We start from the raw sequence: 576716 nt of genomic DNA, 5'->3' as shown, positions 1-576716 counted from the left end.
GGCTTTTCTTTGTTGGGAAACTTTTTATTACTGATTCAGTCTCATTATTTTTTATTGGTGTTAGGAACCAAATGATGATATCGCCTGGGTCCATGATTTCAGTGAGGTTGCAAACTGATTCCTTCTGAGTTTACTAGCTGCCATTCCTCCAAGAAGAACGTACCCTCACCTACTGTAGAGGGTTAAATGGTGGCCACCCCAAAAGACATGTCCACCTGTGAATGTGACCTTATTTGAAAACAAGGTCTTTGCAGATGTCATTAAGGATTTTGAGATGATATTGTCCAGAATTATCCAGGTGGGTTCTAAATCCAATGACAAGTGTCCTTATAAGAGAGAGGCAGGGGGACACAGAGACAGAGGAGAGGAGAAGCCATGTGAAGATGGAAGCAGAGTTTGGAGTGATGCAGCCACAAGCCGAGGAACGCCTAGACCCACTAGAAACTGGAAGAGCAAGAAAAATCTTCCCCTAGTGCCTCTAGGGGGAGCTTTGCCCTGCCAACACCCTGATTTCAGATATCTGATATCCGTAACTGTGAGAAAATAAATTTCTGTTCTTTTAAGCCATGCAGTTTCTGGTCATTTGTTACAACAGCCACGAATACAACCAACTACGAGGTTACTCTGAAATACAGTGTGGCCAGGAAAGGTAGGACAAATACTGGGTTCTTTTTCTCTATTTGCCAATTTACAGACTAATAAATGGTTTCCCTAGCAACCTTCAAAGTTGGCCAATGAGTTTTCTTTCATTTTTTTAGAACCTTTATGAGCTCGTATATTTCTATATATTTGTGTTTCAATCCATTGAAGTTCTTCTTATACTGTCCTTTTGGATCTTAAGTTGTCCCAGAAACCCCTTGAAGATAGCTTCAATGTCTTTTTGACATGGCTCTAGTCATATCACATAGATTTCTTGTTTTCTGGCCTAAGAAGATATCCCAGACTCATATTATAAATTCTTGCCCCACGTCTGGAATCAACCATTTCTCCAAGGAGTCCTGGTTTCCCGTAGTGGGAGATGGTATTTAGAGACCACTGTCTGGTTACAAGGGTGTTCATTGCTGCTAGGTTATTGCTTCTAGGACTTTCCAGTGGGCAGAGCTAGGAAATACATGCTTTTTAGAAAAAGTATTTATAAACTCATATTTCCAATTTTATATCTATTACAGGGTTTTTACTTAGCTTCTTTAATTTTTTATTTGGCTCTCTGTTTTCTTATGCTGAAACTCTTGTTATCTTCTTAATAGGACATTAACATATTTATGCATATGCATATATATAGTAATTGCACACATACACACCCAATTTTGGAATAACAATGCCAATATTGTTACTAACAATATTCCTGAGTACTGTTTAAGATTTCTTGGTAACTCTTCTTGTCCTTAGGATATACCTCACTAGGTATGTATAGTAAAAATACTGTGTTGTAAAAAAAATAAATAAATAAAAGTAAAAATACTGGGTTTTAAATAACATGGAAAAATCCTTCTCCATGTGTTTATGCCACCAGCTCAATATACAGTTGTTCAAAAATTATGCTATATTTTTACATTTCAAGTCAATTTGAGTTTTAACTTTTAGGGAATTTTTTTTCTTTTTATCTAGTTTTGTTTTTAATTATGTAAAACCCAAGTTTCCAAAATCGAGGTCATCCAGAAAAGTCCATCTTCCAACCCCACCTTCCCTACCTCGTCACCTGCCGCTCCCTTTTAGGTAACCATTTTAATCAATCATTGGTTCCTTTTCCCCTTGTTTGTACTTGAAAACATAAGCAAATATAAACATAAGCATAAATATATTCACATTTAAAATTTTTATGCCATCTGTAAAAAAAGTATGCATACATATACACTGTTCTTTACTTGCTTTTTTCTCTTAAAAATATAGCCTAGAGATTATTCTTTATGCATTCTCCATTGTGTGATTGCCCTGGTTTAGTCAACCAATCCCCAGCTGATGGACATTTGCATTGTTTCCAGTATTTTGCTGCAAATAGGGCTACCGTGAGTGGCTTTTTTGCATCCCTTGTTGAGATAGAGTTTCAGGGGTGGAAGGGCTAGGTTCCAGGATGTAGGCGAATGTAATGCTGTGTGTTTACATGTTCATTTACTTGTTTCTATTATCTCTCTCCTCACAGGAATGTAAGTGAGCTCCTCAGCTATAGTGTCCACTGTTGATTTCCAATTCATAATAGATGCTCATTTCTGGTTGAAAGAATGAATCTTACCATGTCATTCCCCTGCTAAAAACCCTGCAATAGCTGCCCATCACTCACAGACTAAAATCCAAAACCTTTAGTGGCACAGAAGGTTCTAGTGGTGGCTTGATGTCCCCTTGGTTATGCCCACTTCTTTGCCCATATATTAGTCTGTTTTTGTGCTACTATAACATAAATACTGAGAACTGGGTAATTTGCAAGAAAATGAAATGTATTGCTTATAGTTTCGGAGGCTGGGAAGTCCCAAGTCCAGGGAACACAGCTGGTGAGGGCCTTGTCCTGGTGGTGACTACAGAGACTCAGGGTATCACATGGCAAATATGGCAGAGCAGAGAGAGGGGGGAGGTGCCAGGGTCCTTTAAACAACCAGCTCTCATGGGAACTAATAGAGCAAGAGCTCACTCACTATCCCCACCCCAGGGAGGGTATTAATCTATTCATGAAGGATCCACCCCCTTGACCCAAACAGCTCCCAACACTGCCACGTTGAGGATCAAATTTCGACACGAGCCTTGGGGAGACAATATATCCAAACCATCAGCCTGCCAGAATCCTTGAACCAGGTCTTCTGACTACACCAGACTACTTTTACTTCCCTGTGTGTTTTTCCATCAGCACATGCTGTTCTCTTGCCCTACAATAACCACTGCCCTTTTGCCATTTGGTTCAGCTGGTGTGCTCCTTCTCAGACCTCAAAACCCAGGCCAAGCACCAGCCGTTCCGTGGAGGTTTTAAGCATAGGCGTTCTCCCCTCACAGGGAGATGGGTTATTTAAGTGTCTGTTCTGTTCACTGGACTTGAGCTCCATGAGCATAGGAACCATTCCTCACCCATCTCTGCACCCCCAGAAGTCAGCCCCATGTCTGGCACATAGCAGGTGCTCAAAAAAGCTTGATAAACAAGCAAAAAGGAAGATTTCTGTCATTAAAAGAATTTAGATACAAAAGACATGGGTTCAGATCTTGGCTTTTCACCTTCTACTTGGGAGATCTTGGCCAAGTCAGAATGTCGGTTTCTTTTTCTGTAACCTGGCGTAAAGCTACCAGAGAACTGTAGGGCTAGGCATTTCATAACTAAAGCCAAAACGTTTCATGATTTTAGTTATACTAAGTTTCCATTTGTATGGTCAGGGCTAGGGCTCAGATCCTTCAAACCTGTTGTACAGACTGGGTCACCAGTCCCCTCACACGCAGGTCCACGCTAGGTAATTGGGAAAGATCCCAGGAGCCATTGGCAGATGATACGAGCTCAGTCCTCAGCAAGAGCAGCGGAGCAGCAGGAGCAGTGGCCTCCTGGAGGGCCCTGGTGGCACTGGCAGCAATAGCCTCCAGCAGCAGTAGCGGCCTCCCCGTGGCCCCTACCAGGGGCATTCTGGGGGCCAGGTGTGCCGTGGATCAGAGCCATTCATCCTTTATACTGAAGTCCATAACCCAGGACAGCTGGGTGCACATGCGCAATTACATTAGACAATGGCCAAGGAACACCTGGGCGCACATGCATATTTACATCAAATGCTCAGCAAGATTCTGGACATCTGAGGGGCCCTGACCATTTTCCTGCACTTTCCCTACACCTGGGGATAATGCAATGTCATGAAGACATGCCTTCAAGGCTAAACGTAGTCATGAGTGGAAGTGCTTTGGATATGATGAGTAACAACATGCAAGGAGGAAGGTGGTCATAAGAGCGTACGAAGGAATTCTGGAGGACGAGGGCCGGCGCATTTGGGGACAAGGGGGAAGTTACAGCGTGGGTGAGGAAGGGGCAGTGAGAAAGGGGACACATAAATGACCAGGAAAAACAATGGCCACTCTGCTGGGTACTTCGCAGCATTATCTTATTTAATCAAACCACACCCCTAGAAAGCAGGTTCTTTTGTTATCCCACCTGACCAATAAGTGGTAGAGCTTGCACTGGAACCCAGGTCTTGTGCCAGCAGGCCCCGGGCACCACTCACCTAACGAGGCGGAGGCCTGCGGCGAGGGCCTCGCTCCACCTCTCCCAGGAGGCTGCTTTCCTTCCCGTCTCCTTTCTTGGACCCACAAGGCATGACCAATGCTCCAAACCTTTCCGTGACAAATTCTCAATGTAAGAATCTCTTTCCTTCTTAATCTTAGTCCTGCAAATCCCTCTCACTTGATCTCTGTCCCTCTCACCTGTGTCCCTCGGATTAGGGCAAAGAAGGGATATTTGAAGTGGTACAAAGGAATAAAAAAGAGAAATTTTAAAATAACAAATTTCCAGATTTCATTATATGTAAATGCTAAAGGGAAATTTGAGCTGGTGTCACTGAACCGAGAGAGGTCCGTCATCCGCTGCCCAAATATGTAAGAAATCTCTTGTGCCAACGTTTGCAGTGTTAAAGATTAGCATTTATTAAAATGTCATTCAGAGGAACCCAGGGTAACCAAGGGAGGTTTTAAGACACTAGACTCCTCGACAGCTTAGAATCGCAAGCATTTATAGAGCAAAATCATGGTGGGGGTCCGGGGGTCGTGTGTGAATGTGATTGGTCAGGGTGAGGTCTGGCATCTTGACTGATACTTTCCACGGCACCTTAGTGTCCAGACTGTGTGCACTTTGAAAATTTATCTACAAAGATTGGCATTACAGATGTTATCCTAAGACAAAAGGCTTCCGCTGTGTTAATCAGAAAGTCAACTAGGGCCTCGGGGACAGTGACGCAATCCAGGTACACAGGGGTTCTTAGGGGGAACAGGGTGTGGCCGCAGAGCGAAGCACCCTCTTCCTGTACGAGGTCGTGCTTCGAGTCGGTTAACACTGGCTTTTTCTCCTCGCTTTCTTCTGTTCGATAAATTTTCTCACATACTCGATGTTCTTGCTGATCTTGCTCAGGTAAGACTGGAACTCAGAGCCTAGAGCGTAATCTGTGACAAGAAGAGTTAGTCGGAAAAACTCAAAAGTTTGAAGGTCTTTATGAAAACAGAGAGAGGGGCAGCCAGACACCATTGCCCACGTGTGAATTTATGGGAAGCACTTTTGATTCCTTGGAATGGCCTCCACGTTCCCATTCCCCTGGCTTCAGGCATCTTCGCTGTGTCTGAACCTGAGCTTATAAGCAGCCGGGTTCGCCTCCTAGATCTGATTTCTCAGATTATGCTTAGTGGCCCTTACCTTAGGGTATGTAAGTGATTTATAACAAATAAATTGCAAATGGTCTGTATTTGGCCATTGTCTTGTTTCTGTAACTGACCTTGGTTTCTGTGGCCTTCCTTATTAATGGGTTAATCATATTAAGTCAGCTGGGGTGGAATTCTACAGAGATATGGGATACTGGGTTGACTGGAGCCAATCACTGCTACATAGAAATCTGGGTCTGAGGGAAAGCAGAACAACATGATTCCCAGTCCTCTGTTCTAGTATCAACAAGGAAGACCGTGATTTAGATGCCTAGGTAGGGGGTGGGGAAGAAGCCCTCTTACTATCTACAGGGAGCTGAAGTAATAACCCTAAACAGCCGAGCTCCCTCATGTGCACTGGAGTGACCCCTAGCGCAAAGAGCATTTAAGATGTGGCGTGTGAGAAAGGATACAGTCTGTTGGTGTCTGTTGCAAAAAACAGTGTAAGATTTTATTAGGGAAAGCAGGAGTATATGGCAAAATTTAGAACAAGGAGACATATCAATGGGTCTAAGCTTCCTTTGGTTAGCCTGATAGCAATTGGACCTGTTTAAGAGGACATCACCCTTTTTGAAAAATAAATTATTGCTGTTAATACTGTATATAATAAGGAGAAATTAAAATTATAGCTGGTGTTTTTGTTTTTGTTTTTCCCTCTGTTAGAATTATATTGGAGGAGCAAACTGATACAAGAGAAAATAAATGATCCAGGAAGGAAAGATGTAGAGAAAATCACAAATGGGTCTTTACTAGGGGGAGAGGGTAGAAATTGAAAAGTTCTGAAAGACACATGTAAAGGTGGGGTCATATGGAGTGGGCAATACTGATTGGAGATCGATGCTATTGTTTTAGAGGATATAAAAGTATCAGGAATGGTTAGTAGAAATAGATCTGTACAGACAACGAATTAGGAGAATGTGTACAATTTACCACAACCTTGCAGAGAAGCAGACAAAATAAAGACGGGAAGCTTGCAGAATATGTATATTCTTGCAGCTAGAGATGAAGTGAGCCAAGAACACAGCTGGACCTGAACCATTGGACAGAGGGTCAGTGGAGGCTTGACTGCCACTCCCTGGTGGCTGGGGCTTGATCCCCAAGCAGGTGTAGAGACAATAGGTGGCCTAGTTACCCCCACCTTGAGAGAACATACAAGAGGAGTTGGGAATAAGTTTGTAATACAGACCAAGATAATTTGAGTTGGGTTTAATGGGGATGACTTGAACCTGCCTTCTTACGAGACCCTCTGGAGGGTGTTGTCACCTTGTCTCTCCTACTGTCCCTCGCTAAGACTGGGTAGGTAACAAATCATGTGGTTGTCTGTCCTTATTGTCCCCTCTGTCCTCCTCACCAATATCACTGTCTGGACTGGGAAAGTGAGTCATCGCCCTCTGCCCGAGCCCCATGCAGGGTGACCCATTCTAGAGCCTCCTGCTACTTAGATAATCATCCTTCCCTCACCGGTGCCAGAAGACATGGGTCCACCCAGAGAAGGGAAGAAAACAGGAGTCAACAAAATGGAAAAAGAAAGTAAGCAGGAGTTGATGTCACTCACGCTGATTCGGGAAGTACATGAAATTGGCTTCCACTACTCTGTGGTTCAGGGGCTGGGTCTTGCGGTAATCGTTTTGGATGGTCTTGTTCTTGTGATCCAATAAGGAATTTTCTAGCTTCAAAATCTGAGGGAAACATGAAGCGAATTGAGGAGGGAAAGAGGCAATGAGTAATTTAAAAGAATTTAGTTAGCAATTGGACGAGAGTTTGGATTTCTATAACCCTGATAAGGTAGTCATGGATCTCAAGACCAGAGGAGGTTCTGGGTGCTGTGTGGCGGGCATTATGCCAGAACTCATCCATGCATGCATCTCTTTTCACCCTTTTCTATTTGGTGAATAGTAGAAAGGAGAGAAAGAAGTAAATGGAAATATATCAGGTGGCAGGCTCGATTTTCATGTTTCTGAAAATGCCTGCATTTTGTCTATATCCTTGAAAGGCATTTTTGCTGCACGCGTGATTCTAGGTTGGCTATTTATTTCCCTCCACACTTTGAAAATAGTCCTCCACGGCCTCTGACTTCCCCTGCTGCTGTGTTGGATGGACCGTCACTCCACCAGCACTCTTCTCATGATAGTGTCCTCTCTCTCTGGTTGATTTTTAAATCTTCTCTTTGTCTTTTATGTTTTATCATTTTACTGTGATGTGTTTAGTGCAGGGTTCTCTGGTTTTTTTAAAAAAACATTGACTGATGGGGATTCTTGAGTATATGACTTGGTGTCTTTCCACTCTTCTAGAAAATTGTTGGTCAATATTTCCTCATATTGTGCCTCTTGCCTTTTCCGCCTCTCTTATCCTTCTAGAATTTCAGTTTGACATTTGTTAGACCTTCCCACTATACCAGTTTCTTTACTTCTTTTTTATATTTCTATCGGTTTTTCTCTTTATGCTGCATTCTAGGAAATTTTCTAGAAATTCTATTTGGGTTTTTTTTTCAAGTGAGGTTAGTCATTTTTACATATTTTGGTTCTTTCCTCATGTTTAAACCTCTTATTTCTTTATACATATTAAACCTTCTTATGTTATATTAATTACCTGGTAACTCCGTGATCTGAAATCTTTGCAGGTCAGATTCCACTGGCTCTTTCTCTCATAGTGTTTCTTTCCTCATCTGTTTTGTGATTTTTTTTTTCTAATTGAGCTAATTTCAGGTAACTTTATTGGTGGAAATTCTTCTGCATCTGGAGTTAAGGTGCATTTTTTTCCAGAGATAGCTTATATTTGCTTTTTCTGGTATCTGGGGCATTTCCAGCCTGGTTAGCAACACTTTTGTGTGTGTGGGTTTCCTTGAGTAGGGTTCTTTTTAAGTTTTCCTGGAGTTAGGGAATAAAAAGCTTAATAAAAAGAAATATTTGTTTCTGTGGAAGAATATCACTCAGAAGAAAATCTCAGCTTTGCCTTACAGCCTCAGTAACATTTGTTCGATGCAACAAACATTTATTGGGCATCCTCAAAGGGCTCCAGGCATTTTAATATGACAAAGAGTTAACTGTGAAGCTATCCTTCTTGCATAAAGCCATTTAAAAGGTTAAAATGTAAGCTGAGGACAGGGATTTAGTACATCAAGAACCTAGAACAGTGCCTGGCAAGAATGGCACTCAACAACATTTGCCTTTGCCGTGCAACTCTTCTCCTATGACTTGGATCAGGCTCCAGTCCTTTTGCTGCATCAACTGTAAGTTTCTTGGACTCTCTGATACCTGTTTGTCCATCTCTGCCACAGCACTAATGAAATCACCCACGGAAATACGGGTGAGGCACAGTAGCCCTGTACATGGCAAGTGTTGTAAGAGTCTGAGGTGAGACCTTAGGTGAGATTCTGGGGAACACTCATTAACCAAGCAGTCGAAAGGGAGACTTGGGCAAAGCAATGGCATGCTTTACCTGCGACTTGGAGAGCTTGACGGAATCTGCCAGCACAAACCACCGGACGTTCTCGGTACAGGGAGGAGTGGTGAGTGAACCCTGGTAGCTGTAGTAGTGGTGGAGGTCCTCAGGCAGCATGTCCTGAATGTCAAGGTCAATCAGATCTGTGCTTTGTCCTAACCGACAAAACAGGAGATAAAGAAATGTCAGAGACCGCCACTGCCGAGGCTCAGATGTCACCACCTTCAAATCACCTTATCATTGGGAATAATTTCCCCAGTTTACTGCTTCCTGGAAAGGGTTAAGAGCAGAGACTTTGGGGACAGACACATTCAGATACCTCCTCTGGCTGAGTGGCCTCAACCGAGTCTCACTCTAAGGCTGTTTCCTCATCTGTAACAAGGGGACACTCCATAGGATTGCTGTGAGGTTAAAGGGAATAATGTTTATAAAGTGGCTGGCATTGAACCCGCATGTAGGGAAATACTTCTAATTACAACTGCCATCATCATCGTCGTCGTCACTGTTAGGCAGAAGGTACATTTTATAATCAATGAAAGAAAAGACTTACGACCTCTGGAAGCTTCTTGGTAAGTGCCCTCAAAGAAAAAACAAAATCCCTTGGTTTGGGCTTATTTAGAAGTGGGTGGATAGAGCAGAATCAGAACAAAGCTGGGATGCACGTGTCAGCACGTGGTCCCGAGCTCTTCCTGCCACTCCCCGAGGGAACCAAACCCAACCACAGACGGGGTACAGGGAGAGAGCGCACGCAGGGTGTCTGACGCTCCCACAGCAGCCGCACCCCTGCTAGGGAGCCACTTGCTCTGTTCACGTCAGAGCTCAGCACGAGACTAAAGCAACGTGGAACTGAGTTCTGTGGATTTTGCTTCCCTGAGCACTTTTGTACTTTTTAAAAGCAACAAGAATACACTTTTGAAATCTATATAAACAGGCTTGTTCAGCCAAGGCCACGAAGTCTAGCAGTGCATAATCCCATGAGCAGGCAAAAGATTTTCCAACTTTTATTATTATTGGAGGATTTCAAGATAGAACCTCCCAAGCAGCTCTATAGTGTAGATTTATTTTTATAACTCTATTTCAGTGAAGGTCCAGAATTCCAGAATCATAGTATAGCCACTATAAAAAATAGTATGGTGGTTCCTCAAAAAATGAAACATAGATTACCATATGATCCAGCAATTCCACTTCTGGGTATATGCCCAAAAGGACTGAAAAGCAGGGGCTGGCTGGTTAGCTAACCGGTTAGAGTGTTGAGCTGATAACACCAAGGTCAAGGGTTCCGACCCCCGTTCCGGCCAGCCACAAAGATAAATAAGTGAATAAATAGGACGGGAATGAGACACTTGAGGAAAAAACCTGTATGCAGAATTACAGATTATTTGTTTTGTTTTTTGAGATTTTACTTATTTTTTTATTGTACATGTTTATGGGGTAGAGTTTGTTGTTACAGTACATGCATAGATTGTATAATGATCCAATCAGAATATTAGCATATCTTTCACCTAAACAGTTAACATTTCTTTGTGGTCATAACATTCAAGATCCTCTTTTCTGGCTATCTTCAAATATACAATATAATATTATTAGCTATAGTCACCCTAGAGCACCAGAATTTATTCTTCCTAACTAGCTGGAATTGTAACTGACCTGGTCTACCAACATTTTTCTGCTCCTCTCCTCCCATTTCCCTGCCTCTGGTAGCCACTATTCTATTCTCTATTTCTCTCTTTTTTCCTCTCTCTCTCTTTGTTTTTCTTAATTGACCCATGATAACTGTATAATTTTACCACAATTTTTAAAAAAGAACTTTTGAACCCTCTGTAAGTTTAGATAATTGGAGATCTCCTAGTGCCGAACATACCTAAGGCTGGCAAATCCAAATTTAGGAAGAGGTCATTCATAATTAAAGAACTTTTGGGTTGCTAAAGGTATCTTGTGGGTGTTCCGCTGACATAGACTAGCTCCTATCGTGTATTTGACACATGGTTCATGCCAGCCATGTGCCAGGAATGTTACTAATGCTGGGAACACGACAATTAACAAGGCAGAGTCCTCGCCGCCCACTTGTGTCCTAGTAATGGGAGACATGTAATAAACTGGTAAGTAAATAAAATGTGGACAGTGATAAGTACTGAGCAGAAAATCAACGTAAGGCGATGTGTAATGTTTTGGAGTTAAAAACAACAGGACACGTGGATGGTTTGGACATTTGAGGGGGGCAGTGATGGAAAGAGAAAAATTGAGGATGATTCCACAATGTTTGTCTTAAACAATGGGATGTATGAGATTCTTTGCTGAGATGTGAAATAAGCAGAGTCAGCATAGGGAATGCCCAGAAGGCAGTGCAAGTATAGTCATGCTTTGGCGAGCTTACCTTTTAGATCCATAGGGCAGTAAGAAGTAAACAGTTGAGTAAAGGAATCTGGAGTTCAGAGAGAGGCTAGTGTCGTGGGCAGTACTGATCAGAAGCAGAATTTATTGACTTGAAGGAGGAAACGTACTGGGTCAGTTTGTAGAAATAGAATATCTGAGGTGAGTTCAAGGAACCTCCAGTGTTTGCATGATTGAAACTTCTGGATGGCTGGAGTTCTGCTAACTAGGGATAGCCTTACTTGAGTGACTTTCACCTCTGGCCCCAGCAGGCAGTGACAGCTGGTCCGTGGTTTCTCCTGCTGGCTTTGTTTCTGGTCAGTAAATTAGCCAGATGGTTCTTGGGTCCACGGTGCCTCACCTGTCCTGCCTGCTGCCGTCACTGCACGGAGGGTGAGATAAAGATTTTTGGAGCCCACAGCCTAGAGATAACAATTCAGGCCATTCACTGCATGAGGTCACTGAGGAAAGAATCGTGGAGCCCTTCGACATTCTGAGCAGGAGTCAAGCAAGAGGGCACAGCTGGAGAGGCGGGTGGGGGTGCCGCTGGGATGCCTGCTGGGGTGGAATGGAGCAACCAAGACAAGAGAAGTGGCCAGTAGATGTGACAACAGGGATGACCTTGACTGGCTTGGTGGAGTAGCGGGGCCAGCTTAGGGTTAGGTGGGTGAGAAAGGAGAACAGGACTATTAGACCACTCTTTCCAGGGGAACCGAAAAATGGGGTGGATGCTGGGGGAACGGTGAGGTCAAGAGATACTTCTGTTTGTCATCAGAGGTGAGCGCTAGTCGGGCACAGATCTGTGTGCCCAGCTGAGTGACCCGATGAAGAGTAAGAGGTTAGTGAGGCAGGAGAGAGGGGAGGGGATAGCACGAGAGAGGCTGGGGTCGGGCTCACGTGGAAGGGGTGGCCTGTGACAAGACCAGGGACTTTTTCATCCATTGTAACAGAAGAGGGGACACGGAGTCTGGTCCAGATGCAGGTGGCTTAGGAAGAAGAGCGAGTTTCTGACCGATCCCTTCCACCTTCTCCATGGAGTGGGGAGTGAAGGTGGGAGGAGCTGGAGCCGGGGTACGGGGGGCTTCAGAGGGAGGGGAAGTGCGGAGAGGGATCATTTGGAGATGGAGAAAGAAAATGCCCAGAGTAGTATTTGAGGATTTCTGGGCAGTGTTAGTGCCTATTTATATTTGCAGTTATGAACAAATATGATACCAGTTAGATGTCTGCGGGCTTCTATCCACCCTCATTCAGCTATCTGGCTACAGACTCAGTAGGTGAGAGCTGGTCTGGGACTGTGCCAGGTGAGTTTGTGGAGATGCGCAGGGCAGGACGTTGAAGGTGTGAGCCTGGGACGGCCCGTGGTATCTAAGCTAAGTAAAGAGAGATGAAAGGACACGAGGCGTGACCAGCAGTGAGACTGTGGAGGCCCGTGGGTTGGAGGACTCCGTCAGATGAATTGCTGGAGAGGGTGAGTGCTGAAGTCAGGGAGCTGGGAGGCTGGCGGGTGTGCCCGGAGTGGGATATACAAAATCGAGCCTTCAGAGCTGATGCAGTCACAGCTCAAGGTCAAGGGCTGACCATGGGAGTGGGCGATTGCTCTGACAAGAACTCTGCCTTCTGAAGGCAAAGGGGATGAAAAACCAGCCCCGAGTGTCCGTATGTCCAGGCGGGATGATGAGGGCTTCACTCTGGACGTTCATCGCAGCTTGGAGCCAGGGTGAACACCTCTCTCTAGTGACGACGATTGTCACTGCCCACTGGGGCCAGAGGTGAAAGTCACTAAGTGAGGATATCCCTGGATAGGAACTCCAGCCATCCTGAAGTTCCAATCACGGGAAATGACCAGCAGAGTCTATAAACAGGTTTCTCAGAGGTGACCTGAGAAGCAAGTGACCTCGTGCAGGGAGGGGTGGGCTACCCTCCCTGCCAGTGTCACTCTTCCCCCGCCTCCTGTCCCCACCTCAACTCCCGCCCATTCCTCTTCCCTCCTGCACCTGCCATTGCTTCCCTCACCTGCATACTTGATGTTGGCCAAATGAGAAAGGAAGTTGCTGTAATAAGTGTTTTCACCATAATTCTTGGTCTGTAGGAGAAACACAAAGCAGTCAGTGTGAGTGAAGAAGAGGCCTCGGCACCGTCTCTCCTACCCAGCTGTTGGGTGTTTCAGCCGACTGGGCGCAGCCTGGAGAGCAAGGACGGGGCAGCCTGTCCCCTGGTTGTGCTGGGGGGACCAGGGAGGGACAATCTGTCTCTTCTTTGCTACCAACTCCTTGGGCTCATCAGTCTCTTCAAGGAAGACACTATCTGAAACATTTTGGCAGATTGTGTGAAAGAAGCTTCTCAGTGACTGGTGATACCCTGAGAGATGGCCAAAAGTCACTACTAAAAAATTCCCCATGCACCTGTTTTGGGTAGTGTCAACTACAGTCAGGTCCTTTGTGATGATGGGGGCTTGATCTCATGAGCTCCCTTCCTTATCCTCAGGACTTTTGACAGAGTCAGATGCCCAAGACAAAGCTGCCCCAATTCCCCCACTGCCAGGTCCCTCTTTTTGTATGAGTGTTGACTTTTAAAAGTCAGAAAAGCTGCTTTTGGTGACAAAGGCCTATTTTCAATGGATCTTTTCAGACGGTGGCGTTGACCCAATTCTTCTCCCACGTCAGGCATAAATTCAGGCTTTCTTGGATTTATGACTGCCCCTCTCTGTTTGTTTTCTAAGTATCTTTTGTTTGTTTGTTTGTTTGTTTCTCTGTCTCATCTTTACTGCCTTTTTTTGTGTTAAACCAATACTTTTAGTGTACATTTAACCATTTTTAGTAGTTGCTCTAGTGATTACAATAGACAAGTTAATCACAATCTGTGTCAGGTTAATACTAACTTAATTACAGTAAAATATAGCAATTTTGCTCGAATATAGCTCTATTTCTTCTATTTTTTGTCATGTATATTACATCTACATTTATTATGAGCACTACAGTACAGTGGTGTAATTATTGCTTTAAACAATCTTATGTGTTTTTTAAAAAGAAATTTTAAAAAGAAAAAAATATATATGTAGTCTTTTCTTTTGTATTTAGCCAGATATTTACCATTTCTAGCACTCTTTATTTCTTTCTGTGGATTTGAGTTACTGTCTGGTGTTATTTCCTTTCAGCCAGAGGACTACCTTTAATATTTCTTATAAGACAGATCTGCTAGCAATTATCTCGGTTCTTGTTTATCCGGGAATATCTTTATTCCACCTTCATTTTTTAAGGGTGGTTTAGTTGGATATTAAATTCTTGGTTGAAAATTATTCTGCTCCCTTCTGATGACTTGGGAAGTCAGCTATTAATTGTATTGTCATCTCCCTACAGATAGATCCTCTTTTTTTCTCTCGTTGCTTTTAGCAGTTGGAGTTTGATGTGTCTACATGTTTATAAGACTTGGGGTTTGTTGAGTTTCTCGGATTAGTAAATTAGTGATTTTCATCAAATTTGAGAAATTTTTGATGATTGTTTCTTCAGACATTTTTTCTGCCACTTTCTCTCTCACTCCTTCTGGGACTCCCATTACATATTTGTTGGTATGCTGAATTTTGTTCCCCTGAGTCTGTAAGGCTCTGTTCACTTTTCTTCAATATTTTCTCTGTTCTTCATATGGGATCATGTATTTGCTCTTTCTTCACATTCACTGATTCTTTCTTCTCCTGCCTTGAATCTGCTTTGGACCCATCTAGTGATTTTTAAAATCTTGTTTATTGTATTTTTCCACTCTAGACTTTCCATTTGGTGCATTTTTATAGTTTCTATTTCCCTACTGAGATTCCCTTTTTCAGTCATTGTGATCATATTTTCCTTTACTTCTTTGAATATAGTTTCCTTTAATTCTTCAAACATATTATAAGAGTTGTTTAAAGTCCTGTTTGCCTAATCATTCTGGGTCCACTCAGATTGGTTTCTACTGATTGTTTTTTCTCTCCTAAATATGGATCATATTTTCCTATTTCTTTGCATGCCCAAATTTTTTGTTGAAGACTGACATGATGGGTAATATATGGCAGCAAATTTGGCTGCTGACTGTCTTGAGGGTTTTTTCATGTATGTGTTTGTGTAGTAACATGTCTGGACTTGATAGACAGAATATGTCTCTCCCACAAGATGCAGCAGCTGATGTCTCTGCTCAGTTTTCAAATCTTATTTTTATTTTTTAGCCTGAATTCTAGGAGCCATATAGGGCCAGCATAGCTTTGTGGTCAATGATTTGGGCAGAGGTTGTGCTAAAATCCTTGAGCCCCTAAGACCTGTACCTTCTGCTGTGTGTGTTGAGAAGCACATTCAAAGTTCAGTCAGTTCTCATCCCAGCTTCAGCTTTTACTTTCTATCAAGCCCTCTAGAGGAGCTTATGTAGTCCTTCTGTGTCTCATTTCCAGGATCTCCCCCATTAAATGTATGTTTGGTCTGCCACTCACCACTCAGTCTAACTGGGACTACAACCTCAGACTATCAGAGCTGCAAGATTTCTCTGTTTGTTTTCTGTCTTTTCTGCCAAGTTTGCTCCTTTTACTGATAATGTTTCTGGGCATGGGTTATCAACTTTCACCCCAAATCAACTCAAGTCAGCCCCTCTGCCCAGGAAGTAAAGCTGCTGGTTTTGCTGACCAGCTCAGCTCTGATAAAACTACTTTCCTGATCAAGCTACAGGGTGGGGATGGGAACAGCCCCAGGCTAGAAGTCCACAGACACTCATTGTTCTTATTTGAAATTCTAGCCATTTTTCATGAATAATTTTTTCAATTTGTTGTTTGACTTTGGCACTGAAATGGTTGTTTTTTATCTAATTTAATACTTGTTTTGGGGTAGAGGGGTGGATTGGATTCCAGACTACTTCTAGCCACCTAGTCCTACATCCCACCCTCTTGACTTTCTTAGAAAGAGGTGTTGCCTTTGTCTGGTCAGGTCACAGTCTTCCCTTTGCCCTTCCAACCACTTTGTGTACAAGCCACCCTTTCTGGGATTCCAGCTCTGTTAAGTCAGCTTGTCCAAGTTACCCAGGGTCCCTGAGGTTGATAACACAGGAGCACAGTGACTTTGAGCAGGGGCTGGAAGAAGGGTTGGTCTTCCATTGAATCAGCACTACCAAGTATTGTGAGTCTGGGGAAGGATGAAGAGGGACAGTAAGAGAGACCTTTCATCTAGACTTCACACCTTTTTTGGACATCAGGCTATAACTTCAAATGCAGGCACATTATGTAGTTTCTTGTCCACCTACCTCAATGAAGGCTGCCAGTACAGCCAAACCATCTGGTTCGTCTTGGGCTATATCGTAGCTCTCATATTTAGAATTGTAGTGAACAACGTGAATCTGTGGGAGCAAGACAGTGAAGTCAAGGGCAGTTCATACAGACTTCAAATGCTTAAGGTTTTCAGGGTAGGAATAAAAGAAAGAAAGATGGTCCATCTGAGGCCTCAGACCATCCCATGCAAACAACTCTGACCTCTGTCTCCCTTCACCTAGGCTACGAGTCTCATCTATCAAGACCAGGAATATCCCCAAGAATGGAAACAGCATGAGTGGGATTCTGGGAACATGGCAGTTTGAGGCCTTTTCCCTGATCCCACCTCCTTTTAGGCAGACAAGCTGGTAGGGTCTGGAGGGATGATGTGAGGATTCTGGGTTCTCTGAGGTCTCTGGGTATTTGGTGGGAGAGTGAGCGTAAGCTCCCTTCCCCCAGAAAGCCACTGAAAACCTGCAGTCATCCTAAGCACAGATGCAGGCAAAAGAGGGAACCTAGAAAATCTGACACGTAGAAATCCAGCTGGAACAAAGGGGGGCTTGCCACACTCTGTGGGCTGTAAACTCCTGCCATGCTGTGAGTTCTGAGGGCAGGGACCCTGCCTGTACTCCCAGCACAAAGCTGTGATCAGTCGTTGTCCAATGAGTAAAAAATAAACTCAACCTGAGGGTGACTTAACTGGCCCCATTGCATAAAGTATTTCTGGCTGTTTTAATGAGAAAAGTAACTAGGGGGGTCCTCACATACCTCAACTGCTTGTCTGATCCCGTCCATGGTGTGCTCAGAGCCACTGATCTCTGAGGACGCACCACCCCAGTGAAAGTGCATCTGCTGGGCTATGTACACAGTGCCGTCGGAGGCCGTCATGTGCATGGTGGAGGGCAGGCTGATCTGCACTGGAAGAGACAATGTGGAGCAGGGAGCAGTCAGGTGGGCGTGGATGGGTCAGGCCTAAGGTTAGGTAGCTTCCCTGGTCACTTGGGGAAGCTGCTCACACCCAGGACAAGCCAGTACTAAAGACTGGCTTAGCATGCCATGAGCAGGGTCACCAAAGGAGAGGAGGCACTGGCACACAGGGCACAGGGTGAGGTCAAGATGGGGCCTGGTACTGAGTGGGCCGGGTTGGGCAGGCGCCTCTCCCAGGCACACACCTTCCTGCCTAGAGCCAGCAGGTCCAGCTTGTTGGTCCTAGGGAAGGGGGTGGCCCTGAAGAAATATCGCCAATGGGTGCAAACCAGAATTCTACTCTCCACCTGCAGCCAATTTTGGAATTCACCTAAGGTGTAGAAATAGGAAGTGGGGCCTCTTGGGACGATTTTGATTAATTTTACTACCCAGAGTTAGTACTATTTGTAATGCTGAGTTGAGCATGATTTTCTTCTGCATGATGTGGTTGAAATCCTCCATTCCACGTAGCCTTCTAGAACCCAACTAGTTGCCAGCTCTACTTGGATGTAAGGGAACATCCCTGCTGGATGATATTTCTATTTTATTTTTTTTCTTTCTTCTATTTTATGGACAAGCAAGCTGACCCAGGGTGGTGGAAGATTTGCTGAAAGTCACACAGTTCATCAGTCAGGAGCAGAGCTGGATCAAGAACCAAGAGTCTAGCATTTCATTTCAGACCGGATGTCACCAGGACATAGCTCAACTTGCCTTCAGATGACAAGAGACTGAATTCCACAAGTTAGGAACATGCAAATTCTTGGCGTGGGATTTAATTTGACTGTGGTTATCAATGAATGCATTAAAATGTTAGGGTCTTGCCGATGGAAACACGAATCATGCTTCCAGTGTCCTCCTGCCCCTCGCCTTACAGACTTTGTACAGGGAAGTCTCTCCGGTCAGACCCCTGCAGTTGTTCATTTCTCTGGCTCAGGCTTTAGGGAAACCTCTGTCTTCTGGAAAGATGTAAGCTAAAAGGAAATATGGAGTGTGAGCCCGGAGAGTGACTAAGAAAAATATCTATGAAGATATAATTTGGGGCCTGGAAGGGGACAGGCAGCATCTGTCCTGTCAGCAAGGTCTTCCTATTTGAAGTCATTGAAGATGGCTGTAAACGAGCAATTTTTTTAAAGAGCAAATATTAGGTATTCAATGCCCATCAGTTGCCCCTTCTTCCTTTCCATATTATCTAAAGGAGCAGGGAGCTATGATTAAATTCATAACGTGGTGTGCTGCGATGCAGAAATCCAGCCTCAAAGATTTTAACAGGCCCTTTGGTGGAACTGGTGCATTGTGTTTGGAGCTTGAAATGTGGCCAGTCTCAAAATCCATGCTCACAAGGAAAGAACATAAGAGCCTTTGAGAGGAGGTGTGCAGACAGCTGTGCTGAGAACTGACGGGAGCCCAGGCGCTGAGGATCAGGCCAGAGCCTCCGGAAAGCAGAGTGAGTACCACGTGAGCAACAAGAGAGATCCTGACAATTATCTTCTCCCAAAACACAGTTCCCAGGAGATGGAATGTCTCAGTTCTGAAGTCACACCGATGGGCCTACAGGGCCACACTGGAAAAGAGCAGCAATTGGGAGCTGTTGCTGTGCTTTTGAAAACGTGAGGCCAAAATATCTGTTCCCCAAAATCAATTTTCTGAACCTCCCCAATTCTGAAAATGGATTCAACTTCCAGAAGAGCTTAATCCCCTTCACGTTAAACCATTTAACCAATTACTCTTCAGATAAGAAAAACCACATAATCCAAGCATTTACTGTGCTCAAGAAACAATCGGCAAAGCGTCAAGGTCGTAAAAGACTGAGCAACTGAGCTAGACTGGAGGAGACTGAAGAGACGTGATGGCTAAACACAGTGTGGAATTCCCATTAGATGCTGGACCAGAAAAAAGACAGGAGTGGGAAAGTGCCGTAATTTGAATGAGGAACTGTAGTTAATTGAGGTGTATTAATGTTAATTTTCTGGTTTGATAATAATCGTACTATGGTTATAAGATGTTAGTACTAGGGCAAGAGGGAGAAAGACATATGGGCACTCTCTGTACAACTTTTGTAACTTTTCTAGTTGGAAACTAATTCAAAATTAAAATTAAAAAAAAAAAAATCATCACAACCAGCGCCGGCCTCTCCCCTGCAACCTTCAAAGATGAAAACATGCTCAGAATCCTGCACCACTAGTGGGTGAGTATTTGGGGATTTATCCTTTTACATATAAATCTTTTCTGTTCAAATGCACCATTCAGTGGGCGTTTTTAAATCTGCTCTATGTCAGGCTCCGTGGCAGGTACTGTGATAGATGAATAAGTGATTGTCACTGTTTTCAAGGAACTAATTAAATGGAACAGCTGGTAGTATGTATTAAGAAAACAGTGTTGTTTTTCCCACTGAACACTGCAGGCCCAGTGCCTCAGGATTTTAAGCTTTCCCGGAGCCTATGAAAATGCATTTTGGCAAGCTGAAAATATATATTAATTGATCAGTATTGGTCCACCAACTACTACTAGTCTACAACAAAATAGAGAAATTGAGAGTAAATTTCAGAAACTTTTGTAGCAATTTGACTTTGTCTCAACATCCAAGTGTGTTTCCAATTTCAATTTCTTTTAATTGAATTTTATGTCTATAATTGAATCTAATTAAAAAATGGGGGAGTTTATTTTATATATATGTATATAAATGGAATTTGAAACTAAAAACAATGCCATTTACATGAGCACTCAAAAAAACGAAGTACTTAGGTATAAAATATGGGCAAGATCTATATGAAGAAAACTACAAAACTCTAATGAAAGAACTCAGAGAAGAACTAAATAAATGAAAGGATATTTCACGTTTATGGATAGGAAGACTCAATATTATCATGATGTCAGTTTTTCCCAACTTGATCTATAGATTCAATGCAATCTCAATGAAAATCCCAGCAAGTTATTTTGTGGATATCAATGAACTGATTCTAAAGTTTATGTGAAGAGGCAAAAGGTCCAGGATAGTCAACACAATTTTAAAGGAGAGGAATAAAGTTGGAGGAATGATCTTGTCCAACTTTAAGCTTTAGTGTAAAGCCATGGTAATCAAGACAGAGTGCTGCTGGGGAAGAATAGACAAACAGATCAATGGAAGAGAAGAGACAGCCCAGAAACAGAGTCACGTAAATACAGGGTACTTCAAAAAGCTCATGGAAAGATGTGTATTTTCTTTCAATTCTATTTTTCCACAAACTTTTCAAAGTACTCTCATATAGTCAACTGATCTTTGACAAAAAAGCAAAGGCAGTACAATGGAGCAAAGATAGTCTTTTCAACAAGTGGTGCTGTAACAACTGGACATCCACATGCAAAAAATTAATCTAGACACAGACCTCACCCCTATCACAAAAATCAACTCAAAATGGTTCTAAATGTAAAATGCAAAACTGTAAAACTCCTAGGAGAAAAATCAAGATGACCTTGTGTATTGCAATGACATTTTAAGTATATCACCAGAAGCAATTATCTATGAAAGAAATTATTGATGAGCTGGACTTCATTAAAATTTAAAACTTCCGCTCTGCAAAAGACACTGTCAGGAGAATGAAAAGACAATCCAGAGACTGGTGGAAGATATTTGCAAACAACATATCTGATAAAGGACTGTTATACAAAATATATAGAGAACTCTTAAAACTCGATAATAAGAAAATGAACAACCTGATTATAAGATAAAAGACCTGAACAGACACCTCAAAGAAGATACACAAAAGGAAAATAAGCATATGGAAAGATGCTCAACATCATATATCGTTAGGGAATTACAAGTTAAAACAATAATGAGACGCCACTACACACTTATAAGAAGGCCAAAATCCAAAACACTCACAATACCGAATGTAGGCAAGGATGTGAAGAAACAGGAACTCTCACCCATTTCTGATGGGAATGAAAAATGATACAGCCATTTCGGAAGACAGCTTGGCATTTTCCAACAGAACTAAATATACTTTTACCAGACAATCCAGCAGTCATGCTCCTTGATATTTACCCACGAGTTGAAAATTTATGTCCACGCAGAAACCTGCACACAGATTTTAGAGCAGCTTTGTTCATAATTGCCAAAACTTGGAAGCAATCACGATGTCCTCCAATAGGTGAATGGATCAATAAACTGTGGTACATCCAGACAATGAACTATTATTCAGCACCAAAAAGAAATGAGCTATTAAGCCATGAAAAGACATGGAGGAGACATAAATGCATATTACTAAGTGAATTAAATGCATATTACTAAGTGAAAGAAGCCAGTCTGAAAAGGCTACCTTCTTTACGATTCCAATTACATAACATTCTGGAAAAGACCAAACTATGGAGACAGTAAAAAGATCAGTGGTTGCCGTGGATTAGGGAAGATGAAGGGAGCACAGAGGATTTTTTAGGGCATTAAATCTGTTGGTGGATATATGTCATTATAAATCTGGCAAAACCCATAGAATGTACAACACCAAGAGTGAACCCTAATACAAGCTGTGGACTTTGGGAGATAATGATGTGTCAGCGTGGATTCATTGATCGTAACGAATGTACCACTCTGGCGCAGGATGATGATAATGGGGGATACTGGGGGGCAGGGGGCACCCACAGGAAAAGGGGAACTCCCTGTATTTTCTGCTTTCTGTGCTTTCTGCTCAATTCTAAAAAGTACAGTCTATTAGAAATATATGATAATATATAACAATTCTATATATATGTTCCAAGATAGAAAAAGAACCCTGCAAAATCAAAATGAACAAATGTTTCATTACATCATGTCAACTTTATTGTTAAGCTTAAGATTCATCCAAATGTTATTGGATTTGAAATTTGCAGATTAGGTTTTTTTCCTTCAGTAAAATTCGTGAGTGTGCTTGGAGCTTGCTGAAAAATTGTAGCCAATTGTAATAAGTATAGCCAAATATTTTCAGAAGCTAAATTATAAAAATCTTTCAAAGTAGTTGACATAAAAAAATATAATGAATGTGAACAGTGGGTGCATTCTGATACGTTTGACATTTTGTAGTGTGAGGCGGAAACCCCGAAGGAACGGGCTTCCGGGCCACAGAGATCCAAGCCAGCCCTAAAGGAGGGGAGCTCAGGATCCTCTGCAGATTGAGGGGAAGCCACTGCAAGCTCCCTTCAACTTCCCTCCTCTGGGCCCTCAGCACCCAGCGGGCAGAGGCAGCCATGCCACAGGCGTGCGGCAGGTGTGGCCGTCCCTCCTGGTGGGGTTGACGAAGCTCCTGGCCTGCTGTTAGCCACCGCCCCTGGCCTTTTGTCCACGTCTCCTCTCCACCAAGGGCAAGGAAGGGAGCAAGAGCTCTGACCTGCCAACCTGCTGGAAGCTTCAGAAAGTAACTTTGGAAACAGAAGCTCAGCATTAATGATAAAAATGAGGTTTTCACTAATTATTTGTGGATTTCAGTGATCCTAGCTATATAAACCTGAGGACTTCTACAAATATGACTTTATTCTCCCATTTGCTACTTTCATCAGCCCCACGAAGAGCCATTGGTTTTATTTTCTCGATTGTGTAAATAGAGAAACAGTCTGGTGACCTCCAACCTCCTGCACAGCAGGCAGTAAACTGGCCCAACATGGGCGGGAGTGAAAGAGCAATGTATCCAGGAAGGACTTGGCCGGGGAATCAGACACCTGGGGGTCGGGGCCAGCTCAGCCATTAGAGACTGTGTGACCTTGAGTGAGTCCCCCCTCTGCTTCTGGTTTCCTGCCTGGGATTGTCATGAAACTCAGAGGAGACAGCCCACTTGGGAAATCAGGAAATATTCTGCAAAAGTAAAGCATAGATTTGAAACTTGTCCAGAACAGACTCCTGAAGTGGGGGTCCCCAAGACTCAGCTTTTCCTGTCTGACCCCCTTCCTAGTAGGGAACAGAAAACAAGAGCTTTCTTTTCAAACCTCTGAGAAATACTGGGCCTATTTGTCAGGTGCTTTGAGCTGATCAGACTTAATACAGAAAATATGGAAAACCAGACCAGGGCACAGAAAACACAGGTGGGAAGCATGACTTCAGCAACACTGCCCATCCTGCCTTTTGGCTGAATTTCCTGCCGGTCAGGTCAGATTGAGCTCAGGTGAGAGGACAATGTGGAATGATGGACCCAGCAGGGAACTGAGTCTAAAGACAGACGCACCTGATTTTGGAGAAGCCACCAGGTTTCTGGGCCTCAGTGCCTATCAGGCCTCATGTCCAAGGCCTCCAGCTCCAAGGTTGCACTCTGGGTCTTTAGGTCTCTGGGTACCACTCTTGGCAGGTGTGTGTGTCACCTGCCTTCCCCCGGACTACAAAGACCACCCGTGGACTGAACCTGTCGCCCATCCTTACCTGTGTGGCCGTTGTTGATCATGGTGAACTTGCCATCCTGGACCTCGTAGCCCGTCAGGTTCAGCGCCTTCAGGGAGGGGTTGTACTGCACCTTCCTCCTCTGCAGGTTGATGGGCGACTGTCTCTGCCCCCCACAGGCGGGGTAGGACTGCGGCCAGTGCGCTTCATCCAGCGCCCCCTCTGAGACAGAAGAGAGCGGGTCCAGTTCAAGGGGCTGCCAAGCTGAGACCCCTCTGCAGAAAGCAGGCCAGGGCCAGGGCCTGCTGAGCAGGAGGCCCCCAGGGGCTGCCTCCAGAAAGCAGAAGCAGGCAAAGGGGCATCTCAATCAACTCCAGGGACCCCGGTGCTTGGAGCGCTTCAGTGCCAACTTCTAACTTTCTTGTTGCAACCACTGGCCCTGGGAACATGACTTAGTATTTTAAAAGAGCTGGAGCTCGGACAGTGATACCCCAAAGTGAAGACCTCTGAAGCAGCCCCAAAGGCAAAGTTTTCCTCCGACCTTCCCCTGCCCTCCTGTCTCTCAGCCTCATTCTAGCTTGAGGCAAGCTATGGAAACTAGAATCCCTCTTCCCCAAGACAGGTCATAGAAACCAGAACTCCTTTCCCCAAAGCCAAACATAAAGACTAAAATTACACTCTAATCTCCCCGTAACTTTCTGTCTTGGAGCTGGTCATAGAGAAAGTCTGACCTACTATATCTGATGGTCATAGGACCCCCCATTCCAGAAAGGATCCTGCTCCATACGCTGGAGGAAGGAACCCTGCACAGAGAGGCCGAGAAGAGTCTGAACACACAGGCCTTGCTGGGTGTCCCCGCTCAGTGCATTAGCGTTAGATCACACCTTTCTTGTCCAGTCACGTTTCTACATGGCTGCCCCTGCTCCATAGAACCTCAGCATGAAATGGACAGTTTTCTCTGTATCTTTGGGTCTTCATTCTGGAGGCTCCTGGGTCATATAAAACTATAATGAAACAAAATTGCTGTGCCTTTTTTCCCTATTCATCTGCGTTTATCAGTTGACTTTTCAGAGAACCTTCAGGGGGGTGGAGGGGAAGACTTTCCTTGGTCCTTACAAAAGCAGTGAAAGTCTTTCATATGAGTATTGCCCTTTTTTTCTCCTTGAATTATTTGCAGCTGATAAATGCACCAGCGGGCCCTCAGCTTGGTGATACTGTCCTGTTTTCAGGGGGCTTTTCCTGCTTTCTTCTGAACGGCCCTTTTCCTTTCAAGACCCCAGCAGGAGCACAGTTCTTTCCTCCCCAGCGTTTCTTGCTCCAGCCCCTTTTATGGGCTCCCAGGATAGGAACGACCACCTGGCTGTCTACATCTATGGATTTAGGGCAACTGAAGAAGCATCAGGTTCAAAGAGAACCTAGAACGATGAGTTTTTAAAAAATCAGAGGAGAGAAGTTTATCTTTTCAGAGATGGTGAATAGTCATAGGGGACAGAGTGATGCAATGAGCCGTTACATGGGTGTCCTGGCCCCCGTGATACCAGCCGTGGGTCTTGCTTGGTGTAGGGAAAGTGAAGGTAAATGGTCAGGGTCCCTCAGATGTTCAGAATCTTGCGGAGCACTTGATGTAAATAACTGTACACGTGCACCCAGGTGTTCCTCGGCTATTGTCTGATGTAGATGCGCGTGGGCACCCCGGGGTCCCTGGGTTATTGGACTTGAGTATAAAGGATGAATGGCTCTGATCCAGTGTGGCCTCCCACTCCCAGGATACTCTGGGGAGCCACGGTGGGGGACCCACTACTGCTGCTGCTGGATCTGCTGAAGACTGCTGTAAGTTGCTGCTGAGGAAGTCGAGGACTGAGCTCCTGTCATTTGCCAATGGCTCCTGGGTATTTTTCCCAATTGCCTAGGTCGTGACCTGCACGTGAGGGGTCTGGTGACCCAGTCTGTACAACGGGTTTGAAGGGTCTCTGAACTTGTAGCCCTAGCTTTAGCCCTGACCCGAGAGAGGCACAAAAGCTTCACCGTTTGAGTTCTGCCTCTTCCTTAACTCTGACCCACCATGGTAGTGAGGGGTCAGGTGGAGCAGAAAGCCCGGGGCCCTCCAGGCACTAGAGGGTACATGGAATCCCTCTGCTCGAGAGGTTGATCAGAGTTGGCCCTCTGAAGCCAAACTTTCTGGGCCTCCCCAGAACATTCCTAATTCTGTTGCCCTTAACTTAGGACACACCACCCACCCTGAATGTGTGCTTCCCCGTGTGTCTGAGGGGGCACAGGCCGTGCAGAGAGCAGGCTCAATACCGCGTGCAGTTCTGCCTCCCCCATCAGCCGGTGGCCACAAGTCTCCTCTTGAGTCGCCTTCCATGGGTCAGTATGGAAGAGAGGGGGACACAGGCAGCAGTTCTCACTGCCACAGGAAAGGGGTGTTTAGTGTCCACGAGCCCCACAGACACAAGCCCTTCCTGTCTTTGGCTCACATGTGGACCAGAACTCCTGCTAATTGTTCAAATTTCACATTTAAAAGTCTGATTTGGGCAGCCTGGAGGTTAGCTAAAGGGAACCGGTTCTTAAGTCACGCTGTTCTGGGTAAATGGCATATCGTGACATTTCCACGCAGGAAGCGCTCGCCGACCCCGTGACACCTCTGGGAGGCTACAGGGCGTCCTTCCTAAGAACTGTATTTTCCACTTACACCCGTAAAGCAAATGGTTTTACAATCAGACGCAGCGAGCGTGCTCTCGAACCAGCCAACACCGTAGATGGAAAAAAGCAAAAAGCCTGCGAGTGAATTGGGGGTTTATGAAGGGGGGTGTTATTTCTTCTTTTCCTTAATTGAAGTTTAACTTCTGTTTGTTCTTCACATGTCCTGAAATGTTGAAAAGGTGGCATCTGAACCCACAAAGAGCAGACCCCAGCAGAGGAACCACGCACAATCGTGCACGGGCTTTCTGGCCACCCTGTGCAATGCCAGCTCTCGCTGGTCCTTGCTGTAAGGGTAACTGGGGAAGTGTGCGGGGGCTGGGCTTACCTGAGTAGGTCCACTCGGACCCATGCTGGGCATGGGCACCCAGGAGGAACAGGGACAGCAGAGTCACCAGGGTCCTCATGGTGCCGCAGGTCTGGAATCAGGACCGATTCTGGGGAAGCTCTTCTTTTAAAACCTCAGACACTGTAGAGAACATTTAGCAAGTCCAGCTGGCTGGCCCACCCCTGCTGCACCCACTGAAACAATAACGCCCTCCCCACAAAGGCCCTTCTGACTTGGTTGCTTGGGCCAAGTGGCCTGGGCACCTGCCCTGTCTCCTCCCGAGCCATTACCATATCCAGTTAGTCCTTGGGTTTGGTTGTTCAATGTCTTAACTTGGGAAAACTCACGTGAAGGGCCACACAGTGCAGCCATTGTGGATGTGACTCCAGGAGGAGAAAAAGGCCTGAGGCAGGGAGAGGCAGGTGAGGAGCTGCCCAAACAATGGCGCTCTCTGTGCCCTTTCTCTGGGTGACGCTCTGGGAACTGCTGAAGAGAATCACCGGTGCTGAAACCCTGCCAGATTCCGCTTGGTATTTCCTGCCTGTCTCAGTAATGGACACAAGCCATCACTGCAGACTTGTGGCTCCCGCAGCCAGGCATCTGGGGCAATGGCCTGGCCCCCACGTTCAGGCCTGAAAAGGAGGACCCTAACTAAAGGCACTGATGGGCTTATCCTCTCCTTGAATCAGTGATTGACCCTGGAGCCCCAGCTCATGAGCCACCTCCCACCGTGTGCCCAGAGCTAACATGGGCATCTGCGCTTCTCCGTGGACTTGTCCTGACAGCTGCAATGCACTTGGAGACACCCAAGACAACCCACAGAAGCAGATCAATGTATTGCCTAATCCTGTACAGTCATTTCGCTAAACAGTCCTTGAAATTAGCTGAAGGAGAAACTTCCGAGCTTACACCTGCTGACAGGCCAGCCTTTCCCATGCCCTTCAGCAGGGACAAGGCAGAGGGCCAGCAGAGTTCCTGCAGGGCACCTACCCTGCTGCCACATACAAAGACCCCTCCCTGGCTTCCTGTATCTCCTGGCCCACTTGTGCCTGGAGTCTAGGGATGCTGGAATGGCAAAATGGCAGCATGCCCTCACAATAAGGTTATCAGAGGTGAATGTAGGATCTCCCAAACATTGGAAAGGGCTCCTGCTGTCGTTTAATTAGGGAACATCGGTTGCTACGAAGATCCCACTGAAAACTCAGATCCGTGAAGCTCAAGAGCAGAAAGAATCTCTAAGGAAGCAAGGCATGGTTAAGAGCAAGGATTCCGAAGGCACGCTGACAGGGTTTGGGTTCCAGCTCTGCCACTTGCTGTGTGACCTTGGGCAAGTTACTCAACTGCTCTCTGCCTCAGTTTCCCCATCTCTAAGAGGAGCTAACAAATCCCTCATAGGGATTCAACAATAAATTTGTTTGTAGTGGTCGGAGTAGTGCCTAGTGTGTAGCAAATCACATTATTATCCATTTGGACCCCTCATTTTATGGAGAAAGCAAGTGACTTACCATTGTCACCCTGCTAGTTAGTGAGGGAGAAATGACTTGATCTCCAGCTCGTGGAACTCTTTTCTTCTCTTTTTTTTTTTAATTTTTATTGAATCAAAATTGATTATACATATTTTGGGGGTTCAATGTTGAGATATGTTGGTCAATTCAATATTACTAGCATATATGTTGTTACAGATCGTAATTTTCTTTATGCCCCTTGTCCAATCCCACCCCATCCCCCTCTCCCTCCCCCTCCCCCCCCAATTGCCCTAGATTTCTTCTCTCCTTCTGAAAGAATAATGGTTACTCTGTTCATTTGTTGCCTAGATGATCTGTCCAATGCTGAGAGGTGTGATCAGGTCCCCCGATACTATCATAGAGCAGGTGCTTCTTCTATCACTCTGGAATGGGCTTTGTGGAGAGAAACATCCTCTTCTTTTTTTTATCTCTGCTGGTGACCCTCCTTGTGCTGATGCATTCCAGTGGCTGGTGGACCATCTGCATGGTGGTTGTGGCATCTAGCCGCTTTCGTGGCAGCTGTGGTTATTGTGGTGGCTGTGGTGGGCCACCCACATGGAGGTGATGTTTTTGGCATGCTCCTTGGTGCTGGTGGTGTACCTGGTTGTGGGGAGTGTCTGGTCACAGGCTCCATGCCTCAGGTCCCCGGGTGGGCCCTGAGGCACTGGCGTGGTGTGCCTGGTTGTGGGGGGGGTGTCTGGTTCCCTTCTCCATGCCTTGGGTCCCAGGGCAAGCCCCAAGGTGCTGGTGCAGTGCTCATGGAACTCTTTTCCATGTTTGCAGAAATTAGAAACCCAGTCTCCAGTCTTTGCTAAGTCAGACACACCCTGCCGGCTGAGCCCCCCACCACCCTGTGGATCATATGAGACCTCACCTCCCCTGCTGCCAAGGAGAGAGGACGGCATCGACCCTCAGACAAGCTGGGGACCCTTGACATCAAACTGGCAGGAAAACACAAACTGCGCCATCTGAGTTTTTTCTTGGGAATCTGAACTGGGAAACACAGGAAGAGTCAGGGAGCTGCAGGTGGATCGATGCTGAAAGGTCGTGATGAGATGAAAGCCAGGGAGGCTGGTGCGGGAAGGAGCTGGGAGCAAGCCTGCGTTGGGGAGGGGAAGGCTGCACAGACAAGGAAGGATGGGACCCTGGGAAGTTAGAGGACAGTGTCGCTGGGTTCCACTGACTTGCCCTTTGCATTTTTGGGATTCCCAGGAGAACCCTGAGCTTTTATTGCCCCCACACTTGCACTCAGCGCATGGTTATGTTTGTGAGTCTATAATGTTTGCAGCCCCACAGAGCCCTCTGCAGCATATTTACCCATCAGATCTGGGCTTTGCCCTGGTTTCTCCGTATCTTTGGCTCAGGCAAGAGCGTGGGCTGGTCAGTAATTTGTGCAGCTGGGTAATGTTGAGAATCAGTGGTTAAGGTGAGTAACTGAGTTAATAAAGGGATCAAATCAGACAGGCTCTTGGAGGATAAGAGCCACCTGCTAAGGAGGCTTGTTACTTCAGGGGTCCCCTCCCTCTTCTGTGGCGCATACTCCCAATGAGTCATCAACAAAGAATCAGTAAGGTCAATTTTGCTGACTAATTTCTGACTCATTGTCTTCTTGGACCCTAAAATTTTCCATCAACTTTGACCGTGAGTTTTTACCTTCTTGCATTTGTGAGGAACGTGGTTTGGTTTGGTTTTATTCCTTTTTTTCAGTGTGTCACTTTATACTCTGAACTTCCTCCTGCCTTTATCCAACCACATCCCCAGTTCGTCAAGGCTGTTTTTAATTCTAAACTCCTATTTTTCTAGGGCCTATGGTTTGAGTGACTATTTTAGGTGAGTTGACCAGTATAGCATTTTCTTTTTCTTTTTTTTATTTTTGGCAGCTGGCAGCTATAGGACTCAAACCCTGGACCTTGGTGATATCAGTACCATGCTCTAACCAACTGAGCTAACATTTCATCACAACATAAGATCAAAAGGGAGAAAGGAGCTTTCATTCTTCCGTGGTTCCACCACTCTTCCAAGGCAAAGCCTGCTAAGGCATGGCCAGCCCAGGTGAGCAAGAAGGGGTGATGAACCCAGCTGAGTAGGGGGTTGATTGCTGTGGTTTGAATGTCCCCCGAGCTCATGTTGGAACTTAACCCCCAATATGGTGGTGGAAAGTGGGGCCTTAAAGAGGTAATTGGATCACAAGGACTGTGCCCTCGTGAATGAATGGATCCATTCGTGGAGTAATCGGTTGATGGTTTAATGAGTGGTCATGAGAGTCGTTTGATGGCTTCATAAGGACAGCAAATGAGAAGGCTTGCTCTCTCTTGCTTGGGACATCCTCACCGAGTGATACCTGGGACCCTTTAGAGAGTTCCCACCCAGAAGGTGGCCCTCACCAGATGTGCTCCATGGACCATGGACTTCCCAGCATCCAAAACTGTAAGAAATAAATACTGTTTCTTTATCAATTACCCAATTTCAGGTATTCTGTTATAAGCAACAGAAAATAGACTAATGCAATGATGAACCAAGGTGAGTAGGGAGGCACTGTCAGGCCAGGTGACCCAGTGCTTAGATTTGCACAAGACTGCCATAGAAGAAAGAAGCCAGCTACACAAGAGTAGGCGTATTTAGGCTGAAAGTAACACAGACCATCATTCCGTTGCATGCAGGAGAGCCAGCTCTATGGAATGCTAAAGAATCAGTCTTTCTGGACAAGCAATTATTCTAGATGGTTGAAGGCTCAATCCTCTAGAAGCACTAAGACGTTTAATCCATTTTGGATTAAAACCTCTAAAATGTATCACTTACCTATTTTCTTTTTTTTTTATCACCTCTCAAATAATTGCCTACTTTCTTAAATAGATTAGGCTAAATGTTATTAAATTTTTCTTCATGACTGAGGCCTGCTAATATGAATATCAATGATATCCTGAATAATAATATATTGATGTCCACTGGGCCTATAACTGTATAACATAGTTCTCCCTACACGAAATGACCCCTAACTGTGAAGCTTTGGGATTTCTTATATCAGATACTGATGGAGAAAAAGTTAGCTAGCTTACTCAATTATTGCTGATAACACCAAGGTCATTCAGATCCCTGTACCAGCCAGCCACCCAAAAAGGAATAAAAAAAAAAGTAATGGATATCTATGTTTATGGGGTGATATTCAGATTATTAACATCCGTAAGGTCAGGGCATGACCAATCAGAACAGGAGCCAGACGTGGTGCTGTAGCAGGGTCTGAAAGCCTCTGCTCTGCCAGGAGTTAACCCTGTCGTTGGTGGATTAAAGGGAGATTGGGAGGTCCCCAGGAAGGGCTGGGCGGCAGGGTCTTCTGGAGGTACCATCATGTGTATATTGATTTTTTATATCACCAGCGTTTCTAACAGAGGCTGCCAGCTGTTACCTGCTGGGGTTGTCAGTTTCCCCACCTTCATCTACTGCCTCCGTCTTTGCTGTTTCGGATCTGTTTAGCTGGAAATCAGATAACTACACATCTTAGAATTACATGTACCAGAAGAACAGATAGAGCTGACCTGAGAGCCCAGAGACTCTCCTATAACTAAAGCACACAAACCCTGAAACACTTTTTTTGATTACTCAAAAAACTTTTCATTTCCTTTCTGTCTTTCAGCTTTGTCCATATCAATGAAGCAGTAACATAACTAAATTATCATGTGAAATAACCTACTTGCAGAATATCCAGCCAAATCCAGCCCCAATTCCATGGGGACTCCTGTGCTTTCTCTCATCGGCCTCTCTGTTGATGAATTCTCCAGTCTTAGAGCAGATCTCTAGTCTCACGCATCCTTCCAGAATTCAGCACTTGTCACCTCGGGGTGTCTACTAGCAGGCAGTTTCCTCCATCAAATCTACACTTTCTCCTTACCAGGTACAGAAACTCACATCAAAAAACACCCAGCCCAAAGCCCTGGTGGAAATCCTCTTTTCTATTAATAATTTAGGCAAAAGCAAAATAGGACCAAATATCTATAAATATTTACAGCCAGGCCCGCCATCAACATTCTGTGCCCCTTCTCCATGCATACTCACCCTAGGTCCTGCAGTTGGGGTTGGGTGATTTATTTGCTTCTCCTGCTGCCTGGGCCTTCCACTTGTCAGAGTGAGCCAGAGTCTTGCTGTTATATCCCTTTCGTGTACTCCACTCCCTGTTTACTTCTGTAGAGCAGGTATGTGTGTCTTTCAGCTCCACCCTTCACTAGTCAATAAGCAATTCCAAATCTATATTGAGCCTTAACCCTTCCCTTAAGACTAAGGGACTGGTTCTGCAAGTAGAAGACTGTATCTGTTTTCTGTCACCACTTCAACAAATTGCCACAAACTCAGTGCTTAAAAACAACACAAATTCATTCTCTTACAGATCTGGAGATCAGAAATCTGAAATCAGTTTCAATGGGCTAAAGTTGAGATGTCAGCGGGTCTAGTTCCTCCTAGGGGATCTGAGGGGACAATCTGTTCCCTTGCGTTTTTCAGCTTCTAATGGCCACCTGCGTTTCTTTGTTCATGACCTTGTCCTCAGATTGCTCCAATCTCTTGCTTCCATCATCCCACCTCCTGCTGCCTCCTTTGGTCTTCTCTCCCTCTCAAGAGGATCCCTGTGATTACATGTAGGGTCTGCCCGGAAAACTCAGGATAATTTCCCCATCTCCAGATCCTTCACTTAATCACACCTGCAAGTCTTCTCCGTCCTACGAGGTAACGTTCACAGGTTCCAGGGGATTAGGACGTGGACATTTAAGGGGGGCCACTATTCAGCCTACCACAGGAATGTAGGAAACCATCAGGCTCAATGAAACCACAAGTTGCTGAAAATTGGGTTTAGACTTCAGAAAATAGGGAGATAACTCAGCAATGTCAGGAAACACACTGGATTGGAGGGACCATGGAGGAACAAAATAAGCCACGGCTAACCTGGCAGAAGGCACAGTGACCAGGCTCCCTGCTGAGCTCTTAATGGCCACCGTGGTAAGGCCAGTGTTGACTGATAAGACTGGAACAGCCTGGTAACCTGATAAAGGGTCCCTGCTGAGTAGGAAAAACAAACTGTTTTTGCTCTGTTCTTCCTCATCAGCAGTCAACTCAGATCAACCCGGAAGACTTCCATGGCCAAACATGTGGGCGGTTTTCCCCACGCACCAAGCAGTCCTGCAGTGGACACCAGCTGGGTGTCCTCCAATTCCATTTAGATACTGTCAGCCTGGAGAGAGCGTCAGATCCCACAGGTTGAGGGCTTAGTCCCCAAGACTGTCCCCCTTTCAGGTGCCAATTGCAAGCCCCAGGTTGTGCCTGTGCTTCTGACCGAAAGGCTTAAAATCAGGGTTCCCACAACCTCCTCCTTGGGTTTGATTAATCTGCTAGAGCAGCTCACAGAACTCAGGGAAACACTTACTCATGTTTACCGGTTTATTACAAAGGATATGACAAAGGATATGGATGAAAAGAGGCACAGGGCGAGGTGTGGGGGAAGGGCGGGGAGCTTCCATGCCCTCCCCGGGCATGCCAGCCCCCAGGAACCTGCACGTGTTCAGCTGTCTGGAAACTCTCCAAACCCCATGCTCTTGGGTTCTTATTAAGGCTTCATTATGCAGGCATGATCGAGGCATGGACAACTGCATGGAAATGCAACTGGACGAAAAGGCCATGATCTAACACCGAAAGACTGACGGGGGAGACCCAGCAAGTCCCTTCTGTTCAGATTCTTCTCGGCCTCTCTGTGTAGCATTCATTCCTCCTGGGTATGGGGCAGGACCCCTCCTGAAACAGGGATCTCATGAACTACAATCAGGTAAGGTAGGTCAGAGGATTTCCTATGGGCAGCTCCAAGACAGAAGGGCAGGGAGGATCAGAGTCCTGCCTTAGGGGGCCAGGAATCGTGAACCAAAGCATACGATACCCTAATGTCACAGCAGCACTGCGGAGAGGGGGTCAAAGGCCCCGTGTGATCAACCTTCCAGGAACGAGCAGGACCAACAGTCCCTGACCGTGGGCTTCCTCACCCACGGCCGAAGGGCTGATTTTGGGCTGAGTCGTGGTCTGGCATTTAGGGGGAGCCTCTGTATCAGAAAAATAGGGTCCTTTACTTTGTGCCCACACAAACCTCTGTCATGTGATCTAAAAATGAAAAGGAAGACCTAACAGATACTCCAAATTTTAGAATCCTTAAGATTATCCACTTCTGCTATGGCAGTTTGGCTTATTTTAAGCCAACCCTTCCACTGAGAAAACGAGAAATGCTAGATTAAAAAAAAGTTTTTTTGTAATTTCTTTGAATGCATCTGAGATCGCTGAGGCAGGGATATATAAAAAAAGATGATATATCACCAGAGGTTGGGTTTGTCTCAGGAATGTAAGGTTGGTTTAACACTTGAAAATCAATGTCACAAAAATAAAGGAGAAATAGATATTCATGTCATTTTAACATATATAGAAAAATCAAGTGATAAAACTCACCATCTAAAAGAGAAAATTAAAATCCACTTATGATTAAAAAACAAAAACTCTTAAGAAACTAAGAGACAAGGGGGAATTTTCTCAATCTGATAAAGAATATCTACCACAAAAAATGTATAGCAAACACCATACTTAATGGTGAAATATTAAACGTTTTCCCTAGATTGGGAAACTAAGATGCTTGCTACCACGATGTATATTAAAATTTTCCTGGAGATGCAGGCTAGTGCAATAAAAGTGGACGAGATAAAACTGTTTTATTCACAGATGACATAATTGGGTACACAGAAAATCCAAAAAGAACAACAGATAAATTATTACAATTAATAAGTGAGTACACAAAAGAAAAAGAAAAACATAAGTGGTTCTCATAGAAGTAGAGAGTAGAATAATAGTTATCAGAGGCCAGGAGCGGAGGGACGGTGGGGTCCCAGGAGAAGAGGTGGACTCACGGGCACAAAACCAAAGCCGTCTGTCCCAACTGAATCCTTGTGCAGTACACGCACGTATTGAAACAACACATTGTGGCCCACAAATATGTACAAATAAATGTTAAAATTTAAAAAATTTTAAAGTGAGTCTACAAAGTCGATGTATACAAAGTCAATATAGAAAATGCAATTTTATTTCTATATAATAGCAGCTGATGCAGTGCCAGCAACTGCCTCCGGATGTCTTGTTTCCAAGGAAAGTAACCCCTCTTTTACTGAGTCACTGGTAGTTGGGTGTCCTGTTACTTGCATCCAAAAACCTTCCAAAGTGACACATTTGCAGGTACGCAATGTTTCAGGCTCTGTTCAGCTATGCTTTCACAGAGCTTATATTCTGGTTGAAGGAAACAAATATTAAAAATAAACAAGATGACTTCAGATAGTGATAAATATATTAAGAAAGTAAAGCAGGGTAATGGGATAGAGGGGAATGTGGGAGGAGGCCGTCAGAGAGGGTGTTCAGGGAAGGCCTCTCTGGGGTGACATTTGAGCTAAGGCCTGACTGGGAAGAAGGGGCGGGCAGAGATCTGAGGGGAAGAGCGTTCCTGACAGGGCGATCAGCAGAAACCCAAAGGCGGGAGGAAACACATGAGTACGAGGGCCACCCCATGCCCAGTCCCTTAACCAACCCTGTCAGGTCTACCTTCAAAATGTTTCCAACCACCTTTTTTCCTTCCACCTGCCCCAGCCTGATTTAAGCCCCCAGCTCTCTTGCTTGGACGCCTGTGTGGCTTCCACCTGGCCCCCTGCTACTCTGGCCTCTATAGTCTGTTCTCCAGGTGGCCAGAGGGATCCTCCTAAAACATGAGCAGCTCAAGACACTCCCTGCTCAAGGCCATCCAGTGGCTCCATTCCCACTCAGGGTAACCTTGAGTCCTCATCCTGGCTTCAAAGCCTTCACCATCTGCCTCTCTCTCTGCAACACCATCTCCTACCCCTGGGACCTGGTGGTGCCAACCTCCTGCTGCTCTTTAAACCTACCACATGCTCCCACCACAGGACCTTTGCACCTGCTATTCCCCTGCCTTGAATGCTCTTCCACCACATGTCCACATGGCTCCACCCACATCCCATTCAGGTCACATCTTTTGAGAGAAGCTTTCTTGGACCACCCATCTAAAACACCCACCCGTCACTCCCAGTCCTTCCTTCCAATTTCTTCCTGGGCTGTAGTTCTGAAGAATAGTCCAATCTTATTGCTTAAGTTCTGAGTCTCTGATCTTTTTCTACACTAGAAGTCAGCATCCAGGATGGGGAGGATTTGGGTGCATTCTCAGAGTTACGTGTATTCCCTCTTCACCTGCGGGTTTGCTCAGATGCTGGACTGCTGTTGAATCCCTCATAGACATAAAAAAAATATTTTTAAAGGTCTTATTTAAATTTATGGATATTTTCCTCTTTTTCCAGTCCCCTGCCTTCAATTTCTCCAAGCCCAGATTTCAATACTTTCACCTACACGAACGTGAATAGGCTTTTAAGAACCATCGAAATGTTTATAACTTATAGACAGACTCACCCATGGGTGTAAATGACCCTGGTGTTCCTCAGAAGTGTTAGTTAAATTTAACTTATCAAGAGCCCCAATTTACTTCCTACTTAATTTGTTGACCTTCCTTCCTAATTAAAAAAAAATGTTAATGATGTTATTATCATGGACAATTTCCCACAGCCAAGAAGAATAATTAAAGGTGCTGGTTTGCACATTTGGGCCCCTAAATGACCCCAGCTTAGAGAGGGAGCCAAAAGTCCTGTTATCAACAAGGTAGGACTGATGCCAAAACTTGGTATAGCGCAAAATTCACAATCACACGATTCTGAAATGGGATCAGCTCTATTGAGGACAATTTGCAAGGAAGTTGCTCTCTAGTAAAATTAAACGACCAGTCATTGGGAAATAAGTTAGTGATCATGAGTATCTACTCGACTTTAATTTGCCGGGTGAGCACAGCCCTGTATTGTCTGAGACCAAAGGGTGCCAGGTCACTCACCTTTGTTGGTCAGGATTCTTGAAAAGTGCCCCCAAGAACACCATATTTTAGATTTTTTTTTCCCTCCCATAACAGCTGCTTCATTGAAATACTCTGGAAAACACTAAGAAGCCAGTGCTGTATTTCCGCTTATCTTCAGTTGTCTGCATTTTGTTTGCTTCTCAATGTCATGCCTGCAGAAACAAAGCCACTTTTGAACAGCTCATTACTTGCTCTGTGCCCTGCAGTCACGAGGAGTCGTCGCTGTAGCGATGGAAGCCACTGTCCTCGGATCGTGCACTTTTCCTAGCTGAAGCATACATTGCGCACTCCTGACATCCAGTGGTCAGAAAAAAATACCTTGCATGGGGTGTGTGTGTGTGTGTGTGTGTGTGTGTGTGTGTGTGTGTGTGTGTGTGTGTGTGTGTGTGTTTTAGTTTCATACAAGATCCAGAGTGTGATTGCAAACAGCTGGTCTGTGGAGGCTTGAGGAACGGAAAGACAAGGGAGCCACAGGAAAGAGGAATGACCTTGGTTCTCCCTGCTGCAATGCTGGGGAAACCCATTTGATGGATAGGAAGACACCAGAAAAGGTTGTTTGGATATTCGGGAAATCCCATTTCCCGGACCATCAAATATTTGTTTATAATGAAAGCAATGTTTAAAGCTTTTTTATTAGGGGCCGGCCCCTGGCTCACTTGGGAGAGTGTGGTGCTGACAACACCAAGGCCACGGGTTCGGACCCCTATATAGGGATGGCCGGTTAGCTCACTTGGGAGAGCGTGGTGCTGACAACACCAAGTCAAGGGTTAAGACCCCCTTACCGGTCATCTTTAAATTTAAAAAAAAAAAAAAGCTTTTTTATTGAGGTCCAATTAGCATAACATTACCTTTCTAAAGAGGATAATTCAATGGCACCTAGTATATTCGTAAATGGTGTATACCACCCTACCCATTTAGTTCCCAAACATTTTCAACATCACCCCCAGAAAACCCCACACCCATTAGCAATCATTTCTTATTCTCCCTTCCTCCAGCTCCTGGCAACCACTAATCTGCTTTCTTTCTGTCTATATGGATTTGCCTATTCTGGATATTTCATATAAATGGAATCATACAATATGTGGCCTTTATGTCTGGCTTCTTTCACTCAGCATAATGTTTTTTGTTTGCTTGGTTTTTTGATTTGAATATAGCTGATTGTACGTATCTGTGGGGTACAGCGCTGAGTATCAATACCAGTGCGCAGTATGGGATGTTTGAATCAGGATAATTAGTATAATCAACATTATAAAATGTAATCAATTTTTGTGGCCCTATACCAATGTCTCCCTTACCTGCCCCCCTTCCCCACCTCTGATAACCTCAGTTCTATTCTCTTCTTTTGAAAGTTCAACGTATTATTGTGATTGTTGTAGCTTTCTTTATTTATTTCTGTGTTTGTATATTTTTAGCTTCCACTAGTAAGGACATATGGTATTTCTCTTTCTGTGCCTGGCCAGTTTCACTTAACATAACTTTCTCTAAGTTCACCATGTTGCTGCAAATGGCAGTATTTCATTATTTTTTATTGCAGAGTAGTATTCCGTTGTATAAATATACCACATTTTCCTTATCCAGTCACCCATCAGTGGACACTTAGGTTGGTTCCAACCTTGGCTATTATAAATAGAGCTGAAATAAACATGGGAGTGCAGGTATCCTTAAGACATGATGATTTCCATTCCTTTGGGTACGTACCCAGCTGTGCGAGTGCTGGATCTTATGGCACTTCTATCTGTAGTTGTTTGAGGAACCTCCATACCATTTTCCATAATGGCTGCACCAATTTACAGCCCCCCCCCCAACAGTGTAGGAGGGTTCCCCTTTCTCTGCATCCTCACCAGCATTTGTTATTCTGTGTTTCTGATCCTGGCCAGTCTAACTGGGGTGAAATGATATCTCAGAGTGGTTTTGATTTGCATTTCCCTGATGCTGAGTGATATTGAATATTTTTTTCATGTGTCTGTTGGCCATTTGTAAATATTCCTTTGAGAAATGCCTATTCAGCTCCTTTGTCCATTTTTTAATCAAGTTACTTGTTTTTTTATTGTTAAGTTATTTGAGCTCCTTGTATATTCTGGATATTAATCCTTTGTCAGATGCATAGTTTGCAGATATTTTCTTCCATTCTGTAGGTTGTCTTTTTGCGGTTAATTGTTTCTTTCACTGTGCAAAGCTTTTTAGTATGATATAATCCCATTTGTTTATTTTTCTTTTGTTGCCTGTGCTTTTAGGGTCTTATTCATAAAGTCTTTGCCCGGTCCTACTTCCTGAAGTGTTTCCCCTATGTTTTCTTTTAGTAGTTTTATAGTTTGGGGTCTTATATATAAGTCTTTAATTAGTTTTGAGTTGATGTTTTTGAGGTTCATCCGAGTTGTATCATATCAGCAATTAATTCGTTTTTATAGCTGGGTAATATTCTGTTGTATGTATATACCATATTTTGTTTATCCATTCATCTGTTGATGAACAGTTGGGTAATTTCCACTTTTGGGCTATTGAGAATAGTGCTGCTATGAACAATCATGTGAAGCGTTTGTTTGTGCATCTGATTTCAATTCTTTGGGTACGTACCTAGGTGTGGAATTGCTGGGTCATAAGGTAATTCTATGCTTAACTTTTTGAAGAACTGGTAATAGATTTTTAGACTCATTGAAATTGATAAATCATTTTATTTAGACCAGGACCACATCTTCCCAAATGAACAGTTTTTTTTTTTTTTTTTTGAACAGTCTCCTTTATTCATGTGTATCTGACTTGTTGGCCCAGACTGAAAGTACCCATGGGAATGAATGCAGATGGACCAGATAAAAGAACCCATTCAGGGGAAAGTTAATTTGCTTAAGGATTCCCTATTGACATTTGTTTAGCTTGAGCGACAGCTCAGCAAACAGAAATCCTTGCCCCAAATTTTTGGTATGATCTCTGTCATAACATTTTGTTTGAAAATCGCCTCCAGGCCTGAGATGAACTTGTACAGCCATGTGAACTAATTAAGCTGAAAAGAACTCTCAAAACAATGATTTAAAACTTCCAGGTCACTAATTTATCGAGTTTTCTTTAAAAGGAGAAAATAATGGGGAGGAGAGGATGTAAATTTGGAGCCCTCTACAGTAAAATATTCTTGATTTGACATCAATGGAGAAGAGGCTGATTGACATAAAAGAATGTTCTAGAAAACTTGCACTGACCCCCATTAAGCCCCCATTATAAATGGGAGGGTACTTCAAAAAGTTTGTGGAAAAATTGAGTTAGAAGATACTATGAGTCCTTCCATGAACTTTTTAAAGACCCCCTTGCATGTTAACCATTTTGGACTAAGAACTTTCTAAAACTGAGCACTCAGTTTCCTGCCTCCTTAGAAGATGCTGGATGTGATTATGAATATCATTTGTCGGACCAAGTTTGAGCTACTGCACAGTGGTCTTCTCAAGAGCTAAGAGCTTGGGAAGAGAGTTACAGTGCCTGTAATGTACTTTCAAATCCTTCAGTCCAGTCTATACTCCTGACTTAGTTTCAGTCCACTTCCTAGGGGCAATCAACTCTGCTAAATTGGGAATGCAAAACCCTGGAAGTGATGAGAACTTACATTTGAAAGACTCAGCAGAAGTCCACTTTGGCTCTCTTTACCTCCAGTCAACACCAGATGGTTTCTTAATTAGCATAATGAGAGCTAAAAAGAATTTTGTTTTGATGTCGTGTTCAAGACTGATGGGCCAGCAGGGAATATTGGCTAGAGCCTGGATTCCAGACACGCCTGCCTTGGTATGAGCAGGAGGTACCAATGTAGTGAGTTTGTATGTAATTTTAATTTACAAGTAGCCACGTTTTTCAAAAAAGTAAAGAGAAACAGGTGAAACGAATTTGAATAATAAATTTATTTAACCCATCTATCCAAAATATTTCTTCAATACGTAATTGACATTAAAAATATTAATGAGATATTTCACATTCTTTTTCTTGTACTGTCTCTGAAATCCGGTATGTATTTTAAATATTACTGGCACTAAGCTAGGGGTTTTAAATGCATTTGCTATTTCTAATCCTCAAAACAACCCCGAAAGGCAGGGTGTTTTTGGACCCATTTTACAGATGAACATACTGAGGCTGAGAGGTCTTAAGTAACTTTCTGAAGATAACACGGAAGGAGCAGTGGCAGAGCCAGGGGTAGTGAATAAGGTATTCACACCCAGAGTCCCCTGTTCACAGCAGGTGACCATCCTTCACCTGCCGGCTGCTCACAGCTGTGTTTCTCACTGAGCACTGCCTGGTCCAAGGTTAGGATCCCTCCCAGGGGCAGCCCCAGCCAATGATAGACTGAGGAAGGGATGTAAAGGCCCAGGCCTCGTCTCAATTTGGGACCAGAGCTTCCCTGTGGGATCGGCCTCAATTGTGGCCACATTGGGGTCAGCTACTCCCTCTGCCAAGTCCTGCCCTCGGGTCTCTCCCAAGAGCCTTTCCTCTTCCCCCGCAGCCTCTGCAGTTTGCTTCAAGGGGACCCAGGACACCAGGCCTCACTCAGCCTCCAAAGCCTTGCTTTAGAGCTACTCTGTGTTTGGCAGGGCAGCCTCTGCAGCCCGCAGCACCAGCTCCCCGCCAGCCAGGACACGCAGGAGAGGAGCACTCTCCTGCCGAGACCAGTCTCGCCCCAGCTGCTGGCCCAAGTCCGGATGGTGTTCTGCATTTCTGCCCCTTTGGTCTTCAGAAGCTGGACAACATGAGCTCACTAAGAAAACAAACTCGGGAGTAAGTTATCTGCATTTTTAGGAAACATACTGTAAAGCTACATGACTATGCCAGTTGTCAGGCTGAGGCAATAGCTACGCTAAAGCCAAAATGTTTCATTATTTTAGTTTTACTAAGTTTCCATTTGTATTGTCCAGGCTAGGGATTAGGGCCCACAGACCCTTCAAACCTATTGTACAGAGTGGGTCACAAACCCCTCACATGTCAGGCTGGGTCACCAGACCCCTCACATCCAGGTCCACGCTAGGTAATTGGGAAAGATCCTGGGAGCCATTGGCAGATGACATGAGCTCAGTCCTTAGCAGTAGCAGCAGAGGCAGTGGTGGCCTCTCAGGGGTCCCCAGGGGGCCCTAGTAGCAACAGCTTGCAGCAACAGCCTCCAGCAGCAGTAGCAGCCTCCCCAAGGCCCTCCCGGGGACAGCGTGGGGGCAGGGGGCCCCGTGGATCAGAGCCACTTGTCCTTTATACTTAAGTCCATAACCCAGGACACCTGGGTGCACATGTGCCATTACATTAAACAATAACCAAGGAACACCTGGGTGCATATGCCTGTTTACACCAAATGCTCGGCAAGATTCTGAACATCTGAGGGGCCCTGACCATTTTCCTTCGCTTTCCCTGCACATACACACACACATACACAAAGCAATCAATAGGAATAACACTGGGACGATTTCTGAGGATTTCCCCAAGTAATAAAATATTTTTTTTAAGTACCTATTGAGAATGACAAGAAGAGACCTTAGTCACCCAGGGTTCTTGGACCACTTTCAGTCAGTCCAATCTCAGAGATTGCGACAGCAAAGTTCTCAAGTTGGCCAGACAGTGGGCCAGGGTCCCCTGGGAGTCACCCCGATCCAGTGCCCTCCGGCCCCCTGGGTTGGCACTGCCAGCCTCCCAGAGCGTGGACTCACCCAAGGCACCTAGAGTGCACGTGGAAGCTAACCTGAGGGGGGTGTCCTCCAGGACCTGCAAAGACACTAGAGACCCCTCACTGGGAGACGAGGCTGGTAATTAATCAAAACAACCCTATTCACTAAATTTGTACTTTCTGTTCAGCACAGCCTGTGGCCACTGTGCAGGTCATTCCCGGGGTCTCTCCAGTTGAATTATGTAAGGCTTTTTCTAAATAGTTGAAGAAACTTTTGGAAACGTGTCCTGGCCAGTCTTAACACCTTACTGGGGAAGACAAAGCAAGAGACTGATGAAAGTGGGCCACATTTACTTACCTCTGGAGCCTGGGGCAACTCTGCATAGCAAGATGACTAATAATAAAACACGCCCATCCCCACAAAAGAGGAAATGACCAGAGTGGACCTTCCCAGCCCCTCCCTCAGGGGGTCCACCTAGATCTGGCTCATAACCCAGCAGGGGGGCGAGAAAGTCAAGAGGAAATGCCAGCTGGGTCTCAGCACCGGTTGCTTCACCCCACCTTCCTGCTCCCCACCTTTGCCTCCCTCTCCCCACCCCTCCCCTTCTCGAATCTGCCCCAGAGCACACAGGATGTCACCCCCTCTCACCCCCCACCCTTTATTGTGCCTGATCTGAGTCCCAGCCACAGGCAAACGTGTGTGGGCTCCAGAAATTGTACACTACAAACAAAATGAAATAAATTAAATAAAAGAAAAATATCCAAGCAGCACGTAGTGGAACAAAAACACATCCCTCCATTTCCCATCCTCCCCTCAGTCCTCTCCCCAGAGGGAGCCACCACTAGTCACATAGTTGTGTCCTTCCAGATGTTCTCTAGATGCCCGCACACGCACACACGCACAGGCCGTTGGGTTCGTGTTACACATATGGCTCAGAGGTTGGACTTTTTTTTCACTTACTATATTGTGGACACTTTTATATGTCGTACATGCCCTATAGCTCTACCTCGTCACTGCAACTGTTGACATACAGGAGATTTTATGCACATATCATAACAGAGTTCCTTCCCTGCACCTCTGCTCTCAACACTGACACATTTTCTCATCAGTCTCAGCCAGCTCTGCTGCTTTGCATATCACCTCTCAGATTCCGTGTCCAGCCTGACCTCTCCTCCCAGCTCCAAGACTTGCAATCCTGATGCCTTCCCAACGTCTGTACCTGATGCCTGAGAGGCACCTCCATGCAGCCACCTTCCCCATTCTCCCATCTCCTTCCCCTCTGAGCCTTCCCCTCTCAGTAAATGCCACCACTGTCCTCCAGCAGCGCACAGCAGTCACCCAGGCTATCAGCAAGTCTTGTTGGCTTTCCCTCCAAAAACGCGCCCTGAATCCAACAACCATCGCTCACCACTTTTATTGACGCAGTCCTAGTCCAAGCAGGGTCTTTCTCCTGAACAATCACAGCCAGATTCCTTGTCTCTCCTCCTCTCCCCTACAGTCCAGGGACATCATTCTGAAGGTGAATCCCATTGCCTTTCTCTCTTTAAAACCATGCAATGGTTTCCCGTTAGAACCGGAATAGAATTCAAACTCCTTACCGTGGTCCATGAGGCCCTATATGACCTGGTCCCTGCCTGCCTCCCCTCTTCAGATGGATGAGTCAGCTGGATCCTCTAGGAGGTGACACTGAAGTGGAGTTAGGAGGGTGAGAGATGCGTATTGGGGGTAGTGGCTGTGAAAGGCGAAGGGGGATGAGGCAGGACTTGGCAGGGAGAGCCTCAGGTAACGATGCAGAACAGCCTTGGCTAACCCCCTGGGGAGCTCAGTAGCAAATGCAGCCCCACTGGGCAGAAGCGGCCAGGCCTGGTGTCCCAGCCTGGTGCCCCGGCATGCACAGTGCATGGCCTCAGCTCAGCAGCTGGAGTCCATCAGCCAACTGCACCCCACGGCTGAACGGCCACCTCTTTCTTGGAGGAAGATCCAAGAGCTGCACCTGTGTCTCTCCCTTACCTTGTCCCTCTCTCCACCTCGCTTGCTTTGCTCCAGCCACACTGGCCTTCCTTCTGTCCCTTGAATATGTCAAAATTAGAGAAGAAGGGAAGAATGCAGGAAATTAGCTAAGAGGGAACTGGCGGTGCAGATGCTGTTGGGACTTGGAGACCATAGCAGGACACTTGGATTTTCTCTGAGTGATTCCAGAGCCATTGTCAGATTGGGAGCCAGGAAGACTGTGATCTGATGATTCAAAGGCCCTGAGCCCTCCGCGCTGAGAACAGGCTGTGGGGAGGGGAGGGCAGAAGCAGGTGGCAGTTAGCAAGCGACTGTGACACAGGCAAGAGGTAAAAGAGGCCCAGCCTACATGGGTGGCAGTAGAAACGGTGAGGAGTATTTGGAGAGATGTCTGAAGCCTCCAGATGTTTTGAAGGTTGAGCCAAGAGCAATTACTCTTGATGAATTGGATGTGAGGTGCTAGAGAAAAAGTCAAATAGACCTCAAAGTTTTTGACCTGAGCAACTGGAAATTTGGAGCTGCTATTTACTGAGATGGGAGAAACTGTGGAGAACAGATTTGGGACATGATAGATGTCTTAGTGTAGATCCCCTGAAGGCAAAACTGCCACAAGAACTTAGGGTGAAGAGCTGGCTGGCTTAGTACAGTTGGTTAGAGCGCAGCCTTATAACCCCAAGGTCATGGGTTCGGAACCCTGTACTGTCCAGCCCCCCCCCACCAAAAAAAAAAAAACCTAGGGAATAGCGGTTTAGTTGATCCCAAGTAAGCAGAAAGGAGCAGGGAGAGTGAGACACATTAGAAACCGTAGTTCTATGACAATGCACTGCTTCTCCTTGAATATATAAATAAGCAAACACACGTATGCACGTTTCCCTTTTTCGCTTAAAAGGTAGCATATTATAAAACCTGTTCTGCTCTTAGCTGTGTTCACTTTACTTAGCATGTGGACATGCTAAGCTTGCATGTTAATGCTAATGCCTATTCAACCCCCAAGGGAGGGGTGATTTACTGTAATTTAAGATATACTTTGGATTACAAAGACAGCCCAAGGGGAAAAAAAATGAAAATATCTCAGTAATTTTTTATATCAATTTCCTGTTGAAATGATATTTTGGATCTACCAGGTTAAATAAAATACACTATTAAAATTAGAGCTGGCCAGTTAGCTCACGTGGTTAGAGTGTGGTGCTGATAACATCAAAGTCGATGGCTCAGATCTCCTTAGCGGCCAGCTGCCAAAAAAAAAAAAATTATTCTACTGTTTGTTTTTAATTTGTTTAATGTGGCTGCTAGCATTTTAAAAATTACATATGAGGCTCACGTTGTATTTCTTTTGAACAGTGTGGGTACAAGCAGTCATGCCATCTGCAAATGACGACACTTTTTCTAATTCTTCTGCCTTTATTTTTGTCTCATTGCTTTAGCTAAGATCTCATTTAATATTTGATAAAATCTGTAATGGTGAGGATCTTTGTTATTTTCCCAACTTAAAGTGATGGTTTCTCAGATTAAGGAATTTTCCTTCTATTCCTAGCTTATGTTATGGACTAAATTATGTCTCCTCCCCCCGATTTATATGTTGAAGTCCTAATTTCCAGTACTTCAGAATGTGAGCATATTCAGAGACAGGGTCTTTACAGAGATAACTAAATTAAAATGAGGTCATTACAGTGGACTGTAATCCAATATGCCTGGGTGTGAGGTTCTAAATAGCAAGCGGACAAAGTCCTTGCTATTCTAGGGAAGCCAGCAAGGCTGGCATCCCTTTTGCCTACTTCCCCCTTCTCCCTCCCCTTGAGGTCTGACCTTTGATTGAACCCAGGACCCTGGAAGCTTTGTAAATGAGAAACTTATGTTCTTATTTTGTTAATAAGTAGTTAGCTATGAACCTTCAAGTGCCGTGGCAGCTGAAAATGTTCTATAAATAGCTTGGTACCAGACATAACTGATTTAATCAGTATGATTTGTTATTTTCACTGGCTTATAAAAAGGAACCTAAAATGAACTAGGATGCCTTACAGGTCAGCATCCTGTAAGGTGCTCCTGACCCCATAAAGTGTGTCTCTTCATTTCCCACTGTCTCCCCTCAGGGTATTGGTCAACAACATCTGGGTCCTTATAAGAAGAGAAAATTTGGACCCAGACACACGTAGAGAGAACATGGTAAGAAGGAACATAGAAAGAAGTCAGCCATCAAGAAGCCAAGGAGAGAGGTCTGGGACAGATCTCCCACACAGCCTGCAGAAGGAACCAGCCCTGCCAACATGTTGGTCTTGGGCTTCTGGCCTCCAGAACTGTGAGACAATACATTTCTGTTCTGTAAGCCACCCAGACTGTGGTAATTTGTTATGGCAGCCTAAGCAAACAATTACGCTCAGATTAAGGAATTTCCTTAGCTCAGTTGGTTACAGCACAGTATTATAACACCAAGGTCAAGGGTTGGATCCCTATACTGACAAAGAAGTTTGAGGAATTTTCCTTTTATTCCTAGCTTGTTGAGCGTTCTTACCATAAATGATTGTTGACTTTTCTCAAATGCTTTTTCCATGTCTGTTGAGATGGTTGTGTGGATTTTCCCCTTTAATCTACATATCTTCTGGATTATTCTCAACCAATATCTTTTCAACTATTGCCTCTCCGCATGTTCTCTGTCTTCTTGCTTTGGGACTCTAATTAAACCTATGTTAGACCTTGTCACGCAATCCTCTGTGTTTCTTAGCCTCCCATAGTTTTTCTCTTTGTCTCTCTGAGCTGCTTTCTGGCTAACTTTCCACACAGTCTTCTTTGTAACCAATTCTGTCTTTAATCACATCGAATAATCTGCTTTTTAACCCATTAATTTTCAGTTCTAGAAGTTCTCTCTGGCTCTTTTTAAAATCTACATGGTCACTTTTGGAAGTCTCATCTTTTTTACTCTTTTTAAAAATACATATATTTCATATACAGTTATTTAATTATCTGTATCTGATCACTACAAAAGCCTTTGGTGGCCTAAGTCTGTCATTCATAGTTTCTGCTGATTCTCACTCTTGATGGCTTGTTTCCTTATGTGTTTGGAAATGGTGCATCATGAGCTTGTACTTAGTTAACTTAATATGTGTCCTCTAGGGCTAAGTTGAGGACGTCTCCCTTCCAGAGAGGAGTCACTTGTGACCCAGTCAGCTACAAGATGGAAAAGTAGGATATGAAATATAATAAAATGCTGAGTGGTCTGCCACCATGGAGCCAATAAGTGGGGCAAGAGATGACAGCAGAGATGAGATCTGACATGGATATTAAAGGTAATGAAAGATATGTGATAACTTTATGTGATAAAGTTATGTCCTTTTTCTTTAGGAAAAAATTATTCTCACAGCCACATTGTCATAGGATTGTTACCAAGTACAATCACTTTGGAATCTCTGCCAACTTGTCTGGACAAAATGAGGCAGGAAGAAGAACTTTGATGTAGAAGACACAAACACAAGGGGAGCAGTCGCTCCGGAATCTCTGTACAGGAGGAGCTCGGAGGGGCGACTAGATTGGAGGAGACACCTAGAAGACTTGCCTTAAAACTGCAGTTGTGCTTTATTCTTACCTAGCTTACATTTCAGGAGATGTCTTTGAGGAGATGCTGATGGAGATCACAAGAGCTGATGACCCTCTGTTGATGTCGCCATTGAAGGTATGTCTATTAGCTGCAGAGAAATCAACACTTCTCTCCTCCCCATTGGACTTGTCATCCACAGGTGCTTGCTCAGAGGAATACCTGTGAAAGTGTGAATCTCCAGAGAAGATATCCAGGCTGTCCACATCCCTTACCTTTGTTCACTTCAAAACAAGTCAAGGAGAAACAAAGCATCGAAGTTGAGGTTCTTACAGCTTTCTCCACCTGCTCTCTCTGACATGCTACTTAGAGCAAGAATGCTTTGTAAGTCGCTGATCAAAGGAGAAAAACATTATCCAAACAGCGAACCAGTGCCAGAACTTACATATCACGGATGCCTGGCTAATGCTGCCTTGGGCAGCTTGCTGAGTTTCTTAACTAGATTTATTCCATTGGCCCAGGAAGCTGGGGAGAGATGAGGCTGGCCCAGTGATCCTCGTAGCTCAGAGAGATCCTGCTCGAGCTACAGAAAGATGCAGGTGTCTTCTGTGATCCCTACAGCCAGGCCCCATGGGGCAGGGGGATTTGGATACCTGTGATGTCTGGGTTCATTTCTCCTTCAGAATCTCATGGGTGCAGGTGGATTTCTGAAGATCATCACCAAATCTCTGCATTGACAGATAAGAACAATAAGAGGAGTGTGAGATTCAGAAGGAGGATTTGGGGGAGCCGGAAAATGAAACCCAACGTCCCCTATGGAAAAGCACTTTATCTATCCAACAAAACTGTGTTGCACACCTGCTTTGGACTAGGCATGTGAATACAGAGTGAAATGAGGGGTCCCAGCATGGGCTTACCAGTCTGATGGGGGAGACGGCCCAGTGAGCAGGCAGTTATGGGGTGTGGTACGTACATGGTGTAGGAGCCCAGAGCAGGGAGCACTTGGTCCACAGTCCGGGGGTCGGTAGCAGTGTAGAGGCTGGAATGAGGAGGAAGAGGTAGTTGGTTTCTGTTTCTTCCATATGGGCACTATACAATGTCAGAAATAAGGGACTTTGTTTTGATCAGCTAGTCAGAGAGGAAGAGGGTCTGTATCCCAGGTGGAAGGAACCCCACAAACAGAAACACGGATTATGGTAGCCCCCTGCCTCCTGACCCTAATGAACAACAGGAGAGGTGACAGAGGAGTAGGGGACTGGGAACAACGTGCCTCTGTATCCTTCACTCTCAGCCTCCCTGGCCCAGCACTGGGATGCCACATCTCCAGGTACCATATTTCTGGGTTATAGCAAAACTAACGGCATCTCATTCCATACCAGGCTGTCAATCTTGCCATTAAGTTAGAGACATATTTATTAATATTATTCATTCCTTGCCTTTGTACAGAGCTTTATACTTTCCAGCCCTGCTTTGGTTTTGAGAACTGAAACTTTCTATGCCTGCACTCAGCCCAGAACTGCACCCAACTGTCTCCATTAAGGTCACTTTGCTCTTCTGTCTTCCTTTCCCTGACTTTGTGCTTACCAGACTCCCCTGCTGGGCAAATGGCTTGATTATTCATCATTTAAGAATTTCCTGAAAGACCCATCACCTCTTCTGTGGAAAGCACCAGAGACAGTTTGCTCCTTAAGAGTCTTCAAATCCCTTGTTTCAAAATCCTTGCCTTACCATTTCCACCAATCCTGGATGGTTGAATTGTGATTCTTATTCAGTCCTAATCAAGTCTCCCCATGGAAAGACCTGCCTTAAACCAAATTTCCAATTCTCAGTAAATTCCGACCACATTTTCCCGCTTCTGAAGCCCTATTGAAACTTTGCAGATTTTGTTCTCCTTCCTGTGGTAAGCAATTGCAGGGGAGGAAAAAAATACTTTTCTCTTCACCCTCCTAAATTCTCGGTGGGGTCTTGTCAATTAGACTGACAAAAGACAGGTATTAATAACAGAAAAACAAACAGAAGCTTATTAACAAGTGCATGTCACATACACATGGGAGCACTCAGACATGAGTAGCTCAAAGGGTGGTTGACCCTGGGTTTAAACAGCATTTTAACAAAAGAACCATAATTTTAAGAGAAGTGATCAGGGCCGAGCCCGTGGCGCACTCGGGAGAATGCTGTGCTGGGAGTGCAGCGACGCTCCCGCCGCGGGTTCGGATCCTATATAGGAATGGCCGGTGCACTCACTGGCTGAGTGCCGGTCACGAAAAAGACAAAAAAAAAAAAAAAAAGAGAGAAGTGATCAGACAAAGGAAAAGGACTTTCAGTTTCAGGGCAGCAAATTGTGGGAAGGCAAATGTATGAGGAAACGAATGATAGTTAAGGACCAGTTAGTAAGGTTTGTTCTGTAGATTCCTGTGGTGCCATCTCAGGGCTAATAAAGATCCAGAACTGTCTCTGGGGATTAACGCCTGTCCTTCCTGGTAGAGTAGAGAAGAGGGACACATTTACAAACGTATGTCCTGCTTTTCGGCAAACGCAGGGTGGGGCAGGGAGGCAGAGAGCTTTCCTTGTATCCGCTTCTTCTCAATTGCCTTTAGCTCAAAATAATCCTTGTGCCAAAGTGGCATATTTTGGGGTGGTCTACTCTGCTGCCCCCACAATAAATTCAGCTCTGTCTTACCAACAGATAGTGTTGGTGATATTTGGGGAGCCAGCTTTGGACAGTTTCTTGCTTTCTTTTTCTTTGAATAGGACTTAAACTTATTTGTCTCATTTAAAGGAAATCCAGAAGGAGGCAGTCTGAGTGTGTATGGCAGCTCCACGAACTCTTCAGGCACCCGAGCTTCTTCCAGAAACCAGAGGTACTGCTGCCCCAGTCATGACATTGTGGAGGAAGAAAAACTGTTTTTCCTCCACCCAATTAGGTTCAGTACCGAAGGAATGTGAATTAAACCAACGAAAGACAGCTTAGCAGGAGAAGGACAGATTTTTATTCGTGTAGGTACAGGAGTTCCCAGAAAAATGTCACTCAAGGAGGCCATCAGAATTTGGGCCTTATATACAAACTTAATAGAGGAAGGGGAGGAAAAGAGGGGCACTTATGGGAAAGCGAATAACTTCTAGGAAAGACATATGGGTCATTAGGAGAACAGATGGGAGATATGATAGTTTTGTGACAATGTCTGTTCAGGTATCAGCCAGTCTTCCCTGGCTGCTCCCAAGGAGGGGATTTACGAGTTCTTTTGGGAAGCTCTGCTTTTAGCCAGGTAAGGGAATTTGAGGGAGAGGTAGTTATTCTCAAATACCTTCAGCTTAAAATAATTCTTATGTGACAGTGGCATAGTCGGGACCCCTTCAATACTTAATTTTACATCACAGTTGTATATGCTCCTGCTCGCTCAACCAGCCCAAGTGTCTTGAAGGCAGGGACTATGTCTGACTTGTGTTGGAATCCCCCACACTGAGCTGGTGGGTGGAAAGCATTTAATAAATGTTGCTGCATGAGGAGCTTTTCTGCATAGCTCATAGGTAAAGCAAACGAGAAGGGAGTGCTCTCTCCCCTACCTTTATGTATAAACTGTCCCAAAACTCTATGTGAATCTACACACCAGTATACTTCTTAGGGTGGGATGCGGGAGAATCTCAAACTCAAAACAGGTATGTAATTCTCAACAAAGACTCTCCTTTGACCAAATTAATTCAGGCTCCTCTGAGTCATCTCTCTGACTAGCCCTGAACTTAGCTCTTTCCTTGGTCAAGTGGATCTGGCCACTTCATCAGTTTTAGCAAGAATCCTGCCAAGTCAGTTTAGCAGAAATCTCCCACCCTTGGTATCTGATCACCTTTGATATCACCTTTGATATCTGATCAAATTCCTCATTCCCCACCTTCAATATCTGATCACTCCACCCTGCTTTCAACTAGAATCCCATTGAATCGGTTTAACCAGAATTCCCCTAGCTCCGATATTTCCTCTTGGTAATGTTTCATCCACTGACTCCCACCCTATTCCTTGGCTATAAATGTCCACTTGTCCTTGTTGTATTCGGAGTTAAGTCTGATCGCTCTTCCCTACTACAAAGCCCCGTTGTAGTAGCTCCCCTTGAATAGCCTCCCTCACCATTTTCTGAGTGTCATGAGTCATTTTCCCTTAACACTCTCTCCAAAAGGTAAAACTACCGATAAGACTAATAGAAATTGATGCCTTCTTCCCTTTTCTGATTATCCTCTCCTGGCATATTTATCACAGATTCTAGTCCAAGGCATTGCTCCAAATACATTGGTAATGCTTCCTGCTAAAGTGGGGGACCCCTTCCCTGCCCTCCTCCAAAAGAAGCTGAGCTAGGCTCCTGACTTTTATTTTTCTGGGGAGTAAAATGCCAGAATCAAAGAGGCGTCTGGTGAAGAAGAGGGCCTTGTTCCTTTGGCTTTGGCATACTCTTTCCCCTAAACACGCCCTGTGGTCTCCTATCGTACCCTCGTGCCCTGGATGTGCCCTATGCCCAAACAAATGCAAGCAAGCCCTTGTCTGGCACTGCCTGGGAAAGATCTTCACAAGAAAGGATGACCCATGTGAGAGAGCCCCTTACTTCCCGTTTCTGGGACATCTCCGAAAAGCTGGAAAAAGGGGAGAAATCAATGGGTTCCTTCTGCGAGTGCTAAGAGCCTTGCAGTTCATGTTAGAGTTCCTGAGCTTAAAGCAGACAGACAGCTATGACGATCTTAGGTCAGAAAATACAGAGACACTTTATAGAATTTATAGAATAATTTCACTTCCTGCAGTGACACAGACAAGCAGAGACATAATTATGCAGGGCGCCCTCGGGAGCAATGGTCCTTAATCTTTCTGGGCCACAGACCCCGTCAGGAATGTCAGGTAGAGGCCCTCACCGCAGGAAACAGGCACAGACACACCACGTTGGCATGCACTCCAGACATTCCTTGGACCTCTAAAAGCTTGTCCATGCGGCTCCTGCCCAGATTAAGAAGCTGTGCTTTGCAGTAAATGGGACATAATATATCGGTTCTTCTGACGAATGAGAATAAATTAAACTCATAGTGTAAGAAGCACTGCCAAGAGGTAAGCTCCTGCCTAAGGAGTAAGAGCTTCTGTCTACAGTGAGCCCCAGAACACCATTAGGATGGGACTGAGAGAGGAATGTTGGCACAGGGCCGGGTGGCCACTCCCTTGCCAGGAGTCTGGGCATAATCACTGCATCAGCGAGGCCTGGGACTGTGTCCAAACGGGGCAGACTTTAATTGGAAGGTAACAGAAGCATCTTTGTCTTTGCTGAACTCCTGGATCCAACATTCTGTTTGTGATGAATAGAATACGAGCCAGGAGCCTGGGATGTTGACTTTCAGCCTCGATTTTCGTTGTTGTTACTTTTTCCTTTTAATCCTGAGGTTTTACAAATGATCTTAAAGATATTCTAAAAATCTCAAAAGAATTAAAAGTAAGTTTATTTTAATTTGCCTTAAATATAGACATATATACTGCAGAGCCCTCAGGGAACAGCTGCAGCCTTCAGATGCCAGAATTCCCCGGAACCTCCGAGAAGGAGCCCCCGTCTCTCCCTGCACAGCTCCCAACAGCGGGATCAGCGTGTCATTTTGGAAACGGCCTGTTCTGTTTTTCTGTTAAACGGAGCTGCTTTTGGACTTCCTGGGACCTCTTCTCTGCAGTCGTCCTCATCTCCGGAATCACAAAGACTAGGTCTATTCCCTTTGCCCCATAATAAGCCTTCAGTAACTTGAGTTCAGCTCTTGAGCTGTGGTCCTTTGTCCCCAACAGCCTGCATGCCATGGCGGGGTCCTATGTGGGGTTGTTCCTCACAGCTGAGGACGCTTCCCCAGAGCAGCACCCTCATGCTTGACGTGATTCTTTTATTAATGCCAAAGTATTAGTTGTCATATCACCCTGGGCTGGCCGGGATTAGGGTCAGGCAAGTGAGGCAAGGAAACTCCAAAAACCTCGGTAACTGAGAGAAATCACATTTGAACACGATATTTTAAGACATCAAAATTTATACCCCACAAAAAAAAAATCAACATTTTAAGTAAGAGGCTCATAATATTAGAGCCCAATGCAAGAGGAAAAAAGGTGTGCACTCAAATACATATTTTTATCAATTTTTTTAATATTCATTTTTTTCCAGAACACTAAAATGATTGAAAAAATATTTAAAAATTGAGAAATAAGTGTATTAAAACTCACAACATTATTTTAAGTTTAAATACTTTTATTGATACAAAAAACTAATATTGTATTATAATTTTACTTTCCTGGCTTTCACGAAAGCAAAATCATCAATAACATTTTCCAAATCTACTGTAATATACTCAGTATCACGCTGGCCGTTCACACCCCCAGCGCTGCCGTACACGTGCTCAGAGTATGCACCACCCGAGGAGGCTGGCTCTGAAGGAGCTCCATTCTCATCATGGACACTTTCATTATTTTGAAATTTTTGTATTTTTATTATAATTATTTTGACTCCTAAGATGGAGGCAAAATGTCTTGAGGAACAGGAGCTTTTTTTCTAATCCCCACGCAGGTGCCCTCTGGGCCAAGGGCAGCCCTGCTCCCACGTTTCTCTCCCGACCTGTGCCTGCTTGCCCCTTTCCCTGTATCACTTGGTGCTTATCTTCCTATTCCTGATTTAATACATATTGATTTTACTGCATACAACCTTCTGCAAGGAACTTCAGAGTCTTTTTGGCAGTAGATGGGGTATAAATAAACAATTGTGTGCTTTGCCCGCATCCAGTCTATGTAAAAACCATCAGCTTTGTCTGCAAACATGTCTAGAATCCAATCACTTCTCACACGTCCACTGCTACCACCCCTGGACCAATGTAGCCACCATGGTCTCGCCCATGGACAAGAAAGGGGTGTCCCCACTGGGCCTCCCTGTTTCAGGCCCTCGCCCCTATGGTAGACTCTTTCTTCGGGGGCCCGGATGATCCAGGCCTTCTCCTATCCATGCTCTTGGGTAGCCCCTCCCACACTGACTCTGGGCTTGACCTTATGACCTGCTTTGGCCAATGGGACATCAGCAAGCAGAGTCTCCATCAACACCTGCTCACTGGGCTTGTTCTCTTTCTTGGGCCACAGCTGCCATGTGAGCAGCTGGGATAGACAGACCACAAGTGAGCAAACTTTCTCTGTAAAGGGTTAGGTGGTAAATATTTTAGCTTTGTGGGTCTTACAGTCCCTGTTGCAACTACTGAACTTTGCCATTGTAGCTTGAAAGCACCCACAGACAAGATGTAGGTAAATGGGTGTGGCTGTGTTCCAATAAAGCTTTATTTATAAAAACAGATTTGACCATGGGCCACAGTTTGTGAACCGCTGGCCTAGGCTACTGAATAATGAGAAGCTTTGTGGAGAGACCCTGCAGGGTGGGAGGCTATACTGGGTTGAACACTGTCCCCCCCAAAACCTCATATCTACCCAGAATCCATGAATGTGACTGTCTTAGTCCATTCAGGCTGCTATAACAAAAAAACCTTAGACTGGGTAATTTATAAATAATGAAAATTTATTTCTCACAGTTCTGGATGCTGGGAAGCCCAAGATTAAGATGCCTGTAGATTCAGTGTCTATCAAGGGCTCTCTCTGCACCATAGATGGAACCTTGTCGCTGCGTCCTCACATGGCAGAAGGGCAAGGCAGCTCCCTCCAACCTTGTATAAGTGCACTAATCCCAATCATGAGGCTGCAACTTGATCACCTCCTAAAGACCTCACCTCTTAATACTATCACACTGGCTATTAAGGTTCAACATATAAATTGGTGGGGGGTGGGGAGGGGAGGAACACATTCAGACCACAGCAGTGTCTTTATTTGGAAACTGGGTCTTTGCAGATATAATCAAATTAAGATGAAGTCATATTGGATTAGGGTGTGGTTTAAATACAATACGACTGGTATCCTCCTAAGAAGAGGAAAATTTAGACACAGAGCCACAGAGACACACTGGAAGAAGACCAAGTGACGACAGAGTCTGACTGGAGTGATGCAGCTGCAAGTCAAAGAGCGCCAGGACTGCTGGCCACCACCAGAAGCTAGGACACAGGCACAGAACAGATCCCCCTCAGAGCCTCCAGAAGGCACCACCCTGCCAACACCTTGAATTTAGACTTCTAACTTCCAGAACTGTGAGAGAATACATTTCTGTAGTTTCAGGCCACCCAATTGTGTGGTCATTTGTTACAGCAGCCCTAGGAAACTAATGCAGAGACTATCTTGGATGTGCCAGCCTTCACCAGGCTGCCCTCTGAAAGTGCCATGGGGGAGGCTCCAGGTGAGACCACAGAACAGCCGGCTGAGCTCCAGCCAACCCTCAGGACCAGCAGCCATGCAAATGGCTATTTTAAGCCACTAAGTTTGGGGGTGGCCTGTCACCAGCCTAGATAACTGAGCATGCCCTCTAGTCTTTCCTCAGCAGCAGCACTGGTCCCTTTCAATTCCTCAGACACATCAGGTTCTCTCCGACTGGAACACTCCTCCCCTAGGACTCGCTTCCTCAGGTCTCTGCCCAAATGTCACCTCTGATACAGGCCACGAGTATACAGTCATCCAGGTTCCAGGGCCACCTGCAGATAACAAAATCCACGGATGCTCAAGTCCCAATATAAAATGGCATTATTTGCGTATAACCTATGTACATCCTCCTGTACACCTTAAATCATCTCTAGATTACTTATAATACCTAATACAATGTAAATACTATGTAAATAGTTGTAATGCTGTATTGTTTTTATTTTATTATTTTTATGGGTTTTTTTTCCCCCAAATATTTTCGATCAGTGATTGACTGAATCCGTGAATTGAACACATGGATATGGAGAGTCACCTGTACGAGGGGTCTTCAAAAAGCTCACAGAAAGATTTGCATTATCTTTTAATTCCATTTCTCACAAACTTTTTGAAGTATTCTTGTATACGTATACATATTTCACAAACTCGTCTCCCTCCCTCCTCCCACCCCATTACAATGCATATTCCTTGAGGGGTCAGGCTTTGTTTTGTTTTCTCTTCGGTATATCCCCAATGCCTGGCACATAGCAGGGGCTCAATAAACAGTTATTGCATGACAAATTTAAATCGCTTTTTTTTCCTATTGTGGACTTTGTCTCTCTCTTCTCAATCTCACCGAGTTCGATTTGGGCCTTCACTCCAATGGGTCAAAATGAGATTGTCGGGCTCTTTCAGACTGCAAAGCTCACGACCCACACGGGTTCTCTGACTACAGGGCCTTCCCGGAGGGGTCACAGGAAAGTAGGGAGGCCAGGAATCAGACCACCTGGACATCCAGAACTCCTGCGAACTAAAATGTCGCCACAGCGCTGGATATGGCAGCTCGGTCTCCAACAGCAGCTCTGCTGAGACATCACCTGCCTCCTCCTCCACCAACCAACGAACCGATGCTTGGCTTCCTCTCGCGACCTCACGGCGTCGGCTTTGTCACGGATCTTCCAGCCTCGTGGCTTCTGCTTACAGCCTGCTCTATGTCTTCCCACATCTGCATTCGTCTACTATCAGATCATTCTCTTGGCAGATCTTGAATCCAAACTTCCCAAAGGAGAGGATCCAATTGCTTGGCCAGCACCATAGGCCTCTGTGACGTGCTCCTGCTGGGCGGAGCTCTCAGGCCAGACCTATTCTGGGCCACCTTTGGTGCTCATCCTTGGTCTAATCAGCTGCGTTCAGGTCAAAGTCTGACAGTGTGAGAAATCCTTATAAAGTGGCTGTGGGCAAGGCAGGCACTCAAAAGCGCCTCGGAAGGGGGCACCTTGCTTGGCTGATCCAGTGCAAATTCAGAGTCAGCCATTCCCTGGTGGAGCTGTCCTGCCTAGCTTTGATGATGTGATGAATTTTTAGCAGCATGTCCTAACTACTTTTATCTAGGATAGAATATGCTTTTGAATTTGAAATTAGCCCCTTAGGAGACAAATTCAGCCAGTTATAAATCAACCCAATTGCTCTTCCATTCAATCTGCATTTCTCTTCCCGCCACAATAATATCCTGAAAGGTTCTGACAAATGCTGTGCAGAAATCCATTCTCTCCTCAGCATTTTCCTGACTATCAGGAAACAAAAACCCCAAGATTAGTCAAGAAATGCTAATGCACGAGGGGTTTGTGGAAAACCAGGGAGTTTCTGTCCCTTTGCTTCAGCAATGCCAGAAAATGCCATCACAAGTGTAGGATTGGGGACATTTTGTAATTGGAACTAGAATCACGATACAATGTAACTGGCCTCTAACTTTGCAAGCTGCTTTCTCTTTCCAGCTACAAATTTGTCCTAGAGAGTATCTAGCAGACACGAAAGCTTCATGAGTCATGTTTCTCAAATCCTGAAGTGCTACAGTTAATTTCCACTTAGGGTGATAGTCATGGTATAGATATGTAAGTTAAGAGAAGCCTCCTTGAACTAATTCTAGTGTTAGTGCCATTTTATCCAAAACCAAGCACTTAGTGAGTTGCATCTTTGAAAAGGATACTGAGTAGTTGGGGCCAGGGCTGGGGAGCCAGGCTGCCTGGGTTGGTCCCCCAGCACCTCCGCTCACTAGCTGCCACCTCTCTGTGCCTTGACAAGTGGAGATATTCATATGGGACCCATTCATGGATTTGTGGACAGGATTAGATGAGCTACCTATGCATGTAAGCAGTGTGGTGCCTGGCAAGTAATTAGGTCTCAGCAACGTTATCAATCCATAATAGGCGGAGGGAGAATTTTCTCATTATCTTGCAGTCCCCTTGAAGCCTTGGTGGAAACCCTACTCTGAAAAACGTGGCTTCTGATTTTCTATCTGGAACTCACACAAGCATTATCCGACCTTTCTTCCTCTCATGGTGACTGTCATTTTGAAGCAGGCCTGCACTCCTGCCCCTAGTAACGCTGCTGGCCTGGTTGACAGACAGGAGCACTCTGACCGCCACATAGTTGGGCTGTCTTGGCCCCAGAGCTGCAGCTGCTCTCAAGTGACAACCTTAAGAACTCTGAGGAAAAGAGGGTGAGAACAGACAGAGATGAAAAGAAAACTGGCTGATAAGCTGCTATTTAAAGAGGTCAGTGCCTGCCAGGCGCCCATTCTAGCTTTAAGCAATGATTCCCAGACTGATAGTAAGCTACAGCTCAGGCCCTCCTCCTGAGGTTGGTATTATCCACTCATTTCAAAGACAAAGGTGCTGAGGGCCTGAGAGAAGGCCAGCAGAGCTCTTTGGAGCAAGACGGAGACACTTTCCTCTGAGCCCTGTTGAGACACTTTCCGGACGGTAACGTCCTGCCTGTCCAGAGCACCACTCAGTCCCCACTTGGTTCCCCCTTCCTTAACTCCACCCATGGGAACGCTGCTCCTTGGGTGCCTACTCCTTGCTTCCCCAGCTCCAGCAGCCACCCTTGTCTCCAGGTCTTCTTATTTTAATCCCCCTCCTCTTTACTCCCCTCATCTGGGCACCCCTGATGAATACCTACCTAACATGACTTTTTTTAAAAACCAAACCGTGCTCTTCCTCTGTCTCCCCAAACACATGCCTCGCCCAGTTCCTTCTTCCTACAGCTGACTTTGTGAAGTTAGCTTTGAAGAAGGCTCAGGAGGGGGCTGTTGACAGTGGGGAGCCCTAATAGATGTCTCCAAAGCCATCCTAAAGGTAGAATATTGACTGCAATTTATAGAGAGGAAATGTGGATTTCTTTAAGCTGATGCTTGGAAAGGGTGGTAAATGGAAAATCAAAGGAGATTTAATTTCTAGAAAAAATTGCAAAGAAAGAGCTGAATTTGATTTTTTTCTTTCAAACTGGATCAGAACTCATATGCACTGTAGGTGGATGTGCATAGAGGTACAAATACTTTGGAAAACAAAGTTGAAGATGCAGGGCTGGCCCGTGGCTCACTTGGGAGAGTGTGGTGCTGATAACACCAAGGCCACGGATTCGGATCCCTATATAGGGATGGCCGGTTGGCTCACCTGGGAGAGTGTGGTGCTGACACCACCAAGTCAAGGGTTAAGATCCCCTTATCGGTCATCTTAAAAAAAAAAAAAGAAAACAAAGTTGAAGATGCATATACTCCATGACCAGGCAATTCCATATCTAGGTGTATGTCCTAGCTATATAACCTAGAGAAAATCTCACTCCTATGCTCAGGAGACATTTACAACAAAATTTTACAGAAGCATTGTTGGTATTAACTAGGCAAAAAAAGAAACAGGAAACAACCCAATGTACGTCGTCATCAGAACATGTGATATTTACACAATGGAATATGATATAGTACTGAAAACGAACCATCTACAGCCAGAGGGATGGATCTCACAAACATCAACTTAAGCAAAAAAACTGCAGCAGGGCTGAGCCCGTGGCGCACTCGGTAGCGTGCTGCGCTAGCAGCGCGGCGACGCTCCCGCCGCCGCGGGTTCAGATCCTATATAAGGATGAGCGGTGCACTCCCTGGCTGAGCGCCGGTCACCGAAAAAAAAAAAAAAAAAAAAACTGCAGCAAAAGGCCATTGTATGATGCCATTTATATAAAGTTCAAAACAGTATCTAAAAGCCCTAAAGAAAAACAAGGGAATAATAAACACAAAATTTAGAATAGTGGTTACCTCTGAGGCCAAAGAAGAATGAATACACTGAGGACCTTAATTCTTAGATTGGGAGTGGGTACACAGACATTTACATACAGTGCATGCAGTCTATGGAGTATGGGAAATACATAGTGATAAACACAAAAACTTCATGATCTATTATGAGGAGAGGCCACGCACCTAGATCACTAGGGCCTTCTGCACTCATCTGATATCTCACCTCCCTGCAGCCCTTCACCCTACTCTGAAGTTTATTTTACTGTCTGGCTGGAGACCCTCCTTCATAAAGAGATATGTCTCTTTCTCAAGCCAAACAGCCGCTTTCACATATATACCACAGTATCAGTAATCCAGGTGGGTCATAGGCTGCTGCAGATTCACCCTCAATCCTGGTGTTTACCTGCCGATACTCTGCCAGGAGCTACCTGCAGTGCTTCAAGAGGTGGTATTCTGACAGCTTTGGGCACTAATTTCCCCTCCCTGCCCACTAGCAAGGCAAGTGCCTTTGATGTGCCACTGCAATAAAACTGCTCAACAAGTGAGAAATAACAACTAAATGCCTGTAACAAGGTAAATGCCTCTATGCTGACTGCAAGTACATGTGAACCCCACGGGAGGGCATTTGGCAGCCTGCTGATTTTGAAACAGTTTTGAAGACATCTCTCCTAATCATTAACATTTGAGCCACAATTTAAGGTTGAAGTCCTGGCTCAGAAGGCTGTGCTGCAGCCTCTAAGAATCTTGCAATGACAACTGTCTGAGATCATGTTCTGCATTTGATTTCCAGCTAGATTCACTGCTTCTGGCCAGAGAGCAGTTATAAGAGCCGTGTTGTCGTGTCTTTAGCTCTCTAATCATTTTAATGTAAAATAAAAGATTGTTTGGAACCCTTCCAGGGACACGCCTCAGAACTGCTCTGAAAATAAGAGCTCCAAGTGTCTGATTTCTTAGCGTTCTTACAGGCTTAAGAGATGTCTGCAGTTGATTTAGCTGCTGAGTCACGGTGCTGGGGATATCGGTTTTAAGCTGCCAAAACGTCAGTGTATTCATTGCTGGTGAAATCACAAACTCTGCTTACAAAATTCATATAATTCCTTAATGAAACATCTTACAATTTCCTTGTTGCTTTTTTGCTAAATTTAATCCTAAAGTTCTTGCTTCTTAGTCGATGGAAAGCAACTGCCATGAAATCAATAGGCCTTCATTTTACTCAAGTGGAAATCTAAGCCAGTAGCTCCAGGGATAAAAATGTTAGGGGTTAAAAAAAAAAAAAAAGCAGTTTTTGCATCTGCCCAGAAGAAATATTATTAAATTCAAGTACATACTTGAGTCTCCCTGTGCAAGGAAATGAGTAAAATAGGGTGAGGTATGACATTGTCTTTAGCTCTCAGACAGACTTACATACCAGCAGGAAGGCTAAGAAAATACAAAAATTAACAGAAAACCAAGTGACCGTCGCGGCCCTCCTTCGGAGTGGGGGACGTGCGGCAGAGCTGGTGTTTGAATGGCTGTCAGGTTTTTGGTTTTGGCGGCTGGCCCGTACGGGGATATATCAGTTCTTTCTTGATCAGAATGAGAGGTAAAATCACTCCACCTACTCCGTCCTGGTTTTCACTCGCCGAACCACTGTGGAATATGACCTGTCTTGAACTTTAAGCAATCCTCCAGGTCTGTGTGAAATTCCAGTCCAAATCATCACAAGAATCCAGGCAGGTGCCATCTAGCCCCGCAGGTGAACGAGGGAGGCGTCTAAAATCTCCTTTCACGGTTCAACATTAACAAGAGCAGGAGAATTAATCTACACTGGGAAGCAGGTACGAAGCGCTCAGAAAAGTATTGGGTAAAGCCACAGGGCAGTGGGCCTTCCCTTCGGCCCGATACCCACGTGCGACCGCGCAGCAGGGAGAAAGGCATGGAGTCACCTTGGCTGGCGGCACGCGGCGAGGGGCGCAGCGCGCAGGCGCGGGTGGGCGCACGTGGCCCGCGCCCCCGACCCGGAATGGGGCCGGGGCGCGCGGCCGCTCAATGTCTGGTCGCCGACGGGGTCTCCCGCACCTCGGCTGGGCGGGGTGTGAAGGTCGTCACCAAGGTCGTGGGCCGGACGTGCAGCGCCGGAGCGACGCTGAGTGCGTGCAGGACTCGGAGTACGTGACAGAGCCCCGAGCCCTCATGCCCGCCGCGCCGCCCCCGCCCTTCCCCGGGGGCCCTGGCTCCGCAGACCCCGCTCGGCCCAGGGGTCCCAGTGGACAGCTGTCCCGCACTCCGACACAGCCGCTGGGGGAGCCGCCCCACCCCCCACCTCCGGCGCCGCCGGCCCCAAATCCCCGGATCGTTGCGCCCCACCCCCCGCCACCCCGCCCCGGCCGGGATGGCGGTCGCAGTCCCGCCCCTTCCCGCGGGGCGAGGGCTCGAGTGACGGCGCGCCTGGCCAATGGAGAGGCGGCGAGGAGGGGCGGGAAGTGGGCGGGATCTCCCCGAGCTGGGCAGGAAGTCGGGGTGGGCGGCGTGGAGAAGGGCTCGGGGCACTCGGGGCACCTAGACCTCGCTGGCTTAGCTCTCGCCTCGCTGTCCTCAGCGCCCTCTGCTTCTTCCCTGAGCGACAAGATCAGGTGGCCAGGTGAGGACTGCGGGGAAGGGCTGCCGATCCAGGCTTGCGGGGCCCCTTCCCCTCAGAGACGGCGTGGCTGGGAGGGGTACGGGGGGGGGGTCGGTCACCAGGTGCGAGCCACCTTCCCTGGGCGGAATCGGAGTCCCCTGCAGACCCCGAGGTCCGGAGGTCCGTGCCCAGGGCGGGGGCGCGGCGCCAGGCGCATCTGTGGGTCGCCCGATTGCTTTGGAGGGGGGAGGTGCAGACCAGCACGTGACTACGGGATTACGGGGTCGGTAACTGCTTAGGGAGTCAGGAGCAGCACACGCGGGCCGTTTATAACAGCAAGAGCTGGGAGCGGGAGGTTGGCCTTACCTAGTCAAGTGGGAGGTTTGGGGGAAAAATGCAGACTTAGCCCCGGTGCTCATTAAAGCCGGGCCATTCCTAAAATGGAGGGAGGCGCAGGGAAGGAAGAGATGCCCACGAGCTGCGGTGTCCGCTCCCGCCACCGGCAGCCCCTGCTCCCCGCGCTGGCTCAGGGCCTGCAGTTCAGCGTCGGGGTGTCCAGCGCATCCCCGCTCCGGAGTAGGGAGTGACTAAGACTAAGAGAAGGTGCTTGTTCTGGAGGGAACTGCAGCAGCACCGTTGGATGACTGGGAAGCCCTCGGGGCGACCTCGCCCAGGTTAGGCAAGCGCTGCTCCTGGCTCCCCGGCTGGCCACCAAGATCAGGCCCCGACCGGACTTCAAAAGGATGCATTTTAAGAAAGCTTCCTGTTGCCGTTTCTCCGCCACGTGTTCTTGCCCCTGGGCGGTGTGGTCCACTGGTTGACTTCCCTTCGGGGCCCACCTAGGCTGTGACTGCTTTGCCCATTTATTCTGCCCCTTGGTACGGTGTTCAATCCAGGCAGTTAAAAAGCTGTGAGGACTGGTAGTTCAACCTCATTGGTGTGTATTTAAAGAAAAAAAAAGAATGGGAAAGCTGTGAAGACTGGCAGACCAACCCTCCTCCCTGACTGTGCTCCCTGAACTTTAATGACTTTGGAGAATAGTTTTTCTTTCCAGTTTAAAGATGAGTTACATTTTATTTTTACATCATGAAATTAATTATTTTGTCTTATTTCACTAAAATTAAACTAAAAATACTGAGGTAGTGTAATAAAAATGTGTTTAAAAGTGCATCTGAAATCTGCAGAGTAAATCAGCGATGGCCTGAGGATGGGGGAAATTGACTGGAAATAACCTGAGGGAACTTTTTGGGGTAATGGAAATGTTACACAGGTATATAATTTGCCAAAACTCAAAGTTAACTAAATTTTTAAAACTATGTTTAAACAAATTTGCCTTTTTGGAACATAGTAGATAAAAATTAGATACCTTTTTCTTGGCTGATGAATAAAACTTGATTGTTAAATAGATGACAAAGCCACAGAAGTGACTTCAGTATCTGATTTTGCATTTAAAAAAAGATGTCATTTGCTGCTTCAGAACATTCCAGAGAAGATGTTGGATGGGAGTCCAGCTAGATAATGGCTTCTGAACATTAATTCAGTTCCTCTCATCCACTTCAATTTCATTAGTTGTCCAATTAGTTTCTTTTCTGGGGAGCCCCACAGGAAAAAAGGAAGAAAAGGGCTTTCTTTGAGGACTTGCTATTTGCTCTTTGTTTCTGCAAGTCTTTTTTCCCCCAAAGGAAGCCTCTTCTCTTCCTGATGTTCAAAGATAGAATCTTTTCTCTATTTCCAAATCACAGCACTTCATTATTAAGTTTTTAAAATCACGTTAAAATGCCCTATGAAAGAAATGCCAATTATATGTCATTATTGGTATGTCCTGTCCTGCTAAAGACCCAAATACTGTGAAATTTGAAAGGGCCAGAAAGTGGCAGAAGCAGTAGCAAAGGTCACAGTACACAAACCACGGAGCTCATTATTCCTGAGTCCAAACTCAAACTTTCTAACTGATTATTACATATCTACCAATCGAATGTTCTGCTGCTACCTCAAATTATTTGATGAATTATGTCCCAAACTTTTAACTCACTCTTGCACTACAAGCCAGACTTTCCTCCTGGTTCCCCCACTTCTGTTCTTTTTGACGTTGTCTTGGATGGTTTTGTCGGTGACCTTCATGTCTGTTCTTCCTTTGCCATTCCCGTCCCCATGCCAACCCTCAGTGTTAACTGACAGTAACCAGTTTCAGACTTCCTCCTCTCGAGGCGAGCCGTTCTGTGTGCCATCAGCACATGAATCTTTCCATTTGGATTTGATTTCTCCCTGGCGCACACATTTTCAGGCTTTTTTTGCTTATAGGACGAGATCTGAACTGAGGTTTAAGGCCTTCCAGAACTGGGCACAACCTACTTTTTTTAGGAACAATTCCCAGGGCTCTGTAGCAGACTTTTCCCTCCTCTAACCAGCATTCCTGCATCGAATATTTAGTCTGATACAGATTCTTTCTAGTCCTGGAGCCCTCAGAGTGATCCATCCCTTGAATGAATGAACAACTGCTACACTGTGGTTTACGGAAAATATGAACTATGTGTTTCCCCACAGAGGTTCACCATGTCTATTCTCAAGGTCCATGCCAGAGAGATCTTTGACTCGCGTGGGAATCCCACTGTTGAGGTAGATCTTTACACCTCAAAAGGTATGTGCCACATTGGTTTCCATAGTTCCTTCTACCACACTCCATGTAAAAAAATGTTCTTAAAGTGATGGAGGCTTAGGCAAGACAAAGTCTGTTGCTGTGAAAGCTTTTCTTGCTGGTCTGCCCATGCTCATAGGTTGTTACTCGTGACTAAGGTGGTGGGGGTGGTAAGGCATGGAGTCCTTGCCTTGCTGCTGCTTGGTATTCAGAAGGCAGATTGGCCCCTAGGGCAGTGAGGTAGGGGAGTAAGGTGATACCTTGAAACCTTGTCCCTACAAGGCCCATCATCCGTCGTTGGCTTCACAGCTTGCTGTGACCAAATAAGCAGAGACGGTGCAGTGGGATGGCCCTTCTCGCTTGATATGGAAAGAGATTTGAGGAGTGTGGTCAAGTGCAGCCCTCTTACCCTTGTGTCAAGAAGTCACTTCTCAAGCAGGAATCAGGGACAGTTTTTATTTGGGGTCGTTGGGACAGTCCAGAGGTTTTACTTGGCTGTAAGTCCCCATAGGAGGAATTTTCTCATGTAAAAAACAATAGAATGGGGACTCTTAAAAGCTCCCACCCCTTTTTTTTAAGTTAAGAAGAAAATCTGGTGTCTCTGCAGCCCTGTGTTTCCTCCAGCAACGTCGTTGCTATTTCATAAATGGATGTGGTGGGTGAGGTTGGAAAAGGAGCTTCAGGCAGAATCACTCCGCAGTGCTGGCTCACGGAGCCCTGCCAGTCAGGCCTGAGTCACTGTCCTGACTCACAGGCCTTGCAGCGGAACCCGGCCCTGCCCGCCTGCCCCACCCCCTCCCCCTCAGGATAAGAGGGATCCTTCATTGACCAAAAGTGTGCCTTGTGGGGTTTCTTCTCAGCGTGGTGAATACTGAGGGCTCTCATAGGGTGCTGAGATGTCCCATCAGGTTATGAGATTAGCCTGCTTTGTCACAGGTAGAACTTTCCACTTGGAAACTAATGGACTTTAAACAACAACAGAAAAGAAGCAAGACACAAGATTGTCAGGAGGAATTTTCTTTGAAACATTTTAAAATTATTAAAATTAATATTTCCTGAAATTGAAATAAATGGAACTTTCTCCCTTGTGATTTCATCCTTTTCCAAAAACATGAAATTGATGGATTTGTTAAGAACCTTGTATATCTTTCTTTTTTTAATCAACATTTTGAGAGCAGTTTTAGGTTCACAGCAAAATTGAGCGGAAGGTGCAGAGCTTTCCCATGTACCCACTGCCGCGGCACAGGCACAGCACCCCCAGGATCAACATGCCCCACCCCGAGGGTGCATTTGTTGCAGTGGGTGTACCTACATTACCACATTGTTACCACCCACGGTCCATAGACTTTGAACCTCTTGTTTTCATCTCTTATTCACCGAATCCAGTGCCTGGTGGACATGTAGGAAGCCAGAGTGGGTTGCGAGAAGAGCGCGTGTCCTGATCATACACGACCACTGCAGGTGCAGCACAGAGAACCAGTAGACTGTTCGGTTGAAACGTCTGCTCAGTGGTGTGCTCCTTTCATTTGCCTTCACGTCCCCACACCCACCAGTTCTTCACACACTTCAGATGGGGAGTTCCCTCCAAGCTCATGTAGATTCAGCAGGCTGCCTACACTTCCTGCACTCCTAAACCTGCCTGTCCCCCATAACCAGACATCTGCAGCACCGTTCTGGATACTGTCTGTCGTTGTGCATTGGTTCAAGATTGCCATTTCCATGTTCCACAGAATAGGTGTAGCCAGATGGCTCGATTCTGTATCTGGGAGTGCGTGATTCAATGCTTGTGTCCTCGTGTTATTAAACTTTGTACTTTTTATTGTCTTTGTGCCTTTTCCCCCCGTCTACCCTGTTTTCCAGTTTCCTAATGGGCAGAGAACCCCCAAAATGGCATTTATTGGTGCCCAAGCTGAAGCAGATAAGCTACAGAGATTCCTCTTGAGCCAATTTATGTCCCATTTTTTTACTTTTTAACTTCAGCATAGACACTAGAAATCTGAAATCCCCTACATGGCTTGTGTTGTATTTTGGGCAGTGGTACTGCTGGGAGTGGTCCACAGACCAGCTGCAGGGCACCAACTGCGAGCTTGTTAGAGACACAGACTCTCAGACTCGCTGGATCGGAGTTGGCATTCTAACAAGATCCCCGGCTGGCACGTGTGCACATTCAAGTCAAAAGCTCTGCTCTGGAGTGTTTTCTGTAAACTAGAGAAATTCATCAACTTTGTAGTGAGGTCTGCATTGCACAATCATAAAAATGTGCAGGGCAGGAAGAACAGACCATTTTAGTCACCCAGTTAGCAAAAGGAAGAAACTGTTTCCTGATGACAGTTGCCCTCTGTGAGTGGGAGCGAGCTTGGGCTTATGCTGTAACTGTGTTTCTTAATCGTGACTGCTTTTTCCTCACATCCAGGTCTCTTCAGAGCTGCTGTGCCCAGTGGTGCCTCAACGGGTATCTATGAGGCCCTCGAGCTCCGGGACAATGATAAGACTCGCTATATGGGGAAGGGTAAGACTTGGAACCTGCCGCTCGCCTCTGGAGCGAGGCTGCAGCCCAGCCTCCTTGCCCCCAGCCCTGCTCCTGGCCTTCCCCAGACCCCTCCTCCTCTCTGGGTGGGGCTCGTATCGGAGGGTGGGAAACCTTCCTGAACACATGCTGTTGATGGTGAGCAGCACACGGGAGAGCCGAGAGCTGGCTTATTGATGCCAGGGTTCCTAAGCCTGTAAATTGAGGGTTGGAGTTTTAATGCTTGTTTCTATTGCAGTTTGGCTCCCCTCTGTGAAATACTCCTTCGCAGTTAGGCCAGGGGACCCAAGGATGAGAACAGGACCTGATAACTAATGCTAGAGAAAGGTCTCCTTGTTCTCCCAGGAGGGCCCTGTGGGCCTTCCAGACCATCAGCCCTCTTCCAGGGCAAGAAAGTATCCAAGGAAGGTCTAGCTGATGGCCTGCCATTAATGGTGATCTACAGATGAGCCATTGTAGTTGTCTAACTCACAAGAAGGGCTGCTCTGTAGAAGAGCCAGCCTCTGATCGGCTGTGTTGGGCAGCTTTCACCTTTCTAGAGACAACCTGTGCAGCCTGATTACAGAAAAGCAAAGCACATGGGGTTAGACTGCCATTATCAGCAGGGCAATGACCCCAGGGGGAGGGAGAGGCAGAAAATCTTACGACATTACCATGGTTTGTGGCCCTCCAAAGGGCCACTAGACATAAACAGATGTACAGCATATCAGAGGTATTTAAACTTCAAGGGGGAGGGGGTGAGCGGTTAGGGGAGAAGTCTGTCTTTAGGCAGCGGGGCGGAGGGGGTGATAATGACATAAGCTTGAGAAACCCTGGGCCAGAGTCACAGTGACAGTGCTGTAGGAAGGCTACGTATTTAGTCCCATTTCATGTGCTACAAAGAGCTCTCTCTACACATAAGCACGTTACCGTTGTTTAACGGCCTGTGTGGGGACTTGCCTGGGTTAGGACAGTGCTGTGCCTTGGCGGTAATAAGTGCTCAGTCAGTCAGCAGTTCTGGAAGAATGAATGCGTGGTGCCCGAAATGCTCTCCTCTGCCTTCCTGTTTCCTCACGCTCTCTCCCTCCGGGTCCTTCGTCACCTGTTCTCTCCTGAGTCTCTCATGCCTCCTTCTCTGTCCATCTCTACCGGGCAGGCATCTCCAGGCCCGTTAAGTATATTAATGAGTTCCTGGCACCAGCCTTGTGCACTCAGGTAACGCACCGGACGCCCTTCGGTTTCTGCAGCTGGTGTTTCCAGTGCATGGTCTTGCAAACTAACCTCCCCTGGCAGATAATTCTGAGCTGGTTGCTCTTGTGTGGCTGTAACCCTCTGGGGTCCTGGGTAAGAGCACTCAGACTGGGCCGGAAAGTCCTCCCATTCTATGGGGAAGAGGGGGCTGGGGATTTTAAAGAGGCCCCATGGAAGGTCCTTTGGCAGCTTCTGCATCAGCAGCATCAGCAGTTCTCTCTAGCAGTGCTGCTCAAGCCTGTTTTGTTTTGTTTTTTTCTGTTAATGTCAGTAATTTGATTTGATTGTTCCTTCTAGGTGTCTCAAAGGCTGTTGAGCACATCAATAAAACTATTGCACCTGCCCTGGTTAGCAAGGTAGGACCTGCCTCCTGATAACTAATGTGTATTAATGCCACCAGAATGTCTCCCAGGCCCAGGGGCTTTCCTGTTCACAGAAGAGCTTATTCTGAGAGCTGCAGAAGCCAGTTGGATTCCCTGTCATGCATGAGAACAATTCATGCACGACACACTTCTAACCTGTCCTCTGCCTGTGTGTCCACTTCTAATAGCACATGGAATTGGATCAGAGGAATGGGAGCCTGTCTTAGAGCCCCGATTATTTTTCCCTGCAACTATCTTGACCTTTGGGAAATTAAGATTTTAAGAGCAGTTCTCTTGGGGGTATTGGAGGTAGTGTCCATAGTGACTCATTTTTCACAACCTTTGGAATTATTTACTGTATTTCTACTGTCTTTGTTTTTAACAATGGAATTCTTGTTAAATAAAATTCTTCTTGAAACCTCAGTGTATCAGACAGAGAAGAGTAGAGCTGCTGTAGGTAAAATGGGGTTAGGGAACCCAACAACCCAACCTACTCAGCAATTTTTTGTCACGTTTATCCTCCCTATGGCCCTTCCCTTCATAATTCCTGTGGTGCTTCCCAGATGGGAGCAGTTTGAAAATCCCTGTGTAGAGAAGCCCTCTGAGCCTGTCCAAAGCCAGCCACAGTCTCCTTACCCATCCCACTTGCGTCTGGCCCCTCCCCTCCTTGAATTCATCCTGTGCACTGATGGAAAACGAGGTGCTCCTGTGTTGGCTTGCTTATTTGGCCTGGCCTTTGTGGCACTCTAATTGGTCCCTTCGCGAATGGTCCCCAGACAAAATTTCTTGTTACTGCTTTAGCTGCACATGCCCTCTATTCAGTCTCCCAGGCACTCCACACATACCTTGTTCTCTGTCCCTTCGTACCCCTGCGTGGCATGATTAACACAGTGAGCAGAGCTTCCTTGATGATTTGTCCCCACGGGAGAAACACATTGGAACTTAACTGGTGGTGAGGATCGGCCTCTAAAGCTGTCTGCTTGGGTAACTGAACGCTTTTTTCAGTGTCAAACAGCAAAAGATGCCAAGTCTTTAACATGGCATGCCGAGGCTGTAGATGATTTTCTTTTCGTATTTTAGTTTGTATATAAATAACGTGTAAAATAATGCACTGATTCGATTATGAAGTTTTTAAAGTAATGTCGATTTTTATTAAAGAAATTACTTTGAGCCAGTTTTCAAGACACCAGTTTTATTACTTTATAGTCTCACCAAAAATATACACTTTGATCAGCCATTACACATTTGCTAAGTGATTTTGTACTACCTGCAAAACACCCCTTTCATCAGAGGATGAAAATTTGCCCTCACTGGGGCTGGCCAAGAGGGAGAGCGGCAGGGCCTTCCTTTGAAGGGCCAGCACGTCTGAGTGAGCAGTGGCCTTTGTGATTTGCCTATTGCCCACACATGCCATACCCGTTTGTAGTAAAAGCTGATGTAGCGTGTACCAGACAATTCTGTCTTGTGTACAATGTCATTTTGGACTCCCTGGGTAGACTATAATGTTTGTGACCCAAGGATCATGTTTTATAGTCTCTGTTTCTTACATTGTTGGCTGAAAGAAATGACACCATTAAAGCAAGGAAAAGGCAGTTTTGTCTCTCTCCTTCATTTTCTCATGCTCCCCCCCTCCACCCTCACCCCTGATTTTTTTGCCTAAGAAACAAACATCGAGCACAGAATTGATTTTGACTTTGCACAATTCAGAAGTTTTGTTGCTTCCATGGCAGGCGAGTGGAGGTTTTGCAGGAAGAGTGTGCCCAGCCCTCCCTGCCCTCACCCTGCCCTCTCCCTTGTAGAAACTGAATGTCTTGGAGCAGGAGAAGATTGACAAGCTGATGATCGAGATGGATGGAACAGAAAATAAATGTGAGTGAACTGAGGTAGAGTGTTTGCCAGGGAAGACTGGGGAGTCTACTGGAGACCTTTTAAAAAACTTCCGGGAAGAGATGGAATAATCCCTAAGGATGAACTAAATAACAGTCTGTGGCCTATTCCAGTTTCTTTGCCTCAAGAAATGACATTTTTAAATATTAGGAGCATAACCAGGTGACAGCAGAATGTCTAAATGGTTACCCAGAAGAGGTTTGCCCTTTTTAATAAATCAGGCAATTTATGAAATTTACCAGTTTGTCATCCAAAGGGGCTTTGTCTTACGGGGAGGCAGGTGGGCGTGCGCGGGATGCGTTTGCATTTCTAGTCTGAACGCCTGAAGCGAGACAACGCAGTCCAGGTGCGGTGCCATACAGTGGCGCTAACAGGCAGGAGACCAGCAGGAGGCAGGCTGGTGAGTAAGAAATACTTTCATTTAACCATTTATTCTCTTCCAGCTAAGTTTGGTGCAAATGCCATTCTGGGGGTGTCCCTTGCTGTCTGTAAGGCTGGCGCTGTAGAGAAGGGGGTGCCCCTGTACCGCCACATCGCCGACTTGGCTGGCAACTCTGAAGTCATCCTGCCAGTTCCGGTGAGTGGCTTGGGACTTCTAAGCCAGGCGTGGGGGTGTCACCTTTCTCGCGGGGATCTGAGACCTCCTATACATTGATCTTGGACACGTGACTATCTCAGCCCAGTGGGAAAGAGCAGGTTCTGGAGGTCTTGGCCTTAAACAGCTCTTCTGCCCCCTGCTGAGCATGACCTTGAGCAACTGACTCCACTTCCCTGCGCCCTAGGACCTTTATTTGTGATTGGGGGGCGGGGGGTGTTGGTGACAGCAGTGCTTTCCTTGTTAGGGTGTTAGTGTTAGCTGACATAGTAGCGAGTGCCTCTCCTGGTGGTAAATATTACAGCTATCCAAAGAGACCTGGCAGGCATCCCATAGCCACCCCTGGCCCACTCATGCTCCTCGGGGACGCAGTCGGGCGCATGTGCGAGTCGGGCGCATGTGCGAGTCGGGCGCATGTGCGAGTCGGGCGCATGTGCGAGTCGGGCGCATGTGCGAGTCGGGCGCATGTGCGAGTCGGGCGCATGTGCGAGTCGGGCGATCGGACACGGGGCTTGCTGCCTCTCCAGGCCCGGGGTCATGCTGGTCCACTCCGCCTCTCCCCAGGCTTTCAATGTGATCAACGGCGGTTCTCATGCTGGCAACAAGCTGGCCATGCAGGAGTTCATGATTCTCCCCGTGGGTGCAGCGAGCTTTCAGGAAGCCATGCGCATTGGAGCGGAGGTGTACCACAACCTGAAGAACGTCATCAAGGAGAAGTATGGGAAAGATGCCACCAACGTGGGGGACGAAGGCGGGTTTGCTCCTAACATCCTGGAGAACAAAGAAGGTAAAGGCGCTGGGGGATCCCTGAGCTGTGCAGCGCGGTTCCGTGTCCTTGGGTCTTTCACACCTGCCACTTTGGGAACGACGGTCGTTCCGCCTTTTGTTCTTCGAGGATCAGGACCCTGTACACAGGGTTGGGGGGACTGGGAGCTTAATTTTAAAGAATAACATTGTCTTCGTTAATTTGACTTCTGCGTTACCTGGTGATCTGTTTAAGCCTGGCTGACTGGGGCAGAGAAAGGCGGTTTATTTCTCGCCATTCCTGCTCACCTTTCAGTGGCAAAGGCTTGAAATCTCTTTGTGCAAGAAGATGCCGGTTATTCGGGAAGATGATTAATAGTTATTTTATTTATTTTTATTTTGGGAGAAGCAGCTGACCGGTACGGGGATCTGAACCTGTGACCTTGGTGATATAAGGCTGTGCTCTAATCAACTGAACTAATTGGCCAGCCCAGTTAATTGCTATTTTAATAAAGTCAACCACGGTAATTCTTTGTGGAAATACTTCAAAAACAGTCTCTGTTTTGATTTTGCTATGAATCTTTAAGAAAGCCTTAGGACAGGTCTTATTTATTTACTGCCGAGTTCTTTGTTTTAGAGGATAAACAGTGCTCAAGCATATATCCATTGCCTTCATGGACAGCTGGTGAAAGGAAATATTCATCCTGTTCTTTGGTCAGCCATGTGAGATTGATGATATTCAGCCATTTTTGACCTAGAAAAATGGCCCTTTCACCTGGTTTAACCTAGTAGTTTGGGCATCTTTCGTGCAGAGCGGGAGCCAAGTGTCTGTTCGTTTGCTCAGTGCGGCGCTGCAGTGTAAGGCTGCCTCTTGGATCCCAGCCTCAGCTCTATTTAAAGCCTATTCCTGGGGACAGCTGATCTCAGCTGGTCACTGTAACTGCATCTTGGCCAGCACAGCTGTTCCTGGGCACTAAATGTGGGAGCATTTGTCAGTGAGAAAGGCTGTTTTTAGATTTAGTACTTATTTATTTATTTATTTATTGGTGTCTGGCCAGTAGTCAGGGATCCGAACCCTTGACCTTGGTGTTATAACACCGCACTCTAAGATTCAGTACTTAATTTCCCACGTGGTGATTCACTGAGGCCCTGACCAATGGTTTTTCACCCCAAAGCAGAGAAACATCACTGGCGTCATCAAAACTGATGTCAGGGCTAGAGCTCCCTATGCTCTTTCTGTTACAGTCCCCGTTTGGCAACTGTCAAAGGGGAATTTTATCTCTATTTGCCTATTAACTTGTTGCCACCAACTCTTTCCAGCCCTGGAGCTGCTGAAGAATGCAATCGGGAAAGCTGGCTACAGTGACAAGGTGGTAATTGGCATGGACGTGGCTGCCTCTGAGTTCTTCAGGTCTGGGAAGTATGACCTGGACTTCAAGTCTCCCGATGACGCTAGCAGGTACATCACACCCGACCAGCTGGCCGACCTGTACAAGTCCTTCATCAAGGACTACCCAGGTGAGTGCTCCTTGGGGTGCTTTCTGCCTCCTCCAGCCGCCAACGTGCAGCAGGGCAGCTGCAGCATCTGGCTGGCTAACTGGTGCCGGCTGCGAGGCTGAGGGTGCTCTGCCAGGGGCTGCACTCATACGTGGGTCTTCACCGAGGCTACTGGAGTAGCGAAGGAGCCTCAGTATCACACAGCAGTGTGTGATAAGTTGTTCACAAAGTCCCACTACCTTCTGTCGTAACAGCCTCATGGAGCAGGTGCAGTTTGCGCCCCTTTATACAGGAAACCGAGCCTTGAGAATCATAACGGCCACTTGTTACTAAAACTTGTCATGCTTCCTGTGAGCTGGGCTCTGTTCCAGATGCTGCATCATTTAATGCACATAGGATAGGGCCTGTTACTACGTTTTCCAGGAGAGGAAGCTGAGGTACAGAGTGGTTTAATAACCTATGCAAGGGCACACAGCAAATGGTGGAGCAAGGATTTAGACAAGAAGTCTGACTACTGAACTACTTGGTCAAGGCTGAGCCAGACTCAGACTCAGGTCTTCACACTTCTGAGTCTGCTCCTCTTTTTTAAAAAAATTTATTTATCATTATTTTTTTACATTCTGAGATGTTGTTGCCGAGCAATTGGTGGGGAGGGGGCGTGGTCGTGTGCCTCTATTCTTATTCTCGGGGGCACTAAACTCAAACTACCCTGGGCAGGTAAGTCCCCTTTAAAAAAAAAGCCACCCCCTGTGGGCCCGGGAGTGTGGGTAACCTGTGCCCTGCTGCAGGAGCAGGTTGGTAGAGCAGAGTTTTCCAGGAGATGAGTGTGGGGCTGTTGCTGTCATGCAGGTGAGGGAGGCATGAGACCGGGTGAGCAGCGAGTCGAGAGGGCAGTGAGCCTGTCAGTGCTGCGCTTCAGCAGACCGGGAGGCTCACACTGTCTCTCCTTCTGGCAGTGGTGTCTATCGAAGACCCCTTTGACCAGGATGACTGGGATGCTTGGAAGAAGTTCACGGCTAGTGCAGGAATCCAGGTGGTGGGGGATGATCTCACAGTGACCAACCCGAAGCGGATTGCCAAGGCCGTGGACCAAAAATCATGCAACTGCCTCCTGCTCAAAGTGAATCAGATCGGCTCCGTGACCGAGTCCCTTCAGGCGTAAGTGCCCTCCTGGGAGAGTGGCTTTCACACCATTAGAGATTGTGAATCAGCACAAGGGCTCCTTTCTTCTGGGGTTGGGAAGTCCTGTTGACTAGGACTAAGGACATCCTGGAATTGTAATGGCTTTATGTTTGAACTCCAGGTAGCTTTTAAAATAAGTGATGACATCAAGGGGACTGAGCTTAGAACAGTGGTGGCCTGGTCCTAACTCCTTCGTGGCCCCAGAAATGTGCTTTAATTTCACATATGGAGAGGCAGTGAAGGGGTGTGTCAGAGAAGACTAGTCTGTCTCCTCTCAAGGAGGCCGGACCCGGTGTTACAAGCACAACGGGCTGAGCAGGCTGTCACAGGAGCAGCTCAGGGCAGGGCGAGGGTTGGCCTCTGCTTATCTTCCTGAGCTCTGTGCTGACAGCCCCTCTGATGGGCTGCCAGCAGTGAGGCGTGGTGGGGCTGGGGCGGGGTTCATGGTGCCAGTAAATGGGGTCGGGCCATCTGAGTTGTTTCCTGGCTTCCAGGTGCAAGCTGGCCCAGTCCAATGGCTGGGGTGTTATGGTGTCTCATCGTTCCGGGGAGACTGAAGATACCTTCATTGCCGACCTGGTGGTGGGCCTCTGCACTGGCCAGGTAAAGAGCTGCTTAGAATGAAACGTTCTCTATATTTCTTCTCTCTGACCTCAACTTCCTGGGAAGACCCAAAATGGGGGGTGCGGGGGGCTACGTACACTGCTGCTTCAGCTTGATAAAGCTCCTAGAAGCACAGGCCGTGTTCGTCCTTTGTGCTTGTGTCCCCCATGTAACGCCATGGCTCATGAGCCTGAACAGAATGGGGTCATGAATGCCCTGCCTGGGGTGCTTTACCTCTTTCCTAGGGTCAGAGACCCTCCTTTAGAAATTCTCTCTCTGCCAGGGCACCCTCTCCTTGCCCAAGATGCCCATGAGACTCAGTGTCCACTACAAGCAAATGTGACCTTTCTTTTTCTCCTTCAGATTAAGACTGGTGCACCTTGCCGATCTGAGCGCTTGGCCAAGTACAACCAGCTCCTCAGGTAAACAGAGTTCCTGATAACTACGGGGCCTGTGGTTCAAGTCCTGGGGTCTGTGCTGAGTGTGGGCACTGTCCTCCACTGGGAGCTCTTGGCTCTGGGGTCTTGTGCAGATAGTGGTGTGCAGTGCTGGGAGCAGGGGCCTGAGCAGCATTAGGTTGGGGCAGAGTTGGGTCTAGACCCTGAGAAGCCTTGGCGACACTGTTGACAAGCAGGAGCCTGTTCCGTACAGTGCTGCCATCTTCTGGTAGGAGAGGGAACGGGATCCCCTTTGACAACGTAACCATACACTTTTAGAGCTAGAAGACAGCTAATATTGGTGATTGTTTCAGCTAATTCACCCTTGGTTTGTGGATAAGGAAGCCAGGGCTCAGAGAGATGGAGGGAATTGCCAAAGGGCAAACAGCTAGGTTTCCAGGTTCGGAGCTGTTGACGTTCTGGTCCCTTTCCTGTCTCTGTGTCCTTGGGAAGCTCCTGACCACAGGGAGATTTGCCCCTTCTAGACTTGCAGGAAAAGGGAGCGCGCACATCCAGTTCATAAGTTCTCCCATGCTACCCCTTCTTTTAAACTTTATCCCGGATATTTTATTTTCTTCTCTTCTCTTTTCTTTTTTAAAGATGACCGGTAAGGGGATCTTAACCCTTGACTTGGTGTTGTCAGCACCACGCTCACCCAGTGAGTGAACCGGCCATCCCTATATGGGATCTGAACCCGTGGCTTTGGTGTTATCAGCACCGCACTCACCCGAGTGCGCCACGGGCCGGCCCATATCCTGGATATTTTCTAACATACACAAAAGAGCAGAGTGAACAGTAGAACGTTCTCCCATTCCCAGCCACCCAGGTGCAGCAGTTCCCAATAATCCTCCGTTTTTTTGTCTCTTTACACCCACTCTTTATTTTTTACCAGAGATTTTTAAAGCACAGACATCTTGTGATTTCATCTATAAATACTTTATATGTAAATGTTTTTCAGATAAAGATTTTAAAATATAACTACTCTGACCATCATATTGCCCAAGATTAGTAGTAATTTCATAATATTAATAGCAAAACTACTCGCTCACCCCTGATTGTCTCAAAATGCCTTTTTTTAAAACTTCAGGATCCAAACAGTATATACATTTTTTTTTTAATAAGTTCACCCTCTTTTTTTTCCCCCGTGCTGTTTATTTTTTCCTCTTTCATTATTTAAAAAAAGCATTAGGATTTTTATATTCCAGGAAATAGTGATCTTGATGTTTATTTTGACCTCAGAAACATGGGGGCAGGGAGGAGAGGCGGGGAGTGTAGACAACACCTTGCAGGGTGAATTGGGAGGATGAGAAGAGCATATCCCTGGCATCTCAGAGGAGCACAAGTTTAGAGGGTTCTAGAAGAAGTTGGACAGACTGGAGAGTTCTGGGAACTCAACTTCCTGGGAGGAACAGGAAGTTGTTCCTGTTCCACATCTCTGGGTGGAAAAACTGAACTGCACAGAAGTTTGATCTCTCCTTTTCTCTCCTCCTCCCTTTATCCTTGTGCTTCCCAAGGATTGAAGAGGAGCTGGGCAGCAAGGCTAAGTTTGCCGGCAGGAACTTCAGAAACCCCCTGGCCAAGTAAGCGGTGAGCCGGCAAGCCCGAGCCTCTAGTCAGCTGTTAGACCCTGCCCCTGATGTCAGCAAGGACAGCTCGAGGCCCCCAAGCAAGACTTGCTGGGGCCTCTGGTAGTTAGCTCCCCTCTCCCACCCCTGTGGCATTCTCACTGCTTCCCTAGCACTGCAGCAGAAGCCAAGCTTGACCATCTGGAACCTGCTGGAAACCCAAGCTCTACAATCATGTGATTGGGCCCAAGTCATTGTTTATCTCATACTTGCTTTCCACCAAGTGTCTGGAGCTGTGTATACCCTCCAGTGTAATCTCCAAGGTGGACACAGGCAAGATCCCCAGTGGTTTTGTGTGCAAAATAAAAAGACTCATTGGTCATGAGAATATTCTGTGTGTGTGTGTGTGTGTGTGTGTATACAAATCAGTCTGGGTCTGTACATTGCTTCTGTGAGCCTGTCCTTCCTCTTCAGTGTTCATGGGGCACGTGGTAGGGTGTAGGCCTGCGAGTGCTCGAGGCTTTGTGTCATAAGGAGAGGCGTGAGGAAGGGTCTGTGGACATTTGCATAAGTCCTTGGGAAGGGCAGTTGAGACAAAAGGTGAGAGAGGAGACATCGTGTCCCTCAGGAGAAATGGAGTCGGAACAGTGGATCTAAGCTGGGAAGAGGCAGAGTGAGACTTCTCTAGTTCTGACATCTTATTTGGGAGATGCAGAGCTGTTTATAGACTATCTTAAGGATTGTACCTTCTAGGTCACATACTGTATAGTTGTCCAAACCAGAGGGACTCCTGGTGAGATCCTACGCAAACCTGGAACGTGGCTTCTTTATTCCTGGGGAAAGCAGGTAAAAGAATGATTAAAAGGTAGCTCTCAGTGGAGGGTAGTAGGGCTTCTAGAAGGTTTGAGAACACTATTTAAATTAATTGAATTCCATTTCTCGGTTTCTCCAGCCTTACTTCAAGTGCTCAATAGCTACAGGTAGCTAATGCCCACTGTATTGGGTAGTGCAGATACAACACCATGTTGCAGGGTAATGTTGGACATGGTGTGTGGGCAGCACATTTATGTAAAAGTGAGAGGTGAAATACTGTGATTGCTATCTGCCCCTTGAAGAGGTATAATATTTTATTAACATTTTATTTTTCTTTGCCTGTAATAGCATGATCAAAGTGTCTTGAATTGTATGTTTTCATACACGGTCAGCCACTGGGAGGCCCTCTGGTGGACATTCTCGTCCATTGCTTGTCTCTGTCAGGATTTATCCCAAGAAGCAGAACCAGGAGGAGATACATATATTAAGAACTGGCTTCTGGGGCCAGCCCCGTGGCTCACCCGGGAGAGTGCGGCGACGGTAGCGCCGAGGCCGCGGGTTCGGATCCTATATAGGGATGGCCGGTGCGCTCACTGGCTGAGCGTCGTGCAGACCATACTGTGCCAAGGGTTACGACCCCCTTACCAGTCAGGAAAAGAAAAAAAAAAAATTGGCTTCTGTGACTGTGGGGCCTGGGAGAGCAAATTGGAATTCCACAGAGCAGCCAGCCAGAAGGGAAGATGGATTCCAGGGGCACGGGTGAAGCTGTCGTTTCACAGGTGGAATTTCTTATTAGGGAAACCTCAGCCCTGCTTTTAAGACCTTCCAGCTGACTCAGTTGGGCCTACCCAAGAGAATCCAGGATAATTCCTCATTTGAAGTCTGTTGAATAGTGTCTTTCATTACATCTGCAAAATAGTTTCACAGAACTAATACGAGATAGTGTTTGATTGAATAACTGGGGACTCTTGTCAAGTTGACGCATCACAAAACCATCACAGTCCACCTGGCACCCATCCACGTTTCTTGATACTTCACGTCTATAGAGCAGCAGTAACAAAGGCTCACCTGCCACCTAGCATGGTGCACCTATCCCACTTAAACCACGGATGCACCCTTTCCAGGTTTCAGTGATGGATATCTATCTGAAAATTGATTCTGGAGAGAAGTAAATTGTTGAACTGGGCCTGACGGTCTTACTGGAGCGTTTTACGTATCGTTTATCCAACTTTAAGGCAGCAAGTTAGCATTAGTACTCATGTTTTTAAATGATTGAATGTCACCATTTCCTGACTGTCGGATAAAGGCATTTATCACTCGAGGTTAGAGGACAGGTTCAGGTAGGTACCCTTTCAGATCTGCTCGACCCTGAAAGAAGGCTGCCCATCTGGGGCTCGTCTCATGGCATTTCTGTCACAGGCTGGACTGAGGGACTTGCCACCTGGCCCTGGGCACACAAAGACCCAGAGAAGGAAAGTTGACTGACTGACTTTCCTGGCATTGATTGGCAGACCAGTGGACCTTTTCCTGGGGGCTGTGTCTGAAGCAGTACAGGCAATATTAATGCAGAGATTCCAGAAAGCCACTCTTAGACATTTGAGATAGGCCTGGGATGTTGAGTATATCTCCAGACCACATGCGTTTACAGGAACTTAAAGTGTTTTTAAAGCACATAGTTTCCTTAGCACTTGTTAGTAGTCTCTGGGTTGCTTTGTGTTTTCTATCCTTTTTTTTCATTTCACTAATTACAAATACTTTTCCATGGGACATGTATTTCTCATCTGTGGTTGTCTTCTGCCCTCCAAATTCCTGGCCCTCTGACATTAGAAGAGAACGTAAATTGAAGGTTTAAAGCAGTGGTTCGCAAGCTTCGCCACATTCGAATCACCTGGGAAGCTTTGAAAGGCCTTACCCCAGACCAATTAAATCAGAACCTTGGGGTGGAACCCAAAGCATCAGTATTTTTTAAAGCTTCCCAGATGACTCCCGTGTTCAGCCGAGCTTGGGAACCACTGGTGCGAAGCAAATGGATCGCAGAGTCGGTGATGTCCCTGCAGGGCTGGAAGGCCAAGCTTTGAAGAAGACATGGGAAGCAGTAGGCTTCCCCGGAAAAACCCCAGGCCCCGGTAATTGTCTTTTTAACGAGAGCTGCTGAATGCCGCCAACACTGTCCGCAGAGCTGCGCTGTGGCTCAGGGAGGGGGCCCTGCTAGACGCTGGCCTCTTGGCAATGAATTACATGCTGGGGCCTGCAGATGCAGTGAGGATCTACACCAGCTCGCCATAGTAGCCACAACTGCAGGCAGTGCAGCGTCGTGGCAGAGAGCAGAGCTGGACCGCCTGGCTCTTCCTCTTCTCCTAACAACCGTGCCTTAGTTTCCCCATCTGTAAAACGGGGCTAATACCACAAACGCACTACCTCATGGGTTATTGCATGTAGGGAGTGCTATAAATTACCACATCAACTCAGGCTCCCCCTCGGAACCAAGTGATGAAATAATCAGGTGCTGGTACAGTTACCCATGTAAGAGGAGGTCCAGACACGGATGGGGAGGAAGGTCGTCAGAGCACACAGCACCTGGAGCGCTGCTGAAGTGCAGAATGACTCAGTAGACCTCAGTACTTCTCCCTGGGCTTCCGTGAGCTTTCCACTCCCAACACCTGCCGTTTTCTGTTTAGTCAGCTTTACTTAAGTATAATTCATTCAATAACACGTGTCCATTTTAAGCGTACAGTTTGACATGTTCTGACAAATACACCTGGGTAACCAGCACCACAATCATGATGGAGCATTTCCAGCATTCCCAAGTTCCTTGCTCCTTCCCAATCAGTCCCCACCCCATCCCTATCCCCAGGCAGCCTGTAGTGGTGTTTTCTTAAATCCTAATTAGTTGCCAAAATTTTAAAAACAGGTTTTACATAAGAACTTCAATTTGGGGGTCCTAAGGGATTGGGAAATGGACTGCTCTGGGCCTGCATTCCCAGAAGGACACAGCTGACTGATTATGGTCACTTCACCTCCCTGCTGCGTACCCAGCCCTCCGGGGCTTTTGAGTCTGCAACCCCTGGTCCATGGTCTCTTCTGCAGGCTGAGAGCTTCTAGCTTCTCAACTCTTTCCTTTATCCTCAAGGATTCATGAGTTCAGGTCCTCCAGGGCTTAAGGCAGCAAGGACTCCCCTGGCACAGCCTTGAACTCTTCAGCTCATCCAGACCCAGAACTTGGGGCTGGCACCCCCTAGAGCTGGTTCTGCCTATCAGAACGGGAGACTGGCTTGGCCAGTGGCATTCCGGCTTCTCGCTACCAGTCTTGCTGCAAAGTGGAAGGCTTGGGAATCAGGGCTGCTGTTCACTGGGACCAGGACGAATAGCAGACACATTTGCATGTATGACCTAAGACAGTAATTAAACTCAGGCACCCGAGCGGTGAGAAGTAAGCACATTATTTCAGAAGCAATTAAAACCCTTCGTCGTCACCCGTGCACAGCCACCACTTATGAGGCTGGCACTAACATGACAGTCCCCTTTGGGCTCCCTCTTTTGGCCACCAGACTGCTGCCATGACTGCACATGTTTAACAAAAGACATGCTCAGGCCTAGGGACAGCAGCTTAGCCGGTCTAGTCCTTCTCAAGGGCCCTGATGCTATTATGGAAAAGTTACTATGCAAGACAGTGTCCTAGTCTTTTTTCCTAATTGTGGCAAAATGTAGATAACATAAACCACTTTAACCATTTTAAATGTACAATTCAGTGAGGTTAAGTACATCCAAAATGTTGTGCAACCATCATCATTATCTATTTCCAGAACTTTTTCATTATCCCAAACAGAAACTGTGTACCCACCAGGCAATGAAACTCCCTGCTCTCCTCTCCCTTGACCCCTGGTAAACTTTATTTTCTGTCTCCATAAATTTGCCTATTCTAGATATTTTATACAAAGGGACTCATACAACATTTGTCCTTTCTTTTGTCTGGCTCATTTCTCTGAGTTGTAGCACACGTCAGAACTTTATTCCTTTTTAAGGCCGAATCATATTCCATTGTATGAATAGACATTTGTTTACCATTCATCTATTCACGGACGCTTGGGTTGTTTCCACCTTTTGACTTCTGTGAATAGCGCTGCTATGAACATTGGTTCACGAGTATCTCTTTGAGACCCTGCTGTCAATTCTTTGGGGTCTATATTTATGGGTAGAATTGCTGGCTCCTGTGTATACGATTCCATGTTTAACCTTTTGAGGAGCTGCCAGACTTTTCCACAGCGGCTGCATTATTTTACATTCCCACCAGTAAGTATGAGGGTTCCAATTTCTTCACATTCTCATTATTTGCTATTTTCCATTTTTATTATGGCCGCCCTAGTAAGCATGAAGTGGTATCTTGACCTGGAAGAAGGAGACCCTGGAGCAGTTTGGCTTGACTGTGGCTCCAGCCACAGTGCTGGGGAGGTCCTGACCTGCTCTGCAGTCTGGGTGTGTCTGCTGGCCAGGGCGTTCCCTGACTAACAGGATGCTGGGGCTTTGAGGCTTTGCGAAACACTTCCAAGGCAAGGGAGTGCTGCTGTCACCTGAAATGCACGTGCACACATACACCCCAGACCTAACTCTGCCCCCGCCAGCACTCTATCCCCTGACCCTGATTTATTTTTCTTCGTCTTCACCTGAAATGTTCTACATCTGCTTTTTATTTATTCTTTCTTTGTTACATTGTAAGCTCCACGAGACTGTTTTGCTCATGCAATGGCCCCTGCTCCAAGAACGGCACCTGACGCATGGCAGGTGACCCAGGCGTGAACTGGCAGGTGGGTGAGCCCCATGGTGCCCACCAGATGGCTCTGTGTGCCACGTGTAAAGCAAACAGCAGTCTCTGCCAGGAGGACCTTTGAGTTCTGAAGGTTTGGTGCTCAAGAGGAAAAGGAGAGGGAGTCTTTAAAAAAAAATTGTGGTGATCTTTGAAAAAATAGTGAAGTCCAAGGGCATGATCTGAAAGAGAGGAAATCCTGGGGAATGGGGTCAACCAGGCCTCCAACATTTTCGGAAGGTGAGGTCATGAAGAAGGCAAGTGCTTGGGAGGCCCTGAGTTCATTCTGGATCCCCGTCCTGGGCTTCTCTGGTGACCTGGAGTTGCTGAGTCCCTCAGGGGGCAATGATGAGACAGGAGAAGCCACAGCCTTCCCAGACCGGGAGAATCTGCTTAGCAAGAACAAGGGTAAGGCCAGGGAAGTGACCACATGTGTTTTTGGAGCCACTGGCCTCTTTCTGCCAGCCAGTAGCAAGTGGCATTGCTGCACTGTCATATCAAAGCCTAGGGCTGCAGCAAGGACACAAAAAGGGACCACCCTTGGCCACCCTCTCCAGGTACCTCATTGCTCTCTCTGATGTCTTTTTTTCCCGTAAAACAAAATTCATCATTTTTTTTGAGGTCCCACCAAGTTGTGAACATTTTAACCATTTTAAAATGTGCAATTCAATTTATAGTCACAAAGTTGTTCAACCATCACCACTATCTATTCCAGAACATTTTTATCACCTCCAAAAGAAAACCCGTACCCATTAGCTGTCACTCCCCATTTCCCTCCCTCAACTCCTGGCAAGCACTGAGCTGCTTCTAAATGTTTCATGTAAAGGGAATCACAGAACATGCGGTCCTTTGTGACTGGCTTCTTTCACTTAGCGTGGCATTTTCAAGGTTCATCTATGTCATAGCACGTATCAGTATTTGGTTCCTTTTTATGGCTGAATAATATTCCATTTTATGAATGTATCACAGTCTGATTACCCATTCATCAGTTGATGGACATTTGGGTTATTTTCACTTTGGGGCGATTATGAATAGTGCTACTGTGTATATTCGTATGCAAGTTTTTGTGTGAACCTGTGTTTTCAATGCTCTTGGCTGTGTACCTAGGAATGGAATTGCTGGGTCATTGGTAACTCTATGCAACTTTTTGAGGAACTGCCATGCTGTTCCCACAATGTCTGCGCTGTTTCACACTTACATTCCTGCCAGCAGTGTGTGCGGGCTCCAATTTTCTACATCCTCACCAATGCTCGTTACTTTCTGTTTTTTTTTTTTTTTCCCATTCCATCCTAATGGGTGGGAAGTGGTATCTCATTGTGGTTTTGATTTGCATTTCCCTAATGACTAATGATGTTGAGCATATTTTCATGTGCTTATTGTCAACTTGTATATCTTCTTGGAGAAATATCTATTCAAGTCCTTTGCCCATATTTGGATTGGGTCGTTTGACTTTTTATTGTTGAGCTGTAAGAATTCTTTATATTATCTAGATACTATCAGGTATATGATTTGCAGATATTTTCTCACATTCTATAGGTTGTGTTTTCTTGATAGAATCTTTTCATGAACAAAAATTTTTAAATTTTCATGAAGTCCAATTGGTCTTCATATTTTTTCTTTTATTGCCTGTTCTTTTGGTGTTGTATTTGAGACACTGCTGCCTAATCCAAGGTCTTGAAGGTTTCCACTTGTATTTCCTTCTAAGAGTTGAAAAGTGTTAGCTCTTACGTTTTGGTCTTTGATCCACTTGAGTTATTTTTGTATAAGATGTTACACATGGATATCCAGTTGTCCCAGCGCCAATTGTTGAAAAGATGTCTTTTTTATGTAAGTCTTAACAGCTGCCAACAGATCACCTTAAAAACTGCTGAAAAGGTGGTGTTTTTAGAGAATGTGCTCAGAGGTGGTGGCCACCCCAGCACCCCAGCCACCCTCCACCCTGCTTCTCCTTGTCATGGAGAAAGCCCTGGTGGTGCAGTCAGCACTGTCAGAACCGCTGCCTTAACTGAGCTTAAACCCAGCGAGCACTGGGAAAATTGAAGCTTCCGAGTCAGGATGAAACCTTCAATCTGTCTGCCAATGGGAAACCAGGACTCCTGGCTGGGACATATAATGCCTGAGGGCCATGGGGCTAGAAAGGCGCCCTTCTATATGGAGAGATCCCCAAGCTCTACCGCCACCTTCTGCTGGTGCAGCTTCAGTCCCCCTCCCCTGGCATGACAGTGGCTGCCCCTCCATCCACCTCGTAGGGCGGAAGTCAGGTCAGGGCTAGGGTGAGACGAGAGGGGCCTGTAGGGCAGAACGTGTAAGGAAGGAGCCCTGGTCAGGGCCCTCACCCTGGCTGTTCCTTAATTGGCAGTAGGTGAGCTGGTGGCCGGAGGCCGGGCTGGCCCGGGGCTTCCTTCCCCACCAGGGGGCGCGGTGGGGCTGCCCTGAGCCCCTGGGCTTCCTGGGCTGCCCTGCCCACTGCAGCCAGGCTGGCTTTCCTCCCAGCCCTTCTTTCCAGCCCCAATTGGCTGGCACAGGTTTGCTCTTGTGAGTGGACTGTGACCTGTGGCTCACAGGGGCTCAGAGCCACGGCAAAGCCAGCCCAGAGCTCTGGGCAAAGCTGGGTGAGACAGAATGGAGCTGTCACGGGATAAAGGAAAATTCCTGGACAGCAAGTCCTCGGCAACACCTACTTTTTCCGTGTCACCAAAGAAGCTGCGGTGAGGCACAGAGGAACGGCCACCACGGAGCCCAGGGGACATGGTCAAAGTGGGACATCTTCCTTGGCCCACTTTGATTTCTGAATCTTTGGGGAAACACCTCCCTCCCTCCCTCAGATTCCTTGTTGAAGACTTTTGTTCAGCCTTTCACAGGACAAAGGGAAAGAGAAGGAAAGGGCTGCAGAAAGAGGGATGGACGTACCTTCCTCCCCTCTCTGCTGGGCCATAGCCCCCTCCCTCTCTGTGCTGCCCTAAAACCAAACTCTGGGCTTTCGGCAAGCGAGTCTCATCGCCCTGCCCCAGCCTCACTGGGAAGCAGAGCAGCGCGGCAGGTGCGCAGCCGGCCCCCTCCAGCACAGCTGTGTTTGGCACTGCCAGCCACCTGCCAGAAAAACAAGCAAACCAGCACTGGGAAGGGCATTTCCTGGGACCAGCCCTGGAGGCACTCTGGAAACGAGTGGGCTGAGGCAGCCTCACAGTAAGTGCCCAAGTCCATGTGCACCTGCATCCAAGGGAACCAATGGGTTCTGTGCAAAGTCACTCATTTGGAGAGCCTCTGCGCTCAGACTGCAACTTGCATGAGACCTTCCCACGGGTATCTCCCAACACCCCGAGTGACGGCACCTGTTTCCAGGGTTGCTCAGGGGCCATTCATGGGGAATCAGTGACTCCACAAAAGGCAGGGCCCTTGGATGTCTGGTCTGGGGAAGAACAGCTCAAGGTGGGGGGAGGCTAGTTATCAGAGCCTTGGGTTCCTCCTCTTGGTCATCCTGTTCATTCCTTTCCCCTGCTTTGTGGAATGTTGGGCCTCAGCTCATCCACCGACATCAAAGCCAGCCAGCGTCCAGAAAAAAGGGGCTGAAGTATTTGGCAGAAGGAGCCTGCGGTGTTGAAAGACTCTTGTAAGTCTCTAGCCAACACATCTATAAGCCCTAGACAGACCAGCGCTAGAGAAATAGGAATCCCAAAGCAGAAATGGAGACAATGCTGGAAAAACAAAGGTTTGGATGACCCTTCTCCAACCGTGTATTTGGGGGCTCTCAGTGTGGGCTGTGGCACCCTCCTCCCGAAAGAAGGCCATTCTCTCAGCTTAATCCACCAATGAACACAGAACTGAAGTCTCCATATTCGTGTCACCTCAATTCAAGTGACCCAGAAGTATAGAGACTTAGAATAGAGATTAACTACTGACTTCAAGTATTTGAGTCCCCAAAAAAGTATGCCTTTGCCCGCCTGGCTGTCCTTTTTCCTAACTGATCCCTGCAAAATAATATTAACAGCCTCTGTATTTACTAAATCTTGCCACTCTAAATCCCATTCACATGGTGAGGTAGGACTTGGGGAACCTCAGGATCGTTAGCCTATGAGGTCTGGAAAGCAAAATCCCCCAGGAACCACCCACAGGCCAGGCAGTGGTGTGTTGTCAGATAAAATTTGAAATCTTGGGATGTGGCTCTTGCCAAATACAATGTCACACATGAGCGCAGGACAGAGCAGCTGCATTTGTCAAATAACAGCGATGCTGGAAATTCACACAAGTACTGGCACAAACTCCCTACCTTGCTGTTCTTTTCTCTATAAAGGCTTTCTTCTTTTTTTTTTTTTTTTTCTTGTCCTAGACACCACGAGGAAATGGCCATGGGATGGCAAAAATAGAAAAGTGTGCAAGATACAAAGCTTATGAAGTTTCAGATTTGATCTCCTATCCATGTGCCTGCCTCCTCTGAGATGGTGGATGGATGCTTCCATTTCACTCGTCTCTAATTGTCCCCTTCCTAGAAGGATGAAGAGCCAACAGGGTGAGTGGGAAGGACACAGAAGGAAATTCACAGGGCATCCTGGGCGCTGCTGAGGTTTCCAACTCTCTGCAGCTGATTTGGTGCAAAGGAGAAAACCACGGCACAGCAGCGCCTGCTTGTCTGTCTGCTCTCCCTTCATTCTTCTGTTATTGAGCACATTTCCTGTGCCAGGACCTTGTCAGGGGCTGGGTTTTAAATGTAAACACAGCTTTATAGAGCAAAAAACCAGCTGAGGCTAAGTGACTGCTGGAGCAGGAGCCCCCTGGAGGACTGGGATGGTGCTCTTGTGGCATGAGGGACCCAAGCTGACGGCAGTGCAGTGCCGGGAGGGGGCATGGATTTGGGGTCCACATGGTTCAGGATCTTTCGCTTGCAACCTGCAGTGACCAATTCAAAGGGGCTTGAACCTAAAAGGGCAATATTGACATGTGTCTTCAGGCATGACTGGATCCAGAGGCTGAAACAATGTCATCAGGACTCAGTAGCACTCCAGCTCTCCACCTGGTGGCCTCCAACACCTCTGTGTGTTCAGCTCAGCAGCCCTAGCTCTCTTCTCCCAATTGTTCCAGCAAAATCCTAAGCCTTGCTCTCACCGGCTCGGATCAAACCAATCGTTGTAGCCAACGGGGATGAAATCACTGATTGGTTAGGCCAGAGTCACGCACTCACCCTCAGGTTCTGGGGACAGGTCATCCTCAGTCGTAGGGACTGAGACTGGGAAAAGGGTGTTTCCCAGAAGAAGAATAGGATGATGCAAGTGGGAAAAGGGTGACTGGATGACAGGCCAAAGCATCAGCGCCCACACTCTCGGGGCTGTGACTCCCGCCACCTCCTGGCTGTGGGATTTTGGCCAGGCCACTTAACTTCGCGGAGCCTCAGCTGGAAGCAACTTATTTCAGTCTTAATGTTCCCTTCCTTTGTAAAAATTAAGAAGGAGGATGAAGGCTTTCTGGGGTTCCCACTGCACTTGAAGTTTTGATTGGAATAGATTATGAGATAATTTTTAAGAATTCAGTTGCTTTGGCCCTTGTGAGCAGAGGATAAGAGGAACAGAAAAGAGGAAAAGAGGAGTTTGCTTTCCCTTCCCTTTCCTTCAAAGCTGTCAGCAAAGGAAAGGGGGACGTGGGGCTCCTAGGAGGAGTGCCAGTTCAAGGGCAGAGGCGGCAAGCGGCCGTGCCGAGGTCCTGGCCCGTCTTATTTTGTGCTGGAGCCATAAGTTCGCCCTTTGGGGCTTCGGAGCAGTCGGGGCTGAGCACAGATGGGAGTCTGACACCTCCATCTGGCCCTTGGTTCTTGCTGTGTGGGCCCGGGCAGAGGGGTCTGTGCGTGTTTCGCAGCATCTGGGCAAGGCAGCATGTTGATTTCAGAGACCCACCCACGGCTGGGCCGCAGCACAGCTCCTCCAGGCAGCTGCTTTCCCTTGGAGCCCTGAGTGAGCTCCCGGATGCCAGCCTGTTTGCAGCTGGCACTACCGATTCCTGGGTAATGTCCTCCCCCACCTCTCTGCCAGTGACGAGCTGGTTTTGCTCATAGTCCAACAGAGGTGGGGACATGACCCGACGCTCCTATTTCCAGGCGATTTGCCAGGTGGTTTGCTTCGAGCTATGCCTAAAACCCCAGGTCCTTTTAACCACTCCTCAACCTCTCCCTTTTCTTCCTGGCAACACTTCTAGGAGGGTTGCTTTGCTGTTATGCTTCTTCCGGTTTCCTACAGAGCTTTAGACTAAAGCACACTCAAAATGATCCTTCTGGTGCAGTCAGAAGCTACCATGTTATGACATGAAAATGGAACAGACGACGCATAGTAAAATTAGTCACTCTTCAGTAAGCAAAACCCTGACTGACTGTCCTTCTGTTTCCAGTCATTTAGAAGGGCCCTCCCTCTGCTGGGCTCTGTGTCTGTCCCTGGAGCACTTCCCACAGGAGGACTCAGCCCTCCGTCCCTCTGGTTGTTGGTCTTTGGGTCCATCTGCACAGCTTTCCATCTGTTGCCTCCCACCAGCCCTCTGCCACCCGAGCCATCCACTGGCAGTGAGGACGGGGTGCGGGGCAATGGTTCCACCCCTGAATGCCAGAGCTGGGAGCGTGATGCTCTGGCCCGTTATAGCAGCAAGAATGACTTACATTTGTTCAGATCTTTGCAGGGCAAAAACCCCATTCCCTATTAATCGTTCCTATTTATTTCCTATCACCAGTTCTGACCTTTTTTTTTTTTTTTTTTTTGGCAGCCGGCCAGCACAGGAATCTGAACCCTTGACCTTGGTGTTATCAGCACCACGCTCTACCAACTGAGCCAACCGGTTCTGACCATTTTTGCTTCCTTGTCATGGAGTATTGGCTGCCGGAATTGAATGTGGAAGGAAGGAGTAAGAGAGGAGGGGACCAGTTGTGAACGGGTTAAGTTTTGTGTTCCTCTAGCACTGCCCTCAGGAGGACCCAACTTGTCCACTAATTAATACTAGTTAATGACACAGAATTATTTTTATCTTGGAAATCTAGAACCACTCGTGTTGGTGGGTTTCCCCCATTTCCTTTGTAACTCTTTGCCTGGTAAGAGGCATCCACATGAGATGCCCGTAAGAGTGTAAAGGTCAAGAAACAATCAATACTCACTTTTTTTTTTCCCTCCACTCAACAGGGAAAGCCCCAGGGAAGCAGCAGAGTTTATGTCACAATGAGAGAATTGGAAAGAGAATGGGGAAAGAAGGGACCTGCCCTTGCCCCTGCCAAGACTACAGGAGAGTTCCCTGGGCCCGGGGCTGGGGGTGGCCTGAGAAGCGGGGTGAGCAGAGGCCCAGAGCGGGTTAGCCCTGGGAGGCCGAGGATGGAGCCCTCCCTGCAAGCCCCCACCAAGGACCACATGAAGCATCTGACACTGGGGGAGAGGAGACCTGTATTAGTTTCCTGGCTTGTCATAACAAATGATCATAAACTGGGTGGCTTAAAACAACAAAAATTTATTCTCTCACAGTTTCAGAGCTCAGTAGTCTGAAATCAAGGAGTTGGCAGGGCCATGACCTCTATGAAGGCTCTAAAGGAGGACCCTTCCTTGCCTCTTCCAGTGTCTGGGAGTTGCTGGCCATCCTTAGGTCTCCTTGGCTTCCAGCTGCATCCCCCGATCTCTGCCTCCACCATCACATGGCCTTATTTCCTGTGTCTCCTCCGTGGTTCTGAGACTCTCTCTTCTTGTAAAAACACCTGTCCTTGGATTTAAGGACCACCCTAATCCAGTATGACCTTATCTTAACTTGACTGCAATACTTCCAAATGTCTTAGTTTGTTCATGCTGCTATAACAAAATATTTTAGACTGGGTAATTTATAAACAACCTAAATTTATTGCTCATAGTTCTGGAGGCTGGGAAGTCACAGATCAAGGAGCCAGCAGATACAGTGTCTGGTGAGGGCTAGATGCTCACAGATAGCACCTTGTATGTGTCCTCATATGGTGGAAGGGCAAAAGGGTCCCCTCAAGCCTCCTTTATGTGGGTACTAATCTCATTCAGGAGAACAGATCCCTCATGATCTAGTCATCTCCTAAGGCCCCACTTCTTATTACTATCACATTGGGGATTAAGTTTTATCATATGAATTTTGGGGGAACAAGCATTCAGACCACAGCACCAAATAAAGTCACATTCATGGGTACCAAGGGTGAAGAATTAGACATATCTTTTGGGGGGCACAATTCAACCCACAACAGGGCCCTTCAGGCAAGGGATGGTAATGCCAGTGTTCTGGGGTACTCAACCTAGTAGGCTCGGTTTGTATGAATAACAACCAAGAGATCAATGAGGCTGGGACAAAATGGGCCAGGAGAAGATTAGTGGGAAATGAGGCAGGAGAAAAAACTCTGGGTCCGATCATGTAGGGCTTTGTAGGTAAAGTCTCTGGGTTTCCTCTGAATGAGATGGGAGCCAGTGAAGGAGTCGGGAAAGGAAGGCAAGATGGGCCCTAAATTCTAAAACAATTACTCTCGTAGATCTGGTGAGGACAGACTGTGGGAGGTGGGAAGGCTAATGAGGAAGCGAGTGCCATAACCCCGGTGAGAGATGACGGTGTTCTGAACCAGGGCAGAAGCACTGGAGGTGACTGAAGTAGTCAGAGCCTGGGTCTTTGTTTGTTTGTTTTTGTTTTTTGGCAGCTGGCTGCACAGGGATTGAACCCTGGACGTTAGCGTTGGCAGCACCACGCTCTGACCCACTGAGCTAACCAGCCCCCTCACCCCCGTGCTCTATTTTGAAGGTGGGATTTGTTGATGATTGAATGTGGGGTGTGTAAATGAGGGGGATCAAGGAATATTTGGAGGTTGTTGGCTCTAACAACTGGAAGGATGGAATTGCCATAGACAGATGAGGAAACCAGGGAAGGAGGAGGTTTGAGGGAGGGAAAGCAGGAGTTTGGTTTCAGCCCAAATACATGTAAGATGCTGGTTAGACATCCACATAGGCATGTAGACCTGTGAGTCTGGAGTTCGGGGGAGAGGACTGGAGATCAGCGTTTGGGAGTTGTCAGCATCCAGTTTTATCTGAAGTTGTGAGTACGGATGTGGCACCCAAGTTGTGAGTGTCGGGAGAGAAGAGAAGAAAGCCGAGGCCTGGGCCCTGGGGCATCCAACATTCGGAGGCTGGAAGTCCGAAGGGTAAGCAGCCGCCTAAATGTTCCCCAGGTTTAGATATTTCTGTTATATTTAACTCTTTAAATAAAGTTTTATTTTGTATGCTGTGAGAGGTAAGCTTCTAGATTGATTTCCTCCTGCCCACCTCCCCCGTATTCACAGTAGATAGCTACTTTATCTGGAAGGACCTTTCCTGGTCTAATCCCCAGCTTGATAATTATTGATTAGCCATTCTGCCATGCATCCCTGGTTTGGTTGGCAAGACTGCAGTACTAGACTCAAGTAATTCAGGATGACCCACTCAAGTTTATTCTCAGAAATGCAGCATAGTTTTCCTACCAACCTCAAAGGAATGCCACACAGTTAATGAAATGCAAATTGTCATGGGGGTGGGGCTTGCAAGGTACTCATTAAATCCGTAATGATACTCTCTGCCAGGCAAAAGTCTTGCATAGGAAGGGAGCAAATATTTGTGTGAGGAACCAATTACTATAGATAGCTTTTATGTTCTTACATTTTGTTAATAAATGAAAAGATTCAAATTAAGATGTGAATAAAGGAATCACTGTGCTCTTTTTAATGAGCATCAAAAAATTGACTTGTGTTCCTCTGTAAGGGACAGATTGACAAAGGGGCTGTCAGCTAGAATCTCAATGATCTGGTGGGTGTATCCCTAGTGCATTCCCCTACACAGGAACAGCCCTATAAACATTACATGTATTTTAATCCTTAGGATGATTCATTGCATTTATGGGATCTCTTTAGAATTTTTGTGCTTTTTATTAGTCTCATTAGAAACACCAAGTGTTTTATTATGAACAAGGTCTTTTAATATTTTTTTCAGATTTCCTTTTTTTATATAAAGGCTCTTATGAATGTGCATTAATGACCAGGGGATACAACTTAGATTACTGATTTCTGAGATTTATAATGAAGGAAAAATATTTTAAAAATCAGTTTGCCACATTACAAATGTATATCACATTTATTTGACGAGATGGTAATTATTTGCTATGAGGAAATAACGAAGGGCATCTGGTTAAAGCAGAGAAGCATTTATAATGTAAATATTCCACACCCTGATTCAGATCTTGGTAGACAATTCATGGTGTCACAAAAATACAGTATTTGTGAAATTTTTTGTACATTAGCCAAGTTAAGAATCAGCCAAGTGATCCTATAAAGACGTTAACCTTTTTGATAAGCACTGTTAAATAATGAACTGTAAAATACAGATGAACATAATACATAGATGTGTAACGATCCTAAAGTACAGTTTTCATAGTCTTGGCATCTATCAGAAAACCTATAACTTCTGTGACATTAGGAGATGTTTTGGACTCAGACCAAAATGATTTAATTCGACTGATAATTTACCACATAGAAAAGAATGAACTACTTTTTGTTACTGCAAAGTATAAACAGAGTACATAAGCAGGGGTCTGGGGGGGGATGTGTAATTAAATCCCACTCAGGAGGAAAGACCTTCATCAGTCATTAGCAATTTCAGCATTTGTGAATTTGAAGGTGAACAAATACACCTCTTGGAAGATAAATTTCCTTTTCCAGAAATGGCCGTGACATCTTTCCAATGGGCCACAAATTATACAAAAATATGTGATAAGCTACTTCAAACATTTGTTCAATTGAAGTTATTTTTTCACTGTGTTTCTGCTGCATACGTTTGGTTATTTAGATGAGAAAGCAATCTACTGATTATCACTGCTCAGAATCCTCTAAAAATAATGCAGTGTTGGAAAGTGCAGCTGATCCATGAACATGAACATGCAAAGGCAAATAACTGAAGTACTTGGTCATCACGATACTGAACTTTAAATAGCTGGAGGAAGAAAGACCAGATTTTATTTTTCTCATATACATTTTGTTTTTACCGTTTATTTCCAATTAGAAAAATCTTCAGTTACCTAGAGCTGAATTTGGTCCAACGAGATCCATCCAATACATATTCAAGTATTAAAATATTTGGAATTTTAAATGCCATTGTTACAGGGTTTGTATTTATATGAGCATTTGGTTCTTCCGGGCCAAACTGAGAGAGGGAAAAGACAAATGAGCTCTATGCATCTTGGTGTCCCCTCCCTGCCCCTCCAGCCCTGAATTATCCTGTTGTTTGATGGCTACCGCAGGCGGAGGTCATTCTTCACGTGACTTCTTAATGAATCGGCTGTTTCGTGCACATCTGTTTTCGTGTCATGAGATAGTGGAGCCAACAGTTCAAGCTGAGGGAGGACCCCGCACACACATCAGTGGAGAGCTAGCCGTGCAGAAAGGCTCGTCCTGCGAGCAGAAAAGGGAGAAGAGGCCAGACTCCAAAGTCTGCACACAGTGGAGAGCCAAAGCCCCTAAGTGGGCCATTCCCGGGATGACCTTGCCCTCAGAACAGTGGTTTGTAACCTTCTTCTGAGTCATGGACTCCCTTCGAAAACCCGATGAGCACTGTGGATCCACCTCTGCCAGAGGTGTGTGTGTGTGTGTGTGTGTGTGTGTGTGTGTGTGTGTCAGGGGCTCCCATGCGCGCACACACACACTCACTCACATTTTCTTCATATAATTTGGGGGGGGGTTCATGGACACCCCTGTTGTATTAGTCCATTTCTGTTGCTTATAACAGAATACCTGAAAGTGGGTAATTTATAAAGAAATTTATTTCTTATAGTTTCGAGGGCTGGGAAGTCCAGGGTCCAGGGAACACATCTGGTTGGGAACTCTCTACAGGGTCCCATGGTGACCAGGGTGTCATATGGTAAGAATGGGCTAAGCAAGAGTGTGTTAAACTTCTCACTTACTCTCCTTTGAAACCCACCAGAACCATGCCCATTACTAATGAATGGGTCAGTCCACTCGCAAGGGCACAATCCTCACAACCTAATTACTTCTTAAAGGCCCCACCTTTCAAATACCGTAATTGGATTTCCCGCCCTCTTAACACTGTTACAATGGAGATTAAGTTTCCAACACATGAACTTTTGGGGGACACATTTAACCATAGCACCAGGAGTCCTTGCAACCAGAATCAGAAAACTTGCCTTAGGTGTTGGGAAAAGAAGTTACTCTTTTCTCTTAAAACGTGGACCACACTCTTCAAATCACTTTTTTAAATGAATGAGTACTTTACACAGGACAGTTTTAAAGAACCTGTGCTTGATGATGTAACCGAGTCTAGAGCAGTGTTTAGTGGAGACTCACTAGTTGGTTTCACATGAGTAGTTACTTGCCTTACCCCTCCCTCAAGCATTTGTCTGTGGCTCTGTGATTCTAGGAGCCCCCACAACAGAGTCAGGAGGATGGGACTGGAGTTAGGCCTGGTCTGGTGGAGGCCACTTCCCATTGTTGGGGCTGATTCGGATTAATCAGCAGTTCTCAAAGTGAGGTTTGGAGGCCCTTTTTCAGGGTTTATGGGGTCAAAACTAATTTCATAACAATACTAAGACTTTATTTGCCTTTTTTACTCTCATCCTGTTATGAGTATATGGTGGAATTTTCCAGAGGCTCCATAACTTGAGATGATGTCATAGCTCTGACAGCTCATAGAATGTGTGCTTGTATATCCTTGAGTTTCAAAGACATTAATACCATAAACATCGGGAGATATATCTCATCTAAACGAAACGTCTTGGGATCATTGCATGAGTTTCCTAAGACTGCCATAACAAAGTACCACAGACTGGGAGGCTTAAACCAACAGAGATTGTCTCACAGTCTTGGAAGCCAGAAGTCCAAAATCAAGGTGTCAGTTGGTTCCTTCTGAGGGCTCTGGGAGAAAAACTGTTCCAGACCTCTCTCCTAGCTTCTGGTGACAGCCATTAATCCTTGGTGTTCTTTGGCTTGTAGATGCATGGTTGAGATCCCCGCCTCCATCTCCACATGCCCTTCTCCCTGAGTCTCCGTGTCCTCTCACAGCCATCTTCTTATAAGGACATCAGTCGTATTGGATGAAGCGCCCACCCTACTCCAGTTTGACTTCTTAACTTACATAATCACCTCTGTAATGACCTTATTTCTAAGCAAGGTCACATTTCTGAGTCCTAGGAGCTAGGACTTCAACCTAGCGTTTTGGGGGAACACGATTCAACGCACAACAGTCACCAATTATATTTAAGATCCTGACACCAAAATGTCTGGCTGGATGATTTTGAGTGTTCTACCCTGATGAACGTTGTAATATTGTATGGTAAATTTTAGTGGCTTCTAAATACTTGGCTTCTATTCTTCAGTTTGCACTTTTCTCACCTTTGTGTGTCATTATATTTCTATGTTTGTAGCATCTTATGGGTCTAGAGCAGTGCTGAGACAAAATGGAAAAATGTCTATATCATTTCTTGTTTACTTCCGTGAAGACCTCTATTGATTGGCAGATGTTTATATCTGCCCTCTAAGGATAAATATGTCAATTTTTAAAAGTGTCATATAAACTGAAGGTATCAGCTGTCTACAGTCCATGCAGGGCTGATTAGAAGCATAGATCCCAGAGCCTTTTCATTGGGTTCGAAGGCAGATAAAAACTTTCTCCACAGTGAACAGGGGTACATTTCAAAGAGCTGTTTCCTACACTGGATCTTAATTCCCCTTAAATTCAGCTTTGAGAATATGAGATCTTATGGAAGGCAAATGGAACCTTTGTTTACTGGGTAAAGGGCACTGGTCACTTCTGTAATGTTGCTGAGCTTATCTCTACTGGTGAAAAGGTCTTGTAAATTGAGTGCAGGGATTTGTCTTTAAAAATAGGGAAGAGAAAGTGGCTTTTTGTAATATTATATGGATCCTGTGGCTATTGTCTGTTTTCTTGAATATTTTATATAACTTTTCATTAACAAGTACAAAAAATAATAGATTTTGAAAATTTTTTTCAGATTTGCTTCAGATATTTAAAAAAAAAAAAAATATTACAACTCCAGCCAAAAGATTCTCCTCATGCCACATCCTGCAATCCTGCCCAGAGGTAACCTATCCTGAAGTTGGTTTGACTCTTTTTAGTGAATATTTTTATATTTTTACTGTTTATATATGTATCCATACAGTATATATGGCATTCTTTAGTATGCTTTTATAATTCATATAAATAGTGTCATCCTATAAATGTCTTTTTGCATGCTATCTTTTCCTTCCACATTAGGTTCCTTAGATTTTTTTTGTATCACTACATGTAAATTATTTTACTTTCACTTATTCCTTTTCTAATGTTCTTCCTTTGTTCATGTATGAGAGTTTCTGACCAATGTTATTTTCCATCTCAAGAACTTCTTTTAACCAATTCCCTCAATTTTTGTTTGTGTGGGAAAAGTCTTTATTTCTCCTTTACTTTTGAGGGATAATTGCACTAGATACAGAATCTTAGGTTGGTGAGTTTTTCTTTCATACACTTTCAATGTTTCATTCCTTCTCTTCTTGCTCGTGTGGTTTCTGGAGAGAAGTCCAATGCAATTCTTGTCTTTGCTTCTCTCTAGGTGAGGTTTTTTCCCCCCACTTTGACTTCTTCCGATATTTTTTCTTTGTCTTTGATTTTCTGCAGTTTGAATATAATATACCTATTTGTACATTTCTTGGCGTTTATCGTGCTTGGTGGTCTCTGAGCTTCCTGCATCTGTGATTTGGTGTCTGACATTAATTTTGGGAAATTCTTAGTAACTATTCTTTTAAAGATTTCTTCTGTTCCTTTCTCTCTCTTCTCCTTCTGGTATTCACATTACATGTATTTACACCTTTTGTAATTATCCCATGGCCCTTGGCTATTCTGTTTCACTTTTTCAGTCTTTTTTCTCTTCACTTTTCAGTCTGGGAAGTCTTTATTGACATATCTTCTAGCTCATGGGTTCTCTCCTCGGCCACGTAGAGTCTCCCAATGAGCCGCCGTCCTTCATTTCTGTTACAGTATGTCTGATCTTTAGCATTTCTTTTTGATTCTGTCTTAGAATTTCTGTCTCTCTGCTTACATTGCCCATCTGTTTTCCATGTCATCTACCTTTTCCATTCAAAGCCCTTAGCACATTAATCATAGTTATTTTAAATTCCTGGTCTGATAATTCCAACATCCCTGCCATATCCGAGTCTGGTTCAGATGCTTGCTCTGTCTCTTCACACTGTGATTTTTGCCTGTTAGTATGCCTTGTCATTTTTATGTTGAAAGCTAGACATGATGTATTGGGTAGAAGGAACTGTAGTAAATAGGCCTTCCGTGGAAGGCAAAGTGTTCTATAGTCGTGTGATTAGATAGATCTCAAGTCTTTTAGTGAGCCTGTGACTTGGGCTGTGACCTTCACGTGTACTTCCCAGTCCTCCCACTTCTTTAGGTGAGAAAGGAAGGCTAGAGAGGGCTGGAGTTACCAGGTCAGTTAGGCTCTGGTGAAATTGTTTTTTGTTTTTGTTTTTGTTTTTGAGGGCAGGCCCTATTAAAAAGAACGGAGTATTTTGGGTGTATTTCAAAGTGACTACTTTTCCCCTCCCCCTGCTGGATGCATGAGGAGATTTTTCTCCAGAACTTCACTGTGAGAACCTGGCTTCTGGAGGTAAAACTCACAAAGGTGTGAATGCCTCTCTAAGACTGGAACCCCCTGGAGTTTTCAACATTCAGACTTGTCCACATTGAGCCTCTAGCAATTTGTGAATTACAGTTTAGGTTTTCCTACCCTGGGCTGGTTCCCAGGGAGGTTTCTGCTCGGGTAAGTTGTGATTCTCTGTGTCTGCCTGTCTACGTGTTCACATTTTGTGTCAGTGGTTTGCCTGTAACCTCACTTCTCTTACAGATCTAAGAAAAGTCGTTGATCTTCAGTTCGTTCCGCTTTTTTATGTGGTGTTGACCTAAAAGAAACTGAGACTGAACATTATAAAGCATAGGGTTTATTGAGCCAATATGATGATTGCAACTGGGGAAATGCATAGGTCAGGTCACCCTGAGAAATGTGCTTTGAAGAGGGCCGCAGAGCTTAGAATTTTATAACCACAAGAAGGGGGAAGAATCAAAGGAAACAGAGAAGGGACAGTCCTGCCTATCACTTCAGCAGTTCTTCTATTGGTTTTACATGACATATAGATTTGGGATTGTTACTGGGTTACATCCTACATGCAGGGATCTAGGGTAAGGGTTACAAGAAGCACTCTAGGTTATTTTATGGCTTTCTGGTGCCATCACATCTGCTTCTAAGTAAAAATATCTTATAATAACATTTTCCAGGACAGGTGGATGTGACTACTGATATCCCAGATCACCCAAAGCACTATAATTGAGCTGACCTAGTCACAGGGAAATTTTTTGTTGTCATTGGATAAGAACTACTTGCAAACTCTTTACACACTCGACCAGACAGTGGAAGTCAATACATGCAAGTTAAATTCACTCTCTTGAACTGCCATATGATATTTCCTTGTGTATTACAATTATTTATCAATTGTCTTGCTTAAGGAAAATCCACTTTTTTTTTAGTTATAAACAATGCTGTTATGAACACTTTTGTGCGTGTCTCCTTGAACACATATGAAAGAGTTTCTTCAAGGTGAGTTCTGAGAAGTGGAATTATGAATTGTAACACTGCATGCTTATCTTTGACTTGACTACTGAGTGCCAGATTGCTCTCCAAAGTAGTTGCGCCAATGTATACTCTCTCTGGCAGTGGAGAATTCCATTTCCCTAAATCTTATCAGGACTTGTCATTATCAGACTCGTAAATTTTTCCATTTGATGTGAAATGATATGTTTTGGGTCTAATTTGTATTTTCCTGATGGCTGGTGAGGTTTTCATTTGACCAACACTTCCTGAGCCTCTACTGTGAGCCAGGTCCTAATTGGGGCTCATGGAATATATCAGTGAACAAAACAGACAAAGCACCCACCTTCTCTGCCCTCATGAAGTTTTCATCCAGGTGTGCATATGGAGGGTGAAGTGGGGGTAAGGATAGAGAATCGAGGAAGGGAGGATTGCAATTCTAAATAAAGCGGTCAGGGTAGGAAGCAAGGGAACTAGTCATGCAGATATTTGAAGGGAAGAGCAGTCCAGGTAGAGGAATAAGCTCTCAGGTGTGATTGTACCTGGGAGAGAGCTGGAGAAGATGAGGTCAAAGAGGTGAGAATGAGGGCTGCTCATGCAGAGCTTCACAGGCCATCGTACAGATTTTGCTTTTATTCTGAGCACCTCTGAGAGCCTGTGGTGGTCATTAGTGCAGCTCACCAAATGTTTCTGGCTTTGTGCCCCCTGAACACAGAGCAGGATGACACTTCTTGTCTTTCTTAAGGATATATCAGGGTATGTGACTAGTTCTGGCCATTGAGTTTTAAGAACTCACTTTAGAGACATTTAATTATCAGTGAGAAATCTTCTAGCACTTTTTAGCCCTCTGTCAAGGTGACTAGAAATATTCAAGATGGTGTTCTAAGCTGAAAGCCCAAGTTCCTGAGCAATGAGGGTGACGAGCAGGGGCCCACTGCTTGCCGAGATGGATGTGGCACATGGGAAAGAAATGACTGCTATTCTGAGTCACTGAAATATTGGGGTCGTTTGTTATCACAACATGACCTGGGTCAGCTTGACTGATACAGAGCCATTATCAAGTTTTCAGCTGAAGAGTGACATGATCTAACCTACTCTTTAAAAGGTTCACTTTTTATTGTGTTGACAGGAGACCATTGGGGGACAAGGGTACAAGCAGGGAGGCCAGTAGTTAGGAGGCTATTACAATAATCTAGGCAAGAGGCAACGGTGACTGGGACTAGGGTGGCAGTGTGGAGGTGGTGAGAAGCGGTCAGCTTCTGCACATTGTTTAAAGGTATGGCCATCAGGATTTTTCTGATAGATTGGATATGAGTGTGAGAGACATGAAGATTTTAGTTTGACCAACTGGAAGGATGGAGTTGCCACTGGCTGAGGTGGGGAAGACCTCAGGCGAGGCAGGTTTTCAGTTTTGGACATGGTAAAATTGACCCTCCTATTTGACATCCAAGTGGAGATGCTGAGTTGGCTGCTGGATATATGAGCATGAACTGGGCTTTAGTGGGGAGGTCCGGGTTGGAGACGTAAATTTGAGAATCATTAGCAATGGGATGTTCTTCAAAGCCACGAGAGTGAATGAAGTCAACAAGGGACTGAGTGTAGGCAGAAAAAGATCAAGGACTGAGCCTGGGAGTTCCCACATGAAGAGGCTGGGGAGAAGAGAAGGAATTATCAGATGAGTCTGTCAAGGAAGCCACGGTGATCAATTGTATCAAATGCTGCCAAAAGATTAAGAAAGTGGAGGACTGAGAATTGGCTCTTCTTTGTAGCAATGTGGAGCTCACTGGTGACCTCAATAGGAAAAGTTTTGGTGGAGAGGTTAAGTCAAAGTGAGATTGGAGTGGATTTTAAAAAGAATGAAAAAAAAAAAAAGGAATTGGAGACAGCAAGTATAGATCATTCTTTTAAAGCTGTTTTGCTGCAAAAGGGAGCAAAGAAGTGGGGAAGTATATAATGTGTAAAGTGTAGTCAAGAAAAGGCTTAAGGAGGAAGAAAAAACATGTTATTTATATTCTAATGGGAATGACCCAGCAGAGAGCAAAAGAAACTGATACAGAGAGAGAGGGGGGAATTTCTGAACGCTGTCCTTGAGTAACAAAGGGGATGGGTCAAGTGCACAAGCAGAGGGCTGGGTTTTGATAGGAGCATAGATGATTCATCTGTAATAGCAGGCAGGAAGCCAGAGTGTGGAGATTTAGAGAAGGGTAGATGGGGTGTGGGGGGAGGGGGTACAGTCTATGCAGTTTCTCTGCTAATTGAAAAAAAATTCACAGTGAACTCGGAGAGAAAGCCATCAACTGAGAGTCAGGGAAAGGAAGTGTTGGAGGTTTGAGCAGAAAGGAGAGGTTGTGAAAAAACTGGCTGGAAAATTCAGAGAGAAACTAACCTGGATAAGTATTATGTGATTGCAAAGGGGTGTTAAGAGTTCACCTGAGGTTTGTGGTCACGAATTTGAAAGTGAAACTAGGCAGTGTGATGCCAGCCTCATTTGGCTGGACAGGTGCAGGTGCCCAGTAGGCAGCAAATTGAAATTATCACCAGGATTGTGGTTTTGCCCAGTGAATGTTAAGAAGCGAGGGGGGACGTTGCTTAGGGTGTATACAAGGGACAGAGGACTAGGCTTGACCACGGAATGTAAACAGGAATGGAGGCGAGGGAGGACATCAAGTCATTGGTGATATATTATCAGTGATTCAGAGTCATCTTAGGAAGACAAAAATCTGCCTCTACAGGGAGAATTATTTACAAACACACAGATGCACACCATTATGTATATACTGTCTAACACCATGTTCTCAGAAAATATTTAAAATTAAGATAGTACCTGAGGCTTTGCATACTTAATATTTGTCTATTTTATTCTACAAAAATTAGTTAATGTAAATATTATAGGACAAAGCATTTATTTCACATGAGATAACAGAAATCGATTCAATGTATTTTGGTGACTTTAGTTTTGCCACATTAATTCAAACAGTTTAAAATGTTGTTAAGGAGAAAGAAATGGGCAAGTAGGAATACGAGTGAGCATAGACTATTTAGGTCATCTCTTTAGATTCACAAAGAGGCAAGTCCGTCTGAATTTAAGGACCTAGACAGTCCTTAGGTGGTAGGATCAATGGATTAGATATCCCACTGAGGTCAAAATATTATTGGAATTGGGATAATGGAGGAATGACAAAAGAGCTAGAAGATGGGATGCCTGACGTTGAAATTAGGTGGGAGTTGCGGTTTTTTGGAATACAAGTTTGGAGCAAAGGTAAGAGACTAAGGTATTGGAGGGGAGAAATTCAAGTTCAAGAAGCTAAGGTGTTGACAACACCTTATACCTTTTCGGATGGCTGCTATTAAAAAAAAAAAAAACCCACACAGAAAATAACAAGTGTTGGTGAGGATGTGGAGAAATTGGAATCCTTGCACACGGTTGGTGAGAGTGTAAAACGGTCCAGCTGTTATGGAAAACAGGGTGGCAGTTCCTCAAAAAATTAAAAGTGGAATTAGCATATGATCCGACAATGCCACTCCTGGGTATATAACCAAAATAATTGACATCAGGTCTCAAAGAGATATTTTTACATCCATGTTCATAGCAGCATTACACACATTAGTGGAAAGGTGGAAGCAACCCAAATATCCATCAATGGATGAATAGATAAACAAAGTGTGGTATTATATACATACAATGGAATACCATTTAGCCTTAAAAAGGAAAGAAATTTTTTTTTTTTTTTTGTCTTTTTCGTGACCGGCACTGGCCAGTCCTATACAGGATTCGAACCCGCAGCGGGAGCGTTGCTGCGCTCCCAGCACCGCACTCTCCCGAGTGCGCCATGGGCTCGGCCCAAAAAGGAAAGAAATTTTGATACATGCTACAACCATGGATGAACCATGAGGACTGTTACAGACTGAATTGTGTTCTCCTAAAATTCGTATGTTAAAGCCCTAACCCCCAACGTGACTGTATTTGGAGACAGTGCATTTAAGAGGTAATTATGGTTAAATGAAGTCAAAAGAGTGGGACCCTAATCTAATAGGACATATGTCCTCATAAAAATAGGAAGCTACACCAGGGGTGCTTGCACACACAGAAAAGGCTGTGTGAGGACACATGAAGACAAGCCACGGAGAGAGGCCTCAGGAGAAACCAACCCTGCCGGCACCTTGCTTTGGACTTCCAGCCTCCAGAACTGTGGGAAAACACATTTCTGTTGTTTCAGCCATCCAGTCTGTGGTACTTTGTTATGGCAGCCCTAGCAAACTAATATAATGACATGATGTTAAGTGAAATAAGCCAATCACAAAAAGACAAATACAATATGATTTTACTTATGTGAGATATCTAGAGTAGTCAAACTCACAGGAACAGGAAGGAGAATAGTGGCCAGGGACTGGGGGAGGGGGAAATGGTGAGTTGTATTTCATGGGTACAGAGTTTTAGCTCTGCAAGATGAAAAAGTTCTGGAGATTTGTTGCACAACCATGTGAATATAGTATTACTGAACTGTACACTTAAAAATAGTTAAGATGGCAAATTTTGTGTTATATGTATGTTATCACAATAAACACACACACACATACATACACACTCCTGAAGCTAAGTTGTTAGAAAGATCATCTATGTGTATACTGGAATTGTGGAGAATTAAGATATGAGTAGGTTGAACATTTTTTCGTGTTTATTGGACATAGGAATTCTTCCTTGGATTGCCTGCTCTTATCTGTTGCTCTCTGTTTTGTTTTGCTTTTTTTAAAGATGGCCAGTAAGGGGGTCTTAACCCTTGACTTGGAGTTGTCAGCACCACACTCTCCCAAGTGAGCGAACCGGCCATCCCTATATAGGGATCCGAACCCGCGGCCTTGATGTTATGAGCACCACACTCTCCTGAGTGAGCCACGGGCCGGCCCTGTTGATCTCTGTTCTGTTGGGTTGTCTTCACATAGATTTGTCAGCTTTCTTTAAATATTCTGATCACTAATCCTTTTGTGGTTATGGAAATTACAATGATCTTTTCCCAAACTGTGACTTTCACTTATTACGATGTAACATTATAAGAAGTCTTTAGTATTATTTTATTCAAATGTGTCTTTGAAGAGTTTGTGCTTTTTGAGAGCTTGTTTGGAGGTTCTAGCAGGGGAGCGCAGCTACTCGTATACCCTTGACCGAAGAACGGTCCTCTCCTCTAGCGGGGAAGGTCGTCCTCTTCGACCAAGCGCGCAGCTTCGGGAGGGACGCACATGGAGCGGTGAGGGAGGAAGGGGACACCCGCCTAGCCAGCCAGATCAGCCGAATCAACCCTGGCGATCAATGGGGTGACAGATGTCGCAGCCAGATCGCCCTCACATCCGAGTTTGTGCTTTTTGGGTCTTGTTCAACAACTTCTCATATATTTTAATTTTGTATTTCTTTAGTTTTGCATTTTACATTTGAGTCTTTGATCCATACTATTTGTTTTCTATACTGGTTTTCATTACTGTATTATCGTGGGCTCCTAAGAGAAGTTAAAAATTTTTCTGAAAAATTTTGTAAAAAAAAAATAAAATAACAAAACAAAAATAATTTGTAAACACAGGTGGGTAACTATCAACTTTGGTCTTCTCTATCATAATATCTCTCTCACTCTGTGGATGTGTTAGTTTGTATGTCTTTACCTCTTGTCACCAGGATCTATGATGCTGTTGCTTTTACAAGTTTCTTTATTCTTTTATTCTTTCTTTACTTTAGCCACTAGCCTCATTGTTTATTCCATTTTATTCTTCATTATAGAGAATGAAATTCATTTCCTTTATTTGTGGTAATTAACTTACCCAAAGTTTTTACATCCTGGCAGAAAGTCATTTTGTCACCTCTCCCTGGCTCTCTAGCTGTAGGTTATTTCTTACACCCTGGGATTAAAGCTAGAGTCACATATTACTAGGTTAGATAGGTTAGATGGCACTTCACTATAGAGCAAAAACCCATATATATATATATTTTTTTTTGGGGGGGGTGGGAAGCATATCTTTAATCTCCTTTGGTGCAGTATTTGCTGTTAGTTTGAAGGTAGTGGGACTCTTGGAGGTTTCGTTGGAAGGCTTCTCAGGAGGACGTGTTTTAAGAATCATTTTCTTTTTTGCTGGCTGGCCAGTATGGGGATCTGAACCCTTGACTTTGCTGTTACAAGGTGGCACTCTAACCAACTGAGCTAACCAGCTAGCAGGAATCATCCTTAGAGAATCTTTATTGATCAAGAGAATGTAAACATCTGTCACTTGTAGTCTGCTCCTTCTTTTGGATTTTTCTCTATAAGAAAAGCCAAATGTCCACTATAAAAGTAATTATTTTTAAAATGTAATAAAATAATTAGTTGCTAAGAGTCAACTTTAGTTTTTTGGACATCACCCACTCCAAGAGCACACTATTTGTGGCACACGCCAAGAGGCTGCCCCATGGTCCTTCTGAAGAGCAGCTGTCTCCCGAGTCCTCAGGCAGTCTGGTTCTGCAGCACTGATGTCCTCCCATGACCAGGACAGGGTCCGGCCTGAAATGGTGAACTGAACCCATGAGGTTTCTTCCTCTTAGGGATTTTAACTTGGAAATACTAAAGTCATGAGGCAGCTGGCAGAAGCAGCTGATGCTAATAAGTCGTAAGCTACAGGAAAACCAGAAAAGCTCTGAGAGGCTATGTGCAAGTGCGATGGAGCTCTGAAGCAAAGAAACACTATGGGGTGGGGGGTGGGGTGAGGAGGCTGCTGACGGGCCGGCGGTGCTCACACTGGAGAGAGCATGGGGGTCCCCACTTTCCTGTGGCCCTGCTTCCAGCCCCTCTTGTCCTGAGGTCCACTGTTTTACTTTGCCTGGGCTTCTGCATAGGAACATCCTCATTATAAATCTCCTGTTACTTGAGATGTTGAGTGAGTCTCCATTCCTTACAATACAAAGAACAGAACTTTCTTTTTTAATTAATAGACTTTAGAGCACTTTTAGGTTCACAGCAAAATTGAAAGGACAGAGTTCCTATACACCCACTAATCCCCATCCCAGTTTCCCCTGTTATTAACATTTTGCATTGTGTGGTACATTTGTTAGGACAGATGAATCAATATTAACATGTTACTATCAACTAAAGTCTATAGTTTACATTAGGGCTTGTATTAGTCCGTTTGTGTTGCTATAACAGCAATACCTGAGACTGGGTAATTTATAAAGAAAAGAGATTTATTAGGGTTACAATTCTGGGACAGCTGCATCTGGCACAGGCCTCAGACTGCTTCTACTCATGGCGGAAAGTGGCAGGGAGCCAGCAGGTACAAGCAGATCACATGGCGAGAGGAAACAAGACATAGAGAGAAGGTGCCAGGGTCTTTTTAAGCAACAAGCTCTTTTGGGAACTAGTAGAGCGAGAACTCACTCACTACCCCTCCTCCCCCAGGGAGAGCATTAATCCATTCATGAGGGATCTACCTCCATGACTCAATCAGTTTCCAACACTGCCACATTGGAGATCAAATTTCTGCATGAGTTTTGGAGAGGACAACACATCCAAACTCCATCAGGGCGCTCTCTTCATGTTGTATGTTCTGTCGGTTTTGACAAATGTAAAGTGACAAGTTGTAAAGCTATGTGACTATGCCAATTGTATGGTTAAGGCTATTCATAACTAAAGCCAAGATGTTTATTTTAGTTACACTAAGTTTTCCACTTATATTGTCTGGGCTAAGGGTTAGGGCCGACAGACCCTTCAAACCCGCTGTACAGACTGGGTCACAGACCCCTCACATGTCGGCATGAGTTACCAGATCCCTCACACACAGGTCTAGGCCAGGTAATTGGGAAAGATGCTAGGAGCCATTGGCAGATGATACGAGCTCAGTCCTCAGCAGCAGTAGCAGTAGGAGCCTCCAGCAGCAGTGGCGGTGGCAGTGGCCGCCCAGAGAGTCCTGGGGGTCCTTGCAGCAACAGCCTCCAGCAACAGTAGCAGCCTCTCCGTGACCCCTCCCCCCACCAGGGGACGGGGAGGGCCCTGTGGATCAGAGCCGCTCGTCCTTTATACTTATGTCCATAACCCAGGACACCTGGGTGCACATGCGCAATTACATTAGGCAATAACCGAGAAACACCTGGGCGCATGCGCACAGTTACATCAAATGCTTGGCAAGATTCTGAACATCTGAGGGGTCCTGACCATTTTCCTTCACTTTTCCTACACAAGTATTCACCCTTATAATATTGTCCAGAATAATAGTTTTACTGCCCTAAAAACCCTTGTGCTCCATCCCTCCATCCCCCAAACCCCTGGCAACCCCTAATTTTTTTACTGCCTTTTCCTGAATGTGAAATAGTTGGAAGCACACAACACGTAGCCTTTTCACTTAGCAATATGCCTTTAAGTTTCCTCCGTGCCTTTTCGGGGCTTGATAGCTCATTCCTTTTTAGTGCTGAATAATATTCCATTGAATGAATGTATCACAGTTTATCTGTTCACCTATTGAAGTTAAAATGCTCTCTTTAAGATTAAAAAAAGTAAATGTAGCAGAATTTATTCTGGAAGTTGGGAGTACTATATTAGAAGGAGACATTTGGGGTTGAGAGGAATGGGAATGTGGATATTCTGAAAATCAGGTGGCTTAAAGTTTCAATGAAAAGGAGGGAAGCGTTAGAGCGAGTGTCCCAGGAATGTCTCACATAGATTGGCAGAGGTGAATTTCATTGTTTCCTCTGGGTTATAGTTATTTGCCTCTTGGTCCTGTTTGTAAAGATGCCTTAGACTGAAGAACTAAGTTTGGTGGCAAATAGCACCTGCCACGTCAGTGTTAAATGATTAAATTCTGGGTCCCCCAAATGCAATTTTAGGATCTGAAATATATTTTCTTTGGTGAGGAGACGCCTCCTTCTGAGGGCCTCTTTGTGATCAATGTGAGTCTTGTTTGTTCGGCATTCAGAGAAAACACGGTTTGTGAATAGTTTTAAACTACCCCTTATTACGCCCTTATTATCCCTAAAAAAGAACCCGCCTCCTCCAAGGTAAAACTACGCAACTCACCAGTAGATGCAGAGGAAAGGTTTATCTTGAAATACAGCTTCCCCTGGGGTGGAATTCGCTGGCTCTTTGGCTCCCTCGGTTAACACTGGACAGCTGTTTATAACAGGAAGCATGGAAGAGCACGTCCCAGTGAGCTGGCAGGAAGACAGACGGAGGAGGACTCCTAATTCTCAAACCTGGAATTGGGCCAAGACGATGAAGATCAGCGTCTCCTCCCCTTAATTCTTTCACCAGCCCTATGAGACTTTCAGTAACCACACGTGGTCGGGGGTTCAGATCTCGGTTCAGATCTCACCTAGTGCCCCAGACAACGTGCAGTGGTGATGGCTGAGTGTGACTCAGGGAAGACCATCAGTCCATGAATTTGATGCGATTCAGTGTGTGGGGTTTCCCTGAGATCTATCTGTAAGTGTGTCGGTAAACAGACTCACTTCTGCTTTGGTTGAAATAAAATTCAACAGAGTCTAGAGTTGAATTGGGAACCTTCATTGCTATCCACAATCGGTCACATCCAAACAAAGAAAAAGGTTCCTGATTTTTGAAAAGCTATTTCACCTCTGTACGTGTTTGCTCACGCATGATTTGTGCCCTGAAGCAAGTCTAACAATCACCCATTTCTCCTTTCCGCTTCAGTGCGGGGATGTGCAAAGGCTACCAGGGGTTACTTACCTGGCTTGAGGGAAAAGAGTCGAGAGGGAGCAATTCTGATTTACAATAAATTATAAAATGAAACCTGCTGGGGGTAAATGCAAGGTGAGCTCCCAGCTCATGTCAGAGGTAACACAGTCAAGGGAAGAGGAGCTGCTCATGGCTCAACCTGAAAAAGTGCAGCGGGAGATAGCTGAAGCTCATTATGGGCTGTATTTGCACTACATAAACTTGGAAGCCAATTTCACCGAAAATGCCGAGAAACAAGCTTCACTCTGTTACAAGGCTTGCTGAAGCACCCTAGTTCTGCTTAAGGCATTTTAGGGGAAAATAATTGACGTGTTCTAAAGCTTGAGTACTTCTGGTGAATTATGAAGGCTGGTTACCAGCCATATGTTCAAAGAACTTGAATTATTTTTTTTAATTATAAAAATTATCCATGCTTGATATGAAAAGAAAAAAATCGAACAGAATAGAGCCGGCTGAAGTCAAAAGTCAGTCTCTGTTCCCTCCTCACTTTCCATGCCACTCCTAGGGGGCTCAGTGTAAACAGTTTCTTGGATGATATGCTTCTAGACATTTTTGAAGCATATAAAAATTTGTCCTTCTTAAAATATAAATAGAGGACTGGGTGGTTAGCCCAGGTGGTTAGCAAGGAGTGCTGATAACACAACGGTCCAAGGTTCCATCCCTGTACTGACCAGCTGCCAAAGAAAAAAGAAAAAATATGATTAGCATTACACTTTACATAATTGTTCTGTGGCTTGCTTTTGTCATTTAACCCTGAATCATGGTTTTCATTCCTTATCAATTCATATTCCTTTTGAAAGCTATAAGGTATTGTATGTTTGTACCATAATTTATTTAAACATTCTTTGATGGATATTTGGGTTTTTCCAGTTTTCACAATTATAAAAAATGTTGGAAGCCTTTTTTATACATCTTTGTATAATCATGCAAGATTATTGTAGGATTGCCTTCCAGAAGCAGAATTGCTGGGTCAAAGTGTAGAGATATTTAACATTTTGATACATGGTACCAAATCGTATTCTAAAAAATGGAATGATTACATTCTTACCAACAGTGTATCGGACTGCCTGTTTTCCCACACCTTTATCAATACTGGATACTATGAAGTAAAAAAAAAAATTCTTAATCTGAGAGATGATTTTGACATGCATTTCTTTTATTATGATTGCATCATATGTTTATTGAACACATTTTTTTTCTGTGAATTTTTGTCCATATATTTTGTTCCCTTTTCTATTGAGTTTTTTCTTACAGATTTGTAAGAGCTTTTTATATTAAGGAATTTAGCCCTTGCTTATAGGTGTTGAAAATATTTTCCCCCAGTATGCTTGTTTCTTGGATTGCCATGGTGTATTTATGCCTCATAGAGACGTAAAATATTCATGCAGTAAAGTTTATTGGTGTTTTTCCTTTATGGCTTCTGGGTTTCCTGTCATGCTTAGAAAGAGCTTCCTCAATCCATGATTTGAAAAAGTTTCAGTATTCCTGCAATACATTTATTCTTTCATTTAAAAAAAATCATAAAATACCTGGCATTCTACAAAAGAATATGTATAATATGTATGTAGGTTATACAGGGCAATAATAAAATAAACACTAGTAAACTCAACTTAAGAAATAGTGGTTTAGTGGTTTTATTTCTTACATTTAAAAAATATACACCTGTAATTTTGGGAGGGGGTGTATTTAGAAGTAATATGAATCTAGTTTTTGTGTGTGTCTGTCTTGCTTTTGTTTTCACATAGAGCTATCCTGTCACTCCAACTTCATTTATTACAAATCCTACTTTCCCCGTCTTCTTTTTTTTAAACAATGATATTACATTTCTAATGTGACCTCTATGTACAAAAAAACAAACAAAAACTTCTTGCCTGTAGTAAAATACATAAAATAACTAACAAAAAATCCTTGATGTTTTCAGATTCAATAACCAAAGTAATCCCCATTTTCTAAAGCTTGCTGAAAAGAGAATAAGAAAACTTTTCCTAATTTCACAATTGGAAAGAAATCCCACTAGATATTTGACCTCTTTAACCTTCAGCAAGTTATTTAACTTCCCTAAGCCCCAGTTCCTTGAACTTTAAAATGGAGATAATAATACACTTCATGGGCTGTTGTCAGGACTATGTGGGCTAAAGAACGTAGCACTGAGCATGGTGCTAGCGACATAATAAGCTTTCAATCAATGGTTTAATAGTTGTTATTACGAAGGTTATTGGGACTACATTATTAGCTTCTCAGATCCTTGGAAGAAAGTGTGTACTCTGTCTTTATGGCTGGACCACAATTCTTGCATGGGATTGTTACAGTTAAATAGGTCTATTTTGCTAATTTTATGGTCTGATACCATAATATTATGCTTTGTAATTCTGTGGAATTTGGAGACTTCAAAATCTCCATTTTTATAAATAAAATGAAAACAATGCCAATCCCCAATACTACAGTAAATGTTTCCTAATTTGAGAGCCTCTCTCTTAGCTGCTTGAATGGCACCCCGGGATCCACAGGCATCATCTTGGAATGGTTGTTCATTGCCCAGCACAGAGCTGAAACTTCATTAGAAACAGTGCTCCTGTGAATGTAGATTTTGATGGAAACTAAAGCCATGTAATGAATACACTTTATCCCTCACATTTCCAAACTGATGTCAAAAAGTTCTATCCAAACCTAGAATGTTGAAAGCAGTTTACTGAACTTACGATGCTGTCAAATTCAGTTCTCATATTATCGCATATATAAGGAGGAATTAACTAGTTTCCTCATTTCATAGCTGAAGGAACTGCAGTAAAGAGGATTTTTCTTGCTGAAAGTTACTCAGAAACGTAATGGGAAGGACCCATATATTTCCAGATCTCTTGGGTCACAGTCCAATAATATCTGCTAGTCCAAATTATTCTCAAAAGAAACCATTGGATGTGGAAATTATAATATGAATAGATATTCCAAAGAGAAAACTACCACTTAGAAATAGATGAGTGAATATCCCTTAATTATTCTATTATATACAGATCTTAACTCCTTCGGGAAGAGTGTATGGTATAAGGACAGCAATAAGCATTTACAGAATATTAACAAACCGACAATAGGTTGATGATTCACCCTGGATTCATGCCAGAGTCTGTGAAAGAACTCAATAAACATAATAAATAGTTCAAAAACTGCTAATAATTAAAATTTCCAAACACCTCAATACTATTATAAATTATAATAAACAGAATATGAACATTTGGCCTGCCCCTACTCCCCTTAGAGCATCATAGGACCTTTGGGGGAAGTGGGACACAGCAAAGAAAAGTGATGTTTGCTTTTTCCTTTTTAAAGGTTTTTTTTCAAACTTATGGTACAGAGCTGTACACTGCTCTCTTCCTAAAATCCTCTTTGTACCTGTAGTTACAGTCTCTTTATTCCTTAATGAGGCTTTCTATCATTCTTTTCAAATAAGCATTGAGATTTGCCAATGTTTTGTCTTCCTTAATTCATCTTTTGTCATATACATTATTTGTTACATGTTATGAACTGCTCATCAGAATTTCGAGTCTTTAAGCGGATCTGCAGCCCCCCAGGGATATGAATACGCCTCTTAAATGACTGAGAAGGCAAATTATGACCCTGGTAATAACAAGAGCAACTGGACTCCCGCCAATCCTGCCCCTGGGACCTGCCCGCTCCGCGCCGCGGGTCCGGACCGGTCTGCTCTGCGGCCGCCCGCCGGCTGCAGCGGCCCCGGAGGGCGCAGGGGACGCAGGGGGAGCGGTCCCGGAGCACGGCCCGTGGCCGCGGAGACCCGGCCTCGCACAAACACGCGCCCCCGGCGGGGAGCCCAGCCAGCCGTCCCGAGCCACCGCCTGCAGCGCGCGCCCTCGAACCCCGGGCCGCGGCGTCGCCAGAGCTCGGCCTCCCTCCGCCTTCCCTGCTCATTTCATTAAAAAGAAAAAAAAAAAAAAAAAAAAAGAGGAAGAAGTCCCGCCTCCTCCGCCCGCCTTCCGCTTCCCATTGGCCCGGCCCCCTGAGGGTCACGTCGCGCTACGCCAATAGCGAGGTGCGATACTGCGAGGTGGGCCGGGCCCGAGCGGGGAGTGGGCGGCGGGTCCGTGCAGCAGCCCCGCCGCGGCTCCGCCACCATCGCGGAGGTGCCGCTGCTCCCCCAGACGCTCGCGAGCCGCCCGCCGCGCTCCGGATCCTCCTCTTCCTTTCGCTCGCCCCGCTGGGCTTCGGTCCCCGCCTCCTCCCTTCTTCTCTCACCCTCTCGCGGTCCCCACATTGTCTCTGCCTCATTTTCTCTCCTAGTTGAGGAAAAAAAAAAAAAATCACCATCATTCTCAGGGAGCCCCCTCGCCCTCCGAAAAACAAAACCAGACATGATCCCGGGCTCCCGCCTCTGAAGGATTTGCCCGACCGAGGAGGAGGGAGCCGAGGTCCAAGTGGCAGGAAAGGTCACGGCAGGGAAGCCCCCGCGGCCCCTCTCGGCCTGCGCCCCGCGGCCCGTCAGCCTCCCGCGGCCTCCCGCCCCGTCCCCCGCACTCTCCCAGTAGCTGGGCCGAGAACACCTCCCTGTTGATGGTGTAGCGCATCAGGGGAAGGTAAGTCTCCGACTGGCCTGCGCCGCGTCCTGGGCTTTCTCTTTCGGCCCCTCATCCCGGGGACGGGCTGCTAAGTGGGTAGGGAGGGTGGCCGCGAAAGCAGCCACTCGCGGGGCTGAGCCAGAAAGAAAAGGCGGGTGTGGAAACCGCAGAAGTGAGGGGAGCCCGGCGAGGGCAGGGCAGGAGGGTGGCGGGGACGAAAGGGCCGGGGGTTTCTCTGGTCCTGTCCGGGCCAGGGGACTGTCCTATGTGCCTTCTGACCCTTGTTCTCTCTTGGCTCCTTATTCATGCTTCTTGTACTTGTCTGAGGTTAAACTCTTTCATGTGACAAAATTATTGGCGGAACAGTGGGAAGGAAGGAAAGTCATGGACTGAAACTGTAAATTTCTTGGATGTCTGTGGATTTGGGGGTCTTCCGAGCGGACTTCTGTTGAAGTATCATTTTCACATTGGTGGAAGGTTCCCTCTTTGTGTTCTAAGTCTCTAGTCTCTGCTGTATGTGATTACAAAATTACGAAACCAGAAATCACTTGCAGCAAAATAGAATTCTCACTATCATGTTTTAGTTCTGTTCTCTGAAGCAGGGTGGCTTCTATTTATCATTATTTTTTAAGGTTATGGAAAGAAGGAGTTTTACGCAGACTGGGGTGTGTGTGTTCGGAGGAGGGGAAAGTATTGCAGGTTTCCTTTGAAACTGGTTGCTTGAGAAGTTGTTGAAAGGAAAACAAAATGATTCATTGTTGAATTGTCATTTTCCTCTGTCTCTTTTCCAAGATTTGCTTACAATTTTTCTGGATCGCAGACTTCAAACATTGATTTAAGCAAAATGTGTCCTGAGAAAGTGGGTGCTTTAAATGTTTCAGTATGTGTTGCTATTTTAAGGTACATTTAGAAAGTAGTTTTGTATGAATCCTGAAATAGCTTTCTTCAAAGCAATTTTTTAAACACTAGATAGATAACTAGTAAAAGGGTGAACTTGGTGAATTACAAAACAGACATTTTAATGTATCCTATGTTTAGTTTTGAAATAGTTTTGATAATTGCTTTCCCTTTAAAGAGAGACCTTTTTGTCTGGTGTACACTGGTCTCTTTAGTCTCAGTCTGTTGGGGGAGGGGAGAGAGGCTGGATCTATACAATAATAAAATCATCTTTGGGTAGATATTTCCTTCCATGGATTTGCTTGCTGAGTTAATTCCAGTGTAAATTATAAACCAGTTTTGGTTTTGATGGCCTAGGCTGGGTAGAAAGCTGGCTTCCAGCTCTCCCTGTTGTTGTTAAGGTCGAAGGGAAAAGAGGCAGAGGCAGACACACACACACACAGAGACACACACACACACACACACAATACCAGGCTGAGGGCTCATTGTTCTTCCATACACACATTCATTCTCTCTCTCCCATATTTGGGACTACGTTTGCACAGGCAGACACAGCTCTTTTTGGGAGACAGGAAGGGGAAAGGGAGGGTGCTTTTCTTTTTCAGCTTTCTTTCACCCATCTCTTGTCTGGCCTTTTTTGCAACCTTGCTAGGTAGAGTACATCGGAAACTAAAGGACACTCAAAAACATGTTCAGAGACTACTCTTCTCTATCTCCCTTTCCTCCCTTTTCAGCCCTGATTTCTGCTGCTCTTTCTTCTTTTGTATATGTAAAGATAAAAATCCCTCTTTATATGTTGTGGCCTTGTATTCAGCTCTCAGTGCTTTCATATTTCTCATTGCCCCTGATTTTGTTGGGGACAGTGATTTGTTCACTTGACTCTTTTTGTAGTGAATGTGACCAGGGTCATTTTTTCTAAGTAGAAATAGATGGTCTCAGTTAAGATTATAAAGATTGTATTTGAGGTTAATATTTAGCAAAAGTGTGTGTGTGTGTGTGTGTGTGTGTGTGTGTGTGTGTGTGTGTGTGTGTCTGATGGTTTGTGGTCAGATTTGCTGGCTATTGAGTTGTCAGTGTTGTTTTTGTAAATAGGGGTTATAAGAAAAGATCTGGTTTTCTGTTTTGGGGGCTACTGTAGAGGCTTCTTTGAACACTGGACAGGAAATAGGCTGAGAGTCCACCTGGGGTAAACCCAGCTCATGTCCAAGGATTGAGGTTGGTGTGAATACATGTGTGTTGCAGAATAGCACCTTCTACTGGTTAATTGCTTTGAAGGATCCAAATGAAGAGGATGGGGGAGGGGAATAACGGCTGAGGCTTAATGATTTTCTTTTAAACGCAGTTGTAGTGCCTTTCTGCAAATGCCACTTCCCCGAGTTGCTAATACAGATGCTCTTTGACAGGCACGGTTGCATCAAGGCTTTATTGTGTTATTGGCTGTGTCTTGACATTAATTTGTTTTGTTATCAGAAGTATTTACACATTGTGACTTCCAAAGACTCCTTTGAATTGATGCTCTTCCATCTTTTATAAGAAATATAGTTTATATTGAAATAGTAAACAAAATAAGGGTTTATTTGCATTCCAGGTGTTGGAAACTGTACATACACTAGCAGTCTTTAAAAGAAGTTTTCAGTATCATTAATAAAAAGTCAAATAAACCTACCCCGTAGAAAGTAAAACCCTAGACTGGACAGAAAGATTTTTCTCAGAGATTTAACCTGGTTAGAGAAGGAGTTGGGATGGGGAAATCTCACTAAAATCCGCTATTTTGCAGTAGTGTTGTTTTCAATAATCATGTAAACATAAATAAAATTAAGTCTGATAGGGTGGCTTATTGTGTGGATTAGATTAAATAAATAAAATTGGAGGACTGAGAAAATGTGAAATGAGTGTGTACACAATAAACATAGAAGAAGGCCAAATTCCTGCTCAAGCCTTCTAAACCAAGGTGCAGTTTCAGAGATAATCTGCTTGATAAATGCCTCAAAGGATTTTTATCATCACACATCCTAACCCATCTCAATTGTTTAAATGAAATGAACTGTTACATTTGCGGTGGTAAGTCCCCCTTGGTGTGTAGGATAAACATCTTCTGTTCCAGACTGGCTGCTCCTAGGAATGTGATTTCTGATTCAGTTTGCATTCAAAACTTGAAGCATAATCTCTATAAAGTTTTACAATGAAATGTGAACAGATCAAATGTATTATTTCTTCAGTGGGAATAGAGTCAGGTAATTTCAATTCAGTATCTTCTCTGCCAGTGTTTTGTTGCAAGGAAACTAGAGTAACTGAGAACCAGTTCACAACAAATAGGTAATCCAAATCAAGAAATAAAATGTACCAGTTACTTTTTCAACTTTGACTTATTAGTCAGTAAAAAACATTTTTAAAAATGGAGCAGTAATCGCTGTCAGGTCCTACAGTAATTATATGTAATATTGAACAGATATTGAACAAAAATTTGCCAGGTGCTGTGAAAACACACAAGAATATGATCTGTGCCCTTCTAAAAACCTGCGTATGTTGAACATTATTTTGGATTTAGTAAGCACCCATTACTCTAAAATTCATTTTGAATCTTTAACATCTTGTTCAAATCTCAGTAATCAGAACAATATTTAATAGTAAAATAAGTTGTATATACCAAGTTCAAGTTCTTTTGGGAATAGTGTGCTTTCCTACTAATTGCTTTTGGCAGCTACTTTTGGAGTTGATTTAAAGGTTAAGATAGCAGAAAATTCAGATGCTTAAGTGAGTCATTAGTGTAGCCTAGCTGTGAACTTCATTAGACACACACATCCTGAAACAATACACTATTGTCTTACAGAATCAGTTTCTGATAATGCTATGCTCTAGTTGATCATAGGTTTTTTTTTTTTTAAAAACAACCTGGGATTCCTCTTGAATCGTATTTAAGTGATTGTTAATTATTATTATTGTAATAATTTTTGCAAAGTTGAAGATTTTCTTGCCCTATTTAAGTATAATTTTGGTGACCCTGTTGGCTTGTGTTTTGTTTCTTGTCTAACAGAGTAATAGTGTTTTTTTAAACAATGTGGAGAAATGAGCATTTAAATATGTTAGAAAATTGTTAAGATTGCTTAAGCTATTTTAATGAACATTTGACCACAAATAACTCAAGCATGCCCAAATACTAAATATATTTTTGGTTCAAGTTTTGGTTGGAATTGTGATTTGTATCAGTAACTTGTTGGTGTTGCCAGGTAATGTAAGATGTATGTTAGGTAACTAGGTCAGATAGTACTGTTAATATAAGAGGTTTTTAGTAAAGTGACCTGTTTGTGCCAGTGTAAAATTATTTTTAATTGGTAAAATTTACCAGTATATCAGCAACCATAGCAATATTTTTAACTGAAAGCTTTCCTTATATGGTTATGTTACAAAATGATATGATCTCTAATTGATAGACTGCTTGGTATTTGGGGAATCCTCTTAGCCTATTTGTCTTGGGGTTTTGCATCAGAAGTTGAAGCCCTGGGTCATTCCCTAATTTTAAACTAGTTATACATGTGACTTTTAAGGGCTTTGGTTAGGCTGTTTTGGTTGCAAGGAACAGTAAGTCTTCCAAGTCATGTCAAGTATAGGGAAAAAGTGGAACAGAAATTTGAGCCTTAAGAGTCAGGCCTCACAGAAGAACAAGAACCCCAGGTTCAGCGGTGCCTCAGGGTTACTGGAATACTCTTAGGGATGTAGAACCCACTCAACTTTAATGACCAGATACCTTTTTGCCTCCTCAGCATGAAGAGTTTGTTGAGCTGTACCTTAGTGCCAGGGCTCTGTGTGGTTGTCCAGGCTGTGTATAGAAATAAAGACGCCACTTTAAAGGGGACAGTGTTTACATTGTTGGCCTGGACTAACCTGAAAGAGAGCTTGTGATCAAGCATGGCCATGCAGCATCTCTAGACGGAGTCCTGAAGCAGCAGGGGAGAGCTCCTCCTACAAAAACCCATTCCAGCACACACAGCCACACACACACTCAGCAGAGCATGTGCGCGCACATTCAGTGGTACCTATAGTTTCCCCCAGGCTCCCAGAGGTAATGCTTCTTGAACCTTCTGAGGTTGGGAGCGGAGGAGTGCAGTGGTAGGGGCACTCAACTTGTGTGGGGTGAACATAGTTCAGGGGGAGTATGAGCAGGTGAGAATGTGGGCATGCGTCTGCATGTATGAACTGCCTGGGAATGCCCTGGAAACCTCCTTCCCTGGCAGAAAGAACCTGGTTATGTCGGAAAAGTGTAGCCACACAAGAACCTTTGCTTAGTTGCTAATGGGACCTGAAAGCTCTGGCAACTGACTTAAATAGACGTTTGATGTATGAAGACATCATTCAGGTAAATTTAAACTGGTGCTCCTTATTAAACCCAGAGCCAGCATTCCCCCTGCACCCTCACACTTCTCTCCCTGCCAATCCCTCCTTTCTGTGACCACCAAATGTGTCACAGGATGTGGTTTCTATCACTGAATGTGACCAAAGGCTTATCAGTCTGTGATCCTGATCTCTCTGGCAGGGTCACTACATAAGGTTGTTCTGGTTAGGCAATGACATGCTAATTTAATTTTTTTACGTAAGGAAGGTGTTCCTTTCCTGCACTAGGCTTACCTAATTCTGTACTAACTCAGCTGTTTTATCTGTAGTTTCTTTGTGTCTGTATGCCTCTGCTTCCACTACTAAGGACTCTTTATATCTTCAATTAAAATTTTCCATGAGAGAAGATCTGATAGGTCATTAGTTATCAACACTGTTAGTTAAGGGTTTGGGGTCAGACCACCTTGTAAGCTACCCACCAGCCTTCCAAAAGGGCTGCCCTTGGGCTGGATGCTCACCCCTTACTGCCAGCTTGCATGGAGGTGACACAACTGGAGCTGAGGGAGTGGGAGGCATTCTAAGCCATGTGGCCAGTTTGTTTTCTTGTGTTATATCCTATCATGTTTTCCCCATGTTTATTTTCCCTGACATCTAGTATGGCTGTTGTTACTTTTGATAGCTTATTCTATTAATTAGTTTATTTTGCTTTAAGAAACTACAAGTCATACGTGGTAGTCAGTTATGATCCCTTTTTAAAATGAGATTTTATTGCATCTGTCTTATTCTCCTTTTATTTTCTGTGAATCTACCCATCTACCTGTCTACCTACCTGCCTACCCAAGTCAGTGTTTCCCTGATATGCTGCAAGTATTTTAAGTGTTCCAGGGTCAGATTTTATAATGCCTCAAAAAATGTCTTAATACTATAAAATGTTTTGTTGTTGTTTGTTTTTTTGTTTTCTCCCCTTAACCCAGAGAATATCTGTGACCTCATGGGATACTAACATTCTGTAGAACAGTTCAAGAAACATGTATAAAATTAATCTTTTCTTAACCAAATGGCTTGTTCTTTTGCTCATTAATAAAGAAGTAGTTTTGAGTGTTATTGTCACAGTGCTTTGTTTCTCTGTACTGTTTTTCTTCAGCAACTTTTGCATTCCAGTACTTCTAAGGGTTCAGAATGACTGCCTTTTCTACCTTATACATATGTCATTCTGGAGTTATTTTTGATTGTTGCATCCTTTATCCCGTATACCATTTCTCAATCAGATCACTCAAGTCAATGTTTTTCTTTTTTACCCCATTCCAGTAGCTATGCCCATATTCAAGGTTTAGTCACTTCATTTTTGGACAACTGCAGTCAATTGTATAAACACTGGCAAGAGTCTTTTAACAAATAATAAACAAAGACAAGTACTTAACTCTGCATTTCATTGGGTTGAGCCTTGCAGGTATGTAAAGATGAAGAGAACAGTGTTCTAGAAATTGCTCACTGTACTGGCCTTTGGTATACACATAACTGGTAGAAGATGAAGTGTTTTAGAGACACAAAATACCATAGAGTTGTATTAGTTATTTATTGCTGTGTAACAAATTACTTCAAAATGTAGGAACTTAACATAGTAAACATCTATTATCCCACAGTTTCTGTGGGTCAGTTGTTTGGGAGTGTCTTAGCTGTGTGCTTCTGGCTCAGGTTTCTCTCTTGAGGTTGTAGTCAAGATGTTAGCTGGGGCTGCAGTCATCTGAAGGCTTGCCTGGGGCTGGAGGGTTTGCTTCCACCAGTATGGCTCACTCACATTCCTGTGGACAGGAAGCTTCAGTTGTTTGCCACATGGACCTCTCCATAGAATTACTTGAGTGACCTCATGACATGACATTTGGCTTCCCTCAGAACAAGTGATCAGGGGAGAGAGAAAGCAAGGAGGAAGCCTCAATGCTTTTTATGACCTAGTCTTGGAAGTCACATACCATCCCCTGTATCATATTCTTTTAGTTAGAATCAAGTCACTAAGTCCAGCCCATACTCAAAGGGAGAGAACTAAGCTCCACCTGTTGAATGAAGGAGTATCAAAGAATTAAGAATTTGTGGATTTATTTTAAAACTACCACAGGGGCTCAAAGGAGAGATTAATGGTAGATTAAAAAAATGTTTTCCCCTTGATTAGTTGTCTTCAAGCAATGCTTTTCTTTGACAGGAGGGTAGTTGCTGGTGCTTAGAGGAGAGTGACATTACCAGAACCTCACATTATTCACTTTCTCCCTTTACCCTTGTTAAGCTGTCATTTATCTCTTACCTTCTTCCTGTTCTTACATCAGATCTGATTTATTGCGTTTAAAACTGTGTTTAGAGCATACTGCTTAAAGTTTTTTGGTTTGGTTACTCTTGTATCCTACCAGTTAAGTACCTTTTCTTCAGTTCTTTAACCTTCCTGCTCATTTGATTATTTTATATCTTGTGTTAATGTTTATTGCTTGCACTTATATTTTGGTGCTAATCGTGTTCTTTCTTTTATATTGTAAACCCCTTGAAGACAGAAAGTTTTCCTTTAATTTTAACTTCCTTTTTCCTTTAACACCAGTATGTATGCTCACACTTGGAATTATATGTATTCTGAAAAACACGTTACATTGAATCTAAGGTGCTATCATTTGTAAGATGCATCATTATTTTATGTGCCAGTAAGAATGAAAAAAATGATGTCAATTAAACTGTGTAAGACCTGTCCCAGTTCCAGTGGTGTACAAATGTAAAACATTGTGCTTCTTAGAATTATTGAAATATGGTCCATCTATTTAGGCTGTGTTTCTTTTCACAACTGTATATTTCCTGGAAAGCATGTCTGAAGATAGATCTTAAAGCAGCAGTGTTATATATAGGTTGTGTTCCTGCCTAAAGATTCAGTATGAAAAATCTTAGCTATGGCCAAGAGTATAGTAAAAACAGGTGTGACTATAAACTTGTGGTCATTATGGTTAAATCATGTTCTAGTTCCCATCGAGTAGGTATAATTATTATGTATTTTGATTTATTGTATGTTTTACATATATGATATACAAAAATACTTACCACCCTACTGCATCACCATTTTGATCTAAAATGTGCTAACTTTATTTTAAATATTGGTGTTCCTCATGATTCTCTCCATTAAGTTCTTCCTCAGCACCGTCTTCCTTTAACATCTATTTACTTGCAGCCTTCAACTTTATATATAAATACAGCTCTGATCTCTGTCTTGAGATCCAGATCCATATTGCCCTCTGCCTCCTTGGGTATCTTTTGGGCAATAAGCTTCAAAACTTACCAAACTATATTTGTCTACTCTTAGTCGTTATACTATTGTAAAAAAGTAAAGATTTCTAGACTCAATCCATAGTCTGCTGCTTATTAACTTTCACTGCAGGCAAGTTATTTACTTTTCTGTGTCTCAGTTTCCTCTTCTGTAAAATGAGGGTAATAATAGTACTTCTCTCAGAGCTTTGCTGTGAGGACCAAAGTAGTTAATACATACAAAGTACTTAAAAAGTCCCTGGCAAATAGTAAGTGCTCAGTAAATATTAGCCTATTTTTATTATTACCATTGTTTTTGTTACATGCAACACTCAACAACCAGATTTGTAAGAGCAATGGGGTCAACTCTATAGGGTTTGAATAAATTCTAAGATACTAATTCTAAAATTTTTGCTATTCCTTGATTATAAGAAATGCTACAAAACAGTAGCATACTGAGTGAATGGTACAGACCATAGAGTAATAGTGGAATTTGTGGTGTTAATAAATAGTCAGAATGTTATGACTTAGCTATTCTGCTTACTTTTGTTGTTCCTGAAGGAGATTTATATAAGTAGAACAGTGGCAAGTGGGAAATTCAAAGTACTGCTTTATTATTAATTGAGCTTTTGGCCAAAATACCAATGTAGAGCTCTCTGCTAATTGAGTTGGAGCATATTGCCTAAGCTCAAGGCCTAGGCAAGGGTTCTTTCTTCTTCCTAAATCCTACTATCTTTCTACTATCAGGCTGGCTGCTTTACAGAAGACCCAAACATTAGTCTTTTAGAGCATGTGTGAGAGAAACAAGCAAGAGCAAGATAGCAAACTCTCATACATTAAAAGTGTAACTTTTAATCTGCATTTAATTTTCATACTTGTAAACAGGGTCCAATCAGTGTTTTGGACTCTGACCCAGTCAGATTAGTGTTCCCTCCTCTTGGAGAGGTTCAAGAAGGCAGGGACGGAGGGAGAGATAAGGCATCTTGTTGGTCTGGCTTCAGCTCTCTAGTGAGGTTGGTTTAATGGCCTGTGAGAAATAACTAAAAACATTTGGTCATCTGTCTAGCAGCCTAACATTCTGACTTTTTTCAGGACAGTTTCTGGGATCTGGGTGGGGAGCAGAACTGCAAAGTATTTTTCAAATTTAACGATAAGGTTACCCTGTGAGATACAGTTAAGGAAAAATGTCATGTGATAGATAAAATTTGCCATTTGGAAAAGTGGCTCACCATCAGTGATAGCTGCTGTGGCATTTTGGTAATATGCTGATTCTAATTTTGGTAACGGGAGTGTAATCTTTGAGGAATATGATTATGTATGATTGTGTTAGCAGGGAAAAGCTGAAGCCTAATCATATTAAACTCAGTCTGAAACAAGAATATGACGAATGGGGCTGATTAACGTGGAGGTTAGAAAAGAGGTCTGCAGAGTTTCACTCAGCCTCTGTAGTCTCAGGTGCACTGCTGGCTCAAAAACTCCTGGAGGAAAAGGCACATCCACTCTGTTCACTTCAATGTATCTCACATGTAAGGAATGCAGTAATTGTTCATTTGTTGAATGAATGAATAATATTGCATGGTATTATTGAGGTAGATGATAAAGGAGATTTGGCTTAATCTCTTGACCCCAAGGCATAGTCAGGAAGCTGTTTCTTGGACAATTTCCTGATGGTAACATTTTAATATCTCAAATATTATTTAGAAAAAAAAATTTAGAGCTTCTTAGTTATTTAAATAATCAAAAATGAGTTTTATTTTAATCCTAGTAAGTTTAAAATATGTATTAGAAATTGTTTAATGAGGTAGTACTTAATAAATATACACGTAATACTCTTTTTTTATAATTTTGCCTTGTATTAGGTAGGATTACATTCAGCGGTAAGTGGCAGAAATCCACAATAACAATGACTTAAAAGAGTTAGAAGTTTCTTTTCTTTCATGTAATTAATAGGGAGTCCAGAGCCAGTCTGGTACTTTCATGCTCATTAAGGGGCACAACTTTTTTTTTTTTTTTTTGGTCCTTTTTTGTGACAGTGCTCAGCCAGTGAGCGAACCGGCCATCCCTATATAGGATCCGAACCCACGGCGGGAGCGCTGCTGCGCTCCCAGCGCCGCACTCTCCCGAGTGTAAGGGGCACAACTTTTAACATATGGCTTTCTCCTTTTAATCAGATAGCTTCTTCATTCATCAGTTCTGTATTCTCACCAGAAGGAAAGAGGAAAGAGCAAAAGCTGGGCACATCCCCATCCTGTGAAGACATTTCCCAGAAGTTGTACACATCACTTATGCTATGTCCTTTTGATTATAACTGAATCATAAGGGCACTGATAGCTGCAAGGGAAGCTTGGGAATGTAGTCTTTAGTAGAGATGGGTATGAATGTAATCAAAAATCAGGGATTCTCTTACTTTGAAAGAAGGCAAGAATCAGTATTGCAGTATGTCTGGCAGTCTGTGCCATAAATCCCAATGGAAAATGAAGTATTAACATATTTGATAATTTGACCTTCAAATTGTTTATTAGAACAGTACTATAATAAATTCAGTATTCAGTATAGGATTTTCCCCAAAATTTGTCTTGATCTAATGATGGCTTCAGGTTTTAATTGATAGGTAAATTTTCTAACAGAATGAACTAACTGCCTTCTGATTTGAATATTCTGATCTTAATAGCATAATCTGCCCTGTATATTTTATTATTTTCATGTGATTCATTATTGTAGGAATAATTACTGAAATTTCCCAAGTTTTTGTACATTAAACATACTATTAAAGACCTCATAGAGACTTTTAACTCTTACCATTTATGAACTAAAAAAATGTGCAGACATCTTGTTGCTATTAATATATTGAAAAATAGCTTTATTAACACTTTATTAATGTTTATTAATATTCCTTAAAAAATCTAGCTTTACAAAACATCTACATGCTTCTTGAATATTTTATCTGGAATGGCTTAGCACCTTCATTTTCATAGCGTAGTGAGAATTTTAGGGTGTTTATGGAATCCTTAAGCAGCTTTGACACTACAAAATCTTTAATAACTTGGATTAATGTATGCCTGGAATACATATGCTGTAATTTTCCAGATAATGACTTTTCTTCACACAGTTCAGATAGCTTTATTTTTGTAAGTCACAGGAGAGTTTATCTTTCCATCTATTGATTGTCATATTTTATTTGCCCTAGCATACAAATAAACCGTGTGCAATTGTATAATTGTCATAAATAAATTTACTTTTAAATGCTGTTTATAAATTATTTCTGTTAACTTAGACTCAAAGTTCTGACTGTGTTGTGAAGTTACAGGACTTCCTAAAACCCTGTATTAAGAAATTGATCATAGTGATTGCCTTTTCAGGAGGCGTACCATGGCACTGGGGAGGAGGATGGAGAGGGAGGGATCTTACTTTTCATACTCTTACATACTATTTGTTATATGTAAACATGACCTAATTAAAATAAATACATAATAAAAGTCTGTGCTTTTTTTACTCTTAGGTTCTTGCCATTCTCCTTTTATATATGCTTTAGTGAAATATGAGTTTAACTTATGTATTATATAGGGCATACAAAATGACCAGGACCTGTGTCTTGGTCATTGTGCCCTTGATGAATTTTCTTCGTCATTGTGCCGTTGATACACTTTCTCACTAAATGGGAAAGATAAGACTTGTACACATCTGAGTTCTTTTTTTTTTTTTTTTTTTTCACATCTGAGTTCTAAATAGAAGAAAGTGCCTCAGGAGGTGATGATACTATGGTTTAAGAAAGAGAAATCAGCGCTGACTGGGGACATTATGGAAGATTTGGTGTAGGAGGTGGTGGTTAACCTGTGTTTTGAAGGATTGGCAGGATTTGGACATGTGATAAGTAGCTAAGAGGATTTTAGGTGGGAAATTGCATGGAACAAAGGCAGAGAAGCCGGAAAGCATGGGAAATGGTGAGTACTTCTGCTGCTTCTGTGATGAGGATTATTAAATTGTGTTTTGATTTTCTTATTTATTCATTCATTCATTCATTTATTTATTTATTTATTTATTTTTTGTCTTTTTCGCGACCGGCACTCTGCCAGTGAGTGTACCGGCCATTCCTATATAGGATCCGAACCCGCGGCGGGATGATTTTCTTTTTTAAAAAAATTCTTTTAAAATGTTCTGTAGCAGATGCAGGCAGACAGTTCTTTGAACTGAGGTGATTTATATTCGCAGCTGTAGGAGAGGGAGTCCTTTGGGCTGGTTTCTCAAAGGAAGAACAAACTGGTTTGGCTGGAACTATAGGGCACTGGACAGACAGGTTGGGATCATAGCATAGGGAGATTTAACACCAGGGTAAGATTTCATTTGTTAGCCTCATGTGTTCAAATTAAATACAAATTTTAATTATAATAAAATTAACATATACTCATCGTAATCACATTTACATTTTTATGATTTAAAAAGAGTAGCGCCCATTCCCTGATATTCTTCTGTGCATATATAGGCACGTTATACATACTATCATTTTTGTTTTTGTTTTTATCTTTTTTTTTTTTTTTTTTTGGCGGCTGTCCAGTATGGGGAACCCTTGACCTTGGTATTACAAGGCTGTGCACCAACTGACTGAGCTAACTGGCCAGCCCTCCTATACTTACTGTCTTGAATTTTGCTTTTTTTTTGTCGTTTTTTCGTGACCAGCACTCAGCCAGTGAGTGCACCGGTCATTCCTATATGGGTTCCGAACCCGCGGCGGGAGCATCGCTGCGCTCCCAGCGCCGCACTCTACCGAGTGCGCCACGGGCTCGGCCCTTGAATTTTGCTTTTTAATTTGATATTTCAAGCATGTATTTTTCATGTTAATACTTGTAATTATACCTTAGGTTTTTTTTTCCTTAAACGACTGCACAGTGGGACATTGTGTGGATGTATACTTTCCCTGTTGATGGACATTTAAATTGCTTCTGACTTTTTTGTTTTTGCATCCTTATATCTGTACTGTTGTACAGTTGTATAGGTGTGTCTGTAGGATAAATTCTAAGTGGATTGCTGAATCAATAGGTATGTGCATTTTTAAGTTTGAAAGCTGTTAATAAATTGCCATCTTAGATGTGCTTGTGTACAAACAGAATGTTTTAGAGTTTTGATTTCCTTACCTTCTCACCAACCCTGGATATTATGTAACTTCTTAATCTTTGCTAATCTGATAGGTGAAAAAGTATACAACATTATATTTTAACTTGCATTCATTTGACCATGAGTGGAGATGATGATTTTTTCATATATCAAAATTTAAAATATATATTTTGTGACCTATCAGTAATAGAGACAGGTGGTTTATGTTTATGAGAGTTTTTTGTTTTGTTTTTATTTTGTTTTTTGTGGTTGGCTATTACAGGGATCCGAACCCTTGACCTTGATATTATAATATCACTCTTTAACCAACTGAGCTAAATGGCTGGCCCTGAACAGGTGGTTTATGTTATATGGAGTACTTCTTTCTGAGTACCATTTATTTATTTTTTAAAAAACCTTAAAAAAACTCAAAGAGGTTTATTGAGATATAACATATGCCATAAAATTTACCATTTTAAAGACTACAATTGTGGGAGTTAGTCATTTATTTTAAAATTGAGTGCTAACCATTACTTTATTATTTGTAGTAAATAACTATCAAGCTGAACTTGAGGTCCCTTCTTTTTTCCCAAACTCATTAGCATAGTAGCCCTGAAGCATGAGATGGGAAAGTACAGCTTTTCCTGTTATTTTTCCAATCTGAGACCTCTCTTACTGGAGAGTGCAGTCAGGCTCTTCTGGTTCTGAAATGGAGTTATGCGTGACAACTGCTTTGGAATGTGAGTGCTTTGGTACTGGATGGGGAGTGATTTCTTTTAAATAACTTGTAGTTGAAACTGACTTCCAACTGCTAGAGTTGATACAAACTGACTTTTTCTGAAAATGTTCTAAATACAAAATCTGAAGTGAAAAAGGCTTCTAGGGTAAAAAGATATTAAAAATACGGTAAGTGTTTAAAATTATGGTCAGTTTTTTTTAGGTGGGTAATTCAACTCCTTTGTAGTTACTTTGGTTATTTTTTATTTCAGAGATTTCTTAATATCTACTAAAGTGTACATGTGTGTGTTTCTGGTAAGTTGACTAAACTGCTTCATTTTAAGAACAGTAATGCTGGCCTGTGTGTGTTTCTGTTGTGAGTCACACAGATAGTTTATTGTGAAAAAATGCATGCTGGTAATTTGTTTGATATATTTTTTTTTTTTTTCGTTTTTTCGTGACCGGCACTCAGCCAGTGAGTGCACTGGTCATCCTTATATAGGATCCGAACCCGCGGCGGGAGCATCGCCGCGCAGCACTCTACCGAGTGCGCCACGGGCTCGGCCCTTGTTTGATATTTTGAGTGAACTATTTCTCTCCTTTAGCATTGGGACGTATGTCATAGGGTCCTCTGGCAGCTCCTGTCAGTTGCCCAAGGTCGACTTACAGAATAGTAGTTCTTATTAATGGCTAAGTCTGGGACCCTGATCTGTGTTCTTGTTCCACTTGGGAAAAGATGTCAACAGAGGCTCATAGTAGGTTTTCTCTTGATTTTGGTAGAACCAAATGTGTCATTCATTCCCTTCCTTTTGCTTTTATGTACAATTAAACATTTAGTTTCCTTTTCTTCTTAGTAAAATATCCTTAAAATTGTGGTTTTCTGCATTTTAACCCTGTCATCTTTCATTATTTTTCCATGTTTTTATGCCTTTTCTGTTTGGAAAGTCATTTTTCATTGGCTTGATTTAGTCATTTAAATTAAAATGTCTCCTCTTTTTCCCTCTTGACATCCCTTTTCTTGTTAGCCATTTTTTCATGTCTTAAGGTTTTTTCCTACCTTAAAGTCCCTTGGCCTTTTAGTTGTAGTTTTGATTAAAGTGGATTTTTTTTCCTTGGGCTTTTTAATTAAATTTTCTTTTCTTTTAGCTCTTCATAGGGAGATTGAAGATGACACTGACTGACACTTGGGTCAGTGGCATGCTTACTTAGGATGAGTCTAATGTGAAAATTAAGTGGCTCAAATGTAGTGTTTAACTTAGCTTGTGGATGTTCCCATTTCCACTTGAAGGCTGTTTATGGGCTTAGTGGAAGTGCCCTAAGTAAAATTCTACTGTAATATGCCTGTTTGAGTCAAGGTGAGGTCTGAGAACTGGGTTACCTACGGCAGAATAGCATTTATAACTCTAGAAACAGTATTTTGCTAAGAGATGTGATATTGATTAGATAGGAGAGAATTACTGGATCTTTTGAACACACTTTGTATGTGTTGTGTAATTCATATATATATTTTTTTGCTTCAGTAAAATGTACTGAACCATGATAGCCTCTGTGCATTATAAAAATAAACTTAATATGCCTCCTAGTTAGCATGAGAAGACCCAGATTGCAGTTCCACCTGAACTTTGGGTTTGAAGTATGATTATGTGCCCTGCATCCTTAGCTGTCAAATGGGGATAGTAGTACATAAACTGAAATGAAAAACATAGATATGGAAATACTCTGAAAATATAAAAATACTCTACAAATCTGAAGTATTTTAGTTATCTTTTTCTTACTTTGGAAGTCAGGGGTATTGCAGCCCATAAGAGTTACTTTTGGTTTGTTTGTTTTTCTTTGGTGGCTGGCTGTAGAGGGATTGAACCCTGGACCTTGGTGTTATCAGCACCACTCTAACCAACTGAGCTAACTGGCCAGCCCTACAACACTTACTTAATCTGGCAATATTTATTCTCTGTAATATTGTCTAGAGAAATCCACTGCTTTCTTGATATTTTTCTATACTTGCATTACATGCAGATGTATTTATTCCAAATATTGTTATGCAGATATTACAAGTGCTTACTAGTTTTCAGTGTAGTAGAGAACTAGTGTTCTTGGTGTTTTGTCCTAAAATAATGACTTTCACTTTCATTTTATTACAAGAGACATCAAAAATGCATTTTATGAATGACAATGCATTGCCTTTTTCTTCTCTTTTAACAAATTTAGCAATTTTTCAATCCCAGAAGTCTGTAAATAAATTATTTGTGGAACAATACAATGGGAATGGCATTAATGGATGGTTTGAGTTAGGAAAGGGAGCAGGTAGCAGTTTTTCCTGTCGTCTCAATCACAGGCCCAGGACCCTTTAATATAAAGATATAAAGAGGGCCGCCCATGGCGCACTCGGGAGATTGCGGCGCTTGGGAGCGCAGCGGCGCTCCCGCCGCAGGTTCGGATCCTCTATGGGAATGGCCGGTGCGCTCACTGGCTGAGCGCGGTGCAGGGCTACACCACGCCAAGGGTTGCAATCCCCTTACTGGTCACAAAAAGACCAAAAAAAAAAAAAAAAAAAAAAAAAGATATAAAGAAAGCTAGAGTTAGCTTGTAGCCCCTGAAATTATTTCAGAGGTCATTTTTTTCTGTCTCAAGTTGTTTATTCTAGTCTAATAATTCAAGAAGGAAGCTCTGAAGCTTTTTTGTTTCCAGGGAGTCAAAGATTGAATTGTAATGAACACTTAATAGGGTCCTTTCCTTTTGCCCCCTTTAAACTATCCTGAATCAGGGGAGAGTTGTCTGATTAAATGCCTCTTCCCACAGGAGCTCATATAATTTTTCTCTCTTTTGGTTTGGATATTGGGGTAGTTTTTACTCCTGTAGGAAGTGGCCATATTTTCATCACTTCCTTAGAAGAATATAGGTGCAGACAAATTTCTCTCATTTGGCTTGGGTCTTGCTCTCCTTGCAATTTTCTAGGGTGCTGATGTGGGACTGGCTTTGAAATCCAAGGCATCTTTTGAGGATATCAAAGATCTGTAGACGATGGAAATGTTAAAGTTGCAAAATGCATGCAGAGTACCACATGCTGTTGATATGCTTACTGTAGTGATTTATGAGCCTTGGAAATTTAGGCCTTTGATAACAGCTGTCATGAAGGTGGGCCTCAGCACTGACTGTGCATCTCTCCAAAATGATTCACTTTAAGCTGCCAATATAAAAATAGATTCCTGCTTCTTTATGTTTCCCCTTTCCCCTGCCTTTCACAGCTTCTTTAAACATTCTTAAAATTGAGAAAAACACTTGGTATAAGACATCACTAAAAAGAATCTAACATCTAGGGGAGGTGGTAGAGAATTGAATGTTGCTAACATGCCAAGGAGAAAAGAGTTTGACCTGTTTCGAGCTCATCTGTGACACCTGTTTAATTTAGAAAATGCTAATGACACTCAGTTGGCATAGCTGCATTTTTGAGGTTCAGTTTCATTTAGACACGTGACAGTTGTCTGCTTTTAGGAGGTGATTGTCTAGGAGTAACTATATGTGCACTCTTAGCACTGTATCACAGTCACCATGGGATCCAGTTAAGAGATTTGTGGAGGGCTTTAGCTTCCTGTCACAGTGTTACTGAAAAAGGAACTGTGGCTATTTGATATAATTCTGGACAGAAGACCTGTTTGTTTACGTTGAATTTGAGTTCAGTATTTGGAATTTTCTGTTTGAGGGGCTATGAGTCGCTGTTACGAGGATCTTGTCAGTATTTGGTGACTATAAAATTAGCTAGATAAACAGTTAAAAGTATATTTCAAAGAAGAGTTAAATCTGTTGTACTTGTGACTATGTGGTTTCTGTTGTGATTTACTGAACTCAATGTTTGTTTTTATGTACATAGAAAAAGTTATACACTTGGTACTCTTTCAATTATAAACTTAACGGGTTGTGAGAAGATACAGCTTGGGCTTCATTAAGTGAAGAAGATGCATATCTACTTTATCTCTCTTTGTGAAGCTTTGCCTGTTCTGTTGATGATAAATTCTGGGAAAAGATTGTCTAAAATTTTTAGCAATGATGTACTTTAATTGTCCTTAAATGGCTTTTGACGTTTTCTTTCTTTTTGTATTTCCTGTTCTGCTTGACTTTTAGAGAGTGATAGGTTTGAAACTAACAGCTTTTTCTTCTCCCTTTTCTTCTCCTGGGGTTCCCGTGAGTGCCCAGGAGTTGTGTGTTTAATATGAAAAAAAGATATTTCAGAAGAATCATACTTTCCATGTACTTATTGTAATCATAAAAAGTAAAACTCATTCTGGGAGGATAGACCAGGTGATTAATAAGTGAAACATAACTATTGTTATAGAAATTATCTGTAATTTCAGGCCAGACCTTCTAGGAGCTCCTCTCATCTAAGCCTCCTTTTCTCTGGGCAGTTGGCTGTTAATAAGGAATCCTCTGAGTGATATGTTGGGCTTGTCCACTTATTTGGTAATAATTTTTTTAGTGTCTCTTGCCAGGGCACTATACTAGGCACCAGGGATACAAATCTGAGTAAGATGTGTCCTTGCACTCAGAGAATTCATGACCAAAAGAGGGGAACAGATATGAACAAAAATCTCAAATATAATCTGAAAAGAAGTGTAATAATAGAAACATCCTTCTCCAACAGAGAATGAGAGGTGTGCATATTCCCTGAACATTTGCATAGCACTTAACGGAGTTAACAGCAACAGGAAGTCTTGTTTATCAGTATGGTCCTTGGGTTCTTTGCAGTGCACCTTCAGGCTGCTACATTTATTATGAATGTGTGGCCTGATGTTACTTGGGTGGGATTTTCTTTTTTTTTGTCTTTTTCCTGACCGGCACTCAGCCAGTGAGTGCGCCGGCCATTCCTATATAGGATCCGAACCCGCGGCGGGAGCGTCGCCGCGCTCCCAGCGCCGCACTCTCCCGAGTGTGCCACGGGCTCGGCCCTTTGGGTGGGATTTTCCATGTCACTAATGGTTTCTAGGGGGTTGAGAGTAAATCTCTTCTGAAAGAGGTTGGGCACTCTAACCCTGTATTCTCCTGAATCTAAAATTCCTTTCTATATGTTTAGTTGACTTTTAAGAATATTCTCTCAAAGCTTATATAAAATGACTTTGTTTGATTTTCCTGAGCCACTTTGGAAAAAGAGCTCTTCCCAGATAAAGGGAACACAACATTTAGTTTTGTAGTTCATTCTCCCCAGCCATCCTTCCTTCCTCCCTGAATAGGAAAAAAAGCTTGACCTTTTTTCTTCCTGGAAAATGGCTTAGTTTATCTCTGTATGGAGGATTTGAAAAATCGTTCAACAATAATTCATTAGCCCCTATATAGGCCAGCCCCCAACCCCACCGCCAAGAAATTCATGAGCATTTTTAAAAAATGACACCGGGATCACCTTGGGGCTTTATTAATTAAACTCTAAGCTGTTAGTCATACCTATTATTACCTTCATATTTTTCTTATTGGCATTAAATCTATTCATTCATTTGCCAAACAGGTTTATAATTTATTTGTATTATTGTCTAGATAATATAGAAAGTGCTGGAGAGACTTGCAATATGGTAGTATTTACCCACATTAGGAATAAATGTTTTTTCCTTTTATTTGTATTATAATTTTTTGGGTGGTGGGGGTCCTTTAACTATCTTGCATTATCAGCATATATGCCCTGTTTCCTGTCCCAAAGGAGCACGTAAGTCCAGTTCTAATCTTGGTTCTTGAAGCTACTAGTTGCAGAGAAAGACAGCTGGCACTGAATGCTGCCTGGCTCACCCTTCCGCCCAGGATTTGTAAGACAGCCAACAGTTATTGCATGAGGGTTTTCCAAGTTTAATGCTGATGTAAGTGGGATATAAAAGAAATAAAAGTTATAACCTTTGGCCTCACAACCTATGGGGCAAGCCTTTTAAGAGTTAGAGATTTCTAGAACAAAAGTGGTAAATTACTTACTGTTTAGCATTATTTAGCATAACAAATAAATATAGCTAAATTTCAGGCTAACCAGAGATTAGAATATAGTGGATTGAAGAAATTGCTAAAGATTTGTTGAGAAGCTTAGAGTGAGGCCTTGAAGAATGGGTGCTGTTTAAATAGGTCAGGACAGTCAAGCAGGGGTCAGCCTGAGGCAAGCGTGAGTATGGCATGTACACGATCAAGTAGAGAGCCGAGTTGTAGTGCAGAAACTGTGGGGAGGAATAGAGCGAGGTAAGTTAGGTAGACCAAGTAAGACCGGCCCAGAATGCTGGGCACAGAGATCCTGTTGGCACCTGAAAAGAAAGGGGAGAGCTGGCAAAGGAGCAAGTCAGCCAGAGACCGGGGAGGGTTAAGTCTGTTTGAGTACTTGTGGGGATGGGAAGTACACTGGCCAGTCCTGGTCACAGATGTGTGTGAACTTGTGTGGTGTGTTAAAATTGCTTCCCGCCACTATTCACTTGTGTTTGGTCAGACGGTAGGATAGACCGAAGGAAAGAGCGGTAGCCACAGGACAGATGGGCTTTGAGAGGTCTACGAGGTTGGTAAATTATCACAACAGTGATATTTTTATTTAGTATCATATTTTTTTCAAAGTAAATTTTATCAAAAATCCTATCATCAAATGTAGAAGTTATTTTAGCTATTTTAAAAATCATAAATCATAGTTTATGTATGATTCTATTTCATCTCTTCTCTTGCCTGTCATCCCAAACACCCATTGTTTCATACCTGTTTATCTCTTCTCCCCTCTTCTCTCTTTTTCCTTCTCTCCCTCCTCCCCCTCCTTCCCTTTCTTGTTATCTCCTGTTTATTTTTCAGGTCTCAATTTAGGCATCATTTCATCTGGAAAGGCTTTTTCTCACTCAGGGTTGTGCCCAGAGTGCTCTCCCATGGCCCCCGTACTTCCCCATGACATCTCTTATCACACTGCACTGTAATCGCATGTGGGCTTGTTAGCAGCCTCTGCTACCCTCTGAGCTCTGAGAGTGCAGGGACTAATCTTGTTTGCTGTTGAGTCCTCAGCTGCCAGGGCTGGTCAGGCACATGCTACGTGGTTAGTAAATATTTGTTCAATGAAAAGGTTGGACTTTTTTGTCATTGTAATTACAGTTCCTTTAAAAAAAAAAAAAAAAACTTAACATCTCCTACATAAACACTTTTCCTCTTTTACGTACTCTCCTTCATTATTATTGTTATTATTATTATTTATGGTTGCATTATATTTTTAAATATATGTATTCCTTAACTTATTTCCCTATTATTGGGCATGTAGGTTATTTCCATTATTATTTTTCCTACTGTATCTAGTACTACTACCATAAACTTCTTTTTAATAATTTTAAGTTAAAAATGATAAGAGAAAACCATATACTAAAGGACATATTTATTTTTTAAAAAATGTGTATGTGTTTGTTTATATATTGCGTCTAACTTTAAAGTGAATAGTGTAAAAAATAGCATTTGTTTTGCCCGGATTTCTTTCTTTTTTTTTTTGTTTTTGTTTGTTGGCGGCTGTCCAGTATAGGGATCAAGCCGTGGACCTTGATGTTATCAGCACTGTACTCCATATTCCAACCAAATGAGCTAACTGGCCAGCCTCGCCACCCCACCATTTCATTTTGAAAAAGGAAAAGTATGCCTCAGTTCTTACTCTGGTTAAACAGATTATCAAATGAGGCAACTGTGATGCTTAGACGAGGGGAGAGCCACTGACGGGGTGTGTGGATGTACTGTTTTAGGTAGATCATTCAGGAATGGCTTCTCTGAAGAGGTGACATTTGAGCAAGGCCTTGAACAGGGTAAGGAACTATGTAGAGATCTGGGATTAGAGCATTCTAGGAAGAGGGAACATCAAGTACAGAAGTGCCAAGGTGGGGGAGCCTGCTGGTGTGGTCAAGGAGCAGTGGAAAAACTGGGAGAAAATAGGAGGTGAGGTCAGAGAGAGGGGCAAGGGCCAGGTCATTTAGGTCCCTGTAGACTATGGTAAGGCTTCTGGCTTTCATTTTAAATATAATGGGATGCCGCTGGAAGGTTTTTTTCATCCCAGTATGACAGGATCTGATCTCTATTTTAAAAAGATCTCTTTGGCTGCTGTGTAAAAGTTAAGAGTGCTGCCAGTCAGAGTGGAAGCAGGCAGACTGGTTAGGAGACTGTTGCAGGAACCTAGGTGAGACGTGATGGCGGCTTGGATTGAGGGGTAGCGGTGGAGGTGATGAAAAGGGTCAGGTTTGGGATTTGGTGAAGTGATTCATCCTGAGAGGTGAAAGTCTTACCACTAGTTGTAAAATAGCTCAGGGTAAGCTATGAGTTAGTAGTATTCAAAAGCCTTTCTTTTTAGAGTATATGGTAGATTCTGTGTCCTTAAAATTCCTAAGCTGGGGAAAGGAGCCAGAAAAGGTAAGGGCTGGGACTTGGTTGTATTTTGAATTCATTTGCTGATGGAACAAGAAAGATTCCGTAACATCAGATGTGCAAATTTTCATCTGTAATGGTCATTTATTTAATATGAAAGGTATGTCTGAAGAATGCGTGCTTGGATAAATAATATGCTGAATTCTGGTGTTTAGTGTGATTGTGTTCAACCAGACCTGTTTAGTAGTAACTGTGAAATATGTTGCAGCAATAATATAAGGAATGCAGTCGGTGTCTTTCTGCTGTTATCAAAATCCATTAACAAGTTTTGCTGTGCTTGACTGCCTTTCATTGTTACGCTTTATGGTTCATATTAAAGCTGTAGATGTAAATGACATCCATTCTGCAGTGGTTTCTCAAGGTCTGCCAAACAATGATGTTGTGTTTTGAGTAAACATCTGTTTATTCCATAGCAGTGATAGATGCTAGACAGGTTATGATTTGCTTTGGTCTGCTCCCCTACTTTGGATAGGATTTTAACTTTCTGGAACTACATTGGTTTACATGAACATGAATGCTTCACACTGCTGGGTAATCTTCTTTCTTACTTTAGCTATAGAGAGACATTAGCTTAGCCTGCGGGTACGTGCTTCAGTGTAGAAGGTCCTGTGAAAAGTGGGTGAAGTACTTCTGAAGCATTTAAATTGTACTATCTTCTTTTTTTATTTTATTTATTTATTTTCCAAGGTTTGGTTTTGAGAGTATGGTATTTAAACTTATGATATCTGCTTTTTTGTAAGATATGACATCATGGTGTTGAGTGATTTTTGGGTTTATGTTCACTTTTTTTAGGGTTGAGGTCTTTTAATATAGAATTTTAGGATCTTCTTTTCCTTAGCCACTTAAAGCTTGAGAACAAAGATTTAGAAATCTTTTTTGGGTAGCAGATGGCTTTATTAATCCGATGAAAACTGTGGACTCTCTTTCCAGAAAAAGACATGTCCACATTCATTCAGCAAATTTATTAGCATATTTTTATTGAATAGCCATCTCCCAGCCATAGCTTATAAATGTTTAGGATACACCAGTAAATAAAATTGAAAAAAACCCCAAAAACCAAATCCCCAGATTCTGCCTTTGTGGAGCTTACATTCTAGTAGAGTCAGTAAGCAATAAACAATAAAGAAGGACATTATATTATAGTAGGATATTAGAATGTGATAGATACTATGGAAAAAATAGAATATGTGAAGGAGTTTGGAAGTAGGGAAAGGATGGTCATGGTTGCGGCTTAAATAGGGGAGTAAGGATAGGTAGGACTTACAGAGAGGGCGATATTTGAGCAAAAGGGTACAATGGTATTGGAGTTAGCCACATGGAGTTCTGAAGTTTGAGCATTCCAGGCAGAGGGGAAGAGGCAGTGGAAAGGTCCTAAAGTGGGCACAAGGAAGACAATACGGTCAGAACAAAATGAGCAGGGGGAAGAGTGGTGTGTCGGTTTCCTAGGGCTGCCATAACAAATTACCACAAATTTGGTGGCTTAACACAACAGAAATTTATCATGTCACAGTTTTAAAGACCAGAAGTCTGAAATCAAGGTGCTGGCAGGGTTGGTTCCTTGTGGAGGCTCTGAGAGGAATCTGATCCATGCTTCTCTCCTAGCTTCTGGTGGCTACCAGCAATCCTTGGTTTATAGATGCATCACTCCAATCTTTGTTTCTATCTTCACATCTCCTCTGTGTGCCATCTCCCTCTGCTTCACTCTTGTAAGGACGTCTGTTATTGGATTTAGGACCCACCCTGAATTCAGGAAGATCTCATCTTAAGATCCTTAACTTAATTACTTCTGCAAAGACTTTTTCCAAATAAGATCATGTTCACAGGAATGGAGGTTAGGACTTGGACATATCTTTTTGGGGCCCACTGTTCAGCCCACTACATCTATATTGACTCCTAAGAGTGCAAGATATAGTAGGTACTGGTAAGGGGGTAGGAGCAAGATCTCTGGGGGCTCTTTAAATGGGAAGGCATCAGGGCCGAGCCCGTGGCGCACTCGGGAGAGTGCGGTGGCGCTGGGAGCACGGCGACGCTCCCGCCGCGGGTTCGGATCCTATATAGGAATGGCCCGTGCACTCACTGGCTGAGTGCCGGTCACGAAAAAGACAAAAAAATAAATAAATAAATAAATAAATGGGAAGGCATCAGAGGGTTTTGAGCAGAGAAGTGATATGGTGTGATTTGCATTTTAAAAGGATCACCCTCATTCCTGAGGGGAAAAGTGTAGAAATGAGGAGATAGGTAGGAAGCTATTGTAATTCCATGTGAGAAATGATGGTGGCTCATACCAAGGTGGCAGTAGTGAGGGTAGTGAAAAGTGTTTTGCTTCTGGATGTATTTTTAAAGATAGAGCAGTCATATTTTCTGATGAATTTCAATGCAGGGTGGGGCGAAAGAGAGGAGTCAAGGATGATTCCAAGGTTTTGGGATTGAGCATCTGGAACGATAGAGTTGTTATGAACTGACATTAGAAGGCTGAGGTTAGATCAGGCTTTTTGGGGGCGATCAAGAGCCTAGTATTGGACACACTGAGTTTAATGTAGTACAGTTATGCATCGTTTAATGCTGGGATATGTTCTGAGAAATAAGTCATTAGGCAATTTCGTCATTGTGTGAAAGTGAACGTCATAGAGTGTACTTACACAAACCTAGATGGTGTAGCCCACTATGCACCTAGGGTGTATGGTATAGCCATTATAATCTTATGGGACCATTATTGTATGTGTGGTCTGCCCAAAATGTTGCTATGTGGTGCATCACTGTATTAGATACCCAAGTGGAGATTCTGAGTAGACAGTTTTAAGACAGTATAAGAGTCTGGAATTCAGATGAGAAACCTGGGTTGGAAATGTATAGTTGTGAGAATGTGGCAAATGTAATTAAAGCTGGGAAATTGGAAGAGATCACCACAGGATAGAGAGAAGAGAAAAGGTCCAAGAACAACACTCTGGGACATTAAAAGGTCTGAGAGAAGAACGATCAGCAACAAAGACTGAGAAGAGAGCAGCAAAAAAGGAGGAGACACAAAAAATGTAGATTACAAAAATGGCATCCTGAAAGTCAAGTGAGAAAAATGTATTCAGACAGGAGGAGAGATGAATTGTGTAGAAATCTGTTAAATCAGATCACAATAGGACTGACAGTTGATGGTTGGATTTAGCAATGTAGATGTCAGAGGTGCTCTTGGCAAGATTAGTTTTGTTGGAGTGTTTAGGAAAAGAGCCATACTGATGTGGATATAAGAGAGAATGAAAGGAGAATTGGAGATTGAGGAAAGCATGTTTTTTTGAGGATATTTGCTATAAAGGAGAATAGAGAAATAGGGCTGGAGCTTGTGGAAATTTAGTGGAGACTTTTTTTTTTTAAAAGAAAGGAGAAATAACACTGTAGAAATATCACATTGTCTCAAAAATTTGGTATATTTTCAGGGGGCTAATGGGTCCCCCAAATCTCCCTATGAAACTGCAATATAAAAACTGCTTGTCAGTGAAACCATGGGCAGTAACCTCACTTTCTCCCTCGATGCTTCTATTTTATATTAAGAAGTTGCATGGTCTGGTAATTAGGAATTCTCATTCCTTGTGATCTAAGTGTCTTTAATTTTCCTTGTAAGGAGTGAGTAGGCCTTTGTACAAATCACTTGCCTTACATTTCTAGAAATTTATTTTACACATAGTACTTACCCAGATACTGTTCTGCATGCATTTAATCTTTACAACAATCCTGTGTAATAGGTATTATTATTCCTATTTAAAAATTGTGGGAAAATGGAGGCACAGAGAAATTCTTGCCCAAAGTCACCCAGTTAGGAAGTGGCAGAGCCAAGTTTCGAACCCAGGCAGTCTGACTTTGGTATCTGTGCTCCTCATCACTGTACTGTGGTTCCTCTCATGCATTTTTAATGGTGAGTGCTAATAAAGTGTGTGCGTGTGGGGTGGGAAGTGAGGTGGAGGTAGGCGTTGAAGGGCAAATGGTGCTTGGGAAGTGTTTGAGATTTTCATCTGAAAGTTCCTTTGAAAGAGAAAGTGTTGTCCTCGTGAATTTGTCTCAGGCAATATAAAACGAACATAGTAAAGATTATAATAGTTTTTATTTTAAGGACTTGAGAATAGCTTATTTTCTTCCAGCAGAGAGGTAAGCATCCTGTTCCCTTGTATAAGAGTTGTTGGCTGGCACACAGATCTACTTTTTTTGTTTCCAACAGGTTAAATGGCTGCCGCTCCACCTGTACTTTATTTTCTGGCTCCTTTGACAATAGGGCTTGGTATTTTGGTGTACCCTGGATGTCATTGTTCTCTTGGATCAGATGACCTAAATTACTGGCTGTGTATTGTAGAATGGTTCAAGTATGCCTTTGAGGCCCTAGAGTTAAAATGGATGATTCTGAGTCCGTATGGCTTGAAGAGCACATCAGTAAGGATGTCTTAGTCCAATAGGATAGCACATTTGATTTGGTACAGGTTGCGTAATCCTTTTCTCTACCATGATGTTTCTTAATCTTTGCTTTCTGAGGTAACCCAGGCATATTCTTTTCCCTGTGATCTCTAACCAAAGATAGTCCCATCAGGACTAGCCAGGGCCAAGAAGTAAGGGAAGTAATGTACATATGTGGGTACTGGAGCCCAAATAGATTGTCATCTATCCCAAGGCACAAGCCAAATTAGTAACAGAGCTGTCAATAGAACCCAGTTTTTTAAATGTCTGAGTTAGTGCTTTAAAAAAAAAGGAGTATAAGCACTTCCATGTAATCATATAATTTTCATCATTATTATAATGAATGCATAATATTTTATAAGTGTTTTCTATTTTTTACTATTGTGAATAATGTTACAAGGCACTTTCATCTCCTGGCTGAGAATCCCAAAAATTGATACTGAACTCACAGGTCTGGCTACCTGCCACCAGACAAAAGCAAACCAATCAAAAGTCAAATGTTGATGAAGATGGAAGTCAGCTTTTGTTCAGGAGTATCAGTGACCTGAGGAGAGATGTTAGGCCAGCCCGTCTCTCTGGTAAACCTGAAGGAGAATGGCCAGACCAAGACTCAGGTTTACTGAGGGGATTTTAAAGAGGGGCATGAGGGAATGGAACGTGGGAAAATGAAAAGCAGGAGTGAGGGACACTTGAGCAGCAAGGGGTCCATGTCTATAAGTCAGGTACAAGGTCTCGCCAAGGCGCCGTCTGGTTTCTGCTTCTGTCCTTATCTCAGGTCCTGGGTAGTAAGTGTAAGTCTGCAGCTCCAGGCTGGCTGGAAAACAACTTTACATTTATGTAAATAGTGTCATCTTGCCCTATAACCAAGGTCCAGAATATCAAATAACCATGAGAAAAGAGGGAACTCAGAGAAATGCATGCCAAAAAAGAAACTGTCTTTTAAAAATTTGCCTATAGCCCATGTGGTCGCAACATGGCTTCAGTCCTGCTCACTCCAACAGTAACACTGTATGGATCTTTTTTTAAAATTCCATGAATATTTATTGAGTGTCATTGTTCTAGGCACTGAGGATATGGAAATGAATAAAGAGAAAAAAACCCTCTGCTTTCATGGAGCTTATATTCTAATAGATAAATGTTATCTCATATTTGTGATTATTTCCTTAGGATAGAGTGTAAGTGAATTCTGATATTACAAATAAAACTGTTTAGTAGTTTAGAATCAATTTTCTTTTAAACTCTCAAAAATGAAGCCTTTTACAGTATTTTCTTTGGTTAAAATGTATAGTGTTTGCCCCCAGTGCTATCAAAAATTAAAATGAGTAGGGACCTCTTAAAGGAAGTTTAAATGTCATTGGTTCTTGATAATTAAAGAACTTGGTTAATTTTTTTATTTCACTAGATTGCTAAAATGTATAAATAGATCTTGTGATTTTTGGCATGGCTTAGAAAATTTTCTGTCAATTTATTGTAAATTTAACTGATAAAATCCATATTAAAGTCAAATTTCAGGTTGTAAAGTTGAATTGTAATTTCTCATCCCCTGCTTTGTGTGATTCTCTTGTCCTGCTCTCCTTTCTAGAATTTCTCTAGGGACTTGGTAACATCTTTAATAAAACTGGGTGACTTGGGTGGATGGCATTAAATGTGATCCAGTCTGTTCTGAGATGCCCAGCTTGAACTTTCACTCAAAGTGAAGTGTGCCTATGTTTAGTAACAAAAAAATTTCCCTTAAAAAAGTTATAACCAAATCTCAGATTGAAAGTTAGAAAACCTGTTGAAGCTGTACATCAAGAAACAACTTCCTATAGCTGAATACAGTAGAGAGATTTTGAAGACAACTGAGCAGGGTGATCACAATGAGAATTGTTTTGATACTTTGGTACATCAGATAAGTTTTATGTAATGAAAAGGGAAAAAAGTTTTACATAATGGCTATCCTTGAGCTGAGTCAGTTCTTGCTGTTTTCTTAGTAGGGTGACTGTAAGGAAGGGTTGGAGAAAGAGGATAGATCTCATTACTTCTAATAACCCATTCCCCATTCTTCAATGAAGATGGTATTATCACTGATTTCCACAGAAGGAAATGGAGGTTCACAGGGGTCAATTTATGCAAGGTGTCACTGCTTCATACTGAGGTCTGGGTAGTTGAGGTTTTCTCTAGCATACTGTACACCTTTCCTTAAAGGTATGACATTTTGTTTTCAGAGTGACCTGTCTGAAACTACTTTTCTTTAATTTCATGTAGAAAATAAAATGTTTGTTCTCTTTCGTTTTGTTTTCCATTTTTTTGATGTTTTCCTTCAAGAAGTTCTAAAATTAAACCTAAGATAGGTTCTTCTTTTCTCTTTTCTCCCTCCGCTCTCCTCTCTTCTTTTTCCTCTACTTTTGCAGTCAGTTCTACTATTAAATTTGAATGGTATAAAACATAAGAAAAATGTTTGGTGACATTTGATAGAATGTTTTTTTCTAGAAGGGCAAAGAGAAAAATCTGGATTTCTTAGATAAGCCAGTACCTTTCAGAAATTGAAAAGCCCGTATGACTTACTGTTTTAAGAAGGTTGCAGTGTAAATGTTGGCAGATAAAATATTGATAACTTTCATTCTTGCTCTACTTAGAGTTCCTTCAAAGGTTGAAGTGCTTATTGGCTTCACTCAGAATAAGTAGTTCTAATTTTTGACTTTGATGCTATTTTAACATTCAGTAAAAGGGAAAGTATTTCAGGGGAAGCTTAAATATTGATGGTTTGTAGAGGGAGGAAAGAGGAAAACTTGCTCCTAAAATTTGATAAACTGTACATTATATACCTAAAATAGAATGAGAGTCTTTTGGGGAAAGAAAGTACCTGATAACTTTAGGTGAATGAAAAAATTAGAAAGTCACTGAGCCATTTAAAGTAAAATCAATTTAGGACGTTTATATAGCAAATGGCTTGTGAAAATAGAACTATTGTGTTAAGAATGATAAGCAAATTATCATTTAGGGATTATTTAGGGAATTTAGGGATTATTACCATTGGTATGAAAACAGTGTACCAATTTGATGTTTACTTGAATATGTCAAAATTAATTATTGACCGTGTTTTCAACTGAAAGATTTCTCAGTTAAGCTAAAGTTTAGCTTTGGTTTGAGAGGCAGTATTGCATGTTGGTTAACAACACAGACTCAGAAGCCAATCTGCCGGAATTTAAATCTTAGCTCTGCCACACAGAAGTTTTATTTTAGTGGAGAAGTTACCTAACTTCCCTGGGCCTCAGTTTCCTCAAGTACAAAATGGGGATGATAATAATAATCTCTACCTCATAGAATTGTTATGATAATTAGATGAATTAATATATGCAAAGCTTAAGTGGTGAGAGAGAAAATATTCCAATGTTTGTCAAACACCTACCATGTATATGTAATGTTAGGTGCTACAAAATACAGATATGAGAAAGATTTAAAAAGAATTAGAAGAAATGATATTATGAGAAGAGGTATGGAAATTAGACAGTTCACACGATTGAATTCTGCTCTGCTAGAATAATGAAATAATTTTGAGGAAAAGCAGGAGATGAGGGTTGGGCTATTCAAGAGTTAAAATACATGCCAGTGAATTAGCAATTCCATGATTTATCTCCTTCAGAGGATGAGGTAAAGTATGGTTTTCTTCTGTGTGATAGAAGAATAGTAATAATATGAAATTACTACAAGCAGTGAGTGTAAGCCAGGAGAAATGGAAGTGAAATCTGAAAGATGCTGACAGGGAGGAAACAGAGGATCAGAGGACAAAAGGTTCTATTGAGGCTGGAGAACAAATGTATTTTGAGTATCCAGGATTGCTGGAGGTTGTGGCCAGGAAATGGAGCAAGTTGGGGCTGTGTAAGTGGATGGCTTCGTGGAGATGAGGACACATGGCAGGCAGACACCTGGCTGTTAGATGAGTATCCTTTTGTTACCATCGCTCTGAATTATGGCAGGACCTAGTTGAGATGGGAAACTATAAGCAGATATCAAAGACTTCAGTAAAAGGAGGAGGATCACCCAGAGATTAACACTCTGTGGCAATTTTATGTGCAATTTCCTTTTCTCTCTCATTGTCTTCGAATATCATCGATATCAAATGTATAAACTGCTTTGTAACTTGCTTTAAACATAACTTTTTAATTTTCTTTAGCATAAAAGCAGAAGTAGTTGTTCATTGTAGAAAAGTCAGAAAATAGGTTTAAAGAAGAAATTGAAAGCATCCATAGATAACTAATGTTAGCTTTTTGTGATACACTCTTCCAGGCTTTTTTTTTTTTTTTTTTTTTTACATAGGCAGTATAAATGCGTTTTATAAATGGTGTCACATTAGATATATCTTATCAATTACTCCATGTTCAGTAAAATATGAGTAATTTCATGGCTTTTAATGTCAGTACATATACTTCCAGGATTATTTTTAATAATGGTGTAGTGTTCTATTATATAAATTTGCTACAATTTACTGACTGAATTCAATTATTATTGAGCATTTTGAACATTTGCTATTTTACTCACCCCATTTTATATTGTGTCTGTAACTTATTATACTTCACAATGGTTGCATGGTGTTTTGGTGTATGGGTGTACTGAAAGTTGACCGTAGTGAAGGGTTGCTTTTTAACCCCTGACCTCATCGACACGTCATTTACAGAGGCCAATTCAACTGTGTGATTATAGCCACACACATTAACATTTTATCTGTAGTATGAATTCCCGGGGCTTTTGGAGTTGTTTCTTCTGCAGGGGAGGGGCAGAAGTTGACCATGTCAGTCTGGATCTTTGTGCCATTTCCTGGACCAGAAGATTTATATTGAAGATGTTGGATGTTTAACAATTTGGAATTTATTTTGCCATGTTTACAGCAAGATATTCTCATTTCCCTTTCTTCAGTGAAAAAGGGTAAATAATCGCTGACTTTTTTTCTCTTAAGCATTAAAAGCCAAGTTGGGCATTTAAGTGTTATGAGAATCATGACAGTGGCACATAAATGGCCTTGCATTTTCCTGTGTGATGTCCTTGGGAAGAGTACATGTGTTTTGCAGAATGCTTCGACTGAAAATATTTACACAGAAAAGGAGCTTGTAGTATGAAAACATTGAAATAACAAATCTATCACCCCTAAAATAAATCAAAGTATCTACAGCATCCAAAGACTCCTAAAAACTGATTCTAAAGATAGGATTGGACTGGAAAGACTGACTACTGACATTTTCACATGACTTCTTCAAAGCACTTTTCTGAAATGAGTTTTTCATTTGTTTGTTAACTTGTTTATTATTTGCACATGACTTCCCCTCACACACTAAAAAGCAAGCCACAGTCTTGTTTATCACTGTATCCCTAGTGCCCAGTTAATAAAAATTATTAAATGAATGAATGAATTATATTATATTAGGTCTGTTTTTAATCCACTTAAGTTACTTAAAAATTGACTAGGAGAGTAATTTTCCATATACACAGGAGTAAAATGAAATGAAGCAAAGAGGGTTTATCTGGGTTCTGTTGATGTAGAAAGATAATCTGGGAGCCCTGCTTTTTCCTAAATAGAATTCTTCCCAGTAAATCACCCAAGTACTAGCCACAATGCCACCATTTTGACCATCTCAAGCGCTGTGAGTCTTGATTGTGAAACTGTAGTTCTTATTCTGGTGCTTCTTTAATGTGTCTAAGATGGCACTGCAGTAGAAATATACGATGAGCCTTAAATCTGAGCCACATATGTAATTTCAAATTTTCTAGTAGCCACATTAAAATAAAATGAAATAAATGGGAAATTAACTTTTTTTTTTTTTGGTGACCCGTAAGGGGATCGGAACCCTTGGCTTGGTGTCGCCCGCACCGCGCTCAGCCAGTGAGCGCACCGGCCATCCCTATATAGGATCTGAACCTGCGGCCTCGGTGCTCCCAGCGCCGCACTCTCCCGAGTGAGCCACGGGTTTGGCCCGGAAATTAATTTTAATAATATATTTTATTTAACCTCATATATCCAAAATAGTATTTCACCATGTGAATAATATAAAAATTAGTGATGAAATTTTTTTGCATTCTTTTTTTTATACTAAGTATTTGAAATCTGGTGTGGATTTTACACTTACATCTCAGTTTGGATTAGCACAATTTAAGTGCTCAATAGCCACATGTAGCTGATATCTACAGTATTGGACAGTGCAGAGCTAAGGAATCGTTTAAAAACAAAACTGTGAGCCAAAATGCTAATATAGATGGGGCAAAGATACCCGTTTATAGTCTTCCTGAGGATAGCTTTAAAATATATATATATATCAACATATATTTAATATATATTAATATATTTAATATAATAATATATTTCAATGTTTAATATATATTATTATATCAATATATTAATCTATATTACATATCAATACACATTTAAATATATATTAATACATAATATACAGTATATTAATACAATATATTAATATATTTAATATATAATTTTAATACTTAATATGTATTATATTAATATATTAACATCTATAATATATGTAAATATGTTATATATATATATATATATATTCTTAAGGATATTTGGCATTGATAGCTTCTTATGACCATAGTAAATTTTTGCTGCAGGCTGGAATTTATACATTGAATAACCAGGATAATAAAAATGTGTTATTATATCATTTTCAAAATCCAGGATCCCTTAAGCTTAGTCACATCCAGTTCTTCCTTTTTAAATACTGGGGGAAAAAAAAAAAGTAGGTGGAGAGGATCCAACTATATCTGTAATGTTTTATTAATTGCTTTATGGAAAAAGATCTGAAGCAGATGTGGCCAAATGGTAACATTTATGAAATCTTGGTGGTGGGTATATGATATCCCTTATAGTATTCTCTATTACTTATCAATATGTTGTAACTATTTCATGAAAAAATTTAAAGATATAAAAAACTTTATTCGTAAAAGTAAACTGTGAATAAGAACATTTATTCAATGTGTTATAACATACTGGAAGTGGTACTGTGCCTTGTACTTTTACATAGTGGTAGTATTTCTTTTACCTCCAATTAATAGTGAGTTGCAGAAAATGGCAACTTATTTTCAGCATCTGCTTTGTTTGGATGAGACTTGATATGAAAGACATACCATCTGGATATGATTTAGTGTAATTTCACATTATTGCTACAGCATTTCAAAAAATGGAATATTTCTTAAACATCTCTGTTTAGACAGATGTGTGACTTGTAGATTTTTAAATTGAGATGTCAAATAGTGGTGTCATTTTTGGAGTTCAAAAAATTTTAAAACTTTTTTCTGGTAATCTGATCAACAAAATTCTTCCTTCTAAATTCATTTGATATTATATTAAAGGTGCAGACCAGATGTTCACTTATTCAGTGGAAATAGGTCTTTTTTACTGAAGAAGTGATTTTCGTTTTCTTAGAAACACTTATTTTCCTTGTTGAGTTTTTCAAGGCCAAAATACAGATCCTATCCAAGCAAGGCATATAATCTTATTTTTTTCCTTGATGGGTTCCCCAGTTTCTTTGGTAAAATTTTATTTGGAATGATGCTTCAAGGGCATAAAGTAAAATGGAGTATCCTATATCAGGAACAAAATATTTGAAGTAGTAGTAAGTTTTTTTTTTTTTTTGAAGTAGTAGTAAGTTTCAGTGCTATATAAAAATAGGTTATATGTGGGGATATTTTTTCATTCAACATGTATTTGTTACTGAGCATATATTTCAACAAAAACAGTTGAAGCCCCTACCTTTTTAGAATTTGTAGAGAGAACAGCTGTTTGCATTTTGGTGTCTTTTCTTTGACTCTCTTTTTCTAGTCATATGTATTACAAAATTGGGAATATGTATAGTATACTTACATGTATATGATTTTATATCTTTTCCTAAAACAGCATTCGTAGCATAAATAATTTCTCACAATATTAATGTCTTTAAAAACCTTATTTTAAAGGGTTTCCTGCTATTTTTCGTTTTTCTGATTACAAAAATAATTTAGCAAAACAGAGTCCCTAATAGTTCTGATCTCCAAAATGGTAAGTTAGTAGTTTGGTGTATATTATTTCCAACTTTTAAAAAATACATTTATGCCATATACATTTTCTGTCTCTCTTTTTTTTTTTTCTTGTGGCTTCCTATGCCTGAGTCCTCACAGCTGTGATTAGGGTGTCCTCCATGGAGGGGAAATGGAAGACTGACCGCTTGGACCTCCCACCTGGTTGTGGGGGGCTTGTACTGTTGGGGAGCCATGTTTAGCTAAACACAGTGGGCCTTGGCTAGGACACCAGCGGGAGACCGGGCCGTCTTCATCTTGTCCACCATCCTCACCCCCGTGTTCAGCCCACTCATCTACAGCCTGAGGAATAGGGAGGTAGTGAGGGTCCTAAGGAAGGTTCTCAGGGGAGATGGGAGTGTAGGCAGTAGACCATTTGGGGGCTTCCTCTCTTGGTCTGTCCCTTCCTATCTTTTTTTTTTTAATTAACAAAAGTAAGATTGCACTCTACATACTATACTGTGACTTTTTTGTTTTTTTAAAACTTAACCACAAATCGTGAACATTTTTTCATACAGGCACACACACAGTTTACATGATATTCCATAGTAAGGTATGGTAGTGTTATAATTTAGCCAGTACCCAATGGATGGATGTTTAGGTTGTGTCCAGTTTTTTGCTGTTCTGAATGATGTTGCAGTTAACATCCTTGTCAATATGTTTCATAAACCTGTGAATATTTTTGTAGGTTAAATTTTAAAAGTGGAGTTATTGAGTCAAAAGTTAGGCACATTTTAAATTTTATTTAATAGAAATTACTAATTTAGCCTCTAAAAATTACTAAATTTACTTTTCTTTGGGCAGTACATTAGCCATAGGTTTTTAAAATATAGCATTTTATTGAGTGCTTGCAGTGAGCATGCATTGTAATCCTTGCTATGTTCTTCGTGAAGTGTAAATACTGTTGTTTCTTCAAAAGAGGAAGCTGAGGACACAGCTAGTAAGTAGTAGGGCTGTGAATAATCCGAGGCAATCAGCTTTTTGAGCCTGTGATCCTAATTACAAAGCAACATTTCCTCTTAGATCTAGTTTTGGCCAGAACACTACTACAATGTTGAAAATTAGAAAGTAAAGCCTTAATTATTCATAGTCCATGGGGAATGACCCTTTCGAGTCAACTACAGATACATATTTTACGTTTAGTACCCGTGTTGTGTCAGGTAGCATACTCACAACACCACCTTACTCAATCATCACACCAGTATTCCCAGGTGAGAGTTCCTCCATTCCAGGTGAGGACAGTGTGCTTAGCGGTACCGATCTTCCTGTGATAGAAAACAGAACTTCAGTAGAAGGTTGTTTCAAACTTTGTTTTAGAAAATTTTCAATATATTAGTTTACTTTAAAAATAATTATGGGGCTGGCCCCGTGGCTCACTCGGGAGAGTGCGGCGCTGGGAGCGCCGAGGCTGCGGGTTCGGATCCTATATAGGGGTGGCCAGTGCGCTCACTGGCTGAGCATGGTGCGGGTGACACTGAGCCAAGGGTTGCGATCCTCTTACCAGTCCAAAAAAAAAAAAAATAATAATAATAATAATTATGTTTTATGTCCTTTAGGATGGTTCAAAATTCATTATCTTTAAGGTTATGGTTCTGAGTTAGGCAACCTGCATGTCACTTTGTGCCTGAGTAGTGATCTAATTGGGTTTCCTTCGTCCTCTTAGTTTACACCCACGTTTTTGAGGTGTTAGAGCTCTTGTATTATGAGAATTAAACCAAAGGCTCTTCATGGGCCATTGTTATATGTATTCATAAATTAATGAATGAGTGAATTCACATGTTTGTTTTATCTTTTGTGTTATAAACTTAGGACTCTCGGGCACCTAGCTGGCCCATAAATTTCTTCATTTTCTTTAATAGGAAAGCCTACTGTGCTATCTCATGTGGTAGGTACTAGTGTCATGTGGCTATTTAAATCAAATAAATTAAAATTAAATAAATTTAAAATAAAGTTCTTCAGTCACACTAGCCACATTTCCAGTGCTCAGTTGTCACATGTGACCAGTCTCTACTGTATTGGACAGTGCAGATACAGAATATTTCCATCATTGCCAGAAGTTCTATTGGATAACAGTAGTCTAGAATCCTGACTTAAGGATTAGAGGAAAAAGGGCATGGAAATGATAGTAAAGTATAATGAATAAACGATAACTTTCATTGTCTTCTGGAATAGATACTGTGGTTTACCCTTATTTTCTGGAAAGAATTTTTGCCACAGTTTGGATTAGAGTTCAGAGTATTCCTCTTTAAGTATGTTACATAATCAAAATTTCTTCTTAGTTATTTCTATTTTTAAGTTATGGCCGAAAATCAGAATTCTAGAAACATGTTTTTGTGCCTCAGAGTAGCCAACTATGTATAATGTTAATTGGAATAAAACTGTCACTCTACTAAGTAATTGTAAAGAAAAATGCATCATTCAGTTAATGGATGCCTCTTTGAAGTCATGGTCTCATATTATACTAGGCCTGTGACGATGCTGGGTGGTCCTTTTGTATCCCCCACCCCATTCTTTATCCTTTTTCTTTTTCTTTTATTTCAACTACTCGTTTAACCTAGGATTTCTGATCCGCTTTCTCTAACCACCCATCCTTCACTCCACCTCTTGAAATGATTACTTCACTTTGTATTTCACAGAGAAAATAGAAGCCATTAAATTGGAACTTCTCAATTTCCAACCACTAATGCTACATGTCAGTGATACCCAACCACTTTCAGTTACTGGTGTACAAAATTAATTGTCAATTTATTAAAGTTAAAAAACTTTTAAAGCCTGATTTTCCCTAAGCCTTAAATTGAATTTATAAACCTTATTAGTCTATTCATTAATCCCATATATTTTATATAAAGAGAAAAGAAAAATAACTTTCAGTATAGCTTTTGATACATGTTGATTAATTCAAGTTGAACAGACTTAATTCCCTTTAAACATGCAGTTCCATTTATAAGCATAACTAACATTAAATAAATTGCATTTAAATATTGAGTAAACGAATGCCTGACTAGGAAAGCCTCTTAAAACAAAACCTTCTTCAAGTACTTATACAACTTTTGTAAATATAATTAAATTTCAAAATACAATGAATTTCCTCTCACTTAAACATGGCTTTCCATGTTTTCTTGTTTCAATAAATGTTGCTTAGCAACCCTGGGCAGTGTTTATTCCCTCTGTTATCCCCACTATCCAGAATCAAGTATTCTTTTCCCTGTATCTCTTTCTAGTCCATTACCTAGTTCAGGCCACTGTCTCTTGTGTGAATTACTTTGCAGCTTCCAAACCTGTCTGCTTGTTCATATCCTCCGCCCTTCCAATTTGTTCTTCACCACTGTAGTCCATTTGATCCTTTGTTTTATAACAATTTTATTGAGATATAATTTACATGTTATACTGTTTACCCATTTACAGCGTACAAATCAATGGCTTTTGTATGTTCAGAGAGTTGTGCAACCATCACCATAATTTTAGAACATTTAATTATGCCCAAAAGAAACCCTGTATCCTCATTTCCTCCTCTAACCATCCTCCAGCCCTAAGCAACCCCTAATCTACTTTATATCTTGGTGTATTTGCCTCTTCTGGGTATTTCACATAAATGAAATCATGTAATTTTTTCACTGGCTGCTTTCACTTAGCATAATGTTTTTGAGGTTCAGCCATGCTGTAGTATGCATTTATACTTCATTCCCTTTTATTGCCAAATAATAGTCGATTGTATGGTTATACTACATTTTATTTATTCATTAGTTGATGGACATTTGGATTGGTTCCACTTTTTGGCGATTGTAAAGAATGCTGCTGTGAATATTCATGTACAAATTTTTGAGTGGATGTGTGTTTTCATTTCTCTTGGTTATATACATAGGAGTGAAATTGTTGGGTCATATGGTATATTTAACATTTTGAGGAACTGCCAAAGTGTTTTCCAGAGTGGCTATACCATGTTACAGTTCCACCAGCAAGGTATGAAAATTCCAGTTTCTCCACATTATCACTAAACATTATTGTCTCTCTTTTTGATTATAGTCATTGTGGTGAGTGTGAAGTGATATCTTACTGTAGTTTTGACTTGCATTTCCCTAATGATGTTGAGTATCTATCTTTTCTTCTGCTTACTGGCCCTTTGCTATCTTCTTTGGAGGCTTTTGATCTTTTAAGAATACAAATATGATGTAGTTCCCCAGGTAAAGCCCCCTAGTGGCGGACATTCTTCCCTTCTTCATAGACTGGTCCACTCTTATTTAATTTTTCGGGACTCAGTTTAGCTTTTTCAGGGAGCCTTCCCTGAATCCCCACAATTAGCACTCAACCCATCATATTGTGATTGTTTATCTATATTTCCTTTCTACCAGGCAGTAAGCACAGTCAGCTGGGATTATGCTTAGCACGTGGTTGGCTGAATGACTGAATACATGGATGAGTATAGCTTTTTTTTCACATATAACTTTAAAAAAAATTCTGTTTTGGAATTTTAATTGGACCCAAGGCAGTATTTCATGATTTTCATGCATTCTTTGCTTCCTTTCATAGTTTCCAGATGGTGCTAGGGTAAGATCCTATAGAGAGTAATGAATTGCTGTTGCTCAGCAAAGAGTGCATCCCCCAGAGACGGAGGTCAGGTGAAACCTGTGCCTACTCTGAGGCGAGGGCTGAGTGCAGAATGAGAAGCTGCACTGGACCTTCAGGAGGCAGAGATGAGGGAAAAGGAAGACTGAGAATGGGCACTGTACAGAATTGATAAGAAGCATGAGGCTCTGAGAAATACCCTCCTAGGATTGGTAGACCACAACTGATGGCAGAGGTCTTTTTGACCTTGAGTTAGGTTTCTTCATCAGACTCAGTCAACTAGTACCTTTAGTTCTTGAATTGTAGGCTAGTCATTTATTTTTAATACTGCATGGAAAATCTGATCATGGGGATGGGTTTTTTTCCTTTCAGTTTTCAAGGACCTCATTTCTGAACTGGGAAGTGGATTACACTGCTTTTACAAGGTTGTATGAAACAATTGAAACAGAGTCTGGATTTGTTTCTGTGATTGTGGTTTTACTGAGGTAAATATTATCATTCTCCATCAGGATGTCCAGAAATAGTCTTCTGTTTTCATTTTTGTCCTCCAAGCCGCTGTAGTTTGCAGATAGGAAAGTTCACAGAGTAAGTTTTCTTTTCTCAGTTTACTGGGCTCTAACTTCCTTGGCTCTTCCATGCTTAGGTTTTTGCTAATTGAAGGACCATGATAATATTTTAATTTTTCTTCCTCGCTCAAGGGTGTAACTTTACTGTGAAAGGCAAAATATTAATTTTCCATGATCCCAGGTCATTCAGGCATTTTGAACTGTTAGTCTTCATTTACGCAGCTCACTTTCTCCATGAGCCTTGCCATGAGGGGAGAAAAAAGAACTGACATTATGACAGAGACATCAATGTTTGGAAAAGAAGTTTTGGGGAAATGAGGAGGGTGTTTTATTTTATTTTATTTTAATTTTTTGGTGGCTGGCCAGTACGGGGATCTGAACCCTTGACCTTGGTGCTTGGTGTTATCAGCACCATGCTCTAACCAAAGGGGAGGGTGTTTTAAACAGGGTAGTCACCTCAAATTTTAGTGCATTGCCAGAAGAAAGCCCTCCTGAAGCTTCATCCAGAAGTACCAAAGGTTTGGAAGAAATGCTTCCAAAAAAAAAAAAAACCCAACAAAACCAATGCTTAGTCCTCATGAAGTGATGGTTCTTGGTGTCAGTGAATAGTTGGATTAGATGCTGGCTAACCTAGGTGACAGATGCTACTTTTTTTGTCCTCAAATAAAATAAGCACCTTTCCCTGGCTATTCTAGGAACCAAATAAAACTTTTTAAAGAGCTAGTTTCATAGAAATTATGAATAATCTTAACAGATTTGTTTGTATGTTTTTTAAAAAATAAGTAAATGGACACAAGTCCTTGTACTAAAAAGCTTACGTTCCACCCAAAAGCTGATTAAGAATTTCTCATTCATTTACCAGATATTTGAGTACCTACTGTGTATAGTGTATTCTCAACCAGCATGTGTGGGAGACTCACAGATGAATCAGACATTGGTCCCTGATCCTAAAGAGCTTGTCCTCCAGTAGGGAGATGATGCTTGTATGTCCGTATGGAAACCTGTGATTTGAGGCTGAAGCTGGTAAGGGTCAAGTGAGGGATTATGGAGGTGCAGTAAAGTTCAGTGAAGGAAGTAATGACCTCTCTTTAGGGGAAAGAGATTAGACAAGGTTGCATGAAGAAGGAGGCATTTGATCTGAACCTTGAAGGATTGATTGATTGGTGGGGAATGAGCTTTTCTGAAGGTTTTCTAGCAAAGGAGCAGCATGATACAGTTGTGTTTTAGGAAAACTACATATTTCTAGGATATGATCAAAGGTAGAGACTGGAGACTGGGTGAAAAGTAATGGTAATCTAATCTTTCTAAGTGGTAGTGGAAATGAAAAGGTGTGCCAGTTGTGAGATATGTGTAGAGGGAGAATCAATTGGATTTGGCAATTGTTAGAGCAAGGCATAGTCTTACAGGGGGTTTGGGGGGTGGCAGTAAACATAGGTAATTAAGATTATGGCAATGCCATAAAAAAAATTGGAAACACAGGAGGAGAAACTGATTTGAGAAAAATGATGATAATAAATATGACTTTTCATTGAGCTGAATGATTTTGTCATTAGGCAGATGAAAATAATTAAGATCTGAGAAGAAGTCCAGGTTGAAGGTAGAGATTGAAAGTGGGGGTGGTTGAAGCCTTGAGATGACTGAAATTGCTAAAGGATTTAGTGTCAAATGTTGTGTCTTTACCAAGAATGTCACAATGTCAAACCTGAAAAATCCTCCAGTTTTAGGACAAGAGTGTTCCAGAAGAGAGGGTGTTGTTGAAAGAACTCAGACTCTTCTTTCAGTTTTTATTTCTCTTTGGGGTTCTTTCTGTTTGATTCTCATTATAGGGAGGGAGTCGAGCATAATGCTTATGAGTATAAGCATGAGAGCAGATGATGGGGTTTGAATCCTTGTTCTGCCCCCGTCTGTCATGTAACCTCGTTAAGAGTAATGTAGCTTCCTTGTGCCTCAGTTTCCTCCTCTATAAAGTGGAGATGCTAATAACGACCTTAATAGGGTTGTTTATTAATTAATGGGCTAATGTATGAAAATAATTTAGCCTGGTGCTTGGAACATGATAAGAGCTCCGTAAATGTTAGCTAGTGTTAGTGCTAGGTTCTTGCTGGCTCCCTGCTTGTGATCCTAAAGGGTGCACTGCTTCTCTTTTTTTAAATCTAAATTTGTACAAAATCATTTTCTTTGTTTTCATTCATCATAACTTATGCCAGCTGGATTTGCACAAAAAACTTTTCTTGGTATTAAAAGAGAATATAAGGGAATAATTATTGTAAATTTTAAAAAAGACCTATATACAGGCTTATATCAAATGCCTCTACAAGTTCAGTTACCTGTTCCTGGGCTTCCTGCTCTCCTCCTATGACCTCCAGTCCTCCACAGCAAGGAGTTGTCTCTCTCACACTTCTACCAGGTATTCTCCAGATATGCTAACAAAGCTGACCCAGGACACTTTTCATTCATCTTGGATTTTGTTTCGGATCTTAGCCAAGGCTGACTTTTCTGGACTGTGGTGATATAAATGAGGTAATGATATATAAATGATTGTCCAACTATTGTAGGCCTAGTTCTGCTTTCTTGTGAAGAATTTATTTTGAATCATTTCTCAGATAAATCTTCCTTTTCATATATGGGAAACTGGCTTTCATCAAATAGAATTACACAATGTAATAGTGCACTGATCATCAACAAATATCATATATACAATAAGAAGAGTTAGCATACATGTGTTAGCAGGAACATTGTCCTTCACATTTGAATTTTGTAGTGTTTTTCTTTATATATATTGAATTTGGGTACTGTTCTAAATTCTTTATGGCTGTTTTGCAATTGAGCATGGTGGGTGTGTAATTGCATACAAGCAATCGAAATTGCAATCAAAATAGCAGACTAACTTAGTCAATTATTGGAAAAGGATTGAAACCCAAATCTCTTGATTTTGATTTTTTAAAAAACGGTGGCAAACATATTCTCCAAAGTGGAGGAAAAAGATTATTGTAGTTTCCATTCTATTTTTTCTTTAGTTTTCCTATTTTTTTATTCCTTAGGAAGAATCTGCTTTGAAAAATTCAGACTCTCTTGTAAAGTTAACTGCAGAAGTCTTTCATTCCCCTTTTTGAAATTAACGTCTATGGTTTGAGCCTGTCTGTACTCTCAAAGGCTTAAGGTGCCCTGGCATGTTTCGGTTGTGTGCTTTTGGTCTTTTTCTTCATGCGTTCTTCACCCTTGCCTTCTGAAAGGATGATGCTCCTTTGCGTGCTACATCTAGTAAATTCTGAGGTGTAGAGCCTGCGTTAGTTATTTTCTCACATTTAAATTAATGTATCAGAAAGAGGTAATAATTGACAGTAAAACAATAATTTTTCATTTTTCTAAAGGAAAAATAGAACCTTTCAGTGACTTAATACTTCCATGTGCTTTCTTTGACAATCTGTACTAAATATCTTTTTAGATAATACCTCAGTGTTGAGATGAGAGAATAATCCCATTTATAAAAATTGACAAAAATTGTAAATATTTATTGTGTACATGTTTTGAAATATGTATACATTGAGGAATGGCTAAATCAAGATAATTAACATGTATATTAACTCACATACTTATGTTTTTATGGTGAGAACCCTTAAAATCTACTCTCAGTGATTTTCAAGAATACAATGCGTTGTTATTAACTGTAGTTACAATGTTGTATAATAGATCTCTTGAACTGATTCCTCATAATTGAAATTTTGTATCCTTTGACCAACATTTCCCCAATCCCAGCTCCCCACTCTACCTCACCTGCCAAGTCCCTGGTAGCCATCATTCTGCTCTCTGCTTCCTAGTTCACCTTTTTTAGTTTCCACATCACATAAGTTAGATCATAAGGTATGTCTGTGCCTGGCTTATTTCACTTAACATAATGTCCTCCAGGTCCATCCATTTTGTTGTAAATGACAGGGTTTCCTTCTTTTTTAAGGCTGGGTAGTATTTCCTTATTTATATATATCACATTCTCTTTATCCATTCATCTATTGATGGACACTTGGGTTGATTCCATATCTTGGCTATTGTGAAATCCTTCTGTGTTCTTATGTGAATAATGAATATTCAATATCTTTATGATGAGTGTCTTTGGTGAATAGACTTAGAATGTTTGGTATTTTGGTTGAACTAATACTTTAGAATGAAAAAAACTGAAGTACAATGTTAAAAAATTATTAATGAATTACTTCATACCGGCTCTCTTAAACCAACTACAAAGTTTGATCAGCAGTGTGGGGAGCTGCGAAAAAGGAATACACAAACCAGCAACAATGAGCTTATCCTCTTTTTCTTCCCATTATCTTGTATTTGTTTCTCCCATGAGATTGTGGGAAATTCTGAAAGCCTTTAAGTTCCCTTTGATGGAGCATCACATTTGGTATTAGATTAGTGATGCAGTAGAGAATTTGATTTTGGCAGCCCATATAGCTCATTCACATAGTTGTGAGTAGAGGATGTGAATTTCCACTGGTATTTCTTTATTGTTAACCTTAGAAAAAAATGGTTATTTAGTGAAGGAGAAATGGAGCAATAACTTGCAAACCTAGAGAAATATATAGGACAGTGGTTATTAGAAATAAATTTACTTAACAGAAATAGGAAAATGTTTACTTTGTGACATTTGCCAGTTGACTCTGTGTGTGTGTGTGTGTGTGTTTGTGTGTGTGTTGTCTTGAATGGCAAGTAGCTTCATTATCTTTGGAAGCAGTGAAGAAAAATAAGTGGCTTTCTAATGAAGGAATCATTTTCAGAGTTTCAAACCCACTAAAACTAACGAGATTGTTTTCAGTGGCAAATTAATATAATTGTACGTTTTCCCGCTAATATTAAAGTGATCTTCATCTTCAAAGATATACCACTACAGCAAAGCAGACTAATATTTTAGAAACAATATTACCAGTAATAAAAAGGACAGAATTATGATAGTTTGATGCATTAATTTTAATAACTTTTCTTTTTACAGCTCTTGAATCAAGATGAGAAAAGTTACACAGAAATATGTTTCTCATTTTGATAGTACCAAATTTATTATATGGCATGCTCTCCTTTCTTCAGATGCAGAATCAGGGTTTAGGTCCTTTTTGTTTAAAGGAGTGTGAATGAAGCTAATATTCTATAGCATTAGAATTAAAAAAATTTTTTACTGAACACCTTCAAAGCAATGTAATAAAAAATGCAGTAATTTGAATATAGCTGTTGAATATAACTTGTTATTTCAGTTACAAGTGGTGCTCTGTCTTTTTTAAAAAATAAATTGTTAGAGATGAGTTGTTTTTTAGTTGCTCCTAAAAATTATACTTGTTTCTTGACCTATAGCTATTATAAAATTGATAATTTGGTTCTTCCATTAACTTTTATCCTTTACAATAGTACTTTTGTTTCACTAGTATGCCACAGATTTGGGGTTCAGCATTTTAGAAATATGTAAAGAATGTAGTTTATTCTTGCTGATATGCTTTCCAAGAATGTCTTTTTTTGCTCCTCTGCAGGTTGTCAACTAAATCATCTACTTAAAAAATTTTTTTATTCTTTGTACCCGTTGCATGTGCCACTTGGTGTACCATTTAGCCATTACTTCACATTGCCTTATAACCCTCCTCAGAGGCAGATTGCCTGTGGAGCTAATGAAGCTTTAAATTAAAGGGACCCTAATTAGCATGGGCCCTTTGACATTTTATACACAAAATTTTGTGGTCTTTTTCTTAAAGAATACCCCCCAAATTGTATAAACATTAGCTCCCATAAAATCTGCTTTTTCTAAAATAGAGGACTGTTAGAGGAGATGAAAAATAAAAGTAAATGTAGATTTACTTTTGTGTTTTAAGTAAAAGGGTTGTAAACAGAATGTTGAATGGGTTTCTTGTGTGATATCAGATTTAATTTATCGTGATAACCATCAGTGGTGCACCAGATGTTTTGTCTGTATTTAGCTTCATATTAAATTAAACATCGGCAGTGGCCTGCAAAGTCCATCTGTACTGCTGCCAAAGGTAGCACTGAAGACAGCTGTCTTTCATGTCTGTTACCACTGCTAGGTTCTATTTTCTCTCTTGCCGTGATATTCAGGCTTTGGAATTGCTCATGTAAAGGTGAACCTTTGTACTGAATTGAAATTTGTGTTTTGCAAATCAAGTGCACTGAATGAAGAGGCTTGCATTTCAGTAGTAGTCAGTTTTTGATTTTGCTTACCTTAAACCAGTGGAAACAAATCAAACAAATAAGACTCGTTAGGAGTTTATTGAACCTTGGAGTCTAAAGAGAGGGGAACTATTATTACACGCAAGTGCCAGTTAAGCACATGTCCATCTGCAAAGATTTTTCTAAACCTGCTTAATAATCATGGAAAACAATTTATTGATTTTGTCATATAAATGTGTATTAAGATCTGAAAATCCCAGTATTTAGTTTTATTTATACTCAGAAAGACAAATATTAAATCACTCACAACCTTTATAACATTTTAAATGAACACACCTTGACTTTTACTTGATTCCTACCTCATCAGCATAATTGGAGAACCATGGATTCTTTCCCCATGAGTGAGGATAAAACATACATCTGCACTGTTCTTAGCACGAGGATCATTAAGATGGCAGACTTTGCAGATCAAACAATTTCCTCCCATACATGCTCATTCTTTCCTAGAAAAGCATTTAGACATCTCTGAAATTAGACCTATAAAACATTGCTAACACCAGAACAAATATCTTGAAATTTTTATTATAATGTTGCTTTTTAAAGTCCTAAATGTCCTCTATTTAAAATGAAGTTCTTTTGTATTAACCTTCTTTTATATGCTAGCTTTCACCAGACTGCAGAATCGCCTGATTTGACTTTCTAATGTAACTGTAATGAATCTTCTGGGAAGCCAAACGATTGAACACACATACTCTGTAACTCCATTGTAAAATATTCAGTCAGTACTGTCGATTTTGCTGATTAAAAAGAAAAAAAAAAAAAAAAAATTGGGGGTGGGAGAGAAAAATGAAAAACTCCCTAACATATTAAGGCTTAAAACCAAACTCATTCTCTCAGGGATTTCAACCTTTACTAGACATCATGATATGCAGTAATACCTTGATTAAATATATTCAGTAACACCTTAATAAAAACATCAAGGTGGGTGGAGGTAGAGTCAGCTTTGTAAAGCCAGAATTAGGGCATATGAGTATATTCAGTTTTGATACATTTATTCTGAGAAAGCACTTGGACAAAAAACTGGCCAATTTGCACAAGCAGACAAATTGCTCTGTGCATTATGCCTGAGTACCCAGCAGAGTTAAATATTTGCTAGCCAATAAATGCGGCACCTACATACACCAGAGCCCAAATGTTTAATGGTGGTCTTTCAAATGTGTGTCCCTTATATATTTGTGCCTTATTTAACAGCCAGAAATCAAGAGGAAGGCTTTTCAAAGATACTTTGTAAGTAATTTATCCCAGGTATGTATAATTTTTGCAGTATGTGTTTGGCTTAGCCATGTGAAAGAAATTGAACACTAGAATTTAACAATCAAGGATTTATTAGTTAAAACTGAATGCTATAATGAGCCAGATGCTGCTACGCTGAAACAGCCATTTTCATTAGCATTTTTAAATTGAAGAGAATTGAATTTAAATTTGGAGTGCCTTGACTTTGATGAGTTAACATTTTAAAATCTTTTAAAATCCATCAAATAAGACAAATTTCCTTTAACTTCAATAGAAGACGATAACACACTGAAATATTAGAATAGGTAAGTGAATTAAAACTTTCTGATATTCAAAAATCTGAATTTCTTGTTTTGAATACTACAAAATAAACTTAAAATGCTTGTGAAAAGAAATGATTGCAAAAATGTGTAGAATATGAAGAATTAATTTTACTTTTGACTGAAAAACTTATAAATCACTCAGATGTAAGAGGCAATGGTGAATGGGAATGGGGAAGGGAATTTTTTTGTTTTGTTTTGTTTTTCCTTTTATCACAGAGAAGGATTTTTAATAATAGCTTGAGTGATTTGATGAAACATCTGAAGGAAACTCCCAGGAGAGGAAGATTATACTGGAGAGAGAGATCTCTATGAATCATTTACACTAACCTCTTGCTGAAGCACAGTTTGCATTTTTAATGAAGTATGATTGCATTTCATAAACAGACCTTTAAAAATTAAAATAATATTGATCCTCATTTAGACCTATTAAAATAACATGTTATACATCTCTTTATAGTTGCTCAGGACAGATTATTATTATTTTCAAACTACACAGTTTTATAATTTCAGATCAAAAGTTTCTTTAAATATGACTGATTAAAATATTTCTGGAAAGTATTTTTTTGGTAATGTAATATATATGAAATGGTTTACAGTTTGGCACTAAGTTTTTTTCAACATAAGCTATCTCTGATAAGTTTCCTTTATTTCTTTTGGTCATATCAGTTTTCTACAAATAAAACAGGTTTATTACTTGAAACATTGAATGTAGCAAAGGAAAGAGTACTGGCTAGGTTTTGAGAAACCTTGGTTCACTTAACAGCCTTATGACTGAGGACAAGTTACGTTCGATCTGTTAGTTTGTCAGTGTTTTTTAACAATATTTCCCTTAATGAGATAAAATGTGTTGTTACTTTGAACTTTTCTGAAATACCACTTTACAGTTGTGTATCATTTTGATACTCTCCTGTGAACCTGAATGTCTCTTCCAGGGATCATAGGAACAATTTTGTTTAATGCCTTCCATATCTCTTACAAGTAGATGACACTGACAGTGTTTCTTTTTCTTTTTCTTTTTTTTTCAGTGAGAATGTTTCTAAGCTAAAGATTTAGTAAAAGAATATAAAACTGCAATGAAGTGTTTCTCTTAGGTAGAAGGATTAGAAATAAAAAGCATGGTCAGATTTAGCATGACAGTCTTTTGAGTGACAGTTTTTTTCCATTTGAAGAGCAACACAATGAGGTGAATAAGAGCACAGACTCAGGAGGCAGAGTGTCTGCGTTCAAGTCCTGTCTCTGCCATTTACTAGCTGTGTGACACAGGGACAAGTTACTTATCCTCTATATCTTTTTGCTGTCTGTAAAATGGGGATAATAATAGTGGCCCTTCAGGGGCTGTTGCGAGGCTTATACATGGGTTATTCTAGATTAGTGTCTGCCACATAATTAAGAGCTGTGTAAGTTTTACCTATTATTATTTTGAATTTGTCTTTTAAAAATTTTTTCAGTCTTTCAAGAAAATGGTTATTTGGGGGAATATTCCCATAGTACAATCAAGTGGGAGAAATTCTATTATGACTTCTTGGGATCAAGTTTTTTTTATGTCTTTTGTACCTTGTATATGATTAGATGATGATACTGATAGTGTTACTTTTTTTTTTTTTTTTTTTTTTTTAATGAAATGGGTCCTAAAGATTTGATGCAAGAATATAAAATTGCAATGGAAGGGCTTCTCTGAGTAGTGGGTGGAGTTAATGCTGGGTCTCTGTTTAGCTTACTGGTTGTTATAGGAATAAGCATAGTACTTGGGGCTTTTCAGAATAGCAAGACATGCAGCTGAGACTAGAGTCACATCCCAATACAGCCCTTGTCTTGGTGTGCTAGAGTCCTCAGAGAGAATCTGTTGCTCTTGATTCACTGGTGGGGGGTGGGGGGCACTCAGTGCCCCTGTTAGTGCCCAGATCAGAAATATGGTGGTGATGGGGGGGGGGAATGTATAACTATAATGGAATATTACTTGGTCTTAAAAAGGAATGAGATACTGATACATACTACAATATGGATGAACCTCGAACACATTATTATACTAAGTAAAGAGGCCAGACACAACAAGGCTGTATGATCCCATTAAAGGAAATGTTCAGAGTTGACAAATCTGTAGAGACAGAAAGCAGATCAGTGCTTTGCCTGGGTGGGGGGTCGGGGGGGAGTTGGATATGATAACTGCTAACAGGCCTCGGTTTCTTGTTGGGGTGTTGAAAATGTCCTAAAATGAGATAGTGGTGATGGTTGTACAACTCTGAATATACTAAGTCACTGAAATGCACACTTTAAAAGGGCAAATTTTAGTCTATGAGGATAATCTCTCAATAAATGTGTTACTACATGTGGAGAAAAAAAGGATAATAAGCCATGTATGTTGTACATGTTCTTTCACCTGATTATGTAGAGGGGATCAGCAGAGCAGAACTAACCAGGCAAGCATAAGTTTGGTATAGTTCAGGAACCCTGGAAGAAATGGAATTTACCCCCTTCCACCCTCCCCTTTAAATTCTTCTAAATTCTCTCTCAAGTCAGAAATTTGGGTGCTGGGTAACAAAAACATACTATCAGAATGTTGCCTTTTTACCATAGGTTGCCATTTATTTGGAGATAAGATGACTCCTTTGTTTTTTAATTTAAAAAATTAAATTACCTGTGGTCAGGCTAACCTGCCTTGATTGCTCTTGAACTGCTGGGCTGCTAATTTGTGATCAGCCTGGCAGCGTCAGCATGTTGAGATCCTGCCTGCTCAGTGAAGGCTTGCTTCCCTGCTGCTCAGCAAAACCAGCAGGGCTGTATGATTTCTGAAGCTACTCTAGGGTAAGAGAATTATTTGTTCTTATTGTTTTATCTTATTATAGTGGCTGTAGGAGAAGATATTATAGAAAATCAGAAAATATAATGCTACAGATTAAACTAGAAGAGCTTAGCCTGACCACATTAGTTTTTTTAAATTAAAAAACAGTGGAGTCATTTTATTTTCAAACAATACAGAGAAGAGTTTCTTCTCCTTGGGAACAGTGCTGACTTTAGGCATAATTAGGAAATGGACAAAGTTTGGTTTGGAGATTTTCCCACTTCTTATGTGACATACTTCCTCTACCTGCACAAGGACCCTCCCCTCTGGCGCTGGCAGCTGGTTAGCTTCACACCTGCCCTACCCCTCAGGTGTTCCATGCAGCAACTTTACCTCTCTGAGTTTCTGGAGAATAAAGACTTTAGTACTCAGTGCTCCTCCTCTCAGCAATCTAATTGAACTATTACACATTAGGCGTTTTACCCTAATGCTCTCAGAATTATTTGCATTTAAAAGAAGGCATAAATAAGTTATAATGGGTAGCCTTTATTGCATGCTTATTATGTGCCAGACATTGTCCCAAGCTTCTTGACATTATGTTAAGGAAATTTATCATTGTAACAGCTCTGTGAAGTAGATATTTCACCATTTTACAGATGAGAAAACCACAGCAGAGAGAGTAATTTAAATGAGGGTATAACACCTAGTGAGTGGTAGATCAGGGATTCAGAACCTCGCATTCAGGATTCACAGCCCAAGTGCTGAATCACTATGCTGAACTACCTCTGTATCAACGTGTACAGACTTCCAGTTGGTAGAGTTCAGGTAATCTGGGTGAAATGCCAGGGAAGGGGGAGATGTTGAATGGGGTGAAAAGAGAGATGCAGAGATTTTTGCCTTGGCTACCTCCTCTGTATCTTCAGGCTTGCCAGCATTGCCTCAAAAATCAGCTTTTTTACGGTTTACTTGCTTTTCCTAATTCCTTTCCTTCCTATTCTTCTAAATGTCTCTTTAAGAGTATTGGTTCTAGAGACAGCCTTGGGTTTAAAACCCGATTTTGTGTATTTTGAGCAAGATACTTAACCTCTCCAAACCACAGTTTTGTTACCTCTAACTTGGGGATAATACTAACACCTACTCTTGCAGTGTTTAAAGAGCAAAGGAGACTAGATCCAGAGCGCTTGGTATACTTCCTGGCATGTCCTAAGTGTTTTTTGCAGTGGCAGGGTTGGGGTTGTAGAGATGGGGTTGGTGGGTGTGTGTAAACAGGTACTGCTTAAATAAGTTATTTTCCAGAGTTAATGATAAGATTGGCATGATGGGCAACAGAACACCTGTTTCAGGAAATGTGTGCAGACTTTTCAAGCACTTTGGATCAGCTCGTATGGCAGATAGTCAGGGTTGATAATTGCTTTTGAAATGATACGTTCAGTATTATAGTAGTTTGAAGCTATGAAATACAAACTGTGACTTAAAATCTTACTCACCTGTGAACTTTTCATAGTTGATAAATGGTAGAGATTAATTTCAGGGAGAATAGAAAGAAAGGCAGATGGATAGAAATGTATATATTTCAAATCACATCAAGAGAAGGTGTTCAGAATATGAAATAAAAATGATTTTTATGTAGTGATAGCACTAGTTTTCCCAGACTCCAGTTACACAATATTTAAAGTTTGTCTTTGCCAGAAAACTTAAAGTAGCAAGCATTTCCCCAATATTACAAACAAGTGAGAAAACACCTTTTTGGGAAAAACACTTTTGTAAAATGTCTTGATTCTTACTGCTAGGTACTTAAAAATCACTTTTTCTAATTATAAAAGGGGTCTATTAAGAAAGCTTTAACTCTTAGGCTGTGTTAAAATCAGAGCTAGTATTTGTGACTTTTTGTTTAAAAATAAAGGTGACATTAACAAAAACATGCACAAATTAAATGAGACCTTAAAATTTTGTTTATAATTCTCAAGCATTTAGGAAGATTCTTGACAGTGAATATCTTATATATTCTTCCTGTTAATGTAACCATTAATTCTGAAAGCTTGGAGAATCTATATATATTCAGTAGCAGACACTATAGAAAAAGTGTGTAGAAGGAATTATCTGAAAAAGACAAATTGAGTGTTATCTTTTTTACAATCCAGTTTGCAGACCTACTTCCATTTTCAATGTTTAGATTTTCTTTCCTTAACTACCATCTTTTTCCTTTCTCCTATCTTAACTACTGCTGTCTTTTAGGATAAAGAATGATCTTTTTATACACAGTCTTCATTAAGAACAAAAAGATTTTAATATAGCATTTGCTTCATTATATTATGCATGTACTAGGGAATGAAAATATTTATATGGATATTTTTAATCAGAAGCATTTAAATTCATTAAAAAAAAACCGATTAAATTATTATTTAGTTTTTCAGGTAAAATATCTTTATGGTGGGAAAACCTTGTTGGTAATTGGCATGACATTTTCTTAGTATTTTTTCTTTCTGTCTACTTTGTTCAGCTTTTGACAGTTACAGAAGATGTCCACAGAATCCAGTCCTCCCAGGGAATTCCCTGGGGTGACTGGCTTTGATGCATCTTGGTTGTTACAGTTGCACAGATCTGTGTGCTGGAGTGATCTGCCGCATGAAACCTGTAGGGTTCTGTACCCATCACTGTGTCCTCACTTCAAGCATTTCTCTACTCCTTTTCCTGGCAGTTTATTAAAAGGAATACTCACTGTACTATCTATTTGGTACCTATATAACTTCAGCTGTCATGGGAGAAGAAAACTGTATCCTAAGATTCTGTGCCTAACAACAGTGCTTGTAGCAACCTAAGGCATTTGATATAAAGAAGTAATGTGATTCTAGCAATAGGTAAAATATATCTTTGTTCCAACTCTAGTTTTAGAGGCTCTATTGATATGTAATAAAAATCAGTGATATTTAATATGGGCTAGTTGGTGGCAAGACTATGATTATATTTGGTAGCTAAAATTAAAAAGTTTTATGGCAAAAGAAAAATAATACTGAATTGTACAAATCAGAGGCAGAGCCTGGTAGGGCATCATGACTATTAAGTGGATGACCACTGCAACTGTAACAAATTAATGTTTTTCCTGTTCTGATACCTGATAGAAAAGTGTTTTGTTTTGTTTTGTTTTTTTTGCTTTTTCCCTTAATCTTTGGTTTTTGGGAGTAGGGAATAGATATTTTGAAGGCACAAATGTTTTAGAGTTTCATTGGAATATTTAGTAGTTCTGAAGGGGACTGGAGTTGGTTATCATGGAATCTTAAAAAAAAAACCATACTGTTAGTCAGTATGATTTTGGAGACATTTAAACACTGTAACTTCCCTGACGAAAAATGGTAGGCATTGATAGACTGATCTTTTTCAGTCACCTGCTGCAGAAAAGTCACAGAAGATCAAATATTAATGCTAAACTGGTACTGTGCGTAAGGATGAGCTACTTTAGTTAAGTTCTTTGCAGAAGTTAACAGTTGTCTAAGGTTGTTGCAAACGAATCGAAGCTAATTGATTTCTCACAATGATTAGATTCTTGACATTTTAATTAGAAATATTACTAGCAATATTAGATAGAAGAAGGAGAGAAGACTGCAGTGATAATAGCAGAACAGCAGCAACCAGGACTACTGCTACCGATGAAGAGGAGGAAGAGGAGAAGGCACAGAGAGGGATAAAGGATAGACTGCAGATCTGGATCTGTTTCAGGGTTAAACCATGTCCTGAATGGGCAAGAAGCTGCTGAAAGAGCCTGGACACTGCTCAGTTAAAAAAAATGCCTACTGGCTTTTAAAAGACTACTAGGTTTCTGACACTCATCAGGCAGGGGCAGATTCTACACGTGCAGCACTGTACCACCACAGTTAGCCCTCATCGTCTCTTACCTTGACTGTTGCAGCATTCATTCCATTCAGTCAACAAATCCTTACTGACTGATAACTATATGCCAGACACAGTTCTAAGGAGTAGCAGCCTAATTCCTTTCCCGTCTTCCACTTTTGTCACTCTAAATCTATTCTTTACACAGTGCGAGTGCTTTTTCAGAAACAGATCACATCGTTCTCCTACTTAAAATGCTTCAGTTTCTCATCCCTGTAGGGCTAAAATATAGATTTCTTTCCATGGCCATATGCCAACATGGCTGGCTCCTCTAAGTCTCTGATGTGACCTCTGACCATTCTCCACCTTGCTCCATTAGCTTCAGTCACATTGGCCTCCTTCCTTTCTGTCGTTTGAGGAATTGACAAGCTAATGCTCACCTAGGTGCATTAGTTTATCATAACCCCTTGCCCGGGATGTTCTTCCATCAGGTTTTTGCTTTGTTTGCTCCATCTTATTATACTCTAGATCTCATTTCAATATTGCTGCTCAGGGAGGCCCTCCCTGACCACCAGTCTAAAGTAGCTCAAACTCTACATCACCTTATCTTGTTTTAGTTTTGTGAAAGCAAAATTATGTTGTTTGCTTATTTACTTATGTATTGTTTGATGCCTCTCTTGACTAGAAATTCCATAAAACCATTGTCTACAGTTGACTTCCTAGTGGCAGGAATAGTTCTCAGAACATAGTAAGCTCTCAAGAAACATTTTTCAAATGAAAGAATGAGCTTGCAATGATCTCCTCCTCTAAATGTCTATTAGAGTCAGCCACTGCAGTGAAGTTGTCAGCTTGAGGTGGTTAGGAATACTGGGTCTGGGTCTTAAATCCTGACACCATTTACTGCTTGTGTGACGTTGGACATGTTTACTTAACTCCTCCAGCTCTTAAATTCCTTATCTAAAAATTGTGATAATAATTATTACTGTTATACCCATTTTATGGAGTAGTTGTGATGATTAAAGGAATAGGTGATTAAATACTTATAAAGCAAGTAAAACAGTACCCGGCATACAGCTTACTAGATCTTGGTAAATGTTAGCCATTATTATTACCACTATCTTTCATGTCTGTGAAGTGCCAGCTTAGAGATCCATTTGTTTAATTTGTTCCTCTGTTAAAAATATGTATGTACTGATACCTCATTATGAAATCGTTACCAATTTGGGCCTTCCAGGAATGGTAGTTTTGATTGGATAAGAAAAGAAAGGAGTAATTTAGGAAGGTGGGACTAGGTAGGATGAGGTCCATTAAATGCTTGAAGTTTAAGCCCTTGGGATTGGGAAAAAGGCCAAAAGGGGAAGTTGAGTAAACACCAGGTTTTCCTACTTGGAGGCAGGCTAGTATGGGATACAAACCCTTCACCTTGGTTTATAACACTGTGCTCTAACCAACTGAGCAACTGACCAGCCTCTACTTGGAAGTATTAATGAGAGTCTTGTAGTTGGGAGGCTACCAAAAACTGCTTGTTAAGTTGCTAATGCTGGAATTAATACATGCATACTGATATAGAAAGCTATTGCTTTTAGCTTCTGACACTTTTTAGTTTTGTTTCCCTAATCCATAGGGTTCTGAACCTATGCTTGGGTTGGAGAACAAATCTTGTATTTGGAAATGAAGAGCAAATCTGATGACAGTATGGAGAAAGGATGGAAGGAGAACAATACAAGAGATAGGAACATGACCCATGAGACTGTTGTGGTAACTGAGGGTAGAGATGAGGAAGCTCTGAACTAAGGCAGTGATGGTGTAAGAGTGAATGGAGAGAGGGGATCTGTGAGGTATGGGACTGAGAGAAGAGTCTAAGAAAATTTTCAGTTTTCTGACCAGGTGAAAGAGGACCACAGGTTTGAGTCTCAGCTCCACCACTTCCTAGCAGAATAACTTTGGTAAGTTACTTCGTTTCTCTGAGCCCAGTTTCATTGCCTGTAAAATGGTGGAGGTAAATAATGGTGTTTCTTTCACAGAATTGACTTGAGGTTTAGATGAGATTATATGTAGTTGTGTAATATAGAAAGTGATTAGTAAATATGCCTTTTCTCTTATTATCTTTAGTAACAATTAGGATAGGGAATAATATTAATGAGACAATGAGATTATGGAGTAAGGGAGGATAGATCTTGGGGGTAAAATATGTATGAGATATCCAGTAAGAGAATTCCAGTTTGCTATTTGTATATGGGCTTTATCAAGCTTAGGAAAGAATTCTGGGACTAGATAAGGTTATAATTATAGATGAGTATCTTACATATAGAAGATACTCAATAAATCTGGCATGCATACCATGCCTTGATTTATCTGTCTTTCCAAAGTTGTTACTAGTAACAAAAAAAAGGTGGGGTATTAAAAAAAAAAAGAAAAAGGAAATTCTTGTGTGAGCTGTCACCATCTCTGGCCTGGTTACTTTAGGAAGTTCTTAACAGGTCTTGTGCTTGTTTCTCTCAACCCCCACACTCTTTTCACAATACAGTGGGCAGAGGATCCTTTTAAAACTGTATACGGAGGTCTGATAAGGTTATTTCCCTGCTTAAAAACTTCTAAGCCTTCTACTAAGAGGATGGATCCTATTTGTCCTCTCCCTGAGACTTTGCAATGGCCTGGCCTTTCACTCAGTAAATAAAAGCCAACATTCTTTCTTACAATGCCATCTAGGCCTTCTCTCCCCGGGATCCACCTAAATTACATCTTATTAGGTTCCCACAAGAAGAAAAGAGTACTTTTCCTAGAAGAAAGGGGGCAGAAGGAGGGTGCTTTTTAGATAGACAAAAGCTATAATCAATCTACAATTTCACATTATAGATATAAGCTATTTTGATAGAAATATTAAAAAAGTGCTTAGATAATACCCTGAAGGTAGCAAATAATCCTGATTGTGAGAATCAAAGAAATCTTCACAGAGGTGACATTTACACTGGACCTTTCAAAAAGAGGGATGTTGAAAAATAGAAAAGAAAGGGAATATACTTTAGATGGTGGAAAAGTGTGTTTGCTGAGACATGGAGGTTGAGCATGGTGGAGAAGGGGCTGAGGCCAGAGGTTAAATTCTTTAAATTAGAGTATTAAGGAGTTTAGATTTTACTCAGTGGACAGTGGAATCCAGTAGGAGATTTTAAGCAGGGAAATAATCTCATCAGACCCCCATTTGCAGTAGTTTAGCTAGGTGATTGCCAGAATTGAACCAGGCCAATGGTGATGTGGAATGGAAGGGGATAGATTGGAATACATTCAGGAGATAGAAATGAAAATACTTAATAATAGCTGGACATACCAAGTATCAGTAGATGGGGGAAATTTAACCATGGAAATAATTAAAATGGCTTAGGGTAGAGTGGTAAGGATTAGTAGTGTATACCTGAGAGTTTCTGTTCACTGCCCTACTTGACTGGAGGTAGGATAAAGTGCATCTGCAGCACCGCTGATGTCAAGGAAAAATCAAATTGTCCTAATATGTGATTCCTATTTTCTTACGTTTAGTTGATTTTGAAGTTTTTCATTTCAGACTATGGGCATTTTTCTCCAAGATCCTGTACCTCCTCTTTATTTGGTCTCAGCAGATTTTAAAAAGTCTTTTAGAATAGGGACCATACGTTTTATTTCTTTTGTCTCTTAACACAAAATGCAATATAGAACTGTGCACATTTTGGCTTGCTGAATATTGTTAACTGTGTTTTTGTAATTAATTATTTATTTAAAATTTCTCACTAAAGTCTGAAGGTGATTTCTTTTTGACCATGTCGTGAGCTATTTAGATCAGTTTGTGTTCCCTATTATTTAATGACCAAATGGTACACCTGATCATATAATTTTCTTCATCAGAATTATTTGATTCGTAATTTACCCATCTTGGGCTAGCCGGTTAGCTCAGTTGGTTAGAACGCAGTTACTGACAACACCAAGGTCAAGGTATGGGCCAGCTGCCAAAAAAATAATTTACTCATTAGTTATATTTCTATGTACAGGAGTTTTAGGTAGTGAGAATGTTTAAGAATGCAACTAATACAGTGTTTGTGAAGAGTTGTAGTATTAGAAGAATTGTATCTGGAGAAAGTTCTGTTAGAAACATAAAACTGAATTCTCTCTGTAGTTAGACTAGACCTCATAATGTTATGAGTGGTGTGATATAAAACCCTAACTACCCATATGTGGAACTTAAGTAATTTACATTTTCCACAGCAGAGTTTTCTCTAGTATTGTAGCAGGACATAGAATTCTTTGCTTTTCTTTAAAATGTACTTGAGCATTTACTTAAGGGCAGCCTTAGTGATCTTTGGGTGCAGTTTGAGTAGCAATTTAATTTTATAAAGTCCTTTGGGCTTTAAGTTAAATGAAGTAGAATTACCTCTCAAATATATGTTCACTGTCACTTGTAGAGCTTTTCATTTCACAGCCTCAGTAATAAAATCAATTTCTGGGACTCTGTCTATTTTCATTCATTCAACCAGTATTTATTGGGCATCTACTGTGTTTCATACACAGTTCTAAGTCCTAAGGAAGGAGCAGTGAATGAAACAAACCGAAACATCCCTTTATACCTGGAGTGAACATTCTAGTGGAACAAAACAGACAATAAGAAACAAGTAAAGGGCTGGCCCCGTGGCGCACTCGGGAGAGTGCAGTGCTTGGGAGCACAGCGGCGGGAGTTCGGAATGGGCGGTGCGCTCACTGGCTGAGCTCGGTGCGGGCGAAACCACACCAAGGGTTGCGATCCCCTTACCGGTCACAAAAAGACAAAAAAGTCTGTGTCCAGTCCTATTTCCTGAAGTGTTTCTCCCGGGGGGGGGGGGGGGGGGGGGGATATAACTACCACAATTACTTGAAGTTGATACGACAAGCAAACAGAAAGGACATTGTTGGGGGGAGGGGGGGAGGGAGGTTTTGGTGATGGGGAGCAATAATCAGCCACAATGTATATCGACAAAATAAAATTAAAAATAAAATAAAAAGACAAAAAAAAAAAAAAGAAACAAGTAAAGACTTGTTGATAGTGATAAGCACTATGGAGAAAGATAAAGCAGGCAAGGGGGAGAGGTTTGCTGGGTTTTGACTGAAGGAATGGTGATGGTGGATTTAGAGTGATTGGGGAAGGTGACATTTGAACAAAGAAGTGAGGGAGTGAGTCTAGTGAAGTAAAGGAAAAAGATAAATCTTGGTAGACAGAATATCCATGAGGCCTTCTTTGAGTTTTATTTTATCAGTTAGCTCTCCTTGATAAGACTATGGATGTATATGCCAAGAAACTTTATAAAAAGTGAAATATATATCAGTTGGAATAAAAACAGTTGAAGAAAAAAAATCACATGAATTCTTTTCTTGACTTTGCACTAGTATTAAAAATATTTGTGTGTTGGGCCGAGCCCGTGGCGCACCCGGGAGAGTGCAGCGCTGGGAGCGCAGCGACGCTCCCGCCGCGGGTTCGGATCCTATATGGGAATGGCCGCTGCACTCACTGGCTGAGTGCCGGACACGAAAAAGACAAAAAAAAAAAAAAAAAAATTTGTGTGTGTGCATGTGTGTCCTGGGCATGTGTATGGTTTTACCAAGGCTACCCACGTTATTATTGTGGAATGTTCTTATAGAGGAAGTTGTAATTGGTAATTTGAGTTCAGCGTCAGCCTGTGTTTATTGTGCCTTTTGCTGTTAGATCAATTACCATGTTAAGTACTGGGAAAGATAGAAAAGTATAAGACATTATGTTCTGATCAGATTGGCCAGACTGTCATCTGTACGGATATGGTAAACTAAACCAGTGTAGTTGAGTGGGAGGAGTACCATGATAGTACTCAGGAGATGTGTGAAATTTAGTTCTGGTTCTATTTTGTGACCTTGAGAGGCAAATGGCATTCTTGGTTAAGATCTTGTACATTATATCCGGTCTTCTGAGGCTCTAATCCAAGTTCTACTACTACTAACTGTGTGACTTTGAGCTGTATTCCAAAGTCAGTTTTCCTTTCTTTTACCCTTTACCTTCTAACCCCAAAGCTTAACATTTAATGTCTCACACCTTTTGACCTTGAGAATCCAAGGAATAAAAGCCTAGGATTATTTTTATTTATTTATTAGGAGGAGAATGGGACCTTGAGCCTTTTGGAAAAAAGCTCTGTGATTCTATTTGTCATGAAGTTCCCTTTTTATAAATGAGTGTCATGCCTTGTGTACTATCAGTCTGGTATTCAAGTTGTCTTACTCTTAGAAGAGGTTGTAAAGTATTGCTCATCCAATATGAAAGCAATACAGTTTTGTGTTTTGATACTGCATGCAGAAAAGAGGAATATATATGTATTATTTATGTTACCAGGCAAATGGGTCCAGCTGCCTGCTCCCTTTCAAAAAGAAACACACTTAAAAGTCAAATGTTGGTGAAAATGGAAGTCAGCTTTTATTCAGGAATACCAATGACCTGAGGAGAAGTTTTAGGCTAACCCATCTCTCTGGTAACCTGAAGGAGAATGGCCAGACTAAAACCATCTGAAAGACTCAGGTTTAGTGAGGGGTTTTTAAAGAGGGGGCTGAGGGAATGGAACGTAGGAAAATGAAAAGCAGGAGGGAGGGGCATGTGAGCCACGAGGGCTTCAAGTCTCAGGTGCAAGGTCTCACCAAGACTCCATCTGGTTTCTGCTTCCGTCCTTGCTGTTATCTCATGATCCTGCTGGAGTGGGGGAATCAGCATAGCTTTATTGATGTCTTCCTTGGTTTCCCAGGGTCTGCAAGTTTGCAGCTTCATTTACATTCGTGTAAATAATGTCATCTTGCTCCATAACCAAGATTCAGAATATCAAATAACGACGGGAAAAAGAGGAAACAGTAAATGTATGCCAAGAAAAAAATCTATGTCCTTTAAAAATCTTTTAGAGCCCATGTGATTTTAGGTCTCAACATGGCTTCAGTCTTGCTAACTCCAACATTTGTAAATGTTGTTTTCTTTAGATGCTGGTGCTTTATTTTCAATTATGCGAATAACTTATTGAAAGCTGCATATTTGTTATATCTATTTTAAACAAGTTGTATTAAACTTACACACATTTAATTTCTGTAATACGGTTGTCAGCAATATATCTTAGGAGGATTACTATTGAATTGATGAAAATAATATCAGCTACAATATGTACCCCAAGAAGGTTTTTTTCCCCCTTTAGACTCTGAGAATAAGGTTCATAGACAACAACAACAACCAAAAAAACCCTTAAATCTTCAAGGTTACAGTTCCTTTGCCTTGTATGAAAAAGCAAATTCCAAAAGTCCTAAGTCTATGTTTCCATTGGCCATTGAACATATTAGATTGCTACTCAATACTGTGAATTTGGCTAAATATCCTCCCAAATTAGCGGAGTGATTTTATATACCAATTCAGCTGTACAGCTTTTGCTCCATGTAACTCTGAGAAAATTCCTGAAGAATCAGCCAGAGAGAGATTCCCTTTTGGAGGAGGTGTCAGAAGGCCTAGTTTTGATTTCAGATGGGTTCAAAGTGCTTGAGAAGACTGTTTGCATTGCATAATGATTCTAGAACAGTGGTTAGGTAAACAAGTTACTGAAAATAAATATGATGTATTGATTTTCTACTGTGGAAGCACCGTGTGCTATGGAATGTCATGTTGTAATATTTGATTTTCATTATTGGGTGTAAATAAACTGAATCCTTTGATATACATATTACATTAGGATGGCACTGTTCACCTTGAAAACTAAGTCTTTTTCATTATGTTCATGCAATGTAATAATATAAATTTATATTAACAGCTGTTTGAATTGAATTATTATTATTTTTTTGAGGAATAAACTTTAAATTTTACTTTATTTTAATTGTTAAGTATGGGACAAAGGCATTTTCTCCTTATCCTTAGAATAATGTATGTATAATTGTTTTATTGCACGTATACTGATCAACATGTCAGGTATACTGTCAAAGCTAAAATCTTTTCCTTTTAAGCTGTTATTAACTGCATTAAATCCAACCCCCTTTATTCAGCTTCATTAATTGAGCTGATATTTATTAGTGTCTACTTTGTTCCAGACGTTTTATTAACTCTTTAGGATTCAGTGATGAACAAGAAATTTTTCTTGCCTTCATAGAGATAGAAGTATGAAAGATGAGATAGATAGTTAACAAGAAATTACAGGAATGTGTGGTAAGTGTTCTAAATGGAGAAGCGGGTTCTCTTGGGTGTATCTATCAGGAGCACCTGACTTGGAGCAAGAGACGTCTAAGTTGAGACCTGAAGAATGACGAAGAGTCAGCTGACTGAAAAGTGGGTATAGCAATACGGGGAAGAAGGAAGACTATTCTGGGCAGCCTTCAATGTGCAGTAGCGCAGAAGCAAAACAGAACAACAAAAAGCAGGTAAGGAAGCAAAACAGACAACATGGCTCATGACAAATAACATAAAAGTTTCTAATGTCCGGAGCAAAGATTTGAGGAGTGAGGTTGCAAGGAATTTTTAAAGCCATTAAGAATTTTGGATCCCATTCTAAGGACACTTGAGAAATGCCTGAAGGATTTTAAGCCATGGTTCCACAGGATTGGGTTTTCTATTTACAAAGGTCACGTTGGTTGTAGTTGGAAAAAAGGGCATATTTGGGGTAGGAAGCCAAAGGCTGAAATGTGAGCCAGGACTGGGGCATTAACACCGAGGATGAGGGGCTGGCTGGTTAGCTCAGTTGGTTAGAGCATGGTGCTAATAACACCAAGGTCCGGAGTTCGATCCCCATACTGGCCAGCCACCAAAAACAAAACAAAACAAAACACGAGGAATGGATAGAAATGGATGGATTCAAGGAATACTTAGAAGATAGAACCTACAGAAATCGATGATTGAAGGAAGAATCAAGGATTCTTCTAGGTTTCTGGCTTGGGCAACTGGTAGATGATGGGGCTTGTGTCAGTTATTGATTTATTGCCTCTCACCTCTGAGCATGCGAAAATGAATCTGGACCTTTACTTTTCCTCAGCAGCTGTCATGATGTTAAGCTTTGTCAATAGAGGGCGGTGGAGAGACATTGAAGGACAGGAAAAAGTCTTATTTGCTGGTTCAGTGTGCTTGCTGGGCAGTGTGCTTACTGGGACTTCTCCAGTACCCAGGCTTTTGCAGCTCTCAGCGGCCAGCAACCTCCCCACTCCCCACTCCTCCAAGGCAGTTTTATAGCAGAGTGTCTCCAGTGAGACACTTCTTGCAAACAACTTTCCTTTGCATTTCTGGCAAGTTCCAGAGGATGGGTTTTCTGAAGTTCTGCGGATGTGAGCCCTTTCCAACAAGGTCTAGATCTCAGCCCTAGGGTTGAGGAGACTCTTCCTTGGGCCTTCTGCCTCAGCCCTAAGGGTAATCACAATTATATGTTTTGTTATATAATGTTATATTTGCTGTTATGTTTTATATTATCTATTGCCGTATTCTTTAGAGGTCTTTTTACTTCCTCCTAGCCTACTAGTCTATTCCTTATTACTGCAGTCTCCTGTTACAGTTAATGATTTTTTATCTTAAAAACTTTCCTTGTTCAAATTACTATGTGGTTTTCTCTCTCCTGATTGAACTCGGGCTGATACAATGCCCTGATATCATCACAAAGAGGGAGCACATTTGGGGAGAGGGATAGATAATGAATTTGGTTTGGATGATAAATTTTAAGTACAGGATACCCATGTGGAGATATTAAAGAGCTTTTTATATATGGGCTTTGGAATGAGCTCTGAAGACCTGAATTAGAGATTGCCCAGGAAGAATGTGAAAAAAGAGACAGCAGTAAGGCCCAGAATAGAGTCCTGTAGGTCATAGCTTATTTGGATGAAGAGGAGTGCTGAGGAAGGCTTAGTAAACATGATTACTGACTGTGCTGCTGTTAGAATACTGGGCACTGTGGTAGGTGACAGCTAGAAAGATGATCTGAGCTGGGGAGAGAGGAGGAAGAAGCTTGTTAAGTGTATTGCAGTGAGTGGTAAGTGTCAAATAAAGGTATGGATAAAGTGCCAGAGACTTCTGCCTGAGGGATGCTGATCCTGGGTCCCAGAGGAGGTAGATCTTGGAGGGGTGCAAATTTCCCCCATGGAGAGAGCCTTCTGAACAGAGGGGACAGCATTAACAGTGGAGGGAGGAGGGACAAGAGTGATTGACAGGCCAGTTCCACAGTGGGGTCACAGATTGCCACTTGAGTTTGGGGTGGAGCTTGAGTTTGGAGTGGGCACACTTTCCATATAGGTGTTTACTCCGCATCCCTGTGTTCCATAGTGTACTTCACTCTCATGTCTTGTGTATAATTCAATTAGTGGCTTTATAAAATTTCTGCAGAACCATTGCTAGTTAACAACAACCTAAAACTATTTAAAACTTCTGTTTAGTGTCAACATTTTGCTTAAGCTTTCATTGAATATGAGCTTTGAGTGTTGTAGGTTAAAGTGTTCTACAAGAGAAGTCGAAATGTACTGCACCCAGTGCGACTTCATTGGGTTTTATTCCCAGGATTGAATAATCTTGCCTGATGCCTGGACATTGATAAAGTTCAGAACTGTTTACAGTTCATATAATCTTTTCAACTTGCAATTCTTTTTGAAAAGTTCAACAACTAAGGAACTAGAAGTTCCTCAAAATTGTATGATTGCTTTCTCAATAACTCACATTTCTGGAGATACAGGAAATAAAAGTATGATAAACTTTTAATTCTTTGGAGGAAAAAAAGTGGCAATTCAGCCTTAAAGCTCTCTGTGATTTCTTCTCTGTGAATGTTCTTTCTTTTTCTTTTTCCTCCCCTTCCTTGAATATACAGCTTATTTCTTAGTTTTCTAGTCTTTCCCAGAAGTTTTCTGAATTTGGTCTTACCAAAGTTCTTTCCTAAGATAAATCTGTTGTAATGCTGATATGCTTTCACTGGAGACTTTCAAGTTGCCCCAAAAAGTGAAAAAAAAAAAAAACCCACAAAAAACAGAAAAAAACACGTCAGCAAACATTCATTTGAATTTATCTTAAGATCCTGATTGAGGAAGTCCCTTGGCAGGAATGGCACTCTCTGATCCAGATATTCTCCTGAAAGGTCTGCTTCTCAATCTTCAGAGGAAGGATGAATATATTCTCTAAAAAAAGATTAGAAGAATAATCATTTGCTTTTTCAGAAAGAAGAGTTAAGCCATCCTTTATTGGCTAGGAATTCTGGGAATTATACAAGAAGGAAGCTAAGAAGGAAAATGTCAAACTGTGACCCTCTGAAGGTTTTAGTTTTTGTTTTTCTCTTGCTTCCCTTAGATGTAACAGACATAAGGGAACTCTTTGTTTTTGTTTTTACCAAGTGTTTATGTAAAAGACTGTTGAGAGACCAAAGGAAGCAAGACTCTTAGGGCCATTTTCTTTCCTGTCTATATCTTGGGTAAAAGGACAGAAGTTGAAGTGTGACTCTTCTGATAATTACCTCTTTTGCTCTTCTAGGTTACAAACCAAAGGCAAGAGCCATTTCCAGATTATTATATTTTTGAAATTTTTGGATTGTTTCGAAGGTTAATAAAATATTTCATGCTAGCGATTTATTGAAAAGTTAAAAGAAAAACATGATGCTCAGTTAATCTTAAACAAATATAAATCTGGTAGTTTACATATAGAAAAATGGAAAGAATAATATGGCAAACACCCATATACCTACCATCTAGGTTCTACAGTTATATTTTATTTGCTATACTATGTACCTTTATTATACCATATAACCCCATGTCCATCCTCTAACCACCCCTTTATTTGTGTATAAGGATTTTCATTGCAGCATTTTATATTATACCAAAAGGCTGCAAACAATATAGGAGAGTGTCTGTGGCCTTTAGTTGGACCAAAATAAATAAATAAATAAAATAGGGTAATGGTTAAATGAACACAGTAAACCAATACAATGGAATTCTATGCAGCAGTTAAAAAGAATGACACTGTATGCACTGACGTGGAACAATCTCTAAAATAAATGAAGTAAACAAAAGAGGCGCAAGAGTATATATGAAGTATATTACTATTTATGTGTGTAAGAAAAAAGAGGGGTGTGTGTGTGTGTAGGTGTATATATAATGCTGTATGTGCGTGAAATATCTCCAGATAGTGTAAACAAGAAGCTGATAAAAGTGGATCTGTGTGTGGTAGCTCCCTAAGTACCATGTATATATATTATGAATTTAAAGATCTGGTGTGGGTTATATTAATTGCTACAGATTTTAAGCCCCTCCCTGGAATTTTCACAGTATCAAGATGTTAAACTCATAGTCCTTAGATTTAGGTAGTAACACAGAAAAATTACAGTCAACTAGTTAGTGTTTGAATTCTTGTTCTAGTATTTACATGTGGTATAAATTTTACTGTCAGTGAAACAAGGATGATAATAGTACTTACAGGGTTATTAGGAGGTTTAAGTTGGATAGTCCATGTAAAGTACCTTTTATAACACAGTGGCTGGCACACAGTGCTTGACATTCAGTAAATATTAGGTATTGTTTTTAAGCAGCATATGGTTTTGTGGGAGAGGCAAAGAATAAAGAATTTAAATATGCTGTATGGGTGTGTTTATGGAGATGCAGTAAGTAAAAGATACATCAGAGAAGACTATATAAAGAAGGGACTTTTGAGACGCTTAGAAAGATGATTGAGAGATAGGAAGTCCACTCCAGATAGAGGGGGTCCTTTTCATAAGGTGCAAAAGTATAAGACACTGTGAGTGAGTCTGAAAATTCTAGTAGTTCGTAATGTCTTGAACTGTTCTGAGTTATGAGAGATGAAATGGCAGATGATGATGATGATAGCAATAGCTAACATTTATTGAGCACTTAGGCAAGATACTGTTCTAAGTCCCCCCCCCGCCTTTTGGTTTAAAGTTGATAAAAGCTAGTTAGTATCTAAGTGCTTTTATGTTTTAATGTATTAAGTCCCTGTAGTAACCATGATACTGCTTCTATAATTACCCTCATCTTACCAGTGAGGAGACTGAGGCAGTGTGGTTAAGTAACTTGTTCAAAGTCATACACAGTTAAGCCCAGGTTTGTGTGTACCCATTATGCTGACTGATGAGACTAGTAGTAGGCAGAAATTAGGGCAGACCTTGAACACTGTCTGAATTCCCTTCCATAAGCTTTAGGAAGCAAAGGATTTTAAGCAGGAAAGTGAAATTCTCAGATTTGTACTCCAGGATGACCAGTAATGTCTTAGGGGAGATGAAGCAAATCTTGCTTCCCCTCCCCCTCTCCTTTTCCTACCCCTCTCCTCCCCCCATATCCTTTATGTCATGAAGAAATTGTACAATTAATTGTTATACTTTGAGAAAAATGGAAGAGTTCTTTAAACTGATCTTCACTTTGTAATGAATTTGGACACATTTTCAGGACTTCTCCAACTGTATCAAAATAAAGGCAAGAATCCACAACAGTACAATCCTATTATTATATACGTATTTTAGATTAATCTTCTGTATTGATTATATATTGCTGTATAACAAATTACCCCCAAACAGTTGCCTCAAATAACATTCAGCGTTTATTTTCTCACACACTTTGTGGGTTAGGAATTTGGGAGTGACTTACCTGGATGGTTGTGGTGTGGGGTTTCCTCTGAGTTTGCAGTCTTGCAAGAAGGCTTGACAGTGGCTGAGAGTTCCAGTTCCAGGACAGCTCATTCACATGGCTGGCAAGTTTGTGCTGGCTGTTGGCAGAAGCTTCAGTTTCTTGCCACATGAAATCTCTTTGTAGGACTACTTGAGTGTCCCTCATGATATTGCAGCTGGTTTTCCCAAGAAAGAGCAAGATGGAAGCTTGTGTCTTTTATGACCTAGCCTTCAAATACATTGCCGTTTCTGCAGTATCCTATTGATTACTCAGGTCAGCCCTATTCCGTTGTGAGATGGTGATACACAAGGGTTAAAATACCAGGAGGCAGAGATCACTGGGGTCCATTTTGGAGACTTGCTGCCACAGTTCTCATGAAAAGATTAGTGGATAGAATAATAAAATTTAGAACTTAAAGGAGCCCTATCCCAGTGTTTTCAAAGTGTGGCCCCTGGACCAGCATCATTATTTGGGAATTTCTTTAAAATGTCAATTATTTGGTCTCTTTCTAGGCCTACTGAATTAAGACTCTTGGAGTGACTTCCAGCAATCTCTTTTTTTTCCCTTTTCTTTTTAAAATAGACTTTATATTTTAGAACAGTTTTAGATTTATAGAAAAATTGAGCAGTTCGTACAGACCGTTTCCGTGTATCCACAACACACACACACTCACACTCACGCACACTCACACTCACACACACACACACTCTCACGCACACACACACACTCTCACACACACACACACACTCACACTCACACAGCCTCCCCTGTTAACATCTTGAATTCGTGTAGTACATTTGTTACAATTGATGAATCAATATTGGTACATTATTATTAGCTAAAGCCCACAGTTTACATTAAGGCTCCCTCTTTGTGTTGTACATTCTTTGGGTTTTGACAAATGCGTACTGTCAAGTATTCATGCAGAATAGTTTCAATTCCGTATAACTCCCATGCTCCATTTACTCATCTCTTCCTTTCTCCCTCCCCCAAACCCTGGGCAACCACTGGTCTTTTTACTGTCTCTGTAGTTTGGACTTTTCTAGAATGTCCTGCAGTTAGAATCATACAGTATGTAGCCTTTTCAGACTGGTTTCTTTCACTTAGCAATATACATTTAAGGTTCTTTCTCTTTTTTTGAGGCTTGGTAGCTCATTTCTTTTTTGCTGAATAACATTCCATTGTATGGCTGTCTCACTGTTTGCTTATTCAGTAATTGAAGGACATCTTAATTGCTTCCTGTTTTTGATGATTATGAATAAAGTGGTCTAAATATTTGTGTGCAAATTTTTGTGGGGACATAAGTTTTTAAGTCAATTGGGTAAGTAAATGCCTAGAGTGCAGTTGTGGGATTGTATGGTAAGACTGTTTAGCTTTGTAAGAAAATGCCATACTGTGTCTCATGTTTGCTGTAGGTGTAGGTGCCAGATGCTTCAGTTTCATACAGTTTTCTTGTTTGTGTTTTTCCCTTCCCAGTTGTCTTTGGGTTTCCCAAAGAACTCCTTCTGAAATAGAGTCTGTCTTTCATCTCTCTAAATTGTAATCCATTGTTATTTATACCGGAGTCCTGCTGATGTGGTGGAAAGATGCTGGGAAGGGGACACATTCTGTAATCTTATATTAAATCTCAGATTATTAGTGGGGCTAAGTCCTGGGCTATAATCTTCAGAAGAGTGTCTTAGCTTTCTTTTTTTCTCCTCTTATGTGAGACAGGTGGAGGCAAGAGAGCTAGTTGCCCTTTCCCCAGGTCTGATAAGGCTCTGGCAAAAGTAGTTTCCCTTAGGAGGAAGGCCTTTGTTGTGGAGAACGCTCTGAACTATTTCAAAATGGTTACTTTCCCTTCCCCCTCCCCCAAACAGGGGGGAATTTTTCTCTGATCTTCACGTGAGAACCTGGTGGGGCTCCTGGAAGTAAAAGCCCATAGGTCCCTCTAAGTCTGGACGTCCAGGAGTTTTAATTCTTGAGCTAGTCTGTATTCAGTCTTCAGCAATTTGTCAAAATTACCATTTAAGTGTTCCTATCTGTTACTGGTTCCTGTAACTTTTGCTTCAAGTAATCTGATCTCATCTGTGATTCTCTGTATTTGTTTGGCTCTCTAGATTTTGGGGTGGCAGTTTTCCTAGTGACTTCAGTTCACTGATGGATCTCAGAAAAGCCATTGATTTCAGTTTGTTTAGCTTTTTTCTTGCTGTGAGGATGAGAGTGAGGACTTCTGAGCTGAAACTGAAGTCTAGCTCAACGTTTGCTTTAACAAATCTCTTCAAGTGAGTCTGATGCATGCAGTGGTGGAGAACCACTGATGCACCATAATTCCTGCATTTTATAGATACGGACACTGAAGTTCAAAGAGAAATTACTTTTCTAAGATACAATGAGGGTCTAAACCTAGACTAGAATCTAAGTCTCTTGACTAGATCATCTTCATGTTGTTTTTTGGTATTTACATATAGTTATCTTCAAAGGGATTAAATATATTTTATATTGTATATTTTGGAAAGTATCTTTGTTTTGATGGTTCACTGATTTAAATTCTTGATATTTACCTCAAGTTCTTTCTGGGATCTGGTTATATTCATACACATTGTCAGAGATATCTGGAAGCTTGCTTGAAATGTTCTTTTTGACAGAAATATCAACTCTCCTTAGGTGTGAACTCAATGTAACATTGCTGTAGGAGTATGTTTTTTCCATTTTTTTTTTTGGAGGCTGGCTGGCCGATACAAGTATTGAACCCTGGACCTTGGTGCTATTAGTACCATGCTCTACCCAACTGAGTTAACCAGCCAGCCCAATGGTTTTTAGATAGAAAACTTTATTTTCCCCATTTATTCCTTATAGAAAAAATTTAAAGACCCTAACAAAACATTAGAGCTCTTTATTCAGTTTTTTGAAAAGCTTAATGTGAACAATCATATGGGTTGAATCAGCTGCATGTCAGTTCTTCCTTCCCAGGAGTTCCCATCATTTCATTTCCTTAATTTTTAGTATAGAGTGGACAGCAACTGTAATCCCCTTTTCTATCTCCAAGCCAACTCCTCTCTTGAACTCTTACATATGACATTCCTCGAAGACTGGAGATCTTTTCTGTAGAGTGGGGGTTGGCAGACTTTTTCTGTAAGGGGACAGATACAGTAAATATTTTAGGCTTTGTGGGCTATTTGATCTCTGTTGCAAGTACTCAACTCTGCCATTGCAGTGGGAAAGCAGCCAGCCATAGATAATATGTAAACAAACGGGCATGGCTGTGTTCCACTAAAATTTTACTTATAAAAACAGGCTGCAGTCTCTTTGGCCCATAGGCCCTAGTTTGCTGGCCCTCGTTCTAGAGCCTATGGAAATCTTATTTTCACTTCTGTGCCCCAAAGGATGCTGCTATTTTTTTTTTACTGAATTGGAGCCCAAAGGTTACTTTTACTAGGTTGCTTTCTGTATTGGCCTGTTTTCTGTTGCTTATAACAGAATACCTGAAACTGAGTAATTTGTAAGAAAATGAAATTCATTTCTGACAGTTTTGGAGGCTGGGGTGTCCACGGTCCAGGGGGCACATCTGGTGAGGGCCTCCTCGGTAGGAACTTTCTACAGAGTCTTGTGGCAACGCAGTGTATCACATGATGAGGATGGCAAGAGCTCTCTAAAATGCTCACTTGCTCTCCTTTTAAATCTCTGAGTGCCACCCCATGATAGTCCCTAAACTATTAACCCATTTCACCATGAAAGGATTAATCATCACTAGGGCACAGTTGTCACAATCAATCACCTCTTAGAGGTACCACCTTTCAAATACCATAATCAGATTTCCTACCCTCTTAACACTATTACAGTGGGGATCAAGCTTCAATGAGTTTTAGGGGGACATTCAATCCACAGCACTTTCAAAAGTAATAATGGATATTTGGGTATGGAATATTGCATCTTAGTTTTGGTTTCTTTTTTGAGACATGTTTTTTTGGTGTTGAATAGACTTTTTTTCTTTAAACAAGGTTTGAGCAGGATTGATTTCTTATGGTCTCATGTGAATCTAGATAAACAGACAAGAGAAAAGGAAATTTCGGTCACTTTTACAGCACTAGCTGAGGCAAGCTGTACTGGTGGTGCTTGGTAAAACATATCTTTTAATAAGTTCTTCAACATAAAGAATAATAGAAAGTCTCAAGGTATAGTATGTTGTAGGTGTTTATAGAGTTATTAGGTTAGAGGGATGATTTTTTTTTTTTTTTTGTCTTTTTCGTGACCGGCACTCAGCCAGTGAGTGCACCGGCCATTCCTATATAGGATCCGAACCCGCGGCGGGAGCGTCGCCGCGCTGCCAGCGCAGCACGCTACCGAGTGCGCCACGGCTCGGCCCCGAGAGGGATGATTTTAATTTACTTTGAGTCCTTGGCAGGTTGCTTATTGCATGCTCAGTAAAAGTGTATATTGGTGTTTGTGCTTTGCAGCTACCACAGGTCTTAGTTGCCATGGCTTCTTATTAGCTCCTTCAGATCTCTTTAGAGCTGTGGTTGCCTGGGAAGAGAAAAGCAGGAACTGCTAGGAGCTGAGAGAATAGATAGATGCTAGCTGCAGAAGTAACCCCTGGGGAGCATTGGCTATATTAGGCCAAGGTTTGTGTGTGTGATCAAATGTGTGAACTTGGGTTTTGCTGGAGAGAATTTCTGACCACGTGGGTTCATTAATGTATGCTACAAGTGACCTTTGTTTTAGGGATCTCTGCAATTTGAGCTATTTAAAACTTTTTAAAGAAATGCAAGTTAGAAAATTCTTTTCTGGGTGCATTCCTGTCCTTTGGGGCAGTACTGCTAACCATTAATAATGGTGGGTAATTGTAATATTATCGGTTTTAATAATGACTACTACTAATCCATTAAAAAAGTCAGTCTGCAATATTAGGATATTGAAAGGATATGTGTAATTAGAAGAGTCTTATGATTAGAATTAAATTACATATTTCAGACTAAAAAGAACATCAGAAAGAGACTCTAGAGGGCAGTGTAAGTCAGCACATTCATACTCCTGGCACTTAAATTTTGCTTTGGAAAAATAATCCAGGTATTATGAACTCTCCCCACACCACAGAGTGTACCAGTTTGGTAGAAATGTGAGTTTTGGAAAGAAATGGTCTGGTTTGGCTTAGAAAAGGTTAGTTAGATAATACATCAGAATTATTTGGCCCTAGGGAATATACTTGCTTGGTTTAAAACTTAGAAAAACTGGAATTCTCTTTATTGATTCAACTAAATTGAATTGAGTTTGCTTTTCAGGCTTCTGTGGAACAGTAATCAAAAGGAATGGTATATCTTGTGTTTTTAAGTCTTTTGCGGCCGGAAGTAAATGTACCGTCTATTACAGAGTTCAAACAATGGGGAAGAATTTGACTTACTCTGATGCATTTTTCAACAGCTCTTCAAAGTGGAAAGGTTGAAACCAGATGCTTGATTGGTGAATGTCTGTGTCCGCCTTGAACCTTTCAGAACTTTTCAAACATTTGCATTAAGCAAAATCCAGAGCATATTGTACCAGTCACTTTTTCCTCTAATTTTTAAACTTATGTGTATTTTCAGGGAAATCTAATACATATGTTTTTGACTCATTTACATGTAAGTCATCAAATGTGGTTTGGAAAGAACTGTTTTGAAGTCTAAGGAGCTTTTGGAGGCTTTACATTTTTTCTCCCTTACAAGTAAAAATTGGGGATTACAAAGGGCAATCTAGTGAGTCTCCTAGAATTTTAGGTTTAAGATTTTAAACTATTAATTATAAATTTGGGAAACAATTTTTGGGGCTTTTATTTGGTGTTACTACAGTTTGAAAATTGGTATTTCCAGTGGTTAAATGTGATGGACAAACACTTGGGATTTCAAGTTTTTAGTTCTAATTTTGGCCTATTAGAATGGCCTTAAACCAAGCGTAATTTTTTAAGATTTTATTTTCTTTATCTGGCTGAAGATAGTTAAAAGTTTACTGTTCATGCTTGAAATGCATCTGTTTGTTAAAGCATGTTGAAATTCTTGGGTGAAAGGTCCTATATATGAGTGCAAATAGTGCAAATTTAAGAAACGTGCCATATGGAAGTTCTGTTTCTGGTGTGTTCACATTAGTTTATAAATACCAACCAAAGTAAACGGGTGATATTTTATATCTTTTTGTTCTGTCTAGTGATTTAAGAAAGTTACTCTGTCCCCCAATTGCTTTCTACCTCTATTTCGGTAAAATAGTTATTTTGACCTAGTTACAACTATTTCTTCCTTCTAAACTTCCTTCAAAATTTTAGAAAAAATGATAGTAAGTGTTCCCCACAACAAAAGTGCACTTGTATTAGCTTTGATTATTGGTGTTAGGTATTAGCTTCACTTCTGCCACCACCTGTGTATTTCTTTTTTTCCCCATCCTAATCACAGAGAATAAATAATATATAACTATTCATGTGTATGAAATATACTAAACACATCAGAACTTTGACCTGAAATTGTGTGTTTTAAAAATTTAAACAGAACCAATATGGTAAACCAAAGGATTTTTCTTTTTTTTAAGATAGGAAGTTAATTAGAGTGAATTTGGAGAAGAAGGTTGGATATTCGTTTACTGTGTTAAAAAGAAAAACTTTAGACAAATTAAATTTAAAAGAGTTTAATTGAGCAAATAATGATTCACAAATTGGGCAGCCACCAGAATAGGTTCAGAGTGACTCTGCAGATGTCATGTGTTTGGGTAAGATTTATAGACAGAAAAAGGAAAGTGTTGTACAGAGAATGGAAGTGAGGCACAGAAACAGCTGGATTGGTTACAGCTGGGCATTTGCCCTTATTTGAACAAGGCTTGAACTGTTGGCTGCCAGTAATTGGTTGAGACTCTGGTACTTGTTACAAGAGTGGGTATACAGTCTGTTTGCACATCAAATTAGGCTATGGTTCACTATGTCTGAAGAAACCTTTAGGCCAAACAGTTTAACATACAGTCTCTAGAAATAGAGGGTAAAAAAAAAAATTTTTTTTTTTTGTTGCATCTGGCCTTTATGGGGATCTGAACTTTTGAACTTAGAAGGTAAAATTTTTAAGCAGCTATAACATGTAAAGAAAGTAACTAAATCCCTGATTTTACAAAGGATTTGAGAGATATCTGCCTAATTCTCATACTTCAAATAAACAGACTTTCTGTGTGCTACCTGCTGCTACGGATGAGTGCCCGGTGCTTCAGCACCTTTTGGTCTCTTCAGTGGGTCAGGAACAGCTGGTAGCGGCCGGCCACCATTTTGGGCCCCACTTTTTAAAATTCTATTTTTCTTTATTCTAGCAAGTGACATAACATTACTTTGGTCTATATATTACTCAGGCTTTAAAAAAATTTTTTTTAATTGAAAATAAATTCAATTAAAAGAGTTTCCTTGTATTTTACAATACCTGTGTGTAGGAGAATTTTCCTTAACCTAAGATTTAAACACCACTTAAATGTATTCCAAAAATAAATAAGTAAATAAATAAATGTATTTCATTCAGTATAATACCACTCTCTTTCTTTCACTTTGGAAAACTTCCTTATGTATAATACCTAATCCCAGTCCTTTGGGGCAAATTTTTGTTTGTATTTTTCCCCAATTAATCCGAATTTACCCAATCCCATTGGTTTTGTTTCTGCAATTTATTCGTTTCACAAGTTTACCTGTTTGATTCTTCATCTTGGTGATTTTCTGTTTGTTTTTGTTGTTCTTTTTGGTGGCAGTAGCTCCTTTTGCTCTAGAGAAAAAATTTTCTCAAGTTCTGGTTATAAAATATCTTAAATTATCTGTCTAAATGCCTTGTCTTATATGGATAAACACCTTTAGGTATTAGTTAAGAGGATATTATTAAATGGCAGTTTTACATCTGCGATAATTCATGAAACGGAGATGTCAGCTGATAGTACTAGCAAGAATTTACTTTCCAGCTCCAGATTTGCCCATTGGAGGATGTTTCCTTTCAATAATCGCTCCCCTTCTGGTCAAGTTGCTGTCCATAGCTCCTTAATTCCATGTTTTGTAATCCCCATAAAATAGCTAGAACAAGAGTGGGCAAGCTTTTTCTACAAAGGGCCAGAGAGTAAATATTTTAGGCTTTGTGGGCTAGTCTCTGTTGTAGTTATTCAACCTTGCCTTTGTAGAACAAAAGCAGCCATAGACAATATGTATATGAATAGGCATGACTGTTTCCAATAAAACTTTATTTATGGACATTGAAATCTGAATTTTCTGTTAATTTTCACATTATGGAATATTTTTCTTCTTTTGATCTCCCATCACTATTTTCAAGTATAGAAACCATTCTTTGCTTGTAGGCTGTACAAAAGTAGATAGTGGGCTAGATTTAACTCATGGCCATATTCTGTCTACCCCTGAGCTAGAAACCCAAAGAAGGAGGTATTTAGAAATGGTTACTTATTGATAGCTTTAATTTATGCAGATATCCAGGTTTGCTTTTGCTACTACCAAAAATAAAATAAATGTATCTCTTAATATGATACATGATATAAATGATGTAATTTTTAATGGTAACTTTAGAGTCTAGGGATAGAATGCTTTCAGGTGATAAAAGGTGAAAGCTGAAAGTGGGGCCCAAAATGGTGGCCAGCCTCTACCAGCTTTTTCTGACCAGTGGAAGAGACCGAAGGATGCTGAAACATGGGTGCTTACCTGTGGCAGCAGGTAGCACAGACTTTAGGAAAGAGAGAACACCCATATTGCAGAGCCTGAGATCTGTGATCAGATGTGTGAGAATTTAGCACAACTCCATTCAAACTACTACAAACACAAATACCCTTGCCCCAGAGACACCACCTTCAGCAGCCTGTCCGTGGAAGAGAGCAAGCTGATCCTGTCCACAGACACCTTGGAAGAGTTTAAGGAAATGAATAAAAGCACTTGGGAGAAACTGCAGGAGAAGTTTGCGCAAAAGGGTCCCAAGGAGAAGCAGGATGCCTGGGCTCAGTCCTTATCTCACCCATGTACCTAGTGTGGAGTCTTGTATATTTGCCATCATAAATAAAACTGCCCCTGTTTCTCCCAGAAAAAAGAAAAAAGATTAAAGCTAGTTTTTGTCTTCAGATATTAAATGTGGAAGATTACCAAGGGCTATGGAATGAAATCTTTGATTTACAAGTTGACAAAAGTCTAGAATACACAGGAACTGTACTTGTATATTTGATATAAGGGCTTTATTTAAGGGAAAGAACAGCCTCCAAGGCTGTTTCAGCTTGTGATTTCTATTTCGGTGTATTCTGTTCCCACCTGATGATTTGTGCAATATAATGATGGTAATTCTAAGCTAGAAAGTAGGTTGTTTCTAATTTCGATCTTTTCTTAGCATTATAGCCTTTTATCTGAAATACTGAAAGAGCCAAACTGTCTTCTCCACAGGTAGGGGTTACTTTCCTTCTTCTGCTTAAACAAAAACACAGCCTGTTTGTTAGCTTTTGTTGGCAGTAAATAGTTCTTGGACACTATTTCACAGTAGACATATTTTTTTTTTTTCCTACTTAACATTAAGCAGTTGCTTAATTTGAAGAACTGTTACTTCTGTTCATCCTCACTTTGACAAAATCAATGTACACATTGCAGTCTGAATTAATAGAGCTCAAACTCATTAGGCCATGAAAATGGTTTAATCAACGGTAAACCCTTTAAAGACCTTGTCAGGTAGCATCCTAAAGCAGATTCAAGGGGAAAAAATGGTTAGCACTTAAAAACACTTTCTGCTTCAGAGTTTGTTTTCCTCTTTTTTAAAGCCCCCTTGAGTAATTTCTGGGGTTGCTCCTGTGTTCTGTTTAGAGAGGAAAGAATCATATTTGTTTACTTTATATTGAACCACAGCAGTTCAGTCTTATTGCTAATCTCTTCTGGTTAAAAGCTCTTTCAGATACTGAATTGTTTCTACATCCTTATTTCTAACCTGAGGGTATATTGTGGCTGAGTTGTTAGATTTTCTTTTTCTTTGTTGTCATTCTGCAGTTTTATCTCTCTCCCTACCCCCATCTTGGTAATGGGTGTCTGATTTGATGTTTGGAGGCATTCGGGATTTGATAGTTGTGTAAGTGCAGATCAACATTCCTTCCTAAGCACTTTTTCTTTTCTGTAATGAATGATCTAGATGGTTTGCCTGTGGATAGTGTGTGATAGGTAGGTAAAGGGTCAAAAGGAAAAACCTATATTGACTGATTAATTGAATTTTCATACAGATAGCTTTTTACTTTGGGGTGCAGAGTGTGTGTTTAAATCCTGGTTCTGAAACTAACTATATGGCTTAATTGAACAGATGTTACTTCATACCTTTGTCCCTTGTTTTGCTCATTTATAAAGTAGAGGTAATAATAGTGGCCATCCTACAGGAACATTGTCACATATGTAAAATACTTAGAGCAGCACCTGGCACATAGTTAGCACTTAGTAAATATTAGTATCATCATCATCATTCACATTTTGGATTAAAAAAAGAAGCTAATGTGGTTTAAGCAGGAAAGGGATATTATCAGAATTGAGTTTCTGAAAAATTGGTTTGATAGCCAAGGGGAAGATGGATGCAGGGCTGAGTGAGAAAGGTATAGGCAAGAAGACCAGTGTTATGGATTGATTTGTGTCCCCCAAAACTTGTATGTTGAAGTTCTAGCCTCCAGTACCTCAGAATATGATCTTGTTTGGAAGTAGTCATTGCAGATGTAACTAGTTAAGGCGAGGTCATTATGGTGGGCCCTTATCCAAAATGACTGGTGTCCATATGAAAGGAGGCATTTGGACCAAGAGAGACAGACATAAATTAGAGAGAAAATGATGTGAAGAGATACAGGTAGAAGATGGCCATTGATAAGCCAAGGAGAGAGGCCTGTAACAGATCCTTCACTCACAGCCCCGAGGAACCACCCTTGCCAATACCTTGATCTCGCACTTCTACTCTCCAGAACTGTGAGACAATAAACTGTTTTTTAAGCCACTAAATTTGTGGTAGGTTGTTAGGGCAGCCCTAGGAAACTAGGGAATATAAATTCTGAACTGAGGCAGTGGTGATGGTACTAAAGAGAAGGCAAAAACAGAGATGTTTAAAATGCAGAATCAATACTTAATAACTGGATGTGAGGAGATGGGAGGATTTTGCTGGAGTGGATGGTGTGCCATTGTTGAATTTGAGATGCATTAGGACATTTAGGGAGGGGAGCCAAATATAGGTATTTGGATAATTATCTGAAGCTCAGGAAGGGGGTTGAGTTCTGGAGACTTGGTAATTTTCATTTACGTAAGTGGGAGTTGAGAACATTGGAGGGGGAAGTTGCTCGGGCTAAGTGTATGGTTTGTGAAGAGAGGTCCACATATAGGTCCTGTGGGGAATACTTATATTTATTAGTGATAAGCAAAAGAGGGGCGGTTGTGGAGCACAAAAAGGAACTGACCAGAGACATACAAAAGGATGGTGCCGCGGATTGCTGAGATTGGAAGACATAAATTGGTAGCATTCCTTATCTGCTTGTTTGGGTGGTTTTGTCACAATGCCCAGCAACCATGTATAGGAGCTAATATTTTTAGTGCTTATTAAGTTTCAGGCCTGTGCCAAGATTTTACACTCATTAGCTTATTTAAGTCTTATCACAACTTTCAGGTACAAGAAAAGGCCCCATGCTCAGTTACAGGTGTGGAAACTGAGGCTTAGAAAGATTAAGCAATTTGCCTCAGATTACAAAGTGAATAAGATGTAAAGTCAGAATTCGAATCCAGGTAGGCTGACTCCTAAGTCTGAGTTTTTGACTACTGCACTAGGATGCCTCCTAACCAGAATTCACGGTTGAAGATCTTCTGGGAAGGTGTAGATGTGAATCAGGGACAAAAGACATTTAAGGGGCTGGCCCCGTGGCGCACTCGGGAGAGTACAGCGCTTGGGAGCGCAGCGGCGCTCCCGCCACTGGTTCGGATCCTATATAGGGATGGCCGGTGCGCTCACCGCTTGAGCACCAAGGGTTGTGATCCCCTTACCGGTCACAAAAAGGACAAAAAAAAAAAAAAAGACATTTAAGGAAGAGGATGCTAGAAAGAGCAGCTGAATGAAAATGGAATATTCTATAACAGGAGTGATAGTTTGGGACAATAAGGACAGATCAATAGATTGAAAACTAAAGACAGGAAAGTTGGGTGGGCAAGGAGATTGAAATTTTGATGGAGATAGTTTTAATTATTATTATTATGTATTGGGGGGGGTGACAGCTGACCTGTACAGGAATCCAAACCCTTGACCTTGGTGTTATAACACCAGGCTCTAACCAAAGAAATAGTTTTAATTAATTTGAGGAGTAAGGCATGGGGCCTTTTCTTGTAGGAACATTGGCTGTTTATTTTTTCAAGTTTTACTTATTGGTGTCCTATGTATTTCCTCTTAAATTTATTTCTAAGACTGTTGTTTGTGTTGTGAATCTTCTTTCCTCAATTTCTAATAGGTTATTGTTAGTATTTAGAAAAGCAACTAATTTTTAGGGCCGGCCCATGGCTCACTTGGGAGAATGTGGTGCTGGTAACACCAAGGCCAGGGGTTTGGATCCCTATATAAAAGGATGGCCAGTTAGCTTCACTTGGGAGAGTGTGGTGCTGACAATACCAAGATAAGGGTTAAGATCCCTTTACCTGTCATCTTTAAAAAAAAAAGAAAAAAGGAAAAGAAAAGCAACTAATTTTTACTTATTACATAATAACATTACTAACCTCTTATTAGTTGTAATACTTTTCCAGTTTATTCTCTTAGGTTTTTCACAGTTGAGCAATCATATTGTCTACAAATAATAATTGTTTTCTTTTTTTTAACCTTATTTATTTTCCTTGTCATACTAATATTGGTTAGAAATGCTTTTAAATCATGTTAAGGAAAGAAGGGTTTGTTTTGTTTTGTTTTGTTTTTGGTGGCTGGCCAGTACAGGGTTCTGAACCCATGACCTTGGTGTTGTAAGGCTGTGCTCTAACCAACTGAACTAACTGGCCAGCCCAAGAAGTACTTTTTAATGGATAATTTATCAGTTGCTTTTTTGGCAAGACCTTCTTTAACAACAATATCTGCTGTGCCATTGCATAGAGCTCCTCATTGATGGGCTTTGAAGATTTTTTTAAGAGAGAAGATTCTCAATTAGCCAGTTCTCTGATGGCAGCATCTGTGTCATTTAAATTCCATAACAAGGCAAGCTTATGCTAACATCTTCTCATGATCTGGACGTAATGGAGTCTCTGAGGAAGGATGGGGTCACTCTCCAGAAGTAGTTCGTTTGGGTGGAGCTGGCCAAGTTCATCCAAATATATGCCTTCATATGTATAGCCAGCCAAATTCCTGGACCAGAAACTACTGCTGTGACCCATAACCAAAAGTTCCCAATACCACCTGGTTTCCTGGACCCACAGATTGACGGGCTGAAGCCTAGGTCTTTGTGTCTTCCCTGATGGCAATCCAGTCGTTATCTAGAAGGCTTGGAGAATGAGGAGAGGACTCTACTTATAGTGGGGCCTTGCTGACTGCTGTGACTTCCTAATCAAAGCAGTGATTGGCTCAAACTGCACTATTTCCCCAAGGTTTTTGTTTTTGTTTTTGTTTTCCATTCTGCAGTATGCAAGGGGACATTTATGGAAGTATGCAGTAGTTGAGGGACAAGCCTAGTGGTTCAGCCTTGTGGCCCACCCAATCCATGTGCATCTGGCTGTCACTCTGTATGGTCTACTTTCATGGTGAAGATTTGCTTGCTGATTCTGTTTAAGAAGGAAAGAAGAGAATAAATTGTAGCAAGTTTCTCATTTGATAGACTTTCTTATCTAGTAGAGTACTTCTTAGAATTGTAAGAGGTTTTTGGCTTTGTTTTGCTTTTAATAGCTCAATTGTAATAAAGTTGGTTGTGTACTAAATAGTGTGCAAATGTATGCAAACACTTTATTTTATTTTATTTTATTTTTTGAAGGGGTCACATGTTATTTTAATCAGTGAACCATGAACAGGTTCAATTTCTTTTTTTTTTTTTTTTTTTAATTTTATTTTGTCGATATACATTGTGGCTGATTATTGCTCCCCATCCCCAAAACCTCCCTCCCTTCTCCCTCCCCCCTCCCCCCCAACAATGTCCTTTCTGTTTGCTTGTCGTATCAACTTCAAGTAATTGTGGTTGTTATATCTTCTCCCCCCCGCCCCCCGGTTTTTTTTGTGTGTGTGTGTGTGTGAATTTATATATTAATTTTTAGCTCCCACCAATAAGTGAGAACATGTGGTATTTCTCTTTCTGTGCCTGACTTGTTTCACTTAATATAATTCTCTCAAGGTCCATCCATGTTGTTGCAAATGGCAGTATTTCATTCGTTTTTATAGCTGAGTAGTATTCCATTGTGTAGATGTACCACATTTTCCGTATCCACTCATCTGATGATGGACATTGGGCTGGTTCCAACTCTTGGCTATTGTAAAGGGTGCTGCGATGAACATTGGGGAACAGGTATACCTTCGACTTGATGATTTCCATTCCTCTGGGTATATTCCCAACAGTGGGATAGCTGGGTCGTATGGTACATCTATCTGCAATTGTTTGAGGAACCTCCATACCATTTTCCACAGAGGCTGCACCATTTTGCAGTCCCACCAACAATGTATGAGAGTTCCTTTTTCTCCGCAACCTCGCCAGCATTTATCGTTCAGAGTCTTTTGGATTTTAGCCATCCTAACTGGGGTTAGATGGTATCTCAGTGTGGTTTTGATTTGCATTTCCCAGATGCTGAGTGATGTTGAGCATTTTTTCATATGTCTGTTGGCCATTTGTATATCTTCCTTAGAGAAATGCCTACTTAGCTCTTTTATGCAAACACTTTATATTTGCATTTTTGGCAGTACCATCTCTTTGAAGGTAGGACATATATTTGTTTCATTTCAGTCATTCTCAAGAAAAGTGGATGAGAAAGTTGTACCTTAAGAAATATTTTTCCCATTTGAATTGTGAGGTTGTCTGTTAACATACATTTCATTTAATCAATTAAGTTAACATATACTGAAGTGCTTTGGAACTGACTTAGTGCCATCTGACTTAGTGCCATATAAAAGACCAGAAGACTGGATCTGCCTTATGTGATCTGAGTTCCTTCCTTCCTTCCTTCCTTCCTTCCTTCCTTCCTTCCTTCCTTCCTTCCTTCCTTCCTTCCTTCCTTCCTTCCTTCCTTCCTTCCTTCCTTCCTTCCTCCCTCCCTCCCTCCCTCCCTCCCTCCCTCCCTCCCTCCCTCCCTCCCTTCCTCCCTCCCTCCCTCCCTCCCTCCCTCCCTTCCTCCCTCCCTCCCTCCTTTCCTCCGTCCTTTCCTCCCTCCCTCCTTCCTTCCCTCCCTCCTTCCCTCCTTCCTTCCCTCCTTCTTTCCACATACAATGTGGTTGATTATTGTGGTCCATTACCAAACCTCCCTCCCGCCTCCCTCCCAACAACCTCATCTCTGTTGCTTGTCTTATCAACTTCAAGGAATTGGGCTGAGTTCCTTTCTCACTCTAGAATTCTTCTCTTTTTCTTCAGGCACTTGCACCAAGTCTTATGGTAGCACTAGAATCATCATCCCCTGTGGGTGGGGTTTAGCCACAAAGATAAGGAGGTAAGACAATGTGCAAGTGAGAGTATTGTAGAGATGGCTGGCCTTTGCTGGATATGGAGTCATTGGAGGCCATTAGGGGACTTGACAGTGGCGGGGAGGAGGAAGTGGGGGGGTTTGAACTAAAGCTATTGAATTGGGTCTCAGTAGGAGTAACAACTGGGAAAGTATCCTGAGGGTGGTGAGGATGGGATGGCCTTTAAAAAAACATGAAGGTTATTTTGACTTAAGGGGCTTAGAATTTGTTGATCTCTCGTCCTTTTGCTCTTAGCTCTGCACTGTTGGCTAATGGTGTCTTGCAGTGTGCTCCTTCTGTCTCCTCTCTCTTTAGTTAATGCCCCGGAGAAAGCTATCAGAGGTGACTGTCTTCCCCCCTCCCTTGCTTTGACCCATACTGGATTTGACACACATTGTGTTACCCCCATTCTATCAATCTTTTCTCACTCATTTCATTCCGTGTCAGGCAGTATTCAATGTCTGTCCTTTTTGCTTTCTCTTTCAATTCTTCCTTGGTTACCCCAGGGAGATATTTCTTTCCAAAAAATTGACCCTGATTATTATGGCTGGTTAAGTATAGAAACTGGAGCTAGTAATATTTGGACTAAGCGAGAAAAAGCAGTACATTTTTAAAGTAAAAGCAAATATTATAAAGAACCTTTTTAAAGCCCTTGAAAATACCCCGAAGACCCATTTAAACCCTCAGCAGGTATCTCCTTTTTCATCAGTTAACTTGTTTTTGCCTCAAATACCAACATACAAAATAAACAGAAATGATTCTGACTTCAAGAATTTTATCAATTTCAATAGTTATTTATCAATATCGTTTTCTATAACTTTTCATTGGAAAAATATATGTGAACCTCTTAATGGATTTAGTAGGTTAGTGACCTAGGCTGGAAATGTAATTTATAAAATTTTTTCTGTGGAAATGTGAATTTTATTTTATTTTATTTATGTATTTTTGTGGCTGACCAGTACAAGGATCAAACCTTGGATCTTGGTGTTATCAGCTCCACATTCTAACCAACCGAGTTAAAATGGCCAGCCCATGGAAATGCAAATTTTAGATAATCCACAAGCAAACTTTTGGAACATACTAAGGTTATAAATTGGGAAAAGCCTGTGTTTTATAAGTCACATCTAAAAAGTCATCATGCTTATACTTCTTTCTCTGACTTACTCCCTAATTAATCATTACCTAGTTCTGTTGATTCTGCCTCCTAAATCTCAATCTTTCTGTTCTCACTGCTGCATACAGCCAGTTCTAGGCCCTTGTGATCTCTTATTGAAATGCTGCATTAGGCTGAAAACTGCCTCCGTTGCTCCCACTTATGCTCTCCTGTAGTCTGTTCTCCACACTGACAGCCAGAGTGATCTTAGCAAAGCAAATCTGATTCTCATTCTCTTGCTTAAAGCCTTTTCATGGCTCCCCCAGTACCCGTATGGGAAGAGTGGAGAATGCAAGATGTCAGACCCTAGCATGTCTTATAAATCATACTGTAAAAAATGAATGTGTGCTGGGCAGAGTGAGCCTCTTTTAATACATAATGATCACCCCACCTGTATTAGTCCATTTCTGTTGCTTAGAATACCTGAAATTGGGTAGTTTATAAATAAAATTTATCTCTTACAGTTTTGGAGGCTGGGAAGTCCAAAGTCCAGGGAACACATCTGGTGAGGGCCTTTTTCTTGGTGGTGACTCTCTACAGCAATGGAGGGCATCACATGGTGGGAATGGTTGAGCAAGAGAGAGCTAACCTGCTTACTCACTCACCTTAAAAAGCTATCAGAACCATACCCATCACCACCTGTTAAACTGTCAACTTGCTACTCCATGAATGGATCAATCCATTCACTATGGTCTTCACAATCTAGTCACCTCTTAAAGGTCCCACCTTTCAATTACTGTAAAAAGATTTCCTACCCTCAACACTGTTTTAAAGTGGGGATTAATACATAAACCTTTGAAGGGCACAGTTCAAATGTGGTGTAATCAGGGGTCCTAGAGTCTGACTAACGATATTAGCAATTCTTTTTCCCTGGTCAGAATAGAGTACTAGGGTAACCAATTTGTCCCTGGAGCTTTCCTGGGATATAAACCTGAAAGTCCTAAGTCTTGGGAACCCTCTCAGTCCTGGATAACCAGGGTAGATGGTCACCATAGGTGGGAGAGCTAGGAAGAAAGTGAATGTTTAAATCTCTCCTGTAGTCTCTTTCACACATGCTATTTCCTCTGTCAAGAATGTATGGTTTGCCTAATTTATTCTTATTCCAGCCTCAGTAAATTGTCCCAAGGGCTTTTATTATACTAGGTTAAGTTGTCTGGCTATTGGTACTGCACTTGTCCCAGGGTAACACTAATTACACATGACTGAGTATTTGTTTGATTAGGAAGGCAGTGTGGTACTGTGCAGTGGTGTGCAGCCATGGTTGCATGTTGGAATCACCTGAGGAGCTTTCTAAATACCAAAGGGCCCTATTCTCAGACCCCAGGCAGTAGTAGTATAAAAAAGCTCTGCAACTCTTGCAGCTGAGATTGAGACCCACTGGTAGTAGAAAGGAATAAATGTTAACTCTAAAGCCAGAGAGATTCAGGTTCAAATCCTGGCTCCACCATTTTCATTTATTCCACATATTTGGGGAAGTGCCAATATAAGACAGCCCGTACTACATTCCACCATGGTGGTGGTTCCTTAACATCAGGTATTTACTACATACACTCTCGTGATTTCTGCTTGTTCTACATATACCACCAGTACTGTCATTTAATATTTTGAAAATCCTAACAATTTTGTGCCTGAATACATATAAAATAAAACTTTATATCACTTCTAAAATTAAAAATCCTGTGTCGCTTGGTATAAGTAGAAGGTAACTATAAAAATAAATAGAAATGAAACAATGAACTTTAAAAAATACATTTACAAAAATGTGTTTATAAAAGTAAATTGCTCAATGTGAAAAAAGCTGTTTATAATCATTTAGTAATAGGTGACTGAGTATTCAGTTCCATGTCATGGCTATCAAGACAGAGATGAGGATTTACATTATTAAGATGATTTAGTTTTAAGTTTTGATGTTAACTAGCACTGAGAGACCCATCTTGCATGTTCAAGCAGTCAGAAAGGACAACGTATTTGCCAGATTATAATTAAAATTTCTAAGAGAGGCCCCGCAGCTCTACCAGCAGAGAGAAAGCAGGTGTGAGACCAAGTAGCCAAATCCCATTGGACTTGGTCGGGTGCTTCAGTTCTACCCAGAATAGGTTTTAAGAATCCTTTCTGTGGAATAAAACAAACCCCCTTCCAGTTCAGCTCTTCCACATCCTGGGATCCTATGTTCAGTCCTGTGGGGAAGTCCTGGGCTATGTGGAGGGGCTTAGGGAAGTAGACCTCTGCCTTGCTCCCACCTCTTTGAGAAAGCAGTATTAACCATCCAAGCTGTGACAGCATAGGGTAGTGTCTTCAAAGTGGGGTCCTGGAGAAATATTAAAACTTATTTTTTAATTTTAGTAGGGCCTGGATATATTTTCATGTACAAAGATACATATTTGGGATATGTGCTTCTTGTGTATTCTTGGGGTTGTACAATTACAAGAATATCCCTACAGTGGCCTCTGAAGCCTTCTGTCATCTCTGACCTCATCTTTTGCTAGTGTCTTTCCTGTCCTTCCCCAATTATGTTCCAGTCCCTCTGACCTTTCTGCTGTTTCTTAAACAAGTTTTGCCCTGGTGGTTACCTCTGCCTGGAATGCCCCTCTCCAAAGATCCACTGTATGTTCTTGGCTAACTTCCTCACCTCCTTAAAAGGTTTGCTTAACTTTTATTTCTCAGTGAGTCCTGCCCTGACCACCCATTTTAATGCTGCAGCTGGTGCCCTATCCTCTGCATACTCTTAATTCTCCTTATCTTCCTCTACTGTTTCTTTTACCTTAATACTTATTGCATTTAGATATACAATCTAATGTATTTATTAAATCTATTGGTTATTGTTTGTTTCTCCCTTCAGAATATAAGCTCCATGAAGCTAGGGATGTCTTTCTACTTTATTCACAGATGTATTTCAAGTGCTTAGATAGTGCTTGTTCTATATATTTTTGTTGAATGAATAAAGCATCTGGCACATAGTAGGCTCAGTTTCTTTCATGAATGAATAAATTATTTATGAAGATTTGGGAATACAAAAATGAATAAAACATGATCCGTGCCCTGAACTGGCTTTATATAGTAGTAGTGAAGGCCAATTTGTAGGCAAATTATTATAAATCTGTGAGAAATGTAGCAAGTGGAATTATGTGGCGGTTAGAGAGGTGGCATTGAGAAGGGGACGATTCACTTGCTGGGGGTGTAGTAGACATGGTAAGCATTAAGTAAATTATTTTAAATGTTTTGAAAAATGTGTCAGTTTTTAATCCATTAACTGTTGGTAGGCCTACTTTTACTAGTCCTGAGAAAATAGAAATGAAAATTAATTGAATACAGCGCTTGTTACTCTGAAGAAACCCGTTCTTTGATAGACATGTGTCTTTTCTCTAACTTGAATTAAGCAGATGGCAAATCTCCCTCAATTTTTCCTCTATGTTTATGGTATGTAAGTTGGTGTTACTTCACTCATTTTATCAGTTCTGCTTTAGTAAATATATAGTAGGGTACCAATTAGAAATTATCAATGCTCTCCTCCCCCCCTTTCGTTTCTAATACACCTTGGACCCCTTTGGATATTTAATAGTACCTTAAGGACATAAATTTGGAGCAAAAATAATTATTTAGTGATGGATCACTTCATTTCATCAAAATCATTAGGCAGAATGCTTAGACAATAGTGTTTGTACATTGCTTAGCCACTGTGGGGCTCCATTGCAGTCTTTGTAGTAGTAAGTGGAAGGGGAGGGAGGAGGCAGGAAAGGGGTTTGCTGCTGAGACAGACACTGCCTTTTGTGATAGATGTTCTGCTTTCAGGACCCGGAGGAGCATCTGTCCAGACACACTCCTTCCCTATTCATATAAATAATGCAGCAGTGGTAGTAACAAGAATGAAAAACACAATGCCGATTTGCTGCCCCCACCCTCACTCACCCTGCTTTTATTTGGGCAGGTGACAGGTTCAACCGCCCCCCCCTTTTTTTTGACAGAGTGATGCACTTCATAAACAAATAATGAATTGCAAACCTCACTAATGGGGTGATTTAGGCCCTGGCTGATTGTTTTAATCAGGTTCTTACAGTAAGTCCATGGCAGAGTCCATGATTACAGCGCTAATAATGCCTAACATTCATTGAGCATTTCCTGTGGGCCAGGCACTCTGATCAAGGCTTTACTTGAATTATTTCATTTCATCATCACAATAACCTTGTGCGGTAGATACTATTATTAATCACATTTTACAGATGAGCATGTGGAGACTTAGAGATGAACATAGAGAAACCTGATAGTAATCTGGCTGTCTGACTGCAGAGCCAGATCCCTTCATTACTAGGCTAAATTGTTAAAGGCTGGGAAGCTCAGTTGCAGCTAGGGATGAGATTGTGCTGCCTGCTCTTAGAGTACCAGATGAGGAGAGCATCACTTACCACCTCAAATCACCTGGAAAAATACATAGGGCTGAATTTCACCATTGGTGAAATTAAATAACAGTTTTATCTCCAGAACTAAAAATAAATTTCAGCTAATGCCTTGTTTAAGGTCAGAGATCCTTTGGCTTGCATCATGTCTTTCCTCTCATGAAATACAGGCTTTTGTGCCTTCCTGTGTAGTTTGCTTTATTTTCTACATTTTGTCTCTCTTCAGTGTGGAACCAGACACACTGCCTCAACTGGTGGGGACTGAGAAACAGCAGAAGAGAGGCTAGATTCTCAAAGAAAATCGGTAAATTTCTAGGAATCTGATGGCTTTTAGAATTTATAATTTTAGGAATTTATACGAAAGGCCCAGTGTTCCCTAAGGTGAATTGACTGTTCTCTTTTGTGTGTTGTACTTGCTTTTGTTTTTACTCTCACATTCTTAGCAAAGAAATGGAGGATATAACAAGGATACTATTGTTAAAACAGATGTTTCTTACTTGAAATTGCATGCACTTATGGTCTTGTGTGTTAACCACTCTTAACAACTGTGTTTACTATTGAAACTGGAAATACAGACTTTGATTATAGTTTAGCCAGCTTTTCTTGTCCTCTTCTCCTGTAAATGGATTATTTTGGTTTAAATTTTTGCTGCAAGCCTTTTCCCACTACTTAATTGACTCTTCAATCACCACTTGCAGTGCACATGTCAGCATTCCCATGGACGCTGAACACACACAGTGTAGTTGGCACAATGGCGGTTTCTATGTGAATTACTGGACTCCTTTGATTGCTTTAAATACTGAAAATGGGATCCATTCTGATTACCTTCCAGTCCTCTGATGGAAATGTAGTGAGTGTATGTCTGTCTCCTTTCAAAGTTTATCCTAACAGCTCTTGGTGGTCATCATAAAATTATTCATCTGAAACTTAACAGATTGCAAATGAAATAGGTATCCCTGGTTTTTGTTTTGCTTCTGTCTAAGAATACCTCTCTTTGTGTTATTGAATACTTTCAAAGCATAACCTTTAAAGTGTATTTCCACATCTTAATCTGCCACTTGGCACATTTAGTTCTAACATACCAGAACTAAAGCAAATTTTGTTTCACGAAAAACTGCTTGCCAAGCTTTAATTTAAGTCTTCTTATAGGATTATTAGTGAACGTGTGAAGTGTACACAAGCATTTTTTATTGACAAAACAATGGCATTAAAATTCAGCAGTATTCTCAATCAAAGACAAGGCATTGTGTTTGAGAGATACTGAAAGCAACCACTGTTGACTTAATGATTAGCTTGCAATTTAAAACATCCTTGATTTTCCTTTCTTTTTTATTTTTGTATTTATTTTTTATTTTATTTTTTTGTGGCTGGCCAGTATGGTGATCTGATTTTCCTTTCTTTCATCCATCTTATTTTCTTTATTAAAAACCTTTAGCTGATTATGGAATATAACTGAATAAACAAATGGACGAAATGCTAAAAATTGTTTAAAATTTTTCTTTGAAGCTGGATGATATATTTGTATTTTTGCTTATAGTTTATATCTTTTAAGAGCTAACTTAATGATATGTTTCTTATTTATGTATACTAAATTAATGGTGATTGAGTTTGGTTGTTACATCATTTATTTTTTTATTTCTTGTGATTCTGTGGGCCCCCCCGCCCCTTTCTTTTTGGTTTGAGACTATTGTTACGGAGTGGTTAAATTTTAAGAGGTTTGCCAGCAGATGTCAAAATGTAGTACAACCTACCTGTGAAGAAGTATGAATTTCAGTTTGGTGCCTACATCTTAAAATGATTGATTGCTTCTTTGTCTAGATTGGTCTGGCCGGCTGGCCTTCCTTCCTTCCTTCCTTCCTTTTTTTTGAAGTTCTGAAACTGTCTTTCCTCGGTGACCAAGGCATACCATGGAGTGCTAATGGTATGTCTCAGTGAATTTTTTTTTTCTAAAGTAGCTAAGGTCTTTCAGCAACAATATTGTTTATTTTTAATTTAATTTAATGTAGGTAATAGGTGTGCATAGACTTAAGAATCAAATGCTACTGCGAAGTTTATGAATTTTAGTAGTTTCATGTTCTGTTCCTCCCATCCTTGAGTTTCATTTCCTGGAGGCAACCTGTTTTAACTTTTTAGACCATTTCTTTTATTACTTACCTCAGTATTTCTAAAGGACATTCTTATGTTTTTTATTTTCTCTTTTAGACATTATTTGCTGAGTTCATCCAATGAGAGGTGAGAGTAGCCTTTTTATGTCACCTACTTTCTAATTCCATCTTCCCAATGTGGTTATATCACAGTTTGTGGTTAAATCAGTTTTGAATGTTTATATTTTTATAGCAATTATATGTATTGTTATAGCTGAAACACATATTGTACTATTTCCATTTCTTGTACAATTAGTTCAGTTTCTTTCCTGGAATTAATAATTATCTCTCTTTGTTTCTTTGCTTAGTTTTTTGTTTCTATCTCTAAATCAGCCTTACATTTTTCAACAAAACTATATAAAACTCCTTTCAATTTAATGGGAAATATTAGAAAATCTGTAGATCACTCTTGGTGGTATCTTTCTGGAACTCATTGGCTTGATTTAGTGTCTAGATCCACCACCTTCCCTTTCATGTCACTGTGAGAGCATCCCCTTAGAGATAATTTTTCATAGTTTTTTGTTTGGTTCCCTCTTTCATTTGTGGAGTATCCTCCTGAGAAGGGTGCATTGGAAGTAAAGGTTTTGAGGCTCTGTGTGTCTGAAAATGTCTTTGTCTTATGCGCATATTTGATTCTCATTTTGGCTGGGTATAGAATTTTAGGTTGGAGACTGTTTTTCCTCAAAGTTTTGACGACATTGCTGTATTGTCTTTTCAATTTCTGGGAAAGAAGCCTGAGCATAATATAGTATGTGCTCTAAACTGAAAAGCAGTAGGAGCCTTTTAGGATGAGTTTTTACTTGAGTGATGGTGCCTTTGGAAAGAAACTTCTGAGAGTGATGCCTTCTGAACCACAAGGAAAAAGATAAGGTTGAGGGAATGTCATTTTACTCTAGTATGTTAATGCAGGTAGTTCAGCCCCCTCTAGGAATATTGTGGAGATAACCATTAAAAAATTTTAAGGTAGCTATAACTATCAGTAGAAAATCACTTTATTTCATTTCTTGGCACACCTTGGGGTAAATCACAAACTTTTGTGGTAATAGTCCTTTGTATTTATATTTTAAGTTGATATGACACGTGTATTATAATATTTGGATTTGGGGGCTTAAGGTTTCCATAATATAACATTTAATTCCATATAAAAATGGAGTCTACAAATGAAAAAGCCATTCTTTCTGATTGTCTGCATAAACAAAAGATGAAGAATAGAATTATCAAATTGTAGTTTTTGAAATAAAATATTTTTGGTTTTAGATATGTTATGAATTTGTTTAGCAGTCTACTAGAATTTTTAAATTATTTAAAAACATTTTTTTAAAAACAGAAACCATTTTGTCAGATGAAAATTTTTTTTTAGTTAATCTGCATTGATTTAGTTTTTTAGGAAGACTTTGCATTCAAGAGAGATTGTTATTACATTTGATCACAGCGATTAATATTAGTATGATGATTAAAAATGAAGTAATGAATAGAAAACATGTATAAAATGGCAAGTACCAGTTTTTAACCCCACTGCTAATTGTTTCTAGGAGGATGTCTGAGCATTGGTTACTATGATTTTTCTTTGGCCTTCAGAAATTATTACAAAAGACAAACTGTTCCTCTTCCAGTTACTAAAATTAGCTCCTATTTAATGTTGAAGGGTATCTTGCAGGATTTATGATTTAGATTTTATGAGAAGTCTTATTTTAGGATAAGGTACTTTTCTAGTTATTTGGATACCTTTTCTGGCCTTTTCCCTGAGGACATTATTCCTTAACTGGAAGGAATAAACTGTAGTCCTCCATAACACCTGACTGAAAACTGCAACCATGATGCCTTAGACTGTTAAAACAAACATTTCTCAACCTTACAGCACAGACTTCCTGTTTTTAAAGCTTTTCTGACCTTCCTGAGAAAAAGACCAATATAGCTATGGTTACATCCTGTGGTTATTTTCTTTAAAAAAAAAAAAAAAAATCTATTGAAGTTTTCTAAAGCCCTAGAGTATAAAAGTGATTAGTGCACCAAAAAATGTAAATAGCACAGGACTCATGTCTGATCTTTGCTAGGCCTTCAATAAAAAATAATAGAACCAGGTCAGCTTTTAATGTGTCTCTGTTTGTTCAATGTCTGCTACAATTGGAATGTCAGAAAAATCTTACATTAGAGGACTGGCCCAATTCTGGAAAGATTGTAAAGGAATCATTTGGCAGTCATTTCCTTTCACTTGTGAGAATGAACATGCTTTACATTATAATTGTTTAAACTTACCAGGGTCAGCTAATAGAGTTCTTGTATTTTTCATTGTAGAGTTAGCTTGCTCTGAAGATTGGAGGGGATAATCAGTATTTAGATTTTATTGGTCACTTTTTTTTTTTTTTTTTTTTGGTGGCTGGCTGGTAAGGGGATCTAGATTTTACTGTTGGAATTAATCAAATGATATACATATTAGAAGTTAGCTTGTATCTTCTTTTGTACTGAGTTATGTTTCCTGCAGCGCACATATTTGCTTTTTCTAATCAGTTAAAATTAAACTCTAGAATGGATAGTCAGCATTTGTCTTCACGACAACCTCACTCATCTCTTCCACCCAACCCCCATCAAAGAAAAAAAAAAAAAGGACAAGAAGCCACTCTGTTGTTCAGGTCGAACATTCTTGAAACCGCTTTTTGACTTTTGTTTTAGCCAATGTATTATACCATGTTATATATTTTGAGCTAGAGTCTTCTGACATTTTCCAGAGAGATGTGGTTTGTTTTTAGGCAGAAAATTACTGGATTAGTAATGCTACCTCTGATGTTGAACATGGTAAATGGTACTTAATTTTTTGAAACATTTAAACGTATATTTTTCCTGAAATGGATGTGTGTAATTTTATTTTATTTTATTTTTTGTGATCGGTAAGGGGATCGCAAACCTTGGCTTGGTGTCGCCCACACCGTGCTCAGCCAGTGAGCGCACCGGCCATTCCTATATAGGATCCGAACCTGCCCCGCTGCATTCCCAAGTGCTGCACTCTCCCAAGTGTGCCACGGGGCCGGTCCGTGTAATTTTATTTTAAAAGAGCTTTAGTTTACTGGAGGCATAGTCCTAGAGAAAATATACATCAGAATAATAATTTTTTAAAAAGTGCAAAGCAGTGTTGTGAACTTGCATATGTTATTTTGGTTATACAGTATCTGTCTATCTGGTTAATATTTCAGATTCTTGGTATAATGATTCCTGTTGGGGTTTTGAGCTGTCTTAAGCTTACTTCCAATAAAGTTGGCTGGATCTCCCCACTGATTTTATCATGTATTGTCAGGTCAAAATACATGAGGAGGTGGCCTCATTCTAAATATCCCATCAGGGTCCTGAGTCCCTGAGGTCTTTTTTTTTTTTTCTGTAAGACTCCCTTTGTTGTTGTTGTTTAAATATATATCTAGAGCAACTTTTCCAAATAAGAAATCTCTCCTCTTAACTGTGTTTTGCCCTTTCAAAGTATCACTCCGTTGGAACTTTATAATTTCATCTATAAAACAGGTCTTTTGTGAGTCAAGGAAAGAGAAATACTGTATGTTCTCACTTATAAACTGGGTGCTAGGGAGGGAGGGAGGGAGGGAGGAAGGAAGGAAGGAAGGAAGGAAGGAAGGAAGGACCAAAACAATATGTTGAACTTTCAGAAGGGGAAAACAAACCTAAGGATACTGAAGATGAGGGGTTGGGGGGTTTCGGGTAGGTTGGGTAAAGGGCATATAGAAAAATCACGATTTCTAATAATAATATGCTTACAATAAATAGTAATAAAAAAAATTTAAGAAAAGAAAAACCTGAAATAGAGATGGAAATGTCCTTAAAAATATTTAAAACATATGCCATCTTAGAACTCTCTCTGTCTGAAGTTGCATTAAGACTTATTTCCCATCCTACATTTGTGAGAGGGCTGCACGCTTTCAAAAACTAAGCAGGTTTCCGTAGTGTAGTGGTTATCACGTTCGCCTCACTCACAAAAACTAAAACCTCCAGGCTTGAGATTCCATTGATGACTTACGAGGGGGGTCTTCAAAAGTTTAATGGAAAGGTTCATATTATATTTTAATTCCATTTTTCCATGAACTTTTTAAAGTGCCCTCCTACATCAGAAGAGTTTGCTGTAAATGCCCACTGGAGCCTAGTGCTTCTGCTCTCTGTTCTTGTGAAAGTGAGATTTGGTGCTGTAAGCTGTGCTGTTTTCTGGAATATATTTTAATAATGTCTGTAATGTTGCATGTGCTTTGGGGTCATATTCATAAAATCTTTGACCAGCCCTACTTCCTGAAGTGTTTCCCCTGTATTTTCTTTTAAGAGCTTTATAGTTTCAGGTCTTTATATATAAGTATTTAATCCATTTTGGGTTTATTTTGGTGTATGGTGAGAGGTACAGATCTAATTTCAGTCTTCTATATATGGGTGTCCAGTTTTCCCGGCACCATTTATTAAAGAGGCAGTCTTTTCCCCAGTGTATGTTCTCATTTCCTTTTGTTGAAGATAAGTTGGCTGTAGGTTTGTGGGTTGATTTCTGGGTTCTTGGTTCTGTTCCATTGGCTGAGTGTCTGTTTTTATGTCACTACCATTTTGTTTTGGTAATTATAGCTTTGTGGTATAGTTTGAAGCCAGGTTATGCCTCCAGCTTTTTTTTTTTTTTTTGCTCAAGATTGCTTTGGCTATTTGGGGTCTTTGTTGCATATGAACCATTCGGATTGTTTTTTCTATTTAGGTGAAGAATGTCATTGGTATTTTGATGGGGATCTCATTGAATCTGTGGATCGCTTTGGAAGTATGGACATTTTCACAATGTTAATTCTTCAAATCCAGGAGCAAGGAACGCCTTTCCATCTTTTTATGTCCTTTCAACAGTGATTTGTAGTTTTCATTATAGAGATCTTTCACCTTCTTGGTTAAGTTGATTCCTAGGTATTTTATTTATTTTTTTTGTGACTATTTTAAATGGGCTCGCTTCCTTTATTTCTCTTTCTGCTAGTTCATTGTTGGAGTATAAAAATGCTACAGTTTTGGCATGTTGATTTTGTATCCTGTAACTTTACTAAAGTCATTTATCAACTCTAAGAGTTTTTTTGTAGAGATTTTGGGCTTTTCTGTATATAGGATTATGTCATTTGCAAACAGTCACAATTTGACTTCATCTTTTCCAGTCTGGATGCCCTTTATTTCTTTGTCTTACCTGATTTCTCTGGCTGGTACTTCCAGTACTATGTCGAATAGTAGTGGTAAGAGTGGGCATCCTTGTCTCCTTCCTATTCTCTAAGGAAAAGCTTTCAACTTTTCCCCATTCAGGATGATATTGGCAGAGGGTTTGTCATATGTGGCTTTTATTATGTTGAGATACTTTCCTTCTATATGTAATTTGCTGAGAATCTTTATCATGAAGCGATGTGGAATTTTGTCAAATGCCTTTTCTGCAACTGTTGAGATAATCATGTGGTCTTTCTCCTTGATCTTGTTGATGTGGTGTATCACATTCATTGATTTGCATATGTTGAACCATCCTTGCATCCCTGGGATGAATCCCACTTGATCACGGTATATAATTTTTTTGATGTGTTGCTGTATTCTGTTTGCTAATATTTTATTGAGGATTTTTGCATCTATGTTCATCAAGGATATTGGCCTGTAGTTTTCTTTTGTTGTTGAATCTTTGTCTGGCTTTGGTATCAGAGTGATACTGGCTTCATAGAATGAGTCAGGGAGAATGGCTTCTGTTTCAATTTTTTGGAATAGTTTGAAAAGAATTGATATTAATTCCCCTTTAAATGTTTGGTAGAATTCAGCAGTAAAGTCATCTGGTCCTGGGCTTTTCTTTGTTGGAAGACTTTTGATTACTGCTTCAATCTCTTTGCTTGTTATTGCTCTGTTCAGGTTTTCTATTTCTTCTTGGTTTAGTCTTGGTAGTGATAGTACAAATCTTCCCATGAACTTTCTGAAGTACCCTCTTATTTGATATTGGAGTGTGTGCTATTTAGAGTTTTGCTAAAGGCCAGCCTATCTTGCTTTTTATAATCTGATGTTATTTCTAGTTATTCTTCAAGAGTATGTTATGTAGATTTCAATAGCATCGAGGTTGAAGTTAACTCATAAGTTTTATTTTTTATTTTTTTCGTCTTTTTTGTGACTGGCCGTACTGTGCTCAGCCAGTGAGCGCACCGGTCATCCCTATATAGGATCCGAACCCGCGGTGGGAGCGCTCCTGCGCTCCCAGCGCTGCACTCTCCCTAGTGCGCCACAGGGTCAGCCCAAACTCATAAGTTTTATTGCTACATATAAGAGAGTAAATATTTATTGATTGTTGCATTAAAGGACATAAAAACTGACTTCTTCCCTAATACTCATGGAGTATTTATTTAATTATTGTAACATATATGTTCATGGTTTTCTGTGTAAGTCTTTTTCTGTGCATGTAGTTATCGTTGCCAATCTAATTGTTTTAATATTTTATATTTCTGTTCTTTAGAACCTTTACCTACAAAGAAACATATATGAATAGATCATTAATTGTTGACTGAAAGGAAAGTGATATGATAAGTGAATGGATAGGTAATCAAGAAGAGGTTTTTTAAAAAAATTCATATTAGTATATGCCTGACCTTGATATGCATTTAAAACTAGTGAACTGTGGATTAAATCATAGTTGCCTATTATCAAAATAAAATAATATGAATCATTTAGTAGTGCTAAAAGCTGAGACATACTTTATGTTTAATATGCTAATTCTGATTTCAAATATATTTTGGGATGTAAGTCATATTTTCCTTTTTAGAAGAAAGGGCATGCTATTAATACTTATACCAGGGCAACAGGAGTATCCTGGGACTGTGTTGGGGAAACCAGGACATATGGGGAAGAACATTTTGATTTGGTTTAGGATGATTTGAAAGTGTCTGTGAAATACCATTGTGGCTGAGCCCACAGGGCATTTGCAGATGTGGATCTGTTGCTAAGGAGCAAGCTCAGCTGGAAAAATAAAATTGTGGAATCACTAACACAGAAGCAGCTTGAAGGTGAATCTCCTCAGTCACAAAAGATGCCAGAGAGTATGATAAGAGAAGGCTGGACATGGATTACCTATATTTAGGAGTCATTGAAAGAAATAAAGAATGGTCAGAAAGGCAGGAGATCCAGGAGAATGCATAATCCAAAACCAAACAAAGGACCCAGAAGGAGAGGCTGGGAACAGTACCTACTGTTGGTAAGAGTGTGAATGGCCCAGATTTTTGGAGGGCAGTTTGACTGAAAAAGTACATATCAATTGAACTAGAGATTCCTACACTATAGAAACACATATATGCACAAAGAGGCACAGAAGGTGTTTGTTGTAACAATGTTTATAAGAGCAAAAAATGTGGCAACAGCCTCAATTACCGACTTGTTAATTATGGTACTCCCACACCATAGAATTCTGTGCAGCTATAAACAGGAATGGGATGTTAATGGTCTCGTAAAGTGAGAGAAGCAAGTTGCCATATAGCATGAATAGTAGGATTTCATTTTTGTGGAATAAAAACCAAAAGAATAAACCCTCAGACAGTCAATGTATTTGTATATATTTGTTCTTATGGATGTTTGCATGTTTGCATACATATGTTTTAGAAAGAGAGCCTGGAGAGACTTCAACGTGTTGAGTGGAAGTGCTTGGATTTTCTTTTTGTTGTTGGCTTGCCGGTACAGAAATCGAACCCTGGACCTTGGTGTTATCAGCACCAACTGAACTAACTGGCCTGCTTGGATTTTCTGTGGGAACATATATTACTCTAATTTTTAAAAAAATTTAAAAACGCTTCCAAAGGAATATGTATTTTTCTTTTCTCTTTTGAAAACTATGAAGTTTTTCTTGTCTGGTGATATTTTGGTGAGTTGGAAAAGGGAAAGAAGTAGACGGTTTGCATAAAATGGTAACCCCATATTCTGCATAGTAATACAAAACAAAATTTTCACACCCTGGCATACTATGCAAACATAGCTTACTGGTACTAATATAACTCTTGTTTCAGTCACTGCTTGATTGACTTGGGGATTCTTTTGACATTTTGACACTGGGGTTAGCTAAGTTACTTGATCTGAGTGATTGTACTAGATAATGCTATAAAAAAGAATGTTGATTGTCTCAACTTGATAGCTATGATTTTGGTGGACTTCACTGGTGATTATTATTAGATGAATGTTACTGTTTAAACTTTCATGTAAAAATGCAATCTCCTTCTCCCTTTGGTGATCTTGGGGAGTGGCCCAAAGCTGCCATCTTTAGGAGATGTGGTCAAGATTCTTCCTGGCAGTGACAGAGCAAAGTGGTGGAGAGAGTAAATGCAGGGTAGTTGTTCGAGGTATTAAGGGTCTGGAAAAACCAGGGCCAGGGCCCTGTTCAGCTAGTGCTGAGGTTGTACTTCACATTTCCCCTGTGTGCTGTTCCCGGTCATAGCTTTAACGTTAGTTTTACTAGACTTTCGATTTAATTATAACTGTTAGGATAAAGTCAGATGTCATTTCACTTGGCTGCATGCTGAGGCCTGTAGAATATGGTGTGCTTTGCTTCTAACTACATCTGTTGTCTCTTCTCATTATCTGTTAATGGTACTCAACTTGACAGGGTTGTTTTGATAAATGAAGGGTGTTATGAAACCCAGAGTTGGAATTTGTGTGGAACAGAGCTTAGGACAAAAGGAAACAATGACATAGACAAGGCTGAGGAGAGATCATGTGGAAACCGAGCAATGCCTCGTGGAATGCTGATAGTTATAATATGTATTAATTGGGGGGAATGCGGTATATATAATGTTTTTTCATTCATCTCATGCAGGTATTCTTTCACTTTTCATGTGCTCATGCGCAAAACAAATGAAAAATTGTAGTTCTTGTAATAACTTCCATTTCTCCTCTGTAGGTCCTTTAATTTACAAACATACTAATGGGGTTTAAAACAAATTCTTCACTTTGAGGAGTTGGGGTAGGGTTTAGAATGGTCTGTCACCACTGAATGGATCAAAAGAACTCTTATATGTAGGGTTCCATATCAGGGAAATATAGTTCTTTCCTTTAGAGAGGAAAAAACTGAAAATAAAGAAAAATTTCAGTGTAAAAGAGAGGTGAGCATTAACTTCTCCATTTACAGCAGTATTTGGTAGTGCTTTTACATTCCAAGAAGCTTTGGAGATAAACTAGTATACAAAGTGCTTTCAAAGTTTTATAATCTGTTTATATTGTTCTGTGTATGTACAAGATTTAGTAGTCTATCCAGTTTACCTGCTGCTGTTTGCATATTGCTTAAATGTCAGGTAAGTAGGAAGAAATCATCTTGAATAAATTAATGATGGCTTCTGTATTTCATTAACTCTTTAAAAAGAAAGTGTAGCTTGCAATTAGGACCCTGGTTAGGGTCTCAGTGTTTTTATGAGTAACCCCAAGCATAATTATTTACATGTCTGTAAAGTAGGGATAAAAATCTCCCTTTTTACTAGATATTTGAAGGTTAATAAAAGATGTGATATTTATTTGCATGGATGCTTCTTATTTCGGATGACTTCTTTGTGCCAAGAATGTGCAGAGAATATGTAGAATGAGTAAAACATAGTTGTTGTCCTCAATTTGCTTATTCATTCCAAGGATCTGTGTGCTTGACAACCAGTATTTGATGATGAGCGAACATATAGAACCTTTTCTAATGGAACTCACCATCTAGAGGGGGCTGTGAACATTAGTTATAAATCACACCAGTGAATTTACAAACTGAGGTAAATGCTCTCAAGGAAAGGAACACGGTGAGAACTTACAACAAAGGAACTTGGCCTAGAATGGGGCCTCAGAGGAAGCTTCTCTGGAAAAGATGATATTTGACTTGGGTTCTGAAGGAGGAGCAGGCTTTAAACTGTGTATGTTGGGGTGGGGGTGGGGTGGTTGGGAGGGTGGTAATGAGATTATTCATGCTATAGTGGGAAGAAGCAGTGCAGACCTGTGGGAGAAATACTGCTACTTGGGGGAATGGAAAGACTGGTGTTAACTGGAAGGCAGGGGGCTAGGTGTGGATGGATTAGCAGAGGGTGCAAGATAAACACAAAGAATTTAAGTGCCATAAAATGCTGTCAAAGCATTTAGAATTCCTGAGAAATCAGGTACAGTATGAATTCAGAATAGAGTAGTTTGGTTGTTCTTACCAGCCTCTTCCAACTCACTATAAACCAGTACTTTTTAAATAGTCTGCAGGAAAAAACTCTTTTCAGGCTCTGCCATTTGTCTGGATATAGCTGGTTAAAAAACTGGAAGTCTGTTCAAGTACAGGACTAGCTTTCATAGCTAGGCTTTAGGATCGATTTCATTTCTGACATATGTGGAGTAATCTTAGAGCCACTTGGTCATGAAGCAAGTTTTCAAGCCACACGTCCCCCTCAGGATGGTCTCATAGAGGAATATGTTTAGCAGAGCTGGATTTGCACTATAGACCACCTCCAATTTATATTGATTATAGCCACCTTTCAGGATGGCAAAGGCAATATGCTTCATCAGCTCTTGCTCTTAGTACATGTATTAGGTAGATATTTCTATCTCTGTAGAGTAACTTGATTTTTCTTCAAAAGAGATTAACAGGGGGCTGGCTGGTTAGCTCAGTTGGTTAGAGCAACAGCCTTGTAACACCAAAGTCAAGCAAAGGTTTGTACCGGCCAACACACACACACACGCACGCACGCACGCACGAAAAGAAAAGAAAAGAAAAGAAAAGAAAGAGCAGCAGCAGAATGATCTTTAAATACAAATGTGTGAGTCAGCTTGGTTATCTGTGCCAGCAAGGCAGGAGCACGGGGTTCTATGCTGCTTCCTCCCCTTTCCCATCTTGTTGAGAGACTTTGGGCAAATCACTTTAATTTGTGACAATTACCAATAGATAATTCAACAACTTTATGGGACATTAGAAGGTCTGATTGACATTTAGAAAGCAATTTGAGAGTTCCGTGAAACTTGCCTGGAAGATGAAAGGTGTAATAGTGAAGACACCAAAAATGATCATTTAAATTTTGAGCTTGCATGTTTCTAATTTGGGTTGACAGTGAGCTTAGTACTTTGAATTCATATTCTATAGAAATATGTTTTTTAAAAAAATTTCCTGTAGTGTCTTATTTAAGAGGACAAAATTACCAGACTTCACTGGGGGTGAGGAAGAAACTAATTTGAAATTAACAGTTGGCAATTCTGTTTAGATACACAAAAAAATTGAATTAATGAGTGAGTCTGGAATCTGGTAACCGGTGGGTTATATGTTTATTTAAAGCCACATGGTAAGGAATGTGTATTTATTTTGCTTTCTTATTAGATGAATTTCAATCAAGCTCCGTATAAATTATGACTTGTCTAGCAGATGGATCTTTATTTTCTGGTGGAAAAGGGATTGGAGAGAAGATTTTTAAACAAATGCCTTACGAAGAATTCTTAAGCTTTATGGAAAATTGGGGTTAGAAATGTTGAACACCGAACAATGATGCTTTCTCCTATGCATCTTTGAAACAAATGTTCGCCTTGTCTGTGATTGTTGGTTGTTCCATCTGCATTTGATAGACGTCAGAGGTGGTTGGCATTAATATTCCTGGCAGAAGCAGAGGCTCCTCTAGGATGTGTGAGCTGCTGATCACTCACGGGGATGCGCTGCCTCTTTAATATCTTGCTTGCAGATGCATTTTCTAGCTGACCACGCTATTAAGAGCTGTCATCAATCACGCAGCCTTCCAGTTCCGGCTGTCGAGAGGGGAGGGAGGATTGGGCGGAGAGCGGAGCGGGGTGCCCGGCAAGGAAGGAGATAAAATTGCAGCCGGCATTGTGTGTAGGCGCGCGCCCGCGGCGGCGGCGGAGAGGGGCGCGTGCGGAGCGGGCCGGGCTCCAGCCCGGGTTTTGCTGGCCGCCGCCGCCGTCGTGGGGAAGCTGCTCTTTCTCTCCCGGCGTCTGGGTCACAGGCATGTGGCAGTGTTGGCCCGGCCGCCCGGGCTGAAGGAGCGCTAGCCGAACGCGGCGGCCGCGTCCCCCAGCTGCGGGCGGGGCCCCGCGCGGCCACCCCCACCTCGAGCGGCCGAGCCGCGGGGACCTGCGCCCGCGCCGCGCTGCCCTGGGGCCGCCTCGGCCTCCTTTTGTTTAGCAAGTGCATTTCACGGCTGAGCCTCCGCCCGCCGCCCCGCCCCTGCCCGCGGGCCGGGAGTCTGCAGGGGGGCCCTGCGCCGGAGGAGGAGGAGGACCGGGCCGGCGGCTCAGCTCCTGGTGCTAACGGGCCGCAGGCAAGTGGCCAGCGACCTCGTGCTGCGAGGGGGACTCGGGTCTCGGGCCAGGAAGTTGGACAAGTGTGGGCGTAGGGGCTGTCGGAGGTGGGTGTATGTGAGCGTTCCAGCTGACCCTAGAAAGAGGAACTCGGGTGTTATCAAGATGATGATGGCTTTCCAGGAATAGGGAATCGGTATCTGCTGTGTCCCGTTGCATTTCTGTTGGACTTACTAGTTTTTAAATTGCTCCTAAGTCTGGAAATCTCAATTAAATAAACCGAACAGGGAACGTCTATCTTTGGGGCAGAGAAAACACTGTTTTTAAGTGTGTGTGTGTATTTTCTTCTTGAAATTTGCACGTTTTTGAAGGTGAGCAGTATATATAGTGCAAACGTCATTGTTGGATCAGAAACTTCATTGCTTTCTATGGAGTAAATTTAAGTTTAAAAATAAAGTGAATTTGATGGACTTGTTTACAAAAGTAATTTTGGGCTACTTCAGTGACAAATATAATTTCCTTCTCGGACCAGAATACTGTTATTTTGCCAGAGTAGCTAAAATGCAGGGGTAGTCTTGAAGAAGATTGCTATAAGTTTAAGTTGTTAACATTTTTTGGTTTGAGGTGGTGCCTTCTCTGCCCCCCTCCCCTTGTTTACTCACATCTTGCTCTCTGAAGCTATGGGGAGACCTGCTTGACCACTTTCTGTTAACTGTGAAAGAAACTCATGTAATAGGTTACTTTGTTTTACTCCCAGACTATAAGCATCGCTGGCGCACATGTGCCACCACACTCCGTGGGGCATTGTTTGGCTGGAGCCTCCTCTCAGCCATACAGAAAATCTAAAAAATGGTATGTGAATGAACGTGGGGATCAACAGAGGGATTACATTTTCCCTTTGAAATTGTGTGCCTGTGTGCTTTAAGATTGAGACACTGAGTAAAAGTGAGAACAGACTTGACAAAATCTTTAAAATTCTGTGCCAAAATTACTGTATTGGGTACTGGCTCCCCCACCCCCCCTTCCTTGCTGGGAACTCCAAATTTAAAGTAGACATGATTTGAAACCTTACAGTTGGGAACAATATCCCATGTAAGCCTGTTGATCTGTGGGCAATTATTTCCAGAAGCACAACCAACTCTACATTTTTATGACTGTTCAATTTGGATTCTAAGAGGCAGTTGCTTTTCTGAATATTTACGTTGCCTAGTAAAATAACACAAGGCAGGTTTTTTAGACGTTTAAGAGCAACTTCATAATAGTGTGGGGGCAACAGTTAGCTTGTATTTGTTTTTTTCCAACTCTGTAACTTAGTAGTGTTTAAACTATTTTATAAAGGTCTCAGACCAGTGAAAGGTGGTTTTCAGTCCAGAGCACTTGAGCGCTCATTGTACTCTGGCAGGCGCTGGCGCTTGGCAGACTGCACTTGAAATGTTATTTGATCTGGTTGCATGATAGAATTGACTAAGCTTACACTTTTCTCCTCCCTGTGGCTGTTGAAAGTGATGCATCAACGAGAACTGTTCAATAACATATTTAAAGACAACCTCACATTCATTCACTCTAAGGTTTCCAAAAAAAGGCCGTTTAGATTTTTTGTCTTGTTATGTGGTTTTCCATTTATGAATTGAGGCAAGAGCTGACGTAATGTAGCTGTGCCACTTCCTTTGTGTGTGTATGTGTTTTTATAGCCTGTAGGATATGTTCCAGTCTACATGGTTGTGATTATTTCTGAAATGCTTGGATGTGTGTATATTATCACATCCTGGTACCTTCAGCCATGTGCCAATTTATTTTTTACATTGTAGGTTAGGGGAGAGAAGAGTGTGGTGGTGAACCCGGTCATCTTGTCAGTGAGGTTCAGTGAATTGTTTGTGTGTTATGCAGACGAGCTTTTCATTTTAATTAGTGCAACTGTGTACAGCTGTTAGGTCAGAATGCTTTGGCTGCTCTTGCAGGATAGTTTTATCTTACACGGGAGGTTTTGTCAACTTGGCTGACTTAATCGATCTCCCATTGCCACTGTGCTTGTGTTTGAACAAATGCTAGGACAAGACTTATGTTTTGTTTACTCATCTAATAGTTTACTTTGGGGAGACTTATTTGTGGTTTTGAGGAAGTTGGCAATCCATGTAACTTATTAGTACATATTACATTTGTCATGCTTTTCCAAGGTCCAAGGGTTTTGCTTGCTATTGTGTGGTTGAGAGGCCAATGGAACTATTCATTTTATAATGACATAGGAAGTCAGTTTTTTGTTTTACAAAAGCAAACGAAAAAACCCCCAAGAACAACAGCCAAAATGGGTTCTTCGAACCATTCAGTAGTCTAGGATTAGCTTATAAAACTCAAACAGAAATAAATATTAGCATTAATGGAGATAACATGGCTAGAATGTTTTCTCCTCGTCTCTTACCTCTTGTTACACTGTGCCAAAGGGACTGAGAGCCATTGACCAACTGCAGTTTGGCCATGGGCTGGTTGATTAATAGAAGAGTTTAGAAATGTTTCTGTTCGGAGGGCGAGGGGGTGGGGCATGTGTGACCAACTTTAATTTTTAAAATGTGTTATTAGCTCCAACTTATGAGAAAGTATTTACTTTAGGATTGAGTAGATTTGAGCCTTTGAATATAGGCCTACAACAAAATCAGGCTTTCCAGGCTATGAGAGAGTTTGGGATGTGAATGACATGTTTTCTTAGTGGTCTGCTCTTCTTACCGTCTGCATTCCTATTGAGGAGATACTATTGTCTAGAGCTGTGATCACCACCAACAGCTTCTAAGATTATCCACTATATTTTAATTTTATTTTTGGCGGCTAGCTGGTGCTGGGATCTGAACCCTTGATCCTGGTGCTTGGTGTTATCAGTACTGCACTCTAACCAATTGAGCTAATTGGCCAACCCTACTACATCTTTAAAAAGGAGCAAAAGTCATGGGAACAAAATTGATCGAAATCTGTTTACAAATTAAACTAATGTGGTGCCTTTTTCAGATGCCCAGTTTACTAACAGAAGAATATGAGGACATGTTGAGGATGGTGGGTTGGTGTCGGGGACTGGTGTGATGGCGCAGAAAGAGAGTTTGGCTCAGGTGGAGATAATCTTTTTTAACTCATTGGAGAAATGTATCCATTTAAAAACAATCTGGAATGAGGAAATAGAGCAGAAAGTTTTCTAGAAAATGTGATAATTTTAATGTAACTTACCTAGAAAATGTTTTTTCTCATTGAAAGAAATTAAGGCATTTAGATTAGCAATAGAGACTGCTGAATCCAAGGAAAAACACAGAGGGAAAGTAAAGAAGTATTCTAGATCCAATCCAAGTAAAGAAGTATTCTAGATCCAATCCAAGCAGGTTATTTCAGAATTTCATTTGTAAGTCATCTTTTTTCTTTCTTTCTTTTTTTTTTTTGAGACCATGTTTTCCGATTCTAATTATATAGTGGTGACTGGGGTCTTAGACTTGCCCTCCAAAATCTAATTAATCCACAATATAGTTGACATACTTATATATTTGTAATGATAGTAAAACAGTGAGGATGACATTTAATTAGCAGGAAAAATCAGTGTAATCTTACTCAATTTTTAATATCACATGGAGCTCTGCTGGTGTAATTAATTTATTCAGTATAGCATGGTGGTGAATAGCTAGGCTGTCTGAGTTCTATTCCTGGTTCTACCACTTACTCACTGTGAGAACTGGGGTCAGCTACTTAGCCTCTTTGACTGTATCCTCATATGGGAAAGTGATGAATCTACCTAGAGTGTATACAAAATGCTTACCACCATGACTGGCATGTACTAACAGTGAATGCTTAATATAGTGAATAGTAATTATATGCTAGATAGTATTTTAGTTGCTGAGGATACAAAAAAGATAAAGACCCTGTCCTTATAGCACTTACATTCCAGTGGAGGATGACAAAACAAATAAAAGTGAGCATGATGATTTGTGAGACTTCCAAAGACAACTTTTGGTCATGTCAGTCATTTTTTAGAAGTTTAATATGAGAACTTTAACATAATTATTGAAGCCATTATTTTCTTTTTCCATGATAAAAATGAGTTTCTTACACTACTAATGAGATTTATTAGCCATTGTTAAACAGTTTTTGAGCCCATAGGTGGAATAGAGGAGGAAGAGACTTTTCCTTGGGAAAGGAGGGAGAAAAAAAAAGAAAGAAAAAATGGAACAGAAAAGAATTAAAAATAGTGACTTGTCAGTATAAGCGCCCAACACTAGAAGGGGAATGTTTGAATCTTGCCCCACCCATAAAAGGAAATAGTATGAGCCGTTAAAATCATTATGATATAAAAAATCATAATGTAAAGCTGTGCAGAAAATGCTGTAGATGCCCAACTGTTCATACAGTATGATTCCAGTTATGCTCACATCCACATTTACTCACCAAGGCTGGAGAAAGAGATCAGAAAGACATAACACACATTAATAGTGCTAATCTCTGGATGGTGGGATTATGGATAATTTAATTTCCTTAATATTATTCTGTTTTTGCATCAATTTTTCACTCCTTGCAGGTTTTTAAAATTCCTCTGAGGTACAAGTGAGGAAAACTGAGGCTTAGAGAGGTTGAGCAGTTTGGCCTCAGCCCACAGCTAGTAAACAGTGAGGCCAGGATTCCTAACTCTTACTCGACTGTCTCTCTTCCTCCGAAAGGTGACTATTGTGAAGGGACTCCTTCTCCCTGCTGGCAGCTTGGTGCCCATGCAGCTTTGCTTATGCTAATAAAGGGACGCTCACTGAATCCCAAAGGGAAGGAGCTAAGGCCGATGTAATGCTTGTATGTGTTGTTACGAGAAAAGCAAAAACTCCATGGAATTGAAAGGCCTTGGGTTTGCTCAGTTATCTTTAGGTTCTACAGTTATGAGTTTAGAGCTATTATCAAAGTCTTTATTTTTGAAATTCCTCAGGAAACCTTTGTTATTTTGAGTCTGAACTCTGGCCTCTAACCTTTTCCCCCCATTAAAGCAATTGGTTTTGTAACAATATATGTACCTTATGGAAGTAATGTTTTGTTAAGATATTAAAACATTACAAACGTGTGTCTAATATGTATATACACACACACATTATAAAATAAAGTAGCTTTTCCTCACTCTGCATAAACGCCCACAAATGTTTACATTACAAATGCTACATGTACTATTCTGCTTCTGGCATTTTTCCATTCTCCTTATTTGTACTTATGGGTCTATGAAGAATATATATGTCATTTATTTATCCAGTTCTCTATTGATAGGCGATTTGATTATTATTTTGTTGTTGTTGTTACAAGTAGTGCTGCAAAGAGCATCTGTGTATAGTTCATAAACCTTTACTCCCTGATTCATAAAATTATCTGTAGGATAAATTCCTAGATATAGAATTGTTGGGCCTTATGTCACTTTATTGAAAGTTTTGTTGAGAAGATAAAGTAATTAAGCAAATCACGTTTTCTTAAAGATAACCTCTGGTTTTAGAAAAATCAGATATCATATTTATCTTTAAATATTTAAAACATACCCTTATGTGAAATGGAGATGGACAGTTATTTTAAAATTCCCATTCTTTTTGAAGCTAATGTTTATAAAGTAGCAGAATGAGGAGAGAATCTGTTAACATCTGAAGATAATGAAATCAGAACAGTAAGCAGGATGGCTTTATTAAAACTAAGTCATACCAGGGCCGAGCCCGTGGCGCACTCGGTAGAGTGCTGCGCTGGGAGCGCAGCGACGCTCCCGCCGCGGGTTCGGATCCTATATAGGAATGACCGGTGCACTCACTGGCTGAGTGCCGGTCACGAAAAAAACGACAAAAAAAAAAAAAAAAAAAAAAAAACTAAGTCATACCAGACAAAGTTGATGACTTTTTGGTAGAATTGCAAGGAAAAGGAAATGTGAAAGGAACCCATAGCTTTTAGATTTGTCCATTGTGAGAACATTGTATAGCATAGTATCGTCCCAAAATATTTTATATATATACACACATACAAACACACACACTCCTCTTAGATAGAGATGGTGTAAGTAGGAGCAGGAATGTAAGAATGATTTAAGAGAAAGAGGTCCAAAAGGTAAGACAATATAAAAGGGAACAAGGGAGGAGAGTGCTTCAAAGTGGCAGATGACAGTTAAGTCATGTGTTCTGGGTTCTGGACTAGAGAATGAGAATTGAGAAGGCACTATTCAGTACCATATATTTAATTAGGAAGCCGTGGGATCTCTGAGAATTTGGTGAAAAGCAGAACAGCCTAGGAGGTGGAAGATGGCCAGTGAGTGATGTGAGGAAGCTAGTTTGCAGATAGTAAAAAAAATTTCAGAAGTTTGGAAGTGAGAGAAGGAATAATATAGTATGGTAGCTAGAAGGGGCTGTAGGTTAATGACATTAACTGGTTAATGCATTAAGAAGTTAACAGCAAGGGCATTCTGTAGGTGGGATTTTATGGTGATTAGTATGACAGTTGCATGCAGGTTGTGGGGATAAAATGAGGTAATGGATGTAAATCACTTTAGAAAGTAGAAAACTTTAAAATTTTAGATTATTATTATAGAAGTTCCTTGTGAAGATTTTTAAGAATATGATGGGTAAGTATCGGAGATATTTATAAAATTATTTATGCCATTAATGATTTGAAGTAATCACTTGGTTCTAAAGATGAATAATTAGATCTGTTTCTCACGTCTTGTTTTCCACAAAGCAAATGCGCTTTTGTAGTTGTGGTTTTTACAGAAGGTCAGTTTATATGTGACTGTTGAGCTTCAGAGGAACAAAATAGAGTGAATATACTGTGCATTTGAAAAATTGCTTAAGTCAGAAACCTCCAGATGGTGTGTACTGCTGTGTTCACAGCTGTATTTACAACTAGCTCACCAGATTATCTACAAATAATTTAAAAATAGCTTGTGGTGCCTTTTAGTAAAATGGCAGTTGAAATTACTTCCTTTTGCATAGCCTTCAGGATGTCTTAGTTGGGTCAATTTATGCTTTGCACAAACAACCAGCGTGCTTACATACAGAAGCAAATAACCAGGTCCTTTTTTATGTGGTGGTCTCTCAGGAGTGAGATTGGAGAAATTCTACTGATTTATCATTCAAAATGTTTTTGTTTTAATCATTTAACTTTTATCATTGTAGACATTTAAAAAATGTTAAATATATGTTTTTGTAGTTGACATCTTACACATATATGATACTTTATGGTGAGGCTTCTGGAGCTATATTTTTTGATATTAGCAAAAAAGAAAATAAGACAAAAGTACTTCACTATTCAAATCTACTCCTCAGTATTTTTTTTTTTTTTTTAATTATAAAGTTCTTTGGGAAGGACTCAAATTATACTAAATCTTATTATAATTAGTATTATTTTTTTTTGGCCACACATACTAATGTTGATTTGCTCAATAAAATGAGTGGTTTGCATAAATTAAATGTAAAACATAGGAAAATAGTTTGAAATATTATCCACGAATTTTAAATATGTGGGGCTGGGGTGGGGAGAAGAAAGATAGATGCACATTTATTTATTAATTGATTAAAGTTGTACAGAAAAACCTATATCTCGATTGAACCCTTTGCATAATGTATGTATATGTATTTTTGCTTTTCAATGTTTACTTTTTACTGTTGTTTTTCGGGGGGGGTGGTATTTTAATAATTAAGAAAATTATGCAAAAGAATGTTCACCTCATGCGTGTATTCTTTGACCACCTACTTAGGCAATCTCTTTTCTTTCCGAAGCATAATTCTCACACTGAATAGGTAAGAGGAAATGTTCACCTTCTGCAATATATTAGATGTTCATGGAAAGAACCACAGCAATTAATATTCATTCTTACATTTGTTGGAGGCAGGAGCAGTTTGAGTTTTGATATTTGAATGGAAAAAAAACCCAAGTGCTGGAAACTAATGATTAAAGCAGTCTGGCTTTTTTTTTTTTTTTTTGGTGGCGGGGTGGGGGAGAAAACTTACTTTCTTCAATTTTGCCAACAGGCTTAAGTTGATTACATAACATTTATTATTGGTTAAGTAACATTTTATTGTATGTGGCACATTAAAACATTAAAAAAATTTTTAATGACTTTATTAAATAATTTTTAGAATGGTTTTGGGTTTACAGAAAAATTGAGTGGAAAGTAGAGTTCTCATGCTCCATAACTCCCAGTTTTCCCCTGTTATTGACATTTTGCATTACTGTGGTTCATTGTTACAATTGAGACTATTGATACATTGTTTATAACTCAAGCCTATATTAAGGTACACTTGATGTTGTACATTCTGTGGGTTTTGACAAACATTTGATTACATGTATCCACCATTACAATGTCATATAGAATAGTTTCCCACCCTCCTCCCACGTCCCTTACAACCACTGATCTTTTTAATGTCTCTATAGTTTTGCTTTTCCAGGTGCCATATAGTTTGGCTCACACATATGTTATGTAACCTTTTCATATTGGCTTCTTTCACTTAGCATTATGTATTTAAGGTTCCTACACGTCTCTTGTAGCATGATAGTGCATTAGTTTTTATTGCTGATATTATCCTATTGTTATGGATATGACACAGTTTATCTTTTCACCTACTAGAGGGCATCTTAGTTGCTTCCAAGTTTTTACAGTTATGAATAAAGCTTCTTAAAACATCTGTGTTCAGATTTTTGTGTGGAGATAAGCTTTCATCTCTTTTGGGTAAATAACAAGGGGCATGGTTGCTGTATTGCATGGTAAGAGTGGGTTTAGTTTAGTAAGAAACTGCCATCCTGTATTCCAAAGTGTCTGCTATTTTGCATTCCCACCAGCAGTGAATGAGAGTTCCCGTTGCTCCATATGCTCAACAGCATTTGGTGTTGCCAGTGTTGTGAGTTTTGGCTCTTTTTAGTTCTTAGTTTTGTTGTTTCTTTAATATATAACTACTCACTTTTGGTGTCAGCTATGTTGCGATTTTGATTTTCTCTACTATTTTCCATAGAGTGGGAGAAATGAAGACCATAAATTTTATGTATTACATGTGCCTCGTTTTCTGTCCTTTAAGGGGAAAGCATAAAGGTGTAAACTTAAAAGGAATAATACAATCTGATTAGATTTTTACAAAGAAATGATAAATGTTTGGGTGATAAATATGCTATCACTATTCTGATAGGATCATTTTACAATATCTGCATGTATTTGAAACAACAGACTATACTCCATGAACATGTATAATGAAAAAAAATTTTTTAAATCAATTTAAAAAAGATTTTAAAATGGGCATAGTTCTCATACAATGATGTTAGGTTATGGTTCATGTAACATGTAGTAAGCAGTGTTAATTTGTTAGTGGTTCCATGTAAGTGTTATTTCCCCTCAGGTTTCCTGTGTTCTTCATTTTCCAAAATATTTTCTTTTTTTAAAAATTTTAATTTATCAATATACAATGTAGTTGATTTTCGTGTCTCTTTACCAATTAAATATTTTATTTTCTGAAAGAAAAGATGCTTTGAATTTTTAGAAATAAATTCCTTCTATATTAGGTCACAAATCAAGTCTCAATAAATTCAAGAAAATTGGAATTATCCCATGTATCTTCTCAGACCACAATGGATTAAAACTAGAAATTAATAACAAACAAACTCTGGAAACTATACAAACACATGGAAATTAAACAGCATTCTACTTAATGACATATGGGTCCAAGAAGAAATCAAGCAGGAAATCAAAAAATTTATTGAAACTAATGAAAACAATGATACATCATACCAAAACCTGTGGGATACTGCAAAAGCAGTATTGAGGGGGAAATTTATTGCATTAAACGCTCACTTCAGAGGAATGGAAAGATGGCAAGTGAACAACCTAACACTTCACCTTAAAGAACTAGAAAAACAAGAACAATCCAAACCTAAAGTTAGCAGACGGAAAGAAATCATTAAGATCAGAGCAGAACTGAATGAAATTGAAAACCAAAAAACAATTCAAAAGATCAACGAATCAAAAAGTTGGTTTATTGAAAAGATAAATAAAATTGACAAACCATTAGCATGGCTAACAAAAAAAAAGAAGAGAGAAGACTCAAATAACAAAAATTAGAAATGAAAAAGGCGATATTACAACTGATTCATCTGAAATACAAGGAATCATTCGAGACTGCTATAAACAACTATACGCCAACAAATATGAAAATCTGGAGGAAATGGATAAATTTCTGGACACACACAAGCTCCCAAAACTGAACCATGAAGACGTAGAAAATTTGAACAGACCAATAACAATAAAGGAGATTGAAGCTGTTATCAGAAGGCTCCCAACAAAGAAAAGCCCAGGACCAGATGGATTCACAGCAGAATTTTACCAAACATTCAAAGAGGAATTGACACCGATTCTTTACAAACTATTCCAAAAGATTGAAACGGACGCAAATCTCCCAAACTCATTCTATGAAGCAAACATCATCCTGATACCAAAACCAAGTAAAGATATAACCAAAAAAGAAAACTACAGGCCGATATCCTTGATGAATATAGATGCAAAAATCCTCACCGAAATACTAGCAAATAGAATACAGCAACACATACGTAAAATTATTCATCACGATCAAGTGGGATTCATCCCAGGGATGCAAGGTTGGTTCAACATACGCAAATCAATAAATGTGATACACCATATTAATAAACTCAAACACAAGGACCATATGATCATCTCTATAGATGCTGAAAAAGCATTTGATAAAGTTCAGCACTCATTCATGACAAAGACCCTCTATAAGTTAGGTATAGAGGGAAAGTATCTCAACATAATTAAAGCCATATATGCCAAACCCACTGCCAATATCATCCTGAATGGGGAAAAGTTGAAAGCTTTTCCTTTAAGAACAGGAACTAGACAAGGATGCCCACTCTCACCACTCCTATTCAACATAGTGTTGGAAGTACTAGCCAGAGCAATCAGAGAAGAGAAGGAAATAAAGGGCATCCAGATTGGAAAAGATGAAGTCAAACTATCCCTGTTTGCAGATGACATGATCCTATATATCGAACAGCCTAAAACCTCTACAAAAAAACTGTTGGAATTGATAAATGATTTCAGCACAGTAGCAGGATACAAAATCAACACACAAAAATCAGTAGCATTTCTTTTCTCCAATAGTGAACATGCAGAACGAGAAATCAAGAAAGCCTGCCCATTTACAATAGCCACCAAAAAAATAAAATACTTAGGAATTGAGTTAACCAAGGAGGTGAAAAATCTCTATAATGAGAACTACAAACCACTGCTGAGAGAAATTAGAGAGGATACAAGAAGATGGAAAGGTATCCCATGCTCTTGGATTGGAAGAATCAACATAGTGAAAATGTCCATACTCCCCAAAGTGATATACAAATTCAATGCAATCCCCATCAAAATTCCAAAGACATTTTTCTCAGAAATGGAAAAAACTCTCCAGACATTTATATGGAACAATAAAAGACCACGCATAGCCAAAGCAATGCTAAGCAAAAAATATAAAGCTGGAGGCATAACACTACCTGACTTTAAGCTATACTACAAAGCTATAATAACCAAAACAGTATGGTACTGGCATAAAAACAGACACACTGACCAATGGAATGGAATAGAGAATCCAGAAATCAACCCACACACTTACTTCCATCTGATCTTTGACAAAGGCACCAAGCCTATTCACTGGGGAAGGGACTGCCTCTTCAGCAAATGGTGCTGGGATAACTGGATATCAATATGCAGGAGAATGAAACTAGATCCATACCTCTCACCGTATACTAAAATCAACTCAAAATGGATTAAGGATTTAAATATACACCCTGAAACAATAAAACTTCTTAAAGAAAACATAGGAGAAACACTTCAGGAAATAGGACTGGGCACAGACTTCATGAATATGACCCCAAAAGCATGGGCAACCAAAGGAAAAATAAACAAATGGGATTATATCAAACTAAAAAGCTTCTGCACAGCAAAAGAAACAATTAACAGAGTTAAAAGACAACCAACAGAGTGGGAGAAAATATTTGCAAAATATACATCTGACAAAGGATTAATATCCAGAATATATAAGGAACTCAAACAACTTTAGAAGAAGAAAACAAGCAACCCAATTAAAAAATGGGCAAAAGAGCTAAGTAGGCATTTCTCTAAGGAAGATATACAAATGGCCAACAGACATATGAAAAAATGCTCAACATCACTCAGCATCCGGGAAATGCAAATCAAAACCACATTGAGATACCATCTAACCCCAGTTAGGATGGCTAAAATCCAAAAGACTCTGAACGATAAATGCTGGCGAGGTTGCGGAGAAAAAGGAACTCTCATACATTGTTGGTGGGACTGCAAAATGGTGCAGCCTCTGTGGAAAATGGTATGGAGGTTCCTCAAACAATTGCAGATAGATGTACCATACGACCCAGCTATCCCACTGTTGGGAATATACCCAGAGGAATGGAAATCATCAAGTCGAAGGTATACCTGTTCCCCAATGTTCATCGCAGCACCCTTTACAATAGCCAAGAGTTGGAACCAGCCCAATGTCCATCATCAGATGAGTGGATACGGAAAATATGGTACATCTACACAATGGAATACTACTCAGCTATAAAAACGAATGAAATACTGCCATTTGCAACAACATGGATGGACCTTGAGAGAATTATATTAAGTGAAACAAGTCAGGCACAGAAAGAGAAATACCACATGTTCTCACTTATTGGTGGGAGCTAAAAATTAATATATAAATTCACACACACACACACAAAAAAAACCGGGGGGCGGGGGGGAGAAGATATAACAACCACAATTACTTGAAGTTGATACGACAAGCAAACAGAAAGGACATTGTTGGGGGGGAGGGGGGAGGGAGAAGGGAGGGAGGTTTGGGGGATGGGGAGCAATAATCAGCCACAATGTATATCGACAAAATAAAATTTAAAAAAAAAAAAGAAAGAAAGAAATTCCTTCTGCCAAGGTTCTTACTGCTAGCTATTAATAGATTTAAAGATTTGTATTATTTTTCTTTCTGTACTGAGGACCATTTATTTGAATGATCAAAGCACTCAGAAAGAGATGTGATCCTATTTTCGGAGCTTATAATATGTTTAACAATAATCACAGCAGTGAATATTCAAGGGCTGTTGTGCACTTCTAAGAGGAGGTTAGAACTACTTACTAGCTGTGGTTATTTAGAACATTTTGACTCTGAATTTACCCAGTACTGGTTACTCATCAGAATTTAACATCAAACCTAACTGAACTGTATAAGTAACCAAAGCCTTGATTATGAAGGTAATTTGGATAGGCTTGCCTGATGTTTGTGCAGCTCATTAATTCCTGTCAGGGGTTCTTAATTTTATTTTTTATCAGGGACTCTTGAGTATTGGTGTAAGATATGATCTTCATCTCAGAACAGAGTTTTTAACTGTTGGGGTACACATCTACAATACACAATTGCAGGTGGTTTGTGGAACCCCTGAAGTCCATCAATGGACCTCTCGTTAAGAACAACCTCTGTTCTAGTGTGCCTTAAATCTGTTTGAATTCCTAGGAAGGCTTTGCATTTCTTATTTTTGGCACATTTACTTTACTTGAATTGTGTTGGTCTGAGGCCATTGACTTGTATGGAGACTTATGGAACGTGCAGTTTGTGTGTATGTACTGAATGGTTCATAAAGGGGTTCCAAGGTTGCTTCAAGGTTCTTTAAACCCTTTAAAAAGTCAACTATCCTTTAAATCTCTCTCTTCTGTACATATGAGTACATATGAGTACATACATACAAAGGTTTAATTTCTGCCTGAAGATAATCAGTAAAGTGACACGGACTGAATTATGTCTCTCCAAAATTCATATGTTTAAACCTAACTCCCGATGCTATGGTATTTGGAGGTGGGGCCTTTGTTAGGTAAGTAGGTTTAGATAAGGTCCCAAGGTGGGGGAACTGTGATGGGATTAGTGTCTTTATAAGAATAGGAAGAGAGACCAAAGCTGTCTCTCTGTGCCATGTGAGGATACAGCTAGAAGGTGGCTGTCTGCATGCCAGAAAGAGAGCCCTTACTGGGGAACTGAAATGGCCAGCACCTTGATGTTGGACTTTCCAGCCTCCAGAACAGTGAGAGAGAAATCCCTGCTGTTTAAGCCACAGATTATGCTGTTCTGTTACAGCAGCCTGAGCAGACTAATACAAAGAGTAAACTTTGTACATGCAGAGTAGAAGGTGATCAGTAGTTTGTCACAGAGAATGAACTTTTTCAGAGTGAAATGGGGATGATACTTCTGTTTGCAGAAGGCTTTACACCTGCTGAACAGTCTTAACTGACCTGGTTCAGTCCTCACAGCTGCTTTGTGAAGGAGGCAGAGCACATGCTGGCTCTTGGGTTACAAAATGAGATCCAAGTCTAGAGAAGTTAATTGAGTTGTCTGCATTCGGTTTCCAGTTTGGAAGTGGTTAAGCCTCTTAGTAGGTATGTTTTGTGACTTCATTGTTCCTTTAAACCTTAGTATTGTCAGTTTTCTAACCTATGATTATAAGGATATACGTTTGTTTTTAGTCTTTTTAGTGATTCTATTTTCAAGGTTAAAAAATCTGACATGGGAACTGAAACTTTGGTGGTGAAATTGTTGAATTTATCTTTCTTGTTTCAGAGGAAAAAATAGAACTTATAAATTCTTTGGCATTCTGGTTAGATTTGAAGTATAAAATTTCTTAGAAGTGTGTCATAACTCTAAGAAATGTGAAATTACCTGAATTAGTACTTATGACATTTTATCCTTTTATTTTGGTCCAGATACTGCTTTGCTATTCAATCTTGCTGGTGTCTATGATAGGATGTAGGAGTTATTCATAAGTTTCTACAGGCAGAAGATTGCTGTTTATTTTAGTCAAAGTGATTTGAGTACATCTTCATCAAAGGGATGAAACAGGAGCATTAGAAGCTCCTGTTTAGAAGCTACTTTAAACAGTTGAGGAAAAAAATCCCAAAACCCCAACCCAAATTCTGCCCTTCATTCTGAAAGAATTCTGGATCTCTATAAAATTTATATTTATAAGCCATAGAACAGACTGCATTTGCTTCATTTTCCATTGAAATTTTAACAAAGAAACAACAATAACAACAAAATCTATTCCTTTGAGATTAAAAGCTTGGAATAGATTTTTAAAAATGCTTCATTGAGATAAAATTCCCATACCAGACAATTCACCCATATAAAAAGTATACAAATCAGTGGTTGTACAACCATTACTATGGTACTGAATAATTACTAATAGATTTTTATATGGCAGTTCCTGGTGATTAATTGAATGCTCTTAGATAATATATATTTTTTTCCTTTTGGCGGCTTGCTAGTGAGAGGACTTGAACCATTGATCTTAGTGTTATAACACCATGCTCTAACCAAGTGAGCTAACCAGACAGCCCCCTTAGATAATCTTTACATGTAAACATATACTTCTAGTAAGAAGAAGACTAAACTGATACTTCACTATTGCAATATATAATTGGTTTAAGGCATTAAAACCTAGCTTTTGTTTACATGGTCTGACAGAAGGGAGTTAACTTGAGCCCAAGGTTATTAAATCCTTCAGTGACTGATGACTCCCTTCAAGGTATGTATGACAGGCAGTTATGAATATGGTGTGAAAATGGGATGTAATCTCTTTGAGCATATTATCTGGAGAAATTGCAGCTTTCCCCAAGCATTGTTTTTACATTTGATTTACTCAGAATATGTTAGACACTCGCCATATTCAGCAGTTTGTTAAGGAACTTTTCGTTTGTTAATAAAAAGGCAGTAAGCCTAAGTCTCAGATAAGGTGAATTTCTTTGTGTTGATTCCCAGTTAGTTCATAAAATTCAAGTGCCTTAAGGCTACAGGGCAATCATACTTTATTTTTCTAACCCTTTCACTTGCCCAGTTTCCTAGATGACTGTCTCATAGTTTGTCCTCTTACACTTCCTTCTCATCCTCATGCTGGGCTTCCTGCTTAAATGAGACTATCAAGCACACTGAAGAGAACTTGAGCAGACTCCCACCCACCACATCTCCCTACTTGCTGCACATACTCTTCTTTCCTGGCTGCTTGTATATGGACCAGCTGCTCATGGCTCGCTTAGAGACGCCACTCCTTGCCCTCTCACATAATAATTTCCTGTCTTTCATATCATTAATGTTTCATTCTCCACTGGATCATTCCCAACAGCTTACAAACGTGCTGCTTTTTCTCATCTGGAAACAAATACAAATACAGATTCCTATTTTTAGATCTCACTTCCCCTGCCAGCTATTGCCTATTTCTCTGCTCCCTTTGCAAGAAAACTTCTTAAGAGTATTCTGTACTTAGGTCTCCTCTTAAATCCATCCCTCATCACTCCAGGGAAACTGCTCTTGTGAAGATCACTAAGGCTTCTACACTGACTGTTCCCTCTGCCTGGAATGTATTTCCCCAAATGTCTATGAGGCCCACTCCCATTTTCAAGTCTCAGGGCCTGCCTCAGCCCTAGGTCTGCTCTCCAGGTTCCCTTTGCTCTGCTGTGTTTTACCTAGAGTACTTGTCTTCTCTGCAGTACATACTTATTTTTATTGCTTATTGTCATGTTCTTCCCACCAAAATGTACAGTCCTAAATGGCAGGGATTTTAGACTGTTTGGTTCACTGATGTATCTCCAGCACATAGAATAGTACTTAGTAGATGTCTGATAAATATTTGTTGAATCTTTATGTCATCCCCTAAGATGCATGGCTTGCCTTAGTCAGTGTCTCTCAATCTGTAGTTTGATTTCCATGTCTGGTGCTATCTTCACTATAGCACAGCCTCCAGACTTGTTGGAAAGGATGAGAAAGTGAACTACTGGGAGAGAGATTTTCATAGACCATATGAGATTGAATGTGTAGAGGTAGAGAGGAATGGAGAGGAAGTTTATACTTGGATTGTGGTTGATTTGGGTAGATGGCTTGACGTTAGAGAGGATCCTTAGAAGGTTGGTTTTGGTCATATCTAAATATATCTGTTTCTTCTTTGTCTGGGAGTGTATCAGAGTTATTTTGAGAAGCAGGGTAATTTGGAGTTTTTCCAATATTGTATTTTCAAAATTAAAACATTTAATTTTGTTTCAGTTCAGTTTTACAGGAGCTCCTCACTTTGAGAACCTTTACCAGGGTTGAATTTTAAAGAAGGGTATCAGGGAGAGTGTGTTCAGTGACTCTGTTTTTTAAAAAAAAAAAATCCCAGCACTTAATTAAAACACAAAGAAGCAAAAACATGGTCTAGTAATAGTACTAGAAATTAATTTATTTGTTGGAATTGATGTTCACTTAATAAATAAGCCATTTCCAAGTTCTTGGTGAATGAATTTAACTGAAAATAGTTTACAAACTATAACGTTAATTCATCTGGTTTGTGCCAAATCTGAAAACACAGAGAAAAAAATTAGCTTGCTTTTTTACAGTTAGTAGAAGATCTAGTTTGATCATTCCCCCCCTTTTCATTTTTTAATTCCTCTTTTAAGATGAAAATCAAATCTTATATATTGACATTTACTCTATAATTAATTAACTTCAATTTCCTTTAACTTCTATAATAGTAATGTGAAAAAAATTGATGGAAAATTTTTTCTGGTTTTCAGAGTGATGGAAACAGTAGATAAAAATTTACTCAAAGGTAATAAACTAAATTTGTAGTAGCTAAATTTATCAGTTGAGATCTGAAGAGGATTAGTAAAAAATGGACCTTTAATTGAAAACTGCTTGCTTAAATTGAAGGCATCTGCGAATTATGATTTGGAACTCAGGAAGTTACCTCTAAATATTTGCACTAGTACAGAGATTTCCAATTCAACTCTGGTATTTAGCTTCTGAAGGCGACTAGCTTTTGTTCCACGATCATTGCCGTTGCGGGAGGCAAGATGGTGGTGACTTAAAGACTTTGGCATAGTGGAAGGTGGGGTCGGAGGGTATCAGATGGTGTTTGGTATTGTCTTCTGTAGGAGCTACAGTGATTATTTAACCAAATATTTTTGAATTTGATTATTGCATAACTCATCTTTCTTGTTTATTTTTTTAATCCATAGCTGAAATCTGTTGATAACCCTAACCCATTTTTGTTGTTAAGTCTTACACTGAGTGCTAATATGACAGTTTGACAAATGATTCATAAGCTTCTGTGTTTCGGCATTGATTCCATCATGTGAGAGGAAGTAGGGGCTTTGGTTATGCCCAGGACACTTTAAATGAGATATTATTCCTTTTTTTATGACACTGGCTTGATGATACTGGCTTTTCTAGCTAAGTATTCTCTAGTTAAAGTGGATTTTTAAATATGCGCGATGTATTATTTGGTACATTGATTCTTTGAAAATATATTTGGTCATTGAAGTATTCTTTAAAATGAAGGCTATAGGCACTCTTTGAGCCATGAATAAGTTAAGTCATGCTTTCACATGGCTCTAAGTGGAAATTTTATTTAGTATCTGTCTTTTATTACTAAGATCCTCTTGGTGTTCTGATGTAATGATTTAAGGCCGATGGAAAAAAACTAGCATTTAACCTATAAAATAATATTGTTAATTTAGCTTTGAAGGAAGGCCTGTGTAGTAGTTTGTTTTTTATTAATGTTAGATTGTAATAGCCCCCAGGGAATTGATGGTTGTGATTTTTTTTTTTTTTTTTTTAAAGACAAAGTCATATATGTAGATATATTTTACATTTTGGGGGGGCTGGCTGGTTGGTACAGGGATCCAAACCGTTGACCCTCAGTGTTATAAGGCTGCACTCTAACAACTGAGTTAACCGGCCAGGCTCTGATAGATTTTGTTTTTAATCTCTTCCATAAATGAGTATTTTCTGTGTTTTATACCTTTATTGGCATTCTGTTAAAAGCAGCACTAAGAACCGTGGTGGGGGGGGGGGATAGTTTTCCCTGCGGTAATCTATAGCTGATAGTATGTAGAATTTCTCTGTGTCTGACAAGGTTTGTGGGAAGGTTTTTTTGTTTTTTTCCTTTTTCTTTTCTCTTTAGCAGGGTCCAGCAATTTAATTTCTTTAATCTTTAAGTAGAATCATTAGATGTAAGTAGTGACCTTTGATGCCACTCTCAAGCAGAGAATTAGGGAAAAAGTGAAGAATAAGCCTGGAGGTGAAGACCTATATGTGTGGCATAGAATTGTAGGATGGCTGGGAAATGGCTGGGCGTAGGGGTGTGGCTTGGTTTCAGTGGCCCCCCATCCTCTCCTACTTGAGTATTCTAGCTTTGGTGTTCTTAATCCTTCAGGCACTTGGCACCTAAAATATTAAAAATTTGTAACGTTTGTTTTATTTGGTTGTGAAATGACTCATTTGAAGTTTGGTGATCATGCTAATGGAATTTTAGAGTCCCATTTGTCTATTTTTTTTTTAAGGTGAAGAAAATGAGATGGAGTTGGTAAATAATAGAGCCCAATTTCCGATTGGGGTCTTTGGGCTTCATCATTGCCTATTCTACCAAATCATAGCATTGAATAGTTTTATCTCTTACCATTGAATCTGTTATCTTCCTGAGACTCAGATTCTTGATTGTTGTTTGTATTGAATTAAGGCAGGTGAAAGAATTACTTGTCATTTCCAATAAATTTGGTTGAAAAACCTGATTGAGGCGGGCATACCTGTGAAATATTAGTCATTACTTGCCTGTCTAATATTTACTGCAGGTTTTATTTCTAGTGCCAGCATTTCTTTTTTTCCCCATATTTATTTGTACATATTAGTGGGGTACAGTGTGTTGTTTCAGTACATGCATTTACTTACTCTGCATTGATTCACTTAGAATAGATAACATAGCTTTGTATCAGTTAATCTACCACTTCCCCTGCCCTTAATATCTCTTCTTAAATAATCATTACATGCTTCACATTCCTGGATGTAGAGACATTAGTGAGTTAGTATAGTTATCTTTATTTTATAGATAACAATTTTGACTGCTTGTACATTGGAAGGCTTATTATCAGTGAATAATGGACATTTTGACCTCAAAGAAACTAGGAAATATAAAACAAGACATGGTTACAATCATTTTGAGAAAGTTTATGGTGGGCGTAAAACTGAACTGGATAGATTATTAAAGTAGGTATAACAACAAAAACACACACGGGAAAGTTTCATTTAAACATCAAGAAACAAGAAACCACATAATATTTTTATAGTACCTCAGAACACAGAAATTGGTTGTGTAGCTTAAGCCAGTTCAAAGGCTGTGCTATTGATAGCAAGATTTATGTTGAAATGTGAAGAATTTATTGTGTCAGACCCCATAAATGTTATAAAAGAAGTTAGATGTAATTTAGTTGCAATTATTAGTCACAAAATTATGAATATAGAGCCTGACTTTGTTATAGACAGCCAGTTATATAAGGAAAGGAACAAGTCCCATTTCACACATGACTAAACAGACTTAATCTCATCATATGACAGAGCTTCAGTACAGGGGAAAAGCCTGGGGATGAGGAAAGCAGAAATTTCTGTCACTTAGCTAAAGTAGGCTAGGATTCAGAGTAAAGGAGATTGTGATCAAAATAAACCCATGTCTCATTAGGGCTTTGCATGGTTATGCTGAAATGAGAGTAGAGTATACAAAAATATTTCTGGTGTGGAGTTTACTATACTTACTTCTCAAACCTAGAAACGGGTTAAGTTACTATATTTGCTCAGATCTCTCAATATGAATATTGGGATATAAAAGAATGAGTTTCTCCTCCCATTCCTGTTCTACTTCCTTAATGCTGCCTTTGAAATTCCAACTGAAGACTTATTTTAAAAATTTTATTGGGATCTGTGAAAATCTGTGGTGATTATATGAGTATCTATTTTAGGTTAATTTCTGTCTCTACTGGTCTGTGTTGTTAGAGATGATTTCCATTTTATTTTCTTGATTTAATGGAAGGCCTATGATAGAGAACTTAAAATGTTGCCCAATCTCAAATTTTGTTGAGGTGTTTAATAGCACATTTTAATCTGTGGCCGAATTTAGGCATTAATGATTTTAAGTTTCACCTCATATTTCATATTTACAGGGAAAGTAGAACAATATATAAAGAATGATTAAGCTAAGTAAATATTTGCCCTTTTGCCATGGTGTTAGATGTTTTAAAATCAAATATTGACTGTAGAAATTAAAGCGTAGCTAAGCTGAAGAACCAGCTTTTAAGATGAATAGGTAAGCCATGGCTTCTAAAACCTTATTTTCAAAGCACCTGACAAAAATATTAAGAGAAAGAGTCCCTGGTTACTATAAATAATTTAGTGTAGTCATCTCTGAGGTTCTTTTAATTTATTCCTTTTATATAACATTCCTGTCTGATTTGGAAGTGCCTGCACCACTGTAGGAGCTATTTGATAGGAGAGTAGCTTATTGTTGGCTCTTTTCCTCCCCGTCTCTCTTCCCCTTCCCCCAGTTCATTTTTTTTTCTGGGTGGTTTCAGTGAGTTTTTTTGTAATTAAGAAAAGACAAATGGTTTTGGAAGCCTAGGAAATTTGTTTCTAGGGACGTTCCCTCCCCATTTTTAGCTTTTCTGTCTCTTGGTGCTTATAATTATTTTATTAAGAATTTTCAAATTTCCATTCTCTCTTTTGTTTTACATGTTTCCCTACTTCCCATCTCTGGCTCTCCACCCAAGTGGTTGAGCCGTTGGAAATTTTGACCTGTATTTAGCATCTGTAGAGGACACATGGTACTGGTATTTTTTTTTTTTTTAAACATGTATTCTTGTAGGATTGATCCATATTAGTGGGAAGCAGTTTTCTCACTCTTTTATGTATTTACCTGTGCTCTTTTCCTGGGTTACAGTGTTTTCAATTTGCCGTTCCTAATCTGAGCTGGATGTGAACAATGAAAGGATGCTCTCACATCTAAATTGGTAAGGTATTTCATACCCCAACAGGGAGCTGAGGTGGTAAAATTCCTTCCCTTTTATCCTGGCTCAGTGCTTTCTTTTTTCCCAAGGACCTGTTTTAAACATAGATGTTACATTTTACAGCCTCTCTTTCCTTTTTACCTTTAAGCCCACAATTCTGATTCTTATGCCTGAGATTTTTTTCAGACTCCTCCCTCTTCCTTCCTTCCCTTTCTTTCCCCTGTCCATATGACTTTATGTCCTTGTTCTTGAATTGCTCCTTCCTGTTGTCAAAGTCCTTCTGGAAACATTTTCTCTGGAATCCTTTGCATTCATGCTGGAATTCTCTAGGGAGAATTTGTTTTAAAGACCACCACCGTACTTTTGCTTGCTTTCTCAGATTCAGAAGTTCTTTGGAGGGCCGGCCCGTGGCTCACTCGGGAGAGTGTGGTGCTGAGAACACCAAGGCCCCGGGTTCGGATCCCATATACGGATGGCCGGTTCGCTCACTGGCTGAGCGTGGTGCTCACAACACCAAGTCAAGGGTTTAGATCCCCTTACCGGTCATCTTTTAAAAAAAAAAAAAAAAAAAAGAAGTTCTTTGGATAGAAAGCAAAGGACTAGTTGCTTCTTCTCATGGCACATGGCTGGCCTTTCCCCTCAGTGCTCATTGGTACCTGGGACCCACAGGGCAAAAGGAAGTCCTCTAGAGAAATGCAACTCATGCATACACTCAAGGTTTATTTGTTTTTCTTCGTGTAAAGAACTGATAGCCTTAAAGTCAGAATGATAATCACTGAACAAATTTATCTTGATTTTCCCACTTTCTCCAGGTCTGTGTGAAGAGGCTAAATCCCTTGCCCCCCTTCCCTTGTGATAACACCTCCCTCTGCATACATCACTCGGAAGACAGATCTCTCCTGATTATTATTGTAAAGCCAGTACCGTAGTGTTGCATTATGGAAAATGTTAGGGTTCAAATTTTAGAAAGGAATTTTATAAAACATCCCTGCCCCCAAATCATGAGTTCTTCCCCTTTTGCCTCTCTGCGTATAAGCAGCCTGTGTTGTGTAATCAATGTGTGTGGCAGATCAAAATAGTGAGGTGCTTTGCGAGGTCTCAGTCATTCTTGAGAAACAAACGATTGAGAACATGTGCTCCTATAAACTTTAGTTTTGTGGGAAAACAGATCTTTGCCTGTCATCTTGTATTATAAATACAGAGGTAACTTTTTAACTTTGTAGAAATTGGTGTTTTGTTTTTATTATGAAGAAAAACGTATAGACTCCCACATACCCAAAGGACAATTGCATAAGATTGGAGAAATCCCCTGAGAGCAGATAGACTTATGATTTTCTCCAGACTGTCATTACGTATAGCCAATCTGCCAGAGACTCCAGCCCCTGATTTTAGAGTGATGGCATAATATGTGAGTGAGTTGACATCAGTGTGGAAAGGGGAATTTACGAAGAAAGAGCACTGATGGTGTAAGATAACAGAACCTGTTTAAACTTGGCAGATGTGGCTATGTTGGATAAAAGTATAGTGGGGAAAAATGCTTTCTTGCTCTTTTTTCCTCAGATCAAGTTGTATAAATTGCTGAAAGAATGGAAGAATAAAGCCTTAGATTGCTATGGGACTCTCTTTTCTAAGAAGAATTGTAATCTTGCCTTTGTGAGAGTCAAAGATAAAGCCCCTGGGTTCACGTTTATGCATATTCTTGTACTTGAACCTATTAGAATTGATTAAAAAAGAGTGGCTTATTGATGAAATGAGATTTTTGATATTTTTTCTTGTATATATCTAGCTCTAAATCAGTGCTATTTAATAGAACTTCCTGTGGTGATGGAAATGTTCTGTTGCGCTGTGCAATATGGTAGCTACTAGCCACATGTGGCTGGTAGGAAGTTGAAATGTGGCTAGTGTGACTGAGGAACTGAATTTTTTAATTTTAATTTTAATTAATTTAAATAGCCATGTGGATAGTGACTACCCTGTTGGACAGCACAGTCCTAGGTTAAAGCTCTGAAGTGATTCACATGGCTATAAAATGAATAACATCTGAGGACGTTCTGTCAGGTTTAGATGTTTTATAGTTTTGTAGAGACATTTGCTTTTATTCGGGTATTTTCTTTTAGAGAAAATCAGAATGAAAAGGGGAGTATAAAGGCACTATTAGTGTGTGAGATGGAGAGTTATAATTTAATTTATAAAACAAAAAAACCCCAAAGGTAGGTAGCCTATTTATTAAATATTTAAATCAAGCATTATTGAGAACCATATCATTCTTTCTTAGGAATCTGTGTTCTTAGATTATAAAAGAGGAAAGCTTGTTAGTGGATAATGAAAAATGAAGTCTAATTAATAAGTGGATTTCGTTCATTCATCAAATATTTGATAGCTTTGAAATGAAAACATGGCACAGTTCCTGCTCTTGTGGATCTGGGCGGAAACCAGGAGGCCAAGCTTCTGCAGCCTGAGTAGGGTTGGCTTGAGGAAACCAAACTCCCAGAAAGCTGTGAGGGCCTTTTAGAGGGTATGAAAAGCCAAGGCAAGATTCTTGAGAACTGACAACTCTTTCTTTTTAGCAATCCAAATTAAAAGAGCTTTCCTAGGATTTGCTAGATGTGTTTTAGGTGCTGTTTTCTGCAAAATGTTTACTGAATGCCTCTGTGCTGTAGGATTCTAAAGATGTGAAGAACTTTGTTATCATCAGCAGTGTTAACTGGCATTTATTGTGCATCTTGTATCAGCTAAACACTGGATTAGTGCTTTACAGGAATTATTTTACTTTTTTCTCATAACAGCCCCATAGGGTATGTTATATTATCATTTTCATTTTGCCAGTGATGAAACCGAAGTCTAGACAGAGAAATTGACTAGCCCACAGTTATAAAACTAGCAAGGACAAAAGTTTTCTGTCAGTTTAGCATTACAGAGAAGGGTGAGAGGAGACAATATATGAAACATGCATTAATGAGTAATGAGGTATTTTATGTTAGTAGTATGTGATAGAATGCTGACCTGTAAGATAATTACAGAAAGAATGGAAGAAGGGTAAGAATGAGATGGCATGGGTTGGAAGCATCAGAGATTACTTCTCAGACAACGTAGAGCTTGAAGTGGACATGGGTGATGTGCACTCAGCAAATGCTGATTGAACTAGCAGTAAAGACAGAGTGATCAGAGGTGACAGAGTAAGCCCAAGTGCAGGGGATATCTAGAAACAGCTTGTGTTGGAGAGTTGTGGAGGAACTAGGTTGTATAGGGAGGATTGGAAGGGAGGTTTCTTGAAGGAAGACGTTGGACTTGATGTATTTTTTCCCTTGCACGTTCTTGAATGAAGATATTAAAAATTGAAACAAAAGGTAGATTGCATTGTGTTTACAGAGAGTAAAAAGTGAGGTCCAAGATAAATGAGGCATTCACTGGGAATGGAAGAAAAGATTCATAGAAATTCTGCAAATGGTTTCCTTTAATTTGTGTAGTTTGAGATAGTGACGAATAATAGCTACCTGCCTACTGTTGCTCCACCCTGTGTGGTGCCCATCCTCTGGATGGTTGGTAGTTTCTGGTGATCACAGGGAGATTCTGCCTTTTTCCCTAGCTTGGAGGCTGGTTTGTGTCACGGGCACACTGATACTAGAGATATTCCCATTACCTTGGCACCCTATGGTTGTTTCAGGTGGGAAGAGTCTCTTTTTTCTTGAGTTCCTGATAACCCCCTTCTTAGTGGTTCAGTTTATTAACATTTTAATTTAATGTCCAACTTGAGGGAGTTGATTCCTCTCATTGCTGACCCCCAGATTCTTGGGGCAGGGGGAGGGTAAAAACACCAGACTTGCTTTATTTAGCCCTTTAGGTTGCTATTTAAGAATGTTTCATTAAGAGAATCATTCTTCATATTATTCTTTGAGTTGAGTTGCTAACAGGAGAAGAGTGGGCAGTTGAATATTTTGGATTTCTTTTCTATAATCCAGTCAGTGGTTGAGGCACATGCTGATGTGGCAAGTGTATGGGGAGTTAGATTCCCAGCAAAAACTACTAAGATTAATCAAGTGCAGTTAAGTTGTAAGATTTGTTACTCTTGTCACATACCGTTCTAAGGAAGAATGAGAGTTAACATTGATCATTTTTAAGTTTTGTAATGTGGAGATGAATTACACTCTGAAATTTACTGTGGGTGTTTAATCTTTTTGATAACTAACTTGTTGAGCAGTTTTTGTTTTTTTCTTTTAACCTTACAGACTTCTTAGACCTTTTATAGGAGAATATGCAGTGTAAAATTTAAGCGTATTTATAAGCAATGTGTCCCATACTTTACGCAGAAAGTTTTATTGTTGTTGATTTGGGGCTGCCTGTCATGGGGCCTCCAGATGTTTTTTTTTTGAGGAATTTGGTTTGGAAAATGCTTAAGGTTTCTGTGTTTAGTCCTATATTCTTCATCTCATGCTGCTCTTGGGTCACCTCATTCATTCCTGTGGATTTTAGTATCTCCTATGTGCTGATGACTCCCAAGACCGCCTCCTTGACTTGGTCTTTTTCCTGAGTGTCAGATTGTAGTTTCAGCTACCTACTAGATACTTCAGTCTGGATGGCCCCATAATAGGTAGCTCAGGCCCAGCACTTTTCAAAATTAAAATTTCTTCTCCAGCCACCCACCCAAACTTCCTGCTTTCCTTCTCTTTCTTACTTCATTTAACACACATCATTACCCTACCTACCCCCAACTGCTGAAAGTAGAGATAGAAACCATGGCATCATCTTCCTTTCTTCTCTCTTTGATTCCCAACTGGTTGATTACCAAGCTTAAAATCTATGGGAAATGTTAACAGTGCCACCAACAAACAGTTACTGTACTGTTTTTGATCCTGGTGGAGAGTAGGGTTGGCTTAGGTGTGGATATGGTTAATGGGAGCTGTCAGGATGCTTAAAAATCTCTTTTCTGTTGGGGGACTTCTGTGGGTTTTTCATTGGTGAGAAGAGTCCCCCCCTCCCTTTTTAAAAAGTACTGCCTTTTATGCGAAGTTCTAAAATTCTGTAATATTCTAAAAATGCTTTCTATCTATTCTGTATCATTCTATTTGTTTAAAAGCTATCAAAAGTGACAGACCTATAGGGAAGAAACAACACATATCCAGGTGGTTAAAAAAAAATGTAAATTACCAGTTGCTCTAGGTAGTTAGTCATATCGTTAGTCAATTTGGAATTTGCAAGGTAAAGCAGGAGGGAGAGTAAAGAAGGGGATGCTTGCTTGCATTTCCCGTAGGTCCCATGGATTTTTGATCAAATTAACTTTAATGAGAAGTGGCAGTTTTTCCATTGAAAGCTTTTGAGAAGAAATTTCCCTGCTGAAGTGAGAAAGAGGATTTCTTTTGAGAATGCAATTGTAACCCTATGTTCCATTTACATTTCAGCCTTCCAGCTTACATTTGTCAGTTGCTTTTGGGATTTATGTTCTGTAGAGGTGAATATTGCCTTGCTTGCATTTTCCAGGTAATCTTAAAGGTCACTAGAGACTAGAGCTCTTCCTTATACATTTACATTGGACAATAAACTGAGCTTCTGATATTTTTGTGGTGGTGGAGTATGGAATGAGTATTTTGCTTGTAGGTTTAATTTTTTTTACACTGTATAAAATGAAAGCTTAGAAAAGAGTAGCTGTGTGGTATTGATTAAACCTGCCAACACGTGACCAACAAGTCTTGTTAGAAGATCTGCTTGCTTCTGGAAGAAATGCACTCTCTGCCTCCTTCAGTCCTGCTCAGTGTTATCACAGATATTGTTCATAGGTGTGATCCTATTCATTTGCTTTCATATTTTAAAAAAAGATAATTGGAAAGCTTTGAAGACATAGCTCTTTTTTTCTAAAACCTTGAAAAAGAAGTCTCTATTACCTTCCTTCTGATGATAAGGTGTAGCTCCATAAATCAAAAGGTTCTCTTTTAGCCTAGCGATACTTACAGGGCTTTGTTAATAATTTATAAATGTCAAGATGAGGCCTCTCTTAAGCCATTGAGCTACGGAAAAAGCTTACAACTTTGCACATATTATTTCAGAAAGTTTGCATTTTAAATTGTAATGCTACAGATTTAATTTGGGTATGTTTTAATGTAAAATATTTATAGCGTTAAGTTTCTCACCACATTCTTTAAAAAAACATGATATTCAGTTTTTCTTATTTTGGCACTTACTTTTTGGAGTCCTTTGCTCTACAAATTAAAGGTTTTTTCAGTAATGACCTTCTTTCAAAGACGTTGACAGACACTTTCTTTAAAGAAGAGTCATATTTATGTTGGACTCATGATATAGACTTAATAACCCTCTCTTTTTACTCGCCGGTGGACCTAGTCAGGGGATTAAAGGAGTTCTTCATTAGAGAGTATATTACATGCTGGACAGGACTGGGGTATGTTATCTGTGACAGGTGGGGGGTTGTCATTATATATAATCCTATAAAACCAGTTGTAATAAACAAATCAAGCTCCTCTGTAATGATAAGGACTATTTTATTCTTAAATGTGTGGCTGTTCCCCTTATCAGGAGGGTGGAAGTGAAAAACATTCTTCCCTCTGTCTATTCTAGTTGTTCTGCCCTCCAGTTCTAATTATTGTTGGTTACATATTTCAAGTTTCTTTGTTTGTTTGTTTTGGTAGATAGAATTGGTATTTTACCCTGAGCGGATACTATTAAGAATTTTTTTTTTGTTGTAAACACCCGATACAAGGGTGTTTTTATGTTGAGAGGAGACTCTGAAAATTATAAAGTTACAATGGGATTAACATATTAGGGTCAGAAGCCAAGTATGTCTGAGGGTGGAATAACCAGAGAGGTTACTGCTGACACCTGCAGTGGGAACTTTAGGTGACATTTTATAGGTCTGTGTTTGTCCTGTGCTTCCTTTCAGTTTGCTTCTTTCTGTTTGTAGTGAAAAAATCTGTTCATACAGGAGGAGGTGGCAAGTGATGGGATAATATTGCATTTTCTCTAGTTGCTGGAAACATCTTTCTTGTCATTAATGAGAATTTGGTAATTTGATCTCTTTAATTATATTTCGAGAGTAAGATTATTCTTCAAATCTAGCTGCTTTCCCCTTTTTTTCACTGATAAATGTAATCATAAACTTAAGATAATGCACATAGATTTTGAATCTAGTTAAACCTTTTTATATCAAGTATTTAAAAACAATAAGCTTTCCTGAAGTATATGTGAATATAAATGTTGCTCTATTTGACTTGATTCTTTTGGATTGAAATTGTGGCACCAACTGAACATCATTAGTAGAACCTATTAAATCTCTTTTTTTTCCCCTGGAGTTGAACATTTGTTTTGAATTTGTATAGTTAGTCACTACACATTTTTTTCTTTTCATGTGGACCTTAAAAATTTTAATTTAGGTCCTCAAAAAATGTTAGTTAAAAAGAGCAATTTTTTAGATCCAAAAACTCTCTTTTATTAATTTGCAAGGTGAGAATCTTTCAGGTTTTTTTCCTCCTTAATTCTTTTAGCCCAGAAACACCTGGCAAAAGTCTTCGTTTGGACAGCTGGTATATTTCCCTGTGAAACAGCAGGGGAAGAGGTGTTCTCATCCTGTGTATCTTCCTAGAGTGGAAATCAGCCAGGACTGTAGCAGCCTGGATTTTATTAAATGCAGCATATAACATCATTAATATGACATTTGTCCATAGGAGACTGTTACATATATAGAGGGCTTCTCTGTGAATAAAACAGTGTATTGTTTTCATCTCAGGGTTTTCAGAAGACGGTCCTGCTAGTCTTTCCATCATCCTACCTTTACAATTTCACTGGCAGTTCATAGCATATTTGGTCTGTCCTTAATATCTTATTCGTTGTTTCACAGTATTCTTTTGCCTCCTCAAATATTTCATCCCGGTAGTTTGTTTTGGTACCATCCAGCCTCATGGTTTTTGGTGCTGCTTGTATGCTGAGGTCTCCTCTATTTATATCTAGCCCAGAGCTTTTTGACTGCTGGACCCTTATACATGTATCTCTGCTTGGAATTCTACTAGGCATCTCAATCTTAACACATTCCAAACAGAATTCCCAGTTTTCCTTCTCTTCCTCATATCAGTAAATGACAACTCTACTTTTCCAGTTGCTCAGACTCAAACTTTAGTGTCTTCCTTGATTGTCTCTTTGTCTCACACCACATTCAATCAGCAGATCCTGATGGCTCTGCTTGCAGAATATTTGCAGAGTCTGATCACTGCTTAACACCTTAACTACTACCTTGCCTGAGTAATAATTTCCTAACTATACAGGAACCAGAGGGAGTCTGTTAAAATGTAGTGACTCAGATTGTTACTTCTACGTACAAGACTCTGCCATGGCTTTTCTCTTGTTTGAGTAAGTGCTGTCCAGATGCCTCTCCATCTCTGACTTTCTTCTTTGTCGTCACTGCTTCAGCCACCTTGGCCTTTTGCTGTTGCTTGGATATGCCAGGCATGTTTCTGCCTCAGGCCTTTGTACTTGCTTTTCTATCGGCCCAGAGTGCTTTCCCCCCAAATAACCATATAAACTAGTACCTTTACTTCCTTTAGGTCAAATGACCCCTTGTCAGTGACTACCTTAGATAAATTAACAACCCCTCCTTGTCTTTTACCCAGTGTTATTGTTCTTCATAGCACTTGTCAACAACTGGTATACTGTGTATGTGTTTACTTATTTGTTTATTGTCTGCTTCCTCCCCCACTAGACTGTAAACTTTTCTGAGGTTAGAGATTGTGTATGTTCTGGTCATGCATGTTATGGTCATAGCCCATAGAGCAGTGCTTGGCATCTAGTACATTCCCAATAAATATTTGCTGAAATAATGGAGGAATTGATCGAAAATCTGCTCTGGAGATGGATGTTTATTTGACGATCAGTGTTACAGCAACAGCACTTGTAGTGGTGCAGGCCCTGGGACTTCCCCTACACTTAATCCTCTCTGGTCATTCACTGGTTGCTGGCATTTGGAATGGAATAGTTCTAGTGGGGCTCTTCTGCTTTTCTTTTTGAATGACATCAGGTTAACACAGATGGCAGTGTTAATGCATTTGGTCAACGTAGAGAGAGTTATACCTGGTTAGAACGGCTCAGATATAGAAAATGACAAACTGAGTTTTGGCTGATTTCTGCTTTTAGTCAGACCTACTTTGCCTTTTCATCTTAGTCTTAGGGATTCTAAGTGTTTAGAAGGACTGCTCTGGTGAGTTTTATGGTTCCACTTTTCTCTTGATATAATTTGTACCTATGGATTAGAAGTACTTTTTGAATGCTTTTGATTTTTCATATGTGTGTGCTGTGTAATTGTATTAAGTATAAAATTCACCCTGTCATTTCCTTTCATCACATGCTAAGAGCTTATGTGCTGTGATTGCAAATTACTTTGAATTTTGGAGCTCTGCAAACCAAAAGAAACCCTGTCCAACTTATCTACTTTTGAACATGTTGTGCAGAGAGGTAGTAAGCCTGACCAAGAATTCCTGCATATTAAAGATTACTGTGGTCCAAAGAAGGTTTTCTCTCATTCTCAGCATTACATGAAATAAAACTCTATCTGTTTAATTAACTATGCTTTTACAACTTTAAGTGGTGGTTTTTCTCAGTTGCAGAGATAGAGCTCATCCTTGTGAATTTTACAGCCAGATGTCTCTTTGGCTATAGCAAAACCTGAGCTTTCTCTTATTAGTTTGTCATGTTGCTGCTTGTGTATGTTTTTTGAAACAGCTTTATTGACATAAAATTTACACATTATATAATTCCTATTTAAAGTGTATAATTTAATGGCTTTTAGTATTTTCACAGATATCAGCAACAGTTACCACAAACAATTTTAGGACATTTTCATCATCCACAAAAGAAATCGCATAACTGTAGCAGTCACTCATTTATTCCTCTCCCACCCTAGATGACCATTAATCTGCTTTCTGTCCCCATGGATTTGCCTTTTCTGGGCATTTAAGGTAATTGGAACTATACAATATGGATACTTCCAAAAGCTCTTGGAAAAATAGAATTAAAAGATAATGTGAGTATTTACATGAACTTTTTGTAGTACCTTCATAGACTTTTGTGACTGATTTTTTTCACATAGCATGTTTTCAAGGTTCATCCATGTTGTAACATGTATCAGTACTTCATTTCTTTTTGGTGCTGAATAATATTCTCTTGCATGGATATACCACATTTTATTTATCCATCTGCCTGGTTTTTATATTTATCTTTTTCACTCTTTGGTTTTCTATTTATAGCCATGCTTTGGGAAAACGAGTTTAGGAATTCTTTCTCCCTTTCAGATAAGGGATATGGTTTCATAGGCATTTGGTTTCCCTTGTCTTTGGCATTGTGGACACCAGGCTTTCTCTTTAGTTGTGGGACAGCAGAAGCCTCTACGTGGCTCCATGACCAGAACCTTCAGGGCTTGCCCGTAAACACCAAGATTTTTAGGATACTTGCGTCTGTTTTCCTAATTCAGCTTCAAACATCTGTGTAATTACTGTTTCAGGCAGTGCTTTGAATTAGTCCAGTTTATTTCAGAGAACAAAGAACATGGCATATTATAGTTTTTGTAATGGTGTTAGTTTTATGGATTCCATATTAGTCTAGCATAATTTTGAATAAAGCAATACAGATGCTTACTTAACCCTTTGAAATCTCTGCAGTAGACAGCTTGTTTAAAGCAGTGGTTCTCAACTATGGGCAAAATTGTTCCCCAGGGGATATATGGCAATATCTAGAGAGTTTCTTTATAGTTCTGATTGGGGCAGTGAGTTGTACTACTAGAATCTACATGGGTAGAGGCCTCCTATGCTGCTAAGCATCCTGTAATGCACAAGATGGTACCTCCACAACAAAGAATTATCTGGCTCCAAATGTCAATTGTACTGCAATTGAGAAGCCCTTGTTTAGAGGGAGCAGGAAATTTGCTTTAACCCACTGAATAAAAGAGACACAATTGTAGGCAATGTACAAGATGAAAAATTCTGTAGTAATTGGCTAAAGCTTCACATTAAAAGTATAAGAAAGCAATTGCTTGTGTGCATGAATTTGTGTTCTTTAAAGAAAGGCAGGATTTTTAATTTTTATTGGAAACCTCCTGAGGCACCTCATCTTTGAGAATTCCTGCCTCAAATAATAAAGATTATGTATTGTTTCTTATTTATTTTAATTGGTTTTTTAATTGTAACTTAGAGGTTTGCTATTCTGGGTACTTTCTTACCTTCTGCAGTGGTCTCATGGCTTGTTATTTTATCTTTTTGGAAGAAATTAAGATGTTTTATTTGTCAGAGTCTACCAATCTTATCTTAGTTCTCTCAGTTTTCCCCCAAAGCTTCTCAAGGAGATGAGGAAGTGTTATTCAGCATTAACCCCACCTCTGATTTAAATGGTTCATTCTGTGCCACCACAAAGGCTGCTCTCTGAATTTGATATGTACATCCCATCGCAGTTATTTAGGTTCCTTCAATAAGCCATATGTTCTGAGAATGAGTATATAAATTCTTAGCAGGATTGATTGAATTTAAATATTCATTAACTCCAAATGTAGAGAATTATGCAGGGGTATGTGTAGCCATTTGATTATATGGTTGAACCTGGTCAGGTGGAGGAACTTCACAGCATTGAAAAACTACTCTCAATGCCACATCAATTTCAGATAAAAAACAGTTTTACTTCTGCATGAGTTTACAGATCTGCTGACTCCATATTTCAGTGCTACCTTGCAGCTTCATCAGCGATTCTCTGGCATGTTTTGAGGTATTCTCCACAGCAGGTTGCTGTTTATGAAAACACCTTATTTCTTAAGCAGTGAATTCAAGAGTTAGAGTGACATTTCTCTTTCCAGAGCAGATGTCATTACGTTTTCTTTCCTAGGCATGTTGATATGAAAGGGAACAGGAAAAGAAAATTGATTTCCCTTTGAAAACAAGTCACTCAGCTCTTGCATGCCTCTTGAGTTTTCTGTTGCATGCTGGCTTCAGTTGCTTCTTTTGGAGGCAGGGCCCAGCAGAGTGGGTTGCTCACTAGGTCTTCCACACTTAGACCATCTAATTTTGTTCCATATGGAGAATGCTAAAACACTTTTTGAGACACAGTAATTGCATAAATGGCAAATGTACTTGAAGTGCTTTGGTTCCTTATTTAGGCTTTCACAAATAGATTTGAAAGCAAGTTTGTTTGGATGACACTAACAACTCTTGATGGAAAATAGCTCTTACTGGCAGATACGATGAATGTTCCCCAAATGCTATTTTCATCTCAATATACTGCAACTGGCATCTTGTTTGCTTAGCCTACTGTATTGGATAGCTTAGTTTTTAATAAGAGGCCAAATAATTTAAGGCAGGATAGCCTTGTGCTTAAGAGTATAGGCTCTGGAGTCAGCGGCTTGGGTTCATATCCTATGTCTAACACATAGTTGTGTGATTTTGGTCAACCCAGCCTCTCTATGCTTACTTTTGCTTTGGTAAAGTGTACATAACAATATTACCTACTGAATAGGGTTATAGTGAGGATGAGCATATGACCAGGTTTAGGTATGTTTTTTTCCACATAATTAATTGTATCTCTTTTTCACTCTCAGACGTATCACAGTTTGTATGATAAATTGTACTGTCACCCTTGTTAACTAGTGAAGATTAAATAAGTTAACATGTGTAAAGTTCTTAGTGCACATTCACCCTTGTTAACTAGTGAAGATTAAATAAGTTAACGTGTGTAAAGTGCTTACTGCTCATTAAGTGCCCAGTGAGTGTTAACTGCTTTATTTTAGCAGCTTCCATTATTTGTACCACCCTCTCTACTTAAACTTATTTCCTACTGCTTCTTTTCCCCTGTGGCTGCCATCAAGGACAACTATTTAGTTTAGCACTCTTTTAAGTGAAGTTCCTCCTACCTGGAATATCTGTCATTCTCTCATTGAGAAAAAAGCTTCTCCTTATCCTATTTGTGGTTTATGAGCCAGCTCAAGTAGCACTTCAGTTATTTATTCATGAAATATTTTCTTCCCCAAATAAAAGTCTCATCATAGTGCCTTCTTTATTGAGCCAGCTCAAATAGCACTTCAGTTATTTATTCATGAAATATTTTCTTCCCCAAATAAAAGTCTCATCATAATGCCTTCTTTATTGATCCAGCTTATATGTGAGATGGAAGGAAGGAAGAAGTAACTTATTAATCACCTTTATGTGCCAGGCAGTGAATTAAGAACTGTGAATATGACAGAGGGCAAAAACAGTCAAGGGTCAATTCCTCATGGACCTTCTAGCTTGGAGGAAGAGAGTGAGTTAATCAAATCATGCAATGTAAAATTACAGTTGCAGAAAGTGCTGTGAAGGGAATGTAGCCCAGTCATTTTGACAAGGATTGCGATCTTGAGGAAGTTTCTGTTGAGCTATGACCTCAAGGGAGAGTAGGAGATACTTAGGCCAGAAGAGCATGGCAGACAGAAGGAAGAACATGAGTAAAGGACTCTGGGTAGGAGAGAGTGTGGTATGTTCAGGAACTGAGGGAAGGATAGTGTGGCTGGGTGTGGAGTGCAACAGAGAGGAGAGGTGTGGGATGAGGTCAGAAAAAAGATAAAGGACTTATAGATCATGGTAAGGATTTGGGTTTTTATCTACCAGAAGTGGGAAGTCACTGAAGTACGTACTATATGATGAGGATTGACATAGCGTCATTAGTGTTTTGAAAGGAGCACCCTGGCTATAGTATAGAAAAAGAATTATAGGGGGTTGAAGGAGTAGATTTGAAGAGACCGATCAAGAAGCTGATTGAAGTGGTCCAGGAAAGCCATACTAGTAGCCTGAACTAAGATTATGATGTTGGAGGTGTTCAAAAGTAGATGAGTTTGAGAGAAATTTATAGGTATTAGTGACAAGATTTGTTGGTGATATGATATGGGGAGTAAAGAAGGGAGGCGCTAGGGATACCAACTTGCATAACAGAATGGGCAAGGGACCATCTAGAAGAGGGGCTGATCTGGGGCCAGAGTATGCCTTTGGTTTAGATGTGTTGAGGTACCTTTGAGATATCCAAGAGGAGACCTCAGGTAGGCTATTTTCACATGCATCTGGAGCTGAAGGAGAAGTCGGTAGACATGCACATTTGGGGATCACCTGTGTGCGTGTGGTGTCTGAGTGATGTCTGTGTAGGAGATTGACCATAATGTGAAAGTAGAAGATGAGAAGAGAGGGCTCTAGACAGTGCCCTGACATAGCTCCTCCAATGGTTGGCCCAGTCCAGGAGACAGAGGAGCAGTTAGATAGGCCTGGGAGAAGACTGTGCCAGGAAAGCTAAAGGGAAAGAGACTTTCTAGAAGGATGGTTTGTAGTGAACCCTGTCAACTGAGGCTCAATGGTCAAATGAGAATGGGGAGGAAAACACTCTAGTGGATTTGGTACAAGAGAATATTGCTTTAGTGAAAGTTGTTTCAGTGAATATGACGTGATGGACATGATCCTTATCTTCATGGACTTTGCAGTTAGTGGAGAAGTGACACACATAAGCAATTGATAACAACAGTGTGATCGATGAGGACCATTTTACAGGCACGGTGCAGCAAAATGAGAGGCCAGATTTTGGGTGGGTCTGGGAGGCACCCTAGAGTTGCAGAGCAGAAATGCCCGAGACCCTGAGGGAGAGTAGAATTTAGGCAGACAAAGGGGAGGGGAAGAGTATCTCAGCAGGTGGGTTTCAGGGCCTGGAGGAGTGTCTTGAGGTGGCTGGAGCACACAGGAGGGGTGGAGGTGAGAGCAGTAGGGAAGAGGTAAGGCTGGAGAGATGAAGAGGCAGCCAGGACATGAAGGTCTCTGTAATCTTTGAAAAGGAATGGTGGACATTGAATTGCACACTTTAAATGGTGAGTTGTCTGGTATGTGAGTTATAGCTCAATAAAGCTGTTATAAAAAAGAGAAAGTGGCAGGATGTCAGATATGCTGGCTGGTTGCATTGGAGGACAGATTGGAAGGAAGGCAAAAGCAAACCAAATTTTGTAGTCACAAAGACCCATTAGAAGGCAGTTGTATTATAATCTATGTGAGAGATGATGATGGCTTGAAATAGGCAAGTTAAGATTCAGTTGGAGCAATGGATAAATTACAGAGATATTCAGGATGTGTTTGGTAGACTGTAAGAACAGAGCAAAATGCCTGGTATCTGGTTGGGCATTTGAAAATATACATATTTCTTTTTTCTTTTGGCAACTGGCTGGTAGAAGGATCGAACCCTGGACCTTGGTGTTATCAGCCCCATGTTCTAACCAACTGGGCTAACTGTCCAGCCTCAAAAATATAAGTATTTCTTGCTGTTGTTGAATAAGAAAGAATTAATTGGACTTCACTCACTTCATTTGGTGTGAGAGTCTGGCTTGAGCAACTGAGGTAATTAGAACTCAGAGAATGAGAACTTGGGGGGGGGGGCAAGTTTTTATGGATAATTGAGTTTTACATGATCCAAGAGGAGATCTTGCTAAATTTTTACTTCATTTGTGTTAATTCTACACAGTTTAGTTCTCAATCATGCTGATACATATTACCCCCCAAATAGATACATTTCTTGAAGATGGGGAAGATGTTTTGGCTACCTTTATGTCTTCCATAGCACGATACATTACTGGGTATTATCTACTATAGAAGAAGATAAGTTATGACAAATTGTGTTATTGACAGTTTACATTTGTAAAGCACTTTGCAATCTTATAGGTACATTTACATATGTTATACTTAATCCTTCTCAGCCGCACTGTGAAATAGTCCCCATTTCATAGCAATGAAACCGTGACTCATACAGGTAGAGTGATTTGCCCAAGGCAGTACTGCACATGGCAGCGCCAAGAACTTGGATCTTGGCTTCTCAATCCAGTATTCCCAGTTCTGTCCTGGGACAGAACAAACCTCCTGGGACAGCTGAAGTAGTGACAGGAAGTAGTTTTCTTAAATGGAGTCTGGACCCATTTCATGACTGAAATTTTGGTACTTTATCTGAATGGGTTCTGAGAAGTAGTGTGAGGTGTTTGTGGTGTGGATGTTGGCTTCATGTTGAAGAGGTAAAATGTTGTTTCTAGAGGTTGAAGTAACCTGAAGTAATGAAAAATTGTTCTGTATCATTGACTGTTGAAAGCCTTGACCCTGATTAGATTAAAAGAAAATTAGCTGACCAAATTTTGTCAATTAACATAAAATGATGAAGTACAATCTGATTATCAGGAAACTAGTCAGAAGAATATACTTAAAAAAAGAGTCCTAGGGGTACTACCATTTTTGGAAATGTGTAATTTGTAAGTCTGTTTTGAATATCCTCTTTGCTCAAGCATGAGTAATAAGTGTTGTGAGTTTTAAAATTTTTATCAGAAAAGTTATTTGCACTCACTTCATTGGTGATCTCACTCAGTCTCCTGGCTTTAAAAACCAAATTAAAAACTAAAAAATTTTTTTATCTCCATCCTCACCCCTGGCTGGTTGTTATAGGGATTGAACCCTTGACCTTGGTGTAATCAGCATCCCGCTCTAACCAATGGAGCTAACTGGCCAGCCCTAGAATCTTTGCAGGCTACTTTAACTTAACTCATCCGTTTTCGAGCTCCTGATCTTTCCCCTAAAACTCAGATAATGGTAGGTAGCTTCATCCATCCAGTTGCTCAGGCCAGATTCCTTGGCATTGTTCTTGATGTTATTTTTCTCTCACTCCTCACCTCCCAGTTTATCAGCACAACCTCTTTGACTTTTTTCTTAACAATACATAGAAGATTAGACTTCTCTCCTTCTCTGCTGCCTTTACCTCTTCCCTGGGTTATTGCAAGAAGCCTCTTCTCTTACCAGTCTTCGTGCTGCACCCCCTGCATCCCTTCAGGTTTTCCTCAGTGGCCAGAGTGATCTTGTATAAACAGAAGTCAGATCATGTCTTTCTTTGCTACTCCTATCTATAGTGAAGTCTTTTGAGTCACTTGATGTCACTTGACTAAAAAGCCCAATCCTTATACTGGCTCACCAGGGTGGATAGGATCCAGGCCTCCTCCCCCACCCCTTTCTCTCTCTCGGAACTCCTCTCAGACCACTCTTCTGTTCTCATGCCACTCCAGCCCCTCTGGCCTCCTGTGGTCTTGAAGTGTGCCTGGCTCGCTCCTGCCTCTGGATATTTGCACTTGCTTTTCCCTCTGCTGGAATTGTCTCCTTTCATATGTCTTCGTGGCTTCCTTTCTACCTCTCTCGGGGTCAAAGCCACCTAGTGAGACCTTCTGTGACCATCTTATTTAAAACTGCAACCTTCCTATACTCCCTATCACCATTAGATTAGATTAGATTAAAACAAAAGATCTCAAATATGGAAGGATATATGGAAAGATTCATATTATCTTTTAATTCTATTTTTCCATGAACTTTTTGAGGTACCTATATGTGTGGTCACTCTCTACTCCCTAGAATCCTTGCTCCACAAGGGCAGGGATTTTTGATTTTTGAAAATTCTTCTGTTTGCTAGCACCTAGAGCGGAAAGTAACACATAGTAGGCATTCAGTAGACATTTGTTCAAGGAGTAGATGAAGCTTGTTGTGAATCTGAAATGTGTTCTAGATTAGATTTTCTTCCTTTTATTATCTGCTATTTGAAGTATGTTTCCTGCTTCATTAGGTTGAGCAGTGATTGACCCAGACATTTTCAATATTTTGGCTTTCTTACTGGAGAGAAATATCTTTCTTTTTTGGGAGAGGGTGTAGGCAGAGTTAGCATGTTTTCTAAATCTCTCTGTGCAAATTATCAGCATGGATACATGTAGGAAAACTTGGTGCCTCTGGAGAGCTGAGGACCCTGGCAGCACAGGTAGCAGCAGGCCATAATTAGGTTATATAAGATTTAGCTTTAGAATCCTGCCTTTGTCCTCATTGCCTGTGTGGCTTTGTGCAGTTGATCTCTTCTCAGTTTTGTAGTTCATAAAGTGGGGATGACAACTTCCGTCTGGTTCACTTCACTGAGTTATTGAAAGAATCAAAGGAGGGACCTGCTTTGTAAATTTCACATTGCTATAAAGACACTGTTGTGCTCTTATTGTCTACTCTGTAGATCATTTCTAGCAAATTGAAGTGACAGCTTTCTTTCTCAGTGCCATCTGGTTCCTCTTTGGGTCCCTTTCTTCAAATGTCACATTATTGGTGTATGTTGGTCACTGTATACTGAAGTTCAGAAAAATTATGATTAGTATGTTACATGCAGAAGAAAAAATATCCCCACTGAGCTATATTTTAGAGCCAAATGTAAATGATAATTGAATTGACTTTTGCTTTGGATTATCAATCTTTTTAGTTATCTGAAAGTTGGCTATATTTATATATTATTATATTATCAATATGTTAATTAATATCTTGATAATTAAATAACTAATTATTAATTATTAGCAATTAACAATTAATATATTGTTTACATATTAATAATATATATTTATATTGCCAACTTTCAGATAACTAAGACACTGATTTTATATTTATACACATACATACATACATACGTATACTGGATTTCATTTTGAGAGTGTCGTCTCAAATTTATTGTTTCCTAAATTTTTCTCCCTTTCTTGCTCACTCTTGGCAGAAACAACTCTATTTTCTTTGTCAATAGAAACCATGTATGATTTTGTAGTGAGTAATATTGAATGTACAATTTGGGTTTATTATTTTTTCTTGTTTGAGTGCTGAAATAATATTTTTTACAGAATTTTCTGGAGTAGTTATCTTGTTAACCCTAGGGAAAATGATCTTTTTCTTAAACTTATCAGAAGTGTTTCTGTCCTAAACTGCAACAAAGAGGAGGCGGTTTTCAGCCTAAGATCCTTGTTCATTTTGGACTCCTGGTAGACCTTGGTAGGTTTTTCAAGTCAAAGAGGAATGTTTTAACAACTGTGTTAGGTGATAGTTTTCTTTCTTCCGTGATTGGCTTGTTCATGCTCTAAACTTAAGCCTGGTGGAGAAAGTAATATGTCTCTTTGTGTATTTTCAATTGCTAACACTAGTGGCCTACAGGGACTTTGGAGTTTATTACTGTCTGTTTAACAGAGGAATCATGTATGCAAAACTTTTGTAGGCACTAGAATAATTTTTCCTTTTCTTGAAATATGTTTAGAAAATCTTAAGTCCTATCCAAAAGCATATTTCCTGTGTAGAAGGAAGTAATCTAGGCTTGTGCTATATGCTTTCAACCTTCTGACCTTGCTTATGGATGGTCAGCGTCATTGCTTTTTGACAGGTCTGTCTCCTAAAGGTTGTTATTAACATTTTTTTATTTTCCTAAATGCTTAAGGATATTTGATATACTTATGGGATGTCTTTTCTCATATGAGGTCAAACCAAGAACTTTGGAGAGAGAGTGTGTGATTGTTTTTATGGCCTTGGCATAACCAAAGAGAATTTTCTCTGCATCTGAGGCATATAATTGCACACCGATTTGTTTGTTGTTGTCTAAATAAAGAGGACTAAACTATTGTTTGTTTGCATGTGTTTTTTCCCACCTGGCCCTAGTAGCCTGAGAAACAGATGGTGCTCAGATTGATTAGTTGCTGCTTCTTGTTGCATGTGAGCATTGAGGGCAAGGACTATGAATTTTTCCATCAGTGTAATTTTACAATTACACCTGGCACATAGACAGTATTTAATAAAGATTGTTGAACAAATGAGATATTGGGGAAGATGATAAAAGATTGCAAAAGATAAATTATTGATAATTAGGTCTGTTCCAAAACTGGCTTGTAAAGCAAAGGTTTTTTTTCCACTATAAAATTTTTATAACTATGTTGGGTTGGAGTTTGGGATTCATTCTGCTCATTACAAACTCTTAAAAACTGCAGACTTTTCTTGTTGGGTTTAGTTCTGAGGAGGAGTTTATTAGGGAAGCTATTTCTAGTGGAAATTTAGAAGAATGTAAAAATCACCTAATATTCTCTAGAGATGGAAGGTTGTTTCCAGAAGCTATATGTTTTGTTTAGAGAAATCATTTTTCCCAGAACAGCAGATTAAAGAAAATGTGTAAAAGTAATTGAAGATGGAATAATCTTGCTTTGAGGCTGTCACTTTCGTTTGAGCCAAATCTTATGTTTATTCTTGAAAGGAGCTTTGGGAGTTTGGAGAAGTACCTAGAAATAGTTTGTAGAATTTAGCGCATTCTGTGACATCCTGAGACATTTTTCATGGCTATCCAATTTATTATTTTTTCAGGTGGAAATCATTTTTACTGCAGGGTTTTCTTCCTTTACATTAATGTTGTGGGTTATGAAGTTCTTTTTGTATAATTATACCCATTGTATGTTGTGCACTAGGGTACACTTTAATTTTCCTTAAAAAGGAGAAAATTGATGTATAGGAAGTATAATTTAGTCTTACGCACTTGGCCATTTGTCATTACTGGTGTGGTAGGAAACCATTTTTTAACTGAGGCCAGAAACTGTATATTTAAATTTTATATCACTTGTTCTAATTTTTTATTGTGAGAAATTTTTAGGTTCAAAGCAGGAGTAAGACATTTATTTAACAAAACATTAATTTACAAGAAAGTATTAAAGTAAAACAAATTTCTCTTTTTTCTCTCCTAGCATTTTTGAGGCGTTGGGGTTGTTGGAGTGGTTGGATTTTCCCTTGAATTGAGTGAGAAATTCAGAAGACTGAAGCCCAGGCTTACTGTCTACCTTTCACGGAGGCCTAGCCGTGAGAGGACAGAAGAAGGCACGTGGCGAATCATGACAACTGACAAAGACAAAGAAAAAGAGAAGGACCGGGACCGAGATCGGGACCGAGAGAGAGATAAAAGAGACAAAGCAAGAGAGAATGAGAATTCGAGGCCACGCCGGAGCTGTACCTTGGAAGGAGGAGCCAAAAATTATGCTGAGAGTGATCACAGTGAAGATGAGGACAATGACAACAATAGTGCCACCACGGAGGAGTCCACAAAGAAGAATAAAAAGAAACCACCAAAAAAAAAATCTCGTTATGAAAGGACAGAGACTGGCGAGATAACATCCTACATAACTGAGGATGATGTTGTCTACAGACCAGGAGGTAAGGAGCATTACATTTGAGTCTTTAAATTGTTTGTGGTAAAGGAACAGCCTCATCATTATGATGAAATAAATACCTTTTTACATGTTAAGAATGGCAGGGAGCCCAGAAGAGTAGATAGTAGTGTTTGGCAGGAAAACTCAATATAGTAAACACGTGACCACTTCTGGTCAGTTGCGCTTGCCCACTTCTTGCTTACGTCTTCTTTCACTTGGAATTCTGTCCTGGTTTCGTCATTTATGAGCTCTTTCCTGTTTTCTCATGCTGCTTGTTCTCTCTCTTGACCATCTGCTTAGTATTCTTTATCTTTTGAATTCTTCCTTGTTTTTTATCTTTGACCTCAAATGGCTGTGATGATCCTGACGAATAGAATACATGGTGGAGAGAAGTAAACCTTAAGATTCTTGGAAACAGGAAATTTTACATTGGACAGAATTGACCAGAAGCTAGGGAGGTATTTTTAATGGCCTTCAGATCAAGTTTTATTGCTCCTCAAGGAATTGAGCTTCAGGCTCTGTAATAGTGATAGTAGATAAAGCCAACTAACTTGTTTTGTTTTCCAAAAAAATATACTATGGTCATTCAGTGTAGTGAGGCTTATGGTTTTGCTAAGAGAGACAGACACAGCTTTAAGATGAGATGCAGGGAAACAGAACCTGTTGGACATCGACAAAGCCTGCCTGTTTTGATATATTGTGTGTATTAAGATACTTGTTTTACAGAAGGCAATACAACTAGCTAAGATCACTTTATTTGAGTTACATGTACTGCTGAAGAGTGACGTGAGTTTAATGAGATGTAATTAACAAATTAAAGCCATCCAGTTTGATGTTTCTCCAAGAAATGGATTAAAGGACTTCACTGTGTTGTGCCATTATCCTGGTGCAGCAGTCCCCTGCTTAACCATGGGGGATACTTTCCAAGACGCCCAATGGATGCCTGAAACCTCGGATAGTACCAAACTCTATATATACACTATGGTTTTTCCTATATATACATACTTACGATAAAGTTTCACCTTTTCACTTAAGGGAAGCACTTTACAACTTCTCTTTACCAGCAGCACTACTCTTGAGCTTTGGGGTCATTATTAAGAAAAATAATGATTGCTTGAACACAAGCACTGCGACACCATGACAGTTGGTCTGATAACAGAGGTGGGTACTAAGTGACTAAAGGACAGGTAGCATATACAGTGTGGATATGCTGGACAAAGGGAAGATTCACATCCTGGGCGGGACAGTGTGGATGGTGAGAGATTTCGCCACATTACTCAGAACGGCCCGCAATTTAAAATTTATGAATTGTTTATTTCTTGAATTTTCCATTGAATATTTTTGGACCCTGGCTGACCATGGGTAACTGAAACCACAGAAAGCGAAACCACAGATAAAGGGGGACTGCTGTACATTTATTTTTCTAAAGAGTACTGTAACTGTTTTGAACTTCACATAAAATTCCAGATCTTTTTTTGTTTTGCCCATATAGGAATTAGGTTTGATTTTTAAAAGATAATCAATATTGGAACGTACACAAACTTGTATTCATAACTACAGTTTTTTGGCTGAAGATTAACTGAGAAGATATTTATGTGACGAAATGATCAAAGTTGAGGTTTTAGAGAAGTTAGAGCTCTGCTGTAGAGGTTTAGTGATGTATAGGGTACAGTACTATCAGTATTTATCTTTGATTCAGACTTAGATATTTGACAGTAAGAATTTCTTAGCTACTATAAAATCTCTCATAGTTACCACAAATTGCCTGTTTAGGGCTTATTTAGTTTTACATCATGAGAAAGGAACAGAGCATGTCAACTCATTTAGATGTAGATTATATTATGAAAACTTAAATATAAGGAAATGTCTACCTATTTATTTTCATTTTCTCTTGGTATCGCAGTTTAATGTGGTAAGGCTATTGTTTGGATCATTGTCAAAAGGCCAGCTGCCTTGTGCAGTATTGAGTGCCAGCCTTCCTCATCGTTTATAATATGGACCGTTACTCCTGTGTCAGTGGGGACGCTTCACCGACATGATAGGAGTCAAGTACGCATGGGAAATATTGCCCATACCATCCCCCTCGTGAGAGATTCATAATTAGAAGTACTGCAGTTAAGGAAACCTCTTTAACATGAAAAACACCTGCCGTTTGCCCTATCTATGGGACTGTGGTTCCCTTTTACTGCTGAATATCTCCCTAAGATAAACTAGTTTTTTTTTTTTTTTTTTTTTTTTGTCGTTTTTTCGTGACCGGCACTCAGCCAGTGAGTGCACCGGTCAGTCCTATATAGGATCCGAACCCGCGGCGGGAGTGTCGCCGCGCTCCCAGCGCAGCACCCTACCAAGTGCGCCACAGGCTCGGCCCAAAGATAAACTAGTTTTGAGAAAACAGATTTGGGAAATGTTGTGCATTCATCTTGCACCTTCTACAGGATGACAGAAAGCCCTCTCTTCTTGATGTTCAGGAGAATATGTAGAGGAGATTGCTGAGGGCTTATTTACAAAATAGTTAGTTCTTAATAAAGTGCTTTTGGAAGAACTGTATTGATAGAGGCAGTCATTGTTTCAGTAAATCTGAGGACCTTTGTGAAATGTGAAAAAAGTATGCTGTCTCTGGAAGCTATAAATATGTTATAAAGGATCTATAAAGGTCAAAAATGGTTTAAGAAATTCCTGTGGCACCCAAAGCATAACCACTTCATGTGAGGTGTCCTTGTGCTTGGGCGCGCACAGTGCTTGGCCTGGGGTTTGCACCTTGCCAGATCTAGTGGATGTTTGACTCTTTTGGTTTAACCTTCTCGGTGTTTTTTTTGTTTTTTGGGGGTGGGGTAGGGGGTAAGGGACCATGCGTGCTAAGTGACTTGGTTGCCTTCTCCAAATAACTTCTTTCTAAATGGAGGTTTATTAAATATAGTCAGCCCCACATATCTGTGGATTCCATATGTGTAAATTCAACCAAGTACAGGTCAAAAATTCAGGGGGAGGGGAGATAAAAAATAATAAAACACAAAAATACAAATATAAAAATAATACATAGCATTTACATTGTGTTAAGTATTATAAGTAATCTAGAGATGATTTAAAGTATACAGGAGAATGTGGGTAGGTTATATGCAAATACTCTGACATTTTATATAAGGAACTGGAGGATTCACGGATTTTGGTATCTGTGTGTGTGTGTGTGTCCAATCCCTAGCAGATACTGAGGGACGAATGTATTGCCTATTCTTTAGGTTTTCATAAACTGAAGAATCAGAAGTAGGCTATTGTGATTAGATTCCCAGATGGGAGTTGATTTTTTTTTCTTTCCTTTGTTTTCCTTCCTGGTCTCTTTCTTGGTGTAAATTACTACAATAACATCCTCTGTTAGTGATGAAAAACTATTATCCTTGCCAATTGCAGAGATTCTGTATGCTTAGTTGTATCTTAAAGGCTTAGAATCTCTAGAGAATGTTGTAAGGAATGTCTTCAATGGATTACTAGTTCTTGAATGCTATATTTTTAATGTTGATTTATTTCTTAAGGATATAAGGCACAGATTAAAATTTTTAAAATTTATTATTTTTTGCTTCCTACTTGTCTGGATTGGTTTTAATTCTCAGATTAAATATAAATTATAGGTACCTCTCAAAATGGCGTTAAGAATGAGCCCAGCAATGATACTTTGAGGATGAAAATAGCCTATTATATAAGTGTACTTTCTTGTCCTAGGGAGACAGTATTCAGATTATTTGGTCTGAGAAGCATGAGATTTTATTGATAAATTGAGTATTATTTAGAATTTATCACTAAGTAGGGTTTATTCTCATCATTGTCACAACTAGGCCTTTTTTTGCCTTTGCTCCTCATCTCTGGAATTACTTCGCTTTGTCTTTAGCAGCTCAGCATAATGGAGTTTGTTACCTATATCACCCATGTTACTTTCTGCCTTGGGGCATTTGCACTTGCTGTTCTCGACTATGGAACTCCCCTTCCCCCTCTCCCCCACACAGTTCCTTAATTCTTATCCTTTCTTCAGCTTTCTTACTCCAGTGTCTTTGCCTTTCTTCTCCCAGATTAGTCAAATTTCCTTAATAGAGACTCTTACAGTATTATCTTTCCTTATAGCACTTGTAACATTAATAATTTTCTATATATTTTCATTATTTTAGGATTAATATCAGTCTCCCTCCTACAAAAAAAGCAGCACCTTTGATTGTGCTTATCATTGTATTCCTGGCATCTGGGACAATGATGTGCACATAGTATGTCTTCCACAGTATTTGTTGAATAAATAAATTTCTGAAAATGTTTTTAAAAAATTTATTGACTGATTGATGATGTTAAAGTTAGAATAATGCTTCTAGAAATCTGTCTTGAGTTATTTATTTCCAAATCAATGATTTAACAGACTCGTTAAAAAATTAAAAAAACAAAACCAAAAAAACCTTGTGAGGCTCTATTGAATATTGCCCCTGTGTCTAACCTAACTTCTTTGTTATCTATCAGCCATTACACTGCTTTAGAGATAACTGTCACTGTAACAAATTGATTTATTACACAGCTGTAATAAATTACACAGTGCAGCCAGATTTCCCTTATGGGCTTCTTTAACACGGTGTATTGATTTCTAGAGTTTGCTGTAGGTGGCATATTAATTTCTTTCTACTGTTTTCAGTTAGATACTAGGAAGTTTAATCTTTCTAGCTGATCCAGGTGGAAATGGCCAAAAAATTAAGTTCATCTTATTGGGAGATATTTTTTAATTTTAGCATATTAGTATTGCTTGCTATTTGGATATGGAAACATGTTCTTTAAAAAGTGCCTATTTAACTGGTTCTCCATTTCTTGTATTCTGTCATATTAACTGATAATTTTGACTCTCCCATTTACCCTAGATATAGTCCTTGAATCAGAAATCTCCATCATATACAAGACAGCAAAATAATTTTTTCATGAAGGTACATTTTATACATAAAAAAGATTCTTTACGTTTGTGGTTTGTGAAATCTTAGGTGATATAACACATTTCCCTCTTTTATTTGCAAATTTTCCTCAGTACTGTTAGGAATTGGGGACTTGAACTGAAAAATAACCTGCAAACTGGAATTGATTACACATTGAACACTAAAGTGTTACTTTCTTTTGATGCAAAGAGAATTTAAACTGAAATAAACCAAACTAGGCAAAATGAAATCTCGGGATCTAGTTTGAATCAACATGGAATATACATATTTTAAAAAACTCTTCAAGTTAAAAGTAGAGTATTATCAAACATAATGTTGACTGGCCACAGAAAAATATAATACTGTGTGATTCCTTTTACGTACAATTTAAAAACAGGGAGAACTCATATTTGGTGTTCAAAGTCAGGGGAGAGATTACACTCTGGGTATGGGTGTCTGAACAGAGTGTGAAGGGGAACCCCAGGGTTCTGGTCATGTTCTTTTCAGTGGTGCTGGTTACATGGGTTTGTTCAGTTTGTGAATATTTATCACACTTTGCAGTTACGTGTGTGTGTTATACTTCAATTAAAAATTTGCTTAAAAAGAAAAAGTGAAGTTAACCATGAAACTGTTTTCTGAATGGATAATTTCTCATTGATTCAAGTTCCTATTTAAAGAGGGAAAGGAATCACCAGCATTTTAATAAATGGTATGTCTTAACATTCTTCACTTGAGGAGTTGGTCTGTGGCTTAATTTGGTGTCAGAGTCTTAGTTCTCTGAATCACTGAAAGCTTATCTAAGGCACTCTTTTAGACAAACATTCTTTCCCCCAAATAAAGCAAAACAAATCCCTGGCATTTGGTGTTCCAGGACATAATTTTTTTTTTTTTTTAAATGTTCATTTGATTTGTAACTTTCTATCTGTGTCTCTAATATTTAGAAGAACTTTAGGTAGGTTTGACATGCAAATGAAGGTGTATTCTTGAGGCATTCTTATCTTGTGGTGGGGTAGAAGTTTTTCTGATGATTGTGAAAATATTTTTCATGTAATAAGAAACCTAAATTTTGGCATAAAGGAAGCTTTAGGCCCAGCTTGAATGAAAGTGTTTTGACACCTGTTACAAATTCATTTGCACCTAATAGACCTAATATTAACCTGCTTAAAGCCTTTCAGTTGATGCCTATTGCCATTAAGATCAAGCCCGGAATCCTCACCTGTTATACCAGACCCCCTGCGATCTGGTTGTCTATTTGCAAAGTTCATATTTAGATCTTACTCTAACTTGGGAGTAAGCACAATAAGGCAGTGCATTAGTTTGTTAGGGCTGCTGTAGCAAAGTACCACAAACTGAGTGGCTTAAACAACAGAAATATGTTGTTTCATAGTTATGTAGGCTAGAAGTTTAAGCTCAAGGTGTTGGAGAGTCATGTTGCCTATGAAGGCGTTAGGGAAGGATCTGTTCCAAGCCTCTCTTCTAGCTTCTGCTAGTTCTTTGCTGTGCAGCGGCATAATTTTAATCTTCACATAGCATTCTCCTTGTGTGCATATTTCTGTGTCTGTCCAAATTTCTTCTTCTTATAAGGACATCAGTTATATTGGATTAGGGCCCACTCTGCTTCATGTTAACTAATTACATCTGCAACATAATCCTGACCTCATATGACCTTGTCTTAACTAATTACAGTAAAAGGTAAACCATATGATGGTGGTCTCATAGGATTATAATGGAACTGAAAAATTCCTATTGCCTAGTGACGTCATGGCCAGTTGTAGTTGTTGTAACATCATAGCACACTTTATTTTTTACAAATCTAATGTAGCCTAAGTGTACAGGGTCTATAAAGTCTACAGTAGTGTATAGTAAAGTCCTAGGCCTTCACAGTCATTCGTGACTCGCTCACTAACTTACCCAGAGCAACTTTCAGTCCTGCAAGCTCCATTCATGGTAAGTGCCCTGTACAGGTGTACTATTCTTTATCTTTTATGTAGTACTTTTACTGTGCCTTTTCTGTTTAGATATGTTTTGATACACAGATACTTACATTGTGTTAGAATTGTCTACAGTGTTCAGTACAGTAATATGTTGTACAGTTTTATACAGGTTTGTACCCGGGTGCTACCACTAGAATAGGTGCCCTTCAGCATTTTCCTGTCCTTGCTGTCACTCAGCTCAAGAGTCACAGTCCCAGAAGAGTAATTTAGTTGATCAGCTTGAATTGCATGTCTGTGTCTTGTACCGAAAAGACAGAAACTTTGATTTATTGCCCGCCTCCCCCTAACTTGCACGTGCTGAAGATAAGGTAATTCCCCACAGTGAAATTGGGTAGCACTTTGGTAGGGGAAATAGATGCGGGATGGCCAGGATATGACACATGTTCATTGTATGTGGTGCATCAGGAAACTCCACCATAGCACTGTAGTCAATAAGAACTTGTTATCATATAAAGATATTTAGAAATTGTTTTGCTGTGTGTGTGACAGGTAAATAGAGGAATGATATCAATAAAATGTACAATTGATACTGGCTCGTATGCAGTCTTTCCTAGGCAAGAGGAGTATGAATAAAGAGTAGAATTATATAATCATATATGATGGGATTAAATTTTAGCAGGAAAGGAAAAAATAAGTGAAAATATAAACTTTCAATTTGGCTATTGCACAGGCAAGAGCCCTTTCATTTCTATTGAAAATGAAATGAAAAATGAAGACCAGCACCACCAGAGCCCAGTGTTTCCTCCCCAGAGAAGTATACCCCAACCTTACACACTCTGACCATGGCAGGTTGTCCTGCCTGCTGTACTTGCCTTCAGAAAACCCAACTTTAAACTGTGTTGTTTTGGGCTTCAAGCCAGCATCTGTTGTTTTTATGTATTTTAAATATCCCTTTAGGGATATTTAGCCACTCTTGTGTACCTGCTTGGGCTTCTTATTTCTTAAGGTATAATTATTGATTTTTAACAAAATAGCCATCTGATTTCAGAGTTGCATAAGTTTTGAGTAGTCTGCTGTTTACCTTGTACTTTATATAAGCACTTTTATTTCTAGTGAACAAGTTTTACAGATTTTCCCAGCAACTTATGTAGAGGGTACTTCAGAAAGTTTATGGAAAGATTCGTATTATCTTTTAATTCTATTTTTCCATGATCTTGAAGTACCCTCATGTTGTGTTATAGCAGAAATCTCTACATAAGAAACAGTGAACCAAAATGTGTTTTAAAACTGTTCCAAAAGAAGCAGAAATGTTCTTTATGTGGCTATTTAAAAATCACCCTTGATATAATGGACAAGAACGTGGCAAATGGTAATTCTTTAAAGGCATTTTTATGAACAATGAATAATGAAATTCAGGAATGTAGCTTTCTGGTAATCTACTCATCTCGATTTCATGGAGCCCACTCTTTCACCTCCCTCCAGGAAGTCCCCTGACTCCAACAATTGTTTGACTTCATTAAGACTTTTGATCCAGGGATCCCACCACCTTTCTCAGTCCCTGACCCCCTTGATATCCTCATACCTGGTTTAAATACCCCCATTCCCATTTCTATTGCATGTCTTTTCATTCCAGCAGGACAGGAATCTTTTTTTTTTTAAAATTCATTGATGTATCCCAGGTGCCTAGAAAAGTGTCTAGCACATTGTAGGCACTTAGTCATTCCCCCAGTATTTATCAGCACAGACAGGATTAGAGACTAGACTTGAGTGCTTAGCCCTATATGTCTTAGGTCACTTCTCATGGGTAGCATTGTCTCAGCTGTGCTTCCTTTTGGAGTTGGGCAGTAAACACATGCATAGAGCAATTGATGGAGGGACCTTTGGGAAGGGTTCTCAAGACTGATATTGATACACAGAAAAGAATTATCCAGAAAGTTTACTTTGGTTTAAAACATTGGTATTCAGTTTGTTAAAATTACAAATTAAAGGACACTGCTCTACTTTTTTATGTTCAGCTTATAAATCTTATTTATAAGTTAAACAACTTTTTTTCTTTTCTAGTTAAACAACTTTTAATAATCACTTTTAAGAGATTTTTGAATAACATTGGTCTTATTTATAACTAGTTAATATCTTCAACATTTAAGCTTGCCTTTATAAGTTTAATATTTGGTTTCTATTTTTAAGAAGTCTATTAACACAAACCTTTCTAAGCTTAACTCTTCTTATAAATTAAATAAATTAGACTTATAAATGAAGTGAACTTAAAAATTTCTCTTAGATATTTTAGTGCTGTGCATAAACTTAGTTAAGTTTCAGTCTTCAACACAAATCTGAATCAGTTACACACAGAGAGGCAGTACAGCATAATCCAGTTCACTACAGCTTCTGTGCCCTTGCTTGTTCATCAATAAAATGGGGATAAAAGTGCCCACCTCAAGAGCTGTGACAGGGATTAAATCAGCATATACCTAAACACATATACATGGAGCTTAGAAAGAGCCAAGCATATATTAACATCCTTGTTAAGTGTTGCTGTTTTAAGTTGGAATTGCAAGGCTACTGTTCTAAGAGGCCAAATTCTTTTAACTATAAAAAGAATAAAAATATCAAATATGTCCTGATTTCTTTTTAATCCAAAAATGTTAATATGATACTTTTGATTCTGTTAAATCTTTCTGTACTTTTCTAAACCATCACAGGGGTAAAAGATGCATATCAATTTAAGGAAGCTAATTATCACTGCAGTTAATTGGGGTTACTTAATTTTTAATTTATTTTATTTATTTATTTTTTAAAATTTATTAATTATTTTATTTTATTTTTTGAGTTTATTTATTTATTTTTTTAAATTTTATTTTGTCGATATACATTGTGGTTGATTATTGTTGCCCCTTACCAAAACCTCCCTCCCTCCTCCCTCTCCTCCCTCCCTTAATTTTTAATTTAAAAGATATGCACCTACTAAAGGAAGATATTTATAGTCACTAAATCTTCATTGTGCAAACTCCAAAAGGAGATGGCCTCTGGCCTCACATTATTTAATTCTTTGACTCTGAACAAAAGTCTACTACTCTCAGGATTGATTGCCTGATTTTATTTTTAATTTATTTTTTAACATTCATTTCACATTTGCCTCTAAAGACTGTTGAACTTGATGGTGTTCTAAGATATGTGTATTTCTTCTCCAAAAATGAGATCTTTGAACCTGTTGGGATAGCTTGCATTTTTTCATTTTCTTAAGACTAATATCCTTGTGGATATTTAAAATTATGTTCAGTGGAATGCTTGCTAGTTCACACAGTCTTATCTGACTAGTGATGACATCTCATGAAGTTCTTCTGTAAAAACTATAGAAGAGATCATCTAGATTAGGATGGCAGATTGATTTTATCTCCTTTTTCAGGTGATTGGCGGATCCCTTGGAGACCTAGAATTTCAAGGTTTGAGTGTAGGTACATTTGGAAGGAGTGCTTTGATTAATGATAGTGTTTTTGGGGGGCACAGCTATATAGGAATATTTGCCATCGCTGATCTAGATTTGTAAAATGAGCTGAGTTTTCAGCCCAAATGAAGTATAGGACAAGGAACTTGGGGATGATGGCACTCTACTATCCTTTTAAAGGCATTAGCTGAAAGGTTTGTTTTGTGTCTGTCAGGCCAGAGTGCTTGATATTAGCATCTAGAAAAATTATTGAGCAGTCTGCAAACAGATGGTTTCTGAGCATGTGTCTTTATCAAATAAAAACTCTTGTACATTGTAGTCTTCTATGCTGTTGTTTCCATTATCAGTTGAGCTGCTTTATTGTTTAGTGACTAACTCTAGAGCAGTGGTCAGCAAACTTTTCTGTTAAGAGGCCGATAGTCAACTATCTGGATGGTGCAGCTACTCAACTCTGCTCTTGTAGCATCAAAGCCCCAATAAATAATGTATAAATTTGTGTACATAGCTGTGTTCCAATGATACTTCATTTTATGGACAGTGAAATTTGAATTTCATATCATTTTTGCATGTCAAGAAATATCATTGTTTTCCAATCATGAAAAAATATAAAAACCATTCTTTGCTTGTCGGCCTTATAAAAACAGTCAGCAGGTCAGGTTTGACCTGTAGGCCATAGGTTGCTCATTTCTGCTCTGTGTGTTTCCAGCCTTAACTTCTAGCTCAGCCTCTTCTTAAAATCCTTAAAATTCTTCCACCACCTAGTATTTTATGCAACATTTTACAATATAATTTGTTTGATCTATCCAGCTAAATTAAAAAAAAAATTTTTTTATGTTTTATATTGTTGAAACCAATTATGTATTAAGTTGTAACTTTTTCTGTTTGCTATCAAGCTCTACCAGGCATAGAATGACACTTTATAAGGCAGTTGCTGGGATTTCTGCCCCTCCCCGCCCCCCTGGTTAGTAGTATAAATTTTTCTCAAGAAACTTAACCAGTGAAGATATCCCTGTGAAAGCAACTGCCACCCCAAACAATGCCACTTTGAAATTCTGTGTGTTTTTTATATTCTATTTGAAAGAGTGTACATATCCTTTACATAGAATCTGAGCAAAAGATGAGTGAGGAAAGAAAGTGAATTAGTTAAGATGTCACCATTATGAACTGGTACAGATCTTGAATATCTTCAGAGATGTGTGATACATTCTGAGTCCTATTGGTTGATTGTAAAAGCAAGCTTACAGTCTTTGAGAGACCTTCTCTGTTCAACATGGAACCTGGAGGTACTTGATTAATACAGTAGCATGAAGAGAACCAACAGAGGGGGCAGGGTGTTTTCTTTTGTTTGAATCTCCAAGCTGGATACTAAAATCAGTCTGGTGAACTGTGACGAATAGAGTTCTAATCACAGTGGGACAAGATTTATACTTACCTAGAGTCTAATTGGACCGAGATTTCCTGCAGTTATGTTAAAATCCTCTGCCCTTCTGCTTAGTGAGCAAGCGTTTGAACTCCTAAGCTCTGGAGGTTTAGCTTTTGCTGGTTCAATTAATTGTTAAATGTTCCTTTTATTATAATTATACATTGATGCCCTGCTTTGTAGTAGCTGAGGAAATTGCTGAAAGAGTTGTTTAGTCTGTTATACTCTTATCAATTTTGTAAAAAGCTTTTTTTAAAAGGAAACAATTTTGATTTAAAGTGGCATGGTGGTATTTGAGTTGGATAACATAATTTAAATTGAAATGCAGGAATTTGGCGCTGCTCTTGACAGGGATTGGCTTGTATTTGACATTGACCCATGTGTTTGTCATCTTTCCAGATATTGCCTTCTATTTATTCTGACAGTTCCACCAGCTGAGAAAACCAGACTTTCCAAAATTAAAAATATCGTCTGTGAATTTAAAGATGGGGCAGTGTATTATGTTTGTTGAATCAATTTAAAATGTGTAAAGACAAGAGTGATTTATTTTTCTTTTTAAAAAGTGGTGAACTATGGGTACAAAACTATGCTATCTGCCCTAAGTGAATCATTGTGCAGTATATGCATTTGTTGAAATGACATACTATACACCGCAAATATGTACAGATAAATGTTAAAATTAAAAAGCAAATTTCAAAAAACCCCCCATTTAAATATTATGGCATAAATGCTTATGTGTATAAGTTTTGCTTTGGAGATATCTGAATATCCTAAGTACTAGAAAAAATAAAGATATATGCTTTATTTCTACTCCTTGCTATATTTGTGTTAGTATACATTTTTTAATGGATATTTTAAGTACCATAAAATAGATGGGGAAAGGTAAGTTAGTTACTTGGTTATTTTAAGGGCATGCTTAAATGCTAGGAAATAGATTAACTTCTAAAGTCACTTTACCAGGTCTATTAAGTTCATATGTAATGATTATTTATCATTATGTATTCATTAAATATCTAGTACTCTTAATCGTTTCATTATTTCACCATTAAAAATGTGCTCAAGCTAATTAGGTAGCATTGTATATGTTACATACAAAAGATATTCCAGTTGTTTATTTAACCCCTAAATTTATTTTCTCACTTCTCTATATAAATTTTCTCATTCAGTTGCCTTGGCAAAGAATGCCTTTTCAATAAGGTTCATTGTGATAGTATAATGTGTAAAATGTATAAACTGAACTGTAAAAGGCAAAGAGATAGTTGTTTTATATTCCCTTTGAAGGCTGCAGGCATTGTTCTGGCTTTCTTTGTGTGCTGGGCAGATGTTGATACTTGACAGATGGAGTTAGTGTCTCACTTTAGACTGATCAACAGAGATTGGTGTAGTAAAAAGAAAGAAGGGGGGTGGATTATGGGTATATGTCCCTTCTAAAAAGAGGAAATAGAGTGAGTTTATAATGCAGATTTTTAATATAATTTCACTATGTTGCTTTTCATTATTCTCAGTTTTTACATTAACATTTTAATTTGTGCTCTGTTAGTAAAGCTATGCATAACTGTTGGCTCTAAGGCAGACTATCTTTATTACTAGATAGCAGTTTTTTGATTTGTCTTGAACATCCAATTGTGCTGGTATTATAAAACGTAGGTATTGTACCAGTTGATTGTGGGAGTTTTAATAATACTGTGTGTAATTATATTATAATTTTTCCTCTTTAGTAGAGGTGAGGGAAACATCACAAAAATGTCTCACCTGGTATGTTGTATTTTTGTATTGTCAGGAACAGGTTAGCTGAGTAGTAGTTATTTAATTACCACTATTCCATAGTGCAGAAATACACCTAAGTGTTTGAAGTTTGCATTTGAGAATTTCTTTAGCTGCACACAGATCTGAAGAGATTATGCTTCTTCCTTACGAGGGGTCTTATACTTTACTTTTGAGGCTAGACGATGGAGAACTGATTTCCAGTTTGTTCTCTGTACTAGCTGGTAGACATTTGGAGGGAAGAAAAAGTCTGTGTTGTCTTTCAGGCTTACTAACTAGGATGATTTTCAAGTCTGCAGCAACTATGCAGAAAACAGATATTTGGCATCATGGAGTGCGGTCTTTTAAAAAACTGCACTTGGCATTTAGGTGGGATTGGTGGAGGCTCGTTGTTTGTGGAGATCATCAGTTTTGTCATATGTTTTACTTCTGTTATCTCCCAGTTGTTAGGATTCTGAGTGTTATGGTGTCTGATACATCAACGTGTGGATTTTCAACTCCCTTTTCAGTATTTCTGTAACCCAATTTTTGTAATGATTAGAAGTGGTCCATTTTTTATGTTCTCTTCCCTGAATTTACTTCTGCTTTTTCTTTTGCCCCGTGGGTCCATTTATAATATTTGGCTATCGGGCCTTTCTTTTTATTTTCCCCCATAAATACAATCCTGCATTTTTATATTTTTAAGGAAGACATTTGAGAAAATCAGGTAAGCACAAATTAAAACCACTAACCCACTCTTAACATTTGTTGTACGGTCATTTTCCTTAGTAAACATGCTTGAAGTTATACTATTCACAGTTTTGTAATATGCTTCTTAACATGTCCTGAATTTATTGCCATGCTGGTAGTTATAAATCTGAATCATTATTGCTGCTTTGTATGCCATTAATGCTGGTGTTCATAACCTGGTGTATATGGCCAACCAAAGAGACTGTGAATAAAATTCAAGGGACTGTGAACTTGGATGGGGAAAAATTGCATCTTTATTTTCACTGATTCATTAAATTTTAAATGACATTTAGCATTTACTTAAATTATGAATGTAGGCATTAAATAAGCACCATAATGGTTGCAGTACCTGTGACACTTGTATAAATCACAGATATTCTCATATCACATTGCATGGGGACAAACATCTCAAAATAATGTTTATGTTCCTCACTACTTTGAAATTATGGAAGTTATTAAGGGAGTAACCTCTAGTAAATCTTGTTTAATGAATCAGTAAAGTAGTACATATTATATTGCCAATTTGTTTTTCTCATATTGTGATAAGTATTTCAATATATGTTGGTTTTGTACATTTAAAACTTTTTTTTTTGAGAGCAGGTGTATGGATTGCTAAAGACGTCCATGGCACAAACAACATTAGGCACTCACACATTAATGGATATATATCATAATTTAGTTCTATATTGCTGGACTTTAGGTTCTTCCCGGATATTCTCCATTATAAACAACGGTGATGAATGTTTATGTATTTATTTTAGCTTACTTTCCTAAGGAGTGGAATTGCTGTGTTAGAGGGACTTTTAAAGATTTTTAATGTATTACTCTGACATTTATTTTTAACTAGCCCTTGTGTGTCATAGGACTTTGGCCTTTGCAAGTAATAGAATTTGTGGTTTTGAGCTTGGAGAGAAGCATTGTTTAGGTAGAGCAGGAGACTTTGCATCATCTTTGGGTGGTTAAGTCTTCACCTTTGTGAGTGGCTCACACACATTTGTGTGCTGTTTTTGGTCCACAGGTTAATGGCATGGAAAGGAGATGAAGCTGTGATGGTAGAGAGGATGTCTTTCTAATGTGAAGTAAAATATGGATTGTGGTTGGTGAACTTGGGGTAGTATGAATTCTGGTCAGCTTTAAGTTTTATAAGTGATATAACATTCTAGAGCATTTATCTATCAGTAGTCTCTATATTTTTGTGGAAGGAGTAACCACACATTCCTCTCAAGTCATGAAATCAAGCATATACAGAAGTGGAGAAAGAAAGAGGGAGACTGCGGCGCCAGAAGGCTCCATCCACCTGCCCCGCCACGCGTCTTCCCCCTGCCCCATGTCAGCCAATTTGCAGGAGAAGTTACCATCCCTTATTCCTACTTGTGAAACCTTGAGGTGGACTTGATTTAGCTGTAAAGTGTCTTCAGGGAGGAAGTTGTGGACTTTGTTCTAACTCATTTCCATCTGATTCTTAATCCTAGTAGAAGTTAATGGTTTATGCTGTATAATCAAGCTATCTTGGTCCTTTAAAATCAAGAGCTGTATATTCCCTCTTTTGTTTTTCATGCGCTTGCTAGGGTCATCTGTTCGTAACTTTCCCTATTTAAAAAAATTATAATGTTTCACCCAAGTTATTGTTCTGGATGCCACCCTATCCGTGAATGTAATCTAAATATTTTGCCTCATTTAAAAATAATTTAAAGATATCTGAATACAGAGGCCAAAAATACTGAATTGTGAGTCAGGAGATGTGGATATTCTTGGTCTGCATCTTTAGCTGCAGTCAAAGCTTTTGTTCTTCCATTGTGTGTGGCTTCCATTTTCCTTGTCTTCTCATGCTTCATCTCACGTTCTACCTGCAGCCCATCCATGTGCCATCAGGCTACCAGGAAGGATAAGAGCAGGGCTTCCCCTTTTCAGGATTCAGTTTTCAGAAATTGAAATATTATAGGTCAGCTTATATTTCGTGGCCAGAACTGAGTCATATGACCAAACCAGCTGTAAGAGAGGCTGGGAAATGTGGTCATGTGCCCAGCTAGAACTAGGTATCCTGTTATTAAGGAACAGGGGGAGAATGAGTAGTGGGCTCAGCTAGCAGTCTCTGTTATGGAGACTAAAAAGTACAGTTAAAGTTACTGAAGACACAGTTATTTGTTTCCATGTTTTCTTATTAGATTAGATTGTGAATTTGTCAAAGGAAGGAAAATATTTTTATTCACTTCAGTATCTCCAGCACTTAGCTGGCACATTGGTGGTGCCTAGTAAGTCTGTATGTGAATATTTTATGAGTCTATGATCCTGTTTCTTGTGGAATATTTTTATATTCATTTTTTCTATTTTTAACATACTGTTGACAAGACTTGCCTGTTACCAGGCTATTACCTCTTTGTTTAAAATGGAGAAGTCTTCATTTTTTCCCTAAAGTTCTGATACATTTTGTCTCAGCAGATGTTCAAAACATGATTTTTCAAAGGTACAAATTACAAAGGAAACATGCTAAAGCAAAACTCTCATTAAGTGTTATATTGGCCCAGAGCAACTGTATTCATTTGTTGAAGTGTGTTGAGTACGGTTTTATGTAGAAAGCATCCAGATCCTCTTATGGCTCAAACAGTAAATGAAATCTGTTATCTCATTTTAAGATGTATTTAGATACTTTAAATACTACTACTTAGCTCAAATCTGTGCTAATTTTGATTATAGAAGGGACAAGTGGACTTCAGATTACCAGAAAAGATCTCCTCCTACCCTCCCAATAGAATAATTCTTAGTCTGAAAATATTGTGTTATAAAGTAAAATTACTACGTGTAGAATCCTAAGGAGATAGATAATTGGAAATCATTTTGTAGGTGGAATTATTTTTTCAAATATCTGTTTAATACTTATAAAATGACATTTGTAATTCACAGTGGGCTAAGATCTTTAATGAAAATCTGAGGTCTGAATATTCAGTCATGTGAAAGAGACTAGGTGTTTTAAATTATTCTTAAAATGTCTTTAGTCTTTGACTTCAATTTTAGAAAACCTGACCAAACAACAGTCATGACAGCAACAGAAACCCAAGTGAGTACAATAGTGATTTAAGGGAGAGAAGGAGGTATGGGTAGAATTAGAGAGTTAGGGCACAGGTTTCATTTGTCCTTAGAAATTTATACAAATTAAAGTATTACATTTGAAGCCTATTGAAACTTCTAGACTTTGAGCAAGCTGATTGAATTTAATAGGGTATGTTAGATGTCAGCTATAGCATTAGTAGCATTTTATCAAGCAGCCAATGAGCACGATTTTCTATGTCTGTAACTTTGTGGAAGGTGTTTTGTGGAGGTGTGGTAGGGCAAGATACAAAAACAACAGGATTCTAGCCCCCAATCTCTCATTTTATGGCAAGAAATTACACTCATTAAAGTAAAATTATATGTCATTAACAGGCAGTGAGTGGGAAAGTATCAACTGAATAGGACAGACTATAAATTGGTTGCATTGGGGAAGACATGAAGAACCATGGAAACTTTGATCTGGGTCCTGGAGGTTGGACATGATTGTGCTAGAACCAGGCAGAGTAATCCTCAAGTGTAAACTTCAAACCCTTTTGCACTATGGAATAGTAGTAATTAAATAACTACTTTTCAGCTAAGCTGTTCCTGACAATATAAAAATACAACATACCAGGTAAAACCTTTTTGTGACATTTCCCTCCCCTCTACTAAAGAGGAAAGATTATAATTATACACAGTATTATTAACATCACCCTGGACAGCAGCATGAGGAAGAGTGTGGCGTGGGGCATGATTGAAATGTGCTGGCAGGAGAGGAGAAGTAAAGCCAGCTGAGCAGAGTATCCAGCTGAAAAAGGGAGTGAAAGGGCATCTGTGTTTTTCCTGTACTTCTCTTTTTGCGTGTGAACGGCAATCCTCTTCTATGACCCTGGTGGTTATAGTTTTGGGGCAGCAAATTCTGTGTGCTTGCGTATTATTTGCGTGTTGATTTGACAAGTTTCTTTTGAGGTGCTTCTTTTTCTCCTTTAAGCACCTCTTAACACAGCTGTGTGGATTCTTAGGTGAAAGACTGATCACTCAAGAAGAAAAATTACTCATGGGATTGTTGTGTTATCTGGTAAATAAAACTCAGAAGTGAGTTTCTGTTGAACAGAATATCAATCTCAGAAGCAGTTCAGTTCAGTAGATGATAATACATGCCAAGTGCCTCGTTTGTATATCTAAATCTACATGGTATATTTCCTCTACTTCTAATAAATTTCTCTTGATGTTGACATTGTGACTGATTTGAAATATATAAGAAAATCATTCAATAGTTAGTAAAAATATATAAAGTGTAAAATTTTAATCTTCCATTTTGCTAATCTGTCTAAAGTGACCAACTTTTATTTTCCCACACTTTGGTTATATTAAGGTAACTAACTCCTAAGTTTTTCTGGCAAGTGGGAGCTAAGTATTTGAATGGGAAGGGATATTAAATGAATACATATGTTAGCTTTATAAGGAAGGCTTCCAAGATCTGGATGTACAGAAAAATAATTGGTGTGAGAAATTATGTAGCTTGATGCTTGAAGTGTGGAACAGTTGCTTTTACAAAATTGAGACTGCAGACTACAATTAACTGTCATTAATTTCGTTGAATAGAAATATGTTCCATTTACTGTACAATCAGGAGCCAGGCTTGAATGAGTTTAAATAGATGAAATCTAAATTATACTGGCAGTCCATTAAACAGCAGCACAAAATCTGTAAAGAAAATGGATTCATTATGATATCAGTTTATAATAAAATCATTTGCCAAATAAAAATTATAGCCCAGGCATTGTGAATTCTCCTGTGTATTTCCAGTGAACACTGCAAATTGGTTGAACCATTTATTATAAAGCCCGGGTTCCCAGTGCATTGTTTTCTGAAAAGGAGCAAGTGGTGTTGCTTGAAATCTGCTCTGCAGGATGTGACGCCAGAAGATCAGATGAGCAATTTGTTTGTTGTCAGCCATATGGTGAGAGAAGAGTTTTCACACCAGCCTACCTCTCACTAATGACTTTTTCTTATGACTACTGGGCATAGTCTTCTAGAAGTGTTTTCCTAAATGTATGTTATTTCAGCCATGTTCCAGTTCTAATTTTTGAGTTAAGGATCTGTCAGCATTTCCATTAGTGATCATCCTCTTCCCTATAGGGATTTTATAGCAAAAAGTTTTTTTTTCTTTTGGATAGGAATCTTTTAATTGGGGGTAGGGTTGTTATGTGCATTTTTAAGCTTTAGGAAGTTTAAGTACAGTAGGGCCGCAAGGGAGCAGAAAGAGTGAGCGAGGTCTCAATTCCTATCCCTCATATCTCTAATGCCATAAACACTTTGCTTCTATGGATAGATGGCCATCACCAATTTTTAAAATCACTTTCACCTCCTGGATTGCCTGCATTCTCAGTGGCATATAAGCTGTATGTAACAGGTTATAAACATAAGAGAGAGCCTTATTACTTAACTGGAGTTTGAATGTTAAACTGGCTAGGATCGTTTTAGTAATGGGGCTTCAATGTGGATTATAAGGGGGACCTTTTTTTTTTTTTTTTTTTTTTTTTTTTGGTGGCTGGCTGGTTCGGGGATCCAAACCCTTGACCTTGGTGTTATCAGCACTGCACTGTCCTCAGTGAGCTAACCAGCCAGCCCATAAGGGGGGCTTTTTAAGGAACATTTTCAGAATAAAATATGGAGGCAAGAGTGCTTAAAATGTTCTTTGCTTGGGTAATGCAAGTGTCAAACTGTGGCTAATACTTAGCATATCAGTATACCTAATAAGATTTCTGCTGCTGGCAGGATGATCTTGTTTTACCAAGTTCTCAAGTCTATGTAGCATATGATTGATTTGAGAAGAACTGCTGCAGTAGCTATTCCAAAACATCAGCATCGCTTAAAGTTAGGAAGATAATTGTCTTGGATCACTCTTTAAACTTTTGATGCTTTGGGAGATTTCCTTACTTCCAGAAGAGAAAAGAGAAATGTCAAAAATTTTTTTATTGAAACATAGTTGTTATACATATTTATGGGGTACAGAGTTGAATATCAATACCTGTGTGCAATATGTGATGCCTAAATCCGGAGGATTAGTATATTCATCTTTACAAAGCGTTATCATTCTTTGTGTCCATTAACGAAGAGAAATGTGGAAATTTAAACATAATCCCTTTCAGTTTGTTATGACCTCTTATCTCTCCCCACCCCACTCCCACCCTATTTTTTTTCATAGTTTAATTTTCCCTGTTGGCAATGAGGGTAAAGACAGATAAATGTTTGCTAGAAGTATACAGTGTTCTGTGTTTAGACAAAAGCCCACGTAAGCTTCGCAGCACTAGTTGGGAATCTATAGACATTTCAGTGCATAGAATTTAACTATAATGAAGTTTAAAAAAAGGAAGAACCAAGGGTATATGTTACCTGATATCTTTTTTTCACTGAGTTCAGAATTGTTAAGATGATGCAGCCAATTTTGGTGATGGTTTACAGAGTCAAAACACAGGGTAAAGGTAAGGACTAGGAAGGTTTCATGTACTCTGAGGTGCTGTTTTCCAAATTTGTGTTTCCTTTTTCCTTTCAAGTTCTCCACTGTTACCAGACAATGTGAGTATCCCCTTCCAGCAAGATAATCTAGCAGAAAGCTAAAAGTAGGCTGCTCGGCAATTGAGGTTTTGATTTAAAAAGTGTTTATTAGACAACAGAATTTGTTTTGTTGATGTTGATAGAGCATAGTAGCTCTTACTAGGGTCTCATAACTTCTGTTTTTACCATATCTTCATTCAGTTCATTTGTTCATGTTGATAGAGGTGAGGCGTGGTGATGGGTTGGACTGTGTCACAAGTGGGGAGGCTAGAGACAGGAGGGTTTGTAAGGCCATGCAGCATACCATTGCCTCTGGATTCAAATTTGGGTATCAGGATTTCAGTACTGCCAGCATGTGCACATATATTTGAATTTTTTGGTTTAGGAAGTTGGGAGACATCCTTTAACTAGAGAGATACTGTGGAGTTTTTATTCTGCAATGTTAAGCCAACCTACTGTTACCTCCTTGACTATTATCTCTGAGCACTGAGGTAGAGGAATGCTGTTTCAGAGAAATGGAGCACCACGGCAGAGAAGTCCCAAGGGTTTACTTCCCCTATTCTCTGCTGGGCTACCCAGCTTGGTCTCTGGGAAATCTCTTGGTGAGAAAGTCTTTGTTCATGCATTGATTTTACAAGTAGGGGTTTTCCACTGGAAATTATGGTAGAATGGCACTGGTGTGCTTTAGGAAGGGATGAGAAGGTGTTTCAAAGATTAATAGGTGGAAACACACTGATGGAGAGGAAAATTCTTTATGGACAGAGCAGCAGAGCAGCAAAGCTGCCTGTGAATTGTGACCCAGCTTTGAGCCGGGGCTCAGAGCACTGCTCACTAAGTTAGTGGGTGCGGTAAGTGCCTGCTCTCCTCTGAGGAGATGGTCAGGAAAGGCACTGACAGGTTCTTTGTGTTTCAGGATGACAAACTGCCTGATGCTTAGGCTGTGATTTTTACATTTGAGAGGAATGTGCTCTTGCTCTTTTTACATAAACCTGCTGATTTGCTGAGGGTCGAAAATGCAGAGGGCTTTCTTTGCTCTGAGAATCTGCCTTCACATTTTGGCTGACTTCCTTCCTCAGCCTAGCTAATGCTCTGTTGTTTGCAGATGGCACAATAGATTCTTGGTTGTAAGAAACAGCCAGAAACACCCTGTTCAGTATCATTGCCCAAATCATGGATTTTATTGCTCCCTGTTCACACAGGTTTGAGGTCACTTAATCATGTAATCCATTACCAGGCAGAGCCTAGGTGTTAAAGAGAAGACGTCGCAATGTAGACCCATGGTTTTGTTTCCAGACATCCCTAGTAAAGAAAAAATTAGTTTTCATGTGTTGTTTGGAAAAATTGATATCGATGGTAATAGCCTCAACTCATTTTTCTGAACCATTTCAGGCATGTTGATTTTTAAGATTAAAAATATATATATATATATGCCCTGCAGCAACTGTTTGCTCAATCTGGTAAATACATGTTTTCACATGGGTAATTTTGAAAATGTGCATTATGCATTTAATGGATCACATCAGCTTTGCTCAGTTCTTTCAGAACTGCTAGCTTTCTTAGAAAAGATTCTCTTTATTAAAAGAAAATGGGGAGTCTTCAGTGCTTGTGTTGGCTATGAGGGATTTTCAGGTTGAGGATCATTGATCCAGCTGACTAAAACCAGTTTTATAACAAGCTTCAGACTCATGTACTCATAAATTGCATGAAAGTCTTGCCAAATCATCTTGGCTTTGAAAGATTACTGGCTATATATTCCAAATGAGGTTTTAACATTGCTCTTGACTTATGTTCTTATCTTTCCCTTTCCAAATAAACTGCTTTATTTTTGAGCTAACTAAAAACGTTTATTTAAATTATTTTCTTAAATAGCTGCTTGATTAATGAGACTGGGGAAAATACTTTTTATATGAGTATTTGCCCTTAATTTAGCCTTGTTTTGAATATCACTGAGTAATAAAAAAGTAGAATTTTTTCCAGTGAGACTTGAATTTCAAATTATTTCTTAGAATGTACTCTCTTTTAGTTGAGGGTCACCCTAATTTTTGTGGGAAAGTTACAAAGAAAAGCTTGATTCTGCAATAATTTTTTATGTTTTTATTTGTAAAAAAACCAGGTGAAAACAATGTGTTTTTTTCCCATTTCTATGACAAATTTGACATGGTGTGAAAAATTTCAGTTTATATTAACCCTGATCTTAGCCATTCTGTGTTTTATGACTATTTATGCAAAATAAACTCAAGTTTTATCACTTAATATTGCAGTAAGCTTATCTGACTTTTTTATACATAAGTTTCAAAATACTGATAGAAAGCGCTTTATATAGTCACCTGTTTTACAGATTATAAGCCTTGTGTGTTGGAATCTCTTATATGAATTCATTGCTTTGGATCAATTTTTGTGCCACAGTACCTTTTTAAACAAGAGGTGGCTTTTAATTTAGTAATAAGTTATTAATAAGTAATTGTTGTAATTCTCTGTGTCAAGTTTGAGGATCTCTCTCATTCTGCCTTAACCCTCATGGCAGCATTCCTCAGGCCAGGTGTTGAGGCAGCCTCTAGTAAGACTGCTGAGATGTGTTTAGGCAAGCAGCTGTCAGTGGCTGCCCCTTGACATACCAGCATGTTCCTTTCCTCCTTTCTCTAACAGACCTACATCCCAGTGTATTTACAGGTAATCATTTCCCAGAAATGAAAGAACATAGCTTCTCCCTTTTTCTGGAAAGCTTTTTTATACACAAATTAATAGCTCTTTTATGTCTCAGAGTAGGGAGGTTTTCAGTAAAAATGATTCCATTGATTATGAAAAGTATACATCTAAAGTTTTCTTTGTGTAAAAAGAACAAAGTTCTACAAAGTTCTTGCTATCTAAGTATCTGTCACTTAATTCAGTCCTGTCTTGTTTTACCCACACTAATGCCAGACATTAGTCCTTGGTGAGTATGGGGAATGTGAATATGTTTCTCTGTGCTCATGAGAATGATAATAATGTGTGGACAGTGCATACCACCTGACTGCCAAATAACTGAACAAACAGGGAATGTGAATTGCTGCTGTTATATAAAAGAAGGGAGGCATTGCCTTTTCTTGACAGAGGAGCCATGAGAAGTTACTGCCTATGGAACTAACTTATAACTAATTATAAGGTTAGTATGATCAGGAGCTGGTGAAATGACAGAGGAAAGAGGATTTGGCACAGACAGTGGAAGGGGTGGTGTGTGATAAGAGGAGCTGGTGTTTCTTTTGGAGAAAGCAGCCTAAGGGAGATTGGGATGTGGTGTGGGGCCAGACCATTGAATGCAGCAAGTTTTTCCTCATATGAGTCTTAAGAAAGTGGAGGTCATTAGTTAGGAAGTGACTTATTAGTTTTGAAGCCAGTGAACAGTAGCTAGGCTGTGATGGTGTTACATCATAAAATATAAAAAATATGGCTTTCCAAAGGAGGTGATAGGAAAGAGGGCATGTAGACTGTGATTTGTGTTCAAGTTGAGTGAGATACATAAACAGTGGGTATCTAGAGATTTGAAATTCTGGCAGTGGGTACAGCATGAGCTGGAACATAGAAACTAGGAACTTCAGATCATTCCAAAATTATATGAGTTGGAGCTACTGTTTTTATCTCAGGAATTGAATTTCTTCTGTTTTTACTTGAATGCCAAATTAGTGATGTGAAGAGAAATGCATACCATGGTGGAAAGAGTTCTCTGCTTGTCCCTTAATATGATTAGCATGTTAAATGGATGTTGCCTGAATGTTGAATCAGAGTTATTCAGCATCTGGGACCCTGGAACAAGTCAACAACTCATTCCTGAGCTGCTGCTTTGCATTGATTCAGATATTGAATCTCTGTTGAGTCTGCATCTGAGTAGAAAACTCAGTTGGGGAGTTCTAGATACCTAGATAGTGGCATCGAGCTTTCTTCTTTTTCTGGCATGTCTTTTGGCTATAAAGATCCTGATAATCCTGCAGAAAGTTTCTTGAAAGGATGTGCCTCTAGTGAGGGCTTTCTTCGTGATCTATCTCTGAGTGTGTCTGCTAGTGTTCATAGTAGGACTGGACCATCCACTGGATGGATGACTCCAAATTGCTGCTTCTTGGCTCTTAACATGTATGACATGAGGAATTTGCCTATATTGTCAAGCACCTGAGTTATTAACTCTAAGACATATTCATTTTGAAGGGCCATGAGGAAGGATAAAATAAACAGCATTTGTTTTATGCTGGTGGCTGCGGATACAGGGATCCTAACTCTTGACCTTGGTGTTACAACCCTGTGCTCTAACTGAGCTAACTGGCCAGCCCTAACATGCCATTTAAAGAAGCAACCTTTTAGACTCCAGCTGTTGAAATCACCAAAAATAATTATCTGACCACTGCCATGTCAGATATAATTTAAGAAAGCTCTCTTCTTCCCTGAAGAAAATGTAATTTGTTTTACTTCATTCTCTCTCTGATTGGCTGCCTTGGTTTTCTTTACAAGTAGAATATAAAATGTATGTAGGTTAATCTCTAGTAGCAGATTATCTACAAGAGATAGAGGGCATTTCTTGGTTTAGGTGAAAAGGTCGTTGCAACAGTTCGTCCAAGCTAGTCTTATTTGCATATTTCATTTATTTCTTCACAAAATATTGATTGGAAATAAAGTAGCCCTTTGCAAAGCCAGTTCTCTTTGTGAAGACACAGGAGCATCTGAGGGTACTTCAAAAGGTTCATGGAAAAATAGAATTAAAAGATAATTTCAATTTTTGATGAACTTTTTGAAGACCACTTGAATCTGAATGAGCCATCTCAGATTTTGCCTTAGCTTGTAATCTGAGCAAGTCATTTCTTTTGTCGAAACCTTTTCATCTGAATATAGATAATCCCATGGTATCTGCACCACCCCCACCCCCACCCCCCACCCCCCGCCCGGCCAGGGACCTTGAAGAAAATAATTTAGGCTTTATCAGTTTCTTTAAATTATTAGAAAAGTGGTCAAAAACAGCCAAAGGGCTGTTTTCCTTTAGCTTAAAGTTATTTGTAATTTAATATCACCTTTGGAAAAAATTTACTGTAAAAGATATGTGCTTTGTCATTTGTTTGTTTATGCAGTGGCTTTACGGGCCTTGTCTTTGTTCCCTTAAAGGTAAATGCCATTGTTTTAAAATTTCTTTTTCTTTTAAAGACTGTGTGTATATCGAGAGTCGGAGGCCAAACACACCGTATTTCATCTGTAGCATTCAAGACTTCAAACTGGTAAGCATTTTAAATGTGCTGTTCGTTCTACTCTGTTCCTCCTCCTTTCCAGTGCCACTGGCTGTTTCTTTTGATTGTTTCGCCATCACTCTTGACATGCCAGCCAGCTCACCTGCTGAGTACTGACTTCGGCATGACGGTAGCACTGAAATGAGGCAGTTACTAGTTTCATCTTTTCAGTTTTGTAACACTTACTGTTGTAATGTCATATTGTAAACAATGTCTCTGAAGACTTTATTTCTTTAGTAGCTGTTTTGAAATTTCAGAGATTCCCTTGAGTATCTGAAGTCGTTTGTTTCTTCAAAGCCATTGTTAAGAGTCTGAAGTAAAGTAAATGTAGGAATTGGTGATGAGTAGGAAAAACAATATAAATGAGCCAGAAAGTGGTTTCAGGTGGAAAACTGTAATTTCCTTTGATATTTTGGTGGGCATGGAGTGTATCTTGAATTTGTTTATTGGGACTCCGAGAGATAGAGGTTGGGGAAAAGGAAATCTGGCTCAGGCATGGTGTAGCTACTATACTTTCTCATGAAAAACTTTGCCTAAGTGCATAAGTGTTGATATTGCCCACTATGAAATCTCTTGTTTTTAGAGCAGTGGTTCCCACGCTTTGGGCTTTGGATCCCTGGATGTCTGTAGAGATTTTGCAAAGGTCTGCAGATAGACATTCTCAGTCTTATATAAATAAATACACCTCACACATGTCTGTACAACTATTTTTCAAATGTATTAGTATGCCGTTGCGATTTAAAAAACTCATTATTTAAGAACAATACGTAATTATCACTGTTTATGATATATTTTCCTTAAACAACTGACATGTGAACTACTATCAAAGTAGAATTATTTAGGAATCTTTTGAAACATTTTGATCTTGAGAAGGGATCCCTGTACTAGAAGGTTGTGAACCACTGTCTACTACACTCTTAGGTGTAGAGAAATCCTAATTTTTTAGCTTTGTAGAGATGTATATCAGTGTCTGTGAATGCCCTTACTTCCAGAATCCTTCATAATTAGACAATGATTGTGTTCTGACATACATCATATATGATACTTCAATATAAAGAAAGGTAATCTGAAAAGATCTGTAGCTGCATCTCTTTTGTTTTTTGTCATTTTTAATGACCCAAAGCGTCAAATTAGTATGTTCTAATTTAGCTAGTTAAAAAGTTTCGTGTGATTAATTTTTCTTTATGAAAGGTTATTGAATAAGTTATTATATGCTTATTGTTTTAAAAGAAAGTCAAATGTGCAGTTTACTTCTAAGATTTATTTATTCTTGGTAGGCTGCTTTTAACTACCCTGGATGTTTTGTATTGTGTTTTGAGGCAGCCTTCTAGTTTAATCTTATAAATCAAATGCTTTCTATTCAGTTTTTGTGTCATTATGAGTTTTTGCCATTTTTAGAAGTCTTTGCTACTTATTATATCTTTCCTTCTCAAGATTTTTTTTTTACAGATACTGCACTGACACCTGAAAATGTGGGTGGTGGACTCGTTTCCTGAAGAGTTTTATTTTGGTAGTGGCAGCTGCTACTGCTCTTTCACTGCTCATTGTCTTCGCATGTGAATTTTACTAAACCAAATACCAGTGCGTTGTGGAAAATTTATAGCTGTGGAATAGAATCACAGAGATTTTTCTTTTTTTAAAGATTTTTATTTTACCAATTGGATTCTGAGCCCCTTTTGTACAGTTTTTACACATTAGCAGGTGCCTTCATGTTTGAACAGCATCCCTTATGAAATGCTGATTACATTGTGATAGTTGCTGTTCTGGGCAGAGGTGCCTGCTGAGTTACAGTAATTGCTCAGGGTATTAACAGCAATAAAAGCTGGAGCTTCTGTTGTCAGTATTGGTTTGGTACAACACATTAAAGCTGTTTGCAAAAACAATGGGGGGGTTTTGATATGTTTAGATACCTTTTTCTAAATCACTGCTATTTCTTACGTTTCTGTTTGAGGTTCTTATAATTGTATAAGAATAAGGGATGATGAAATATTTGCTCAAGGAAGAAATGTAGTTATTTTCACTTTCTTCTTTCCTTGGTTCTCTTATGCTTATTAAAAGATAACCAAATAGATGAGAATAATCAAGATTTTTATCTGCTCCAGTTTACTTAAGCTATAAGGGGAAAGAGGAGAAGAAGGAAATATGCTTTGTTTCTCTGCAAGATTTTAAGAAGAAGAAATTGGATTTGATTTTGCCCACAGAACATAACATGGCAAGTGGAGCAATGAAAACAAAAACAAAAATCCAAGAGCTTTGAAATGTTGAGTAATTATATATTTTATCTTTTTAGCTATCATAAAATAAAAAGTTGTTTTGGGACTATAACTGAGAGATGAGTTTCTTTGTTTACACCATAAATGAGAATTAATTATTTTACAATGGTGGTTTTTTGAGAATAAGGTATATTTGGGGACTGTAAAAAGAACTGGGTGAATGCCCTTTATGATTCATATTAGGTAAGATTATATTGTAAAGACAGCAAAAGGTAATGAGTTGAGAAGTGGGGACGAGGTGACATTTACCACCAGTCATAATGCCAATTTATTGAAGTGAGGGCCCTGTGTAACATTTCATGAACTACTTCTGTGTGCGATAAAGAGGAGAGTCTTTGGATTTTATGTGAGGACCTGGGTTGTCTTCTAGGCTCTGCTATTATATTCTCCTAGAATCTGAGTCCTTGATATAGAACATATCTCTGTGTCCTGATTCACATCTTTTGTTCTGCCAAACTTATATTAAAAGTTTCCCCTTTTGCTCTCAAAAATGTTGGGTTTGGATGATAGGTTAGGTGGTGATCTTGCCTATGGGAATTAGGGTCCATGGCTTCTGCTTTATTAACATTTAACCATCAAAACACACATGGCCACTACCATTCCACACCGGTAGATATATTTAGAGCCTACACTTTTACAGGGGTAGGTGGAGGCTATGAAAGTGCAAAGTAATTAAGTTCCTAACTGAGCTGAGGTTTTTAAAGGTAGCATTTTCAAGGGAAATGAATTGTGTGTTCTGTCAGGAAGCTTACATTCTCTTAGGAAGTATTCATTTGATTGGGCTTATTTGTAAACTGGGAGATCTAGTTCTGTTTGAATACATGTACCAAATATCAGTGGAACAAGTACAAAAGCAGAGGCTCAGCTAGCAGGAGAGGTAAGTTAGAACTATGGACAGTTGTTTGCGTAGGAGCAGCAAGGAAGGAGGATCATCATTTAAGGCAGCTTTGTGCCACTGTAGTTTTCTGAACTAAATGATAAAACAGCTGGCAAAATCTTTATCTTTTTGAAGGAATAGTAATATGGAATGGTAATCCCTGATCTTTGTGGCCTGGCATGAAAAGATATTTGCACCAAATTTCTTTTTTAGAATTTAGAATTGGAAAACTGAGAGACTAAGGCAGTCAGCAGAGGGCCAAAGCTGAAAGGGTGAATCAAGAACTGCCTTTTATAGAGAGTGAGGTTGGGGCCCTCACAGGCAGGCTGACATGCTGGGGTAGGAGACCAAGAACAGCAGAGGACTGATGTAGTACTGGGGCAGGACAGGAGACTGCCAGAGGAAGTGCGAGCACACAGCCATCTCTTCCTAGAGCTCTCCAGAGGCTGGCTGTACTGATGTTCTTCCCCCGGATTCTTAGACTGTCCTGTTGTTCCCTCTGCGTAAAGGCCTCTTTACTTGGGCTGGCTGGAGTGGATCTCCATTAATTTCAGCTGAAAGTGCCTGGTGTAACATCTTCAGCTCTTCCTTCTGCTGCCCTCTCATAGCTTTTTATAGGCACTGTGAGACTTGGTTTGCTTTGAAGGTTTTGTTCCTGAATGCATCAGTATCATCAAGTAGCATTATATCACAGAGTGCAGCTAGGAACGTTTTGGAATATAATCAGTGCCTTCAGCAGCCATTTATTGAAAGCCTACTCTGTGTTCTTTGTTGAACTTCAGTAAAGGGGACTGAAGAAATATAAAACATTGTTCTTTTCCTCAGTGATTTTAGATTCTGTTGGACAGACAACTTATGGCATTATTGGATGTCAGTCATCTTTGGAGAACATTCTGAATAAGACTGATGAGGAGAAAGCCATTTACTTTTTCTTTTAAATGGAAAGTTTCTTTCTTGCTTTTACTAAAAACAATAAAATTTTATTTTTATAGAAACTCAGGCCTTAAGCATCATAGAGATAACTTGCTGCCTAGAAATAATCAGGAGTCTAATAACGCTAACAGTGTCACTAAAATTAGTAATTTTCATTCATTATAATACCAAGAAGTTCCCTGTAGTAGTTCCTCCCTAATTCTTTATTCACAGATAAATAATCAAAGCCATTCCATTAATATACCACATGGGAATTCTGTGTGGATTCCTGAGTTGCCATTATCCATACAATTGAAGAAATCATGATTTTCATTTTCTAGATTTAATGTAATTATAGGTTTTTAGCTGTTACTTATACCACGTGAGTTCCTAGGTAGGATATGGAATTATTTCAGGTACCATTTTGGGTAAATGCCATTGATTCATTTTGGTTCCTGATTGGTTTGTTAAAACTGGCAAAATTGTCCTTAAAATTAAACCTAGTCTAGAGATTCTTTAGAGTTGGGGGGATATGTCATTAGGGATCTTATGGTGTTTCTAGTTGACTATCAGTTGGGCTCAATGTTTTCTTATGGCTCGGCATGAAGAGAGTGCTTTTTTTTTTTTATCATTTACGTCCCTGATAGCATACACTCTAGATGCTTTTGTGAATGTGGAATAGCTGAGGATGCATACCACTACTTACCTTGAGGACAGCACATCTCCATTACTCTCATGAATGTGGGGGTCAAGTTATTCATGATTTAATACCATATCCCTCTCATTGCTTTATTGTCAAATGTGAGCAGCTGGCAGAAAAACATTTGGAATTTCTCTCTGATCCTTGGTCAAAGCTTGGACTTTGACATCAGGTTGTCTAGGTTCATCACATCCTCCTTCCATCAGTTGCTGTCTTTCTGTCATGACCTTGGGCAAGGTGCTTAATCCTCTTAATTTTGCTTTATTTACCTATGAAGCTGGGATATAAAACACCAACCTTAGGTTGTTTTTAGATTAAAAGAGCATGCCAGTAAAATATCTAGGGCGGGGGGCCCCATAGAATCACACAGACTGATGTTGATGTTTATTTGGCACTCTTGGTTTACGCTTCGTAACAACAGATACCACATCTGTTTCACTGAAGTATACCGTGTGCTAGCACATTGTCTGGCTATAATTGTCCACAGTAAATATTTATTAAATATTGAATGAAGTAACAAACATGTCAGTGGAAAAGATTTAATGGATAAGTTCTCAAAAATTGTAGTAGTAGTTTGATACAATGCGTGCATTAACTGCAAATTAACCTTCTCTCTATTACATTAAAGAAGTCTGCTCACTTACCTTTGGTTAGCCTACAGGGTGTAGTATTTTATGTATTTAAATAATAGCAATCTTCCTTTTAAAATATTTTAAAACCCAGTTTCTTGATTTCTTCGAGAGTTTAAATGAATGTAGTTAAAGTCAAAAGATTTTTTTGTCATCATTATATTATTTTGAATTTTCTATACGACTGACTTTTAGCAAAGATGAATGAAGGCTTAGTCTAGATGTCAAACATCTCAGAAAAGGCCAACTGTTATGAAAAATGCCTTATGGTATGATGATTTGTTTCTGTGTGAAACATCAGTTTTTTCTCTTTTTATTTTTGACAGTCCCCCTAGTTAGGCCTGCAGAATTGGTTATTTCTTTTGTAGTTTCATCTCTTTACTCTCTTGCTTTGTACCCTATATAAAGATCTGTACCACCCCGTTATAGCTTTGTGACTTGTGTGTAGTGTTGGATAATGAAGTAACAACCTTAAAGTTTGTTAGCCAGTGTTTTGAGTTTATAGAGTGCTGACATAAGTATTACTTAAAGAGGTAATGGAATATACAGTTGAAATAATTCTTTCAAAGGGCTTAATCCTTTTAGTTTAGTTGCTCTTACCTGTCAGGAGTGAGTGCATCAGTGTGATTGTACTGTTCACATATACAGTTATTTCTAAAGCAAAGAATATGTTTTACCAATTTGGTGTTAGAATACTCTTCTGGAGGCCACACTCTTTTTTCACTTAAAATAAAGGCTGTTCTTACAATGTCCTTTTCACATGTAAATTTTGAACTTTATAATTTTATTTTATCCTTTAAGAGGCAAGATGTACCACCCCTTTATGGAGAAATGATGTTGAAAGTTTTTTTGAACCACCACACCCTTTTTACGTGATATGGATGTCAATTTATAAATGGACAGAGTGGTATTCACATAAGAGGAAATCAAAATAAGGCTTTGGGAATAAATAATCTCTGGGCATCTTATTGGCCCCCTTATACTCAGCTTCTCAGTAGTCCTGTTTTCACTAATATAGGCTGACAGTCAGGATGGGCCACTTGGGATTTAAAGTTTTAATGGTTCACGATTACTGTGAGGTTGGGTAACTCATTTTCTCCTAACTTAATTGGGTTTTAGGACACTATTTAAGAAATCGAACAACTTTTGCTTGATTATATGTATTTCCATAAAATATTTATCAAAAATGTTATTTACTAGTTATCTATATGTGACATGTTTTCAGTGTGAAAACTCTAGGTATTCTAATTTTTTTTAAAGGACCTTAAGAAATTTTGAGACAATCTGATATTTGCAGAGATCTGCTGTGCAAGAATGTTGGTAAAGTCTTGTTCAACCTTGATTTCTTTGAAGTGGAAATTTGTAATTCATATGTATATGTGGATATTTGTATTAAGAACCATCTCAAAATATTCCAAGAAAACCCATTAAAAAAAAATTAGGGAAACTGAGACTGTCATCATTTCCTGATTCATTCATAAGAACAATGATATGTTTTGAAAAGTGCCTTTTATAATGCTTAAAATGTTTAATAATTACTTGAATTACTTGCATATTTAAAATAATGCCAAAGTGCTTAGAAAAGCTTTACTAGGTGTTTTTTATTTAAAACCCTTAATTTGAATGAATAAGGATATGTGTGGTCTGGTTAATTGAATTCCTAATGCAAGAGATTAACCAGAAATTCATTTTTACTTTGATGTTTATGGGAGAAAATATTGAATATACTGTACATTCAAGTACACAATTGAATCTTTGTGTAATTTGCAATGCTGGTAGGGGAGGAGGGAGGTATGTGGTGGAAAAGGTCTTGGTACTACCACTAGATCTCTTTTGCATTTGTCACTGAGGTCATGAGAATCAGAGACTGACTGCACAGTAAGTTTACTGTGCAGAGCCCAGGATGTACTCAGGACAAAAATCTGCGGAGAAAGAAAAGTAAAGAAAATGATCATGATAAAGACATTCCCAGTATTAGCTTATTTTCCTGGTACTTGTCTTTTGGGGAGGATTTAAAATACGCACACAAATACAGTATTTAATAAGGAGTATCTTAAAATCTTGTTATACAGAAAGTTGTTAGAAAATGATTCTTTGCTTCTCAAAAGGAATTATATATGGAAGAGGATACCCTAATAATGATTTAATATTAAAAAGTTTGCTTATCTGTAATTTTTAAATAACTTCAACAACAGAAGTTCTCACATAAGTATTTGGGTTTTATGGATTTTTTTAGTTCTTTTAAAACCACATAAAATTGGATTGGTTAGTTTTTTAAAAATGTTAAGTGCTGTCTGGACTATTTGAAAGAGAACATATCCAAACTCTTACCTGAGGTATCTTTCTTGGTATTTATAAGGGCTCTGCTGGCTTTCAGAAGTTGATCTCCAGTCTTTTTTTCCTGGTTTTAAATGTTTCAGAGTTTCTTTAAAAAAAGACATGTGATGATTACATATTAAACTGGTTTCGCCCATAAAAAGAAATAATGTCTTTCTTGAACTTTATGCTCTATGCCTGTTCATTATACTCACGTTATGGGCATTTTGAGAAAATTAAAACTCATTTGAATGCTGTGGTTTTCTGTTTTTAGGACTTTGTGTATTTACCTTGCCTTAGGCTTTACAAAATTAAATTAGGACTTTGAGAAAATGGCAGAGTCTTTCTTTGGGCTGCCCTAATGCCTTGTTAGTTTCCTTATTAAGTACATGTGTTAGTGTCTCTAACATCTCTTATTAGAAACTCTTCTGAAAGCTCAGTTTGTCCACTTGTGGTTCATTTTGCTGTTGTGTTTATCTGACACCACTGAACTTTTTGTTTTTATTATAAGCAAAGCATGCCACTGTTAACTATGCTTTGGCACTGTGTCACATCTTAACTTGGTTATTTTGAGGGGCACACACCATACTGCTTTGTGACAGGACCTAGATTTAAGTGTGGAGCCAGAAGGGTCATATGTTTGTTCATACTGAAATGAGGAAACAGCTTGATTAATACCAAAAGGTTAACTTTAGTGGTAGAACAGATAAATTATCTGACATTTCAGAGGCCATCTGCTAAAGGATTTTACAGATACCTACTTGTGTGCTGAGTGCCCCTAATAACCAGGGTATGAGGGGGCATTGGGCACGCTAACTTAAAACTGTTTTCTTTTTTAGGTCCACAACTCCCAGGCCTGTTGCAGATCTCCAACTCCTGCTTTGTGTGACCCCCCAGCATGCTCTCTGCCGGTGGCATCACAGCCACCACAACATCTTTCTGAAGCCGGGAGAGGGCCTGTAGGGGTAAGGAGAATCCCGTTTTTAAAAGCTATCAGTATTTTATATCCCATAGGGTATAAAATAGGAATATTACCTCCCTCCCCAGAGCCCCTTTAAAAATGTGCTGTATTATATGTGTTTTTAAAGGAGTAACAAGTACATGCACAGAGGAAGCAAAATACGGGACTTGCCTTACCCCTCTAGGACAGTTCCAGAAGTTAGCGGGGTTTGGTGGAAGGGTATTTTGGCACCAGCAGAGAGCATGCTGGGCTGCTGCAAGGAGCAGGAGCTGGCAATCAGCAGCGAGTATGGATGTTGGCAACTGAAATGGGGAAAAAAGGGGGTAAGTTTGAGTCCAGGTGTGGAATGTGCATTTCCTCAGGCCCATTGGGACTCATGGCCCTTGAATCTAAACCATTTTGGGTGCTGTCCTTTCAGGTGAAGTTTTGCAGAATATTGTTCAGAAATAGAGAGGCCTTTCTGCAATGGTAGATATAGAATAAGCACTTCAAAAGGATTGGGTTGAAGTGTAGCTGTACTTCTCACAGCTGTACCTGGTAATTTCTCTGTTTCCTGGTGATGATGAGGAATGTGTGAGATGCAGCAGGATGAAAGTGACTGTAGTGCTATATATATCCTGTAGAACACAGGGGCCCAGGGCTGGTGACCCTAAGGGTTATTTCTGTGTAGTACATCTCCCTTTTTATGAAAGCTGTGTGTACACGTCTTCCTTTCCTTCCTTTAGGAGGATTTAATGATAACATTTTCTGAAAGACAGGTGTTTATTGTTCTGAATGACTACTGGATACCCAAGGCTGCTGTTAATCACTCAAGAAGTATAATCTGAATGTGGGGCTCCAGTTTGTATTGAATTAGAAAAGAATATAAGAGAATAGCATGCGCGTGGGTACGGCTCTCTCTCTCTCTGTCACTCTCTTTCTCACACACATGTAAACATACACACACAATACAAACGATACAAAATACTGTGAACAGCAGTGTAGGATATTAATATCTTGGGACTAAGAAAAGAAAGTGCTCCAGGTGGGCTATAGCACTTGGGGAACTTTTGTGAAGGCAGGTAGGTTTCAAGGAGCTGGGTGTGTTTTTGACACATCAGTAAGATGTGGATAGATAGAGTGGAGGCTTCTAGGTGTACATGTCAACTGGTCCCTATAACCAGCTTAGGCAATGAGCCTGGTGAGTCCTGGAGTTGTGAGAAGATGACCCACAGGACACCACTGAAGAGCACAGGTTAGTGGGTCTCAGGAGGCAGAGGTGGAGATATGAAATGCGGTCAGAACACAGAGGATCTTAAAGGTTAGACAATTTAAGATTTTGTGTTGGGCTTGGGCTGGCCAGTTAGCTCAGTTGGTTAGAATGTGGTGCTGTAACACCAAGGTCAAGGGTTCAGATTCCCCATACTGGCCAGCTTCAAACAAACAAACAAAAACAAACCCAAGATTTTTGTGTGATAGGCAGTAGAGAGCTTTTGCAGGCTTTTTTATTCCAGGCAAGCTGACTTGCAAACCGCTGCTTAAGAAGATTCACTGGGCAGCACTATGCATTGTAGAATGGGGAAGGCTGGGGAAAGTTCTAATTAGGAGGCTAGGGCTGTTGTCTATGATAAGATGAAGAGGACGAGGACCAAGACAGTGAAGATAGGATGTTAATAATTTGAACAAAATCAGGAGTAATTGTCGCAACGATAGCACGTTTATATAATTGCTGGTGTAATTACTCAAGAATTAGACCAGAAAAAGTGTTCACATTATGGCAGCCTTGGAATTCTTGAAATAATAACCATTCACAATGGAAGGTAGAACCCAGTGTAATGGATAAAAGTCTAATATTAATCCCTGGAAAGATATATTGACATCTTAAGGGACAAATTAGTAGAGTTCTCAATTTGACTACCTACTTCTAAAGCTTCAGCCTTTACCAATTACTATCTTGTTTCCATTTTTACTTAAGAAACAGGTTTTATCTTTCAGGCTGATATTTCCTTGCTTTATTTTCTAATCAATGTGAGTGTCATTATTAGCTATTTACCATAGTATTCACTGACCAGGATTTTCTGCATGGATTTTATATCTTGCCTGTACTAACATTGACTTTCAGTAAAGTTTTTATATTAGAATAAGTAATGACCAGTATGTATTATTTAGCAGTAGAAATATTCGTGTCCACTGAGGAATTAAACAAGTTCATGTTTGGTGGAGCACACTCAGATACCATCCTATGTAGGTTTGAGAGGATTCTGTAGTAAGATGATAAATCTTCTTTCATTCAAGATGATGCTGCATAAAGCTAACTATTGATTGTTCTTTAATGGTGCTTTGTGTTGCCAAAGTCATCTGAATCGGATCCAGTTGGCAAAGTGCCCCCCACCCCCCAAGTGCAGAGCTCTCATAAATTCTACAGGCACACAGATCTAATACAGTGTAATGGGAGAGTTGCTGGGAGAAAAAATTGATTACAGGGTTGCAGACAATATCATTAACATTTCTTGCCATGATACACCAGATGTCTTCCTTAATAGACTATTTTTGTTAATTTAGTTTTTATAGGATAGCATTGATTGCATCATAATTTAACTTTCTTTGCATATTCAGGCACTATATGTGATCTGTGTTTCTACACTAATGATGGCATAAACTCATCAGATTTAATTTTATAAATTTTTAACTTATTTGTTCATTTTTGTATGTGTGCTGGAGAGGCAACATTTTTACTTGTTACCAAGAATCCGTTAGCATGGATATTTTCTAGCAAAAAGTACTGTGTTTACTGGTGGGAGTGGGGGCGGTGAGTAATGGGGGAGGTAAGAAAGCAAAGATGACATTGCCCAGATCTTCCCTAGACTGCTCAGAGATGCTTGCCCTTCCCTCAGCTGATTTCAATAGAAATTACATGGCAGCAGACAGAGGCTCTAGTCAAAGAGGAAAAGGTGCATACATTTCAAGGGGCATGTGTATTTACATTGTCATGGATGTGGCTCTGTAGGCCAGGGTTCAGGTTGGCTAAACCTGTCCTCTAGGAGGTCAAGGTATAGTTTACGGTATATAGTTATGTAGCTTTTTAATTTTTTTTAGCCGTGTCATTTTATGTATTTAAGTCCCATAATTAAGACAGAACTATAATAGTGATTCGAGCAATTTTATTTCAGTAAATTTTTTTTAACCTTTTTTTGGGGGGGGGTGCATTTTCCTTTAGGAAACTTTTTTCGTTTTAACATGTTTCTGTGTAACATAGAACACATTAATTAACCTTTCTAACCGGTAGTTTTCTCAAAGGGTTTTTGCGAAAATTAAATGAAATAATTCATTAAGGTTTTTAGCACAAAGCATCTAATAAGCATACATAAAACATTATCTGATATCCCATAAGATTTTTGATGTATACAAATTCTGGTTCTAAGTCATTTGTTAGTTTTCTTGATATTCTTAATCTGAGGTCCACAGGCCACTAGTTGGTCTCTTTCAGTTTAAGAGGGTATGTGAACTTCCTGAAATTGCTTGGAAAGTTTTATATGTATGTACATTTTTCTGGAAAGAGGTTTTATAATTTTTGACCATGGATGCTAATCAATAAATTCTTAAATTGCTGAAAATAATTAAAAAATGTAAGATCAAGAACTTCTGCTCTGTATAGGCACTGCGGTGGGTCATTTAAAACCTCAAATCAGCTCACTGTTTGTTAAGGAAGTAAACTAACATTGAGCATTCACTTTGCTCAGGTACTCTGCTTCTCTTTTCACATAGCTTAATCTATTTAATCTCTGCAATAATCAGTGAGATTTATTCCATTTTGCTGAGAAGGTTCCCATTTGCCTAAAAATCTTGCCTTTTGTGAGTGGCAGGACGGAGGTTTCAGTCTGGAGAACTCACCCTAAGCTGGATCCTCTCCATTGTCCTTATGGCTGACTTCTGTGCTTCCTGGGCTGTCCCCGTAGTCAAGCCCACCTTTGCCTCCACTTTACTGGAGAGTTCCTGTGCTAACCTGTGGTTCATTCACTTGAAAGAGTGGCTTTTGCCACTGAAAGTTACACAGGTTGGCCCTTAACTTGAATAAGTGGACAGTGGTGTTAGTATGGCTAGTATGGTGTGAGAACCCTTATTTAAGTGTCAGCAAATTCTGTTTTCCTGTTAGCAATGGTGGTGGTTATATCCTTAGTGTCATTTTGTTTAAAAAATGAGTGACCACAGCTACTATGAATTTTCTTTTTATTCATCTTAATAGCATATATACATTTGAAAGATGAGTAGTTTGTAGTATAGTACTTCCCTCTTTTTTTTTTGCTTCAAGTAAAACTTTGTATTTAAGAATTTGGGGTTTGCATTTCCCTTGGAGTAAATCTACTCCACCAATCTAGACAGAACTGTTCCAGTTACACAGAGCTGGAAGCTAGTGTACAGCAGTAGGCTTCACTTTCTTCAAGTCCCCTGCTTGTTGAGGGGCTGCTCAGGTTTGTGTTGGTGTCTTTCCATTGTCCCCTGCGACTTTTCTCAGTCTATGAGTGATGTTCTTAAAGTTGTCCATGCTAGTTTAACTAATATAAACTTTTGTGACTATATGTCAAACTCGTGTTGAAACTATTATTTTTTGCTTAAGTAAGGCATATATCATTATTAGGTATCATTTCTAACACTAGTACTTTTCATACTTTAGACTTTGGTACCATTTAATAATTAAAAATTTATTATAAAATGCTGTTTTAGAAGTGAAATTTACTATTTGTTACCTACTTGTTGCTTAGAAAGAACTCTAATCTGGTGGCTTGTTTAGCTCCATAGGAGTTTCTGAGGCTATACTGCTTTTTCAAAATATAATGTGGCTTCCACAATTAACATTAAGTATACCAAAAATAATTACTGGGAATGATCATGAGAGGTACTGCCTTTTACATTTTATTATAGTGAAAGGTGCTAAAATGCCTGGATTTTCAGAAGAATTGCTAATACAAATGCTAGGATTAGTCTAGCTAACCTAAATGAAAGATGATTACTAGCTGTTGAATTTTAATGTAGTAAGTTGTAAAAATTCTTAAATACTCAAATGACCCATATTGCAGAGGATGACCAATTCTAGCATCAGAGAACAGGAACCTTGCTTCCAGATGGATTTCTTTCCCCAGGAACAGTTGTTTCCGGACCCTGCTCTCCTATAAAAGCTAATTGTCAGCTAATTTGTTCTTAAGTCTTTCTACTATGTTCATCTTCCTTTTTCCAAAAGAGGGCGTCAGACCACATTTTCAGAATGCAGATTTCAATAACCCTATGCTTTTATAACTGTCTACAATTTAAGCAGGTGGTTTATTACCATTGGTCTATATTATACTTAATGGTCTTTTCCAAGTTTTACTGAGTTTCCTCTTCTTTCTTCTTTGCATTGCCCTTTATTACTTAGAGGCACTGTTAGTCCTTTCAGCCCTGCCTTTTTTAGGGGTGTTTCATACTATTTGACTGAAAAATATCTAAACAAATATGTGGAGCTTCCTGGCTTTACAAGTTCTCTAGAATTAGTTTTATCGATAGAATTGCCAGTATTTTAGCCCATGGAAGAAAGCTTAACAATTTTGTTTAGCCTAACTTTGTTTTTAGTGTTACCTGCCAATTTAGGATACCATAGTACTTTTGGTGGCAATATCTTTTATTCTACCCCACTCTCCCCCAAAAAGGGGGAGCTGACCGGTTAGCTCAGTTGGATAGAGTGCTGCCGTATAACATCAACATCAAGGGTTTGGATCCTTGTGCTGGCCAGCCACCCCTCTCAAAAAAGTCTCCTATAAATGTCATGGCCTTCAGTGGAAGAAGAGATGACACTCTTTCCCAATGGTACCAAATTTTTCTAAGGCTTGGAGTGAAATGTAAGTAATACACGTAAAGTTAATCCTTTTTCAGAGTCTTTAGAAATTCCACACAGTGGAAAGACACGCCTGGAAGTTGGCATTTCTTTGTTTTTATCTTTGATCTCATGTTGTACAGTTTGATTGAATGTCAGGTACTTGCCCCCTGCCCTTTTAAAAAAATGAATGTATTCTTTTCTCTTTTTGTATTCTCTAACTGAAAATCCAGCTTACCCGCCCCCCCCCCCCCCCCCCAAAAAAAAAGCAAAAGAAAATGTGAGAGTAGAAAATTTTAGATTTTCGGTCTGTGAATATCTTTTGTGTCCTTTTTTTAGGAACTGGCAACCTGTTTTCAAGAAACATACTGTCTAAAAGGGACAGAAGTGTGCATATTTTCATCATTTCAGGAGATTTAGAGTTACACTATTCCGCCCCCAACCCCTGGCTTTTCTGGCTCCATCCCATTGAAATTCTTATGATGAAAGGAAAAAGGCGTATTTGTCAGCTTGATTAAGACTTAATGGCTAAAGCAATCAAAACATTTGTGAAAAGAGGAGTTGAAACTGCTTGAAGATTTAACTGTTCTCTGGAGTTTCCCAGATATCTTCTCCTCGGTCATTTAAAAAAGTATGTATATTAGACTCTCCTATTCATTAGTTAATTTCAGTTATAGTCTTCTCTTTCACTTAAATTCCTGGAACATAGATTGAGAAATTTTAAAAAATCAGAATCTGTCTTGATCTTGAAATTTTCAAGATGACACCTAGGTAAATAAAAGCAGTAGAATTCTTAAATCTTGAAAACAGAAACTTATATTTAAAATGTAGCTTGATTAATAAGATTAGTATAAACGCTTTGCAGAGGAATTTCATAATATCCATGTATTTGGGAGTACTGAAAGGTCACTTAGGGCCACAATTACATCAAATTTTGTAGAGCAAAGAATATAAGACTGACTTTTCCTTTATTTTGATCACTGAATAGAAAAGGTGTTTTGACCTGGCCCACCTCTCTCTCTTCTGTCAGCAGATATTGCTAAATTACTTTAAATGTCCAATTCCAACCATATCATGTTGTATTCACCTGGGAAATACTTGGCTACTAGCTTCACCTATGTAATGTAAAAGTTCAATATTTAATGCTTAAAGCAAATTTACTTCCTGCTGCTAGTAATATAGGTCAATCTACCTGATCACTTTTTTTAGTTACCTATTTAAAATAAATTGGGAAAGAATTGATTTGCCATGTTTTTAAAGGGTATAGCGGTAGATTTTATTTACTAAAATTATTTAGAGATGTTGTTGTATTGACTGACAGTGTTAAAAGGATTTGTGAAAAAAATCATAGAAGAGATTTCCTGGGAGATTCATTTGTATTACAGAAAACTATCAGCATATGAGGGGCAACCACCTTTTGAGAGATTCTTCTTTGTTCCATAAGATGCACCTCAATTCTGAGCTTCACGGATTTTCTGGAAGCAATGTTAAAACTCTGCCTTATAGTTAAGCACAGAAATGAGTGTCTTATTAGTAATGGAAGAGTTAAAATTGTAGTGTGATCAGTTGTTTGGACCTCAGAATGCATTTCTCCATAAACATAAACAGGTTTTCTGGCAAGTTCCTAAATGCTAATTTGAGCTTGTAATCTAGCAAAATACAGAAGGACCCTGACTTCTGTATCCTCCCCTTGTGGATACATAGACATTTTTTCATTACTTTTTCTTTACCCCCTGGCTTCCTGTGGCCTGGGACCTCCTCTTCCCCTACAACAAAACAAGGTTGAGAACCACGCAGCCTGCCCTGTGAGGAGATGGCGAGTCCTTTCTCTCCACCCTTCCTCAGAGGCCTCTCAAAGTGTCTCATCCTCTTCCATTTCCTATTTCACTACCACCTCTTAACATGTCTCAGCCTGTTAGCCATTTTGTTTTTTAACTTTTTATTTGAAAAATTTAAACTTACAGAGAATTTGGAAGAATAGTACAAAGAACTGTTTATATACCCTTTCCCCAGGTAATGGAGATGGTTGAAAACCACACCTTTTTTACTGTTGAAATCACGGTATTGGTTTGAGTCATGTTGGTGACATTTACTAGTGGTGCAATCAAGTGACTTAATCTCTCTGAGCCTCAGTTTCTTCACTTGTGAAACCAGAATACTGATTCAGTAGTTCTGGAGTCAGGCCCAAGAGATTCTGATGGGCAGCCATCTCTAGCAAGTGAGGTCTGCTCTCCACCCCAGTGCCTGGTGTGAAAGCAGAACTCATCCTGTCCTTTGCAGGTTGTAGAATTTAGGATGCAGTTCCAGAATCTCTTAGGTTTATCAAACTCAAGTATATTTTCGGATTAAAAAAAATTTGTTTTTCTGGATTTCCCATATTACCTGTTATCCTGCCTTCCTCAACACAGAAATTAGGTATAATCTGTGTGCTCATATCTCTAATATAGCTGTAAAAGGCAATTTATAAATTATTTTCAAACCAAATTACAAAACCCAATAAAATCCTAAGTACCAATGTTAATTTAATAGGATGGGTGGTGATGTTTCTCTGAAATAAGATAACCACTTGTGACATGAACTCGTTAGTGACTGCTTATGACCCAGGTTATTGGGGGTTGGGGTGGTATATGGCGTGTGTAGACTACTGGATTTCTTTTGATGACTTAATTCTTCTATCACTTTTCTTTATTTTCATTGTTATCACTGAGAAATTTCTATCAGTGTATCTCTTATCAGTTTATCCGTATAGCTTGCCAGGAAGTAACTTTGCCTTTACCTACAAATGCGCCAGTGGCATGTTGAGTTCATCTTACTAGTTTGTGATAATTATAGTAGTACTACTTAATTATTTGATATTGTGTAAACTTAGAGTCAAAATCTTGTAACCCTGAATTATGTTCATGAAGTTGTAAAATATGTAATACAAAAAATGAATATGTTTAAAATTGTAAGTTTCATGTTGAAATGAAAATAAAAACTAGCTCTTCCCCCCACTCTCCCCCCATCTCTTGCTCCTCTCTGAGAGAGACAGCCAGCCAGTATCCCCCCCATCAGTCCCTGGCTCCTTTACCTAGGGTACTTCAAAAAGCTCATGGAAAGATTCATATTATCTTTTAATTCAATTTTTCCATGCACTTTTTGACACACCCTTATCTATATCTGTCCTCTTGGCTAGATTAGGAGAAGGGGCTGTGTTTGTTCATCTTTTTGTTCATAGTACCTGGCATAGTACTTGGCTCTGAGAAGTTGCTCCTTAACCATTGAATTAATAGTTTGTTTCATTTACAAGACAGAAAAAAAGCATATTATGTTTTTTTTTTTAAATCAGGTGAAGAAGGATTATTTTTATTAAAGGAGTACTTTAAATGTGATTGCATGGGACCATCAACATAAAGTATAGCATTTAATACAGTCAAGGGAGAGATTGGCCAGTCTAGCCAGACAAACCTAAAGTGTATAAGTTTATATTTTAGAAGGAAGTGACTGTTGGGTGTCTCTCCACCTTGTCTTCCACCTCCCATGAAAAGGAGTAAGGCGTGGAAGCAAAAGTATTACTGGCTGGGGCCGAGCCCGTGGCGCACTTGGTAGAGTGCGGTGCTGGGAGCGCTGCGACGCTCCCGCCGCGGGTTCGGATCCTATATAGGACTGGCCCGTGCACTCACTCACTGGCTGAGTGCCGGTCACGAAAAAGGACAAAAAAAAAAAAAAAAAAAAAAAAAGTATTACTGGCTGTAGTTTTAGCGAGTTAACATCAATATATAGCCCAAGTTCGATTCTTTTTTCTTTTTTTTTTTGAGTTGTTGGAATTCTTTTGGGCTTCTGGAAGTCATAAAACATATACAGTACATACATATGTACATTAAGTTTCCAGCTAACATAGCATGAAGCTGTTTTATTATGTTTTGCTTTTTATTTCCTTTCGTCTGGCCTTTAATGCTGATTTTTGGCCTTTTGGATCTCTATTAGAAGCTTACTGTGCTTTTACAACAGAAAAGTGATTGCCACACAAGAGGGATATGCTGTCGTCATGAGGCTGCTGCCCTTGGTTGCAGCCTCAGTCAGTGAAGTTTCCCCTTGATGCCTGATTCTAATGGAGCGTGCTGCTGTACCATCCCAAGGGCCTTGTAACAATTTATAGTGTAGATGGAAAGGCAGAAGGACCTGAAAAGGCAGTTGTCAAATGTCTTTGGTGCCCTATAATAGAAGATGTGTGTGTGGTAGTGGCCTCGGACATGAAAGCATTTCGGATTACTGTACCTTGATCCAAATGATCATGATGCTTGGAAATAGCGTCTCCATGCAAATTGGCAGCAGAAATGGCTGCCCCTACCTCCCACTCTCATACAGTCCATGGAGGGTGGGATTAGTTTCCACAGCAACAAAGGGAAAGTTGAATGACTGTAGTGGAATTTTAGGGTAGTGTAACCGGAGTGCAGAACATTCTGTCAGGAATGAGAGCAGTTTGATTTGTACTTGAATGAGAAATCATTAGCTTGTTTTCAGTCTAAAAATTTTTTTTGGTTTGGACATTTTTCTAGTATTTAAAGGTGCCGGAATACTCTTGAAGTAGTATTACTGCTAAGTTTAATATTTGGTTAATTTTCCCTGAATATTGGGGGACTTTTTGACTTTCTCATGTTGGATTGGGGAAATAGCAATTGATATCTATACTGCTTCCCCTGTCTTTTCCTTTTGTTAGTAGCATTGTCTTGGATATATCTGAAATATCTACAGATGTCCAGAGACTGGCACAGTTACCATTGTGATTATCAATCTGCTCTTAAGATATCGAGCAGATTTTTTAACAAACAAGATGGGAATGCACAAAGATATCTGATGGATCATGAAAATTATTTAAAAGAAAACCAGCTGGCAAATGAGAATTGACAGTAGATGTGTTTAATCTGTAGAACTTGAAATGCTACTGTGGTTACTGTAGGTTAAGTAGGGAAGACACATCCTTTGGCCCAGGGGTTCTCTAGAAATGGATGAGGAATGACAATCATAGGTGACAGTTTAAGGATTGCATGGCAGGAAAAGCACTGTGATTAAATTCCCTGATGTTGTCACTGAGCTGTAAGGCTGAAGATAACACTCTTTCCTTCTGCTGAAAACAGGAATCAATACTCACTCACTAAATTATCAAAAAGAGCTCTTCTTACAATGTTTCGTTATCTGGGATTTGCCTTAGCTGGTGAATTGTCAGTGGCATAGGGAGATTGTGAGGTATTTTGTATTAAAATTAGTCAGTAGGCTGGTGAATCCCTTTGGATAATTCCCTTCCATTTTGCAATGCTCTGGAATAGATTTGTGATTTACTTTTGCCTAAATGGCTGTGTAGTTTTGGGAACATATATGCTTTTTTTTTTTTTTTTTTTTTTTTTTTTTAACTTGGTTTTTTCTCTTTTGCGGCTCTGGGCAGATGGTTAACAGGGTAGTGATAGCCTTAGCAAACATCCAAATGCATTTGGCATATTACATTAACCTGACACATTGATTAACATACACTGAGCTTTATATTCTTCTCTTATGAAGGAAATTGTACAAGAAGTTGGGCTTGCTTTTGTTTTGTAGCTTTTAATTATAGATGGGGTGGGGATGTTAATTTGTTAGGTGGCTGGTATGGCGTCAGCCAACCAATTACAAAAGAAAAGCAGCCCATCTCATGAGCTTCAGGAAGGGAAAAAAGAAACTACCACTGGTTGTTTGGGTGCTAGTAATGTAATTCATCCCGGTGTAACATGAAGGCTAGGGAATGAAGAGAGGGAAGAGCATTGGAGGGAAATCCTTTGCCACTATCCACCAGGCTGGGAGAAGTCATGTAGGGGGTCCTGTCATGTGGAATCATAATTGGACTTGTCAGTTGCACCAGCACACCTGGAATTTGGTTATTTGCTGCATGAAGTTTGAAACCTTCTGCCCTTCTGTGGTCTGTGTGAGAAGAGTAAGACTCTTTCCTTCAGTGTTTTCAAATTGGCAGTGTGATATATTTATATTCTTTTGGTGGAGATAGTACTATTTATGAAGGATTTTCTGATTCAGCTTCAGGAATAAGCACAGTCAGCTGGACAAAGCCTTGTTAGGAGATGTTAGTCTCTAGCAAAACCATGAGGTAAGGCTACAGAACAGTATAAAATCACATTTGTGCTTTCCTGAAAAACTGATCAAATTTAAGAATCATTTTCTCTAGTTTGAGGGTTGAGAGGGAAGGGAGATTAGTGAAGAGAGAGAGGTCTTTGAAATCCATGTGGTTGACTTCTAGTAAGGGAGCACTGGAAGTGGTTGCTGTGCAGCCATGGAGGGGGCGTGGTGTGTGGTGGAGCTCTCCTGGGAGGAGCAGGCTCAGGCCAGCTCCTGGAGGAAAGAGTGGGTGGAGAGAGCCGTGCTACTTCTGAACACGGCACCCCATCCACCCAGCTCCTGGATGCTGCCTGTGCTAGAGGGCTGGGAATGCCTTTCAGGTCCCACCTGTCACCTCCTGGAGGCAGTCTTGTCTTCCCACAGATAGTCAATTACTTTCTCTTCTGTGCTGCCTTTCCTCCTGGTCTGTTCTTTTATTGTGCTGCTTTTTGCAGTGTATTGTGAGTCATTTGTTTCCTGTTTACCAGATTCATGGCTCCTGTGTTCCTATCCATTCCATTTCGGTTGAATGAGTAAGTAAAGGACAGGTGATTGTCTGGGAGTGAAAGAGAGTTGGCATTACAGAAGGCTGGCTGGTTCACTATACACTTTATAATCCCAGTGAGGAAGTCTTTAGAATGCACTCTTGTGTCCTGTCACGATAATTTGGAGAACACATCTGAGGTTTTCAGCTTGTTTTATTAAGCTGCCTTAAATGCAGTTGGAATTCTTCTGAGCATATTGCATTATCTGAAAAGAGAGAGAGAGAGAGATTGGTGAGAAAGGCAGAAGGGTTGAGTCCTAGACAACCATTGGTCTTATTTTCTGCTTCAATGGAATAATACCTTCCTGCTGTTTCTTAAGGAAGTATAGTTCCCCTTACAGTGACTGCTGACGACCAGGCAGTTAGTCAAACAGAGGAATGGGTTCTTCTAGAAGATGGCCTAGAAAACTGTCAACAGGATTGATAATTAAAACAAAAAAAAAAAAACCAGTGAGGTTTACTTAAAAAATTAATTGAAATTCCCTTGCTTTGTAGACTTGATTACTGTCCATATCAAATCTTGTCTCCTGTGTGTGCACTTGATAACATGGCTCTGAATCTGATCGCAGAAGCCTGTGCTGCAGCCACAAGTCTTTCCCTCTGGCAGTAACCTATGACAGGTTTCTTAGCAACATTGCAAGATAAATTCCTATCTAAATCTTTTAGTCATGGAATTTTAACACACTGATTTCTTTTTGTCATCCAGTTTTCCAATTCTATATATTTTTCTTCCCATTGGCTTATCGTTTTGGTTCATTTTAGAGATCTGTTTGATAAGAGGCAACATGAATTCTGGTCAAAGGTTTGAATCCCCGTACAGGATAGGGCCCTCCCACGTGCGCCCTCCCACCCCCTCTAAAAAAAAAGAAAAGAAAAAGAATTCAAATGTCTATTTAAAAATTAGCATTAGTACAAATTAAATGGTTAAGTACTTGCTATTTTAACTACTAATGAAAACAATGAGAGGTGAAATCCCGTTAACTTTCCCTTTTACTGGTGATCCAAACCAGCAGCCTTTTAATAATTTGCTTTTGCTCACAAGGGCATTCTGGGAGTGAGTGGGAGTTGCTCTGTGCCAACCTTTCTTCAACGTTGACAGAATGGTTTGGAACTCATCTCATTGGTAGTGGTTCTCAGAGTCATATTTATGTCAAAGGATAGGATGTTATTATTAACCATGACATTATTGTCCAAACTGTTTTTAAGAAACATTATTACTTATTGACAGATTATTTGTACCTAGATCCAACATTACTGTTTCAAATTTTATTTGAGACTAGGGTTTAAGCGTTTGTGTTACAATCTAACCTAATGTGATATGTGTTACTTGCTCTTAGTTCACTTGCTACATTGCTGGTTAAATTATTATTAAAGTTGCCTATGATTCCTGCCCCTCCATCTCCTTTTCACAAATGCTTTGTTACTGCTGTAAAATGCAGTACACTCACTGTTGCCATTAAATCTGATTTTGGCCTCACTAGTTGACTATGGCATTTTTGTTGTATCTTCCTACCCAGTGGCATACACACCTTCTGTAATTTGAGTACATACCTCTGATCATTTATATTGTATATGATCGTGATTAGGTAATTTCACATCACTGACAGGTAGATTGTCCTTGTGTAAAGAGTATCCAGCTGGCTTCTGTTTTCAGTTCTTGCTAGCTGTGTTACTTGAGACAAGCTGCTTAACCTTCTAGGACATTAGTTTCCATAGCTGTCAAATCGAGATAATACTCATCCTGCTTATTTTGTAGGGTTCTCATGTGAGAAGAAAAAGCAGTAAGAGTGCTTTGAAAATTTTGCAGCGTTATACAAATGTTGAGTGTCAGTTGTTGTTAAGATTGGCTGTATATGGTTTAAGATAAACATCTATGTTCTCATATAAAACACAAGGTGTTCCCTGTCTCGGTAGAGTGTCTATAGTCCTACTGTCTACTGTGGTGTTCTCAGTGTATGGCTTCCTTCTCAAGGTGTCGTCATGGTCACAGATGGCTGCTGCAGATGCAGCTCTCAGGTCCATGCTCCAGGCCAGTGTTATTCAAATCATGCTCCTGGACTGAACTGTTTGGTACCAGTTCACCATGAGATAAGTATAGGAACTAAAAGTAACTGTTCAGAATCTATTCTAGCCGTTTGACATTGCCACAAAATGTGATTGTGTTTTATAAAACTATTTTTTTGTGGTGGTCTGAGGGGCACTGGTCCTTTATCACAGCCAGGCAGCCGAAGGAGGGGGCACACTGGCAAAAGCTAAGGTAGGCTTGTTCTAGCTTTTCCAGTAGTCCTACCTAACGGCTTTGCTTCACATAGTCCTCCCCATCTTCAAGGGAGGCCGAGGAGTTGTTTTTGGCTGTGTTTCAGTATATAGGAGTTCTCTTGGTAAGGAAAACAAAGAGAGTGTAGGTTGAGTAGGCAACCAGCAATCCGTGCCGCAGTTGGACATGTCTGAAAGCAGTCAGCAGAGAATCAGACCCACAGTGCAGTCCAGTTCCTGAGTAGTAATGACCTCCTTGGGGTTTTAGCCATTTCTGGGGATTAGGAGAACTACCACATATCTCATATGGGAAAACATGCTAAGAATATCAAAGTCAGAGTGGAATGATATGAGAATATATGGTTACTGTTCGTAAAACAGAACATTTTCAACAGATTTTATATGTATTTATGTTTCAATGACTTAAAACAAAATTTATGAATTGAATTACAGTTTGTCCTCTTAAACTAGCATGGATTATCTTCATGCAAATATGATTAAATTTGATTCTCCTAGGATAGATGTGGTAGGAGAACTCTGCAAAGATGATGTTATAAAGGTTCCTTTTTACTGGTTTGGAACTAGTGTGAGCCCCTTGTATCTTGAGTGTAAATGCATGGAAGGTGAAAGTCATAGGGAGGGTTTTAAAGACAAGTTTATAAGAATGAAATTGTGACTTTGTTGAATTTTGTTTGTGTTTTCAAATCTTTATTTCTTGGACCTTTTTCATTGAGAAAGGAAGTACCATAAAATGTCTTCACTATAAATGTAATACTTCACATTGGCATTGCCAAGTGTTGTACTTTTTTTTTTTTTTTTTTGGCAGCTGGCCAGTATGGAGAGCCAAACCCTTGACCTTGGTGTTATCACCACCATGCTCTAACCAAGTGACCTAACCAGCCAGTCCCACATTGGCATTACAATGTTTTTTCCTACTGTAAAAATCATTGTTTCCTTCCAGCATGTTAAGCCAAAGTTTATTATACCCTCACATTGCATAGCATTTTGTACTAGACTCCTTTAGAGGAAAGGATTAAAAAAGAATAACTGCATCTTTAAGAGAAGATCTGAGATCTTACACTCATCATGTACAAATGTTTTTGTGCATAAATGATGTCTTTAAAGTAGCTACAAAGCCATGTATTTACCCTAGTAGGTGTGCATTGAAGAGGAGGCACAAAATGATGGAACATGTCAGTTGGTGAGGTTAAGGAGGTGAATTTAGAGTTGGCTTAGATGTGGAGCAGTGGAAGGGAGAGGAAAGTGGGCTCTAGGTGGGAAAATTGGTACACTCTAACTCTTGGTTTAGAATGGTGTTTATCTTCTGTAGTTGTCATATGAATAATTTTGTCACAGTGATTGGACTTGGAGTGTGGGAAGATGTACATGTACAAAACTGTATATATACCATTTTGCATTGAAAATAGGAGATGGTGCTTGGACTTTCATCTAAAGGCATTTCATTTTTCTGTTCAGCCAGCAAAGACAGTGCTGGATGGTCATTTGCCATTTACTGTCAGTAAGAAAACCTACATTGATCACAAAGGGTCAGTGGCTCCTGGGAGGGTCAAGACTTTTCTTGCTTTTAGACTATCTTTCTCTTGATCATTCTTTTTGTAGAATATATAACTTTTCCACTCGTTTTATCTCAGAACAGCCTCTTCACACCACCACATTGTTCATAGAGAAAAACATACCTCATCTGCCAGCACAGGTGGCTTGGTCTTTACTTTCTTGTTGCTCTGGAGGTTGGGACAATGGTGGATCTGAAGGCAATGCCCAGAAATCTCTTGTAGCCTTCTCTTCAGAGTCTCAGTTGGAAGAGGTCCATTGGCTTTCTCCTTCATGGTGAACAAACATTTGGGAAGCTCATGCTCAGTTCTTCATGCTCAGACATCTGAGATAGCCAAATAACTTCCAGTTGCTCCACACACTGACAGAAAGGTACAGTTGAGTCAGGATAGTTTGCAGACTAATTGGGTGGCAACTCTTTCTACTCAGCAGTTCTTCACCTGTTTCTAGAAAATGAAACTGGTAGAGGATTCTAGGTGAGTGCAGGTATGTGGCCTCTCGGAGGTAAGCAACAGCTGTGAATCATCTCTGCTGAGGAGGCTGCAAGGGTAGGAAGGAGGAGATACAATTCGAGGACTGGATTTTCCAGAATAGCAGCTTGATGTTGTATTTACGTTGGTGCCTGGAAGCACTGCCTTCATATTTCCTTTCCAAGTGTGAACTAATTAAGATTTAAAAAATTTTCAGGTTCTACTTTGTAGAGCTTAAAGGTATAGTTTATGTACTTTTTCCAGCAGCATACATACAAGAATGAGGATACCAAATACAGTAGCTTGACCTTTGAGTGAACATCACTTGTAGGCTGCATAGTGGTTCACATTTTCCCCCTCTGTCTTCAGGGCATCTCTGGCCTTCTGCCTAATTCTGCACAATTTCATAAAGTTTTTTTCATGGGTTAATTTACCACCCAAAATAGAATTTAAACCTCTTGAAGGAGTAAAGTATATTTTAAATATTTCTGACATTCTCTATAGTGTCCAGTACTGTTCAGTGTGGATTGTAGACTGTTTCTTGATTTGATGGATTTATTCTGTATCTCTGAGTGGCTAGCTTCTCATCCTTCAGGTCTAAGCTCAAATGTCACCTGCCCTGGGAGGTTTTTCTGACCATTTTGTCCAGGCTTCACCTCTTCCCTTTGTGAGGAAGTCATTTTCTAACATGTTGCCCAGTTTTCAACACTTTTTTAAAACCTATGACCTTGGTGTTACAAGGCTCTGCTTTAACCAGCTGTGCTAACCATCCAGTGCCTCTTGCACAGTTCTAATGCCTTTATTATTTTTATGGCACTGATCATTATCTGAAGTTATCTTATTGGTTTGTTTACTTATTGTTCTGTCTGGCCGAACCCATAACAATTTGCCCCAAAAGCCTTGGTGGCAGGGGAGTTCCTGTGAGGGACTGCTCCAAACCATCCCGAGATGGGACCCATTGGGATTCCAAAGAAGGAGCACCAAATGCCAGGGTGATTAGTCCAAAGCATTTATAGGGGAACTTATTTACAGAGGCCTGCATAGTCCTTGCAACAGACATGGAGACAAGAGATGTTCTATTTAGGAATGACTGTAAGGTGAGAGTCAGGATATGGAGTTTGTATGAGGATTTAAGGAATTTGCTTCAATGTTGGGGCTAGTTCCTACAAGTTTAAGCAGCCACATGTTTGAACTTTCATTGTTTCTGGCAATAACCTAAACAATTTTATCAGTGCCTGGAAATATTCAAGGCCTTGACTTGGGCTCAGGCCTCTGCAAGTGAAAACATGCAGCTGGCTGAGTGACAGAGCTGTGTTTCTGGGTCAGAACAAAGAAAGCATGGGGGTGGGGGAGGCCAGGAGACCTTAATCTAGTTTGCCTTTCCCCAATGGAATAAAAGCTCTTTGAGAGCCCCATCTGTCTTATTCTGTGACTATCACAGGACCTAGCACTCAAGTATTTAATAAATAGGAGTTGAATGAATGAGTGAATGCTTGAAGATGTGAATAAATGTTTGCATTTTTGCAAACTGATTAGTTTTTATTTGAGTCAGTGGTTTCTTAATCTGAGTTCTGAGGTGGCACATTTTTGGGGTCAGTATGGAAGATGGCCAAAGGCAGGTTCCATGATAGAAGCTCTGCGCCCCTGTTTCTACTTGAAGGATGATTCAGCCAACATTTATTAAATGAATACTGTGTTCAGGACAGTTTATTGTGCAGGAGAAAGGTATGAATTAGTCTCCGCCTCGGTAATGGTCAGCTCCATGAGGGGAGAGATGTTTGCCTATTTTGTTTATTGCTAGAGCTCCAGAGCTACACATAGTAGGGCTTAATAAATATTTCTTGAATGTAAGGATATGAATAATATATGGCCTCTCTACTCAGAGTCGTTCAAGATGAGTATGAGAAACGAGACATACAGGTCAGGGGTCCCCACACACTCTGCAGAGGGGGGCTTGGAGAAATATGAGAGTTGTTTTCAAGGTTAGGACTTGGGCAAACCTGCCTGAAAGTGGTAGCTTTGAGGTGGGGCTTAAAAGGTTGGAAGGATTTTGACTGAAGAACAGGAGAGCCTTTTAGACAAATGGTAGAGGAATGTATTCTTGTTGAATATTGGAGTCAAGCTCAGTTGGTGAAGGGAATGGTCAGAGATAGAACTGCAAAAGTGTGCTGACCTCTGAAAGCTGAGAAACTGGATTTCATTTGTTGGTCATTGTGAACCATGGATGGCTTTTTAGCAGATGAGTACATGATCATACTGTGCTTTAAGAAAGTAATGTTAGAGATAGAACTACTTAGGAAGCTACTAAAATAGTTCAGATGAACCACATGAGGGCCTGACCCTATCAGTGAGAGTTGGGAGAAAAAAGGTTGTATCTTGATGTTCTTAAGCAACATGCATCTGCTTTGTAGCAAAAACATGAGTTTGTATTGTAGATAGGGAACAGTTAGAATTCAGTGGAATAATTTGAGGTATGTATTAGATTCACTGAAGGTGGAAGAACTCCTTGTAGCGTTCCCTTGTAAGGGTAGGTAGAAATGATTCTGGTTTCACAGATTTCAAATAGAGGCTGAGAGAGGTTTAATAATTTTCCTAAGCTCATATCGTATATTGAGATCCAGATTTTGAACCCAGTTCACTGTAATTTATTTAAAGCTTTTAGATGTGTGAGACATAAGGAGGAGGGCTCTTTTAAGGCATTTCAGACCTAAAGACTGGGACGGAGTTTGTTCCAGCATGAGCTTTTCCCCCATGGCATTTCGTATGAGTATGAGAAAAGTTCATGCAAGCTCTCGCAGAAGTTTTGTTGTTCTTTATGTTTCAAAATTGTTCTTAAGTTTTAGTTTTCCAGGGTGTATTCTTATTCCGAGGATGTAATTCTGATCAATCTAGACTAGGAATGGATCGTCTATTATGTGCTAAGCAGCTATTCATTCCTTTTGTAGAATCCTGGAACAATTCCAGCTGCTTTCTTATATTGTGTGTCTATTTTCTTACGTATATTTTCTAATTTAGCTCTTTTGGTTTGGATGCTATTTTGTCTTTTAATTAGAAATCACATAATTATGGAATGTATAAATTTGTGAGCATTGGTAAAATCCATCTTTTATATGCTGCATATGTAGTGCATCTGCAGCATCTGGTCTCCGGCTGAAATCTGTCTGAAGCATGAAATTCACCTTTATCCTGATGGACTTGTCCTTTAGGTGTGCTCTCCTTCTCCTGAGTTTCCTTTTGTGTTTAACTAATGCCTTTTTAAAAGCAGAATACAGGTGAGGTATGTTACTGTGTTTTATTTTTCTAAAACCTCTTTGTTATCGAATAAAGCACAGATACAAACAACCACACGAAGCATGTGTGTAGTTTAATGAATTATTTCAATGTCTAACTACCTCCAAGGTCAAGAAATAGGACTTTGCTAGTAATCTCCGAGTTCCTCTGCAATGATGGTCCGCTCTTTCCCTTCAATATTAACCACTACCCTGATTTTTATAGCAGTCATTTCTTTGTGTTCCATTATAGTTTTGCCACCCAAGTGTGGATCTTGGGACACTATAGTTTTGTTTTGCCCATGTCTTCTAATTATATAGATTTTCTTCCTTCATTTCTTTATTTTCCTAGATTTTATTTGTTGATGAATTCGTGCCATTTGACCTAGAGAGTCTCCTGTAATCTGGATTTTATTGATTGCGTAGTATAGTTCAAGATGTGCCTCTGTTCTCTGCATTTCCGACATACTAGTAACTGGATCCAGAGATTTGGTGAAACTCAGGTCTGATCCATTTTGGCAAGGTTACAGGTGGCATAGTATACTTTTACTGGGAGGCACATAATATCTGAGTTTTGTTGTTTTTATATATCAACTAATTCCATGGAAGTTGCAAAATTGTAAGATTGAAATTCTATCATTTGGGCCGGCCTGTGGCTCACTCGGGAGAGTGTGGTGCTGATAACACCAAGGCAATGGGTTTGGATCCTATATAGGGATGGCCGGATAGCTCACTTGGGAGAGTGTGGTACTGACAACACCAAGCGAAGGGTTAAGATCCCCTTACCGGTCATCTTTAAAAAAAAAAAAAAAAAAAAAAAATTCTATCATTTTATTTTCATTTATTAACTGGAATAATTTTATACGGCAGTGCTTTCTGTCTTCTACTGTTTGTTACCTAATTGTATCTATAGGAAAGGCAGGATAAAGGCTTGATTCTTTCCCTTTATTTATCCAGTTTTCAGATAAACATATTTGATGAATTTCAATTAATTGCAGTTCTTAGTCCTTACTGAAGTCAGATTGCACCATTGTTTGCTAGTGAGAGCTTTTGATTTCCCCCCCCATCTCACCCCCTGCCAGCTTGTATTATCTGTATGTTGGTAGTTCCTTGCCTATCTTAATATCATTTGTCACTTTCTCCTGAATCCTTTCTATATTTTTTATTTCTTTTGATTTTTAAAAGTTTTCTTCTTTTCACCTATTCTTTATCTTAAGGCATTTTTTGCTTGCAGTCTCCTTTTGGTTTATTTTTTATTTCTAAAATGATTTTTGTCTATTGCTTCACTTGTGAGATTTTCTATTTCTGGTTTATGTCTCTCTCTAATGCTTGGTATCATTTATTTAATAATATTTTTAGCTTGTTTTGAAATAGTACATCACAGTGTTTTGTGTGTGTGAGCATAGTTTTTGTTGTGCTTTCTTTGTCTATAGGGATGTTATTCTCCTTTTTTTTTTTTTAATAGTAACACTGTATGAGGTTTAACCTCAGTACTTTTCTTTTGCTCCTTTTTATGAGAATTTAATTTTCCTGAACTTTTAGAAGGGGATGTGGTTCAGAGTAGTTTTGTCTTTTGCCTTCCCAGAATGCTTCCTCTTTTGTTGTTTTCATGTAGTGTTAAAAAATATGGTGGCTAGCTGGCCGTGATTTCCCAACTCTGTTCCCCTCCTTCACTTTCATTTGGAGTTTTCTTTTTCCTTTAATATGTTTTCTGGATTTATATTCCATTACCTGTAGTTTCTCCTCTGCTATGGGTTTTGCGCTGGCAGATAACTGTGGTGGGTCAGTTTTTAGAGTTCACATGTTGCTGGACTACTTCAGCCCCTTTAGCTTTATGTGGTCTCTGCACTAACTTGCTATCCCATGGGCAAACCCTGGCAGGTTCCAGCTGCTCTTCTCATGTTGGCCCATCTCATTGCCTGGTAGCTATTTGGGATCCTCCTGATTCTGTATGACACACCCCATTGCTTCCTTCTGTTTTCTCCCATGCAAATGCTCATAATCACAGGTCATATGGCTGTTTGTAGTTTATCTTTTTCCACCTGCTTGTATTTTGGGGTTTGTGAAGATAACTTGTCTCTTAATTTTGTTGGGTTGTCAGTGGGAGTTTGCTTTGACTCTCTAGCTGATCTCTTTTTGTGTGGTGATTCAGGAAAACCTATAAACTGTGTTGCCATTGCTGCCATCCTCCCAGTATTCTTGCTATCTTAGTTTTTATTGAGATGACTTTTTTTTTTTTTGTCGTTTTTTCGTGACCGGCACTCAGCCAGTGAGTGCACTGGTCAGTCCTATATAGGATCCGAACCCGCGGCGGGAGCGTTGCCGCGCTCCCAGCGCAGCACTCTACCAAGTGCGCCACGGGCTCGGCCCTTGAGATGACTTTTTACTAAGCCCCAGAATCACAAACATTTCAATTCTTAAATCTTGACCTACTATCTGTGGTGGCTGCCACCATTCCATTACAAACCATGAGGGAAGAGCAGGTACAGAAAACAAGACTAGACAAAGGAATATTTTATCTGTTACTAGCTGGCTCTTGTTCCCTAACCCCACTGAGTTTCCCACCTATTAGTCAACTCATGTCAGAGACACAAATACTTAACTTTTTTCTAAAATTTTTTCTAGGCCAACGTCAGGTTCATATAAGAGGCCTCCCTGGTCCTGTCATCTTAAATCAACATCCAGATTGGCCTGTGAAATTTCACCACTGATAGGGAGAACATGCTGTTTTCCATCCCACCACCCTGTGTATGTGTTAGAGGTTTGAATTTTCTGTATTGGTTAGAGTATATCCCCTAAATGGTAATTTAAAATATGTTAACTTCTCAGGAAAATTGTACATTAAGCCAAAGGAGCACCTGGGTTGGTGATTTAGATTTGAAGAAATGTGTTATTTTATATGATTTTTGTTATATACATTTATCTGATGTAATATACCAGCAAACAGTTATAGCTGAAATTTTGCACATTTTACAAACATAAACATTAGGCGTTGCAAGTCACAGAAGTTTCAGTGTATATGTATACGTATTAAACGAGATTTATGAAATGTAATTGTGTAATTCAAATGGGAAAAACATCTTAAAATGTGTAACTATTGGATCAATATTGCTATTTATTTTATGTAAATATAATGTATTTTAATAGTAAGAAGTATTCTTTCCAATATTTTGTATTACCATACAAAGTAAGATTAAAATGTCAGCGATTCCATGGACTAAGATGTACCCTTTATTTCTAACATGCAGAATTAAATGAATCCATATATATATTACTGAGTTATTTTCAGTAGGAAAAGCCAAGTCTTTTCAATAAATGGGATATCCATATGGAAAAAAACAAAACAAAACCCTGTTTCGTACCATACATAAAAATTAATTTGAGATGGATTATTGATCTAAATATAAACTAAAAACTGTAACATTTCTAGAAGAATACAGGAGAGTATCTTTACAACCTTGAAGTAGACAATGATTTCTTAGATAGAATTAACTATAAAAGGAGAAAAATGGTATTCATCAAAAGACATTGTTAAGAAAATTAATAGGTCAGCCTCAGAGTCTAAGAAAATATTTGTAACACATATGTCTGAGAAAGTTATTGAATCCGGGATATATTAAAAACAAACAAGACTCCTATAACTCAGTAGTAGTATACCAAGTCACTTTTACAAATGGACAGAATTATATGAATGGCAGATAGTATCAGAAACATATGAATAGCAGATTGTATGCCCATGAAAAAATGCTCAATATTGTTAGTCATCAGGAAAATGAAAATTAAAGCCATAGTAAGATACCACAGACAGCCACTAGAATGGCTAAAGGGAAATGACTAATAACCCCGAATGTTGGAAGACTGTCACCGCAGGCAAGGAACTCTCAGTACATCGCTGGTGAGAATAAAATGGTGCAACCACTTTCACAGTTTGACAGTTTCTTTAAAAGTTAGATATTAATCTATGATAGAAATCAGAATTGTAGCTTTCTATGGGTGAGTGAGGATGGACTGGGAAAGTGCTTGAGAGAACTTTCTGTAGTGTTGAAAATGTTTGGTATTTGGGTTAGAATGAGATATATACCCTTATAAAAACTGATTGAACACTGGATCTAAAATTTCTACATTTCACATGCAAATTATAACTCAATTTTAAAAGTCCAGTGCAGATTAGAGAACATTTTCTGCATTTTAGTAAGTGTAAATCTTATACTGCTGTTGCATAAAATTTCAGTTTTGGGATTTAATTCAAATTTTAGTTGTATGTTTATTTTAATTTTATTATGCAGTACATTATAGTAGAAATGAAATAAAGGGTTTCACAGTTGTTTCACTGTAGTGCATGAGATCACTTCCAATGTACATGGACTGGTTGTATAAGTATAATTAAAGGCTGTTGGTTATGCTGTGAACTGTTTGAATCACCTCAATTATTACTCATGAATTGTTTCGAGATGTTTAAGATGTCTAATGGCAGCTTGTAGTAATGAAAGTCTTTTTTCATGTAACTTTGCCTACATTGTTCCCCACCAGGGGCTGTTCACTTAAGATCCTGTGGTGGAATGGTAAATCAAAGAGTAGGTCATGTCAAATTACTTGACATTGCCTATAGTATCAGTTAATTTTGGAAATGTCCCTCCGTTTACTATTTATATTTGGTTACTTTTTAAAATATCTTTATTTTGTTTTATTATAAGCCTCTAGAAATACTGGCTCCTACAGATATAACTTAGAGTTTGAATTACTTCTGTGCCCTATTTTTCATATTCTAGCTACTTTAGTAATGTTTATATAAAAAATTCACTTGTGCATGAAGAGCAGCTCATTTATAAATATTTATACTCGTATATTTATTCTGTAGTCCATTTTATGAATGTGTCCTTTTTATAAGAAGGAAATTGAATATTATATCTGGATAATATTATATGGTTTTCCCAGTGTTAATTGGGAGGACTTTATTTTTATGGAGAGGTCTGAGTTCATGCTTTATGTACCGTACAGTTTTGTGGACTGCTTTGTGAAGGATGACAGATGCTCTTATGAGCCCATTCAAATCTATTTGCAAAAAAATGGTATGTATTCTACCAAGTGCTGTAGGTTAGGAACTGCTCCATATCTTGCCTCCCTCAGGGAAAGTGCAGGATATATGCAGCCAAATTTTTAAAAAGTTTCTGCTGTGTAAGAAGTCTCCATTTTGATGAGATTTGAATATAAAATAATTTTTATGAATCCTCATTACAGTATGATTCTTTGTACAATTCTTTTTCTTTGACTATGTTCTATGACTTTCTTATCATTTGTGGCTGTTTCACTTCTGTGTGACATAAAAGTGTATCAAGATATAGACTACACTTTGGAATTATTATCACTGGACTAAATAAAGATGTACTAAGCTCCATTTGTAACTCTTTTGGGAAAGGGGACCAAGAAGACAGTCATGGTATTTTCTGCTTTATAATGAAAGACAGTGGTTATTATTTCTTTGCCTCTATTGTATAATACGGTCACAATAATGAATTTTTGCACAGTAGCTGAATCTGGATTTGTGATATTGTAGACTGAGATTTACATATAATACACACAAATGGAAAACCTAAAATTGAGTACTTTTGTTCAGAAACTATGATTTACTTTAAATTATTGGCTTATTTAAAACTAGCTTTGTTGAGGATAACGTGTGTTTAATGAATTGCCTAAGGGTAATCTACCTTTAGCACGTCTTGCTTGTTGGGTTAGGACTTCATATTGCTAGGATAACTTAAGCTAAAGAACTTTTCTCCTTACTAATGTGCTATTAAAAAATGGGTGGATGGGCAAGGAGCTGGCTTTAGTTAGTATGCAGGAGCACCATGTTATTCACTGGGTTAGGCCAGATCAAGGTTTTTAAATTTCGTATTGTAAATTGTCCCCTTTAGACTAGGGTAACTTAATGTTTTGCTGCTTAGGGTTCGTTTTGGGGGGTATTTATTTATTTGTTTGTTTGTTTGTTTATTTATTTATATTTTTAAGATTGCCATTCATGCAATTACTCATTCTTTACTATTAGTTAAATGTCTACTATGAGCAAGGCATTGTCTTATTAGCTCCTGGAAGCAGATCAGAACAAAACTGATGATATTGATTGCTTCCCTTGTTCTCTTGGGGTGCTGGGTGGGAATATAAACAGTAAATAAACAATGTTACATTGTGGCAGGTGGTGCTAAGTGTAGTGGTTCTTAAACTGTCAGACATTTTATGCAATAGTTTGCATGGCATGCACATTTAGTGGTGGGGGGAGGGAGAGTAAGAGAGAGAGAAAGGAAGGATATCTTAGCAGAGGTTAAGAACCTTTGTTGTAGAGCTTGATTTGAGGTGTAGTTACCAGATATTGATTTCTATGTAAATGCAAAGTAGCAGTAGCCTCTATAAATTTCCCAGGCAGTTGATTTCACTGTTTGCTCTTCTATGTGATCAGATTAAATTTTCTGCCAATTAGAACTCTGACAGTTTCTCTTGTTAGTCTATCTGACATTAATATTGATGGTAGAGCTAGAAAATGATTTCCTACAATTCTCTCTATAGTTATTTCCACCCTCAAATTGTAGAATACGGTAATATTGTTAATAGGTAAGTGATGGCTGTATTATGTGTTAGTTGCCAAGAGTCAGCTATTAAAGTCTTTTGCCAGTAAAAGCTTTTCTGAACAGAGAGGATTAGGGAGGCTATCTTGGTCCTTGTTTTAAAGATCATCATTTGATGGTAGTAGGCAGAGGGTACAAATGTGTATTTCTATGAATCTATGGAATTTAGTTTGCACGAGTCCTGGTGACAAGATGCATGAATCACAGACCTCAGTGCAAACTGTGGAGCATAGAGGAGCACAGCTTTGTGTGTGATGGTCTGTTTAACTTTCGGGCTCCAAGTAAGGACTTCAAGAAATGCTTCTTTGTTAATAAAAACTAGGAAATTAAAAGATATTCTGGATAGGAGGGCTCCCTAGTTTCTGTGGGGCACTTGCCATAAAGAGGGACTCCTTGGCTGTCAATATAACTTTACTTCTTTGTTAGTAGACTCAACAAAACTTCCTTTTTATATGTATCTATTTTTCATATAAGGGATCTTTTACTATTTTGTATTTTAACACAAGGGGCAGATGTCTCCAGCTCTGAGCTGGGCTTTGCAGCTTGTCCTGTCTTTTGAACGTTTCTTTCAACTTGGGCAGCTCTCTTTGTTAAAAGGCCAAATCCCTTAGTGAGATGTTATGGGAAAAAGGACCCCTTGATGTTTAAAAGGTGAGAAATCCATTTTAACCATGCGATAGCTTCCAACAGCCCTACCACTGGGTTCTGCTTGTTTTAATGTAAGTGATAGATGCTCTAGCTGGTTGTATTCAGTAATTGGATGTGAACTTTATAAGTGACATTTCATGACAACTGTGAGGGCACTGTAGATGGCACTTGATTTCAGTGTTGCCTGCCTTTAGGTTTAAAGGTAGAAACCATAATGGAAGAATATAATTATCAGAGCATATATTCAAAGATTAGTTCAATGCATTTGTAATACCCTTAGTTGTTAGGTAACTGTTTGGTTATTGTGCGTGACACTGAGTGTGTGTGATTTATAATCCCAGTGTGTGCAGTGCAGCACTAGAAATGTTAATAAGGCTCTGTGTAAGGAGGACACCATCAATACTTTGTCAGCAGTTTGCTGCCAAGTAGTCTTCTTGGAAAGACATAATCTGTGATCAAAGAGGAGTTTGTGGAAATAGCGAACATAGACAAAAAATGTTATGATAAAAAATAGTGCTCATTGCTTTCTTCAGGGGAGTTTTCTATTACACCTAATTAATGACTTCTTCCCTCCCTCCCTTTTGAAGTGTGTGTACAGCCTCAATGGTATATCACAGGATGAATAGGATTTGGTAATACTCTATTTTCATTTCAGAGTTTGTTTTATAAGATAACATTGAGGGGAACGTCTTATATTCAATGAGTCTCTTTAGATTTCATATTTATAAGGCTCTATTCCTCTTTACATTCAGAAACATTGTGAGCATTTTTGAGGTGAGGTGGTCTGTATAAGAATGGTATAGCATGTATTGGGGGGGCAAAGGAGTATGTGAATTTCTTCTACAAGCAGTTGAGAACATGTGTGACTGCTTTATATTCTTAGAAGTATGAAAGATTGCTGACCAGACTGTTGGCATGGACAGCTGTAATTATACAGGCTTGTTCTTGTTCAGTTTTATTCTCTTAACAATATGGTTGGTACAGGTTCCAACTCTGTTAGTCAGACTCCGTGTATCATCCACTGGAAGGCTAGCTGTAAGAAAGAAAAAGGAACATACCAGGGTGGAAAGAAAGGAGAGAGCGAGCAAAGATTGGTGATATAAACAAAACAACTTATGATTTTTTTTAAAAAAATAGATTTTGAATACATAATACATTCACATGATTCAAAAACCAAGTATTAAGAGTTATACTGAAAAGTCCTCCCATCCGTGGGCTCTTATTTGCCTAAATTCTTTTTCTTCAAACCTCACCCCACATAGATAATCATTGTTATTACATTCATATAAGGGTACTTCAAAAAGTTTGTGGAGAAATAGAACTGAAAGATAATATGAATCTTTTCATGAACTTTTTGAAGTACCCTCGGGTGTATTGTTCCAAAGTGTCTCTGTGCATGTGTAAGTAAATGTAAAAGCTATTAATTTTGCACACCATTCTTCAGCTTGCTCTTAAGAATGTATGTTGGAGATCTTTTCATAACCGTATATAGAAAATTTCCTTCTCTTCTCCCCTCCCCACCTTTAAAAATATATACCTGCATGATATTCCATTGTATGGATGTTTTATAGTTTATTTAACGAGTCCCCTTTTAATGGACATTAGATTCCTGCAGTGAATAAACTTGTTTATGTTATTTTGTGTGTATATGCAATAAGTGGTACTGCTGAGGAAACAGGTGAGAATATATTTGTAATTTTGATAGATATTGCCCAGATGCCCTCCATAAGGCAATTGTGCCAGTTTATATTTCTTCTAAAAGTAGGGAGAATCTGTTTGCACATAACCTGGCTCACAGAGTCTTATCAGCTTGAATATTTGCCAGTCTGAACAATACACAAGGGTACTTCCAAAAGTTCGTGGGAAAAATAGAATTAAAAGATAATACGAATCTTTCCATGAACTTTTTGAAGTATCCTCATATTCTTGGTGTAATTTTAACTTGCATTTTTCTCATTAGGGTTTGTTTTCACATTTTAAACTTTGACCTATTTATTTAGAATCATTCTGGTACTTTAAGAATGGGATATGGATACACCTTTATTTTTTTCCACATGATTTCTCAGTAATATAAAAAAAATTTGTTAAATGGTTCATCTTTCCCCACTATTTTGAAATGCCGTCTTTATCACAGATCAAATTCTTGAGAGTAATTTTTAACTGACTTCTTGTCTACCTAGCTTTAAGTCTGAAGATTTGTCAGAATTGTTTTTAGTTACCAGCACCTGTGCTTATGCATTTTTATAATTGCCACTAAGATTTATTTCCCCAATCTTTTATGTGATCAATCTCAATCCAGTAGAGAAGTTGCTAGTACAGAATGACGAACATTTTCCCCTGAACCATTTGGGAATAAGTTGCCAAATGATGCCCCATCACTCTTGATACTTGAGTATGTATTTCTTACAAACAAAGACATTTTCTCATATAACCCACAATTCAGCAGCAACCCCCAAAGTTATCATTGTTGCATTATTACATAATAATAATTGTTTATGGACAGTTATTATGGACAAGAGTCTTGTCCTCTTGACTCCATAAACATTTTGCCAGTCATTCCAGTATCTTTTGTAGGAAGAGGATCCAGTTCAGAGTTGTGTGTTACATTTAGTTGTCATGTTTCTTTAGTCCTCTTCAATTTGGAACAGTTCTTTAGTCTTTTCCCGGTTTTCATGACCTTGACGCTTTTGAAGATTATAGGCCAGTTATTTTGTGAAATATTTCTTAGTTTGCATTTGTATGGTGTTTCCTCATTATTAGATTCTGGCTAGGGATCTTCTCATTGCACCCTGCCAGGCAGGGTACTATTTCAGTCTGTTCAGTTATTGCTGTTCACTTTGATCACTTGATTAAGATTGGGTCTCCCAGGCCTCTCCACTGTTAAGTTACTGTTTTATTCTTTGTAATTACTAAAGCTTTTGGGGAAAGTGCTTTAGGACTATGGAATATGGAAATGTCCTGCTCCTTAGCAACTGTTGGATTTATTTGTTTACTTTTATCAGCATGGACACATGGTTTCCTATTTTATTTGTAGGCTATATTTCATTGCTATCATACATTGATTCTGAAATTGTTCCAGATTTGGCCAGCAGTAGTCCTTCCAATCTGATTTCTGCCTGTCTCTCACATGGTCCTGTCATTCTTTGAGCACTTGCACAACAAGTTGTTCAAGGCTTCTCCCCCTCAGAGGCAATTGTTACCAATTTCTTGACCCTTTCCAGAGATAATTTGTGTGTGTGTGTGTGTGTGTGTAAATTTCCATTTTTGTGAATTGGATATTAATTTTGAAAGTATTTTAAATTTAATTAATATATATTCACTAAAGAATGTAAATTATAAATGTAAAGTTCAGGGGATTTTCATATAGTAAACATATCTATATACCCTCTACTCATATCAAGAAATGAAATGCTATATGCATTCCAGAGGTCACCCTCATGAACCTTTTCCAGTCACTAACGCCATGGTACCCTCACTGCCTTGGGCTCCAACATCACAGATTAATTCTGCCTGCTTTTTTACTTTATATACAAAGGCAATTATGCAATATATGAGGGTACTTCAAAAAGTTTGGGGAAAAATAGAATTAAAAGATAATACCAATCTTTCCACAATTTCTGAAGTACTCTCCTGTTCATTCATATCTGTTTGTTTTTTTGTTGTTGGCTGGCTGGTTTGGGGATCTGAACCCTTGACCTTGGTGTTATACCACTTATGTTTAGTTTTTTTGGCTCAGCATGTTTTGTGAGATTCATCCATGTTTTGTATGATGCAGTAATTTATTTTCATTGCTATATAATATTGCATTATGTGAGTATACTGCAATCGATTCTAATTCTGCTGTTGATGAATATATGGACAATTAGATTCCAACATGCTTCCTTCAGTAGTTTGACAAACAAGTAGATAACAAATCAGTATGGATATAGAATATTGAACAATATAATTAAACTTGAGTTAACTGTCATATACAGAACACCATACTCAACAACTGTGAAACAATATACATTCTTTTCAGATGCATGTGAAATATTTACCAGAAATGACTGTATGTTAGATCATAGTCTCAGTATATTTCAGAGCATTGAAATTATACAGAACATGTTCTCTGACCACAGTGGTATTAAGCTAGTAAAAAAAAAAAAAAAAAAAAAAAAAAAAAAGATTACCTAGAAAATCCACAGATGTCTATGGGCCAAATAAGAAATCACAGTGGAAATTAGAAAATATTTTGCAGTGAAAATATAACACAGGACAATTATGGGATTTATTTAAAGCCATGCTTAGAAGTAAATTTTTAGCCTTAAATGTGTATATGAAAACAAGAATCGAATTAATGAATACTGATTCATAGATAAACTTAGTGGTCTAAATATGTATATTAAGAAATTTAGAAAGGAGTTTAAAATTAAATCCAGAAGGGCTGGCCTATTAGTTCGAGTGTGGTGCTGATAACACCAAGGTCAAAGTTTTGATCCCTTTACCAGCCAGCTGCGAAACAAACAAAAAAACCAAACAAAAGGAAGAGACTAAAGAGAATCAACAAAACCAACAATTATTTCTTTTAAATGACTATTAAAACCATAAATTCCTATAAAGATAAAAACAAAAGGGTAGCAAATTAGTAATGTGAAGAGTAAAACTGGGGCAACACTACACCTTTTTACAAGCATTAACAAGCTAGTAGGAGGAAACTAAGAGCAACATTTTTACCAGTAACTTGAAAATTTAGCTGTGGTATCAAACAGAGCATTTAGATAATTTTTTCTAACAATATTTCAATTGACTAAAACAATTTTATTGTCTTAGAAAAACTTGCACAAACATGAATAAGAAAGTTTACAGCGACCTTGGTTGTAATAGTGGAAAACTGGAAGACTGAAATGTCTGTTAGCAGAAAAAATTATTAACAAGTTGTGATATATTGTATTTGGAGGTAATATGTATCATTTTAAATGAATGAACTAGGGTATGGGTGAATCATGCAAGCATGATGCTGAATATTAAATAAATCACAGAAGAACTCAAAGAGTGTAGAATCATTTATGTGAAGCATAAAAACATGCAAAGTAGTTTCTTGTATGTTTTTAGTTATGTATATATGGAGTACATTCATGGGTATGCTCAACAGTGAACATCTGGGGAGTAAGAGCAACCTGCCTGGGAAGGGGTGAACAGGCTGCTTTTCAGGTTCAGGAATGTTTTGTTTCTTAAGGTATGTCTGCTACATAGTTATATTATTTGTTTGCCTTTCTGCCTGTCAAATATTTCATAATAAATTTTTAAGAAGAAATATAATAGAATAGAAGAATCTTTGGGTGTTTTCATGAGCACCCTCAGCCTTAGCCTAGAGAACAAGCAAGATGTGCACACTTGGGTTACTGTGTTGTTCCTGTCAATGGAGAAATTGGTGTATGGATTCATCAGGGTTATTTAGATGCTTCTCTGTCTATATATGAAGCAACCAAGTCACAATACACTTTTTCCTGCCATCCTCAGGGCTTTTGAGAAGACCACTAATTTTAAGCAGAATAATTCTGAAGGAGACTAAATAACAGTATAAATAAATGTTACTTGCCTAAAGATTTGTAATTACTAAGAGGCATATTTCATTCCTCATGACTTTTTTAAAGCACTAAACCATTTTTGTGACATTTGTAGGGGGCTGGGGAGTTGGAGAGAGTGGGAAAGGGTCTGTCTTTTCTTCCGTTGGAATGCAAGCTGTACTAGGACTGGGGCCTTTTACTTTTTTTCCCCTTCTGTGTCCTCAGTGACCACATCCAGAACCATGTCTGATACCTCACAGATGCTTAAAATTAACAGTTACGTGATTTGAGGAAAGTATACCTTAAAACTTATTTGGAATTATTTTTATTCAATTATTATAATTACTATTATCACTAATAGTTATCTGTATGCTGGGAATTTCTGGAGACTATATTATGTCTCAGAAGTTTTATCTTGCAAATTATTTGATTTTTAAAGAACATTTACTTCTCTGTGTGTTAAAATGGAGGAGGAGGGAGTTTAGATTAGAATGTTTTTTTCCTAGCTATCACTGGCACACAAGCCTTTCCAGCATAGCAAATGTGATTTTAAATGTTCATCTTTTTGTGGTAATGGAGATGTTCCCCATCTTGATTGTGGTGATGGATACACAACTATAAATATTTGTCAAAACTAATTGAAACTATAAAAAATTTTATTGTGTGTAAATTATTCCTCAGTAAGTTAAAGAAAAAAAAAAAACCAAAACAAGAAACAAAATCCAAAAGCTAAAACCTGTTTTTGAAAAAGGATAGATGACAAAGGATTTTAAAGAAAAAGATCTTACTGCAAAACATATTAATATATATGTTGATATTGGTGTTTTTGAACATGATGGAGAATTTTTTTGTCAGAAAATGTCCTATTTTAAAATGAATTGTGCCTCTGGTCATATGTTCTTTGATTTTCTTGCTTGCTTGCTTTTTTCTTTTAAAGCATTTTCCCAGCTCAGCTCTCACTTGACTGAATACACTGATTGATTATCTGGGGATTAACTAAGCCTTCTCATTTCCTGCTTTCCATTTCTCCTCTTCAGCAGACCAGTGGGCCTTTGTTGTCTGGCATGAGGACTGAGATAAGCAATCAGGGCATGTTTGTATTAGATTGTAGATGCAACAGTTATAAATAGACTAAAAGGTATTAAAGGTTACAGTCTTTGTTTTGGTTTAAGTCAAAAGGAGAGAAGAAAAAGTAATTAAGATACTTAAGGCAAGACAGACTAATTTCATATAAACTAGGAAAATGTAATTTTTCATTGTTCCTACTGATTTTCCCCTTTCCTACCCAACTATTTGAATTTGTTTATTGGCAAGTTGAGAATATTTGCTAGCTATAATTGGATTCTTACTATTATGCAGGTTGTCTATTTAAATCAGTAATAATTTCTAAACCTATGTCTCTAGTGCTCCTTAAAAGTGCAAATACTTATGCTGCAAAAAGTTATTTTATTTTACTATGTTACCAGCTCTACAGTCTTACAGTCTAATTCAGAAAGCAGTGGTACAAAAAGCTTATCACCTGGAGAGGGAGGAATTTTGCTACATTTACATAAGATAGATTCACATAAGACAGATGTTTCATCATTAGAAAAGATGATTCAGTATAGTATTGTAAGCTAATGTCTTTTTTTCCCTTAAAAGTTGATTTTATTTAATGTTGCCAGTTTTCTCAGGTAAGAAGCAATATTATTTTTGAAATGGCCACAAAGATGTCTGTAATTACGTATTGCTAAATAAAGTTATCCAGGTTACTATTTTTTGCGTGCTTTCAGCTTAATGGGCTCACCATTGTTTTAAAGTATACCTTTTTAGTGTAGACCAATACATACTTGTTTGACTCAGCTTTAGATATTTCTTGATATCATGAGCTCAGTAATGTTTAGAAAGATACCTTAACTTTGAAATGAGAGCTTCTACCTAGATTTTCTCCTTTTCTCATTTAACTTCCTGCTTACTACTAAAATGTCTGATTGTATAAATATAAATAAAATCTTTTATTTTTTAATAGTATCTCATATCTAAATGAATTTGTGCTTTAAATCTTCAGTCATGGTTCTGTTTGAGAAGCATGTTTACATTTTTTAAATTACTAGAGTCCAAAGGCATAGTTTGTGTAGCTTTGTTTATTTCATCCCACAGAGCAGTTCTCAAGTATGGTTCAGGGGTCTGCAAGGTCAAACTGTTTTCATAATGATACCTGGACATCATTTGCCTTTTCCACTCTTATTCTCTCCTGAGTTTACAGTTCATTTTTACAAAGGCTAATTGATGCATGATGTATCTCACCCTATTGAATGCAGAAGCAGATTGGAGATTCTGTCTTCTAAGCCAGACATAAAAGAGGTTTGCAGAAACAAAAGTATTCCTCGTTTCCTAAATTTTCTTTGTTTTAAAAATTATATTTATGTTAACATGAGCATGTACTGAGTTTATTTTGTTATCCTTAGGTTAATTTAAAAACAATCTTTACAAATTTTCTTCTATTTATTTTCCAATGGAGTAAATATCAAAACAATATAATCCACATAAACACAAGGTCTTTTCACTCCTCAGTCATTTTAAAGAATGTAAGGAATCCCAACACTAAAAGTTTGAGAACCATTTCTGTAAACATGGGTTGACTCAAGGAAATCTTTTCAAGATATTTCAGCATTAGTTTTTAATAGCAACATCTCTGTGATGTATCTTTAACCATAGTTATTATTTTAACAATAAAAATTACTGTGATGTTGAGTTCAATTTGTGAAGCTTCTACAGAATTTTGGTAGCCTACAGCTCAGATTTTCTCCCCCTTTCTTCAACATCAGGCTCACTGCTGCAACATCTGACCCCATCATTGGTATTAGGTAGGGCTCTGTAACTTTTCTGGCTGTGTCATCTGTGAGAAGTCATTAACTCCCTCAAAATGAGTAACATCACCACTACTATCATCACTATCACCAATCAGCAATCAAAGTATTACAAAGATGTCAAATTTTATGGTATTTGGGCATGATTTTTTTAAAAAAATAATTCAACAGAATATTTAAAGCTACTAGTGGGGATTAAGGGGAATTTGGCAATTTCTTACTGCACTGTCTATGAACAACTATTTTCTCTTCCTTTATGAGGAAAAGCCTTTGGGCCAGATAGAAAATTTGTGGTTATCTGATATAGCCATAGCTGGTAAAAACATACTTGTATTTAGGAAGGGATTCATTTTAGGTTTGGTCAGCAGATTTTGGAGATCCAAGTATAGGATTTTAATTTATCTGTGAAATTTAATTTATCTGTGTGAGAGAGAGAGAGAGAGAGTGGTGAGAGATCGGTGCAAGTCCTGGAGTCCAAAGGCTGGAGAACCTGGAGTACTGATGTCCAGGGGCAGGAGAAGGGGGTCCCAGCTCCAGGAGAGAGAGTGAATTTGCCTTTTCTCTGCTTTTTTGTTCCATCCAGGTTCCCAGGTGACTGAATGGTGTCTGTGCACATTGAGGGTGATCTTTCTCACTTAGTCCAGTCGACTCTCATGCCAATCTCCTCCAGAAACACTCTCACAAACACTCAGAAATAATGCTCTACCAGCTATTTAGATATCCCTTAATTCAGATCAGACTCCTAATGTTAGCTATCACAGTCAGGATGATGTACGTTGTGGGATATATGTGGGAAGTTACAGAAATGCTTTTCAGTTTCTTATATCTGTCCCCTTGTGCTAAGGCCCCCTTTTCATGTAGCTTATCTGTGTGTGTGCGCGCATGACATTAAGGACAGCAGAGGGTACCTAGTGAAGAATCCTCTTAGTTTACAGGGGAGGTCAAGAAGTAGGAATTTCCCCCAAGGCTACACTTATACTCTGTTTTGGTCTCTGCTACAAACAAATACAGGAATTAATTGTCTGAAAATTTCAGTGTTCATACACAATGTAATCCTTGGTAGAAAATGCTTTAATGAGTTTGACTCCTTAGTTAGCAATGGAGTGATTATTTGTTGTCATGAACCTTTTTGGTCCTACCAAAATATAGATTGATTTTTGTCCAGATTAAACTGTCAAAGAAAAAATTTAACAAGGCATCCTCAAGAAAACAGTGGTTTTGAGATTATTTCTTATTATCGGAGGCTTTGTTTTAGTACATTTTTACTTGCATCATCTTTCTTTATGTAACCAGTTATTGGTTGTACATTTGTATACCTTGGTAGTAAACATTATAAAAAGTCATATGCCCTCCTAGAGCTCCACTTTCATGCTTTACCATCTGATACAAGGTGATTTAAATCCTCTTACACAGACCTAGATGCTGTTGCGGTCTCTTGAAAACAGTCTGTTGGGTTGAGTGCCACTCATAAGTTTTGAAAATGAGCCTGTAACTTTGACACCAGAGCCTAAAGGCAATAATCAGCTTAGTCAAATGGATATGGTCTGCTTCTGTGTTTCTTTCACCTACTTATTTTTCGTTTAAAAAAGAATTTGTTGTGCAAGTTCTGAGCAGACCCCTCAGTAGTTCCAGGTTTTATCCATTTGGAAATGCTAATAAATGTTAAGTTGCCACTAAATAGGATTGTGTCCCATTTAATTTTATTTTATAGTGTGTTAGAAAATCGAGTGATGTGGCCACCAGGAAAGAGATGTGCCACAGTTGTGGTTCTTCCATAGGTCAATTGAGACACTGCCGACAAGGGATGTAGAGGGTGACTCCTGCAGGTTTGGGATCCTTTCACGCCCACTTGGGCACTAAAAAAAAAGTTAGAAGAAGTGTGTCTGTGGTCAAACAAAAGTGGATACTTTGTTTACTCAATGGCAGTAAGAAATGCATTTGCCCTCACTCCACCGTCTCAGGTAAAGGAAAAACAATGTTTTGTTAATGACTCAGTGCATTTGGGAGATAGGCACAAGATAGTGTAATTATTTGTAGGGTATATTCAAAGCCCTTTCTTTTCCTTTGAGGAAATACTGTGTAGTCAGTATTTCAGCTTTCTTCCCGACCTTCTGGTACCCATGTCAGAGCAGAACTCTGGAACATGTGGGCCTTGATGGCACTTATGTTAGGAGTAGGGTAGTATCTTGAAATATGACAAGATACTTCCTACCTGATTTCATTTTTTAGTTTTATTTCATTATAAATTAACAATTTATAATTGTATTTATGGGGTACAAAGTGATGTTCTGATTTATGAATACATTGTGGAATGATCAAATCAAGCTGATTAATATATCTGTTATCAAAAATACTTATTTTTTGGGGTGAGAACATTTGAAATTTAGCAACTTTGAAATGTACAATACACTGTAATTAACTATATTCACCAAGCTGTGCAACAGATCTCAAAAAAAAAAGAAAAAGAAAAAGAAAAAATTTAGTGGCTGGCTGGTTTATTCAGTTGGTTAGAGCATGGTGTTGATAACACCAAGGTCCAAGGTTCGATCCCTGTACAAGCCAGCTACCAAAAAAGTGGGGCAGGGAAGAGAGCATTCCTCCTACTGCTTTGACCATCATCTCCTCATTCCACCCACAACCCCACCTTCTGTCACCACCCTTCTAGAATCTCTGTGCTTCTGTGAGTTTGTTTTAGATTCCACATATAGTGAGAACATAAGATATTTGTCTTTCTGTGTCCGGCTTATTTCAGTTAGCAAAATGTTCTCCAGTTCTATCCGTGTTGTTGCAAATAACAATTTCCTTCTTTTTAAAGGATGAATACTATTCCATTATGTATATATACCACATCTTCTTTATCTAGTCATCTGTTGATAGACGTTTAGGTTGGTTCCATACCTTGGCTGTTGTGAATAGTGCTGCGGTGAACATGAGAGTGCAGACATCTCTTTGACAAACTGCTTTCAAATCTTTGGGAATTTGAATCTCAGAAGTGGATTGCTAGATCTGATTTCATTCTGATCGACCTCAGTTATTCCTGGTGTTTATCCACAAAGTTGGATAAATATGACCCTCTCACTGGTATGGAAAACTTATCTTTAGATTGATTTGCCTATGTAGATAGTGCTATGCCCGGAGTTATCTTTTTCTGGGGAAACTTGATTGGCTATATTGGCTTATAAAGCAAAAGTTTTGGTCTGATCTCACCTGACCATTATTTGAAATGCAAACCCCCAATAACTCTGCAGTTAAAAATTTAAAGGAAGTTTTCCTGTTGTCTTTAGGAGATTATTTTGACTTGGCAGTTATTCATTTGATAATATCCCTCTTTATACCCTAGTGAGGTTGTCTTTGGCCTTGATACTTGTCACATTTGATGACACTGGAGGGACAAGAGTGGCCTGTTCTGGAATACTGTGGGGGCCAGATGATGTCTGCCAAGAGTTGGAAAGTGATTGGTGGGACACAGATACTCTTTTTCTCTGTAACATATGAATTTAAGGTTGTTGTTCCCATTCTGGCTTGCAGGCCACCTCCATGTTGTATAAGGTAATCTCTGCACTTGTCCTATTGGTGGTTTATGAAGACCCCTCCTCCCTTGCTTCCTTCATTATTATTATGATTTTATGTGTGGCAAAACATTTTCCCGAGGATGATATTAAGACTGGTCCTGGGAAAGGCTCTGATTGGCAGTTTAAATCAATGAGAATACTGTATTAATAATCATAAAGGATCTCTAGGAAGGGAGATTTACTTCTTGGCCTTAGAGCCTGTGTCTGTGTTTGGGAGGCCAAGTTGTGTGGTGCTGATAAGATGAGCACAGTTGTCCTTCAGCAGCAGCCTCCTGTTGGCCTTTTCTGTCTCCACTGCCTTCTTTTTCCCGTAGTCTACCTTTGCCAGTTATCTAGTTCGGAACATTTATTTTCACTTTTGACTTTTAAATTCATTTGTTCTTAACACTGTTGTCTAATATTCAAAGCTCTATAGAAATTCTCCCTATTCTGACTCCCAAATACTCACTGCTAGGAGTTTGTCTTTTTGCTAAGCCCCAGTAGGGGGGATCGGTTTTGTCCTCTTCATTTCCTAAATTTCCGTATATTCTTCATTTCAAAGAAATCCAGGCCAGGGATGTGGAAGAATTTATAATTTTACCCAGAAACACCTCCTCCTCTTTTTTTGCACAGAGTTACTCTAATGAAACTTACTGTAAGGAGATTGAACGTTCTCCTTTTTGGTGGTTTTCTCTAGCTCTGCTAACCCATAACCTTTCTTTTTTTAAAAAAGATAAAATGGTGGGAAATTATTTACTTCCCAATGTGCTCTTCTCTGTATTCAGAAGTATATCCCAGGGTGCCTTCACCTAGGAATCTTTTAACCAACTCATTCAGCATTCTGTTTAAAAGATGTCATTTATAAACACTTTGACCTTTATGCCACTGTTCAGTACATCACTAGTGAGGCATATTTGTTAGAAATACTTGATATGCTTCAACAATTGCAAAAGTGAAGATATTTCCTCCCTAATTTGCTACATGACTTATTTTTGTTTTGCCATTAGTAGCATATTTGAATCTGAGAAAAGCAAAACTTATAAGCAACCTTTTAATATGTCTTGACTACTCTCTTCATCTGCAAAACAAAGATAGTAACATTCAACATTTATTGAGAGGTAATTCACTCAACTTACATTAATTTATTTAATCCTCACAACCTAATGAGGCAGAACTGATTCTTCCCCCTTTTATATATGGGAGAATTGAGGCTTGGAGAAGTTATTTGCCCAAAGTCACACAACTTAGTAAATTTCAAAGCCAGGATTCAGAACCAGGTGATTTGGGTACAGTCAGATGATCCCTGAGTTAATTTCTGGATTCAGTTTTCTATGATTTTGAGCAAAAATCTTTGACTAGTGAGCAGTAGGAAGGAGGTGAAGATTTCCTGTGGTTAGTGGTTCAAGGACACTCATGTGTCTGAGGTGGCTTTGGGAGGGTTACTGGGAGAAGGGGTGCTCTCTCCTCCCTTTAGCTCTTCCTCAGTGCAGCAGTCCAGTGTCCACAGAAGATGACGTTTTAATTTATAAACTTCTTTAGGATGGTAATGTTAGCTATTGCTGTTGTGCACATATAGAAAAAACATTAAGGGGTTCTCTCTTAGCGTCATTTTATCTATTTGGTTTTGTCTGGGGAAGAAATCTAGACATAAGAAAGGAAAGGGACCATAGCAGTCATCTTGTTCTCTCTCTTCACTTTTCAGGTGGCCAAGTGATTCCACTGCGGTAACTAAGTAGAGGTTGCAGACAGAACTTCAATCCTAGATTACATAATTTTAGTCTAGTATCCTCTGAAACAAACTACTGCCTCTTTATAGATATTTAATTAAGTTACTGGCTTATCTGGGAACGTTGTGCCTGTTACAGTGACTTAAATTTGTTCAAAACTTTTGTGTACCTTTGTTATGTTGCATCTGTGAAATTAAGATTCTGGAGTCTTTTTAAGCACAATGCTGCCACTCCCTGGTTCCTGGGTATTACTGCATTAGGAAACACAATAGTCTTTCAACTGCCTTTGTAAAGCTTCATATTAGGAATCATAAATCTAGGTACAAACAAGCCAGAGCAGTAATTTTTTTGAGTGTAATAATAAGCATGACTGAGTCAGAAGATAACACAGATATTGTACTTCAAAAGGTCACCAAAATTGCTGGCTTTGTTCTGAAAAATAGATATACAATTGCCAGTTACTGTACCTTAAAGTATTTCTGTTGCCCTTTAGGTTTTCATACATCTTAAATGTGTTTCAGAAATACATAGATATACAGAGTTTAGAACGTTGTTGCTAGGACTGCTAGTATATCTGAATTGCTGTATACTCTATTAAGTAACTCATTACTGTGAGCATTGAAGCATGTTAGTAGCTCAATGACTGGCGATCACTATCATTACTTGCAAGAAACTGTGTTCTGGTAAAGAAATAACTCCTATAATTCTCAGCAAAGTTCTTGAAATTTTTCTGTGAGTCACTGGTTACAATCACCCATTAACAAAGGAAATACTTCTTTGAGCACCTGGTCAGTTCCAGATGCTTTCTGTCTTTTTAATTCTTTCAGTAGTTCTTTTAGGTAGACTTCAGTATCCCCATGTCACAGAAAAAGGGAGACTCTGAGAATCTCACTAATATGCTCAGAGTTGTGGAGCTGGGATTTGAGCCACGACAGGCTTTCCTGTATTCTTTCTAGTAGTCCATGTTCCCTACCCTGTAGTGCTTGAGCTAGGTTTTATTCTTACTATTCTAGCTTTGCTTTCCTTAAAAAACAAAACAAAATGAAAAACTGATAGACCAGTGGTTTTCAACTGAGGACAATTTTGTACCCACAGGGCACATTTGGCAATGTTTAGAGATATTTTTGGTTGTCACAACTGGGAGAGGGGGGCGGGGGGACGTGCCACTGACATTTAGTGGTTGGAAGCCAGGGATGTTATTAAACATCTAACAGCGCACAGAACAGACTCCACAGCAAAGAATTATCCAGCCCAAATGTCAATAGTTTTGAGGTTGAGAAAGCCTTTATTAGTCAGTATAGTTTACTTAAATGAATTTATCCTTGAACATCACCAAACAAGCTCTGCTCCTTCCCCTGGTTTGTATTTTTCTTTCCTGTTGCTGCTTTTTATCATTCTGACTATGGGAGAAACTCGCTTTTGTAGGGAAGGAAAAAATAATTGTTCCTCAATCGTTCTAAGTTCTTTGCAGAATAATCACTGTACCAAAGAGTTATATTTTGGGGTGACATATTCTGGTCTCCTACACTTTCTAGCTGCTCTCCCAAGTCCTGGTGTTTCGTACGTCACTGCTTGTGTATTTTGGTCAGGAATAAAGTTAGAAGACCCCAGTTGTCCTGTAAGCTCACTGAAGTCCAGACTAAGTCGGGATTCAGGTTCTTCTCAGTATTGCCCCATAGTATCTTCCTGTGCCACATGCAGGTAGACCATGTGGGTCTGGGTATATCTTATACTTTGTCTATCTTTGTCTTTCTTGGGTCTCCTCCTTTGCCTAGAACAAATCCATTGAAATCTCTCCCCTTTTCTCCTAGGTCAGATGTTACCTCCTCCATAATCCCCATAAATCCTCTACATAACATCTGTTCTATTTATTTAACATACTGGTTTGTCCTCTTTTTCCCATCTGCAGAGTGAACAATGTAGAATTTTTTCATTGAAGTTTTCAATATGAAGGTGCAAAATGGATAAAAAACTAAAGAGCACCCATCATGTAAGATTATTCTCTATTTATAGTCTGTTTTTTTCAAACCAGTGATGATGTCCTATATTTGTAGTCATGTCTATTTGACCCAGTTAATTGCAAAGCAAGGATATTGGTTTTTATGGTTTTACTCTCGAATAGCATGTCTTCACATTTGAATTGTTGAGACTGTGGCAGTTTTTTTCTTTTCTTTCTGGTTTTAATGTATTTATGACCTCTTCTTAAGGCAGAAAACATCTTCCCTGATTAATGAAGGCTCTTTTGACAAATTTTAGGATTTAACCATCTTCTTTATACACATGAGATGTTTCTTGAATTTTAACTTTCATTTATTTCTGACCAGCGGGTCTGTGTTGAGAAGGTAGAGCCTGCTAAGAGTGAATGATACTGCATTCACTTTGGGGAAGTCTGTTAAGGACCCCATCTGGGTTGGAAAAGTGTTTTGTGAGGCCATGGGAAACCTTAGTACACCCCCTGTTGAGATGTTTCATGACCAGGTGCATGGAGATGATCTACCTCAAGCTGTAGCCCCATAGCCTTCAAATGTGAGAGCAATGTTTGATTCCTTATTCTTGAATGAACTTGGAACAAAGTTAATGTTTAGGGATAACATGGTTAAGTGTCCTGCAAACTTTTACAGGACTGTGATCATCATCGAACCCTTCTTCATTCACAAATAATTGCATAGAAGCTGTTGTGTTCTGTGGAGTTTCACAGATAGATGAGATGGACACATAGCGCCTTCACCACCACCCACATTTTGCTGTGTTAGTTTGGCATATAGCAGTAACTGCAAAGTTCTGTGGCAGCAAGGTGGAGGGAGAATCTCATTCAATCTGGGTGATAGGCAAACCCTGGAGAGTAGATGCCTTTGTGCCGGGCCTTGCTAGGTAAGTTCTTTTTAGCTTATTGCCTTTAATGAGCCTTGACAGTGTGCTGACACTGATTATAAATATTTACCAAAACGATTAAAGATTAAGATAGAAGGATGTATTTATGTAGTTAATGTTAAATAAAAATGTAACATTGAATGAATTACTCAAACTGGGGAGATATACAGATTCAAGATTGGTGTCCTTTGTGTCCTGAAAACAACTTTGAGGGGTAGGGTTGAAGGGGTGCTATGGCTGGGGTTTTTTAAAAAATAAAATTTGACCCTGTAAGTAAATGACTTATATGTATTGTTGTGGTCCTGGTGGTAATCACGTCTCCCTATCTGCCTGTCCACCTATTTACCAGGGCTTTTGATCATGGGTATGATATGCACTTGTGGGCACCCGAAATCCTGTTCCTAATGCTGTTAGATTTTCCTTTTCAGAGTAAGAGGGACCATCTACTCATGAACGTGAAATGGTACTATCGTCAATCTGAAGTTCCAGATTCTGTGTATCAGCATTTGGTTCAGGATCGACATAATGAAAATGGTAAATATGTCCTTCTGGTTTGATTCTTATATTTCTTAGCTTTGGGCAAAGTTCTTTCTTAAAACATTCCTTAAATGGAGAAAATCACTGTGATAAATTTTCTCTGAAAAAGCTTTTTATAAATAATATTACGGAAATGTTCTCCACCCCCACCCTACTCTCCAGCTCTTTCAGTAATTCCATTTTTTAAAATTCCTTTTTCTCACCTAGTGACAAACAAACAATATTTAAAACTCTATAGTATTGTTTTTTGTTTTTGTTTTTTTTCCTTTTCAGTGATCTGTATCATTGAACTTCTCTGTAGTCAGGGTTGTGAACTTCAGTTTTCAAAGCAAAGCTGTCTGAATTATGTTTTGGAAATAAGCTTGATTCCTGACTTTCAGAACAACAGGAAGGTCGTTACACACAACTCATATTCTTCTCTTTCTGGTATTGTAATTTCTGCTGAGCAACTTCACTGACACATGAGATACACACACACACACACACACACAATGTGTATTACATTTGAACAGATCTCTTTTGAACACCTTTTTAAAAATTGATTTTTGACAGGTGCTAGACTCCCCATGCTAGGTGATTCACATTTGTCACCCATTAATCATATGAAGTAGGTTTGTCTCTCCCTAGTTCCAGATGAGGAAACTGAGGTTTAGAGATGCTAGTGGAGTTGCTGAGGATATACATCTGCTAAGTGGTGGTGTTGGGACTGGGACCAAACTCTGGTCCTGAGGCTTGCACTCTTCCCACTCCTCTGCCCTGCTTTTATTGGTAGGTTTTGAGTTAGCAAACCAGTAGTCAAAAACAGTTTTGAAGAATTTTATATCTTTTATATCTTACTTGTTTTTTTCCTTCTTTCAAACTGTAAAAAGTTCTGTTAAAGTGGTTAAATTATGGTTCCTTGTTAAGAATAGTAACTTGATTATTCTTTTCAACTAAAACAGTGTGTGATTTCACTCCATTTTGGAATATTTAGCAATAAAAAATAAGATGGGCAGGACCACTAAATATTTTAGTAGGTGGTGACAAGTTACTAGGATGTAGAGATTGTTTCTTCTTTTTCCTTCTTTTTTTATTTTGTGCTTAATGCATTTCAGCAAACTTTAGAGTCTTAGTAAAGGGTATAAAACACATCCAATAAGATATTTCATCAATTGACAAAAACTATACTATACACTTTGTTCTTGTTATTCTTGCTAAATGAGTATATTATTTCTCGTGCCTATTTTGTACACTTAGGATGCTCACCAGACCTGGTTGTTTACTGTGATTTCTTTAGTTTTGCAAAAATTCCCTGCTTGTTTTGGAAACCCAATTTTAATATTCTCTCAATGAATTTTTTTTTTTTACAGATTCTGGAAGAGAACTTGTCATTACAGACCCAGTTATCAAGAACCGAGAGCTCTTCATTTCTGACTACGTAGATACTTACCATGCTGCTGCTCTTAGGTAGGTACTGGAGATGTGGTCTTTCATGTGAAGGAGGAGTCATTGAGTATGGGAGGTAAGAAGTCTAATCTATCCTGATCTTTTTTGATAGTCATTGTATTAATTAGACTACTCTTCTGGTCTCAGTAAACTAACATTCCAGTGTAAACTTTGATTATTGAAATTTCAGAGGTTGCCTGTATCTTCACTAATCTGGCTTTACATCTCTCTCTTTTTTTCCTAATATATATTTTTTGCACATTTCCTATATTGTTATAACTTCATTTCCTTGAAAATTATTATCCTGGTATTGTTTGCTAAAGTATTTGGGTAAAGTGTTCTAATGGTCTGCAGTTTACTTTCTAGAGACTCAGCTCCTGCCACTAAAAAGTTAAAGAAATAGATGAAGAAAATATGGCAGCATGCAATTAATTGGGAATCTAGGCAGAGTTTATAGGGATTTTCGTTGAACTATTCTTTCAATTTTCTGTATGTCTGAAAAATCTCCTACTACAAATCTTTTAAAGGTAGGGAGAATATATTGAAGATTTTATTCTGAGGCAGATGGTGACATTGCAGCTAATCTTAATGTCTTAGGTAACTATGCCAAAAAGTGACCATGACCCTTTGCTTTGTATTTGTTAGTTTCTGTCCCTCTCAAGAAAAGGATACCCATATATTCTGGTCATTTTGTGTATATGTGGCAGACTTTGGGCTGCTTAAGTGATATAGGAAGTAAAAAAACCTAGTATTCTTAAAACCCTTTCCCCATTGGAAATAATAATAAAGTGGTGAAAGAACTACTTTCTTTTTTGAAGAATATGGTTTTTAAAATGTCATTGGGATTTGTTGGCTTTTTAGCTTAACTACGTTGAGAAACAATAATTTATTATAATGCTCAGATAGTGTTCAGTAAAACCATCTGGAGTATCTTGTGCAAAGCTACATAACTAAAGCCAGTTATTTCAAGACAAATTAGTAGCAACTTTTAATATAGGGCAGATTTTGGCAATCTTTTGGGGCCAGATAATATTTCATATGGTCTGTGTTGTGACTACTCAGCCATTGTAGTACATAAGCCATAGACAAGATGTAAATAAATGAGTTGGCTGTGCTCCAATAAAACCTTGTTTAGGGATGCTGAAATTTGAGTTCCATTTAATTTTCCCATGTCAGAAATATTATTCTTCTTTTGATTTTTTTCCCCAGCCGTTTAAAAATGTAAAAACTATTCTGTCAGGCCATATGAAAACAGTTGGTGGGCTAGACTTGGCTTGTCAGCTAGTTTGCCAACCCCTGCTATAGGAAAAGGAATAATCATGGTTAGATTTGACTTCTTGCAGGACTTTAGAAACATTGCGAATTCCTATGTGTTTTATAAACATCTTCCAACCATGTCTTTTGGAGGTGGTTTTCCAATCTTAAGCTTGCTTGCTGAACAAAGCAAGTTAATGGAAGGTTGGTTAGATTGATGGAACAATTAAATTGTTAGCTAAGACAAGTGGCTTAATCCTGGGAATATTTCTTACCCTACATTGTGTACTTTTTCCTCCCTCTTTCCATCTTACCTCATTGGTTGAAGTAAATGATTTTAAGTGATTTAGAGTTTCAGTTAAAACAAATATGTGAGGTCTGTAATTGATTATTTAATGTTTTGGCATGATTGCTTAAAATGAATATATTTGAGTATTTATCAATGCTATTCAGATTCGTAGAATCATATTTATCTCAGTTTAGCAGTTTTAGAAGAACCAGTTATCCCAGATAATTGCAGCTGGATGCAGATGAATTTATTCTAACTTGACTTACAATCAGACATTTCTAGAAATGTATAATTGTTTAAGTCACTGTCCTTTCACTGGCCACTATAGCTGGGGTGCTAACGTGATAATACTTTGTCTTTTCACTGGGTGTGTGACTAGAACCCTTGTTGATTAGGATTTTTTTTTCTCCTGTGGTATTTAAAGTGGTCATAAAAAGTAGTAGCTGTTTTAAAACTTTTATCTTAAATTTGATTTTGTTAGTTCCAAATACAGCATCCCTTTTGTGACTTGACAACTGGAATTTTTTTCAAAGGCACCAGATGATAGATAAGTGGTCAATTTGTTACTGAATGATCTGGCCTAGTAGGTGCTCAGTAACCTAGTGCCTGCTGATGTTCTGACATTTGCCAGCCTCTGGGCTCGTCTGTGTGGTTCTTACTGCTGCTTAGCAATCTCACCTTGTTTCAGCAACAGTGCACTCACTGTAAAAGAAGCTCTAAGCTGCCTGTCAGAGGACCTCTGATAAATCGGAGTGGAATGGGAGTGCTCCCAGGAGTTCCTGTTTATTTTTCTCTTCACCGAAGCTAGTGACTTAAAAATATTTGAAGTGGTGAGGGGTTGGTGGTGGTGTGGGATTAAGCTTTAATTTTTTTTCCAGTTTTTCTTTTCACAGTTTATCAACAAAAAGTTTTTTCTTTCTTCACAGATGTAAACCAGTACTGCCAGAAATAAATTCGATTTTGAGAGAGACACAAAATAGTCTTTAGGCACATGAAAGGGGATCAAATGAATGTGATGAAAAAAACATGGACAACAAAAAGAAAAAAGGGGAAGACTGATAATGTTAATGCTTAGCACTATTCTTCTCGAAGATCAAAGGACTCAGTTACAGTGACTCATCCAGCTCACAGTAACTGAGGGGCTCTCACCATTCCATTCACTCAGGAGGATACTGATCTATCAGTTTTTCTTTCAAGCTGGTGCTAGATAGAGTTCGGTTATAAAGAGGAGGGAGAGCTTTGTCCTTTAGCCATCATGAATCAAAAGGAAAACAAAATTCTTCTGTAGACTCTTCTCTGCAACTTGTGAGATTGTAGCTTTTCCCTGTCAAAACTAAGGTTATTCTCAGAAGAGACTGTGAGAGCTTCAGAGTTGTAGAAATATGTGTTGAGGTCCAGCATTACTGCTTTGCTGCTGTCTTTGAATCTTTGGCCTTGTCTGTCCCTCATTTCTACCATTCAAGCTAGGTTTCTACAACAACTTGTTTTCTTCATTTCATGACACCTATCAACAACCACCATATAGTAAAGTTAGCATCTTGAGTAGAATATTTTTTGAGTTCTCCTTATTCCCAGGTAAGTATTTTTTTGGCTGACCTTGTGGTATAATAGGAAAAAGTACCAGATGGAAATTAGAAGACTTCAATTTGAATTTTGGCTCTGCCACATAGCTTTGTGACATGTGTCAAGTTTGCTAACCTTTGACCTGTCCTTTGACAGACTTGTTCAAGGTCACACGACTGACAGAATCCTGAACCAAACGTACACCTTCTGGTTCAGTATCCAGTATGATAAGGTGTGCGAAGGCCCCTTGCAGAGCGTCTCACACTCAGTAGCATGAGTAGTGCTCTTTTTCATAGCATACTACTCATCGAATCTCAACTGGGTTCTTAAAAGTATAAAAGGAAGATAAGAAAAAGTGAAATTAGATGTAATTTTGGACTGTGTTATTTATGGTACAATTACTCAGCATCCTCTCATTTTTTTGTGGCCTGTTATATGTATGGGTTAATTGGCTATTCAGATTACATCAGGTGTGAGGAGAGGAATTCAGCTCAGAGAGCCATCTGGAAATGCTCCAAGAATGCACAGATAAACCTGTAGCTTGTAATTTGTTTGCTATGTTACTTTTTTCCTCCAAAGGAGAATGTTTTATTAATGATCCAAGGATTTGGAGTGATTGCTTTGAGACTGGACTGAGAACATGTGACCTCAGGAATGTTCTCAGGTTTACTGTGCACTTATGATGATGCATTCTCCAGTATTGATTGTGGAGGGCAGCATAGAGATCATGAATGTCTCATTGGCTTCAGGGCTGTTTTCCAACTTTCTGATTACCTGCTTCCTACTTCAAGTTGTCACTTGGAAAAAAATATCCTAATGTAGGTCGGTTTACAAGCCGTCATCTTATCTAGGGGTTCATATTATAGGAACATGTTTGAGGGTGGATTTTCTGGAATTCCAGGGTCAGAAAATCCTAAACTAGCTTTTCTAGGCTTCTAATCTTCTTTTCATCTTGAATTAATGTATCTCCTTACTTTGTTATGGGCAGCTAGGATCATATACTTATAATCATGTATATGTTTAGGGATTGAAACAGGTTAATTATATCTGTGGAGAATTTCCCAATTATTCCTTAGTATTTAGAAAATCTTTTAGCTCCTGCAGTTTCCCTTAGGAGTTTCATGGTGTCTCGGAGCTCTTAGTTTTGCAGCTTAAGAATCATTTTCTGGCTTTATTCTACAATTGTTTTTATGTGTGAAATAGCTTTGACCTACAGCATTTTTATTGTTTTGTCTGTACATCATAACCTGTCAATTCATTTATTTACTCATTCATCATTTAACACCTTACTATCTACTAGCAGATGAAGGGGTCTGTATTAGGTGCTGGGAACACTGATTCTCTGCCCTTAAATACTTCCTAGTCTTAAAAAATTTTTTTTATTGGCAGCTACTTTTAGATACAGAGGAAAGTTACAAGTATTGAGTTTCTGTATATTCCCTGCCCCACCCCACCTCATAATCTAACTAGCTTCCATAACTATCGTACAATTATCAGAACAAGGAAATTTACATTGATGCAGTACCATTAAACTAAGAATTCTCTGGATCTCAACAATGTCTCACTCCTACCCCCCTTTTTTAAATTCTAGGATTGTATTTGGGATCCCACATTGCATTTATTTATTTATTTTGGTGGCTGGTCAATTTGGGGATCTGAACCCTTGACCTTGGTGTTACCACATCGTGCTCTAACCAACTGAGCTAACTGGCCCACCCCCCACACTGCATTTAGTTATTTCTCCTTAGTTTCCTACAATCTGTAATGGTTCCCTAGTCTTTCCTTGTCTGTTGTGATCTTGACACTTTTAAAGAGTATTCATCAATTATTTTGCCAAATGTCACTCAATTTGGCTTTTCACATGATTGCACTGAAGTTATGCATTTTTTGCAAGAATACCACAGAAATTATGTGTCTGAGTGCATCTTATCACAGGTTTCATGAAGTTGATAAGTCTAATTATTGGTGATACTGACCTCAGCTGCTTGATTAATGTGGTTTCTGTCAGATTTCTTCACTGTAGTTAATTAACTTGGGGATAATACTCTGAGACTGTGCAAATCATTTCTCTCCTTAAACTTTCACCCACTGATTTTAGCGTCTATGAGTGAATTTCATCAGCAATAATTATTACTATTGTCTTGCCTATTGTTGGTTTTCTATTTTTCCTCTTTCCTTCTATATTTATTAATTGGACTTCTACTGTAGGAAAGAGCTCTCCCTTCTTCCCCATCAGTCTTTTTAATCAAATATTAACAACAGGTTGAACTCATAGATATTTATTTTACTTTGTTGGTTATAATTTAATAGTGTTGTTACTTGTTTTGTTGCTCAAATTGTTCCAGCTTTGGCCATTAGGTGCTACTTCATATTGGGTTGTGCACTCTTAGCAAGCATCCTAGCTTTAATTTTACTTATTTATTTATTTTGAGCACTTTCTTATTTTCTGTCTCTACAAGGTTTTCTCAGACTCATTTTGTATTTTCTTAGCTCTAGCACTGGAATTAATTATTCTCCAAGGAACTCTCATTCCTTTTAGTGGAAAACAGTGTTTAGAGACCAAGATCTGGGTATTAGGCCTGCTTCTTATTACTAGGGGTCATTGCTGCTAGGCCCCCTCAGCAGACAGAACTAGGACATATATGGATGTATACTAGCCCATGCATATATACCTCCCTCTTTCCCCCACCCCTTAAACTATGAGGTTATACTGATACTTTGGTTTCTAGTCTGACACCAAGAGATTTATTTTATTCTTCCCCTTTTCTTTATTTGTAACTTCTTTCTCTAACAGTGAGAAACCCAGTTCTTATTGTTTTAAATAATATTTACTTGTTTTTGTTCAATTATAGAGTACACATAACTTAGTTTCAGAATTTATATCCCATGTCCCTGTGAGACACACATTTATTGACTCAATTTTTGTCTTTAGCCTTATAGTATATAGTCAAGATACCATTTTCCAAAGTTACTGAGGTCAGTTCTTTCCTTTCAGACCTCCTTGAGTGTGTTTGTGTTCATTTGTAATACACTTAGTGTTGTTTATTGGTGTTTGCATCCCATTTATGGTTCCTCCTGGTCGATTTGGACTGTTTTTTTATTTTATGGGTGTATGAGAATATGTGGACAGTTGCTGTGGTTCTAAGGGTCAGAGCTATAAGAAGATAGACTGTCACCATGTTCCATTCTCCACTTCTTTTCTTCTCTCTCCCACCTACCTGCTGTGGGTAACTGATTGACTTACTTGCTGGTTTATCTTTCCTGCATTTTCTTTTCCAAGTGAGCAAATAACATGTCTATTTTCTTATAACTCCTTCTTTCTTATATGAGGGGTAGAATACTACAGATACTATTTTGGGCTGTGCTTTTTTTTACTTGACAGTATGCTGTGGGAATTACTCATAGAATTCATGGAGATCTTTCTCATTCTCTTTTACAGCTGTATAATATTCTGTTATGTGGATGCACCATAGTTTATTCAGTTGCTGTCTTCTCTATGGCCATTTAGGTTGTTTCTAAGATTTTACAGTTGTAAATGATGCTTCAATAAATATCTTTATGCATATGTATTTTCTTTTCATTGGGTGTGTATCTTCAGGGTGGATTTATAGTAATTGGATTTCTGGGTTGAAAGGCTTATGTATCGTGTGGTTTATTAGGTATCGCCAAATTTCCCTTTAGAAGAGATATACCAATTTGCATTCCCTTCGATAATGCATGAGACTACATGTTTTCTTATCAGAATGTTTCATATTATTTTTAAAAATGGTTTCAGTCTGTTAGGTGAGAAATGGTATCTTAGTATAGTTTTACTTTATTTCACTAACAGTGAATGAGTTTGAACATTTTTTCATATGTTCGAAGTATATATTTTTTTCTTTTTTTGTGAACTATCTGTTCATGTCTTTTCTATTGGGTTTCTGTGTTTTTGCCTTTCACTTTTAAATGTGGTGTATGTGGCACATATTTTCTCCCACTTTTGTCGGCGTTCTTTTAATTTTGTTTGTAGTGTTTTTTTATTATTAAAAACTTATTTTTATATAGTCAAATTTATCAGTCCTTTCTTTTATCATTCTGGATTTTGAGTCGTAGTTAGAAAGCCTTTTCCTATACCACATTTAAAGAGTAATTCTACCCAGTTGTCCCAGTACTACTTATTAAAAAGTCTGTCTTTACCCTGCTGGTTTGAGATGCTACCTTTGTCATAAACTGTTTTCCATATGTATTCCAGACTTACTCTTCTGTTGTGTTGCTCCATTGTCTATTTACGTACCAGCTCTACACTCTTAATTACAGAGGCTATATAGTATGTTTTAATATCTGATGGGCTGGTTCCGCCCTTTTTTAGTTATTTGTTTTTTCACGTGAATGTTAGTGTTAACTTGTTTTATTACATAAAATAGCTTGTTGGTATTTGTATTGGAATTGTATTGAATTTATTAATTAAGCTAAGGAGAAATGCTATGTTGAGTTTTCCTATCTAAGAATAGGGTTTTTTTTTTTATTTGGTCACCTTTACTTTTGTGTCTTTCAGAGTGTTTGAAAATTTTCCTCATGTAGATTTTGCACATTTTTGTTACTTTTCTCCCCTAAACATTTAATCTTACAGACATGTATAGAACTCTAATAATAATATACATTCTTTTATGTATCTTGGTGCAGTCTCAAAAATTGATCATTTATTAGATCACAGAGAAAATATCTAATATCTATCTGATCTTAATCCGATAAAACTATAGTTTACTAACAAAAACAAAGACCACTCCATATAGCCTGTCCCACTAGCCAGAATGTAAAACTCTCTGGGGACCAAACTGAAGGATTACTGAAATGAGTCTTTTCTAGGAAAAGACTAGATAAATGAAAGGACCCCAAGGCTTGGGGCTTCCCTGTCTTTAGTCATAGTGAAACATTACATAACATTATGTTACATTACAGAAACATAACAGCGAAGCATTGCTTTAGAAATGGGGTATACAGGACCTTAGAAGGTTCTGAAACCAGGTATTTCAGAAATATGAGAGCGATGGCAATTTTCTCTTAAGTTTCTCCTTATCCATTCCACAACTGTGTCAGATAATCTCCTAGTTTTGAGAGAGAGCATGGCAAGAAGAGGGCTCTGGTAAAGAATATAGAATGCTTAAAGTGGTACCCATACCCATGCACACGCACACTTGTACGCACTACTCTTCAGCAAGAGGAGTGAGGAGAGAACCGCTGCTGTCCACGCTGTACGAGAGGCACAGTGCAATTAGAAGCAGAAGGAAGGGGAAAGAAGTAAAACAGCGTTTCTTTGCAAATAATGGCATACCTCGAAAACCTCAGAGAATGAATGATAAAACTATGTCGAGCAATAAAGACGTCAAGTAGGAGGATATAAAACTAACATACAAAAATCAATATCCTTCTTATACACAAGCAGTAAGCAGATAGAGGACATAATGGCAGAGAACAGCCCATATACTACAGCTTCATGGTCATTTTTCAGATGCTATGCTCTGTTCCTACTCCTTTTGACGTTCTCTAAAACCATTATTTTGCCCTCCCCAAGAAACATTTGACAGTGTTTTGAGACACTTTTGATTGTCACAGAGATGTGTGAAGGGGTGCTACTGAGTAGTGGCCAGGAATGCTGCTAGATGTCTTACAGGAAAGCCCCTAATGATAAATAATTATTCAGTCCAAAATGCATTCATTTGTGCTGAGATAGATAAGCTCTGCCCTAAATATGTCTGGTTTTCATTGCCTTTATTTAGTATTGTGTGTGTTAAGGTTTCTATACCTTTAATTAACACATTAATTAATTATTCCAGTTTGGAGTGAGATAACAAAGAATGAGAAAGAAGAATCAGTTTCCTTGTAATGGACAATAATATAAATAATAACTTATTTTGCATAGCACTGTGTCATTTACAGAGTTTCATAGACTTTGTTTTTATTTGATTGTCTTAATGTCTTTATGAGATGGGTGCAAAGTACGTATTATTATGCCTATTTAACTGATAAAGGAATTTATTTATCTATTTCTTCTGAGTTTCAGGGATTAAATCACCTTGGATGGATGGCTACTTAGCTTCAGACTGAGCTCATTGTTCATCTGTAAAAGCAGTCTTACCCACTTTTTCTTTTCCGCTTATTTTAATTCCAGTTTAATACTAGGAGGGTAGTTTCTGGGTCTGGAAAGTTGATCCCTAGTCTGTATTTTCTGTGAATTGCATCTTGTTAACTACAAATAGTAGGTATACTGTAGCACTTCTAATAAAACTTCTTGTGATGATAGGAATGTTTATAGATTGTACTGTTGAATATGGTAGCTATTAGTCACATGTGCCTATTTACATTTACATTAATTAAGATTAAATAAAATTTAAAATTCAGTTCTTCCCAGTTGTATCAGCCACATGTGAAGTGCTTAGAAACTCTGGATTGTTTTCCAATCTGTAGTTACCAAAGGAACTTAATTAGTCAACAGCATTGATACCTAATTTTAAAAATGGAGTTGGTCTGAGCCAGTCTTAGTCTCTGCTTATTACTGAGGCTTTAGTCACAGGTCTTTTAGCCCTGGAGGGAAAGGAGAACTTTGCCTTTAACTTCTTGGAAGGAAGTGAATGAACGTACCCGTGTTGATACCCCTCAGCCAGTCTCTGTTCCTAAGACTGTGGTCATTAGCTGGTGTGTATGTTGTTAACGTGCACACTTATGGAGTCCTTTTTATAGCAGATAGCCTGTTCAAGCAGGGGGAGGCCACATCTTGGAAGCATGGTGCAGGTGCTGTTGATGTGAAATGGACGTTCTGGTCCTTCAACTCCAGGTGATCTGATTGTAGCCTTTGGCTTCCACTTGACATTAAAGTAAACTTCTATGACCACTGAGGGAGTTGGAGTTTTTAAAACCTCCTAGCCTCCTTGGGAACCCTGCGGGGGGGGGTGGGGGGTGAGAGAGAGGTGAGAGATCGGTGCATGGTATAATGTTTCTGGCATTTAAATTGGACACTTGGTGCATGGAAACATTGCTTAAGTAGTTCTGTGGTATTGTAGAATTTTCAGCTACAAGATGATGGAGGAAGCTGGATGCTTTACTGCTCTTTATTGCAATATTTCTATGGGAAAGTGATTTCTAACTTATAGTCATTTATTATTACCTAAAAATTAGGGAACTGTTTATTTGTATACTGGAGCCCATCTTTATAAAAAAAAATTAAAATTTCTCGAAGTTTTAATTTCCAAGTAAGTTTATTTCTTGCACATTAAAGAGGAAAAATATTTATTGGCTAGAAGCTTGTATTCCAAAGAAATGTCAAGTATTATCTGTTGTAGCTTTAAGAGTTATACTTTCTGCCTATCATAATGTAACAAAAAGAAAAGACCCATTTTGCTTTGATGACTTAGAAAGGCTTTAGACTGAATTTTTCCTAAATATTTTCACTATGATTTTAATTTTTCTCCCTTCATTTCTAGTTTGTTTAATATCCTTTTATTACAGTCCTACCTCCAGTTTATGGTTTAATTAAGTTTACTTTTATTACTAAAATGGCGAAATAAAAGCAGTTAAGTCACAAAGTTGTATATTGAAACAGTCATGAAACAAAAACTGAACAGATAATCAAATAGAGAATTTGTAGCTGTATTCTGCATGTACCATGGATTTAGCTGTGTGCTTTCTCTACCCCCTTACCCCTTTGGTAGTATTTTGGTTTAGAAAGTAATTGAGGGCATTACTAATGTATTTTTTGTTACTATTTTCCCCCCCAGAGGGAAGTGTAACATCTCCCATTTTTCTGACATATTTGCTGCTAGAGAATTTAAAGCCCGAGTGGATTCGTTTTTCTACATATTAGGCTACAACCCTGAGACAAGGTAAGTGAGTCATTTGTGCCCACTCAATGAGAACTTTTTTCCTTTTCTCACAAGTGTGTGTGTTTGTGTGTATGTGTGTTTACATATCTGGACATACAGTAGTAAGATACAAAAAATGACTCCAAAATATCATAATAAGCTTTGTTGGGAGGAGTTGTAATTAATGTCTTTGGCATCCAAAGAAGCTCGTTGTTTGCTCTATACTTTTTGTCGGGTCCGCCGCCAGCCGACCTGAACAGCCCTTGCCTCGCTATCAGTCTCTCCTTTGGTGTTCCTTCTGGTGGGCGAGCGAATTGCCCGGATTCCTCTTTCCCTCCAGTCCCTGTTGGAAGGAGACGGGGGAAGAGAGCTGCGAAGAGAGGTGAGCACAGCCTCTGGCCCCAACCAGCCCTAAAGGACACTCAGAGGCGGCGGGGGGGGGGGGGGGGGGGGGGGGGTTCTGTCCAGCAGTTCCGTTTATTATCACACAAGCACTTGCTTTTAAAGGCAAATGGGGAAGGGAGGTTTTTACATCCTCCAGTCAGCTTAAGGGTTAGGAGAGCATGCATCCTGTCTCAATGCCTAGCTATTGCAATCACGCAGTGTTCATGAGTGCGGAAGTGCGTATTTGGCCAATAAGGGCTAAGGCAAGGTTCCCGCAGACACTCCCACCCTACTTCTCCCTGCCATCTTAGGCTGCCACGTTAATACGCCCTTGTGGGCCCATAATGGCGCTGCTTGTAATGTCACTTAAGGTGGCATTAGTTTTTAAGGCCCGACAACTTTTATTAAGGAAAAGAAATGTGAGAAAATTTGGGTTTAGAGAGGGTGTGTTAAAGACATAATTTTAGCTGATCTGTGTTTTGTAGATTATTTCCCTGATGTACATTCTGTCAATCCTTTTATGATACCATATTGAAAAAGACTAGGTCATTTTGGAAAGTGTGTTGGTTACTCATTCATTTTGTTCACTCTTGGTAATAAAACCCCAGGAATACTCACTAAATATCTTTAGTAAGTTTACTAGTATGAGATGGACACATCTAGTTCTCAACCATCTTGGTAAGATCCATGTAAGAGTTAGAATTATTATTATTATTTTTTAAATGAAAAGCAATAGGCTTAAAATAATTTAACGGAAACAGTTCTTTTTGTCTGTAATAGATTCTAGTTTAACATAGCACATGGAAGAATTTTTATGAGTGATAAGACTACATGTTCCATTAAAAACAGGAATGTTAGCAGATGATCAGGTAATCTATGCTCAGGATACCTGAGAAATCTCTACAAATTGTACAGATTGAGAAAGACAAGGTGCTTGGCTTGTGGAAGTCAGTGAAAGAACTACATTAAGTAGTTCTACATTAGAACTACATTAAGTAATTGCAAAATGGATGTTGTTTTAGTGAAACCGTTTTTTTCTGAGAAGACATATGTAAAATTGAGAATGTTGTTGGGATAGTCAATCTAGAGTTGGTAAAGGGAACATGTTTTTTGTTTTGCTTGTATTAGGCTGCATAAAGCTCTGTTGGAGCATATATATTAATGTGTCTGTTTCTCTCTTCCTCTCGATACTAGATGTTCTAGATACCACATAACAGCTGTAGGAGTTGTAGTATAATGCTCTTTTTTTTGCTTACCTCTAAGAGTACCTTTTTTTCTTTAGAAAACAGTGAAGTGTGGGCCGAGCCCGTGGCGCACTCAGGAGAGTGCGGTGCTGGGAGCGCGGCAACACTCCCGCCGCGGGTTCGGATCGTATATAGGAATGGCCGGTGCACTCACTGGCTGAGTGCCGGTCACGAAAAAGACAAAAAAAAAAAAAGAAAGAAAGAAAATAGTGAAGTGTGAGCTTTTCTTTTTCAAAAGTGTGCCATGTTCTAATAATAAAAAAGCTGGTCAATGGTAGTATTTCAAAAGCATCTTATATTTTGAAATGTTTATTTCACATATGCATTTATTGACCGCCCTTTCATATCTTTCTGTTTCCCAGGTGAAGTGTGGAATGCTTGAACTTGGATTTCTGTATGCATACAAAGGAGTCAGATATAATTTCAGTGATACCATGTTTATTTAACCACTTGATAAATAGTTGTTGTACTGCACAAGTTAGATTGTGTTAGTGAATTGACTAAAATAGCTTTTTTTGTCTTTTAAATCTTCCACTCTCAGGTTTGTAGCAACCAACCAAATTTATTTTTTACTGGTTTTATTTATACATCTGTTTTTGCTGAATGGTTATTAAAAGTAATATGTAACTTACCCTACTATGAGCTAGAGAGTCACACAAGTTCCTTTCTTATTTTTCATTGTGTGGTGTTTACAGTCATTCAGGGTGATACTTCCCATCATTTTTTGTTTTAAAATATGTATTAGATATGTAGTAGGAGGATATTATTTGTCTCTCTATCGATGAAAAGGAACATCACAATGACGGGACGATAGCAGCCCGTTTACAAGATCTCATCCTGAATCTCTTCGTTTAGTCCCTTGACCTTTCTGGTTTTCATTTGTTCACTTCAACACTTGTGTTCCCTATGTCCACCTTGTGCTAGGCATTTTTTAAGTGCTTGAGGGTTGTTGGATGAATTGAATTGAACAAATATTTGAATGCCTATTTATAAGTAAAATTCGAGGCAGATCTCAAACATCTCACAGTTAAAATATAGAGGCCCTTGTTAAAATTTGTGACAGTGGAGCCGGTGTGGCCTATTGCCTTGGCTTCCTGGTATCACCCTGAACACTGCTTTATGTCTCTGGAGTTCAGGGTTAGGTATTTAGTTCCCATAGCTGCTCAGATGATCAAAAGAATATGTGATTTAACGGAGTATCTGCAAAATGAAATAAAACGAGGTATGCCTGCATAGAAAAACTGTTTCCTTTGCCTGGATTATGTGCAACCTGATTCTTAAAATACCTCTAAGAGGCAGAATTCTACCTCTGTGTTTGTCTTTCAAGTTTGTGAGGGGTGAGGCTGCATGATGAACTGATCTGGTGTAGTTTTCCCCCCATCTTAATGAGTGGGACTAGTACATAGTCGTGGCTATATAGTGTGGTATGACGACTCTTAGTAAGTACCCTGAGTTATTTAGGTAAATACAAATTAATGTGGAGAGGAAATATCAAATTGTTTTTCTAATTGTGTAATGATCTTGGGAGATATTGCGTATATCAGTATGACAGGGGAGCTAAGGAATAGTGATTCTGTGACTCCAAACTTTGATGGTTGTTACTCTTCCCTTAAGTAATGTAGGAACTTGAAATGAGCAGTTGAAACTGAACTTTAAGATGGAATTGCTTATTTCTCAGAGCAAATTTTATGATAGTATTTAAAAATTGATTCGTGTAATTTTCCATAATTTAATTAGCATATTGGTCAGCACTGAAAGTTTGGAATTTTTTTAACATTTTATTTCATAGTTCCTTTTAAAACCCCAGTGTTCAGGTACTTTAAAATTTTTCTTCTACCCTCATCATTATATTTCTGAATCTCTTCAATTCTGAAATCTGAAAGCCCTGCAAATCTAACATGTTATGCTAAGTTTGGTGCCAAAACTCATTTGGTTTCCAAACCTTCTCTGAAGTGATATGAGGCTATTTATATTCTTAATTTTGTCACTTTGTGTGAATTTGTACAAATTTTACTATAAAAATACTAATGTGATAGAGTATGGGTTTTTGCTCAGACACTGCTGGCATGTTATATACTATATGATATATTCACTATAGTACTGAAATCTAAAAAATTCTGAATTCTGAAAAACCTCTGACCCTAAGGATCTTAGATAAGATATTGTGTTTTGTATTGGTGCTAGCCATGACATTTAAGGAACACAACTTAATTGAGCAAAAATTTGGGGGACAAATGTTTCTACCCAAGTAGGAATATGGCTACAGGGGACTGAGAAATGAAAGAGCCTTGAACCTAAGCTGGCCTAACTTTGAATCCTTAGGAAATTGGGCTTTGCTTTTGGAGGGTTTTTTGTTTTTGTTTTTTTTTTTTTTAACATTTCTACATTCAGTGAGCATTCGCTTTTGCTTATATGTGCAAGATTAATCCCCAGTTGATTTCTGTGGTCAGCATTCTCAGCAAAATAATGTCATTTTGTCTGAAGGGTCTGGCCAAAATCCCTCATATACATTTAACCACAACACCAGTGTCCTTGGTTGAACAAAAATAGATTGGGCTTGTGAAAAGAGATGAGCATAGCAATGTAGTTGTATACATCTCTTTACTGTCCTCAGTTACTTTTTCATATGTCCAGTACCTCATGCCATTTTATCTGACTGCTTGCTTGATCCTTGTATTGAGACTGGCCACGTGAAGAGATCTCCCCTCTCAGATCTGGGCAGCCTGGTTTCTAATTCCATGCTGCCCCTGTTAGGGTAAGGCGTGTACTCCCTGGACTCTGTTTCCATATCAATAAAATGGAGATTGTAAAAGCTACCATGCAGGTAACTTTTGTAAATTGTCAGATTTTTTTTGTTGTTTCTCGGGAATTGCAAAAGTAATTACAAGTTTTCTTTTAAAGACAAGGTTGAAAAAATCAACTTTTTTTTTTTTTTTTTTTTTTAACCCTGTGAAGTGTTAAATTCAAAAGCAAAACATTAACTACTTCTCAAGATGTCATGATTCTACCAGGTAGATGTTACCTGTCTGTTTGATCATGCTGACATAGAAGTCTGAGCACTGTGGATTCTTGACTCTGCTTTGAATGTTGATTACAAAATTTTTTGCAAATATACAACATTTGCTAAGAATTTGTTGACCATAATGAAATGCACTCAACAATACCTAATGAGTAAATAAGTGGCATTTTTGTGAAGTATTATATTTCTACAGTCAGAATGTTTCAGCAAAACGTCCGAGAGAACCAAAATGGAAAAAAAAATTTTTTATTGGGAAATAGATTTGGGTTTTTTTTAAGTAGCAAATGAACCTATCCTTTATAGCAGTTAAGTTTTGCTGGATTCTGTACCATTCTACATCTTCCCGTCTCCTCACCTCTAGCATTCCAGCCATTGGGCCTTAACGTTTTTTACTATATTCCTGACCCCTTCTTGGTCTCTACATTCCATTCCTGGGAAAGGGTCTCCTTTCTTTCCTGCCTCAGGCCAGACAGGAACTAATGGTGAATGGAGTCCCAGTAAGAACAAAAGATATGATAAGTGGCCATTTGAGAGGAGATGGCTTTATCCTCTTAATGATTAAGCATCAATTTTCCCCTTGCCAAATGAAGGGTTTATTAGACTCCTAAAGTGCGTCTTGAGACAGCCTAGAAAACCTATTATTTAAAATGTAGCGTTTTGAGGCTGGACAGTTAGCTCAGTTGGTTAAAGTGTTGTAACACTGCGGTTAAGAGTTCAGATCCCCTTACCAGCTAGCCGCCAAAACAAATACAAAAAATGTAGCCTTCTATATCAGTGGTCATTGATCTCTCTTTCTCTCTCTCAAATAATATTTTTGGGGTGGGGATGGGGGGCATTTGGCCAGTGCAGGGATCTGAACCTGTGACCCTGGTGTTATAAGGCTGTGCTCTAACCAACTGAGATAAACGACTAGCCCTAAATTAATATCTTATACTAGTGTCAGCAATCTCCTCAGAGGCTTTGTCTGCACCATGAAAACACTTAATTATATTCTTGGTTTTCTGTTTCTTGAACACAAGTCTTCTCTTGCTAATCATATGGAAAACAAGTTGAGGGCTCAGATCTGGTCTTCTCATATCTCATCCATGGGAGAGTGTCCATGATCACCTGCGATCTGTGCTCTTCTTCTCTTCACACTGCCTCCCTGCTACCCCCCACCCATTTACCTTCTAGGATGGAATTTTATAGCAGTGTTGAGGCTTAAAGTATTACTGTCATTATATTTAGTAGCAATCATAACTTGAGGCATTTGAAAGGACTATATTTTATCTCTCCCAGACTGACAGTGACAATAATGTTAATATGAGAGGTCTTCTAAAAGTTCATGGAAGAATTCATATTGTCTTTTAATTCTATTTTTCCACAAACTTCGAATTACCCTCATAGTAATAGTGACAGTGAACTCCAGTTACAGCCCTGTGTGCCAGTCACTGCTCTGAGTATTTTACTTTCTTAATACATTTTATAACAGTGTAAACCTTACAGAACAGTTGCAAGTATAGTAGATGTTTTTGAACTGAACCATTTGAAAGTGTGTTGTCACCATGAGGCTTTGTCATACTCCAGTACTTTGTGCATTTCTTATGAATAAGAATATTTTCTTATATAACCACAGTATAGCCCTCAAAATAAGGAAATTATTAATGAAATATTATTACCATGGAATTCTGAGACTCCACTCAAGTTTTGCCAGTTTCCCCAATAGAGACCTTTACAGCACAAAGATCCTGTTTAGCATTATGGGTTTAGTTGTCATGTCTGTTTAGTCTCCTTCAATCTGGAACAGTTTCCCAGTCTTTCCTTGACTTCATGTCCCTGGTACTTTTGGAAATTGTAGTGTGATTACTTTGTATACTGTTTCTCAGTTTGTATTTATGATGTTCTCTTATTTTTATACTTAGATCATGTATCTTTGACAGAGATATCATAGAAGTGGTGTGTTCTTTTTTCTGTGTCCTATCAGGTGGTACACAATTCTTATTTGTCCCATTGCTCTTAACGTTCACTTTGATCAATTGAATAAGGTGGTGTCGCCAGGTTTTGCCATTGTAAAGTTTCTTTTTTTCCTTTTGTAACTTGTGACCATTTTGTGGGAGGTTGCTTTGAGACTATGTAGATATCTTCTTGATCAGACTTTCAATTTATTCATTTATTTAGATCAGGATGGGTGGACTAATGGCTTCCTGTTTTATTTAATTGTTTGTAATCTGTTACTGTCATAATGCCTTTTGAGGTCACATTGTCCCAGACTTTGGAGAATGGTATTTAGAAAGCTCAATCTGGTGCTAGGTGTGCCTCTTGCTCTCGTCCTGTTTGCCACTGCTCTCAGGCTTCTGAGCAAAAAGAGCTGGGGTGGGGGAGGGGGCGGAGAGAACCTCACACATGAGGCAGCGTTTATGTCTGTGCTCCTCTGTCTGTGTGCATATCAATGGGTTCACGCAAAATTCTTCGATCTGAATTTAGTACCACTAGTTTCGCTCTTCTTCCTTATTTGTAATACTCTTCTTTAACAGTGAGAACCCTAATTTCATTACCTTTCATATTGTCACTTCAAGTTTCCTATCACTTACTCTGCTTTCTCCCACACATGGAAGGGCTTTGACACTCCACACCTTTCCCTTCCCTTCTCTTTCTGTGGCTGTTGTCCATGCATATGTTTTTGGTTTAAAATAATCTGTATGTCAAAACTGTGATCACTTCAATGTCTTCCTCTTCCTGCTTGGACTTCAACATTTTGTGCTGTGGTAGCCTCCCTACCTACATACCCTCCTGACCCAGCTTAGGCTCTGAAACCACATGCTGGGCTGCCATCCACATGGACACTCTCCTTACCCTGTTGCCTCTTTGATTCCTCATGCTAGTCCCCATCCTCCATCTGTTTTTAGTAAGGTGACCCCTTATAACGTCTTTAGGACTAAATTGTCAAGAAGAGAAGGTGAGGGTAGGGGAAAAGCTGTGTAATCTTGCTGAACTCTCATAATAATCTACTGAGTTTGATACTGTTATTATTTCAGTTTTGAAGATAAGGAATGTTAGGTTGAGAGAAGTCCAGTCATTTGCTTATAATCACACAGTAAGCAGGGGCCAGGGCCAGAGTTCAAGCTTTGGGCTAAGTTTAGAGTACAAAGCTGTTTCACCTATTATGCATAAATATGCAAGAAAATCAAAAAATCAAACTCGGGGCATTCAAACCAGATTTTAAGAGATTTAAAACCAGGCTTTAGTAGATACAGCATTGGACATTTCTGAATGTGACCTCAAGGAATCAAACTTGTAATGCCATCTATTTAAGGGGTATAGGATGACAACTATACCATGTAGTTGCTTACTCTGTGCTCGATCCTTTGATTTATTTAATCTCCAAAGAAGCTCACTGGGTTAGTATTATCTTTATTTCACAAATGAGGGAATTTATATATTATACTAAAAAACTGCCTAAGGCAGGCAGTACAGGGGACTCTCAGCCTATTTGACTCCAAAGATTGTGTTCTTAACTTCTGTGATTGCATCATAGATTGATTCATATACAACTTAATATTCTTCTGGCTGTGTTGGAAAATAACTTAATTTTTCTAGTGAGAAAAATAAAATTTGCTCACTAGAGAATAACTCGACAAATGCAAAAGATGAAGAAGCAAACTGAAATAATTCATAATTCTATAACCCATATTTTATTTTTTCCTTAAATATCTGTGTATACATATAGGTGTATATAAATATATTAAGATAATAATTTAAAAATTATTTACATACAATATACATATAATCATGTATTTCATTAGTTAATCTTCTATTATGAACATAATACCATGTCGTTTAAAGTTTTACAAAGATATTTTTACTGACCATCTAGCATACCATCATTTGGAAGTCTTATTAAGTTATATATTCTTATATTGTTGGGCATTTATGGTTTGACCTATATTTGGTTATTCTAAATAACACTGGGACCATTTTTTTCCAACATAAGTCTTTATACTTCAGCTGAAAAGTTGACAATTCTTTATTTCAATTAATTTGGATTTTAGACATTTCAAAATTCACTTCTGTTTTAGTGAAGTCCCTTTTCCAGTCACATAGCATGTGGTCTTTGTGTAGCTTTTAAGCAGTTAGAGCTGGATGTAAATGTTTTCTTGTTTGCTTTTCATCTACCATCACATTTGAATTCTCAGAAACATTTACCTTAGATGGTACATGTTAGAGACAGTTGAAAGTACATGTATATTTGGAAATAAAGCCTACTGAAGTTAAAAGAACTTTAATAAATAAGTACAAAACCAGATTTGATAATTGCATAAACCTTTTGTCTGAAAACATTTACAGATATTGAATAAAATATAACAAAACTTTTAAATGTAAAGCTGAGCTCTAAAGAATTAAGAGAAAATGAAAATCAGAGTAGTAAGCTCTTGATGAAGTTGAGTTGGGTCTGTTGATGGTCTGCTTGACAAGTCGTCTTTGCTTTTAGTATCCACCTGGTACAGGAGATGAGGCCTTGATCTCAAGGTGGTAAGGTGTTGGAACTGAGAGCCCTGTAAAAAGTTGGTATTATCATTTCCCAACCCAGAGGGAAGTGGCAGGGAATCCTGTTTGTTTGGGATAAGAACTCTGGGCCCCCGAAATATGAGAACTCCAGGATGAGAAGTTATTGTAAAAAGTGGTCTCATGCTCTTGAACCTGGCAGAAGCACATGTATAATTTTCAATGAGGGACACACCATCATTGAAGAACTCTGTAAGATGTCTCCAGATAAAATATCCTTGAATGCTGAGCTCATAGTCAAAATTTACAAAATATTGGAAGAAACCATGTGATATGCACTATTGTCAGATAAAACAAAACAGCAAGATATACACCCAAGAACTTCAAATACTAGAAGTTTCAGAAAGAGACTATGTGAAAGACTTAAACTAAATATCACTTTTCTTTCTCTTTCATGTAAGTCAAGTTTGAAAGGAAAGCAGCACCTAAGATGTGCTGCTGCTTAGGGGTGACAGGAGAAGGGATGTCTGTCCAAGTGGCTTGCAAAAGTCAACTGTGAGGTGCCAGTGCCAAGAAAGACAGTGAAGAGGATGTTGAAATAGGCTGGCATCACTACTGGTGATGGTCATCCAGTATGACGGAGAAAAGGCCATTGGATTTTGGTAACTTGCCCTTAGTGTCACCCAGGGTATCTAGTGGGACCAAAATTATAATCCACGTTTCTGGACTTGCTGTTAAAATAACCATTTTCATACTGTGTTCCTTGTAACAGTTTCCATGGTTTTCCAGAATAATGATGAATTTATTAAATTATTTTTGTTAATTTCTCCAAGTGAACATTTTCCATGAGAATGGGTTCGGTAATTTGTATTTTGTTTTCAAATGTGCCCTTTTGAGAGGAAATATTTTGTTGGTCATATTCATGTTATTTGACTGCTAGGTTTTAATTCCATTGCTTTTGTTTTTAGGAAGTATTTTTTTCTAGACTGTTTCTAGTCATCATAATTCTGGGAACATGTCATCCTACCAAAGGGAAAACATTCTTCCAACAAATAGATACTTGTTCCATGTGTTGGGTCAAAAGGAAAACTTATTTAAGTGTACGTGGCATTTCTTGTATTTTTTAAATTACATTTTCAGCAGGATAAGAGTTTATTGTTTTATAGTTTCAGAGTTTAGTTTATTTCATAGCATAAGCAGGAGTATTATGGAAATGGAATTGATTTTGCATTTACTGTAGGAATCTTGAGGACAACTGAGTATTCTTTTAAATAGGTTTTAATTTCTTGACACACTCTTACATTTTGGGAAATGGGATTGGCACTGTCCCTTTTAACTCTAGCTTGTCCTTTATAATTTTGGAGAGGTTCATGGTCTTCCTTTTCTTTTTCCTTTTTCCTCGTAACTAAGAATTATCTCTTAGTCTACAGGTGGAAACTAAGCCTATACATCCAGAACTAGGGTTTCTTATACAGCAGACAACCTGGTTTGCCTTTTGTTGGAGGTAGAGTTTGGGGGAGAGGGCATAAAATGTTTGTAAGATCTTGGCTGGTACCATAGGCAATATGACTACTGTAGAATGCTCAATATAATGGGGAGGGGTGGCCTTGCTTACATGGTTTTAGAAATGTTTTCTGATTAAACCTTAATGAATTTAGCTTTATGAGTAATGTTATAAGGATTTGCCTTAGAGTTTTTTTATTTTTTTATTTTTATTTTATTTTTTTATTGTCTTTTTCATGACCGGCACTCAGCCAGTGAGTGCACCGGCCATTCCTATATAGGATCCGAACCCGCGGCGGGAGCGTTGCTGCACTCCCAGCGCCGCTGCGCTCCCAGCGCCACACTCTCCCGAGTGCACCACGGGCTCGGCCCTGCCTTAGAGTTTTGAATCAGGGAACTTCAAATGAGATTTTGGGATATTCAGGTGTTTGTGTTTGTTCTTTGAACTCTTGGTTTGAACCTTTCCTGCCTTTCTAATTGTTAGAAGTACATTTTTCAAGCTAGACCTGATTTGGCTAGTATTACTTTAGGAAATGTTTTAATTTATTATTTGGGGGATGTTAGTGCTTCTTTTCTAAGTATTAAGCTCTTTTCATAAAATACAGTATTCTTTAGCTACCCTGCTTGTGATACTATCTAAAGTGTGTCTGTACCTATGTGACGATGCCAAGCTCTCCATAGCTTTACCTGGATTGTTCGTTTTGTCAGTTTCTGAATGTTTAGTCTTCAAGAAGAAATTTGCAGTTGCTTCTCTTAAGTAGCTACTGCTATGTTTTTAAATGTGCTGCAATATTTCTCTTAAATAATCTTACATATAGTTACTCATATCTGTGTCTTTTGACTCTATTCTTTCTTGGAGATCTTGCTATTTTAAACCACCATTTATGTAAAAACAACAAGAACAACAACAAAAACAAATCAAAACTTGCTGTTGTCTTGACAGAGTAGGGCATTTAGCCAAAGCCTCTCCACAGCTTGGCTTGCTGAGTTTTGCCGAGTTTCCTGGCGTTGGCTGTCTCAGATCCCCTTTGTAAGGCCCCACTTCCCTGCACACTAGCTTGGTGTGCAGGGAGAAGCTGCAGAGTCTGTTGGCTGGGCTTTATTTACGGAAACAGCAGGGTTGAGATTGATTGCCTTGTCGAGAGACAGTGTGTGGATGAGGGAGGGTCACAGCACATGCTCAGTCCTGTCAATGTGAGGGGAAGTTTCTGCGTTCTACGTGAAGGCTTAGGTCATAGCACAAGCTCAGTGAAAGCTCTGTGAGGTCTCTCAGACTGCATGTTCCTCCATTTTGAGTTGTTAGAGTAGAAAAGGGCAGAGTTTTAGCAGTAAGTAGAGATTCAGGAATCCAGCTAGACTCACCAGAGCTTCTGTTAGTCATGGATGATCCATTCAGCCCCTGCAGGTAGGCTGTCTTCGTCCGTCCTCACTGAAACAGTGATGGTTTTTGCTGCTCTTTCTCACCTCTGAAGATGTTTATGAATCATTTCATCATTCATAGTGCATGTTCCTGAGAGCCTTTAATTCACCCTGGCTAGTGGTATTGCGAAGCGTGAAATCAAAGCTAGGAGGGGTCTCCCCAGAGGTGCATTAAGCAAATGTAGAATGTTACGCCTTGTGGGTCCCTGTGTCCCTGTCCTCTTCCCTTTTCCCTCACCTCTTCCTCTTTTGGCATAATTTTAACCTGATTTGTGCTGGGTGCATGCTGCCAAGCTTGTTTGCCATCGAGACCTGCAGAACAAGCCTATAGGCTGTCCCCCGGCCGTGTGGCTGGTAGGGAATGCCTGGGCCTGAGAGCAGCTCTGTTTGGATGTTTTAGGAAGGGTGGTAGGTGGGCAGCTATTGGTTGCTTTGAAGGTGGGTGGAACTTGTTTTGATTGAGAGCCTGTTTGCTAGAGCAAATTATAATTCTTGTGATCTTTTTCTGAAGTCTGACATGTGCAGGGAGCAGTTGTGAATTATGGTTGCAATGATATCACCTTAATATGGATTTTTTTAGAATTGAAAGGTTATGTCACATCAATTTCTACTGTGTCTGTTGCTTCAAAAGGAAGCAAATCCTTTTTCCTTTTGGAGCTTACAGAAGATTTCTGGGTAAAGGGGAAATTTTCTGTGCAATTAAAAAAAAATGTATGTACTGACATTTGTTTAGAAGTTGATTTTCCAGGTATTTTGTTAGTTTATTTGTTGTATATTTGTTTTATAATAGATAGTGTTTGTTGTATGTGTGTATTTTGTGGTGTGACTTGTGAATTCTTCAGGAGGGGAGTGAAGAGAACAGTTGGTGCCTGAGAAGTTAGTGGCATTGACGAGGCCACGTTTTGTGCCCCCTGCTTGATGGCTGGACACTAGTCTTTTCCACCCAGAGGAAGTGGTGCTTTTTGTGTGCCCTGTTTGCAGAGAAGGCTCAGACAGATGGCTCTCATCATGGTTGACTTAGGGAGCTGGCCAGAATAAGCAGATTTAGGACAAGTTGAATTCTTATCCAAGCAAATATTAAGCAAAGTTTTTGAATTATGTTAGTTGCTCCTTGTTGTTGCTTCTCCCCTTTTTTCTTCTGATAAAGCTTATAAAAAATTTTTGAGATGACACCTATTTTGTGCATTTGTGAGGATGGAAGAAAGCATACAATGTAGAAGAATGTGCAACTAAAAAACCCTCACGGGAGTGAGAAGGGATTTACTGTGTATTGATGCAAGGAGAGAATTTGTGTAAGCCCTTAGTTGTATGATATGAAAATGGAGCTTTGTATGGCCAGTTCTTGTCAGAGGAGGCCCCTCATCTTGGTGGAAAGTTTCTAGCGCTAGTGAATTCTAGTCACTGAAAATATTACTCAAGGATAGTCTTCTTGCAGATTTAATTTTGGGATTGTGACTAAGGAGATGAATTGTAGAGGGATACTTTAGAGTTAGTGTGTTTATTATTATTTTTATGATCTATTTTTCCATTCATGTGAGGGCTCTCTTCCCATGATGATATTTATTTGAACATTGCATGTGGGAGATTTGGACAGGTACTCACTTTTTCCCTTATCCTGTAGTATTGCTTCTGGAACTTGTGTTAGAAGCACCATTTGTTCTTCCTTTCTGCTTTTCTCTTTTAATAAAATTTATCCTTTCTGTAGACTGGACAGTTGTGGGGAACTGGACACTGCAGCACTTTCTAGTCATGCACATGCAGGTCCGTGCAGGACTTATGTTTCAGACTTGAGGAGAAAACTCATTGAGTCAGGAGAATACTGCCTTTCTGTTCTAGGATCTTTACCTCTTTGTAAACTTCCTTTGAATTTAGCAAATAAAATGTGAACAGAAAGCTGTACTCATAGCTGAATCAGCTCTGGCTCAGGTTCTTCCCACTTGAGGTGGCCTGGTTGGGCCTAGTACAAATCTGCGTTTATGGAGCTTGCATGCAGCCACCTATTTTGATGGTGAAGACTTGTGGTTACTGTGATCTGTGGTATCCCTCTGCTGTTAAGAGTTGAATCATTCTATATTTCAAATCCAGTGAAGTAAGGCTCTAGAGCTATTTCTTGTGTGGTATGTGTTTGTTCCATATTTTCCTGTCTCAGGAAAATATTTTTGGAATTTTATTTGCTGACCAACATCTCGTGCTTTAGGGCTTCTGTGCTTGTCTGGTGGTGGTGGTGGAGGTGAGGAACAGCACATGGGAAGTTATTCTCTTTGTTGGTGAAGTCGTCTAGGGTCTGTGTAGCTTGAACATTAAAAAGATGCTAGTTAGTTTCTTTTGGCTTATTGTTTTCCTCCTGTTGTACTTTGGAGTCTCAGGAAGTGTTGAGGAATATAAAAAAGTATATGTTTCAAAAGAACATAAAAGTTCACAAAATTATTCTTTTTAGCTTTTCTTGTCATTATAGTAGAATGTTGAATCAGAATCTGAGGTTGAGTATGACATTTAAAATGTTTCTCTGTAAACACTAGCTTTGCAGAGTCCGTTTTTGGTAGAAAAGTGGAGTGAATTTGGTTGAGTTTAACTGGCACTTCCTTTTCAGTCTGCTCCTAACATAGCTCTGCTTTTCACCACTTCCTTGATGTGTCTAGTGTGTTAACTTACAGATTGAAAGACTCTGGTACACCTGAGACCTGATGTTTCCCTTTCTTTGTTGTTCTCCAGTTGTTCTGTGTTACTGATCTTTTCTCCTTCTGAATTCATTTCTACTTTTCATTTTACTTTTTGGTCATTACCAAACTGAGTTTTCTTTCCACCAGAGAGGAGTTTGTTCTGATGCTATGAAACAAATGTCTGACAGGATGAGAAAGGAGGTAGAAATATTGGATAAAGGAAGATTTGAAATGATGTGTGCGTTCATGAGTCCTGCCCTAAATAAGTACAGATAATGGATAACCATTTGTATTGAACAGTTCTGATGTGGGTGGATACAGGTGCTTGAATACATGTTTAAAACAAATCTGTAAGAAAACTAATTTTCTCATGTTGTATACTCTATGAAACTTTGAGTCTAAAGTAAAACAGTCCATTTTAATTCAACTGGGATAATTAGAGATTATTTCTATCAAAGTTTTTTGAACTACACATTTATTTGCAGTTATTTGACATTAAGCTTCTGGGGCAGGGACCATGTATGTTCTTATAGTCTTAGTTCCCAGTAGAGTGCCTGACAAATGGGTCTTTAGCATAAATATGTTGAATAAATGAATGACATCTGTGGTACGAGAAAAGGCTAGATTTGGAGCCAGATAGGGTGGTTCAAATTCTACCAAATAAGTGACATTGGATGAGCTCCTTCCCTCTTCTGACCCTCAATTTTCTCATGGTTTGAATGGAGATGTTTTCCTCATAGGTGTTGTAAAGATTAGATGAAAACAATGTGAAAGTGCTTGGCACGTAGTTGCTTAGTACATTATTGTATTAATTCAAAGGCCAAGTCTACATCTTTATTTTTTATGGCCAACCTTTTCAACTAAGGTGATGTCAGGGATTACTTTAGGAATTATGGTAATTAAATTAGAAACCAGTATGTTTAACCACCATTTACTGGTTTACTTTCTTCTTATTCTGTTTGGGTTATTGCCTTTAGAAGAAAAAAAAATGCTCTGTTCTGTATCTTGTGACATGTGGTGTGTTCAGCGTTAGACATTGTTTTCTTCTTACCACTTTTTCCAATATAGTTAACGTGTGTGTGTATATTAATGCCTGTTTACCTTTTCCTCTCATACTCACACCACTATACTGAAGAAGGATAAGGTGATGGTTATGTTTTTTATAACATTTCCCAGAGACTTCCCAGTGGGAACAAAGAGACCTTTAGACATGTGTTGTAGACATGCTTATTTGGTCCAAGGTCCCTTTTTTTTCCTGGGGATGCTCCATTCAGGAATATTATGTAGTTTGATCTCAATATGCACAGAAAGCCAACATCATCTTTGGTCAGGAAATCAGCTTAATCTTCAAAGTTGGCTGCTTTATAAATTGTTTTCAATCATGGTAGGATTTTTTTTTTTTTGGATTTTCTATAGCTTCATATATGTGTACATGCAGCTTTGTTAGGCTGTGGTCCTTAAAGCTGTTTCCATCTTTGCAGCAGGCGATTACAATAAAGCCCACGAGGACCATGAGGTAGGATGGAGTTATATGTCATTGCCAAGTACACTGTGTTACTACATAAACAGAGAAAGAGAAGACAGATAAGACATTTAGACAATGGAGCAAGGTCATTGTAGTACTTTGAAACTAGTTTTTCTCATTTGTTTAATTTCTTTAACCTATTTCTTCTGATATGACACATACACACATTGTGTGTGAAAGCCACATTTACTGCATTTTATTATCTGCATGAAATTGTTATTACTCCTCATCCAGTGCCTAATTCCTAGTTCTGGACACCGAGTTATATTTTAGGAGAACCTTGTGGGAGAGCTACTTCTTTGGCCTGGAATCCTCTTCTGTAATTAACTCACAGTGACCCCTCAGAAGAATACTTTTATTTCTTCAGGCCCTGGCTTCTATTAAGGTAAAAAATTGGATCAGATGGCTTTCCATCAGAAAAAGTTTAGAATTTTATGATTCCAGATTTTGTGTAAGTTCCTGTGTATAATTTTGGAACATTAGCTCTTTCTGTTGTTGACTGATTTTTTTTTTTTTCCAGTGAATGCTGAATTTTGTTTCAGCTAGGCAGTTTATCAAGCCTTTTTTTCAGTTAATTTTGCTTGGAGGGCTGGCCTTCTGTTACTGGTGACTTAACTATCCTAATTTTGACAAACAGAGCCCTTAGATGCTTTCTATGGCTAAACAATAGTTGAGTTAGAATATGGAGTCATTTATTCTTTCAAAATATATTGAAAACCAGTGGGCTCAGGGATATCATGGTGAAGTAAAAATAAACTTGGTCCTACTACCCACATGGTGCTGTCAGTCTAGAGGGCAAGACAGCCGTTGAAAAAAATAACTACACAAAATAAATATAAAATCATGGTTGTGATAGGAGCCGAAGGAGAGGAACATAGTGCTGTGAGGACTCATAATAGAGGGATTAGCTTTCATTCTCACTTTTGCCAGCACTTAGAACTAATAATAGTAATGAACTCCGTGCAACAGGCACTGTGCCTAGTTCTTTCCATAGATCATCTTTCATTTTTATAACAACCTTGCAAAGTAGCTATTATGAACTTTGTTTTACAGATGAAGACACTAAGGGCACAGAGAGATTGAATCGTGTCCTCAGTATCACAATTAGAGCCAGCAAAACCTTGGTACTGAAATTTTAATCCAGATTCATTTGACTATGAAGTCTGCTTTTTCCCTGCACCTGAGCATCTAGGTGCAGGTATATATGACAACTTCCCTCTCTCAGTAGTGAGATGCCACAGTCGTTGGACATCTTAATAGGATGCACAGTGACTTTATGCAGATGTAGGGAAATTTTTCTCCATCTTAAAATGAATGGGAATATACAAGGGGACTTAAAAAAATTTGTGGAAGAATATTATTAAAAGATAAATGAGTCCGTAATCTTTTTGAACTACCCTCATATTTTGGAATAGAATACAATATTTGCATGGGTTTTTAAGATACTGCATCAGGCTTTAAAGAAATTTTAGACTTGTTAAAGACTGCTTTGGAAGCATGTGTTTATGCTGGAGAGACTTGAGAAACCCTGCATGTTGTCCTACTCTTCCTTCCTGTCATCCTTGTTTTCACTCCTGCCCCACAATTCATCTAAAAAGAAGTGATTCTGATAACTTGCCTTTTGGTTTTCTTAAAATTTACTGTATTTTGTTTGGGACCCGCAGACTTTTTCTGTGGTCACTTTCTAAGTGTGCTAGTAAGTAGAGTTTCTGGAGTCATCTTTTTCTTGACATGACCTCAAGAGAAAGAAGACTCTAGAAACTCTACTTACGAGCACCCTTAGAAAGTCTTTTTGCTGAACACCCTATAGAAAAGATAGGAATTATCTACTGTCTGATATTTATGACCTGAAGGACAGGAAAAAGGAAGATTGCCCAGAGATCTCATTCATACATGACACCAGTCACAGGACACAGGTCTGACTTGAGAGTTATGAGGCCCAGCTACTTGGGAATGGGCCACAGGCCACACTGCTGTTACGTCCCCAGGCTTGAGGAAGGGTCAGTTCTGGGTTATGATGGGAAGTCATGCCAGCTCCCTGTAAAAGGCCTTGATTCTACCAGCTCTTGCTCTTAGTTGCTTTATGTCAGTGCTGTCTGTTCATGTCTTCTCTCCGCACTCATGTCCTTGTCTCTCCTCTTCCCTGTAGACTCAAGTCCTACTCTTCAGCAGTCACTATGATTGTGGAGAGATATTTGGGCATCTTGAGTGAATGTTCACAGACTGTTACCTCCCTGCACCTTTCCCACTCTTCAGGATGAAAAAGTGACTGTGTCATGTTCTTGGGCAATCCCCATGTCTGGGCAGGCTCCTGCATCCAGCTGACATGCTCTTCTCAAGGAGCCTTCTATGCATCTGGCCTTTTCATCTCCTTTGCAAAGATGCTTCTCCCTTTTTGATATTCAGTTGCAGGCTCCCTGCTCCTTTCTGTCCATTCCCTGTTTACTTCTTAGACTAAAACGTTTCCATGGTAACAGGTTACTTTTCAAAGGGAACATCTTGTCATTTTATTTAATCCACTGCAGCTGAAGAGGACTGAAATATTAAGTTGTAGTTGCTATGGATACTGCTTTGTTACATTGGTTTCTTTTGTATCAGATTTCATATACAATGAATTTATTTTTTTTTATACTCAAGGAATAAACACAATAGCTTACCATTATTGTTGCAATTTGGCTTCTGGGACTATTTTTTCATATTCTAAAGCAAAGGTTTGTAGAATAATGGGGGCTGAACCTCAGCTTTTTTGAAAAACGTGTTATTTACATTAGTTACACAGAAAAATTCATCCTTTGGCTGAGGAGGATTGTGACAGTTCTTAATATTTTTTTTTGGTAGTATGCTTCATAGTATAAGGATGTCGTCAAAATGATGACCGCACAGCAGAGATCCTTAGTAAACCTAGGGAAGAAAGAAATAATGTGACTTGGAGTTAATTCCCTGAACTTTATTGCTCATGAGCTGTGCATTCTTTAGTAACTCATTCAGCTGTCTATGGTATATATTGGAGGAATCTAATGGTCATCTAATCAGCTTTTTTAATGTCTGGCTTTTCTTATTTCCAGTCTGTCTGTAGTACATCCCTCAGCTAACCTCTTCCTTTGACTTTTTTAAAACTTGAAAATTTTGGATTCACAGGAAGTTGCAAAGATTCTACCGAGTGGTATTATCTTATGTAACTGTAGTACAGTATCAAACTTGGAAATTGGCATTAGTACATTGTGCATGTAGAGTTCTGTGCCACTTTATCACATGTGTAGCTTTGCGTAACCCCACCACAATCAAGATACAGAACTATTGCATCACTGCAAAGATCTCCCCAGTGCTACCCTTTATAGTCATACCTGCTCCCGCTCTCTCATTCCTCACCATCCCTGATACCTGGCAACCACTAATCTATTCTCCATTTCTATAATTTTGTCATTTCTAGTATGTTGTATAACTTGGCCTTTACATAATAAATTGACTTTCATATAATAAAATACGTTCTGTATTATATATAAAATATGTTGCATAAAAATTTATGTCGTAGATTTTCTCTTTCAACATGATTTTCAAACTTTTAAAGAACACTCTGATTATTTTGTTTTGCTTGGATGTTTGAAATGAACATAAAACTGAAATAGGAAAGAGGATATAGATTCTCATACTTTTGTTTATGATTAATTGTATAATTTTGGTTCAGCAACTTAATCACTCTGCCATAGGGGAGCGTAATTGGGAGTTCTGACTTTGGAATCAGCTAAACTTAAGTTTGAATCCGGTTTGTCCACTTGTTAGCTGTATAATCCTGGGCAGCTACATAACATCTTTTAGGTTCAGGTTATAATAGCACTTATCTTATAGGATTGTTCTTAATATTTGATATGAAAGTAAACAAAAATTGCTTAGCTTACACTGCGTGGTACATAGTAAATGTTCAATGTATATGTTAGTTGCTTTATTAGTGTTACAATTAGTATTTTTATTATCTACAAAATAGAGATATTGCCACATAGAATTGTCATGAGAATAATAAAATAATGTATACCAGGCATAGAAAGCACTTAGTAAGTAATAGTAGTAGTATTATTTTGCTTGTATTTATCATATAACTAATATACCTGGATTTAATATAAACTGGATTTAAGCTAATGTACATGAAAATGCCGAGGCAGAAATAAAGGGGGGCGTGTGTGTGTGTTTGTCTGTCTTGCATTATCCTGGGATATGACTCCAATCTTTGGTTTCTTATTTCATACAGTAGTATCTGACTTGGCTAGGATTTATACTGCCCTTGGTCTGGATTTTCCTCCTTTTTTTTGGGTGCTGTCTGGTAGGAGGATCTAAACCCTTGAACTTGAGGTTAGAACACTGCGCTCTAACGAACTGAGCTAATCAGCCAGCCTTGGACTTTCCTTCTTAAATTGATGACCATTCTGGCTTTGCTCTGACCTACTGTGTTAATTAAGCAGCATTGTACATCCAAGTGGGAACCTCTTCTGTAGCTATGTTTTGAATACAGGATAGAGTGAGATCTGAATTTCTGTGAATATCAGTACTGATGCCTTTGTTAGTACTAAAACATGATCTAAATGAAATTATACCTAAAAATGAGATAATACTATAGAGCACCTAGAACAGATAATAAGTGCTCAAATGTTAGCTACTGTTGTTATTAATCGAAGGATAAACCTGGCATCTTCTTCTAGATTAGGGCCCTTTTGAATTTTAGCATTCAGCACTTTCTAAGGTTCAGAATGTGTCATAATCAGCACTTCTAAAGGCATGGTTTATGAACCTCCATTATTAATTTTATCAAATCCCAATCCTTGCCTTCCTGTCTTTTTTCTTTATGAAGAAATAGGAAGTGACATACAAGTCTTCTGCTGCTTACCAGAGGATGATAATTGTCTTGTCCTGCACTGAGAAGACCTTGTGTGGTTGTTTGAGTCACTTTAGTTAGAAGCTGAACTAGCCATTTTTTTCAGAGTACCATTTCTATTTGAAAGGACAACTGGCAGACATTTTCTTGAAAATGAGTGAAGTGACCCTGTCATTTCAAGGAAAACAAGTGATAGTATTTGACAATGCCAAGATTTGAACTTTCAAGTAAAAATTAGAATTTTGAAAAAGTTGTATCCACTACCCTGAGCCTGACAGCTTGTCTACATCTACACTTAAGGCTTTTCTTATGAGATGAATGATGATATTAATGAATGTGATTTTTTAAAAATATTGTATATAGTGAACTGTGTCCATATTTGGAAGATCTGCAAACCTTAGTAAACCAATATTTTCCATATAACTAATGCATGACATTACAAAATCATATCTGAGTAGAATCACAGGGTAGGACAGATCAATGGATTTTAATGTAACAAAGTTACATTAAAAGATTATTGATAAAATTTAAGATTCACATTGTGCACAAACCTTTAAGAAACTATCGCTTGTTGAGTTTTGGTCTAGTATCAAAAAGGCTATTAAAACGTTCTTCCCTTCTCCAACTACGTAGCTGTGTGAGGATTTTTCTTCATCTACTTTAACCCAAACAGCATATTACAGCAGATTGAATATAAAAGCAGATAGAATCTAGCTGTCTTCTAATAAGTCAGATGTTAACAAGATTTGTAATAAACATAAAACAAGGTCTTTATTTTCACTAAGTATTTTTGTTTAAATACTATTACTGTTTGGGTGGGAAGGGCAGCTGGCCGATCGGGGGATCCAAATCCTTGACCTTGGTGTTACAAGGTGGTGTTCTAACCAACTGAGCAACTGGCCAGCCCTAAATACAATTACTTTTTATAAGTATATGTTATACAGGTTGCTATGTAATGGGCTTATTGCTTTTTTAAAATTAATAAATAAATATCTTCAAATTTCTCAAAAACACAAGTTCGTTGGGGTACTCAGTAATTTAAAGAGTGTAAAAGGGTCCTGAAACCTAAAAGTTTGAGAACTGTCATGTTAAATAAGAGGAAAAATGTAGTAATTTCATCATGTGGTGATTAATGGTGTTTCCTATAAACTGTTCTGATATTGATTTCTGGTGATTTTTGTCAAGTTTTACATCTTAGTAGTCTAGAAATATTCATGCATTCAGGAAATTTTAATTTGTCCTAAAGGCATAGATAATGACCAGAGAATACTGTATTAGATTCGGGCGGACACAAAAGATGAATTAAGTCTCAGTTTCTGTACTCCAGAATGTACCATCCCAGAGTGGGTAGAGGTAGGAAATGTCCAAATTAGTCAGCGTGGAGTGTCATTTTCTTATAGTAAGGTATGAACCGCAAAAGCTGCAGCAACAGGGAGTGCCATTCAGTTAAGGGGCAGGATTGTGACTGTGCCATTGATTCTAGATACAGCTGCATGCTGGCTATTTCCCACCAGTCTTACTTCTAGTTTTTTATCTTTAGTTTATATTCTGACAGTTTTTCTGTCAGATTCATCCAGTTTACTCTGTTGGGCTGTAATGTGTTCTATCCCTTTACATCTTGGACCTAAAAAGTATTTCTACCATTTACTCTGTGTTCTGTAGTTTCTAGATGTGGTAGTCTAATGCCATTGTCTGCACTTTGGATCCTAATCCTGCTAAAAAATAACTTTGTTTTGTATCTCTTGCTATGAAACCCTGATATTTAAAAGTTGCATATGATTTTAAAATACTTTTGCTGTAAAGGGTGGTTTTTAAATAAGATTTCAAGAAGGTTCTTTGTTTTATTTTTATTTTATGTTTTGTAACCTACTTATTTTATTAGTACTCTTTTAATTTAAATTTGAAAGAAAGAAACAATTTCTAGTTTAGTCTCTTAAGACACCCTACCACATTTTTGTTGGTTTCACTTGTGTTATTATTTGCATATTAATAATTATTTGCCTCCTATTCTTATGGAAATAAGGAGATTAAAAGTAGTTCTAGTTAACAAGGTATTTGGGTGTTTGTTTTATTATCACGGCACATTATTCTTTGAGCTAAATATGATGATAATATTGGCTTATTAAAAGTAAAATGAACCAGGAATGTTTGTCCTGGAGTTGTCAAGGACTTAACAGTGTGTATGTAGCAGTGATGTGGAAGTGACTTGAGTACGCTGGAATAACACAGACCTTTTAGAAGAGCTTGAAGGTTGAGCTGTAGGCGTAAGTTACTGGACAGCCTATGACTGAAGCTTTCTGAGATGATACATTTTGGCTAGACCTACTTGTAGTCAGGAAAGCATTTTGAAAGTATTTAAAAATAAAGGATTAGAATGTTTGGCAGCCTGTTTTGCTCATAACTAGTTAGGAAACAGAAAGAGACAAGTTGGAAGAGAAATGGTGGTAACATTGACTGCTTGTTTTCCTAAAGAAGTATTCGTGATTGAAATAGCCTCCTGGCCGATTTGATTCCTCTACATACCTCCTAAAACAGCTCCTGGTAATTCCTACGTAAACCTGCCACAACAATTTATCTTCTAGTTTATTTTTTCCAATACGCCACACCCCTACTAAAGAAATGAAGGTGACTTGTATGGCATGTTCAGCGCTCCATGTAAGCTTCACGCCCTCCCTCTCAGCCCGCTGCCTCGGGGCGGTTTCATTCCACGCGGCACTCAGTCCTTTTTGCCCAGCTGTTGGGCTTATTATCTCTTCAGAGGTCTCTTCAGAACTTTGCCACCTCAAGGAGTGTCTCCTCTGGAAGCCTGCCTGATTTTAATAACTCCACTTGGCACTTTCGCATTGTTTCATGAACATAGTGATTGGGCCTGTTTTGGTGTTTTGGGGATGGATGCTACCTCTCCAGCTGGATAAACTGTGTGATTCTTAAGGACTAGACCGCATGTCTCCTTTTCTTTTCTTTACTCTTCTCTCTTCCTTTGTCACGTCTGCTGTCCAACTTTGCCAGAATAAGTCTCTTTATGAGAAAAATTTTTGGATTAAAAGAAAATAGTACTGTACCTAAGAGCCCTAGAGGAAATACTGTAATAATAGTTTTCCAAAACTCATTTTAACAACTTCATACATAACAGGTGTGGGTGTCAGGTCAACGGGAGAAAAACAAGAGATGGTGCTTCCTGTTGGGCCCTTTGCTTTATTATGTTCTTCATCTCAGTCTAAGCCAACAAATAACCATTAAAGCAACTCTCACTACTCAAAAGCCTTGTCCTTCGCACTTTTGAAAATTCAGTGGTGCCTATAAAATACAGCAAAGTCTTATCACTGGGCATGGAAAGGTTTTCCACAGGTAGCCCATAGATGGTTGTGATTCCAAATTGCAGATACTAGAGACTTCTGGGAGGGCAGGATTTCTCTGTCTACCTTTACATACCCAGTCAGCCCTGTGCGGGGCCTGGGGCAAAAAAAGACATTCAACATGTATTTCCTGAACAGAAGAAAAGAGAAACGCATTGCACATTGCGGGGCTGGGGGTGGGGAGTAGTGAAATAGGCGGGAGATGAAGAAAGCCTTCGTGGAAGAGTGGCTTTTAAAGGGAGCCTGGCTGGTTTGGATTTGGAGCAAGAGAGGGGAGAGTGTGACAGGTGCAGCAAGACTGGCACAGATGACAAGCAGACAAGCCCCTTTACCTCGGACGGCCCCCGTGGTGCTCACTTCCTCATTGTCACACCTCTGTTCAAGTTCCACTGTATTAATAAGGCTTTTATTGACTGCCATTTATAAAGACTGTAAAAATATTTCATTATGTACTATCTACTTACTATTTTGGCAGTTATCATTGTTTGACCTATTGTGTGTTTTTTTTTCTTCAATTAGAATATAAGTTCCAGGAAGGCAGGGACATTGTTTATTGCTTTAGTCCCAACACCTAGGACAATTCCTGGCTTATAATAGGTACTGAATAAATATTTGCTGAGTGAATGAATAATTGACTGAATGACCCAGTGTGTGTCCTAGGAAAAATAAGTTACCTCATTTGTGTTTAATAAGGTTTATAGTTAGGACACCCTGAAATGTTTGGAAAAGAAGAAACGTCTGACTTGGATTGTACCATAGGAATGTCCGTCTCTCTGAGATCTGAAAGAACAATGGTACAGGAAGACAGTCACGACAGGGTGCTGCAGTCCTCAGGTTCTTAGAAAGAAAAGGTTTTAGAGGGGTGTGCGTGTTGTGGGGAGAAGGTACTTGTACAGGCCAGCATTAGAAATAGTGAGGAAATTAATTCTTCCTTAATTATCCCTTATTTATTTGAAGTGAATTACTTTCCTTGAAAAATGTGTGAATGTTTCTGTAGAACATTCGTTTATGATAACCTAATCTGCTCTTTTCATGACAGGAGGCTGAACAGTACCCAGGGCGAAATTCGTGTTGGTCCTAGCCATCAGGTAAAGTAAATTTTAGTAGCTTCTTCAGTAGGTTTTTCATTTCTTATCATTCTGCTGGCTTTTTATTCTGTTGAGCAGCATGTTTGAACTGTTGTTATTGTTGTGGGGAATTTTACATAAATAAAGAGATTTTTTTTTTAATGTGGTGATCTGGGGGAAAAATGTGATAAAATATATGTAATGTAAAACTTGCTGTCATAACCAATGTTAAGTGTACAGCTCAGTAGCATTGAGTACATTGGTGTTGCTCTGTAACTATCACCACGATTCATCTCTAGAACTCTTTTTATCTTACGGAACTGAAACTCTATACCCAGTAAGCAGTTACGCCCCATTCCCCTTTCCACCATGCCCCTGGCAGCCACCGTCTGCTTCCTGCCTCTGTATACGTGACTCTTCTACCTCACACAAGTGGAGTCATACAGTATTTGTCTTTTTGTGACTAGCTTAATTCACTTAGCTTAATGCCCTCAAGGTTCATCCATGGTGTAGCAGGTGCCAGAATTTCCTAACTTTTTAAGGCTGAATTATCCATTGCATGTATGTTTCACAGTTTGTTTATTCATTCATTCATTGATGAACATTTGGTCACCATGTACTTCTATTAAAAAGATTTAAAAACCCCTTTTCTTTCAGAAGAGTCAAGGTAGTTAAGATAATTTTCAGTCAGAGGCCTGTTGTGTTATGACTTGTGCCCTCTCATGTTTTATTCAGTTTACTAAGACTCTTCTGTTTTTGATCTCAGTATCAGTTAGGACACTTTGAATCTCAGGACTCTGGTTCAGCATGGTTGTTCATGTCTCACCTGTCAGGACATCCTTGCCAGGCAGGCCCAGGGCTCTGCTGTGCTTCTCTGAGATTCTCTTGGTGCTTTGCTGTCCCCCTTGCAGGGGGAGCTTCATCCTCAGGCTGGCAGCTGAATTTCACTGATTCTAAGACGAACTTTTTCCCTTCACATTTTATTACCGCTGTGGACTTTATAATTTATGGGCAGCATTTGTCTTTCTGTATGCACATGAAATAATAGTGGATCTTACAATGGATGAAATACAGCAAGTGTTGAGAGGAAGAAAAAGGATTATGCCTCTTTTCTCCTTAGGAGCAAAGAAAATTTCCCCAGAATGTCTCTAATAGTCCCCACATCTCATTGCCAAACATTGGGTCATGTGTCCATTTCTAAACCATGAGGAAAATGGGTTTATCACCATTGGCGGGGACTGTCACTTGAGTTGGAGTGGATGCTGGGGAGTCAGCACTTAACGACAGTCACATCGAGCAACGTGAGACACAGGCAGTGGCAACCCTAAAAAGAACATAAAGGTTTTAGTAGTCTACCTAGTTATTCATTTTTTCTGTCTAGATTTTGAGCATTTCTTATATGTATGTCATTCACATTTTTTAAGAACCTATTTTAACTCTGTAATGAGAAAGAAATTAAGAAGTGAAGCGATATTAAAACCAAAACACAGAAACCATCAGGGGCATATAACTGCTAAATAATACTTCTCGTCCGAGAACTAGGATTATAACTGATAACTGGCAGAAAGAAGCTTCAAGAAAGAGGACACTCTCCTTAATGTTTGCTTTGTTCAAGTAAGCCTTTTCTTGGTGTGATCTCTAGGTGGGCCTGCCTACCACCTCTGGACTGTATTTTTAATCAAGGAATCTCATACTTGGCCTCGTACCACTCAGTTACATCTCCCTTTCTCTGCTTGCTCTTACACTGTGTTTTCCCACCAATTTTTTTTCTCCCTCTGTATTTTATTGTCCTGAGATCTTTGTACCAATCTTTTATTTTACAGATTTTTTTACCGTAATAGAAAAAGTTGTTCCTAAGTAAAATATGCTTATATTCTTGAAAAAGAAGCAGATTTACTATGCTTGCATTATTGTATATTTACAGATGTTTACTTTATATCAGATTTTAAATATATTCAATATGATTTATTTTCAAAAAGAAATGTTTTGGAGCACTAGAAATAACAGGTTGTTTTTATGAATTGGCAATGTTTTACCTCCTTAAAATTTTTAACTTTTTTATTAGAGAAAAAACATATACAGAAGCAGGGGGAAAATAGTACAATAAAGCTCTTCTCATTACTTGGCTTTCACAATATCAAATCCTAATCAAACTTGTTTCATTTACTCTCCCTCACACCTCTTCCCACCATTATTTTGAAATGAATCACAAATATATCATTTTACTTGTAAATATTCCAAAGAGAAGAGCTCTTTTAAAAGGCACAATCACAATATATCACATTAAATAAAAATAAGCAGTTTCCTAATATTCAAGTGTCTATTATATCTAGACTTCTCTTCATCTCTCTTTCTCTATTTTTTTAGAGTTCAAATTAGAATCTAAATAAGAGCCATTCATTGCAGTTGCTTGATATGTCTCTTAAATCTCTTTTAATTCACAGGTTTCTCCCCTTAATCCCCATATATGTGTTGAAGAAGCTGAGTGTTTTATTTTGTCTTATGGAGTATCTCACAGTCTGGATTTGGCTAATTGCACCTTCATGTTAAAGTTGTTACTTGTCCTTTTAATTTCTTGAGAATTAATAGTTAAATTTAGAGGCTAATCACATTTTAATTTGGTACCCTGCCTCCTGAAAGAATACTTCATGGGTGGTGGTATGCACAGATTGAGCATCCCTGATCTGAAATGCTCCAAAATCTCTCTCTCTCTGTCTCTGTCTCTCTCTCTGTCTCTCTCTGTCTCTCTCTCTCTCTCTCTCTCTCTCTCTCTGCAGAAGAACACTAGAATAGCAACAAAACTAAAAAAATACATTGGTGCGCATGTGCACTAACCCCCCCCCCCACACACACACAATTTGCTTACAAAGGATGCTGAACCACACCCAGCTGGACCCGAGGCAAGGGCCCTGACCAAACTATTCTATTTTCCCAACAAATATGAATATTGAAAACCATTTACTATTACATTTTGTTTTGTCCTTACAATGTATGTTACTAGGGATGTATAGACAAATTAATATGTTTTGGATTTACTTGAGATAGTTCCTAGAGTCTAACTAACTCAGTACATGGTCATATTTTTCATTTGCTTTAGAGTTTTTATGAGAGTGTTATTCTTTAAACTTATTTTTATTCCTTCTCCCTTCTTAGATAAATGGTTGAAACAGGATTGTTCATATCTTGGGAAAAGACACACTTTTTGCCACCTTTGTTTTTTCTTTTAACAATATATCCTGGTGTGCCTTTCATAACAGTACACAGAGTTCCTTCTCAGTCCTTTCTACCATTGCATAGAACTCTAGGGATGTAACAGTGCGTCTTCAAATCCCTATTGCTGAGCACTGGGGTTGCTTCTAGTCATTTGCTAGTACAGGCTAGTACAGGTAATCTGCAATGAATAGCCTGTGCATGTAGATTTTTATATTTTTGCCAATGTATCTTTGGCCTGTATCCCTAGAAGAAGGGTGTCTGGCTTGGAGGGCAAATGCATTTGTAATTTTGAGGTTATTGTTACATTCTACCCCCCTCCCCACCATAGAGATTGTAACAGTTTGTGTTTACACTAGCAACTTATATATATATATATACATGAGTGTTTTTTGTTTTTTGTTTTTCCCATAGCTTTGTATAATGTCAGATTTGGGGTTATGCAAGTGTTATAGATGGGGAAACTGTATTTGTGTCATTAATTTGCATTTCATTTTTCAGCAAGGTTGACTGTCATTTCCTATAATTAAAGACCATTTGCATTTCTTTTTCTGTAAACTTTAATTATATGCATATCCCTCTTTTCTCCAGGGGGGGGTTGGTCCTGCTCCCCAACAATAGTACTTTTTAATTAATTTAACAAACAACCATTGGAGAGCTACTGTGCCAGGTGCTGTACTTGGTGCTGGGGAAACAGCTCAGTACTTAATGTCAAAGACCTTTTGATACTAATATCATTGTGTTTTAATTTTACCCTAGTATTTACCTATATATTAAGCAGAACTGATGTTGTAAAGTCAATACTAAGTCAAAGAAGAGCATCCTTGTTTGGAGAAGGTCAGAGCTTGATACACATTTAGAGGCATCAAAGGCAGATTCTAAAGCTGGGATTGCAGACTTCTGGCCTGAGAGCCACATGACCTACTGATGTTGTGTTTTACATCCAATTGTTTAAAAACCTTGAATAACCAACATTTAAAACCATAAGCTTTCACATAAAAGTGAAGATTTCTGGTATTTGGAAAAAAATGGAGGCTGGGCAAACACTGGTTCCCATTCCTGAATGGCTGCATTCTCTAGATGGGACAGCTCTGTCTCCATTTCACCATGGTACACTTCACTCCTCAGCACATGACACCTGTGTGTCCGATATGGGAGCCACTGCCACACATTGCTATTAAGCACTTGAAATATGGCTAGTCCAAATTGGGTGTGATGTTTTGTTTATTGTGGCTGCTGGAGTATTTAAAATTAAACATGTGGCTTGTGTTTTATTTCTGTTGGACAGTGTGCTGCCTTATCCTCTGCCTCCTTTGTTCACTTACATTTTTGTCTGGGCTCTGTGTACATTGGAGCTTTTTGACTCCAGCTTTTAGTTTAAAATACCAGACTAATGTACCCATGTTCATCATTTAACAAGATAAGAACATGTGAGTCTTGCAAATGTTTGACTTTTTGTATGTCTCTGATGGTTATGGTAGTCATAGTACCTGCTTACTCTTGCTGTGCCCCAGCACAGTCAGGATGAGAACATGCCAGAGATATTCCATTCTGATGACATAGAATTTTGGTTAATGAGCACTGTTCAAATATTTTTTATTCTTTTTATTGAGGTATATTTTCTGTACAGTAAATTGTTCATATCTTATGTATACTGTTCAGTTTACCCTGACAATTCATATCAAGACACAGAACATTTCTTTCATCCCAGAAAGTTCCTTCCTGTCTCTTCACAAGCAATTCCCCCCTATCCCAAGCAACTACTGGTCTGATTTCTATCGCCATAGGCCATTTCAGCTATGTTTTTAATGTATGTCTTTTTTTTGATGGTGACCATGACATTGACTCTTTTGACAGTAACAGCAATGTAATAGGATAGTTCACTTAATTTTTTAGCAAGTATCCTTAGGTAAGGTTTCATTATTGCGTATGTCTTCTTTGTAAATTTGTCGTATTAGAAGAGAGAGAGAGAGTGTGTGTGTGTGTTTCCCTTCATTATCCCCTAAGACATTTTTTGTTATTGTTTATTTTATTCACACATGTCCATTTCTGTTTCAGTCTTTGGATCATGCTGGCACTGTTTACTTTGATATTGTTTGCTGCTGCTTAAATAGAGATTAAGCAGTTCATTGTGAATTCTTCTGTGGTGAAGTGATCCTGATATGCAGCATAGGCCAGTTTAAACAATTTGTGGTTTTGCTGTTATTTTTCTGCTGCCTAAAGAAAGAGACTTAGTAAACCATTGCTTCTTTTCCCAAGCCCTGCCTGCTGAGACAGCTCTTTATAATATTTGCCCTGGTGTGACTTCTTCGTCTCTGTCTTACAGGCCAAACTTCCAGATTTGCAACCATTTCCTTCTCCAGATGGTGATACTGTGACCCAACATGAGGAGCTGGTCTGGATGCCTGGAGTTAATGACTGTGACCTCCTTATGTATTTGAGGGCAGCAAGGTAATAGGAAGTCACCCCATCCTGCTTTCTGAATTAGGCCATTGATTAGTAGGCAATAAACTTTCTCCTTTCTCTTGGGATTTTATTTATATATTGGGCATTCTCTGACTTTAGGTTTTGTTACATCCTCTGTAATTAGGGCTGTGGTACTGCCTTTTTAAAAACATTTTTTTAAAAATTGAAAATCAATTTTAATTGACACATTGTAATTGTACATATTTATGGAGTGCAGTGTGATATTTTGATACGTATGTATGTTGTATATAATAATCAAGTCATGGTAATTAGTATATATATCACCTCATAGGGCCCTGGTACTTCTTGCCAGAGAAAAATAGTTTACCATGGTAAAGTCATTTTTTTCTTCTTGCTTTTGCCCCACGTCAGATTTTGGAACTCTTCAGAAGGAAAACATCTTAAGCTATACATGCATTTATCAACATCCCCTAATCCAGTTGAGTAATGGAATCCTTCAGCCCATCTTATATGATCCTGTTACAGATTTCATGTTATCTCTATTTTGTGGCTGTGTATTAGTGCCTGACCCAAACTTGACATTTTTGTGGCTTACCTACAGGAGAACATTTACCTGTAATTACTCCACAGAACTTGCTAGCATACAAATGCCTAAAATGCAAAAGAGAAGTTTAAATCCATTTCTAACACATAGAGCAGGCAGTGAGTTTTCCTTTGCCATGATTTCTGGGACTCATTGCGATATCCACAGTGTGCAGTAAGGAAAGCACTCAAGGCATGTGAACTTGACCTCTGGCTGTTTTCTTGTCATCAGTGCTGTGCATGGTGGCATATAGTAGAGATGAAAATGCGTAAGTGGAATGAGCTACTAAGAGTTTTGGTTTTGTTTCTTTAAAATCTCTTACTTTCCACTTTTAATTCACCTAAAGCTGATTGATGCATAGAGTGAGAGGACTTAAAGTTTGAGAGGATTTAATTTTACATGTTTTCTGGAGACTTTCCTTTCAAAAGACTGTGACCTAGTGGAGTATCATAGCGAGTAGTTTAGATTATTCATGTGCTCAAATTCAAAATCTTAGTACTAAAAAAACATGGGAAGAAATAACACAAATGGATCCAACTAAAAGTAATATTTCTCTTTCTGAATGAGTAAAGTTACCTGTAGAGGAACTTAAAAAAAAAATTTTTTTTTAGCGTGCAGCCTTGTAACACTAAGGTCAAGGGTTCAGTTCCCTGTACTAGCCAGCTGCCAAAAAAAAAGAAACAAATAATTTTTTCTTTTTTCTTTTCTTTTTTTTTTTTTTTTTTACAAGAACAGAGGCAGGACTGAAAACTCTGGTTTATATTGCATATAGTAATGGAATTTGATCTGGGCTGAAAATGTACTCGGAAAATTGAGGGTTAAAGTCTCTGCACTGATGTTACTATGTTCTCATGAAGGAAAAACCTTTCTTTCTTCCTAAGGAGCATGGCGGCATTTGCAGGGATGTGTGATGGAGGCTCCACAGAAGATGGCTGTGTTGCAGCATCTCGGGATGACACCACCCTCAATGCGCTGAACACGGTAGGTCTTTGGAAGTCATCCTGGCCAGGAAGACAGCTCTGTTTTTCCCTGGACTGGCTGTAGGGAATTTGTGGTGAGCAGGAAGTAGCCTGCATTCTCAGGAGTGACTACTGTGGTGTGGTGCTGGGACGGACAGATGAGTTGTGGTCCTGGCCATTGGGCTCTGTGACCTCAGGCCAATGATGCACCACCTCCAGGTTCATTTCCTAATCTGAGTCTGTGTTGCAGGATTGTGGTGAGCCTCACATGAGATCCTAATAAATAGTGGTTGACATTTAACTAAAATCTCACAAAGCAGAGTGCCCATGCGTAGATGATCTTGTTCAGTCCTCACAGCACCCCTTTGAAGGAGGTTCTATTATTGTCACCTTTTTAGAGAAGAGGAAATAAGTTTTGAGAGGTTAAGTCACAATCCAAGGTCATACACAAGATCTGAATCCAGCAGCCATGCTTTTTAACCTTCTTCACTGTGTCTGAGACCATGTATTGGAAAGCGCACGGAGGGACAAGGAAAAAGCTAGATTTTTTTGGACAGACTTGTTTTTTATAGAGTTCACTGTGGGACCGTGTTAATATTTCACATGATTGTAAAACAAAATTAAGTTTTAAAAAAAATAACAATCCCTAAAAAATCAGAAGTAAAATGAAACAAGTGAGCCCCATGTTATTGCGTTGTTGCATGACATACCACCGTAACTATTCATTTGCTCTGCTCTAGTAATATGCACACAGCAGCTCAGAACAGCAACACCCACACCGCTGTAAAAACAGCATGGTTACTGAGACCAGTTTACTTTTTGTTTTGACACTTCATTTTGGCCTTAGGATATATCCTGTAGAGCTGTATAGGAAAATTAATGTATTTTAAATTTAAATGAATAATTTGTTTGTATGGTTATTAATGTGAAATGATCAAATTTGAATAAGAAATAATGAATATTTATGTAGTCAATTTCAGATATATTGATAAAGAATCTACATGGTTATGTATATTTACATAGGGTATGGAGCATGAAGCTGAGCAACTCTTCCAATGATTAACTACATGTAATTTAAGCACCCATTTTTTTCCTTTAGAGGTCACTACAGTTGGAAGAGACTTTTGAGATCATCTGTTCCAGTCTCTAAATAGATAAGAATCCAAGGCTTGGAAAGGCCAGATGCCTGTTGAACACCGACAATCTAAAAAGTTTATAACAGAGGAAAGAAAATAATCTTCATTCCCAATTTAGGGATCTTTTACTACACGGTTTCTTCTACACCATAGAAAGTTTGCTTTCAAGGAAACATATGTAGATATCTGCGTGATATGGTTGATTTTTATTCCTGGTCTAATTAGTTTTTTGGGTATTACACAACATTATAATAGTCTCTTATATGTTGGAAGTTGAATGATCTTGCTGGGAATATGCTGTGTTATAAATAACTGAATGTGTTTTCACATTCCTATAAAATATATTTGCATATTTTCTCATTTCTTTGATAGTTAGCTTGTGTTTTTTGTTTGTTTGTTTTTAATAAGGACTCTTTATTTTGAGCATAAAATGATAGCTGGAAGGGGCCTTTGAGATTACTTTTCAGGTGAGGAAACTGGCACTCAGATTAGTGATACTGCAAAAATTGGCTGTGGTAAGTTAGGTGTGAATGTCCATGAATTCAGAGTATCTTAAAAGTGTGTACATTCAAAAAAAGTTTTTGATAGGAACTTTCTTCATTTGAGTTTTTTGTATAAAAGTCTTATGAAAAAAAATTCTGCTCTCATGACTATGCTAATAAGTTGAAGTTTGAATAATGAAGATTTTGCCATGTTTAAATGTCTATTTTTGGCACTTTACTGAATTTATACAGTGTATTGCCTGTCTTATTCCAAACCCTCTAAGGATTCTGCAGAACATACTTCTGTACAGAAATGATTTTGGCTATTTTTGCCTATCATCCTTCGTGGCAAATTCCTTCTAAAGGTTTCCTTATTATTGCCAGAGCTTTTGGTTTTATGAGTTGTTATTTCTGTGATTCTGCCTTGTCATCACTTGAAATTCTTCCTGTCTGGGCTGGCCCAAGATGGCTCATGTGTCTTGAGTTATACAATACAGGTACATTTAGCCACCAAAGGATTGTGTACTATGTGCTTATTTTGTGATGGACTGAAAAGTTTAGTGCTGTTTTAATTTTTGTACTTTATTGTTGTACTGGCTCACAGAGAGTTTTAGTTGGAGGCACTTTCCTTAATGAAAAGTGAAATGAGTGAAAAAATCTTGTGAGAAGTTAGTGTTTATTTTGACTTCCTTAAAATAATGGGAGATTTGAGCTTGTTTTACTCTAAAAGTAAAGAAACATATATACATTGTGTGAGAAGTATTTATTGTTTTCTTAGAGTATAGCATAAATTTAAGACAAAATTATTCATTTATCAATTTAGAATAAACCTGTGAGTGGTTAGTGTCTATTTCCTGTTTCCCAGGGTATTATGTATATGGTCACATTATATATAGCCACTTTAGAATGTGTTGAACATCCCAGTAGGACTGTTTAAATATAAGTGCATTTGAATAAATAGTTTAATTTTTAAAACTGCGTCTGCTAATAAAAAAATTTTGAACTGTCAGTTCTTTATGGTAGTTATATGGATCTATTTTTAAAGTTAAACCCCTGTATTACTTATTTGGTCTCTGTTTTTTCTTCATTATTCACAAATGAGATTTTTATTGTGTAATTTTTAAAACAACTTACTGAAGTATAAATTATGTATGATAAACTACTCTGATTTAGTCTTCAATTTGATGAATTTTTTCAGATGTGTGCACCTGTGAAATTATGATGATCAAAATACAAAACATTTTCAACACCCCCAAAAGGTGCCTCGTGTCTTCTTATAGTCCTTTTCTGCTTCCAGCCTCAGATAAGCACTGATATGTTTTCTTTCATTATACAGTAGTTTGCATTCTCTGGAATATTATGAATAGAATCATATATATTCTTCTTGGTGTGCCTTCTTTCAGCGGAACAGTTTTGAGATCCATTTATGTTGTTTCATGTATCAATAGTTCATTCCTTTTTATTCTGAGTAGTAGTCTGTTGTATGGGTATACATATATTAACAGTTTTTTTATCCATTCACACGGTGATAGACATTTCGGTTGTTTCCAAGTTTTTGACTATGATGAATAAAGTTGTTAACGTTGTTGTACCAGCCTCTGTGTGGACACGTATTTTCACTTCTCTTGGGTAAATATCTAGGAGAGGAGTGGCAGGATTATATGTGTGTAGATAATTTTTTAAGAAACTGTCAAACAGGTTTCAGAGTGGTCACACCATTTTACATTCCCATCAGTAGTTAGAATTTCAGTTCTTCAGCATCTTCACCAAGACTTGGTATTGTTAGTTTTTAGAACTTATGGTCATTCTAATGTGTAAGCAGTGATATCTCATTGAAGTTGGAATTTGAATTTCCTGACTGTTAGTGATGTTGAGCATCTTTTCACGTGTTATTGTCCATTTGTGAAGCATCTGTTCAAATCTTTTGTCCAATTTTTAAAATTGAGTTATTTGTTCTTTATAATTTAGTTGTAAGAGTTCATTTATATTCCAGATAGAAGTCCTTTGATGTATGCATTGTGAATGTTTTCTCACATACTCTGGCTTTTTCGTTTCTTAATGGTGGGTTTAATATTTAATTTTGCTAAAGTTCAATAAGCCATTATTTTCCTTTTATGGAAGTATCTCTCATTACTCCTAGATTACAAAGATTCTGTGCTTTCTTCTAGAAGTTTTAATTCTTGCAGTTAGGTCTGTGATTCATTTCGAATTAATTTTAGAATCTTCTGATCCATAGTCAGATACGTTATCTATTGCACCACTGGCCCTGTTCAAATTAATTTTATATGTGATGCAAGATGGGGGTGAAAGTTCATTATTTTTTACGTAATATATACCAGTTGTTGGAGCAACATTTGTTGAAAAACTTTTCTCATTTAATTGCCTTAACGCCTTTATTGAAAATCAATTGCTTGTATATATTTGGGTCTTTCTCTGGATTCTCTTCTGTTTTACTGATCTAATATCTATCTTTATCAGGACCTCAGTATTTTGAATACTGTAGCTTTAATTTCTTACAGTAAGATTTTGTAGTTTTCAGTGTACAGGTCTTACATGTATTTTGTTAAATTCACCGCTGGGTAATTCCTGTTTGAAGATTCTACTGTAGATACAATTGTATTTTTTCATTTCAATTTCCAAATGTTCATTGATAGGATAAAAATATGATTAATTTTTATGGGTTGATGTTGTATCCTTTGCCCCTACCAAATTCACTGATTAGTTCTAGTAGATTTCTGGTTGATTTCTTAGGATTTTCTATGTACATAATCGTGTCATGTGCAAATACAGTTTTACCTCTTCCTTTCTGATCTGTGTTTTATTTCTTTTTCATCCTGTCTTCCACTCTCTTGGACCTCCAGTGCAGTACTGTATAGAAGTGTTGAGAGTGGACATCTTTGCCTTCTTTCTGATCTTAGAAAGCATTCAGTCTTTTACCATTAAGTACAATGTAAAGTTTTTGTTGTTTTTTAATCAAGTCGAGCATGTTCCCTTCTATATCCAAGTTATTGAGGTTTTTACTGTAAATGGGCACTGAATTTTGTCAAGTTGCTTATTAAAATTTTTGCATCTAATGATATCATCATATGGTTGTTATCCTTTACCTTTTTAATATGGTAAATTACATTGATTGAATTCAAATGTTAAGCTAACTGTTCATTCCTAGGATAAATCCTGCTTGGTCATTGTGTATTATTGGATTCAGTTTGCTATATTTTGTTAAGGAATGTTACATTTGTGTTCATGAGGAATATTGAGCAATAGTCTTCATTTAAAAAAATATCTTGGCCTGCTTTTGATATTGAGTAATATACTGCCCTCAAGAAATTAGATGGGAAGTATTTCTTTCTACTCTATTTTCTTAAAGAGTTTGTAAAGGATTAATATTTTTTCTTTGTTAAGTGCTTGCTGGAATTCATAGTTAAGCCATCTGAAATATTTTTTTTTTTTTTTTTTCGTGACCGGCACTCAGCCAGTGAGTGCACCGGTCATTCCTATATAGGATCCGAACCCGCGGCGGGAGCGTTGCTGCGCTCCCAGTGCAGCACTCTACTGAGTGCGCCACGGGCTCGGCCCTCATCTGAAATATTTTTATGAAAAATTATGAAAATTTTTAAAGTTACAAATAGACTCAGGCCTATTCAGATTTTATATTTTTTTGTGTGTCAGTTTTAGTAATCTGTTAATCTGTGTTCATTTGAGTGGGAAAAACAGTCTTTCCTATACTGTTAATCACAGAAGACAGACCTCTGACTCTGTGACCAAATGTGTGTGGATTTCTCCCTACCAGGAAGCAAGCAACCAGTTCTTCAGCGGACACCAACTGGGTGTCCTCCAATTCAATTCCAACACTGTCTACCTGGAGATAATGTCAGATCCCACAGGTTGGATGCTCACTCCCCAAGACTTCTCCTCCCTGCTTCCTGCTCCACCCCTCACTTCTGATACTAGTTGCAAGCTACAGCTTGTTTTGCCTGTGCTTTTGGCCGACTGGCTATAAATTGGGGTTCCCACAACCCCCTCCTTGGGTTTGATTAATTTGCTGAGCGGCTTACAGAACTCAGGGAAGCATGTACTTACTTTTACCATTTTATTATAAAGGAGATTACAAAGGATACAGACAAAGAGATGCAATAGAGCAAGGTATGGGGGAAGGGGTGCTTCCCTAACCCTAACCCTCTAGGAACCTCCACGTGTTCAGCAATCTGGAAGCTCCCCAAACCCTGTGCTCTTGGGTTTTTATGGAGGCCTCATTACATGGGCATGATTGATTAAATCATTGGCCAGTGGTGAGCAACTTAACCTTCAGTGCCTCTCTCCTCCCCAGAGGTTGGGGGGTGGGACTGAAAGTCCTGTCCTTCTAGTGCTGCCTTGGTCTTTCAGGTGACTGGCCCCCATCCTGAAGCTAAATAGGGGCTGCCAGCCATCAGCCAACTCAGTAGCATTCGAAAAGACATATAGCTTTGGAGATTTTAAGGATTTTAGGAGTTGTGTTCAAGGAAACAGGGATGAAGACCAAATACATATTTTCACGGTACCAGTGTCTTTTAAGCATTTTGTCCATTTCATCTAGGTTATCAAATTTATTGTGAAAAGGTTCAATTTATTCTTGTATTATCTTTTTAATGTCTGTAGGGTCTGTAATGTTGACCCTTTATTCCTAATATTACTAATTTGTTTCCTCTTGATTGATCTAAATAGAAATTTATCAACATTATTGATCTTTTTAGATAGCTAGGGTTTAGTTTCGTTTTTTTTCTCTATTTTCTATTTCATTGATTTCCATTCTTTATTATAAATTTCTATCCATTTGTGTTTAATTTGATCATTTTTTTCTAGCATCCTAAAATAGGATCTTAGATAACTGATTTTATCACAAATATTGATTTTTTTGTACTTTCATTATCATTCAGTTCAAAACTTTTTTGGTGATTTCTTCTTTGACCCATGAATTATTTAGAATTAAATTGCTTAATTTCCAGATACTTGGGGCTTCTCTAAATTTTATTTTTTGGAATGTTATTGATTTCTAACTTAATTTTGTTATGGTCAGAGAATACTCAGTAAGATTTCAGTCTTTCAAAATCTGTTGAGACTTGTTTATTGGCTCAGCATGTGATTTATTCTTGATTAGTGTTCCATATGTGCTTGTAATGAATTTGCACTCTGCAGCTATTGGATGTGATGTTATAAATTGTCAGTTTTTAAAAAGTGGTTGATATTATTCAGATCTTCTGTATCATACTGATTTTTTTTTTTTTTTTTTTAACCTAGTTACATTGTCAGTTACTGACATATGTATTAAAGTCGTCATCAATGATTGTGGATTTGATTACTTCTCCTTTTGGTTCTGTTAATTTTTGCTTCATATATTTTAAAGTTGTGTTATTAGTCACATGAACATTTATAGTATATCTTTCTCCATTTATTAACCCTTATACTTTTTTGGTATAACTCTTTGTGTCTAATAATGTTCTTTGTCTTGAAGTCTATCTTGTCTGATATTAATACAGCCACTCTAGTTTTCTTATGCTTGTTGTCTGCATGATAAATCTTTTTTCAGCTTCTTACTTTGAATCTTGTTTTTTCTTTGTATTTAAAGTACGTCTTTTCTGTACTTTAGTTCTTTAGTTGTTTCCTGCATTTTTATCCAGTCTGGCAAGCTCCACCTTTTATTTGGAGTCTTTAGTCCATTTTAATTTAATGTAGATGATTCTCGGGTTATATAAAACTTGAGCCACATTCTTAATCGCAGAGGCTTCATTCGAGAATCACAGAAGTAGTTAACAAGTATCTTATTTTCACGGCCATGTGATTTACTGCTTTCGGTTCAGTGGTGAACTTGCAGAATAGTTCAGGACATGGTTGTTCTTTGTTTGCTCATGTACATTAACATGTTTTTCTCATCTTTTCATTTCTTTTGTAAGAAATAGTTTTATACCATGTAGAAGAAGATGTAATAAACATGATGGCCTCTCTTATTGGAAGAAGAGGGTGCTCATAGTTGACGGTGGGCATACTCCTTTATATATGTAGCAATATTATGTTTTATTATATTTTAATATTTTAAATTGTGAAATACCTATAAATGTAAAATTGTTTCATTTGTATTTTTGTGTGTTATGTTAAATATAAGATTATGTTAAAATATGAAGCAGCAGTGGTACTTCCCCTGGGAGATCTTGTCTAGAAATGTATCTGTGAATGTTTCAGGTATGTACTTGCACACTTGGAGCTTACATACGATTTGTAAACATAAATAGAGGGCCTATCTTATCCTAATGGGTTTAATTCAGCCATCTTTGAGTGCTTACATTTATTTGATCATTTACTAAATAGACCTTTATATTTATGCTTAGAAGCTGAAGAAAAGGCCCTATAGTTTGAGACTAAGGTTTTCCAGAAAATATCATGCTGGGGCTGACTGGTTGCTCAGTTGGTTAGGGTTATAGCATTAAGGTGAAGGGTTTGGATCCCTGTACCAGCCAGGTACACTCCCCTTGCACCCACGCAAAAAAAAAAGAAAAACATACCATGCTGACTTATTTTTACTAAATTGATACTGGATTTCATTCTTTGGGCTCAAGTGTCTTTCTCATTTCCTAATAAAACTCAAATTCTTTTGACTTCTCCTTCTCAGTAATGTGTCATTTTTATGTTTACCTTTTTTTGCTAGCACTAAACATACATATACTCACTTTATATTAGTAAAATTTATAATCATGCAGCAATGATTTCACCTCTGCCTGGACAGTTTTATTCCCTGAAATATGAATGGCTGTTAGGCATTTGGATTAAGCTTTTTACATATTCAAAAGTGTGTATATTTGTTTGCTTATTTATTTATGCACACCCACATCTCCATCAACAAAGGAAGCAAGGCTTCCTGTGGCCTAATAGTTTTTCATTGCAGATCTGTAAATATCACTATTGTGTTATAACCCTTGAGTATTAATCATCTTAGTTTTCTGAGCCCTAGTCCAATGCCTGGTACATAGTAGAGAGGTACTAAATGTTTGTTGAATGATTGAATAAATAAATCAGGTTCAAGTTCATATCATACTTGAACATCCAGAACTTGGTGCTGTAAAGATGGCAGAGCAGAATATGCACATAAGCCTACTCTAAGATCATTTTCATTTTTCTTTTATTCTAAAAAAATTAAGTCTTATAGAATTTCTGTCACAGATTTTCTATTTGTTCATCTTAAATGGACTTCACAAACACATCTGGACCTGGATTAGCTTTGCCATGCTTAAATGAATGTGGGGTATTTCTCAGCTCCTAAATAAGGTGTTGCCAGGAGGCCCTTTTATAACAAGTTTGCCTAAAGTGTGTGATCAGGATTCTTTGACAGTCATTCCATATCCACACCCTTTACTTAAACTCTTCCCTTTTTGCTATTTCTCCATTCAGATGAGTTAACATTAAATGGTTAATGTTTGCTAACTGGGGTTAAGGTAGAACAATGGTTTTTTTCTTTCAAGGTTTTGATTTGTTGAAAAGAGTAATGGGAAAAGTTGATATGCTATATGGTTTCTTATTATGGAAATCCAGTAAATTTCAGAACAGCCACTCGTGTAAATCAATCTTGACAAGCACCGTTGCTAGTGTTTTATTTATGTAATAACAGGATGTTGGAGTCTACTGCATGCTGTATTGTTAATTATAGCATTAGTGAAGATGCAGAAAGAAACCGTGCAGTGGAGATCTGGTATAACCAGGATGTTTTCATCTGATTACCAGTATAATAACATAAATTTCAACTTTTATTTATTGTTCTTCGACCTATTAGAAACATTTTGAGCTTTTGTTTTGAAAATGATTTAAGTTTAGAAATTTACCAATGTGGCTCCCTTTGAGCTGAGAACTTCATAAACTCACGTCTGTTGTGAAGTTCCACGTAACAACACTTTTAACACAAATTACATGATTTATTCTTTTTCTTTGTCTCATTTGGATGGAGATGACTTTTTTTGAATTTAATGCTCTAATATTCTGTTCCTTTTCAGGTAATCTGTAGTTTTACTCAAAGTTGAAGTTCACGCCTCACTCTCTTCTTTCCCCTAAATACAACGGAGAGCGCTATCTAAGTGTCTCTGGGGTGGACGGGGAGGTAGAAGCCTGCTTACATTAACAACCTCTGATAATGGCACCTTTGTTACTTATTGCAGCAGCAGTTTTATTTTTGATAATTTTAACAGAAAAGTCTTGCTGCTGATTCTTTATAGTTTTCTTGCTCCTAATGCAGCTCTTAACAGCTGTGGTCCCAGCTTTGCTTTTCCTTGTGACCCACTCTCAGGTTTCTTTAGCCATTTTTTTTTTTCTTTTTTTTAATATTACAGCTTTATTGAGATGTGATTCACGTACTATATAATTCACCCATTTACAGTGTACAATTTTTATGGCTTTTAATATGTTAACATGTTTGTGCTATCATCACCACAATCAATTTTAGAACATTTTTGTCACCCCAAAAAGAAATCCTGTACCCATTAGCAGTCACTCCCCATTTCGATTTCTCCCTCTCGCCCAGCCCTAGGCAACCACTAGTCTATTTTCTGTCTCTATGGATTTGCCTATTCTGGACATCTCATATAAACAGTTTCATACAATATGCGGGGGCTTTAGTAACTGGTTTCTTTCACTGAGGGTAATGTTTTCAAATTTCATTCATATTGTGGTATTAGCCATTTTTATATATAATCATTTTATTTTTCATCCTTGTCAGTTTTGTCTGTATGTCTTTTGCAATGTGGCACCTGCACTAGAACAGCATTCCTCAGGCCTGATCAATGCAAGGTAATAAGGAGACACCCCCTCAGTTGTCCTAAAAACTCATCTAAGTGCAGTCTCAGTGGATATGACTGTGTGCTTGTCACATTCTTCTTTGTCTTGTGTTTTTGTCTTATTTTGTGATATTTAGTTTTTCTTCATATATTTGCCTTTGCTAGACCATTTCTCTCCCACCCTGAGTTTTTCTACTGAATTTTGAACAAGGCACAGGACTTAAAGTTATAACAGTTATTTTCATTTTATTAAGTACCAGCTATTGGTAAACTGTCTGATTTCATTAATAACAACAATAAAATTAAATTTTTTTTGTTGTTAAATCCTTACGTTCTAGGCAAAAGTTTGAGTCCCTTTTATGAATGAATTAATTTAATCTTCATAACAACTCTGTAAGTGTGGTTAGCATCTACAAATTAACAAACAAGCACATCTGCCTTATATTTATGAGCAGAAGAATTTAAATTTAGGGACAAGATAGAATTGAGGGTGATGTCTTATAGAAGTCCTCTTGAAATGTTCAGTGAATCTGTAATGTGGAGGATTTGCTATTCAGCCAATTAGAAATTTTCAACTAGAAATCCTTCATGCAATAGCCTGTGTCCATCTTCTTTCCTGGGCTCTCAGCTCTGAGACTGGGACTGAGGAATATAATTCAGCTTTTACTGTTGCTTGACAAAAGTTAGAAAGTTCATTCACTAATTTAAGAAATTTCTTTCTTAGGTGATTTTTTTCTGTGCTAAAAAGTGGTAAAATGTTTTGAGATATATGTGGTATTTTGAAAAAGTCTGCTTAACATCGATCAGTTAGAATTTTAACATCTTTGATCCTATATTAAGCATTAATAACAGAGATTTAGCAATTCGGAATAAGAGCCTTTAGCCTCTTACGTTTAAAAAGAGGCTTACACACACACACACACACACGCACACACACGCACACACACACACACACACACACACTCATTTATTCAGTAATAATCATGTTGAATTCCTGCTGTTTGCTAAGCACTTGTAGGGAATGCATTTGATGAAGGTGTTGATAACCTAAGTAAGTACGTCGTTGGAACAAATCAGGCCCATGAGTTTCAAAGGGGCTCATATATTATTGTAAGTTTTAAAATGTACTATAAAATACTAACATTTATAATATTGGTCCTAGTATATGTTTCCTACACTAGTTTGAAGTATAGTTCAGAATGCTTTTTTATACCTCTCCTAAATTATTTCTTTACCCCCAAATTTTGAAGGTTGGTATATTAGTTTCCTCTGGCTTCTTGGTGACTTAAAACGACAGAAATTTACTGTCTCACAGCTCTGGAGTCTGTAAATCTGAAGCCAAGGTGTCAGCAGGGCCACAGGCCCTCCAGCTCCGTAGGGAAGAACCCGTTCTTACTTCTCCCAACTCTGGTGGCTGCTGGCACTCTGGCTTGTGGCCACCTCCCTCTGCTCGTCTTCACAGTGTCTTCTCTCCATGTGTCTGTGTCTTCTCTTGGCTGCATTTCTCTACTGCCTCTGTTTATAATCCATCGCTGGACTTAGGGCCCACCTGGATAACCTAGAATCCACTCCTGCTTTCAAGATCCTTAACTTAATCACATCTGCAAAGACCCTTTTTCCAAATAAGGTCACATTGAAAGGTTCCAGGGATTTGATATGGATATCTTCTGGTGGTCATTTTTTGGCTACCAAAGTTAAAATTGCTATTATATAAAGTATTACTAAAATAAATATAGTACTTATTTTGAGTTTTTTGTGGTAGTTTATTATTATTTTCTATCCTTTTCTATCTGTTTTGACTTATTTAGATTTAAATGTGGACCTTCTAATATTGAGAGTGTAAAATACTTTCAGTAATGACTGATATTTCTGTAACATCTGAGGACATTTGATTTATAAAGTACTATAAGGAATATTTGGCTTTCTCTATGCAAAGAGCTATTTATTTAGATAAAATTGTCATATTAACTACCATATTAACTGATTCATTCTGATCTCCCAGGTTGCCTAGTATTTCTTCCTCAGCCTCTATCTCAGCTCCCTGAAACTCTAGGTCCAGCCTGCCCCAGTCCCAGCCTGGGCACGATAGTGTACAGAGGGCATTGCTCCTCAGGGGCCTTTGTGGGCAATATCTTGTGTTGTTTGTGGGCTTGATCTATGAGCTGGCCTGTGGTAAGCCCGGGTTACCCCTGAGTTACAGCTTGTTCAAGTCTCTGGCATCTGTTCCAGTTTCTAGTCCTATATCTGTTAGACTCTGACCACTTGTGTTGCCCCGGACAACCCTCTTCTCCAGAAGACTGGATGTTTTCCCCTACCTGACCACTTGCTGGGGTTTTTAGATAACTCTACTGGACTGCCTCCCTCTGCCCTGCCTGTGGGTTGGCCTGCCTTCTCTTCACCCACAATACTGTTGGGCTGTGTCTTAAGTGCACTCCAGTACTTTGGAGTACCAGTTATCCAAGCATTTTTAGGAATATTTGCTCTTTCTTTTCATCCTTTCCTTTTCTTTCTTTTTTCCATTTCAGAAACGAGTTGTACATTTTCATATATTCTTAAATCAAGTCTGACATTCCTCCATGCCTCTGAGTGATTATTACAGGTGGCCATTACACAAAATAATGTGTGACTGTTAGAGTTTGAGATCTTGTTGCATAATAGTTTGCCAAATTTTTGTGTCTCCCACAGTCAGACTCTCTTCTGCTGCTCCTTTGTTTTGATGTCATATGGTCTTTCTGATTTGTCCTTTTGAGACCTGTTATTAAACTAGGAAAACCAGAATTGTGAGGTAGCTAAGTCTCTAAGGCTCAGAATCAGGGGTCTCTTGCCTCTTCAGGGTCATTGTTTGGGGACACTGCTTTGGTTGTGCAGAGGGCTTTTGCTTATTTTTTTAGTTACTAAAGCTGTGTTCTTGGCTGAAGTTTCTAGATAAGAGAGCAGTCTCTTAGAAATTTTCTCATCTCTGGAGACTTACACATGCTTCAGTGTATGCCTCTTTGGTCTTCTTTGTTCCATAACTTTATCATCGGGCCAAAAAGATTGAATGTAATATTGTTTGTTCCACCTTAGAATCACTCATCAAAAACCACTGAGATTAAGGTTTGAGCCCCGTGGATTAGGAGCAACTATTTCTTCGCTTAAAATTCTACTAGGTAGAATTTCAAGCAGTTTCTGTAAATGATTCTCTCTTAATGCTGATGCATCTTGACTTTTATTTTTTATGTTTTTGTACTTTTTAATTAACTGTCTGAAGGAATCTGTTTAAAACAATTTACAGACACTTTCTAGGTCAATTTAGCACGTGTGGATAGGTTTTCTAGTACTTCCACGAGGTGGATAGAACTGTGGTTTTTCTGTCACCCCCTAGCCTTCTGCCCACCTTCAGGCTACATACTTTTTCTGTTTTCAAGGCTGTGAGAAACTTGTGGTCCTGAACCATTTCCATTTGTGTACATATGTCTTTCCCAGCTGACAATTATCATTCAGAGAAACAGCATAAATGGTCTAGATTCATGAGTGTGCCTGTAGCTTTCCTCTCTTCTGTGGCCTCAAGCTGCATCTGCGCAGTAGATCCATTTAATGAGTGCTGGGGAGTCCTCCTGCCTGAGGAACAGTTGGCTAGCAGCCTGGACCCCCCACCACCCTCACTTTTCTTTTTATTCTGTGGCTGAACTCATATAGAAAGCAGGAGGAAAGATTTTGTTTCTGAGAAGTGAGATTATATACATGTTACCTGTGCAAGTGATCAATTATCCATAATTTCATTTAAAGACCTGTGGCATAAACTTCCGGCTTTCACAGAGACTGTAAAGGGAGAGGCACAGCCTTAATTCCTAAGGTGTAAGTGAAGCCTGTGCAGTAGCTATTAAGTGTTTGGCCTGAGGAATTTGGCCTCCTTCAGTGGCTATGTGTTTGTTTTTTTATTTTTCTAAATTAATGTATTAATAATATTACTATTCGTTCATTGTTTTAGAATGTCTTTTAATATTTTGCCTTTAAAATTTGTATAAAGTGAAGGAATGTTAAAAACTGGGAAGTTCTGAAAAATTACCTACTTCAGCCCCTTCTGTTACAGGTAAAGAAGTGAAGGGCTACAAGTTTGCTGTGCCCAGCACAGCTTGTTAACTCTTTCTCCTGAGGTTCCCGGTTTCCCCAGACTCGGAGTTTCTCTAAGTTCCCAACAGATCACCAAGCTCTGTGGCCTCCCTTCTCAGCCCCATCTCTCACCCTGTCACAAGCTGCAGAGTAAGATTCACACCATGTGCTCTGCAGCTTGTTCTCCGTGCCTACCGCGAGCGGAGTCAAAGCCCATTCTCCCCACTCAGCAGACAGACACACTTCCTAGTGTCACCACGTGGTCACAGAGTAGCTCTTCTCCCTCTGAAGTAAAAGTCTCCGGCTGCAGGTCTTGGCCTTCGCTCCTTGTCCTGTGTTTCTTCCCCATGACTGCCATCCAGTCCCATCTCTTTCTGGTCAGCTGTCCTAACTGAACGTTTCCTAACATCAGTGATGACCACTGACCTTGTTTCATCCTCAACAGTCCTTGAAAACAGGTAGTCTATTCTCCCTTTCTGCAGCTGAGAAAACTGAGGTTTAGTGAGATAATTAATTTGCCTCATGTCACACAGCTAGTGGCAGAGCTGAGGTTTGAATCAGAGCCAGAGCCAGGAACCCTGTCCTGTTTAGGCTTCAAGTTTGCAGAACTAGCAAGCCTGTGCCTTTGGTACCAGGACCTCCTCAGGCTTTTCTTGGTGTTTATGTTTGCATGAACACAACATCGGATAGGGCCTCAAACTAGATAATAAAAAATGGCCAAGACATTCAGAGTTTGGTTTGTTCTGTATTTTCTTTTTTTTTTTTATTTTTTTATTTTTTATTTATTTATTTATTTTTTAAATTTTATTTTGTCGATATACATTGTGGCTGATTATTGCTCCCCATCACCAAAACCTCCCTCCCTTCTCCCTCCCCCCCTCCCCCACAACAATGTCCTTTCTGTTTGCTTGTCGTATCAACTTCAAGTAATTGTGGTTGTTATGTCTTCTTCCCCCCCCCCCCCCGGTTTGTGTGTGTGTGTGTGTGTGTGTGTGTGTGTGTGTGAATTTGTATATTAATTTTTAGCTCCCACCAATAAGTGAGAACATGTGGTATTTCTGTATTTTCAAAATAGCTTAACTGGCCTCAGTTGAAGCACCAGCATTTGATGCTTATTTTCTAATCTCCTTGCTGGCTGAGGCTTCTCTTCCTGTGGGTCTAGAATACCTTCAAAAATACCATAGCCAGGAGATAATGACCTGCTAATACAGTGTTATGTGGGATCTCATCATGAATGAGAAATATGGCAATGCTGAATCAGTCTAAGGAAATTCAGTTATAAGTGAGACGTTACCTAGACATATTACTGCTTATTTTTACTTGCTCCTAGAATGGTGTTTGTTTATTTTGCTGTTGCTGTTCGTTAAGTATAGGCAAGGTTAATTATATTACACTGATTATTGATTTTCAAAACCTACTCTGCAGAGTCATATTGGATTTTCCAGACAGAGTAAATGTCATCCCCATTGGCGTTCATTGACACGCTTGAGTGTTTTCATGATAGCATTTATTTAGTTTGTTTGTATGTGTGTCTTTCTTCTTCTCTGAGCTGCTGGTTTTCTCCTTTCCTCTACCCACCTTCAGCTCCAAGCCCCAAGTTAAGAAAAGACAGTGTGCTTGCTGTGTCATTGCAACTGAAAGGCCCGTCACTCCCACCAGATTGCCTGTGCTGAACTGCTTCAGTAGAGACATTCTGGGGTGGGGACTACGTCTCTGACTTCTTCCTAGAACATGGATTTATCTTAGAATCCTTGCACTGTGCTTGCTAGGGAGTGGCCTGGAGCAAGATACTGAACCTCTTGGTTTTGTTTCCTCATTTTTAGTACCCTCGCCACAAAAGAGTGGTGTGTGCAATGATGAAATCATTAAGACCTACAACATAGTTCCTAGCACACTATGCACTTGCTCAGCAAATGTTGGTCCTCCCTCCTTTGTCCTGTGTGACTCTGGGGACTGGCATAGTTGCTGGAACAGTATAGTTATTCAGAAAGGATGGATAAAGAGGGATGGTTGGTTTAGTGACTTTGCATTTTCTTCTGAAAATTAACTGGACCTTTCCCTCAAATTCTACTTTTAGCAGTTAAATGCTGTGTCTTTTCCATTATTTCTGAAATGTCTGAATATTCTTATGGGAGCACAAATTTAGCCTCTCTGGTGCTTAAGTAGCATGATTTGGAGTGATAATGCCAAACAAAAATAAACATTGTGCTTTTAGTTTTAATTCTAGTTTTTTTATGTATATGTGTATCATATTTTATACTTGGTACTAGGTCATAGTAATGGTGGTATAAATGAAAAATGTATTGACATCTGTGAATCATGGTTTATGAGAAAATTTTTTTTTTTAAATTCTGTCTTGGATAGATTTCAGCAAGTTCTTTCTCATTTATGTTATAGCTGAGATAATAAAAACTACATGAAGAATTTTAAGATCTATTCCAAATCCCAACTTTTTTCTTCCTAAGTTATTCTGGCAATTTCTTACATAAATAGGATATTTTGCAGCACAAAAGACTTTGAAATCTAATATTATTCTTAATGGACTGCAATTATTCAATATTTAGCCTGAACACAGTCTAACTCAGGTAGGTTTTTTCTACAGTTATTATAATGGCAGTAATTGCAAAAGGATGCTTTGGTGTAGTAGAAACTGCCAGATGCAATGCTATTTGATCTAAAAAGGTCACGGGAAAAGGGACATTTAAATTAAGTTATAAATTACAGTTGAAGAACAACATTTTGATGTGTGAGACCAGAGATGTCAGAGCAGAGAGATGTAATTCATGGGTTCATTATAGAACAGAGGTGCCTGACAGCTGAGCCATGCCAACAGGAAAATTTATTTGCAACATCATGCAGACAGAAAATGGCAGCTACAATGAGAAGCCAGAGTAGAAACTTGAAACCTTGTGGTAATACACAGAGTTTATGCTAATAAAGACTGCCCAAGATCCAGAGATGTTTAATGACTGCTGTAATATAAATGAGGTGTTCGGACATGTGCACATTTTCAATCTCATTTAAATTAAGACCTTGTCCTTGCTCTATGAAATAATACACTTTATAACCAGGAATTAAGGTTGATTTTCTTACCTCTCTAACACACAGATTTGCTGAAATTTCAGAATTGTTTAGGCAGGAGAGTTAAAGCTTGAAACAATTTCTATCCATGGCAGCTTGGAGGAAGGGTATAATTTAATGTTTATAGCAATCCATGAGAAGTTCAATCATGAGTTAATTAAACTGTAGGCAGTCATTAAACATTATTTATTCTTTTGAGAAGCTTGCCAGTAAGGTACTTATATATATTAAATTATAGAAAGTAATAAGCAAGGACTGATTAGTCAGGCAGAGTGAGAGTAGCAGATTTAACATAGGCAATTATACAGAAGTGTATTTTTCTTCTTGTAGCATGATCCTTTCTTTCTGCTAATCAGGAAGAGGTCAGAGGCTGTAACAAGACAATTGCAGATGTATAGTGACTACCAGCATCGGTCGGCTCTATTGAACTTCTGGTTGTTTGAATAGTCTTCAGTAAGAGCCATGTATCGAAAATATTACTCCCCATGATGATATCACTAAACAGTTTATAGCTATTTTACATTTTATATCTTGACACATTGTGTTTTATCATTTAATGTTTTCCATTATTCTGTGACACAGCTAAGTGCTGGTGGTGTTATGCCCATTTGACAGGTGAAAACCTCAACTCAACTAGTTTAAGGCAAAGCTGGTAATAGAGAATTGATCTCTTGCCTCAAATCCTGTGCTGTTTTCACTAAGCTAAGAAGGCATTGACTATTTGATCATTTATGGAGAAGGGGCTGCTTCGCACCTGGAGTCTTTGAGAGCTTTTTATGCAACTGGCTAAGTGTGTACAGTTACATATGGCACAGTGTTTTTGGCTCTGAGTGATTCAATGTAGTGGTTATTTTTGTTACAGTGGAACCAAACTGCTATTATTGTTTTAGCACTCAAATTTCTTACACATCTGCTGTGCATAATTCACACATGCCTGTCTTTACACTATATCCCCATTGCTAGCCCAGTAACTCGCATAAGGAGTTGCTCAGTAACTCTTCATTGAATGAATGGAAGGCAAAGGGAATATGGTGTGAGCAGCCTGCATCTAAAGCTGGGATGTCGCACTGGATCTCATGGGCATTGGGAATTGTGATGCAAAAGGTGGTGGAAGAGGGCTGGACGCCTAATGGGAGAAGAGTTCACGTTTGCTCTTTCAGTGCACAAACCAAAAATAAAGGAAAGAACATACCTCTGAGGATTCTGTGGAGCAAGCCCAGGTGCCCAAGGACAAATTGCTGGAAAACAGTAAAACAGGGATAGTTCTGTGATGAAATGACTCGAAAGGCTAGTGTATTGGTTAAAAATCACCATTTTGATATCAAATTCCCCTGCGTAAATCCCAGATCTTGACCTGTGGTTTCAGGAAGATAGATTTCACTTGTGTAGAAGTACAGTCATACCGTTTAGTGATGTGGAAAAGAGGCAGACAGATTTACAAGTAAATGTTTCCTTTATCATTGGATTAAAACACATGCACACAAAACACCCAGCACACACCTGTGGTGATGAATTTGAAAGTGGTTTCTGCTAAGTGGCATCCTGCTTTAGTGGTTGGCAGGGTGATGGGGATGGTGTAAGATCTAAGTGCTTCTCCCATCGGTAGCTTTCAGAGATTGGAAGCTGATTGAGTAAAGATGCTGAATCTTGGTCCCTGCTTTTGCAGTGATCTTTTTCCAGTAGCTCCAAAATGTACAATTCTCCACACTCTACATTAAAATTGCATTTAATCCCAGATATTACCAGCCTTGCTTGGCTGCAAAATGGACGGAAAGGTTTAATTATCTCGGTTTAATTGCTTTTCCATGGCTACAAAGTGAAGCTGTAAGACTTTGAGGGCCCCTTCTCTGCCTCCCCCGCCCCTCATGTCTTCACTGCAATTTCTTTGAGCAGCCTTCTGTACGAAAATGGTAGAAAGTCTTATTCATGTTAATGGGCCTTTCACCTTAGCAATATTGGGACACCTGCATTGCATTTCCTGACTTATGTAGATATATCTGTGTGGTCATGACCAGGTGTTTAAAATTTGAAACCCACATAATGTTTTTCACAAAATGCAATTATTTCAGTCCTTCAGAGCTTGATGCTATATTAGAAAAAAATTTTTATGACAACTTTTAGAGCTTTACGGTAGCTAGTATTTTGGTAAACTTATCAACTCTAATTTATGTGAGGAATATCCGTTTAGCTCTTCCTTGAACATTATTTTGTCTCCCATCTAAAGAACGAAAACCCTTATAATCATACAGAAAACAAACGATTACTTGCTTATGATGGATTAAGCAAAGAAGGTAGAACCCAACCTTTTAGGGCCCTAGAGTTAGATGTGACGTTCAGATGGATGTGTCGTACTCGAGTGGTACTTTACACTGATTCTCAGAGTGTACACCATTCTCAGTCATATATTTTAGACATTCATCATCACTGTCGTTCACAGCTTTATCCATCCCAGCACCTAGAAGTGTGCCTGGCATAGTGAGCACTCAATAAATATGTGTTGAAGGAATGAAAGATTTCCTGAACTCTAATAATTTTCCCCAAAGTGCTCTAAAGATAATCCTACCTGCTGTGAAGCTGTCTGTGTAGGCCATAATAACTTCTATTATGTTAAAACTTTTTCTCTAATAAAATATAGTTAAAGCATTTCTTCAAAGATATAATGCTCTCTCTTAGAATTTTCTCAGACAAGATTCCTGGAAAATGGAAGTCAGTGTCTAATATTCAGAACAAGTTTTGCCCCCTTTAGAAAGGGAACTGAGGAGGAGGGCATGCCAGAACAGCCACCTGACCCAACTTTTGTGCTGGCTCCCATGAAGAATGGATGAGAGCACAATAGTATCCTAACTTCATTCATTTAAAAAATATTTTACCACTTTTAATAAATAATCCCACATTTTTTACTTTTTAAATGTGTCTTTGCATAGGGGTGGGTGGGATAGGTACTGTAAATATTTATTGGGTTTATATCATGGAAAGGTCAGAAATAGGAATATTTTAAGTAGGCCAGGCAGACAGTGGATCAAATTTAAGAACGGAATTACTGATTATTTAGAGAACAGAGTAAGGGATAGAAGCCCGGGTTACCACATACATCGCAACAGTTTCTTCAGGGGGAGGTACTACTCTCTGAAATAAAAGTTTTGTAAAGAAAGCATGAATGCTGGGATATGTTTAGAGGAAATGCCTCATTCTCCATTAAGCACCTCACTAGAAACTTAGCTGAGGGGCGTTGTGCAGGCAGTAGCCATCCTCTAATAAACCAAGCAACCACAAGAAGCTCAGCAAGTTATTCAAAACATTTCTTCCAGCTGTAGTTTAAAGCTCTTCTTGGTTCACCAAAAGGCAAGAATGTCATAGGGATGAATGGCATTTGATTTAACTTCATCCACTCAGCAGTTCACTTTTGGAGTGGGCCTTATGTAATTTCCTGGTACCAGGGTCATAAAATTTAAAACCTAAAAAATTTTCCTGCGTACTATATCACAGTTTTAATCAAATTTCATAAGGTATTAACATGGGTAATTATGTGAACCATAAGTGGTTTTTGTTTGGGCTGAGCCCGTGGCGCACTCGGTAGAGTGCAGCACTGGGAGCGCGGCGACGCTCCCGCCGCGGGTTCGGATCCCATATAGGAATGACCGGTGCACTCACTGGCTGAGTGCCGGTCACGAAAAAATGACCAAAAAAAAAAAAAAAAGTGGTTTTTGTTTATAGCTTAGATTCTTTTCTGTCTCTGGAAAGGCTATACTCTAATCTGGAAAATTGATGAAAATTTAGATGAGATTGCTTTTTTTTTTCTTTCCTTTTTAAAAGAAGTAGCAACACATTTTCTGTTTTCCTCACAATAGCTCTAAGAAGTTGTTTACTCATTTTTAAAGATGTCAAAATTGAGGCACAAAGAGGATAAGTAACTTGCTCAAGGTCACATACACCTAGAGTAGTAGAGTTAGAAGTTGAACCCAGGCAAAGGGCTTCCAGTTGGGAGAGTGGAATAGACGGTCCCCAGCGTCACTCTGTCCCACAAATCAACCAATTTACAACTGTTAAAAAGCAACAACAGCCAAGCTAGGGCCGCCAGAGATCAGGGGAAGAGGAGGGAGAGACTTATGGAGTTCATAAAGGCAGGAGAAGCCATGGTGAGAGAAAGAAAGGATCGCTCCCACCATTTCGAATCCCGGCCACTTCAAGTCTGGCCCTGGTGAGCACATGGAGCAAGAGCTGGCAAAAGCTACAGTTGTGCCCTTCAGATGAAGTTGCTTGGAGATGGCAGGGGAGAAGCGGGCCTTGGTGGCCCCCAGGCCAGCAAGACCACTAACAGGGTTCCTGTGGACCCACATAGGAGTGAGGAGCCAGAACAACTGGAAAAAGGAGCCACTCAGAGGCCAGTGAGTCATTGCATGGGACCAGTGCACAGCCTGTCCCATGGAAAGTGTGTGGAGTGCTGGCATTGGGGGAGACGGGCCACTGGGTGAACATTGGGATACAGCATGAACAGCTGATCTGCCTTCCAATCAGCACAGGCCTACTCTGTGTAGACTGATCAGGAGTATAGAACTGCAGGGGTGCAATTTGCTGAAAATACTCAGGCCCAGACCAGAGTTTCCACATAACGCAGGTGTACCAGACCTCACAAGACCCGGAAGTACCTACAGAGTTAACCGTTAACACCTGAGCTGCACAAAAAGCCTTCCCCAGGGAATCAGCAGCTAAGCAATAATTTAGCTCAACCACAGAGCTCAAGTGCTGGTCCCCACAGGAAGTTCCCCCATTTTAGAAGTAAGCAAAGGATGACAAATTAGTTCCAGTGCAGAGTTTAAGTAGTGAAAACAGTGAATAATCCAACACAGAACTGAAAGAAGAAACAAAATACCCACAGACCAGAGACAAAGTTTGATATTAACTAGTAAAGATTCACTTCACCAAAGAATACCTATAAAACCTGGAAGGACCCGAAGTCCCCTGGACCCCCAAGCCAGGGAGCAGGAAGGGCTGGGGCGTCAGTCATGCCCCCCAACACCCACAACCAGCCCAGCGATGACCACTGAGCCACCATAGGAAACACCCCAGGCTCCCAAGTCAGGGCAGTGGAGGGCCGAGGGCTTCAGCCACACACCCCTGACATCTGCATCCAGCCCAGCAACGACCACCAAACCACAGCTGGAAGCCCCCTGGTCTCCCGAGCCAGGGCAGTAGGGGACTGAGGACTTCAGTCACACCTCCCCAACACCAGCATTCAGCCTAGCAACGACCAAGCCACCCCTGGAAACCCCCTGGACTCCCCTGCAGGAATGAGGGGGGTGCCAGGGGCTTCAACTACACTGCCCCTCCTTCCTCCTACTCCCACCCTATTTCCTTCCCCCTCCCACCCAACTGCTCCGCAACAGCATCTCAGAATGTAAAAACAGATGGAGCCAGGGACCAACCCTTCCTCCTTCAACCAGGCAAGGAGCACGCCAGAAATACCACTTCCATGTGGGTGGCCCACCACAGCCACCATGATAGCCACAGCTGCTGCCAAAGTGGCTAGACGCCACAACCACCATGTAGATGACCTGTCAGCCACTCAAGTTCATTGACACAAGGAGAGTCACCAGCAGAGACCAAAGAGAAGAAGAGGATGTCACTCTCCACAAAGCCTCTACTTTGTGGAGAGTGACAGAAGCATCTACTCTGATAATAGTGGGGAGCCTGAATACACCTCTTTCAGCACGGAACAGGTCATCTAGGCAACAAATCAACAGTAACTTACTCTTCCAGAAGGAGGGAAGAAATCTAGGGTTACTGGAAGGGGGAGGGAGGGAAGAGAGATTAGATAAAGGGTGTGAAAAATAAGTACAAGTTGTGATAGCGTATATGCGAGTAATATTGACACTTCAACGTTGAAACCCCAAAATGTGTATAATCAGTCATGATTCAGTAAAAAAAAGTTAATTAAAAAAAAAAGTTGGACCCAGGCAGTCTGGCTCCAAAGTCCATAGTTTTTCACATTTGTTTTACAATTACCTCGTACACTGTAATTACCTCTTACAAGCTGTTAATTTTTCCACGAGCTTTTTATTAGAAATTTATGATTTGATCAACTTGATTTGGTTTTAAATTATCACTAAAATGTGTGCTTTTGAAATTGAGTAGACATGCAGTTTTTCCTTTTATTCAGTTCCCCATGTTAAGTTCTCATTATAAATCTTCATATTATAGAAGTTGGCAAATATCTACTTGTTCTGGATATTAGACAAAGTATGAAACTCTAACCTTATTTTAAATCTTTTTATGCCTTTGAAAGAAGGCTAGATGGACAGTGACCATTTCAAACATTTGCAAATTATAGTAGTATTTTATTTTAGAAATGGCCTAATAATGAATGTCACAAATATAAATAAGCTTATGTTTAGTCACTATTCTACCACTCCAAAGAGGGATCCAGCATTAATCATTCTTGTAGGTGTTTTATATTAAGGTTGTCAGCTTACTGTTATAGTTAACATACAGGCTGGAGTTCTTAGTCTTGATTTAAAATAAATAGGTGTTCTCTAAACTGTGAGAGTGCTCTGGAAATTTAAAATTTTAATACCTTCTGTTTCACCAAGTGAGAAATGAAAATGGCTATTTGTGATATCCTTTCCAATAGCAGTTAGTAAGAAGAAAGACTTGCTTTGTCTGTTTCAAGTATTTATTTATTTCATTCAATAAATATTTATTGCCAGCTTACTGTGTGCTAGCCCTGGGGCTCAAGCATTTGCTAGGAAGGTAGTCTGCATGTCCTTTTCATAATTCTTCCAGTAGAAAGAGGAAACACACAGATCTCTCCTCTTGGGATTCTGTAGCTCTTTGCCTACACCTAGGTGATAGTAATTAACACACCCTTGTTGCTTGGTCTTTTTAAGTTATATGGTTGTATTCCCACTAGTGTGTGAGTTTTCTGGAAATAAGAATTGTGACTTACTAGGATTTGTGCTTTACTTGTCCTGGTGTTCAGCAAATGCTGGTGAATTATTTAAATAAGGGATTGAAGCACAGGTGAAAAGATCAGAATGTCCACTCCATGAGGGCAGGGATTCCTCTGCCTGTGTTGTTCACTTCTGCATCCCAGGGCCTTGTACATTGCCTGAAACAATTGCCTGAGTAATAGGCACTCAGTCAACATATGGCTGATTGAGTTCAGATAAATTAAGATTTAGACTTGGATTGAGTCTATCTAGGGACAATAATTGGAGGCATTTATTTGTTCTTTTATTTATTAATTTAGCAAGTGTTTCTGATGTATCATCTTATGCTACCGACTGTGTTGGGTACTGGAGATACTAGTCTTAGCCAAAACTAATTCTTGTGTCGGGACAAGATGTGTAAAGAAAAGAGCGGTTTCCAGTGAGAATTTTGGAGGCACAGCCATGTCTGGGGAGGTAGATTGAGCAAGAGGATCCCTCTACGTGCTGTTTCTTTCCATCATCTGCAACTTGGGACTCAGGGGGCAGGAGTGGATGGGGTCATAGAGGCCATGGCAGGAGTGTCTTCGCAAGGGAGGAAGGGGTCAGTGGTGCCCAGCAGTACACAGGGTTGAAAAGAAATGGGGTAAGAGAAGTGGATTAGCTTTGACAAAAGAGAAGTGTGGTCCGAAAGGGAATGTGTAGATGAGCCAGCATCTTCATTCATGTGTACTGAAAAATTAGCGGACTGTTACAGAATTATTTTCTTTAAAACGCTTATATTTTAGGCACTTTAATTGTTTTTTAATGAGGTTACTACGGTTGAAATATTTTAATGCTAAAAGGAAAGCACATAGTCTAGCATGTCTTTTGGCTGCTGTGGGGAGTAAGAGTGTGCGTCCTTCTGGGTTTGAGTCTCGGCTCACCACCTACTCGCTCAGTGTGGTGAGCACCTGTGCTTGATCTTTCTGTGCTCAGTTTCCTCATGTGTTAAGTGGGGTGATTATTGTTCCTATCCTGTAAGATGAAATGAAAGAATACTTGCCTCATAGGAGCAGGTAAGAAAAGGAGCACATGGAATGTGCTGAGCACTGTGCCGGGCCACATGTTCACTGCATGTTTGCTTTGTTGTTCTTTTTTTTTTTTTTTGTCCTTTTTTGTGACCGCGCTCAGCCAGTGAGTGAACCGGCCATCCCTATATAGGATCCGAACCGGTGGCGGAAGCGCTGCTGTGCTCCCAGCGCCACACTCTCCTGAGTGAGCCACAGGGTCGGCCCGCTTTGTTGTTCTTAATCCTATTCCTATTATTGCCAAAGAGTTTTCTGCCAGACCTGTCTACCTCTCCCAGAATAACTGGAACTGGGGGGGATGGTTGGATGAGAACAAATTACCGCATTGATTAAAATGATCAAGTCTGTATGTCCCTTTCACGATTCTTCTATTAGAGAGAGTAAATGCAGGGCTTGTTTGTTTTGTTTTGTTTTTGGTGGTTGGCCAGTATGGGGATCCAAACCCTCCACCTTGGTGTTACAACACTACACACTAACAAACTGAGCTACCAGCCAGCCCCTGCAGGGTTTGCATTTTATTGATATGCTTCCAGTTCTGTTATTTGGTGCAGTTAACTAACTAAAATTGTTGTTGTTTTAGCTACATGAAAGTGCTTATGATGCTGGCAAAGCCCTGCAGCGCCTGGTAAAGAAGCCTGTGCCTAAGCTGATCGAGAAGTGTTGGACCGAGGACGAAGTGGTGAGCATGGACAGGCATTTGCCTGGTGTTCTCGGTCTTCGGGGCTTTTGCTTTTCAGTGTGTGACCTTCCTGCTACACAGGGAAAGGGGACTCATTCAGAAGATGCAGTGGTGCAGACTGTCCTTGGCCTCCATCAGTTGAAAGGAAAGAGCCTTTAAGCTTCATAATTGTACAGAAAGACTTGATTTTAGTAAGATTAGTTCATTGATGATGGGAAAGGTTTTCCCAAGTTTCATAGCAAGAGAGGAGACATTGATAGTTACTCCTACCAAAAGTTAATTTAGGTTTGTTTTTGGTGCAAGCTAGTTTATGACACCTTCCTATTTTAAGACATGTGCATATTAAAACCGGTTGATACATAACTGGTAGTGTTGGTGACTTGCTTTCATTTTGAGAGCTTGCAGGGCCCCTAACCTACTGAAGGATCTGAATCAAAAGTGGGAAACATAGACTTGATTAAATACAGACAGTGAATTTTACATATTCATTTTATTGCTGTGGCCCATTGAAGGAAGTAGGGAGAGAGAAATGTGACCACAGATACAGACTTACAAACCTGTAGAATCCTACCCAGCAAACAGAGTTCTCATGAAACTACATCCCCATCTTGTGACTTTTAAAAGGTATTGCTGTAAAAGGCTTACAGATTTCTTGTGCTTTCGCAAATACTGTCAGTCTTCAGTATGAATGCTGCCACCTGACATTTGCTCTTGAGGTTGAATGAAATTTAGATGAAGGCTGGCACTAGTACAGGTAGTGATTGCAAATTCCTCCTCTATATTTTAAAATACGCTAAGAAAGAGTGTTTAAAAATTGCATGTGCTTTCCTGAGCCTGCTCTCTTTCATTTATTCAGCAATATTTATTGAGTGCCTATTATGTGCCAAGTGCTGTGCTAGAAGCTGTATCAAGAAGAACACAAGGCCTCTCCTTAAGAGTCTTGTTTTAAGAGGGGAGACCATCATAAGTCACCATGTGTCAGGTGCTGGTAAAGTGCTGAGGAAAAGTAGAGTAGGGTAATGAAGATGGGAGTCCGCTGGGTGGGTCACTGTCTTAGGTAAAATGGGTCGGGAAAGGCCTGGTAAGTAACATTTAGAGGAGACATTAGTGAAGTGAGGAGAGAAGCCTTCTGGATATCAGGGAAAAGAGAGTTCTAGGCCCTAAGATGAAAACATGCTTGGTATGTTTAAGAAATAGGCAGGAGTGTGTCTGGAGCACAGTGAGGAGGGGAGTGGTAGAATAGGTGGATGGTGGGTTTAGTGGGGGCTGTCCTAGCGGGGGCAGATCAGGTGTGGCTTGCAGATGCATGGTCAGGGCATTGCAGTTTGCTCCACATGAACAGATTCTAAGCAGAGTGACTCGCTGTGACAGTGGGGTTCACTCTGGCCGCTGAGTCCTTTGGGCTCTGGGAGCTACTGTGATGGTCCAGGCTGGAGACAGTGATGGACTAGCATGGCAGCAGTGGTGGTGGTGAGAGCGGTGAGATCTCGGGCGTACATTGAAGGCCGAGCCAGGAGCATTTGTCCATAGAAGGGGCTATGGATGAGGGCAGGTGAGGGTTGAGAGGAATGAGGAAGAAACTAGAAGGAGCAGAGATTGACTGAAATGGCCCTCAAGGGTTTGGTAATAGAGGATCTGTTGAACAGTCCTCCAAGGCTTTAATTTCATCAGACTTACAATGAAGTTGGTGTAGCTGTTTTAAAATAAAAATTAAAGATCTTAAATGATTAATAAGGACATGGAAATATCTTCAATATTTTTTAATGTTCAGACAATGACCAAAGTAAAAATGTTAAATTTAGTTGTTTTGAAAAGTGATATTGCTACTGTTTTTCACCGTAAACTTATTTATGTGAGGATGTAAGAGATTTGGCTGGTAAGATTAAAAACTTCTACAAACACCCTTGTGGAAGAAAGACCGAAGCCAACAAAAAGGACAGTACAGCTGTGTGAGGTGTGACTGTTCACCACACGTTGAAGGTTGCTTTCAGTCTTCTCAGCCTGGCGTAGGACGGTCTACGGGTCCCTGTCGGTATGTGTGTGTGGCAGCTGCTTCTAATTCTTACTCTCCTTCACTTCTTGAACATCTCTTCTCTCCCTTCTGCCTCCCTGTCCTTTTGGCGTCCCCTCTCTTTCTCCCCCATCTCCATCCCTCCCTTCCTATTCATGCCTCCCAGCTCCTCACTAGCCATGATTCTGTCCTCTCTCCCTTCCTTCATTTCTCCTGTGACCTTTCATTCCCTCTGGAATTTTTAAAATACACAGCACACATTCCTCTCTTCCCACTTAAAAGAAAGCTGATTTCCTTTTCCTGCAGCACTTGATTATATTAGGCAAGATGTTGACTGTGTCCCATTGCTGCTGCTTGGAGGTTTTTAGCAGTGAGATGGCAAGGGGAGCCTTACACATCAGAAAGAGTCCTGCTGTGTTTTGAAAAACAAAACACGACTCCAACATGGTGAACATTCCAAGTATAGGATAATGATCTTTAACTGCATAAATCCATATCAGCTTGGGCTCATTTTTATTATGTTTGCTTCTTGTTTTGAGAAATGTTTTGGCGGTCATCCAGCCCTTACAGGGCCCAGGGAGCAAATGGTTCTCTTAATTTGTAGGAAGTTAAGTTTCACTTTCTAAAAACTCAGCAGTGAATGAGAGGGAGTGATTGAATAATTGATAGGTTGAAGGAAGCTTTTGATGAATGTATCCAAATCTTTGAATAAATTTATGTGCCCCCCCCCCCCCCCCCCAGCAGTTACCTCTTCACCTTCACCTTAGCCTGGCTTTGGCTGTGTTCATGTGGCCTCCTTTTGTTGAATGTACCACATTCTCTCACCCCGGGAATCATAGAAATAAGCAAAAGAAATGTGTCCCAGCTAAAATAAGTATGTGGGCCTCCCTCCTTTATCTTTTCCCTCTCAGTTTTCTGTATAGTTGGAATAATCTAGTTATTTTTAAACTTCATTGCCTCCAGCATATTAATTTGGTCTAACTACCCAGTGTCTGATCTAGCTACAGCAATCTCAATAAAGTTGTCTCCCTTTGCGTTAATGTGAATACTCTGAAGCAGCCTCCCTCTGAGGGGGTGAGTAGAATAAACACCTAATGGTGTGAATCCCCAGCTGGGCTCTGGATGGGTGGGGCCCATGTACCCCCTGACCCTGGCAGGCCCACAGCTCTGCCAGGAAACTAGCCTCCCTCCCTCCAGTGCAGACCCTAACCGTTCTTCAAGGCTTAGCTCAGTTGCTCTGCCCGTCCCACAGCCGTTGCTCCCTCTTCTGAACTGCATCTCCTGTTGGCGTCATTTACCGACAGTTAATCCTCTGCCTCCCCGTGACTTTTGTGCTGTGACCACTGGCTGTTTGTTCCTTACAGTCTTTATTTCTGAGTTGATTCCCCTCCTAGTTTGTAAACTTATTAAGGTTGAGGACTTATTAATGGTGAGGGTAATGTCTCTCCCTTTGAGGGGCTTGAAGAATGTTCAAGGTTATTGTTTTTAGAAATTCTCCAGTATAATTAAGATTGTCCTCTATCTAGCATTTTAAAACTTGTAATACTTAATTATAAATCAGTATCAAAGGGAAAAACTTTTACGTGCATCTGAAGCTGACTTTAAAAGCTTTACTTTTAGAAACAGCTCCCAAATTAATCGTTATTGCCATCATCATTATTCTATCACCCAAACTCTTCTTCCTAGGTTCTTTCAGATAATCACTAATTTTGGAGATCTTAGACCTCAGAATTACACAATAGGAGGCCTTTCATCTCACACTTTCAGTAATTCTTCTGATAGTTTGTGTACAGACATGGTGTTCCTAATTGAAGTTGCTTTGGGGCTGAGATACTGTAAATTGTGTTGAACTGAAGCCAAATTTGTGCCAATTTCTGTCAAATTCTATACCAGATACTGCAAAGGAGTTCTGCTTTCTTGCAGTGACTGTGAGAAACACCTAGGTAGCTAGCCCATGGCATATCTTTCAGGCTGTATAAACTGGGTCAGATCAGAGAAGCATTTTGGAAGAAATACTAGGTCAGCTTATTAAATACCACAATACAGGCAATGATAGGGCCAAAGTAAATGGCTGGCTGCCGCCTATGGGAGTTATGTATTGAAAGTTAACCAATTTCACTTACATTATGCTGAAGGTATTGTTCCTTTGCAGGAAGTGATCCAAATCGGTAAAATTTACGAAGAGAAAGAGGAGGAAATACAGATCAAAACTTTTTTAAAAAAACCCAAAAAAAACCCTAGATTATTGGATTTTTAATTAAACATGATGAACACATTTCAATATAAAACAAAGGCCCCAGGCTGAACTGCACCTAATCAAAACAGATTAAGTCACCCTTCCATGCATGGGTAGTTATTAATTCTGTTTGTTTATGCATGCAGGCTGAAGGTAGCATTTGCTGCTGTTGTGCTTTTGCTTATTGCACTGGGATTCCGTTGCTGCTTGATGCTGTGCTCTTAATTAGCATTCAGCTGTTGATTATGGAAATACTGTCGATGCTAATTGAATTCTTTTTAAAATTCAGAGCCTGCATTTTCCTTGTGGAGTTTGGCCTGACTCACAAGGTTGTAAGATTGGGTGCTCCAGTGAGCTGTGCATTTCATCCTTTGCTTCCTATTCAGTTGGCTGTGTTTGGTTTTTGAAATTATTTTCATGTTGGATTAGTTTTTTGCAAAAATCCAGGTGTTTCACAAGGTGAAGGTTTTGTTGCTTACGATATTACTGCAGGGTGTTTCCATTTTATCTTGGGTAACTGTAGCTTTTGTCTTGAAGTATGCCACCCATTAAATATTTTATACTGATTTTGATGTAATATATTAAGGTGAGGTGAACAACCTAGATACAAATAAGCTCTGAAATTTTTTCCCAAAGATAGTTAATCCATGGTAGCAATAAATCTTTATTGGTCATGTACGTAGATTTAGTTACAAGTTCATAAATTTGAAAACATGTAAACCTTTAATTTAAAACTGAGTTTATCATAAATATAAATGGAAATTCTTTTTTCAAAATTGACATGATACAGCAAACTAATTTCCAAATATTTGTAATCCGATGAACCCCTGCAGCTGGTCAAGAATTACTTCTACAAAATACACAGAGCTATTTGCATGGTGTCTTTCCCTGGCAGCATCTTCAGGTGCCTTTGTTATGCCCCTTTGGAGTGTCTGCTTGAGAGAACATTGTTTTCATTGTTCACTCTTTTCAAGCCAGGCATCTGGATGTGCCGGAAGACAGAGCTGCTTAGTGGGGCAAAAATACAGTGAATTTTATTTACTGTTTGTGTGGCAGCTAAAGAAAATGGAATTCACGGAAAAATCAAAGTTAAGGTCCTGTAGCAGCAGGAGGTTGTGGAGGTGAAAGCAGAGTGAGGGGGATAATAAGCAGAAAGGGGAAGAGAAGCTGTCATAGCCCACAGCTACTATCACATGGGTTTAAGATGTCTGTGATCCTGGGTTTTGTTTTAAAATTTTACATCTGCAACATAGGGCAAAGCTTAATTGTGTGGTACTTACTTTAGGAATGATAAGATTTCCAGAGTTTGATGACCATTTTATATAGTCATTCAGAAAATGTTGATGACAGAAATATTCTGTAGGTCATCTAGTATGAATCCATTCACTTTCTTAAAATTTTATGCAAATTTTCACTATTGTTAGAACATCATTATAAAAACATTAAAGGGAATTTTAAACTTTACCACTAACACACCGTCTCACAGTTTACTTATTGCTTTCTTGCTTTGCGTCTTTGTTTATGTGCATACATGGTTTTATGTCATCATAAACTATGTGTAAAGATTTGCATACGTGTAAATTGAGTCATAATATTGAAATTCTCACTTTCAAAAGAAATTTGAACCTGAAAAATCTTACAGTTCACTTGGAAACTTTCCTATTAACCCAGAACATAGACATGATGTATTTAATGCATCACATAATAGGTATGTAGAAAATTTTAAATTGAATCAAAGTAGGTTTTTCTCTCCACTAACCACCCTTCCTCCAATTTTAAACTGTTTGTATTGTTTCTTAGGAACAACTAAATTCTTAGATATGAGAGTAGGAAAAATAAGAGAAATATAAAGGTTGACATATTACTTACACATATGTAATACGCATATTACTCCATGTTAGGTATTCTTATTATGACCCATGGTAAAAACCAGTCCTTAATATTAAAAAACAAAAGTGTAGATTAGGTGAGATTTGTCTAATGTTTTAACTATTAATAAAATTGGACTGTTTTTCCTATGATTAATTCCCATCAGTCTTTGAGCTGAACCCTTGTTTAAAGAAGTTGGTAGTGTGGATACAGTGGAGTTTATTGTCAAGTCCTTTTAGAAATGAGTCAGTGGTGGGACTGCAAAATGGTGCAGCCTCTATGGAAAATGGTATGGAGGTTCCTCAAACAATTGCAGATAGATCTACCATACGACCCAGCTATCCCACTGCTGGGAATATACCCAGAGGAATGGAAATCATCAAGTCAAAGGTATACCTGTTCCCCAGTGTTCATCGCAGCACTCTTTACAATAGCCAAGAGTTGGAACCAGCCCAAATGTCCATCATCAGATGAGTGGATACGGAAAATGTGGTACATCTACACAATGGAATACTACTCAGCTATAAAAACGAATGAAATACTGCCATTTGCAACAACATGGATGGACCTTGAGAGAATTATATTAAGTGAAACAAGTCAGGCACAGAAAGAGAAATACCACCTGTTCTCACTTATTGGTGGGAGCTAAAAATTAATATATAAATTCACACACACACACACACACAAAACCGGGGTGGGGGGAGAAGATATAACAACCACAATTACTTGAAGTTGATACGACAAGCAAACAGAAAGGACATTGTTGGGGGGGAGGGGGGAGGGAGGAGGGAGGGAGGTTTTGGTGATGGGAAGCAATAATCAGCCACAATGTATATCGACAAAATAAAATTAAAAAAAAAAAAAAGAAAGAAATGAGTCAGTGAATTAAAGATCAATTATATGTGCAGAAAAGTTGGTATAAGACAATCAGTTCTGTCAATTAGTTTGCAGAAAGATTCTGCTGTTTAACAAGCTGTAAAGAGAAATGTGTTTTAAAAATCCTTTAGTAAATGAGATAGGACAAGCATTAGAAGGGAAGAAATATTTCAAAAATTTATTTCATTTTTTCATGTCAGTTGAAGTTGCCCTTGGGTTAAATCTAAAAATTCAGTTGTGACCTTGCCTTTCACATACATGGCTTTATTACTCTCTAGGCTTCCTTTTATATTGTGGTCAAAGAAGTTAGTGTACCCTTTTTTGTCTTTATTTTTAAACAAAGTCATTTTTTTTTCTCATTTTCTTTAACCAGTACATTTTTTAAGTTTATTATCCTCAAGCCCTATTTCCAGCTAATTTTTTTTAAAAAGCTAATAATTCATTGTGCATTCTTCGGGGCTCCATGTGTGCATGTATGTGCATGCATGTCTGTGCATGTATACGTGTTCAGGCCTTAGGGCCATGAAGAACAGAACAGAGACCTGGGAAGTAACCCCACAAGCATACCCTAAATTATTCCTTGCTGCTTGGGATAATCTTTTTAAATCAAAGAGTACTTTTTATGGGACATTTTTCATTTTTTGCTTGAGGCGGGGAGCATGTTGGAAGAATCTACAGTTTGAAAGATTAATAAATGCTAGAGCAGTGGGTTATAGAAACCATGTTTTCCATCTCATTTTCAAGGGCATGTAAAAAAATGGAGATAGCATACACTTTCATCCACTCTCGATCATCTTCTCTGTTTATTTAAAAAATGGGAACAAGACACAAGGGGACTTGAGAAATTGCATTCGTTCTCCCATAGACGAAATGGTTATTTTATAAATGAAGAGGATGGAAAACCCTTTTCTTCTGCAGTTTCTTAGCAACAGAACTGGAGTCAATTTTAACGTGTATGCTTGCAGCATTCCATGTATAATGATATTGGAGCTCCACATTCTCACAGGTGAGACATCAGTCTGGTAACTGAGTTCAGGGTTGGGGAAAGGAAACAGGAGGTAGTAAAATGAGAACCCTACCATGAGATGAAGTAACTCATTTAAAGCCATCTCCTCTCTCCTGGCATACTTCTATCTTAAGTCCAAAGTCTCTCTTAGGTAGAAGTAGTGATGGCCTTGGTAGCCCTGCAGTTGCTAGCTTCACTGGAATGCCAGCCTATTTTTTTATTTTCCCTAGTAGTGTTTTGTTATCCTTCTTCCCCTGATACCCTGCAAGGCTTTGTGACACTTAGACCTGATGTTTCAACAACTTGCTTTAAAACATTTTTCTAAAAGTATCTTTATATGGGTGAATTCTAGTGTGTTTTCCACATTTATAAAAGCAAAATACTGGCGTATGAGGAAGCAGAATATGTTTGGTGGTCATAAAGAGAGAAAGACAGTCCCTGAAATTGGCCTCACCAACTTAGTGTGGAGACCCAGGGTCTGTCTCTCTGGCTCTGTGTTCCTTGCGTTTCGTGTCTATTTTTCAGGTGGCAAGGCTGCCAGCTCTCAATGATTGTTGGTCCCATGTGAACGTGAAGCTAGGATGACCTCTTCATGTTTACTAGGTTATTCATTCAGTTGTGATTTTAGACTATTAATTGAAATTCATTCGTTTATTCCTCAAATATTCACAGAGCACACACACAGTGTCAGATACTATTTTATGTGCTGGTGATACCGCAGTGCACAAGACAAACACAAATCCTTGCTGTCATGGGGCTGACATTGTAGGGGCGGAAGATAGATTAAAACGAGGTCACTCAGTGACAAATCCAGTGTATTATTTAAGTGCTAAAAAGAAAATAACATAGGAAAGCGATACGAAATATGGGGTAGCGGGGTCAAACCTTCATTTAAGGTAGCCATGGAAAGTCACTTTTGAGGAAAGACCTAAAAAACAGTGAGAGAGCTAGCCTTGCAGACACATAGGGGAAGAGCATTCCAAGCCAAGGAAATGGGGAATGCAAAGGCTTTGAGGTGGAAGCGTGCCTGGTAGTGTGTTCAAGGAATAGCAAGGATGCCCTGGTGCAATGTGGACTGGAGGAGGAGGAGGAGATGGAGATAAGATCAGAAGGCCACAGGGATCTTAGACCAGTGTTGTTCACACCTAATTTGTACCTCAGAATCACATTATTGTTATTGAATTAATGAGGAAGTCTTGAGGGCTGTTCTGCCTTCTGCTTCCAGAATATCTTCCCTAAGAGTGTTTTTATGGCTTCAGTTAGGAAGGATTCTAAGTCAAGCATTCCTCTGATTCCTGCAGTAGCTCATTGTGTCAAGATAGAAGCATTTTGGTTTTGTAACCAGATTAGATAGTGTTTACTACATGTATTTACTATGAATTCAGCATTTGTGGGAGGAGCTGTTTTTCCTTAGTGGGCAGCAAGAAAAATACTTAGAAAGAAAAGGGTACCTACTATATCTGTGTTTTGGAGTAGTAGTTACTCATGTCATTAGACATTTCCTAACAAATTTTAATTCAGGAAGTAAAGATGTTGAACAATTTTTAGGACCATAGATATCATACCACCTAGTGGAAAGAGAAAACGTTTTCTAAAGTCTTTCTCCCATGGGCCAAATACCCTGGCTTTGGGACTCAGCTCAGGGAAGAGGCCCTCTGATATTGCTGTTTGGCAGAGTAGGCCAACTTTCCTTGTCGACTGGCATTTGCTTGGTCTGGGTCTGTGGTGGTTATTCTTAACATCTAGAGGATTATTGCTACATGGGTAATCAGAGTGCTAGGCCGGGCTTCATGTTCCCTGGTAATGTTTTGTTATTCATTGCCCGACACCCTCATTCTTGTGACAAGTTAGGACATTCACAGGGTGCTTTAGAATGAAGAGTGACTCCACTGACAAAGGCCTGGAAGTTGTTTGCTCCTCAGGGTTTTCCCGAGGGTTGAGTACACGCACGTGTGTTGTGTGGGCATTTGACCCACTGGATTCTGTTGGCGTATTCATTTGGGTGCCTCCATCCTCAGGAAGTCTTGAGGGAAGGGACGATAGTTTAAGTCTTATTTCCCCAGAACCTAGCCCAGCACCTAGAGCAGGGCTGCTAGTCAGAAAATACCATCTGACTGTTGAATAGAAAAGAACCACTGGAGGCTCTTCTCCAGATCCTCAGTCACTGCCACAGCGTGACCCATTTGCCTGAGCTCCTCAGCTGCCACCGTCTTTAAGGCTTCTCCTTCAGCCAGTGTAGGGCCGGTACACGCAGCAAGCATGAGCAGAATGAACTGGACGTTTCCCTTTTCTTTTCTTCTCAGGAGCTTCCTCCAGAAGGAGCAGCAAACCCTTTCCAGTTGTCTGTGGTTTTATTTTGTAGCCAATAAAAAAGCTTGTTCTTTGCAAATATCACCTAACACTTATTGATGGTGTGTGTGGTTGAGATGTTCTGCTGTGAGGGAATGAGCGATGGGGAGAGAGAGAAGGGGCTCAGTGGATAGCCCGGGTCCATCTGACTGCTCTCACACACCTTCCCCTCTAACCCACAATGCTTTCCAAAGCAGGATGACTTGTTGCTAACCTGTTTCTTAAGACTGCCTGTTGTGTTGGACGTCCTTTTGTGACTGTGATATGTGGGTGATACACCTCTCCTCTCATGTTTCCTCAAAATCTGTAGTGCGCTCCCTCTATTTTATCATTTTTGGAATGTTCTCTTCCCTTACACAGGGCTGATTCCATGTACCTAATCTCAGCAATAGGAAATAGAGGACTATCACATTAATATATCAAAGAACTAATAAGGAGGGGCCAGCGAAAGTTGCAATTAAAAAAAAAAAAAACCACAAAGTAGGAGAATGGAGCAGAATCACTGGAATTACACCATTCTGCTTGAGGCTAAAAAGTCTCCTAACACCATGTTCAATATTTAAAGCACATGTCTTGAGCCTATTTTTTAAGGGTATACCCTGATACTCTGGATCATTTTATTAAATGTTCAGATATCCTGCTCCCATGAAGACTAGGAAGATTGCTATTCGGAAAATAGAAGAATGCCCAGGGACACCCTGAACTACAGCTTTGCCACCATTGCCCAGTGTCCCACCTGGCTCTGCTACCTGAGGGTATGGGTTACACTGCTTCTGTCCGAAGCCCTTGAGCTCTGTGGGGAAAGCAAGAAGATAAATCAAGCTGTTCTCCCTCCTGTCTGGAAGACTCATTGTTGGGGTGCAGTGGGGGGCACAAGCAAGAAGAGCCCTGATGGTTTGCAGAGAGAACACTGGCCTGAGAGTCAGCAGACCTGGATGTCAGTCCTCAGACTCGCAGCCACTTTCGTGACCTCAAGGAAGTGGTGATCCCCCCCACCCCTACCACAGCTTGGGTCTTAGTTTTTGTTGTTGCTGTTGTTGTTGTTTTTGTTTTATCTAAGAAATAATAAGAAAAGGACAAGGAAGAAGAGGGAGGGGGAAAACTTTGCGATTCCTGGCAGGTGTGTTTGACAGGAAATCTGGATTTGATGCCAGTCTTGGTCTGCTGCCCACTCGCATCCTTTTACTTCCCAGGTAAAAAAAAGTTGACCAGATGTTTTATGTAAAGCTAATGGAGCCATTCCCATTTGAGAAATCTGAAAGCATGCACACACACATACACACAGTGTACTTCTTATTACCAACAGTTCTTGGTATCCCCTGGCATCTGATTTGTAAGTTTCGATTATAAATTTATTTTTCTGATCTTTCCCATCGGCAGTAATAAAACTAGATCTGCTAGGTGCATGTTGACGAGTATTGCTGGCTGTAACAGAGTAGGAGGGGAGGGTGATCCATCACCAATGGCCATGCTCTCTATGTCACTTCAGTCACTTGTCCTCCTCTTAGCTCTGAGTCTTCTCTGGCAGCCACTGTTTAATATTAAAATCTTTGGAGGTGTCACACATTTGCTAATAAGCTGCTTTCCAAACAGGCACATTCAGCATAAATGTTAGTCATTTTCTTTTTTCATCTAGGGCCTCTAATTAATTAGGGTAACAGAGCTAAGCAAGCTTGGTTACACCTTTTTTCTTTAATGAGGTCTTGTTAAGCATAGGTTTGGGGAACCAGTTGACCTGGACCCAAAACCCATTTAACATTAAACAACAAAATAATCAAAATAAAATAAAATACTTGTAGAAGGCACTGGGCTCCTGGTGTGTGGTGACCATTCCTGTGTCCCCAGTGGAATACTTGGGATTCGATTTCATCAGGCAAAGCTGTTCCAAATTCCCAGAGCAGCTTAAAGAGTTGGATAGACTGAATTTTGGGGACCCTCCCACTCAGTTCAGTCCATGGAAATGAAATTCTCCAATCCTTTAGCAGTAATAAAACTTAGAAAATTATTTTCAGATCATCCTTTGAGACAGCCCAAGCCCTTGCTAGCTTGTCTTTCTCTTAGAACTCTCTTACTTCATAACTAACTCATATCTTCTTACTGTCTCTCTCTCCCTCTCTTTCTAAAATCCCTGTCAAACATTCCAAGGATATGCTTAGCTTTATCTTGCTTTTAGGCCATACAAGATGCATAATCTGTTGCTCACATGTGTAGAGCAGTCAGCAAACATCATGCCAAATTACTCTTCGCGCTGGTTTGAATCCTTTCAGGCACTCAGGCATTCCATTGTTATGAGGATATGCATGTGTCCCCCTACACTCTTGTGCACCTGCATATCTTTACTACAAAAGGGATGATGGGTTCTTGAAGTTAAAAACCAAGCATTTTTTACTGTTTCTGGATAACCAATTTTAGATTCGCCTTTGAAAAATTATACATGGAGAAAGAGAAGAAGGGCTTTATTTTTCACTCTGCATTGAATTTAATTAGACCGCATTTCCATACCTACTGTGTGCAAGGCTCTGCTGGATACTTGTGAGACCCTTTTATCCCCTGTTCACTATTGTAATTCTTTCTCTAGTTGAATCTTCTGTTCACATCATTTTTAGTTTGTTCTATTATTTTTTTCCCTATGGCTTAGTTTTTTTTAGAAACAAGATTTAAAAAAACAGTATTGATTCCCCTATATGAAAGGAAGAGAACACATCACTGACTTTAAACAAATAAACTGCATTTGTTGTTTCACTGCTAAGATCTCTGTAGGAGTCACCACTAACCTTGATAATTGCTTGGCAGTGTGGCAGGTGACTCGCCATCCCACTGTGGTATCCTTGACTGATTTTGGCGGTGGGTGTAAATGAACACTTGAGTTGAATGTTGTCACCACAGACAACCTAGAGAGGAATTGGCAGCCACACAATTGAAAACTTGTTTTAAGAGTGCCTCTTCTGCTTCTGACCATGTGCCAGCACCCACAGGGTGGCAGAGGGGGACAGCTGCTGGGACGGGGCTGTGGAAGAGGCATTATCTGAGAGGACCTAGAAGGACAGAGAGGATTTCACCAGGTGGAGTGGATGGAGGTTAATGGAAGAACAAAGGCATAAAAGAATATGGGTGGGTAGTTAGAAGCCAGTGGTCCAATGAATGAAGTTTGTGGGGGGAGGAGGTGTATAAGATTGCTGATTCATAGCCTCCCTCTTTTGTCTGAGATGTATATGTTTAATTCAGTAGGAAATGAAGAATACATATTTTTGAGTGTGGGGAATGATAGGACTGGGGCTGTCCTTGAAGATCAGTCCATCAGTAGCACAGGATGAGTTGAAGTGGGTAGAGTTGGGAATCAATGGTTCTCAAACTTGGCTGTACATTAGAATCACCAGGGGTACATCAGAATGTCCCAGTGCCCAGACCACACTCCAGACCAGTAAGATCAGAATCTCTGGGGTGGGGCATCCGTGTTCCAGGCCCTGAGAACCCTGGACTGGGTAAGGACTGTGGCCCTAGTGAGAGATGTTGTCAGCTGTGAGTTTACAGAAGTGGTTTGCAACCTTAGTCTCACACTGGAATCACACGAGGAACTTTAGACACACGCATGCATGGCGGAGACTTGGGTCTTACCCGGAGATTCTGATTTAATTCCTCTGGGTGTAGCCAGAACATTGGGGCACTAATGTGCAGCCCAGGTGGAGAAGAACTGAGGTAGAGGAAGCAGGAGGAGGGACGAAAATTGAGAGGCCTTATGGAGTAATAATAAGGCCATGTGCCAGGTGCCATTCTGAGTACTTGACGTGAACCAGTCCGTGACTCGCCATTTTACAGATGGGCAAGCTGTATTACAGACAGGAGAGAGAACCTTCCCAAGGCCACAGAGCAAGTGATTTCAACCCCAGCCTCCTGGCCCCAGGGCCCAAGCCCTTGCTCCATGACTGTATGGCCTCCCCAGAGAAGCTGGGGGAGGTGGGGAGCAAGGAAACGGAGAGAGATGACTCAGGTTTTGTGCTTTAGTACAAGGAAGAAGGCTGGTGGTACTATCAATAAAAAATATGAAATCAAGAGAAGAACTTGCTTTAGGGGAGAATAGGAGAGTTTGTGTTGAATTTGAAGTGACTGTAGAAGATGCAAGTAGATGTAGCAGTCGGGACTGAAGATCTGAAGATAGGTGGCTTACAGAGAAAGTTCACAGTTGAGGAAACCAGACTTGAGGAGTTTAATTACCTTGCCCAGGGTCTCAGAGCTACTAAGTGTCAGAGCCAGGATCTGATGAGGTTGCCAGGGATAACAGTGCAGAGGTCATCTGAGAAGAGACTTCTCATGAATGCTTATATTGAGGGCAGAAGGACGGTCATTAGCTAGTGACAAAGACAAAGAGGGATAGATAAGTCAAAAGGCAGAGTAAAGGTTTGGATTCCACACTGTTTAATTTATTAAATGTTATGTTTATTAGGAAATGAGGAATAATTGCTTTTTTTTTTTTTAACATGGGGAATGAGATAGGACTGGAGCTGTCATTGTCCTAAACTCAGCTGAAGATTGGGGTAGGAAGTTGGAGCGAAGTCATGAATGCTGAGGCATTCTCACGATGCTGAGATAGTGAGTATTGACTGCATTGTTGAAATGACTGGGAGGGAGTCCTAGGCTGCATAGAGGACTTGGGAAAGCAGGACAGAGGTTGCAGAGGAGTTGAAGGGCTAGAAGTCACAATCAAGAAGAAAGGATTTGTGGGATTAATGGTGGCTTTTCACTAGTCATAGGGAAAATCTCTAGTATCATGGCTTAGGTGTGGCTACGGGTGGATGGCTATGTTGGGATAAAGAACAAGAAGAATGATGGATGCAGACAGGTCACTATAAGGGCTGTGGGCAAGATTTTATTTTATTTTATTTTATTTTGCTGCTGGCCGGTATGAGGGTCTGAACCCATGACCTTGGGATTATAAAGCTGTGCTCTAACCAGCTGAGCTAACCGGCCAGCCCCCATGGGCAAGATTTTTTCACATTCCTCAGAGTGAGGTCAAAAGATAGGATGGAGAAAGAGACTTTTAGCTAGGTGCAGAACCACTGAATAAGGGAGTGGCCAGCTTGGCAAGTGGGTGATATTGTGATGAGGTGCTGAGACAGGATTGCTACTGTTGACAGAACTAAACTTCTGGCCCTGTAATTGGAAAGATTGAGAGGGATGCTTGTGTATCTTAATGTGAGGAAGGTTAGGTGGTGGGAGCTTGGTATATGAGGGCATTTGGAGGACTGAGTGAGAGAGAAAGCAGTAGATCTCTAGGGGGCATGGTAGGAGGAGCCAGTTCTGATGGCTGCTAGGGTAAGTGTCCCTGGTCAGAAGTAGGTCTAATCTGGATTGGGATGGGAGTACCAGGGGAAGGGTTGGAAAGGAAGGAGGTTTATGCTACCTGTGGTCATTTTAGGTCCCATGGACAGGGAGACTGAGAGTGGCCGTTATTGCTGTCCTGCTAGATGATGTGCTTCTTGAGGGCCAGCACATTTCTGACAGCGCCTTACTCTTCAGTGGGGCTCAGTAAGGCATTAAATGCTAACTTGAGTTTCATTGAATTAACATATGGAGGTTGAAGATGGAGGAAAGTCACAAGGAGGTAGGCTTTTGTGAATGGGAGAATATGTAGAACTGAGATTGCAGATTCGAGTGTTGGTTCTAAATCAGTCACTCAACAAATATTAGGCACATTCTATGTACTTGGCACTGTCTAAACTCTGGAGATAGAAACAACAGTGGACATACTGTTCTCATGGGGTTTGCATTCTAATGGGGAACACAGACAAAGTAACATAAGTAATGAATTCAGGTAGATGCTATGAAAAAGATAAAGTAGTTATGCTGTAGAGGGAGCCTGAATAGGGCAGGCTGCATACCTGTCAAGCTGCCTTCTTCAAGTTAGAAGCAGCTTCTCATTCCACATTACTGTTCTCTTTCTGGCAAATGACACCACTGATAATTCAAGTTAGTTAAGAGGATCTGAGTTCTTCCAGTGATTCAAATTACATGACCCCCGTCTTTGGGGTCATGTCTCAATTGCCTGTAAATTGCTCATTGTCAGGACCAGATAAATGTCTTTTGGACTCCAGAACTTTCAGAAATTTAGACCAGACTGAATTTGGCTGAAAGGAGAGATGGGAACTTTGCTATGGAAGTAAAATCATGTAGTTGTCTTTGATGTAGAAATGTATGCATTTTTTCATATATATAGATGTGCATTTTTCAGCATGGAGGACACTATAATAAATGCCCAAAAGATTCTTTAAAGTTTTTTCATGATTTTTTGGATTGGAAAAAGTTTAGAAGAGAAGGGCCTGGTTCTTGTTAAAGGCTTTGCTGGTAATCTGTGGTAGCTATGGATGAATATTCCCCATTGCCAGGAGAGTGAGAAAGGGAGAAGTGGTGGCCAGACCCAAAGTGGGGCTCTGCATAGCAGACAGAGCTCCCTTTAAATGTTGCTGTGATTTCATTTTCTGTGATGCTTCCTCAGTGTAATATGTTTTATCAAACAGGCCAAAGGGCCAAAAACAAACAAAAAAAGACACGAAGGAGCTAGATGTGTGGATGATTCATTTCCTTTGTGTAAGGAATATTTCTTTTATCCTTTATTAAGCCAAGAGAATTTCCCCCTACTCCCCTCCGCCACCTCTGCCGTTAGCCATCCTAGAATGTGTTGAGCAGGTACCACCAATCCCAGCCTGCCTGCAGTTAGAGCAGTCAGTAGGAGGCTGTAAAGGCTGATCTTGGGTCTCAGGGCTGTCCCCAAATTAACCAAGGGTGTGTGAGGTTTCCTTTTAATGTTTGCTGACGTTGTGTTCTGTTATTCTCTGGTTTGCAATTTGCTCAAAAACAAGAACCTCTGGTTCTTCCTCCTTTTTTCTTTTTCTTTTTCTCCCCACCCCTCACTTCTACTTATCTTAAATAACTCCTTTTTTGTCTGTAGAAAACCATCCACCAGTAATATAATTATTTTCTTTACCATATTTATGCTGAGAGGACAAAAGTATCAGTAGACTTCTGAGTCTGTGCCTTGGACCAGTAGCTATACCTTTGTTGAGTCATTGATCCTCTCTCTAAGAAATGAGAGTATTAATTAAATAATTAGGCCCTTTCTAACTCTGAAAGGCACAGGTATGGGATAATAGGAAATGTCCTTGAAGAAACATTTATTAAATGCCTGTCATGTGCAAAGGCCTCTGCCAGATGGCTCCAGACAGGATTGCCCCACCCCAAGGGCAGTGATGGACTTAGAAGCCCAGAACCTAGAGTTGGGCGGAATGTGGGAAGTTCCATGGTGGGGTACACAGAGAGACGGGAGCACAGAGGACAAGAACGAAACAGGCACAAAATAGTAAGGAAATTCACTCAGGGTCATAATAATGGTGAGTGACTTGTTCAGGAATCCAAGCCCGATGGTTCCACCCAAGAAAGACTCCTCAGACAGCACGAGTATCATGTAAGGAGATAATAGAGTTGGAGAGTAGAGGGTGTGTGCTGGGAACAACAGGGGTGGCAGGTGTGCCACCCAAGTGTCACTCACTCCTTCATGAGTCCATCGCAGACACGGTTGCGCACAGCACGGTCTCCCCTTGAGCCGAAATAAAGCCTCAGAATCTGTTTCAACAGGGCATTCTAATCTAAACACTTGACTATGGTGTGGGTGTGGCGGGCCTCAAGGCTGGAGGGATAGAATGGAGGGTGCTGAGCACTTTTTAATTGGCACACTAGGGAGTGTAAGCTTTTTACTCTACTTGAATAGAGAAGTGCCATTTCCAGTTTTAGAATTCAAATGAAGAACAGCCTGTACCTTGGAAGAACAACAGTTCCACAGTGCAAGGTCTTCCACGGTGCAGTCTGTCTTGGTTCTAGAAAGTGTTTTTAGTAACCCTAGTTTGGTTCTGTTAGTAAACCAGAATCTAACGAATCTAGCTGATCTGGGGAAGCATGCCTGGTGCTCCAGAGAATTTCTGTGTCTTCTTTCAGTAAATACAAAGTTAAAAACATTTTTCCCCATGAAGGCCCTAAAAGAATTTTGCCAAATAACCCCCTCCTGAGTTTAAATTGACATATAATTTTTTCATCAGAAGGATGTAATTTCTAACATATTATAAATATTGACATTTAGAGATAAAACTCTCTCATCCCTCTTTTAAAGACATCCAATGAATTTTAAATACCATAGTGATTTATATCCATTATCTTCTATTTTTAAAATACTAGAGTGAGCTTTTGTTTAGCATCAAATGTTGCATCTTATCCTTTTCCCCTTTAACTTATATTTCCATTCTACTTCCCCAGGGACTTTATCCTAAAGTAATGTATTTTGTGCTTGAGAGTCTAGTGTCAGATCACCCTTTCATACTTTCCTGCAGCAAATCAAATGTGTATCAAAATATGTGTACATATTGTTATTTCCTTTAACAATAAAGCTCTAAGTGCTAGAAGAAAAATTCTTTCAGGTTATGTTATTGTAGTAATTATTAGTGCACATTTGACCAAAACCACATAAATATTATAAATGTTGATATAATTTTATTTTGCTTAATATTTACTGGAAATGACGTGGATGGTGTTTTAAAAACACATAGTTCTTGGATGAATGTTACTTATAGTTAGAATGAGGTCATGTTCTGTGTCAATTTTATTCTTATCCTTCATTTATTTGTAGATGTAAGTGCCCAGAAACCCATGAATAAGTAAATGAGAATGATAGTTTTGTTACAGTGTCACTCAGTTATTTGAGTTCCTTCCCTAATAATGCCAAAAAAAATTTGTCATCAGACCTGATTTTCAGTTATCTGTGTGATGACAGTTCCACTCTGGCCTCCTTCAATTTTGTTGAAAGCAAAGAATTTGAAAATATCATACTTGCATTGCTTTCTCATCTTGACCTCAGAGTTAGGCAACTTGTCAACACCAACATCAGTGTTTTGAATTGCCCCTTTGTTTGGCGCCCCAGGGGCAGTGCTGCTTAGTAGGCTTCCAGATGGAGGGAAGGGGCTGATAGGATCAGAGAGTTGATGCTTTGTTTGTGAAGGGAAAGGAGGGAGTTTGTGAGGGGTTGGAAGAGGAGAGGCTGTATCCCCCCTGATGAATTTTAGGAAAGAGAATGTATGAAAGTTGAGGGTTTGGAAACGAATTTTCTTAGAGCTGTTTGACTCAGTGTATCTATAAGAAAGTCTTTTCATGTCTGCACACCCCAGTTTGCAGACTGCGCACCTACAAATCTTGCATGCCAGGCCCAATTCTGGATGCCAGGAGAACCCAGGGAACATCTGGCTCCTGTAGGTGCTGGGCTGGTGGTGTGGAGAGGGCTGGCCTGGGCACCTTGGGCCGGGAGCCAGGCTACACATTGTTTTGGTGATTAAATAATGAAAAACTTACTGTCCTTGCCAACCAGGAGTTTATCATTTGAACCCACATTATAAAATGAAGGAAAACAACCCCCGCTCCCCAAAAGAAAACCCTCTGTTAGGTCTTGTTGTTTAATAACATTTTAATAAAGCATATGTATAACTCTAGCACACCTTAAAAATGTTTTGATAAGTGGATTTTAATATAACCGGTTTCCTTTGTGATCCCATATGTTTTTTTGTTTCATTTTTCTGTTTTGTTTTGTTGGCAGCTGGCCAGTATGGGGATCCGAACTCTTGACCTTCGTGTTATAACACTGCACTTTAATCGGCTAAACTAACTGGCCATCCCTAATCCCATAGGTTTTATTTTAGGCATCTACAAACTGGTTTTAGAAGGGGTTAGACTTTTACCAGACTGCCAAAGAATCGATGGCACAAAAAAGATTAAGAATAGTGCTGTGGGTGCTGGCCTCTTCCAAATACCATAGATATTTCCAAAGAGTTCAAGATGACAGTTTCAATAAAGTGGTTTCATGGAAGGATGTTGCATAGAGTTGATTCTTGGGGCACATGCCATAGGTATTTAAAATGTTGGATTAGACTCTTTGACCTCAGACCTGGTATTAACAGGCAAGGCAGTCTCCTGTAATCCAGTTTACAGTCGAGCATCAGGAAGTCCACCTGAAACCACCAGGGGGCGTTGACTTTCTTGCCCCTCGTCTACCACAAGAAATCCATTCTTTGGAAAGAAAACTTTTGTCTCCAGATTATGCTTCACAACAGTTGAGAATGTTCTTGGTTTTATTTTTAAGTAATCTTGACCTGTGGCTTCTTAGTTATTATTTGGTTTGTTTCTTTAACATCTTAACATTCATTATTTTCTTCCTGGTGCTTCCTCAGGCTGCTTCTTCTCTTCACATACCAGGTCCCCTGACTTGAAACTGCAGAGCTGCATTTAGATCAGGTTTCTCGCATACTGCTGCTGACTTTATCTCATTTACAGTATCACGTTTCTGTTGCCATACACTGTGTGGTCTGGGCCTCCCCACAGCTTTTTAACAATTAGTAATTGAGCAGGAAGTGTGTTTTTATTATAGTGGCCTTTTGATTTTGATTTCACAATCATGTAGTGTTTAGCAGAGAGCAGAGTTGGGCAAGTGGCTCTCTGATACACATTTTTGACAGAGAGAAGTCTGTTGTTTCAGCCACTCTGCTATCTGTCAGCGGTCCTCAGACTTCCCCCTTGTGTTGGTTGCCTGGCAACCTGGGGCTGGAACAATCAAACCGTGGCCAGTGCTTTTCCAAGCCCAGATTGGAAGGTGATTTATTGCTGGAACTGTAAGCACAGTAAACCCAAGCACAGAAATGGACCTTTTTTCCTTCTTTATTTTTTTAAACCAGGAGTTTATAGAAATAACATCAAGAAAAAAAATAAAAGAGAGAGAATATCAATTGGAGGGTTTTGTTTCAAAAATGTTTAAGAATAAAATCAGGGCCTATAGTGAGGTTGTTATGTGTCATAGAGGTTAATATCTTTACTAAGTTGGATTGCTTCCTTTTTTTTTTTTCTGTAACTATTTTGCTAGAGCATTCAACATTTTAAAAGCGAGTACTTTCTGTGGTAAACTGGGTTACTTGGGATGCCTCCTTTCCATGAGAAACTCAGGCCCAGGAAATGCTAATGGCTTGACAGAGGTCAACTGTGAGGCCTTGGATGGAATCAGGCATAGAACCAGAGCACAGCTTTCTTGATTCCTGTCTGTGTTCTTGATTTAATGAAGTGAGCATAAAATTCTTATTTCTCTTCTCCCCTATTTTTCAAAGTCAGCTGAAAAAATCCAAAGGCCTGGATATACGGGAACTCCCTGTACCTTCTGCTCAATTTCGCTGTGAACCTAAAACTGCTCTAAAAAATAAAGTCTGTTAGAACATTTAAAAAACAAAAAATCCAAAGACGCTGCCTTACTCTGTGCCGTTTTAACAGGTATTTTAGTAGGTCTTCGTCTTCATAGGTATGTGGAGATGAGAGTTTGTTCATTATGAAGTCTCCTACTCTTCCCACTTTTTGCTTCTGCACACACTGTCTTCTCTTGCCGCCCCCCCCAATTTATAATTATAACCTTTTTACTGTGAAAATTATTCTGTGTCATTTTATTTTTCCTATAAAAGTGAAATCTAACAGCTCTTTTTGAGCTTTCTCCTTCATAAAGTCCTAAAGCATTTCTCCTATATTGCAAATGGGAATGAAGAGGAATCTGTTTCTGGGGGCGTTCTGCATGGAGGTGGGGCAGGGCAGAAGAGTCTCAGCCTGACTGAGCAGCAACCTGAGCATTTCTTTTTGTAAAATTTTAAGGAAATACTTTGGAACTCAGATTCCACTCTGCATGCAGCCCAATGTATCCAACTGTGTATGTAAATGTGCTATTAGTATGTTTGTATACCTTATAAATATACAGATCTAAAGTGTGTGTGTAATTTACACACAGCTGTGTTCGTGCTCCCTTAATACCAATATTTTCAGCAACAGTGAGGTATCATGGGAGTGCTATTGTTCCAAACAAAAGCCAACAGAGCAGCCTTGCTGTGGGGCCCATTACCAGCCCCTGATCTGGGGATCCTCCCTTGAGGGACTCTCTTGAACGTAATGGCCATCCTGCATAGGGACCCGTGAGACCAAACAGGGTGCCTACGATAGAAAGAAAACAATGACCGCTAGTTAGACAGGGATCTGCCTTGTGACTGAGGTTTGGCTTTTGTAAATGAAATACTCCCCCCACCTCTACCATGTGCTGCATTTCCTAAGGAGATAATTGATTTTCCTCCCATTTTGGAGATGATTCTTTAAATGAACAAAAGTTAAATGAGGATCCCAGGCCCATATCATGTTGTCATGAAGGGGGAACAAAGTCCAGGAGCCCCTTCTTTGGCAGGAGCTGAAGCGAGCCCCTGGTGAGTATCAGGGCCTCAGTTTCAGTTTGGGAAGTAGGGCAGATCATGACAACTTCTGGAATTGGTTGGCTCCATTCTGGAAGACAGGTTTTACTTAATTTGAAATACCAGGAGTATATGATTTTATTTATTTTAGGAATATATGATATCATATAATTATCCATAATTCTAATAACATAACTATTTTCCTTCCCTAATAGAAAATTTTCAGTGCTTTTGGTGTTTTAATGTTTTACAAAAAAAAAGAAGTGAGGATTATTGTAGACCTGTGCTTTCCATTATGGTAGCCACTGTCACATGTGGCTGTTGACCACCTGATGTGTGCTAGTCCAGAGAGAGGTATGCTGTCAGTGTAAAATACACACTGAGTTTCAAAGATGGAGTAGGAAAAAGTATGTAAAATATTTCATTAGTAACTTTTACATTGTTTACATGTTGAAATGGTGATATTTGGATATGCTGAGTTAAATAGTAAAATTAATTTGACCTTTTTTTAAAAAAAATGGCCACTAGAAAATTAAAACTCACGTATTTGGCTGGAATTTTTCTCATCTTCTCTTCTATTGGGCAACCACTGATCTAGAGTCTTTCAATTACAATTTTTGCTAAAGGCTTCCTCTCTAAAGATTTCTACTTCTTTGTTCCCTTGCAACTTATAGACAAGCCACATTTCTTTTTTTAGCTTGTTTCTCTTCCCTCCTGTTCTGAGATCTACTATATAAAGGAAAGGTGAACTTTTTAACGATCTATTTATGAGCCACTTTACAGGGGCATTTACAAGTTAAGTGGGGACTCTAGATTGATAGTGCAGAGAGAGGAGCCTCCATTGCCCATTTGGGTTCTGTTATTAGTGTTGGGTTATTTTTAATTTGGGTGTAGTTGTGTAGCTATAATTGGCAAGAGGTATTTAGCTGGCAGAATTTCTACATCTGCTAATGCTGCTGTTTAACTAGCCAGTTCTTATTTGACTTGAAAGTGCATTGAAGAATGTTTTCTGATATTCATCTAGTGACAGTACTTTTTGTTGGGCTTGCAATAATGAAAGGACTTCAGTGTACTCAATGTAATCGTCTAAACTCAGAGGGACATTGACAGAAGTGTATAGGATGGCTCAATGGCCTTTGCTATTTGAACCATACAACATCAGGTCATTTTCCCATTGGGCATGTTGTCTTTGAATGAAAAATGTAGTAACTTTTGATATTTGAGACCACCTGGGAAGGGTTTTTAGCACACAGGTGTGTTGAAAAGGAAACCCGTTGGCTTTACTCTGGGTGCTGAGCTGGCATTATGGAGGGGATGAGTTGGTTCCTCTAGTGGGACTTGTAGTTTGAACTGAGAAGAAAGTAGGGTATCTAATGGTTTTGTTTTGTTGGTAGTAGAGAGTTAGAAACTTAACAGTGAATACACATTAGGAGATATTAGGACACGCTGGAAGGCAGATGATAAGAGGTCAGATAGCCTGTGAGAAGACTAAGACAGATCACCTCCAGATTCATTCCTGTATGCATTCAACCAATGATTGTTGATCACCTGCTGTATGTTGTCAAGTGCTGGTCTAGGTGCTGGGGATATAATAGTGAACAAAACAAAGCCCCTTCTTTCATATATTCAGTAACATTATTTTATACCGTATCATATATGGTGTAAGAGCTAAGTGTTAAAGCAGAGTGAGGTTGTAGAGGACATGCAAATTGTCTGAGGAAGTGTAATCATAAGGTTGCTCATTGGTTTGTTTAAATTAATAGTTGACTAACATTGACATTAGTTTTCAGTGGTTTTATTAATGCATCTTGTATTAGTTTCCTATTTCTGCATAACAGATTACCCCTAACGATAAAAATTACCCCAACAATGATCCTTTATTATCTCTCACAGTTTTTGTGGAACAAGAATTTAGGAATGGCTGGGCTGTGTGTTTCTGACTGGGGAGACTTTGATGATTTTGCAGTCAGATGGTATGTGGGGTTGGAGGCATCATGAAGGCTTTTCACCTGGGCTAGGAAGACTCCAATGGCTGGCAGCTAGAACAGCTGGGGCTCCTGAGACATTTCTCTATCCTTACTGGTCTCTCCAGCATGGTACCTTTGGGGGTAGCTGGACTTCTTAAGCTGGCAGGCAGCTCAGGACTCCAAAGGCATATGTCCGGATAGGGAGAGCCAACCAGAAGTTGTGTTGCCTTTTATGATGTAGCCTCAGAAGTCACCCAGTATCACTTCTGTCTCATTTATTGGTCAAGACAGTTTACAAGGTTCCCCCAGGCTCAAGAGGAGGGAACAGAGACTCTCCTGTCAATAGAGGAGTATTGTCATCATAATGTAAGAGCAGCATGGGGGATGGAATCTGTATTGCAGTGGCCACCTCTAGAAAATACAGTTTGTCACAAATAATAAAGATTTTGTGGGTATGTGTGTTATAATTTGTTGTTTTGTTTTGTTTTAAATAATGTATGGTCCTCATCTGTACAAAGGGATTTTAGACCAGCCTAGATACTGTAAAATTTCCATCGAGCTCAAACATTCCCTAATTCTACTGATATTACAGGGGTGGTGGGGATTGAATGTTGAGTTGAAAGCTTCCCAGATTTTCTAGATATTTCTGGGCACATCATCAGAGGAGTCAGCCACTGGGGGAGGGGGGGAGGCACGGCCGGGGGCGATTAGAGGCTGCTGGCCTCAGACCCCCTTTGTGTTATGTTTCTATGGTTAATCGTAACCAGAGGGAAAATAAAACAATGATTTAAACCAGGAGCTGTCCATAATCATGATACTCATGAATTGAAGAGCATAGAAGAATCAGGCAGGATCATACTAGATTTACCTTCCCCCATTCTCGTTCTCATGCTCTTTGGCATTTGGAAGATTAGGAAGGAGAGGATAGGAAACAAAAAAATACTTTGGTATTATTCCTCTGTGACAGCTAAACAGCTGCCATATCTGACCCTAGAGAGGACTTTTTTTATTTTTTATGTATTTGTTTGTTTGTTTACTTATTTATTTATTTATTTTTCTTAATTTTATTTTGTCGATATACAATGTGGTTGATTATTGTGGCCCTTTACTGAAACCCCCCTCCCTCCTCCCTCTCCCTCCTCTCACCCAACAATGTCCTTTCTGTTTGCTTGTCCTATCAACTTCAAGGAATTGTAGTTGTTATATCTTCTCCCCCCACCCCCCGGTTTTTTTTTGTGTGTGTGTGTGTGTGTATGTGTGTGTGAATTTAATTATTTATTTTTAGCTCCCACCAATAAGTGAGAACATGTGGGCTTTCTCTTTCTGTGCCTGACTTGTTTCACTTAATATAATTCTCTCAAGGTCCATCCATATTGTTGCAAGTGGCAGTATTTCATTCGTTTTTATAGCTGAGTAGTATTCCATTGTGTAGATGTACCACATTTTCCGTATCCACTCATCCGATGATGGACATTTGGGCTGGTTCCAACTCTTGGCTATTGTAAAGAGTGCTGCAATGAACATTGGGGAACAGGTATACCTTTGACTTGATGATTTCCATTCCTCTGGGTATATTCCCAGCAGTGGGATAGCTGGGTCATATGGTAGATCTATCTGCAATTGTTTGAGGAACCTCCATACCATTTTCCATAGAGGCTGCACCATTTTGCAGTCCCACCAACAATGTATGAGAGTTCCTTTTTCTCCTCAACCTCACCAGCATTTATCATTCAGAGTCTTTTGGATTTTAGCCATCCTAACTGGGGTGAGATGGTATCTCAGTGTAGTTTTGATTTGCATTTCCCGGATGCTGAGTGATGTTGAGCATTTTTTCATATGTCTGTTGGCCATTTGTATATCTTCCTTAGAGAAATGCCTATTTAGCTCTTTTGCGCATTTTTAATTGGGTTGCTTGTTTTTTTCTTGTCAAGTTGTTTGAGTTCCTTGTATATTCTGGATATTAATCCTTTGTCAGATGCATATTTTGCAAATATTTTCTCCCACTCTGTTGGTTGTGTTTTAACTCTGTTAATTGTTTCTTTTGCTGTGCAGAAGCTCTTTAGTTTGATATAATCCCGTTTGTTTATTTTTCCTTTGGTTGCCTGTGCTTTTGGTGTCATATTCATGAAGTCTGTGTCCAGTCCTATTTCCTGAAGGGTCTCTCCTGTGTTATCTTTAAGAAGTTTTATTGTTTCAGGGTGTATATTTAATTCTTTAATCCATTTTGAGTTGAGTTTAGTGTATGGTGAAAGGTAAGGGTCTAGTTTCATTCTCCTGCCTATTGATATCCAGTTCTCCCAGCACCATTTGCTAAAGAGACAGTCTCTTCCCCAGTGTATAGGCTTGGTGCCTTTGTCAAAGACCAGATGGCTGTAGGTGTGTGGGTTGATTTCTGGATTCTCTATTCTATTCCATTGATCAGTGTGTCTGTTTTTATGCCAGTACCATATTGTTTTGGTTATTATGGTAGTAATAGTTTTGTAGTATAGTTTAAAGTCAGGTAGTGTAATGCCTCCAGCTTTATTTTTTTTTGCTCAGCGTTGCTTTGGCTATGCATGGGTCTTTTGTTATTCCAAATAAATGTCTGGGTAGTTCTTTCCATTTCTGAGAAAAATGTCATTGGAATTTTGATGGGGATTGCATTAAATTTGTATATCGCTTTGGGTAGTATGGACATTTTCACTATGTTGATTCTTCCAATCCAAGAGCATGGGATGTCTTTCCATCTTCTTGTATCCTCTCTAATTTCTCTCAGCAATGGTTTGTAGTTCTCATTATAGAAATTTTTCACATCCTTGGTTAACTCAATTCCTAAGTATTTTATTTTTTTGGTGGCTATTGTAAATGGGCAGGCTTTCTTGATTTCTCTTTCTGCATGTTCACTATTGGAGCATAGAAATGCTACTGATTTTTGTGTGTTGATTTTGCATCCTGCTACTGTGCTGAAATCATTTATCAATTCCAAGAGTTTTTTTGTAGAGGCTTTAGGCTGTTTGATATATAGGATCATGTCATCTGCAAACAGGGACAGTTTGACTTCATCTTTTCCAATCTGGATGCCCTTTATTTCCTTCTCTTCTCTGATTGCTCTGGCTAGTACTTCCAACACTATGTTGAATAGGAGTGGTGAGAGTGGGCATCCTTGTCTAGTTCCTGTTCTTAAAGGAAAAGCTTTCAGCTTTTCCCCATTCAGGATGATATTGGCAGTGGGTTTATCATATATGGCTTTGATTATGTTGAGATACTTTCCTTCTATACCTAACTTATAGAGAGACTTTGTCATGAATGAGTGTTGAGTTTTATCAAATGCTTTTTCAGCATCTATAGAGATGAACATATGGTCCTTGTGTTTGAGTTTATTAATATGGTGTATCACATTTATTGATTTGCGTATGTTGAACCAACCTTGCATCCCTGGGATGAGTCTCACTTGATCGTGGTGAATAATTTTACGTATGTGTTGCTGTATTTTGTTTGCTAGTATTTTATTGAGGATTTTTGCATCTATATTCATCAAGGATATCGGCCTGTAGTTTTCTTTTTTGGTTATATCTTTACCTGGTTTTGGTATCAGGATGATGTTTGCTTCATAGAATGAGTTTCGGAGATTTGCATCTGTTTCAATCTTTTGGAATAGTTTGTAAAGAATCGGTGTCAATTCCTCTTTGAATGTTTGGTAAAATTCTGCTGTGAATCCATCTGGTCCTGGGCTTTTCTTTGTTGGGAGCCTTCTGATAACAGCTTCAATCTCCTTTATTGTTATTGGTCTGTTCAAATTTTCTACGTCTTCATGGCTCAGTTTTGGGAGCTTGTGTGTGTCCAGAAATTTATCCATTTCCTCCAGATTTTCAAACTTCTTGGCATATAGTTGTTTATAGTAGTCTCGAATGATTCCTTGTATTTCAGAATTTTTTTTAGAAATGGACAGACTGTTACCCAGGGGGCTTGGATTTGGGCTTCTATTGGAAGTACCATAAACTCCTTTGGGACTAGGCCAGGAAACAGGTCTTTTTTGCCAAAATTAGGATTTATTTAATATTAAATGTATCTAAGACAGTTGACAAAACAAGTCATGCATAACAGGATTTCTTTTTGGAATAGTTTACTTGTCCTCTTGTTTCTATGTAGGACTTAGCCACCCCGCCTCCCTGTTGCCCCACTATTGCAGAACTAGAGCTGTAGAAATTGAGGTTGTAAAGGTAGTGAGGCCAGACACCCATCTCACACTGGGAATGTGGAAGCCCTGAGAGAGGGCTGGTGACCAGTACAAGGCATGTAGTTATTTAGTGGCAGAACCATGCACTCTAAGCTAAGTTGTCTTGTGGGAAAATTTTTTAACACAGATATACAGAATACAATCTCTGACAAGTGCTTTTGCTTCAAAAGTTTATGTGTGTATACCTGTATATAAAATTTAAAGTTTGTTTTTTTTTTTTAAAGAAGTATAGCACCCTTTAATTCCTCTGATACGAGCAGATGCAAAAGAATGTTTTCTGCATCTAGATTCCAAGCAGTTAATCCTATTTTGAATTCTCATTTACTTCTCCATCCTTCCTGGAAAAAAGAAACATAATTCTAACAATTGATTAAATATTGTGTTTCCATCCCACCAAACATGTTTTGAGGAAAACTCTAGGACCAAAAACAACATCCACTCAGCCATCCAACAGGTAGAATATTGCTTGGTTACAATTTGCTAGGCACGCTGAGGATTATAAAAGACATGGAATATTCAGCTTTTGCTGGAAAGGAATCCATGATTTGGTGGGAGATCCGTAGACATTTCAATGGCAAGAGTGCTTAATAATTCTAATACTAAACACAGGTTGTCCAGAGAAGGGAGAGAGAACAGAGTGGACTCTGTGGCGGGGGTGGAATTTAGATTGGATCGCCCCTCACACAGTGCCTCGCACTACACTCCTAGCCCAGTGAGTTCACTGCAATTAGTGCTTGGTAAATATTAGTTGAAATGATGTATTTGACTAAGCAAAGGGGAGAAGAAGGGACATTCTAGATTGGGTAAGAGAGAAAGGCATTGGCAAAAACCCAGAGAAGGGGATTAGGATGGAGGTGCTGCAGTAAGCACTTTAACAGCAAGGTTGAACAGGAAACTGGAAACCCAGCTATGGAAGCTGTTAACCACCAGCACAATAGTCCTGCTGGGAGTCACTGCAGGTCTTCAAATAAGAGGACACTTTAATATACAGAACACCCAGAATTGGGATATTGGGGGGAGGGGTATGGAGAGACACTGAGTGGAATGATGTGGTCCTGCAATCAGCAGAGACCCCACAAAAACAGAAAGGAGTGTGTCAAACCAGAAAGTCCATGAAGAATTAATCCAGAGGGTGTGGTGAGGGAAACTAGCTTGGTGAGAAAGAAGCTGAGATTTGAGGTGTTAGGTCTATGAGGTTAATGGAGAAATTGTAGATGGAAATTTAGTGTACAGGGACCTAATCCTATGACAGATTCTGATGGGGAAATGGTGAGGACGGGACATTGGGGCTATGTATCCACAGGGTGGACTGAAAGTCCTAGAAATAACTAAGGTGCAGACATTGGGCCATTAAGGCTGTAAGATGAATGGGATATTTATGGGAGGATTTAGTACCTAATGGATTTTCCAGGTGAATATACTTTACAAGAATTCAGCAAGTTGAGGTGAAACTTTCTTAGATAAAGGGGATGGAGAGGATGGGGTGGGCTGTACTGGGGAATCTTACATACAGGAAATGAACACAGGAAGAAGTCTTACTTGTGCCAACAGTATGGTGAGGGTGGTAGGCCTGCATCTCAGTGACTGTTTTGGAAGAGGAAGTGATTCCTGGAGGTGTATCACTGGGTCACCCCCAGGGCATATGTGAATGTTTCATGGAATGGGTTAACATGTGAAAGCACTTAGCAGCTCACGTTCATTGTGTTAGGCACAGCTCTATTATCATTGGTATGGCTTTTGTTGTTATAGACCTGGACTTGAATCCTGGCCCTGATGGTGATTAGTTATGGGTTGGGGCAGGATATTTAATTTCCCCAAGCTTCAGTTTCTTCATCTGTAGAATGGGTCCAGTAACACTTCTCTTGGAGAGGGTATAAGACATACTCATGTTACTACCACCACTGCTACCACTCTGCACAGAGGCCTGAGGGAACCACTTGGGCCTGGGAATTTGAGAAACACTGAAATACTTTAGTCACCTCTCTGGGTCCACGACTGGGCTGCTTTGAGTAAGATGTGGCCTAGGGCCCACCATCGTCCACGTTGAGATTGTGATGTCCTGAGACTATGCAGGACATTACTCTAGAAAGTGTAGGTTTAAGTCTGAGCTATAGGGTAAATTGTCAGATCTAGGGAGAGATTTGAGAATCATCAATAAAAATGTGATGTTATTTAAAATTATTATCTGTTTGGTGTCTTTAAACTCTAACTAGTTTAATTAAACTATTAACCAGCTATCATGGAATAACATTAGTAAGTGCAAAATGTTTTTAAAGTGGAGTCAGAAATCAAGAGCAACATACCAGAAAATTTCGAAATGCCCACCATGGTTTGCTGGCAGGTCTCCTCCAGGCCAGTTGGTTTGGGGGCTGATGGAGTTTGGATGTGTTGTCTCCTCCAAAGCTCAGGTGGAAATTTGATCTCCAATGTGTCAGCATTGGAAACTGATTGAGTCATGGAGGTAGATCCCTCATGAATGGATTAATGCTCTCCTTGGGGGAGGAGGGGTAGTGAGTGAGTTCTCGCTCTATTAGTTCCCGCAAGAGCTGATTGTTTAAAGGACCCTGGCACCTCCTCCCTCTCTCTCTCTCTCCCCACCTCTTTCCCTCTCTCTCCTGTTCCCCCCCCTCGCTTTCTTCTTGCCATGTGATCTGCTTATACGGCTGCCTGCCACTTTCCACCATGAGTAGAAGCATCCTGAGGCCCATGCCAGATGCAGCTGTCTCAGAATCATAAGCCAAATAAACCTCTTTTCCTTATAAATTACCCAGTCTCAGGTATTTCTGTTATAGCAACCGAAAACAGACTAATACAGGGGCTATTTATTGAAAAAGTAGTGCCTTACTCAAGTCACCCTTTTATAAATGTGTTAAATATTTAAGACCAAAACCAAGTGATGTCTTAAAGCAGTATCAACAGTAAATCTCTGGAAGGAAATGTATTTTAGATATGGGGTGATGAGAATCTACAACAAATAGGACTATGGGTAAAATGCAATAGATTCTCATCCAGTGATCTGTCAGTAAGAGCCACTGATGAACAAGTAGGCATCATGTAATACAAATGTTTGGAAAGGCTTTTATTTCTTCTGCCTAGCATCACTATTCTCTTTTTTCATCCTACCCCTTCATTAGCATAGGACCACATTTAGGACACATCTTTGATTTTCTGCTGCTGCCCTGTGCCTTCACCTTTGATCTGTTCTTGCTCACTACCTGGCTTACAGGGGTTTACGCTTTTGTGTCTCTATTGGGGGGCGCTGTAGCTTGATTACTTGTAGATCTGCCTGCTCTTCAGTCCCCTGAGAACTAGTAAGTTATTAACATAAAATTCTGTGCAGAAAACAGGGTAGAGAAGAAAGAGCCATTTTCACAGTGGGAATCATTTTACTACCTACAGTGTTTTCCAAACAGTTATGTAAGAGGACTGAGTAGACATAGCTTTTCAGAAGTCATGGTGAGTTTCTGACTGTGATATACTAGTTAAAATTCACTAGAGGGAGGTAATTTTGAAAGCTCTCAGCCAGGGGTTAATGCAGAGGTGTCTTTCAGCTGTTTTTGTAGCTTAGCCCCTCTCTTCTGCTCTCTTCCTGCTGCAGACAGGGTCAGCTCCAGCACGTAAGGTCATGCCAGGATGAGCCATGTTGGGAGTTTCACATGTGGACAAGGGGCATAACGTACCCCTTACCCTCTGAAGGAGTTACTGTCAGCCCAGAACTCTTATGTCTGCTATCCAATTTGATATTCAGAATAATTTTTTTGAGTTAGGTAGCCAATTTAAATGATAAGCAAATTGAGACAAGAATAAATTGTTATGAGAATATGGCCTTCATTTGTCCATTTATAGATTTTTTTTTTAAACATTTAATATCTTTTTTTTTTTTTTTTTTGTCTTTTTTTTTTTTCGTGACCGGCACTCAGCCAGTGAGTGCACCGGCCAGTCTTATATAGGATCCGAACCCGCGGCGGGAGCGTCGCCGTGCTCCCAGCGCCACACTCTCCCGAGTGCGCCACGGGCTCGGCCCAAACATTTAATATCTTGAAGTGCAGACACAGCAACAGTCACCCCATTGCATTCCTGATCTGTACCCTTGACTCCATTACTAGGCCCCACCCCAGTCCTGAGGCTTCCCAGTTATTTACTCTGGTCACCCTTGACCTTCCTACTCTGGTTCAAGGATGTGGTGACATATGGTTAGCTTTCCCTTCTATAAAATGAAGATAGTACTAGTACCTGCTTCATAAGATTGTTGTGATGATTAAACAAGTCAGTGCATGTAGATTCCGTAAGACAGTGCCTAGTACTCAGTGTTATCTGTCCTTACTGTTGTACGGGGTGGCACTTCCTAACATTTTCATATCATGACACATATAAAAACTGATGGTATTTGTACTGATCAGTAGGTTTGACAGTAAAGCTGCTTGCCCTAGGACCACCTGCCATCCCAGGGGTGGAGAAGGGAGAAGGGAGAGGTCAGCATCTTGGTAGGCCTGTGAGGCATTCATCGCCCACAGGCACAGGGCCTGGGGGCCTCTGACTTGTGCAGGGGAATGACTCAGCAATAGCATGAGGAGCTTTTGAACACGTTAATTTTTAGTAAGAGATAATGTTACTGCATTTTGACCTGATTAATTTAATTCCTCCTATTTGAAAAGTGGCTGTGTCTAAATAGCCATGTCAAAATTTCCTTTATGGAGCTGGCTAGTTAGCTCAGTTGGTTAGAGCATGGTGGTGTAACCTCAAGGTCAAGGTTTCAGATCCCTGTACCAGCCAGCCACAAAGAAAAAGAAAATAAAAATTTATGGAACAGAGGAGCAGACTAGACCCCAGGACTTCTGGGTTTGAACCTCATGTTCTTTCCAGTCTACCAAAAATGAGAACTAGAGCTTTCCAGATTCTATTAAAACCCAAATTAGTAGTACTAAGTTCAGGTAATTCACTTTTTTAAAACCAGGAGTTAAATTTTCGCTACTAGGAACTTATGGGTAGTGACTTCTAATGGTGATATGAAGTCTCAGCTAAATAATGGGAAACTATAGCAATTTGTCTAAAAATTGGAGCACAATCATAGACTAAGTTGTAAAAATGAAGAACAATTTTCTTGCTATAAATAAATATACATTTATATTTGGATCTCACCTGGCTATGGAGATACAGAAATAGAAAAGGTCTTGTTTCGTGTTCCCAAGGATCACATTCGGGTTGTTTGGACATGAACAGCACCAAAGAAATAAGTGCCAACATCCCAAGACCTTTGGTTCATGTGTCTCAGAGTGGGCAGGCTGCAGGCCTGGCGAGCATGCAAAGCAGGGCTGCTCAACTCTGGCAGAGGCGACCAAGCCAGGGTTATTCGCCACCTTTTAAATGAACACATCCTTCTTTCTCCTTCACCCCTGGCATCCTGATATTCTAATATCTACACACTGTCAGGGACAGAAAAGCTAGTGGATATAGAAATAATTCACAAGGCCTTGCATTTTAGCAGTAGAAATACTGAATTTCAACTCAACTACTGGAAGACTGTTAAGAAACAGACTATGTCCATGAACTTTCATTTAGAGGCTTATAGTGCCTATCTATTTATAAGTCAATAATGTTAATTATTAAAGTCTTAAAAACTTCAAGGTCTTCATTTGAAGAGAGATGAATTAAGATGGAAAGGAGATTACCACCTCAGAAACCTATTTTATATATTGACCTATTCCAATCATTGCTCCAAGTGGGTTGTCTTTGTTTCGATTTTCAAGGCTACTTTACATTTCTGGTAAACCACAAGGTAAAGGCTGGTGTCTGAGAAGCAGATGTTTTGCCGATTTTGAGGCCTTGTGGCTTTCCATAGAGAAGTAACAGTGCAGGCCACATGAAGCTTTTACTTCCCTTTTTTTTAAAAAGTGGAGCCAAGGGTGCTTTGCAGTTGATACCATAGTCATTGATCTACATTGACGGCTGTGGTAGGTCTGTGTTCACTACCAGGTGTTAAATTCATATTTCTGGAAGTAGTTAAGATGCCTATGAGACATTAAAGTGAATGTTTCCGGAAGGGTTGGACATAGGTTTAGCCTTAGAAATACTAGTGAGTGGCTGGCTTGCTTAGCTCAGTTAGGAGAGTGAAGTGCTGGTAACACTAAGGTCAAGTTTGGATCCCCTTACTGGCCAGCTGCAAAAAAAAGAGAAAAAAAAAAAAGAGAAAGAAATATATGAATACTAGTGAGAATCTTGGATGATATTTAGAGCCAGAAGAACAGTTGAGTTCATAGTGGGAGGGAGTTTGGAGAGCAGAAAGCCTAGAACAAAGCTTTGGAGAGACTCCAGCATTTAGAGGTTGAGTACAGAATTAGGCTAAGTGGTGTGAGGAAAACCAGGAGAGTTTGGTGTCATGGAGACAAGAGGTCAACTCTGTTATCAGAGTTCAAAATGGACCCTTCAGCTTTTAACAGTCTGTTTCCACTGTGACCATGCTAGCCCAGGCCCTCCATGGTTTGTTTCACTTATATATCAAAAACTTGCCGAGGGGGCTGGCCAGTTAGCTCAGCTGGTTAGAGTTACTGCCCTGTAACACCAAGGTTAAGGGCTCAGATCCCTGTGCTGGCCAACCACCAAAAGAAAAACAAACTTGCTGAGCACCAACTGACTGTGCTTTAGGGAGGCAAAATAGTGTAAGATATACTAATTCCTGTCTTTTCAGAGTTTATAGGCTCTATGGGTAAATGAGGCCTTATACAAATAAATAAGCGAATGGGAGGGAATGGCCAGGAAAGTTTCATTTTGGAGTGGGAGAGTGGGAGCTTGGGTTTGAGGTGAACCTGGAGGTATCTTACCCAGACTCTGGAGTTCAGACAGAGGTTCCAGTATGGGCCAGCTGGCATTAGTGGACATCTGGCTGGAAAGGTGGGCAGGGATAGGATCCTGAAGGGTCTTGAGTTAAGGGCTAAGGGGTGTAAACACCATCCTGGAGAGAGGTCAAAGTGCTCTTCTTAGGTATGGGATGGGGGCAAGATAGTGTGGGACTCATGATGAGACCTGTGATTTTGACAAGTTCCTTGGAAGAGGCTTATATATGGCTGGATGGGGGAGATGGATTAACAGGCTAGTTATTAGGAAAGAGGGTTAAAGGCCTGGCCTGGGACTAGCACTAGAATGGGCAAGAAAGGAGGACATTGGGAGACTTTTCTTAGGAAAAATACTGAGGACTTAGTGATTTGATGCTGGGTCCAACAGCAAAGTGCAGAGTCACAGATGATGGTACCGTGCCAGAAAATAGTTACCATTGTAGACTCTTATCTGCATTTTATAGAGTGTGTCAGTGAAGCGAATGCATTTTGGAGGCCGGGTTTGAATTTTGGCATTACCTTTGAGGAGTTTGGTCACCTTGATATGGTTAATTAACCATCTGTGCCTCAGCTTCCTTGTCTGTAAAATGGGGATAGTAATAGTACTTCCTTCTTAGGTTGTGAGGATTTTACATATGGTACTTAATTATTATTAGTTGAATGGATAATGTTCAGAGGATTACCTCATAATAAATGGAAAAAACAGGATCTGAATTCAAGTTTGTTTATCTCTACCACATTACTCTGAGGTTCCACAATCAGCCTTTGTTACATGCTGCCTTCACTCTGTGGGCCTCTTTCCAGGGAGCCTGGTGTGTGTTGCTTGCCATCAAGCCCATGTTTAGATTGCATGGTACTGTCATTCAACCATCGGACACCAGATTGCCAACCTCAACCCACCCCCCCATTCTCCACCTCTGTCCTTCATGGAGAGAACCTCCAACCCTCCCCCATCCCCCAGCAAATGCTGTCCATTCTTCATGATGTGGCCCATGTCTCCCTGCTTTGGTGAAGGCATTCTGAACTACTACAGGCCATGCCAGTCCATCCCTCTTCTTGACTTCCTTGCTGCACTAATAAGGTGTGCCTCAGTTTTATGCTTGGCTGAATAATGTCACAGAGTTCTGTAATGACTTCACACATATTATCTTACCTGATAAAAATGAATCACCACTTAATAAAGGTCCATGGCCACCTCTATTTTTTTTTTTTTTAAATCCCTGCCAGTGCTAGGTGTTCAGTAAATACTTAATACTTAAAATAAATAAATAAATAAAGAATCAGGAATTCTGATGACTGAAGTTGAATGTGCCAGTATTTCAGGCCCTCCTCATCTCACACCTGGGCTGTGTCACTAGTCTCTTTAACTGGTCTGTCCCTAAACCATGCTTAGGCCACACATGCCACTGGAGCGGTCCTTATCCAGTGTTTTCATGGAAAGCTCCCACTTCATTATCTCTGCTGGCCTACAGGTAGAACCATAATTCTTCAGTTTGGCCTGAAAGGCTTTCTGCAACCTGATCTCACTTGCTTCTTCAGTCTTATCTACTGGCACTCCATTCTGCACGCCCTGTCCTCCCTGCAGTTCCCAGAATGTTCCATATGCCCTTCTTGGCTGACTTGAAGCTGTGCTGGAGCCCACCTGGCAGGCTCATGATCTTTCTTATCACTTCCTCTAAGACATCAGCAAGCAGAGTAAGTTGCTTCCTCCTTCTGGCTCCACCCTTCACCCTTTGTTCCTCTGCTGCTTTTCTTACAGGCCCAAAGATTGATCTGTTTACCTGTCTGCCTCTCTCCCAGACTGGAGCTCCTTGAGGGTAGGGCCCTCTCTTTCCTTGCCCTAGCTCCGGCGGAGATGCTGTGTGCACACAGCCCAGGATGCCTGTTGATCATGTGAACCATACTTTCATCAAGTAACAAAGGTCACTCTTCTTCAGACTAGAGGAAAGCTTGCTCCTTTCTTTTGCCTTGACAGATTTTTCCTTCGAATTATATGAATTATATTGAAAATTGACAATGATGAGTCACATCTTAGCAAGGGGTGAAATCTGAAAACGCAAAGACTCCAGGACTGGAGTAGGTCACAGATCGGTTTTGCAGGCCAAGTCTGGCCCTTCACTGAATTTGCCCGGGAGTTCTCAAACATGGGGAGAGGGAGGGACCCTCTATGCGGTGGGCAGGTGATTTATTGGCTGGGAAGCTTCTGCGGTGATTTAGTTGTGAAATCGGGCCCTGCAAAGTGCAGGCTAATGCCTGGGCCGGGCGGGAGCCGCCGCCCACGATCTCGAGCTGGAAGGGACCGCAAGGGCGTCCGGGCAGCCCCCAGTTTCGCAGCCGGGGCGGGGGCGGTGGGCGTGCGGCTCGGACGCTGCCGCGACCCTGTCTGCCCAGAGCGTGGGCTGGAAACCCAGTGGCCTGGGAAGAACCCCAGCCCCGCGGGCGCCTTCTCCCCGCACTGGCCCCCGTAGGGAGGCAGTTTCTGTGCTTTGCTGCCTTGGTGTACTCCTGTTTGGAAGGAGGACACAGATACTACTGCCAGTGGCCCGGGAGGCTCTGGCCGCGGAGCAGGGGTCGGACCAGGGGCGTGGCGGGGCCGGAGCGCGGGGCCCAGGCGCGCGGGCGAGCAGGCAGGAGGACGGCGCGACGATCCAGGCCGCCTTTTGCAGCCGCCCGCGGCCGCGCCAGGCTCTGCGCGCCGCACTCCAGCCTCCTCCCCCGGCGGCGGCAGCCCCAGCCCCGCGCCCCCCGCGCCCCGCGCCGCGCGGCCCCGCCGCGGTCACACGCCGAGCTGCCCGCGGCCGCCTCCACCCTGCGCTTTGTGGAGCCAGAGCCGAGTGACAGGCGGCGGCCTCTCGCCGCCTGGGACCCCGTGCGCTTACCTGTGGCTGCCAGGGTCGGCCTCGCGGGACCGGGCTTAGAGCCCTGAGGTGGGGGCCCGGAGCTGCCACCCACAGATCGGGGAGGGGCTGATCGGGAGGAATGGGACAAAGTGAAAGTCTCCGGGCTGGGCTTGGGGACGAGTCTGAGACCGCTACGAAAATGGAAGGGGGTGGTAAGGGGCGTCGGGAGGAAGGAAGGGGTGCTGGTTATTCTTTATTTGGTGGCTTGGGGTGGCTTTTAATGACGGAGATGGTGGGGCAGACCAGCTGGGATTCGGGCTCTCAGCGGGCTTCCGCGATATCGGTGCCTTCCGGTGCCTTCCTGGTGCATTCCTTGGATTAAGGAAAGGAGCCTTTTAACCCTCTAGGGTGCCTTTCTGGAGAAGAGCCACCAGGTTTGTTTCTGTTTCCCCTTTCTGCTCGACACTTCTGGGAAGCTGCGTTCTCAGGTGGAAAGCAGTGGGGTGCTGTTTTACTCAAACTGGGAGCATATTTGTTGTTTATTTCGTGCTGTGTCTGGTGGCAGAGGGGACAAATTGCTTCTTAGCTTCAGACACAGGATGGCCTTCTCTTAAACGCGCTGCCCTGTCTGGTGTGTAGGATTGGGGTTCTAATGAAGGCTGTCGGGAGCCCTGGCCTGTGGATCCCAGCTGTGCTGCTGAAACACTCTCCCGGTCTAGCCAATATTCCCTAGCCGAGACTTTTTTTTTGTGGTTGTTATTCTGCTGATTGCAGATATCTTTGGTTTGCTGACATCCTGTTTTGTTTTTGGTTTTTATATTCCATTTGTTGTTTCTTTTTATCACAGAAACGCTTCGTTAAGGGACTCAGGCAGTACGGCAAGAACTTCTTCAGAATCAGAAAGGAGCTGCTTCCCAATAAGGAAACAGTGAGTACAATTGGACTTTATGTAACTTGATTTTTTCCTCTTTGCTCCTGCTGCTTCTCTGCATTTGATCTTATGAAATGGTTTCCTTTAACCCTGTGCTGTGCTCAAACTCAGGCTGGCCTCTAGAATTCTATTCGCTTTACTTCCTTGACTTTTCATTTTAGCTGGTGTTTTAGATAGTAAAGTGACAGATTATGTTTACTCCCCTGTGGAGCATGGACTTCTGTTGTAACTGTAAGAATAGAAAGGTCTTTGGGAACAGAGGGTTAGTTGGGGGCAGGGAGGATTGTAGGAGAGTTAACATCTAATTTTAAATACACATCTAATTTTAAATACAGCAGCTGAAATAGAAAATGTCATTTATCACTAGTTTGGATTTGGTGATTGACAAAAGTCATCAAACCAAACAACAGAATTAAGAGGTTTGTAGCTCAGTGTACTTTGAATTCTGTTGGGATTTTTTCCTTTAATTTAATGTTGCTATGTTTTGAAGAGTAGTTTTAACTCTTTAATATTCCAGCCCTAAAAGTTTGCACTTTTCCTTAGACAGAGAGAGACACAGGGTTTTTATAAATTCCTTAACTGGAGTTTTTAAAAAGTTCCTTTGGTATTTCACAAAGCTAGGGGTCAGATTTTACAAATACCCCTGGTAAACTCGAGATAGGAGAGTTTGCTGAGGAAACTTCAGAGTGAAGTTATATGAAGAGAGTGCTAAGAAGGAATGTGGAATCATTTACCTGTAATTGTCTGCCCACCCGGTCTTCTAACAGGTGGTATTGAGGTGGATCCTTCTCGCTAGGACAAGGAATAGGGGAGACTGGGGTTGGAGCAGGACCAGGCACTTCAGTGTCTGAGGCTGAAACAGAACCCAGTAACCAGAGTGCTCGTCAGGACCTTGGGGAACAGGGATGATCAATATTTAATCTGCCTAGACATGGAGCTGCTTTTTTAGGGAATGGAGGTGTGGAGATAGATGAATATCCATTATAAAAGTGCGTGGGGGGATTTTCAGTTTTTGTTTGTTTTGTTTTTAATTGAGTTAATTACTGATTTCCTCTTATTTAATTTAGTTTTGATTCTCTTATTTTATTTTTTAATTTTTTTGGTGGCTGGCTGATAAGGGGATCCGAACCCGTGACCTTGGTGTTACCTCTCTCTCTCTCTTTTTTTTTTTTTAATGAACTTTTTTTCTGGACACTTTTACTTTTGCGGGTGGGGGTGTGCGGCAGCTTCAGCATAGGGATCGTGGTGTCTAGACACTTAGGAACGGTGATGACTCACAATGTGAAAGAAGGGTTTTGAGATTCCAAGTATAAATTGATGGTTTTGCATCAATCAATGATAATTAGATTAAATTTATAATAATTATTATGTACCTAAATATGGTGGGATGGATCATTGAGAATGGTTTTTTAAAAACTATTTGTAAATATTAAGCTGAAATGTATTATGGAACCAATCTATATAATCAACTTATTTCTTGTATTCTCCAGAAAAAGTTGGAAAGAGGTATTCAGTGAGGAACAGTGAAGTGAATACTTTTAAGTTTTCTGGTGATTTCGGATATTGGAAGTTTAATATGTACTTTTAAAAATTAAAATGCCTTTACCCAAGTGTAGGAATTTCGACTTTGCTGAGTGAAAAAGAGAGAGATCAATGAGTAGATTTGTTCTAAAGATGTGATTGGCCAGATTGTAACCTCTCAACTCAAGTTTTGTCTGTCCCTATACTCTGCTAAAAGTTGCAAACCATAAAGAATTTAATACAAGAAATCTCTTGACAATTATTTTATCTTTCTGTTTTAAAAAATAAACTTATAATAGCAAGGTTAAGCAGTAAGTCTAAAATCTACTATCTAGCATTTGGAAATGCCAGACAATTTTATCTAGAGTTTTATCTCCCTACTGGAAACAGATCTGAGTACCTAGGACAGGCTCTTCTAATGTTTTTCTTCTTGCTCTTGGTTGTCCCTTCTTCATATTGATGATGTCTGACTCAGTAAATAGCCTTTTCTCTCCCATAGAGAAGTTCTCAGTACACCAGCCTTTTGAGCTGGTTCTCTGGTTGCTTTTTCCAGGCACCTCTTTCCTGAGACCTTTTTCCATCACTGCACTGTGGTCACTGTTTCCCAGCCCTGAGTTTCCTCTCCTTCCTTTTTCTTTGGCATCCAGCAGTCTTCCTGTTTCCAATGTCTTCATCAGGGTACCATCATTGGAACTAATGGAAGAGTTTTTTGCAGCAGTGGAGGATTTATTGTGGCTGACATTTCCTTAACATTCATAGTGTCCTGCTGATTTAGCATTGCATTGGAGGAGTTTGGTAGTAGGGTAAGTCTGTAAGTGTTCTAATCAGCTGGGAGAGGCACTCATCTTGTATTTTCCTTAGTTATCAGTGTAGCCAAGCTAATCATTCACAACCCACAGGGAGCAGAGGGCAAAGGTTATTTTTCATTTTTTGCCACAGAAGATGAGAAAATTTGCAGGTACCACTGTTCTTGGTTCAAAACTTCCTCAGTAGAAGTCTTCTTATGGTCAGCCCCCTTTAATAGCAAATCTCTCTAATCTAGGTACTTTCCATATTCTCTTCTATCTACCAGAATTATTAACTAATTTCTTTGCTATTCTCAAATGACTTGAAACGTCAGAAGGGTGTCAGCATCCAAAAGAACACGCCTGATTGGACATAGGAGTGAGGGTCAGCAGACCTGTGTTCTATTCTTGGCCTTACTGGTAACTACAGTACTTGATGATCTCTTTTAACTGTGCGGTCTGCTTTGAGCTGTTCATTGGGAAGCCCAGGTCAGATCCTGACAAGGACTGGAAAACTATTTTCTCCAAAATGGTGTTTCTTTGCGTGAGACTTTCATAGGTGCCACAGTCTTTATAAAATGCTTATGCATCTTTAGCTGTGCTGTGCCTGAGAGCAAAGTGATGATTCTTGCTTCCTCTGCCACTTACTTGCTACGGAGCCTTAGGCATATTACTCTGTTTTTAAATTTTTGTATCTGTGAAATGGGGTGATAATTCCTAGCTCTTAGAAGTGTTTTGAGAGTTTAAAGGAGATAGTATCTGTAAAAAGTGCATAAAAACACTTCAAAATTACTTTCTTCCTGTCTACCCCCCAAATACTACATAAAGTAGCTAAATGCTGTGAAAAGTACAGAATTACTTTCTGCTTGTATATATATTGAGCTTATATAAAAAGAAATGACCTGTTTTTTATTAATCTGTCTTGCAAAAACCCTTTTAATTGAACAATTAGGAGAGGATGGAGGGCAGAACCTCACTCTTGAAGCTTTGTTGAGGAGACGTTCCTTTTTCCTAGTTCGTTCGGTACAGTTAGGTCAGAGAATGGTTCCTGGTGGGCATGGACGTAAACAGTTGGCCTAGCTATTTTGGTTTCTGGTGTTTATCACACAGGAGCTAAATCTGGCCTTTCTCTGAACACTGCTGCCCACTGAAGTGGGAATAGTGGCTGTGATTGCGGAAAACCAACTGTTTAAAGAGGTTTCGTTGAATGGGTATTACATGTTAACCTCATAGTACCCAAGAGAATAAACTGCAAGTCAAATCTTTTAGTCTCACGGTTATGAAAAATCCTGTAGTTTATTTTCCATCTCCCCGTTTTCCCTTTCTCTCTAACCATTTACCTCTCCTTAATGTGCTTATAAAATGAATAATTAGTAGGTAAAATATGGTAAGGAATCTTGGCAAAGCATCTCAGATTCACCTTGGCTGTGTACCTCTTCTCTCTCAAGCCACTGTTTGTCCTAAACCACATCAGAGTCTTGGGTGTTAGTACATTTGTGTAAATCACAGAGAGTGTTCTGTCGCTGAGCTTCTGAAAAGTCAGGGGAGATCCAGGCGTCTTGATTCTGCTTTGAGCACTGCCACTTTATCATTGGGTAGATGAATTATGTGAGCTTTGATGTGAAGGTAATGCCTGAAAAAATAGGAGTTGAAGTTTAACTACCTGGAGGGAACCCATGTTATGAATACTACAAAGTCATGGATGATCTGAAAATAATTTTTCATTTGATTTTTACGTACATTGGCATTTTCTTTTCTTCAAAATCATGAGATGATTACTTAGGCAGCAGTGATGTATCTTCTTTCACTCTGAGAACATGTCTATGTTATTTGAACTGAAGGCTTTCCATGTCTGGCACCTGGATGATTGTCCCTTGAATCCTGGCCTTTGTGTATAGCTCTGTCCATTGTTACTCAGACAAATTCAGCTGGCATCGGATTGTGGACAAGGAGCCCTTCCTCAGTGATCTGCAGTGTTGTTCTTGTCTCAGATGCAGCTAAGGTTAGCGAGACAATTTAATCTGTTTGGACTTGGTGGAGAGAAGAGGTATCCCTAAAGTGTTAGCCTGTAGAGAAGGTGAAAAGGCACATGCTTTGGCTTTCTCATCTCTTTAGGTTTATTTTTGAGTACCTTGCTCAATAGAGATTAAGCTCATGTTATCTGTAAGTCTAGTTGGTGGTACATTTATATTTACTAGAAACTCGTTTTCGCTCACTTCCAATTTTAAGAGCTAAACATCCCATACAGTTAAGTTTTTTAAAGTTTGGGGTATCCACTGAGCACTGAAATGGGTGGGGTGTCTGTAAAGAGGAGCAAAGGTGCCACCCCTGCCCTGCAAAGAGTTGGCATCAAAGCAGGGAGGGTGAACCGTTTACATGCCTGCCATGCTTGGCAGTTGTGCTCAGGGTCCTGGTGGGTCAAGCCCCTCAAAGTGAACACAGAGGCTAGGGGCTCTTGGTAGGCTAATTGCAGAGCGTGGTGTTTGAATGGGGCTTTGAAGGAAGGACTCGTTTTTGACAGGCCGTGGTTGGGAGTATCTAGGAAAAGTGACTTTCTAGCCGTAGGAAATATCATAAGCAAATGCACGGAGACAGGAAGTTGTAAAGCATGCCCAGCAAGTACACGAGCCTGGATGGAGAGCAGATTGCATAAGCTGATGCAGTACGACTTAGGCCAAAATTATAACTTGGGAGATCTTGAAGTCCCTCTAAAGAGTGTGCTTGGGTGAGTGGGGCGACAGGATCCATTGAAGGCTTTCAAGAAGAGAAGTGATTGGCTCAGTTGGTTAGAGCGCAGCCTTGTAATACCAAGGTCAAGGGTTTGGATTCCCATATCGGTCAGCCACCAAAAAAAAGAAAGGAAGAAGAGAGCGCATCCTAGCTGGTCTACAGGAGCATGTGCATGCAGATGGGGACCAAAGAAGGAGGAGGCTCTTGAAATAATTCAATCTTATAGGAAGACAGAAAATGGGAAGTTGAAAGTTGACTTGTGGGAACCAAAGCCTGCCTTTTGTCTTTGTTTTCTCTGTTGAGAATTGTCACTGTTTGTTTGAATGGGACCACAAGCCCAGTGAAAGTACAGCTGGTTTTTATGTTTTTTTAACTTTGAGTGATGGGATGAAAAGTATTGGAGATTTAAATTTTTATTTTGAGAAATAACACGAAAATCAATCATCTTTATCAGCCACATATTTGCAAATGAATTCTGTTAAATATGTACATAAATACTGGGTATTAATTGTTCTTTTCTTCAGGCAAAATATCATTTGCGTAGAACATATTCAGGCAGGGAAGAATAAATACTGTTGAGAAAGGGCTTTAAGACTGAGTAATCAAGATTCTGTTAATATTAAGACGTTAAAAATGACTCTAGCTTTTAGTATGAGCTTTCAGCATGAAGTTTTATTTAACTTCAGATTATAACCTTAGATGAACAATTTTCTAGCCTTATTAATGCTTAATCTAATGTTACATAAGAAAGTATGGACTTCTGAATAGGTTGATGCTACTGAGGACACACAAATGTGTTAGAGCCTCGTAACAATACTTTAGATCTCTGGTTTTAAACTATGCCACTCTACTACAAATACTGTATATCCTCCCTGCTCACAGTGTGGTCCTCAGGCTAGCATATCACCATCACCTGGGAGCTTGTTAAAATTGCAGACTCTCAGGCTCTTGTCCATGCCTATTGAACCAGAATCTGCATTCTAATAAGCTCCCCAGGTGACTGGAATGTACAGTAAAGTTTAGGAAGTAACTGCTGCTTACAAAAATGCAGACTTGCAGAATTCTAAGCCTATATGATTTATTCATTCTTAAAATAATGTTGTCTTCTGTTAAAATTGTAAATTATTTTACTATTAGAGTTTAATTTTATTTTTCAAATTATTACAAAGTACTTCAAACATACGGAGAAGTATCTGGGCTTATTTTCATTATCAGCATTAGAATTTCTTAATATAGCTTTTCTTCCCATCTCCCTCTCCCACTTTTTCCTAGGAACACAACTATGACTCCTGTCTTTGTCGTTTGTTTTTGTGGGTTTTTTTTCTTTTTTGGCAGCTGGCCAGTACAGGGATCTGAACCCATGACCTTGGTGTTACAAGGCTGCATTTTAACCTATTGCGCTAACTGGCCAGCTGAACTTTTGTCTTATTTCATATAAAAACTCTTGTCCTTCTCTTTACTTTTACCTTGTGGCATGCAGTCTTAGTATGTGAGTTTGACTATGCTAGACCCTATTTTGGTTTCTAACAAAAACCTTTTTATTGGAAAAGGTGGTTTTCTCATATTAATATGAAGTTCACATATTCTACTAATAGTACAGTATTTTCATGTTTTGATTTCTTTTACCGGCACTCCTTATATATGAGAAAGAAATGTAAGTACTTTGAGGAGATGGCAAAGTGAGTAAAAGGAAAGACATTTATGTATCATACTGTTTCTCTTAATAACTTGTCCTCGCATAGATACAAACAGTTGGAATTTTCCATTGGAGGCAAAAGTGATTGCCAGTAGAAACAGGCACTGCATTTTGGCAGCAGGTACTGTGATCCTATAGCTCTTCCAGCACAGAGGGTTTGTTCCCATTTAAATGGAGCAGAGGTTTGAATATGTTAATTCTGATAGTCTAAGCTGTATGGATATTTGATTGGGCAGCAGTCCAGTTTTAACTAGGGTAATCTAAGAGAGATTGGCTGATTCCCTTGTAAGTGAAGCAGTTAAGTAATTTGCATGTAAGGAACTTTTGGTGCTCATGTTGGGAAGAGGAGGAAGTATTAAAAAACTAGGTGACTTTTTAGACTGAGGGCCTTGGATATTTGCTGTACTCAGAATAAACGTCTTAGACCCTGTCCTTGGCCTTATCCTACATGTGAGAACTAGTGAGAGTAGGATGAGAGTGCTTTAATTATATGAAATGTATTACTTGTAGAAACTGTGCTCAAATATAGAACGCCTTGGACTTTTAAAGTGTTATTGAACAAAATGCTGCTTACAAGGATCAGCTGTTCATTTGCTGTTGATTTTTACTAACCCATATTTCTTATGATTTGGCTGGGTCTTGGTTACCTGGATGATTTTTAGATGAGGACATTTATGACTTTTAAGCCTAAATAGACACAACCATTTTATTAGCTAGTAAAATAAATGGAAGATTTGAATTGATCTTTTGACTTATAAGTTACGATTGCTGTGGTTATATTCAATGGGTTTATTTACTTAGAGCTTATGCTTTATATCACAGATAAAAAAACTTTTTAGGCTTTTATGATCAGCAATCTCATCCTCGTTTGCTGATCTTTAAAAATATATCTAGTCTGTTAGAAAACTAACATTGAAAATAAGTTTAAAATGTATTTGAAGTTATAGTCCATGAATAATTGGTCCATTTTAATCTTATTTGAAGTTACGCCCTTGAGTAATATTTAGGAAAATAAGGTGAAAAATAATAGGATTGCTTGGAAAAGTAAAGCAAAGCATTAACCTCAGTCTTATTTACAGCTGCTTACCAGTGGGAAAGACATCCACTTCCCCCAAATAAATTTTTTTTCTTGTCGTATATAATTTGAAAACCATTAATTTGTGTTATATAAATAGGAAAACCAAACAGGAGAAATCTTTCTTGAGATACCAGAATTCCATTAAGCTAAGTTTTCATTTTCAGATGTTGAATTTTTCAGGTAAGTTTCAATATTAATGGACCTTGTTATTTTTTTTTTCCACTTTTTTTCTCTCTTAGCAGAATTTCCACTTTCTTCTGCTCAGGTGTCTTAAATTCTTCTTTTGAATCCTCTCAGTTGTGGCATCATATTTCCCAGGATTTGGCCATTACAATGTCTTAACACCGTCATGGTTGGCAAGGTTGGGAGTGTTTTTAAGGGCTGTTTTGGGGAACTTTTGTTAACTTAAGGCCTGTGCTGCCTAGGTTGGGGTGTCTGAGGTGAGTGAGAGGGTGCTTACCTTCATGGAGCTCACAGTCTAGTGAAGGGGACACCTGGACTTGGGTTCTTCTCTGGAAGGTGCCTGGGTTACCTCATTTATAGTGGTCCTGCTAGAGCTGCACAGCTGTGGAAGCCATGTGCGCCCTCTCCTCTGCGGGCTATTACACAAAGAGCCCAGCTCATCTCTCTTAGCAGAATTGTATTTTGTTCTGCCATTTAAAAATTAATGTTTATTTTATTTTAGTCTTGGACTTCAGACTCTTTTCTCCCTTGCATTTTCATTCTGCACACATATGTGCATGTGTATATTTATGTAGAATGTAAGGCCTTATGGACAAGGACCTCATTTTAATACCTTTTTGTATCACCTTTAGTGCCATGTAACAGGCCCTTACTTAATATTAGTTAAAAATGAAATATGGGTGTGTGCTCACATGTGTGTGAATAATGGGTTAGAAGTACATTTTAACCACAGATATGTAATTACCAGTCCTAAAAGATGAAAACTCCTCAGTGTTTTTAAGGAAACATTGTCCTTATCTTTTGCTGTTTGTGTTGGTTTTCTTTTTTCTTTTTTTCTTCTTTTTTTTGTGTGTTGGTTTTCATGATCTGCTTTGATGCTGTTTTTAAGATCGGTTGAAACCTGGATATCCCAGGCCTTAGACTTTGTGTAATGGACAGAAAATCCTTGTTAATGCTAGTGTCCCAAGATAATAAGACTAGGACTTGGGGTTCACTGGGCCTTCTATTCTGCTTATTTTGGACAGTAAATCAACTCTCCTGTTTGTACAGCGGTTCTGTGTTCTAGATTATTTATGAGATTGAAGCCCATTGTTTATTTTCCTCAGCAGTCAAGAATAAAATATTGTCGTAAGCAGTAGAGTAAGCTATTAGTCAGTTATAGCTTGGCTTCAGAACAGTCACTAAAGAAAGAGAAAGAGAGTGCGTGTGTGAGTGTGTGTGAGCACACACATATGTGCACAGAAGTACATATGTGTACTGAAGGTGAGAGCCAAGGGAGGTGCAGGAGATTCCCTTTTGCCAGATCTCTGCAGCTTTGTAAGCTTCCTATGACTGTTTATGGGTTTTTTCTTTTAGTCTGTTAGTGACTCACCATCATATGCTGTTTTGTTATCTTGAAAACAGTCTCTGGAATGTTTTATCCTGTGTCTTTGCTGTATGAGTGAAAGACCACTGAGGATGTTCTAAACAATATGAAGATAAAGATTTTCTTCAAAAATGTTTTGGTTATGTATTTTCAGCTGCTGCCATTGTCTCTTTGTTTCAATGTGTAGGAGTTGGATTTTTCTTGAGTTTGGCAAGAAATAGTGACTTTCATGTGTTTGATTATTTTAGAGGGCTGGCCTTTGGGATTGTGATTATTGAATTAGGCACACGCCTCCTGAGATGAAAACTTGATTCTCCTTCCCACAAATGCTCTGTTTTGGGAAATGTGCTGGTAAGGTACAATTGAATCAGGTCAGAGGTTTGTGGCCTTAAGTTGTCAAGGGAGGTATTTTAGTTTTGGAGAGAGAACCCTGGAATTTGTGAAACACGAGGAATAATAATTACATTCTAAAGGAAATAGGCACAATGAATCTGTTTACAAGGCTATTTTCACAAAGTAAAGCAGAGAGCCAGTGAACTGGGCACAAATTCTGTAGATATTTTGGAGAATGTGGGGTAAAAAACAAAACAACAGAAACTTTTTAATAACTTTCTAAAAAGTATAACTTTTTAATAAATTTTAACTTAATGGCTTAAAACAACAAATACTTTATTATATCCCACAATTTTGTAGATTGGGAATTTAGGCGAGACTCAGCTGGCCGTTTGCTTTCGTGTTTTGTATACAAAGGTCACTCCATGGTATCAGCTGGTAAATGGGTTGGTCTGACAGGTCCAAGATGGCTTCTCTCATATGTCTGACACCTTAGCAGGGATGGGTGGGAAACTGAGTTCGTCTGATGCTGTTGACCAGAATACTTCCATTTGCTCTGTCCTGTAGATTGAATTTGCTTATCAAAACTTGAAGCCTTCATTTCTTTTGATTCTCTTCACCTACCAACTGACTCAGGAGAAAAGTCCATGTGCCTCTCTGTAGCATATTATGTCCACTGGACAATTAGGCAGAATAATACAGTTAAAGGATGTAATGCTTCTTTATGTAATCATTTTGTATCTATATTAAGATGTGGAAGTTTACAAAGAGGAATGTGTGCCCATTTGTCCAGGATATTTGTCTTAGACTCAAACTAAAGTGTACTGTTTTCTTTTGTACGATACTCTGTTCTAATTAGTATTTTCTCAAATGCTTAGTACTTTACCAGGCATGTCTATAAACACTTAACATTTGTTAAAAATTTATGTAGAAATCAGTGATTTAGGATGTTTAACTGGGTAGAGTGAATGTAAAATGTTTATAGTTTTTTCCTAATACTAGTCGATTATGAAGCACTTACTAAGCTTATTGAGCATGGTGAGAAAATAGAGAGCTGTGGTTCTTCTCCTTGGGGATCTCTCTGACTGGTTGCCACAGTGTAAGTTGGAGTGAAACCAAGTGCTGAACTATGTGGCATGGACATTAAGTGGTAATGGGAGTCTGAGGAGCTGAGGATGAGGGCTTGGGGAATCATGTTCATCCTGGAAGATGTGCCCTTAGGACTTGAAGCTTTTTGAAGGAGGATATGTGTTTTAAAATGTTAAAACTTGTTTGAAATGCCTTGTCAAAGAAAGTCCTTAACGTATCCTTGTTGTCTGTTGAGGTATTTCCTAATACCTGCAGCATTCCTACAGAGTGACTGCTCTGCTGCTCCTAAACACCTGGTGACTTTGAAACCATTAAATGCAACCATGGTTTTGGACAGTTCCATTGTTTGAAATGTCTTGCTTTTATTAAGCAGAAATCTGAATCACTTCACCTTCCATACATTGTCCTGGTCGTGTCCCTCGGAGGTGTAGAGAATTCTTGCCGTAACCTTCCCTCCTGGAGCCTGTTCACATGGGTCAGGGTAGTTGGCACATCTGCATCCAGCCACATCCATTCGAGGTGAGCTCCTTTGGACCTTTGTCGTTTGGCCCTGTGTAAAACTGGATATTTACAAGAAGGAGAAAGTGGCAGAGACAGTCCCAGCAGTCTAGAGCACCCAGGCAGCTCCCATCCCTTGCCTGGCTCTTTCCTTTCCCCAGCAGGCAGGCATGTGCATCAGTGAACACTTCCTGGAGTACCATAAAGTCACATATAAGTTCTGTTTGTTCTGTTGAGTTGAGCACATCTTGAATTTACCACCTTTAACCCAGCTTTCACTTCCCACAGTGAGGAAATATTAATATTAGGATTTCGTAAAAGATGTTACCTGACACAGAAGCACGTACCTATACTATCCCTTAATTAGGCCATTTTGACACCTAGAGTGGACCTGAGCAAAGACTTCCATTGCCAGATCACAGCACAATCATATGTGAAACAGTAATAGGCTCTTTCCTCTTGGGAGAGACCATTAACTTTCATCACAACCCCAGACCTTTCCAAGAAACCTTGTCCATACTGATAATCTTGGCACCAATCAATTCCTCAACCCATTCTTATATGTTTTGATAAACTGTGGCTGAAGAGTAAGATAACAACCATTTAGCAAACATATGCCTTCTTCTGTTTGCTGCTTTTGTTGCAAACTAGCTGTTAAAAGCAAAGTTCTCCACCCTGACCCCTCATAAACAAAAACTCCAGAAATGGGCTGTTCAGGAGCCCAGAGGTTAAATCACTAATCTAGTGCTTGCTGTTAATTTCCCAAATTGGATTTTCTGCTTGTCACTGATCCTCTCCCCTGCGTAGATCCCTCATACCCCAAACAGTGCTGTTCAAGGTAACTGTATCCTGAGAGAGGCATGGGCAGTTTCTCTTCTCCTGTGCTGCTTCACCTGGTTGTTGTAACAAGCTAATACAATTGGAGTAGGTAGCTTAGAATTTCCTTCTGTTTACTATTGCTGGATAATGGAGAGCAAGGTCAGAAGGTGTATAACTCAGCTTCACAATCACTGTCTGGGCTGAACACAAATCTTTAGGCATCCAGTTGACCACTTCCTGTTCTCAAATGCTGTACCCCCCTCTGCTGGTTTTTAAACAACTGATGCTTCCTTAAGAAATGTAGGCTCTGCCTTCAAGATGGCACAGTCTGTTTCCCCAGGTCTTCAACTATAAATGTTGCACAGGAAAAATGAGAATAATTTCTGGCTGTGGGAAAATGATTTCAATTCTTAGGCAAGGATAAGGAATAAATTCCTTTCTAATACCATTCTCCTACTTCATGTCCTGCGCCAAAACATGACATGACATTTTAACTTGCTTGAGGTTCCCCAAAATAGAGCATTTATCTGGCTTTTTGTTCACTTATACTTGTTTTCCTTCACCACTACCCCCTACCCCCAGCCCAGCCTCCACCTGCCCCCAGCACTCACGACAGGAGTCATTTTTTATAGCACACATAACCTTTAAAGCAAAAAGAAAGTGCATTGCTTATAACAAAATGAATCTCTTTTCTGCCTTTATTTTGAAGTCCTCCCCATTGTTTAATGTGGAGGATATTCGTGCTGAAAGCCTGTTCCAAGTAGGCATTTGTGCATCCCAGAGGAACTTTTGATTTATTTCCTTAACTCTGCCGTCCTTTCTCTGTGGTTCAGAAACCTTTAATGATCTGTGAAGCTCGGAGACTTCAGTGCAAAACAGTAGCCATTCTGAGAGCCCTTCCCACTACAGGGAAGGCCTGCAGTTTGCACACGCTGGGTGTTTGACTCCCTGAAAGGCTGACCTCTCACAACTTTTGGTTGTGCAGCAGGGCATCCTGGGCCAGGGCCTTGATAATGCTTTTGTGAAATATTTTTTCCTCCTTCTCTCCCTCTCTTTGAAAAGTTGTAATGAAAATTCCGGGCTCTTGGCCAGCCTGTGGGATGTGATACAGTAGAAATGTTGCTGGTGCCCTTTGTTACTGCTCGGCTTTGATTAGGTTTGTTTCCTGTAAGCTTAATTTTGCTCCCCCGCCCCCTTTTCTTTATGGCTGAGGAGGTTAACTTAGCCAAGGTTAAGCATTTTATTATGCAAGCTGCTGCAGCCTAGTAGAGTGACTGAACCAGGCTTTTGTGGCAGAGACTCGACAAGGAGAAACTACTTTTCCTGCATATTCACATTCTTCTTCCCAAGGCTGCCTTTTACTCTTAATGCTTGTTTTCATAGAAGAAGGTAACAAGCTATACAAGCTGTATTGGTTTCCCGTTTCTTCTACTCAAGGTGTTCCAGGAAAGCATGTACAACTTATCTTGAGATTTTGTTAGTCAAGTTGAAAATCATGGTAGACCTTTCTCTTTGGGGTTTCTGCAAGTGAAGGGAGGAGACCTGCAGAGCAGCAGTCAACAAACAGTGACACTCCTTTGATGTTCCTTGTGGTTCTCCATTTCAAAAGAAAGAAGTGGTTACAGCTTTAAAAAGTTTTTTTTTTTTTTTTAACTGCTTTGACTTTGTATTTATAGCTCTTTTTATCTTTGCAATTGAGAATACTTTACAGACATCATTTCAGCAGCCCCTCCAGTATGCCTGCGAGGGGTGCTGGCATTATTGCACATGCACAGGTGAAGAAACTGAGATACAATGACACTAAAAAGGGTGTCCTCGCAGGCCCTGTCCAGGTCAGGGAGTGGGGGTGAACCACGGGTCTTAAGAGGTAGACTCCCCCACGTAACCTCTGTGGTGAGAGCTTGGGTGTGGGGCAAGGCTTGCTTTTTATAGAAGAGAAGTGAGATTTTATTATTATAGAAATTCTTTATTCACCGTAGGAGTCCTTGACCAACTTACGGTGATAAAGTATAAGTACAGTGCATGTAATCCCTTTGTATCTCAGAGCTGTTGAGATGCGAACCCTCTCGTAAGCTAGCAGAGACGCTAGGATTGAAGCCTCTGTTTGATCATTGTCCTGGAATCTGCTCAGGCTCTCTCTCTTGGGAAAAATGTGGCCTTACCTCCTCTGGGTTAGGATCTGGGAGCCTGTCCCTATTCTGTCTTGCAAAAAAGACAGTTCTGTAATGACCCGCGCAGCTTCATCATTTCTAGGTTCTATGCTAAAAATGTGCAAATCACCAAACAGAAATTGGCCACTGGAAGAGCCTGTGCCGAACTGGGTTTCCTAATGGTAACTGAACCACCCCCAAACTGCAGACAGCACTTTCTGGACTTTACCCTCAGTATTCATTAACCTTTTATTGATTTAACAATTTTAACCAGAGTTATTCTTGCCAATTTCGATGAAGTAGATTTTTGAGGCTTGGGTGTTTGTTTTTGTTTTTTTAATTTCTTGTGGAGATGATGGAAGGCTATATAGAGTATTCGTGCATGGTTCTTTTTACTACTTCTCTTGTAAACTTGTGTGAATGCTGATTCTTGCCTGAGCTGAAAATTTGGTCTAATATTTTACAGGTAAGTAATATCTCTTAGGTGTTTAAAGAATCTATATAGACTAAATGGAATAGAAATCTCAAACTGTTTTAATTATTCCCAGCTATGCTCTCTCACACACAGACAGCACACAAACATATTTGTACATGTAATACTGTAATTTTCAAGAAGTTGTTCTGTGCACTATTCTTTTCTTAAAACCATTTAGTTCAAAATAATTTCATACTTAAAGAAAATTTATAATGGTAGTATAAAGAATTATCATATATCCTTTATTCACATTCCCCAAATATTAAAATTTTATCACATTACTTAAACTATCCTTTTTCATATGTGTGTTGGCATGTGTGGTTTTTTCCACCTGAATTGTTTGAGGGTAAGTTGAAGACCTGTTGCCCCTTTATCCCTAAAAATACTTATACGTGCACAGTTTTTTTTGTTTTTGTTTTTTAATGAAAGTTGTATTACTGTCCCATTCCTTAAAATATTAATCTGGTTGACTGACTCATTCAGGACCCCACTACTGCAGTTAAAAATCTCAGTACACTTAAGTTTGGTCTTTGTAGGTGGTGGGGAAAGGGGAGGGGTGTGTTTTTAGTAAGTCCTTCCTCTTGAAAATATAGGAATGTATACAGTAGAAAGTTAAAATCGGAAGTAATTCCACCACCAAGAGATGACCGACCAAGAGTTAACATTTGGGTCCATATTCTTCAGACTGTTTCTAGGCATATATAAGTAAATATTTTAAACAGAAACGGCTTCATTCTGTTCTATAAGCTAACTTTTAAACCTAACCATAAAACGTGTCTATGTCATAATTTTTGGCAGTTGCATTTTTGAAGATATCATGTTATTAACCAATTTCCAGTTTTGAACATTTGTTTCCAGGTTTTTTGTGTTTTTTTGTTTGTTTGTTTTGTTTTTCCTTCACTGTTAACAAAACAATTGTCTTAATGAATACCTTTGTCTTATTTTGGGGCATTTGTTTACTTCCTTAAGATCTATTCCCAGAGTGTTTATTTCAAAGGGTATATGCATTTTTAAGGCCTTTGAATACTTAGTGCTGAGTGCCGAGTTCCCCACTCACTCGTGACCATTGATTATCATTCTTTTTAGTGTTTTAAAATAGCCTGCAGCCCTCCTTGTTTATGGAAAATTTTATGATACTTTGTACAACACCTGCCCCCGCAAAACCAAAAACTGACATGTGGTCAGTGGTCTGTTTATCCAGAGGCAGATGAACAGTATAGGGACCAGGGGCCTCATTTCCCCAGCCCTGACAATATTTTGGTGACTGACTAGAGCTGATTGCAATCCTATAGGAAGGTTAGGAGCCCAGCTTTAAGGACAGCGCTCTGGACCTGCCATATCACCTCAGCCACCGTGATCCTCCCTCCTGTCCCTTGAGGCAGTCAGCACCAGTCTGCTGCAACATAACTTGCCCTTATAAGTAGCTGAGTGGATTGTTAACCCTGATTTGCTTTAACTGTGATTTTGGGTTATCCATTGACTCTTCCTCTCTCGCACTCCCACTCCTGTTAATCAAGGATTTCATAATTAGTGAAGTAGTGTAATCTAGTCAACAATTACCATGGAGAGAGGGAGCTACATACTCCACGGCCATTTCTGATCTAGCCTCACTTCCACCACATTGTTACAGTTACAGACAAGTCACTAAGGCCAGTTCAGATTCAAAGAAAGCGAAGTTAGACTCCATCTTTTGATGTGGGAGTGACAAGGTCACATTAGTTTGTGGGATGGGAAACTTGGCCGTCTTCGGAAATGCAGTTTTGCCACGTAATATAATGCACTGAGAAACAAATATGGCTGTTTTCATAGCTGCGTAAAATGTAGTCAGTGAAATGCGGTGTTCTTCACAATGATGACTTGTAGCAGGCTAGGAATAGTAGGACATATCCTTAATCTCAAAAAGAAGAGGACCTTCCAAAAACCTACGTTAAACATCATATTTAAAGGTGAAACTTGTAGAAGTATTTAATTTAAAATAAAGAGCAAAGGGGGCTGGCTGGTTAACTCAGTTGGTTAGAGCACAGCCTTGTAACACCAAAGTCAAGGGTTCAGATCCCCTTACCAACCAGCCACCAAAAAAATAAATAAAAGAACAGAATAAGGATGTCCACTGTCATCACTAATATTATTAGACTGTGTACTCAAATTTCTATATAGCTTAATCAGACAAAAACCGTCTCTCTCTCTCTCTCTCTCTCTCTGTATGTGTGTGTGAGAGAGAGACAGACCCAAGGCATGGAAAGGAAGAAGCAAAGTTGTGATTTGTAGGTTATATATTTAACTACATAGAAAATCTAGAGACTTAATTGGTGGAACAAATGAAAATATAGAAAAATTGCTACAGTTAAATGATAAAAAAAATGGGGCTCCTGTGGACCAACAATAGCCAAGTAGAAAATGTAATGTATTAAAAATACCATTCACAGTGGCAACAGAAACTTTAAGATTCCTAGCAATAAACAAATGATGTATAAACCTTTCACTTTTTGAAAAAATACATGTTAAAACATAAATTTAAAAGCCTGAAGAAAAAAAAAAAGACCGAGATAAATGGGGAGGTGATGTGCCAATGTTGATGGATAAAAATACTCAACATTGTAAGATATCCTTACTGTATATGTTACTATAGTATCATTTCATTATGAAATTCAATATGATTTCAAGCAAAATTTCAACAGGGTTTTTATGGAGCTAGCAAACTGATTTATATGGTAGAATGAAGGTCACAAGGGAGATAGTTTTGCCCTCTGAGGTAAGACCTGCAAAGTTAGAGTAATTAGGACTGTGGTATTGATGCAAACTAGACAGACGTCAGTGGGATGGAGGCAGACCAATGTGATGTCACTGGGGAACTAACGAATTGTTCAATAAATGGTTTGGGAACAATTATTGGCTTAGCATATGGGAAAAAGGTGAAATTAGATCATAGCTTCTAGATATATTAAAGCCAGAGAAATCAAGACTTTAAAACTATAAGAAAATGTAACATTTTAATGTTTCCTGACTAGGAAAGGATTTATAAGAAATAATACAAAAGTACAACTCAAAAAGCGAATGATAATGTTTGTCTCTATTAAGACTAAAAATGTCTCTGTTTTATAGGGAACCATAAACAGTGGGGAAAAAGCGACAGACTGAGAGAAGGTATTTGTAGCATATGTAACAGGCTTAGAATCTAGAATGCACAGAGAATTTGTGTAAATCTATAATAGTCACAACAGTGAGTTAACGGAAAAATGGGTGAAAGATAAGAACAGACAGTCTTACCTGAGAAAATCTGAAAAACGTATGAAGAGTTGTGTAGCCTCACTAGCAAACAAAGAAATGCAAATTTAAATGACAAGTATTACTTCACACCCATCAGATTTACAAAACAGTACTGAGTGGAAGTGAGGTTTCAGAGAAACAGGGACTCCCATGCACTCCTATGGGAGTGCACACCCATGTACCTATTTCATATTGATCCAGGAAGTAAAAATCACAAATATCTGTAGTAATAGCTAATTACTAATAGTATACCAGTGCTCTGTGCTGGATTCCATGGAGTAGTGGGTACATACCCAGCTGGTCATCAGAGTCACCTGATGAAATCCATTCTTAAGCTCCTTGGTATTTTCTGGTGTTCATCCAGATTTGGGGAGGCAAAACATAATGGACATGTTAAATAATAAGAAAAAGGAAAAAATCATTTAAGATTGATAACAGATGTTAGAAGCACTATAAGATTAATTGCCGGATAAATTATAGAGATGGCAGTTGCTGTGGTTATTATGAGAAAGGGGTCTCGTTTTAGACTGGGGTGGTCGAGACACATTTCAGGTAAAAGGTGAGACTTGAAGAGAGTGGATGATTTTCTGTGATGGGGAAAGGTTGAGAACTGATCCTGAGCAGAGCACATGGGGCTGGAGGAAGCACTCTGATGAGAAGTGAGGGCCTGGCATGTTGAGGGGAGACTGGGTGCAGCAGGATGTAATGTTGGGGTTGACCATGGGAGTCGGGGTGTAACTATGGAGAATTCATCTGCCAAATTCAGTACTTTTTGGCCTGATAGAGGACCCTTACATTATGGCCCAAATCAGCTTTTCCAGCTTCCTTTCCTGCTGTTCTCCTCTGTGCACTTCACGCCCTAGCCAGACACTGAGGCTTCCTGTCCTAATCCCCATTTCTTCCTGCAGTTTCCTGCCCTGAGTGCCCACCTCTCTGTTACTCCAGGTGGAAACACCACACCTTTTTTTTGTTTTTAATTCTGGGATGGGGATGGGGGGTGTGGCTGGCTGGTACAAGGATCCGAACCTTTGACCTGCTGTACGTTTTAAACTTCCTTTATTAATGCTTTCCTGATCTAAAGGGAATATAATTCCTATGATCTCTTCTTCCTTTGAGAACCGCCATAGAACAACATTCTATGATAAAGACCTAAGAGGACCTTTATCTGGCTCTGCTTTGACCTATATAATCACATCTTATGCCTCCTTTTTTGGACTGAGCTCCTGAAAGCAAGGACTGTCTTGCTTATGTTTATCTCTATCATAGTGTCTTGCACATGTGTGCTCAAGAAATATTTGCGTTACTGAATTAAAGGCTGAAGGTTGAAATCAGGCTTTTTGAAGATTATTCTAGCAGCAGTGAGAATATCTGAGAGCAAAGAGCCTAGAATCTGAAGGAAAAATAACAGAAGGTTGTAGTAGCTGGGACCCGAATGTTGAGTTCCTGAAGTCAGGGGACAGTGCTCAGGGGGAATGGGAAAAAATGGAAGACCCAGGGACTGATTGCATATGGGAGAGAAAGGTGGTAGTAGCCTAAGGACCACAAATCCACAAGGCTCAGGGAATTGAGGAGCTAGCAGTAAATAAAACAATACCAAAGTTGAGTTGGCTGCCATTTTTGTTAAAAAGTTTCAGATGTGTTGAGTTCTTTACATTTTCACATGTGGTTTTGCTTTAATGTGTGAGTTTGGTAGGTGTGAAGAGAAAGGTTTTATTCTGTGGTAGATTTTACAGAATAGTAGCTAAGCAAGCAGAACTCAGAGTTGTGTTCAAGGCCCAGCTCTCCCACTCATTCCAGGGGGCTTTTGGTAAATCTCCTACGTCCTGTGAAATTTAGGTTCCTCACTAGTGAAATAGAGGCACAAATAGAACCTCCCTCAAGGAGTTGCAGTAAAAATCAAATAAGGCAGCAGTGACTATAGGAAGCATTAATTGAGCTCTTACTATATGCCCGACACTCTTCTGAGCATTTAAAACTTGTTTAATCTTCATGGCATGTGCACAAGGTCAGTACTGTTGCTGTTCTATATTACACATGAGGGCATCGAAGCAGAGAGTTTATGCTGACTTGCCCAAAGGACACATTGTTCACACTGAATCAGCACTTGAACTTGGGCAGGATGACTTGAGTGCCCAGTCTTGGCCACTGTGTTCTGCTGTTTCTGACAAAGTGTTCACATAGTGAACATTCAGTTAGAGTTGGCTCCTGTTGTTACCTCCTCTCAGGGAGACATTCATTTTGCTTTCTCACCTCTCTTACCAGGTGTATGTAAATCACGCGATAAGTTGGAAAACATATTTGCGAGTATTGGTCCCCACGACCCTTTGAATTTTCCCTTACCTTTAAAATGAGAAGATGCTATTGAAAGTGAATGAACTGGCACTTTGTGGAGAAAGCATGGTATATCACTACGAAAGTCATTTTAAAAAAATTAATTTGGACTGCTTAATGTGGAGAAGGATCTGCTTTGGCGATGATGAAAGTGTTTTGGAATTAGATAGATGTGATGTCTGTGTACATTGTGAAAGTACCAAGTGCCTCTGAATTGTACACTTAAAAATGGCTAATTTTGTGTTATATGAATTTCATCTCAATAAAAATATTTTTTGAGTTTTGTTTTACCTTTGGAAGTTATTACAAAGAGGAGTAATGGGTGATATTTCATACTGTTAAAATTATAATAGATTTATTAGACTTCTGAGTGGTTTAATTGTCCACAGCAGAAAAGATGAAAATCCTACTTGTAGCTGAGCAGACTTTAGAATTCTGTTGCATTCCTCCCAAATTCCATCACTCTAGTCATGAGTAAGAGGATTTGATGAGAGGAGACTGATTTTCCTTCTGCTATATGATAATATGGGGCTGGTTCCAAGAGGATAGGCACTTTTTTATGTGAGTTTTCATATATCTCAAGTCATGCTCATGTTACATTCTTCAACTTGGCCAGGTTTTGGATTTTGGCATGGGCAACAAACACCACACTGAATTCAGCTCTAGAAGCTGGGGTTCAAGTTTGTGCCACACAGAGGCATCATCATCCCAGAACAGACCCTATGTGATAGCACAGCAGCCCTTGTCCCCTCCCACCTTCCCATTCATTCATTCCCTCTGCTGCCTGTAGGAGTTAATGTGTCCTAAGGATAGGAGCGAGAGAATTATCATACGTTGCTGCCCAGTCGTTTTGTCCTCTGTAATAATCATTAAGAATCTCAGCACTGGCCTGCAGGCTTTTGCTAACATTCCCTTGAGAGCGGGTCTTTCTCTAGAATCCAGTCAGGGTGAGTAGTTAATGGAGTGGCTATTCTTTAAGCATAGAGGGAGGGGTAGCTGTCCTCTGTACCTTCTCAGAGCAGAATAATAAATACTAGAAATCGTCCTTGTCTGAGTGTTCCTTCTCAGATTTGTGTCTCCCATTTCTTTGGGCCGTCTCACTGTCTACTTCTATCAAGCATCTTATCAGTTCAACCAGTTAAGCCCCTCGTACTTCCTGCTGTACTCCCACTGCAGGCATTCATTTGAAAGCTGTTTTTGTGTTTTTTGTGTTTTTTTCCCTCTCTTCCTGTTTTGAAACACAGATGTCTTACAGCCCCACAAAAGAATTTAGGAAATTAACCTATTTAAAAGAAGATCCAGACAAGTTTGACATTCTTTTCTCAAAGCACCGTGTTCAAAGTCATTAGCAAATATGCTGCTCTTCTGATCCAGCTCTCCTCCACCTCTTTCTTCCTCCCTCCAGCCTCAGTGTCCTCAGATGCCGCACAGCTGAGCAGGAAAGACTCCTTTTTTTCCTAAACTGGTAATGTACACAAGACCAAAGAGGAAATTGCTCATTCTTTGGTATTATAAAGTTTATTTTTAGCTTCCTAGTACTTGATTTGTTTGGGGGAAAGGAGAAGTGTAATATTCAATACCTTATTAAGGTAAATACTGAACACCTTATCTGAAGGCTTAGTATTAATAACTTTCCATATTGAGTGCTTTTGGACTGTTTGACCCTTAAAATGTGTTTTCCGTTTATTTATGTTTATTGAATCACTCAGCCAGTCACTCAACAGATATTTGAGTTCCTATGTGAAAGACTTTTTAGTAGCTGCTGAGGATATAAAAGTGAATAAAATATTTTCTCTACTCTTAAAGTGTTTCATTGTCTATTAAGAAAAGCAGACAAAGATGAGTGTAACTGTGCGATCACCACTGCATGGAGATGTAATACATGCACTTGTAACAGGGTTTATGGTGTACAGAGCAAGTTCACATATTTTGTTTCATCTTGGTGACAATCTCCTGAAGCAATTAGGTGACTACGGCTAAGAGTTTGGGCTCAGACCTTGTGTTTGTCATCATTTTTTACTGGTTCATTCCTTTTCTGAAGCACCAAGTGATGTGAGATACCATGACTGATGAGTTTGTCATATCTGCAGTAACCTCTTCTTACATTAAATTGCTGGTAATTGGAAGTATGTGTGAATTCTTTTTCTGTTCCCTCTGTCCTTGGACAAGTTACTTTATCTCTCTCTTCTTTAGTTTTCTCATCTATAAAATGGAGATATCACCTACTTCCCAGGAGAGTAGTGAGGATTAATTGAGTAGTTGATGGTCAAAATGATCTTTGCCTGCCTATAGTTGTCAAACCTAAAATATTTTGAGAATCTGAAAAGAAAAAAAAAATTACTCAAAATACTCAAAATTGGAATGTGTATGGTATGGTTGGCTCACATTTAGTCAAATATCTGTTAAGCTCCTTAAACAATAATGCTGAAAGCTCTGTATATTGTTGTGTGCACGCTGAATTGTGTGAATGAACATTGGATTTTAGAGCACCCGAATTAGAAATTGAAAGTTGGGACAATAGAATTTCAAAAAATGCAGCTAATTTGGTCTTCCCAAATTATCAGTCATCATTCTGCTGTCTTACTGTCTTCAAGCTCTCAGGGGCCCTTAATAGAGAAGTCCGTGGTTTTTCTCGGACTGCGGGATTGGTGGATTACTACAGAATAAGTCACCAGGTAGGGTGGTCGTCCTGGAGGAAGGTTGGGCCTTGAGCTCCTATTATCCAAAGTTTCTAAATTGCCCGTCAGATTACAAACAGAAAGTGAAGGAAGTTTTAAAAGATATTTTTATATTTTGATATTTTTTCTTGAGGTATTTTTATCTCCAGTTTATCTAACTTATACTTTTACCAGAGTACTAGTAATCCATACTTAATTTGATGCCATTACACTTTCATTCATTTAAATTGTCTCTGATTTATGTAGTTGCCCAGATATGGATGCATCAGAGTGGAGGGTTATGGTTTTATCTTACCTGTGCCATTACACTGTTGTTAATAATAGAAATAATGCCTTTTTGTGCTTGGGTTCATTTGTTGGAAGGTATCAAAATGCTTTACAAACATTCTGTATTATTCTTAAAGCATCTTGACCTATTAGGGCGAGAAACAACCTCATTTTATGAGTAGAATTAAATGAGACATGGAGAAGAGAAGAGTGTTGCCCCAGAGCAATTTAGTAGGTTTTTAGGCTGAGTCAGCAAGAGAAAGGAGGTCCAGCTAGGTCACTGCTTGCTGTCATACTAGGGCTGCAGTTGGAAGAGCCCGAAAGATGCAGATGCTGTCGTTCCTGGCTTTGGGCCGCTTGTCACACAGGCCACACCAAATAGGACATTGCATCTTCCTTGGCATTTATTACCCTTAATGGGGATAAAGATAATAAGAACTGCTACATTTGGATCCTTCCAGAGCAATTGGTGAACTTAACACTAAAAAATTCACAGAAATATCTGGAAAGGTAAGATAAAGTAATACAAAGTGTATGACAGTATCTGGCAAACCAGTATCCTAGATTGAATGTTTGGGAAGTTAGGGACTAATCCCTAGGGAAGACCTGTCTGAGCATCTTCTGAGTATTCCTTCTTGCGCATAAGCCTACCACATACTCTTTCTCATACTTTCATGATAAACTTTATTCCTTTGTTTTAGTGCACATTTTCATTGGGTAGTATCAAACTGTATTTTTGGCCATGTTCTACATAGTTTAGAATTCTTCTGTCATTTTTTGTGAAATAGAAACCCTTGAAAATGACCCCTGAGATGGCACCCCTTGTTCTCTGTAGCCATATCATTCAGTGTGTGGCACTTGCGTTGGTCAGAGTGCTGCTTCAGGAATGGCTGAAAATCTCATCACAAACATCCCTCCAGGGTTTGTAATTTTCCAGACATGATGGCTCAGTTGATAGGAATATATTTTTACCACAACCTTGCAGCAGATGTTTGCTGTAGTGTGCCAGGTTAACAAATGCTGGCTGTAACTCTTTAGGGGCCTCCATATCCCTTGTAGATGGGCTCCACTGCTAGTGTAAGTTATGAATACTTTGGGGCCATAATTAAAGCTACTAAATGGAAGGGTGGAGCTGATATTGAAGGTCGTCAGTGTTGATAGGCAAGATCAAATGTTTTGTCTTTGCTGAATTTGTAGAAAGCTAGAAATGAAGAATGAGACCCAGAGGAGAGAAAAAAGTTATTCTTAAGCTTGCTACGTATATTCAGTATCCAGGTTAGGTAAAACTATGAGACTAAAGAGATTTTAGAAAGGATTTGTTTAGATTCAGCTTTTTAAAATTTTCAGTTGTATATTTCTATTTCTTAAAATGCCCTCTGTGAAATGAATGAGATATTATGCTTGTTACCTCTTGAGCATGTAAGCTTTTTTTTTTTTTTTTTTTTTTTTAGGTTATTTCTCAAAAAGATAAATCAAGTTGCATTAGATTCCCTTATACTCATTCATTTTTCAAATATTTACTGAAGATCTACAGAATGCTGAACATTGTTTTACATGCTAAAAATGCATCAAAGAACAAAATATATGTTACCTGGTTTATGGAATTTTAAATCTATAAAGACATTAAGTGAATAATCCCTTAGGTATATAATTATAAATCTTGATAAGTGCTGTAAAGGAAAAGTACTGGGTATTACAAGAAATTATAACAGTAGGACCTAACTTCAAAAAAGGTATCTTTGAAGATGATTCATGTAAATTATGACCCTAGGGATGAGGAGGTATGGATAGAATCAGAAGAATTCCCCAGGTCAAGGGAGCAGCCTGTACAAAAGTCTTAGAGTAGGATGAGCTTGAAACTCAGGGGAAACTAAAAGAAAATAAGTGTAACTGGAATTATTGAACAAAATTGAAAATGGGGAAGGGCGAAGTAGCAGTGATGGGGAAGGATCAGATCATGATGACCTTGCATGCTCCATAACAGTAAAAGCATGTTCTGAGGGTCTCTGATGTGTCAGATACTATCTAGGTGCTTTACATGCATTGATTCATTGACCACGTAGATAGGGGGCTGCGTTAGTCACCCAAGTGTATAAAACTAGGAAATAGTGTAGCCAGAATTTACTCTCAGGCAGTCTGGCTTCAGAGTCCATGGTCTTGAACACCTCACTAGATTTTTATGCTAAGAACATGACAGGTCTCTAAAGAATTCTAAACAGGGAAGTAATGTCAGATTTGTTTTTCCTTTTTATTTAGTTATTTTTAAGATCAGTATGGAAAATGAGTTGTAGTAGGTCAAGAGTGGAAGTTGAAAAACCAGGTCGGAGTAATCAGTGAAAGAGATGATATAGAAATTGGATCAGGGTGGTGGCAGAAGAGGCAGAGGGAAGTACACATAATCAAGATATATTTTGGAGGCAGGATCAGTGGGATTTGGTGTTGAATCGAATGTGGCGGATAAGGGAGACAGAACAGTGTCAAGGAGGATTCCTGGTTTGAGCATGAACTACTGAGAAGTGGAAGTGCTGTTTATTGAGATGGAGAAGTAAGTTTGGGAGGAAGGAATGAAGATCAGGAGTTTCCTCTTAGAAAGCTGATTTTGAGATAAATGTCTGTTTATTTTATGTAGGAATGGAGAAATTTCCTGAGAAAATGAAACTCAAATCGTATATAGTTTAATTGGGCTAATATGATTTTTTTTTTTTTTTTTTTTTTTTAAAAAGATGACCGGTAAGGGGATCTCAACCCTTGGCTTGGTGTTGTCAGCACCACGCTCAGCTAGTGAGCAAACCGGCCATCCCTATATAGGATCCGAACCCGTGGCCTTGGTGTTATCAGCACCGCACTCTACCGAGTGAGCCACGGGCCGGCCTAATAATATGATTTTTTAAAAATAGTTTTAAAAATATTTATTAGGTAGAAATGAATTGAGAGGATTTGGGGCTTATTTTTCCAGCATTCAATCTTCATATTATTTGGGTCTCTGCAGGGACCCAATAAAATAGTGCCCCTCCTCCCTTCCCCAAGTTCTGAAGAAAGAGTGGAAGATGGGGGTCAGAATATTGCCTATAATTATTGATGTAGTTCGGATTGGTGGACATAGCTTATTAGTAGGCAGAAGAGCCTGCCCTGGGAAAGCAGGTCAAAGAACATGCATTCCCATAGGCAGTTAATTCCCTAAACTAAGGGTGGCTCCGAGCCAAGCATGCCAGCTATGTTTTTCCCATTCACCAGATAAGCATCTCCCCCACCTGGAGTGGGATAATGAAGGGCCAGGAGTTACTCTAACTGACCCCCCTCTGTGTGGATGAAGCCATCTGGAGTGGGGAGGAAGCATTTTTCCATAGCAGTGGTCTTTGTTCTTCTGTGTGCTGTCCTTCTCGTTTCTGCAGATGTCACAGGATACCTCTGAGTTCAGATGTGGAGCTTCTGGTTGTGGCACATGGCTCTGCTTCCAGTCACAGTGCTACTGCTTCTAGTTCTCAAGTTTTAGGTGTCTGGTGTCAGTTTTCCTTTTTCCTGTGCATGCCAACCACCTTATGTTGTACCCTCACCAGCTACTCTTGTCCTTAACCCACGGTGTATTTTCATCCCACCAAAGAAATTCAGTCCAGTTTGGCCCTGTATCTTGATGGGCCTGCACACAGAAATGTTGAACAGGACCTTGAGGGGCAGACAGTCCTTTGCCATAGACATGCTGGAGGTGGTGAGTTGTTTTCAGAAATAGATGCATTTAAGAGCCAGAGCTGCCATTGCTGCTGTGATTTGCTGCTCACTAATGGAAAACTGTATACAAAACAGCATATCACTTTGCTTACGGACTGTTTCATCTGGATATTGCGGTTGGGGCTTCATTTAGAGAGGGAAGCAGTGAGATCATTTGTGACCCTCCATGGTGGCTTCCCCACTTCTCCCAAACTGAAGGTGAATCCTTGGTTGTATTTCATTCCTTGTGCTTGTGAAGAGGTTGGGTTTTATTCTCCCGACCTGCTGGTTTACCCAGTAGGTAGTTCTTTTAACATCTCCTAAACTGCTCTTGACTGCAGTTGACAAAGATAAGTAATCTCTGGACCCAGAAGGGGGCAACTTCCTCAGTTTGAAGCGGGAGGCAGAACCTCAAATTGACTGCAAAAACATCAGTTACCAAAGAATATTCTGCCCGCTTCCTCATGGTGGTTTTGTTCAGGCTGGTGAGTGTGTGTGGTAATGAGGATGGTGGTAGGGTCTTGCTGAAGACTTTCCTCATGTTGGTACAAGCAAAAGGCACAGTAACCTTGGCTCTTCGTGCTAGTCTGCCCCCTGCTGTCTGAAGCAGGTGCATCCACTGAGCCACACAATAACAAACGTCTGCAAATAAATGAATGGAGTGGCAAGGAGGTTTCTGAAATGCTGTGAGAGAAGAGCAAGAAAGTGACATGGCACACCCAGCAGATGCTGGGGCTGCAGGTTTCAGTACCTTGTTGCTTATATATTCAGTTTTCCAGGATCTTTCATTCATTTTTCAATAAGATTCTTTTTGATTTGTAGGAGTTCTAGATACTCATTTTAAATAATATGCTTTATAAATATCTTCCAGTTTGTGAATTGTCTTTTCATGTACTTTATGATTAATATGTTCTTAATTATAATGTAGTTAAATTTATCTGTCTTCTTTATGATGTAAGCTTTTTCATTGTTTAAGAAATCTCTTTTCATGGTTGTTTATGCAGTCTCCTGTATTTACTGTTTTCTAAAAGTTTTATAATTTTGCTTTTCATATTTAAGTCTTTAATCCTCTGGATTTGGTTATTATATGTAATACAAAGTGGGGGGCTGGGTTTTTTTTTTTTTTTTCTGTTATGCTAACCAGGTATTCCAATGTCATCTTTTGAGAAGTCCAGTATTTTCTCCACTGAGTCACATTGCCAGATGTGTCAAAAATGAAATTTCCATAAATGCGTGAATCTGTTTCTGGGCTCTCTTTTGTTCCCTTGGTCTCTTTGTCTACCCCTATGCTTCACTGTCTAGCTTTAGATAATTGTTGGTATTTGATGTGGCAGGTTCCCCACCTTGTTCTATTTTTTCAAGAGTGTCTTGATTAGTAGCACTTTGATCTTCTTTAAAATTTTTAGAATCAGCTTGTTTTGTTCCCTAAACTAACCAGTTGGGATTTTGAATGAAACTGCATTAAATCTGTAGATCCATTTGCGTACTGAATTTTTATTCCTCCTTTCCTACTTGTACAGTCCCTCCAAGTCATATTTTATTTTTTCTTCCTTTCCTCATACTGTTTGTGTCCTGCATCACAAGTTGCTGCCTTCCCTTATGAGAATATCGAATACATTTCAAAACCTTTGTCTCCTGTGTTATCTCTTTGAAATACACTTAAAAGTCCAACCCAAACAATTTGGGGCCCCTGCTCAATTCACCGCCTCCGGAAGGGAAGCTTTCCGGTTGTTTGGGATTCTGTCTTGGCTGAGTTTCAGCACTCAGGCCTGTGGAGTGGGAAGCCTTGTTTGTGTGGCTTTAATGTCTTTATGGGACAGTGCTGCAGGAGCTAATGGGACCTCATGAATGCTGTCATTATTAGTAATGCCTAAATGTGGCGGGTATCTCTTGACTTGGAATGAGAGAGGTTCCTGAGAAGTTCTCTTGGCTCTATTCTCTCCTTATGATTTATATAAAATGCAATAGTACTTTTCATTTGTCTTTCTGGTTCTAAAGAACAATTTGTAAGGGGAGAATATTAACCACAGTACCTCAGGTTTTCTTAAATATGGTGGTATTTTGACGAGTTGAGACAGAAGTGCACATTAAATTTGTATAAATTCCTTTCTTTACCTGCTCAGAAGCTTGGAAACTGCTGCTCCTTTGTATTTCTTTTGACTGCTTTGAACCCAGATTTTTTTTTTTTTTTTAAATAGAAATCCTCCCTTCAGGAAATAAAAGCTCACCAAATAGCTGATCAGGCCTCCTCAAGCCTTGGATTGGTTTGTTTTGTGTTAGGTTGTTTTCTTTTGGCACCAGGGAATTCCTGTATTTCCTTTGTGAATTAACATAAAGCAGGATTTAAAACTCTGCACTAGCCTGCCTCTGCTGCCATTCAATTTTTAGCAATTGGACCAGAGTCTCCCTAGGATCAGTTGTGAACTTACACTTAAAGCAGAGGCTGTGCTTTACAAAACCAAGGCCTCTTGAGATGACCTGACCCTCTAGCTGGACAAAGGGCAGACAGGCTGGCTGAAACTCTTAAAGGGAGGGACATTGGGGCTGTCAATAAAGAAGTTAATAGTCAACTCATTCATTATACTGTGATCACTATTGGTATTATTAATTCAGCTATTCGTTTATATGTAAAAGCATTTTAACTTTATTTTAGACATTGAACATGTTAAATTCTAAAATACAAGTAGAACCATTCATGGGCTGTGTATTCCCCTTGTGCTTCCTCTAAAGAGCAGTTTAGGCCCAAGGCCACACTTGACCTAGTCTTGCTAGGAATTCCAGGAAAGGAAGATAGAGGACATAAGATCACAGTGGCTGGAGGAAATAACCCTGCAGAAGTCGTCCTGCAGAACTGCTGCTGGGCAGGCCCTGGAGGAGAATGCCAGCAAAAGGGACTTGCAGATGCTGCTGTGAGTTCATTTTTAGGTTGTTGTTGAAGTGATTGTGGTCTTTGCAGTATGCCCGTGATTGGCATGTTGCTGCCTGGTCGTTACCCAGGAGTGCTAGTGATATTCCAGTGTCGTTCTGCCTACAGGGATGAGATAAAGTTCAGCTGGGACTTCTTAGAACTTAAGTCGTGGGACGGAAAAACACGTAGCTTGGATTTTTTATTAGTAGCCTCTGGAGCATTTGAGTAAGAGTGTACAGAACTGTGCTGTTCTCTCTAGCTAGAGGGAGCAAAGAAAATGACTTCAAAGCATCCGGTTGTAGCATCAGAGCTTTTCTGATCCAGATCATATATGACAAGAATTTTTAAGTGATACGCATCAGGCCAATTTTCCTCTTATCTGGGGTTAGTATACAACTTCTTATCTCTGCCGTTGCCTTAAGCACCTAACTCTTGCCTCTTTATTTGATGCCATATGTGAGTTACTGTTGAAATGATCGCTTGAGTCCCAGGAGAGGATCCCTCATCTTATTAATACCACGTTAGGATGTAGGTGCTTTAGTACCTCAGTGCATCCAGAGCAACATGTTAATTTTCTGGACATCAGCACAATCTCTTTACACCTCTACTTGGGAAACATTAGAGAATTGACATCATGTCCTGAGGGAGAAAACTGGGGCAGCCAGAGGAGGATGCGTGTAACTCAGGGAGAGACTGAACATCACGTGTGTCCCAGCTCACACATCCCCGATCACAGCACAGAGTGGCAGAGGGACAGCCATGATGTGGAGTAGATGGTAGAGCCCTAATCTGCTGAGGCGATGGGCCCAAGGAGGCTGTGGGGTACTGCAGCAAGTTGTGCAGCCTGTTTCACATCCTCAGCTCAGCATCAGAAACATGGGTTCTTTTGAGCCTAAATTCCTGAGGAATCTTTTAGACGATAGTTCTGCTATAGGAGTTAGTGATCTAAGCAAGCCGTTTTCATTCTGGGGTTTATAACACTCTGGTGTGTCCTACATTATCATAAGAGAATATGTTTAAAGTTCAACAGTAGAATTCATTGTAGTTAGGCATAATTTTTAACGTAAGTGTATGTTCTTTGACACTTTTAAGAGTGGAGTTACGGTATCATGAAATAAGTAACAGGACGTTGTAAATTCCTCAAGCTGGACCTTTCCAATCTGTGCATCAAAGCTAACTGCACTGAAGTGCAGGGATGGCTCATAAACCACATAGTAGCCTGCTACAGATTGGCAGGTGCATTCTCTTGATTATGTTTTTATTCCTGCTGGTATGTTTAATGATGACTGTGTGTCCTCATTCTCTTGCTGATTATGTAAGAATGGAAGCTGGAGGTGGGAGGAGGGACAAGGCTTTTTAGGTTACGTCAATAAGGCTATTGGGCATATGTCGTTCTGCTGGTTCTGGTTGGAAACTTCAGAGAGAATGCTTATCTCTTTGACTTGTGCTATCTTTCAGATTGTAAACTTGCCCAAAAAACCATTATTACTTACTCTCTCTGACATTCCCTTGTTCTTTGACTATGTAAAGTTTTAGGGGAAACATGATAAAGGAAATTAGTTGCAGAGACCATTCTTTCAACAATTTTTTTTAAACTTAATTAATTAAAATAGTCCTTTAAGGTGAACTTAGTTCTGAGTTTCCGGTCCTTTTCCCAAGTGGAAACAGAATGCAAATAATAGCTGTTATTTCTCAAGCATATGTGCCAGGCCCCTCTTAGGCACTTTAATCCTAACCACAGCCCTGTAAAGGAGGGAGCTAATGTTGGCCCATCCCTAGTTTACACCTAAAGAAAGAATTTCAGAGAGGTTAATTAACTTTCCCATGGACACATAGTAAATGATGGACTAGAAAGAACTCAGTATAGGAATAGGGACACAAGCAGGCGTGAAGTCTTGTGTGTCGGATTACTGGGTTCCAGGAATAGATTCTGGCTCATAGTAGTATTTTGAAAGGTGCTGAATATAGGTTAATGGGTACAAATAAGCAGTCATTTGCAGCAGAAGGTGTTGCCCTGGAATGTGTTGGGTCTCGTTGGGCCACGCTTGTTGATTTTTCTGGCGTTACTAGAGCCTGACCAAGTGCCTTGGGACTCCCAGTGATGGGTGTAGCCCATCCCCAAAATGCAGCCAGTTCATTTTCTCCTAAGTCAGTGTAAGTGTTTAACTGCTCAGAACCTTAAGTATAATTTTATTCTTTTCACTCAGCTTAGCTCAATTCTGCTTTTTTGAGTCAGAATTTTTAAAATATTTAACACTTTTGCTATTTCTAAAAATAGTGAGTTTGTTTGCTTTCTCTTGCTTAGGACTTATTTGTGACAGTGATGCATATTTTCATCAGGCAGAATAAGCATTGCAGCCAGCCCCCACCACTGTGGTATTTCTGTTTTGTTCCAGGGTCATATATCAAATAATAATAAGCACCAGCAATTATGGGTCTTTTAGAATATGCCAAGAACTTCACTAAGTGTTTTATATGAGTAAGTTCTTCTTAATACAACAACACAATGGGTAGTATGCTATTGTTTTTCTCCATTTTTAAAATGAAGAAACAGAAGCCCATAGAGGTTAGGGAACTTGCCCAAGGTTTCACAGCCAGTGGTGAGCTTCCTCTTTCAGAGTTCTGAGAGAGAGTTAAACCTAATAATGCTAATAAGCATCCATTGTGTGTAGTGTAGTAACATCTTTCCTTCGCACCTAGAATGGTACTGGTTATGTTCCATTCGTAAGAGAATTGAGAAAACAGTCACCTCATTTTCTGAATCCTGTGGTTCAGCTGAGGAACTCCAGTTGAGAAAGCCTAGACAGTCGGTGATTGATTGTTTTTCTCCTTTCTTCCCCAGTAGCATACCCCTCTACACACACGTTGCCATTTGGTTAAGTGAAGGCCTAATCTGGGAAGTGAATTTCCTCATTCTTGTGGAGGGAGCTGTGAGTGCCACCTGGTACTCCAAACATGGGGGTACTTAGGGGCGCAGAGGTGGACCTGAGACCACTGCAGCCAAACTGGTGGAAGCGTTGACACTGCCGTGGGCAGAGATCTGTCATTTCTGGTGCTTCAGGCCACAGGACAGCTAGCTTGCAAGCATAATCCCAGAGCCTCTTGCTGTCTGCCTGCAGAAAGCCTATGTGTGCCCCAATACACTAACGGAATTTGGGATTCACTTTCTCCTGATTTTGAGCTTTGCGCCTATGTTTTCACTAACCCTTAGAGGAAGACTTGACTATAACCACCCTCTTGAATGCACTCACGACAGGTCCAGAAGATTCTCACAGCATGAAATGAGGATATACCCAGTCTCAGAAAAATGGACATTATTCTTTTAGTGCCAAATGTCATTGGACTAGAGTACAGCTTTGTTAATTAAAGTTAAGACTCAGCCCCTGGAACAGTGTCAAGACAAGGCTTGTGTGGTTTATCACAGATTTATGAAAAAACGAAGAGCATCTGTTCCAATGAATTCCAAGTGCACATCAGTGCGCATTCAGGGACGTTGCCTTGTATGCCCATTTCACACTTGAGCATCCCTTGGGATGGGGGAATCATTTTTGTTTTTGAGCGTAACCCTAAATAATTAAGTGGATCAAGGGACTTGTTTTTACTTTAATGCACAGGTTAAGTCCTATGGAAATACTAAATAATCTTGAGAAGTTTTGATTCTCACCTAATTTCCCATCTACTTACATTTATTGCAATTTTGAAAAGCTTCACTGAAAGATTTCCAGATTTCTGATCTCCAAAACTGAGTTATTTAATTTTCATGATTTTTAGTGACTTCTGTTTTGCATATATCGTTGGTGAAGTATAATCCTCATATATCTGTGTCTGTGATACATCTTGGTTCAAATCAGTGAGCACTTACTGAGCATCTATCTCATGTCAGGCTCTGTGCTTCTTAATGCTCAGGACACACGTTTAGAGTGGCCATATCCCCTGTTCATGTGCAATTTAGAGTCCAGTTGGGGGAAGGAGTGGAAGGGAATCACATCATAGACATAACTTGATACTCTGCCAGACTCAGTGACATGAGTGCCACAAATGGGTCACAGGTAAGCGAGAGAGGGAGTTGGTAATCACGGGAAGAGGATCTTCAGAAACTCTCCCCTGTGGGTCAGGGAAGATGGCGTATATGAGGTGGTAGGTGTGACTTAGACCACATAAAGGATAACTGCAGATGGAGTGGGGGAGTGAGCTAGCAGCAGGTGTGAGAAGGTGTTCCAGGTGCCTGCACCCAGGGGGTTGGGGGGCCAGAAGGCAAGACATGTGCGAAAAGCCATCAGTTCCTTTTTTCCAAAGGAAGGACTCAAGAAGCCAGATGTGGTAGGAGATGGAGGTTCCAACATCCTGGCAATGGTCATAGCAGCATTGGGCACTTTCAGGACCAGGGCTCTGGGGGCCATCCCTGGAAATGCTGCTCTCTGCCCTGACTCTGGTTCCTCCATCAGCAGAATGGGCTCCTTGGCCACGGGCTCTAGTCTGAAGTGTCCTCAAAGAGAAGTTTTTCTTTTTCTGTTCTCCACTGCGAAGGGTTTTGATTTCTGTGGAAAATAAAACAAATGGAAAAAGGCCAGTTGCTGATGCTTTCTGCAACTGGAAACAAGCTTTTAAATCTCTCAAATTAATGAAAAGTTTGTTGACTTTTAGAGTTGTTTCTGGGATCCCAGGTTTGAGCTATAAGAATACAGAGCTCATCTATCAATGTCCCTCCCTCTGTGTAACTCTTTGTTAGAGATGGCTAATGCCCAAGAGTGACCTTTGACCACATGTGGCGTGAAGGAAAAATTACCTAAGAGAAAGCCAAGATTATCTTCACATCTCACACCAATCTCCACATGGATGTGTGTGAGTCGGAGGGTTACAGTATCTCCTGGGACCACTTTGGCACACCCCCTCCTGCCACACCCCACGTTAGCCAGGGAAGGGGAGGGGTTGCTAGAGTGGGGTGACTGAGGTCACCCGTTATAACAGTGGTGATTTGTCAGAACAAGAGTTGCCAGGATTTTGATGCAAACCTAAGGTGGGCTAATTTTAAGTTTGTGGCATACTGCATCAGGGGGAAGTATTCCTAGCCAGCCCAAGAGCCTTCCCTACCATACAGTTTGTTTCAGAGATCTAGGTCCTTCAGCTTTTTCAAGATGTGTATTAAATGGCCATAGAATCATCCAGCTCTTTTCTGGGTAGTCAGTGCCACAGCGGCAGCATCATCTTCTCGAGTTCCCTTTGTGGTGGGGTGCTGCCAAAAGAGCAGCTTCCCTCAGCAGCTGAGTTAACGGAATCCCCAGAAAGCAGCTGTCTGTGTGCGCTTGTGGGGCTCTGCGTCCACAGCAGCCCACAGAGGGTAGTATTACCAGCCATGTACTTCTTGGGCAGAGCCCTTGAGGAGACCTAGACATAGACGAGGAGGAGAGGACCCTTGGAACCCTATCACATCTGTTTCCGTAACAAAAATTTATTCTCCCACAGTTCTGGAGGCTAGAAGTCTGAAATCAAAGCGTCAGCGAGGTTGGCTCCTTTTGAGGCCTCTCTTCTTGGCTTGCAGATGACCGTCCTCTCCCTGTGTCTCCACCTGGTCTTCGCTCTGTACATGTCTGTGTCCTGATCTCTTATAAGGACAGCAGTCAGATTGGATTAGGGCCCATTCTAATGACCTCATTTTAACTTGTATTACTTCTTTAAAGACCCTATCTCCAAATAAGGTCCTGGGGTTTAGGACATCAACTTATGAATTTTGGGGGGACACAGTTCAGCCCACACAGCTGCATGAAGGTAGCTGCAGTCCCTTATCCTCCTTCTCAGAGTTTCTGTGCTAAAAGGCTGTATGAAGCAACTGCTGTAGCCACGTCCGTGAGACAAGAGTGCAGACAGGCACAGGCTTGTCTGAATTTTTCTAAGATCTTTGCCTAGGATAAATCCAAACTTCAGGTGAAAGAGATGAGATGTTTCACATCTGAGGAGGATGTGCTATGTAATTGTGTTTTTGTGCTTTGAAGAGTAATTTTTGCTTCTGCTGCTTTTATTAAACAAATGTAATACAATGACAAAATTAAATACTCTTTTCTTCCTTTCTGTGTAATAAGGAAGTCTGTCCTTTATTTTAAAATTGAACTTGCAGAAATGGATTGTACTTGATAATTTGCTGTGCATCCATAAAAACCATAAAACATAAGAAGCAATGTTGTTAGAGTAGCTGCTCTCATTTCCTGGCAGTCATTACATGCTTCCAGTACAAAAACATTTTTCTCCTAACTATCTTTCCTAAGCTCCAAAATGGATTTCCCTCCAGCCCCTGTCATTCAATTATCACCTCGGGAAATGCACAGATATAACTGATGATCCCTTAAAAACGTCCTGCAGCATGCCACCCTTTCTCATCCTTCACTTCTTGTTCTGCTCCCAGCATTAAATGTTACATTGCCAATGTATATTTTATAGCGTGACCCTGACGGATGTCACTTTGACGCTGTGCAGGGATAATAAGATTGCACGTATAATGAAAGGCCGATAAATAGAAAAATGTTTATGAGATGGAGAATGGTGACTGTAACAGTTTTATGGCTTTCCTTTTTCCTTTCTCCTCTTCTCCCATTTTTGCTGGTAGAATTGTGGTTTCGTTATAGGAACTGGAAAACATTAAGAAAGGTGGTGTGGCGAGAGCACCAACAGCACTGAAATCCCGCTTGCCTTGTCGCTGAACTCCAGTAAAATGAATTTGGGAAACAATGAAGTGTTCAGCTTATGGGAAAGAAAGCTGGTGTCAACAAATGAATTCTCGGGGTTTGGGAGGCTCTACTGATTAAACAAGATTCCTGGTATTGGCATTGTTACATCTAAAATGTTAACGTTCTTTATTTAAACAGCTTAGAGAAATGAAAAATAAAGGCCTCTTAGTGGGCCCTTGTGTGTGAGTTCGTTGTTAAGTGAGGGCCAGTCTTGTCGCTGTGTCAGGACTGTCCAGGGTTTCTGTGCCAGAGGCTGGGGTGACCCCCACATGTGATGGGAGCCCTTTGGTTCAGGCTGGGCTTTAACTATTTTGCGATGGCCTTGATCTCTTTCTTCAAATGAGTCATTTCCAAATCTGTTATTTATTTATTTTTATTGTTATTTTTGGTTAAGTGGAAGAATCTTCTATGTATTGCTTGGTTAATAGATAGGATTTTTAATGGAGGTGTTTGCAGGGGATGGCAACAAGGGCCCAGAGCTTCAGGAGACCCACCCCAATGGCCCTCGAATACCTCTGTGATTTTGAGCGCAATTTAAAGCCACTGCTTTAAATTAGATGCTTCTAGCTGGAGATAATTTGGAAAGATGCTTTGTAGTCTATAGCACATGCAAAAGTCTTTTCTTGGGCAGAGCTCTTATCCCATTAGGGACTCTCTCCCTTGTCTAGACTCAAACATCACTGCTTTTGGATCAAGAGGCAGGTAAAATCTGCTTATTGGCACATATCTGGGACTTACGTTGCCTTGAGCCAGAAGTAGGCCAGAGGGCTTCTCCTGTAGCGTAAGCTGGTGGATGGCTTGAGGCATGGCGAGTAGGTCCCAATGTCTCTCTGACATAGTCCGTAGAGTGTTCTTGGCGTGGAAAGCAGGAAATATTTCCCTAGGCTTGTGCATAATTCTGATTCTGCACTTGTGTCTATCAAATATGCTTCTGATCTTGGTACCCCTGAAGTTTGCTTCAAGCAGGTACAGTTCTGTAATTCATGGGTGCTGGGGTGGGGGGTACACTCTGAGGCAGGAAGGCTGGCAGCCTGTTGCGATCAGGAACGCACAGTGGTCTTTTGCACTTCTCAGCCACAACTGTTGAAGGTCCCGGTAGGAGGTCCAAGATGCTATACATTAAACTCCGGAGATCAAATTTTGAGCCTCTGGCTTAAAAACACCTAGATGGCTATATTCTCTTAGTTCTTTAAAAACTATGGTTATCAAAGTTTTTAGAGAAGCAGCATAACAGATGGTTAAGAGCATTAGACTCTGGAACCAGACCCCCAGGTCTGGCACTTGAAATTGTGTGAGCTTGGCCACATGACTTCAACTCTGTGCCTCAGTTGCTTCATTTGTGAATGAAGGATAATGAAAGTATTTACCTATTAGTGTGTCTATGAGGATTAAATATATGAAGATATGGAAAGCATGTATTTATAGTGCTTAACTATATGTCATATAGATTTCATAGCTCAGTAAAAGGTGGTGTGTTCGTTTGTTTATAAATAAAGCCACTGAGTGAGGAAGTGTTAGAAGTGATTCCAAAGACTGACATTGTGGATAACATTTTTACTGGCCCACGAGAAATAAAACAACAATAACGATATAGTCATTTTCCTAACACTAAATATAATCAAATTAAAGAACGCTTCTTACTCAGAGGTTAAATCTATCTTTCCTACTTGTTTGGAGATAAAATGTATTTTCGTTTATGAAATAATTCATGAGGCAGTCATTTCTGCTGACCTTACTTGGTCAAAAATAAAAAACTGGCAGTCCTATATCTATTTCTCAAAAGCTTTATCCTTTTAGAGTTCATTTCAGATGAGTGTTAATCCTCAGGAAATGCTCATTCCATCAAATGTTTGCTGTATACTTATTATGTTTCAGATGTTGTCCTAGACCTTTGGGGTGCTCACAGATGAAACACAGACTTTGGGCTCATTCGTGGTTACAGGCTAGGGGAGAGCCCGTATGTACCAGGGGAGAGGCAAGAATGAAAAGTAAAGGAGTAAAAATGACATCATCATGACGTCCAGTGGTTGCGGGAAAGGGGTGAAGGAAAGTCTTCAAGGAAAAGAAGGTGACGCCTATGAGGAACTGAGCTCTGAGTGATGAGGAGGACTCGGACCCGGACACTGCAGAGAGTGGGTGGTGAGGGGTTCATGGACTCCACCATGCAGGCAGAAGGGAAGCACTGAGGGACAGCAAACTGGCTTTGTATTTGGCATAAGCCAGAGGCCAAGAGAGGTGGGGAATGTGGTGGAAAGGTCTTCTGGGGTCAAAGAGAAAGCCTGGAAGAAGTGGTGGAGCAGCTAGGCCTTTGGTGGTCTGGAGAAGGAGTGACAAGGTATAACCGCTGGAATTTGGGAAGACTAACCTAGTCTGTGTGCAGGAGGGGACAGGCCAGCCCAGGGAAGGGCTGTAGCAGGACCTCAAGTCTGGGCATCTGAGTGGAGGTGTGGGGCCAGAGGTAGGATCAACAGGTGACTGAGGTCAGCAACCAAAACAACATGAGGTTTAGGAAACCTCATTACAGTTTTGGTGAAAAATGTGGACTATTCCAATTCCCTTGCAGATGTAGTACAAATGTACAAATGTAGTGGTAATAATTATTTTAAAAAAAATTTTTTTAACCTGCTCAACTAGGATTTTTTTTTTTTTTTTTTTTTTTCTTTCTTAACCTTACACAGAGTACCTGGTTCGGGAATGTCTCTATAAGCATCTTAGTCTGACCAAGTCGTAAGGAGGGATTGCCTTGCAGGGAAACAGGCTGCCTCCTCTCTGGGGCTTCTTGCTGGGTGGTATGTTAGATCAGGGGCCCTTCCAGCCTCTTGAATGCAGGAGGCTGTGATTCCAGAATACCTCTTCTCTGCTGTGTGCCTTCAAGAATAACAAAGGAAGGAGCCCAGGAGAACACTGCTTCAATTACAAGAGTCATTACTGGAAGTCAACCGGTTGCCTGCTGAAAAAAGGTCTGTAGATGGTGGCTGCTCCTAAACATAGCTGATGGTTCCACCAGTGCCCAGCTTCTCACCTCAGATTTTCTGAACAGTTGTCAGATCTAGCTCTTGAATCGTCAGGGAGTGAAAGGAAAGAATGATTTGCATTGAATTCTGTGCCACGAAATTTTACTAACTGGCTTCACTACCCTTGAATTAGTAGTTTTTGCCAAGAAACAATGCAGGTGTAATTCCCAGGCGGAAGTGGATGTGGAGATTGGAAGAGCTGACCCCAGCTGCAGAGGTACGTGCTGTATGTAGATAGAACAGCACTTCCAGGGACAGTGTCACATGCAGACTTCCCTGGGCCTGTCATAGCCAGAGCTCATGTCCTAATGGCTGTGGCCACTCTCTGGGCCCGGGGTTGGGGAAGCAGCTCTACACTATGTCTCTCTCTTCCTACCCTTACTTAAGTTTGGGGCCTCATTTTGTAATTATTCATTGCTTGCTGGAACTTCTTCCTGGAAAAATACACCTTAAAAATAAGTTTTAGATCTCTTTGCTCCAAAAAGTAAGCGGTAGGTTTCTTCATCTCCCTTACCTGGACCACCAAAGAAGGAGCCAGATGATAACTGTAGGGCATTTTTTTCAAACAAGAGTTTTAGCATGGAACAGCACTTTGGTTGTAACTAATTGCATATTAATACTGAGATTTAAGGCATTGTATAGAGATTATTTAGCCACTCTTTCTCTAAGTACTCATGTTAAAATTTGTATTTAGGACAGGAACAGATAATCATGTGTCTTAAAGAATTAAGGTAATAATTTCCTGTAAATGCCTACTTTCTAACCCCTCAATGGTGTATGTCAATTGTGTGCAGAGGTGTGCATTCCTAGCCCTGCCCCGTGGTGGGGGTGGTGGGGACAGCCACCCCCATCATGTAATTACAGTAAGCTCAGCTGACACTGGCAGGTGGGGCTGAAGGGCCTGTAAAATAGCTTCAGAAAGAAGCTGTATTTATAATCCCATTATCCATGAACAGCCTCTAGGCCTGCCTCCCCATCCCCATCTCTCCTACTTTCTCCTCCTTTTTAGTAGGCGGTACTTGGACCAGAAGGGGTGTCTCTGGAAGTTCTGGTGGTAAAGAAGAAATGAGCTTTAGCCTTCCCTCACCAGGGGAGCGAGGCTGGAGCCCGGGCGCTATGGTACGGTGACCTGGGTTAGATTCCTTCCTGCCTGCCCACCTCTCCCTCTGCCTGGCATGTACAAAGAAGCAGGACACGGGTATTCCAGAGCCTGTGCTAACATAGCTGTAAGGCCAGCAGTCCTCATTCTTTTTTGCTGGTCGTAGAACCATGTTATGAGAGTGGAAGATAAAGGAATGCTCATCTGTGCACTGAACTGAGGAGGGTGGGGGGGGTGGGTAGGGTTTTTTCCAAAAGACCAAGGCCTTCCTTGGCTTGTAAAGAAATGACCCAATAATAGATGGCAGGCTGCTGGCACCCAGAACTCTGTGGGCTGAGGTCCCCAAAGCTCATATTCTACCATGCCTGCACACCCTCCTCAGGGGTTGTCTGGACTTCTTTGGGTGATGTGGTAATAATTACAAAAACATTTTTTTTCGACTCAATCTTGGCTTATGCTTCTTAATATGAGACAACAATAACTGTTGCTGCCTTCACATCATCCTCCCAGAGAGTCCTGTCTGAGGAGTTAGTGCTGGGCTAAGGCATAAGAGAACCTGGGACTGAGGGAGCTCTTTGCTCCTGTACCTGATGCTGAGTACAGACGTGCTTGCTAAGAATGAGCCTTTGATACTCCAAGTGTTTCCAGTGCCTTCCCTTTTCAATAATCTCTTCTGTACTTTCACTCCCCGACAGTCACTTAAGAGAGAGAAAACATGTAGCTTATCTAACTTTAAAAAAAGAATTATTTTTTAATTGGGCAGGACACATTACAGGTTCTCTTCCCGTAGCATTGCAGTACTTGAGGGAAATTAAATCACAGTTGTGTTTGATGGCAGCATTCTAGCTTACCAAATGCCTGCGGTTAAATTGACCAGCTTGTGAGACAGGAAGGAGACCTGCAGCAGGGCTGTCAGCTCCCACCTCCGGCCCCTAGAACATAGCAGCAAAGCTGGGCCCAGCTATACCAGCAGATTTTGTACCTGAAATGGGTACAGGCTGCCTTAAGAGGTAAGCAGCCTGACTGCCCAGGCAACAGAGGAAGCTCTCATAAGGACTGTGCTGACATTTTATGTGATGTGTGAGTGAGCTTGATAAGACTTGCAGCCTCACCCCAGAGGACCCAAAAGTAAAGTGGTGGCTAAGGAGGAGGAAGCGGCCAAGATCAGCAGGCCTCTGGATTACTGCAGTGGGCTGCCATAGAGCTGTCCCCCATTGGTCCTGGAGTTAGCCTGACTCTGTTAGCACTCTTGCTTTCTTCTCTTCTCGAGGCCCCAACCCCACCCAGATTGCGTTGCGCTAAAGCTTATTTCTTCTTCCCCGCTCTGTTCTTCTGTGCGTGGCACTCCCTTCCCCTTGTTTTTCTTTTCATGGAAAATGAGAGGAACCCGATGGTGCTTATTTTTGTAATCCTGACTGAGTGTGTAGCCTGGGAAGACACCTCTGCTGGGTGAAGACCCTGCCTCCTAAATCAAGGAGCTAAGCTCTTGTAATTACCAGTGGTTTTTTGCATGCGACCTGTGGGGAGAATCCAGTATACCACCCTCCACACACACACCAAAAGAAAAAGGAAAGTATATGGAAAGAGAATCTGCTAAATATAGACCAATGGATTTGAGCACTTCTCTTGGCAAGAGCTGCAGCCCATAATGCTGTCAATTGGAGATGACTTCGCCCCCTTTCCTTTCCTTTTTTTGCCCAGGCACTAAACCAGTTTAGTTCCTCATGCTGTGTGCAATTATAGTACCGAGATGTAAGATGTGTTGACTGTGAGACCTTGTTGAGAGGTGAGGTGAGAGCATCAGGAACAAAATGATCATTATAGGCTATTCATGTCAACAGCATTTATACCTCTGTGTTTGCTTGCAAGCAAAAGCAGGAGCTAATTTGCAAGGCTGCCTTTGTGAAGCTGCCTTTTGATCAATGATTGCCTGTGTTAATGTTTCAGTTAGCTATTGATTTCTGCAACAGCTTTTGTTCCTGAATTTATGTGCAGCGGGTCTCTGCAGCACACACTATGCATGTTTGATTAAAGTTCAATTGACTTCATTCCTGGTGAGGCCGATAGCTGCTTCACTCCCTGTTTGTAGAACCAAAGCTCTCTCCGACGTGTTCTTTTGTTTCTGCACAAGACCTAGCCACCCATGCAGCCACCAATATGCTGTTTCTAATCCTCCTAGATTCGCTCCATTCCAATGTTTAATCCCTTGGTAGACATTACAGTGGTTGAGAGGCAGCTAATAATAAAACCTGGCCTGGATTTGTTGTTGTTTTTTAATCAACTTTATTGACATATAATTGGTATACATGCCATATATGGTATGTATACCATAAAAATGCACCCACTTTAAGCGCACAGTTCAATGAGTTTTGACAACTGTATACCTCCATGTAAATAGCACCACAGCCAACTTATAGAATACTTTTATCAACTCCAAAATGTTCATTCCAGCCCTTTTGCAGGTAGTTTTCTGTCCCCAACCCTCCATGCTCTAGGCAACCACTAATTTGCTTTTTGTGGTTATAGATTTGCCTTTTCTAGAATGGAATCATACAGTAAGCACCCTTTGGGGTCTGGCTGCTTTTATTGCACATGATATTTTTGAGATTCATCCATGCTATTGCATATGTCAATACTTTGTTCCTTTTAATTGCCAAGTATTCAGTGACAGGTATATAATAATCCATTTATCTGCTCTCCTGGTCATGGGCAGTTGGGTTTTTCCAGTTAGGGGCAGTTAAGAATAAAGTTTTTGTGAGCATTTATATAAAAGTCTTTGTATGAACATGTTTTTATTTCTTTTGGGTAAAACACCTAAGAGTGGAATTACTGGGTCATATGGTAGATGTCATCTGCCAAACAGTTTTTACAGAGTGATTTGACCATTTTACATTTCCACCACCAGCGTCTGAGAGTTCTAGGCACTCCTACACCTTCCTGGATTTTACGTTTATATTCTTTCATTTTCTCATCAATTATGATTGCAGACCTGTGGAGGAGGGACCTTCTTGCCTTGTCATTTCAATCCTGGGCACGTAGATGAAAAAAACCTGTTCTGGACTCCTTATTCTCGTTTAAACACTATTCCTTAAGTGTTGACAAAAAGTTGATGTTGATTTCAATGTTAGGTTTCTTTCTCTTTTTTTGGCATCTGGCCGTTTAGGGGATCCAAACCCTTGACTTTGGTGTTACAACTCTACTGTAACCAGCTGAGCTAACCAGCCAGCCCTATGTTAGGCTTCTTTCTTTTGGGTCTTGATTATCTCACATCCTAGCAGAGGACATGGTACAGGAGTAAGGGTTGAAAGTGCCAACCTGGATTTTCCTGAGCCTTTTTTCTTTCTGGTGTCTGGTGTTTGACTAGTTTCTTAGCCTCACTGAACTCTGGCTTCTCTTTTTTTAATCTGCAAGTTATGCTGTCTTTTAAAACATTGGCAACTTTTTCAGAACATCCATATTTGAGAAATAGAAATAATCAATTGTAAGTGTGTGAGGCAACATTGTGTTGTCAAATGCTGTTTAGAAACATCAGGGTGGCTGCTCTTTAGCAACTTTCAAGTAAGACGGTGAGGCTTGTCAGAGACTCGGGGAGCACCTTCCCACCTGATTATCTCTCCCATTTTTGGTCCTTTCTCCTGTTGCTTCTTCTTGCATCCCAGGCTTCTTTCATTTGTTGGCTCCTAAAATGACTTGGACTAAAGGAGGAGGTAGAAGGAACCACTTTGGATTTTTTCTCATTCTTCTTTCAAGCTTTGGAATTGGGCTGTGATTTATTGTACCAGTTGCCCTTTTGAACTGGTGGCGCATGCCATTCTGAGGAAGTATTTCAAGGGTGACTGTGACCTGCTTTGACTTGTGTTCCGTATTGTCTTATAGGAAACCCGGAGCCAGGTCAGTTTTATGTCAACAGAAGTCTCTTAATCCCCTAGCATATTTATGAGTCTGTTCCCGCCAGCCAACACCAAAGCATCAGTACAGATAAATGCATTTCTGAGCCAGGAATGTAGGAAGTAAAGTGTTAGGAGCCAGGAGGTTCACAGGTCATGACCTTAGGGGCTCAGGATGCTCTAGTCACCACAGGGACAGTTGGAGCCTGCATTTGTAGACAGCAGGTGATAGAAAAACAGATCAGAAATTCCAACCGCAGTTTCTACATTTTCCCTTATGGTTCAGTTACCATTTCATGGAACCGAGGGATGGAGACATGCGGGCACATGTGCGGACATGAGTGAGCTTGTCCTTGGAGGCTGGTCCCTGGCCTCACTGGCCTAGGGTTGTGCTTCACCTGTTGAGAAGTGGCAGTCACTACTAGCATTTTGTGAAGTTTTGGGAAGGTTGAAACACATCCACTGCTGCAAGACACATGTGCTGTGGCTTATCTAGTTGTTTTAGTCCATTTATGTTGCTTATAACAAAATACCTGGAACTGAGTGATTTATAAAGAAAATGAAATTTATTGCTTATAGTTTCTGAGGCTGGGAAGTCCGAAGTCCCTCTGGTGGTGGTGACAGTGACCCAGGGGTCTCACATTGCAAGGTGGTGGAAGCAGAGAAAGAACAGAGAGAGAGACAGACAGACTCTCCTCTTCTTTTAAAGCCCTCAGAACCACGCCCCTCACCACCATTTTTAATCCATTTACACAATCCTACAATCCAATCACCTCTTCACGGCCCCACCTTACGATTACCATAATAGGATTTCCCACCCTCTTAACAGTCACAGTGGGGGCTAAGTTTCTAACACATAAAACTTGGGAGATACAATTCAAGTTTCATTGAGTTTTGGGGGGACAAAATTCAATCCACTACACTAGGACAGTCAGGAGTTCTCGCACCACCACCTTCCTGTAAGGGTCTGGTGACAGCTGTGGTCCCACTTGCTGAACAGTGCACAGGCATAGAACCCAGCACTGGGCAGTAAGTGCTCAGCACACCTGTGTCATCTGCCTTGGCCCCTGCTCCTGTCATCATTCTCCAAGGCCGTTTTCTTTGGGGGGTGTTTTTGGTGAAACCTGGTCTGATTGGGTACTCAAGGTCAATCACAAGACCTTGTTGCAGGGAATCTACACCTCTTTGCCTGGTTTGTCTATTTTAGTCTTTACAAGACTGATCTTTCTAGCTAGATCTTATGTCACTGGAGAAGAAATTCTTTGCCTTCTCTTTTTCTGGCTTTTCCATTCACAAGACAGTGAGCATTAGGTGAGGCAAAGTGGTACAGATACTCAGGGCACTTCCCAGGATCCAGTAGTGGTAGTCTGCCAAGTTAACTGACTTAATTAGAGAAGAACAGTGTGATCTAGGCACTCTCATTTATGTGATTTTTTTTTTTTTTTTAATTCCAGGTAAAGAGACTTATCTTGGGATTAAGGACTCACAGCTTACAAACTTGGTCTTTAGTGAGCCAGCGTTAGTGAAACATGCCATTTGTATGTAGGGTGAGACAGGAGCCTGTGGAGCCCTTGAGGGGGTGAGGGTGCCAAAGGTTCCCTTTTTTTAAATAGTTGCATTTGTTGTATTTTCAAGAAGATGTCTTGCCTTCCTTTCTTTTGCCATAAAGGCTGACTTTGTGACATGTGACATTTCATCTCTGTATCAGCACTGCTGTGTGTCTGTCTCCTCTTCGTCTGTCTTTGTAACGCCCAGTCCTTGCCTTCAGGACTTCGTGCCAGTTTGTCCAGATGCAGGCTTTCAGACTGGGGTGGGTGGAGATAGAGCACTCTTCCTGGGGATGTCATCTCTGTTCTTCCAGGGGGCATGGCCTCTGTTCTTTTGGGGATGTGGTCTGTTCTTCCTGGGGGTATGGTTTCTCTCCTTCTTGTCCCTCTGCTTGGCCCTCAGTCCCACCACCTTGACTGTTTGCTTTGGTTGGTTAGTTGTTTCTGGGGTAGCCTAACTAGCCAGGCATTTCATTCTATCACCTGTGTTATTTCACTGGAATGCTATGAAGAAAACATCCTCTGTGTATGCAGACTTACACAGACAGACACACACACACCCAGAACATAAGCTCCCTGCGGGCGGGAATTGTCTCTCTTTTTGTCTGTTGATGATGTGCCTACATAGCTTACATCAGCGCTGGTGTCCAGCACATAGTGGACACCTGACAAATACTTGTTGATGGGTGAGTCTTCTTGGTGTCTAGAAGGTACACTTCTCTGGGCTGAGGAGACAGGCCCCTCTGGTACAGCCCAGGCATAGCTCAGCAGCTGTGGTCTTTGACCAAGCCCAATTCCCCTCATGACTCCAGGAGCAGACTGCTCACTGTTTTGTGTCCAGTACAGCTGTCACACACCCAGCTTTCTGCTCCCACAGAGCAGGGCATGGTGGAGTGTGGAAAAGCCGAAGCCCTCTGCACGCTTCCCTCACGGCCAGCCCTTCGTTCTTGCAGGGGGAGCTGATCACTTTCTATTACTACTGGAAGAAAACCCCTGAAGCAGCCAGCTCCCGGGCCCATCGCAGGCACCGCCGGCAGGCCGTGTTCAGGAGGATTAAGACTCGCACTGCATCCACCCCTGTCAGCACACCCTCCAGGCCCCCCTCCAGTGAATTCTGTAAGTGGAGAGTCTTAGCACCACAAAGGGTAATGGGAGACTATTCACACACGGTGTGCATGCGTGTGTGTGTGTGCGTGTGCGTGTGTGCGTGTGCGCGTGCGTGTGTGTGTGCGTGTGTGTGTGTGTGTGTGTGTGTGTGGTCCAACCTAAATGTAGCACTGATGGGGAGGGGAGGGGGGGATTCAGTATGGAGAGTTTTAAGAATTATTCTTACATTTTAACATTTGTAATACACTCAACAGTATTTTCAGTTTTTACAAAAATTTAACTCTTGGCCTTGGCCTGAGGTGTTTTTGGCCTTGGCCTGAAGCAGTTTTCCACTTAGTGGATGACGCACTGTTTGAGTTCACATTGCATTTATATTTTGGTAATAATAAAATCAGATTAGGACTTTCTTCTTTTTTCTTCTGCTTTACCAAGATCCTCTTCATCCCAGTGTGGCAGGCAATCTAATATGATAATATAGCCCACACCTCTCACTAGAACTGGCCTAGGACACTTGACTTGAGGGTCGCCTGTGTTGCACATGCAGACAACCAGAGATAGCCTAGTAGGTGGGGGGACTCAGTAGAGATGAATGCCTCAGGCTGTCTGACTGTGTCTTCAGGGAAGCAGCATGGATGCACCTTTCCCAGTTCAGATTCACAGCATGGGCATTCTTGCCTGCCACCCTGGGATTCAGGTGTGACATCAGCCCTCATAAATCTGGCAGGGTGGGCCCTTGAGTCCTGCTCCTCACATGCAAGCTCTTTGTTCTGGTGATTGGCCCTCAGAAACTCAAAGGGATCCTCCACGAACACTGTCCCCTCTCAGCCTGTGGAGCCACTCTGACTGGTGGCTCAGAGCCTGGGGCAGGCCACAAGTGACATGGTGGCCCTTGGTCTTGACTGAGCATAATGGTGTCTCCCCCACCCCCACTGTGTGCCCGCCATGCCCAGTGGACCTGAGTTCAGCCAGCGAGGATGACTTCGACAGTGAGGACAGTGAGCAGGAGCTGAAGGGGTACGCCTGCCGCCACTGCTTCACCACCAGTAAGTGCCCTCGTCGCGCCCCCGGGGTGGTGGACAGGGCGCACATTCACTTGGCCGGGCCGGGCCGGGCCGGGCTCAGGCACTTCCGGGTGCTGAACATTTCATGCATCAAATTGGGAGCCTGCCCAGGGCAGAAATTGATTTGACATTTGTATTGTGCTTTGGGGTTACTTGGGAAAGTTGAAAATCTTTATTTTACTTCATTCTTCCTCTTAGTACTGACTAGTATGCAGGATGGACTTGCTCAAGCTGGTGGGGACAGGGTGCCTGTGGTTCCTGGGAGCTTGCTGCCAGCTCCTGCTGTGTGCTCAAGATGAGGTGGGGCAGTGGAGTCTCCTGAAACCTTTTCCCAGCCCCAGGGAGAGCAGGGCAGCACCAGCCCTGGTTGAGTAGCACGTGTCTGTCCGAGCCCAGTGCTGCATGGTCTGGTGGTACTAGGGTCGGGCAGAGCCCACAGAAGGGCCCCTCTGCCCAGATGTCCAAGGTTGGCACCCCCCCTTCCTCATGCAGCCTCCAAAGACTGGCACCACGGGGGCCGTGAGAACATCCTGCTCTGCACCGACTGCCGCATCCACTTCAAGAAATACGGCGAGCTCCCGCCCATCGAGAAGCCTGTGGACCCCCCACCATTTATGTTCAAACCCGTCAAGGAGGAGGATGATGGGCTCAGTGGGAAACATAGCATGAGGACGAGGCGGAGTCGGGGCTCGGTGAGTCCCCATCATCCGCAGGGCTCCTGACAACTTCTCCAGTTTCCTGGGATGCTTGGGGGCTTGTGCCCACCAGGGGGAGGAAGTGAAGAGTTTTCCTTTGCTAGAGAAACAGACCCTTGAGGTGAAATGCTTTGCCCAAAGGCAGTAGCTGTGTCTGTGGGGCTGGGAAGAGCACTCTGTTCTCTCCTTTGGGGGTTCATGGGGTGCGTGTCCCAAGCCTGGTTGCACAGAGAGCACTTCAGCCTTGGTTTCTGGCTCACTGCAGGCTCTACAAGTCTCAGAACTTCTTCTGGCCTGTGGGCTGGTCAGCTCTAGGATGGCATATCTCTGCTATTTTAAACTTGCAGGCTCTTTGGGGTTTTGTTTTGCTTTGTTTTAATGTTTGATCCTGTTTTAGAAACTTCTGGTATATCTTTCTACTCACTGCATAGCCCCTTTTATAAAGAGACTTTGTTTCCCAGGTTGAAAATATAGCAGGGACTTTGGGAGAGAGATTTTTCCAGGTTTGGGGCAGAGGATACTGACAGGGTATTTCCCTCTAGCACTGGCCTCCCTGGTGGCCCTTCTGGCAGGTGGGTGGGACTGTCCACTTTCTCGGGCCTCTAACATCCTAGCAAGGTTGCTGGCAGCCTGGCCACTGCTTGCTCAGAAGGGAACAGGTGAACCAGCCTTAACCACTGCACTCTAATCTCTTCTGAGCCCTTGTGGCTTTGCAGAAACATGCTGAAGTGTTCAGTGGTTTTAGGAGCTGAGCTACATTATTTAACAGCTTCATCTTTCTCGATCACTTCCCATCCTGTCAGGATAAATTCACAAGTGTTTGACTTGGTTTGGTTTGATTTGGTTGGGGGAGTGGGCAGTTACATGGAACAAGCAGAAGGGTGAGGTGCTCTAGAGATGGCCTGGTGTGTCAGAGTGGACAGCCCCTGCTGACTTCCTGCTGCTCAGAAAGTCTCATTCTTGTCCAGCACCCGGCATTCAGGCCAGTCCCTCGGGATAAGTGCTTTGGGTTTGATTTGCTGTCATCTCTGTGTGGAGCCGCCGTTCACACAACTCCTCACCTCGCTGCATGCTGACCCCTATGCAGCACAGAACAGGCAGGGCACCTGTTGTTTGCCAGGGGCTGGGATTCGCTGTGATGCTGGTGGTGGGGTCTGCTCTCCCACTCCTTCTGGGTTGGACTCAGCGCAACCCACATGGGAACTGTGAGTCCAGGCTCATCAGCCTCCTGTTTGGGTGCACAGATGTCTACACTACGCAGTGGTCGGAAGAAGCAGCCAGCCAGCCCTGATGGTCGCACCTCACCCATCAATGAAGATATCCGTTCTAGCGGCCGGAACTCCCCCAGCGCTGCCAGCACCTCCAGCAATGACAGTAAAGCAGAGACAGTGAAGAAGTCAGCCAAGGTCAGGTGCTGGGTAGGGAAAGTGGGGCTACTCAGTCCCTTCCTCACATTAAAGCTGGGTTGCTGGGGGCCGAGCCCGTGGCGCACTTGGTAGAGTGCTGCGCTGGCAGCGCGGCGACGCTCCCGCCGCGGGTTCGGATCCTATATAGGACTGACCGCTGCACTCACTGGCTGAGTGCCGGTCACGAAAAAACGACAAAAAAAAAAAAAAAAAAGCTGGGTTGCTGGAGCTGATGTTCAGTTCTTAGCACTGACCTCTGAGGGCCACCTCTGCCTTGAGCTTCCCAAGGCCTCAGAGGCGGGGGTGGGGGGTGGTTGGAAAGGCTTCCTCCCCCAACTTATTCCCATCCCCATATACTTGTTCCTTCCTGGTCCTAGTTGGCCCCTTCCAGAGCTTTCTTGCTCTGGGGAAGGAATCAGAATGAGGGAACAAAGTGTCCTCAAACAGTCATTATTTCCCTACTGAGGCTGATGGGACATCCTCTCTTGGCCTGATTGTTCCTCGTGGGCTTTCCTACTCCAGAAGGTGAAGGAGGAAGCTTCGTCCCCTCTTAAGAGCACCAAGCGCCAGCGCGAGAAGGTGGCCTCTGACACGGATGAGGCTGACAGGACCAGCTCCAAGAAGACAAAAACCCAGGTGAGCTTTGCAGCTGAGCCCTGTTTACTAACGCTGGCAGCTCATGCCCCTTGATAATCCCCCAGGATGGTGTGGGGAAAGGGGCTAGAGTGGCCCTTGACACTTGCTGGCTCGGGGCAGGACCTGTGGTCCCAGGGGCCAAACTTGCTGCTTCATCTTTATAGACTTGATTGTGTGCCCAGTGCTAGCAACATGGAGCAGAGAGGGCTCTGCTCTTCTAGGGCTTCCATCTCTCCCTTCTCTGGCTCTAGGAGATCAGCCGGCCCAACTCACCATCTGAAGGCGAGGGAGAAAGTTCGGACAGTCGTAGCATCAACGATGAGGGCAGTAGTGACCCCAAAGACATCGACCAGGACAATCGCAGCACGTCCCCCAGCATCCCCAGCCCCCAGGACAATGAGAGTGACTCAGACTCATCAGCCCAGCAGCAGATGCTGCAGGCCCAGCCCCCAGCCTTGCAGGCTCCCAGTGGGGCCACCCCAGGTCCCTCCACAGCCCCTCCAGGAACACCCCAGCTGCCCACGCCAGGGCCCACGCCTGCTGCCTCTGCACTCCCTCCACAGGGCTCCCCCGCAGCCTCCCAGCCCCCTAATCAGCCACAGGCTCCAGTGGTGCCTGCTCCCCACACTCATATCCAGCAAGCGCCTGCCCTGCATCCGCAGCGGCTGCCCTCCCCGCATCCCCCGCTGCAGCCTCTGACCGGGCCGGCTGGCCAGACCTCTGCCCCGCCTCACACCCAGCCCACCCTGCACAGTCAGGGCCCACCTGGACCTCACAGCCTGCAGGCCGGGCCCCTGTTGCAGCACCCAGGCCCCCCTCAGCCCTTTGGCCTCCCTCCCCAGGCATCCCAAGGCCAGCCCCCTCTGGGGGCCGCCCCAGCGGCAGCTCACCCCCATGCCACCCTGCAGCTCCCAGCCGCTCAGTCAGCGCTGCAGCCCCAGCCACCCCCACGGGAGCAGCCCCTGCCGCCCGCACCCTTGTCCATGCCTCACATCAAGCCCCCCCCCACCACACCCATCCCCCAGCTGCCAGCACCACAGGCCCACAAGCACCCGCCTCACCTCTCGGGGCCCTCACCCTTCTCCATGAATGCCAACCTGCCACCCCCTCCAGCCCTGAAGCCTCTGAGCTCCCTGTCCACACACCACCCCCCTTCAGCCCACCCACCGCCCCTGCAGCTCATGCCTCAGAGCCAGCCATTGCCTTCCTCCCCCGCCCAGCCCCCCGGGCTGACCCAGACCCAGAGCCTGCCCCCTCCTGCTGCCTCCCACCCCCCTGCAGGCCTCCACCAGGTGCCCCCCCAGCCCCCATTCGCTCAGCACCCCTTTGTCCCTGGGGGCCCTCCTCCCATCACCCCTCCGACCTGTCCCTCAACCTCCACCCCACCCGCGGGACCCAGCACCTCAGCCCAGCCACCCTGCTCTACTGCGGTTTCCTCGGGAGGCAGCATGCCAGGGGGGCCATCGTGCCCACTCCCCACCGTCCAGATCAAGGAGGAGGCTCTGGACGATGCTGAGGAGCCTGAGAGTCCCCCTCCCCCACCAAGGAGCCCGTCCCCTGAACCCACTGTGGTGGACACTCCCAGCCATGCCAGCCAGTCAGCCAGGTATCAGTTCCTGGAGATTTGGGTCCGGGTGGGGCAAAGGCGAGCTGGGCGGGTGGGCTTCGGCGGGAGGCAGCGCAGGCGCAGCTCAGGCAGTAGCCCCCAGCGAGAGATGTGCCTCTTAGGTTCTACAAACACCTGGACCGGGGTTACAACTCATGTGCGCGGACAGACCTGTACTTCATGCCTCTGGCCGGGTCCAAACTGGCCAAGAAGAGAGAGGAGGCCATTGAGAAGGCCAAGCGAGAGGCCGAGCAGAAAGCCCGGGAGGAGCGTGAGCGCGAGAAGGAGAAGGAGAAGGAGCGGGAACGCGAGCGCGAGCGGGAGGCCGAGCGGGCCGCTGTGAGTGCTGGGCGCGGGAGCACACAGGGCCACCCAGCGTGGCCCGACGCTGCCTGCTTGGTCTCACGGCAGCTGGAGGGTTGGCTGCTGTTCACACCCTATCCCTAGGCTTTGCCACCAAGCACTGCACATCCCTGACTGCGCCAGCAGGCCCTGGCTCGTTCACAGCAGTGACTTGGTGTCTGCCTGCATGAGGGCTTTTGAGGAAAGGGCCTGTCCTTTCTCTGTAGCCTGGGGGCTTGTCTCCCCCACATGATCGAAGGAGCCAGAGAGAAATGTGAGTGAAGGACCTGGGAGGAGAAGCAGGCACTCAGGGCAGTAGCCAGGCCAGCTGGACCCCTCCAGCAGCCCTGCCCTCTCAGGGGCTGGGTCACCCAGCACCTGCTTCTGCAGGTGGGGGAAAGAGTAGCCAGCCGGTGACATGGTGTGAGGACCTCGTGGTGAGCCTCCTGGCCTACTGGGCTCCCTTGTACACACTCCCACCCTGGCTCACTCTCACAGGCACCTTCCCTTGTGACCTGTGTTGTTTCACAGGTACACAGCCATCTAGGACACAAAGGGAGCTGTGGTACAAACACAACTCTGTCACAGCAGGGGCTGGACCACATCCTGGTGCCTGGCCATGGCTAGGGCCGGGTCTCCATGTTGGGATGGGGGAACCTGATTGAACTCCCAGCAAAGGATGGGAGCAGGCCACGGCCCACCTCCACGGTGAGCACCAGGCACAGACCCCTGGGCAGCTCAGCTACCCCCTCACACTCTCCTTTCCTTCAGCAGAAAGCATCCAGCTCGGCACACGAAGGCCGCCTCAGCGACCCCCAGCTCGGTGGTCCCGGCCACATGCGGCCATCCTTCGAGCCTCCACCAACTACCATCGCTGCCGTGCCCCCATACATCGGGCCCGACACGCCTGCCCTTCGGACTCTGAGCGAGTACGCTCGGCCTCACGTCATGTCACCCACCAATCGCAATCACCCCTTCTATATGCCCCTCAATCCTGCTGACCCCCTGCTGGCCTACCACATGCCTGGCCTCTACAATGTGGACCCCACCATCCGCGAGCGGGAGCTCCGCGAGCGCGAGATCCGGGAGCGGGAGATCCGGGAGCGCGAGCTGCGGGAGAGGATGAAGCCGGGCTTCGAGGTGAAGCCCCCAGAGCTGGATCCCCTGCACCCAGCCACCAACCCTATGGAGCACTTCGCCCGGCACAGCGCCCTTACCATACCCCCCACTGCCGGTCCCCACCCTTTCGCTTCCTTCCACCCGGGCTTGAACCCCTTGGAGAGGGAGAGACTGGCCCTGGCGGGCCCCCAGCTGCGGCCCGAGATGAGCTACCCTGACAGATTGGCGGCAGAGCGCATCCATGCGGAGCGCATGGCATCACTGACCAGCGACCCCCTGGCCCGGCTGCAGATGTTCAACGTGACCCCGCACCACCACCAGCACTCTCACATCCACTCCCACCTCCACCTGCACCAGCAGGATCCCCTCCACCAAGGTGGGTGCCCTAGCTGGGGTGGAGTGGGAAGAAGGCACAGAGGGGCCATAGGGGCTGACTAGAGACAGCCACTGGCCAGGAGCAGAGAGTGTTCTTTCTGAATGAATCCCTAACTCCTGGCAGATCTTAGGCTGTTGGGGATTACTTCTTTCTCTGTCACAGACAGCCCCATCTCTGTGCAGCCCTCTGATCCAGAGCTGCAAGGTCCAGAAAGCTGCAGTGCCCGGGCCCCTCTGCATACAGCTCCTGGTGAAGCTGAGGTTCTTGGCCCCATGCCGGGGGTGGAGGGAAGAGGCCTGAGCTCACTGGGAAGGTTGAGGACAGTAGGGCAGGGCCTTGTGGCCTTCGGAGCCAGGGAAGGTACAGATGGAGGCATCAGGCTACCCAAGGAAGCTACAGGTTGTTGTTTAGCGAGAACTTAACGGAGCAGTCCTCTGTTCTTTTGAGGAACGGGGTTAGGGCTTCTTGCTTTGACCAAGTGCTGTGGGCTGACTTGCCTGGCCAGGGCTGCCCAGTCCTGTCCACTCTGGGAACAGGAGCTTCCGAAGGTCCACTGTGTGGTCAGCTTAGGGGGAAGACTGGTCTGAGGCAGAGGCGGGCACAGCCGGCTCCCTCTGCAGCCCGGCAAGATGGGCTAGGAGGGAGTCTGGCTGTGCTTAAGAGCAGGCAAGTGTGCCTACACCAGGGGACAAGGGCCTGCGTGGAAGGCCTGTGGCACAGCCTGCACACCTCCCTTCCCTGTGGGCAAACCTCTAGCGCCAGGCAGAGGAACGGCAGACAGAGCAAGGCCCAGAGGCAGGGAGGGCAGTTCCTATCCACGTACCAGCCCTGATTCACAGGAGAGCGTTCACCGTCGTGGTCTTGCCTCCTGAAGCTTTGATGCCACTTGGTGCGGGCCTTATTAGGATCAGTGTAACTGTGTGTGAGGACAGGCAGCCATCTGTTCATTCACGCATTGCTTATCCGTTCAGCATATGTACACTGAGCACCTGGGATGTGCATGGCACAGGTTTAGGTGCAGGCAAAACCCTATCCACATTGCACCTCCCAATTTGGGGAGACAGTAAAATTGTGCCAGGACATGAAGAGTGGTGAGTGAGTGTTCTGAAGAAAGATAAATCCAGAGAAGGGGATCAGGAGAACGGCTGAGAGCAGGGAAGCAGGCTGGTGTTCTAGAGAGGGCTGTCAGGAAAGGCTGGCTGCAGGGGGTCTCTGAGGGAAAGGGCGAGCAGCTGGCATTCGGGGACGGACAGCTGCAGAGTCCCAAGGCGGCGCTGGAGACAGCAGTGCTGAAAGCCCCACCAGCGATGGTGCAGCAGGGTTGGACCATAGTGACATTTGGTGCCAGCAGAGAAGAGAGTGGTGCTGAGCTGAGCCCGGGCCGCAGCGCTGCACTGAGTGGGAGGAGGAAGTGGGTGTGAAGATGGTGGCTCCTGCTTCCCACTCTCCGGCCTCTCACTGAAGGTGGTGGGGCGGCCACTTCAGGGCAGGAGTTTTTGGTGACCAGGAGCCTATGTGGAGGAGGAGAAAGTCACAGGTAATGTAGCCAAGGAAAGTGAACGTGGAAGAGCACCAGAGCTGTGTGCCACCTGCATCTGGCCTTTGGTCCTTTTTCAGGTTCAGCAGGCCCCGTCCACCCGCTGGTTGACCCCCTGACCGCTGGCCCTCACCTGGCTCGCTTCCCCTACCCGCCTGGCACCCTCCCCAATCCTCTACTTGGACAGCCCCCCCATGAGCATGAGATGCTTCGTCATCCAGTTTTTGGTAAGAATTCACCTGGGGGAGGGCAGGAGTCCTGTGTGAGAGTTGGGGGCAGGTCTGTCTGCTGTCCTGTTGGTTCGCCCATTTACATGTTGAACAGTTGTGGGTCCCTGCCCATGTGCAGGGCATCCACGTGGGAACAAGGCAGGCAAACTCCTGCTCTCAGAGGACAGGAGGGTGCCTAATAGAAGGCTTGCTGGGTGGCAAGAGTTGCAGAGGCACCTCATTTAGATGGAGGGCTCGGGGAGGCCATCCTGAAGAAGCCCTTAGACTGAGGCCCGGGGTATGAGCAGCAGGGGTCTGGGCAGAGTCCAGGCAGCAGGATCAGTGGGCACTACTGTGGGCCTTCCCTCTGCAGGGAAGCCTCTTGCCCCTCACCTTGGTGAGTGCTTTCTGCACAGCCTGGGAAGGACTGGCTTGACTCCCAGAGCCAGCAGTGCCCGGCACTGAGTGGGCTCTCTCCTGACTTCCCTGCCTGTCATTAGACCTGTGTTGCCCTTTTGCTGTGGCAGCACTCCTGCTAGGTCACTCCTCTGGCTGCTTCTGTAGCAGAGGCTGTTTTGTGTTTGGCAGGTACCCCCTACCCCCGAGACCTGCCTGGGGCCATCCCACCCCCCATGTCAGCGGCCCACCAGCTGCAGGCCATGCATGCCCAGTCGGCCGAGCTGCAGAGACTGGCCATGGAGCAGCAGTGGCTGCACGGACACCCCCACATGCACGGTGGCCACCTACCAAGTCAGGAAGATTATTACAGGTGAGGAAGGGGGGGGGGCCTGTCTGCCACATGTACCCTGTAACAGCCAGTGCCAGGCTGCTCCCCGGAGCTCTAGAGGGCACCCCCATGGAGCCACCCCAGAGCAGGTCTGTGCATAGCAACCCATGCCAGACTGGGAAACCATTTGAGTCCCACTCTTCATTCTGGCAGTAGGACCGTGAAGTCGGAAAGTAGGCTTCCACCTGGAATTTGCCACTTTTTAGGAGGTCAGGCCTTCAAACCAAGCTGTCCTAGAGAAAGCCTGCCATTAGTAATGGCAGAGGGAGGGGAAATTCTGGGGATGTCTGCATCTATTGATAGGAGGAACAGAGGAAGGGAGGTGAGGGCTAGGTCAGGTATATGGGAGGCTGCTGGGTCAGGGTTGGGGTTTGCCTCGATGGGGTCCTTGCCAGCAGGCATCTGGACCCCTGAGCTACCTGCTTATCACCCTCAGGGTGCTCAAAGCCTACCTGATCCTCCTGCCCAGGCCTAATATCAAATATTCTTTCCTTTCTTTTCTCTCCAGTCGACTGAAGAAAGAAGGTGACAAGCAGTTATAAGTTATTTATTTGTTAACGCTGGCTGTGGAAACCCCAATTCTTGGGGGGAGAAACAGGACTTTTTACATACAATAGGAGCTGCAAAAGCAAAATGATTATCTTCTAAAGATTTCTTTATATATTTAAAAACCCCACAACTAAAAATGTATCTGCATAAATAGTGTTCGTTTGTCGAGAGGATTACCTGAGACTGGTTTGGGTCTCCCTGCATGACAGTCCCCCAGAAACTTAGTGAGTCCTGGATTGGGCTGAACATTTGGAAAACTCCCCTGCAGTCTTGGGGTTGGCTTTAGTTCTCTTCTCCTTGATTTCTCAGTAGGTGCTAGGATCCAGTTCGTACCCTTCACTGTGCGTGCAGACACACTCAGTTACGTGTGTTCCAAAACCCACAAGGTTTGCAGATAGGTGGCATATGATATGAGTTTGGAATCCAAGAGCTATAATTTTTAAAAAATCTTTTATTTTAATACATTGTAGGAAATCTTCATAATTTGAGAAAGTTCTGCAGCATGGCTTTTTACGTCTGTAAATAAATTTTAGAACAGCCTTTTTTTCCTTCCACGAACTATTATTCTGATCTATTTTTTCCAGCCATGTCACTAATTGTGAATTCCTACCAGCTATTGACAGAATACAGAGTTGATTTTTTAATAAAAAGTTATATATAATTATCCCTTTAATTAAAGGGAGCAGATGGGCGTGACTAATTGCAAACAGGCAAAAGCTTGGGACTAGGTTTGGTCACGGTAGTGAGCATCCAGGGGTTTGTAGGGACAATGTTACAAACTGTTTTGCTGCTTTGATTTTCACTTTTGTCTGCTCCTTGCATGCGTCTGGCCAGAGGTGCAGACGTCTGTTAGATTGAACTTCTTTTATTTCCCACAAAGAGTGCAGGAGTTAAATGTTCACTTTCTGTTCCCCGATGTCCCCATCGTTCTGTCTCTGAGGTATAGAAAGCACATGTTTATGTGTGTCTGATTGTAGATTTCCTTGTAGGTTTCTGTGCACACATATTTGATTGTTTTGGATGAATTGCCTTTTTCAGTATCCTAAAAATTTCATAAATGTTTTAGAAAATTCAAGAAAGTGATTCCATACAAGTAAGTCAGCACAAGAAAGACCCAGGACATATGCTTGCCAAAGGAATCTTTTAGAAATCTGCCTTTTCATGGGCATCATCATTTGGATCTTCGTGGTGAGGACCAAGCCACATCGTCCTTGTCGCAGACTGAGGCTGCCTTTGAGTGAGGGAGACCCTGGAGTTAACACTGCTGTGGGTGGCACCCTGCTTTCCCCCTCAGAGCAGGTCTGTGCATGGCGACCCGCACCAGAGTGGGAAAGCATTTGAGTCCCACTCTTCAGCCTGGCAGTAGGAAGGTGAAGTCGGAAAGCAGGCTTCCACCTGGGAGGTGCCCCTTTTTAGGTCAGGCCTTCAGAGCCAAGCTGTGCTGGAGAGAGCCTGCCATTACTTTCTAGGTTGCTGATGTGATATACTTTCTCTGAAGCAGAGGGAGGGGAAATTCTGGGGATGTCTGCGTCTAATCAAGGAGGCCTCTGCCAGGACATGACCTCTTCCAATCCTCTCTCAGGCTCTCAAGGGCTGTTTCTGCCATTGTATGTCACATCCAAGAATTGTCGGATGAGAGACCACACTGTGGGTCAAGAGACACAAAGTACATCCAGGACCCAGGCTGCACAGGGGTGGGAAGAGAGGCTAATAGTTTCACCCAGAAACCAGCAGGTATCAAATGCTGGTTCCAGATTCAAACCTGCATTGCGGCATTTCCAGTTTCTATTAAAACCAAGTTTCGTGTCAGTTGGGACAGATAGGATTGTTTTGTCTGTTGAAAATGTTTGTAGTTTTTTTATTTCATTTTTTCTCATTCCATTTCTGCCTTAACTTTAGTTCCCCAGGGGTTGCAAGCTCAAAGTAGCCCTTTGTCATCAAACTTCTGGCTGTGTTGGCACGGAGGCATTAGTTTCCTTCTGTGGGTGGTGATGTGCCATCTAGGCTGGTCTGTTCTGCGAGGTTCCCTTCTCTGTGGCTCTGAGGCCTCTTCTTGCTGGGCTCTGGATGAGCAGACTCCTGCACCCATGCCACCACCCTGTTTTTGTTTTTGTTTTTGTTTTCTTTCTTTTTGGTAGAGCGCAATATCTACCATTCAGTTAAACTTTCTTTATCTCCTCTATCATCCATTTTTCCAAAGAAGAGAAAGTGAAGTACTTTGAAGTCTGTACTTGAAAACTGTCTTGAAGGTGTTTTCTTGTTATGTTTTGGGTTTCTCCCCATATCCCGAGGTAAAGCACTGAGATTCTTTTATTAAAAAAACCCACAGCCTGAAACCTGCACCTGATCAACTACAGTTTGTTTAGGAGGCTCCAGAACTTTGTGGTGTCTCTGAAGCCCAACCACTTGGTTTCCTTTGGGATTTTCCTTCCTTTTGTTTGAAGTTTGGTTTTGCTTTTCTGTGTCTTGTATGTATCTTGTTCAGTGTCGTCAGGGTTGAGCTTCACGTGTCACTGCAGCAGAAGCAGAGCAGGTGCACATTCTGATTTGCTATGTTTATATATATCTTGAAGCTAAATGTATATATGAGTAGTTTGCCATGAGATGACACAGTGTAAACAGAGTAGACACCCAAAATCGTGACTTCTGTGTTCTCTCCATTTGAGTATTTTGTAATTTTTTTGAAATATTTGTGGACATAAATAAAACCAAGCTACACTACACCTGGATGTTGTCCAGTGCACTGTCTCATTCCTGGAGAGTGGCTGGGGGTCCTGGCTGTTGACCCTACCCTAAGGCCCCCAGAGTGGGGCAGGGGCAGAGGGAGGGTCTCCTGTTTGCTGCTGCTGGGTACTCTGCTTATCTCCCAAAGCAGTTTCCAAAAAGATCCATGCCTGTGCTGCCTGGGAAGAAGGATTTCTCTGGTGAGTACACTTGCTCTCTGGGGATGCTCCCCAAGCAGCAGGATGGGCCCTGGGGGGCACTGACACTGGGACAAAGAACACCCCCCTTTCTGCCATTCAGCCCACACCTCTGTGATGTGTGGATGTCCTCCAGGGTGTATGGGCATGGGGCTCCTTACCCGGTGGTGAGAGGCTTGAGCATCTATTGGTCCAGTGGCTTTCCGCTCCTGGCTGATCTGCCTTGTACCCTCTCTGCCTCTCCCTGAGGATGCATCCCAGCCGCAATGGGGCTCTTACCCACTGAAGGTGCAGTAAGTGGCCTGCAGGGCGTGGATGTGGCCACAAGGGGACAGCAGTCATCACAATGGCTCCAGGCTGTGGTTTCAAAGCCTAGCAAGGCAAAGCTTCAAAACTTTCCCTGGAAATTTATATGTTCACCTTTTCATCTGAGATATGGCCATGAGTTTCTAGATGTTTTGGGAGATGGGGTAAGAGCAGCCCAGAGAACCTACGATTGGTAAAATGCCCTCAAACCAGGCAGGGGCTGCCACACAGAAGTAAGGGTTGGGGGAACAATACACGTCAGTCACTGTCTAAATTCAGAGCATGAGAAAGCAATGCAAAATGGGCCAGAGTGGCACACACATCACAGTGGCCTTCCTGTGTGCTCAAGCAGCAGGGTCCTGCTCGGCAGCTTGGGTGACCAGGGAACCAGGATAGGCCTGCAGGCAGCCATGTGAAGCCCAGGCCGCTGCCATTCTGGGTCTTGCACCTCCAGGGCAACGGGGTGCAGAGGATAACGGGTGGGGGTGGCTTGGGATCCAGGTGCCGTCTTTGCTGGTCTCTTTTATCTGGACTGCTCTTTAAGAAACTGCAGTGTTTAATGGGCATACATTTACGAAACATAAATTTCAAGGTGGTTAAACAATAAGACCTAAGTGTCTGAGTGGACAATTAGCTGCAGAAAGTGCCCTCATCAGAGCTGGACAGGGTGTAATAGTTTCTCAAGCATGCGCACCTGTGGCCATCACCACCACCCTGTCATGCACCTGTTCTGAGGAAGAGGGCCGGGAATGCTGAGAGGACATCAGCCAGCTGAATACGGAGGACATAAAATGTGCTGTCATTTAGCAGCTGCCCCAAGCCAAGCCCTCACCTCTTGCTGTTCAGATGGTTGGTCCCGGTGTGCCCCTCTGCTGCTGTGAAGGGATCCTCAGACAGGGCACAGTGGCTCAGCAGCCCCCTTTGGAGGGCATGATGTAAGGTCAGGGCCTCAGCACAAATTAGGAGTGTAGCTGGGAGTGTGGCTGCCTTGTTGGTAAATACCCACATTACGTTCCGGGGAAGGAGAGACCTCACATAGCTACCACCTGCATAAATCAAGGTCACTTGTCTGAAGGGCAGGGGTGTACCGTGGAATCAACAGTGACCTCCCACATAGACAGGGAGTTGTAATCTCCCAGGCTCTCAGAAGTCAGCACTGAGGAGCTGTACAATTGTGGACACAAACAGCTGGTGAGGGAGAGTCTAGGCCAGAGCCCAGACATGTGGACCCCTTCATCAAGCCAGGGCCCCTCACCAGCCGCTGAGCCCCAGGGTAGTGTGAGTGGGCCATGAACACAAACCTCACCAGTTTTTATCCCTGGCTTTGCCTGGCCAACCCCAGGAGGGTCCAGGTGTGTTTCTGAACTCAGAGCTTTGGAATCGGAACAGCACCAGTTATCCAGACACCTGGTGGTCAAACAGGCCCCAAGACCAGTGGAAGAGTCTGTCCTACACTGGACCCCTGAACAGGTCCTTCTTGCCAGCCTGTGGGGACATTGGGGGAGAGGGGGGTCAGCCAGATGAGCCAGTGGGGAGGTGGGCTGTACAGCTGGCTGTCCAGTTGGACTGGTGCAGCCTGCAGGATAAAACGAGCCCTTTCTGGGTCCTTGGGGTTCCCAGGGCTACTGTCAGCAGCAGGGCCTGGTGGGAGTTGGGCCATGGGAGCTGTGGTTTCTATCATGGATGGAGAACATTGCCCCTTGGTGGCCCAGGTGTGATCTCCTGCTCAGCCCTTGCTGAGCTCCAGCCACGCCAGGGGACTAGAATGCCATACTAGGTTCTCTCTTGTGCATCACGTTTTCGGCCCTTGGAGGTCTCAGTATCTGAGGCGCCCTTTCCCTGAGTCCTTGCTGGGCTCCTGCTGCTCCCAAGGAGGTCTGGCAGCCCAAGTTCTGGGCCCTGGTGCTGTGCTCCTCCAACCCAAGGTGGCTACTCTAGTAGCTGGCTTTACCAGGAGTGGTAGTTTCCTTTTGGCACTTTTCAAGACCCAGTCTGCAGAAGCTGCCTGTGTCCCCTAACCCAGCCATGTGGTGCATGGGCACCCCAGTTCCCCTACCCTGGGCATTTAGTTACTGGACCAAGCCCTATATGTAGAAGGCCCTTGTTCCGGAAATATTTGCTTAATGAATGGGCCCTGCAGAGGAAGGCTTCTTGGATCCCAGTCCAAAAGTGCTGTTGGGTTGTAGGTGTGAATGACCAGATAGAAGGGCCTTTAGTCCCATGCAGGTTGAGTCTGAAAGCGCTTCCCAGGGAGCAGAACAGCCGCCCACCCATCCCCCCTTTCTTAATCTTGTCTTCCCCTGACCAGCTGTGCCTGCCCTCATCCCACAGCCCCTCTGGCCCCAGCCCTCCTGACACCATTCTTAGAAGTGGGAAGGGGGATAGCTTGGGGAGCAGGGGGATCTGCTTTACAGCAGAGACCTGAAGTGAACCCCTTGGGTATGAATACCCATTGTGTTGTATTAGATTAAAAATAGGACTTTAAGGCATAAAGACCCATTCAGCGCAGGGAGGATTTCTGAGGCCATTGTCTTCTACGTGCCTGACCACCGGGCGTCACTCCCCTCCCCCACTGCACAGGGTTCTGCCGGATGGGCTGGTCCTGCTGCAGAACAGGTTCTACTTCCTATCCTGGCCACCGGGCAGTAGTTACAAAGTCCAGGTGGCTGCCCTCTGCGGCCCAGGCACATGGACCAGTCAAACCTCCTGAGATGGTCCAAGGTGGGAGGCGTGTGGATATGACATAACGGATATTTTGTAGAAGAACACACATTTCCTGGAGGCAGGCGGCCAGGTGGGTGGTTCGGATATCAAGGGGCAGGGTATTCTGGGCAAAGGCAACTAGAAAAAAGTCACTGCAGAGTAGGAGTGTGGAGATGGCAGGGAAGTTGGGGTTGTATGCAGGGGAGGTGAGGCCTGATGGCCGCAGGTGGGGTGGGCAGGGCCCAGGTGTGGATGTCATGACAAGGGCAAAGACTGTCTCGAGGACAGGAGGTTTCTTCTCCGTTCTCTGCTGCATCCCCAGTGTCTGGCCCAAAGTATACAGTAGACACTCAGTAAATGTTCATCGAGTGGAAGAGGTTGATGGGTTCTCAGCAGTGGATGATTTCCAAGAATCATGGCCCCAGTAACTTCCCCCCACCCTCCCAGCCCCCAGAATCTCCCTGAGCAGCTGCTGTCCTGAGGGCCCTTCTGCACCCCGAAGGAGCACCCAGCTCCAGGAGATCTGCTCCTTTCCTCCTCTGATGCCCTGCTAAGCATCCTCAGAACCTGCTCCTGGCCAGTGACAAGGACACATCAGGCACTGTGTTGACTCTGCAAATATACTCTTGAGTGCAGGGAGAGCCTGGGGCCTCCTGACTGCTCCGTGGGCCCAGGCAGTGTGCATTCTGGCATATTCCATGGAAACTACCTCCATTCCCTGGGAAACCTGTAGCCCAACCTAACGAGTGTTGGGATGCCACCTCGCCCAGTCCCCAGTGTCCAAGAGGTGGTCGAGGGTTATTCTAACAACCTAGGAAGATAGAAACTCAAAACCGACAAGGACTGTGACTTCGAGATCGATCCCTTCAGTTCGGCACCGGTTTGCACTCTAAACGCTGTGGCCGGTGCTCGAGGCGGTTAGGTGTGTTTCCCGTCCTAGGAGCGTCAACGAACGGGAGCTGATTTTCATATTTGCTGAGGGGAAGTCAGAAGTGGCTTCCAATTTTGGTGGCATGGTTTCTGTTTTGTTTTCAGTGACCTGAGAAGCTGCCTCCCAGCTGCGCTCCCTGGGGAGCAAGCCCAAGGCTGCCCATCAGGCACGTGGGGGACTCAACGTTTGCTCCTAAGGTACTGAGCAGCGTGAGGTCCAGAATCAGCTTCCCCAGATTCAAGTCCCAGCCCTGCCAGATAAGGACGGGTGTGACCAGGGCCAGGTACTTGGTGTGTTGGTCTCAGGGTCCGGGTCCAGGTCTGTAAAATGGCGTGGTCAGGAGAATGAAGCAGGATGTGCATTGCGGGGCACGTGGTTAGGAGACAGAGAGCAGCAGGCAGCTGTTCCTGTCACCATCACCACAGCTCGATTTTCAAGTAGAGAGGGGTCCTCTCTAGATGTGGGAATCAAACGGGTGTTGCTCTTGGGGAGTCCAGGGAGCCTGGAGGTTGCTGCCACGCCATCAGCTGAAGGTCAGGGGCAGCTCTTTGGCACTGGCCGGGGAGCAGCCATCCCTGCACGGGGGAGCAATGTGTGTTTACTTAGTTCTAGGACGAGGGCCTGGGATTGCACAAGCCAAGCCAAGAGCGGAGCCTCCCTGCTCGTTACCTCCTGCAGGTTTGACCAGTTCTGGGCAAAAACAGCTCAGCTCACGGGACAGCCCCCCAACACCACATTTTCTAGACAATCTAAAGCTGTTCTAAGCAATGTCAATGTGGGGAGGATGAGTCTGAGGTTCCAGAAAAAGCATGGGACTGACAGGAGGCTGGGTCCAAGGAGGCCCAAAGGAGCCGTGTGACCACCAAACTTCCCTGTGCCTCACCTATACATAAATCAGGGGCAACCAGAACCACCTCGCCTAGCTCACAACCACAAAGGGTAAAATGACATGACATGAAGGGACAGAGAAGGACTCACCAGTCCCGGCCAGAGTGGGCTGTGCAGAGGAGGTGGTGTTTCAGATGGATCTAAACGGATGGATCAGGTATTGATGTGCAGACAGGAGGTGAGAGACGTCGCCCGTGGGGAGAGCATGAGCACAGGCACAGCGCGTCTGTGGCCGCGAGGAGCCTGTGGCTATGGCACAGGACACTGGCGACATGGGGGCAGGTGGGCTGGGGAAGGTGGGCTGTACTCAGGTTGGAGGTGAGGAGTTTACACCTGGTTCCCTAGGCTCTTAAGGTGTTAAGGAGGAAGGGCTGGGCTCAGGCCTGTGTTCACAGCTCCTGCAGCTGCAGGGTGAAGGATGGATGGGAGGGTGGAGATCTCAGAGCAGGACGGGACGCAGCGGGAATGGCTAGACCTCAGTGAGCCCACAGGGGCCACCGTGGCTTCAGGAGGGCAACAGGCAATGACACTGAGGGAGAGGCCTGGGGACGGCCGTGGCCTGTGTGGGGAGGTGGCCACGGTGCCCTGCAGAGGGCCATGGTTTTTCTGCCCGACTGGCCCTAAGTGGTCAGAGCAAGGTGATGGGACACAGCCATAAATCCCAGACTCTCCTCAGAGGCTGGCAGTGGGCCCAGGACCCTTGTTGTTTGTTTTGGACTTGGGGTCAGGGGTGTCCTGTATGTCCCCAAGTCATAGGGACCATGCTTGGGGGGTACAGGGGGGCTGCACAGTCTCAGGCTAGGCCCAGTTCACAACAGTGACCCAGCCACAGCCTCCTCTCAAGGCCGGTAATCACAGGACAGGGAGAAGAGCCCGCCCAGGGGCATCTGGGAGGGGGCCTCGGTGAGTTTGGGGTGTCAAGTGGTGGAAGATGGTCAAAGGCCAGATGGCACAGGACTGGCGCACTCACGAGAAGCCTGAGCTTTGTCCAGGTCCACGAACAGGCGCTGGAAGGCAGCGGGCACAGGCCCATGCAGACCAGGCCCCGCACGGTGACTGTGCGCAGTGGGCGCTTGGTGTCCGTCACAGAGTGAACGACTGGAGGACGGAGGGGAGGAAGGCCCGGCCCTTGGCCCCCAGCCCGCGGCCGTCGACAGCAGGACAGGCGACAGCCAGCTGCATTCGCACCAGCCTTCCTGACTTCCCACTGCACAGTCATCAAGGTCTGAGCGTCTGGGCGCCTGTGGTTCCTCGGACGCATCAAGCAAGTTCCCACCTCAGAAATCGCTCCCTCTCTTCATCAGGGCACTGCCCAGGCGGCGTCTCACCAGAGCGGCTGTCCTGACCCGCCCCCGCCGTCCCATCCTCCTGCCCGTTCATGTGCTTAACAGCAGTTACCGTCATCTTCAGGCACAGAACAGTGCGTGATCTGTCCCTCCTTGCACCTCATTTCCACGAGTGCACAGCTGGATCCCCAGCACCTACCACACCAAGGACACTTGCTGAATATCTGTAGGGTGGGTGGATGGGAGAATGAATGAATGAACGAATGAATCTGAGGCTTTCTGACCTCCCCACCCCCAAAATTACATGCTCTAACTCAGCCCTGGGATGTTATGTCAGAACATGTGGTGCAGTTAAACCAGGCTCGGCGCTACTGACATCCGGAGCTTGACAGTTCTTTGTTGATGGGGACGGCCCTGCACACTGTAGGGTGTTCACAGCATCCCTGGACAACAGCACCCACCAGAGTGGTGACAACCAAAAATATCTCCAGACATTACCAAATGTCTTCCTGGGGGTGGGGAGGGATGGAAAAATCAACCACCCCTGGTGGAGAACATTGAACGACACCTTTACTCTCAAGTGACTCTTACAACCTCCCTCCACCCGGTCCCCATGGACAGCAGCCCGATCCCCAGGTGACCTCTCACCCTTCAGGAGAGCCACAACTAGAAACCGTGGGCTTTGCTGCTGCTGTTTATTTTATCACTATTTACATTCAACAGGAAGCCTGTCCCCTGTCCACCAAGGTCCTTTGGCTCTGCCTTGGTTGGCCTGCTCCAGCCCCCAGCCCCCAACTCAGGGACGAGTCCAAAGTCAACTCCAGGATGTCAGACATTCAGCAGGAGGGGCTGATGCTCCTCGTCTGTGGTGTCACTGGGAGGAATTTCGTAAATGACAAACAGGGAGGAGTACAAGCAGCCCAGGAAGGACATGAGGCTGGAGAAGTACATCACCCCGTTGGCGCTGCCCACGGCTGAGGTCAGGGGCCCCAGGACCAAGGAGACCAGAATCTGGGCCAGAAAGTACTGGCAGCTCAGCAGGGAGATGTCCACGCCCATGCCCCGCCGGGTGCCATCCGCACTGGACCCTGCGAACTGACCCAGAAGAAGAAACGTGTCAGCGAGACCCACGGCGGCCAGCCACGCAGGGCCTGGTGACCCGGTGACCGAGCCCTGCGCTTCCTGCAGGCCCAGGGAACCCGAGTGGCCCACGCCGCAGCTTCACATTTCCAGGGCCAACATGCACAGAGAGTCCGGCTGAGAGTTTAATGACATCCATCTTTGGAGAGACGACAGCAGAAGGTGCCCGTGACTGAGGGCAGAGGGCTCCCCAGCTCCCCACCAAAGAAAGCCACCAGCCCGGCCAGTGGCCCCTCTGCTCCAGCCCCCCTCGCCCCTTAGTGAGCCATGATGTCTGTAACACACCCTGAAATACCCCTTCACTGTGCACGGCTCAGGGGCTCCGGCCTAGTGTCCCGAGGGCCTCGGGCCCCCAGCTCAATGCGTCCCTCACCCTCCCCACCTTCCATACCACGTGGGGACAGAGGGGAGAGTGGGGGGAAGGTGGACTTTGAGGAGTGACAGTGGGGAGGGGATGGTGGGGCCCCCCTCTCTGCTCCCCACCTGGTGTCCCCCAGTACAGGCCACTCACCCAATAGCCGCTGACACATCACATTGATGTCACCCCCCAAGAGTGCCACATGCATGCCACCTGATGACCAGCATCCCCTCATCCTGCATGCATATGTAGACAGGGCCACCTTCCAGGATGCTGGAGAAGCCTGTGTCCAGCCCAGAGTTACCCTCAAGGGCACCTGCAAGGTGCTTAGTGAACGGGTACTGTGTTTGTCCCCAGGAAGCTGGGGACCCCTTTGGCCACACATGGCAGTGAGGCCAGCAGGGAGCTGCCCCTGGGCACCGAGGTTAGCCCTGAACCTATAACCCAGCAGAGGCTGGGAGTGGCCAGGAGACTCCACAGGCCGCAGAGGCCCAAGCTGCCCTGAGTGTCCCCTCCCACGGGCGGGGGGGCAGTCCTTTGCCAAAAACTGGCACACCCTTTACCCCAGTGACGAAAGCCCTGGGTCACCAGGGACAGTACTTTCAAGGAGACCGTAGCCACTGCTGAGGTACAGGCCTCATGGCCACTGCCTGTCTCACATGACCGTGACTGAGCTGAGAGGTAGGTGACAGCTACCATGCAAAGATGCCATCTCCCCTGTGCCCTGAAACCAGGAGCGCCAGGCCGATTCTGCTCTTCAGGGGAGTGCTGCGCTGAGGCGGCCCCGCTGAGCCTGTCAGAGACTCCAAACCTCCCAAAACAAATCTGGCCCGGGGGGGGCGACTACGGCACAAAAATGAAAGGGGCAAGAGAAAATCATCGAGGTAGTATTTTGATGCAGTATTTTAAAAATTTAAAAGTTGCTGCAAAGAAACTCACGGCGGGACTATCATGTGGCTGTAAGAGGAATGAAGCACTGACGCGTGCCACAGCATGGATGGCCCTGGACAACGTGATGCTGGGCCAAAGCAACCAGACAACAGGCCGCAGAGTGTGCAAGGCCATTCACAGGAAACGTCCAGAACAGGCAAATCCACAGAGACAGAAGTAGAGCCTGCCAGGGCTGGGCGTGGCTGCTTTTTTGAGGGGGCGGGGGGGGGGACAAAAAATGTTCTAAAATCGATTGTGGTGATGGTTGCACAGCTGTGAATATACTAAGGCCACTGAATTGTACACTTTGAACGGGTAAATTGTATGGTGAATTATGTCTCAATGTGGCTGTGAAAGAAAGATCCATGCTGAGCAAAATATCCAGGTTTTTTAAAAGGCAGGATCACTAGGCCTCATCTCTCCTTTTGCCTCTGACTCCAGCATGCCTTGGCCCGGCACTGTCACTGACCCCTGGCCTTACTTACGATTTTGATATCGTGTTTGGCACGGATTCTGGGCACTCGTTCTGATTTTTAAGAGAGTGCATGGACGTGGCATTGGCCTTGACTGCTGAGTTGCCCTGAATTGCCCGCCCTGCCCCGTGTTAACAGGGGCCTGAAGCCCGACAGAGCAGGAAGGGGGACCTCCCTGGCCCAGTGTCCCTGCGAACAAGGTGGCTGACAGGGCAGGGTGTGGTCTGAGGGCGTCTGCGTAGGAAGCAAGGAGGGAGGGGACGCAGGGGTGGCTTCCCGGGCGTGCGACCCGGGCAGGTGCAGGGGCCCCTGCTCAGAAGGAGCCCCTCAGTTTAATGCCCGCTCTCATCCTCTCGAGAGTCTTCATTTTGCATCGGGCCATGGGTGGTGGCCGGTCCTGGGGTCATTTGTCAGGTGGGGTTTCTCCCAGAGGCGGACCTGAAGCAAGAAGAACACGCTCACCTTCTTGCTCTGGTAGTAATCGCAGAGCAGCGAGTAGGGCAGGGTGCACAGCGTGGAGAACAGGATGCCGTAGGTCACGCACAGGGACAGGACCACGTAGAGGTTCCTGGAGAGGGTGGCCAGCCCGGTGCCCAGGCCGAAGGCGAGATAGGCAATGAAGTACAGGGTGCGGATGCTGAGGACCTCCTCCAGCTTCTCCAGGATGGCTGCGCAGAGACGGGAGCGGCTGTGGGGCCCCAGGCCTCTGGGGACTTGGCTTGCCCGTGCCGCATCCCGGGGCTGTCCCTGAAGCTAGCTTCCTTCTGGCAGGAAGGTCTTGGCCAGAAAGCAGTTCTTGGGGGCCCCAGGGGAGCTGAGGGGCCACCAGCGGCTCCGGGGCGCACTCAGGGCAGGACCGTCCAGGTGCACAGCGCGACCTGGCATGGCCCCACTCACATGGCCCCGGCAGGTCCCCAGCAGGTCCCTGGCAGCTCTGGAAACCATGAGGTCTTTGGGCTGAAGCACCAAAGAGACTGAAGGTTTAGGATCTTGAGCGAAAGCTCTGTTCTCGCCCTCGTTCTTCCTCTCTGTCTCTTTCCTACAATGGGGACACCTGCAGCCCACCCCCCAGCCAGCCATCATCTCTACGATGGCCTCGAGGTGCCCCGAGATGGCATGACAACAGGGAGGGCAACAGCAGTGCTTCCTAGAGTCAGATAGCACGGGGCCATTCGCCCATCCTGAGGCCCCAGCCATGGGGGAGCCTGACAGCCCGGGTGCGACCATGGCCTTGCAGGTGAGACCTAACAGTCCCTTCTTCGTACAACCTCTCGACGCCCCCAAGCACACACGCTCAACAGTAATAATCCTGCACTGCAGGGCTCAAAGTCGCTGGGATGGCGGAAGGTAAAATGAAGCAGCTGCCAGACTACGGACAGCTCGAAGGGCGAGTCCGGCCTGTTTCTGTATGGCCCTGGAGCTAAGAATAGTTCCATACTTTTAAATGGGAAAAAAAAATCAAAAGATGAATATTTTGTGACACATGAAAATTGCATGAAATCCGCATTTTTCGGTGAACATAATAAAGTTTTATTGGCACAGGCCATGCCCATTTGCTGAGGTATCATCTGCAGCCGCTTTTTGGGAGTGGCCACAACAGAGACCATTTGGGCCACAAAGGTGGAAATATCTACAATCTGGCCTGTTAGAAAGTGTGTGGGCCCCTGAGGTAACATTTACCCACTGCACACTTCCAGCCAGGTCCCCACTGGGCCTCCTGTGTCCCATGGGTCACCCAGGTGCAAAACTGCAGGGACTCTGGCTCTGCCCACCCCACCTACTCCATGACCTCGCTCCACCTGCCCTGGCATGCTCATCCCCACCCTCCACCCCCTATGGACCAAGTGCTTCATGAGGCGACATGGGAAGGGCATTGGGGCTGGCAGGCAGCATGCCTGCCTGGGGGCTGGCTGCAGGGTTCATTCATCCCTGGGCCCTGGCTTTGCTCTCACTATGGCTGGTGGTTTAGTCAGGTCTGGATACACACCTGTCCCCTGCAGGGTGCCAGATCCCTGGAGGCCTCTATGCACCCAGCTTCCACCCCAGGCCCAGGGCAGTGCAGCCAGCGGGCCCTCCACAATTGTGCAGGGACTAAGAAAAAACAGTGGTGTCACCCCTCATGTTAGGATTGTGTCTGCAACTGTAAAAACACAACCTTCCTTCACTGCACATACTCCAGTGAGCCGACCAGAGGCTGTCACTGCCACGAAAGGACCTGGCCCGCGTGTGACCCAGACCCACGTGTGGCCCGGGCCCATGTGTGCCCTGGGGCGGGTACCTGAGTAGAAGGCGGCACTGAAGGCGTAGATGCACATGCCCCAGCAGCCCATGGTGACGCCGCTGTTGTATTTCCGATACTCTTCCGACGTGTGCGGGGCCTTGGGGTCCCCCTGAAACACCACCTCGCCCATGAAGTCCGTGTAGAAGAGCAGCATCCCCTCGAACGACAGCCACCCTGGGGGGAAGGCAGGGGTGCGTGACTATGGGCTGCGAGGCCGGAGCGCCGCCCTTCCTGAACCACCTGCTTTTACCGATTATAAAAGTAACAAGTGATTTTTACAGATTCAAAAATGAAAGAAGCAATTACCTAGAGCTTCACCACCCAGAGACAATCTCTGTAAAACTCTAAGTTTCCTTCCAGTCTTTGATTTTAAATAAGTATATATCTTTATAAACGCAAGGCCAGTGGCGCTCCATCTACCTGGGGCGGGGAGTGTCCCTTTTATTGGGAGAAATACATTAGGAAGCGTAACTGTTGCTACAGACCCACGTGCTTTATTACCAACAGAACCACGGAGCGCCGTTGCTCTGACTGCCGCGTCGATTCCTCCTTTGGTAGAGGAAGGTGGTATTTATTAGCCCTCTTGAACCACGATAAACTATCCCGCACAACTTCCCATGCCATCGAATATTATTAAACAGACTCATTTTAATGGCAGTCAAATATTTCACAAGGTTTCCCCTTCCCCGACTGCTGGATGTTTACACCCCCACCCTGGTTTTTGGCTGCTGTGATCAGTGCCCTGCGCTTATGCCCTTGGTGCCATCTCGCATCGTGGGCTCACGTGTAACACCAGGCAAGCGCACTGGGATGCGAGTTAGGAACATTTTTAAGATCCTTGCCTTTTGACATGTTGCCTCTGGAAGGCCATGCTGATTATGTCCCACAACGTATGAGAGCCCTAGATTATCTCAAACTTGTCATCGTCTTCAGATGCTCAACAACTCGACAGTGAAGGGACACCAAACGGAAGGAAATGCAAGTTGGGGCTTTTCAAGTGTCGTTTGAACGGCACACCTTGTGAATTTAAGAGCAGCGGTAGACACATGTAGGCAGGTGTGAAGGTCTGCACAGTGGGAAGGTGGGGTCCATCATGTCACTGTGAGTTGTCCGGAGGGCATTCGGTCATGCGGATTCTGGCTGGGTGGGGACCGGGTGTCTGGCCCGGGGCAAGTGGTGTGCCTCTCAACCCGAACACCCGCGTTCATTTGGGGCTTCCAGAGCAGGCACCCCGGAGAAGCACCCTCCAGGGCAGCCACCACACCTACATCCTGCCCAGGACAGGTGGCCCCATCTCCATCAGGTGGGGCTGTGCAGCACAACCCAAGCCCCAGACACAGACCCATGAGGAGGCTTTGTCCAGAGCTCACCCAGGAAGTGGTTGACGCAGAGGTTGCGAAGCGCCTTGGGCATGTGGCAAATGGTGGAGCAGAGGCGCCGCATGGACAGAGGCTGCTCCATCTGCTCACTGGGGCCCGTCAGCTCGCTCTCGTACTTCACGCCGTTAAGTAGAATATTTGCTACCTGTAAAGGAAGCCCACAAAAAGCCCGTCATCAGAGCACCACATGCCCTCAGCACGTGGAAGCGTGCTTTGCTGTGATGAGAAAGTGAACACACTTTCAGAATCACAACACACAGAGGATGTGAAGGAATTGTCTTCTTATTACATGGTGTTAACCAAGTGCCAGACACCACCTGTGAATGAGAGAGATGACTTTGGGTCATCTCTTCTGAAATCAGGAGCAGCTAAGAATAGAATTTCATTTCAGGTGTGCCCACAGTTTGGCCAGAGGATGCAAGATCTGTGCCACAGGGAGCAAGACAACACTTTGCAAAATGCTAAGTAAATTTGAAATGAAAGAAATATGGGTCAGTTCAAATCCAGGTATTACAAAGTCCCTTCTTTTCCATAATAGAAGGTTGTGAAAGACTTATTTCAAGGTGATTGGGGATGTCTGTTGAAAATTCTCTCTGAACTGGAGCAACTCCTATCATATGGAGGACAGGGAGGCCACGGGTACCTCTGAACTCAACAAGGGCTCCCTGTGCATCCAAGACATCCCTGTTGTCAACAGAATGGAAACTGGAACAAGTAGAGTTTAGATTTCCTTCTGGGGCTCAAGAACAACATTCAATTGACACACGTGCTCACTGACTTGGTTTGTGAACTCTTCCTGGAATGGGAAGTTTTCATTCTACAACAGCCTTTCCTGGGTTTTGGGTACAGACTCCAGTTCACTCCAGTCACGCAAACTAATCATTTTGGAATTTAATGTTTTGAGAATAAAGAGGAGACACTGCTCTGGTTGTTTTGCGGAATTTGTGGTGTTGTCAACACTTGGATATTCTGGGTGGAAAAAGGAAGCAGAGAGCCTTCAGTGCTGGTTCCAAGGGCACCCACATCAACGGAGCTTGTCACCCATGCCACCTTGGAGAAAGACTGCTAAATTACACCTATGTCCCCACTTGAGCCCAGAAGTGTTTATATTTAGCTCATGATTTTTACTTTCCTCAAAGAACTGATGCATAAACTACACTATATGGAGAAGAGAAATAGAGGAAAAGGGTTAAGATGAGATTTTCAACCAGACCTAAAGAACTGTATCTAGAATCCAGTTTGAATTTTTTGAAATAAGATAGGTTGAGCCAGTATTGACGTCAGATTAATAACTCTGATATCATCAAAAATGAGGATAACAATGCCCTTCACTTGAGCAATTAGAAAATCTCTTTCCTTTGACAATAGTGGGCTTTCTTGACTCTCCAGTGATTTTCAGGTCTTTAAACCCTTTCCAGACATGAGTTCATGTGATGTCTTTGATACTGTCCATGGGGAGTCTCAATGTATTTCCCTGCAAGAACTAGCACACACTTTTGCAGCATACTTCATCAAGACAAGATGATCATCAAGCTTAAATGATAATGCAATAGCACTGAGACTGACTAGCCATATGATAACTACCATCATCAAAACATGCAAAAGGATAAAAGTCACTGGTAGAACAGATATGCAAATGAGAAAGAGAAAGAATCATATCTTTCACTACAGAAAAAGCATCAAACCACAAGGATAAACAATAAAAGAGGAAGGAACAAAGGATATAAAAAATAACCAGAAAACAACAAAGTGACACAAGTAAGCCCACACCTTTCAACAGCAACCTTGAATGTAAATGGATTAAATTCCTCATTTGAAAGATATAGACTGTCTGAATCAATACGAAAGTAAGACCCAATTATATGCTGCCTACAAGAAATGCACTTCACCTGTAAAGATGCACATAGACTAAAAGCAAAGGAATGAAAAAAGACATTGTATGCAAATTGAAACCAAAAACAAGAAAAAGTGGCTAAGCTTATATCAGATAAAATAGACTTTAAATAAAAAATATAAAAAGAGACAAAGAAGGTCATTATATAATGATAAAGGGATTAATTCAGCACAAGGAAGTAACAAGTGTAAATATATATACACCCAACACAAAGTACCCAGATATATAAAGCAAATATTATTACAGCTAAAGTGAAAGATAGACCCCAATATAATAATATTTGGGGACTTCAACACCCCACTCTCAGCAATGGACAGATCATCTAGACAGAAAATCAACAAGAAACATTGGACTTAAACTGCAGTCCAGACCAAATGGACCTAACAGACATTTAAGGAACACTTCATCCAACAGCTGCAGAATATGCATTCTTCTCATCAGCACATGGAACATTCTCCAGGATAGACCATATGTTATGCCACAAAATAAGCCTTAATAAATTTTTAAAAACCAAAATCATATCAAGTATCTTTTCAGAACACAACAGAATAAAACTAGAAATCAATAACAAGAGGAACTTTAGAAACTATAGAAATACATAGAAATTAAATGATGTGTTCCTGAATAACCAATGTATCAAGGAAGAAATTAAGATGAAAATAAAAAAATTCCTTGAAACAAATGAAAATAGAAACACAACATACCAAAACCTACTGGATACTGCAAAAGCAATACTAAGAGGGAAGTTTATAGCAATAAATGATTACATCAAAAAAGTAGAAAGATTTGAAATGAACAACCAAACATTGCACTTCAAGGAACTAGAAAAACAAGAACAAAGCAATTCCAAAATTAGTAGATGGAAAGAGATAATAAAAATCAGAGCAGAATTATATGAAATAGAGACAAAAATATATAAAAGATCAACAAAACAAAAAGTTCATTTTTTACAAAGGTAAACAAAATTGGGGCAAACCATTAGCTAGACTAACTAAGAAAAAAAGAGAGAAGACCCAACTATATAAAATTAGAAATGGGAACTTCCGGTCAAGATGGCGGAATAGATGGTCCCTAGCATCACTCTCTCCCACAAATCAACCGACTTAAACTATAAAAACATAACATCAAGTGCATATGGAATGGGGAGACGTCCAGCGGGGGAGGCAGAAGCTCCGTGGAGACCACATGTCCTGTGGGGCCGCCATCGCACGATCCGGCAGATAGGCTTCACCGCCACCACCCAGCTCCATTCCCAGCCCAGCCCAGTGCACACAGAGTGGGGAGACATCCAGCAAGGGAGGCGGAGGCTCCGCAGAAACCACACACCCTGTGGGGCCGCCACTGCGTGATCCAGCAGGTAGGCTTCACCGCAGGCACCTGGCTCCATTCCCAGCCCGGCCTAGTGCGCTCGGACAAGGGAGACTTCCGGCAGGGGAGGCGGGAACTCCATGGGGACCACACTGCTGCCGCGCAATCCAGCAGCCCAGCCCAATGCATACGGAGCACAGAGACATCCAGCAAGGGAGTTAGAAGCTCCGTAGAGTCCACACACCCTGTGGGGGGGCTGCTGCCATGTGATCCAGCAGCAGATAGGCTTCACCGCTGCCACCTGGCTCCATCCCAAGCCCAGCCTAGCATGCACAGAGCAGGGAGACTTCCTGCAGGGGAAGGGGAAGCTCTGCAGAGACCACAGGCTCTGCAGTGCCTCGGCGCATCCCAGCAGCACGGGCCAGAGTTCACAGAACAGGGAGAAGTCCAGCATGGGAGGTGGAAGCTCAGCAGAGACCACACACCCTGTGGTACCGCCCCGTGATCCAGCAGCCTGGCAGAGTCCAAGCTGACCAGAGAGGTGGCTCCCCGGAGAGGCCCAAGACCCAAGGCAACCACACACACAAGGTACTAGTGGCCAACTGAGCAGTCACTGAGGTAGCCATACCAAATTGGCAACCACAGCAACATCTTAGTTAGTCAATGGTGTTAAACTTGTGGACTGTGAAACCCCCTGCCACAATGAATAAACATCAAAGAAGATACCAGAAATATGAAAAATCAAGAAAGTACACCACCAAAGGATAATAACTCTCAAGCTCTAGATCCTATAGAACAAGAAGCCCTTGAAATGACTGACAAGGAATTTCGAGTGATAATTCTATGGAAACTGAGTGAGATACAAGAAAACTCAGCTAGACATCATGATGAAATGAGGAAAAGTATACAGGACCTGAAAGAGGAAATGTACAAGGAAATCAATGCCCTGAAAAAAAATGTAGCAGAACTTGCCGAACTGAAGAAGTTATTCAGCGAAATAAAAAACACAATGGAGAGTTTAACCAACAGGCTTGTGGAAGTTGAAGAGAGAACCTCTGAACTTGAAGATGGGCTGTTTGAAATAACACAAGCAGACAAAAAAAAGAAAAAAGAATCAAAGGCATTGAAGAAAATCTGAGAGAGATATCAGACAACCTTAAGCGATCAAATATCCGAGTCATGGGTATTCCAGAAGGGGAGGAAAAAGGAGATTGCATTGAAAACATATTCAACAAAATAGTGGCAGAAAACTTCCCAGGTATAGGAAAAATCACAGATCTTCAGATCCAGGAAGCTCAACGATCTCCAAACGTATTCAACCCAAAAAGGTCTTCTCCAAGACATGTTACAGTCAAATTGGCAAAACTTAAAGACAAAGAGAGAATCTTAAAAGCTGCAAGAGAGAAGCGTCAAATCACCTATAAGGGAGCCCCAATCAGGCTAACATCAGACTTTTCATCACAAACCCTAAAAGCCAGAAAGGAATGGGATGATATATTCAAAATACTAAAAGACAGAGATTGTCAGCCAAGAATACTCTACCCTGCAAGGCTAGCCTTCCAAAATGAAGGGCAAATAGTATATTTCTCAGACAAACAAAAACTGTGGGAGTTCACTACCACACGACCACCCTTACAAGAAATCCTCAAGGGAGTACTGGGTTTGGTTCCTGAAAAATACCTACCACTGCCATAAAAACCCAAGAAAAATCAAAACCCACTAGTATAATAAAAATGGCATTCATGAAGAGAAAAAAAAACAAACAAAAATGCTATCTACAACCTAAGGAACCAACAAACACAGAAAACAAACAGTAAATCAGAAAGCAAGGAACAAGAGACACCTAAGACAACCAAACAATAATCAATAAAATGCTAGGAATAAATCAACACTTTTCAATAACAACTCTTAATGTAAAAGGCTTAAATTCCCCAATCAAAAGACACAGACTGGCTGACTGGATTAAAAAGGAGGACCCAACTATATGCTGCCTTCAAGAGACCCACCTCACCCATAAAGACTCATATAGACTAAGAGTGAAAGGATGGAAAAAGATTTACCATGCAAACAGAAAAGAAAAACAAGCTGGAGTAGCTATTCTTATATCTGACAAAATAGACTTTAAACTAAAAACCCTAAAAAGAGACAATGAGGGACACTACATAATGATAAAAGGACCGATCCATCAAGAAGACATAACAATCATAAATATGTATGCACCCAATGTTGGAGCAGCCAGATTTATAAAACAAACTCTATTAGACCTAAAGAAGGAAATAGACACTAATACTATAATAGCAGGGGACCTGAACACCCCACTGTCAATATTGGACAGATCATCTAGGCAAAGAATCAGCAGAGAAACACAAGATCTAAACAATACTCTAGACCAATTGGACTTGGCAGATATCTACAGAACATTCCATCCAACAACCTCAGAATATTCATTCTTCTCATCAGCACATGGATCTTTCTCCAGGATAGATCACATATTAGGTCACAAATCAAGTCTCAACAAATTCAGAAAAACTGGAATTATCCCATGTGTTTTCTCAGATCACAATGGATTAAAACTAGAAATCAATAACAAACGAAACTCTGGAAACTATACAAACACATAGAAATTAAACAGCATTCTACTTAATGACATATGGGTCCAAGAAGAAATCAAGCAGGAAATCAAAAAATTTATTGAAACTAATGAAAATAATGATACATCATACCAAAACCTTTGGGATACTGCAAAAGCAGTATTAAGGGGGAAATTTATTGTATTAAATGCTCACCTCAGAAGAATGGAAAGATGGCAAGTGAACAACTTAACACTTCACCTTAAAGAACTAGAAAAACAAGAACAATCCAAACCTAAAGTTAGCAGATGGAAAGAAATCATTAAGATCAGAGCAGAACTGAATGAAATTGAAACCCAAAAAACAATACAAAAGATCAATGAATCAAAAAGTTGGTTTTTTGAAAAGATAAATAAAATTGACAAACCATTAGCATGGCTAACAAAAAAAAAAGAAGAGAGCAGATTCAAATAACAAAAATTAGAAATGAAAAAGGTGATATTACAACTGATTCATCTGAAATACAAGGAATCATTCGAGACTACTATAAACAACTATACGCGAACAAGTTTGAAAATCTGGAGGAGATGGATAAATTTCTGGACACACACAAGCTACCAAAACTGAGCCATGAAGACATAGAAAATCTGAACAGACCAATAACAATCAAGGAGATTGAAGCTGTTATCAGAAGGCTCCCAACAAAGAAAAGCCCAAGACCAAATGGATTCAGAGCAGAATTTTACCAAACATTCAAAGAGGAATTGACACCGATTCTTTACAAATTATTCCAAAAGATTGAAACAGACGCAAATCTCCCAAACTCATTCTATGAAGCAAACATCATCCTGATACCAAAACCAGGTAAAGATATAACCAAAAAAGAAAACTACAGGCCGATATCCTTGATGAATATAGATGCAAAAATCCTCACTAAAATACTAGCAAACAGAATACAGCAACACATACGTAAAGTTATTCACCACGATCAAGTGGGATTCATCCCAGGGATGCAAGGTTGGTTCAACATACGCAAATCAGTAAATGTGATACACCATATTAATAAACTCAAACACAAGGACCATATGATCATCTCTATAGATGCTGAAAAAGCATTTGATAAAATTCAACACTCATTCATGACAAAGACCCTCTATAAGTTAGGTATAGAAGGAAAGTATCTCAACATAATCAAAGCCATATATGATAAACCCACTGCCAATATCATCCTGAATGGGGAAAAGCTGAAAGCTTTTCCTTTAAGAACAGGAACTAGACAAGGATGCCCACTCTCACCACTCCTATTCAACATAGTGTTGGAAGTACTAGCCAGAGCAATCAGAGAAGAGAAGGAAATAAAGGGCATCCAGAACGGAAAAGATGAAGTCAAACTGTCCCTGTTTGCAGATGACATGATCCTATATATCGAACAGCCTAAAACCTCTACAAAAAAACTCTTGGAATTGATAAATGATTTCAGCACAGTAGCAGGATACAAAATCAACACACAAAAATCAGAGGCATTTCTATTCTCCAACAGTGAACATGCAGAAAGAGAAATCAAGAAAGCCTGCCCATTTACAATAGCCACCAAAAAAATAAAATACTTAGGAATTGAGTTAACCAAGGAGGTGAAAAATCTCTATAATGAGAACTACAAACCACTGCTGAGAGAAATTAGAGAGGATACAAGAAGATGGAAAGATATCCCATGCTCTTGGATTGGAGGAATCAACATAGTGAAAATGTCCATACTATCCAAAGTGATATACAAATTTAATGCAATCCCCATCAAAATTCCAATGACATTTTTCTCAGAAATGGAAAGAACTATCCAGACATTTATTTGGAATAACAAATGACCACGCATAGCCAAAGCAATGCTGAGTAAAAAAAATAAAGCTGGAGGCATAACACTACCTGACTTTAAGCTATACTACAAAGCTATAATAACCAAAACAGTATGGTACTGGCATAAAAACAGACACACTGATCAATGGAATAGAATAGAGAATCCAGAAATCAACCCACACACCTACAGTCACCTGATCTTTGACAAAGGCACCAAGCCTATACACTGGGGAAGAGACTGCCTCTTTAGCAAATGGTGCTGGGAGAACTGGATATCAATATGCAGGAGAATGAAACTAGACCCATACCTTTCACCATACACTAAACTCAACTCAAAATGGATTAAAGAATTAAATATACACCCTGAAACAATAAAACTTCTTAAAGAAAACATAGGAGAGACCCTTCAGGAAATAGGACTGGACACAGACTTCATGAATATGACCCCAAAAGCACGGGCAACCAAAGGAAAAATAAACAAATGGAATTATATCAAACTAAAAAGCTTCTGCACAGCAAAGAAACAATTAACAGAGTTAAAAGACAACCAACAGAGTGGGAGAAAATATTTGCAAAATATACACCTGACAAAGGATTAATATCCAGAATATACAAGGAACTCAAACAACTTGACAAGAAAAAAACAAGCAACCCAATTAAAAAATGGGCAAAAGAGCTAAATAGGCATTTCTCTAAGGAAGATATATGAATGGCCAACAGACATATGAAAAAATGCTCAACATCACTCAGCATCCGGGAAATGCAAATCAAAACTACACTGAGATACCATCTCACCCCAGTTAGGATGGCTAAAATCCAAAAGACTCTGAACGATAAATGCTGGCGAGGTTGCGGAGAAAAAGGAACTCTCATACATTGTTGGTGGGACTGCAAAATGATGCAGCTTCTATGGAAAACGGTATGGAGGTTCCTCAAACAATTGCAGATAGATCTGCCATATGACCCAGCTATTCCACTGCTGGGAATATACCCAGAGGAATGGAAATCATCAAGTTGAAGGTATACCTGTTCCCCAATGTTCATCGCAGCACTCTTTACAGTAGCCAAGAGTTGGAACCAGCCCAAATGTCCATCATTGGATGAGTGGATATGGAAAATGTGGTACATCTACACAATGGAATACTACTCAGCTATAAAAACGAATGAAATACTGTCATTTGCAACAACATGGATGGACCTTGAGAGAATTATATTAAGTGAAACGAGTCAGGCACAGAAAGAGAAATACCACATGTTCTCACTTATTGGTGGGAGCTAAAAATAAATAAATAAATTCACACACACACACACACACAAACCAGGGGGTGGTGAGAAGACATAACAACTACAGTTTCTTGAAGTTGATACGACAAGCAAACAGAAAGGACATTGTTGGGTGGGAGGGAGGAGAGGGAGGAGGGAGGGAGGTTTCGATGATGGGCCACAATAATCAACCACATTGTATATCGACAAAATAAAATTAAAAAAATAAATAAACAAAAATAAAAATAAATAAATCCTAGATTATTGTAAAATAAATAAATAAATAAAATTAGATTGTAGTGATGGTTATACAACTTGAAAAAAAAAAAAAGAAAAAAGTAATGGAAAAGGAGACATCACAACTGATACCAAAGAAATACAAAGGATTGTAAGAGACTATTACAAAAACCATACACAAACAAACTGGGAAACCTTGAATAAATAGACAAGTTCCTGGAAATATAACCTACCAAGACTGAGCCTAGAAGAAACAGAAAACCTGAACAACAGACCAATAATGAGTAATGAGATTGAATCAATAATAAAAAGTCTCCCAAAAAAGAAAAGTCCAGGACCAGAAGGCTTCACCATTGCATCCTACCAAACTTTTCAAGAAGAACTAACACCAATTCTTCTCAAACTATTCCAAAAAATTGAAGAGGAGGGAATTCTTCCAAACTTATTCTATGAGGCCAGCATTACCCTGATACTAAAAGTAGAAAAGGACACAACAAAGAAAGAAAACTACAGGCCAGTATTCCTGATGAACATAGCTGCAAAAATCCTCAAAAAAATATTAGCAAACTGAATCCAACAGCACATCAAAAAAATTATACACCATGATCAAGTAGGATTTATTCCAGGGATGCAAGGATGGTTCAATATGTGCAAATCAATAAATGTGATACATCACATCAACAAAGTGAAGGACAAAGCCATATGATAATCTCAATAGACACGGAAAAAACATTAGACAATATTCAATATCCCTTCATGATAAAAGCTCTCAACAAATTAGGTATAGAAGGAATGTACCTCAGTACAATAAAGGCCATATATGACAAAGCCACAGCTAACATCATACTGAATGGGGAAAAGTTGAAAGCTTTTCCTCTAAAAACAGGAACAAGACAAGGATGCCCACTTTCACCACTCTTATTTAACATAGTATTGGAAGTCCTAGCCAGAACAATTAGGCAACAGAAATAAAGAAAGGGCATCCAAATTGGAAAAGAAGTTAAATTGTCCTTGTTTGCAGGTGACATAATCTTATAAATAGAAAACTCCAAAGACTCCACCAAAAAAACCCTCTTAGAACTGATAAATGAATTTAATAAAGTTGCAATATACAAAATCAATATATAAAAATTAGTGGCATTTCTATAAACCTACAACAAACTAGCTGGAAAAGAAATCAAGAAAGCAATCCTATTTATAATAGCTACAAAAACCAAAAAAAATCCCATCTAGGAATAAATTTAACCAAGGAGGTGAAAGATCTCTACAAAAGAAATCTACGAAACACTGATAAAAGAAATTAAAGAGGACACACACAAAAAGAAAAGACACCCCATGTTCATTGATTGGAAGAATATTGTCAAGATGACCATACTAACAAAAGTGTTCTGCAGATTCAATGCAATTCCTACTAAAATACTAATGACATTCTTCACAGAAATAGAAAAAAAATCCTAAAATTTATATTTATATGAAACCACAAAAAACACCAAACAGCCAAAGCAATCCTGAGCAAAAAGAACAAAGCTGAAGGCATCACACTACATGATTACAAAATACACTACAAAGCTATGGTAACCAAAATGGCATGGTGCTGCCATAAAAACAGACACATGGACCAATGGAACAGAATCAAGAGCTAGAAATAAATCTGTGCCAACTGATTTTTGACAAAGGCTTCAAGAACATACATGGCAGAAAAGTCAGCCTCTTCTGTAAATGGTGCTAACAGAACTGGACATCTACATGCAGAAGAATAAAACTAGACCCTACCTCTCACCATACACAAAAATCAACTCAAAATCAATTAAAGTCTTAAATTAAGACCTGAAACTACAAAATTAATAGAAAAAAACATAGGGGAAATGATTCAAGACATTGGTCTGGACAAAGATCTTTATGGAGAAGACTTCAAAAGCATAGGCAACAAAAGCAAAAGTAGGCAAATGGACTCCATCAAAATGAAAAGCTTCTGCACAGCAAAGGAGATGGTCAACAGCATAAAGAAGAAACCTAAAGAATGAGAGAAAATATTTGCAAACTATTCATCAAAAAAGAATTAATACCCAGAATACACAAAGAACTGAAACAGCTCAACAGCAAATAAACCAAATAATTCAATTTAAAAAATGAGGAAATGACCTGAATAGACATTTCTCAAAAGAAAACATACAAATGGCTAACAGGTATGTAAAAAAAAAAAAAAAAAAAGTTCAGCATCACTAATCATCAGGGAAATGCAAATCAAAACCAAAATGAGGTATCATCTCACCCCAGTTAGAATGGCTATTGTCAGAAAGACAAAAAATAACAAATGCTGGCAAGGATGGGGGAGTAGGGGACCCTTCCACACTGTGGGTGAGAATGTAGGTTAGTACAGCCAATGTGCAGAACAGTATGGAGGCTCCTCAAAAAACTAAAAATAGATCACGTGATCCAGCAATCTCACTCCTGGGTACATATCCAAAGGGAATGAAATCAGCATACCGATGAGATGTCTGCACCCCAACGTTCACGGCAGCACTGTCCACAACAGCCAAGATATGGAATCAACCTGAGTGTCCATCAACAGATGACTGGATGAAGCAAATGTGGTGTGTACACACAACGGAATACTACTCAGCCATGAAAAAGAGTGAAATCCTGTCATTTGCAACAACATGGATGATTCTGGAAGGCATTATGTTAAGTGAAAGAAGTCAGGAACAGAAGGCTAAACACTGCATGTACTCGCTCACACGTGGAAGCTAAAAGTGTTGAGCTCACAGGAGAGAGTAGAACGGTGGTTACTAGAGGCTGGGAGTGGGGACCGAGTACTAGGGGGAGGGTGGGTGACAGATGCAGACCTACAGCTAGAAAGGAAGAGGAAGTTCCAGTGATCTAAAGCAGTGCCAGGATCTATAATCAACAGAAATTTGTTGTATATTTTCAAATGGCTAGAATAGAAAAGTTCAAATGTTCTCAACACAAAGAAATGATGTTTGCAGTGATGGATATGCTAAGGACCCTGTTTAGACTATCACTGTACCCATGTATCAAAATATTACTGTGTACCCCATAAATGTATAAAATTTAAAAATAAATTTTAAAAAATTATTTCTAAAAAAAAGCTACAGGAAAGAGAGAGAACAATACTAAAAAGACTGAGTAGCCATAACACACCAGAGAAAACAGAAGACACAGGGTTGTGTCTAAGAACTGATCTCAGGAGACAATGAACAGCCACCTCGAGATACAAGGATACTTTTTAAAGTTTGTGGAAAAATAGAATAAAAAAATATTATGAATCTTTCCATGAACTTTTTGAAGTACTCTCATATAAGTACCTTCATCTGTCTCTAGTTAACCTCTAACTAAATCAGGGAAGTCTTCCCAGGCACAGAGAAGGGGCACCCGGGCTCCCTGAGGGTGTGGGGGGACCTAACAAGGACCCGTTCATCCTGGTCATGTGGACTTGGATGGGTCAGGCAGAGAAGTTTACTTCATGGGGGAGAGACCGCCCCAAAATGTCCATGCCCCGGCAAAGTGCCTCACTGGGCTTCTGGCCTACCTGGCCTTTGGACCTGCCTTCCTTGAGGGACCTGGGCAGGTTAGACATGTGCCTGGGGACTCATGATCAAGGAACTCCAAGTTCTTATTGAAATGATCTCTCCTCCTGTAGTGACCCCCGAGGCAGGCAGGGCCCGTCTACTTTAAACAAGAGAATAACCTCTCTTGCATTTACAGTGGCCTCCTCAAGATCAAGGACTCCGCAAGCTAGTAAATTCCCACATATCAGTTAGCAACCCTGCAGCCAATCCGATGAATATTAACTACAACTCACACCTCCTTCTGGAAGGTTCTTTGCCTTCGTAGAAGATACCAGAGTTGAGAATCCAGAGTTTTTACTGTCTCTGGGGGTTAGCTAATGTCAGACCATAGGAGAGATGGTCCCAGAAATATCAGCAGGTTTAACATTTTGTTTTCATCTTCTGTGAATACTTTTTTATTTGTTGGCACCAGATTCACACGGCCAAAATGGGCTGTGGACTGGATGTTGAGAAGAAAATACTAGAAATGAGCAAGATGCACACAGTGCCTGGAACACACTCACTAGAGGGGCAGTCCTGGCCTGAATTACCTTTGGGCAAACATAACTGTGTGTACAAGAACGGCCACTTGCATTTGGAGCCAGGTATTAAGTGGCCTGGTGACACCTACCAGACACGTGGACCCGCTCACCTGTGGACTCACGCTGGGCCCCAGGCCCCTCACTGGCCTGCACGTGAAGACGCGCCCGTTTCTGGGGCCTGCCTGTTGAGGTCACGGTACTTGCTAATTCCTCCGTGACGCGGGGCACTTTCTCTCCGGACTGCCTCTCCCTCTGGGTCATCTAACTGACCAGGGGGACACCTGCTCCTCACCGTCTGATCCTCGGCCCCCCGATATTTGCTTTTACCTGTTGACTGAAGGTCACATTCCTTCTCCTGCTGGTGTCGGGACCCGCTCCCCCGGCCGCATCTGGGAGAGCCAAGGTCTGGGGTCTCTTCAGAATCCCAGATGCCCTTGGCTTGGAGGTGTCCAAGGAGCCCACCCTTAACACGTCCCCGTCGGTGCCAGAGGCCACGGTGCCCTCCCTCCTCTCCAGGAGTCCCCGGTCCTGGCGGTAGAAGCCATCGGGTGCCCGGGGGAAGCTGACGCTGATGGCCTGCCGCGGGACGCTGCCGGGGATGGCCAGGTAGCTGTCGTGGCCCCCTGTGAAGCAGTCAATGAGGACACTGTCTATGTTGGAGGTGCCGAAAGACGATGCAAACTCATGAAGGCCCGTCAAGGAGCTGTCCCTGCTAATGAAGCTGCCATACTTGGGCGTGAGGGGACTGAGAGGGGAGATGGGGCTGCAGAAGCTTGCGTAGGCGCTGGGGGCCACCTGCGAGGGGACAGTGTCGCCGGCCGCCTCCTCCAGCAGCACGGGCACGGGCGGGGAGGGTGGCAGCGGGAGGCTGGGGCTCTTCATGGCCGTCCGCTTCTCGCCCAGGGGCTGCAGGGGCCTCTCCGGGATGCTGATGAGGGTCAGGACAGTGGTGACAGTCAGGGTGACCGCGGTGAAGATGTAGATGACGCGGAGCTGTCCCCCCAGGGCTCTCCCAAAGCCGGTTTTATCCCAGTGGATTCCCCCGACCACATATCCGAACCCTCCTCCGAGACCTGGGGACAGAAACAGGGTGTAAGTTCCCTCCCGCAGGCAGGCAAGGAAAGCCCTCGGGAAAGGTGGTTTCATGTCCTGGGAGGGCATTCAAGCAGCAAAGTCCAGCCCAAGGACCTGGACGTAGTGTCTGTCCCATCTAAGTCCCAACAGAGAGAACAGGATGGGCGGGCCCTTCGGGACGTCCCCTCTCCTGCCCTCTCAGGCCACCTACCAGGGTCCTTCGGGGCACAAACCTTGGCACTGGGCTCCAGTGCAAGTAGCTGAGCGACCACCTGCCGAGACATTGTCCTACTTCACACGCGACCTTCCAGGGACACTGGCGCGTGTCCTGCGGGTTCCCGTCTTCCCGTGGAAGGTCTCCCTCCTCGGACTTCAGGGCCGTGTGGACATGGCGAGACCCATGTCACATGCACCACCACGCGTGTGCATGCGGCCACTCACTCGACACCATCCTCGTGTGCACCGCCACGAGGAAAGCCACCCTAGTGGTGACCGAGGCTGGGCCCTGCCTCTCTGGATGTCACCACGTCGGAAACACAGGGCTGCGGGGGCTCAGCCATTCCTTCTGTTCCTGCCACCGCCTTCTCACCCCACGGCCTCAGGAGACCAACCGAACGGCCAGCTGGCCCACCAAGCATGACACACAAATGTGAGCGATGCTGGGCTGGGCCCCGCCGGCAGCAGTGGACAGATTTACCCCCAAATGGCTGCTTCTTCCAGCCAGGGAAGGCTGCGGGTGTCCACCCCAGCCAGCACCAGCCAACCTGACCTGTGGTCCCCTGGCTGCTGCCTCCCAGGTCCCGCATTTGACTTTATCTTACTCTGATTCAGCTGCATTTTGAGCCCGTCACCTTCACCGGTTGGGCTGAGCTCCCTCGGGGCACTCCCGCTGGTGAAGGGGGCCCGTGTGTCACCAGCACGGGGGTTCGGGTCTTGGAGAGACCTCGCCGCACTAGGGCTTTCCCTCTGAGATAGTAACTTCGTGGAAAGGCCAGGACTGCAGACACGTTCAGCCCAAGCTCCCGCATGGACTTGAGCAGGGACAGGACCATGAATCTAATTATTTCATGATTTGACCATAGAACTTCCTTTGTTTGTCCCAGGCTGGCCTTTTAATGTCATATTCATGTCCATTTCAAAAGCCTCAGCCCCATCCCTCTCGGCCTCCGTCTTTCTAGACTCAGGAGTCTGTTTTGTCCCCCTGGCATTTTATTACCCTTGACCTCATATATTCCTGATCCTAATTAGCTTCCCCCTGCGCCTTTTGAAGACACTACTGTGCCCCTTAAACAAGGTCGGATTTCACATAAACTCTGTTAACTCAGTTTTTAAAATGATCAAAGTGATACATTCTCGCAGGCAAGAAACAACACAGAAGAGTACAAGGGCACTTCAGGAAGTTTGGGGAAAAACAGAAATAAAAGATAACACAAAATTTTCCACAAGCTTTTTGAAGTGCCCTCGTGTAAGGTGAAAAATGAAGTCCCTCTTCCTACCCTCCAGACTCCGGCACTGGCCCCTTCAGAGAGTCCCTCGGCCACATCAGCACGTGTGTACAAACAGAGAGACAAGCAATGACATTTTCTAGAAGACCAAGGTTTGCAGAGGCCGAGCAGTTTGTCCAACACCCCACAATAAACAGGAGGAAAAGCCTAGAACCGATTGGGGCTTTCAGATCCCAGAGCCACTCGGCAACCCAGCCTCTTCACACTGGTCCTGCCTGCACAGGTCATGTTAAGTCTTTCCTCGATTTTTTTTTCTTTTTTTTGGTGGCCGGCCAGTACAGGGCTACAAACCCTTGACCTTGGTGTTGTAACACTGTGCTCTAACCTACTGAACTACCTGGCCGGCCCTTTCTTTTTTTTTTTTTTTTTTTTGCATCCTTTGGTTTTTAAATGTCTTTTCAACTGTTACTTTAAATGGGATTTTTTTCTTCTATTTTACTTGTAACAAGGTAACTGTTCTAAATAGGAAAGCCAGAGGTATTGATTTTTTATATAATAATTTGATAACCAAACATCACACTGAATTCTTACAGTTTTTCAGTTAATGCCCTTGACGTTTTCATATGAACAGTCACAGTGACCAGTGGTGACAACTCTGACCTGCGTACCTCTTGTCTGTGTCTACTGTCTAATGGCAATGGCTCTGTGGGGTTCGCAGTCATTCTGACTTGTTCCCGACTCTGATAGGAACGTTTCTCAGTTGACCAGTGAGCACAGCACAGACGTGTGTGTGGATGTGCACGTATGCACACATGTACGTGTATCTGGCTGTGCGTGTGTGTCCACATTATCTGTGGATTCTGTATTTGCCAGTTCACCTGCTCGCTGCAGTGTGTTGTGACCCGCAAACCAACATTCCTGGTGCCTTCGCAACCATTCAAGGATACACAGGCATCGAGCTGTTCACCACACGTGGCCCCCATGGAGGTCAGAGGTTACACTCTGCCTTCTCATGTCTGCTCATACTATGAACAGTCTTTCCGCCAGTCTGTTTGGTGCCACATTTTTTGCATTTTTGTGCTTTTTGGTGTTTTCACTGTTTAAAAGGGCCCCACACGTAGTGCGGCAGTGCCGTCTAGTGCTCCTAAGTGCAGAAGGCCGTGACGTGCCTCACAGGGAACATGCATGCGCGACAGAAGCTTCGCCCAGGCACCAGCTACAGCGCTAGCAGCTGTGAGCTCAACGTGAATGCGTCACCAATGTGTGTTAGGTAAGGTGCCCTCTGCAGAGGCACACAGGACAAGCTTATATATTGAGCGGCTGATGAAAATGTTGTGACCAGAGGCTCACAGGAACCAAGCCCTGTATTTCTCCAAGGTGTAAGGATTTAGTATTCGCTATTCAGTGTTTGTGATGACTTCGTAGGACATAATTACCATGAATAATGACAATCAATTCTATATAAATATTAATGCAATTATACTTACATACATACATGCACACATATGTCAACAATAGTATATATTGTTTGTGACATACTTTCAATCACTTCAGAGTTTATCCATATACAGTCGTCCCTGGCGTTCATGGGTGATGGCTTCCAGGACCCCCTGTGGTTACTAAAATCTGTGGACGCTCAAGTCCGTTATATAAAATAGTGCAGTATTCGCAAATAACCTACACATATCCTCCCTTATACTTTAAATCATCTCTAGATTACTTATGATACCTAATACACTGTAAACGCTATATAGTTGTTACACTCTACTGTTTTTTAAAAATCTGTATTTTTATTTATGTATTTATTTTTAATATTTTTGATCCACAGTTGATTGAGTCTGTGGATGCAGATCTGGCTGATGCAGAGAGCTGACTGTATTTGAACTTTACCAACTGATTTTTTAAATCAGAGGGTGAGGAAGGTCCTCTCGAGGGCGCACATCTGGGCCACACAGCTCAGACACAGCCTTTGCCTCTGCAGGAAGGAGACTCACCTGCCAGGAGGGCATGGATGTTCAGGCCTCGGTCCTGGTCTGCGGGGCTGCACACGTCCATCATGTAAGCGTGGCTGGGGTTATCCGCAGAGTCGGCGCTGAAGTCCATTAGCACCACCCCACACACGGTCAGGAGGATGCCCCACTGGTGGTTGGTGGGGGTGTCAGCCAGGGCTGTGCCAATGTCCCTGCCATTGAGCAGGAGCGAGAGGCCCAGCAATGCCCCTGGACACAGAGAAATAAAGTCACCCCGAGAAAGTGGAGACTAGCTCTGTCCCCAGCAATTCACTACTTAAGTCTAGAATCCTTAGGACCCCCAAATGTTCGTAATCAAACTTCAAGCACAGCACATCAGCAAAGTCACCCGCAGACTCACTGCACTTTTTGCACTTGGATCAGGGTTTTTATTTTATTAGGCACAGCAGGAATGAGATGAACTTTATTAACTCATTTTTTTAAAATGTTCAAAGTGATATATTCTCTCTGTTAACTCTGGCCATTTATGGGGTACTTCCTGCTGCCGCCAGTGATGGCCCAGAGTTATCTGGTAATTGCTTTGGTCAACACTCTCAGATTTTCCTAAAAGGAAGCAGTGAGGGCCTTGTTTTTGTTTTTGTTTTTCCATTTTATTTCCATGCCAAAACAACAGACCTATAGCCAGGACAAGAATGAAAGGGCGTCTCCTTCCAAACCTTGAGGTACATCGGTCACTCCAAGCACCCAGCAGAGGCTGCAGCAGGAATCCTGAAACAGAGAGGCTGGTGGTCAATGCTGGATCCCCACATCACACTGGGAATCACATTCCTGAAGTACCTGCACTCAAGGGCCCCCAATGCATCAAAAGAAGAAGACGGTGAAACTCGAGGTCAGCAGTAACACCCTAAGCTAAAAAACAAAAGACAAACAGACTCTCAGAATCAGTCAGCATCTCCTTCAACTTTCTACTTTGCAGCCTAGAAGGCTCTAAGTAGCCATGACCTTCCTTGAGAATCCAAGAAATTCCAGGACCTCCCAGACCCAAATCACATGGAGCTTTACTGCCTGGATCCTCAGATGACCGCTTGGCATAAGACGGTGGGAATTCTTGGGGTCATCTAACTTCCTGTCTGTTCTACTGTCTGGTTTAGATAAAGGAAATTAAAATATGGGATATGACCAGCCATACCTGTTTTCCTACAGCCCCATACTAATGAGTGGAACTTAACTCTGGCGCCTCCCTTGTCCCCTCAGGACCCTTCCAGAGGCTTCCGGAGGGTTCCCGAGGCCGTCCGCCTTCAGGGCTGAGCTGGGGCTCACCGAGGATGGGGCTGATGAACCACACCAGGCTGTAGAGCTGGTCAGGCAGGCCCATCTGCAGGAGCACCGGGGTCACGTAGGCCGTTTCCATGGCGTAGCTGAACTCGATGCCAAACAGAACGCAGCCATTGAAGAGCAGCTCCCGGAAGGACCTCTGGGGGCGCAGGTCCCCAAAGTCCACCAGCTCGATTGGACATGGGGTATTGGGTGGCGGTGGCGGAGAGGGACGAATGCGCTTCCTCCTCTTGGGGTGTCGTTTGAAATTGTTGGCCCGGTGGCTGATGTGATGGGTCATGGACCCCGAGTAGCCCGAGATCTGAGACCTCCAGAAGTCCTGAGGAGCCACGCTGGGGAAAAGGGCCTCTCCCGGGGGGGTGCCGCTCGCTGGGGCGATCATGGTGGGGAGGGCCGGTGGGTGTCCCTGCGAGGAAAGGCCACCCGGGGCAACGGTTACTTTCCATGATGAGAGCTAAATTTTCCAGGGAGTCCTCTCCTCTCCACCTCCCCTTGGCACCCCCTCACCCCTTTCACATGGGAAAGGTTGAGCTCAGAGGCAAACACTGTCCCCCACAAAGCAGAGCCCACTGCTCACGGGCCATGTCACAGGGCCCATTTCCACATCAGTGCAGCTCACCTGCCAAAGGAGACCAAAGCCTGATGCCCTCTCCCTGCTGAGAGAGGACCTCCAGTCCTTCAGGTCCCCATGCTAAAACTCAAGGGGACCGTCCCTCAAACAGAGGCTCTATCAAGATGGTCATGCAAAGAACCCCTCAGTCCCCAAAGGACATCAAGCTATATCAGGACCTGTGGCCCATTCCCAGGGCTAATTTTGCCCTTCCCAGGGCACCAGGGAAGAGGGGAGACCCAGCATGGGACAGGAACCACCTACAGGCTCCCCGAGAGCTCGCCCATGGCGAGGGTCCCGCCCTTCCTGCACAGGACAGAAAGTCGCAGCCAGTCCCCTAATGCATGTATTTCTTCCTTGCTGGAAGCAGCTGAATGGGTCTCACACAAGCCCTTCCCTGCCAGCAGCGACTGGACAAGTGGATTCTCACTCACGTCAAGAGAACTGAGACTTTCAGTGTTTGAAAATGCTCTCTTTAGGGAAATAAGCCAAACTCTCTGAATCCTGCCCTGACACAGACAACACACCTAATAGAGAGACACAGTTTACAAAAAAAAAAAAAAAAAAAAAAAAAAGTGAGGGACAAAAATCAGGAAATGGGGAGAAATAGACACTCCCCCCGTCCTCGTCTTATTTTTTTCAGCAATTCTCCCCATGCCCAGGGCCTCAGCAGGGAGTTCCGAGCTCGAGCTCGAGGCTCGCACACACGCCCCTCCGCTCCCATCTCCTGTGCGGCGCCCCCGGGGTCTGCCATCTGCACCACTTAGAGACCTGTTCCTGGGTGTCCGACGGTTTTTCACTGCTTTGAAATTAATCTAGATTATAAATATTAAAGGGATGGGTTCTAATATGTTGGCTTATGTGTTTTAGCCAATGTCCATGTTACTAAGCTACTGAGATCAGAGGGCGAGAGACAGGTACAAACATACGACGGGATGTTCTAGGATTCTTTGTGACCCCAGTGACACAGCCCGCCCCACCCACCGCACAGAAAAGCAACTGACGACATTTCCTTTGAAGTCCTTCCTGAGAAGTAGGGCCCCAGACCAGGACGACTTTCCCATCGTTGTTTTCCTGACAATGACACTTGTCATTTGCCAAAATAAATATTACAGACTTTCTTTCAAAATTAAGTATTGAACTTCAGAAACAGGCCCTTATTTCTGACGTCGTTACCGCACCACTTTCCATCACGCTATTGCTCGTTGACAACTTCTTTATGAATCACTCAAATTCCTTACTCCAGATTTATATCCAAAACTCCTCCCCCACTCAGGGATTATCTATCGACCTTCTCTTCAGAAGACAGCAGTGGTGAAAACGATTGGCTCTAGAGACACCCTAGCAGGATTCAGAATATTGTGTTGACCCCAACAACCCATCCAACCCACTCATCCTGCCACCCATCCATCCAACCACCCATCCACACATCCACCCACCTATCCTTCCACCCACCCGTCTATCCATCCACCCTTCCAAACATCCGTCTTTCTATCCATCCACCCCCCCCATCCTCCCACTCAGCTGAGGACTGAGTACAGACACTGAGGTCATAGATATAAAAGAAAGACATTTCTTGCCCTCGAGTTGGGTGAAAAAGTGCAGAAAAGGCATCTAAACAGAGAGAATCATCGTGCAAAAGAGATTTGAGGCACAGTTGGGCATAGAGGGTATGTAGGGAGAGGTGAAGCCATCAGGCATGTGTCAGATGAGGAGGAAGGGCCTTGAAGCCTTGCTAAGACATGGATTTTATACCAAGGTGACAGGGAGTGACACAGTCAGAGACTCAGTCTATTGTCACTTCTACAAATTGACTTATCTTGTGACCTTAAAAAAAAATGCCACACTGTTCTGTAAAACAAGAACAGATGGACCTAAGAACGATGTCGATAAGCAATAGTTCATTTAAATATAATTCATTTATGATGATTAAATCAATTAACATTTTTTAAAAGCTAAGACTTTTAAATGTTCCTCATTGGTCCAGCTCAGGTGCTTCTGCATAGTAACATGCGTTGATTGGCCAGCCTTCCTTCCAAAAACCCAGGTTAGCATTCCCCAGAGCTTCATTCATTAAAAGCACAGAAACAGAGAGCGCTGGACCAAGACTGCCTCACAGGCCTGTCTCTGCCGGAGATCAGAGTCAGAGTCAGAGATGAGACCTTCAGCACAGGTGTGTCAGAGCTCGCCCCACATTAGCCTCCGGTGGCCAGCTCCCTTTCCATCTCTGCTCAGCCCTGTCCCCTGCAGAACACATCAGCACTCTCTCTTTCCTGCCTGCATTCTGCCCCATAATGTGAACTTAACTGCACGTGCATTAGAAACCTTCCCTCCATCTTTGGAATGAAGAACCAAGGGCCCAGTTTGGAAAATTTTCCACTTTAAACAGCATATGGTGGGAATATATTTTTGAAAAGGGAAATCTTTTGGGCTGTACTTAGAATGGACTGTGTAGACAGCCCACTTCTCTACCTGTGAGAATTCCCCCATCACCTCCCGCCACCCCCAGCATTAAATCACAGCTTGCAGCCTGTCCTAGCAAAAGCCAGAACCTCACATTCCTGTCAAACCCTCTTCTAGCATCTGAACCAGAATTAAAACTGAGCATGAAAAAAGTCTTCACTAAGAGGCCACCTTCAAATCTGGGGATCAGTATTGCCACTTTCATTTTAAAATGCATTTATTAAAAGCTGTTTATGAGAGTTTATTCTAAGAAGAATTTTAAAATTTCATTCTTGAGTGTTACTATAAAAATGAGCGGAAGCGAAATTTAAAATAATAAAAATAGAACTTTAATACACTAATACAAAATAGTCACCAAACCATCACACTGTAGGCACACTTACACTGAGTCAAAAGACAAGGCACACATCTCCCTGGGCCCCCCCGAGCTATTCCTGAATCCCTAAAGGTCATCCACTGGGCTCTCTGTGCTTCTAGAATTCAGAGGACGTTTAAGGCAACGGATCCCTCAAACTGTTCGTGGGAATTTTAAGCAGCAAATGATTAAGAAAAAATAAACAATGTCTATGTAATTCGAATGCTTCAAATGATCCTACTGTGAGCCCAAATCAGTTCTTCATTTCTTCTCCTCTGCGCTGCATGGAAGGAAGCGAGCATCCCCCCATGGGGTCCCTCAGGGCCACTCCCCCTCCAGACTCTTCACTGTACCGACTCCCAAAGTTGACACTCCGAGGAAGGCCACCCAGACCACCAAAGGACTCTGGACTGAGGGGACGTATTTAAGAAGCTAGTTACTGAACTGCAGTCCATTTCTCACTTTCCACCTCCAGCAACCTGACCCTACCTGAGGGTCAACTTCGCCCCAAAGCCCTGGCCAAGCGCACGCTGAACTTGGGATTCATCAGCACCTGACTCTACTTCCCTAAAAGAGAGAGAAAAGCATGAACATTCTGGCAGCTCCAGAAATAATGTGAAAGGTTATTTATCACCGCGGACAGAACGAACTCAATCACAGCCTCCTGTTTCAGCCTCGGCATGTCACCCTTGGCATGTCACCCTTGGCTAGTGAAGGTCGCACTCCTGCTGAGTACCCCGCATGCCGAGCGTTCGACGGTGGCCCCCGGCAACAAGAGGGCTTCGCCTCGGGCAGGGGGTGAACCAGAAGCTGAGGACCCCTGCGCGGCTGGCCGGGGACAGGCCTCCGGCGTCAGGAAGACACAGCCTCAGCTGGGCAAATGCCAGCGCCCCTCTCCTTGCCAGCAGGGGTGGAATAAACCTGTCACCGAACCTCTACCTTCCTCTGGGCCCGAGGGCTCTGCACTCGGGGGCGAAACGCGGGCTCCATTTACGGCTCAGCTCACTAGACTCCCAGAAGAACAAAGGTCTCCGTGCCAACCGCGAGTCCCCGTCCTGGCACCACTACCCTGGGGCCTCCCCTGCCGCTCCCAGCACAGCGCCGGAGGAAACGCGGGTACCTGTGCTCGGAGGCAGGAGGCATCCCCTCCCGCGGCCGCGCTCCCGCCTGCCCTGGCCGCCCCTGGCCCGCCGCGGCCGCCGCAGCATCACCCGCGGGGCGGGGCCGTGACGTCACCGCATCCTCCGCCGCTGCAGCAGCCCTCGGGGCGGGGCCGTGACGTCACCGCATCCTCCGCCGCAGCGTCACCCACGGGGCGGGGCCGTGACGTCGCCGCATCCTCCGCCGCAGCCTCAGTCCGAGGGACGGGGCCGTGACGTCACCGCATCCTCCGCCGTAGCGTCACCCACGGGGCGGGGCCGTGACGTCGCCGCATCCTCCGCCGCTGCAGCGGCCCTCGGGGCGGGGCCGTGACGTCACCGCATCCTCCGCCGCAGCGTCACCCACGGGGCGGGGCCGTGAGGTCGCCGCATCCTCCGCCGCAGCGTCACCCGCGGGACGGGGCTGTGACGTCACCGCCTCCGCGGCCTCCGCGGCCCCCGCGCCCGGCCGGCACTGCGAGCCCCTGTCCCGACGGACTCACGGCGTCCTGTGACCCGCACGGGCCCCTCCTGCACGCAGCACGTTAGGATGCTTATTGACCACTGTCTAGGTCTGAAGACGAACACATTCGTATGACGTACTCCAGCATTTTCCTTGGCGTCAGGGCTCCCGTTCTTTTCTTCTGAGTTTTAAAAGGCTTGAATACGTTTTTGTCTCATTTACAAATGAACGTTCGTGTGCTCATTTATAAATAGCCGTCGTGTGCCCTAAGCGCCCTGGGTCACTGCACTGCGCTCACTTCTCACCACGTTCCTCAGGTGCCCGCCCTGTGCCAGGCGCTGCTCCAGGCACTGAGGACACGGCAGTGACCAAGAGTGACAAAGCTCCTGCCCCCGTGGAGTGACGTTTTAGAGAGGAACACACACAGCAAACAAGACAAATAAATACAGAACAACCCCTTGAAAGGACACAAAACTTCAGTCAGAAGGAATAAATTCAAGAGCTCTGTTGTTGTGCGTCGCGGTGACCATAGTTAGTAATATTGTGTATGCGTGAAAATCGCTGACAGTAGATCTTAAGTGTTCTCATTACCAAAAATAAGTATATGAGGCAGTGCATATACTAAATAGCCCGATTTAGCCAGTCCACAACGTATACATATAGCAAAACATCATGTTGCATGCAATAAACATACACAACTTTTACTTGCTTGTCAATTAAAGAAAAAAGATAGTGACTCCCCAGAGAAGGGGGTTAGGGAGTGCGGGGCTGGGAGGGGGGGGGTGGCGTTGCAGTTTTAAATTGGATTATTGATAAGCCCTCACCTAGAAGGTGACATTTGAAGAAAGCCTTGGAGGAGGAGAGGGGGCCAGGCAGAGGAAAGAGCACGTGCAGAGGCCCTGGGGTAGGAGTGAGTGGCTGAGTCAGACGATGACAGATCGGATGATGATACATCCTGCAGTGAAACCATGACCACAGGAGGTGCTGCAGAGGGGAGGCACGTGGCTCTGTGAACGTTTATAACAGGGGGACTGGACCCTGTGGAGAGGGTTGAGGGTTCCTTGAGGAAGTGACCCTTGACAAGTGCACTGATGGCTGAGCAGGAGAGCAGCGTGTTCCAGACAGCAGGTCTGTACGTGCAGCACTCTTGGGTAGGGGAGGGCTGCTGAGCACACAGCTGAGGGAGGGCCAGGGGGCTGGGATGCACAGGCCCGAGCTGAGGAGGGGGTGGGCTGGACAGACAAGTTGGGCCAGGCTAGGGTCCGCCTGGGCTGTTGTCATTTTCTAAGAGCATGAAGAAGCCTGGAAGGGGAGTGGGTGACCTAAATCATACTGACATTTTGCAAAGATCATAAAGCTCAGGGTAGAGAATGGATTGGAGGGAACCAGGTGGGTGTGCCAGGTGGAGGTTACCACACGGCCCAGGTGGCAGAGGTTGGGGTTGACATGGAGGGAGTTAGTGGATTGGTTAGGTATTTAAGAGGTAAAATCAACAGGCCTTGGTGACAGACTGAAGGTGAGGGCTATGGAAGGAGGGAAGGAGGTGCCTACAAGTTTCCAGCTTGCATAACCGAATGAAGGAAGGGAGACTGCGGATGGACGGAAGCAGGTGTGTGGTGGGGGGAGAGTGACAGGTTTGCTCTGGGACTTGCTGAGTTTGAGGGACCTTTGAAGCATCCAGGTCATCCTAGATACAAGGCTGGAGCTCAAACGGTCCTTTGGGAATCACCAGCACATGGAGCCACCTGAAGGCAGACTGGACCATGCGTCAACAGGGGTGGGGGGTGGGGGGTGGCAGAAAGACCCAGATGAAGCCATGAGGAATTCGAACAGATTCTGGCCAGGCCAGGAAGGAGCCATTAGAGAACTGGTTCTACGGTGTTTTATCTCCACAACGGAAGTAATAGTTTGAAAAAATACTAATGTGCTTTTCTATTTTCATTCACACACAAATGACCTGTCATTTAGTTAGTGCAAAGCTCACAACTGTAACTGATTAACGTGGACATCTCAAGGGTTTAACACAATAGATTATGTCTTCCTCGGGTGAACTCCACAGGGGTGTCCCTGATGCATGGGGACTTCCATGCAGTCCCTCAGGGACCCAGGCTCCCCCATTTTGCTCTGCCCTGGTGGATGGGGGAAGGAGCCCAGACACACACGTGTGCGGGGACCAGGCTTGCAGGAGGTCCAGGTCCACGCACCCTCCACTGGCTGGGACGCAGGGCCGTGGCCACACGCAACCCACCGGGGAAGCTGGGAGATGCGGCCCCCTGTGCCCAGGAGGTGGGGCTGGGGAGTGGCTGCTTCTGCTGCTTCTGTGGCTTTCATCTGCTTCGAGGGACAAGGGGAGGGAGTGGGGCGGGGAGATGGGGAATGCCAAGAAGACAGCAGTTAGTATCTAGTTGCTGATGTTCACAACAGGCTTTTGCAGCAAGAGAAAGGGCTTGAAATCTAGGCATTGCTGAGAAAGGAAGGAATTTTAAAAATGCCTTTGACTGTTTTTAACCATCCAAGGTTAGAACCTTCCAAGTTTGAACCTTCCTTTTTCGACCTGTCCAGGGACAGATCAGAGGGTGGTATTTCTCCCCCTGTGTAGACAAGATCTCCCTTTTCATGTCAACAGACCAGAGTCGAAGGTGGCTGACAGAACATGAAAGAAACACAGGAGAAGCCCACCCCTCAGCTCCCCGGGTGCTGTGGGGAGGCAGGCAGAGCCGGGACGGAGGAAGGAGGTTGAGGGGCTTACCCAGCTACCGCCTGGCTCGGGCCCTGCCCCTGTCCCAGGAGGAATTTGTTCTGGGCAGAGCTGCCCTGCACCAGTGTGGTGGCTGCAGCCTGGCTGGGGGAGCCGAGCAGTGAACTGGGTCTCCTTTGCCTGGTGAGGCTCCCTCGGCTCCCAGTCGGTGCTCCGGTGCTCCGACACAGAGCTGAAAGCTGCAATGGCCCTATGGGGTGAGAGGATACCCTGATGGGGGACCCTGAGCCTCATTGTGGGAAGGATGGCCAGGCCAGGAGGCTGGAGGAAACTGTGGCAGAGAGACCCAGAGGGGTCTATGAGGCCAGGCAGGGCCACGGAGAAGCAGGATCTTCACAGCAGGACCCCAGGAAAACAAAGGTCCACCAAATCCCAGAAGCCCTAAAGTGCACGCAGGTGACCAGCACACAGCCAGGTGCGCCTGCCCCCAAACCAGGAGGTCACATGAGCCCCCTCCCACTCCACTAGCTGCATCCTAGAGAAGAAAAGAGGATGAAATGGAAATGCAAAGTCAGACCCAGAATAATTGTGCAAAGCTGCGGGAGCTCCAACAGTTCAGAGGAAAGCCAGTGTGGCCGTCAACTGCCATCCCCGGGTGTCCACAAGGTGGTGGAAGAGGCCCACCTTTCCTGGGCTGGAGCAGGAAAAAGGGAAGAAGAGGTTGTCTTTTTTAAGCATTTTCTGACCTTGCAGGGATTCTTGGTTCTAAAGCTGGATTTTTCTTTTTGCTTTGTAAAGACACTTCTGTGAAACACAGATCCATGTAGTTTTTTACTGATAACATTATTTTTAATAACGGATATTGAGCTAGGCACTGTGTTAAGGTTTTTATGTACTTTATCCTTGCGTAATCTTTAAGAAATGAACATTATCCCCCCCCCCCCTTTTTTTTGACCCAGAAGTCTGAGACTTGGGGCGGGTAAGGCCATGCGGTAGTCGGGGTTGGAGCAGGATTCAAACCCGAGACTGCAGGACTCAGAGGCCAGCACCCTCTGGCAGTAGTGGTGGGAGAGCCTCCCATGCTGTGTTTTCAGTCCTTCTTGGGGTCATTCAGACGTTCCTGCAGCAATTCTTTATGGGGCACCTGCTCTCCACCAGGAGATGGGATTGAGTCAAGGAAACCACCCTGAAACCTCACAGCCTCGGCTCTGTCCTCCCTTCTCAGTCTCCACCTAGAGATTGCTGCTGTCCTGTCTTCTCTGGCCACCTCTGCACATCCGGTTCCCTGTCTTAGAAATGTCTCAACTGGTCAGGGGAGCTGCCTTCAGGCTCCTAGTTCAGAAGATCTGGGCAGCGACAGAGCCCCAGGGATGTGTGTGTGCACATGCATGTGTGAAAAGTGTGTGTTACACAATGTAGAGAAAGATGCCTTCTCTCACACTGTACGGAGTGAACGAGTTAGCGGTGACTCCAGTTAACATCGCTTTCCACTCTTCGGGGTAGCCTCTGTGGGTCTGATGTGCCCTCCACGCATGCATGCACACACACACATACACACACATGCGCATGCACACGCACACACATGTATGCACACACGCACACACTACTCCTACCATCACAGCTCCTCCTGGTTAAAACCCAGGTTTGTTTCCATAGGAAAAAAGTCACAAAATTATAGTCCTCAGGTTACACAGCCTTGCAAACTCCAGAAGGACAAGACCATCTGACTTCTCGCAGCCTCCTGGCAGAGGGCCAAGCACATGGGCGACATTCAAGTACATTTATTCGATCTGCATAGAATGGGCTCAGTTGAAGTTGTGCTGTTAGACCTGTGCACACCCGGGTTCATCATGGGTTAAAACAGATTGTTACGGGCTGGCCTGGGAACTCCATCATACTATTTCTGCAGGAAAAATGAACTCTGATTTCCAAACATATGCCGTCCTTAATAAAGCGCCTGTGGAACCGCAACCCGGACTTTAGATCTTCTAGAAGAGTGGGACAATGGGGAAATGAGAATTCCCAGTGTCATGGTTGAAATCTGAGCTGAGCCAGAGCAAGAACCCAGGCAGATGTCAGGCAGTGCTAGAGCAAAAGCGTGCTGGGGCTCAGAATCCTACAACGCAGGCGGTGAAATCCAGGCGTGGTTGGCACCCAGGGGGGCCGTGGACTTCTTGTCTGTGGTCTGGGGTGGAGCCTCACTGGGGCACAGGGTTGCTGGATAAAATGCAGGATGCCTAGTTACATCTGAATTTAAGATAAACACAGAATCACTTTTACATGGAAGTATGATCCAGGCAACATTTTTCATTCTTGTATTTTGGTTTGTTGCATCCGATATATCAGGTCAGCTCCTGGAACCAGGCAGAACAGGCCACACCAGGGAGCCTGAGGCCCTTGTCCATGACGTCCCAAAGGCTCAGGCTGCATCTCAGTGCCTGGGAGCTGGCCTCCGGCAACCTTCACTTTGGTTTGCTGCTCACCTCCGAGAATAATCAACACTCAGCATTCACGGAGAAGTCCCGGCCAAGCTCTGCTTTGGTCTTGGGAGAAGAGACTGCCGGACAAGATGTCACTGGGGTCTTTAAAGTTCAAGTGACTTTTGTGCTTGATCTATTTATTCAATTTACTAAAATTCTGAATCTACAAAGCAGAGCTTTCTGAACACTTAATCACTAGTTAGGCAACTAATAAATTTGAAACTTGTAACATTTTCAAATTATTTTAATATTTTTATCTTAATAGCTGTCATGAATGATTAAACTTTTTAAATATGAAATATCACACAAAGTGCACGAAACACAATGAACACTCACCGATCTCCCACACGCGGCAGCCACCAGCCCTGTCTAGAACAGAACACCTGCCGGCTCCCAGGAAGCTTTGCTCACGCCTCCTCTACCACTGGCCCCTTCTCCCAACCCCTGAGAAGAAGTAATTACTACTCCGACTTTTGCGTTTGTTGCTTTCTGTTTTTTTCCTACAGCTGTGTCTTTGGCTTGCCCCAAAGCCAGTAGTTTAATCTGGAGATGATCCCAGAAAGCATGGGGAAGAGAGAAAAGCAGATAAATCCATGAATGACCAGGTCACCCATGTGCACAACTGGGGCTCAGACCTGCTCAGAAATTCATTTCTCAGTTCTGGAGTCTGGGAAGTCTAAGATTAAGGCACTAGCAGTGTCTGGGGAGGGCCTGCTTCTTGAGCCATAGATGGCCATCTTCTCCCTGTGTCCACACGTGGGGAAAGGGACCAGGGAACTTTCTGGGGCCTCTTTTATGAGGACTCTAATCCCATTCATGAGGGCTCCACCCTCATGACTTAATCACCTCCCAAAGGCCCCACATCCTAACACCGTCACATTGGGGTTACATTTCAACACATGAATTTGGGGGGAACACAAATATTCCATCGACAGCACCTTATAACCATCCCACTGGAGGATGGGGGAGCTGGGGCATTTATTTACCAAATATGCTGGTTGAGAGTTGCCCCTGGGAATGTTAGCTGCCCTGCGCTGGCAGTTGTGTCTGTTGGTGGCTGTATTAGTTTGCTCAAGCTGCCGTAACAAAATACCATAGACTAGGTGGCTTAAACAACAGTCACTTATTGTCTCACAGTTCTGGTGGCTGCAAGTCCAAGGTCAGGGTGCCAGCACGCTTGGGTTCTGGTGAGGGCTCTCTCTCTAGTGTGCAGATCGCCGCCTTCTTGTGTCCTCGCAGGGCAGAAAGAGAGAGTAAGCAAGCTCCAGTGTGTCTTCATAGAAGGGCACTAATCCTACTGATGTCCTCTAACCTTAATTACTTCTGAAAAGACCCTGTCTCCAAACACACTCACATCGGGGGTTGGGGCTTCAACACAGGCATTTGGGGGGACACAATCCCATCCACAGCAGCAGCAGAGCAAACTCTCAGGGTACTGGAGAAAGCTTGGGAGCTTGAGATGGGAAACCATCATTGTGCTGGGACTGTCTAATGCAGCTACCTGTGACCCCAGGTGAGATTAGAAGATATAAAGTGGTGTTGCTCAAAGTCAAAGTGACACACTGCAAGATGTGAAGCTCGCACCAGAATTTCAATGTTTTCTTCATCTGCAAAGTCTTGCTACCAAAGAAATAAATAAATTAAAAAGGCCACTGAACTGTACTGAGCAGTGTGTTTAGTGACGCTCTGATGTCAACTCCTTGTTCACTGGTGGACCAGTGACAATGTGCAGACCAGCAGCCCCAGCAGTTCTGTGCTCCAGCACCGGCCAGTCCAGGGATCCAACCTGGGATCTTGATGTTTATCAGCACCGTGTACCTTTTTTTTTTTTTTTTTAATCTTTATGATAATGGGATCAGAACTATGCATTCCTCTGTGTCTGGTTTCTCTTGCTCATCAGTTTGATTTTGAGAGTCGTCCATGTCGCTGCATGTAACTGTATGTAGCTCATTTTTAGTACTGCATATGTTCCATTATATGAATATACCTTGAGATATTTACCCATCCTTCTGCTGACAGATGTTCCAGCTGCTTCTACATCAGGATTATCACAGATAATGCTGCTATGGACACTGTAATACCTGTTTTGACATTCCTATGTAAGTATTTCTGTTGGGTATGTATCCAGAAGTGGCATTTTGGGATAAATACATGTTCTCCTTTAGTAGGAAATGTCGATCAGTTTTCCAGAAGGTTGTACTAACTTACAGCAGTCAGTACTGCTCACTCACTCACCATGATCTGGTATTGCCTGTCTTCTACTTTTAGCATCTGGAGATGTACTTGGCGTATAATGGTACTTGTCATTTAATTTACATGTCCCTATGACTAATGAGGTCATGAACACCTCTTCCTATGTTCGTTGGTCACCTCAGTATTTCCTTTGTAAAGTGCCTGATCAACGCTTTTGGCCATATTTCTATTGGGTTGTCTGTCTTATTGATTTGTAAGCATTTGTTGTGTATTTGGATACAAGTCCTTTGCAAATTCTTAATTTTAATGTAGTCCAATTGAACAATTGTTTTCTTTACGGTATTTTTGTGCCCTACTTAAAATCTTTCCTTACCTCAAGGTATGAATATATTTGCCTGTGTTATCTTCTAGAAATCTTATTGTTTTACTTTTTATTATTTACTTAGAATTGACTTTTGTTTTGGATATGAGGTAGATGTCAAGTTAATTTTTCTCCATTTCAATATGCACTTGACTGAGCATCATTTATTGAAAATATCTTTCCTCGCTTTCTGCAGTGCCACCTCTGTCATAAGTCAAAAACCTACATGTGTGTGGGGGGGTGTCTGAACTCCATTCTGTTTCATTCATCCATTTGCCTATGTGTCTATAGCTTTATGCTAAGTCTTTATATCTGGTAGAGTAAATTTTCCAACTTTGTACTTTAAAATTTTTCTGACTGCCCTTGGCCCTTTATCGTGCATGTTCGAGAAGCAGTCTTTCAATATTCGTAATACACACATTTTATAAAAACCTCTGGGAGTTTTAAACTTTAGGATTTTAAACAATGAAATGATTTGAGAACTGAAGGTTTTGCATATTTTTGAACTATAAACATTTATATAGATCTCCATTTACTTAGGTCTTTAAATTTTTTTCTCAATAATATTTTATAGTATATGAGATGTATGTACCTTTTATTTTTTCTAGGAACACGGTATTTTTTGATGCTATTAAAAATGGAATCATTGCCAAAATATTCATTTTTAGTTTGATGCTGGTATGTACAAATATAATTTTTGTATATTTACCTTATATCTAGTAAACTTGCTAAATCCACTTATTAATTTCAATAATTTATTCAGATTATTTTAGCTTTCCCACATACACAGACATGCCTTCTAAGAAATAATAATTTCTCCCTCTATTGACAATTTTCATATCTTTAATTTCTTTGTCTGGCCTTACCGCACTGTCTAGAACCTCCAAAATGATGTTGGATGGAAGTGGAGTTAGCAGACATGCTTCATTCATTCCTAGTCTTGGAGCGAAAGCTTTTAATATTTCTCTTTAAGCACAATGCATGCTGTTTTTCCTAGACATTTCTATCAGATTAAGGAAGTTCTAGTCTATTCTTAGTTGTTGAGAATTTTTCTCAAGAAAGGGTATTATATTTAATCAAAGGATTCTAAAAATCCATTTTCCCTGATTGTTTGTTTTATTCCCACAAGGCAGCTAAAGGTGGGGTGTACATCTAGCATGAGAGAGTGGGGCCTTGGGACCTACCTCCCAGTAGGGAGTGCACCCTGGTTTCTCAGGTCTGCCCCACCAAGGGGCTGGTTTGCAGACAGACCTTCACAGGTGCCAGGTGGAAGGCTCCAGAGGGCACAGGCAGAGGGCTCAGGTTGGGTGCACATGCTTGTGGAGCTAGAAATAGCAGGGCATGTTCTTCTCTATTACCAGGGGCTCCTCCATGGGACTGTACTGCTTCACCACACAGCCATTCGCCGTTCTTTTCAAAGAGGAACTTGGTGACATTTCATGTGATGGCATTTCCCAGGATGCCCCTCCCTTTGGGCTGGACTTTCATCTACTTCCATAGCTGGTGGGTGTTGTCCTCATTTGCACAAATCTTGCTGTAGATATCAAATTTGATATTACAGCCATCAGCAAAGTCTTTGACCTCTGTGTTACTCCACGGCTCCTGCCTCCCAAACTGGTTGCAGGCAAAGGACAGGATCCATAAGTTGTACTCAGCTTACAGGGTGTGCAGACAAGCTGAGTGCAGTTTATGAACAGTAATAATAATAAGTTGATATTTTACAAAGAGACAGGAGATCTGTGGTTACTAGAGGCAGGAAAGTGGAGGGGATGGGTGAATAGTGAGAGGTTGGTTAATGGACACAAAATTACAGCTAATAGGAAAAATAAGATCCACTGGTGTACATTCGTCCTAGGCATGTATAATTAACAATAATTTAGCACGTTATCAAATATCTAAGAGAGAGGAGATAAAATGTTCACATTACAAAGAAATTATTGTTTTGCAATGATGAATATGCTAATTACCCTGATTTGATCATCACACATTGTATAAATGTATTGAAATATAATGCTGTACTCCATAAGTATGCATAATCAATATGTTTCAATAAAAAAAATTTCAAATCCATTGATATGCTCATATTATTTTTCTTTTTTCTATTAACATCATAAATTGCATCCACTGATTAATTTTGAAATGTTAAACTAACATTGTTTCTAGACAGAACACAATTTAATTGAGATACGTTTTCCTATTTATTATTGATCAAATTGCTTTGCAAATATTTTGCAGAGGCTGGACTGTAATTTTCCCTTTTGAAAATCTGTTAGCAGGTTTTACTTTCTAAGTCATGCTGGCCTCATAAGACAAATTGGAGAGAGCTTCCCTCCCTGCTCCCCTCTCCCCGCCTTTTTTTATTTCCAGGAAGAATTTGAGTAAGAGTGACAGTACATTTTTTAAGTGTTTAGAAGAACTCACCAGTGAGCCAGCTAGGCCTGGAGTTTTCTTTATGGAAAAGTTTAAAAGTGTGAATTCAATTTATTCAATAGTTAGGGACTATTCAGAATTTCTATTTCTTCTTAGGACAGTTTGGTAATATGTGTTTTCCAAGGAAACTGCCTGTTTCACCTTGATTTGTAATATCTGTAAGATCTGCAGTATTATTTCTGCAATGGTCTGAGTTGTGTAACCCCAAAATTTATATATTGAAGTCCTAACCTCCTGTACATCAAGATGTGACTATATTTGGACATAAGGGTCTTTAAAGAGGAAGTTGAGGTAAAAGGAGGTTATTAGGGTGGGCCTTAGTTTAATATGACCAGAGTCCATATAGAAGAGGAGATTTGGACACGGACACACACAGAGGGATGACCATGTGAGGATACAGGCAGAAAATGGCATCTACTAGCCAAGGGAAGAGGCCTCAGAAGAAACCAACCCTGCTGACATCTTGATCTCAGACTTCTAGCCCCTAGGACTGTGAGAACATAAGTTTCTGTCATTTAAGCCACCCAGTCCACGGTACTTTGTTATGGCAGCCCTTGTGATGTCAGAGGTAGGGTCTGGGGGGCTCTAGTGATGTCAGAGGTAGGGTCTAGGGGGCCTCAACCCACCCCGTCCTCTTACCAGGTTCTTGACTCCACCACAAGAAAGAATTCAAGGGCAGAGTCGCAGCAGACAGTGAGAACAGGTTTAATACAACAGATAAGAAATGCAGGTTCCACGCAGAGACTGTGGCACAGCTCCAGAGACTGTGCAGGGCCCACACCAAGTTTAACACAAAAGTAAGTTCAGTACAGACTTCCAGTCTAACACAAAGGCAAGAAAAACGTACTTAAAGTTCAGCACAAACTGCAGGCTGGCTCAAGAGAGCGATGAAAATATGTTTGCTGAAAATAAGTTTGATACAAAGTAAAGTACACCCACCTCAGCCAGCAAACTGCAGGTTGCCCCCAGGAAAGTGAGCGACAACCCTGTCTCTGCCTGGAATTCCACATTTATAGTCTCCCTATGAAATGAATGTTCCATTAAGGGGGTGGTTCCCAGTTATGCAGCATTTCGTCTTGCACATGCTCAGTTGGTCTCTTTCTGGAGCATGTTCATTGGTCAGAACCAATCGCATGGACCAGGCATATTCAAGAATATTCTGTGCTCTCCATTGAGCATGCTCAGCCACTAGGTTTGAGCCCCTTGTGGTCTCATTTTCCCCAATGGTGCTGAAAATAGGTCTAACTGGAAACAGTAACTTTCCTCCAGGGTAGAGCTCAGCGGAGGGGGACTGAGAGCTCAGGAAGTGGTTGGAGACCCAGAGGCAAGTCCTGAAACCTGAACCCAGGGAAACTTAGCACCTCTGTATCACTAGCAAACTAATGCAGTCCCATTTTTCATTTGTAATATTTCCTGTTTGGCTTTTTTCCTTTTCTCATGATAAGTTTGGTCAGGAGTTTATTAATTCGTCTTCAAATAATGAAGAACTTTGTTGATCCTATTTGCTAATCATTTTCTATTTCATTAATTTCTGCTTTTATCTGTACTATTTTCTCCCTTTAACTTTCTTCGGGTTCAATTTGCTGTTTGTTTACTAAGTCATTGCTTTTTCAGCCCTTCCTCTTTCCTCCTAGAGGCACGTAAAATTATACATTTCCCTCTAAGCATGACTTTAGGTGCATCCCACAACTTTTGATACATAATATTTTTATTATCATTGAAGAAAACATTTTGGCAAGACATCCAAGTGAAAAACTATAGTTGAGAGTTTGCAGCAGGGAGTGGTGCTTAGCCACTGCTGGGAAAATGGAACAGTTTGGTCAAGCTCCCCTCGCTTCGGAGCTGGTTCAGGGTGGTTCGGTAAGCATTGTGTGTGTGGGTGGAGTAGGTGTGCCTGCACAGTAGCGCCACTTTGGCTGGTTTTTTACTGCCTTGGGCGCCTGCCCTGCACGGCCATGCTTTTCCAGACCTGCAGCTTCCAAGGACCATGTGGCTGGTTACCTAGCTCGTAGACCTGTGTGAAGGGGTCTGGTGACCCAGCCTGGCGTGTGAAGGGTTTGTGACCCAGTCTGTGAATGGGCTTGAGGGGTCTGGGAGCTCCAGACCCATCCCTAGCTCAACAATTGGCCCAGTCTATGCAAAATTACTGGAAGGTAAAAGAGCCGCGACAACTAGTGTGGTCGCCTAGCTTTACAACTGGTGTCACGAACAGGATTAGGAGCTAGACAATTGGCGCTGTGAGGATTCCAGGCCTCGCAGTAGCCAGACAGCCACAATTAGAGGTATGGATTTGGGTGTTTAGAGATGGATTTCGAGCAAGGAGACAGACATGCTTTCAGGTTCCACTTTGCTGCTAATCAGTGGCGATGGAACACAGCAAACAGAGTGTCTTTGACTCACCAGTTTCCATTTAAATACTATCTGTACACTTACGTGATAGCTCCTGCCTAGACCTCTCTCTGCCCTCTAGACTTGTATATCCAATTGCTCACTTGATTTCTCCACTTAGATAACTAATAAGCACCTCAAACTTAACACATTCAAAACCAAACCCTTGATTTCCTCCCCCAGATCTGCTCCTTGCCTAGGAGAGAAAACCTAGATGACACTTAAGAACCCAGAGATTTGGGATGTAAATAAAACATGCTTCTGCACCTGCGTCCGTAAGTCAAACGTGACTCCTCCTCCATTGCACAGATCAACGCTTCCCAAATACCTGCTTGAAAATATTCTGGGCCAGGCCGTGGCGCACTCGGGAGAGTGCGGCACTGGGAGCGCAGCGACGCTCCCGTCGCGGGTTCGGATCCTATATAGGAATGGCCGGTGCACTCACTGGCTGAGTGCTGGTCACGAAAAAGACCAAAAAAAAAGAAAGAAAGAAAGAAAAAGAAAAGAAAATATTCTATGGCCATTTCCCGCATCATTAAGCATAAATTTTCTGCCTAATTTTCTGGGCCCTCCATCCCTTGCTTCCTTCTGTCCGCTCAGATTCAGCTCTGTCCCTGACTTGAACAATCTGCTCCCAGGGCTGCAGACCCCCAGTTGTCTGCGAACACGCTATGTTCTTTCCTGGTGAGGTGTTCAGATCCTACCAATCCTTTGAGTTTTGCCCTCCTTCTATAACCCTCTTCTGTCTCCTCTGAACTTGCTTGTCTATGCTACATAATTCAGCACTTAATCATACAATGGCTTACATAGTTTCATTTATGTTTGTCTTTCGTCCTAACCCAACCCCTGCAATGCTTTGTACGGACTTGGTACTCAGTAAATATTCCTACTTGTAAAGGGATTGATTTGCAACCTCAAAAACTACTTAGTTAGCTTCAGAAATTGTCATTTCCTCTGCATGGGAGACTTTGCCCTTGCATTGACTTCTGCATGTACGCCATGGCTGGCCGAGGCTGTGAGACCCCTTGGATCCCCCCTCCCCATCATTTGGCCACACCTAAATGCCTTCTTGGCCACAGGGTGGCTTGAAATAAGCCGCGGAGAACAGACAGAGCTTCTGTCTTGTCTTCTGTCCTCTCGGACGATAGTTCTCACATGTTGGCGTGACTAAATGCCGGCCTGGGTACCTCTTAAATGCTTGCTGCTATTCTCCCAGAGCATCCAATTCATTCCTTGTGGGATGGCAAGTTTACCAAACATCTCAGTGCTTCTGGGTGGACGAAACTAGGACCACACTCTAAGAAACCAAGCCCCTGTGAGTTTTGGATGGGTTCAGAGACCAAGAAATGGTCTGGAAAGGTACACACTGAACTGTAATAGGTCTACCCCTGGGCAATGGTATTGCGGTGGAACAGGTCACCTTAACCTTCTAATTCAGGCACTTTATGACTCTCTGTGGGGGTGGGTGTTTTACAATGAGCATGTGCTGCTTTTATAATAACTATAAAAGAGCAAAAAAATTAAAAGGACAGTCTTTTAAAATAAAATATTCAGGGCCGGCCCGTGGCTCACTCGGGAGAGCGGTGCTGATAACACCAAGGCCACGGGTTCGGATCCTATATAGGGATGGCCGGTTCGCTCACTGGGTGAGCGTGGTGCTGACACCACCAAGTCAAGGGTTAAGATCCCCTTACCGGTCATCTTTTAAAAATAATAATAATAAATAATAAAATATTCAACACGGATAGTCAATGTTCTGTGTCATGGAAGTAGTGAAGTGTAGCCTGACACTCTCTGGGATTACTGCATTCGCGAATCACCAGAATGTTTGAAAACATGGAGCTGTGGTTTAGAACCAAGTGTCAAGTCTTCTCATGACTACAGAAGGAGCTCAAAAGTAATCACAAGCTTGAAAGGATCCTATTAAACAGTGCTCATTGTCCAGGAAGGGGCCCCCTCAATAATTTATAAGGCAGTAAGACTGAAAGATTGCTGGGTGGCTCTTAGGCTCTTGTTTCTACTGCGGCACAATCTAAAGCATTGTTTCCTGACCTCGGTTTTCCCAACAACAGCATTTAGGTTCCTTTTGAACTTAAATGGGACGGAAGTTACAGCTCATCTTGCATCCTGGCTGGAGCATTGAGCCCACAGTCGGAGTCTGGACGCCAGGAGCTCTGCCATCCTTTAAATTGGGGACCCTCCCACCTCCACAAATCTCCTCTGTGCCCTCCCGCAGTGATGTCCCCTCGGTCTGCAAGTCCCTGGGTATTCACTACACCGCTTTGTTTTCTCCTTCCCCGAACCCGCCTCTTCCAGAGCCTTCACTGCACCCCCACTTTCTCCCGGGCTCGACACCTCGGTGGCCAGCAGACAGACACCTCATTATTCACCGACCTTGAATTGGGGCTCTTTTTCTGCCTCTTGGAACCCTTCCTCAAGAGCTCCAGGATCCTTTCTCCGATGAAAACAGTCGCTCCTGCTGAGCGAAATTCCACTTATGGCCCAACACAGCCTACGTTGTTCTCTGTCTTAAAGAGATTTTTTTTACTCCATTTAACTTGTTTTTCAACGAAGCTCAATGGGTCAGACTTATCTATTCAGGAGCCACCTGGTTAGCAGCAGTTGTCTCTTTCAAATACAATTAGATGCTTTACTCGAGGGCCTGCATTTTGGACCCAGCCAACTCCATCACCTTCAGGGTCCCCTCTGGCCAGCTGGAGGATGTTGACAAATCCTGCCCAACTTACAACATGCAACAGATCTGTTGCATGTTGCAGGTTTCACCAAGTGAGACTGGGCCTCCTGTTGCTTCCTTAAGAAGCACCATTGGAGGAGTTTGTAAAGCAATTTGCTGGCTCCTTTTCAGACAGAGAAAAATGCCAGGGCTGGTGGGAGAGGCCTTTAAAGGTGGTGAGCAGAACTGAAGGAGAGTTATCATTTAGGGCAGGGGAGCAGAGAGATTCTTTGTTATCAGAATGACTGGAATTATCTCCATGTGGTTCTAGAGGTGTAATCAGTCCCCAAACACTGCTCATTTACTGTAAGAATTCTCTTAGAAAACAAATAGCATGAATGGTGTTTGGTGAATAATTAGGAACATAAAGTTGTAGGTCATAATTCCGGGAAGTCTACCACATCATATTAGCATGTTAAATTGCTTTTAAAAATGACTTCCATATTTCAATCAAGATCAAGGGCTTTGGGGCTTGTAGAGAACTTCTCTCATGGGCTACAAAGTCCCGATTGGGAAGGCTCGGGGTGGGCAGGTTAGCTCAGTTGGTTAGAGCATGCTTATAACACCAAGGTCAACATGCCGAAAACAAGGAGAGGCGTGCCTGGAAAGACGAAGTGACGTGCCCACAGTCTCTGTTCAATAGAACAAAAGACATCAAGTTTTCTTCTTCCTCCAGAGCTCTTTATTAGCTCATGACACGAGGGATTCTCAAATTCTCTACCCAGGCAGACTCACTGCCTTTTCATTCTCCTGATGATATTCACAGATAACACGTTTTTCAACCATTCAGCCTAATGCTCTATTTGTAATATAATGAATGAACTGAAACAAGGCCATTTCCTCAACCAGGAAGCGCCTCTGTTACAGAGACGCCCGCTCCCTTTCCCTGTGAATATCTGGGCATCACTGGGACAGAGTCCCTCTCTCAGAGCTCTTCATGTGAGGCTCCCAGTCCCACTATGCCTGCCCTAAACTCACCTCTGCAGGGAATAAGCAGAGCTCAGGGGATTGCATGTGCTCTGCTGCTTCTCTGCTTAAAATTCTCCCCAATAAACCGTGTGCATTTGCGCCACGAGGTGCATTTACTCCATGCTGGGTTGGCAAGGTGTGCCGCCTTTGCACAGCACTGTCCTGAAGACTCTTCCAAGGGGCAGTGGTACCCCCTGGGAGAGGAGAGGATATATTCCTCTTTTAATGCTGGGTGTAATGCCGGATAAGGAGGAGACTGGGAGGGCCCGACAGTCAGCCTTAACCAACCTCGTCCTCTTACCAGGTTCTTGCCCCTGCCACAGGAAAGAATTCAAGAGCAGAATCACAGAAGACAGTGAGAACGGGTTTAATGCAACAAATAAGAGACACAGGTTTCACAGAGAGAGTGCGGCCTAGCTCCAGAGACCCAGCAGGGCCTGCACCAGGTCCAATACAAAAGTAAGAAATACCCGCTTACAGTCTAGTATAGAGCGGAGGCTGGCTCAAGTGAGCGAGCAGCCGCCTGCTGAAAGTAAGTTTGATGCAAAAGAAAGGTACGTTTGACCATTAGGGTTATATAACCCCTTTCTATGGAGCACGCCCAGCCACTGGATTTGCATTAAGTCAGCCCCCTGAGGTCCCTGTAGGTCTAAAAGTAGGTTCCACTAGCAACAGTAACTCTTCTCTAGACCAGGGCCTAGGGGAGGGGACTGAAACCTTGGGGAGTGGCTTGAAACCCAGAGGTGTGTCTTGAAACCCCACCCCAGGGACACTGAGCACCCCCTGTCTCAGATGGGTCTGTATCTGCTTAAGTACAAGAACCAGATTTACCATCCGGATGAACTGACTTCTGCCTTCAGAGTTTAGGATTAACATCTAGCCATTTCGGTGTGACCAGTCTTCCTTCAACCTTCGTTTTCTCTATTTATGTACCTGCAGCTCCTGGTTCTTTATATATTATAAAAAATATTCTGCTAAAAAATAGTCTTTGGACTGGTTTATGCAGATTTCTTGCTACATTTGCCACTAGTCATTTCCTTCCCTCACCCGTGCTTGGAGGTTAAACCATGAGCATTGGGTCTGATAAATGTGCCAGCCCTTTAACATAATGCAAATGATTCTGCAGACCCATGGATGCTATTTTTACTGTTGTTTGTATTAAACCATTTAAAAAGAATATATCTGTCTTACACTAGGGCCTCTCTTGAAATGGGCTCTGTTTACTGTTCCAACTGCTATGATTTGAATATCTGTCCCCTCCAAAACTCATGTACTTAATCTCCAATGTGGCAGTACTGAGAAGTAGGGCCTTTAAGAGATAATTGGGTCTTGAGGTCTCTGCTCTCATGAATGTATTAATCCATTCGTGGATTAATGGATTATCACGGGAATGAAACCGGTGGCTTTATAAGAGAGGAGGAGCGGCCTGAGCTAGGATGTAAGCAGACATATCCTTCAGCGCCACCTTAGAACTCTGCAGAGAGTGCCTTCCAGCAAGAAGACCCTCACAAGATTTGGCCCCTTGACCTGGGCCTTCCCAGCCTCCAGAACTATAGGAAATACATTTTTTTCTTTGCAAATGACTCCAGTTTCAGGTATTCTGTTATAAGCAACAGAAAGTGGACTAAGACACCAACCCAGTTTTCATTATTTGTCCTCTATAGCTACATCTCTAGTCAACCTCCTGGCACAGAAAGCAGACCCCTCTCAGGGGCCAGGTGATGACTGTTCCATCAGCATCGTCCCTCCAAGGAACAAATGTGTCTCCTGTAGGGTGTTTTTATTAAGCATAAGTTTTTATTTTGGGTACTTGTTTAGTCATTTCAAATAATTATTAGAATTAAAGAACTTTAATTTTTCTGCTTTCTACAATTTCCACCCTTTCTAAGGCAGTGAATTACTGGAAGCATCCTGCTTCTTTCAGGTGCTGGGGAATTCTTTGGCAACACCGTTCTCCATCCCATAGCCCCTAAGACATTTACATGCACAAATTACAAGGCTCCCGTTTGTTGCTCATGGTTCACTAAAAACAGTCGTGAGTCATTAGTTTCTACCTGTGTGGGACCAAACCTCTTGCTTTGTGTCAGACTTAGAAATAAGCCATTGTATACGCAGAGAACAGACTAGAGGAAAATTTTCACCCACAAAGGATCCAGGTTTCATGTTGAGCCAAGTTACTGATCTTACACAGTCAAAAGTGAGTTGAGTTTTTGAAGCTTTGTAAGTCTCCTGACCGGTGTTAGTCCAATTAATCACATGAAAATTGTTTTCTACGAACTTGAGGCCTAGAGAACGTGTCTGTTCACCACACCATTTCCTCTTACTGAGTGCACAGGAAAACTACGTTTCCCAGCAACCCCTGGGTTAGGTTGGGGTCATGTGACTGAGCTCCTGCCATTGGGAATGTGAGTGGACCTGATGGGGTCTCTACCAGTTCAAAGCGTTAGGAGCAGGTTTGAGCTCACTACACTCCTGCTGTCTCATCCAGGGGCTATTAGCAAAGAACTTCTAGATGGCAGACCTTCAAGGCAGAAGCAGACTGGATCCCTGAGTCACTGCTGGAGGAAAGCCACCTGACCTTCATTGCAAGAAAGGGAGCTACATTTTTATGTTTGACCTCTGAGTTCAGGGGTTATTTGTGACCTTGACCTATCCTATCCTGATTAATATAACACACTTCTAAAATATACGTTCTCAGAGGGGTTAAAGGGAACTTAGATGGCAGAGCCCTGCATTATGTCACTAGAGACCTCATGCTGGGCTGTCATCAATCTGTTAATCAATAATCAGTGAGGGCTGGCTGGTTAGCTCAGTTGGTTAGAACACAGCCTTGTAACACCAAGGTCAAGGTTCCAATCCCCTTACTGGCCAGCCACCAGAAAAATAAAATTTCTGTACCCCACAGAAATGTGCAATCAACTATGTTACAATTAAAAGAAATTTTTTTTCATCAATAAGTATGTAATCATTCTTGGAACCACCTCGTTAGTGTGGGTGGTTAGGACACATTTCTTGTGAGGTTAAGAGCTCTCCTGCATGACTCAGTCAGCAAGTCCTGAGTACCCCTCCTCAGCCTGCTTGCAATATTCATTTCAGATCTGAAAAGGAATTTGAGGGAAGGCAGAGGCAGAGCTCTACCAAACTCGGAGTCATGGAGACGAGGAGTAGACCCTGCTTTTCATCATGGTTGATAGTTTTCTATCACTGTGTGAATAATCAGCCACTATTCATTGCAAAGCTCCCCCAAAGCGTGAGGGGCTCCCCTGAGCATGCCGTTCAATCTGCGAATGCACTGCTCAGAGAACTCCTGGGCCTGCAGTGCCACCAAGAGGTCCCTCCCCAAATACCAGTGGCTGCTCTCCTTGGGGGAGCCTCAGGACTGCTGAAGGTTTGGTTTCCACAGGACTTTGAAATGGGCAAAAAGTATTTATTAAGATAATTCCAAGAGCACTTTAAACGCTTGGCTGAGAAAACAAGTCATTTTCTCTTTCTCCGTCCTAATTATTTCCAGCAACGTTTTCAGTATAGCTGGCCAGCGGCCCTGCACTGAGATTAAATGACAACACAGAGAAACTCATATCTGAGTATAAACCCTCTTCCCATTGTCACATTTTTGGAGAGTCACCGAAGCTGCAAAAGACCAAAGGAATCAGATGCTTGGACATCAGATTTTCTCGCCCTTATGAGTTGAAGGTGTGAAGGAAATGGACTGCAAGCCCACCCTGGCCTTCTGTCCCCTGCTCGGCCACGGTCAGGGCCCCAGAGGCTGGGGGTAGCTGGGGTTCGTGTGCGGCACAATTCCCCATGGCCAGGAAGGTGGAGGTCATTATCTCACCTGCCTCATGTCTACAGAGTCCAAAGACATCTCAAAGGTGATTCCAGCACACCCCACACACCCACCCACACCACTTGGAAAACAAGCCCCTAGAGCTGTTGTTTCCAGTGAAAGTTCCCAGAGCCCAGACCACGCCAGGCAGATGCCCAGGTCAGGGGTTTGGGGGGAGTTTCCTCCTCTGGCTGAACCAGGATGCCCGCAGTCCCCGCTACGTGTCCAGTACCCATGGCCTGTGACCTTAAACTCAGTCTGGAAAGGTTTCCCATTAGCAGCTACTCCTGGCCATGCTCAGAAAGTGGCATTGTAGACAGTCTTGCCTTTTTGTAAAGTGTAGACATTTGTAATGGTGGCACCACCATACACAATTTGAGAGTCCCCTCCCCGCAAGGCCCGTAATGATGTCTCTAGGCCCTGGTGGGGTCCTCCTCTCCGCTCTCCACGAGACAGGGCAGCTGGAGCTTGTCCTCCCGGGTTCTACTCAGCTCCCCTCCTTGGGGCCTTCCAAGGCTCCCCGTCCTGGCCCCTGCCCCAGCTCGGTCATGCAGCCCTGCAGAGAGGGTCTTCATTGCCCTGTCTGTTTTCCTTAGTAGACTGTGGATCTCCTTGAGCTTAAGGAATGCGTCTGGTGCACCTTGGTGTCCCTGGGACCCAGAACAGGGCTTGTCATACAGTGAGCTGGTGAGCCAGCCTTGAACTGATTTAGCTCCTTTTCTTCTCATCCAGGATTCCTTGCTCTAAGAAGCCAGTTCTAAGTAAGAAACTGGTTTTCCCCCATTCTGGCTGCACCCTGGCCAACCTTTGTGGCATTCCTCTCTTATCTTCACTGGTTTGTGACCTGGGTCGGTCAAATCCATCCTACCTACTCACACTCCCTGTCAATACTGTGACATCCTAATACCAGACCTTTCTAGAAATGCTGGGGAACATCTGCTTTGGAGTTAAAGTGTTATAAGGAAAGGAAGGTAACCAAATCATAATGGAACCAGATCATGACGCCGCTGGGGACGGTGACTTCTTGCACTTCAGGCCTCCCCACTTGAGAGTGCTGGTCCCTGCAGAAGCACTAGCAAGAGCTCGTTGCAGTGGGAGCTTATCTGGGAGTGTGGTCAGAATTCCCACACAGGGCCAAGGGAACACAGCTCAGTGTCTCCCGCTTTTTTATAAACAAACTCATAAACGTCCCTCCTCTTCAAAAGGGTTACGTGGCCAGCCCAGCCCAGGCTTTCCGTCTCACTTCTAAACTACGTCGCTGCCAATTTTCCAGTTTAAAAAGAGGGAAACTTCATAAAGGGCTTCATTTCCATTTGACCTGTGGAGGAGGACGGAGTCCATGGTGAGACGGAAGCTATGAACAAAACAAGGTTATAAAAATTCCAAATAAAGCGGCACGTCCAGTGAAAGCAGCCAGACGCAAAGTGGCGAGGCTGACAGCCCCGCGTGGGCTGCTGTAACAGGGTCACCCGGGGGGGAAAGGCTCTGCTGGGACAGCAGGAAAACAGGGAGACACGTACACACAGGAGAGGACAGCTCTCAGGCACTGTCAAATAACAGATCCTCCAAACAAATGGTTAAAATAAGAGTCCCACGTTGAAAGCACTGGAAAACACCTCAGCCCACCAGCCACCCAGTCCCCCTGCCCCTGCCTTCCAGAAACTCAGAACCATGACAAGAAAGTAGCTGCAAAATAATGCTTTCTATTTAGATTTCATCTTGCATATTTTGTTGGATTGTGTTGTTTTTAAGCTACCTTAAAAAAAAAAAAAAAAAGCCTTCTAAATTAAGTACACTACAGAGAATACGGTCTGCATGGTATCAATCCCACGCAGTTTACTGAGATTTCTTTACAGCCTAATACTTAGTCCATTTTTAGAAATGTTCTGCATGTGCTGGAAGAGTGTGTAGTCTCTGACAGCCGAGGTCCCATCCAGGCCCCCCGAGGGAGGCGAGACTAGGGAGGGTCCCAGAGGGAGAGGTGGCAGGGAGGCCTCGCACAGGCTGGGCAGGGACTTGGCAGGGCTGGCGCTCTGCGGGCCACGGAGCGTCTTCAGCGGAGGCGTGCAGCGGGCTACACGGTGGCACGTTTTGCCAAACGTTCCCGGAGCAGATCACTGCTGTTTTATATAAACTGTTGCAAAGAGTAAGAAAAGAAGGAAAACCATTCACCTCGCTCTTGTGGTGGAATCTTGATACTGACACAGGACAAAGACAATATTGTAAAAGAAAATTATGGGCTAGTCTCATAAATGAATATGCCAGAAACCCTAAATAAAATGCTAGACAGCTCATGTAATAGTGTATTAAAATTACCTAAGGAATGCAAGGATTTTTTTCCCCCAAATTTTAAATTGATATATAATTCACATACCAAATAATTTTCCATTGTATAGTGTATCACGTGTTGTTTATCTGTTCGGCAGTTTATGGGCATTTGGATTACTTCCACTTTGGGGCTCTTATGAATAATGCTGCTGTGAATATTTGTGCACAAATTTTTGTGTGGACATAAGTTTTTGGTTTTCTTGGGTATAGACCTGGGGGTGAAATTGATGGGCCATATAGCAACCTTCCTGTATTTAACTTTTGAGGAACTGCCGGACTCCTTTCCAAGGCAGCTACACCGTATCGCATTCCTACCAGCAATGCATGAGGGTTTCCATTGCTCCACATTCTCAGCGATATTTGCTATTTTCCATTTTTAAAACTATAGCCATCCCAGTAGGTGAGAAATAGTATCTCATTGCTCTTCTTTGTATTGATTTGCATTTTCCTAATGGCAAATGACATTTTCACTGCTTACTTCTTTGGAGAAATGTCTATTCAAGTCCTTTATTCACTTTTAAATTGGGTTATTTGTCTTTTTATCGTTGAGTTGTAATATATTCTGGAGCATAGACCCTTATCAGATATATGCTTTGTAAATTTTGCTCCCATTCTGTGGGTTGTCTGTTCCTTTTTTTGATAGTGTCTTTTGATGCACAGACATTTTTAATTTTAATGAAGTCCAATGTATTTATTTTTTTCTTAGTTGCTGTGCTTTTGGCATCAAATCTAAAAAACTATTGCCTAGCCCAAGGTAGTGAAAATATACGCCTATGTTTCCTTCTAAGTTTTATAATTTTAGCTCTAACAGTTAGGTCTCTGGTCAATTTTGAGCAAGTTTTTGTATGTGGTATGAGACAGGGGTCCAAAATCTTTTTTTTGGCATGTGGAAATTCAATTGTACCAGCACCATTTGTTGAAGAGACTGTTGACAACAATAGAACAAAAGGTGAAAGAAGAATAAATACAGCTAAAGTGTTGTGAGATCCTTGCACTATCTGGAAAGCAGTCAAGATACAACTTATATTAGACTTGAATTAATAAAGGCTGAAAGATGTAACCTCCAGGGTGACCAAAAAAAGCATAATAAAAGAATGCATAACTAACAAGTTATTGGGGGGGGGGCATAAAATAATTATTGAAAAATAAAAAAAAGGAAACAAAAGGAAGAAAAATGAACACAGAACAGGTGGGACAAATTGAAAACAAATAGTAAGTCGGTAAATTTAAGCTCATTTATATTAGTAATCATATCAAATGTAAAAACACCAAAAATGCCAACTGAAAGACAAGATTGTCAGACTGGATTAAAAAAAAAAACTATGCTATATGCTGCTGACAAGCATATAGCAGCAAACTCAACTATATACTGCTAACAAGACATACACCTTAAATATAATGATATAAGAGAGTTGAAAGTAAAAAGATGAAAAAAGTTATATCATGCAAAAATTATATCACGTAAAAGTTAATCAAAGAAAGCTGGTGTAACTATCTTAATAATAGGCAGGGTAGACTTTACGTCAAAGAGAATTGTTACAGATAAAGAGAAATATTTCAAAGTAAAACAGGAGTCATTCCATCAGGAAGATAAAATAACCCCAAATTTTAGTGCACTCAATAACACAACCTCAAAATACTTTGGACAAAAGAATTACAAGGAAAAATTTTAAATCCACATTTATAGTGGGAGATTTTAACACACCTCTCTCAAAACAAATAAAATAAGAAGATAAAAACAATTATTAAAGTTATAGAAGATTTTATGAACATAACTAAAAAATTTGATTTGCTATTTATAGAACTCTGTCTTCAAATGCAGAATGCACAGTCTTTTCAAGTATACAGGAGCACTGATAAAAATTCACCAAATGCTGGACCCTAAAGCAAGTCTTAACACATTACAAAGGATTCAAATTGTACAGCGTATGGTCTCTGAGAATAGTGGAATTAAGCTAGAAATTAAGAGCAAACAGATACATAGAAAATTCCCCCCAATTTGGACCTCAAATATACTCTGCAAAAACAACTTGAGTCATAGAAGGAACCGTAGCAGAAAAAATTAGAAAATATTTTGAAATGTATGAAAACGTATACCACATTAAAACTTATGAGATGCAGCTACATGCTTAAGGGAAAATTTACGGCCTTCAAATTAATGATCAAAATATGCACTAAAAAAGTTAGAAAAGGAATAGAAAATTAAACTCCAAAAAGTAAAAGGACAGATATAATAAATATAAGGGCAAATATTAATCAAATAGAAAAGTAAAAAGGAAAGAATCAGCAAAGCTCAAACTGATTCTTTGAAGAGATTAGCCTGCAAATATTTATCAAGAAAAAAGAGAGAGAATGCTTGTTACCAATATCAGGAAGGAAACAGGGGACATCACTACAGTTTCTACGGATGTTAGGAAAATTATAAAATAAATTATGTAACTTTTTGCTTATTTGAAAATTAAGATTAAATGAGAAAATACCCTTTAACAAAACACAACATACCAAAAATATATGCAGTCCTATGTCTACTAAGGAAATTGGATCTATAATTTAAAATCTTCCCGCAAAAAAGGTCCAGGCCCAGATGGCTTCATCAGTGAATATTTTTTGAACATTTAGGAAAGATATAACACCACTAGAAAAAGAAGAAACATTTCCCAACTCATTATCTGAGGTCAGCAGCAACCCAATACCAAAACCTGATAAGGGTACTAAAAGAAAGAAAAATCTCTCTTGTGATTACTGTTTATAAAATGCTAAACAAAATCTTAGGAAACCAATTTCAGCGATTATATATAAGTAATATATCATGACCAAATGGAGTTTATTTTAGGAATGCAAGGTTAGTTACTATTAAAATTTACAATATTATCAGAATAAGAAAAGTCATATAATCATCTTAATATATGCAGAAAAATTATTTAGTAAAATCCATTCATGATGAGCACCTCCAGCAAATTAGTAGTAGGAGGGAATTCCCTAATGTAATAAAGGGTATGTACAAAAATCCTACAGCAAATATTGTAGGTCCTAGCCAATGCAGTAAGTGGAGGTAAAAAAAAGGTATAAAGGTACAAAAGCAGGACTGTCATTATTCACAGATGTTGTGATTGGCTGGGTAGAAAAAATGTTTAAATGTACTAATAGACTATTATAATTAATAAGTGAATTTAGCAAGGTCACCGAATACAAGGTCAGTGTAAAAAGTCATATTTCTATATCCAATAACAATTAGAAAATGAAATTTAAAAAGAAGATATTATTTATGACAGTTGCAAAGAACATCAAAAACACAGAATAAATTTGACCAAAGACGTTCAAGATCTCTACATAGAAAACTCTTCACAGAAAACAAAACATTATTGGGATTAATTAAAGAACACCTAAATAAATGTTCATAGATTAAATACTCAATTTTGTAAAGATGTCAGTCCTGTCCAAATTGATCTACAGATTCAATGTAACCTCAGTACAAAACTCCGCAGGACTTGTGTGTTTGCGTATGTGTGTGTGTACATGTAAATTGAAAAACAGATTTATAAACGGCTATGGAAATGCAAAGATCTAAGAATAACCAAGATTATCCTGAGGAGGAGGGTACAAAGTTGGAGTCCTTACTCTATCAGATATCAAGACATTTGGGTTGTTTCCAGTCTTCTGCAATTACACATAGTGCTGTACTAAATTGCCTTTGCATGTATCTTTTTGGCATTTTTGCAATGTATCTTTGGGATAGATTCTTCTGAGTGTGTTTAAGCATCTTTTCATTTATATTTTTATTTTGTAAACTGTGCATTTATATCTCTAGTCCCTTCTTCTACGGGGATATTGTTCATTTTATTGTTAGAAGCTGTTTATATATTAGGTGTTAAGTTGAACCATACAAAGTTGCTATTTTGTTAGGTCAAAAATGATCAAATACCAGCAATTTCAAATGGCTTAACCTAATGTATTAATCCTTTTGTATGTAATAAAAATTGTAAATATTTTTCTGACTTTGTCATTTGTCTTTTTACTTAGTGTATACTGCTTTTTGGCCGGGCCAGTTATTTTTATGTAAACATATTTATCAATTCTTTTCCTTATTTTTTCTGGAAATTGAGTCCTAGTGAGGAAAATATCTTCACTTGTAGGTTATAAAGTCATTTCCCCATGTTTCTTCATTTTACATCTAAATCTGTGATCCATTTGGAATTTATTCTGGTGTATGGTATAAGGATGGGCTCAATTTTGTATTTTTTTAAATATGCCTATGGGGTATCTCAATATCACATATCAAAATTTTCCCACTGATTTGCAATGCCAACTTATTTGTTTATTAAATTTCTATGTTTAGTCAGGTCTGTTTCTGGATTTTCTATTCTGTCTGATTTTTCTATCTATAAACGCACTTACCATTACCATACTGTTTTAATTATAGAAGCTTTATAATGTGCTCCAATGTCTGGACAAGCTAGCCAACTTCCAACCATTCTGTTTCTTTTTTGGAGGGAATTTTCTTGGCTAGTCTTTGCTTGTTTGTTCTTCCAAATGACATTTATAATCAACTTGTCCAATTGGAAAAGGAAACAAAAAACCCCAAAAAGATGATATTTTCATTGGGATTGTGCTGTAAGTTAATTTAGGGAGAACTGAGTTTTTAAATTTCTTCTCTAGTCAGTTGACAAGTTATATTTTTTCCTAGGATGTTGCCCATTTAATGTAAGTTTTTATCTTTAAAGGCATGAAGTTTTTTTATAACATGCTCTACTGGATATTTAATAAAAATTTTATGTATTCATTATATGATACTCTTATTTCAGTAGTAAAATGTAAGTTAGTTTGCTCGTTTTTAACTAGGAAATACAAGTACCAATCTCTATTTATGTTATGTTTAGGTAGGTTTGATTCACACAAATCCTGAAGTGTCAGGCCACCAAATGCCTGGCACCTCTTAACACTAAAAGGGACATCAAAAAGATACAGTATTTTTTTCCTACCAAAATTAATAAAAGCTTAGATATAAAAATCAGTACTTAAAACTTTTAAGTCATCAGACAGCGTGCTGACTGTTTTTTATCAAACTCTTCTTTGCAGAATATAACTACCTCTCTCCAGTGAGAGTAGTTTTGTGAATAGGCCAAAATTTCATAAGAAAATGGGACATGGACTTTCCCCCTCCTCATTAGAAGTCATTTTGTTAGGACTTACGGTGGCCACGTGGTGTTTCAGAT

General features: G+C 41.0%; 4 protein-coding genes and 2 non-coding genes across 12 annotated transcripts; 4 read left to right on the top strand and 2 right to left on the bottom strand.

The window, feature by feature from the left end:
• Positions 1-4996: 4996 nt before the first annotated feature.
• CA6 (carbonic anhydrase 6) lies at positions 4997-26812 on the bottom strand. Its single transcript, XM_063105694.1, has 8 exons — positions 26734-26812; positions 23748-23927; positions 17195-17343; positions 16423-16515; positions 13186-13255; positions 8800-8957; positions 6917-7040; positions 4997-5109 (listed from the first exon to the last, which is right to left on the bottom strand). The coding sequence occupies exons 1-8, from the start codon at positions 26810-26812 to the stop codon at positions 4997-4999; spliced, it is 966 nt and encodes a 321-aa protein (XP_062961764.1).
• Positions 26813-62941: 36129 nt separating this feature from the next.
• On the top strand, positions 62942-79196 carry ENO1 (enolase 1). 4 transcript variants are annotated; one of them, XM_063107155.1, is made up of 12 exons: positions 62942-63100; positions 66097-66190; positions 68601-68696; positions 69850-69908; positions 72106-72175; positions 72637-72770; positions 73353-73575; positions 74853-75050; positions 75986-76187; positions 76706-76814; positions 77178-77236; positions 78766-79196. In XM_063107155.1, exons 2-12 carry the CDS (start codon positions 66106-66108, stop codon positions 78833-78835), a joined length of 1305 nt encoding a protein of 434 aa, XP_062963225.1. In that variant the 5' UTR covers positions 62942-63100; positions 66097-66105; the 3' UTR covers positions 78836-79196. The 4 variants fall into 4 exon arrangements, with proteins under 4 accessions (XP_062963225.1, XP_062963224.1, XP_062963223.1 ...); XM_063107154.1 differs by lacking the exons at positions 62942-63100; positions 69850-69908 and adding exons at positions 63444-63573; positions 70242-70300; XM_063107153.1 differs by lacking the exon at positions 62942-63100 and adding an exon at positions 63444-63573.
• A 35714-nt stretch (positions 79197-114910) lies between these two features.
• RERE (arginine-glutamic acid dipeptide repeats) lies at positions 114911-512135 on the top strand. Of its 4 annotated transcripts, none has more exons than XM_063107115.1 (23): positions 114911-115331; positions 261521-261983; positions 287948-288018; positions 296574-296699; positions 340988-341093; positions 342446-342542; positions 353379-353483; positions 378958-379006; positions 384522-384646; positions 386087-386186; positions 412318-412416; positions 451754-451834; positions 498936-499098; positions 500040-500132; positions 500643-500842; positions 502090-502251; positions 502774-502887; positions 503139-504493; positions 504616-504832; positions 505610-506330; positions 507948-508094; positions 508665-508845; positions 509372-512135. In XM_063107115.1, the coding sequence occupies exons 2-23, from the start codon at positions 261665-261667 to the stop codon at positions 509403-509405; spliced, it is 4665 nt and encodes a 1554-aa protein (XP_062963185.1). In that variant the 5' UTR covers positions 114911-115331; positions 261521-261664; the 3' UTR covers positions 509406-512135. The 4 variants fall into 4 exon arrangements, with proteins under 4 accessions (XP_062963185.1, XP_062963184.1, XP_062963186.1 ...); XM_063107114.1 differs by having other exon boundaries at positions 505607-506330; XM_063107116.1 differs by lacking the exon at positions 296574-296699 and having other exon boundaries at positions 114916-115331; positions 505607-506330.
• LOC134385385 (small nucleolar RNA SNORA3/SNORA45 family) lies at positions 165144-165282 on the top strand. The gene has a single exon (XR_010024363.1). It is a non-coding gene; the product is annotated as a small nucleolar RNA SNORA3/SNORA45 family (small nucleolar RNA).
• TRNAI-AAU (transfer RNA isoleucine (anticodon AAU)) lies at positions 178669-178742 on the top strand. Its single transcript has one exon. It is a non-coding gene; the product is annotated as a tRNA-Ile (tRNA).
• Positions 512136-519184: 7049 nt separating the features above from the next.
• SLC45A1 (solute carrier family 45 member 1) lies at positions 519185-548671 on the bottom strand. The gene is made up of 9 exons (XM_063106052.1): positions 548615-548671; positions 544052-544472; positions 543407-543499; positions 542756-542980; positions 538570-539315; positions 525000-525153; positions 523627-523803; positions 521811-522016; positions 519185-519542 (listed from the first exon to the last, which is right to left on the bottom strand). Exons 2-9 carry the CDS (start codon positions 544446-544448, stop codon positions 519276-519278), a joined length of 2265 nt encoding a protein of 754 aa, XP_062962122.1. The 5' UTR covers positions 544449-544472; positions 548615-548671; the 3' UTR covers positions 519185-519275.
• Between the last annotated feature and the right edge of the window lie 28045 nt (positions 548672-576716).

The sequence above is a fragment of the Cynocephalus volans genome, chromosome 8, assembly GCF_027409185.1.
Source record: "Cynocephalus volans isolate mCynVol1 chromosome 8, mCynVol1.pri, whole genome shotgun sequence".
Classification (NCBI taxonomy): Eukaryota; Metazoa; Chordata; class Mammalia; order Dermoptera; family Cynocephalidae; genus Cynocephalus; species Cynocephalus volans.
The sequence above is the reverse complement of the archived record's forward strand: the minus strand, read 5'-3'. Positions and strand labels throughout refer to the sequence as shown.

Excerpts from the sequence above, each read along its gene's own strand:
- CA6 (XM_063105694.1), bottom strand. The coding sequence starts at position 26,812 with ATGAGGACCCTGGTGACTCTGCTGTCCCTGTTCCTCCTGGGTGCCCAT. Across the intron at positions 16,516-17,194 it reads GGATCAGACAAGCAGTTGAG|ATTCACGTTGTTCACTACAA; the intron begins GTATGTGAGGAC and ends TTGCTCCCACAG. Across the intron at positions 5,110-6,916 it reads CATGTACTTCCCGAATCAGC|ATTACGCTCTAGGCTCTGAG; the intron begins GTGAGTGACATC and ends TTCTTGTCACAG.
- ENO1 (XM_063107155.1), top strand. The coding sequence starts at position 66,106 with ATGTCTATTCTCAAGGTCCATGCCAGAGAGATCTTTGACTCGCGTGGG. Across the intron at positions 73,576-74,852 it reads CATCCTGGAGAACAAAGAAG|CCCTGGAGCTGCTGAAGAAT; the intron begins GTAAAGGCGCTG and ends AACTCTTTCCAG. Across the intron at positions 75,051-75,985 it reads CTTCATCAAGGACTACCCAG|TGGTGTCTATCGAAGACCCC; the intron begins GTGAGTGCTCCT and ends TCCTTCTGGCAG.
- RERE (XM_063107114.1), top strand. The coding sequence starts at position 261,665 with ATGACAACTGACAAAGACAAAGAAAAAGAGAAGGACCGGGACCGAGAT. Across the intron at positions 379,007-384,521 it reads GTGTTGGTCCTAGCCATCAG|GCCAAACTTCCAGATTTGCA; the intron begins GTAAAGTAAATT and ends TCTGTCTTACAG. Across the intron at positions 506,331-507,947 it reads GCAGGATCCCCTCCACCAAG|GTTCAGCAGGCCCCGTCCAC; the intron begins GTGGGTGCCCTA and ends GTCCTTTTTCAG.
- SLC45A1 (XM_063106052.1), bottom strand. The coding sequence starts at position 544,448 with ATGATCGCCCCAGCGAGCGGCACCCCCCCGGGAGAGGCCCTTTTCCCC. Across the intron at positions 539,316-542,755 it reads CATCCATGCCCTCCTGGCAG|GTCTCGGAGGAGGGTTCGGA; the intron begins GTGAGTCTCCTT and ends TTCTGTCCCCAG. Across the intron at positions 523,804-524,999 it reads CTGCGTCAACCACTTCCTGG|GGTGGCTGTCGTTCGAGGGG; the intron begins GTGAGCTCTGGA and ends CCTTCCCCCCAG.